The sequence below is a fragment of the Malus sylvestris genome, chromosome 8 (assembly GCF_916048215.2).
Source record: "Malus sylvestris chromosome 8, drMalSylv7.2, whole genome shotgun sequence".
Lineage (NCBI taxonomy): Eukaryota > Viridiplantae > Streptophyta > Magnoliopsida > Rosales > Rosaceae > Malus > Malus sylvestris.
This window is the reverse complement of record NC_062267.1, coordinates 7,635,474-8,179,435: the sequence shown is the minus strand read 5'-3', so window position 1 is coordinate 8,179,435 and position 543,962 is coordinate 7,635,474. Positions and strand designations below refer to the sequence as shown.

Here is a 543,962-nt window from a genome sequence, read left to right as displayed (position 1 = left end):
GAGAAAATCGCTCATCTAAATGTGATTGTGACTGAGTGCAATAACAGCTGGGTCTAGAGATTTTCCTTCAAAACGAGACTATTTGGCAACAAAAACCAATTTACTTTTTTATTTTATTTTTTGCAATATTTCTTCAACATATTCTTAGTTTATTGGTTGTGACTATAAACTAAAGCAAGTGGAAATCAGTTGTTGTTCTTATTTAATTTGCTAGGCAAAAAAGCTTTGAGCTATTTTCAGTTTAAGGTAGATGACACTTTATTGAAGTTGCAAAAAATAATAATATCTACGCAATTCAATGCGAATTCAACTTCATCAATCGTCGTCATAACAAATAACAATTTAACCCGCTAATTTATTAAAAAAAAAAAAAATCCTGCATGTAAAAAAAGCAAATAAATAGAACATGCTTCTGCGTCTGCGTGACATGTGTGAAGGATAGATCTGCGCTCCTGTACAGCCGGATCTATTGTACGAAGCCGAATGAGCAACCTGGAATCCCAAGCTGTTCGAGCTTTTGAGCCGATCATTTATTAAAATAAAATAGAAAGTAATTTATTTATTAGCGTGACTGATTAATTAACTGGCGCCGAGAATTCCGGACTCTCCAGGTGGAGGACTGGACAAAAGGGGTTAGGTCTTTTTCAAGCGAAAAATATTGGCCCAAATAAATCTGCCTGTGGGTCCCCCCATACCAACGGGTCCCACAATTTTTTAATCATAATCTTCCGAGTCTAACTACGTGAGTCGTGACATTAACGTTGTGTTATGATTGATCTTTATCATTGAGCTGAAACGAAAAAATGGTTAATCATTATTTCTCAACTTTGTGGATACTTTGATAAGAAAAAAGTGAAAACAAAGATAAGGAAACTTTATCAGAGTAGAAATTTCGATTGAATTTTTGTTACCTCATAATATAACGTTAATTTTCGTATTAATATTATAAATAGTTGTGTTAAAAACATGATATGACAAATGATTCATAGAAAATCTTACTTTTGAGAAAGTCTCCAACTCTCCTAAGCATTTTTCAAATAGTAATTCATGGTTTCATTGCTTCTAGAAATCAAATGCCACCTAAAACCAAGGCTGGCCTTCTCCAACTCTGGCTTTTGGGTGGGCAGTGGTTAGCCCACTACTTGCCCTTGCCTTATTGGACTGCTTGAGAGCAACATTGTTGACTTGGTTTTTACTTTCCACTAACGGATAAAGATGCTTTAATAAGTAATTAAAAATACCATTAATTACACTAACCGGCTAAAACGATCATTGTGGAAGATTTTTATCTTTGTGATTAGTGTTTTGTGGGGGATTATTTTGCTTGACTGGGTCCTCCTGAGGTTGCTAAGAAGAAAAATAAAATTAAAAGTAAATAAATCACATAATTTGTCTTAATTAGTCGACCACATCAGATTCCTCACAATCAAGGCCCCACTGGAGCCCACCATCCCTCGTGGGCCCACACAGAACTAGAGGGCGAGAGACACATCCTTTTCGCTCTTGGCTCTTGCGCGCCGTACAAGCCAAACGGCGCGTAAAAAAGGGGGCTCCAAGCGCCGAATGTAAGAAATGACGCGATTTCCTGCCAGGTCAGCGCCAGGAAATAATTACTTAATTGATAAATTATTCTATCTAATTTTATTTTTCTTAATTTTATTTCTTTTAATTTTGTTTTTGTTAAAAGAAGAAAGAAAGCGAGAAGAACAGCTCCATTTGCGCTTTGGCATCTCATTATTCGCTCTCTCGAAGGAGAATGGAATTTTCATAGTGCGCCGGGATCCGCGTTTCTCGATCACGCCAACCCGCCACCGCCGTCGCATACGCCGCGCCTTGCCCTCGTCTCCTTCCCGCGTAATCGCCATTGCTGTTTTTGCTGATCGGTCCCACTCTTCCGGTACTTTTTCTTCTCCTTTTCTCGGATTCGTGTTCCGCATTGCGATTTCTGTGCATTTGTTAACAAAATTTACGGCTTTTAAGACGATGAAAGTCGTCCGATTCGTTTGAAGATCTCGGTGATTTGTTGCCGTTTTAGCTTCTGATATCAACGATTTTTTTTTTGTTTTTTGGAAAGGATATAGATTTATGGTTAGATTGGAAAATGCGTGAAACGGTGCGTTTGATTGACGCACGTATGTGCTGGTTTTTGCTTTGTTTGCAGAATTTGGATTGAGAATCGGCGGTGGAGGATTAGAGGTAGGAGGAGGAGGAGGAGGAGGAGGAGGGAGAAAGAAAAGGAGAGAGAGAGAGAGACTGTGTTGAGGTGTTTGAGTTTGGGGAACAATGTCCACCAAGAGCGAAAATCATCAGACGGTTCCGCTTTCGGTGCTGCTCAAGCGTGAATTGGCCAATGAGAAGATTGAGAGACCGGAGCTTATACACGGTCAGGCGAGTCAGAGCAAGAAAGGAGAGGATTTCACGTTGATAAAGACGGAATGTCAAAGAATTGTGGGAGATGGAGTTTCTACGTATTCAGTTTTCGGGGTATTTTTCTTTCATTGTTCGTTTCTTTCTGTTTTGGCATTGTAGACCATTTGTATTGAAGAAAATGTAGAAATAGCTAAGAACTTAATTTGATGTTCATCAAAGGGGTAAACTTTTTGACTAAATGCTATGCTTAGAAATGTCAGTCACCTAGTTTTGGGTGTATGTTTGTTCATGGTTTCCTTCTTTTTGTTTTGGTATATGATCTTTTGGTAATTATGATGCATAGTATTTACATAAACTAGATGTATTTGAGTATGTAGTTACTGCTGTGATGGTTCAGCTAGCCATGTGTGCAAGGATGTGGCGGTCATGCTGGGAATTTCAAACTTGTGCCCATGTTTGATAAAAAAGCCCCCAAGTTCTAATTAGCCTTTATTAGGATCACGCTGATAGGTCTGCCAAAACAGTTATTGGTAGTAGATTGTAAACATTTGCTGTCCCTTTTGCTTCTTCCTAATCTGAGGAACGTGTTTTTATTCCTTTTTTCATATTCCATCAAGACTATGGGGACCATTGTTTAGCATGGCTACATTCTTACTGATCCATGTCTTGCAGCTATTTGATGGGCATAACGGGTCAGCAGCCGCTATCTACTCTAAGGAGAATCTTCTGAATAATGTTTTGGCCGCTATCCCTTCAGATCTAAACAGAGATGAATGGGTAGCAGCATTGCCAAGGGCTTTTGTAGCAGGCTTCGTCAAGACAGACAAAGAATTCCAAGAGAGAGGTATGGATAATTTTAATCTGTTTTTACTTTTAGCTCTTGCTTTACCTTAATATTGAGTATTGAGTCTATTGACCAACTCTTAATGGTTTTTCCTATGGTAAAATTCCTATCATATATGTTGGTATGTGGGTTTTTTTTTGTACAGTTTGAAACTGGATTACCTTTGTAACATATGCATGCGATTGAAACTAGAGTTATTAAGTAGATGGTTTGGTTGTGCCTGGGTCATAAGGGGAGATGCATAATATTATCCCTTGTTTGAGAAAGCATCTCAAATCCACGCTCTGTGTGAAATTGCTCATATAACCAACCTATACTGCATACTAATCATATTTTGGTTTATATAAAATAAGTTAACTGTATGCCTATATGCTGTTTTTTTTCCCTTCTTATAACTGTCAAATGGTTTAGTGGACTGTAGAGTTTGCCTGAGTTCACCCAAAATTATTTAAGCTGAGAATTTAGGGTCCTAGCTTTATGGTTTATACTACATTTACTAGCACCTGTATAAGTTCATTTTGGTATGAGAGCTGTGTCTTCTGTTGACTTGCAAACATATCATAGCCTCATGCTACTTATATGTGGGGAATTATAGCTCCAGTTGTACAGCCACTCAATCCCCATGTCTATTTTTCACTTCCTTAGCCTAACTTACCCTAACTTAAAACTCTCAACACATGCACATGCAATGTATATGAGATCCTTAAAAATGTGGGTATGTGTTTTTCTTGTTTATATGTTTGTTATAAAAATGTTTTCGTCCATTTTGGAGATCGTGCATGCCTAAGGATATCAACGAATAAGTTAATTGTTGTATTTGAGGGTTACCGGTTGTATATTTGATTTTGTAATTTTTATGAGTTTCAGTATAATAGTTAATTTCTTGTTTTGTTGTGTGCATGATTTCATGCATTTTATTGCCATCTTTCAGCTAAAACGTCAGGAACAACTGTCACATTTGTGATTATAGAAGGATGGGTCATATCCGTTGCATCTGTTGGCGATTCTCGTTGCATAGTTGAACCTGCTGAAGGTGGAGTTTATTATTTATCAGCAGATCATAGGCTTGAAATCAATGAAGAGGAGTAAGTTATCTGTATAATGTGTTTTGTGACTCACTTAATAATCTGTAACCTTTATTAACCCTCCAACTAATTTAATAGGAGGCAGCGTATCACCTCAAGTGGGGGCGAGGTTGGTCGGCTTAATACTGGTGGTGGAGCAGAGGTAACTTTTCTTCATGCCGTACTTAAGTGTATTGTTCATGAAGTTTTCTGTACAAACACAAATTAAGAAATGAAGAAAGGCATATTAAATCCTGGTGGATGAGACAACTGTGCGTAAGGATAGGTTGAATATATGTAGGACCCTGATGTTGATAAGATTAATCTTGAAATGCACAAACTAATTTGGATGACTTTTCCTTGTAGATTGGTCCTTTGAGGTGTTGGCCTGGAGGCTTGTGTCTGTCACGATCCATTGGTGATCTGGATGTGGGGGAGTTCATTGTTCCTGTTCCTTATGTGAAGCAAATCAAGGTGTGTTTCTAGTCTTGTTACATTTAACAATGTTCAGTGCCCTTGTTTTGATTTCCATGTGCTTGATTCCCTCTTGGATGTTGGTACCAAAAGATTCGGCAGACATTCATAGAAGCAACTATTGTATTACAGTGAACCTTTGAAATAGTTACCCTTATATTCTCATGATTTCTTGAAATAATCATCTGTTTCTTTTCATTGTCAAAACTACAGTATTCTTTCATGCTTCATTTGAAAGGATTATTTTAAAGAAAACGTTGTATTTTTTTCCCACAGTTGTCCAGCGCAGGTGGTAGAATTATCATATCAAGTGACGGAGTCTGGGATGCTTTGTCTGCAGAAGAAGCTCTTGATTGTTGCCGTGGGATGCCACCGGACGCGGCAGCTGCACAAATTGTTAAGGTATAATAACAGTTATGGTTTTCGGTTTTCTGTAAATAATGGTAGATATTTATATATATTTATATATTCCATAGCTTTGGCGCCTTGACCCATGGTTTAGATGCTTTGCCAGAGCTATTGTGCTGGGAGGACTCTTGCTTTCTTACTTGAATACTATGTTTTAAACTTTTTGTTCTACTTCCAGGACGCTGTAGGGCATAAGGGACTTCGGGATGATACAACCTGCATTGTGATTGATATTTTACCACAAGAGAAGCCACAAGCTCCGTTATCCCAACCAAAGAGGCACGGAAAAGGAGTGTTGTTTAAATCCATGTTTAAGAAAAAGTCCTCTGAATCATCTTCTAATGTTGAAAAAGAATATATTGAGCCAGACGAGGTGGAGGAATTATTTGAGGAAGGTTCTGCTTCACTTTCTGAAAGGTTTGTGCTTAAGAAACATCTTCATTTTGTGCTTGAGAAACATTTTCATAGCCTAAACATTATTTTGATATCTGGGTCAGGCGTCACATGAAGTGTTGTATTTTTGTTTGGAAGTTTTGTTATCACTTGAACTTTCTATCATGGAGTTGTTTCATTATCAGTATAACTTTGCATGGTGGGGGTTTATGTCGGTTTACTGGATTCTGACAGGATTGTTGTGTGGAATGCAGGTTAGATACAAAATACCCGCTCTGCAACATGTTCAAGTTGTTTATGTGTGCAGTTTGTCAAGTAGAAATTAAACCGGGAGAGGGTATTTCAATACACACTGGGTCATCGAACCCAGGAAAAGTGCGACCTTGGGATGGCCCCTTCCTTTGCTCGAGTTGCCAAGAGAAAAAAGAGGCTATGGAGGGGCAAAGACCATCAGGAAGTATGACAAACTTTTCCCCCCTCTTTCATTTTTTATTTTATTTTATTCGTTTATTTTGTTGTTTTTCAAATTTATGTTACATCCTCTAATTTATCTTCGGTTTGTTTCTTTCAGGAAGACGCGATAGCGATAGTGATTAGGCAACACTTTCTCAGCACTATTTTCTTTCGAGATCACTAACAAAATTACTTTGAGGTTGTTGATGAGTGGGAAGGTGGTGCATCTGTTGATACTATTTCCCTTCAATATTTCACCGGGATTTATAGAACCAGATCCGTTTTGGCACTCAACTTAGAAACCCTATCTGGATCCATCTCACGTTCTCATGTTTCAAGTCGGAAGATCCCAGATATAGCTGCATGCTTCTTTAAGATCCGTATTTTTTACTTCAGAGCCACGTAAACAGTGCCTGCCTCCCTTAAAGGGGCTGTGGAAGGGCTGGATGAACTAAAGCATAAATATGCATCGGAGGTAACTCTCTCTGGAACCATACCCTTCTATTTTACGGAGCTAACCTTGATTCAAAACACTTTGATGTCGTATTATTATATAGGCGAACTTGATGAGACCTCAGACTGATTCATTACACAGTAGGGGAGAAAATTGATGATGAATTTTTATTTTTCTTTGCCTTACGAAGGATTGTCTTTTTATTCTTTTCTACTGATGTCTCCTTTCCCTCTTTGTAAATTCCCTGTTTCCTGCCATTGTTCTTCAAACGGTCAAAACGGTTGCTGTATTTGTAATTTATAAATGCCAAAAAGGCATCATTTGATAGATTTTTTGTTCCTGGCTTCGTAATGTGCACTTGAATCTACTTGTGGATTATTTTGTTTATCATTTTGATTTGCTATCAAGTTTGGTTGTTTAGAGTCGTCGTCGTCATTTGGTAATGCGGCACGGCTGTGCTCGTCATTAATCCGCTATGCGAGTTTTTCGTACCGAGGGTCCCCGTCCCACTCTTTCGTATGGTTTAGAGTTGAAGGCCTGCAGTCAGTAGCAGGGACCATTTGGCTGGTTGGTTCAAAGGAGCCAACTTGAGGTAAGAAAAGAAAGCTCGTCGACACAATAGAAATGTGTTGACTTCGTTTGACTTTTGTTGTGCTCACCAACCTTGGAGCTTTTGAGATTGAACTTGCTTTTGCCGGTTTGGTTGGGCTCGAAAAACCGAACCTAACCGGATCATTTGGTAGGGTTTGCCAGCTCACGGGTTAATGTACAAAACCTCACATGCTGATGTTTGTCTGTTAGTTATCACCTTTTGCTTCTCGATGGCTTTAGGGTTTCCTATGACCTGGTAGTCCTCTATGAAGAAAGAATAAGAATATGAGTGGCTACTAGCTAAAGCAAAAAGGAAGAAGGGCATGTTCACAAACTCTCTTAAGATCTCTCCATAAGGAGTGAATGCGAAGTCTTTGTTTTATGCCATGTTTTCTTCTTCATTCTCTCTCTAGTGGACCAATAAGATCACGTGATCGTTACTATTTCACTCAAACTATGGCACGTAGATCTGTTTATTATATATATCTTATAGTTGGGACATATCAACATATATTGTCCAACCATAGTATGAGCTCGTTTGGAAGTACTTTTAAAATAACTTAAAAGCGTTTTTAGAGAAAATATTATTGGGTTTCAAAAGAACTTTCATATAAAAAGCATCGATTATGTGCTTCCTACAAGAAGCACCCGGTTATGAATGTTGTTTCACAAAAAAAAAAAAACACCAATTTAAAAACACTTCCAAACAAGTTCTATAAGTCATAAAATGATAAACGAACTTGCTTGTGTTATCAGTATCTATATGTAGAAGTTTCTCATTAAGTAGAGTATAACCTTATCCTTTGGAGAAATGAGAAAAAAAGAATATGGTAATATGAACGGTGTGGGAAGTGGTGAGGATGGATTGAGCAAGTCGACCACAATAATTGGTGCATGATTGAGATGTTGACCTTAACTATACGAACAAAATCCCTCTACTATGGATGATGCCTTATGGACCACTGCGTGCACGTGTGTTTGGGTCTACCATCACTCACACACTTAACTTTATAGTTTTGTATTTACCCACAATTTCTGCCACCCCGTTATTTAGTTGTATGTTCATCATCCCTACAGATGTGACAAATTAACTTATTAAGTTGTTAATGAGTATCTGTTAAGACCTGTTTAATTTGATATCACCATAATATGAAAGTGAGATTGGCAGTAATGATGATGGTGTAAAGTGAAATCAAACTAATGGATCTTATGAATACTCATTAACAATTCAATAGATTGATTTGCCACATCTGATCGTGTATTAGGGCTGCTCTAACGGGCTGCTCAAATTTGTTTATTTGTATCGGTTAGATTAATTCAATCAAAAAGCGAAGTGCGCAAACTATTTCTCTTTTGAAAAATCGTCTCGCAAATAAGTCTTAGTATACACCTATCATATACAACCGCATGGTTCATAAAGGTGTGCTTGAATATATCAATGAGCCGCATGTATCTGTTCATTACATGACATGTATGTTGTATAAAACCTGTAAATAACACACAATGTAAGATTTTACATAACCATTTGTTTATTTCTCTCATTATGTAATTTTATGACAAATATTTGATCAATTGACACATGACAAGAGATATAGAACAATTCTATATACAATTTAGTTTGTTTTTGCTCACCCCCTAACTCAAAGTAACCTTTCCCACTCTAAAATCATGTCACACTTATTTAAGTAACCGTAGTTGCCTATGCATTTAATTAAATCTTTAATGAAAAAAAAAAACAAATTGAATAAGTTAAAAATCAAACTTACCATGTATTCCTTTATCTATATCCCATAGATTAAGGAATTGATCTCACTTTTCGACAACTCCACACCTAATATTGATCATCGAAAACCTCCCACACCCCTTGTTCTTATTTTGTGCTGTCAGAGCAATTTCACCTCTATCAAGCTCTTAGAGCACTTTCCGGTAATAGGCAACTTAATCCTTTAAATGAACAGTAACTGTCAAGTGCATGTTTACTCTTAAATTGAATAGTCCAAGAGTATTAAAATATTAGTATTTTTTATTTTATGAAATAATAAAAGATAACTTTATTTTTAATTTCGGATAATAGTAAATGATTAGTTGAAAGTATTAAAAAATATTGAAATGTATTATAAGGTGGAAAAACATGGTTACGTATTTATAGAAAAAAAATTATAATATACTTTTAATTAGTATTTTTATAATTTTTTAATAATTTAAATTATGGCTAACGTCATGATGACATCATCCTTATGTCACATAGGCAAGCCGCTGGGTTAGGCGATTATTGCCTGACTTTTCCATCGGGCTCACTTTGGGTCCTATTACCCGAGTGGGCTGGAGTGTTTTGGGGAGGGGGATAGTAGATTGGGTTGCCGATCCCTAAGGCAATAAACAACGGTGGAGTTTCTCTTATAGGCAATTCAATCCCCTAAGTCAATAGTAACTACTTTTAGTGAATAGTAACTGTCAAAGTGTATCTTCACCCCTAAACTGAATAGCTCAGACTATTAGTATTACAATATTGTTATTTTTTCTTTACAAAATAATAAAAGATAGTATTAGTTTTAATAATTTCGAATAATAATAAAAGATTGGTTGAAAATATTGAAATGTGGTGTAAGGTGAAAAAACACGGTTATGTATTTATAGAAAAAATAAAAAATATTTATATTTTTAATTAATTTTTTCAAAATTTTAATTATTACTAATGTCACACTGATATCAGCCTTGCGTAACATGGCTGCCCTTGTCAATTCCTACCTTGGGGGAACAACTCGGATTTTTTTGGGCTGGAAGTGCTTTTTAAGTATGATGCAAATTTATTCTCCTCTTTGCCATAGTACAGTTCCATGGTGTAAGATAGTCAAAAGCTTTTTTCTTTTAGTTGTTGCTGCGTTGAAACAAAAGAAAAAGTTTCTGTGGCCGAAGAAGTTAAGGTAACTGGTCTCAATTCTTTCAAAACTGATTGATGGGTGAACCATATGAATCCAATCTTGGTCTTCATGTTCATGGTTAATTAATCTTATTCCAGAACATAGTCGTAATTATGACAAAATATCATGGGCCCTTCTCTCTGCGACATTGAATCATCAATCATTTGCATTTAATTATTTTTGACATTTTAACAGATGTATTGTGTATATATAAGTTGTCGCATTACGAGGTTTATAAAAGATAGTTTAAAAATTTGAACTCTTTGACATCACACATGTATATATATTTTAGGATGTGCTATCTACACATCATATTTTACTTCTCACACATCCCTTGATGATTTCTGTCCGTTAATATTCTTCAATTCATCCGATCCGACGACCGAAAATTAAAAAGGTGTGTGAGAAGTAAAATGGGGTGTGTGGATATCACACCCCTATATTTTTTATGGTACAAGTGATGTTAGATGGATTATCTTTTTAGATCATATTTTGTAGACCACATGATATCATTGATGGTTGGATTCCTTTTTTAAATGAGTAATAGCCGAATCCAATAATCAACAGTTATATCATATGATTTACAAAATATTAAAAAGATGATATGTCTAGCTTTTTCTTTATGGTATTCGTGTGAACAAAGACCACTGTTCTGTCTCTCTACGCACCTTGTTTTAGACAATGAGATAGTTTTATATATGGAGACTCGAATATGAAGATCTCAGTATCAACTGGAAGTAGACAACTTTGACATATTAGGTGATGAATATATGACCTCGTGAGGAATAAAAGATTTAAGAATCAGAATCGTCAAGAAGATGGTTTGAAACTTGAATCCAAGCTTCACATCGCTCAATAGAAAATGAGAGGTGTTATATAAAATACAAAGGAATAAATTGAACAAGGAGAAGTTATAACACGTTTACTTATTTGAAATGAAGAAGTTATGAGCGGAGAAAGTGAAGAATACGGAGAAAATGAGAAGAATTGAGATAGATTACCTTTTTTATCCTCATTAATCTAATTCTTGAATTTTTAGGTGTTAGATTATTGATCATGCCCACATATTTTTTTAATGTGTTAGTAAATGCATGAGAAGTCAAAATTAAGTATAATTTTAGGGTAAATTACATAGTAACCCCTCAAGTTTGAGATCTATTACAACCTCATGCGACATCTTTAAAACATTTCACTTTCATACCTCACGTACTATTTTATTTCGAAATAATACATCCGTTACATTTTTCATCCATTGATCCGTTAAGTGCTAACGTGGCTGCCAAATGTGTGTCACGTGGCAAAAATAATAATTTAAAAAAAAAACCTGAATCTTCTAAATTAAAAAATAAAAAAAATAAAAAAACCATAAACAAAAGCTGAACCTGCAACCCCCACCCACCCAACCTGCAACCTAGAAGAAGAAGAAGAGGAGAGGAAAAAAAAAACGCATCTTCATCTTCCTCGACCCCCCTTCCTTGCAACCCACCCCTTTCTTCCCCCTCCCATCTTTCCCAAACCCACCGTGCACCCCATCCTCCACCTCCTCCTCCGCACCCACTACCTCCAACCCAGAAAAGAAAAAAAAAAAAAACTCATCTCCCTTCCTTACAACCGAGATCCCGTCTTCCCCAATGAGTGTGGATTTAAGGAGTGGGGTTTGTAGAGGAGTGAAGAGGATGCGTGCGAGGGTGGGTGTGCTGAGTTTTTTTTTCCTCTTCTTTCTAGGTTGTAGGTTGGGCTCAGGAGGTTGGGGGGGGGGGTAAGATGGGAATATGGGTGCACGGATGAGGTGGAGGATGGGTGCGGACGACGGATGGAAGATGATTTTTTTTGGGGGGGGGGGGGGGGGAGGGTTGATGGGATCTAGGGGGAGGGTGTGTCGGTGGGAATTGGGTTTTGGGGTTTTTTTTTTTTTGGGTTCAAGGTTCAGGTATGGGGTGATGAGATCTGGATTTTCTTTTTCTTTTTTTTTTAATTTAGAAGATTAAGGTTTTCTTAAAAAAAAAATTAAAAAATTATTTTTATACCACGTGGCACACATTTGGCAGCCATGTCAGCACTTAACGAATCAATGGATGGAAAATGTAAAGGTGGTATTATTTTGAAATAAAATAGTACGTGAGGTATGAAAGTGAAATGTTTTAAAGATGTTGTATGAGGTTGTAATAGACCTCAAACCTGAGGGGCTACTATGTAATTTACCCATAATTTTAATACCAATGTGTTAATATTAAAGGTAATGCTAGGGAGACAAAATTTATAGACAAAATTTATAAACTAAATGATGTGTCACCAATAAAAATGAGCACGTTTATCAACGCTTAATGACACACCCCGACCCGGAAAGTCCACTTGGACTCCGAAATCGAGTTGTGTTGTCCGATGATGGGTGCAATCCCGCTCACCCACACACTCTTTTGTTTAGGCACTTTTAGGTTTAAATTTATTCACATTCTTTTTCCACTGCACTACACTTTATGGCTTCATCACTCTTCAGATGTCGGCCAACACAACTTGATTTTGGAGTCTAAGTGGACTTTCCGGGTTGAGGTGTGTCAGAATAGTATCAGAGCCACTCTGCCGTTCAGTGAAGATGTGCCGGCGAGGACGCCAGGTTCCCTTTAAGTGTGGTGGACTGTAACATCCCACATCGACCAACAGAGAGGGGGTGATGTGCCTTATATGTACATGTTCCCTTACCTATAGCACGATGCCTTTTGGGAACTCACTGGCTTCGGGTTTCATCGGAACTCCAAAGTCAAACGAGTTCTCGTCTAAGTTCTCAGAAACAAAACTGTGAGGGAATGGTAAGCCCAAAGCAGACAATATCGTGCTACGACGGAGCCGGTCTGGGATGTGACACTTAAGTAATAATCTAATCATCAACTTCTATGTCATTTAGTTTTCAAAAATTTGTTTACAAATTTAGTCTCCATAACATTACCCTAATATTAAACTAAACACGGAAAGTTACCCGTTCAGTCGAAGACTAGTGGTAGCCTTCGTTGTGGAAGGGTGGTTCTTCAGGATTACAACATATTGGTTCTAAGAACAAAACGAGCTTAACATACCACTGTCTTCTCATTCTTGAGTGAGATGCTGGCATGTTTATATTGAGATTTCAAAATTGTCCATTACTAAACACATTGATATTGTCTTAACTACCAACACAGCCTAACAGTTGATGAATTTTATCACAAAAAAAACATCATTTTGATTAAAAGTAAAACCATTTCATATAAGTAATAATTTATTATGTGAAGTTTCTAGAATTTTATTCTTCAATAATTTAGTTTTTAACGTTTGTATTAAAGTTATCTGATTCCTAACCTTCCTTACTTACGAATAATATCAATGCATATGGAGTTGACAAATGCTGAGTTGCACGTTACATCATGTAATCCAAAGCAAAAATGAAACTTTTATCATCCATTTGTACCATTATTTATACTATTTTTCTAATAGAGATAGGATCCACATGATGGTACAACCAGGTAATGATAGGGTCCGCCAACGCATGTGGGTTTCATCTCTATTAGAAAGATGGTACAAATGATGGTACAACTAGGTGATAAGTGTCACATTACTCAATCCAAATTTTCTTTTATTCTGCCTTCCCAATCTCATTCTAAAACAAATAATCAACCCATATGTGTGGAGTCTAAAATAATCCCAAAAATTCTAGAGGCGACACATGGATTTTTGCTCAAGAAAGACAAGATTGCCCTCATTAAATGGGCATGCTTCTCAGATGCTCTCACGCGCAGCACATCACCCTAAAGGTCTAAGCAACTGAATACGACTGCTAACAGCTCACTTGCCTATGACAAGGAAAAGTCAAAGCATTAAAGATAAAGATTAATTATCCAAATCCTATCTTTAATATTTTCCCAATTGAAGATTGACTCCATTCAAGTAATCCCTACTTAAATCAATTAGGAATATTTATACCATTATCTTAAGATATTATTTCCTATTTAATATCCTAAGAATATTCTCTTTGTACATCTTGACTAATAGGATACCGCCATATGTAAGATAAAACCATAACACCATGACCAACCCTTTGCCCTATATATATATATTCTATCTCTACCAAAAGCTTTTGTTACCCCTAAAAGTTCTAAGCACATACACTTTTGAAAGAAACCAACTTAAGCATAAGATATCAATTGATCAAACCCTCCAACCTCAACTTAATTCTTTGATCAAATGTATTGATTGTTTTGCAAAGTACATTTTCATAAAACTAAGAAACGGCGGAAATTTACGTCAAGAATATGTATCTAGTGTTTTTCTTGGTTTGAAATCTTATCTTCTCGATCAAAAGGCCTTCAACTCCCACGAGTGACATCTGACATCACACACCAACATACATAGATATACTAAATATCTCAAACACCAACACCTTCCCCAACGTTGTTGTAACTTGTAGTGGTACACATAGTAATTAAAAGCGAAAGGCAGGAGCAAATAAGTGCCTTTGGTTTATAAACTCAAAGATTCTCTTGATATATGGGGCAGTAACAAACCCTGGCTAGCTAGGGTTTTGCATTTTTCATCGTGTGGTGTGTACCATGTACGTGAGAGAGAACATGAGAGGAGGATGGAGGACCAGTCCTTTTTAGAGCAAATTTGGATCTTTCTGACCTCATTTCTCAAATCCTCCTCAGTAGCTGTTAGATTTCGACAAGGACCCACCAACCTATAGAAATACAGCTAAATTTATCATCTCATCCCATTCTATTATTTATATTATATAATGAAAATTGCTTGGTTCGTTCTAAAAATGAATCGTTACTCGTTTCAGCAAATCACAGTTAATGATATTAATCTAAAAATTTATACAAAACATATTAGACAATGACAGAATTATCTTATAAAGGGAGGAGTGAAGTATTCTCCATCGATAAGCCATTATTCATAAAAAAAGAATTAATAATGCATGGCAGTATGGATTATTCTGCATAAAAGACATTGGAAGCCCAACTGCACAAGACTGACAAGACTCTTTTTCTCTCTCCTCTCCTCTCTCTCCACTGCTTCCTGATCTTCTTATCTCTCCCCCAAAGGTTTGGTACTATTCAAAGAACCAAACTCTTTTAGAGAAAAATAATCAGAAATTGGGTTTTGATCCTTGTTTCAGTTTTTCAACAAAATCATTTGAGTTATGGCCACCCATCAGCTGGAAAAAACCAAAGAAATTGCTCTAGACACCCTCAGCAGGCATGAAGAAGAAAGGTTAAAACAGTTACCAAAAACTGCCCCTGCCTCACCACCTTCATCTTCCTCCTCCCCCTCCCATGAATTCTCCTTCACAATCTCTCTCCACACTTCTTCTTCTTCCACGTCAAACCCTAATCACCAATCCAAATCCAAAACCAGCACCACCCCACCTTCTTTCGCCATTGATTTGTCCCCCGCAGATGAAATATTCTTCCACGGCCACCTCCTCCCCCTCCAGTTTCTCTCCCATCTCCCCGTCTCTCCTCGCTCCTCCACCAACTCCCTCGACAGCTTCACCCTCCCCCTCAAAGAGCTGGTAGAAGATCAAAAACCAACCAGAGAAACCGCCACAACCAATGCCGAAAACTGCATTCGAAACCGAAACATCCTAAACAAGAAGAACAACAGCTGCAGCAGCATCGACAAGAGAATCCCACGTCAGGGAAGCAAACACGAGACCAGGGGAAGAACAAAGCCCAAGTCCTTTTCGATTTTCGGGCTTCCCAGATGGCGAAAAGATTGTGAAAATAGCGAAAAGGAGGAGAACAACAAGGAGATGAAGAACAAGAGGAAGGTGAGGTTTGACGTGAGTCACATACTGAAGAGGTACGTGAGAATGGTGAGGCCGCTGTTGTTGTTTAGAGGGAGGAGAGAGAAGGGACAGTTCCGGCGGCAGCCCTATTCATTTTCGGGGAATTTGAGCATGTTAAACAAACATGAGTTGAGAGGAAGGAGGGGACAGTTTTCGGCGCCGGCGTCAATGAGGACATCTCCGACGAATAGTGGGCATCTTGTTGCAACTGCAGCTACTAATGTTCCTTGTTCTTCAAGTGACAGCACCATGGAAGAGTTGCAAGCTGCAATTCAAGCTGCAATTGCTCATTGCAAGAACTCCATTGCCACAGAAGAGAAGCCCAAATGTTGAAGAAAATTAGATAGGAAGGTATAATTCAGGGGGAATTTTATATTTGTTTGATTAATTATTTGCATATAAAAGGGATTTTCATATATATATGATGATGGTGTATGTATTAAATGAGTTCAAAAAAAAAAAAATGTTCAGTAGATTACTCCATCTGCATTCAAATTGGTTTAAAATTCAAACATGAGCAATTCACGAATGTAGATGCGTTTTCTTTTTATGGTTACACAAGTAGACTTGATTTTCATGGCAGTGATTTTCGCGCTTCCATTTTTGTCTCTTGATTCTCTTTTTATTTATTCAATCTAAAAATTAGAAAAATAAGAATAAATATAGCGAGAGAAAAAGGGAGTTTGAAAATCATTTCCCCTTTTCAATTATCTCTAGGCATGTTCTTGCATTCTCTGGGGACCAACTGTTTTTTCTTTCATGTAACACAGTTTACTTCGGTCTAAAATTTCAATCAAGATCTCCATCTTCCAAGGTTTTGGAAAAAGTAAAAATCATCACGCAAATGAATACACGCATGAGAAGAAAATTTATTATGTTATCAGTTATGTACAATCAAATATCTATTTCTCTCCTCACGAAACGAAAGAGATAAACACAAAGTTGTATACAACCGACTACACTCAATAATCTCCCATACACAAGGATAGAATGTTATAACAATAAACAGTTGAACTTTGACATGATGACTTCCTAGTCCCTACAAAAAGAGGCAGTGAGAAAGAAGTGGAATCTTTTCCTATCAAAAGTGTGCTGGAAACAGAAATAGAAATGTAGGGGCTGCTGTGATTGTGGGTCGTTGATGGCCGCAGAATTTAGAAAAAGAAAGCAAGTTCACAAGTACAATTATCATTCAAGATAACAATAATGCACAAGGTACAAATGATAATCTGGTATCACATATAAAAAACACATGAGCAAATCAGGTAGCTCTAATTGAATCAGTCATACTTTAGGATTAAAGATGTGGTGCTCAAGTGATTGGATGACTCATTATCTTTTTGTGGGTTCATCTTTTATGTTTGTTGTAGTGTCACATAGTATTCACAATCCCACCAAAGCAAAAAAAACCACCCAATTCCTTGAAAGTGCATGCCTTTTGTTCCTTTTAATCATTTAATCCTACAAAAAAGAGAAGGGGGACTCACCAACAAAAACCCTTTTCCAATTGGAAGTTACACACATAAAACACACTAGATGGAGTGCATTGTGTGTCGGTGCTCACTAAGACTAAAGCTCGTTGGCCCTTGCTGCGGAGAGAAATTTCCATAAAACCTGTTGCATGTCTTCACTCTGTAACTCTCTCATCACACGCCATCTGACGAGAGAGATAAAGATATCAGTATATGCAACATGTGCTAGTAAGCTTGCTTTTCTCCTCGGCTAGCTGCATATATGCGACAGTTTTCAAAAGCATTAGATTTGACCAATACAAGTTTCTCTTTCTCAGCCACCAAGGAAAACAAGATAATAAAAGTTGTTTAATGCTTGGCTCAAGGAAAATCTTGCAACTTAATTATGATTATGTTTGCGTCTTTTCCTAAAGAAATTTTTTTTAAGCCAATAGAAGCTGATCAAAGCCTAAAAGGGTTGAGACTGAATAATGAGATCTCATATGTATTTTACCCTCCTTACCAAATATCAGAATACAACTAAATTGGAAAACTAGCATTTTTACTAACACATTAAACACTTTTAGGCTTCATTTGTAAAGTCTAGAAATATATCCACTCGAGGCATCTCAAACAGTTCTAGAGCCCCTTGGGCAGTGCTTGAACTTTTCTTCTGTATGCTCGAGCTCTTTAGGGCTGGTTTGGTATTGCTGTGCTTTGAAAAAAAACTGCTTCTGAGAATAAGCTTATTTTTGTTGCTTCACTTTTTCAGTTTTTTTTTTATCCAAAACTGTGAAAATAAGTTGTTTTTGAGTGTTTACCAAACACCTTTTTAAGCTCAGCTTTTTTTATACCCATTTTGTTATAAAAGCATCTCAGTACCAAACCAGTACTTAGAGTGGTTAAAATTCCGAACGTCTAAACAACTAGGCTGAACTTATTAAACATGTCCCAAATTTAGCTCCGTTTATAAATTTCGCATAATTCAAAGAAGATCACCCAACAGAAGAGGGAGGAGAATTGTTTTCAATTTCATTAGAAATGGATATGAAGCCTGCTTCGTGTAAGCTTATTATTTGGGTCGGGCTCATATGGCAATGGTGAAAAGGCTCAACGAGGACATTTTGTATAAGTTGGGACTCAGCCCAATTGTGTTATTGCCCTTTATCTACCAACCCAAAGCCCTAGTCGCGTATGGGCTATAATAGGATGAGAGACTAGTACATGAACCAAATTTGATGTCAGTGACATTTAACTATTTAAGTTGGAATCACTTTTTAATTTTTAATTTACAATAACATACTTACACACTTAAAGGTAAAGTGATAAATTAATATTGAAATCGTCATCCACGAAATTTAAAACTTAGACCACCCACTTACAAATAATAAAAAAAAAGAAGGTAACATGATAACGTAGCACTCATCTCCAGCTAGGGGCCGTGCGGTACTTGTAGCCTGAATATATGCAAAATCAGTCTCCACCCAACGAATAATAAGAGTCTGCCATAAAGAATCAGCTCGCCAGCCCTTGGCTTACTTTTTCTGCGTGTCCCACCATGTGCAGCCTACAAGTGAATTGTAAATTTAGTTTTGGACAAGCGATATTATCTACACTAAGGGTGAGTGGTGAGCTTAACCTCACAATGAGCTAGTGATAATATGGTTTAAACTCATATTTGATGATAATCGAACCTAAGACCTTTCACTTACAAGTGAAGATGAATATTATTAGACCATAGTACTAAATGAGGGGATTGTAAATTGAATACCTAACTCTTATTAATGACTTATAATGTGACTTAACTCAAATGCTATCATGCCTTAAAATAGAATACCATTGACAAGTGGTAGCAATAACAATAGAAACTGCGGAAGATCCTACAGTAGTATATCCGCCCATTACACAGTTCAAGCTACATATGGCTGGCGTACAACCTACGGGCTTCTTAGCCAAAAGAAAAACAACAAAAAAGTATGCCCGGTTTGGTACCTTTAATCTAAGATTATATCAAAAAATTTGTTCTATTGTTTGTCCGGTTAGATATAAGTTTGTTTTTCCCAGTGCCTCAAGCTCTTCTTGGTAAATACCTAACAAGGAAAATATTGGTTCAAGATTGTTTTGCAACTTCAAATGCTTCTAAAATGATTTTTTTTTCAAACGATAAATTTTGTTAGATTAGTCATCGATAAAATTTGAATCTACACCATCATAAAAAAGTTTAACACATTTTCACTACTGTGATAAATAACCACCTGTAAAGGCTCAAAACCCTTTTTAAAATCAAAGCACCTTGAAAACTGGAAGAAATATCCTAGAAACATATTCAGATATTTCAAATGCCCCACTTGTTTGCATGTTTTGCATGGTCAACGCCCAACCACCAGCAATTAATGAATTCCACCTTCTTTTATAGTTTTGTAACTGGGATACAAAACTGATCATGATCATATCATATGCATCCAACAAACATATATATAAACGTTTAAACGCTAACATATATATAAACGTTTAAACGCTAATCAGTTAGTATTTTAAAATGAGTTGAAATCTACTGTCTATGTCGCTTCCATCTTATCCAAATTGTAATTTTTTGACTGGTGTCAAACACTGCTGAGCTCTGGTCTTGCTCGACAGTTGATGACGCGCACTCGAAGCTACTTGTATTGCTTTGATATCTTTATTTGATGATTAGAGCAAAAAGGATCATGATTCTATAACAAATAGCGGAGGGGACAAAGAATGGTTGAAAAACGCAAAAAATTGAAAACTAGAGGTCTAGAGTTTGAAATCCGCTGTTAGTGTGGAAATTAGATTTATGGCCAGGGAGAGGTTGAAATGTCTCTGTGAGTTTTTTCGGCCCTTGAAAATGTTGGATAATCATGATTTGCCACAAGTTGTCCATATTTTTAAAAGAAAAAAAAAAGGCACAAATACGACAACAAAATTAACCATTGTACATTTGGGTCCGTACTAGTCTACTACAGTCAAACCCACTGCAATGATGTGATCTATGAACTTTTTAATCCAAATTTCTATCATTTATTATGTTTAATTCGGTTTTTAAGTTTTATAGATTTTTTTGTCAAAATTTTGTAATCTTTTTTTGGATTATGATTTCCAGCAACCCTAGGGTTGAATTCGGGTTAAAGGTCATTTTTATGTGATGTTTGAGTTGTTATCATCAAGGTTTTAAATATCGATAATATCGATGATATTTCGCCGATATTATTGATTTTTTGCTTTACCGATATTTTAATAAGTATCCAAGAAGTTTTCGTCAAAATATCGCGATATTATCGCGATATTACCGATAATATCACGAAATACTACAAAAATACTTAAAATACTGAAAATATTAAACTAACAATAACAGATACCACATCTGATCTTAGCCAAAAGACCGAGAAAAGAATGCCTTCGTCAGCTTTGGAATGTGGCTTTTATAGACCTGTTTGCTTGCTCACTTCTATTGCACAGCCAATGTGGGATGCAAACTCGTTTTTATAGGCTTGTTTGCTTGCTCAGTTCTATTGCACAGCCGATGTGGGATAACTTATCAGTCAGTCAAAAGGGTTTTGATTTGTTGCAGTGTGGGGGGAGATAAAAAGTTCTCATCTTTCCGTCATATAACTTCTGCGTCACCTTTTTTTTTTTAAATAATATTATTTATATTATAAAGATAGAAAATAAGCTAAACGGTAACTACTAGAAGCAAAGTTCTTTTTTCCTCATCTTACTGCATGGATGTAAGAAAAGTTCCAAATCAGAGAGTTAATTAAGAAATTCCTCACAAAGTTTATTAGGAGTTGTGTCATAACTCTTATTGCCAATTAATTTTGGGGTTGAAACCTTAGTTTTCTTCATGGATCTGGAGCATATATGCTTGCATATTAAAGGAAGTTGAGTTTCCACTATAAAAAGTTATTACAAATAGTTACCACACCCAATACTACATGTATGTTTGGGTGAGAGACTCCCAAACTACAAGGCATGCATTTTAGGCAAATGAAGAAGAAATCTGTCGCACAAAGTTAAATAGGAGGAATTAGAAATGTATCACATGAACATTACAAAGATATGTAAAAGAAATTTGTTAATGACTCATTTTAAGCAGTCATTTGCAAATCCCTCACGTGTTGCATTTCTAATCTCGCATATCTATCTTTTTGTGATTCATTTCTTCATGACTATGTCTAAATTCTCCTAAAATGCATAGTCATTTCTTCATGACTATATCTAAATCATGCTCTCCAATATGATTAAAATGAGGGGGGTAACCATGTCTAAATTGAACACATTGAACGGGGGGTAACCATTTCTAAATTAATAAAGAAATGAATCACATTGAGGGGAATTTTACATTGAGACGTGGTTACATCCCTCACTCATGTCTAAATTAATAAAGAAATGAATCACATTGAACAAAATGAGGGGGGTAACCATGCTCTCCAATAATTCGCATATCTATCTTTTTGTTTTAGAGCGTTCAATGTGATTCATTTTTTTTGTTTCTCACTCACTCATGTCTAAATCTTGTCGAGTTGCATATATTTAGTTGTACAAATGATCATTAAATTGTTAATATCATGCAATGTATAAAGTGTAAAATATTGTACTAATTCATTATATATAAATGATTATGGTGTGTTTAAACTTCTTTCTACACTCACAATGTTTGCCAGCTCGCTATATAATCAACTTGATAATGTTAAATACATCATGCAATGCATTTCCTTCCAATTTTTTGTGATAAACTAATAGATAATTGACTAAATAAACATCCTGCAAAGTTTCAATAAAAATTTCCAAGTTTTTCTTACAATTTCCGTGGTTTCCATGTAATTTTTATCGATATCGACATTATCCCGATATTTCCATCGATATTTCCGTGTTTTCGGACTACCGATATTTCCGATATTACCGATATTTAATACCTTAGTTATCATTCATTTCATTCAATCATAAATTTTGAGGATTGAAAAAAAGGTGATGTTGTTTACACACATATTTTTATCTTTAACACAACCCTTTAACTCTTGTCATTTGATTATTTTTATTCATTTGATGGTCGAAAATTGATAAGTATTAGATAAAAAAGAGTGTCCAAATACCACAAAAAATTATAAATTTAAGATAATCTCATCCGTTTTTGTGTTGCTGATAATATAACTAGAGTTACCATTTAATTTTATTTCTTATTTTCACACAGGCTCAATCAGCATACAGATGCAAAACCAATCATAGAACAAAATCCATCATGAGAATCAAAAGATAGGATGATCAAATCATGAATGGTACTTATATTTATCTATTAATTAATTAATTACTTAATTTATTTATCATACAAGCGACATTCTATATTAATTTACATCAAATAAAAAAAAATTTATATTCAAGAAGCGTTGAAAATAAATTATACATGATAAAATTTTCGCTGTAAAATATGTACACACCTATTTTCTATTCTACAAGAAAGAAAGTCCGACATGTTTCCACATGGCGGCAAAACTTAACGTATTAAGGAAAAGGTTACTTGGAGCCCACGTAATTCAAATGTCCACCTGTCTCAAATAAAATGCCACCCCTCGTAAGAAAAATCATGTAACATAAAGAATAGACATTTCAGATATCTAGAACTAGTCAGAACATCGCATAGCATATTATAAATAATACTAAATCGAAAATTATGTTGTTGTTTTTTTTACGTTAAGAAATTTTTTTTTTGAAATGTTATATGAACTTATACTTTTTTTTTTCAATTTGTCGTATAAATTAAAATTTTAAGGGATTTGTTATATCAAATTTTCAAGGTTATGATATCAATGTTTTTTCAGACTTTTTAACTCACCACACCCTTTCAAGCTTATTTCGGACATTTCAACTTTTTTCTTTCTTAAGAACATGATAGGCGCTGTTGAATTCTCAAAGTTTGCAATTGGTTAAATTTCATGTTAATGAGCCTAATGTACTTTTTAGTAGTTCACTATAAGTTTTGAAACGAACACATGTCTAATGTCCAAATCAATTTATTCATCTACCTTCTAATGAAAATATATCTTTGTGTAAAAATAAAAAATAAAAAAAAATCATGAAAATGAAGTCAAAAATTCGAAATAATTTTGAACACAAATGGATATCGCTTATTTTGAATAAAAAACTTAACATAATTAAAATGAGATACATTAATAATTTCAAAAAATTAATACAACAAATAGCTTAAAAGTTTGTTCATGTGACAAAATCCGTATAAATTTACTTTTCAAAAAAATTCATACGTGATGCGTTGACATTTAAAAAATCCCTCCGCTTCAACCATCTCTCGTATGCTTACGTGCAAGAACTCTCTCTCCTGACCTCTTTCTTTCAGGTCAGTTCATTTCTAGACCCTTTTATTTATTTTTAGTTTAGATTAATTCCTCTTTTTTTTTCTTATTTACTTCATCAATCATCAGAAGAATAAGGGGAAGAAAAAAAATGAAAAAAAATGAAAAAATGCGGCGCCTTTAAATATTTGTTGGAATTTTAATGGTGATTGAAGGCTCGGCACATTCGAATAATTAGCACCGAATATTCTTTCGTCACCATAACTGCTATTCCCTCTTCCTTTGGCGGTTCCTCAGAATTATATCTATAGTTTTTGGTCTTCCGTTGATGCCTTCTTTCTTGGTTGTTTGTTGATTTCGAGCTGTTGGCTTTTTAAAATCCAATGGTTTGTGGGGGCTTCAGATTGAAAAAAGGGATCTCAGAGAGGGATTTCGTCGCTTTTCTGATGCATGCAATAACTGCTTGGAGTTAGAACGGTGGTAAATTGTTAAATTTTGGGTTTTGATCAACTGGGTTGCTAAATTCTTGGTAAATTGGTCATCTGGGTTGCCTCAGAATTCAATCTTTGGATCAAAGTTTGTTGCTTTGAAGGTTTTTCGTGAGGAAATCGACCGGGTCCGGGTGTGCGTAAATTATGATTGAGTTTTGAGGTTTTGGTTAATTGGGTGTCCTGAGAAATTAGATAGGGGAGGAATAGGATGTATGCGGTTGGGAGGCTAGGGAGTTATATATCCAGAGGGGTATACACCGTCTCCGGCCCGTTCCACCCTTTTGGTGGAGCTGTGGACATAATTGTAGTTGAACAACAAGATGGGAGCTTCAAATCGTCAGCGTGGAATGTGAAATTTGGGAAGTTTCAAGGGGTTTTGAAGACAAAGGAGAAGGTGGTTAACATTAATGTCAATGGGGAGGATGCTAGTTTCCACATGTATTTGGATCATAAAGGGGAAGCTTATTTTCTTAGGGAGGTTGATGCAGAAGAAGGGGAGGCTGTGTTGTATCCTTCGTCTTCGAGTGATGAGACGGATGAGCAATGTCGGGAAAACAGGCAGCCATTGAAGTCCATGAGTTGCAATTATGATGCTGAGAATTTGACAACAGTTGATCAGATTCAAACGCTTAACGGGAAGATTTTGTCCAGGACTAATTCCCGGAAGTCACAAATTTTTGGGCTATTTGGGAGCAGGTCGACGAAGGAGCGCAAGAGTAAGGAGGAAGAGGGGGTTGATAGTGAGGTGAGAAGGGTGGATTCATTGGAGCGGGCCGAGTTTGCGGCTAACCTTTTGGAGGTGAAGTGGTCCACTAGTCTTGCCACTAAGAAATTCGGGAAGGATAATGCTTCCCGTTTTTCGTCTCCTAATGTGTTAGTTAACGAAGATATGCAGATTGATGCCGAGGAAAGCCGGCTGAGCTCATCTCTGCCTGTGTCTAGAGTATCTAGTGATGTTGGTGAATCTTTTATTGCAGCAACCGAACACGATGGGAATGCAATTGCTGTCATATCCAATGTCACAGGGTCTGATCTTGAAATTCAAAGTTCTTTTGAGCTAGAAGCTTGCCCTGGCAAGCATTTGGATGAGAAAGATGTTGTATTACCTGGCCGTGACATTTCTCATACGGCGGGTGGGATAGATGGAGTCCAACCCTTTATTTATTGTGAAACATTGTACATTGCCAGAGAAAGAAGTGGGCAAGTTCATGTTCATGCCAGAACTGAGCTGCTATCTAAGGTAATCTTTCTATCAAATCTGTTGCAATAGAAACCAAAACTTTTAAACTGTTTAGGAATTTTAAGATCCAATGTTTACTGTGACTTATTTACCAACACAAATATGCTCGAAATTTAAGAAACACAACTTGGTTATAAATGATCAATTGGCTAATATTATTCTTAATTTAGTGTACACCTGGATCGTCGAGACTGAGATATTTAGTGTTCTTCATCAGGATTCAGTTACTGAGCACCATGCTGATGATACTTCCATGGAGGTACACTCAGTGGAGGCTACTGAAACTTGTTCACAAGAGACAGATGCGCATTCATGCACAGACCATAATATTGACCTTGAAGGGCCAGCAATAGTTCAACAATACAATATTCAGACAGTCCAGCGAAATTCATTACCTGGTTCAGTTAAAAAAGTTGAGTCACAGAGCATGTTTAGTTTAAACAACTCTGGTGATCAAGTTCAAGAAGAGAAAAATACAAAAGAGGAAGAAATTGGATCATGCGATTTACAAACCCCGTCTGAGTCCGTTATTGGCCATGTCATGACAGAAGCAGCAAGTGTGTTGCCAGTGGGATTAGAGGAAGAACAATTTCTCTTCAGTGACGATGAAATCAGAATCACCGAGGTTCAGTGCACGGAATCGTGTTCTTCATCATGTGTAGACAGAGAAAATAGTCTCTCGTGTAGTCCAAAAGACAGTACAAACTATGAATCATATTCATCTCCAGAAAAGTTTGTTCACGAAGGCCCCTCAACTGATTTTGAGAAATCAAATAGAAAACTGGAGGCAGCATCAGCTGCAATTGGTATTCCTAGAAATCGTAAGGCTGCTGCTGATAAAGAAGTCAGGAAGCTGGTCGCGTCATTACCCAATATGTGGCCTCATACTGACAAGTTGAGCGCACTTGATCTTCATTATCCCTTGAGCTGTTCACTGGACTCAAATGTCAATCCCTTGAAGTCAATATGGCAAGGTAAAGATGATTTGAGCTGTAGAAAGTGGGACACAGAAGAAGAGAAAAAATTAGCACAGGAAACACCAGATATCGAGAATACTCAGGGTTCAGTGGAGCTCAAAGGTGGTCCTGCCATTCCTGCAGTTGGTGAGAAACTTAGATATTTACATGTATGATATTTCCTGCACTGAAATGCTGAAAAGTATTCTATTTTCTTTCTTGTTGGTAGTGTGTACATACTACAGTCTACATGATTATATTACAGTACTAAGAATTTATATATTCCAAGTCAGAGTGAAATATGATTAATCTGACCATTTTTTCACTTTATTTTTTGTTAGACTTATTGCCAGAATTTTCTCTCTGATGAAAATTGGAAGGGCCTAATTTGTTTTTTGGTGAACAAATATTTCTCAAGTGGTAAAATGTAGAAAGTGAAATAAATTTTGCTTTGTGCACAGCTCTCTTGCTGGAAACACTTCTTATATGAAGGGATGAAAGCTGGTACTGCTTTTCAAACAGTTTTGGAAAAATTCGATCTTGATAAATGTACTAATTGATAGACTTGTTATCTGTAGTTGTTTTCCATGGGATGTAGCTGCTTTATTGCTTTAGGATGATTCCATTATGGAAAGTGCAAATATCTGAACTGAAAGGCATATTAGCTGTCGACTGACTGGGATAAAACTATTACAGGAGATCCATCTAAAGTAAATGTTGCCACCAGCGGAAGTTGGAAACTCTGGCCTTTCGGTTCAAGGAGATCAAATTCCAGGAAAGCAATGCAGCCAGATGTGAATGGTGGTAAAAGTCCTGATGCTCAGAATGCTACAGAGAGCACCTTTGCCACCAATGGAGAGAAGAATATGCTTACAGATGGAGATAAGAATATGCTTACAGATGGAGATAAGAATATGCTTACAGATGGGGATAAGAATATGCTTGCACCGAAGGGGATGAAGAAAATGGAGAGGGTACTTGCTCCAACATCTGAGCAGCTGGCGTCCTTAAAACTCAAAGAAGGGAAGAATACAGTAACCTTCACATTCTTTACTGCAATGCTGGGGAAGCAGCAGGTTGTTTATTGTTCTGATTTTTATTTAGGTTCTCATCCTGGCTGTTCATTTTTAGTCTGATTTCTTTCTCATCGTTTGTTTTTCAGATGTAGTTACTGTCCTTTCTAACAATTCTTGTTGCTCAACAGGTTGATGCCAGAATTTATCTGTGGAAATGGAACACTCGCATAGTGATCTCAGACGTGGATGGGACAATCACAAAGTAAGGCTGTTCTTTCCAAACAATTCTTTGGTAAATTGTATTTTGAGAAAATTTTTCTGTTTTGCAAGTAATGAAGTACAGTGATTTTTAGATTTTTTTTATCAAATATGAGCAACAGTTTTTCTTTAATGATTCAGTTGTTCTTTATGCATTCACTTGTTGATTACTTGTGGGGGGAGGGGGGGGGGGGGTTCTCTTTGATTTGTCTGATCCCGCTTGATTTGCTTTGTTTTGCAGGTCAGATGTTCTAGGTCAATTCATGCCCTTGGTTGGGGTAGATTGGTCACATATAGGTGTTACAAATTTGTTTTCTGCCATTAAGGTTTGCTTATCTCGTCCTTTTTATTTCTTGTGCTCGTGGTGATGATTATTTTTTGTTCATGGTTATTTATTGACTGCAATTTTCACATTGCATTTCATCACTCCTTACAATGCATTTTGAGTACTCTGGTGGGTTGGCCTTTAGCCAACATAGGTAGTCGAAAACACATAGAGGGACTTTCTCATTAACCTAATCTGTTGGCCCATCTGTGGTTCGCTTATTCAGTCATACAGTGTCATCAACCTACAAATTATAGGCATGATTACCTTTATAATGTGCCTGCCTCTCATCTCTTATTGCCATTGTCTCTTACACAAACATGTTACATTTATTGTATGAATTACTCATAACTACACTGACATTGCATCTTTAAAGGAATTGATTGTTATTTCTATGCTGCAGGAAAATGGATATCAATTGCTTTTTTTGAGTGCACGTGCCATTTCTCAAGCCTCTGTCACCAGACAATTTTTATTCAACCTTAAGCAGGTTATGCTTAACCCATGCTAAATCCTTGATTTTCATTTTCAAACTGGAGTTAAGAAATCAAAATGCGATGTGTGTTTATTTCTTTGCTTACAAATATGCAGGATGGGAAGGCTTTACCAGATGGTCCCGTTGTTATTTCCCCAGATGGACTTTTTCCTTCTCTCTTTCGCGAAGGTAAGTGATGTTGGTGCACTTCTTTTTCTAGAACTTCAACAGAGGTCTAATTTAAATTGCTAAAGTGTTCCATTTAGTTTTCAGGCATTTTATGTGTTCGGTTCATTGCCCTTTTTTTGCAATAATCCTGATAAAAAACTGAAATGATAAACTACGCTTCATAGAGAGGAAGTGCATCCTTTCCTTGTAGAATAATGCAGAGAAAACGATTTATATGGATAACAGAGTGGAATGTAAAATTACCTTATTTGATCACTAGAAATCACATGCAATTTTCTGGTCACTAAGTCGTATGTAGTTTCTAATGCATAGACCGACACTCTGTTTTCCTCAGTTATCAGGAGGGCTCCTCATGAATTCAAAATCGCATGCTTGGAGGTTAGTTTATTAAATCTTTACCTGATCACTTGTTTTACAGCCTATCACGTTCTCGATGTTAAATAATTTGTTTCATAGGATACTTCCGAACAATAATACATATGGGTTCAAGTATCCTTTTAAATATCTTACGTTTTTCTCTGTTTCAGGATATCAAATCATTGTTCCCTTCTGATTGCAATCCATTCTATGCCGGTTTTGGAAACAGAGATACCGATGAGTTCAGCTACCTTAAGGTTGGAATCCCGAAAGGAAAAATATTCATTATTAATCCCAAGGTAATTATGACCTTCACGATATAGCAGCAATTTAAATATTTCTAATTTAGTAATGTCTAATGCCAACCTTTCTTTGTTATGGTTTGGGTATGCAGGGTGAGGTTGTTGTGAACCGCCGTGTTGACACAAAGTCATATACCTCCCTTCATGCTCTTGTGAACGGCATGTTTCCACCTACAAACTCATCTGAGCAGGTTTTGATTCTGCAATGCTTTTTCGTTTTAAACATGTTACGGTCGAGGTCTTCTTTCAAAATCATTCTGCCCTGTTCGCCCCTTCCTATGTGGCCACTAATCATTTGAACATGCTTTTTTATTTATTTTCCCTGTTGATTACAGGAGGACTTTAATACGTGGAATTTCTGGAAACTCCCACCGCGCGATATTGATGTTTGAGGTGTTGAAGAGAGTTTACTGCTTTATCTTCTCGCCTGCGCTAGATATGGAGACGGATGAGTTTTGCCATGCACGTGTTTAGAAGTGTCGAGGTAAAATCCTCATTTCTCTTTTGCCTAATCTGTCTGTGCGTGGAATGTTTTGTTGTAGTATAAAAAAAAAAAGGTCGTACCCAGTGCACAAGGCTCCCGCTTTACGCAGGGTCTGGGAGAGGTGAATGTCGGCTAGCCTTACCCCCATTTATAATGTTTTGTTGTAGTATGACAATGCTAATTCATCAAGACATGTTGGTGACAGATCTCACAGGTCGTGCGGTTGTATGTAGCTAGGAATTATTGACTAAATGACTGCTTTGCCGCGCGGGGTGATTTATCGGCGACCTGAAACAATATATGGAAGAGTTGGATCAGTCCCACCTCCATGCTGCTGCTTCATTTTCTCTTCTTTTTTTCTTCTGTTCAATCCAATTTTGTGTAGTCTGTTTCTGTACATTCCATGACCACTTCAAGTTGTAAGTATTATTTGGAAGTCGAATGGGTAAATAGGCATTCACATTCACATATAATTTAACTGTAAAGTTCTTGTTTCCAAATGTAAATTAATTTCTCAAGTGGATTCAAGTATCTAGTTTTGCTCTTTCTGTTGCACTTAATCCGTACTCAGCATTTTGCCAGATGCATGTACTTAATCACATAATATGTAATTACGCAGACTGTTATGTTTTCATATGCCATCTTAAATTGGTAGATATGTATGCAAGGATGCGAGTGATAGTAAATGCTTGTAACCAACTAAGCTACAAGCCGCTTGCAATTCTTTTAAACGCCGTGAGAAAGCAAGTACGGGATGGAACCGGCTCATCTGCATTGCCAAGTAATCTCTGAAGAATACAAATGATGCCGCACAACTCGTGCATTTTAATGTCCAATTCAATCACATTCAGTTATGTAAGTATATACATAGGACCTGACATCAAGAGCCACCATGCTCAAATGTGCCACCAGGACCATACAGAATAATACATTTTATTTTTCTCTCTCCAATTAATTAACCCAAGCCATAGAGATTAGAGACTTGATACATATACTAGTTAGAGTCAGAAGTTTACGATCTTGACACCCAAATGCTTCTGTGCAAACTCTACAAGGTTGTCGAGCTCGTCCTCATCAACGAAGCCATTGCCATTGGCGTCTGCAGACCGCACCCCAAGCCTGCTCTTGAACCTGGCAAACCGGCCCCCGGTGGCGCGGATAGCCTCCCGGAGCTCTTTTTTGCTTATTCGACCGTCTTTGTCGACATCAAATTTCTTCAACCATTTCTTCAACTCCTCCGTCGTCATAACACGTTTGCCATCGCTAGTGACGCAGCGACTTTTAATCGCCATAATATTATAATAAACTTGTTTTGTGAATGCTTCAAAGCCCTGTATTTATAATCTATTTGTAAATTGATTAATATTTTTTTTTGTTGGCGTTTGTTCAGTCTCACTTTTTGTTAAAAGTGTGATTAATTAGGTCTAGTCCATGTTTTTTTTGTTTTTTTCGTTTTACAGAATGAGATTCTGATGGAGTATGCTTTTTTGACCTATTTGTTAAAGTGTGATATTAATTAGGTCTAAACCATGCTTATTTTACCGAATGAGATTCTGATGTATGCATTTTTTTGACCAACTAGGCTACTATCAAATTTTATTCACAATTTCTGTAGAAACGTTACTTGTTCATTAAGGGTGAGAGTCTGAGAGATGTTTAGATTGAGACAAATGCCTGAAACGAGTATCGATAAAGATAATTAACTAGGTTGGTGAACCTTTAACCTAAAGAAAAAGATAATTAGGCCTGCTATCAACAAAGAAAATAAGGACGAAGTATCGAATATCTACCAAATGCAACTATGGATACATATATGTCACAACATCATAATTGATATTTTCAATATATGTAATCATCCAAATCTTCCCATAGTGGATGATCCAAATTTAAATGAAAAGAAATTGCAAATTTGAGGTTGATTTTTATGTAAACTTTATTTTTTTTATTTTTACGAGTATTGATTTTTATGTTCTCATTGTCTCTTTTTACACTCGATTCTAGTTTGGATTATTCAATTCACAAAAAAGGGAGAAGTGTAAGAGAGAGAGAATAATCAAATGCATAAATACATAGTTAAAATTTTTTTCATTTGTAAATGAAAAGTTTTAAATTCGAGTATAGTGAATGATAAGTTCAATACTAATTTACTCATCCACCTCTTATTATAAATATATTATATATAGTTGATAAATAAATATGAAAAAACCACATTTAAGTACGAGTTGTTTTTGTTATTCTCTGCAAACTAGTACGAGAATCACTTTTTCAAACGGGTAACGAATTTGCTTGGTTATCCATATATTCCTGGAAAAAGAAACATATATGAATCCACTTTCCGTTTATTTGGTATATGGCATATGTTGCCCTGTGGTATGCTCAGTGGTGAAGCTAGAATTTACCGAGGGGAGGGGTCAAATTCAAAAAAGTGCAAAGTTCAATCAAAACGGTTGCTTTCACATTGGAGAGGGGCAAAATTTCTCGTAACTTGTTATTCAAGCTCAACCAAATTGATGTACACAACTAGAGTTTTAGCCTAATTTTTCTAAGTTATTATTGAATTTATTTGAACTTGGTCAAAGTTGATAGGATTTCGAAACTAAAATTGAGTATAATGAGTTCTTGAGATCACCTCTCTTCTATTTTTAATGAGCTCCAATTTTCCAATATATTTTTCACCTCCCTTTCTCTGCAAGTCTTACTATTTCTTCCCAAACCCATCAAACTCAACTTTGTGCTTCTCCATTGAAGTTCTTGCTGTCACTCTACTGTGCTGAACGAAACCCAGTTCGTCGAATCTTTGATCTCCCTCCACCAATTGATCAAGACACCATTTTTCCACAATCCACACCCATAAATTGAGCTAATTAGAGCAACCCACTTCCCAGTTCTTCCTCTTTTTTTTTTCCTGCTACCAATATACTGCAATCATTTTGCTAAACATAACCCAATTTGTCAAATCTTTGATCTCACCCCACCAATTGATCAAGCCACCATTTTTTCCACAACCCACTTCACAATTCTTCAACTTTTTCCTTTTTTTTTTCTGAACTAATTTTCTTGACAATGAAGCTTCAATGGAATCCAATACCAATACTTTTACACCTTTTTCTCCTTCAGATTACCCTTTCCACAGCTTTCTCTCCAAGCCCCATGAACTGTACGGACACAACTCGCATGTGCACCTCCTTTTTGGCCCTTAAGCTGGAACCCAATGAGACTATGCCGGTGATTTAGAGCTTACTTCCAAAAATCAACCACAACGTTTTAGGAGTCAAGAGCGGAGGGGCTGAACCAGCGCTCCAGGCTTGTTTGTTCGGCGAGGGGAGCGGCGACCGCCACTCTTCGCCCTTACGTGGCTTCGCCACTGGGTATGCTAACCCTTTGTAGACTCCGCTTTGAATTCTCCTATTGGAATGAGTTTATTTTTCTACTTTCAAATAACATCTCTTTACCATAATTTTTTTTTTATAATCAAAACTGTTTAATCTCTTAATCTTCGTTTGAAGATCATCTCTATTTGAATCGAAGGTTGATTTATTTGCTATAGTTGGATGACAAAACAATCTCCGATTGGAATGATTTTTTTATAGGGATGACTTTCAAGTGAAGAATAAGATATTGAACGGTTCCGATTACAAAAAAGTTACAGTGAAGATACATTATTTGTTCTTGGGGATGAGCTCATCCCCCAAGAGGGGAATGCAAATATTATCCTTCATTTATGATAATACTTGTGTTTACCCATATGGGAATGCATATATTCCACCTTTTGTGGATAACGTAATTTCACTGTATAAACTTTATAATCGTAACCGTCCAACTTCTTAATCTTGATTTGAAGATCATCCCTACAAAAAACTTATTCGAATCGGATATTGTTTAGTCACTCAAATGTATCAAATAAATGGACGGTTCATCATGTGAAGGTTGTGCGAATGATCGCGGGTCACCTACGAGTCAGAACCACCTATAATGGTCTATACGACAAGCTTGTGCACCTAACTTGAATCTAAGGTGAGCATATGGTGCGAGAGGTGAACATCACGTGAGGGATTGTGCTTTAACTCTGGGCGGAGCACTAACACCAGGGTGCAGGTTTATGAGCTCTCAATACATCACATCATATCTCGCATAACTGAAGCAATCTCATATCTTTAATTTATGAACTTACTTGGCACTTACCTGTGCGTCTGCAACACCAATCATAAATATATGCAACTACTAATGCCTAAATAAAATAGGCAGATACTTTGCATGACATTTCAAAACATATAATTATTCAAATTCATTTTCTGGGAAAAATCTCAAGTATATATCATGACACTCGGGCAGAGCTATCTAGCACTATTGCACAAGCTAGTTCCTCCACTGCTACAAGCCAAACTCTTCTGGCGTTCATTGGTTTAGAAGACTCAAAAAGCTCTTTGTATTCTTTGCCATACCCTGCCGATTCCTTTATCGCCACAAGCCAAATCCTTGTGGCGTTCGTTGGTTCGAGAACAAGTCACTTTGACCCTCAGATCAACATCTTTACACATATATTCTACAAGCCCGAATGTCCAATCAGAGGATTCTGACTTTGCATTGGAGATTATAACTCTAAACTTTCATTAATACAAAATTTATTTTGTGCGCGTATTCTTGTTTCATTTGTCGCTTGAATTTTTATGTTTACAATTACAAAATAAAAACCATACAAAAATGTGTCAAAATGTGTGTAAAAAAACAATGTGCGTTCCCGAATATAACTCATATATCAAAGCTTTCTTTCTTGTGAAAAGTAAAGTCAAATTAGCTTGACTTGTATAAACAAGAATAAAACTATAGCACAAGAGTTGTCGTTATAAGAATAAAGATAAGCATGGTGCCCTCACAAAATATCTCACATGGAGTAAAAGAGAACGATAGCACAACTTTAGGTATACCTTTACAACTTGTATATCTAGTTTTGCAAGGGCAAATTTATTAGATAACAACCATCCCCACTAGTGGAGACACCATATATGAAAAACGGAGTATGATTATCTTCCCTTCTAATATTATCTCATTTCATCCTTTCCTCTCACATTTTTTGTTTTTATTTTTTTTTTCTCTACATAAAAAATTCAAAATAAGATGTAAACGTAGCATAATCGTAGTCCTTTGAATAAAGAGAGATTAAAAAAGAAAGAGATTAGAAGAGGAGATAATTCCTACTCGATGAAAAATAGTATAATGGATATGAAACAAAAAGTTGTACTGAAAAGCGATAGCCGTAATGGACAAGGATTGTTTGCCATCCCTTTTTCCATGCCCTTCCATGCCCTCCTGTTTGTGTGGTCACGGTTAAGCCACGTCAACATTTTATATTACTATTCATTTTTGCCTTATTATTTTTATAAAAAAATAATATAAAATGTTAACATGACTTAACCATGACTACACAAAATAGAAGGGCATGGAAGGGCATGAAAAATGGGAAGGCAGACAATCCTTGTCCAGCCGTCACCCGATGACCTTCATGCGTACAATTGAAAACATTACATTTAACAAATAACAATATTAACATTATGCGATAATTTATTTATTTTTAACATTTGACCAAAATTTTCTTGAAAAGTAAACATATATTTAATAAATTAGATATTAGGGTTAATATCAGTTTACTCTCTTGGAATATTTTGGTTTTCAATATTTTTTACATCAAATTTTTTTTGTCTTAGTCTAATACCTAAAGTCATAATTTTGAAACATTTTTCTACATTCATTAAGTTTCCTATCAGAACCTTAGTTAACTAATGATGTGACACTCACGTGGACAATGACTCTGCGCCACATGTCATTATGGGCCAACTGGTTTTGCTGTGTGGGTTTTCGAATTAGAATTCGGATCCTCGTTGGATCCTCTTTGTGAGGATTCCGAGAATCCATGAATCGTGTTCGTTCATAGTACATCGTGCGATTAGAAATCATTTTAAATATTTTTATTTAAAATTAAACACAAACAGTACCTGACAAAAAATTGATCGTACGATTTACAATGAACAGACACGATTCACAGATCCTCACCAAAAGAATATGGAGAGGATTCTGTTGGTTCGAATTAAAGGGTTAAGAACTCAAGATGGTGGGTTTTTGATACTTTTTGCTATGGTGTTGAAATTTCTGGTTTTTGGTGAATTTTTTTAGCTATGGCGGATGTGATGAGAGGGTGTAATCGAGGAGGAGGCAGGGGGAAGAGTTAGGATATTGAAGAGGTAGGGGGAAGAGGGTGAGGGCCCTACGGGGAAGAGCGGGAAAAACAAATAAATATATTTTTTTTAATTTTTAATTTTTAATTTTTGATTTTTGATTTTTGATTTTTGATTTTTGATTTTATTTTTTAATATCTAGTAGGCCCATATTGAGAGGAGGCAGGGGAAGAGTCAGGATATTGAAGAGCGAGGGGGAAGAGGGTGCGGGCCCTACGAGGAAGAGGGAGGGGGAGGACAAATAATTTTTTTTTTTTTTATTTTAATTTTTGAAAGTTTTTTTTTATTTACTTTTTTAATCCAGTAGGCCCATATTGAGGAGGAGGCAGAGGGAAGAGTCACGACATTGAAGAGGGAGGGGGAAGAGGGTGCGGACCCTACAGGGAAGAGGGAGGGGGAGGACAAATAATTTTTTTTTTTTAATTTTTAATTTTACTTTTTTAATATCCAGTAGGTTTATATTGACACGTGACGTTCAATTATTATTTACGTGGACGTCATGTCATCAGTTAACAGATGTTTTGACGAAAAATTTAACAAATGTATGAAAGTATCATAGAATTATGTCTTTAGGTAATATTGAGACGAAAAAAAACTTGATGTATAAAATATTGAAAAGAAGAAATTTCAGAGTAATAAACTGATACTAACCCTAGATATCAAGTACATATAAAGGATTACGCACCGAAAAAATATTGTAAACATTCACCCTCACTCCGAGTTCGACCCACTCGATCTCCCAATATTAGACTTTAGACACTAACGATAAAAAGTGTCATTCTTACATATGTTGTTGCAATTAAACGAGTTCGACTTTAGGTTCAAACCAATAAATAAACATGTTTAGTTTTATCAAAATCTAACTTTAAGGTTAATCCGACTTTGTAGATATAATTGACATTAAGTGCATAATGATGTTTTTAGAGTAGCAATGACAACGCTTAATTTAATTTGTCAGACATTGATCACTATGCTTGATAAAGCACATTATTATATCAACCGAGATGGTTAAATAGCTGCCCTATGCAAATACAAGTTGATAAGATGGTATATGAGTATTTATCAAATGTAGCAAAAGTTTGACCCTTAATTCACATAAAATTCTTAAGTTAAAACAACTAGTGAAATTTCGACAAAATAAAAAAAACAAATAGTGAAATCTGTTACTGATTAAGATTACTCTTATGCTAGAAGGTACGGTAAAAAATATTTTACTTAAGTTGATAAGAAATCTTCGTTTTTTCCTTACGCGAGATGATTCTCACTTTAAACCCTCCTGCTAGTTAGATTTCAGAAAATATTTTATCTACCTTGCCTCCTCCGTTGCTGCCATGAATGAACGCCATATACAGCTACAGCTACTCATATGTAACTAAAGACTACTTTTATACACACACACACACACACACACACACACGAAGAGCCTACATTCCTTGCCTCCTCCGTTGCTGCCATGTATGAACGCCGTAGACAGCTACAGCTACTCATATGTGACTAAAGACTACTTTTATACTTACACACACACACACACACACCCACGAAGAGCCATATATTATGGGAGACTCTTTAATAATACTACGAGTACCCAGCTAGAACTTGGATAAACCCTGTACTTTCAACTTATTTACAGTTTATACCCACATTTTAGGGCATAACTGAGAAGTTCGCCGATCTCCTCCATAGAAATGAAGCCGTCCTTGTTGGCATCTGCATGCCCTAGTGCTCTCCAAGCTCTGAAGGAGCTCCAACGCGAGCCTAATTTCTTGAAGGATGCCTTCAGCTCTTCCTTTGAAAGCCTGCCATCTCCATCCTTGTCAGAACTTTTGAACACTTCCATCACCTGCTCCTTCGTCCGCGGAATTTGGACCTTCTTATCGACAATTGTAGGCGGAAAACGGATCTCTCTGACCATATTAGTCTACAAATTCTAAGCCTCTGTTATTGTTTTGCTCACTTTCTAAAGAAGGATACAAGGAAGGATACAAGAAAGGATGTATATATATATGGGGAAAGGGATCCTCTCCGGATCCCTTCCTCCTAATCCACCAAATCAGTGGATTCGTGCCATTAAAATTTGATCTAACGGCTACAAACAGGAGCCGACTTTAAAAGTTATAATAACTTCAGCCGTTGGATCAAATTTCAATGGTATGGATCCATTGATTTAGTGGATTAGGAGGAAGGGATCCAAAGAAGAACCCCTTTCCTCTCTCTATATATATATATATAAGAAGAGGGTTATAGGCGTTTGTTTGTAGCACTATATTCTTGTGGGGTACCCTAGCCTTATGTTCGAGAATTAAATAATATTTAATTCGATTGATTAAGCTGAAAATTATGGTTTAGATTTGATTTGTTTTGTTTTTTGTTTTTTGTGCGTGTACGTAAAGCATGGAGCTTTGCAAAGTGATGGATAATGTATATCTAGGTTATTCTTGTTGACCAGATCACATGGGTTTGGATGAGCTAGCTTTGATTTTTTTAGCAGTTTCATATTGATCACTACTAGTGAGTGATGGAGTGCTGAAAGCTAAAACGGATCACAATAGAATTCTTCGTATCTGTCAATAATTCACAAAGATAGAAAGGAATAATTCAACCTTTTAGGTTTGGGAAGCCTCTGTTTTCATTTCTTTCTTTAATTTGGACACGTAGAGACAATTATTTATATTCGTTAGGCATATAGATAGTTACAGAAGCATGATATGAACGAAATAAATCAAATTATTAGTATTTTATTTCATTCATCAAACAGTCGACCTGATATCTGGGATTGGAGAGAATCAGAATTCACCATGGGCCATCAAATGAGAATCTCAATGGATTCTTTTCGCCGGCCCTTCATCTTTAGGACCCATGGAGTATATCCACAATTTTATATCAAAGGTTTGGTAAATTAACCATATCAGTCAAAGCGTCTGTGCAAGAAGAATTTCCCCGAAAAACACAAAGGGTTATAATTTAACATTTGCTCCCTAAACTTTGAAGTTTTCTATTTTAACTTTTTAACTGTTTTTGGTCTCAAATTGGTCCTTAAACTTTGAAAATTTGTAAAATAAGGTCACTAGCAAGTCAATCACAAAAGTTGATAGAATCATTGGTGAGTTCATTTCAATGTGTGGTTGGTTGGAACGGACCACATTGTCAACATCAAACTAACATCAAATCTTCGTAACTTCTGTAGACTTCAAAGAGAGATGAGAGATTGGCAAAACAATGTAACGCTAAAATGACTAATTAAATTGTTGCACATGTATTTTTTTTTTATTAAATTACATTATTTATTCAATTAATCTAGAGCAATGCCCCTACGGTGAAACTAGCTTCATCGATTGGATCCCTTTTTGTCATATTTTAAATAAAAAAAATATTCAAACTGGATTAACTTATTATTTTTGTTGGTTTTGTCTATTTTTTAGCATAAATGTATATCATTGACAAACATAATCACATGCCAATAGATTCAGGATAGTTTAGTAATTGTAAGTGAATTATTGAAATGCCCCTAAAAAAGTGGTGGCATATCTGTTACCTTTGTAACAAAAGTTACTTTGTTTTTTTTCGCATTATTTAACGTACTTTAAAAGTTTAGAGACCAACTATAGATGAAAAAGTTGAAGGATGAAAGTAGAAAACTATAAAAAAATTCAGAGGCCAAATACGAAGTCAACCCTTCCCAAAAAACAACAAAGCGTGTCTCACCAACTCCTTTTTCTTTTTTAAAATATATATGATTATGGAGCCATGGATATTCATATAGGAATTATGATTGTGTGTACCAAAAGTGGGAACAATCTGGTCACATGGATCGAAAGTTTTTTTTAGAATAATGGTTGTGTCCTCCATGGGACTTGAGAAATAAACATGGCATATGAAGTGTTTTTTGTTTTTCTTTTCTCAGAAATGGATTCAGTATGGGTAGAGTGAGTATATATTTATATAAAAAGACATTACACTAGAATTCCAGTTAGTAATCAAGTCGAGTTCGAGTTAGAATTCGAGTTAGTAATCAAGTGAGTATACATTCATCACATACAAAAACAAATAAATACATACGCGCATAGTCGAATGTATATGTAAGAAAAGGGACTAACAATTACGGTGGATTAGTGGTACTCTGACTTCTCAGTCGACAAGGATGTTGAGCGCTTATCCCTTTCCTTATGACGGTGCTGCTGGTCCCCAGTAATATGCTTATGTGCTGCTATTGTTCTTCTTAGGCTCTACCCATACTGAATCCATGTTTTCATGTTTTGATCTGGCTTCTATGGAGTAGTGGGTTATTGTTCTTATCTTGTATGTGCTCTTTGTTTGTGCAAGGTGTGTTGATTTAGGATCAAATCTTTCTATTGCATAAATTCTCCTCTGTAGGGTTATGAATTGAAATCAAATCTTGTATTTGATCTCGTTTTTTTTTTTTTATTATATTACATAAGCATTACATACATAAGAGGGGCAATACACGATCGCCTCCTTCGCTACAAGCATGCTACTACTAATAACCCAGTACGTACTATAATTAATTTAGCTTATACCCACATTCTAGGGCATAGTTGACAAGGTCTTTGATCTCCTCTTTAGAAATGGTCCCGTCACGGTTGGCATCTGCATGACCCAAAGCTCTCCTCGCCCTGAAACCACCCCAACGCGACCCGAGCTTTTTGAAGGCTGCCTTCACCTCCTCTTTGGACAGCATGCCGTCGCCGTCCAAGTCAAAACTATTGAAGAGATTCACCACCTGCTCCCTAGTCCATGGAACACCGGTTGGCTCCTTATAAATGACATCCCTAACCATGATACTATATAGATATATATAGTGATCTTGAAATTTTCTTCTGTGTTTTGTTCTACACACTACAAGAAAACTAAAAGGCTTGGCATGAATTGATGAGTGACTTACACTATATTTATATAGGGGTGTACCCAGCAGCCTGGCCCTACGTGTAATATTCTAATGCAGTAAGAGACATTAGCTTCCTAAACCCTAATATTTATTCTTGTTTGGATTAACTGTTATTGTGCGTACAGGTAAAGCGTCTTTGTAGGTGAGTAGGTATAGATGCTTATTTCACTTTGGTCAAAAGGCGGCATCTCCAAAAGAGTAGCAAACGTGTATATATATATATATATATATTAAGTGTCATTTACTAACTCATTTCGTTATGTTACTTTAAAAATTAGAAAAACTAATGAAAATGACTTGAAAACTTTGAGTTTTAATGATAAGGACAAAATAAAGGGTAAAGTGAATAGTACCAGAATTGACTTTTTAGTGTAAAAATATGGTTTTTCGTTAAAGTGAACAGTACCAGGTGCTTTTCGTTAAAGTTCCCTTAAAAATTTTGTGACTCCAACTCACTTTTCAACAGACTCTTCAAATTTTGTTTTTTTACTTAAAAATATTCATATCTTAACTTTATCTTATCTTATTAAGCACAAATTTTATTTTCAAACTCTTCACCTAACAATACTTGTAAATATACATGGATTGCTATGTCTGTGGGACATACATTTTTCTTACGTGCATAACAAAACTAACTTTGCTACTTGTTTTTAACCAAGCTTGATCTTATGAGAGGAAGAAGAATATAGTAGAGAGAGAGAGAGAGAGAGAGAGAGAGAGAGAGAGAGAGAGAGAGAGAGAGAGAGAGAGAGAGAGAGAGAGAGAGAGAGAGAGAGAGAGAGAGAGAGAGAGAGAGAGAGAGAGAGAGATCTTAGAGAAGAAGTAATCTGTTTGTTTTGATTAATTTCCTTAACTGTTTACATCATCCTTATAGTACATATACAACTAAGGTTGCTTACAACATAAGCTAACTACTTGTCTAATCTTATGACACCTGTCAAGAGTATAGCCCTTAGATTGATTACTCCTTACATTCCCCTCAATCTCAGGGGCAGTAACACTAAGTCGGAGATTGTCACAATGAGTTTTGAACAATGGTGCAGAAAACCCTTTAGTTAGGATATCTGCAAACTGCTCAAGTGAAGAGACAAACTGAACGAACAACAGTCTTTTAGCCACCCCTTCTCTAATACCATGTCAACCAAGCTTGATCTTATGAGAGGAAGAAGAATATAGCAGACTTAGAGAGAGAGAGAGAGAGAGAGAGAGAGAGAGAGAGAGAGAGAGAGAGAGAAATCTTAGAGAAGAAGTAATCTATTTGTTTTGATTAATTTCCTTAACTGTTTACATCATCCTTATAGTATATATACAACTAAGGTTGCTTACAACATAAGCTAACTACTTGTCTAATCTTATGACACCTATCAAGAGTATAGCCCTTAGATTGATTACTCCTTACAATTGTTACCTCCCTTGAAGATGCTCATGTTTTTTACTACAAGTGATAAAAGTATATACTACAATAGAAATGATTATGGAATTATTCGCAAAGAGTGATTGAATGGAATAATATTCAACTTTAGGGTTATGAAGCCTCTTGATATGGTTTATAGAAATTAATTTATTAGTTTAATATTGTAGATGATCACCAAACAATCCCCAAAAGTTGCACGCATTAATTTATGAACCATACTTTCCACATTCTCAGTAAGGAGAAGTCTTTATTTTGGATTTCAAGTTTGTACGGTAAACTAATGTCACGTTAGTGGAATGATGACTTTTCTCTTTACTGAAAATGATACAAGTTTCATCCTTACTTTTGTAGTCAAATAGAGAAACTCTTAGAACCATTTGGATGGAAGGACTCTCAATTGCATGAAAACGTACTTAGAATTTTTACAATAAGCTTGTATTATTTTTGGTTGGTTAAGATTAATTTTTTTTATTATTACAAGTTAATTAAATCTTTTTTATTATTATTACAAGCTATCTTTGTTAGGATGATGACTCAGCACAATTAGTTAGTTGTTATAACTAATAATGGGCGGGAAAAGTTGGTTAGTTAGTTCTATTAGAGATAAGGTTGTTAGCAGATAGCTTAGCAGCTAAGATAACTTAGTGCTATATAAGGAAAATTGTAAGGAAGAATGTGTTATTGTTGTAAAAGTTGATTACTACAGAAAATACATTGTTTCTGCTATTACATTGAGTAAGAAGTGAAGCTAGGGTTCTATCATTGTTATCAAAGCTAGGTTTCGATCCTGGGACCTATGGGTCATTGGATCCTAGGACTTGTTTGTAGAAAAAATGGCCTTTGTTTTCATTGCAAATAAAAGTATCATAGAGGTCATTCTTGTGAAAAGAAACAACTGCTTCTTATTGATGTTCAAGATCTTGATGATGTAGTAACTGTGGAGGAAGAAAATCTGGAACCTACAATAACTGCATGTGCCTTGTTTGGTACTTCTGGCTGTAAATCGATAAAAACTATGAAAGTTGGAGGAATGATAAAAAACTGCTCAGTAGTTATGCTTATTGACTCAAGTAGTTCCCATAATTTCATTGATCTGTCCTTGGTCAAAAGAATTAGGGGACAATTAGACATTACTCAATATCATTATGGTCACATAGGTCTCGTGCTATATCAAACGAAACTCAATACCATTAGGGTCATTCTCAGTTTGTATGTGTTATGGGTCGAGTGTTAAGGATAGTAGTCCAATGGTAGAATATGGAGACACTTGTCAAAAGATTAGGAAGGTTGATAGAGTTAGTTACATTGTGACTTAGACAATAAGTTTCATAGAAGATAGTATATAGTCTTGATATTGTAAGAATGTACATTGACAGAAAATATACATGAAAATATTACCTCTCTCTCTAAATCTTTCTCTATCTCTCTCTATCTTCTTTCATCTTCTTCGTTTCTTTCACAAGCATTATACATCTCATTCTTCTATGAGATTATAGCTTGGTTAACATGGTATCGTCACCAAAATAGCTAATCGTTCGGTTGGATATTTTCGATCTTGAACTGCTTCCGCTCATCATTTCTGATCCCATAATCATCAGTTTTGGTTTCTTGATGTTTTTCATCTTCTCTCTATCATTTTTCTTGGTGTTCGTTTGCTGTGCACACCAAGTGTTCGATATAAGTCCTTAATCGTTGTTCTTCTTCAAGATTTTAGGTTTCTTGCAGAAATGGTTACTACTTCACAACTGCAGATTATTCAGTCTCCAATTACATCCCTCATATCCACTGTTTCAACATCTGTGACAGTAAAGCTCGATGAGACCAATTACGTGGTTTGGAATTTTCAGATGTAACTTCTTCTTGAAGGGCATGGAATTATGGGTTTTGTGGATGGATCTGCACCTTGTCCTGTTCAATTCATAAGGGTTACATCTAATGGGTCTGAGGTTGATTCTAAATGAGTTACTTCTTAAACAGAATCTGATGCCTACAAGATTTGGAAGATGCACGATCGTGCATTGATGCAGTTGATTGCTGCAACACTCTCATCACCTGCCATTTCTTGTGCTAGGGAGTACTAGTGCTTATGATATATGGACAAGACTCAAGGAACAATTCTCGACTGTTACAAGAACGAGTATTTTCCAGATGAAGTCCGAACTACAGAATATTAAAAAGGGTAATGATTCTATTTCTCTTTATTTGCAAAGGATCAAGGAGGCTAGAGACTATCTTTCTGTAGCTGGGGTTAAGTTTGATGATGATGATATAATAATTCTTACTCTTAATGGCCTATCATCTGAGTATAATACCATTAGATCAATCATTAGAGGCAGGGAACATGTTATTTCTCTTAAAGATCTGAGATCTCAATTGCTTGCTGAAGAAGCAATGCTTGAGAGTGCTTCTGCACCTTTTTTTCTTACTGCGAAGACTGTTGATAATAGTGGTTCTCAGACACGTTTTAATGGGAAATCTGGACAACAGTCTTCTTACAACAATCAAATTGTCGGGTCTAATTCTAAAGGATCCTATGAAACTCAATATGGCTCTCAGTATAAACCATTCTACAACAAGAATAAAGGTAAAGGGAAGTTCCAGTATGGTTCCAAATTTGGGAACAACAAGCCTTTTTATCCAAATCCAGCTCGTTGGATTCTTGGAACTTCACCAATTCAGGCTAATTATGGAAATTCTTGTCAGATATGTGGCAAATATGGTCATCTTGTTGATACATGTAGATTTCGGAACACTGAATCTGCAATAGTTGAAAGGTGTCAAATCTGTGGAAGAAAGAACCACAGTGCACACTTTTGTCATTTCAGGAATGCCAACATTAATTCTACTTCTGGATCAATGAATGCTATGCATGTCAATGCATCTGCGCCTCCAATGGACTCAACCTTTTCTCAGCAAGTTTGGCTTATAGATTCAAGTGCAACAAACCACATGACTGCAAATTTGATTGGCAACTCCTTTTCCTTCCACTGAGATGATTCAAACTGTTAGTGGTGAAGGTTTGAAAGTCTCTCATAAAGGATCTTCCATATTGCAAACTCCCTTTCACAATCTAAAATTAAATTCAGTTCTATATGTGCCCATAATATCTCAGAATTTACTCTTTGTACATAAAATCTGTCTTGATAATAATTGCTGGTTGATATTTGATGCTTGGTGTTTTTGGATTCAGGACAAAGCCACATGGAGAATATTGTTCAAAGGTCTCTTCAATGATGGATTGTATCCCATCCCCTTCACGTTATCTTCATCTCATACACCAAAAGCCTTCTCTGCTGCTTATATTGGCAAACCAGTAACCTCTAGTCTATGACACCATAGGTTAGGCCATCCCTCCAACAAAGTTGTTTCTCTTATGCTTAAGAAATCAAATGTATCTAGCATTTCTGATTTATACCTGTGATGTGTTCAAGTTGTATTGAGGGCAAAATTAGCAAGCTACCATTTGATTCAGCCACATACAAATCTGTCAAACCTTTTGATATTGTACACAGTGATGTATAGGGTCATGCCCCATGTCTGTTTATAGAAGGTTTTAAGTACTATGTTACCTTCATAGATCAATGTACTCGATTTTGTTGGATTTTTCCACTTGTCAATAAAGTTAATGTTTGTCCCACATTTATTACATTCTATCAGTTTGTACTTAATCATTTCTCAGTGTCTATTAAAACATTTCAGAGTGATGGAGGGGTTGAGCATATAGGGAAACAGTGACAAACCTTTCTTGTTGCCAAAGGCATTAGTCACCACTTATCTTGTCCATACACCCCAGAACAAAATGGTTTGGCCGAGAGGAAACATCGTCACATTATTGAAACTACAATCACTCTTCTTCAAACATTTCACTACCTGCACCATTTTGGTCTTTTGCATGTCAAACATCAGTATATCTTGTTAATTGAATGCCATCACAAACTCTGAATCAGAAATCACCATTTGAAATGCTCTATGGTTCTGTCCTTGATGTCAGTCACCTCAAAGTCTTTGGTTGCTCTTGTTATCAACTCTTAAGACCCTTAACCTCTACAAAGTTACAACCTAGAACAATTAAGTGCATTTTTCTGGGATATGCATCAAAGTACAAGGGCTACCTATGTTATGAAGTCATCAAAAAGAAAGTTTATGTTTCCAGGCATGTTTTGTTTGATGAATCTGAATTTCCTTATTCAGTTATTGGATCAACACATGCACCAAGTCCCCATACATCACAAGTGTCAAAACCAAGTATACAACCATCAATGCCTAATCTTGATAATGTGCTAGTCTCACCATCATCACCATCACCATTGTCCAGTGATCCTAACCTACTACTTTCAACACAATCCATCAATGCAAGTGAACAATCTTCATCTACACATATCCCTGTGGCTCTTGAGGTTCCAATTAAGAACTCTATGGTCTCTGAGTTTCAACCTGAACGTATTCAAGCAGTGTTATCTATTCCTCCATTGAATTTGCATCCAATGCAAACCAGATCAAAGAGTGGTATTTCCAAAAAGAAGGCATTTCTTACTACAGTTTAGGAAAATAGGATTGTGGATCTCTCTACTGTTGAACCTACAACATACAAATCTTCATTGAAGTGTAAAGTTTGGGTTGATGCAATGAAAGAAGAATTAGATGTACTTCATACTCAATCTACATGGAGTCTAGTTCATCTTCCTGCACAGAAAACATTGTTGGTTGTAAATGGGTGTTTAAGATTAAAAAGAATGTTGATGAGTCCATAGGGAGATATAAGGCTCGATTGGTGGCAAAAGGATTCAATTAAGAAGAAGGCATATATTACGGGGAAACATTCAGTCCAGTTGTTAAGCCAACAACTGTAAGGCTTGTGTTGGCTATGACAGCTCATTTTGGGTGGAATTTGAGACAACTCTATGTTAAGAATGCATTTCTGCATGGAGTATTGCAGGAAGAAGTGTACATGTCACAACCTTCAGGTTTCAGTGATCCTCAACACTCTGACTATGTTTGCAAACTACACAAGTCACTATATGGTTTAAAACAAGCCCCTAGAGCCTGGAATGATAGGTTTACAAGTTTTTTGCCATCACTTGATTTCAAAACAACTCATGCATATCCATCTTTATTTGTGAAACAATTTGGCTCTTCTGTTGTATTATTGCTTTTCTATGTGGATGACATTATCATCACTGGTAATGCTCTAAGTTTGATCAATGATGTGATTGTTGCCTTGACAAAGGAGTTTGATATAAAAGATTTAGGTCCTCTGCATTTCTTTTTGGGAATTCAGGTTATTTCACAGAATGATGGTTTGGTTATATCACAGGAAAAGTATGTTAAAGACCTCATCACAAAGACTGAAATGCTTGATTCCAAGCCTTGTTCAACCCTTTGTCTGCCTTATAATCGATTAGTTCTTGATGATGGGAAACCTTATAACAATCCAGCTCTTTATAGAAGTGTGGTTGGTGCTTTGCAGTATCTAACATTTACTAGGTCAGATATAGCATTTGCTGTGCATCAAGTATGTCAGTTCATGCAAACTCCCATGGAATCTCACTTTAGTGCAGTCAATAGGATACTCAGATATCTAAAAGGTACTGTCCGTTTAGGTATTAGGTATGTTCAAGGAGGATTAGAAGTTAATTCAGACACTGTGAGAGCATTTTCTGATGCTGATTGGGCTGGAGACCCTAATGACAGAAGATCTACTACTGGTTTTGTGATATTTTTGGGTTCAAATCCGACCTCCTGGTTCTCTAAGAAGCAACAAATAGTATCCAGGTCGTCAACTGAGGCCGAGTATCGAGCACTTGCTGCTACTGCAGCTGAACTGGATTGGATTAAGCAATTATTAACCTTTGTGCATCTTGATATCCCTAGTTCACCATTTTTGTATTGTGACAATATGTTAGCAATTGCATTAATATCAAATCTAGTTCTACATCAACGCACAAAGCATATTGAAGTTGACATTCATTTTGTTTGCGAACGAGTTGCAAAGAAGCAGTTGCATGTTTAGTTTGTGTCTTCGAGTGAACAATATGCAGACATACTGACCAAGGGGTTATCAACTCCTCTCTTTCAGACTCATTGTCGCAATCTCAGTCTCGATTCCACCTCTCTTGAGCTTGAGGGGGGATGTTAAGGATAGTAATCCAATGGTAGAATATGGAGACACTTGTCAAAAGATTAGGAATGTTGTTAGAGTTAGTTACATTGTGACTTAGACAATAAGTTTCATAGAAGATAGTATATAGTCTTGATATTGTAAGAATGTACATTGACAGAAAATTTACATGAAAAGATTACCTCTCTCTCTCTAAATCTTTCTCTATCTTCTTTCTTCTTCTCTGTATCTTTCACAAGCATTATACATCTCATTCTTCTATGAGATTACAGCTTGGTTAACATCGAGCACTTTGGGAAAGAACATAGCATGAACCTTTTGTACAATTGTTACTGTCTGAGAAATAGCTTGTTCCAAGTTAGTTTATTTTACCTGATCGGGTCAATAGAAAATGTAATTGAGAAGAATCCCAGCATCAAGAAATCTTGGAGGAAGTATTGGTTTTTTACGACCAGAAAATGGGAATTCTCTGCGAGCAATTTGTTTAGAGGAGCTTCAGTGATGAGAAGGTTTATAGAGAAAGATGTGAGGTCTAGAGGGATGACTTCGAAGTATATGATATCATTTGTGAAAGTGGCTTGAACATTTGACCCGATGATTTAGTGGCCCACTATGCGATGTGAGTTCAAAGCCAATCTTGAGATTTTAGAAGCCATGTGCGAAAGTTAAACATAAGCTTCAAACCAAATATTGCATGATATATTTTTTTTAAATTTTTTTCAAGGTTTGAGCCTGTGCAAATAAAATAAAACTTACAAACTATGCAACAAAATTTTACTTAGCGGTGGTAATTAGTTAGTGGGAGCTTGGTTCTTGATTCGAACTTGATTGTGAACATCCAATTTTGGTTTTTGTTTTATTGTGAAAAAAAAAAGCTAAAATTAAAAAGACAACTATTAGATTCGAACACCCACGGGCCCGCATGGTTAAAAACACGGATTACACTATGCTGCCAATGTATTCAATGACACTCATTCCATTTACAAGGAGGAAGAAAAACAATTGGAGGCTTGTGCAGTGGCACTACTTGCACTTCTTTAGGGCCTGCTCTATGTAAGCTGATGAATTTTTTTTTTTTAGCAGGTAATTGAGAGAAATCTTATTTTGACTGGGAAGGAAAAGAGACAATTGGTAATAATCTGTTCATTGGGAGAAAATGTTATTTTGACTGAGAACGTAAAAAGTGTGCCTCAGACTCTCATATTGTCGCATGCAGTTATACTAGATACACCAACTACTTTTGCTTTTTTTTCAGATATGATAATATGATTATGGAGCCATGGATTATGATTGTGTGTGTACCACAAGTGGGAAGAATTTATTCACATGGATCAAAAGGTTTTTTGAGGATAATGTTTGTGTCCCTCCATGGAGAGAACTTACTTGGCCACACAAGTGGGAAGAATTTATTCACATGGATCATAAGGTTTTTTTAGGATAATGTTTGTGTCCCTCCATGGAGGGAACTTACTTGCCTCCTCACTTATGATTAACAAACTTTTCTCATCCGAATATTATAAGAGAAACCCTTCATTCTCTTTATCATCATCTAAAGATCATATCATAAAAAAAATTATTCAATTTCGAGATCCATTAGTCCTCCTTACGTGTTAAACAAATCAACCGTTTCAGTAACAAGTAATATCCTCATGATGAATCGTCTATTTGTTTATGCATATGAATGACTAAAAGATTTCCAATTGAATAAGTTTTTGAAGATATGATCTTTAGATGATAGTTACAATTATAATATTCGGACAGAAATGTTGGAGAACAAGTGAGTTCCCCCAATAGAAGGACACATGCATTATCCTTTTTTATTTTATTGTCATGATCAAAAGGAAACTTTTAAAGAAATTGAAAATTTTAACATAATTGGAGTAAATAAACATGGCATATGAAGTGTTTTTCGTTTTTCTTTTCTAAGAAATGGATTGAATTATGGGTCGAGTGAGTATGTATTTATATAAAAAACATATTACACTAGAATTCGAGTTAGTAATCAAGTCGAGTTCGGGTTAGATTTGGGAGCTAAATGCATAATATATGTGCATATACTTACATACATAAATACATACGTGCGTAGTCGAATGTATATGTAAGACAAGTGGACTAAAAATTATAGTGGATTAGTTCTGACTACTCAGTCGGCAAGGATGTTGAGCGATTATGCCGTTCCTTATGACGGTGCTGCTGGTCCCCAGACCTGGTAGTTTCTGACACGATACGAAAATAACGGGTTTCGAGTCAACACGATAACTTATCGGGTCATTATCGGGTGACCCGTTAAGAACCCGTTAATAACGGGTATACACGCGAGTAACACGTGGGTAACCCGTTTCGACCCGTTAAGAAAAAAATTATTTTAATAATTTTAAAGTTTAATTACTAAAAGATTTATTATAAAATACAATAGGCATATTAATATATACAATATATTCTATATTAAATATATAGTTTTGTATTATTATTCTATATAATTTTTAAAAAAAATTTAGTCATTATTTATTTTTATTATGAGAGTTTCTTATTATCATTACTAGGATAAATTTTACTTAACATGTTGTTGTCCAAAATTAAGATAAACTAATATAGTATTTGTATAGGCAAGAACTAAGAAGACATACATACAAGTATGAAAAATGTGAAAGAATATATAAACACTCGTGATTCATCATTATTCTTCCACGAGTAGATAATGGTTACACTTACATTATCGTTTAGATTTTTAAAATCCTCCAAACCTTCATGAATAATGTTTTTTATTTGAGGGAAAATTAATAATAATTATTGTAGAAGTGTAAAAAATGTAAAAAAAATATACAATCACTCATAGTGACAAACTTTACAACTTTCATGAAGGGGTCAACTTCGAAATCCAACACTATAATTCATAAACCTTAAATTTATATTTAACCGTCGATTGTTATTTACACTTTATTTTTCTTACTGAATTCCATTTTTAAAATTTTCTTTTTTAAAAACATGATCATATGGCGGATGTAAGAAGATGAACGGTTCAGATCTTTGATATCACGTTTCGATATTTACGGTTAACTGAAATATGAGTCTCATATAGTTTGTAGAAACTTTATAAACATCAAGCAATATTTTCATTAACTGTAAAACTCTGAATATAATATCAACGATCCAAACCGTTCATCTTCCTGCATCCTCTAATAGATCAAGTTTTCAAAAAAGAAAATCTGAAAAAACAAAATTTGATGAGAACAATGAAGCGTAAATGTAAACAACAATCAACGGTTAAATTTTGATCTATGATTTATATGATTATAGTGGCGAATTTTGAAGTTAAGCTCTTCATGAAAGTTGTAAAGCTTGTCATTACGAGCATTTATATATATTTTTCTATATTTTTTTACACTTCTACATTAATTAAAAAACTATTATAAAGACTTTAGGTAAGTGAAAATATACTTAAAAGAAAAATGTGTTTTATGTTTTGGATGTGACAATATGATATGTATATACTTATTTAGTATTATGTTTATCATTTGATTATTTATTGGTTTAAAATATATTTTCCTTAACGGGTAACGGGTCGGGTCATATTACCTGTTAATATTATCGGGTCGATTTCGGGTCGGGTCATTTTACCTGTTTATTTTAACGGGTGTTACACGACACGATCCGTTAAGATATCGGGTATGACATGAAAATGACACGAACACGAAAAACACGACACGAATGCCCAGGTCCCAGTAATATGCTCAGGTGCTGCTATTCTTCTTCTTAGGCGTACAAGTCAAAGATTCATGTATTCATCTGGCTTCTATGGAGTAGTGGGTTATTTTCCATATCTTGTATATGGTCTTTGTTTGTGCAAGGTGTATTGATTTAAATCAAAATTTTCTATTGCATAAACCCTCCTCTGTTCAGTTATGAATTGTAATCAAATCTTGTACTTAATCTTGTTCGATGAATTTCACTGTTCGCAAAAAAAGGAGGCAACACATGATCACCTCCTTCCTTCGCTACAAGCCTGCAACTACTAATAACCCAGTACGTACTATAATTATTTTAGCGTATACCCACATTTTAGGGTATAGTTGGCAAGGTCATTGATCTCCTCCGTAGAAATGAGCCCGTCACGGTTGGCATCTGCATGCCTTAGAGCTCTCCTCGCCCTGAAACCGTCCCAATGCGACCCGAGCTTTCTGAAGGCTTCCTTCACCTCCTCTTTGGACAGCATGCCATCGCCGTCCTTGTCAAAACTATTGAAAAGATTCAACACCTGCTCCCTATTCCGTGGAACACCGGTTGGCTCCTTATAAATGACGTCCCTAACCATGATACTATATAGAGATATATAGTGATCTTGAAATTTTTTTCTGTGATTTGTTCTACACACTACAAGAAAAATAAAAGGCTTGGCGTGAATTGATGAGTGACTTGCAAGAAATTTATATAGGGGTATACCCGGCAGCCTTGCCCTGTATATAATATTCTAATGCAGTCAGAGTTCTTAGAATTATCAATAAACAATCCAACTTAGCGTAATATCAAAGCTTCCTAAACCCTAATATTAATTCTTGTTTGGATTAACTGTTTTTGTGCTAACAGGTAAAGCATGGAACTTTGTAGGTGACTAGATATAGATGCTTGTTTGACTTTGGTCAAAAGGCAGCATCTCCAAAAGAGAAGCAAATTTTTGTTTTCAAAAGTGCCATTTACTAACTCATTTCATTATGCTACTTTAAAAAATTTGTTACTCCAATCCACTTTTCAACAGACTCTTCAAATTTTGTTTTTCACTTAAGAATACTAATATTTTAATTTCATCTTATCTTATGAAGCTCAAATTTTATTTTCAAACTCTTCACCCAACAAAACTTGTAAATATACTTTGGGTTGCTATCTCCATTGGACATATATTTTTCTTACGTGCATAACAAATCTAACTTTGCTACCTAATAGTTACATCCCTTGAAGATGCTAATGTTTATTACTACAAGTGATAAAAGTATATACTACAGTAGAAATGCTTATGGAATTATTCGCAGAGAGTGATTGAATGGAATAATATTCAACTTTAGGGTTATGAAGCCCTTGATATGGTTTAAAGAATTTTTTTTATAATTAGTAAATATAATATTGTCGATGATCACCAAACAATCCCCAAGAGTTGCAAGAATTAATTTATGAACCGTACTTTCCTCATTCTCAGTAAGGAGAAAAGTCTTTATTTTAGATTTCACTTTTGTACGGTAAAATAATGTCACGTTAGTAGAATGAGTACTTTTCTCTACTGAAAATAATACAAATTTCATCCTTAAATTTGTAGTTCAATTGCATGGAAACGTACACAGAAGTTTTACAATAAGTTTGTATTACTTTTAGTTGGTTAAGATTAAACTTTATTATTATTATTATTATTACAAGCTATTTTATTATTACTCTAAAATATATTAAAAGGAGGGACAAAGTTTGAACCCATGCGTTATAGAATAAGCCTTATCGACTAAGAAAACCTACCACTTGCTAAAACTAAAAACGTTAAAACCTAGATCAATGAATTTATTTGGATTAAAAAAAATGTTTTGAGGTCTCAATCCTAGAAACGCTAGGGGTACTCCTAGTTGAAATTCTCAAAACTTACAAACAAGAAGCAAACTAGGGCACATGTAGACTGTCGTAGTGCTGTCCTTATAAGAATAAAGGGAAACATATCATTGCCTCAAAATATCTCACATCGAATAAAAATGAAGGATTGGTATGCATGAACTTTTGGGTATCCTTCACTTACAAGTTTGTTTGTGAGGACAAGTTTTACACATAAATTATTTTAATTTAATTTGCATCAAAATTTGATTCTTTGATCTACAGCACACCATGACATCGATAATTTTCTCAAACTACGTATTTTTTCAAGACTCAAGATCCAAATTTAAGAAGTCTGTAACATTATGAATATTATATACAGAGACAAGTCGACAACCATTACCACTTTAGATTCCAAATGGATAAAGAGTATTGTGGAGCCTAAAATAATCTAAAAAATTCTAGAGGCGACACGTGAATTTTTGTTTAAAAATACAAGATTGCCCTCATTAAATGGACAGACTTCTTAGATATTCCCACACGTAGCTCAGTGCCCCCTGAAGGTCTAAGCAGTTGAATAAGACAGCCCACAACTCACCTGCCCATGGCAAGGAAAAGCCAAAGACATTAAAGATAAAGATTAATTATCAAATCCTATCTTTAATACATTTCCAATTAATGATTGACTCCATTCAAGTAAGTAATCCATATTTAAGTCAATCAGAGATATTTACAACATTATTTCAAGGTATTATTTCCTATTTAATGTTTTGAGAATACTCTCTTTGTAAACCTTGGCCAATAGGATGCCACCATGTGTAGGGTAAAATCTTAACACTATGGCTGGTCACTCCCCTATATATACCTCCATCTCTACCAAATTTCGGTCAGCTTTTGCTACCCCTAAAAACCCTTAACACAGACTCTTTTCAGATAAACTAACTTAGGCATCAAAGATCCATTGGCCTAACCTCCTCCCCCTAACCTCGTGGGCGCATGAGGCTTAGGTCTCTGATCAAAGGTATTGATTGTCTTTGATCAAATGTGTTGATTGTTTCGTAGGTGCATTTTATTTCATTCATAAAAGTATGGATATGAAACGAAATGATGTACAATCCCATCATCCAAATTGGGGATTTATTCAATTATTTAATAATAATGCTTGTGTTTCCTACATCTCTCATTTATGATTGACAAACCTTTATCACCATCTAAATATCATATCTGCAAAAGATCATTCAATTTAGAGATCCTTTGGTCATCGATACATGTTAAACTAATACACGGTTTTGGTAACAAGTAACATCCTCATGATGAACTGTTCATATGTTTAATCCATATGAATAGCTAAAAGATCTCGAAATAGAATAATTTTTTGCAGATATGAATTTAGATGTTGATGAAAATAATAAACAATTCCGTTTACGATGTTCGGACGGTAAAGATTCATTACTCGTAAGTGGAGGTAAAGTAAGTCATCCCATTGGGGACACAAACATTATCCATTATTTAATGTACAATATTATAAACCATTACGAGGTGGCCTAGTGGTTGAGGAAGAATTTCAAGCCCTTCTTCAGCACAACATGTCCTAGGTTCGATTCCTGGCATTAGGGTGAATCACACGATGGTGGCCGGGGGAGACTAAAATGCCTATGTGAGTCTTCTCGGCCTTTGAAAGGGTGGACAGTTGTGACGAAGTCATCCGTTGATTTTTTATTTTATATAAATATAATCTCAAAAAGAAATATTAATATGTCAGTAATTACTTTCTGATAAAAAATGATAACAATCTAATCAAGTGGTAATTACCTTTATTTGGTTTTGGTTAGAAATATCCGTTTTGACTAATACATAAGTGAAGATAATAATTTGCGCAGCGAGTTTTCTATCTAATCATAACTAATCATAATACAATGATAAAAGTATGAGAGTAAATATGTAACCCTCGTATTAGTTGACGTTAATATCTAATAAGGTTAACAATGGTGGTTTTTAGGGTTTTAAGATGTGAATATTAGGGGGTTTTGACTTTGGGCCTGATATCCAGTAGGTGGGTTAGTGATGAAATTGACAAAGAGATATATAGTGATTCACTCATAATCGGGTACATCCATTGTAGTAATATTATGTATTTGCATGAGGTTACAAATATTACATGAAAGGAAAAGAAGCCTTCAACTTAATACTCAGTAGGGAGATTTGGAAATGGGAATATGATGTAGGCTTCTTGCAGTTGGTATCTGAACCAGGATGGTATAAGAAATTTCTATTGTTACTTGAGGTTTGACACTTGAACCCCTTTCCTATATTTCCCTCTTATTTTACATAACGGTTGGCCAATTTCTGACCAGTGCCTTTCCATGTGTTGTGATGTCATTGCCTGCCCTGATCTGAACCTTTCATCTGCTTAAAACATTTTTCTCCCCTCAACACCAGGACCTATTAGGCTAGATTCCTCAGTCTTTGTGTCAGGGGTTAGTGGTTGGGAGCGTTTATGCGAATGACCAGGACTTATTAGGCTAAATGGGAGCGTTTATGCGAATGGCCTGCATGCAGAGCTAAGTCTTCTTCCCTTGTTTTGAATCAAATGTAATGTACAGAAACTTTGAATTTGTTGGTCGGCTCGAGGAAGGAGACCGTCAATGGACAATGTAAATTAATGGGTTTGTGTTGGATGATCAATGTGAGTATAGGCCGAAGTTCTCTGCAGTGTTACGGGGAGGAAATAGTGTTTTAATTGGTGAACAAACAACTGTGGTGCAAGGAAGGATGAAAATTAATGTTAGGGTTTGGTATAGAAACTCAAGACTTTCTCTGAAAGCTTTTCTTAGAGAGTAAGAAAAGTATGTTTCTCAATAATTAACAAATGAAGAATACAACCACTAATATATAGCCTTTGACTATTCTCTCTCTAACTAACCAAAACAGATTATCTCTCTAACTAACCAAATCAAAATACTTTACAACACATCTATTAAAAACTAATAACCATATGTTGATATGACTTGGAATCTTCATCTTTACACCCCCTCAAGCCAAACTTGGAAAAAGGCAAGATTCCAAGTGAGAGCTTAGATTGTATAAACTGAAATCTGGATTTAGACAAGGACCTTGTATGAATATCAGCAATCTGATCCTGACTACACACATATTGGACTTTGATTAAGTTGGCAAGAACCAATTCCTGGATATTGTGATAATCTATTTCAACATGCTTAGTACGAGCATGAAAAATAGGATTAGAAGCAAGAGATATGGCTGAAATGTTATCACACTAGAGAATGGGTTTAGCAATCATGGGAAAACCAAATCTTTCAACACTTTGCATATCCAAGTAATCTCTGCTGCAGTTTGAGCCAAAGACCTATACTTTGCCTCAGTGGATGAACGAGCCACTGCAGTTTGTTTCTTTGCACACCAACTAATCAAGTTAGAACCCAGAAAGACACAAAAATCCTTAGTGGATCTTCTATCAAATGTGCAGCCAGCCCAGTCTGTATTCGAGTAGGCAAAAAGATGTAAAAGACTTTGTTTGAACAGAAGACCCTAAGATATAATGCCTTTGAGGAATCTTAAAATCCTTTTGGCTGCTTGCATATGTGTAATTGTTGGTGCATGTATAAACTGGCACACCTAATTTACAGCAAAAGAAATATCAGGTCTGGTCCAATTAAGGTATTGCAGACCACCAACTAGAGATCGATATTCAGCGGGATTAGGTAACAATTCACCACCCTGATCCAACTTTGCAGAATTGAGGGGCGTACAACAGGGTTTAGCTCCATCCATATTATTCTTTTGTAAGAGATCAAGTAAATACTTGCCTTGATGCATAAAAAAACTGTCTTTGGTTCTGTGAACTTCCAAGCCCAAAAAGTAGTGTAAGGGTCCTAAGTTTTTGACTGGAAATAGGGTACTCAACTGTTGAATAAGTTGTTGGCAGAGAGAAGCATTGAGACCTTTGATGAGAATATCATCAACATAAACCAGTACAATGACCAAGGTTGAAACTTTAAGAACAAACAGAGAGGCATCAGAAGATGATCGAGTAAAACCAAGAGATTTGAAAGCCTGAAACAACTTATCAAACCAGGCCTTAGGGGCTTGTTTAAGACCATACAAAGATTTCTTGAGCTTACACACATGATTTGGAAGAGATGGATCTTGAAACCCAAGAGGCTGCACCATGAACACTTCTTTTTTAAAATCCCCATGAAGGAAAGTATTTCTAATATCTAATTGATTAAGGAACCAGTTGAATTTTGCACAGCAAATGTTAATTAGATTCTGATGGTGACAAGTTTAGTTATAGGGCTGAAAGTTCCTTTATAATATAAACCTTCCTTCTGATGAAAGCCTTTGGCAACAAGACGGGCTTTGTATCTTTCAATGGAGCCATCAAGGTTCTTTTTCATTCTAAATACCCATTTGTAGCCAACAACATTATGAGATGATGTAGAAGGGACAAGAGTCCAAGTACCTGTAGACTGAAGAGCATTGAATTCATTTTGCATTGTTAATCTCCAATTTGCAGATTTTGAAGCTTGCAGATATGTTGTAGGAATCACTTTAATGGAAGAAGAAAGATGATGTTTAGTTGCACTGAATGCCTTTGGTTTATAAATGTCATTCTTAGACCTTGTGATCATAGGATGTACATTTTGAACTTGCTGCATAGAAAAATGATTAAATTTTGTGATGTCACTTGGCACAATTGAAGCAGTGAAGGTAGGTTCAACACAAACTAGAAAATGAGTTGAAGCACAAGATGGAGCATTAGATGAAATGCATGAGGGTAAAGAAAACTACAAATTAATAGGTTGAGATGTAGGGGAAGAAACAGAAGACATATGTGATGAGAATCATGAAAAGGAAATGTAGTCTCATCAAAGACTACATGTCTTGAAATATAAACCCTTTGTGTTTCTACATCTAGACATCCATAACCCTTATGTTGTAGGCTATATCCCAAGAATATACATCTTTTACTTTTCCTATCAAGTTTGGAGGACACATTAGGTTTTAACCATGGAAAGCACAAACAACCAAAGACTTTGAGCCTTGAGTAATCTGGAACTGTATGAAATAATAACTCCCAATGTGATTGTGAAATCCCAGAGATTGTCAATCTGTTAATGAGATATAGTGCAGTAGTGAAGGCTTCCACCTAGTATTGGTAAGGAACATGAGATTGAACCAATAAAGTTCTAGCTGTCTCAACTAGATGTCAATGTTTCCTTTCCACATAACCATTTTGTTCTGGTGTGTGTGGACAGCTTAATTGATGAAGAATGCCATAAGTTTGAAGATAAGATTTAAAAGAGAGACTTGTAAACTCATCCCCTGAATCAAAACGTACAGTTTTGATTGTATTTTTAGTTGTGTTTTCTACATAGTTTTTGAATAGCACAAAAGTAGAATACATTTAAGACGTGACCTTTAAAGGAAACATCCAACTATACTTGCTGAAATCCTCAACTATGAGAAGATAGTACTTAAATCCACTTACTAAAGTTACAATAGCATGACCCCATAAATCACAATGTAACAATTCTAAGCTATGAGTAGTTGATGATGTGGAACAACCACATGGTAACTTGTGATTCTTTGCTATAGTACACTCAAAGCAAAAGAAATCCACAGTTGATGTTCCTTTGACTGCAAGTTTATTAGTAGATAATAGTCTGCGAAATATAGAAGAAGAGGGATGGCCTAGCCGACTGTGCCAGAGCCTGATAGGAGCATGAACACTCACTAGAGCATGAGAAGAGCTGGATGAGGATAAACCAGGGGAAGAAGAGTTTTGCAAATGATAAAAACCATCATTAACTGGACCCTGCAAAAGCGTCTTCCCCGTAGAACGATCCTTTACAATGGATCCATCAGAATCAAAAGTCAATGCACATTCGTTATCCTTTACAAACTGATAAGCAGACAACATATTATGCTTCATTTTTGGAACATGAAGAACATTGCACAATTTAAAGGCAGCATTAGAGGTATGCAATGAAGAAAAACCAATATGTTGTATAGACATACCTTTACCATCACCAATGTAGACTTTGTCCTCTCCAGTGTATGGTATAGGTGAAGTGATGTTGGTAATGTCATTTGTGGTATGAGAAGTGGCACCAAAGTTAATGAGCCAAGAAGGGGATGGTTTAGAGCTGTAATGTGCACACATAGCTGTGAGCTTTGCAGGTGGAATTCTTCCAGAAAAGTTTGGATTCATGTGATCGAAGCAATCAATGGCTTCATGATTGGTGGAACCACAAATCTGACATATGATATAATTTCTAGTGAAATTAGAACCACGAAACCTTTTATTCTGACCTCAATTTGAAGAATTTCCATGAAAATTGCCCCGATAACCACGATTGTGATAGAAACAATTGTTGTTGGTGAATTGATGTCCTCAATTACTGTTTCATCCATGATTAGAGTGACATTGAGAAGAATTTTAATGTGAGAAATGATTATGAGCGACAAGTGCTTGAGGTGGTGGAGTGGGAAGCAAAGGTGCTTGTGATTGCACTAAGAACGCCTGAAACGGTTCAGTAGTGGATGAGTTATTCTTGCGATGAGACATGGAGAGTTCTTTTGTGAGAATAAGGCCATGTAATTCATCCAAAGAAGTGGAGGACATGCGAAGCATGAGTGAATCAATGAAAGATTCGAACTCATCTGGTAAACCAGCTAGTGTTGCTGCCATTAAATTGCTATCGGAGATCGACGCTGCAGCTGCAGAGAGAGACTCAAAGATCTCTTTCAACTGTTGCAGATATTCGGACATGTATTGAGGGCCTTTATGTATGGCTTGGAGACAAGATTGAAGCTGATGAATATGATCATCAGAAACACCACCAAAACGTTGCTCAAGCTTGATCTAAAGATCCCAGAGGAAGATACACCAACAGTAAAGGGAATTACATCTTCAGAAATTGTAGAATTCAACCAGATCAAAAGATTCTGATCTTTCTCATACCAGAGCTCAAATGCAGGGTTTATGGACCGATCTGGGAGAAAGGAAGGTGGACACACTTCAGTTCCATCAACAATTCCAATAAGCTTGTAGCGGTGGAGAATCGGTTCAAACAGTGCACGCCATTTAGTTGGAGCGTTTAAGCTTGATTGGCACCATATTCCTAATGTTCTGAATCGTAAGAGATGCATACGAATTTGTGAAATTAGGGTTTTGAGAAGAGGAATTGGGGACTAGATGTTGAAGCGATTCATGTTGAGATGATGAATAAGAAGGAGAAGCCATGGCAATGAAGATAAAAATTCTTGACGATGATCAAGAAATCATAGATGCGAAGCGAAGACGATGAGGATGGAGAAGGCCGGAAGGTAGGAGGCGAAGGATACCATGTAGAAACTCAAGACTTTCTATGAAAGCTTTTCTTAGAGAGTAAGAAAAGTATGTTTCTTATTAATTAACAAATGAAGAATACAACCATTAATATATAGCCTTTGATTATTCTCTCTAACTAACCAAAACATAATACTTTACAACACACCTATAACAAACTAATAACCATATGTTGTTATGACTTGGCATCTTCATCTTTATTTGGGTGGCGGAAGTTGTTGGTGAGATAATATCGAAATTTTTTTACGAACTACACTTGTTTTACTTGTCCATGTTTGTGTGTCTTTTTGTGTATAGGAAACTGGTAGGCGGAGAAAAGTTGAGTCTTCCATTTATGTTAAAAATGTTGAGTGCAAGTTCAACGTCCAAAAATAAACGAAGAATGGAAGGTCTGTTAGGATGCCATATGGCGTCATCTTGTGGTGACAGCTAAAGTTGAGTATTAGCATAAATAGTACATTGTAAGAGAATAAAGGAGTGAATGAAATTGTATTGTTGTTCTCATGTTCTGTTACTATCTCTCTGTGCAATTGTGAAAGATGTGGAGCAGGTTCTAACATTGGTATCACAGCCAAACGTTCGTTCATCTCAATCCTTCTCTGTTGTATACCGCCGCAAACGTTTTGCAAAATCCTGGAATCGAGGGTTTCCAATCGGGAAGCCAAGTCCAACGAGTTCAAGAAGTCTCAAGAAGAATTCAAGATTTCTCAGGCCAAATTTCGGACCGAATTTAAGACTACCACTGATTTAATTCTTCTTCAATTGAAGTTGCTTGCGGAAAAACTGGATGTGGAATCTTCTGCAGCTACACCGACGCATCAGTCATTCATCAAATCGACATCTCCTCTCTCTCTTGAGAAATCAAATGAAATTGTTCTCAAGCTTCAATCCTTCCACAAGGAAAAGGTTCGAGCCTGAGAGAAAAGAGATGAATTCTGGTCTTAATTTCGTCCAAGATACATGCCCAAGACTCGTCCTTGTCTACGACCCATATTGAAGAAATTCAAGAAGGTTCGCGACTACGGCAAACACAACGATGATGATTCTGCGACATTTCGTTCCAACCCCAGATTTCAATAAAGTTTTTGGTTCTTTCGAAATGAATTGGCTAGGAAGAATGAAAAGGTTTTCAATTTTCTCGACAAGTAAGTTGAAGGTTCTGTGACAAGTCCTCAATTTCTTGATTATGTTGGCAGGACAAACACTGCTAAGGACTTAGTTTCTGGGCTCCCTTTTTCATAATTGTTGGAGAAGAAAGATGAATTGCCTTCTACTCAGCCTATTCTTGAAAATAAGGTTGGGTTCCAGTTGATTGTTTCTGTTGGCAGTGGTATAGACTTGGAAGTGTTCGAGGATGCAATCGACGTTCTGGGTGACGACTTACTCGTTGGTCTAGGATGGATTTACATATACCGACCCAAGAAGGTTGGTGTAGTGGTCGGCCTCCTGTACTAGATTTGGGCACGTCATGATACCGTTGAGGATGAAGACGAACTGAGCTCTTGATGTTCAGAGCATAACATGGAAAAAGATGAGGAAATAACTGGTGCTTTTATGATAGGGGATAAGGATCCCTTATCTGTTGACAATTACCTAGTCTTGTCCGAGATTGAGGCTGAAAAGGGCAGAAACAAGTCGGTCTAGGCCTTTTACCAGATACATTTATTAGAACACCTTGCCCTTGTCGACCTGGTGTCCCTCTAGATCCTAACCACTATGATAGGGTTTATTGGATTGCTTACGACTTCACTAGTATAGTTGAAACATTAGGATGGGTCACTATATGCACTAATCTTTTAAGCATTGAATCGAGCTGTCGCTTCATCCCCTTGTGCAAAGGAGGATGGCTCAAATAGGTCTCACGCCATATCAAAAGAAACTCAATATCATTAGGGTCATTCTCGGGGTGTATGTGTTAATGGGAAATAACATAGCATGAACGTTCTGTAGATTTGTTACTGTATGATAAACAACTTGTTCCAAGTTGGTTTCTTTTACTTGATTGGTTCAATAGAAAAAGTAATTGAGAAGAATCCCAGCATCCAAAAATCTTGGAGAAGGCATTGGTTTTTTAGGACCAGAAACTGGGAATTCCTTGCGAGCGATGTGTTTAGTGGAGCTTTAGTGATGAAAAGGTTCAGAGAGAAAGGTATGCGGTTTAGAAGGATGACTTTGTAGTGTATGATATCGTTTGTGAAAATATCTTGAACATTTGACTCGATGATTTAGTGACCCATTATGCGAGAAATGTTTCAGTGTGACCGGTATACGGGATGGTACATTACATGTCACTATACAAATAATGGGATATGTGTGTTAAAAAGTTAATAATTTAAAAAATAAAATTTCCCACTATTTTTATAAAAACATGTGATGTACCACCGTATTCCGGTCATAATCAAAATTTTGTCGAGAAATCTTATTTGAACCCATGTAACCTCTCTCTACACCCAACTTACTATTTACACCCATATTAATTTTTATTAAAGAATTATATCTCTTTAAACCCAGAGTTATTACCTAAACTATCCTCCCAAATCCAGTACAAAATGTAAAATGATCTTTGTGGAGCCAAAAATAATCACAAGGTGACACGTGGATTCTTGGGTAAAAGAGGACAAAAATACCCTTAAGGCATACTGGGATTCCTACGCACGAGCAACAGACAATCATCCTCAACCAAGTCAAAAATGCTCCAGAAAAGGTAACCAATTCCAAATTATCTCATCCATCCACATTTTAGGTAGTTATTTCATAACCTACCAATTATCCTACATAAATTGAGATAATTGACAAATTAATGGGATTATTACTCATTAATTTTTCAATTAAATTAGCCATAACACCAAAAAACACCCTAAAGGCCGGTTATCTCTTTCCCAAAAGAGGGGCCGGCCATCTCCTTTATTTTCCCACTTCGTCTTCTTCGTGCCGCAGCGGTGTAAGAAAAATTTAATTTTTCTTGCCTTCTTCTTGGATAGTGCTATTGCAGGGCAGCCGTCGGGGTGGTGCGGCACGTTGTCTGGCAGGGGCCAGGAGTTGGCTCGGCATGGGCCGAGGAGATGTCGTGGCAGGGACCACTGCTTGGGCAGCTTGGCTTGGCTTGAGCCAAGGGCAACTTGTGCGGCTGGGGTCGCGGATTATGGCGTTGGGGCGCAGTGCTAGGCGAGCCGCATGGCTCATGTCCTTTGGGCTCTTGGACCTGACTCGGACCAGGCTGGCGATTGAGAGAAATGAGGAGATTGTAGGTCTCATGGGCTGCTGGAATGTTGGGTTGAATTCCCCTGCTGGGTACCACGAATGGCGTTGGCTACTTTAACTCTCTTCGTCAGGAGAAACGTGGGCTGCTCCCAAAATAAGAGGTGAATAGGATCAAGGCGGATGCATTGGCTTGTCCAATCACCGTTGTGGATCCTGCTGCAAGTGAATGTGGGAAAAGGGATCTTCCCTGCCTGCTCAAGAGATGCCGGCTGAGAAAAAAAAACCAAAGACTTCTTTCGCTGCTTTTGCAAAGGATGAAAAGTTGATTGCTGCTTATAATCAAGTGATCCACTTCAAGAGAATCGTCGATAGGCTTGAACCCCAAGTGTTGGAACTTCAAGGTGTACTAAAGATCAATGAAAGTTTGAAGAAAGAAGTGGATGAGCTGCAGCGCGTCCATGTTGGTATTGGTGAAGTAGTTGGAGAAGTTGGTGCCTAGGCTGGAGCAGTCGGGGGTGATGCCGCTGCTAAGAGCTTCGTGGTTGCTGAAGGTGTGGTGACCGAATAGTCGTGGGATGTCCAGGCTGCTAAAGTGTAGTCATCTAGGTAGCCTTTAAGATTTTCTTTGTTTTTCCTTGTAGCTCTTGTTTTGCTTGAACTCCTTCAGCCTTTGCTAGTCGTTTATAAACATGTTTTCCTTAGCTTTTCTTCATTTTTGCTTCTTTTGTTCATGCCCTAACCTTTAGACTTGATAGAACAGTGGCAAGCATGCTACTTTTTATAAGCAGACAAGCTCGCGTAGCCTATGCAGCCGTAAGTGTTGGTGTAGAACTTTGCAAAGTTGTTAGCCATTAGGTTGGCAGCCGGATGCCTTACTTATAGAAGCAGACAAGTCCGCGTAACCACTAGGCTGTTAACCTTGACTTTCTCCAATTCCGTAGGTTGCGTAGCAAGTATCACAATACTTTAGGACTTGGTGTAGGTTGTTCCGCGCTTGGCAGAAGTGAAGCTTATTGACTACGTAGCATGTCGGCAGTGGATAAAACTTCGTATATGCGTGCTAGCTTGTTTAACCTTTCACAAGAATGTGCGGTTGTATAAGTCTAGTGTGGCTTTACTGCTTGAAGGGCAAGCCGGTAGGCAGTTTTCTGGAATCCGTAAGCTACCTTAGTGCACTCGGTAGCAGCTTTAGGATTCCAGGGCAGCCGTCCATCCGATGTACTGCGTAATGTGCCCTCTTCGTCTCTAGGGCCCGGTTCCCCATTGATTAGGCCAAGAGACCCAAAATCCTTCAGTTAGCTAAGCCTTGAAAAAGACCATTGCGGCTACTTCTAGGAATCCCGGCGCAAGCCATCGTGCATCTAGTTATACTAGGGCAGCCCGGCTCATCCACGTCTGGATATTCGGAGTGTAGAGTTTATCCTCCCGTTCTTGGAGAGCTGACCCAAATGGGTGTCGGGGAATTGGTTTATCCTCTCGCGTTGGAGAGCAATTAGTTTACCCTCTCGCACTGGAGAGCATGGTTGGTCCCTCGGGGGGCGCACTAACTGCGGTAAGTCCCTAAGAAGGGCGCGGTCTTCTTTTGAAGTGCAGGAGTGATCAGTTGTTGCAAGCATGCAGCCAAGCCAAGTCGTGATTACTTCTGAATTCCTCATTGAAAAATGAGTTAAACGAACGAGAACTTAGATGTAAGGTAAGAACTGCATAACAACTGGATAATCCTCGGCTGGTGAGGTAGTGCCCGTCGAGCTGCTTGAGTCTTCGGGCTTTGATGTAGCGAGAGGTCACACATGGTACTTCCTCAGATTGTAGGCGTTCCGCTGTTTTTCGATCTTTTTGTCGTTTTATGGTGGCGAGTGTATAATTGTTCTTGCCACCTACTCTGCTTGATCTTGTACGGACTTTCCCAGATGGGATCCATATTTTTGGAGCCTTTTCTGCTGGCAGTGATGAAGGTTTTTCTTATGACCAGATCTCCAGGCTGGAATTGCCGGATCTTGGCCCTTTTGTTGTAGCTGGAGAAGAGCTGATGCTGCCGGATCTAAGCTTGTGGCCATCTCCTTTCGGTTGCTCGTCTTTTGGTTGTGCGATATGCCCATAGCCATCCTTGGAATTCGTCTGGCCATTTTCTTTTCTTATTGGTGAAGTAGTCGGTTGGCACGATCATCATGCCTTTGCCCCTAGTAGTCTGGCTGGTGATTAGCTAGGACTTAGAATGAATTGAAAGCTTTTTCACCACCAAGTGTTTTGTCATTCGAAGGCCTGCTAGTGGGGCTTCGTACTTTGCTTCGTTGTTAAATGCTTTGAAGCTTAGAGTGATCGCCTGCTTGAGCATTGAAACGTCTAGGGTGGCAAGAACCACGGCTGCTCACGAGCCTTCGTAGTTGGATGCGTCGTCGACATGCAAGTGCCAGAAATCTCCACTGAGGGAGCATGTGTGGCTAAAGTGTGCTCGGCTGCCTTCGGGGTGTCGTTGGGCCAAGTTGTTGCCTTCGTAAAAAAACTTGCATCTGCCAGGGTCTACGTCTTTATCGTCGCTGGTTTGGATTCAGCAGAATAGTGCGTCATGATGATGACTGCTTGCGTTTGAAGGTAAAACTTAAGCTTTTGGGTTACAACAATTATCGCCAAAGTTAGCTTTTGAATTTTTAATAGCATCGAGGAGAGCTTTTGAATTGTAGAATACAGGTAACTGTAGAATATAGGTAGTCGGGCCCCCAACTCTTCTCGCATGATGGTAGAGCTTATTGCTACCTTAGATACCGTCAAACATGCGAATAAGTCCTCTGCTGCTTCTAGGGAGGTGATGTCGGGTACTTCTTCAAGTCCTTGAATGTGCATTGGCGAGCCTCATCCCAAAGTGCATGCTTCTCTGCCAAAGCAAAAGAGTCTGCCAGAGTTAGATCTTCTTTCATGATCAATTTTCCGAATAGCGGGTGGTCTGCTGGAAGTCCTTTTTGGAAGGCTGCTATAGCTATCGAGTCGTTGCATCCGACTAGTTTTGCATTCTCTACTTTGAACCTCCTCACATAGTTGCGAAGCGACTCCTTTGGGTTCTTCTTGACGTCGAACAAATGGTCAGACTTCTTTTTGATCGAGCGATAGGATGAATATTCTTTGGTGAAAACCAAAGAAAGTTCGTAGAAATTTCAGATAGATTGTGGCGGCAGGGTGTAGAACCAATCTTTCGCCTCGCCTTGTAGAGTGGTGGCGAATAACTTGCACATGAGATCATCGTTGTTTCGATAAAGGATCATTGTGCTTCGATAGCGTTTTAAGTGTCTCTCCGGGTCTTCATCCCCTTTGAAAGATGTGAAACTCGTGTGGAGGCTCTGTCTGCTCGATCTCGTCCGTGAAGGGTGACCTGCTTATGTTGGTCATGTTTCGTTGTAGTGCCTCGTCGGTAACCTCATTGCGTTGGAAATCATGCAATCGCTTGGTCAAGAGTCTCTCTACTTCTTCCTGAATTTGCCTTTGTTGGGGTATCGAAGCTCTCGGCTGCCCCTAGCCATGACTTGCTGGTCTAGGCTGCTCTTCCATGTGTTTAGCTCGTCTATGCCGCAGATGCAGTGCATGTGGTGCGTTCCTAGTAGGCGAGCGAGTTCTTCGCAGGCTGCTGGTTGAACTTGAGCTGGATTGAGTGACCGCTTCTCTCCGTCCGTCGTACTGCCTACTCTGATGTGAGGTGGATGATGCTCCTTGTTAGCTTAGCCGCGAATGGACACTTTGCCCAGAAGGTTGCTCATGTTGACTATAGGAGTATGACCCCAACCGTGAATGTATGTTCATCCGTGGGCCTAGTCGATAATGCATGCTCCTCTGCGCGCTAAGACGGGAATGTACACTGCCCAAACGTTCGGCCCGTGGCTGGTCGAGTGGCTGCTTACCGGGACACTGCTGGAAAGGTCCGTATGCCCTTGTCCTACTTTGGGATACCTCGTCTAAGGCACGTTGGATCCCGATGCGTTGCAAAAGTTGATTCACCAAGGTTGTTTGTTGTGCAAGGGCGCTCGTCAACTCTATGACTTGTCAAGACAAGTGTTATTCGCCATTTGGATTGGAAGAGCTTGGAAGGAATGCGCCTCCTTAGGCAGTGGAAGGGTGGTAGACTCCGGGCGCGAGATTTGAGTTGGGAAATGTCAAATCCGCGAAAAAATGTGGTGAGAATGCCCCTAGCTCGATGGTAGGTCCAGATGGTTGAGATAGTCTTGGGTTGACTTGGGCTGCTTGGAAGGCCACGAGAGCAGGCTGGGCCGTGAGAGTGGGCTGCTTGACTGGAGCTGGCTGGGCCACGGGAGTGGGCTGCTCGTCGGGAGCAAGCTGGGTCACGAGAGCAGGCTGCTCGGCGGGAGCAGGTTAGGCCGTGAGAATGGGTTGCTTGGCGGGAGCAGGCTGGGCCACGGGAGTGGGCTGCTCGACGGAAGCATGCTGGACCACAGGAGTGGGCTGCTCGTCGGGAGCAGGCTGGGTCACGAGAGCAGGCTGCTTAGCAGGAGCAAGCTGGGTCGCGAGAGCAGGTTGCTTGGCGGAAGCAGGCTGGGCCGCGAGAGCAGGTTGCTTGGCGGGAGCAAGCTGCTTAGTATGTGATGCATGCGAATGCGAGGCTTGGGCCCGGGCCCGTGCAAACTTGGATGGCACGACTTGGGCCGTGGTGAAGGCACCATGGACCTCGCCACAGGTGGCTACCGAGGTAGCTATCGTGGTGGTTCCCATGGTGGAAACTCGTGGTGGTGGTGCTGCTCCACTTATTGTCGCATTTAGCCTCACGAATCTCCACAATCCCATTTCTTGAACATTAGAATTTTCACTTGTGGAATTTTCTAAATTTCTAGCCATTATATTTTGCTTATATGTTTTATCAAAGAACCTTTGCAAGTAAAAAATTCTAACAATAAGAACGTATGAAAAATATTCAAATGGACTAGAAAATAAAGAAAAAAAACTTTTTTGTGCGAGAGTCTTCTACGAGTATGGATTTCAACTCTCAATGAAAGCACCAATTTGTGGATGCAAATTTTCTCCTCCTCGATCTTGGACAATTTTGCACCTACAAAACTAGCAACTTAGGTTAAGGCCAAAAGCCTCACGTGCCCACGATGAATGGGGGGGGCTTTGGCCGAAGAACCTCCGATGCCAAAGTTAGAATTTTAGAGAGAAATAATGTTTAGAGTATTTGGGATTTTTTGTAAGAGTGTTGGCCTCCTGTTTTGGAGAGAAGAGAAGGGTTTAAATAGGGGAGTGGCCGGCCTCTTAGGGTGAGAGAGGACCGGCCACCTAGCCTTGTTTGTGGGTTTTGTTCATGATTGATGGTAATTTTAGGAGTTATGTAGTTAATTGACTAATTAATTTGGCTAAATAGAATTATTGCCAAATTAATTAGCTAATTAGTGGGATGAAATGGGCAAATATGGGGAGATCCACTAGGATGGCCGGCCATTTGGGAGTTTTGGGGTTAAATGGATGACTTTTAATTAGCAATTAATATATTATTTAGGTAAATATATTAATTGGCTAATTAACATTACAAAAAGGAATGAATATATGATTTTTATGGCATGATCAACTAATCAATAAAAAAGATTAGCTAATCAGATGTGAAAAAGGTAAGTCAAAGTGGGAAAATAAAGGATATGGCCGGCCCCTCTTTTGGGAGAGAGATAACCGGCCTTTAGGGTGTTTTTTGGTGTTATGGCTAATTTAATTGACAAATTAATGAGTAATAATCCCATTAATTTGTCAATTATCTCAATTTATGTAGGATAAATGGTAGGTTATGAAATAACTACCTAAAATGTGGATGGATGAGATAATTTGGAATTGGTTACCTTTTCTGGAGCATTTTTGACTTGGTTGAGAATGATTGTCTGTTGCTCGTGCGTAGGAATCCCAGTATGCCTTAAAGGTATTTTTGTCCTATTTTACCCAAGAATCCACGTGTCGCCTTGTGATTATTTTTGGCTCCACAATCTTTACACCCATTTATAGCATTTCCCATGGCTGCAAATGCAACCTCCTTCATGTTTCCATGGTCGTCATCCTCGACACATACACATACGCATACACATGGTCTCTCTCTCTCATCACCCACACCAAGTAGTTACAGTAGTTGTGCATCAAATTCAAGTTGTTAAGTGTTTGATGCTTCAGGGATGTTCAGTCTACAAACGGAGTTTTCAAGAAATGGGTTGTGTAATGGCGTGAAGAACGAGCATGCAAGACAGAGATGACGGCCAAGAGGTCCAACAGTACCAATGGTTGTTGGAAGCAGTAATGATGAAGCTCAAGTAGGTGTTTCAGTTGGGGGGGGGGGTGGAGCAGCTTTATCTCGGAATGGACTTGGGTACCTCCAGGGCAAGGTTTGCGCTGATTGACATGAGAGGGACTATTCATGCTGAATGAAATAGAGAGTACCCTTTGTTTTTTTTGCTTTGAAAAGTTCCACAAACACCAACTTTTCAATTATGTGTTGTACGATGCTTGAAGAAATCTCACCTCAGCAGCCTCAAAGTGCACTGAAAGCTTGCAGTTGGAAACTAACATTTTTCTTTCACCTTGTCTGGTTGCAACTCCTTATCAACAGCTAATGTTGCATAGACGATAGAAGCACTTTCCTCGGATTGAAAAAAAAAAATTGATTTTCTCTATAAAAGTTATAGGTTTTAGCCGAAATGAACATAAGATAAACAAGGAGACATGGTAGAGTTTAATTATGGTGTGTGGGTTTATTGATAAATTTTAGTTTTATTATTAATTTCATCTGGTACTTGATGATAATTATGCAATGGGGTAAAAAAAACAACATCTAAAATTTAAGTTAGGGGTAAAAAGAAGTTATATGAATTTAAATAAAATTTTCCAAATTTCTCCCACTATGCGATGCGAGCTCATGATTGTTTTTGTTTTTTTTTGTAGGTAATTGAGAGAAAAATGTTATTTTCACTGAGAAGAAAAAGAGGCAATTGGTAATAATCCGTTCATTGAGAGAAAAAGGTTCTTTTGACCGAGAAGGAAAAAAGTGTTTGCATGCAGTTATACTAGATACACCAACTACTTTTTCTTTTTTCAGATATGATAATATGATAATGGAGCCATGTATTATGATTGTGTGTGTACCAAAACTGAGAAGAATTTATTCACATGGATCAAAAGTTTTTTTGAGTATAATGCTTTTGTCTCTCATGGAGAGAATTTACTTGTCTCTCTACTTACGATTAATAAACTTTTATCATATGAACATTATTAATATGAACTGTTCATTCTCTTTATCATTATCTAAAAATCATATCAACAAAAAAATATTCAATTTGGAGATCCATTAGTACTCCTTACGTGTTAAACTAATCAACGATTTTGAAACACGTAGCATCCTCATGATGGACCGTCCATTTGTTTATGCATATGAATAACTAAAAGATCTCCAAATTGAATAATTTTTTAGGAAATGATCTTTAAATGATGGTAATAATTATAATATTCGGATAAGAAATATTCGTTAATGGTAAGTGGGAGTACAAGTGAGTTCCCCAATAGAGGGACACAAGCATTATTTTTTTTTTTTTTAATTTTCATTATCGAAAGGAAACTTTTAAAGAAATTGAATTTTTTAACATAATTGGTGTAAATAAACATGGCATATGTAGTGCCTTTCGTTTTTCTTTTCTTAAGAAATGGATTGAATTATGGGTGCAGTGAGTATTTATTTATATAAAAAAAGACATTACACTAGAATTCGAGTTAGTAATCAAGTCGAGCTAGGGTTATGTGGACTAAAAATTATGGTGGATTAGCTAGTGGTATTCCGACTTCTCAGTCGGCAACGATGTTGAGCGTTTATGGCGCCGTTCCTTGTGACGGTGCTGCTGGTCCCCAGTAATATGGCTCAGGTGCTGCTATTGTTCTTCTTAGGCGTACAAGTGTAGAATTTTGTAGAATTTTTTATGTGTATTTCATGAAGAAACAATTACAAATGAAACATATATATAGGAAAAGAAAGTAGACATAAGCCTAACTTGCCTAACTTGCCTAACTTGCCTAATTTACACAAAGAATGTTGACTAGCCTAACTTCACTAGTCATCCAACATGTTTATTTCATGCATGCATTTTAACACAAGATATGACTTGCATGCATTCTTCCAACACTCCCCCTCAAGCTGGATCGAGGGGATTCACTGAGCCAAGCTTACCCAATAACCGATGAAACTGAGATGATGCTAGTGCCTTTGTAAAAAGATCTGCTAGTTGATCATGGCTTCGTGTGAACATGGTCCGGATGATTTGCGTTTGAACTTGAGCTCTGATGAAATGACAATCCACTTCAATATGTTTGGTTCTTTCATGGAACACAGGATTGGCAGCAATGTGCATGGCTGCCTGATTATCACACATAAGCGTCATAGGAGTAGAACTAGGAAACCCTAAGTCTGAAAGAAGCCCTTTAAGCCAAATGAGTTCACACGCAGTGGCTGCCATGGCTCGATACTCAGCCTCTGCGCTGGAACGAGCAATTACCTGTTGCTTCTTACTCTTCCATGTGACAAGGTTTCCACCAACAAATGTACAATAGCCTGTGATTGATTTCCTATCAATTGCATTACCTGCCCAGTCTGCATCTGTGTAGCCACTAATGACAGTGGACTGATTGTTATGCATTGTAATTCCTTGCCCAATTGAACCCTTAAGATAACGAAGGATTCTCTTAACAAGGTTAAGGTGATCAACAGTGGGAGAGTGCATGAACTGACTAGCCAAGCTCACTGCATATGTGATATCTGGACGAGTGATAGTAAGGTATATGAGCTTGCCTACTAATCGTTGATAGTAGCTTACATCATGCATGGCTTCTCCATCTATGTTGAGCTTCAGTTTACAATCAACGGGAGTGATAGCAGGCTTGCAGTCAAGCATTTTTGCTTCTTGAAGGAGGTCCAATACATATTTCCGTTGATGTAGAAACAGTCCTTTTGAAGATGTTGCCATTTCGATCCCCAAAAAATACTTTAACCTCCCCAAATCTTTGATAGCGAAAGCTTGATGTAGTGAGAGTTTTAGTGCCTCAATCTCCACGGTATTATCTCCAGTGATGATAAGATCATCAACATAGACGAGGACCACCAACTTCCCCCTGGTGCCAGTTCTTACAAATAACGAAGAATCAGCATTACTTCGCATGAATCCAGCCTTTTCTAGAACAGAACTGAGCTTGGCATACCAAGCTCTTGGTGATTGTTTCAATCCGTATATTGCCTTGTGCAATTTACAAACCATGTTGCCTTTAATACCATCATAGCCTGGATGAGGTTGCATATACACTTCTTCCTGCAGCTCGCCGTGAAGGAAAGCATTCTTCACGTCCATTTGGTAGAGTGACCATCCACAATTGATTGCAACTGACAGTAAAACCCTGACTGAGTTCATCTTGGCCACCGGTGCGAATGTTTCCTTATAATCTACACCAAAGGTTTGGGTGAAACCTCGAGCAACAAGTCTAGCCTTGTGTCTCTCGATAGATCCATCAGCTTTGAATTTAGTCTTGTAAATCCAACGACTTCCAACAGCCTTTTTTCCTGGTGGTAGTTGAACTAGGCTCCAGGTGCAATTCTCTTCCAGTGCACGAATCTCTTCTTTCATGGCTTGGTTCCATTGTGGGAGAAGAGAAGCTTCTTGAAAGCTTCTTGGTTCATAGTGCTTATCAATTTCACTGAGAAATGCAGCATGAGATGTTGAGAACTTACTAAAGCTGATACATTCATTGATTGGATGTCGTGAGGCATATGTAACATAGTCCTGCAACCTAGCTGGAGGTTTTCTGATTCAAGGAGGATTTCTTTTAATCACCTGAGACTCTGTAGAGGGCGGAGAAGGATCAGAGTAGGGCTCGTCTTCACTCTCACTGGCAGTAATTTGGTCAGTTTAAACTTCTTCACAATCTGGACTTACAATGACTGATCTCTTTTCCAACATCGAATAATTAAAGTTTTGAGGGAGTGGGAACATGTCAACTAAATCCTCCCCCTGACTTGTAAAATAGGGATAGTCTTCTTCGAACTTCACATCTCTTGAAACTGTGCACTTCTTAGTGACTGGATTGAAGCACTTGTATCCCTTTTGAGTGGTCGAGTATCCCATAAACACACACTTGGTTGCCCTGGCATCTAGTTTGTCACGGTTCAAGGTTTGGATGTGAACAAAACACACACAACCAAACACCTTGAGATGTGTCAAATCTATTTTCCTCCCCTTGAGAACTTCATAGGGAGATTTAAACCCTAACACATGACTTGGAAGTCGATTGATGAGATAAGTGGCAGTAAGGATGGCAAACGACCAAAATTTCTTTGGAACGTGCATGTGAATCATGAGAGCACGAGTTTTTTCCAAGAGATCTCTATTTTTCCTCTCGGCTACTCCATTTTGTTGGGGAGTCCCCACACAGCTGGTTTGATGTATGGTACCCTGAGAACTTATGTATTGAAGCATGTTGTTGGATAGAAATTCAGTGCCATTATCTGACCTTAAAACCTTAATGTTTGATTGAAATTGCGTTTTAACATGCATGTGAAAGTCTTTGAAAATGGTAGGGACTTCACTTTTTGATTTCATAAGATATAGAAAACTTGTTCGAGAGAAATCATCAACAAATAGAACAAAATATTTAAAACCTTCCATTGATTCAGTTGCAGGTCCCCATACATCGGTGTGTACCATTTCAAAAGGTTTACTTGTCCTAGACATTGAATTACCAAAAGGTAGCCTAGTAAACTTAGAAAATTGACAAGTATCACAAGTAGGATAGGGGTTACAAAAATTTGGAAACAATTTCGACAAGACAAGTTCAGAGGGGTGAGCTAATCTCCTATGCCAAAGTTGGTTTTCATCTATGGACTTCGATTGAGCTTGAAGAGCCTGAGTGAAACATGCATTCTTGCACATGTAGTAAAGTCCATTTATGAAGACCCCTTCACCAATCATCTTCATGGTGAGAACATCCTGAAACATTACTTTATTTGGTGAGAAAATAGCACGGCAGTTTAGGGTGTTGGTGATCTTTCCAATTGACAAAAGTTGGAAGGGAAAGGTTGGTACATAGAGGGCAGTGGAAGGTGTTTTTTGAGAGAGTAAGTTTATTTCTCCTTTTCCCAAAACTAAGACATTTTTTCCATTTGCAACAGACACATGTGAGGGGCTTGAAATTTTTTTAAAATGATGTAAATTTGTAACTTTGTTTGTCATATGATCTGTGGCGCCTGAATCAATTATCCAACAATCAATTTCAGTACTAGTTAATAGGGCAGTAGTAAAGGCTTTGAGTATACTTGATGCTTCTCCCTTTGGAACTTTCTCATTTCCAACAAGAAATCCGGCAAATTGTCCCAACATAGCTGTGTGACTACCCTCTTCATTGCCTTGACCATGTGAGCCTCCTCCGTGCCCCTTACTTTGTAGGTAAGCTGCAAATTCATTGATCAATGACAATGGATTGGCAGTGAACTCCATGGATCCTTGTGAGATAGTAGGAGCGTGAGCATTAGCAAGTTGTGCCTTGAAATGAGGTTGAAATTGTTGTGAGGACCTTGGTATCATCCTTCCATCTTTGCTGAACTTAGGCTTGAGTTCAGGATGAAGTTCCCAACACTTGTCTTCCTCATGACCAACACCATTGCAATATTTGCATTTTAGATGTGTGTTTCTTCCCTTGTATACCTTGGCTTCTGAGTTCTTGTACTTTGATGCATATGCCCGAGTCTCCGTTAATCTAGGATTGTGATCAACATTCATAACCTTCTTCCTTGCTTCTTCTCGTTGGATAGTTGCACAAACATTGTTGAAGGTAGGCAGGTCTTGACTCATCAAGATGTGACTCCTTAGGTCCTCGTACTTAGAGCTCAAACTCCCTAACAGCTGATAAATTTTGTCTTCCTCAGCTCGTTTTAGGAGAATGGTAGGATCTGTGGTATGAGGGAGATATACATCCAACTCATTCCACATGGCTTTGAGGCTCCCAAGGTGTTGAACAAATGCTTTCCCTTCTTGTTGAGCACTGGCAATGTCCTTCTTTAATTGGAAGACCCGTGCATAGTTGTTTTGATTTCCATACATATCCTGCAAAGCTTTCCAAAGATCATGTGCGGAATTGGAGTAGCTAAAAATTTCAGCAACATGTTTCTCCATGGTGTTGAGCAGCAAGGACATGACAAGTTGATCTTTGCAGAGCCATGCATTGTATGTAGAGGAAGAACTGTCTGGAGCTTCCACGCTTCCATTTACAAACCCTAACTTCCCTTTGCCTCCGAGAGCTAGTGAAACAGCTCGGGACCAAGGAAGATAATTGAACTGGTTCAAGAGAACTGAACACAAACGTTGATTGGTGTTAACCTCAACGTCTGAGAAGTTTGGAGATAGATTGTGCCGGGTTTCCTCATCATGGTTCACAGAACTTTCTTCAGTCATGACTTAGACTTTGAAAGAAAGAAAAAATTGCAGCAGCAAGAATGGCAAAGATGGCAAAGACAGGTTACAAATGAACCTGCTCTGATACCATGTAGAATTTTTTATGTGTATTTCATGAAGAAACAATTACAAATGAAACATATATATAGGAAAAGAAAGTAGACATAAGCCTAACTTGCCTAACTTGCCTAACTTGCCTAATTTACACAAAGAATGTTGACTAGCCTAACTTCACTAGTCATCAAACATGTTTATTTCATGCATGCATTTTAACACAAGATATGACTTGCATGCATTCTTCCAACAACAAGTCTCTCAAAGAAAGGTTTCTTGTTTAATTTTTTTATATTACATAAGCATTACATACATAAGAGGGGCAACACAAGATCGCCTCCTTCCTTCGCTACAAGCCTGCAACTACTAATAACCCAGTACGTACTATAATTAATTTAGCGTATACCCACATTCTAGGGCATAGTTGACAAGGTCTTTGATCTCCTCTTTAGAAATGAGCCCGTCACTGTTGGCATCTGCATGACTCAAAGCTCTCCTCGCCCTGAACCCGCCCCAACGCGACCCGAGCTCCCTGAACGCTGCCTTCAGCTCCTCTTTTGACAGCATGCCGTCGCCGTCCTTGTCAAAACTATTGAAGAGATCCACCACCTGCTCCCTAGTCCATGGAACTCTGGCTGGCTTCTTATAACCGTCGTACCTACCCATGATACTATATAGATATATAGTGATCTTGAAATTTTCTTCTGTGTTGTGTTCCACACACTACAAGAAAACTAAAAGGCTTGCCGTGAATTGATGAGTGACTCGAACTACATTTATATAGGGGTGCACCTGGCCACCTGGCCCTGTGGATAATAATATTATAATACAATCAGAGACCCTGTAGAATTATCAATAAATAATCCATCTCAACGAAATATCAAGCTTCCAAACCCTGTTATTAATTCTTGTTTGGATCAACTGTTTTGTGCGTAAAGGCAAAGCATGGAACTTTGTAGCTAGGTGACTGTGTATAGATGCTTATTTGACCAGGGTCAAAGGGAGCTTCTCCACAGCAAAACTTTTGTTTAAAAATATTGTCATTTATTGTCCAATTTGACACTTTTATGCTATTTTAAAAAGAGGTATTCATCAATTTTCCTCCTCAATTTGTGATTATTGGTCAATTTCCCCCCTCAACTTTAATTTGGCCAATTTCCTCCATCAACTCTCATAATTAGTCAATTTGCACCCTACTGTTAATTTTTTAATTTGATCATAATTAAACAAGTGTGTGTAAGAAACTAAATAAGATGTATGTTAATCATTTTCCTATGTCTTTATCCTATTACAAATAGATTAAAATTTAGAATTTTACAATTTATCATATATAGTATTATTAGTCATAATAAATCAGTATGGAGTAATTTTATTTGATTTTTTACTATACAAAATTAATAACGAAAAGGATTGATGTGTACATTTTTGTATGTGAATACAATTTTCTTTATAAAAGTGAAAGCTAAGTTCAAGTAAATTGCGGAGAATCGAGCTTTAGTGCAAAAATGGCTAGTCAATTCATAATTTTCGACTCCTTATTAAGAATAACCCATTTTATTGAAATATGTCTGATCCATGAGTTTAGGATTATTATTTCTTCTTCTACATGCTTTAAACCCGATTCATAACTTTTTCTTATAATCAACCCATATCACATACTAATTGTATTATGTTTTTGTACATTTTACCCTATATTATGCAGGTGAGTTTATGTTAATTTTAGTACTTTGTTGGAAGTTATTAGAAAGATTGAAAGAAAAAAAAAATAGATGGAAAATTAAAAAAAATAATAATAGGGTGCAAATTGACTAATTATAAGAGTTGAGGGGGGAAATTGGCCAAATTAAAGTTGAAGGGGGAAATTGACTAATTATGAGAGTTGAGGGGGGCAATTGGCCAAAATTAAAGTTGAGGGGGAAAATTGGCCAATGATCACAAGTTCAGGGGGGGGAATTGATGAATACCTCTTTTAAAAAAAAATTTACTTTAACTCACTCTTCAACAAACTTTTTAAGTTTTATCTTTTACTGTAAAATAAATCTTAGCTTTATCTCATCTTATGAAGGCCAAATTTTATTTCTAAATTCTTTACTAAACAATACTTCAAATAAAATATGTGACATGATCGAATTTGCTAACTTGAAGAAGTAGCATTTTATCTTTTGAACATACAAGGTCAGTTGTTATTTCTTTAATTTACTAATTGGTGTCAAAGATGCATTTTTTTTCTAGATGACACAAATCTAACTTTGCTACTTAGTTAATTGTAGGGGTGGAATCTTTTCCCGAAACCAAACCGATCCCGAAAGTTTCGGTTTGGGATTCGGCCACATCTTTGAAAGTGTTCGGTAATCCCGAACCGAACCGAATATTATATATATATATATATATATATATATTTATTTATTTATTTATTTATAATTTATAATTAGAAATTACTTGGACCATTGGATTGGTTAAGATCTAATCCAACCGTCCATTGTGAGTTAGGTCTTTTTATTCCTCTCAGTGCTCTCACTTCCTCAGACTCTCTCTCTCTCTGTTGCTCATTCCCACTCTCTCTCAAAAAACTAGTTCCAACGCTGCTCCCGCCGCTCCTCCATCGAGTCACGTCGCTCATCCATCCACTTCAACGGCGCTTATCCGTCCACTTCAACGGCGCTCATCCGTCGACACCAATCGAGTCCCAAAATCCAGGTAAGGGTTTCTGATTTTTACTGGGGTTTTGTTCTTTAGGGTTTAGGGTCAAATTTCATGTTGATTAACTTGATTTCTGAGTATTTTGTAGAATGTGTGAGGGTTTGAGGACTGTGGGTTTCAGATTAGGGTGGGTGCAGTGCAGGACCAGCATGCCTTTGGGAGGGTAGGTGCACGAATTTGTGGGTTCATTTAAATTAAGATTAGGGTGGGTGGGTGCACGAATTTGTAGAATAAAATTATAGGATGATGGAAAACTGGAAATAGGATCTGCACGAATTGTAAGTGGATGGCTGGGCTGCAATTGTAAGAGTCCTGTACGAATTATATGTTTATGAAATTGCACGAATTATAGGGGATGGAGGAAATAGGACTTGCAATTATAGGGGATGGTGGAAATATGACCTGCAATTGTAGGGAATGGTGGAAATAGGACCTGCAATCAGTGTTTGATCATGTTTATGTGGTTGGTTATGTTTATGTTTATGTGAATGTGAATGAATCAGTGAAATTGCAGTGTGTGACCAGAACCAGCCCTAGTTAATTGCTTCCTTTCTTGGAGATGCTCATATTTATTACTAGAAGTGATAAAAGTTTATTACAGTAGAAATTCTTACCAATATGGAATTATTCGCAAAGAGTGATTGAAGGGAATACCATTCAACTTTAGGGTTTATGAAGCCTCTTGATATGGCTTAAAGGAAAATTTTTATTTTTGACAAAAAAAAAAAGGAAAATTTTTATTAGTAATATTGTAGATGATCACCAAACAATCCCCAAAGTTGTACGCATTAATTAATGGATCATCATACTTCCTCAACCTCAGCAAGAAGAAAAATATTTATTCTAGATATGATGTTTTTGTTATTAATATATTGTAGATGATCACCAAACAATCCCCAAAGTTGTATGCATTAATACTTTCCTCAATCTCAGCAAACAGGAAAGTCTTTATTCTGCGTATTATATTTGTACGGTAAAATATTGTCACGTTAGAGAAGAATGAAGACTTTCTTCTTTATTAAAAATTAACCTTTTGTCACAAACTTATACATGTTATATTTGTACGGTAAAATATTAACACATTAGAGAAGAATGAGGACTTTCCTCTTTATTAAAAGCTAACCTCTTCTCACAAACTTGCGTGTGGCATTTTGTTCCTTTACATATTATTTTTTTTATTTATAATTTTATTCTTTTTAGTTTTGCTTTTAAATATTTTTTTTATATTTTTATTTTAAAAAGTTAAAGAAAAAAAAGTGCCCACTATGTGAGTAGTTTTATTGTGTTAGTTCAATTTTTTTTTTTTTTTTATCTTGGAACCATTTGGATGGAAGGACTCTTAATAGCATGGAGGCGTACATAGAATTTTTACAAAATGCTTGTATTATTTTTGGTAGGTTAATATTAAGATTTTTGCCACTAATACTATGGTCTAGTGATGCTCTTCTTCACTTATAAGTAAGAGGTCTTAGGTTCAATTCGCGCCAAAGACGAATTCGAACCAAACTGTTTATGGATAGCCCAATGTGAGGCCCTCCACCCCTTATACTGTAGATAATATTGTATGTACTAAATATTAAGGTTTTAATTATTATCATTATTATTACAAAATATGCTATTATTGCTATAAGATATAGAGGAAGGGAAGAGTCTGAACTCACGATAGAGTATGTTAAAGAATATGGCCTTATCAACTAAGACAATCCATCACTTAGGTTCAATTTTTATTAAAGACGAATTTGAACCACATTATTACTAGTTCATTGTGAGACTAAGCTCATCACCTCCGAATTAGTGTAAATAATATCGTTTGTTCAAAAAAAATAAAAAATAGTTTTGAGGTCTCAATCCTAGAAAAGTACGCTAGGAATACGCCGAGGTGAAATTCTCAATACAAACAAGAAGCAAACTAGGGCACATGTAGATAGTAATAGTGGTGTCCGTATTAAGAATAAAGGGAAACATAGCATTACCTCAAAGGATCTCACATCGAATAAATGTGAAGGATTGGTATGCTTGAACTTTTGGGTATCGTCTGAAGAAATTTGGGATTTCACCATAAAACAAATTGGTAATATACGGAGTAGCTCAATCTTTATAAGCCATTGCATGGTTTGGTCCCTCACCTATGTGGAACTTTGTCCTCACATTCTCATACGCCCCTCACATGTGACATATTTTTAAGCCTAACAAGTGGACAACACAAACAGGTGACGTGGAACACATGTAGCCGTTAGGCTTTACATGTGAGCCAACCTAATACCATGAAGAAAGTTGGGATTCCACGATAAAATCAATTGGCTATATGGGGAGTTACCCAACTTCTTATAAGCCCTTGCAAGGTTCTCTTGTCACTAATATGGAACTTTTTTATTTTCACATTCTCACATCTTTCACTTACAATTTGGTTTGTGAGGACTAGTGTTACTCAAAAAATATTTAAGTTTATTTAGCATTAAAATTTGATTCCTTGATCTACACCACACCATGGCATCGATAATTTTCTCAAAATATGTATTTTTTTTTTCATGACTCAACATCAAAAGTGAGATGTCTTTAACGTTATGGGCATCATATGGACTAGTAGACAACGATTACCACTACTTTAGATGCCAAATGGATAATGAGTATGGATATGAAACGAAATAATCTACAACCCCATCATCCAAATAGTGGGTTTATTCAATTATTTAAGGATAATGCTTGTGTTTCTCTATGAAATAACTTATTTGTCTCCTCACTCCACTTATGATTAACATGTCTTTACTGTTCAAACGTTATAATCAGAATCATTTGTTCTCTTTATGATAATCTATATATCATATCTGTAAAAATCATTCAATTTGGAGATCGTTTAGTCATCTATATGTTGTAAACCAATCAACGATTTTGATAATAAGTAGTATCCTCATGATGAACCGTTTATTTGTTTTAGGCTTTTTATTCAAAATGGTCCCTGAGATTTGCATCATCCATGATTTTGGTCCTTCCGCTGAAGCTTTTGGCCAGAAGTTTGGGCAATTTTCAAAGCTTCATAACTCAATCGTTTCTTAATCAAATTCGACCCATAATATAACAAAATGAAGATAAGAAAGTGTAGAATAAGATTATATCTATTTAGAAGCCCAATGATTGATGGCGATAGTCAGAAAATAGCCTCAAAGTTGACTGGTCCGAGGGAAAACTGGAAAACTTGCCGGAATTTCGCCGAAAACTGGGTAAACTTTAAACATTCATAACGTCTTCAATACTCAACGCAATCAAGTGATTCAAAAACAAAAATCATACTTCACAACGAGAAGAAGAGAATGGTACCTTTTTCAACAACTAACTCGTCGTGGTTTGGCCGGAAAACGGCTTGAAAATGACTGTTGAAAAACGAGTCAGCAACTTTCGAGCCGTTTTCCAGCCAAACCACGGCGATTTAGCCGTTGAAAAATATACCATTCTTTTCTTCTCGTCGAGAAGTATGATTTTTGTTTTTGATCACTTAATTTCGTTGAGTATTGAAGAAGTTATAAACGTTTAAAGTTTACTCAGTTTTCGTTGAATTTTCCAATTTTCCCTCGGACCAGTCAATTTTGAGGCTATTTTCTGACCATCTTCGGCAACCATTGGGCTTCCAAATAGATATAATATTATTCTATACTTTCCTATCTTCATTTTGATATATTACGGGTCGAATTTGGTTAAGAAACGATTGAGTTACGAAGCTTTGAAAATTGCCCAAACTTTTGGCCAAAAGCTTCAGCGGAAGGACCAAAATCATGGATGGTGGACAATCTCAAGGACTACTTCTATTGATTTTAAATCTCAGGGACCAAACTTATGAATGATGCAAATCTCAATGACCATTTTGAATAAAAAGCCTTTGTTTTATGCATATGAATGACTAAAAAAAATCTCTAAATTGAATAATTTTTGCATATATGATTTTTAAATGATGATAAAAATGATGAACAGTTTCGATTATAATATTCGTACGATAAAAATTCATTAATCGTAAGTGGAAGGAAACACGCAGTATCCATTATCTAATACACAATCTTATAAAAGAAATATTAATATGTCGATCATAACTTTGTGGTAGTTAATACCTTTATCTGTTAATTGTGGATGGATAGGTCGGTTTTGACTTACATAAGGGAAGATATATAATAATTTTATGTAACAAGTTTGATATCTAATTATAACTAATTATAGGCCAACGGTAAAAGTATGAAGGTAAATATGTAACCCTCAGCCTTGTTCAGGTGCCAATATGGCATAGTGGGATCCAACTGAGTTACATAACTCAAATAGTCTTTGGAACCCAATCGACTTATTTCACCGTTCACGTTTTGGTGCCCAAAACTGATCATTAGAAACTGCCTGTTAAGCAACGCTAGCTTGTTGTGTTCTGATTTGGTGCCTAAGAATCAATAAACACCTTTAAAGGGTGTCCATGAGGAAATACGATATAGCCACACTTCAACAACACTGTCCTTTACCAAGATTTCTAGCGGTTAGAGGTAAGGAAATAGGGGAATGATTATTCTAAATTTGCATTATTTTAAAGCGAAAACAAAACTAAATAATTAGTAACATAGTCGTCAATCCTATATGTTTGTCATCTAAACTTCTGTGAATCTTATGAAATATAACTTTGCTTTTTCTAAGCCATAATATTAGTAAGGGTAATGTTAAGAAGACTAAACTTGTAGACAAAATTTTGGAACTGCTAGGGAAACTAAATTTGTAAACTAAATTTTGTAAACCAAATGGTGTGGGTTGTTAATGATTGGATTAACTTAAGTATCAATTAACATGTTTATTTCCTATTGGTAATACATCATCTAGTTTGTAATATGGTTTAAAACTTTAAAATTTGGTCTACCTAGCATTACCATTAGGCTATCTCCAACCAAAAGGACTAAACATAGCCCCATCAAGATTTATAATCCTACAAGAAATGATTTTTAATTGAAACAATGTTAGGTCGTATACATGTACCATCTCCAACCAAAGGGACTATGTTACTATGTTACTTCAATAATTTATTAGTTTTAAATTTGTACTTTAAATTTATTGGTTAAGCTAATTAAACTATCGTTGAATGTTTTCAAACCTAGCCGTTCAAATTTGAATTAACAGTAGAAGAGCTATGCCCCAAAAAGGGCTAATAGAAGGCTATACTTGGCCAGCCTGATGCCTCTTGGGCCAAATAATAGCCTAGTGAGCTCGATAGAATTATAGCCTACCCATTTATTAGACATAAATTTTGGGATAAATCATGCCAATTTTTTAGTTTTTGAACTTTTAGCACTCCCATTTGGAGATGGCCCTAGAAAAATCAACTGGTCATTTCTTTTTGGAAGAGATTTCCGCATTTGATTATTCCCTCTTGCATCATCCTCTTTTGTGTGGATTGAATAACTCAGATTTGCAACGTCCCTTTCATTTAAATTTGGATCATCTTCTTCGCACTATGGGAAGATTTGGATGATTACATAGAACATAATGAATTATGACGTTGTGACATATCCATAGTTGCATTTGGTAGATATTCGATCCAATCCTTCGACTTTATTTGCTTTGTTGGTAGTAGGCCTAAATTATCTTTATCTTTGGGTGAAAGGTTTACCAACCTAGCTAATGAAATTATCATGGAGACGATATTTTCAGCATTTTAATGCATTATTTGGGCAATATATCACGATATTATCGATAATATCGCGAGATAAAACCCAAAAATACTTGAAAAATGCTAAAAAGTCTCAATCTTGCCCATAGAGGGATTCAAACCCCTCCCTTTGTCAACCACGCAACTAGGCCTTATCCAACTCGCTACAGACGTGTTTATGATTATATATTCAACCTGTAATATTTATATGGTCGTTAAGATGCCTGCAAGGCTTGCAAGCTAATATTTATTGTCTAGGATAAATTTCTATAAAGTGTAAAATATTGTACTACTTCATTATATATAAATGATTATGGTGTGTTTAAACTTCTTTCATTAATTACTACATATTTTCTACACTCACAATGTTTGTCAGCTCGCTATATAATCAACTTAAATCAGTTAAATCTATCATGCAATGCATTTCCTTCCAATTTTTTGTGATAAACTAATAGATAATTGACTAAATAAACATCATTTCAATAAAAAAATTCAAGTTTTTCTTACAATTTCCGTGGTTTTTATTTAATTTTTATCGATATCGATAATATCCCAATATTTCTATCGAAATTTCCGTGTTTTTGGACTACCGATATTTCTGATATCATCGATATTTTAGACCTTAGTCTCAATCTATACATATCTCAGACTCTCATCCTTAATGAACAAGTAACGATTCTACAAAAACTGTGAATAAAAATCGATGGTAGCCCAGTAGGTCAAAAAATGCGTACTTGATCAGAATCTCATTCGGTAAAATAAGCATGGATTAGACCTAATTAATGACACTTCAGTAACAAAAGCATACTTCATCGGAATCTCGTTCCTTATTATACCTAATTGAACTGAAAGCGAGAGTGACCCAACGCCGACAACTTGAATATTAATCAATCTACAAATATATTATAGATACGGTTCCAAGCTTTCACAAAACAAAAGTTTACTAGACTATTATGGTTATTAGAAGTCACGTAAAGCATAATACCAATGATGGAGCCATGAATTATTCGGTGGGTGAGTTAAGGTAAAACTATTACTACAAAATTAAATGGTCAATTTTTATTTTTTTGCTTACATAAAGTTATATAATAATAAATCTGAAAGTAATAAATTAAAGTAAGAAATTTATAATCTCTTTTTTAGGCTTCGAGCCTTCAAACTTTTAAATGAATAAAATAAGGGACCCTATGTGGTATAGAAGTTTTATTTATTATTAATAAATTTTAATATTGGTTAAAGGGATGAGTTTATATAATATTTATTAACCCTTATTTCTTTCCTAAAAACAACTATATGATTCAGACTTTTCATTTGCTAAGTGACCTACGAACAATTAAAAATCATTAAACAAGCCAAATAATTAGTATTTTTCAGCTTAAATAACTAAAAATCTCCCTATGCTATATAGCCCACCAAAACTTTATACCTGGCTCCGCAGGTGCGTAATACAAGAAGTTAAGCTATAACTTTGGAACTAACAAATATTCTTTCTACTTTAAATAAAAATATAGATTTTAACCAAAAAAAAACTTACAACTATGGAGTGGCCCACAGAACTGTATGGGCTGGATTGTATTGGGCAACTAATTACAATTCAAACTGGGTTGCAATATTTAGCCCAACAAGGTTTTTATTTTTTTAAACAAATTGTTTTTTGAAATTTGATTTTATCGAAACAACCATTCTGCGCTACTCGTCAGTCGTCACCCGCACTGAAACGATGGTGTTCGTCGCAGGAATACCCGTCGGGGATCACTTCCTGGCAAACGAGCACACAGCTCCCCTGGGAGGTTGGCGCCGGTTGAGGGCTGCTGTCGGGCTTCTGCTTTCTTATCGGGCTTAGTCGGGCAAGTCTCGTCGGTCAGGTCTTGCTCGGGCAAGACTCGTCGGGCAGTGCTGAAAGAGAAGGACAGAGTTAATTTGAAAGGTGCCTTTGTGGGGCCTTAGGTATAGGCCTTGAGGCTCACAATCAAGATTAACTTTGTAGGTGCTCAGGCGTGCCACTGCCATCTTCAGTATGGCAGATGTCGAATATATGTCAAGTTTTAGTTGTGAATACGCATATGCCCGAGAAACCGTGTTAGATATAACAGGTGTCTTTGTGGGGCCTTAGGTGTAGGCCTTGAGGCTTCCTGTCAAACTAAACCAGTACTTGGACATATCATATTTGGTTTTCATGGTTATGAAAGTCTTGTCACTATTATATTTCTGATTATCCGAGTCCGAGAAGTAGAACGAACCCAAATGGATGCCTTTGTGGAGCCTTAGGTGTAGGCCTTGAGGCTTCCCATTAGAGTTTGTTCATGTGCTCGGACAGTTTAGACCGTGAAGTAGAATGAATCCAAATAGGTGCCTTTATGGGGCCTTAGGTGTAGGCCTTGAGGCTTCCTATCAGAATCCATCCATACTTAAGCGTTCTATGATAATCATGACATAATAGAAACAAAACTAAGAGGTAGGTCGATTACTTGCGCCCCAAGTAACTTCGGACTTCTCGTTTATCAAGGATTATCGTGGATGGGTTAAGTCCACATAAAGTTCTTTTTTATGCCTTGAGGCCAATGACTTTTAAACTGATCAGATTTACATGCCCGCAGGCTTAGGACTTGGATCTGATTTGAACACTGAAGATGTATTCAAATCGGATCTAAGTACTGGGGAAGCCTTTTCATCATGATTTCGCTAGAAGCAACTTGTATATAACTGGAAGTATACAACATATTACTAGGCTTTAAAGAAAGAAAAGACAAAGACAGAGCAAAGAAGGTCGGGCAAGATTAAACCTTATCAGTTAAGGCTGATCTTCTTGCAGATCCCTATCTTTGCAGTTTTGTCAAAGGTTTGAAAGCTTAGAGAGAGAGAGAGAGAGAGAATACAAAAGTGAATCGATACTACAACAAGTTTGAACAAGGTAGCAGAGCTATTACAAAGGTTAGAAGAAAAGAGTATCCCGCGGGGGATAAAGGCTGGTCCCGAATGGGATGAAGGCTTGGCTGACTACAGCTTCGTTTGGAAGGCAAATCTGGCTTTGAGCAGAGTTTTGGCTTGCATTTGTTTGTTTGTTTGAGTGTCCTTGTTCCTGTCTTCTCTTCCTCATTTTATAGACGACTCGGTTTGGCTCCCTATAGCAACGGCTTTGCCCGAATGCGGTCTGAGGGTGATGACTCATCAGTTTTATTACATGTAATGCCACCATAAAGTACTTTTTGGGCTGTGCAGTCTGATCAGTCTACACCACTTGGTCCTTGGGTAGGTAGGCAAGTGGCCCTTTTCCTGCTCCCTAAGTTTCATCCGGACCTTCTGTTGGGCCGACTCCACCCTTGGGCCTAAAGTTCAGTTTTAACCCAAACAGATGGAGTCCCCAAAGCCCTACCCGCGCTCAAACCCTCTGCTATCGCTCTCCACCTTCATACACCAGCACTGCCTCTGCCTCGGCGCCGAGCTCTCCACCCGCCTCGAAGACACCAAGCGGCTAGTCGGAACCATAGCAGGCAACTTCGCGCCGGCGGCGACCAGGCGCATGCGTTCGGCGCCGGTTTCTCCTCCCTTCGCGTGGCTGGCTCAGAGCAATCACGCTCTGGCCGCTACCCTCAGCTCTGACCACGTGGCGAAGAGCCTGGCCGGGACGGCCGTATATACGGTTAGCAATTCGAACAATGAGTTCGTGCTCATCTCTGATCCCAATGAGGCCAAGTCCATTGGATTGCTTTGCTTTCGGCACGAAGAGGCCGAAGCATTCCTCGCTCAAGTTAGTATCTTTAACTTTTTTTGGAGGGAAGGATTAGTAGGATTACTAATTAGTTGCATTTAGAGATTAATTGGATGAAGGAATTAGTTGCATTTGGGTCATTGATTGGTACTTTAACAATACCAATGGTTGTTGGAAGCAATAATGATGAAGCTCAAGTGGGTGTTTCAGTTGGTAGGGGGAGGGGTGGAGCAGCTTTATCTCGGAATGGACTTGGGTACAGGGACTATTCATGCTGAATGAAGAAGAGAGTACCCTTTGTTTTTTTTTTGCTTTGAAAAGTTCCACAAACACCAACTTTTTCAATTATGTGTTATACGATGCTTGAAGAAATCTCACCTCAGCAGCCTCAAAGTGCACTGAAAGTTCGCAGTTGGAAACTAACATTTTTCTTTCACCTTGTCTGGTTGCAACTCCTTATCAACAGCTAATGTTGCATAGACGATAGAAGCATTTTCCTCGGACCGAAAAAAACTTGTTTTTCACTATAAAAGTGATAGGTTTTAGCCTAAATGAACATAAGATAAACAAGGAGTGATGGTGGAGTTTAATTATAGTGTGTGAGTTTATTGATAAATTTTAGTTTTATTATTAATTTCATCTGGTACTTGATGATAATTATGCAATAGGGTAAAAAAAATAATTAACATCTAAAATTTAAGTTGAGAGTAAAAAAAGGTTACATGGGTTTACATAAAATTTCCTAAATTTCTCTCACTATGCAATGTGAGCTCATGATTGTTTTTGTTTTTTTTTTTGTAGGTAATTGGGAGAAAAATGTTATTTTCACTGAGAAGAAAAAAGGCAATTGGTAATAATCCGTTCATTGGGAGAAAAAGGTTATTTTGACCGAGAAGGAAAAAAGAGTTCGCATGCGGTTATACTAGATACACCAACTACTTTTTCTTTTTTCGGATATGATAATATGATAATGGAGCCATGTATTATGATTGTGTGTACCAAAACAGGAAAGAATTTATTCACATGGATCAAAAGTTTTTTTTGAGGATAATGCCTTTGTCTCTCTATGGAGAGAACTTACTTGTCTCCCTACTTATGATTAATAAACTTTTATCATCTGAACATCATTAATATGAACTATTCATTCTTTTTATCATTATCTAAAGATCATATCAACAAAAAAATATTCAATTTGGAGATCCATTAGTCCTCCTTACATGTTAAACTAATCAACGGTTTTGAAGCACATATCATCCTCATGATGAACCATCAATTTGTTTATGCATATGAATAACTAAAAGATCTCCAAAGTAAATAATTTTTTAAGAAATGATCTTTAGATGATAGTAATAATTATAATATTCGGATAAGAAATATTCGTTAATTGTAAGTGGGAATACAAGTGAGTTCCCCAATAGAGGGACACAAGCATTATTATTATTATTTTTTTAATTTTCATTATCGAAAGGAAACTTTTAAAGAAATTGAATTTTTTTAACATAATTGGTGTAAATAAACATGGCGTATGAAGTGCTTTTTGTTTTTCTTTTCTTAAGAAATGGATTGAATTATGGGTGCAGTGAGTATTTATTTATATAAAAAAGACATTGCACTAGAATTCGAGTTAGTAATCAAGTCGAGCTAGGGTTATGTGGACTAAAAATTATGGTGGATTAGCTAGTGGTATTCCGACTTCTCAGTCGGCAACGATGTTGAGCGTTTATGGCGCCGTTCCTTGTGACGGTGCTGCTGGTCCCCAGTAATATGGCTCAGGTGCTGCTATTGTTCTTCTTAGGCGTACAAGTCTCTCAAAGAAAAGGTTTCTTGTTTAATTTTTTTATATTACATAAGCATTACATACATAAGAGGGGCAACACAAGATCGCCTCCTTCCTTCGCTACAAGCCTGCAACTACTAATAACCCAGTACGTACTATAATTAATTTAGCGTATACCCACATTCTAGGGCATAGTTGACAAGGTCTTTGATCTCCTCTTTAGAAATGAGCCCGTCACTGTTGGCATCTGCATGACTCAAAGCTCTCCTCGCCCTGAAACCGCCCCAACGCGACCCGAGCTCCCTGAACGCTGCCTTCAGCTCCTCTTTTGACAGCATGCCATCGCCGTCCTTGTCAAAACTATTGAAGAGATCCACCACCTGCTCCCTAGTCCGTGGAACTCTGGCTGGCTTCTTATAACAGTCGTACCTACCCATGATACTATATAGATATATATAGTGATCTTGAAATTTTCTTCTGTGTTGTGTTCCACACACTACAAGGAAACTAAAAGGCTTGCCGTGAATTGATGAGTAACTCGAACTACATTTATATAGGGGTGCACCTGGCCGCCTGGCCCTGTGGATAATAATATTATAAGGCCTAATCGGATAAATGGTCCCCGTGGTCATGAGGTATTCGGATGATAGCCCATGTGGTAAAAAAATTCGGATTTAAACCCCTGTGGTCTAAATCTGTTAGGATTTATGCCCTTCTGTTAAATAATGCTGACGTGGCTGCCAAATGTCTGCCACGTGGCTAAAATAATAATTTTTTATTTTTTTTTTAAAAAACCTGAATTTTTACAAAAAAAAAACAAAAAAAAACAAACCAGATCTGCAAGAAGAAGAAGAAGAAGGAAAAGGGAGAGGGAGGAGGGTCGCGCGGGGAGAGGGCTCCGGCGAGGGGGGGAGCAGGTCTCCGGCGGGAAGAAGAAGAAGAAGAAGAAGGAAGAGGGAGAGGGAGGAGTCGCGCAGGGAAGGGAGGAGTCGCGCAGGGAGAGGGAGGAGTCGCGCGGCCGGCGGGAAGAAGAAGAAGAAGGAAGAAGGAGAGGGAGGAGGGTCGCGCGGGGAGAGGGCACCGGTGGGGGGAGCTGGTCTCCGGCGGGAAGAAGAAGAAGAAGAAGTCCGGCGGGGGGGGGGAACGGGCGGAGGGCGGGGGAGCTTCTGGGTTTTTTTTTTTTTTTTTTTTTTTTTGTTTTGGTAAAAATTCAGGTTTTAAAAAAATAATTAAAAATTATTATTTTTGCCACGTGGCAGACATTTGGCAGCCACGTGGCATATATGTGGCAGCCACGTCAACATTATTTAACAAAAGGGCATAAATCCTAACAGACTTAGACCACAGGGGTTTAAATCCTAACAGACTTAGACCACAGGGGTTTAAATCGAAATTTTTTTACCACAGGGGCTATCATCCGAATACCTTATGACCACGGGGACCATTTATCCGATTAGGCCATATTATAATGCAATCAGAGGTCTTGTAGAATTATCAATAAACAATCCATCTCAACGAAATATCAAGCTTCCAAACCCTATTATTAATTCTTGTTTGGATTGGACTTGGACTGTTTATCCTCCCATCACATGTCCTTCTCATGTTCTTTTATATTTTGTGATCACGGTTAAATCACGTTAATATTTTATATTAATTTTTTTATAAAAATAATAAAATAAAAAGTAATACAAATATAAAATGTTGACACGATTTAACCATAATCACATAATATAAAAAGATACGAAGAAGGTATAGGATGAGAATGGCAGACAAGTTTGTATTAACTGTATTGTGCGTAAAGGCAAAGCATGGAACTTTGTAGCTAGGTGACTGTGTATAGATGCTTATTTGACCGGGGTCAAAGGGAGCATCTCCACAGCAAAACTTTTGTTTAAAAATATTGTCATTTATTGTCCAATTTGACACTTTTATGCTATTTAAAAAAAAAATTTACTTTTGTTGTAAACATTCCTAGAATATGTGTGATTGTGTAAATCCTAAATTATATTTGATTCTAGTTATCCTTTCCTATTACAACTTGTATTACTTGGAGGAGAAGGAATATCTTCTCTCCCTTTACTACTATAAATAAAGGCACAATTTAGGAGGGATAACAACACATACGTTCCCCTACAATTCTACAAACACACATCTCTCTCCTTTCTCTCTCTGCCGCCGGCCCTAGTCTCTCTGTCAGATAAAAATAGACTACAACACGTTATCAGCACGCTCCTACCGCTGGGCTTAGGAATATGACGTTGGAGATTTTTTTCTGCATCAAACCAGTTCATCCATATCATCACGCAATCAGGTTCTTTCCAAACAACGGCTTTTAACTCGATATTTTGCAAGCCCTGATAGCATGAACATTCACCATGATGCATGACTCAACTTTACGTTTAACGTATTTTAGATTCTACATAAATTGTGTATGCTTCATCACCAAAATTGCTACAATTATGTGAATTTGATATTTGTGAACTGAATCTTACATATGTACATGCATTGAAACTATTATTTGCATATGCATCAACGTAAATATGTGATTCATTAGAATTATACATGCATATAATATAATTGCATTAAAATTTTTTTTTGCGATTGGGGAATTAGGGTTCTTTGAACCCGTGTTTTTCCCGAGCCGAGAACCAATCCTGGAGACACGGCTCCAGGCCCAACACCCAGACCCGACGCCTAGCAGGTGTCGCCACCCTTGAAATCGTCAACCAACATGGCCTGCAGCCATGCCCAGTTACCCCCGACGACCTGTAGTCGTCCCTGACGAATTTTTTGTCTGCAAATTCGATTTTTTTTTAAATTACAATCGAATTTCTAGGGTTTTGACAATGAATATAGAGATTTTTTAAATCTCCGTTCACCCCCATGGTCACCATGACTCAAATCGAGTCTTCCACAAAACCCCGACTAACGCCAGAAGCGCCAGGTCCGGTGTTCTCCTCCGGCGACACACACCCAGCACTCGCTGGGGTGTTTGATCCCAAAAACCTGAGCCCCAGTGGGCTCCTGTCCCTCAGCCTACATCAGCGCCCTTTTGGGCTTGCTGCTGCTCTGCGATGTCACGGCCCAGCCCATGCCGAAAGAAAAAAAAACAATTTTTTTTTTCTGGGCTCGCTTGCAGCGGCCCAGCCCGACAAGAAATTTTTTTTTTTGGTGCTGCACACAGCAGCCCATTCCCCTTATCCATGTCTCCCCGTGAGCTCCATGAGCCACCTGTGGGCTTTGCCTATGTTTTTAGGCCCCGAAGACTACATAAATTAATTCAATTATCATTATACAATATTTTTGCATACAATATTTGTTGCATATTTGTTTGCATATATATTTGTGTTTGCCTGCAGGAATATATGAACCTGAAGTTCATAATTACTTTGAAACACGAAGTTTCTTATAAACATGCCTTGTTTGAAAACCTGAAGTTTTCACTTAAACATATCACCCATGAAACCCGAAGTTTTTCATGCGAAATTAAACCAATACATGTCTATTAGAATCTGTATGTTCTATTCCTATGTGAATGGATTGATTTATTTTGGATATTAAGTTTTTTTGAATAAATGAAATTATTTGAATTGAGACTTGTTTTTATAAACTTTTATGCATGTGACCGATTCAAATTAATTTTTCATTCTAGGTATGACTAGTGGGAAAGTTAGTTGTCTGGCAGATAGTGCAACCACGCATACTGTTTTGCGTGAACGCATCTATTTCACTAACTTCGTACCTAAGAATGCACCTCTGACAACCCTCTCAGGCCCATCCAACCTGATCGAAGGATACGGTAAGGCACGTATAATGTTGTCCAATGGTACAATCTTAACCATCGCTGAGGCACTCTACTCTCCACGTTCCGAAAGAACGTTACTAAGTTTCAAGGACATTAGAGATAACCATTACCACGCTGAAACCCACGTAGAAAACGGAGTTGAATTTATGTGCGTAACTTCCTACGAATATGGCGAGAAGCGTATTCTAGAGAAGATGGAGTGTAACCCGAGTGGTCTGTATACTACGACCATACACCCCATAGAATGCCACTATGTGGCCGGCCCTACCATAGGGACCGCGCACGAAATTACACTTTGGCATGATCGTTTGGGACATCCTAGACGAATAGCGATGTGCCGTATCCTCAAAACTTCACACGGGCATCCACTAACCCGAAGCTTAGGTTCGATCCATGAAATTGCATGTCAAACATGTTCTATGGGAAAGCTTATTACTAAGCCTTCTTATGACAAGATTCGTTCGAATCCTCCCATTTTTCTACAACGAATTCAGGGTGACATTTGTGGATCGATTCAACCTCCCTGCGGACCATTTAGATATTTTATGGTTTTGGTTGACGCTTTTACACATTGGTCACACGTGTGCTTGTTGTCCACAAGGAACGCTGCATTCTCCAAACTGTTGGCTCAGGTTATCAAGCTCAGGGTTCACCACCCTGATTATCCGATCAAATCTATTCGATTAGATAATGCTGGAGAATTCACATCTAAAACTTTTGATGACAATTGTATGTCGGTTGGGGTTGAAGTTGAACATCCTGTACCCCATGTTCACACCCAGAACGGCCTGGCAGAGGCTTTCATTAAGCGTTTACAAATGATTGCTCGATCGTTGGTCATACGTACCAAGCTCCCGATCGCTGCTTGGGGCCATGCAATATTGCATGCAGCAAAGTTGGTCCGCCTGAGGCCTGTTGCGACACAACCATTTAATGCCCTTCAGTTGGTCACCGGATGCGAACCCGACATATCGCATCTGCGCGTTTTTTGTTGTGCGGTCTATGTGCCGATCTCGCCGCCCTTACGCACAAAAATGGGGCCTCAGCGAAGGATGGGAATCTATGTCGGATATGATTCTCCTTCGATTATTCGTTACTTAGAACCTTTGACAGGCGATCTATTTACCGCTCGTTTCGCGGATTGTCACTTCTATGAGACAATCTTCCCGTCGTTAGGGGGAGAGAAGAACGTCAACGTTCCTAATAAATGACGCGAATTATCGTGGATGACTCTCACTTTATCTCATTTAGATCCCCGCACCGCTCAGTCTGAAGCTGAAGTGCAGCACATATTAGATCTCCAGAGCATAGCTCAGAACATGCCAGATGCTTTCACCGATCTAGCGCGCATGACAAGATCACATATTCCAGCTGCGAATATGCCTGCAAAGATAGATGTACCAAATGTACGACAGACTACCCTCCTGGAAGCCCGGGACGCCAATTCTGGTGATCCACGTACATTAGCGGCTAGCCAATCCTCTGCCCCTACACAAAAGCGTGGCAGACCCCTTGGTTCAAAGGATTCACACCCCCGGAAGAGGAAAACCATGGCACAAGGTCCCAAAGAGTCTACCGTGAATCCGACTATCGCTTACTCATTTAACCTCTAGATTATGGAAGCGTCCTTGAAGAGACGAATCCTCCTCCCGAGAATCGTGAGATTTCGGTCTATTATGCTAGCTTAGATGATGTGTGGTGTAGAAATGAGATGATTGTCGACGATGCATTAGCATTTGCAGTAGCTACTGAGATCATGTTGAGCGATGACATTGAACCGCGTTCCGTTGATGAATGTCGACGTAGAGCTGATTGGTCAAACTGGAAACAAGCAATCCAAGTCGAACTTGATTCACTTGCGAAACGTAAGGTGTTTGGACCTGTAGTTCCTACTCCTCCACATGTGAAGCCTGTTGGCTACAAGTGGGTTTTCGTTCGGAAGCATAATGAGAAGAACGAAATTGTGCGTTACAAAGCTCGTCTTGTAGCACAAGGTTTCTCACAACGCCCCGGGATTGACTATGACGAAACTTACTCACCCGTTATGGATGTGATTACTTTTCGATACCTTATCAGTTTGGTAGTTTCCGAAAAACTGGATATGCAGCTGATGGACGTAGTAACCGCGTATCTCTATGGGGATCTTGATACGGAAATTTATATGAAAGTTCCCGAATGACTTACATTGACTGGTTCAAATATTTCCAAACCCCGGAACATGCTCTCAATTCGGCTGAGGCGTTCACTATACGGTTTGAAACAATCCGGAAGAATGTGGTATAACCGTCTGAGTGAGTATTTGACTAGTCAGGGATATGTGAACAGTGAACTATGCCCTTATGTGTTAATTAAGAAGTCACATTCCGGATTTGCGATTGTTGCAGTATATGTCGATGACATAAATCTCATCGGAACTCCTGAAGAACTCGCGAGAACTGCTTCACACCTGAAGTCGAAATTTGAGATGAAAGATCTAGGTAAGACTCGATATTGTCTCGGTCTTGAGATAGAGCATTGTTCGGATGGAATCTTAGTACATCAATCGAACTACACCCAGAAGGTGCTGCGCCGTTTTAATGAGGATAAAGCGAAGTCTTCGAGTACTCCTATGGTCGTTCGTACACTAGATGCAAAGCGAGATCCCTTCCATCCGAAGGAGGATGATGAAGAGATTCTGGAACCTAAAGTTCCTTATCTAAATGCGATAGGCGCTTTATTGTACTTAGCTCAATGCACTAGACCCGACATCTCATTCGCTGTTAATCTTTTGGCAAGATACAACAATGCACCAACACGCAGACACTGGACTGGCGTGAAAGACATCTTCCGTTACCTTAAGGGTACTACGGATTTGGGCCTGTTCTATCCCTATGAATCCTCGAGTGATGCCGCACCCTATGCTCATCGGGTTGATTCTCGCCTTGTTGGTTATGCCGACGCTGGATACTTATCTGATCCGCACAAGGCGCGTTCTCAAACGGGTTATGTCTTTACCGTTGGAGGCACCGCAATATCTTGGAGGTCAACTAAACAGACCTTAGTTGCCACTTCGTCTAACCATGCTGAAATTCTCGCCTTACATGAAGCAACTCGGGAATGCTTTTGGTTGAGAGCAGTAATGGGCCATATTCGAAGCTCCCGTGATCTTCATGCCGCCATTAATGCCCCGACGACGATTTTTGAAGACAACGCAGCTTGCATCGAACAGCTCAAGAAGGGTTACATCAAAGGAGACAACACCAAGCATATTGCGCCGAAGTTCTTCTTTACACATCAACAAAAAGAGCATCAGAAGATTGAAGTCACGCAAATCCGATCACAAGACAATCTGGTCGACCTCTTCACCAAATCACTACTGAAGGCGACGTTTCAGAAGCTTGTTCATGGAATTGGTATGCGTAAACTTTCTGAGTTGTAACTTTGCTATTTCTCTTTGGAATTATGTCAAACTCAGGGGGAGTATCTTCTGGATACTTGCTTGATCTTAATGTACTCTTTTTCCCTACGATTAGGAGCATTTTTCCACTGGGTTTTTGCTACCTAACTAGGTTTTAACGAGGCACCCACCTTGGGCTGGTCATATCCCTGATGACGTCCTGTAGACGTTTCTTTTGACTTTGCATTTCTCACGCATTTTTCCTTAGACTATGGATTTTGTCCCTACTCGGGTTTTTGCCATAGCCTTAGGGTTTTTTAGTGAGACTTACTACTTATGCAAGTTCCTCCCTCATTGAGAATAAGCGTTGTTCCTTGGAATCAATGCCGACGAGTCGACTTCCTCAACTTCCTCAACTTCTGCATGATGCTGAATCTACCTTAAGTATTTGCACACTCAAGAGGGAGTGTTGTAAACATTCCTAGAATAAGTGTGATTGTGTAAATCCTAAATTAGATTTGATTCTAGTTATCCTTTCCTATTACAACTTGTATTATTTGGAGGAGAAGGAATATCTTCTCTCCCTTTACTACTATAAATAAAGGCACAATGTAGGAGGGATAACAACACACATTCCCCTACAATTCTACAAACACACATCGCTCTCCTCTCTCTCTATGCCGCCGGCCCTAGTCTCTTTGTCAGATAAAAATAGACTACAACAACTTTAACTCACTTTTCAACAAACTTTTTAAGATTTATCTTTTACTGTAAAATAAATCTTAGCTTTATCTTACCTTATGAAGGCCAAATTTTATTTCTAAATTCTTTACTAAACAATATTTTCAAATAAAATATGTGACATGATCGAATTTGCTAACTTGAAGAAGTAGCATTTGATCTTTTGAACATACAAGGTCAGTTGTTATTTCTTTAATTTACTAATTGGTGTCAAAGATGCATTTTTTTCTAGATGACATAACAAATCTAACTTTGCTACTTAGCTAATTGTTACCTTTCTTGGAGATGCTCATATTTATTACTAGAAGTGATAAAAGTTTATTACAGTAGAAATTCTTACCAATATGGAATTATTCGCAAAGAGTGATTGAAGGGAATACTAATCAACTTTAGGGTTTATGAAGCCTCTTGATATGGCTTAAAGGAAATTTTTTATTAGTAATATTGTAGATGATCACCAAACAATCTCCAAAGTTGTACGCATTAATTAATGGATCATCATACTTCCTCAACCTCAGCAAGAAGAAAAGTCTTTATTCTGGATATGGTGTTTTTGTTATTAATATATTGTAGATGATCACCAAACAATCCCCAAAGTTGTATGCATTAATTTATGGACCGTACTTTCCTCAATCTCAGCAAACAGGAAAGTCCTTAGGACAAGGATTGTCTGCCCTCCTAGTTGTGGTGCCCTTCAATGCCCTCCTATTTTGTGCGGTCACGGTTAAGCCACGTCAATATTTTATATTTTTATTGTTTTTTGTCTTATTATCTCATTAAAAAATTAATATAAAATATTGACGTGGCTTAACCGTGACCGCACAAAATAGGAGGGCATGGAAGGGCACCACAACTAGGAGGGCAGACAATCCTTATCCAAGTCCTTATTCTGCGTATTATATTTGTACGGTAAAATATTGTCACATTAGAGAAGAATGAGGACATTCTTCTTTATTAAAAACTAACATTTTGTCACAAACTTATACATATTATATTTGTATGGTAAAATATTATCACATTAGAGAAGAATGAGGATTTTCCTCTTTATTAAAAACTAACCTCTGGTCACAAACTTGCGTGTGGCATTTTGTTCCTTTACATACTATTATTATTTATTTATAATTTTATTCTTTTTAGTTTTGCTTTTAAATATTTTTTTATATTTTTATTTTAAAAAGTTAAAGAAAAAAGAGTGCCCACTATGTGAGTAGTTTTATTGTGTTAGTTTGGATTTTTTTTTTTATATATCTTGGAACCATTGGATGGAAGGACTCTTAATAGCATGGGGACGTGCATAGAATTTTTACAAAATGCTTGTATTATTTTTGGTAGGTTAATATTAAGATTTTTGTCACTAATACTATAGTCTAGTAGTATTCCTCTTCACTTGTGAGTAAGAGGTTTTAAGTTCAATTCACGCCAAAGATGAATTCGAACCAAACTATTATGGATAGCCCAATATGAGGCTAGCCCACTCCTCCATCCCTTATACTGTAAATAATATCGTATGTACTAAAAAAATATTAAAATTTTTATTATCATCATTATTATTACAAACGATGTTATTATTGCTATAAGATATATATAGAGGAAGGGAAGAGTCTGAACTCACGATAGAGTATGTTAAAGAATATGGCCTTATCAACTAAGACAATCCATCACTTAGGTTCGATTCTCATTAAAAATGAATTTCAACCACATTATTACTAGTCCATTGTGAGATTAAGCTCATCACCTCCGAATTAGTGTAAATAATATCGTTTGTTCAAAAAAATAAAAAATAGTTTTGAGGTCTCAATCCTAGAAAAGTACTCTAGGGATACGCCGAGGTGAAATTCTCAATACAAACAAGAAGCAAACTAGGGGACATGTAGATTGTAATAGTGGTGTCCTTATTAAGAATAAAGGGAAACATAGCATTACCTCAAAAGATCTCACATCGAATAAAAGTGAAGGATTGGTATGCATGAACTTTTGGGTATCGTTTGAAGAAATGTGAGATTTCACCATAAAACAAATTGGTAATATACGGAGTAGTTCAATCTTTATAAGCCCTTGCATGGTTTGGTCCCTTACCTATGTGGAACTTTGACCTCACATTCTCATACGCCCCTCACGTGTGACATATTTTTAAGTCTAACAAGTGGACAACATAAATAGGTGACGTGGAACACATCTAGCCGTTAGGCTTCACATGTTAGTCAACCTGATACTATGAAGAAAGTTGAGATTCCACCATAAAATCAATTGGTTATCTGGGGAGTAACCCAACTTCTTATAAGCCCTTGCAAGATTCTCCTATCACTAATATGAAACTTTTTTATTTTCACATTCTCACATCTTTCACTTACAATTTGGTTTGTGAGGACAAGTGTTACTCAAAAAATATTTTAGTTTATTTAGCATTAAAATTTGATTCCTTGATCTACACCACACCATGGCATCGATAATTTTCTCAAAATATGTATTTTTTTTTTCATGACTCAACATCAAAAGTGAGATGTCTTTAACGTTATGGGCATCATATGGACGAGTAGACAACGATTACCACTACTTCAGATGCCAAATGGATAAAAAGTATGGATATGAAACGAAATAATCTACAACCCCATCATCCAAATAGTGGATTTTTTCAATTATTTAAGGATAATGCTTGTGTCTCTCTATGAAATGACTTATTTGTCTCCTCACTCCACTTATGATTAACAAGTCTTTACTGTTCAAACAATATAATCGGAATCGTTCGTTCTCTTTATGATCATCTATATATCATATCTGTAAAAATCATTCAATTTGGAGATCGTTTAGTCATCTATATGTTGTAAACCAATCAATGATTTTGATAATAAGTAGTATCCTCATGATGAACCGTTTATTTGTTTTATACATATGAATGACTAAAAAATTTCTAAATTGAATAATTTTTGTAGATATGATTTTTAAATGATAATAAAAAGGATGAACAGTCTCGATTATAATATTCGTACGGTAAAAATTCAGTAATCGTCAATGGGAGGAAACACGCATTATCCATTATCTAATATACAATCTTATAAAAGAAATATTAATATGTCGATCATAACTTTATGATAAAAATGATGATAACAATCTAATCAAGTGGTAGTTAATACCTTTATCTGTTAATTGTGGATGGATAGGTCGGTTTTGACTTACATAAGGGAAGATATATAATAATTTTATGTAACGTGTTTGATATCTAATTATAACTAATTATAGGCCAACGGTAAAAGTATGAAAGTAAATATGTAACCCTCAGCCTTGTTCAGGTGCCAAAATGGCATAGTGGGATCCAACTGAGTTACATAACTCAAATAGTCTCTGGAACCCAATAGACTTATTTCACCGTTCACGTTTTGGTGCCCAAAACTGATCATTAGAAACTGCCTGTTGCCTTTCAAAAAAAAAAAAAAAAAAGAAACTGCCTGTTAAGCAACACTAGCTTGTGGTGTTCTGATTTGGTGCCTAAGAATCAATAAACACCTTTAAAAGGTGTCTATGAGGAAATACGATATAGCCACACTTCAAGAACACTGTCCTTTACCAAGATTTCTAGCGGTTAGAGATAAGGAAATAGGGGAATGATTATTCTAAATTTGCATTATTTTAAAGCGAAAACAAAACTAAATAATTAGTAATGTAGTCGTCAATCCTATATGTTTGTCATCTAAACTTCCGTGAATCTTATGAAATATAACTTTGTTTTTTCTAAGCCATAATATTAGTAAGGGTAATGCTAAAGAGACAAAACTTGTAGACAAAGTTTTAGAACTACTAGGGAGACTAAATTTGTAAACTAAATTTTGTAAACCAAATGGTTAATTATTGGATTAACTTAAGTATCAATTAACATGTTTATTTCCTATTGGTAATACATCATCTAGTTTGTAATATGGTTTAAAACTTTAAAATTTGGTCTACCTAGTATTACCCTTAGGCCATCTCCAACCAAAAGGACTAAACATAGCCCCATCCAGATTTATAGCCCTGCAAGAAATGATTTTTAGTTGAAAAAATGTTAGGTCGTATACATGTACCATCTCCAACCAAAGGGACTATGTTACTATGTTACTTCAATAATTTATTAGTTTTAAATTTGTACTTTAAATTTATTGGTTAAGCTAATTAAACTATCGTTGAATATTTTCAAACCTAGCCGTTCAAATTTGAATTAACAGTAGAAGAGATGTGCCCCAAAAATGGCTAATAGGGGGCTATACTTGGCCAGCCCGATGCCTCTTGAGCCAAATAATGGCCTAGTGGGCTTGATAGAATTATAGCTTACCCATTTATTAGACATAAATTTTAGGATAAATCATGCCATTTTTTTAGTTTTTGAACTTTTAGCCCTCCCATTTGGAGATGGCCCTAGAAAAATCAACAAGTCATTTCTTTTTGGAAGAGATTTCCGCATTTGATTATTCCCTCTTGCATCGTCCTCTTTTGTGTGGATTGAATAACTCAAATTTGCAACGTCCCCTTCCTTTAAATTTGGATCATCTTCTTCCCACTATGGGAAGATTTGGATGATTACATAGAACATAATGAATTATGATGTTGTGACATATCCATAGTTGCATTTGGTAGATATTCGATCCAATCCTTCGACTTTATTTTCTTTGTTGGTAGTAGGCCTTAATTATCTTTATCTTTGGGTAAAAGGTTTACCAACCTAGCTAATTAAATTACCATAATTAATTAGCCTTGTTTACTTTTTTCAGCCATTTGTCTCAATCTAAACATATCTCAGACTCTCACCCTTAATGAACAAGTAACGATTCTACAAAAACTGTGAATAAAAATCGATGGTAGCCTAGTAGGTCAAAAAATGCTTACTTGATCAGAATCTCATTCTGTAAAATAAGCATGGATTAGACCTAATTAATCACACTTTAGTCAACAAAAGCATACTTCCCGGAATCTCATTCCGTATTGTACCTAATTTAACTGAAAGCGAGAGTGACCCAACGCCAACAACTTAAATATTAATCAATCTACAAATATATTATAGATACGGTTCCAAGCTTTCACAAAACAAAAGTTCACTATACTATTATGGCGATTAGAAGTCACGTAAAGCATAATACCAATGATGGAGCCATGAATTATTCGGTGGGTGAGTTAAGCTAAAATCATTACTACAAAATTAAATGGTCAATTTTTTTTTGTTGCTTACATAAAGTTATATAATAATAAATCTGAAAGTAATAAATTGAAGTAAGAAATTTGGGGTGCGTTTGTTGCACCGGACTATCTCGGACTGGATTAGCTTCAGGGACTAAGCTGAACTGGCTTAGACTAGACTAAGCTGAACTGATTTAGTGAAGCCTTTGGTGCAGTATCGGACTAAAAAGAAGGATAATAACAAACTACAATATTTTATATTTTTTAATTCATATCTAATAATATTATATTAATTAATTCTATCTTTTTTTTCTTCTAATAATACTCTCCCTCTCTCTGGAAGCCTCCATCCTTTTCTTCCTCGTTCTCTCCATCCCACACTCTCCGTCCCTTTCCTTTTTTTTCTGATTAATTGCCAAAAAAAATTCTGCAAAACGAAGAATCGAGCTTCGTTTTTCTGGTTTTTGTTCATGGGATCATCGGGCTTGTCCACTGGGTCTTCCTCTTCGATTTCTCCTCCTCCGATGCTCTCAACACCCCGAGTTTCCTCTTTTTCCTCTTTCTCCCTCTTAGAGCAAAAAGTACTGGTGCTCATCCCAGTCGCCGTCGACGAAAGCTCATCCTCTCACAGCCAAGCAAAACGAACAAATCATACAATCAACAGAGCCCATGGCGCGATTTGGATTTTGGAGGTGCTGGAATGACTGATGTATGGCTGATGGAGCGACTGGGTTTCAGAGGAACAACGATTTTGTAAAATTTTTTTCTGTTTTTTGTTTCAAATTCTGGGGTTGGATGTTTTGGATTTTTTAATGTGCGAGGCAGTGAGGAAGAAGGAAATGAGAGCGGCGAAGCAAGGAGAGACGACGCGCGGAGCAACTAAGAAGAGAAAGTTACAGAGGAAGCCGTGATTTACGAGGACGCGACGGTGGTCCTGGGATGGTCCGGTGAGGTTGTCGAGCAGGGTGAGCAATTGAGCAAAGTGCTGAGGAGTCGAGCAAAGCAACGATCTTAGCAATCGGTGGCATTTGGGGGGTCTCGCTAAGATTGCCTAGCGAGCCCCGTAGTCCACACGAGTCCCTTTTAGTCCCAACACCTATCAAACATGGGACTGTAGTCCAGTCCATCCTAAGGAGGTGAAACAAACGCCCCCTTGTAGTCTCTTTTTTAGGCTTTGAGCCTTCAAACTTATAAATGAATAAAATAAGGGACCGTGTGTGGTATAGAAGCTTTATTTATTATTAATAAATTTTAGTATTAGTTAAAGTGATGAGTTTATATAATATTTATTAACTCTTTTTTTTTCCTAACGATTCAGACTTTTCATTTGCTAGATGACCTACGACAATTAAAAATAATTAAACAGACCAAATAATTAATATTTTAAAGCTTAAATAACTAAAAATCTCCCTATGCTATAGCCCACCAAAACTTTATACCTGGCTCCGCAGGTGCATAATACAAGAAGTTAAGCTATAACTTTGGAACTAACAAATATTCTTTCTACTTTAAATAAAAATATAGATTTTAACCAAAAAAAAACTACAACTATGGAGTGGGCCACCGAACTGTATGGGCTGGATTGTATTGGGCAACTAATTACAATTCAAACTGGGTTGCAATATTTAGCCCAACAAATGGTTTTTATTTTTTTAAACAAATTGTTTTTTGAAATTTGATTTTATCGAAACAACCATTCTGCGCTACTCGTCAGTCGTCACTCGCACTGAAACGATGGAGTCCCCAAAGCCCTACCCGCGCTCAAACCCTCTGCTATCGTTCTCCACCTTCATACACCAGCGCTGCCTCCGCCTCGGCGCTGAGCTCTCCACCCGCCTCGAAGACACCAAGCGGCTCGCCGGAACCATAGCAGGCAACTTCGCGCCGCCGGCGAGCAGGCGCATGCGCTCGGCGCCGGTTTCTCCTCCCTTCGCGTGGCTGGCTCAGAGTAATCACGCTCTGGCCGCTACCCTCAGCTCTGACCACGTGGCGAAGAGCCTGGCCGGGACGGCCGTATATACGGTTAGCAATTCGAACAATGAGTTCGTGCTCATCTCTGATCCCAATGAGGCCAAGTCCATTGGATTGCTTTGCTTTCGGCACGAAGATGCCGAAGCATTCCTCGCTCAAGTTAGTATCTTTAACTTTTTTTGGAGGGAAAGATTAGTAGGATTACTAATTAGTTGCATTTAGAGATTAATTGGATGGAGGAATTAGTTGCATTTGGGTCATTGATTGGTAATTTAACGCTTTGCTTGATTTTTGACCAAAAAAAGTTGCATTTAGTTAAATTGGGACTGTTGTGAAGTCAGTTATTCGGAATGTGTTATGTGTGTTTGGATTTTCAGCTGGTTTTGTGTTTGAGTGATTCAGGTTCGATCGAGGAGAGAATTACGAAGTGCGGCTAAAGTTGTCCCGATTACTCTTGACCAGGTGACTTGGTAGAAAATGAAAAACAAGTAGCAGATATTTCCATATTATTACATTGCCTGTGAACTTGCAAAGTAATCGTTTTTAGGCTAGAATTTGGTGTCCTGAGTAATTTCAGTAGTTGAAGAAGTGGGGATAAAACATGTGAGTGGCGAAAATTTGAGGAAGGTTCCATCTAGTGGACAGCATAATCTATATGGCCTCACAAAGTTATGGTGGCCATATGACGTGTTTTTCGCTTCCAGTGTAACGAGGGCTATTGCTCTACTTTATAAATTCCCACATTACTGGTTGCCTTAAACTTAGATAATATGTACAATGCTAGATCCATACTACTTAGCGTTCCTCATTTGCTATGTATCTTGTAGGTGTACATGCTGAAGGTTGAAGGAATTGCATTCAGGTTTCTGCCTGACCCAGTTCAAATAAGGAATGCACTTGAGGTTGGTTTCTCTGGTGTTTAGTGTTTTGGTTCATTTTGTATTTGCTTCTTAAGTGAGATGTATTTGTATTTTTTTTTTTCCAATTCTTATGGACTTGTGATATAGTATACAGGACATCTTTCTTTTTTAGAAATTATCTTCAGAAGAAAATCTAGGAATAACTGTCATATATGCTCCATATCGACACTTCCGAATATTAATTTTCTAGACATCCAGTACATAGTGGGAATATGCAGCTTTGATGAAATGGATATTTTGCAACATGTTATACTGTGTTTGATCAGACCTACTGTTTGTCCTTACAATTTGACTGTATGATATGGCTTTACAATTTCATTTCTGAAACAATTAAGAGTGGCTCACTGTCATATATTCTGTGTTGTAGCTCAAATCCGCTGACAGGAGTGCATTTGATGGAGTTCCTGTTTTTCAGGTAGAATACTCTATTTGTTGATTATTAATGGTCTTATTAGATAATTTAGGTTGCAGGAGTACTTCAAAACATGCTAACTTTTGGGTAGGATGGTCCAGGAGATGAACACCTTCAACTTCGTACTGTATTATATGGATGACGGTAGTAATTCAAGCATGAGTAGTGCATTTACGTTGCATATTAACAAAATTTAAGTTTAGTATATTGCCTGACTTTATATGCTCATTTTAAGTGACTAATTTCTGTTCCTAGCTCTAGTGCAATTTCTGGGAATTATCTGGGTGATCCTCGTGCGGTAGAACTTATTGTTGTGCCTGCTTGTGTATTACTATTCCAATTCATTTTATGAGGAATTTGTGTTTACAGTCCGACCTTCTGGTTATGAAGAAGAAAAACAAGCGTTACTGCCCAATATATTTCACCAAGGTAGGTTGAAGGCCTTGAGCCCTTGTTGACGTGTTTCTTTGTCAAATAACTTGCTTTTATGAGATTGATTAGCCATTGTTTAATTTTGTTTCCACGGCGCAGGAAGATATTGAAAAAGAATTGTCAAAGGTATCCAGAGCATCCAGAGGACCAGGGGTTTCTCAACATATAATGGTAATATATAATCTGCCCTCAATACTTCATGTTCTTTAAAATAAAAATGTGGATGTGCAAAAACTTTCATGAGAGTGGTAAAATAGGACCAAAAAAATGTCTCCTCAAGAATGAAATTCTAAATTATAGTCCCGTCCTGTTTTGTTACATTATTGCGTTCTCATCATTTCATTAAATGTTTCAATAGGTTGGCAGTTTGGAAGATGTTTTGAGAAAAATGGAGGTATTTGGTCTTGTTACTGTGAGAATTATATTAATTCGTAGGCTCCTAATCTCTAGTATTTTTTGTTGAAAGAATTTCAATGTTAATGCAGTCAAGTGAAAAGAATTCAGGCTGGGAAGACCTGATTTTCATTCCACCGGGAAAAAGCTATTCGCAGCACATTCAAGATGTGGTGAAACCCTGAAGCATACAAAGCCCATCTTCAACTAACCATACAAGGATTTAAATTAGCAGTGAGTCCCTTGCATGTTTCAGAAGGTTCATATATAAAGCAGGTCAGCCATCCTACTCACGCCTGCCTCTTTCTTTTCCCTTGTAGCTGGTCAATAATGTGCAAGGAAAACCCTAGCTTGATAGAGAACATGGCAGAATGGAACAATCCGAATATGTTTTTGCCCAAGGTCAGTGAATTGCCAACTGTGGACACTAGTGGAAAATCAGTCGAGAAATTTGATATCATTGTTCTCTAGAGAGTGTATCAATGTTTCTGGTATCGTAGAGGGGTTAGAGTATTCAACTATTTAAACACCGTGTTGCTCCCCAAATCCCGTGTAACACATGTTGAAAGGCCACACTAAATTATATGGAAGTGCTATGACAGGAACACTATATTGTGTAGTATCTTGTAAGATGACGTTGTTTCGGGTGGTACTTTAAGGATCACCATAAGTTCCAAATTTTTAAGCCATACCCCATGTATTTTTTTCCTTCCAAAGAAGTAATAATGCAGATTGAGAAATAGTTTGTCGCAAAGAAATGTTAACCACCAAACCCCAAACCAACCAATGTAAGCTTGACTAACCTGCTATTGAAAAACACTACGCGGCAAGAAAATTTTGGAGGCAGGTTTAATTTTATATGAGAATTTGGTGTTGGGGTTTTGTTTGTTTATGTGGATTTGATGATGGGTTGTTGAATTCTTGTGCGGGTTTAGTTTCTGTAAATTGGAATTTTATGTTCAGGAGTGGTTGTGAAGGAAAAGCATGATAAATATGTCCTATTATTTTCTTAATTGAGATTAAATTAATCAATTTTTAATAATATTAAATATATGTACCAACTATTCAATTGTTAGTTGAATTTGGTATAGTGATTGATTGGATTAGAGTTGGTTGGATAATTCACTATGTTTAAAGTATATTCAGGGATAAAATGTAGAAAATTGATTACTGCTGAGGGAAACTTATCACATTCAGTCTGCACAAAATAGTAGGATTATAAGTTTTCTTTCATGTCCAATCCCTCCAAACTGCTTGAAATGAAAATTCATCTCATCATGCATACCTACAGGCATGTTTGGTGTGATGGTTGGAATAGTTTGTGACCAATTAAAATGGATTTGAGTCCAGTTCTTTATTTGTTGTGTCAAAATGTGAGATTGACATTATTGACTTGATGAGTTATGAATCCACAAATAGAGTGAGTTATCTAATCTATTCTTGTACATAAGTTATAAATCGTGTCCCCGACAATTCAATCATATGCATAAGACTCAATTTTACCTTGCCCACCAAACGGCAACGGACCCTCAATTACATAAATTTATCAAATCTAATTCAATTCTTCCAAGGGGGTCTGAGCCATCAGCAAGAAACCACTTTAAAAGTGCTAGAATTCTAACCTTGTGTTAGGACTTATTGTCCAAAAAATAAATTTAGGCACCAAATGAGCTTTAAAACAGTAACACACTCTTGAAAAATTTCCTCAAGGCCCCATCTTTCAGTTGGTCCCAAGTCAAGATGTTAACATTTAATTAAAAAAATAAAGTGTGATGGTTTACCACCCGATAGGTCATGTCCTCTAATCATTTCATGAACCATGATGTACTGATATCTAACCTAAAGCATATTTATAAGTTATAAATCAATTGCATTTTATTAAGAGTGAGAAAATAATGAGAAAAATGATTGTATATTATAAATATAGGTGCAACCTCACAATTTCGTAAGGGGTAAAATCGACATTTCATTGCATGAAAGAAGATGACAGGCCAACCATTTGGTTGTTGAAGATGGAGGGCCGGCTGCTTGCTTGAAGATTTCTGGATCGGATACCTTTGTGTTCACATAAAAGCACCGACATTGCCATTCGTCACCCCTGCCTCACAGTCTATTGCTTTTATTTAACGGGAAGATAAGACAATTTATAAACAAAAAGGGTTATTAAGGAAATATATCTTCCAGGCTTGGTTTTGTTTTCTTCAAAGTTATGGGCAACTGCTTCTAGCGTCAATTCAAACAAACTTAATTGAAATGCACATGTATCGTATTTTATCATATTTATCATATATACTGTTGGCATGTCATGTTATTAAGATTTGACTTTACGATCTTACATTTCGATGTTATTCCATTTATAATCAACAAAACTTGATATAAAGAAAGTTACAATAAAAAAAAAAAGTAGTTTATGAGGGTATTTTAGGAATTCTGGAAGAAGTAATTGTCATTAACAGTAAGTATTAGCATCATGGAACAACTACATGGAAGAAGCAAAGCTCTCTGTGCTCCGAACTTGTTTGTTGTTGTCTGCGACGGGAAGGAAGTCCAAAACAAGGAAGCGACACTTGGCGCTTTTTAAATAGTTTTCTTTTCTTTGAGATTTACTCTAATTTCGCTGTCTTTAGTTCTCTAACCACTGCAGCTAACTTCATGACACGAAACACACATATTTAATAATCCCCCGTGATTAACAAGTGTTTATGTTAATCTAATCTAATCGTAGAGAGAGAGAGAGAGAGAGAGCATATATATGCAGAGAGTCCCGAAAAGATGATGGAAGGATATGCTGGTCTTAAAAAGATGATGAAGGCCACACCTTCTAAAGCTGCTTTGGTGATTCGAATCAACTTGGTTTTTATTGCTTTCTTTTTCATGGTGTATGCTGCCCTTCTTCTCCAGCCATCCTCCTCCATATACTATGAGAATGCAGCTTCTCTTATTAGGTGCTCATTGCTAGAGTGCCATCACAAGGTAAGGTGAGCTTTTTTTTTTTTTTTTTTTTTTTTTTCTTTTTTGTTCTTTTTTTTTTTAACAGGAGATATTCGTGTTACTTTGTTTGCACTGGCTTGTACACAAATGTACACGAGTCCTTTCACAAATGATCTAATGATTCGACCATTTTCTAGTAGTTCACACGATTGCACAAATATTCATCACTTGCGCATTTAGTAATCATCATTTTGGTAGTAATTAACAACTGATTTTGTTCTTTGGTATTTTTATGTATTTGTTTAAACATAAAAAGGATTTTTTTTTTTTTTTTTTTTTGTGAGTAGGTGGACAATGGAGCTAAGATCAAGGAGCCTGTATTGGAGGAGATTAAAGACAATAAATCAAGGCCTAAAGCCAATATGAGCAAGCTAGAGGTGCCAAGCTTTTTGAATGAAACAATGGGAAAAGGGATGAAAATTGGCATGGTAAATATGGATGAGAATGATTTGAGTGAATGGGATAAGCATGGAAAGACCATTCCAATCCGTTTCGATCAGGTTTCAGATAACTTCAAATGGGATGATTTATTTCCTGAGTGGATCGACGAAGAAGAAGAGAGTGACGTCCCAACTTGCCCGGAGATACCGATGCCAGATTTCCAAATTTACGAGAAGATGGACATGGTGGTTGCCAAATTGCCGTGCAAGTATCCAGAAGAAGGGTGGAGGAGGGAGGTGTTTAGGCTCCAAGTTCATCTTATAGCGGCTAATTTGGCAGTGAGGAAAGGAAGGAGGGATTGGAATAGGAAGACAACTAAAGTGGTGTTTTGGAGCACGTGTAGGCCAATGCTCGAAATATTTAGGTGTAAAGATTTGGTGAAACAGGAAGGGGATTGGTGGTTGTTTGAGCCAGATACGGCTAGGTTGCGGCAAAAGGTATCATTGCCAATTGGCACTTGCAATTTGGCTTTGCCTCTATGGGGACAACAAGGTATGCTTTTAAATTCTGCCATAACCTTTGAAATTTAATCGGTCGTACAATTATATGTCTATTTTCTTTTTTCAAATAAATTAATTAATATGTGATTAGAGAAATAACTACATAATTGTACACCACCAACAATTGAGTATAAAGTTAAAAAGAGCTATTACGAGATTTTGAAATATAGTCAAAATTTTGTTAACTTGTTTAACAGAACAAACATAGCGTGGTGTATGCTCATCACCCTAGTTATCACCGTTAGATGAGGTTGAATTTTGAGATTCGTGTAGTAGATAAGCACAAATCTCAATATTCAAACTCATCTAACGGTGATAAATAGGGTGATGAACTTACATTACACTAAATGGTAGTGAGCAAAAATGCACTCGAAAAACTTATGACAAAAGTATAATTAACATTGATAGTAAATGTAGTCCAAATATATTACTAGACGATTATAATTTGTATTAATGAGAATTTAATATTGTTACAGGAATAGATCAAGTGTATGATCTGACAAAAATTCGAAGCACAACAAACAAACCCAAACGAGAAGCCTACGTCACAGTCCTCCACTCCTCCGACATGTACGTTTGTGGCGCTATAACCCTAGCGAGGAGTCTACTCAAAACCGGCACCAAACGCGACCTTGTCCTCCTCCTAGACAACTCCATCTCCGCCCCCAAGCGTGAAGCTCTCTCAGCCGCCGGCTGGAAGCTCCACGTCATTGAACGAATCAGAAACCCTAGAGCTGAAAATGGTACCTACAACGAGTACAACTACAGCAAGTTCCGACTATGGCAGCTCACTGAATATGATAAAATCATCTTTATCGACGCCGACATTATCGTCCTCCGAAACCTCGACCTTCTCTTCCACTTCCCACAAATGTCAGCCACCGGTAACGACGTTTACATCTTCAACTCCGGCATCATGGTCATCGAGCCCTCCAACTGCACATTCCAGTTTTTGATGGACCACCGAAGCGACATTGTTTCTTACAACGGTGGCGATCAGGGCTACCTCAACGAGGTCTTCGTGTGGTGGCACCGGCTGCCGCGGAGGGTGAACTTTTTGAAGAATTTTTGGGCGAACACGACAAGCGAGAGGACGGTTAAGGATGAGCTATTTGGGGCGGACCCACCGAAGCTCTATACAATACATTACTTGGGATGGAAGCCATGGCTTTGTTATAGGGATTATGATTGCAATTGGGATGTGGCGGACCAACTTGTCTACGCTAGTGACGTAGCGCACGAGCGGTGGTGGAGGTTTCACGACGGCATGGAGGAGGGGTTGCAGAAGTTTTGTGGGCTGACGAAGATAAGGAAGAATGATCTGAACTGGGAACGAAGAAAGGCGAGAAAGTTAGGGTTTCCGAATGGGCATTGGAAGATCAAAATCAAAGACCCTAGACAGAAACACGTGGTGGCATAGAAGAATCTGTATGTTATTAATTTTTTTGGATTCATATTAATTTTTCTTGTCATTTTTGTTTTTGTTATAGAAGTATCATAGAAGTCGGTTTCATAATAACCGGACTATATGTACATTATGCATATACTCATGGGATAAGATGTTTTCTTTTTAACTTGTAATTATGTTTTATAAAAACAAGAACGAGATTCCAGCGTGACAATTTCACATAGATGAGATATATAATAATTTATAGCTTTTGGCTTAGAGAGATATGGGTAAACGCTATGGTATGGCATTATATTTGCTAATTGATAAAGACAAGTAAGCGAGCTTAATTGAGGGACACGTTAATTTGTTAGGGAACTAGTGATTTGGAAACGTTAAAACCCGGTGTGTTTTTTTTTTTTTTTGTCAAACAATAGATTTTGTTATATTAGATCTTAGATTAGCCACCGGCGGAGTTTGAACTCACGCCATCATACAAGGGTTCAACACATTTCCACCAATGTGGTTAAACTGTTGTTATTTTAGTGTTTTGTTCTTATAAAACCCGTGCCCATTATTTACTTTTATCAGTTTACTTCGTCAAATAGATGTTTTAATGATTTATGATTTGTCAACTTATGGGTAACATGGTTTATTAAGTGCTAACAGTGATTAAGCAAACTCTGGTAATATTTTCTTGTAAGTTGGTCACTATCTGTCATTAAGACTTAAGAGCAAACGTTAAGAGAAAAGACTCATTAATCCGATCGGGATCGTGTAATGTAAGGCAAGGATATATGATTGATCGGGTGTGATAGGGAAAGGATACGATGGTGAAAGATTGGTTGAGCAAAAGTAAGTAGGTGTACCAACTAAATTGATTAAGGACCATCACGTATGAATGTATAACTGGAAATTTATTGGCACAAAGAAACAAAATTCTTTCAAAACAAAATAGTAAAGACTAAATACGGTTTAATAATTTAATCAAATAACATTAAGTGACTTAAGTCTTAATTAAGTTACATATGATCAACAACGATGAACAGTATCTTCAGGAGGTCAGGGGTTCAAACCCTGACGACAACAGGTTTTTGCGCAATGGCGTTCTAGGATTCATATAGCCGACCCCACTTAGTGGGAAAAGGCTTTGTTGTTGTTGTTGTTGTACCCCTCTCCTCACAACAAAAGAAGAGATTTTATTGTGGAACCGGGAAATATATTCATGTATTTAAGAATTTCGTCCAACACACTATAATTAAATGGTTATATGATTAGTGGACGGATCTAGGGATGGGCAAGGGTTATGGCGGGCGGGTAACCGCGGTTATTTACCTATAACCGTTTATGCTCATACCCGCATAACCGTTTACCCGCTGGGTAATTGCCTAAACAGTTATACTCATACCCATAAACATTTATAAATGGTTAATCATACCCATAACCGCATACCTATTTAACCGTAACCGTTTAATACCCGTTTATCTTTTTTAACCCATTTATCTTCTTCTTCTTTTTTGTACCATTACCCCCTTTTCACCCGTCTACGTGTTTTTAACAACTTGAAAATTAAAAAAAAATTGTCATAATTTTTTTTTTTGACAATTAAACACTGTTATAGGTACATTCATCGTACATTTCCCTATTTTAATTTTTTAAGTCCTTATATCATTCCAATAATTGAAATAATAGTTTATAGATGATATTTTTAACTATTACCAATGAAGGTAAATATAATATTTGCTAAGTATTATTGGGTTACAAAAATTGTTTAGAAGACATTTCTGTCAAAGCTTTTTTGTCAATTTCACGGTTACCCACAAGGAATTTAAATTAATTTGGCCAATTCCTTGATGATGAGAATCATCATTTCTGTAGCAGTGTTATTGAGAGAAGGACCGATGAATTCCTTGCTAATTTATTGGGTGCTAAGTATTATTGGATCGAGAACATGGTTTGTGTTAGTTTTACATATATAAAATAAATGGGTAATACCCATAACCGCCCATTTAAATTTCGCGGGTAAACGGTTATACCCATAACCGTTTATTTATCTAAACGGTTACCCATAACCGTAACCGTTTAATTTAAATTGGCAGGTAACTGTGGTTACCCATAACCAATGGGTATTTGCCCATCCCTAGACGGATCCATCTATTTTTTAATATTTTTTTAACAACTAATATGATGAGAGAAATTCTTTTGTAACTAAAGACACTAGGTGCAAGAATTTATCGGACAAGTAATATACTTTTTAAACACGTGATAAATATTTAATGAACAAGAGAACCACTGAAATTATACTTTGATTGCAAAAGACAATCTCACCGACTATGAGAGTGTTTCTAATTGAAAAACTAGAGCCTGTGGGTTGCTAAAATCAGTTCTGTTCAACACCTATCAGGAACACTATGGAGCATTATGAGCAAACTAAACATTGTGTAGAAATTGTATTATAAATTTAGCAAGGGGGTGTTATTGGATAATCTCTTTTGTGGTCAACTGGATCAGTAAGATTTACATATAAACTTATCACACAACTTGATGGGCTGAAGCAATGTAAAAACGGATAATCCCAAGTTATTCTCAAGATCCGTAGCATCATGTAGTAAAGCTTGTATATGCATTCATCCCAAGATAATCTCATGAAAATTAAATTACCGACCAAAAACTCACTAGTAAGTATTTTATATTCTCGCTTTATGAACACACACGCTAGTAAGTACCTTATATTCTCATGAGGAGACGTTATAACGTTTCGCTACCTTATCAGTTTGGTAATTTTCCAAAAACTAAATATGTAGCTTATGAACATGGTAACCGCATATCTATATGGATGCATTGGTACAAAAATCTATATGAATGTTCCCAAAGAACTTACATTGACTAGGTCAAATAGTTAGATCAAGAATACCCTCTCAATTAGGTTGAGGCGTCTTCTCTACGGATTAAAACAATATGGAGGATGTGATATATCTGTCTAAATGAGAATTTGATTAGTCAGGGTTATGTGAACAATGAACTATGCTCATGCGTGTTTATTAAGAACTCACATTCCTGATTTGTGATAGTTGCAGTTTATGCCGATTACATGAATCTCATTGTAACTCCCGAAAAGTTTGAGAAAACTACCGTGCACTTGAAGTCGGAACTTGAGATGAAAGATTTTGGAAAAACTCGACACTGTCTCGGTATGGAGTTCAAGCATTATTTGGATGGTATTCCGGTTCATCAATCGAACTACACTTAGAAAGTATTAAGATATTTCAATGAGGATAAAATTAAACCTTTGAGTACTCCTATGGTCGTTCGGATGCTAGATGCAAACTGAGATCCTTTTCGTTCTAAAGAGGATGAGAAAGAGGCTTGAGCCTGAAGTTCCAGACCTCAATGCAATCTACGCTTCATTTTACTTAGCTCAGTGCACTAAAACGGACATGTCCTTTTTTGTTAATCTTTTAACAAGATATAGCAACACACCTGCATGTAAACATTAGGCTGGTTAAACATCTTTTGTTACCTCAAATGTACTACGAATTTGGGTTTTTTTTTTACCCTTATGCGACCTCGAGTGTCATCACCCCTCAGTCATCGAGTTAACTCTTGCCTTGCTGGTTATGCTAATGTAGGTTACTTATTTGACCCACAAAAGGCACGTTGTCAAATGGATTATGTTTTACTGTTTGAGACATTGCAATATCTTGAAGGTCAACAAAATAGACCTTAGTTGTGGTTTCTTCGAATCATGCTAAAATTCTCGCCCTACTAAACCTATACATAAATGCTTCTAGCTAAGAACCGTTATGGAACATATTCAAAGCAACAACGATTTAGAAGATAATGTTGCATGTATCAACCAGATTAAGAAAGGATACATCAAATGCTACAACACCAAGTGTTGATGCACAAAACCGGAGGGGTCTTGGAACAACGTAAATCCGACCGTGAATCTGCAAGAAAGTAAAGAACACAAGATGTATCGTGGTTCACCCCAATGTTTGGGCTACGTCCATACTGATGTTGATATTGTTTCACTCTGAATGGTGAATATACAAGAAGGCTAGAGGCAGTGTGCTCTCTAGCCTATTTTCTGTGTGCTCTCTTCCCATGGCCTAAAACTTGACCTCCTCAATGAGGAGAGTAAGGAGTCCTTTTATAGAATAAGGGCTCCTCACTTATTACATATTTACCCTTTCATTTATTACATAATTACATTTGAGTCCCCCGAGTATTTATACGAGGTCTAAATACGGAGACCTTAAGTATGGTACAAACAGTAGTCCCCCAAGTCTTCAGTCAAAAGAGTCTTTTGGCTGGAGACTTGAAATTCAGTCCATGTGTGGGCCGAAATAACTAGATGTCGTCTAGAACTGAATACTCTATAGGAGGCAGCGCTCAATGTGAAATGATGCTCAACTAGAAGTAGCACATGTTGCGAGGCTGCTCGGCTTGTGGCTTATGTTTGCCTTGGTTGACTCGGCTTGTGGCGTTGAATGTGAGAGAGTCTTTTTTATAGAATAAGGGTTCACTCCTCAATACATAAATGATGGGCTGGAGTGATGCTTGCGGCGATGCGGTTACTCAGCAGGAGGCGATACTCTCTAATGATGGTGAGGGAGTCCCTTTTATAGAATAAGGGCTCGCTCCTCAATACATAAGTGATGGGTTAGGAGTGATGCTCGCGACGAGGCGGTTGCTCAGCTGGCGGCGATGCTCTCTAATGATGGTGAGGGAGTCCCTTTTATAGAATAAGGGTTCGCTCTTCAATACATAAGTAATGGGCTAAGAGTCTCTCTCTAATGAAGGTGAGGGAGTCCCTTTTATAAAATAAGGGTTTGCTCCTCAATACATGAATAGTGGGTGCTCTCTAATAAAAGTAAGGGAGTCCCTTTTATAGAATAAGGGTTCACTCATCAGTTCATAAATAATGGGCTAAGTCCCCCAAGTATTTTTCATGAGGCCAAGTTGCGGAAGCCCAATATATGGTACATAGTGTAGTCCCCTAAGTCTCCAGCCAACAAGTCTTCAGTCAATATAGTCTGTTGGCTGAAGACTTCAAATTCAATCCATGTATGGGCCGAAGTGACGGTTGTTCGGAGGCGGTCTTTGTATACCATGCACTGAAGCTTTGTAGGTGAAGCTTTGAAAGTGAAGTTTTAAAGCTGGAGCTCTGTAAATGAAGCTTTCAAAGCTAGAGCTCTCGAAGTTGGAGCTCTGTAAATGAAGCTTTTGAAGCTGATTGACATGAGTGATGCTCATGAATGTTTATGCTGATTGACATGAGTGATGCTCATGAATGTTTATGTTGATTAACATGAGTGATGCTTATGAATGTTGACATGAGTGATGCTCATGAATGTTTATGTATGATTGACATGTGTGATGCTCATGAATGTTTATGTATGATTGACATGAGTGATGCTCATGTATAATTTTGGAGTACTGAACGTACTTTTAATCACCTGGTTGGTGATAATAATGGCAGGCTGCCGAATAATTTTGGAGTACTAGATGTACTTTTGATCACCTGGTTGGTGATAATAGCGGCAGGCTGCCGAATAATTTTGGAGTACTAGACGTACTTTTGATCACCAGGTTGGTGATAATAGAGGGTGAACCTTAAGTGGAGGGATAGAGATAATTTTGGAGTACTAGATGTACTTTTGATCACCTGGTTGGTGATAATAGCGGCAGGCTGCTGAATAATTTTGGAGTACTGGACGTACTTTTGGTCACCTGGTTGGTGATAATAGCGGCAGGCTGCCGAATAATTTTGGAGTACTAGACGTACTTTTGATCACCAAGTTGGTGATAATAGAGGGTGAACCTTAAGTGGAGGGATGGAGGTTGGAGTTTGAAGCCATAGGACCTGGCTTTTTTGGGCATATGGGCCTTCGTCCTCCCTATAACATTCCAGCCCATTGTTTTGGGCTTGCCGACAGTTTGCTATTTTTTTTTTTTTTTGCATTGCTAGTTGCCCACTTGTATACAGCCTTATGCCAGAAATCTCATCACGTGTGATCAGACATAAAGTGACCATGGTCCTTGTAAATGCCCATTTCAAGAATAATGGGTCCATTTTTCAGAGCAATCTCCTTTGCAGATTTGCATACCTGCTTTACAGCCAACACATCTATAGTTTTTCCATGTAGGTGGTCGACAAAAGCAATCCATGTGGGTGGTCGACTAAAGCCATCCAGACTCATCATTTCCGATGGCATCACCGACAGAAACGGTTCGATGAGGTTGAAGGTGACGGTGACGTGTGGGACCAATCGACTACTAGTGATGCCCATGTCATGATGACTGGGCGCGGCTGGAAAATGGTGGGGATAGCCATCGACTACTAACATCAACAGAAAATGTTAAGTGAGGTTGATGGTAGTCCTCTGCAACGCGTTTAGTGAGGTTGATGGTGTACTCCCTGGTAATGACCTCCTCATTTCTCCCATTGCCACGACCCTTCTCTGCCATTGTTAAAGCTCTGAGCTCATATCCGTCTTCCTGCTGCAATGAACTTGATGTCCGTCGGAAATGGATCTGGTGGGTGTGCTGAGTGATTTGGCGGGTGAGGCGGTGATCTGTGCCCTTTCGGTAAAGCTTCTTCATGGTTCAATTATTGCAGAGAACAAGGTCGTTTGGGAAGAGCCGGCGCTAAGGTTCCGCAATTGGAGAGAAGTGAGAGGAGCTTCGACACACGGGCATCGGGAGAGAGAAATTGGTCGGCGAATTTGATACAAATGGGAGATTTGAAAGCTCTAGAGAGCCTGCGAGTGTTGGAGATCACTTTCATGGCTTTGGAGGACCGAATCGAGGCCGAGTTGGAGGCTTTAATTGAACTCGGCGAGTTTTAAGAGAAAAAGAGAAAAAGAGAGAGCGTTAAAGCCCAGACACTGAACGATCAGGGTTTAGAGGGAAGAGAGCGGAAGAGATAGGAGCTTGTATTTGTGCAACGACGGTGCTTAGTTGTTTCTGTCAGACTTTGTTTCTCTCTGGATGGATCTGTCACTCTTGGTAGATTGACTTCTTTATGACAGCAGAATTCTGAACAGTGTTGTCGGAGGCCGAGTCGACTCGGTCCGAGTCGGACTCGTTGTCGGGAAAACCAGCGGTGGATGAGCTCGGAGAAGCGGTGGACTATGCTCGGAGAAGCAAGCTGTCATCTGGCGACTGGGATTGAGCACGGCTAGGTCTTCCTAAGTTGCAGCTGCAGGCGAAGACAACATATGCTACTACATATGGTAGAAAACTAATCCCTGTATGACCTTGCAAAGTTCTGCAGCATACGAGATTGGTGGGGCCAAATGTGACCTAAGTCTTCCCCTGTGACCTTGTATACCCAGCCACATCTGTGTCGAGCAAGGAAGCGTGCTTATACTTCAACTGCTATCTGAGCGAGTTGACGGTGTCACTAGACCTGGCAGTTTTTGACACGACACGAAAATAACGGGTTTCGGGTCAACACGATAACTTATCGGGTCACTATCGGGTGACCCGTTAAGAACCCGTTAATAACGGGTTCTTAACAGGTATACACGCGGGTAACACGTGGGTAACCCGTTTCGACCCGTTAAGAAAAAAATTATTTTAATAATTTTAAAGTTTAATTACTAAAAGATTTATTATAAAATACAATAGTCATATTAATATATACAATATATTCTATATTAAATATATAGTTTTGTATTATTGTTCTATATAAATTATAAAAAAAATAAAAAAAAGTTTTAGTCATTATTTATTTTTATTATGAGAGTTCCTTATTATCATTACTAGGATAAATTTTACATAACATATTCTTGTCCAAAATTAAAATATACTAGTATAGTATTTGTATATGCAAGAACTAAGAAGACATACATACAAGTATGAAAAATGTGAAAGAATATATAAACACTCGTGATTTATCATTATTCCTTCACGAATAGATAATTGTTACACTTATATTATCGTTTAGATTTTTAAAATCCTTCAAACCCTCATGAATAATGTTTTTTATTTGAGGGCAAAATTAATAAAATTAATAATAATTATTGTAGAAGTGTAAAAAATGTAAAAAAATATATATACAATCACTCATATATAAAAATGTAAATACTTTAAATTAAAGATCAAATTTATTCATTACATTCTTATAGGGTCGAGGAGTGTATATGTACAAAATCATCAAAATCGGAGCTAAAATAACTGTTAAATTGTGATTTTTCGTTTATAACCGTCGAAAACTTTTGTTCCGTTACGTAATCTCTGAATGTTTGTTTTTTACAATTTTTTACGTTTGCAATCTCGGAATGTGTACAAATAAGTTTGATGGTTGGATCGTTGAAAAAAGTTTCGTAGAATGCATATTGCATCAAAACGGTAGATTAAACAAACACTTAGAGTTAATATTATACTTCTATTAAGTATAAAATAAGTTTTGTGGTATCCACTAGTGTAAATATTTTAAATTAAAGATCAAATTTATTTATTACATTCTTATAGGGTCGAGGAGTGTATTTGTAAAGAATCATCAAAATCAGAGCTAAAATAACCGTTAAATTGTGATTTTTCGTTTATAACCGTTGATAACTTTTGTTCCGTTACGTAATCTCTGAATGTTTGTTTTTTACGATTTTTTACGTATGCAATCTTGGAATGCGTACAAATAAGTTTGACGGTTAGATCATTAAAAAACGTTTCGTAGAATGCATATTGCGTCAAAATAGTAGATTAAACAAACACTTAAAGTTAATATTATACTTCTATTAAGTATAAAAAAAAGATTTTGTGGTATCCACTAGTGTAAATACTTTAAATTAAAGATCAAATTTATTCATTACATTTTTATAGGGTCGAGGAGTGTATCTATGAAAAATCATCAAAATCGGAGCTAAAATAACCGTTAAATTGTGATTTTTCGTTTATAACTGTCGAAAACTTTTGTTCCGTTACGTAATCTCTGAATGTTTGTTTTTTACAATTTTTTACGTATGCGATCTCGGAATGTATATAAATAAGTTTGACAGTTGGATCGTTGAAAAAAGTTTCGTAGAATGCATATTGCGTCAAAACAGTAGATTAAACAAACACTTAGAGTTAATATTATACTTCTATCAAGTATAAAATAAGTTTTTGTGGTATCCACTAGTGTAAATACTTTAAATTAAAGATCAAATTTATTCATTACATTCTTATAGGGTCAAGGAGTGTATCTGTAAAAAATCATCAAAATCGGAGCTAAAATAACCATTAAATTGTGATTTTTCATTTATAACCGTCGAAAACTTTTGTTCCGTTACGTAATCTCTGAATCTTTATTTTTTATGATTTTTTACGTATGCAATCTCGGAATGTGTACAAATAATTTTGACGGTTGGATTGTTGAAAATTTTTTTGTAGAATGCATTTTGCGTCAAAACGGTAGATTAAACAAACACTTAAGAGTTAATATTATACTTCTATTAAGTATAAAATAAGTTTTTGTGGTATCCACTAGTGTAAATACTTTAAATTAAAGATCAAATTTATTCATTACATTCATATAGGGTCGAGGAGTGTATCTGTAAAAAATCATCAAAATCGGAGCTAAAATAACCGTTAAATTGTGATTTTTTGTTTATAACCGTTGATAACTTTTGTTCCGATACGTAATCTCTGAATGTTTGTTTTTTACGATTTTTTATGTATGAAATCTTGGAATGTGTACAAATAATTTTGACGGTTGGATCGTTAAAAAAAGTTTCGTAGAATGCATATTGCGTCAAAATAGTAGATTAAACAAACACTTAAAGTTAATATTATACTTCTATTAAGTATAAAAAAAGATTTTGTGGTATCCATTAGTGTAAATACTTTAAATTAAAGATCAGATTTATTCATTACATTCTTATAGGGTCGAGGAGTGTATCTGTAAAAAATCATCAAAATCGGAGCTAAAATAACCGTTAAATTGTGATTTTTCGTTTATAACCGTCGAAAACTTTTGTTCCATTACGTAATCTTTGAATGTTTGTTTTTTACGATTTTTTATGTATGCGATCTCAGAATGTGTACAAATAAGTTTGACGGTTGGATCGTTGAAAAAAGTTTCGTAGAATGCATATTGAGTCAAAACAGTAGATTAAACAAACACTTAGAGTTAATATTATACTTCTATTAAGTATAAAATAAGTTTTTGTGGTATCTACTAGTGTAAATACTTTAAATTAAAGATCAAATTTATTCATTACATTCTTATAGGGTCGAGGAGTGTATCTATAAAAAATCATCAAAATCGGAGCTTAAATAACTGTTAAATTGTGATTTTTCGTTTATAACCGTCGAAAACTTTTGTTCCGATACGTAATCTCTGAATGTTTTTTTTTTACAATTTTTTATGTATGCGATCTCGGAATGTGTACAAATAAGTTTGACGGTTGGATCGTTGAAAAAAGTTTCGTAGAATGCATATTGCATCAAAACAGTAGATTAAACAAACACTTAGAGTTAATATTATACTTCTATTAAGTATAAAATAAGTTTTTGTGGTATCTACTAGTGTAAATACTTTAAATTAAAGATCAAATTTATTCATTACATTCTTATAGGGTCGAGGAGTGTATCTGTAAAAAAATCATCAAAATCAGAGCTAAAATAACCGTTAAATTGTGATTTTTCATTTATAACCGTCGAAAACTTTTGTTCCGTTACGTAATCTCTGAACGTTTGTTTTTTACGATTTTTTATGTATACGATCTCGGAATGTGTACAAATAAGTTTGATGGTTGGATCGTTGAAAAAAGTTTTGTAGAATGCATATTGCGTCAAAACAATAGATTAAACAAACACTTAAAGTTAATATTATACTTCTATTAAGTATAAAATAAATTTTTGTGGTATCTACTAGTGTAAATACTTTAAATTAAAGATCAAATTTATTCATTACATTCTTATAGGGTCGAGGAGTGTATCTGTAAAAAAATCATCAAAATCGGAGCTAAATTAACCGTTAAATTGTGATTTTTCGTTTATAACCGTCGATAACTTTTGTTTCGTTACGTAATATTTGAATGTTTGTTTTTTTACAATTTTTTACGTATGCAATCTTGGAATGTATACAAATAAGTTTGACGGTTGGATCGTTGAAAAAAGCTTGTCATTACGAGTGTTTATATATTTTTTCTATATTTTTTTACACTTCTACATTAATTAAAAAACTATTAAAGACTTTAGGTAAGCGAAAATATACTTAAAACAAAATTGCGTTTTTATGTTTTGGATGTGATAATATGGAATGTATATACTTATTTAGTATTATGTTTTTCATTTGATTATTTATTGGTTTAAAATATATTTTCCTTAACGGGTAACGGGTCGGGTCATATTACCTGTTAATATTATCGGGTCGATTTCGGGTCGGGTCATTTTACCCGTTTATTTTAACGGGTGTTACACGACACGACCCGTTAAGATATCGGGTATGACACGAAAACGACACGAACACGGAAAACACGACACGAATGCCAGGTCTAGGTGTCACTCATCGCCACGTGGCGCTCTTTAAGCTCCGCTACTGACATTGCTTGGAATTCGAGCTCAGGATTCGGTCATGGAGTGGAAGTCGAAAGAGGCCTCCAATTCAAAGTGAAATTTAACATTTGCATTTCTGCTACTAGGATTTCAATTGGAAGTTCGAACTCACCAGGAAGTACGGTCAAAGGTGAAAAGGAAAAGATGGTGGTTGGTTTGTGGTCTCGTCTCTGAACGAGTTTTTGAGATTTTGTCAGAGAAAGAGATTGTATCTCTGTGTGGGTTTTTCAGATCTACGGTGGACAGTGGTGAGATCCAAAATTGAGAGAGAACCGATATAACTTTTTGTGTCGATTCCCACAGACGGCGCCAAATGTTGATGCACAAAACCGGAGGGGTCTTGGAACAACGTAAATCCGACCGTAAATTTGCAAGAAAGTAAAGAACACAAGATGTATCGTGGTTCACCCCAATGTTTGGGCTACGTCCACACTGATGTTGATATTGTTTCACTATGAATGGTGAATATATAAGAAGGCTAGAGGCAGTGTGCTCTCTAGCCTATTTTCTGTGTGCTCTCTTCTCATGGCCTAAAACTTGACCTCCTCAATGAGGAGAGTGAGGAGTCCTTTTATAAAATAAGGGCTCCTCACTTATTACATATTTGCCCTTTCATTTGTTACATAATTACATTTGAGTCCCCTGAATATTTATACGAGGTATAAATACGGAGGCCCTAAGTATGGTACAAACACCAAGCATATTGCATCGAAATTCTTCTTTTGACATCAACAACAAGAGCATTAGAAGATTGAAGTCAAAAAAATCCTTTGACATGACAACCTTGCCAACCGCTTTACGAAATCATTGAATATGAAGTCTACTTTCTAGAAGCTTATTCAAGGAATTAGTATGCAGAAATTGTTTGATTTGGATTGCCTGTAGTTGTCATTTGGAAGTTTTTTAAAAACTTAGTTGGAGTATCCAGAAGTATACTCGCTTGATCATAATGTACTTTTTTTCCTACGATTAGAACATTTTTTCCTTAGGATTTTTGCTACCTAATGAGATTTTAACAAGGCACCCATCATGGACTGGTCATTCATTTGGGTGTGCTTTACTTGCATCCTAAAGGTGTTTTGTTTTGACTTAATGCAAGTTCTCATTTTCTCCTTAGGCTATGTGTTTTTACTCTACCTTGGATTTTACCATAGTGAGATTTTGTGAATTCTACTACTTATATATGCATTCTTCTATTTTTTTAGACTCTCATCCACTTATTGTGTCGGTAACCTCATCAATTGTTCTTGCTACATCGCTGAAGACTTGGTGCAACCTTTGTTTGAGTATTTACACACTCAAGGAGAAGTGTTGCAGTCCTAATTAATTTAGTTATGGGTGTGATTATGTAAGTTCTTATGGGATTGTATAGTATCTTTTAGATAGTGTCCTATTTAAGAAGTATTACTTGACAGGCATGGGTTCTTTATTCTTACTACAATAAATAAAAGCACAATAGGGTGAAATAATGATGTGAAAATTAACTTGACACACAAATTAAACCCTATTGATGACAATTGTAGTATTAAGCAAGTAGGGATCGTTCTAGACCTATGATTAACTAGGGATGCTAATCAACATAAATAAGACTCAAAAACACTAAACTAGACTCTATAGACTCAAAACTGACTTAAAACACTTAAAACAGCAACAAACAATAAAAAAGACTCAATTCTAGACCTAACAAGTGATTTGGACGAAAATAAGACTTAACTTGACTCAAAAGACTAAAAGAAAACAGATTATGACTCAATTAACAAGACTTAATGAATGGGGGATTGTTTTTGACAAATTTAAAACTTAAAACAGAAACTTTGCATAAAACACTTAATAAAAATGAATTTGATGAATTGAAAAGGGTGAAAGGCTAGTTAGAGGGTCCTTCTCTACACATGACATATGCAAACATAAACCAATTTCCAGTATTGTTTCTTTAGACTATGAATGACAACACCTCAAGTTAACCGTGACAGCACAAATTAACCATCAGATTCTCCTTATTTCATTGAATTGGATGGGATACGCATCACAACCAAATTATCATTATCAAGTCCCCTATGGAATACGCATGATAGAGACACATATCCAAGGTCATTAAATTCTTTGAAAATCATAAGTATTGACGAGACATTCGTAACTATGAAAAACATGATAGTCCTGCCAAAGATTTTACTTAACACGATTGTGACTATCAACCTTTACTACTTGTGAATATAAGTTCATAACGGTTAGGTGAAAATCCCTTATACTCTAGCATCAAATTTATGCATGCGAACTAAGTATGCATCCTCAATCAACATACATAAACAAGTTTTAATAACTCAGATAAGCAAATCACATTCAAGACTTTTGAAACAATAACTAGATGTAATCAATTCATGTAAAGCATATAATCATGGCTTCAAATTCACCTCCAACTAAAAAGAGATTAGTTCCTAATGTCTTTAAAAACTGAAAATAACATTAAATTATTGCAATTAAAGGATAGAAAACACCTAAGAAAGCTCCAGCAATCCTATGTTGAATGACAAGGCACGGCAAAGGGCTCATTCTCCTTGAAAAGCCACGGCACAATGAGGTGTGTATGGTGAATGGTGTAGAAAAATATGGTAGAGGGTGGTGGTTTGAATTGTGGTAGAAAATATGTATTTATAAGGAGAAAAGGCACAGCAAAAAGGGTTCAATTAGGACTCCAAATCAGCAAAGAACAAGGACAATTCTCATCAGATTCCAAGGATGAAAAGGAGTAGGAAATTCGTCAGATTTCTAGGGGGAAGAAGGATCAGGTTATTTGCATTATTTTAGGGCTTCTAGAATCAGATATTAGGCATTCTAATGTGATAAGGAGTCCCCCTTGCAGCTGGATTTAAGGCATGATAAGATTGGGATAAGATAAGATAAGATAAGGTTAGTTTAGATAAGATAAGGTTGGATAAGGTTTTGGATAATGTTCCTTCTTTTGAGCTGATTCCTTATCTTCTTTGTCTTGGATTTATTTTCTTCATCTTTTCAGCACATTCCTAGCCTCTTGAACTTCAACTTCGTCCATCCATCTTGCTCCACTCATAAGCTATCCAATTGATGCCCAAAACTGCTCCAAAATGCTCCAAATTGTACTTTCTTGCCAACTTTGTCAATTGGACCTACAAACACACGAAAATAGCTTAAATCACTATAATAAACACAAACAAACTATGAAAATGCAAGAAAACAAACTAACTAAGTTGCATAAATATGCTCCTATCAAATTACACAAGCATCAAAATTCACCAATTCTCTCTTCTATCTCTTGCCAATGTAACATCTTTCTCCCTTTATAATTCTTTAGTTAAATAGGTTTATAACAAGCACTACTGCAATATTAGTTTTAGGTTGCGGATGATGGTGGTGTATATTAGAAAAATCATGTCGGATAAATTATATCTGACACATAATTTAAATAGTGGCGGATATTTAGTCACGCATATCAAAACATCATGTCGGTTATAACCGACAGTATTTTTGAATCTTTTTTGAAAAATATTTTTGACAGATTCTAACGGTTTTTAAGTTAATGGTGGCAGTTATAACCAACAAAAATTGACTATTTTATTATTTTACTTTCTGGCGGTTATTATTTTAGTATTTTGGAGGTTATAACTGACAAAAATGAAATTTTATTATTTTAAAATGTTATATTGATAAAATAAATAAATAAATAAACACATATTTTTAAATATTTTTTTTTCACTCATAACTCTAAAGTCTAATGAACCCAATTCCCAAGAGCCATAACTTTTCTGAGAGAATAATAACAACAGACTACAATTTGAAGCTCTATCATTTTTGTAATAAGGATTATGCTCCCTTACAGGCAAGCAACAAGATACAAAGAAATTCAAACAATTTTTTTCAATACGTTACAAAGCACATTGTCTAGCACATAAACACACATGAACATCTAGTGTACTCTATCATGTCTGATTTTATTATTTTAAAATGTTATAATGATTAAAAATAAATAAATAAACACATGTTTTAAATATATTTTTTCACTCATGGCCCTATCGGATATAACAGACACGAACAAAGCAAAATTTTGGACGGCCGCCAAAATAATCTCTTAATGTTTTTTTTTTTTTTTTTTTGGCGATTTTTTACACATGCTATCTCGGAGTATATACAAACATATTTGACGGTTGGATCGTTGAAACTAGTTTCGTATAATGCATATCCTATCAAATTGATAGATTTAATAAACATGTAAGAGTTAATGTTATACTTCCATTAAGTATAAAATAAGATTTATCCACTAGTGTAAATATTTTAAATTGAAGATTGAATTCATTCATTGCATTCTTATAGGATTGAGAAGTGTAGCTGCAAAAAATCATCAAAATTGGAGCTAAAATAACCGTTAAATTGTGATTTTTTGTTTATAACCATCGAAAACTTTTGTTCCGTTACCAAATCTCTGAATGTTTGTTTTGTACGAATTTTTACGTATGCAATCTTGGAGTGTGTACAAACAAGTTTGACGGTTGGATCGTTGAAAAATGTTTCGTGGAATGCATATCACATCAAAACAGTAGATTAAACCAACACTTAGAGTTAATGTTATACTTCCCCATCAAGTATAAAATAAGATTTTGTGGTATCCACTAGTGTAAATATTTTAAATTGGAGATCGAATTCATTCAATGAATTCTTATAGGGTTAAGGAGTGTAGCTGTAAAAAATCATCAAAATCGGAGCTAAAATAACCGTTAAATTGTGATTTTTCGTTTATAACCGTTGAAAACTTTTGTTTTGTTACCTAATCTCTGAACGTTTGTTTTTTGTGATTTTTTACATATGTGATCTCGGAGTGTGTACAAACAAGTTTGACGGTTAGATCATTGAAAAAAGTTTCATAGAATGTGTATCACTTCAAAACAGTAGATTAAATAAGGGAAAACTTGATATAACTCCAATTTTTTGAGCCAATAGTAAGAATAGTCTAGTTTATTAGAATATGTCCAATTCTTTAAATTTAATTATTTAATTATTTAATTATCAATAATTATCTCTTAAATGAAAAAAATTATTGTAAAAATCAAATTTCTTCCTAATTATCTCTTTGATTATTTCTTTTTATTTATTTATTTGTTATTTCTTGTTCTTCCTCATGCTTTTACCCATTTATAGATTTTATTTTAATTTTTATTATCAACCTATCTCACAGGTTAATTGTATTTATCTACCTATATGACAGATTCTTTTTCATAGTCAACCTGTCACAGATTAATGTATCTTGCTTATAGGTATATTATGTTTTTTCTACCCTTTAGTTAGGTTTCATATCTCACTTATAATATACATTCATATATTTGCTACTTGAGTTAGGGTAGAATGTTTTGCAGATAGATTTATGTTAGTATATTAATTTTTTTTTTGTTATAAGATATTAATTAGATATTTTGGAGTTGAAAAATGCATAATATTAAAATATTTTAATTGATTTTTAATATTTTTAGAAAATATAAAATGAGTATAAAAGAAATAAAAAAATATAATTAGATAACTTGACTCACTTCTAAAAACTCTCTATGTTTTTGGACCTGGATCTAAAAGCCCCATTAAATAAACACTCAAGAGTTAATGTTATACTTCCATTAAGTATAAAATCAGATTTTGTGGTATCCACTAGTGTAAATATTTTAAATTGAAGATCAAATTTATACATTGCATTCTTATAGGGTCAAGGAGTGTAGCTGTAAAGAATCATTAAAATCGGAGCTAAAATAACCGTTAAATTATGATTTTTCGTTTATAGCCGTCGAAAACTTTTGTTCCGTTACATAATCTCTGAATGTTTTTTTTTTACGATTTTTTACGTATGCGATCCTGGAGTGTATACAAATAAGTTTGACGGTTGGATTGTTGAAAAAAGTTTCGTAGAATGCATATTGCTTCAAAACGGTAGATTAAACAAACACTTAGAGTTAATATTATACTTCCATTAAGTATAAAATAAGATTTTGTGGTATCCACTAGTGTAAATATTTTAAATTGAAGATCGAATTCGTTCATTGGATTCTTATAGGGTCGAGGAGTGTAGCTATAAAAAAATCATCAAAACCGAAGCTAAAATAACCGTTAAATTGTGATTTTTCGTCGAAAACTTTTGTTCCGTTACGTAATCTTTGATTATTTTTTTTTCATTTTTTTACATATGCGATCTTGTAGTATCTACAAACAAGTTTAACGGTTAGATCATGGAAACTAGTTTCATAGAATGCATACCTCCGTTAAATTTGCCTAAATTTTGAAGTGGGAAAAGTAATTTGTGCTAATTTTTTATTTATGTTTTTCAAGTATTGATTAGACAATATTTAGTTTGTGTGATGACATTTTCATTGTACAATTATCTTTTTGTTTCTTTATCGCATATTTTACATGGGTTATTATCTATTAAACCAAACAATTATATATTTAATTTTAAAAAAAGTATTCTATTTAAATACATATTATTTATTTATTTATTTATTAAGCCAAACAATTATTATTTTATTTTTTTTAAATCGTAACAAAATTTTTTGGGAGGGGGGGTGAATTTAAAATTTTGGGGGGGAGGGAATTTTGGGGTATTTTTGTGCCATTTTTTTCTTGTCGGTTATAACCGACAGTAATGAAAATTTTCTGTTGGTTTTTATTTTAAAAAAATGTTTCTGTCATTTTTAACCAACAGTAATGAAAACTTTTCAAAATAAAACCCCTCTATCTCTTCCTTGCGCCAGTGCCTTTTCCCTTCCCCCTTTTATCCTCTCCTCATTTCCTTCTCCTTCTCGAGAAGCAACATTGGGCATTTGGATGAGCATGGCATCTACACTGGCCAGTGCTCCACCTTCACTCTCTGCGGCTACGTCAAGGCTCAGGTTTTCCTTATTTCCCCAGTTTCTGTACTGTGTTGCTGTGGTAATATTTGTGTTTTTGTTGGGCACTTGTGAATGTATTGGGTGATAAGAATGCGTAGTACGGATGCGGAATTTGATCATATTTGTATTTTTCGGTTCGGTTAATCTCATTTGATTCTGTCATTTGCTTTCCTGAACTATGCTGAAACAATAACCTTTTATTCAACTATCATTTTCTTTATTACATCTGGTTACAATATTGCTACCAAAGTATTGGAAGTTGTTCAATTACTGATGGATTTAAATAAAAACATGTTGACGCCCGCAGTCAAACTCGGAAAGCCCAGTGTAGCATATAATTATATTCAAACTTTTCTAATCCTAAGTATGAATTTTCCCCATGATTCTGAGGTTGGGTTACTGAGGTTTTGTTTTATTAGGTTTTCAGTTCTTCAACGGTAATTAGCATCCTCTTATAATTTCTTATCAGTCATTTGCAATTTGGCATTCCATCTGTTTTGCTCTGATTTCTTGTGCTTTCTTTTGTTTTTTAGGGAGAGGCCGATAGTGGTTTGGACCGTCTCTGGCAGAAGAAGAAAACCGACGTTAAACAGTAGAAATAGATGATTCTTCTTCAGTTCATGGGGATGAGTTGTTTAATTTCTCAAATAAATTATGTGATGTTGATGGTTTTTTCTTATCCTGTTAGTACTGTATGTTGCAAGTAGTTCCCAACCTTTTGGTGTTCTTGAGTTGGGCTGTTCTTTTGACGATTTAGTAGTGAAACTTCTACTCATTGAGTACCTTAATTATATTTCTAGAGTGTGAATTGTCAATGCGTAGAGTAGAATAATACGCGTAGATTCCATATTCATTCTGGATATGGTGTCCCTTAGAGGAACGTTGCACATCTTAAAGCTGGAAAATGTAGGGGAGGCCAACTTGAAAGGGAAAGAAATAATTCAGAAAGTGGTTTATATTTTTTTTTATTATTAATATATTTTCTGTCGGTTTTATCCGACAAATAATGCTCTTATTTTTTCATTATTAATATATTTTATGTCGGTTATATCCGACACAAGTTCTGTCAGTTTTAGAGTGTTTTCTGTCGGTTATTTATTCTCTGTTGGTTATATCTGACACAATTTCTGTCGGTTTTAAAGTATTTTCTGTCGGAAAATTCATTTCCTGACGCTAGCAATTCTGTCTTATTATATCCGCCACTGCATCCATTTTCTGTCGGATTTTGCTTAATATCCGACAGTAATATGCTTTTCTTGTCGGTTATCATAGCGACACTAGTAAATGGTTTCATAGTAGTGAAGAACAATCAGATTCAATACTCAAAGATTTGTTTTCTTCAAAACGACACTGAATTTTATTGTAGTAGAAAAAAATAATTTAAGGGCTAAAAAAAACGTGGTTTCACATAAATATATTAATACTAGTGCATCCAAATCCTCGTGAGTAGATTTGTGGCTTGGGGGTTAGCTGACTCCTTTAATTTCAGTGAATATCTATGGATCGTTTGGGTGTTGTCTCTTTAAAGGTTGGAGTTGTTCTTTATACATGCCTTTTACTAACTGCTTAATAAAATGCCTCAAAGAGGAACAATCATTCTTATTATTCTTTTAAAAACTATTAACTTGGGCGATATGCGTTCAAGTACTGAATTTCTCAATTGAAAGGAATTGGCAGTCTTGGAAAAAAATGGTGGAGACGTGGAGGAATAGAGTATATAATCATGTGTATTGCTAATTACATTGGCTTTAATTCTGTTGGCTAATACTACTTTAGTGGAGAGAGCCTTTTTCTACTATGAATATTTTAAAAAGTCCATTGCGTAACCGAATGGGAGATCAATGGTTAAGTGATATCATGTTGGTTTATATTGAGAGCAATGTTTTTTCTTCCATTGATAATGAAAGCTATAATTTACCGTTTCAAACTATGAAAACGTGTCGTGAACAAATATAAATTGTATTGTTATTTGTTCGATATATTACGAATGAAGGAACTATGGTTTTTAAAAAATAAAAAAAATTAATATATGTCTAAGAATTGTTTGTGAACTTTTACATGTGACCCTCCAAATAAGTTTTTTTTAGATCCGCCACTGCCTATGTATTCATTTTAAATTAAGTACCAATATTGCCATTTATCATGAAAAATACTATCCACTGCTTTTTGTTAACAAAAAGTCAAATTAATGGAAAGCTATCTTCAAGTGCTTGTGACATGGCACCCTCAATGGTTATATATATAACATAATGGAATTACGTATGGTATCTTATCACATATACTTTTGTCATGTCACGTTGTTAGATTTTGAGTCATGATCCTACATTTAGAGGTGATTCCATTCCATTTCATCAATAAATTGATTTAAAGACAGTTACACCTACAAAAAGAGAGTAGTTTATAAAAAACCTCAAGATGATTTGTGCAATGAGAGAGTGGAGACAATCCAAGGGTATTTTTCTGGAAATCTAAAATAAGTAAATGTCCATAACCATAAGGATTACTATCATGGACACCTATACAGAAGAAGCAAAGCTTTCTCTTCTCCGACCTTGTTTGCTGTTGTCTGCGAGGGAAAGGAAAGTCCCAAACGACTAGGAAAATGCAGTTGGAGCTTGTTAAATGGTGTTGTTTCGCTATCTTTAGTTCTCTAACCACTGCAGCGTAACTCCTCTCACCAAATTGATACTTTCTAATCTCCCATGATTAACTAGCTAGCTAGCTAGTGTTTATTAAATCTCAGAGCCCCAAAATTTAAATGATTGAATTTGGACGTGGTCTTCAAAACATCATGAAAGATGCTTTGGTGATCCGAATCAACTTGGTTGTTATTGCTTTGTTTTTCATTGTTCATGTTACCCTTCTTCTCCTGTCATCTTCCTCCATCTATTATGAGAACGCATCTTCTCTTTTGAGCTGCTCAGAGCGAGAGTGCCATCACAAGGTCATGTGCCCTTCTTTTGAGGAGTTAAGCACGAACCTTTTCTTTTAGGTATATATGTTTGGGTGAGGGACTTTCAAATTCTAAGGTATTTAGACAAAATGATGAAGAAATAGATCACAACAAGTTAGATAGGAGGGATTAGAAATGCACCAAATGAGTATTACAAAAAGCGTGCGGGAGGGATTTGCAAATGTTTTGGTGAGGGATCCTAGTCATTTGTAAATCGCTCTCACATGCCTTTTGTAATGCTCATGTGGTGCTTTTCCAATCCTTTTATCTAATTTTTTGTGAACCATTTCTTCATCATCTGGCCTAAATGCCTTATAAGTTGGAAGTCACTCACCCAAACACACTCTTGGGTTCTAACTTGGACGACTTTATAAACCTAATTCAAGTACATATTTTATAACTCAATGCCCATGTCATATTAAAATACCTACATCAATCCTGATATTTACAAATATTCCCATCAAGAACTTTCCAACTCAATCCTTAACGATAGAACCAAGTCTTTAATTGTGAACTTGGTCACTATACTTAATTAGTGAACTTCCTACGTATAAATTGTATATTATTTTATTATATTTTTAATGTGAGGCTTAATTCTCCAACACTATTAACATTCATTTTTGTGTAAACAGGTAGACAATGGAGTTAAGATCATGATGAAGTCATCAGTATTGGAGGAGACCAAAGGCAACATACCAAGGCCTAAAGGCAGTATGAGCAAGATAGAGGTACCAAGCTTTTTGAATGGAACTATGGGGAAGGGGATGATGAAATTTGCTATGGTAAATATGGATGAGTATGATTTGAGTGAGTGGGATAAGCTTGGAAAGACCATACCAATCCATTTTAACCACATTTCAGATGACATCAAATGGGATGATTTGTTTCCTACGTGGATCGACGAAGAGGAAGAGAGTGACGTCCCAACTTGCCCAAAGATACCAATGCTGAATATTCAAATATATGAGAAGATGGACATGGTGGTTGCTAAGTTGCCATGCAAGTATCCGGAAGAAGGGTGGAGGAGGGAGGTGTTTAGGCTCCAAGTTCATCTTATAGTGGCTAATCTGGCTGTGAGGAGAGGAAAGAGGGATGGGAATAGGAAGACAACTAAAATGTTGTTTTGGAGCAAGTGTAGGCCTATGCTGGAGATATTTAGGTGCGATGATTTGGTGAGACAGGAAGGGAATTGGTGGTTGTTTGAGCCAGATATGGCTAGGTTGCGGCAAAAGGTATCATTGCCTGTTGGCACTTGCAATTTGGCTTTGCCTTTCTGGGGACAACAAGGTATGCTTCCAAATTATGACCATATTGTTTCGTCTTTCATCTTCTCCCGTCAAAATCATTTTTCTTTATTATCGGCAGTGTGCAATTGTGCATATGATTTACATATCACATATATTCACAAAATAAAAAGACACGTTATTGTATAAAATCAATACGTAGTTATTACATATAAAAATATTCTTTATTCATTTTTCATCTAAATTGAATAGTTTGTATTAAATGAGAAAATATGTCATATCTAGTTGTATATAATTACGAATCTATTTATTTCATCAGGTTTTTTAAAAAGAGATAATACACCATTGTACCAGAATGTGACACAAGTAATTGTATTCTACAATAATCTCTGAAGTTGATGAAAATTTAATAACTGTTACAGTGTATGATCTGGCTAAAATCCAAGGCACAACAAACAAACCCAAGCGAGAAGCCTACGTCACAGTACTCCACTCCTCCGACTCGTATGTTTGCGGCGCCATAACCCTAGCCAAAAGTCTACTCCAAACCGGTACCAAACGTGACCTTGTCCTCCTCCTGGACAACTCCATCTCCGCCCCTAAGCGTGACGCTCTCTCAGACGCCGGGTGGAAGCTCCACGTCATCGAACGAATCAGAAACCCTAGAGGCAAAAAGGGCACCTACAACGAATACAACTACAGCAAATTCCGCCTATGGCAGCTCATCGAATACGACAAAATCGTCTTCATCGACGCCGACATCATCGTTCTCCGAAACCTCGATCTCCTGTTCCACTTTCCACAAATGTCGGCCATCAGCAACTCTGGTTACCTCTTCAACTCCGGCATCATGGTAATCGAGCCTTCCAACTGCACGTTCAAGTTTTTAATGGACCACCGAGACGACATAGTCTCGAACAATGGCGGCGACCAGGGCTACCTCAACGAGGTCTTCGTATGGTGGCACCGAGTGCTGAAGAAGGTGAATGCTATGACGTATTTTCCGGCGAATAGGACAAACAATACGACGATTCAGGATAAGCAGTTTGGGGCGGACCCACCGAAGATATTTGCGATACATTACTTAGGGTGGAAGCCATGGCTCTGTTATAGGGATTATGATTGTAACTGGGACACCAAAGGGCGCCATGTCTTCGCGAGTGACGTGGCGCACGAGCGGTGGTGGAGGGTTCACGACACCGTGGAAGAGGGTTTGCAGAGGTTTTGTGGGCTGACGAAGCAGAGGAAGGATTATTTGGACTCGACTCGAAGTGAGGCGAGAAAATTAGGGTTTCCTGATGAGCATTGGAAGATCAATATCACAGATCCGAGGCAGCACCATTTGGTGGCATAGAAGAATTTGTATGTTCTTTTTTCTTCTTCTTTACTTTGGGTTCATATTAAGTTCTTTACTTTAGAAAGAAATATACTCTTATAAGAACTCAAGTCACAAAGAAATATACTCTTATAAGAACTCAAGTCACAATGCCTTATGTTTTAAAATTGCTCATGGCTTGGCAATATAATGATAGTTTTTTACCTTGTCTTAGTTATTCTCGCCTTGTATTTCTTTGCCTCTGATTCCTCTTCCTTTTGTTTAAGCCCTTCTTTCTTATTTCCTCTCTGAGTACCTCGTCCTTCTCCACTTGCTGTGTACTTTTTTGTAGTCTCTTGATTTTCGATCTCCTCCTTTTTTTTTTGTCTTGTTTTCTCTCCTTCGATCTTTGTGTTGATCCCCCCCTTTTATAGACTTACGGTGACAAGAAGAGTCGGGGGAGAAAGTGGGTAGTTTTTCACCAACTCCCTTTTGCATGTTATGGGCAACTTCTCACACGTTCAGCAACATGGTTCTTTAATTTTTCTGATTTAATTTATTTTTTATTTGTTTAAAAAAATGAATGGTATAGATTTTCTTGGTTAATCTTCTCCGTGGATTTTAATTGCCATCATCATCTCCACTTTCCATGAATTGAGGAACAATTATTATTATTTTTTTTACCCCAACAACCACTACTCAGAATTATGGGGAAGAAAAAGGAAAGAATTAAACTGAACATGTGAGGGTTGAAATTGTACTATAAACTTAATAAGGGGGTGTGATGGACAATATATTTTTTGGCCAATTGACTCACTAGGATATATCCTTACCAATGTGTGATGGAATTTTCTTATAAGAGCAGAAATTGTATGATAAACTTAATAAGGGGGTGTGATGGAAATTGTAATAATTATTATTTAATTTATTTTATTACAAGACTATTCTAAACTATTCTATTCATTGAGAGAAAGACTAAGATCAAAGTAAAAGAGTTGACACATTACCGTATACAATTAACTTAACTCACGTCTACATAATTATAATCAATGTTTATATTTCATAGGTGGAAGAAAACAAAATAGGAGTAGTGTAGTTGACCTTTTGGGGCTTTGGGAATCTTGTGTGAAGGAACCTATTTCAGTTTTTAGTGTGTGTATACGTACCACAAAAACCACAGGACGTGGCAAGTTTCTGTAAAAGGGAGCCACAAATCCCAAACGGTGATCGGTACCTAGTGCACAGAAATGGAAGATCTCTCATTCGCTCACTCTCAGCCTCAGAAACTTTGGACTTGAGAATGTCCTGCCAAACGCCACGTTCCAACAGTTACTCAAAATTTGAAATCCAAACTGAAATCAATGGTCCCGGCAGTTTTTGCCCAGATGGGGGGTTTTTGGACCGTTGGAGGCAGCATACGCGTAGAGTTTTATACGCATGTTGCACATGCAACCGCGTCGTAGTTAGCTCAAAATTTGCAACCTATTTAACCATGCGAAATTATATATAGTGGCCAACATAGTTGGTTTAGGTGGTAAGGTACCTGGCTTGCGTGCCGTCCTACCAAAGTTCGAGTTTCACTGTCAACAATCATGTATCGGTCCATAATATGTTAAAAAACCAACAAAGGGGGCACGGACCCCTCTGTAAATTCTCAAAAAGACTTGCGGTATACCCTGGGCTTATGATGGTGTAGCCTCTCTTACCCCCTAAGCTTTTTGTTACCAAAAAAAAAAAATTAAAAATAGTGAGAATGCGTGTGCGAAATCATTTTCTGACTTGTTTATTCATGTTAATAAACTTTCTGAATTGTTTAGATATAATGAGTCAATTCTTTAGTAGAGAAATTATATTTAAAATGTGTTCAAGTATTTCCTTTCTGTAATTTTATTAAGTTACGGATTCAGACCTGTTATACTGTGATTTGAAATCTAGCTAGTGTTCCAAAAGTAATACAAGTATCACACTAAAACTAATAACGTTGGATGAAAAACAAGAGAAGTAAAAAAATATTCATTTTAGTGTATGATCATGACAAAAAATTCACATGAAGGGGCAATAGAGTCATTTGATCTATAGAGTGTCTTCAGTAAAGAAGACATTATCCACGGTCGGCGGTGTCTTTGTTTAATTTGATATCTTATCTATAATTCCACAGTCTTAATCAAACAAATGCAACGTAGGAAATTCAAAAAATTCAGATAATGTCATCATAATTTCAACGTAATCACAATTTTTTTTTCTTAATAAATTAAAGAAAACTGCAACTCATATGGATGATTTTTCTAATACATGTCTGTCACCATCCACAATGTACAAACCAAACACAAGTTATACAATAAGAAATAGTTTTCTTTTACTACAAACATTAGTACATTTCTTTTACTACAAATATTAGAATTTTTTTTTTTCTAAAAAGAAATCAATTAAGGCGAGAAATCTCACGAATATACATATTAGGAAGAGATAAGCATACATTAGTCACAACATCAACCACAAAATTTGCTTTTAGATAAATATACTTCCAAATCACACAAAGAAAAGAGATGCCAACCAACGAATATCCGCAATCGTGTCTCGAATTCTCCCAAGGACACCATACTACCCTCCACAATGTCTATAACCAGCTTAGAATATGAATATCCCTTCGTCGAAAATCTAGTAAAAATGTTAATAAAAACACTTAAAGAATAAAAGAATACATAAAAAATAAAAATAAAACTCTCATACATGGTTGTAATAAAAATCTGAATTCAGGCATAATAATAGTCGATTTTAAAATTTGAATTCAGACACAATAATAATTGAGTTTAAAGATACTACCTGTTCAAAACAATTAATTTTTTTTTTTACTACAAAAATATAAATTTTTAGATTTAAGGGCTTAAAGAAAGTGATTGCATATAATACATTGCATACTAGTGCATCCAAATCTACTTGAGTAGTTCTTTAAGAAATATTAGAATATTGTAACATAATTGTTTGAATAGACACTTTTCAATAGAGTATTTTGGTTTAGCTAACTTCACTAGAACGTGATGTTTCGCTCTCTGTTTTTGTATTTAAGTTTGAATTCTTACTTTAGTACATAAAATAAGTAAGAACTTATTTGAAAGTGTTTTTAAATTGATTAAAAAGCTTTTAGTGAAATTATATTTAGATTCTAAAAGCACTTAAAGTACTCTATACAAGAAGCACCAGTTATGTGTTTCTTGCAAATAGCGCTTCAAGTTTTTTTTTCAATATTCGCTTACATTTTTACTAAGAACTGGTTTCAAAAATACTTTCATCAAAAGCACTTTAATAATTTTAAAAGCACTTTCTAACGAGTGCTTTTCAGGTATGATGCATTTGGTAATATAATACTATAAATAGTGCATTAAAATCTTTTTTTCTTATTTGAGGGGTGGTGAGCTGGACAGAAAAAGGGCAGCTGAGCCGAGCCGTGCTGCACCACCCAAAGCATCGGACAAAACCTCCCTGCCTTTCCGATTTTGGTCAAACCCCCCCCCCCCCCCCGGGGGCCCCAAAAAAAAAAGCAGAAAAAATTAATCAACAAAATTAAAAATTAAAAATAAAATTAAAAGAAGCAAAAAGAGTTTGAAAGGTCTGAGACTGAGATTGGAAGAAGAAGCGTACAGATGGATCCAATCCGTGTGTGACGAGACGACGACGAGGTAGCTCCACTCATCTCTCTCCTCTCTTCCTCCCCCGCTATTTTTCTCTTCCCTCTATTTTTAACTCCGATTTCTTTGCTGCTATTTTTTGCTAATTTTAATCCTTTTTTGTAGTATTTTTTTGCCTTAATTTCCGAAACTCCATTCCCACTTTCCTTTCAATCGCTTCTCGTTATTCCGGTACGTTCCTCTCCCTCCCTCTCTCTTTCCTTTTTTTTTTCAGTTAATTTTTGGTTGAAAGTTCGAGTTTTCATTGATTTTTTTTTTTTTTTGGTTGCTCTGATACACTTGTTCTTGCAAATTCTCTGTTTTAATTCACTTTTTTGGATTGGAATTTGGATTTTGTTTGGATACTATGTGGAATTTATGATTTAAGTGAGTATATGAAGTTCCTGTTGTAATTTCTATATGAAGCTTGAAGCTGCTGTTTAATTGTTCTTAAATTGTTCCTTGTATGCCTGGAAGCTGTTTGATTTTTATTTTATTTTTAAATTTATTTATTTTTCTGAGAATTTCGATAATTGAGAGTCCGTACATACCCAGAAAAGAAAGGATAGCAATTTCGAATTGGTTGGTTTCTTACTATTTTTACTACAATTTCATAGAACATGAATTATTGAGCTAAAAGAATGCAATTCTGATGAAATAATGCAAAGAGATTTGATTATAAGGTTCTGCCTGTTAGAAGCTATAATTTTGTTGGCTTTTATGGGTTGGTGAAACTGAAGATCGATTCATTATTGGTTGATTCTTCGTATACTTTTTCGTCCTTGTTTTGTTGATCTGATTTCTTTTACTCGGATTGTAGATTTTGCGCGTTGCACTCCTTCCCACACTTTCTTGGAATGGAGGTTGTGAAAACTGCAGAAGTAATGCCTCCCACAGAATCTTCTTCGTCCTCCAACCATGATCAACAATCCGCTGGGGATGCACCTGTGAATACAGAAAAGCACGACAAAGTTGAAAGTAACAGTCATTTGTCAACAACGGACAACCCTAAATTAGAAACTACACAAAGTTCTTCTGACGGAGGCCCCTCTCTTGAGCAAAATCAATCACTTCCAACAGATAATCCGGCTTCTAGCTCATCAGCGATAGAGAATGGTAAATCACCAACTGTGGAACATGCGTCAAATAGCAAATCTCCAGAACAAAATCAACTTCTTCCAACGGATACTGCACCCTCAATCATTATGGCCAATCAAACAGAGAAAGATACTCACGATGCTCCGGTGGAAGATTCGGGTCCCAAAAGTGTCGATAACGCTTCAAATAGCACATCTCAGGAACAAAATCATCCAACAGATACTTCAGCCTCAGCCTCAGCCTCAGTAAGTACAGTCAATAAAACAGAGAAAGAAGTTCAGGGTCCTAAAAATGTGGACAATCTGCAACCCACAACACGTTCTCTGCCCAATATAAAGGTTACCAGAAATGCTGTCAAAAAAACTGAATCCGTTTATTCTCCTAAGAGTGCTAAGCTGGCATATGTGAACAATGTAATATCATCACCCAGTACAAAGTTTGCTAGCTTCTCTGCGAGAAGATCGGTAGCCACTGATTCCCCTAAGAGTGCTAAGAACAGAGGTCTTATTGATACAACTGCTCCGTTTGAATCAGTCAAAGAAGCTGTTTCCAAATTTGGAGGAATTGTTGATTGGAAAGCCCATAGAATCCAAACTGTGGAGGTAAATTTTCTCGAGTTTTTCTGTTTTATTAGTTATTTATTGCCTTGGTGTTAGAGTTCGCAATCCCTTTCCTTAGAATCTGTAATGGTGTTTTATTTGATTTTTTTACGAAACTCTCTTCTAAGCGTTAAATTGAAACCAAAAAATTGTACCTATGTTTTCCAAAACAAACTGTAATTTCTTCTTTGGCTGTGCAGAGACGCAAAATTGTGGAGCAAGAACTTGAGCAAGCACAGGAGGAGATTCCTGAGTATAGGAAACAATCTGAGGCTGCCGAAAAAGCAAAGGTTCAAGTATTGAAGGAGCTAGACAGCACTAAGAGACTCGTAGAAGAATTGAAACTCAACCTGGAGAGAGCACAAACTGAAGAACAACAGGCAAAACAAGACTCCGAACTTGCCAAACTAAGGGTGGAAGAAATGGAGCAAGGTATTGCGGATGAGGCTAGTGTTGCAGCCAAGGCACAGCTTGAGGTCGCCAAGGCAAGGCATACAGCTGCAGTGACGGAGCTGAAATCGGTTAAAGAGGAGCTGGAAGCGCTGCACAAGGAATATGCTTCTTTAGTGACAGAGAAAGATACAGCTATTAAAAAAGCTGAAGAGGCCGTCTCTGCATCCAAGGAAGTGGAGAAAACAGTGGAAGAACTGACTATTGAGCTGATTGCCATGAAGGAGTCATTAGAGGCTGCGCATGCCGCTCATTTGGAAGCAGAGGAACAAAGGATTGGAGCAATCATGGCCAAGGAACAAGATTCGCTTCATTGGGAGAAAGAGTTAAAGCAGGCAGAAGAGGAGATTCAGAAACTTAACCACCAAATTATGTCGGCTAAGGATCTCAAGTCAAAACTAGACACGGCCTCGGCCTTGCTACTTGATTTGAAATCTGAATTAGCTGCATATATGGAATCAAGGTTAAAGGTGGAAAGTGATGGAGGACTCTTGAAAGATGGGCTACAGGAACCAGAGAAGAAAACTCGTACCGATATACAAGTTGCAGTTGCTTCTGCAAAGAAGGAGCTGGAGGAAGTGAAGCTCAACGTAGAGAAAGCAATTGCTGAAGTAAATATCTTAAAGGTGGCTGCCACATCATTAAAATCAGAACTTGAAAGTGAGAAATCAGCTCTCGCCACCATTACACAGAGAGAAGGAATGGCATCAGTGGCCGTTGCATCTCTTGAAGCTGACCTGGAGAAGACTAGGTCGGAAATAGCTCTAGTTCAGATGAAGGAGAAAGAAGCCAGAGAGAAGATGGTGGAGCTACCCAAAGAATTACAGCAAGCGGCACAAGAGGCTGACCAGGCAAAGGTACTTGCTGAAACGGCTGGTGAAGAGCTGCGCAAGGCAAGGGAAGAAGCAGAGCAAGTAAAGGCTGGAGCACGTACTGTGGAAAGTAGATTACTCGCAGCACAAAAGGAAATAGAGGCCGCTAGGGCCTCCGAGAAGTTGGCGTTAGCAGCAATTAAAGCTTTGCAAGAAAGTGAACAAGCTAGAAGCACCAACGATACTGATTCACCAACTGGGGTAACACTTTCTGTAGCGGAGTATTATGAGCTCAGCAAACGGGCCCATGATGCGGAAGAACAGGCGAACACGAGAGTTGCAGCTGCAAATTCCCAAATCGAGGTGGCCAAGGAGTCTGAGCTCAAAAGCTTGGAAAAGTTGGAAGAAGTGAATCGGGAAATGGCTGCAAGAAAAGAAGCACTCAAGGTTGCAATGGAAAAGGCTGAGAAGGCCAAGGAAGGCAAGTTGGGTGTTGAGCAGGAGCTGAGAAAGTGGAGGGCCGAACATGAGCAACGGCGAAAGCTTGGTGAACCTGCTCAGGCAGCAGTAACTCCCACTAAAAGCCCGAGGGCTAGTTTTGAGGCTAGGAAAGAATCTAAGAACTTTGACCAGGCAGCTGATTCTGCCGGACCCGAGCAATATTCATCAAGCCCCAAGTATGGACTTGGAAGCCCCATCGAAGCCAGTCCATCACCCACAGAAGTAAAGCAGGGAAAGAAGAAAAAGAAGTCGTTCTTTCCACGGATTTTTATGTTCTTGGCCAGAAGAAGGGCGCATCAAAACAAGGCAAACAACTCTTGATTGAAACCAGAACATGTCTGTTGTGATTTTTTACCTCCTTTACAAGGTTGTTTCTTTCAGAGTCACTGTAAATGGCAGATTGATCTTACTGATGTTTACTCGAGTGTAGATGAGAATACTGGAAAATTGTTTGTTGTATGATAAGTTAATTGGATGATAGTTTTGCTCACTGTAAGGATGTTTTTGGAGCAAAGGGTACTATTGAGAAGGGAGAATAAGAGATTCAGTATTATGTTGGTTCGCGTTTGCTGTAATGAGAGAATTTGGGTTTGAACTTTTCATGAGCTACTTATAGTTGAAATTCATACTTTTTGGCATTCATTCATAGTTTCAATGATGTTTTATTGATCCGAAAACAAGGGCACTAATCAAATGACTACGGGAGCTGGTCTCTCTAGAGTGTTCGGTCAGTTTTCTGAGCAAGATCGGTAGTATCACCATGATACGGACTCCAAGTTCTTAATGCCAGACATGAGGTGTTATCATTAATCTCCCTTCCTATCTATAAATACCGCAAAAAGATAACTTATGACTTCGCGGATAAAGGATGAAGAATGTTCAGAAATAAACGCTATTCTCGATGCAGCAAGCAATAGAGACTTAGAAGAGACTTCGCCGGGCAGGAGACAGTTGCAAGCAAAACGATGATCTTTACAACAATCTGGGCTGAAGAGAAGCCAGACCAATAGCATCTCTCTTCAACTTGATCGGAATTAGATTTGATCGGAAGTACACCGATGAAAATTTCTTCCTCGCCCGGCTCAATGCAATTAAGTTTAAGCAATTGATTTTGTTTCAGAACTAAGAAAAACAAGAATGTGAAAGAAACAAAGGCAGTGTTAGGTAAATTTGAAGGGATTGCCCAAGTAATCTCTCTTATTTATGTTGCAACATACAAATAAAAGCCGAACAAAACAAAACAAGACGTCTCAACTTCGTATGATTCAGCAAGGGCAACAGAACCATCGAACAATAAATTTTCATTCAAGTGAAAATAACCCTTCTAATCGGACGTACAAGAAGACATGACAAGTTTACTCCAACAGAAGGTAAACAAATGACCAGAGCTACAAAATTTAAGGATACATTGGTGTTTATATGATTTCAAATGAGATCAAATAACAACAGGAATATGTGGACTTTTCTCTTTTCCCAACACTTTGGGACACAGTAAACGCAAAAGTTTCAATTACCGTAGCATTATGCGCAGGCCAAACAAGGGATCTTGGTGAAAGTGAAACTTATCACAGAACCTCATGAGCCTTGTTGTAGTACCTGTTGATGTATGCAGCCTTGACACTAGATATGTCAGGAGTATCGGGTGTTTGCACGGGGTAGAACTTGTAATACCTCAAATTTTCAAATGCTGCTTTAGTTTCCGTACTCATTTTTTCAAATGCTACTCTGCGGGCCTCCTTCTTCTCTCGGTTTTCTTTCTTTTGTTGACGTACTTTCTCCTTGACAAACTCCATGAAGGCATCCTTATGATCTGCAGATAGTTCCTCCTCTTTTATCCGCTCGTCAGTAAACTCCTCAACTTCATCAAACTGCCAATCAAACACACAGTAAACCGGTGGATTTGGTTCCTGTGGAAAAAGTATGTCAACCTCGGTGCTCAGCTCAAGCTCCTCTTCCTTGATAGGCATTAGATAAGGCAAGCAGTAATCAAATTTCTTTAGACGGTCAATCTTCATGTGTTTCAAAGCAGCCCTTCTCTGAGTGCATCCCAAGACGAATATTTGAGGAGAATTTCGACTATATTCAACAACTTGGCTGTCTCTCTTGTCAAAAGGAATAAATGGAATCCAGTCCATTTTCATCTGTTTCATTGGAACAATTTCTTCAGTCTCTCTCTGAACCGACTTAATCCCAATTTTGTCAGAAGGTGGGCAAGGCGATACAACAGCCACCACAATGGGTATGTAAATAATTTTCAAATCACCCTTGTAAGGGACTTGTTGAGGCTCCGTACCACTGAAGAGATACACTTTGTTGTTCCCAAGATCGTGCAGCTTGCCCCCCTCTTCAAATGCTTGTTCAAGATTTGAGAAATCCCACTTGAATTGGTACACCTTGTCCAAGTGATCCCACTCAGTCCCAACAGGGAAGGCAGCCTTCCAGAGATCTTCCAATTGGCGGGGCTCCTCAAAGTACTCAGGATCGGATTGGGGGTGGGAGGCCGTGACCCGCTTCGACAGAGTGGCAGCCTTGCTCGATTGTTCTTTGTGGTTGTCCACCTTGGTCGAATTTTCCTTGTTTTCTTCCCTCTGGCTGGCCTTCCTCTTAGCTCCTCTCGCCATTGTATTCTGCAAAACACCAAAAGACAAATACAAATCGAAAATCAGGGCTATGGGCCTAGGGTTAGGGTTTGTACAAATCGAAAGTTCTTCCACGATTTCGAAAAATAATATCCTGTGCACAATAATATGAATCAATGAGATTTACCTTTAAACTTTTATAATCGTACGTCTAATCGAAGATCAAAATTATAAAAGAAACCCAAAGAGCAGTTCATCATTTCAAGCGAAAGATCCAAATTTCAAACCAAATCAACCCTAATACAACCCTAATACAAAATCATAAAACCCAAAGAGCAGTTCAACGTCCCAGAATTCATTGACAGGTATAAAAACCCTAGGAAAAATCAAAATCCAAAACCCAGAAAAACCCAAATCAAATCCCCTACAAAACCCTAAAATGCCAAATCAAAACCAATAAAAGTTCAAAATTTATGCAAAATATTAGCATATCGAACAGAAATTTCTTACCCGAAGAGTCTTTCGTGGCTTCGAGGACTGAAAAGTGCAACACAATCTGGGTTTTTTGAAAATTGGAAACAAAATCGCAGCTGGGGGCTCCTTATTAGGCAAAAGTGAGAACCTTCGCCTCCTCTCTTTGCTTATAAACTCCAACACATCGTACCGTTTCACTTTATTACATCTGAACCGTTAATTTAATCGCACGGCTGAAATTTGAACATCTACTTTTCTACTCCCGCTTGGAAGTGTTAGGTGCGTCGTACCAACGCGACGCGAAGTCCGCCCGTGTCATGTTCGGGTCCCGCTTAACGTGGGTCAAGATTATACAGGTTAAGGATAGTGGGCCGATATAATGGAAAGCCGATGTAAATTTCGGCCCAATCGTTCTCACAAAAAACTTACAATTCAAATAATTACGAGCATTTATCCTAGACGTTTGTTTCACCGATAATGTCTCAACTTAACCGCCTATACTAAGGTGTTTATTTTATGACAAAAGATTTTTGGTGGTATTAAGAGTGAAACTCGCACATATCAATTATGCATTATTTTGTTATATCTTCGATGTGAGACTTTATTTTCTAACATTTTCACACTTGTACATGACTCGCACATGTATATAAAATTACAATAAAAGTCTAGAATTAGACTCAGAATAACAAACTTAACCACAATGATATTTCTACGAGTTTTTTTCTCTCTACTTGGCTGACATTGACATGTGAACCCATCCATCAATATAATTTCATAATTTGTACATTTTTCCTAGGAGGGTAGATGCAAATAAAAGTTTGGGGTCAAGCATTTTTTGAAGAATAAGCTAAGTGTATATGTAATCAATTGTGTATAATTATGAATGTATCTCATTCGTTATGTGACCAGTTAGTGACATGAACAATCGATATAAATCCACATATGATGATGGCACTACAACCATTCAACATTGCCACATTGGCACATACAACACTGTTAGAAACCTTTGGATGGATTCTTTCACTAAACCGAAAATCCGATGACAGAGACAAAAACCATATACATACTTGGATTTACATTTTAAGCAGAATTTGCAAGAGTCTGAACAATTTGTACCGTTCTTAATCTCTTTAGCTTCCACTCATGAGCATTCTTGATCTCTTTTGCCAGACCAAGAGGATTTAGCAACAGACCTCTGGGATATCTGATAATCATACATTCAATGTTACTAATTAACGAGTCGTAATATAAGTAGACAATAATGTTGACATTTTGTGGGACGTAGTGTTTAGTATAAACTATGAAATACCCGTATTATAATATATGAGTGGGTTGGTAATAGTATGTGACGGTGTAACTATTACTGTGAAATCAACGTAAAGATGGGATTCCAAGGCAAAGAAGATTGCCCAGGTTCTAAACCTTCAAATGCAGATTATAATCCAAAGAATGAGCCATCTTGGGCTTGAGATCCAGGAGTTTTGAAATCCATGTATCTTTTAGTTTCAACAAATCTATAAGCACAGCAGTAAAGGGAAAAATGATCAACGTGCTATAATATGGATGGACGAGGCGAAAATTAACAAATCTCATGATACAATGAAAGAAAAACTTTTAAAAGATCAACAAATCAGATCATTTAAATTCATTTTAGTATTTTCTAATGAGTCCACAGAAAGAAAAAAAAAAAGAGAAAAAAAACCAGAATACCATGTTGCTCTTACATCTGTAAGAAGAATTCCTGCAACTCCAAGCATTGCAAGGCGAGCATGAACCAGCTCTGCCTGCACATACAACCCAAAAGATTTCCGTCCTCCCCGAGCCCGAGTGGGTCAAACCCGAAATCCCCGGCCAAGCTATTGAAGAGGGACAAAGAGTGAAACTAAATAGGGGAAAAAGCAAGAGAAGTGAGATCCTTTTGAACCAGCTTCTTGAGGGACTTACCTTCGGTCAAGGTAGGCTGGTGGGTTAAGCCCAGGGAGCCATGTAGGGCGCACTTGTGCTTGAGCTACGTGTCGGGAAAAACCTCGAGCTGTTGTTGGTTTGCCATGCCAGACACCAAATGAGGGCTTCAGTATGTTCTTATTACAAAGGATAACGGACATGGCTGCACAAGGAAACCTCTCCCCACTGCAGCAGCCATTTCTCTCCTATCTTTCTATCAAGGGAAAATAAGGACCACTTGGACATAACGTTATAAATCCCAGGTCATTTAAAAGAAGCGGAAAATGTTGAAATATATGGGCGAGGGAAAAGAAAATTAACTTAAACCATGCTTCAATAAGAATTACAACACTAATATTGCTGGAAATCATTAGATTACCATTGAAATTCTTTCAGAACGTGATTACAATTCAACATAGTCATTACCGACAAGACCTAGCGTAAAGAGCACACCCTAATTAAATAACAAAATGCAAGCTGTAAGTTCTTGACAGAAAATTAGAAAGTTCGATGCAGCTAAGACAGCTGAACGTAGATTCTCACATCTCCGAGTACAATTGTCTACTAGTACTGGATATGCTGAAGGAGCTGACTTTGAGAGGGGTTGCAATCACAAGTGGAGCCTCAGGTGAGTCGGTAACTGCAAATTTGTCATGCATGAAGCGACTGTCGACAATGGAGTCGTCCTTAGGGACTATCTTGTAGCAGTAGCAGCTCTTCAAGCCCTGCTGATTGCGGTAGCACTCATGCGAGCCATCCTTCACCTGTTGAAAGTTCCAAACCACACTAAATTTGCCCACAGTAGCAACCAGATGACGCTCCTGCTTCCCATTCTCTGTGACCTGAACAATAATGTAAAACAAGATTATCATAAGCTTATACCAAAAGAAATCACAAGGCCAGAAAAAAATATACTGATTTCAGAGTTAATAAATGACCTAGACATTGTCGATTCATAGACAATGCTCCGACCAACCAAAATCGGTACTACCATCAAGGTACCGATATCCTCCAAACTCAAATTCATATGTAAGAACAGACTTTTGTTCTCGAAGCGAAATCAGCATTCAAAATCTAAAAGTTACTTGGAAGAGAGGGGGAAATGCCAGACAAAGTAGCTTTATACATGACAACCCCACTATTAAAACCTTCTAAGGAAAACCAATCCATTCACCATCTCTTCGGGAATTAATCACTAAAACATAAACTGAATCGAAAACTATTCCAACTTTCAGATGGAGACACAAATTTTCATCACCACGAACAAAAGGAAGAAGCAGCATAATGTTGCAGAATCCCATAAAATAACAGAAAAATATTTCTAACCAACTGGCTGAAAATACACACTTACCCACGAAAACTGAGCGTTACGAAACTTGTTATTCATGCCCGCCAGATGTGAATCCAGGGGAGTCAGCTTCAGCAGTCTTGGAGCTGAAATTCTATTTCCCATACGCCCACTAAAACCAGTCTTTGTCTTGCCATCCTTATCAGTAAAGATTGTGCAGATGAGGATTAAATAAGTGTCGGTTGTGCCCAAAATCCACTTCCCATCAAAAGTAACATCCACATGAGTGATAGGTGAACCAAGGCCTGGAAAAGCAGTTTTCGCCTGCCTCATCGAATTGATCGAATACAACCTGATCTTCCCATCAAGCGACCCAACAGCAATTGAGCCATCTCCAGTGCTAGCAAAGCACTGAAAGTTAGTCCCTCTTGAGAACTGATGCCCTTGGTTCCAATTGAGAACAGGTCCACTAGAAGCCGCAAGGTCCTGAACCATTCCTTTCCTATCACGCATATCCCACCGGCACAGCCTGTTGTCATCCAGACCCAAGAATGTTGATCCTGAGGGGTCCAACTGCGCTCCCTTACTGTCATTTGTGATATCCCTCATTGTAATGTCAGCCCCATCTTTCTCAAACTTCCACTCAGTAACAACCTTCCCGGTTTCAATATCAAGCTGATGGAGCCCTGTTGTGTGAGGCTTCCCCTCATTCATCGGACTCATAAGGAGCATGTTAGTCTCGGCCTTCATCAGCAGAGCCTTCCTAGGCGTTGACCGTGCCAAATTCGAACCCCCTCCATAGCTCCCATCATCAAAATTCACATAAACACCTTTACCATGTATTCCATGAGAGAAATTCTTAACTACCTGAATGCCAGAGTTCCCCACCAAGAAACTATTGTCCAATGCACCCAATGCCAAGCTCTGTATACCGCCATCGTGGGCCTCCTCAAACTCCTCTCTCAAATTCTGATTTGCCCTCACTGGTGTTGCCGAGCCAGGGCTCTTCAACAAACTATCCTCCGCATCTTCCCACACCGAATCATCCGCCATTTCGGGCTTCGCCCACCCGACAAAATCCTTCCCATAAACCTTTACCCTGTTCTCCTCGGTGGCCTCATACCCATAAGTGTTCTCAAACAAACAGTCATTGTACTTAATCACAAAAGCCCTATACTCCTCATCACCGAAAAACTTCATTGCCCACACACCTCTGGCAAAGAAATCGACACGCCGCTGATCGGCGAAAGTGAGCAATTGCATCTCGGCCGATACCTTAGCCCTAACTTTAGCCCCAACCCTCAAAACCCAACAACCCTCCTCATCAAATTCCTCTTCTTCCTCTACCTCCTCGTCATTATCAACCTCCATTCGAGATGTCTTAATAAAATTGTAAGAAGTGAGTTTCTCGGAAGTTACCCATTTCGCCTTGGGGGTGTTCCCACCAATGTGAACGTAAAGCTTCACCGGATTCTTCAGATTCGGGTTCTTGGAAGAAGACCCGTATTTGAGACTCAAAGCCTTGAGCTTTGCGTCCACATCGTCTAACTCCGCCGACGACGGCGTTTTGGGTCCCCGATCGGCGGATCTCTGACGTTGGTCGGCTTCAGTTTCCTCCACATCCTCATAGCTCTCCTGCTCCTCGCTCTCTTCCTCGTCGGAGTCGGAGAGCTCGAGGTGTTCGCGGCTGTGAGCTCCGCCCATTTATTGTATGAAGATTTTAGAAATGGTGGGTGAAAGATGAGAGCTTTTGGGAGTCTGAGAGTGTGAGATGGCGTTTTGGGATGAAAAGTTCAAATTTCAAATTTGGGAGCGTTTATGCGGTTTTTTTGGTAGCCTATATCGTTTGACTTTTCAGTTATTAGGGTTTTGAAAGTGGAAAGTCACGAGAATAGGCGATTGGGCCTAGGTCGGGTCGGTTCAGTGGAGCCCGGTTAAGTCATGACATTTTCGTGGCATTTTTTTGGCATTTTACCAAAAAAAAAAAAAAACCAAATACAAAAGAACGTAAAACTAAAACATTCTAGAAATTTATGGTGATACCAAAAATTAGTTCTAGGGATGATTATATAAACAGAATCTGCTAAGAATTTGTATTCAAACTAGGTTTACTCAAGCACAAACTTTCATTTATCTCATTAACACTCAATCATAAACAATCATTCCCTTGATATCAATGGCAGAGTTAGGTTTTCTTGTGAGAAAGAGCCACTCACAAATGTTAAGGTGATGCTATCCATACATCAATTTTTACCTCTTATATACATCTCTCAATTTTTGACAATTTAACAAGAGTGTGTAGGAGATAAAAAAGATGTGTAAATAGCATTACCCCAAATGTTATAAAATAAATCTAAATGAATAGTCTACAAAAGTACAAACAAAAACAAAATATAATATGATACGATTCTAAAATAACAAATTCATCGACTATTTTACCAATTCACAATGATCCTAATTGTACTCGACGAATTTTCATATTTTGAAACCGTATCGTGATATGCTCGTCTATACTATTTAAAATATCTTTATCAATATAACCAATCAAACAATTATTCATCCACAAATCATCCATTCCATTTTATAGGTTGCTCTTCACAATATAGCAAAATACTCGCTCAAGTTTACAAACCTAAAACAAATTTGATAATCAATTAAAAAATTGCAATGGCTTAATTTAACAAAAACAAAATCATAATTTAAACAAATAATTTGCAAGAGAGATGAGAGAGTAAAATACAAATATTAATTAGTGTAAAATTAGTGTAAAAATTGGGATGCGAAAAGATTTGTTGGGACTTGGGAAGTGGAATTTGAAGGGCTGCACTAGAGGACAAGTAGGCTATATAGAGAGAGAAGTAAGATATATTAGTATTTCTCTTCACTTGTAAACGAGAGGTCTTAGGTTCGATTATCGCGTAAATGCGAAGTTGAACCATATTATTCTCGCTAACCTATTGTGAGACTTAACTCACTCCTCTATCCCCTTAGTGTAATTCCTTATCAAATCTAAGAGTATGTCACCATGAATTTCTTGATCACGGGATGAGAGAACATTGAATAGTATTACAAAGCTTACTTCGTAGTTTAAAATAGAAAGTGTGCTCTCCTTCTTATTCAAGTTTGAATTTGTACTTAGAATTTAGATTAAATTATTTAGAATATTGCTTGAAGAATAAAAAAATTAACGTGTTATTTTGCTTCATTTTTATCGTTTGAGTTTAAATATTTCTATTTGTAACAAGGTTACTAGAACCTAAGTATCAACATTATAGTTTGAACAAATTCAGACGAGTTGACTAAAACACACACGAGCTCGTAGTTCAATTAGTAAAGAACACTCGAAGTACCGAGCATCTTTGAAAAAAAAAAGAAAAAAAAAAGAAAAGAAAAGGGTAGAGCTACACAAGCCTCAAGTGGGATTTAAATTTTAGAATTTGTAATTGCCGTCCACCTTATTCCTGGAGGAGAAGAAATGGCATCAGATTGGCCTTATTTATTCTAATACATTACAGAAATGAGAGTTTTTGTAGTTCAGTTTCTCTCCCAAACAGCAAAGTCTTGTCCACTGGTGGCAACGTGGAAGTTCGACTTTGTGGGATCAAGTCCTCCAAGGTCCAACTTTGTACCAATCTTCATGATAATCTTGTCGTCAATGTTGGCCATATACAGGTTAGCCTCGGCAGCTAAGATACTCACACTGCTCTTGGAATTGATCCCATTCCTTGCCCTAATTGCAGTCAAGTTGCGTATAGGCTCCTTTGGCCACCCCCACTCAAAGAAATGATCATAGAACTGAAATATCGAAAGCAAAGAAGTTTTGTAAGTCGAATTCGGAGTAAATGTTCTCTTACTAGACCTATGTTATCAAACTGTAAAATCGAATCACATATTCAGAAAAGAATCATACTAATACTGATTCAGGTTGACAATCTAGTAACGTAATTATAGACTACTTGCGCTATATTAGACAACATGACAAAAGAACTTTTGCGGCCAATTCAATAAGATGACGGCTAGGCCTAGCTATTTGATGTTAAAGAACGAATGAATATGTTGTCAAACTATGATCTGGACCACATAATTATAAAAGAGTAAATCTAATTGGCGATCCAAATCCCACTCTACAACATATGTATACTACTTAAGTCGTCAGTTAATCTGACAAAAGAACATTTTCCTATCGAGCAAATCGATGTTGATTACTTACTATGCTTGGGGTCCCAGGATGGGTGAGAATGTAAGCGTATCCAAGCAGGACTTGATCAGATGGGAAAGGCAAGAGTTTTTGAGACCAAGTGTCATGATTGTCGATAAACGTCACAGCATTTTCTGGCTTGATCCCAATCAACCCTGGTGGTTTGCCATTTGAATCCTTCAACCTCCATAGCTCACCCACCACAGCAACATCCATAATATACTTGGTTGTCATATCAAACGCCGTGACAACACCCCCAGCAGCCTGAATCCAACTAGCTATTTCATTCCTATGTGCATCTTGGTTCTGTTCAAGTTTACCGTCCTGCCCTTTCGCAATGTTCCAACGCCAGTACTCGGCAACTGCGAATTCTGGTGAAGTTCTATCCATGTAGAGCTTGGTGAAGCTAGAGCCGTATCCAATGGCATAATCAAACCTCCATCCATCGAACCCTATTTCGGTTTTCAACCAGTTCATCCAATCAGACAACTCACTTTGAAGCCTAGGGTTTGTGTGGTCCACGTCAGCTGTGTATGGATAGTTGTCTCCGGTGTCGTTGTTGCCAGTGCCGAAAGGATGGTCGTTGTCATCCCTGCAAATCAAGGAAGCATTGAAGTCAAGACGTCCGTCCGCCGTTCCGCCTTCGAAGATGTTCCATATTCCGTTCTCATCTTGTTTGACAGCTGCTCTGTGGTTTATCACAATGTCTGCTATGGCTTTGATTCCCTTCTCATGCATGGCAGTAATTAGGGACTTCAATTCATCCTTATTTCCATAGCTCGAAGCATCGAGATCGTACAGCCTTCCGGGGTAGTATCCTGAAAATGTTGAGTAATAGTAACGAATTATTATCTTGTCAGACTGTAAATTCTAATTATTGATCAATATAACTCTTGCCAGAAGGCGCATTCTTGATTCGCAGTTTGGCGAGAGAACATTAATGATTACTCAGGAATATTAAACAAACAAACGAGATCATACAGAGATAGTGATAGGCTAGTAGCAAGTACATACCCTCAGTTCCATTGGCGTGAGAAGGAGGAGGAAGCCAAACATGGGTGATGCCAGAGTCGGCAAGTTCAGGAATGGAGGTCTTAAGTGAGTTGTACCATCCTCCTTTCTTACTTGAACCCCAATTGAACCCCTATATCATATTCAAAGACATAACCAAGCCCTTCGATCAAAATTCAGAACACGAATACATAACGAGTTATATGTATCTATAAAAGAGAAGCATGTGTATCTTCGTTACCTGAAATAACACGGCGGGGGTTGCAAAGGAGGGCAAGAGAGAAGTGCAGAGGCAGAAGCAGAAGGAAAGGAGGAAGTTCATGGTGCCTTGGTCTTACAGTTATATCTGTACAGGGAAGCTAGACACTTGAATTGGTGTGCATTTATACTCGTATATCTCGACGAATTTTCTTCAACAAAAGTCAAATTTTGGGACTAAACAGTCAAGACTAGCGGAGGCTGACCAGTGGTGTGTAACTACATATCATTCCAAATGAATCAAGTGGTGTGTAAACAGCCACGACAAGATATACTTGACAAAATTCAAAGCTTCATGCCGTGTGTTGGGCTAGAAAATGGCAGAGTAGCTCCGCCGAATGCGATCAGTTTATCAAATTTTAGGTAGCCCCATAACATCAATACGTTTGGCAGCATCCATGAAATTGATTGGCAATCATATACTCTGAACTTTCTTGAACCAAAACCATTTTTCTTTTTGGACAAGCTCCAGATGATCAATGTTGGGACTATCACGTGACGCGAGAGATGGAGTGAAGGTGATCAGTGACCGATTAAACCCAAGATTTTGCCTCATCGGGTTCAGCCCCGGTGAACATCATCATAGTAATGAACTGTTTCACTTATTGTTTTTGGTTGAAATGAGCCGTTACACTTTCTTCTTCATTGTCAGAGTTGGTGAGGCAATTTTGGCACACCCCAGTTTATTTCTGCCCATTGTATTGGATAAATAGAAGGAAAATCATATGACGAAAATAAACATGGATGTGTATAAGCCGAAAAAGGGTGTGCAGAATTCATTTCCCTTTCAGTTTATCATTGATTTGACTGATTTACGCCGTAAAGCCAAGAGTAGCATTCTTCACATGGCAATGCATTACTGGATAGGAGACGCCATATAGCAGTGAACCCGTTTCATGTAAGTCATTCTCCCTGAAGCCACCCAACTCCCAAATATCCAACCCAGCAACACTAAACACAACAGAAGTAGATAGCAAATTTGTAGGCAATCACATGAAAAAGAAGAATTTATAAAAGCATCCTCAGAATCATACTCTAATTGGCAGCTTATTACATTAAGTATGAAATGATTCATATATCCAAGAGCACAAGCTTTCATTTAAAAGGAAAACTAATGAAAAGGGCTTGAAAACTTTGAGTTTTAATGATAAAGACAAAATAAAGGGTAAAGTGAATAGTACCACGATTGACTTTTTAGTGTAAAAATATGATTTTTCGTTAAAATGAACAGTACCAGGTGCTTTTCATTAAAGTTTCCTTCATTTAATTGACTCCTATTCCTCTCTTAAGTAGAAAGCTAAAATTCCATCAGTTCAAAGTTTACTAGTATTTCATAAATCCATTTGAACAAGCACGAAAAAGAAAGGGTGATTAAAGCCTGAAACCCCAAATCTCACATCTTGGCAGGCTTGGGGAAAATGTCGGGTGTGAATTTCGTGGCGGCACTCAGGCTGCCCTTGATCTTCATTGCCCCCCTCATGAAAGCGATTTGCGGGTTCATCTTCCCCAGCGCCACCTTCACGAAATCTTCATCCTTGAACGAGAAAGTTGCATCTGGCTTCCCTCCTTCATATGCCCCTGTAATTTCAGCTCACATTTTCAGGAAAAGCTCCACATCTTTCATGCATAAAACAGAAATGTTAAGGGCCCTTCGGAATTGTTTCTCTAAAAATACCAATTCTTCTCATAAGCACTTTTGTTACAGAGACAGTGATATTTTCATTAAAATTGAAGTGTTTTCTGGAAATCACTTAAAAAGTGCTTCCCAGAAGCATCTTCCGAGTGACTCTTCAGAAAGTGGTTACATATGATCTAAACCCCACTTTTGAATTTTTTGCCAAACGCAGTCAAAAGCACTTTCTTTTAGATGCTTCTTTAGAAAAACACACCTAAATTTTTCTCTCAAAATGCAATGAAAAGCACTTTTGACTGTCCCAAAACGCTTTTAACCCTTCCAAAAACAATCTCAACAGGCTCTAATAGATTAATTAATAAGGACACAGAGCAAAGCAAAATCAGGAACCCTAACCTTTCTTGACCTCGCCCTTCTTGAGATCAACGGTAAAAATCACCTCATCGAATCCAATTTTCTGCAATTTCAACTCAGAAAGTCAAGGAAAAATTGGGGGCTTAATTAGATTTAGAGAATTCGAGGGAGGCCGGTGGGGTGGTAGGGCCTACCTTGGGTGCGATGTTTATCTGATAGACGAGTCCAATTTTCTTGGTGATTTCTTTGCCGGCGTCGGTTTTCAGGTGCTCTTTCATCAGCTCCAGCAAGCCTTCCGACTTCAGCTCTGCACCGCTCGCCATTGCTGCTTCTTTCTCTCTCTCTCTCTCTGCAAGTATTGAGATGGAAGGGGCCTCGCAACTACGTCGTTTTTATCGTTCCGATTCCCAGAGAGACTGGTGAGGTTGGTTTGAGAACTTAATTGGAATATAAGATCACGCGCGAACGAACCGCGCCTGAAGAGATCAGATTACGGTTAAGGCACGCATTCCCATAACATTAGTTTCTGGTAGTTTGTAGTTGGTCGAGATGACGTCAGCAATTTGATATTTTCTTTAGCTAAAAATACCATTTTAACTAAAAAGTTTTTACAAAATAACATTACGACGGTATTAACTGAAAGCCCATTGGGCCGAAATTTAATCAGCCCATAACTGTTAAGAAAATAGCCCATAACTGAAATTTGAAAGTTCGTTGGGAAATCAGACAGCAAGCCGATATGGTTAATGATGTCGTGTCGTCTTCTGATTGGTGGCATAACTCAGAATTCAGATATGGCAAATGAGAACCTCATCAACTGCCAGAGGCAATCAGCTCCGAAAATACGTGTTCCCATTGGCTAATGATGCACAGGCAGAGCATTCTTTACGGCAAGGCCAAAGCCTCATTCAACTTTGTCACGAAACCAAACACAAAACTCGGTTCAACGAGTCCCTCCCAAGTTAAATCACGTCTTCTGAGAGCCGGAAATCCATCAACCATCATCAAAACTACGGCGCTGGGAGTTTCGGGATTCCGCGGCGCATTCGGGCACGTAGAGGCCCGAGTGGCGACGGGAAACCTAGGAGAATTGTCCGAAGAGGACGACGACGATGTGTGTCCCGTTGAATGTGTTAGAGAGTTTAGGACTGACGCGGAGTTCAGCAAAATTCTTGAAACGGCTAGAGAAAGTGGTGCTTTGGTTGTAGTGGATTTTTATCGGACTTCGTGTGGGAGCTGCAAGTACATAGAGCAAGGGTTTTCAAAGTTGTGCAAGGGAGCTGGCGATGGAGAAGCTGCTGTTATCTTCTTAAAGCATAATGTCAGTATCATTTCGCCGTACAAACGCCATGTTCAAAATCGTTCATTCTGATTTCAACTTTGCTTTATTACCTCAATATGTAATTGCGGTAAACGATTTTTTTTTTCTTTCTAATTTCTGCAGGTAATTGATGAGTACGATGAACAATCCGAGGTTGCTGATCGACTTAGAATTAAGGTAACATTCTCTGGATTGCTTGATTTCACTGGAAACGTTGCACACTAATCTTATATGTTAGTTTGATTAAGTACTCACCTATACATTGTTGTTGAGATGAATTTATGGAACGTAACGTGTGCATCGAGTAAAGGGAAATATGAACAAATATAACTGGTTACAAACTTCTAACAAAAATTTGAGCTGAAAGGACACTAAACTCTGATTTATAAGTGGATTATTATTTGTGTAATGCCCTCTTAGTTTTATTATTTCTGAGAAAAAGTTTGTATTAAGTTCTATTTTAGTTTGATTCCGTACTTCGTACTGAAAATTTGTAAGATTGAATGAAACGATGCAGACGGTGCCCCTCTTCCACTTCTATAAAGACGGAGTCCTCTTGGAAGCATTCCCTACCAGAGACAAAGAGAGGATCACTGCAGCCATTAGTAAATACACAACTCCAGCTTCTCAAGAAGTTTGAGCAAATCAATGAGTTTTTGTCTACAGACCTATGATATCTGTAAATAATGTAACAGCAATCGCTCCACAGATATATAGTATACGTGTTGTGATCTATTGAGTTCCAATCATGTCACATTCTTGATTAGCTTCTCACACGAGCTCTTATTTTTCTTAAACAACAAATTGGTGCTCAAGGGTTCTTTGCTACTTTTGCACCTTGTGGTATATATTATTAAAGCATTTGCTAGTGTTGTTACGCAAATTGAACGTGTGGAATGACATTCGATTTGCCATTCTAAAGGGCCAAGAAAATATTTTTTATTTTTTGGTGAATAAGAGAAGCAACAATACAAAACAAGTAGCAGCTACTAGCTAGCAAACTGCCGCAACCAAGAACCGTATACAAGCAACCAAACTACACCAACGCAGCAGAGAACAAGCACCAGAAGAAGGGAATGGATGAACAAGCAAACTATCTACCAACGGGGACATTTCATTTCCGCAAAATAGAATCGTTAGCAGAAAAATGAGCGATTTTCAGGGAACTCAAAACTTTAAATTTCTTAGATTGGTAATCTTGACTATTGTCTAAATAATCGACCATAGCGTAACAGTAATCCCTCCTCTTATATTGTACGTGTTGTATGTGATATATCATAGAGCTCCACCAAATTATGTCACAGTAACTCCTGATTAGCAAACTAAATATGACTGCAGATCAATGCTAAATGCACTTGGGAAAAGGTAGAACATGGCAGAGAGAATGGCAAAGATGATAATAATATCAAACCCAGTTCTTCCATGAACAAGAAACTCGCGTATATTAAAGAATGAATCGTCAATATGGTATCTATAGTCGTGTCAATATCGTTGTCGATGACAACCTAACACAAATGTATCGACCAATTATCAATAAAGGATCTGTCATTTGTTAGATTAAAGACAGATGTCTTGCATGGAAAATCTCTATCTTATCAGTTCCATATAATATAAGGGGAGATAAAACAGAGTAGCAAAAATGAAATGTGTCATAAAGCATCTTTAAAGGAGATATATCAAATCTAAAATGATACATTTGCATTTGTTGGTCTAGGTAGCAATTTGAACCTTTATAAAATTGTGAGAAGTCCACTCTAATATAAAATATTATATCATCTTTATTATGTTTTCATAGAAAAACATAAGCACCATTATAAATAAAATAATATTACATTGCCCTTAGTGCCTTCGAATCTATGAGGATTTGATTACTTAGTTGGATTGATTTTCTCCTTTAATTCTTGCAATTTTGTGTCCGTGCATATCACTTTAACAGATCGGTTGGAGATGCTCGCAAAAAACACACAAATTATGAGGGTAAGTTAATTTGGGGAGGGCTGTGAGAGTTCAGCTCAGGCAGATTGTTTCCAAAATTTTGCTGGGAGTCCATGCAGAGGCACAGGGAATGGGCTATATTGAATCTCACTTTGGGATCCCACTACTTCCCACTTCAACTTGGTGACCAAATGGTGCATCATAACCAGCATTTCCAGCTTTGCAAGCTCGTTTCCGGGACAGGCATGCACTCCACTTCCAAATGGCATAAATGTATTTGGCTTTGGTGCAACCTAATTAAGCATCGACGAGTTTGATTAAAACATCAAGATGCATTAGTTGTTAATAATTATAGGAAGTAATATCTATCCTACTTTACATCAATGTACAATAATATAAATTGTATTTTAAGTGGTTTAGATTCACTCGCTACACTTTTTATATAAATTTTAAATTTTTATAACTCAAGCTCATAGTTAAATTGTACAATTATCATATACTGATGAATTCCAGACTTTTCTGACATCTTAAAGTTCAGATATGGTGTGGTGAATGACTAAGAACAAAGAAAGAAACAGTAGTAGTCACCCTACCTCGAATCTAGAGAGATCGAATTTCTGAGGGTCGGCAAAAAATTCAGGATTGTGATGAATGTTCCTGAACAAAGGCATCACTTTCCAACCTTTTGGAATCAAGTACCCTGTCACATATTCCACCGTCAACCATACATAGTCTCTAGATTTATATTTTCATATAGCAAATACATCTCATTTTCTTGTTAAAAAAATTAATGCACATATGCTCAAATCAAGAGATTATATTTGACCAAAACAAGTAGAGATTGTGTATGTGTATGTAGTTATCAATAATTAAAACTTTATTTTTGTTTTCTTATTCAATAACTGTCGCACTTCGTCTTGAATATACATATCTTATAAGGAGCAATGTCATTCAAAAGGGACACGATGATACAAAAAATGTATGACAAAATATCATTAAAAAATTAGGGACTTGATGATCGCATAGTAGGGAATCAATAGACTGAATGAATTGAATGAGAATCAATGGACATAAGTAATCAAATGTGTGAATATGAAGAAAAGAGTGTGCGGAAATCATTTCCCTAATATATAGTATATAAATTTCACCTCTATATAGATATAAACTTTCAAGAATAAAATATTTTTTAGTTTATAGTCTTGTTAATACCTTTGTATTCCACATCAACCACAGCCTCTCTAAAAGCAAAAGATATAATGGTTGCCATTCTCAAACTCTCTAAAATAACCTGAGAAAGAAAGAAGTTACGTAATTCCCTACAGGTAGCAACAAATTAGGTAAAAATATATTCCATGCCTTGTATGATTGTATCGTATGAGAAAGCGCGCGCATATATATATATATATATATATTATACCTTGTGACTAACTGGCATGTTTCTAGTCTGTGCCCAGCTCAATGGTTGCTGGCCTTCTTCATTTGCTTCACGAATAACCTTCTGCTCAGCCTGCAATTTAGGCAAGTATACATAAAAGTGCCATTTCTTTTATAGATAAAGAGACGGCAAATGGAGTAAAAGTGAATTGTTGTAGAGCCTAGGAAAAGAATCATGATGATATGGCTATAGCTGTATATTTGCATCCATCGTTAAGCGATTTCTAATTGCTGATGGAATGCGAATTCAACAATAATACATGATTAAACGTTGCTCATATACGCATGGAAAATTTCAAAATATTGATTAAACGGTGAAAAATTGCTCGCCTGAAAACGACTGAAAGTAGCATTGTTGGTGTGTGTTGTAGTACCTTTACAGACTCTAAAAGTTTGGGGTCATCGTGGAGGTACTTGACAATCCAGGTCATCACACTAGCTGTAGTGTCTTGAGCAGCAAAAAGCACCCCCAAAATGTTGTCAGCAATTTGGTCATCCGTTAAGACTTCACCCTTTTCATCTTTTGAGTTCAACATGCAATCCAAAAGATCTTTCCCAAGTAATCTTTTCTCCCTCCTCTCACATATAATATCACCCAAAATTACTCTTAGCCTTTTCCTTGCCTACAAATAGTCAAAACAATTAACGAACAATTAGTTTATCAAACACTTTATTTGGATTTAATCAGTAATTACATGTATTAACAAAAAGAAAATTACCAACAAAGCCTTTTTGTATGGTGTGCCCGGAATGATTGTGGGGAAAGAATTGTAGCCTCTGTCCACAATGGTGTAATTCCTCTTGAGCTCTTCTTTGTAATGTGCCTCCAAATTGCCAAAAATTGCAAGTTTACCAACCTCGAAAGATAACTACAATGATACAGTAAATTGAAAAATAAAAGTCAGTTGATTAATAAAACGGCCAAAGTCAAAGATTTTTTATTTAATTGTATTTTTCTTGCGTTTTGCATGCTATTGACGAATAACTAATTTTGTGTAATTGTTTTCTGTTTCGCTTAAAAAACAGAAATAATGATTTTAGGTTAGGGTAGTCTCACCTTCTTCATTTCATGGAAGGTGTCGATGACTTGGCCAGTGGCCCAGGAGTCTGTGGCAGAAACAGCTAAGCCTTCAATATGAGGCACCAAATTTCGAATAATATCAAGGGAGAGAGATCCTTGAACTAATTTCCTCATCCGCATATGGTAATCTCCTTGGTGGTAAAACAGTGCAGACGGACCAAGCAAACGCTCTTTGCTTTTGGGATACGTGGGCTTGAACAAGTGAGCTTGAGTCACCAACACAAACTTCGCGGCCTCAGGGCTCGCCAGCATGACACTTGGACATCCCAGAATATGCGTCTTGAAAATCTCTCCGTACCTGAACAAAGTACAAAGCATAGATATGTTTAGAGTTCGATACCCTCATGTAAATAAAGAAAAAGAAAAAACTTGACGACGAAATCGGGTCAATTTGATTTAGTACCTTTTCTGTTTGGAAGAAAAGAAAGTATTTGGGTTTTGAGAATAGAGCTGAAGGGTCTCTCCTATATAAGGCCAACCTAATGAACCTGGAGGGAGCTGAGCCCTTTTATGGGGTGCTTCTCCTCCTCTCCTGTCCCTTTTCATGAAAAATACAAATGACAGAAGGGTGCAGAGAAAGATGAAAACGTAGGTCAAAATTGCATCCATCGATCTCTGAACGCTAAACCCTAAGCCCGACCGCCTTCTTTCAGTCTCTCTCTCCTTTTTAATGAGAATGTTACTTAGTTAGTGAGGTTTGTATTAAAAAAAGAGAGGAGTTGCATGCTTTGCTAATTTTAAGCGACTGGTAGAGAAGAAGGAGGAGGCAGTTTATATAGAGCCAAAAGGTTGAAACAGAGAGCAGAGACAAGTGTCGATTGGAGATTAGGTCGGCAGGTGTATATGGTAAATAATCCTACTCCATGGTAAATAAGGTACACAAAATTCCAGCTATAGCAACAAGACATCCATCACTTGTACACACAAATTTTCACCTTGCATGGTTAGTTTTGTTGTTCAAACCATTTTTCACCTTTCTACATTAAATTTTCTTACATCATACGAATCCCCTAGGATTTTCTTGTAATACGTTGTTACAAGCAATCTAGAAGGCTGAGTCCATTATAATTTATATAAATACTGATTAATGTTGGGGTTAAACCCGATTGTAAACTTGAATTGAATTACTAGAATATATATATATGACATAGTAAAATTGAAGAATATAAGTATTACCAACTAAATTGCAAACTTGGTCTTATATATAGTCAAATTGGTTAAAGCAGTGTGCACTCCTGCACTCAAGTTTGAATTATCCCAGTAATTTAAATGAATTTAGTGCAGAATAACACTTGTATTGAGAAAAAATAGCTTCAACAATACCAACTAAACTAAACAAAACAAATATTGTTCCCTCTCCTAGCTAAAGAAGGTCAAATTTCACATATGGCATGTGGGTATATTGAAAAGGATAATGCTTGTGGCTCCTATGAGGATAACTTACTTGTCTCTCCACTTACAGTTAACGAATTTTTATCGTTCAAACATCATAATCAGCACCGTTCATTCTATTCACCATCATCTAAGATCATATATGCAAAAATGTTATTCCATTTGGAAATTGTTTAGTCATCTATACATATTGAACCAATCAACGGTTTTGATAACAAGTAACATCCTCATGATGAACAGTCCATTTGTTTTATGCATATGAATGGCTAAAAAGGTCTTCAAATTAAAATTTTCTTTTTGCATATAGGATCTTTATATGATGTTAAAGAGAATGAACGATTCCAATTATGAGGTTTGGACGGTGAAGGTTTGTTAATCGTAAGTGTTGGACAAGTAAGTTTCCCCATAAGAGCACTTCCACCGGGGGTGGGATAGGCCGGCACACAGCCAAAAAAATGGCCTGGCACCTAGGGAAGTCTCTTTAGCCCAACAGATTGCCTGGCACCCAACCCAAGCTGGTCTCCAGGCCAGCCCAAAATTGACAGACCTTGGGACTGGGCCATCTAAAGCCATGCTGACTATGGGTGGTTCGGTATGGGATCCCATACTGAAACCCTTGTCCCGATTCCCAAACCAAATTTTCAGGAATCCCGAAATAGTTTCGGGATTTCGGGACAAATCGGGAATCCTGAAATGGTTTTGGGCTTTTGGACTTTTGAACTAAAATTTGACATATTATGCTTATGTAACTCATTGAATGAATTGTTAGATTGTGCAAACATATCAAGCAAGTCTCATTCACATTCTTGGAAGTGATAGATTATGCAGGCTGGTTAGTCTGAGACTGAGAATCTATTGCATCTCTTGCTAGTTTAAATGCAAATATAATCTCATATCGGGGCAAAAGCATTGGATTGCAAACTGTAAACTTTGCTTGAAGGCTCATAACCTGACTGACAAGCATTGCTACCTTGCGCTGCTTTGCTGTCCATTTACCAGTAATCTGCATATGTTAAATATATATTTACAATGCCAACAAGCTCCATTTATTGGTGTAAACAATAAAGAGACTCAAGCATAGTAACTAGCTGATCCAACATTCTTGGTTTCGACATAAATAAAACAACATTGCTTACGTCATATCATAATTCATAACATATTCCATTCTCTGTAATAAGTTCAAATCATAAAGTCCATAATCAATTATAAAAGAATAATATATGTGTATAAATAAATATATATATTAATTAATAATATATATTTTCGGTTCGGTATGGGATTCCCGAAATATCGAGAAGCTAATCCCGAATCCCGTACCAAAATTTCGGTTTGGGAAATTTTTGGTTTGGGATCAGGATTTTTTTGGTTCGGTTTAGGATTTTTGGGAATTTTTTCCACCCCTAATGCTAACTCCATCGTGGCGTCGGAGGGCAATTCAATTTTTTTTTTTTACCAGGTGCGCGTGGGCGCGAGTGGCCGATAAGTTTGCAAACGGGGGCGCGCATGCGTAGCGCACTCAAACCTCACCTGGGGAAGCCACATGGCCCGGCATGCGCCATTGGATTTCCAACGGCTAGTTTTTCTAGACAGTTGGATTTCCAACGGTAAAAAAAATTTGAATTTGAATTTTGATCTGGACCATCCGATCACAGATCAACCGTCCATGTTTTTCCCCCAACAATTAAAATATAAAAAAAGGCCAACAGTCAAAATTATGACCCCAGGTGGCACCTTATAGGCTGTTGGATTTGAATATTTTTCAAATCCAACGGTCCAGATTAATTAACTAAATTAAAATTTATTAAAAATACAGAAATAATTTATTTATTTTTCTATAAATATCTAACCCTCATCTTCCACTTTACACCACATTTCAATATTTTCTACACTTTGAGAGAAAAAAAATGACTTCATGGAAGCTCATTGAAGATGTTACGTTGCGTGAATGTTGGGTTCACACAACTCATTGAAGATGTTATGTTGTGTGAATATTGTGTGAATGTTCGTCTTTATTTTTAGTACTTTATGTAACCCACAACTCATTGAAGATGTTACGTTGTTTGAATGTTCGTCTTTATTTTTAGTACTTTATGTAATCCACAACTCATTGAAGATGTTACGTTGTTTGAATGTTTGTCTTTATTTTTAGTACCTTATGTAATTTCTTATTTATTTTTATTTATAGATGTAATTTCTTATTTATTATTAGTACTTTATGTAATTTCTTATTTATTTTTAGAACTTTATGCAATTTCAAATTTATTTTTTGTACGTTTTTTGAACACATCAAACAAGATTACATAACCTTACTAAATAAACTTAAAAAAAAACACACCAAATAAAATTACATAAACTTAAAAAAATACACTTTATTCTTCAACCACAAGCTCATTTTAATTGTCTTCACATTTTTGCAATCCCCACTGTTGCTCAATTAAGTCATTCTGGCGGGTTACGTGCCAGTATGGCTCTTGCACATCAATGTACTGCTGAACGATCAATTCATTGTAACGTCCATCCCGTTCCAACGGCTCATCCGATCATGAGCACAATAGATACGTGTTCTTGAGTTATTCATCGAATCCGGCTCGTATTTATCGACGACATCATAATCATACTCATCTTCCACGATCATGTTGTGGAGAATAATAAACGTCATCATGATGGATCGAAGAGCCTCGGCATCAAACATTCTAGCAGCAGACCTCACAATCGACCAACGAGTTTGCAGGATACCAAAGCAACGCTCCACATCCTTTCTACACCCCTCTTGACATTTTGCGAAGTGTTTTTCTTTTTCACCATGTGGATGTGGCACTGTTTTGACAAATGTTGACTACCTTGGGTAAATGTCGTCTGCAAGGTAGTATGATATGTCATATTTATTGCCATTAACCCAATATGTGCATCTTGGCAATTTTCCTTGCAGCAGTTCGTCGAACACTGGAGATTGGGCAAGGACATTTAGGTCATTCTGAGCTCCTGGAATACCAAAAAAAGCATGCCAAATCCATGTATCAAATAAAGCCACAACTTCCAAAATGATACTTTTGGCTCATTTTCTGTCGCCATAAGCTCATTGCCACGCACTTGGACAATTTTTTCAAGTCCAGTGCATGCAGTCGATGTTTCCAATCATGCCAAGGAACCCTCGCATCTCACCCTTTCATAGAAGCCTTCGCATGTCCCTTGGCGTGGGTGTCCAGAGGTACTCATTGGTGTACAAGGCTTCAATTGCAGAGCAAAACTGCATCAGGGACTCCAGAACAGTTGTTTTTCCCATCCTCGCAATCTCATCCACTTGATTTGCAGATGCTCCATATGCAAGCATTTGCAAGGCGGTCGTAATTTTTTGCTCAGGAAGAAGACCTAAAACATAAAAAGTATCCTCTTTTTGCACAAAGTATGGATCATGGTTGCAAATAACACTCATGACTTTGTCGAACAAACTTCATTGCATTCTAAAACAACGTCTAAAAACATGATCAAGGAATATGTTGTTGGGAATAAAATAATATTCCAAGAGATCTTTACCTCAATTTTCCCTTTTTCTATTGAAGTTTGCGGCACCTCTGGGTTTGGCTATCTGACACACAGCTTCCATGACACGGCGGGAATGTAAGGCCATTTGCCTTCTATGGTCCTCATCCTCATCCTCCTCCATTGCGAAAGCCTCATCTCCACCTCCACCTTCCTCGAGATTGATCAATTCTTCTTGTTGTGACAACAATCTTTTCTATTGCTCCTCAAATTATTTATGCACTCTTCTTGAAGAAGACATTGTAAAAAAAACTCAAGATTTGAAAATGATGAAGAAGGATTCTGAGCTAAAAAGAAGAATTGAGTTTGATGTGAGGATGGATGTAGAGATGTAGGGTTTATATGGACAAAAAAAAAGGATGAGGTTCTGGACAATGTCACGTGGCACTACGTGATTGGTTGAAAATCTTATTGAAATCTTGGCTAAATTATTACAAACAGGAAATGACACGTGGCGCGTCGGGATTGGTTGAAAATCTTATCGAAAATCTATCCACAAAATAGTACGTTCGGATAATAACACATGGCGCGTCGAGATTGGTTGCAAATCTTAGCGAAAATTTATTCACAAAATAGTACGTTCGGATAATGACACGTGGTGTGAAGAGATTGGTTAAAAATCTTATCCGAAATTAAAACTATTTTATTTATTTATTCTTTTATAAAAAAAATTAAAATATTTTAAATGGGCTGGGTGCTAACACATTTTGTAGGAATTGAGATTGTTTGTGCCAGCGCATTTTTTTAGGAGTAGAAATGTATTTGGCCTATTACTGTTCATTGAGGTCTATTACTGTTCACTAAGTGAATAAATGCGCTGGGTGCTGTCGAATTTGTGTTAACAAACATTCTCCTATTGAAAATGTATATCAACTAAAAACAACAACACTTTACCTTCCCTTTCCATATTTAGAATTTTAACAATACTCTTAATTGATTATAAGCAAAGGATAGAACTACAAAGTACAATGTATTTGAAATAAGTAGATCTATTCAATGTAATACTTTTGAATTTGAAATAATTAGGTTCAATCAATCAATTAAGATCCTTATGTTTTTTCCATTTCTTTCAACACGCAATTGTTAACATGAAATCAAGCATTTAATTGTACAGTCCATATTGAAACACCCAAAGGGATACGTGGGGCCTCAGTTTATTCAAACCGCATTGCTGTCTCCTAATCCTAAAGCAAATAAAGTTACAAATTTGGTAAACATACTTTGGCCAATTAGTACAATTTATTTACCCTTTGTCCAAAAAGAAAAAGAAAAATGTGGTCCGTGTAAAACATGAGTGGCATGCGTGCATGCATGCTTAACTTGGCCTTAACTATTTAGGTTTCTTGATGTTACTAGAAATAGAGGCAATCCAAGACAAATTAAACTCTTGTTGTCTCTTGGTTGCGATTTGCAAAAGCGTATTCGAAAATCTTCTAGTTATGTGCTTAATAGTATGTGTGTATATATATAAATACACACACACACCCATACATATATATATATATATATATATATAGGAATTGCTTAAGGGGAGGGATCCCCATTTTTTCAAAAAAATGGGGACACGCTCCCCACCGTTGGATTTGAATTAAATGAAATCCTGTGGTTGAGATTCTATGGCCTGTGTTTTAATCTCAACCACACAATTTCATTAAAGTCAATCTAACGGTGGGGAGCGTGTCCCCATTTTTTTTGAAAAAATGGGGATCCCTCCCCTTAAGCTCCCTGTATATATATATATATATATATATATATGAACGATGTTAGCTTCCAGAAAAGGTAAGTAAAATTCAAAACACTCCACGGATCACCGTCCTCTTCCCTCAGGAAAACAGTAGTTCCTTGTCATTGCTTCATGATGACGGATAACAGATAACATATCGTATGTTAAATTTTTTTTACACATAAATTACTGTTTGATAAGTACATAAACTTTTTTGGTGTTTTTAATTAATAATTTATGCATGTGTGTGTTAGACTCTAATGTACAGGTACTGAATAAAAATTGCATTATAAGTAAAGAATCAAGTAGTGTTATTATCAAAGTATGAAACATATAACAGTCCCTAGACACATTACCTGATTTACAATCATTTCTAAACTTAAAGGGGTTAGAATATGCCTACAGATTTGTTTCTTGACTTTGTGTTAATTGGTTTTAACTTTTTGGTATTGAACTTGCATAGGATTAACAAACTTACAAGCAGTACTCTCTTGTGTGGTGGCTTTTCTCTCCTTCGTCAGAGTTATGCTCTTTTCGTGAGAGTTCTATTGGATATATGTCAATAATCTGTGATAAATTTATATATGATAATAAATAAACAGTGTATGAACAATGAACCAATATTAAACATAAATATTGAAGATCGAGGCTTGCGTACCGCAATGTCCTTGAAACAGAAATTTTGCCCCTACTCAGTGCTTGTAGTTCTCCGGATGTCTGTTTTACCAGGATTCAATGATTAAGTTAGAATTCCAGCACCGGAAAACTTAACTGCTGGCGAATTTCTTTGTGGTACTCTCAGTAAGAATGCTATGGATTTTTGTGCTCTAAATGTCATGCAGACAGATGTATATATAGAGGGATTATGCTTGTTCGCAACAGGTATAAAAATGGGATGTGACTGTTGGGAAACATCTCTTCAGATGGGGTGCAGTGCTCTCTACGTTTTTATTGACTTCAGACTTTATCTGAAAAGATGAATCTGTTCGAATGAAAATTAATTTAATTTAATTCGAAATTAATTAAAAATAAATAATTAAAGAATTTAATTTTCAAAGCCCAATGCCCATCTTTTGATAATTATATATATATATATATATATATAAATTATAATTAATTATATATTAATTACCAATTAATTAGTGCACCCCAAAGCCCAACCCCAAGGGTGAACCCAATTTTATTCTTCAATGCCTATTACTCCAATCACTTTCTATAAAGGATAAAACCTTATAAAGTGATAAAATCTTTTAGGAATGGCCAATGTGGGGCAAAGAAATTTCTACTCAAATACTTAAATTTCCAACAAGTTCTTTTCACCTGGTGAGAACTTGTTATCAAATTCTAGATACATCCCTTTTCCGCGGCGGCTCTGGCTGAGGCCAGGGTCGGTGACAGTCCCCGCTTCTCCTTTTCTTCTTTTCTTATCTATTTTCTACTTTTCCCCGCGTTTTTGTCACCTGCTATTCATCCAGGTCTACCCCATCCTTCGCTACAGTTTCGAATGTATGTGGCAAACCGTCTTTGTATAAACAGAAGTGATGAACATTTTCATCTTTTTTTAGAGGGATGTTAATTAAACCTAGAGAGAATCAGAAATTGGGAGGAAATAATCAATAATCTTGGGGGCAGATGAACGGCAATAGCGGCATCCAGTTCATCGTTTCTAATATTCTCATGATCTCTAACCTTCCAGATCAGAGTGTCTTCGTGGTCCTCCTCGATCTCCTGTGGTTGGGGCTGACTGGAGACACATTTTGTTTGTATGTAACACTTTTACGTATTGAATTAAACTATGCATTATAATATGAGTGGTCGAAAATTTGTATGCGGTTTAGGATATATAGCATTGGTAAAAACACATATGTTCTATCATCAACCGATTATTACCGGCCGGCACAGAGATTGCATGGAGATCACATCCGGCTACGTACCTTTTTTTTTTATATTTCAAAATGCATGGGGAAGAAAGAAGAACTCTTGGTTTTTAGAACTTTAAATTCACACATATGCGTTGTGAGTTTGAATTCCATCGTTGCTCTATTGACATATACAAACCGAAATTTACTTGGATCTGGGCAAAAGAAATATTCACAAATTTTATTTTGGTCGGGTGCATGTGGAACTCTGAAGGAAATAAGGTGGATTTCCGAGTGAATCTCATTGACATAATAATTATGCTGCAATGTACAATTACAACGTACGAGCAAACGTGGGAATATATAGTCTATAGACCTATTAAAATTTGGCACGATAAAGCACAGGACATGAGTAGGGTATATATGAGTGCAAGTTTTCAATCATTTTTAAAGGATACACGAAAGATTCTCTCTCCAAATGGGAATGAGGAAAGGACCTGTATGTCCTTTCAGTGGTTTATGTGACTAGTGTCGAACTTCTTTCTTGTTGCAGGGGCGACCGTCCGTTGATCTAGCAAATAAAAAAAGGGTAAACCAATGCCATCATGACATTGTAGGAGTTTCTTGACATGTGAAATCAAACAATGAATAGCTTGACAAATAAATAAGCAATCAAACAATGGTGCAATCTGTCACCTCAGTTCTTTTAATATATGTAATGGGTTTTTTTTTTTGATTGTTTAGTCTATTATGTATTCGACTTTTTAAACAATCTTTACTGTTCGATTTTGTAGGTTAATATTCATTGTTCATTCCAGAATATTGTAGAAATAAAAGATTTTCATTTTTCTTGTACGATGATTATTCTATTACCTAAATTGGAGGTATTGGTAACCATTTTGTTTTTAGTTTTCATTAAAATAAAAAATAAAATAAAAAAAACCGAAATCCGGTTTGGCAACAACTTTCAGTTTTTAGTTTTCAAAAAATTAAAAATTAAAATTGAAAATAAATAAGTGAAAATTATTTTTCTTGAGTTTTCAAATTTGGTTTTTAGTTTTCAGCCTTTTGAAAACGAAAAGTAGTTATCAAACGGGTTTTCAACATTCATTCTCACATCAACTTTTGGTTATAATTATCATAAATTTAAAAGCGTGGCTATAATTCTATATGAGATCTAAATTTTGGTTACTCTTCCAAATTTTCCGAATTCAAATGGTAAATTGTTTCAAAGCTTTCTTCGATAATATTGTATAAACCATATGTAGTGTTTGCACAACATTAGTTACCATCTAATTTAAAATGCACTAACTAGATATGCACAAACGACGAGGAGTGCCTTAACATAGAATGTATTTCCCACATTTTGTGAACTACACCTGTAACCCTGACCACATGTTATACAGCTCTTAGGGCTGTAGACGTAGCTTAAGTTATTAGTGCTGTCGAATTCTCCCGACAGAAGTCGAATATACGCACCTGAATGATGTCCAAATCAAAATGGCCGAGTGACTGGTGTATGCCTCTACAGATGCAATATATCTCCTGTTGGTCATGGTCTCTCTCTCTGTTGGTCTCCGTCGCTTTCACACTTCACATGCCCAACAATTGAAATACAAGGCTACGAACATTTGCTTGCTACAAAGTCTCCCCACACAATGTTACGAGTTTGTTTGGTTTTTTATGGCAAGTTTGGCAGCCCGTCTAAGTGGCAATCATGCATGGGACGAATGTCACTGAAGGGCACAAAGTGTACAACCTCCAGACGTGTCAATTTCTTCGACTCCCTGCTTTTTTCAGAGTTGGGGAGGTGTTCGATGCTGATTGGAGTTTTGAGACAGAGAAATCCTAGTGAAGATATATATACTTAGGATGGTCAGTAATATAGGGGCAGGTGTCTGTTTCTGCTGCCCAAATTTACCATTAATCCCACCATGCATAAAACCACAAATGTACGATTAAGCTTTAAAGCTTTCAAAGGCATTAATACTTAATTAGGCAGTGGCAGTAGTACTACATATGTTCATGCTTTGAAGAAATTAGAAAGAAAACAAACTTATTGTAAGCATTCTAAGAACAAGTATGGTGGTGAAATGGTGGTGGTGCCAATCTAATCAACTTGGATGGGTGCTTTAATCTGGTATGGAATATTGTAGAGAGTACACTTCAAACAACAACAACAACAACAACAACCACCAAGTCTTATTCAATTAAGTGAGGTCGGCTATATGAATTTTAGAAAATCATTGCGCATGATTTTGCGCTAAGTCTTCTATTAGCCGTAGAGAGTATACTCCACCTTAACTAATTGTAAGGTTAGTCATGATTTGATGTATTAGTGTGCTCTCTCTGAAAATTCAAAATCCAAATTTGAGTATCCCTTGGAGGTGCCGTAAAACAATCAAAATTCCATTTTAAGAGTCAAATGAAAAAAATACATCTCCACCAGACTGTATAAAATATTCTTTAATATAGCAAAATGAACAATTACTATTATTTTACAAAGCAACGGTTCATCAGCTAAATATTAAAAATATAATAAAACTCAAAGGTAAACCCTTGAGCAAGAAGAAAAGAAAGAGAAAAGTTTGTTTTAGAAAATCAGTGGGTTGAGTTTAAATTGTTAATAATAAAATATTGAAAGTTTGTTATAATAGGGAGTATAGTGTTGGAGATGAAAAGTTTATCCAAGTAACCAAAATAGTTTTTTGATATTGTTCACTTGCTAGTTTAACATTATTTAGAGCTTTTCTTGGAGATACTCTTAAAGGCTAGGCATAGGTATGTTTGGATAATGCTATCCTGTCTTCTTATATTGTCAAACTATGACCAATACACAGTGAAACATAGTCGATGAAAAAGGAAAAAATCAATCTTAGCATTTTATCAGATTCATATTCTAACAATATAAACATCTTATACTTTCAAACAATCTAACAAATAACATCGTGGATAAGAAAGGAAATGTTGAGTACGTGTTAGGTTGATGGACTAGCTAGCTAGCTACTGCCCCATTACCACGTACATGTGCAATTAGGAATCAACTTTTTGGAGAATTATCTTCATGGCTGCTAAGACTGGTTTTAGTGGGGAACAATGTTTGTAACACTCAACAATATCACGTATTAGATGGTGCTAGAAGAGGTGTGACACACACATATATGCAACACACGGGCGGACACACAACACACCCACGGGGCGGATGGAAATAGCGACGAACCAGAATCACTCAGGTCTAAAAAACATACATGCGAAGATGTTTCAAATATTTGGGACGGATTCCTTTTGTGTTTATTTGATGTAATGAATGCTAGGTATATATCAACATGTTGCATCGATAATACTTGCACTAGTACAAAAAATACTTTGCGCGACATAGGACCGTCGTCGCGCAAAGTCAAAAAATACTTTGTGCGACGTAGGTAGGCACTGCGTCGCGCAAAGTTTTATTTATTTATTTATTTTTTGTCATTTATATTTTTTTTTAATTTTTAATAAATATTATAATTAAATTCTAAAAAATAATTAATAAACCAAGAAAAAGTAAATAATTATAGAATATATGAAAATGTACGTTTGTCCGAACAAAAAAATAAAAAACTACAAGTCTTCTAAGTTTAATACATCATGCTACTCGGTATCGTCTGGGCAAAATGGCTGGGAAGTCGAAGGTGGAGCAACATTAGGTGCTGGCATCGTCGGGATTTGGAGGCCGGACCTCACTAAGGCCTGAACAATCATATTCATCCTCTCGTCCTGGGCCCTAATGTGGTCGCCCTGGGCCGCAACCTGACCTCTTAGGATTGTTATTTCCTCCTTCAAGGAATTGACCTCTCTTATGGACAATCTGGAAGAAGAGGCACCCGTTTCACGAACCCCCACCTTCCCCGTACACCGAACAACCTTACCATGACGACGACCGAACTTCTGATCCAGGACCTCAGTCACGATCTGAACATCTGCATCCTTGGGTACAATGACGTCATCGATCGGGGTGTCTGGGGGAAGCTGCGATGTTGCTTCTTGGAGAATAGCAGTGCTCTTTTCCACCATATCACCCTGTAATAATAAAGAAAAAACATATAATGTTTAATAACAAAATATAAATAATATTTGAACGATTCATAAAAATAAGAAAAATAACAATTACATATACTTACATAAAGCTGGTCACTGTTCTCATTGTTGGGATGAACGTAAACATGCTTGAACAGGTCAATCTGTGGGAACTTAGAACCCTCCTAAAGAAAAAAAAAACATTAAGAAAATTTTATTAATCAATAATATAAAATAAATTGTATAAAATTTCAAAATTAATATACTTTTACCTCATGTCGTGCCTCAACCCTATACGAAAAGGGCTTCGAACCAGAATGGTGGAGAAATGTCTTTGAGTCCCGAGCTTTCTTGCCAGCAGCAGATTTCTTCTGTTAAACATACAATATATATGTTAGTGCGACTATTTGAAAGAAATTATTAAAAAAGCTTAAATAAAATAACAAAAACAATAAATTATTATTAAAGTATTATGTACATACCAAAAATTTTGGATCCGTAAAATGTGTGCAGAGCCACTCCCAATCCTCTCGCCGCTCCTTATACTCTAGTGGGCAACCCTGTAGGCGAGCAATCTCCGGAGATTCCCATAGCTGAAAATGCGTGTCAAGAGCGCTCTTCCAATCTTTGTACCGGCTTGCTAAGGTCTCCTCTAAGTAGGCACTGACCTCAGGGGATATGTCCTTCATTTCAAAAACGACCTACAAATATGAAAAACAAAATGACAAACAAAATGACCATGTATAAGAATAATTGACAACTAGTTTATAAGATATTGATAAAGTTTGTCGGTTTACAATAATAACTAGAATCTTAATTTGTTAGGAAGCAAACAATATAATGTTTATATTCGGAAAGCAGTGTCAAACCTCAGCTTCACACAAGTGTCAAACCTTTAATGTTCAAACCATAAGGTTAACACTCAAATTATTTATCAAATTCCTTTCCTTAGCACAATTTCTCAACAAAGGATTTAACTCGACTATTTCAGGCTGCTTTCGTAGTTCACTTTAATAAATAAAACCAGGACAACAACTAAAAACAATTCACTATCAAATTGAGGCAAAGTCAAGAACCATACATAGGACTCGCTCGGTAAAAGATCGATTACTTGATTAGTATAGCCAGTCCCAAGAAGCACTTAATGATTAAAACAAAATAGCATGTATAGGCATAATGTTTAGGTATCATGATGCTGCTCAACCGGTGGATACTATGGATCAGGTTAACTGATGCACAACACAAGCAAAGCAATGTACTAGAGATGGCATGCATACTCACCTAAACACTATCATAAATCATTTAGCAAGGACGTAGACGAAAACTAAAAACCCATAAATATGCATCAGATAAGATAGTAATCCTTCCACCTAATCAACATAATCATTATTTTAACAATGGTTCACGGAATTATTTTTCAATTTCCTTCCCAGGAAGCATTCAGACAACAAAGAACAGTGCCGCAAATCACTGAAATTAACCAAAACTAAATGACCACACCTGCTCCCAATTATGAACAGAAGAAGAGTGTGCAAAATACATGACCAAATTATTCATCACAACAACACTCGGCTATCAGGTGCAAAACAATGAAATGCACCTGATTTCTCTTTCCCCCTACATTTTCTTAGCAACCAAACAGAAATTGAGAGAAAGATCTTGACTTTACTAATCAAGATGATGGCCCTGCACTAGTTTAAGCAGAGAAAGATGTTGACTTTGCTAAAAATTAATATACTAACCTCCAAATTGTCTCGCACCAGGGTCCTCGTCTCCTCGGGAATTTTTGCCCAACTCTCCCACCGCATAGGACAAAAATTCCTAATAATAAAACCACAGCAATTAACGACGCTGTTATGCTGCTGTGAGGTAACCGCTCCACGATGTCGCTCATCGACGGTTATAAACGAAAAATCACGATTTAACGGTAGTTTAAACTCCGATTTTGATGATTTTTTACAGTTACACCCCTTGATCCTACATGAATACAACGAATTGATTCGATCGTCAATTTAAAATATTTTACACAAGTGGATATCACAAAATCTTATATTATACTTGATGAAAGTATAAGTAAAATCCAAGTGTTAGGGAATCTAATGTTTTAATGAGATACACATTCTACGAAAACTAGTTTTAACGATCCGACCGTCAAACTTGTTTGTATATGCATCGAGATTGCATACGAAAAAAATCGCAAAAAACAAACCTTCAGAGATCATGTAACGAGACAAATTGTCACAGCCCGTCCCAGAATAACTAAATACCGAGGACGTGAAATTACAGAAACGCCCTTAAACGGGATTAAGGTGCGTAAATTTGGTATTTGTTTTACCTAAAGATCCTGAACTATTGTTATTTAGAATATTATTTTATGTTAGGGACTTAAACTAGGGTTTAGATTTACATTTGTATTGGACTTAGGTGGGATCCCCACCTCCTGAAATCCTTCCCCAAAACCCGTAGGTTGTCTCTCTCCCTCTTTCTTCCTCATCTCTCCCTCAGAAACACTCTCTCACCCTCTCTCATACTCTCGAAGTCACGGCAAACCCCAAGAACAATCATAAACTTGCACCAACGTTCCATGTAAGATCACCACGACACTCCTTAGGACTTCACGAGCACGGGAATACCAGTTTAAGGTAAGTTCCATTTCGGGAAACCCTAGTTCTAAACACCCCGTGAATTTACACTGTTCATGAACTTAAATTTGGTTGTGTTTTAGGTTAAACAAATATCACCACGAGTCTTAGGAAGTCCCAAGGAGGCTCGGAGTGCCTCGTTTGAACAAAATGGACGTCGGGATCGTCGGGTTCGAGTTTGGCCGAATTTGAAGAATTTTGAAAGGTTTGATCTTGTTGTTTTTAGGCCTTAAAACCCTTCCAACGTGATAGTACATGTGAAATGCTTCATTTTGGTATAAATTACATGAAAAATGGACGAAAAACGAAAGAGAAAAGTCAATTTGAAATTTTTCCAGAAACCGGCGAACAGTCGCCGGCGGCCGGTGACTCGCCGGAGAAGACAGGGAATCTTCCGTCAAAACTGACGGAATATTCCGATGCCGTTAGTTAACTTTAACGGAAACCGTTAGTTTTTAACGGAATATTCCGAGAATATTCCTAACGCCGTTCACTGTAGCCATCAGTGTGCACGGCACGTGGCTGCGCGTGGGGGGCGCGTAGACCCGTGCCCTATTTGGCGCGTGGGGGCGCGTGAGACCTCCAAAAATTATTTTAAAAATTTGGGGATGATCCTGAGGTTGTGTAGGTCACTGTGGTATATTCATATACCCAATTTGAGCATCGTATGAAAAATTTATTACCTAGTTTGGTTTAGGTGCGTTAAATGTGCGTTAAATGATTGTTTTAAGTTATTTCACTTCTAGGTGGAACTTATAACGAGGACGAGCACATCCAGGGGCGTCAAGGGGGTTACGACCCGGCGACATACCAGTGAGTGGGCATTGCTTTCTATATATATACCTATATACTCGATTTCCCCAGAAATCAAATTTAAATGAAAAGTATATTGAAATGAAATGAAATATGATGTGATTGCCATGCATAGAATGTTATGGATATTATGAACTGTCGTATGATGCATATATGTATGATGGTGCTGTGGAAGCACAGGTAAGTATTTAATTAATATTATGATGATGATGAGATATATTGAGCTCATATCCTGCACCATGGTTTAGTGCTTATAGTATTCACCGCATCGCACGCTCGCCTTGGATCCAAGTAGATGCTGGTCGTACAGTCCACGCGGAGTGGGTACGACGGGCCAGTCGTAGAGTGTTAGTGAGATTATGACTGGTGGGTGACCTTAGGTTATTGTATACAGATGATTGATGAGAGAAGCACTAGAGCGAATATTACCATGAGTCGTTTAGACTACATTAGGTGGTTCCGACTGATGTGCAGAAGGCCGGACAGGTCACGCGGAGTGACTCCGGCAGAGTGAGATTGATAGATGTTGAGCTCTAGGTTCAATCGTTCAGGACTATTAGAGGGCCTCCGATTGATTATTTCTTTTACCTGATTTATATTATGTTAATGCATTCATACTAAACTGTTGAAATTGGCATGGTGCATTCTTTATTGAATCTGTTATAAGATTGATGATTAAGACAGTTGAGATATATATGCTATATACTATTTTTCTGGGAAAGTATACAGGTTTTCCAAAAAGGGGTTATAAATGTGGATTTATGAAATGATTTTGGAAAAGCTTTATTTTCGCCCACTCACGTTTTCTGTTTTTCGCCCCTCCAGGTTCTAGTTGATAGTTGTGGCGTTGGTGGCCTACGAGGACTGCTTCGGCGTTCTGACAGACTAAATAAATGTAGGATTCACCCGAGGGTGTTGTAAAATAGTTATGGTCCTACTTGACTGCACCTAGACGCTTATGCTCTGTTTATGTGTGTTTAGTACACTCTTATGCACATAGAATGCTAAGTTGTGAATAACTGCAATTAGTGGTTTTCGTTGACTCGTATTTTATTATTAAATCGTTTCCGCTTGCGTTATGGTTACGTCACGCTCACGTGACGGCCAGCACGTCCTAGTCTTCGGGTTAGGGTGTGTCACAAAACTTTTCGACGGTTATAAACGAAAAATTCACAATTTAACGGTTATTTTAACTCCAATTTTGATGATTTTTTACAGTTACACCCCTTGATCCTACATGAATACAACGAATTGATTCGATCGTCAATTTAAAATATTTTACACAAGTGGATATCACAAAATCTTATGTTATACTTGATGAAAGTATAAGTAAAATCCAAGTGTTATGGGAATCTAATGTTTTAATGAGATACACATTCTACGAAAACTAGTTTTAACGATCCAACCGTCAAACTTGTTTGTATATGCATCGAGATCGCATACAAAAAAAATCGCAAAAAACAAACCTTCAGAGATCATGTAACGGGACAAAACTTTTCGACGGTTATAAACGAAAAATTCACAATTTAACGGTTATTTTAACTCCGATTTTGATGATTTTTTACAGTTACACCCCTTGATCCTACATGAATACAACGAATTGATTCGATCGTCAATTTAAAATATTTTACACAAGTGGATATCACAAAATCTTATGTTATACTTGATGAAAGTATAAGTAAAATCCAAGTGTTAGGGAATCTAATGTTTTAATGAGATACACATTCTACGAAAACTAGTTTTAACGATCCAACCAGAATTTTCAGCAATACGAATTTGAAGACTAACTCCGAAAGTAAAAATCTACGAACTTGAAGTTAACATAAAACTAACTAAGAACATCATTGCAAACAATCTTATAAAAAACAGAAGAAAAGTTTGCGGACTGCACAAGACTTTAACTAATGTGGGAATTGGGGAGAGCAAGACATACAAAATAATAACATTGTTTCTAACGATTACAGATTTAGGCATTATGTCTATTCCTAGTAATTCAAACTTCAAACCTGATTTGGTAGACGGTTTTCAAGAGAGAGAGATGGGTGATGGAGGTAGCTGCTGCAACTAGGTATGTAGTTTCTGCCTCCCAAACTGATCAAATGAAAAGAAAAAAAAATTGGTGACTTTGCGCGACGCATGCCCACCTACGTCGCGCAAAACAACTTTGCGCGACGTAAGTGGGCATGCGTCGCGTAAAGGTGGGAAAAAGCGGTAAATTCTAAGGGTTTGGCGCCAAAAGTTTGCGCGACGACGGACTACGTCGCGCAAAACAACTTTGCGCGACGTAGGTGGGCATGCGTCGCGCAAAGGTGGGAAAAAAGCGGTAAATTCGTAGGGTTTGGCGCCAAAACTTTACGCGACGAAGAACTACGTCGCGCAAAGCCGTTTTGCACGACGTAGGTGTATGTACGTCGCGCAAAGCCGTTTTGCGCGACGTAGTTCTTCGTCGCGCAAAGTAACGTCGCGCAAAGATGTTTTGGGCGACGTAGGTGTACATACGTCGAGCAAAACGGCTTTGCGCGACGTAATTTAATGCGTCGCGCAATTTTTCATCGCGCAAACATGTTTTTGTACTAGTGTTGACAAATCTCTAGGGCTGGATCGGTATGGGATCCCCTCCCAAAAATGGGATCCCGAATCCCAAACCGATCCTTTTTGGGATGAAAATCCGAATCCCGATCCCAAACCGAAATTTGGGTATTCCCGAATTTCGGGATTTCGGTATGGTTTCGGTTTTCAATTCAAAAAAATTTTGGCTTCTTGTTAATGGAAGCTGATAAATTAAATTCAATTCAAACTTGCAGATTGAGCATGCAAAGCAGAAAAGATTCAAACCTGCATATTGAGCATGCAAAGCAGAAAAGAAATCGAACATGCAAAGGAGAAATTGACCATGGAAATCCAGAAATCCAAATCAACCAAATCCACATAAAATTAATCCAGAAATCCCCAGAAAATTAATCAAGAAATCCAAATCCAAATCAAAACAATCAAAAGCTCTAAATCATAAATTCCTAATTTATAAATCCTCATTCGAACCCTAATTCAGAGAAAGCTTCAGAGAGGAAAGAGAAGGATATAGGTCGAGCTTCGAAGATTTGAGAGAGCTTTCAGCAGTAGCTCTTTGCTATCTCTCCTTCTCAACACGAAGAGTGCTGCTCTATGCCTCAAAAGTCAAAATCAAACTCAAGAGCTTTCGGCAGTAGCTCATTCCTCTATTTTCTCCTCTCTGCTTCTCAACATGAAGAGTGATGTTCTCTGCCCCATGAGTGATGCTCTCTGCCTCAAGTGCTGCTCTCTGCGCCTTCTGTTTGTGGGAGCCAAAAGGCTCCTGCTTTTGAGGTGGGAAGTCTGAACAGAAACCCAAAGCCAATTTGTGCCTTTCCCATTTTTTTTAATAATATTTTGGTGCCTTCTGTTAGTGGAAGCCAAAAGGCTCCTGCTTTTGACTTAGGAAGTGGGAACCGAAAGCTAAAGAAAAAAAAACATTTCGGGATTTCGGGAATACTGAAAAAATGGGATTTGGAAACCAATCCCATACCGATTACTTCGGTATTTTTCGGGACAGGATTACCGATCTTCGGGATAATTTTGGTTTGGGATTTTTGGGATTTTTTTCCAGCCCTACAAATCTCTCTATATCATTCATCATATTGTTTTTGTATATGTTGATATCTATTGACATGTACACAACAAGTCCACCAAGTGATTAAACAGAATTTTTATTTTGTGCACTTCGTGCATTGTTCCTACCTAAAAACTTGTATTTAACACTGGGACGCCCCCCCCCCAAGGTTCTGATCCTGGACACACCATATAGGTATTTAGTTAGCGCACACACACATAGGTATATATGCCTACCACTACTTGACCTAAACGGTAAATCCTAAATGAACAAATTAAGTTGAGGTTTCAGAATAAAATTGGCTGACAAATATATGAAAAGTAGCTCAACTCCTTATAGGCACATATAAAGTCTTTTTTTCTTCCTATGATTCATATACCATGCATCGGCACTAAACACTAAGGCACTAAGGGTGCGTTTGTTGCACCGAACTATCTCAGACTGAACTAGCTTCAGGGACTAAGCTGAACTAACTTAGACTAGACTAAGCTGGACTAATTTAGTGTAGCGTTTGATGCAGTGTCGGACTAATAACCAAAATAATAATAAATATTTTTCTTTTTTTTTCCTTTTTTTTCTTTTTCTTTCTCTTTTTTCTAGTCAACGGCGTTCCTTCTCTCTAAAACAAAGGAACTCTGTACATATATAATTGTACACCAAATGGATCCAAAAAAAAAAAATTAAAAAAGAAATTATGCCCCAATTTCCCTATCTAGAACCTCCATCTCTCTCTCAAAAGTTGCAAAAAGAATTTGGTATGTAGAGTACCCTTGGTTTTGTTATTTCCTTTTGGATTTGAGGCCACAAAATTTTCCTATCAAATCTGGGTTTTGCAGAGCTTCAAACGAACTTGGTTTTGCAATTCGAATCTGGGTTTGCAATTCGAATCTAGGATTTGCAATTCGTGTATGGGTTTTGCGATTCAAATATGGGTTTTGCAATCTTAGCGAATCTGGGTTTTGTGATCCGAGCAGATTTGCTATGTGCAGATGTGTGCATAGAGAGGAAGCTATGGTTGCAGAAGATGAAGTTGTGGTCGCAAAGAAGATGAAGATGTGGTTGCAGAGATGACGCCAGCAGAGCAACGGGAGTAGGACGAAGCAGGTCTTAGCTAGTCTCGTGGTTTTCGAGGACTCTCGCTAAGAACTGTTAGCGATGCTGTTAGTCTGGGTGAGTCCCAGGTAATCTCATTAAATCTCATTAATATTAGTCCCTCATCACAACAAACGTTGGACTACACTAAGAGTTAATCCAGTCTAGTCCAATGAAACTTAGTGAAGCCAAACAAATGGGCCCTAAATGCACTGTATAGAATTAAAGAGGTATTTCAATTTTCATGCATAAAGATCAAGCGTAATATCTCGGTTTGGACTCATGTAGAAGCATAATCATGGGGTTGATCATGATATAGATTGTGTGAGATCTAGTCGAGTCCAAGTAAATCCAGTAGAAAAATATACTAGGAGATATTAGATCTGAAGTTCATATGAGGTATTATATATATTATGATGTAAGATGAGCAAAAGTTACAGCTATAGATATCGACTATAGATTTTCCCTAATGCATGTAAAACGCTAGAAAACAGATCAAATAAAGATGAAGATTTGTGCTTGCTCGGATTGTCATCATAATATATTTCTCTGTCACTCAATCACTTCTTGGTTTGCAAGGTATATATATGCAATGCATGCCTGGAGAGAGAGAGAGAGAGAGAGAGAGAGAGAGAGAGAGAGATGAGTGAGGTTACTGGTGGCGTCGTTTGATAGCCGCCCCAAAGATTCACACACAAAATGCAGCTCCATTGACAGATAACAAAAGAGACGAAGGCCATATATCTGATATCTCACCTAGACCTAGCTAGCTATAATATAATATTCATATAACATATCTGATGCGATGAAAGTTAAGCACTCAAATTAAACCCTCTTGTTGTCAAATTGTAGTATAAATGCAAGTATGGATCGTTCTAAACCGGGGATTAGGAGGGCTTGCTAAAACCTTTAACTAACTCAAAAACATAAAAACAAAATTAAAAACATTTGAATAGACTCAAGGGACTCAAAACAGATTTTAAAGATTCAAAACAACTTAAAAACACTCAAAACTGCCTAAAAACACAAACTGGGCAGATTTGGACTCTAAATCAACTTTGGATGAATTTATTGTTTTGGCTTGAATCAAAACACTCAAAAAACACAAACAAAACAGAAATTTAACACTTTGAAACAAGAAAGTAAAAAGGGGATTTTGGTTTGGATGAATTTGAAATAAACAAGCAAGTTATAAAACTAGGCAGATTATAAAATGAATTTGAGAAATAAAATGATGGATGGATTAGTTAGAGGTCCATTCTTCACACATGACACACTTGTACATGAATCGATTTCCAATTGCTTTTCAATAAACTATTATGCTCAACACCCCAGATTAACCGTGATGCACAAATTAACCATCAGATTTTCCTTTACTCATTGAATTGGATGAATGCATGCAACAACCCAAATCATTCTCTAAAAGTCCCCTATATGAATGCATAATAGAGATACAATCAGAGATCATTACGTTCAATGAAAATCATAAGTGTTGACGAGACAATTATAACTATGAATGCATGATACAATTGCCAAGAATTCAATTAACGCGATTGTGATAAACAACCTTCACTACTCATGAATATAAACTTGTAACGATTAGGTGAAACTCATTTATATTCTAGCATCTAATTCATGCATGAAAATTAAGTATGCATCCTTAATAAACATACAAGAATCAGTTATGAATAAAATAGATAATTGAATTGCAATCACAACTTATCAAATCACAATTGGAAGAAATCAATTCATATCTCAAGCATGTTCATGGCTTCAAACTTCCCCCTAACTAAATGGGGGTTTAGCCACTCATAATTGCAACAAAATCAGAAAATGAATTTAACATTGGAAACAAAAGAAAGAAAACATCTAAACGCTCCAACGATCCAAGTTGACAGCACGCATGTCCAAGCACTTTCCTTTCCTTCCTTTGCCACGGCACAAGGTGTTGGTAGGTGTTTGAAGGTTTGTTTGTATGGAGGAATGGATGTAAATATGAATGGATGTGTTTGGATGAAGGTTGTATTGAAATGGGAGTGAATGATCTAAATAAATATGAACTCTATTTATGTTACACACACTTCCTTTTATAGAGGAAGTGCATGGCAATGGAGGGGGACATGGAGTGGTGTTGAAATGATTCAAAGGTGAAAGTGAAGTAATGATGCAAAGGTGAAAGTGAAAGTGAAGTAATGATGCAAAACATGGGTAAAATGGAGTGGTGTTGAAATGATTCAAAGGTGAAAGTGAAGTAATGATGCAAAGCATGGGTAAAATGGAGTGGTGTTGAAATGATTCAAAGGTAAAAGTGAAGTAATGATGCAAAGCATGAGGGGTAAAATGGAGTGGTGTTGCAACAATGAATGCAAGTAGGGAACATGAATGATTGTGCACATGGTAGAGAAAGGAAAGGGAGGTGGAATGGTGTAGAAATGAGTCAAGGGTTAAGGTGGAGTGATGATTTATGCATGAAATTTGGAATGGTGGAGGGAATAAGGGTGGTGCTAGGCAATGAGTGAATGAAATAGACAATGAATGTTGTTGGAACTTAGGGACATTGAGGATTAGGAAAGATTAAATCAAAATAAGGTAATTTTGACTCATGTTTCTTCTTTGGTTGCTGAGCTCTTTGTCATTAATTATTCTTTCTTTTTAACACATTTCAAGCCTCTTTAGTCTTCAATTTCGTCCATCCACCTTGCTCCATGCATGTGCTATCCATTCCAAGCCCAAAACTGCTCCAAAATGCACCAAAATGCACCTTATTGCTTTATAAGGCCTATAAACCTACAAACACACGAAAATAGCTTAAAATACATAATTAACTAAGAAATAACAACATAAATGCATGAGAACAAGCTAACTCAGTCGCATAAATATGCTCCTATCAATATCCAAAGTTTGGGTATTATTATTTAAGAAATTCTGTAGTACTCTTCACTAGGGCTGGAAAAAAGTCCCAAAAATCTCAAACCAAACCGAAAAAAATCCCGATCCCAAACCAAAAATCCCAAAATTTTCGGTATGGGATTTGGTTTTACATCTCAAATTTTCGGTATTCCCATACCGAACCAAAAATAAATATTATATATATATATATTTTTTAATTATAAGAGAATTATTTCAACCGTTCATTCTTTTGGATTTAATCTTTGCCGTCCATATGTTTTTAGGTCAGAATACCATTTCACAAACTTCACTTTCGTTCCATTGTTTCTATCGAATCGAACAGCCGAGCCCTAATCTCTCGTCTCTGATCTCTCCCTCATCTAGCCGACGAGCCCTTATCTCATCTCTCTCTCTGTGACTAATTCCGGTCAGCCACCGGCCCACCACCACACCTGATGAATTGCAGAGTTCACTACTTCATTTCTTCCTCGGCCTTTCCTTCCACAACCCACAGTCCGCCTCAGGCATCCTCTTCCTTCTTCTTCTTCCTCCACCTCAGGTAAAAAAGTTCGTAACTTTCGTGTTTCTTACTCGTAAATTTAAGACTGTTTAGATGTATATGTCGTTCTGTTTGAATTAATGTTTGGGATTTAAGACTGTTTGGTTGAACTTTGAACTCGTGGGTAATCGGGATTTTAGCTGGATGAAGATCAATGATGTTGTCGCGTTTGGAAATTAATGTTGTTGTGTTGTGCGTGGATAGACCAACTGTTAAATCTTCTTGCCATTAACTAAAGAGCTGCTTAGTTTTTTAATACGCCGCTCGGCAGTCGGCCATAAAGTGCTTGTGATTGCGGTCCTCGCTATCACATTGCCAGTGTTTTTGGACCAAATAAAAGTCTAAAAAATTTGATATTTTAAAAGTCAAGTTCTTTAAGGGAAAAAAAATTATGGCCATGAGATTTTAACAGAGTTTTCAACACATCATTCTATTTAGTTGATAAAGTTTTTCACCACTGCACATATGGGCAGTGGGCAGATTGGTTATATATATACTATGAAACTATGTCAAATTTGTGCACAGAACTTGTCTAGGTACTTTTCGAATGGATCAATTATCATTTCTTGACTCTTGTGGGGTTTGCTTTGATTCTTGGCATGCTTGCTCAGTTTCTGTAGTCAAATTTTTCGGGCATGATTAACAGGTTACTTTGCAATGTTTAGTTTTGAGCTTCTTCGTTTTGCTTGATTTTGGTTTTTGTGTACAGTTTTGAGCTTCTTAGTTTTCTTTCACTATTTTGCAGTTGATCCATCACTCTCTGTATGGAAATGAAAACTAAGTGTTAGTATTAAGTAGAGATTAGTATAAACAAGCCTTGCCATTTGATTGGCAGATTAGTAAAAACAAATTGGCAAATTGGGCCTAAAAGCATAATATGTCAAATTTTAGTCTAAAAGCCCAAAAGCCCAAAATCATTTCGGGATTCCCGATTTGTCCCGAAATCCCGAAACTATTTTGGGATTCCCGAAAATTGGGATTCCCAAAAATTTGGTTTGGGATCGGTATTGAAATTGGGATTCCCAAAAATTTCGGTTTGGGAATCGGGACAAGGGTTTCGGTATGGGATCCCATATCGAACCACCCCTACTCTTCACATAATAATGGGATTTTTATTCGTTTTAATAAAATAAAGAGAGTAATTTGGACCATTGATTAAATTGAGTGAATTATCTTGTTCATTAGATACCTGTTGACCCTAAAACTACCAAGCCTACGTGGCTCACAGGCCGAGTAACTAATGAGCTAACTACGTCATTCGGTTGTATATGGGGCGTGCCAACTCGTTGGCCGAGCTTGACCGAGGAGTAAAATGTGTTGATGTTGCATTGGATGCGTTGTTGACTTCTGAAACTCGCAACTGTGGCCGAGGAAGGAACAAGTCTCGGCCTTCGGATTCTAGAGCCTGAAGACAAGGTTGTTAGTTCTGCGAAGTTCAATATCAAATTCGGCTTCAATGTGCCGAATTTAGTAACATGTAACACCTCACTTCGCCGAGAAGGCTGATGAAATGACCTCTGCCAATAAGGATTTGAAAATCCTTCTCGACCGAGACTTGGATAGATAACCAGTCGGCCTCGTCACAGTGTTATTTATCCAAACTGAAGGTGCTTCGCGGTCGGCTGATTCTACGATAACAGTGTTGTTTATCCAAACTAAAGATGTTCGCCGGTTGCCTTCACAATGCTGTTTATCCAAACTGAAAATGTGTTGGCAAAAAAAGAAAATAAAAATCTCAAGGTTGTTAAGAGGTTTCGGGTAGAGCAAGGGTTTGCACATGGCAGTTTGTGTGTTGAATTAGAATGGGTTTTAATGATGTCCTCCTCCTTCTATTTATAGTAGTCAACCTGTTTCTAATTGAATCACAACCATACTCGGATTAGAACTCCTTCCCCCAATCCAACCTTATCTCGGCCAGTCCTACTCCTACTAGGACTTTGAACTCAACCCCCTTATCAGGCCGCGTTCAATCCCAAACTTCAACATCTTTATCCTCTCGAAACTCATTCTTGTATTAGGATTCAACTACCCATGGATTCCTAATAGGACATGGTCGGCCTTGGCTATGTGGCCCATAAACCGGATGACCCCCAGCGACTCCTAAGTACGACCTCTGGGCCGAGAACAATTCTAAACTCGGCCCAAACTGATATTTTGGGCCCAAACATTGCCCCCTCACTTTTGAGGTCGTCGACCTACACTCCTTGGTTCGAGCCTTGACCTTGAAGAAGCGAAACCTACCTAAAGACAAACATTGAATCCTCATGCGCATTTATGAGACATAATCCCACGATCTTGATTCTCCCAACTGTCCTGCCACATGTTGGTCCTCTGGTTAACCTAGCAGCCCTACCATGACCCTCGAAAACATGCGACCGCCGAAACGTTTCTCTTGCACTAAACCCGCCGCAACACGCAATCGTGCGTCCTCAAACCGTGAAAACCTCGGTCTTTTCGCCTAGATTCTCTTAATATCTACAATGATTAGCAACTTTCCCGCTCGATTTTATCCTTAATTTTGAAAATCAAACGTTTAGCCTTCCTTCCCAAATGCCTATAAATACCTGAATCATTTCCATTTGTACCTTACGCTTTCCAAAACCCTTGGAACTTTCTTGCCATTTTGCTTTTAAAACTTTTCAAAACCTAGAAAATCCCAAGCTTTCATTTCAGAAATCTTTAAGCCTTCATCAATGGCCTCTTCATCTTCTAGCTCTCTAACGAGTGCAGCAAGTACAAGGACTTCATCGATCGGAATGCCATCAAGACTCTGCGCTTCAAGAGTGACCTAAACACTACTCATCAAATCCTGGGACCACTCTTTAAAGACGCAGTGCCATCGTCCATCACTAACCTATTCAAAGAACACTGCCTGACACATTTGCTGCAAGGATTTGATTGGTCGAAGTGGTGACTGATAAAGCCTCAAGGAGCCTGGCCTTCGACCAACGTGAACTGGGCGTGCCAAAATGTTGACCCTAAAAACTATCAAGCCTACGTGGCTCGCAGGCCAAGTAACTAATGCGCTAACTACGTCTTTCGGTTGTATGTTGGGCATGCCAACTCGTCGGCCAAACTCGACCGATGAGTAAAATGTGTTGATGTTGCGTTGACGAAAAAGGAAAATAAAAATCTCAAGATTGTTGAAAGGTTTGGCATAGAGCGAAGGTTTGCACAGGACAGTTTGTGTGTTGAATTGGAGGGGGCTTTAATGATGTCCTCCTCCCACTATTTATAGTAGTCAAACTGCTTCTAACCATACTCGAATTAGAACTCCTTCCCCCGATCCAACCTTATCTCGGCCAGTCTTACTCCTGCTAGGACTTTGAACTCAACCCCCTTATCAAGCCGCATTCAATCCCAAACTTCAACATCTTTACCCTCTCAAAACTCATTCTCGTATCAGAATTCAACTACCCATGGATTCCTAATAGAACACGGTCGGCCTTGGCTATGTGGCCCATAAACCGGATGACCCCCAGCGACTCCTAAGTACGGCCTCTGGGCCGAGAACAATTCTAAACTCAACCCAAACCGATATTTTGGGCCCAAACAATACCTTTGAATTGACTAAGACCATTGATTGATGTTTAGTTATTTATCTTGAACGTTATAAAAGTATATTACAATCATACTAACTTTGATTGTTATCATGACAGTCTTTTTATAGCATAGATGTAAGTTGTTATTAGCGTACATGTGAAATTACCAATCAACATTATTCAATTTTGGGCCCAAAACCTTCACATTTAACTGTCTTACAACATGACGTTTACGTTTAAACGTGATTCAAGTTGAATAATATTTTATTTTTAATTAAAAATTTCACGTTGGATAATAAGAAAATATGATATAAATGTATTTTTATTGCATAAAAACTTAAGCTACCGTCATACAAAAATATAAATAATATAAAAATCAAATAATATGTCATACTAATTAAGTCGGGTCAGATTATTATTGTTTCGGATCAGCCTTGTTCTATATTCAAATCCATTTATAATCAATATCAAATTCGGATCTTTTTCGGATAATTAGATTTGAAGTCACGATCCATATCCTATTAACTGCATAAATTTAGATCCAAATCCAATCCATTGATAAGTGTTATTTATGTACGAGAGCCAAAGCGAACAAGATATGCGTTTTGGGCCTCACTTTAAATTAGGTCTCATACGCTTTTATATATCTTAAAATTTTCATCGGTCTTCAAGATATTCTTGATTAGAAAAAAGAAAAAAAATCTCTTATTCTCATAAATCTAACTTGATGCACCTTAAATTCAAATTATTGTGAAAAAAATCATATTAATTAAATACTAAATTCGGAATGCCTCATTTCATTTTCATTGTAGGCATCAATTTGCATTGAGACAACTTTGGTGTACCAAATCCTAAACCCCTAAACCACACATATGTTTTGACACAAAGTTATAAATAATACATGTGGTTTACCATGCATGTTAAATTTATTATGTGATTTTAAAGATATTGAAATGAGTCAAGTTGAACGTTGATGTTTATACCATATTTAGGGCCTCGTATTTAAGTCTTGTACAAATACTCGAGAGACTTAAATGTAATTATGTGATAAAGGAAGGGGCAAATATGTAATAAGTGAGGAGTCCTTATTCTATAAAATGACCCCTCACCCTCACAATTAAAAAATGCCAATTCCTAAGGCTCCTCACCCCTCTCAATGCTTTCACTCTCAGAGCTCTCTCTCTCCCTCACTTCTCAAAGAAATACAACATAATCAGTGTGGACGTAGCCCAAACCTTGGGGTGAACCATGATACATCTTGTGTTCTTTACATTACTTGCAAATTCACGGTCGGATTTACGTTGTTCCAAGACTTTTGGTTTTATGCATCAACATTTGGCGCCGTCTGTGGGAATCGATACAAAAAGTTGTGTTGGTTCTCTTTCATTTTTTCACCTCCGCCGTGAATCTGCAAAACCTAGAGGCACAGAAAAAGAAAATTGTTTGTGTCCTACAATACTAAACTATGGATTCGAGTGCCTCAGTTCTCTTGTCCAATCCATCAAAGCTCGAAAACCATCAGGAAACTAATAGCCATATCCAAAAGGGAGGTATTGCTCCTTTCATTGACTCATCATGTTTGCAAAAATAATCCCATGTCCCCATTGGTTTCATTTGGCCTGAACGACACTTGGTTGATGCTCTTGAGGAGCTCAATGAACCATTGGTGGATCTTAAGGGTTTCTTCAAAGGTAATGCTGTGGCAACTGAGCATGTTGCCAAACTCATTAGGGCATCGACGCCAATGGCAGCCTCAGCACCTCCTTGCGCCACAACCTGGATGACATCAACGTCGTCGCTGCCAAAGCCCTAGATCCCCAGGACCAAGATTCTCAATCTTCCACCTCGCCCACCCTCCTAAAAATGACGTCGTCTCGGTGGTTTTGACTTAGCAGCCCCGCCCCTCGAAATCCATGGTCATCGGCACAATCTTTGGCCACCGCTGCGACCACGTGTGGTTTGCATCCACCACGACCGCCGCTCCACCAAACCCATCCTCTTCCTCGAGCTTTCGGTCTTGACCTACCAGCTCGTCAACAAGATGCAATTGGGGCCCGTCCGCGTGACCCTCGAGTACAACGAGTCAGACCGGCTCCAGCTCATTAATTGCCCGCTCCTAACCATCCCCATTTGGACTGTTCACTACAACGGCCGTAAATTTGGGTTCGCAGCGAGAAGAAAAGCAAGCGAGAAGGTGAAATTGATGATGAAGTTGATGCAGTCAGTGACGGTCGGAGTCGAGGGTAAAGCCTATTGGGTTCGCGCTTGGGTCAGAGGCGGAGTCACGTCAAGATGTGATGTACATGATGGCGAATTACGATCACGTGGTGAGGAGCGCTGACTTTGAGTCATGTTCGAGTCAAGAACTCAGTATCTTCCTGCTCCGGTCCAAGTACTTTTAGGGCTGGAGTACACCAGCTGGTTTTCAGACAGCAGAAAAAGAAAAAAAAGAAAAGAGAAAAGAAGATGTCTGCCACCTGCTGGAAAAAAGACATCGGGGAAGGTTAGAACGTGCAGGAAAAGAAAAAAAACTTCTTTATCAAAAGCTACAGCCTCTCCCAAAGGACAATTGTGGAGCCATCCATCCATCAGCTTGTCGAAAAAGAAAACAAAAGCAAAAGCAAAGCAGAAAAAACCGAGAAAAAACAGAAAGGGAGGCATATGGGGACACTGCAAAAGCAAGGAACAAACATCCCACCAAAAAGATGTGATTTACTTTTCTTATTTTGAATTATGTATTTTATTTTTCATATCTTTCGAAGATATTTGTATAAACCCCATCAGAGGGTAACAAAAAAAAAAGGGCAAAGCCCAAAATAAATGGGCTGGCATGTTGTGGAGGGCGAAGGCCCATAAGCCCAAAATAGCACCAGCCAGGTGACCAAAAGTACGCCCAGTACTTCAAAATTATTCGGCAACCTGCCGTTATTACCACCAACCAGGTGATGAAATGTACAACCCGTACTCCAATATCATTTGGCAACTAGCCATTCATGCCACCAACCAGGTGATGAAATGTACAACCCGTACTCTCCTTCATGCCACCAACCAGGTGATCAAAAGTACGCCGAGTACTCCAAATTATACATGAGCATTACTCATGTCATTCATACATAAACATTCATGAGCATCACTCATGACAATCATACATAAACATTCATGTCAACATTCATAAGCATCACTCATGTCAACAATCATACATAAACATTCATGTCAACATTCATGAGCATCACTCATGTCAACATTCATGAGCATCACTCATGACAACATCCATGAGCATCACTTATGTCAATCAACATAAACATTTATGAGCATCACTCATGACAATCAGCTTCAAAAGCTTCATTTACAGAGCTCTAGCTTTAAGGCTTCACTTACAAAGCTTCAGTGCAGGGTATACAAATACCACCTCCGAACAATCGTCACTTTGGCCCATACATGGATTCAATTTGAAGTTTCCAGCCAACAGACTCTATTGACCGAAGACTTGGGGGACTACATTATGTACCATATATTGGGCCTCAACTGGGCCCTATGAAAAATACTTGGGGGACTTAGCCCATTATTTATGTATTAAGGAGCGAGTCTTTATTCTATAAAATGGACTCCCTCACTTTCATTAGAAAGCACCCATTATTTATGTACTGATGAGCGAGCCCTTATTTTATAAAAAGGACTCCATCATCTTCATTAGAGAGCAACGCCGCCAACTAAGCAATCGTCTCACCGCGAGCATCACTCCTAACCCATCACTTATGTATTGAGGAACGAGCCCTTATTCTATAAAAGGGACACCCTCACCTTCATTAAAGAGCAACGCCGCCAGCTGCACAACCGTATCATCGCAAGCATCACTCTAGCCCATTATTCACGTATTGATGAGCGAACCTTTATTCTATAAAAGGAACTCCCTTACCATCATTAGATAGCATCGCCGCCTACTTTGCAACCGCCTCGCCGCAAGTATCAACTCTAGCCCATCATTTATGTATTGAGGAGCGAGCACTTATTCTATAAAAGGGACTCCCTCACCTTCAACGCCACAAGCCGAGCCAACCAAGGCAACATAAGCCACGAGTCGAGCAGCCTCGCAACATGTGCTACTCCTAGTTGAGCATCATTTCAGATTGAGCACCACCTCATATCGAACATCAGTTTAAGACAACATCTAGTTACTTCGGCCCACACATAGATTGAATTTCAAGTCTCCAGCCAAAAGACTTTCTTGACTGAAGACTTGGGGGACTACTGTTTATACCATATTTAGGGCCTCGTATTTAGATCTTGTACAAATACTCGAGGGACTTAAATGTAATTATGTCATAAAGGAATGGGCGAATATGTAATAAGTGAGGAGTCCTTATTCTATGAAAGGACCCCTCATCCTCACAATTGAAAAAGGCCAATTCCTAAGGCTCCTCACCCCTCTCAACGCTCTCACTCTTAGAGCTCTCTCTCCCCCTCACTTCTCAGAGAAATACAACATAATCAGTGTGGACGTAGCCCAAACCTTGAGGTGAACCACGATACATCTTGTGTTCTTTACATTACTTGCAGATTCATGGTCGGATTTACGTTGTTCCAAGACCTCCGGTTTTGTGCATCAACAGTTGACGTTAAATTAGTTAGAGAATATATTTTGTTTTTGTAACTAAGTTTAGATATTTCTTCCAACAATTCAAATTATTAAGTTAAAATCTGAGGATTGCATATTCGACTTGTAAACTACTGCATGAACCAGCTGTATCTTTCGTTGCCCTTAGATTAATAAAGAAAAAGTCGACACTTACAAAATTTTGCCAAATGCAATTCTTCATATTCTCTACTAGTGTTTATTCAATTTAGAGGACATTTAGTCACTCATGTAGAATAAATAGATAGTTCTAGTTCTAGTAATAAGCAGTATTCTTATAATGAACTGTAAATTTCTTTGATTTATACGAGCACTTTCCTCCTTCCAAGGAGGAACAATTCTACCCATAAGTATGTGTAATCTTGTTGTGATGATGTCGCAGATAACATGTTTCATCCTTCATACTCAACTACAAGTGATGTTTAAACGTTAATTAAATCAAGAGATTAGACTAATTGAACGAACGAAACAATGATATAATATATATCCAAAACTAAATGTATCCCATCTCCATAACCCCTCTTTGGCAAGAACTGAGTTCTGCCTCCTCCACTGTAAAATAATACAAATCGATAAGGAATTTGAAGAAAAAGAAAAAGGATAAAGAAGGGCCATTGGATTCTTTATTTCTGTAAACACACGGTGGATGACCATCTCCTGACCACCATCAATCAGTCGTTGGTCGAGAAGATCAAAGATATTCCATATAGCCAGCTGTGGTCTTACTTCCATGTAATCCAATAAATTTGCCCTTTTGGGGTCGTTTGATGAAATATTTGTGATATAGCTATCTCCAATTAGTTATTAAAGAAACATTTTGATCAGGCTACTTGATTACGTGACATATTGACTATTTAATTTCATCAAGTTTATCGTTAAGTTACTGCTATCAATGATTGATGTCTAAGTAAAAGATAAATGACAAATATATTGATGTGTGATTGCGTGATCAAACAATACACGTGATTAGGGCAACTGAAGCAAGATATTCTATATAGGCCGCTGTGTTCTTGAGGCTTCCTTGTTCAATGTTTGTAGTTATTGGGTTGTCTGACTACGTTAATGTTCTGCAACTTAATCAACAAGTTATTAACTATAAACATGTCGTATATGATTAATATTGTTAATACTTCAAATACATAGTTATCGATAAGATATCTTACTATTGAAAGCCTAAATGAAAAGTAAATGAGGATCTGATAACATCTTATTGGTTGTTTGAAAAAGATACATGGTAGCGTATGCCTAGACCAAGATTTTCCTCGGCGATTGTTCTTCAATCCAACTACAAGACGATCCTAGTAGGATCCAAATCAAAAGTTTTAACCTGCCACATCACAGTTCCAGCTGGCGAATCTCCAAAAGTGTATTAATTAAAGGGTTATTTTTTTGTGGTATCTAAGAATCTACAGTGCCATCAAATGGGCTGCTAGACCGTGACAACTCTTTACAAATTATTCTCATGAAAATTGGTGGATCAAATTATTCTCGAACCTGACAAAAACAAATGTCGGTCACAAGAATATTCAGATTTCTTAGAGCTTGTTGGGTATCTTATTTGAAATTTTTTATAATTTCTCAAAATATTTTTTAAGAATTTTTCTTGAAAATAATTTTCTTTAAGACTCAAAAACTTGTTTGGTATGCAATTTAAAAAATTTAAATCTTACAACTTAAACTGGACAAAGAGATTCAAAAAGAGTGAGTCAAGTGAGAAAGAGGAAAAATGAGGAAAGAAAGTAAGAGATGATTAGAAGAAAAAGAAAGAAGTGAGAGGATCAGAGGAGATAGAGAGGAAGATGAGTGAGAGAAAGAACCGAGATAATGAAGAGAGCGGATTGGATGAGAGACGAAAAGGGTAAAAAACAAAAAAGAAGGGGGAGAGAGAAAGAAGAAAAGAGAGAGATAGCTTTGGAGTGAGAGGGGAGGAGGGAGAGAAAAGAAATGAGTGAGTTTAAAGTTTAAAAACTCTAAAAACTCACCTTTTGTGTTTTTAGAGAATAAACTATATTTTTTAGTTAGTCTTGAGTTCAGTTTTTGAAAATAATCCTATCAAACAAGTTTTTAAAGCTTAAAACTCGAAAATTGTTTTTGAGTTTAAAAAAGTTGGATTCAAGTAGAATACCAAATATGCTCTTAGGTTCCCAATTGCTTCAGATCATTAGGGTTAATAGTTTTTCTTTGATCCTTTTCGAGAGTCAAGATCAAGGATGGCTTTGCTTACACTTCACCATAGCTTGCATTTGTATTTGATTGAATGAGTACCGTAGACACGTACAAAAGACGGCTAATTAGGGCTGGATTTGATATGGTTGCCGTTCTAGAAATAACATGTCATTTGATATTGATTTTTGTTTTGGATATCAAATACCTTACCATATGCATTCAGTTTGGTATGAAAACCGTACCATATCCCATCTGTACCAATTTTGGTGTAAAGTCAGTTTGGTACGGTTGGTAATCGGGACAAGAATATACAATACTATCAACTATAGGTGAGCATTTGAACCGGCGAAAAAGAACCCGAAAACTTTTATGGCTTGAGCCGATTTGGTTTCCGGTTTTGGCGTTAAAATACCAAACCGGACCGGTTATCAGTGTACGTGTAAGAAATGCTTTCACAAGAAAATCTTGGACGAATTTCATGATCGGAGCTTGAAGCGAAAAGGAGAACATGAGACATGATTGAGATTTTACTGCCCAGGTTTCAACCAATATTGACCCATATGCTTTACTGACCTGCTTTTCAATAACCTATGTCTGAAATTTTGTGTTATGCATGGCTTCAGGGGTGAACCGATCTGAACCGAACTGTTCACGATGAGGCACAACTACCAGTCCCAAAAGTTTAATTTGTAGAAAAACTAGTCAACATCCCATTCCTAATGCTTATGAGGGCCAACGTCCCATTTTGATTGTCCTCTCAGTTTATATTCGTCTGTTCTGCCACCCTCCATTACTGCCATCGTCTCCTCAGTCGCATTTTGGTTCAATAATTGTTGGATCCGTGTTGGTTTTTTCGCAACTACGATTTCAATACACAATCATGAATCGATTCAAAGAAATGAACTACAGATTGAAGTCACCATCGGAGGTACATGACAGAAATTTAAGACCAGATATGTTTAATCATGAACCAAGGAAACAATAACGTCGACGACGGAACCTATTTAAGAATGCAAATGGAGCCCTATTGAACTGAATACTGATCTAGAGATGCTGCTGTGATGGTAAACTTCATTCCATTGAGCACATGTATGGAACAAACATTAAAAATAAAATCCATTGAACTATTAAGCGTAAATTGGGTTTTAACAGAAGAAATCCTCTGCCGCCCGGTGGCTTAGGCACTGACGTATGATCAAAAGATCAATGAGCCTCTCGGCATGGGGGACTGTTAAACTGAATTCAATCATATTGCAGACTGCACTCCACAGAAGCTCGTCCAATGCCTTGTTTAATGGGGAAAAATGTCAAACCTCATGCCCTTTGTCCATATGAGTTTTCAAGAACTCGAACTCCTGGTCCATATATCAAACGGCATCGCTCATTAAATGAACCAACAAGCTTAGAGACGACCTCCTTAAAGAATACCGATGCCACCTGGGACAAGAATCATTGCCACATCACAATTCTTAATCTACAGTTCACCATGATTTAAATTCCAATCTTCAAACTTCAGACAATGAAGGATTCAGGATAAAATGGTTACTGAATAACTGCCACAGAAGAAAGTTAATACTGAACAAGGAACCTTACCTGTCGGTAAAGTGGCGACTGGAACTTAAAATCCACCAAGAAGTAAAGGCTGCAAGATCCTGGAACTGGCCCCGGATTGAATTCCCAGATGTTTATGAGATGATCGAAAAGGGAACTATTTGACACAGTGGTCTAGAATTAAAAAACAGAAATAGAGACTGTTAGAACAGAAATTCCAAAAATGAAACCAAAAGCAAAGAAACAATTTCAGGGTTTATTCAGTAAGAACCACTTAAAACTCTAGTTAGAAAAATATCATCAACTATCCAACGACTCATAAAAGTGACAGTGAGGTTTCTCTTTTCAACCATCAGCAGCAATCTATTGTTGCTCTTATTTGTCAATGTTTAAACCAAAACTCACAAACATACTTAAGATTTCAATCGAAATTTTATATCCCAGTAAGCATGTAAATGCTGGTACACACCATGCCACTCCTTAAGCACACAATCAACTTCAAAACCCCAAGTGTGTATTTGAGTGGGTACATTAGTCTTTGCTCTCAAACTCACTAACACAAAAACCCACGTCTCCAAGCTCCTAAGTGCTATAGCAACATACTATATATATATATATGTGTGTGTGTGTGTGTGTGTGTGTTGAGAATTAGCATCAAAATATAAATTAACTTCAAACCCAGTGTACTAAAACCCAAGCCGAACTCCTTCAACAGGAGAAGTGAAAACCAGAGAATATCACCAGGCAACTACTAAAATAGCTCAAAACATCGCTATTCATATATTCTATGATAGTTAACTTATACGTCTCAGGTATTTTGTTTCACAAAGTTAACAAACCAGAGTATATTCCCATGGAACAACTACAATACTATTGATTATCTATCAGCAAGTAGAAAAGTAAACAAACCAATGGTAATGAAAAACTTAAAGAAAGAATCATAGCAAGCTTGAAGAAAAATGATTGCCTTTATACGCTTTGGTCTCTCTAATTCGACATGGGAGACGTAACTTTCAACAAGAAATTTAAACCCAATCTCGAGCTCAGCATCAAATGATCCATCAGGATAGGTTTTAATTATGACAGACCGCTGACACCAGGGAACGAAACCATGATACAAGTCTACCGCAGCAACCACATCGTATAACTGCTCCGGAGAATACCTAGACTCCAAAAATGCATCAGCCCATGTCTATCTCACATTGTTATCAAATGAGGGAAACATCAAAACAATACAAAACTGAAATTCAGCATTCAAGATGCAGTCTTTCATGGGTGACAATCAATTGGGTCATTAAGTAAGGCAATGTCAAACATTTGTAATGCCACAGAACATATCAAGAACTCCGTTGCTATGGAATTCAACAGAAATTCTGAAATTGGGGACGATCAGAAAAATGTGAAATTGATGAAGGATTACCCCAATACGCGCCTCTCTTCATAGACTTTGGATAATACGCCGCCTTCCTCGCCGTCACCGCAGCCGAGAAATTGCCTCCGTGACCTGTAATTGAAATCCAGCTGGGAATCGGCGGTCCATTTGTGGACCGATGACGATGGGGTTTCTATGCCTGCAATGCTACTAAAGCATCGAATCTGGTCAAATTTCCGGCCGGACCGGACCAGATACCTGGGACCAATTTTCCGGGAGTGCAAGGACCTCACCGCCTTCGAGGTCGTGCTCGACCAGAACGGCGGCATTGTGAGTTTCGGTGATCGGGAAACCCTAATTGCGATGATAGGAGATTGAAAGCCCTAAATGTTTGGAAAGCTTGAGACGGAAAAGGTTGAGATTCGAATCCGATTAGGGGCTAGGGATTTACGTGAGAGAAGGGAGATTTATTTACCGCGGTAGTCTCAGACGCCAAGGGATTAGATTTGACAGTGCACCAAAAATCGGACGATACGCATGCGTTTTCGACATTCTATCGGCGAGACGTGTCCATATTTTAAACTACTTTAATTTATAGAGAGGTGATACAACTCGAGTAGAAAGAGACGGACATAATGTCATAGCCAAGCACGACTGAGTTAGTAATACGATGTTACTTGCACGTTTAGACATATTCTACATTACTCGTTTAAGAAACATATTCTGCAATCTAGAATAGAATTTACGTTTGAACTTATAGGTAAATTAATTAACAAGTAAATACGATATTAACCACTTGTTTAAACATGTCAAGACTACTTAGACTTAGTTGAATCTGTCAAAAACAAAGTATTGGTCATCATTTAAAGGCTATAACTCTAACCACCACAAGATGATCTAGTGGTTGGACCACTAGCGAAAAAAAACTCTCTTGCAGCTAATATATTGTTTCAGTGACATTATCCCTCTATTAGATAGTTATCATGCGATATCATTTGTTATAAGAGAGAATCTCCAACTAGCGATCAACAAGTCAAAAGATGGCGTCTACCTTGTTTTCGTAGAAACCCCGACTTTCAAGAAATACATACGTTGCCTAAAGAAATGCTTTTACTTTATTTCAGGCTTGGTACAACAGTCATTGCGCTGCAGAAGGCTCGGCCGCAGTAGACAATAAGCTGTCTAAACTGCCGGTTTCCGCCTCACCCGAAAAAATGAGATACTACATTCAATCAGTACAGTATTAGTAATTGGAAATGGTACTAACAACAAAATCTATACGGGCATAATAACGGCACATTCTGGCACCCGATTCCTTCTCCTCCCGTTCTGATGCCACTTGTATTCGTGTTCAAAACATACGAACAAATGCCTTGATTAAATTTTATCTACCTCCTCCCATTGAGATACACACTAAAGTATGCGTGTACACAACAGCACCTTAAACGCGGTGTCTACCGTCTATCTGCAGTCTCAATATCCATCCATTATTTCATAGGATACAAAATAATCGTCCAATGCATCCATTTTTCTCTTACCCGGTCTCCTTTCCTCTAACTGTAGAAATAGTATACAGTTTTGGTTACGTCGTCAGGAACCAGTAGGCTTGCGGAGTGGAACAACCTAAAGTTGCAGAAAGCAAACAACAAATTTAGGATTCCATTGCTATATGACATGATAATATGGTCATAACATAATGCATTGAAGCCATACTTACCTGATCGTTACTTGAGGCATTAAGTATAAACTTTTTTATACTCTTACGATCACATGAACCGACTTCCTTTTCTTCTTTAATATCTTCATCGACAAAGTTCTGATCTGTGACCTCTGCAAGAATTAACAAAGTATGAGTCAACACTTTTTGGCAGGTAGATGATAGAAATAGAAGTCTTGTTTTAGGCAATTATAGAGAGAGAGAGTGTACAGATTATGATCTATTCGACCTTGATGGAGTAACATCCATCCTTACTTTGCAACACTGAAAATGAACATTGTTTAAAAACAGTGCATGAAAGAAGTCCAACCATATTAGGAGATTCCATTATTCTTATTTCTATGTCCGGGCCATCTAAATCGCAACTACTTCACTGTGACTATAACTGAGTTCAAGTGAGGCATGGTTTTTGAGATCTGTTTGCCACTGTTGTGAGGTCACTTTAAGCACGCCCTAAGCTACTCGGGTTAGTAGGGCGCCCCACTCACTGTGAGCGAGGAGCAAACAAACAAACTATAACTGAGTTCAAGCCAAAAAAGGTAAAATATCCAAGACTGAATTAATGACGCACAATAATTCACTAATCAATTTAAGATTTTGAATCTCCCATTCAGTCAAAAACTATGGCAGGTGGGACTGTTTGTTTCTTCTGTGGAGTGATCATCGAGTAAACAGATAGCACAAAATGAAGACATGCACAGCAAAACACATAAAATCAATACCAGCAGAGCAGATAAACAATGCGAGACACAGTTAGGCAAATATCTTCCAGCAAACACACCAAAATTTAGCTGAGAGCACCTGTATTCCCTCCAACCAATTCCTGATGGCGCAACTGAGAGTGAGATGCACGAAACTGCTTTGAGCATGTCGCTGGTGCACCCGTCATTTCCTTCTTCCTACTTGAATCGACTTCTTCACATTGTGATGCAGCCAGTTCTTGAACATTGGGATATTCAAACTCTTTGGGCTTGCCGGCAGATCTAAAGTGCACGACCCATGGATTTTCCAGAAGATCTTCATCTGCCTTATTTGCTTCAGCTCTTACAAAATTGATCTTCTGCCAACAGCCACCTCGAAGTATCTTAAACTGCAATAAACAATAAACTCCGAATGAATTAACCATAATCATACAATACAACATGAAAATCCATTTAAAGCAACAGATTGAATTCAGACCTGGCCGGACGAGGCACGAGAGTTAAACTGCGGTTGCTTTGACAATTTCGGGTGCAATGAATTCCTCTTTTGCGAGCTCCGACCACGCGAATCCATGGAATTATACAACTGGTTGACAAATGATGCTTCCATGGATTTGAGGTACATGCTGTGCTTCTCATCCGTCCATTCTGTAGACAGGGTTTCCGTCAGAGCCGGAGTACCCTAACATAAGTTACACACAATGATCAGAAATCTTCAGGAAACATTCAAACAATTTCATACATCCTGACAATATATACCGCAAATAAAAACAAAACGAAAATTTGTCATGACAAATATCAGACATTATAAAAAGAAAAAGAAAAATTAAATAAAATCCCATATTTCTAATCAACATAAAAAGGAATTTATATTCTAATTATTTACAAAAATCTATTGAACAAGTCAACCCCATCTGGGTGCAATTTCCATAGATCCCAGCTCAAAGACGAAAAATTTCTCATACAAAGTTAAGTTTAATTGGGTTTTTTTACTGCAAAAGTATGTAATTCTCAAAACTAAATACTGGGAAACACCGAAAAAAATCAAAGTAACAATTTTGCAGCAGATAGAAAAAAGAGGAAGTACCAAGTCGTCGGAGGAAGGGTCCTCCGCCGCCGCAGCAACCCCGCCCCGCCTCTCACCGTTCTGCATAGAATCCTTCAACTCTCCCCCCATGAAATTATCCATAATTACCCCCCCAAAAAAAAACCCACCTCTAAGAATCTACGATTATTTTTTTTTAATTTTTTTTTGTTAGTTCTGAAAATTTTCAGATGATTCGAGAAGAAGAAGGAATGGTTGGAGGAATTGGAATGTGAGGAAATGTAGAGGGAGGGGGGGTTTGGGGGAGGTGATGGGAACAAAAAGATCGGTACAGTTGTCACGCCTTTTACACGTGTCGTGGGGCCCTGGCGTTGCCACGTCACTCTTGGTTCGAGCGGGCAGCCCAGATATTTATTGGGGGGATCCTCCAAAATATCTTTTGTTGATTGGTTTTCGATCTTTCTAGTTTACGTGGCACCCACGCTTTTAACTGTCAACCCGCAAAAGCTTCTTCGCGCGCCCTTTCTTTTGCTTTCGGGTCGGGTCGTTGGTCCAACCGTTTTCGTCTTGATATTTGTTTGGTTTCTTCCTTTGAAGCTTCGAGGTCAAAGATATTTTCAATTGTAGTTCTCGAATATATTTGACCAAAATTTAAATTATTAATAAAATTATTTTTGTCGATCAAAAGAAATTTTTATCATAAAATAAAATTATAGACAGTAATATAATTTTTCATAAACTAAATTTGTTGTTGTTTTTCAAACCTTGCAAATGTTATCACATCATATCTAAATTGTAAAAATTAAGAAAAACTTTGATTTTTTTTTCGCTCTCTCTTTCTCTCTCTTACATTTCTCTGAAACTTTGCTCTTTCATATTATATATATATATTATACACACGGTCTGCGGTCTTCATCTAATATATTTTAATCAAATAATATTTTTTTAAAGGAAACAATTTGGCAATGACGCTTAAAACTCATAACCTTCTCTCAATTTTTTTAAGGATAAAGATATTTTTCAAATGTCAATTATTGAAATAATTATTCTTCAATATGTTTTAACATCTCATTTTTTACTGCCAATATATATATGATTAATATGTCATCGATATTTAAGCAGTATGTTGTCAATTGCTTTTTTTTTAACAATTTATTTTTAAAAAATGAAAGGAGATTTAAAAACTTAAACGATAAAAAGCACTCAATAAGTTTTTTTTTTTTAGCCAATCAGAAGGATAATAAAATATTAAAAAAAACAAACAAGTGCAGGTCCCCATCCTCAATAAGTTCTTTTTATCAATGAGAAGGATAATGTGCGGTTCCTTAGTCAATTGTTTTTTTATTTTTTATTAAACGATATTATCTACACTAATGAGTTGGGGGTTGGGGCTGGGCCAAGTTTAGGGCAAGCAATAATGTGGTTCAAGTTTTCCTTTGGCAAGAATCAAACATAAAACGTCACACTTACCATTGAAGATGAATATCACCCGACTGTAGTACTAAGTAGGCTAAGTCAACTATCTTTTTCTTTTTTACACGTTATTTTCTCTCTCTTCTTTCTTTTCCCCCTCATCTCCTCTCTCTAAGAGCACTTCCAACGTGATAATATCCCCTTCCCCCACCAAAATTTCATGCAACCCTCTTAAGTCCACTGGGCTATGGGGAGCTCAGTTAGGCCATCTCCAACCAACCCGGCCAAAAGGCTATAGTTTTAAAAATAGATTGGAACGACACGAAAATCGTTTTCAACCGAGGGCTAGGCCAAAGGGCATGTGGGCCTCATCGAGCCAAAACCCCCAAATCAAGCCAACATGCTAGCCATTTCCAGCCTTCCAGCCCAGCCCACCTGGCGTCAGAATGTCAAGCTTGACTTTGTGGCAAGTGTAAGAATACCACACTTTCTTCATTATTATGATTTCTTTATGCCAAAAGGTGTTTCAATGGACCATTTTCTAACTCAAGATGGACTGCAATGGAAGATCAAAACAAGAGAGATGGAGGAGAAAGAGAAGTAATATGGAGAGTTATTTTAATATAAAGATAAGAAATCCAAAGGCTTACTCATTTAGTGACAAATGACACTCAAAATATGTCCGAAAATCTTATGTTAATATGGTAGTTTAATTTAATTAACCTTATGTTTGGGCCCAAAAATATTGGTTTAGGCCGAGTTTAGAATTGTTCTCGGCCCAGAGGCCGTGTCTAGGTGTCGTTGGGGGTTATCCAGCTCATGGGCCGCGCAGTCGAAGCTGGTTGTGTCCCATCGGGAACCTGTGGGATGTGGGTGAGTCCTATTACGAGAAGGAGTTTCGACAGGATAAGGATGTTGGAGTTTGAGATTGAATGCGGCCTAATAACGAGTTAAGTTCAAAGTCCTAGTAGGAGTAGGACTGGCCGAGATAAGGTTGGAGCGCAAACCCTCGCTCTATGCGAAACCTCTCAACAACCTTGAGATATTTGTTTTCCTTTTTCACCAACACATCTTTAGTTTAGATAAACAACATTGTTGCCATAGAATCAGTGGACCGTGGAACACCTTCAGTTTGGATAAACAGCACTGCGACAGGGCTGACTAGTTATCTATCCAAGTCTCGGTCGAGAAGGATTTTCGAATCCTTATTGGCAGAGGTCATCTCATTAGCCTTCTCGCGCGAAGTGAGGTGTTACAAGTTACATTTGGCACATTGAACGCCGAGTTGTTTATGATCAGTTATTCGCAAGTAGGTTTTAGAGTTCGGCATTCTGACGGCCGAACCACTTTCACAATCAAGACGTACGTTTGTTTTGAGTATTTGTGTCCCTATACTCTGGTGTGGATTCGGCGTGCTTATACTCTCACGAACATAATCACCGTGACCGAATCCGGCGACGACGATTTGTGAACTTCGCATAATTAGTAGCTTCGTCTTCAAGCTCTAGAACCTGAAGGTCGAGAAGTGTTCCTTCCTCGGTCGCAGTCATAAGATCAAGAAGTCAGTCACGCGCTCAATGCAACATCAACACATTTTACTCCTCGGCCGAGTTCGGCCGACGAGTTGGCACGCCACGCAAACAACCGAATGACGTAGTTAGTTTATTAGTTACTCGGCCTGCGCGCCACGTAGACTTAGTAGTTTTTAGGGTCAACACCATATTAATTCAATTAAAATAATAAATTATTTTGAGGGTTATGTTTGACCTATGACCCTTTGGCCCCCTCGGTTGGAAATGGGGATTTTGTCAAAAGGCTAAGTTTGGCTATGACCCTTTGAACCCCTAGGTTGGAAATGGTATAAAATATGGTTTGACACTGTTTATTAAAATATAATTTCTTGTAGGGCTATAGGGCTAAACATGGCCCTTTGCCCTTCCTCCAACCAGTCATCCCTCGATTGGAGACGATTTTCGTGTTATTTGGAGCTATTTTTAGCCTTATGGCCTTTTAACCGGATCGGTTGGAGATGACCTTAGTGCCCCAGGCACTAATTGCCTAGCCTAGCCCCTGAGTTATGTGATGTCATGGTGACATTAGTCACTATCAAAAAATTATAAAAATTAATTAAATTATTAAAAATTATTAAAAAATAATTTAAAAACAAAAAAATAATTAAAAATACAAAAAAATAATTAAAAATACAAAAAATTATGACCTTTTTTTTAATTTTATAAATACTTAACCATATTACATTTCAATATTTTCAAATACTTTCAACCAATCTTTTGTCATTATCAAATTTAAAAATATTTTTTTTAATTATTATTAAAGACAATTAGTATTTACTTAGGAGATTGAATTGCCTATTGTCCAGGGCCTAGCAACACTACAACTACTCTAACTCTCTCTCTCCCATGCCACTCCTACAGTCCTACCTCCCAAACAACCAAATGTATTTTTATAGAAATAATTAGGTGTTTTTTAACACAAAAATATTTATATTTATATCAATATTTTAAAAATAGTGATTATTAGAAATTAGTGAAAATTTTACAATAAATATTTAATAATAGTGAATATTTATCATGAGATATGAATATTTTAAAAATAATGAAATTTCTCAATGAATGTTTCAAGAAATAGTGACTTTTTCCAATAATTTGTTAAAAAAAAAAAGATAATGATTGCTTCTTGAATAATATTTTATTTGCAATTTGAACAATATGGGTCCAAATCTATTACGTTTATGCACTAATTTTTAAATTTTATACAAAATAAAAACCAAATAAAAAGTTGATTGTTTATAGAGGAAAGAGCTACAAGAGAGAGAAAACAAGAAGCAAGGAGTGACGTGAGAGAGAAGAAAAGAACGGAGAGGGAGAGGGAAAGAGAAGGAGCGAGAGAGAGACATGCGGCACTAAAGCTGCCATTTCACCTTTTCCTACCGGCTTTCTTCCTTGCCTTGTCGTTGAATTCTCCTGCATGAACACCAATGATAATGGTTGTCATAAATGGTTGCTATTTATTTCTAGAGTAATGGGTAGATTAAATTTTTTAAATAAATAACGATGGAGTTAGAAAATTTTTACCGGATGAGCTAACTTAAAAATTTAAATTTTTATAAACAAAGAAATTTAATATTGTATTTTTCAGAGTATGCTCTAGCTTAAGAAAATTTCACAAGGTGAGCTGAGAATTTTCGTTATTAAACAAATACGTGTTAAAATTCAAACAAATCCAAACTTGTACATGTACAAGAAGCGATGAGAAAAATGATGTAACAAAAAGAGATGGTTTGTCAACTTATTATATGGTTAATCCAAGAGAATTAAGATTAGTGACTAAATATATAATGGGTTACATTAAAAAATTAATAAAAATTACATATACAATATTAATTTTTTACGGAAAGCTACCTGGCTATAGCCTAGGGTAGCCCTTAACATGGCTACGCCATTGAAAATAAATAATGTGTTGAATATAAAGTAAGTATGATAATTAATATTTAAGTAATAATTTAGTCATAATTTTTTATGTCATTTAGTTTAAAATTTTAGTTTATAAATTTATTTTCTCTAGTATTACCCTTCTTTCTTACTGGCATGCGAGTTGACAGGACCACGTGTGGTTAATGTTTGCAGGTTTTTTGTTATTTTTTAATATTCAATTACTTTTGTAGCTTTGTTGTTAATAAATGTTGAGTCAGTTTATAACTAGCATTTGCCTACACACTTTGTGTGTATGAACACATTTTTTTTAGAAAATGAGAAGGGGAGAGAGAGAGAGAGAGAGAGAGAGAGAGAGAGAGAGAATGTGGGGGGGGGGAGTGGGAAGTTTTTGTTTTTGGTTTTGTTAATTTTTTTTTAATATTGGAGGTGTTTTAACATCACCTATAGGTGAGGCTTCAATAACAAAATAGTAAAATTTAAACCTGTGAAATTACATTATTGCCCATCTTTTTTTTGTATGATAGAAGACTAAATAGTTTTTTCATCATCTTTTGGTTGACAAAAAAGATTTCATTAATTAATAGAGATTTGTATATTTTCCATTAAATAAAAGTTCGGTGATTCCTGTGAAGAAAAAGTTTTTTTTTTTATGGACATTTTTTTAGATGTTTTCTCTCTTAAGGCCCTTTTTTGAGTACATGTGAAGACCAAACGTATATTTCCTACAAGATTATATTAATTTATATCCAAAGACTTATAATAGTTGACAACTTAATAAATCAAAGCAAGAAAATAAGTCTCCTAATGATTCATGGATTCTAAGTTGGTTTTATTTTATTAAGTTGTCAAATATTTATCACTTAATACTATAGTTTAGTAATATTCATTTTCATTTATAAGTAAGAGGTCTTAAGTTCAATTACTACTAAAAACATATTTGAATCATATTATTACTAACTTATTATGAAACTTAATATTTTTTTCCCACATTAATGTAAATAATATCAGCGTAGACTAAGAATATATGAGTGGGACCACATATTTGGGCCGCTATCTTTATCATAGAAAATTACAAGGAGATAATTGGGGGGTGGTCAGAGTCAGATCACTTTAGATCAGATACATTGAATATCTATTGTCATTCTTTCGGTACTTTTTCGATCACAAGTTATGGATTGCATCATTACAATTAAAGGCAACTTTCATCTCCATTAACTGGAACAAAATGATGTTGGAAAACCAATTCTAAAACCTTTTTTGAAAAACGATTAGATTATTATACTAACTATGACTTTTTAGTCAAAATGTCAAACAATAAAATTATTATACTAGATTATATTTTTTTTTAGCAAAAATTATTCTTGAGATTGTCATATCTCCTCATTTTGGTTACAGAGATTTAAAATCACTAAATAGAAATGGTCTCTGTGACTGTTCACCGTCAATCATTTTGATCATTCAGTGAAACATCTCCGTTAAATTGAAGAAACCGTCAGTCCAAGGGGAGATGTTGATTTGACAACAATACTCTCAATTTAAGAAAGATTTCTCGCAGAAAGACCAAAATGATTGACGATCGATAATCTCACATAACCTTATATCGATTTTAAATCTTAAGGATCAAAGTTAGAAATTATATCAATCTCAATATCATTTTGAATAAAAAAAACTTACTAAATTATTTAAACTGCGGATAAGAGATTCGAATTTGAGTGTAGTGCGAAGTACCTGTTATAGTCAACTCGGCTGAAACCAAGTATGCATTATCCTTTAGTATTGATTGAGAACGCTAGCTAAATTACCTATGCACACATTTCTTTGCAAAAATTTACATCATCCTGCAATGAAATCCTAGAATCGGAACCGTCTATCTTGTCAAACATCTTTGCAAAAATTGATCAATCATCGTGTAATCATCCAGTTGTTAACTAAACAAAAAGTTGCAAACTTATTGTTTTGGATAAATCTTATATAACTACTTAGTCAATAAATGAGTACATAACATAGAAAATAGAAGGGAAAGGCGCCAAGAGAAAGTAGATAAGATAACTACTGCTAATTGCAAGCTAATGGATTGCTCTTACCACTCTGTAAACAACATATGCAGGCACATGTGAGTAAGGCGAATTGGTCAGAGTGAGGTTCGAATCTTCTTTCCCGCAAGTAAAATGGTTTAGAATATCGCATCGTCAAAATAATGCCTAGAGTATCGAATTGCCAAAGCATCCATAGTCCATACAACTTCTTAATGCAATACTAATTTCAAACGCGTATCCACTCTGATAACCGAAACTGAATAACCTGTTAACGTACAAAGAAAATTTGTCCCAAAAATAAACCAATCTTGGTTTCTTGATGGGGATCTCTGTATGTTAAAACAACAAAGCTCCCGCAGGAGGTTTTTACTTAAGAATGATGGTTTTTACAATAGTAGTTATACATCAAGGCATACTTGGTGTGGTGTAATAAAAAATAGCACCCAAGAACATATCAACTTTGAGCTGACCTTTTTATTCATGTCTTCGTGTAAACAGCACAACTTGCCGAATCTGATCTTGCATAGTAACAACCGCTTCTGTTGTAGATTACGTGCGTGAAGAAAATAAGAATATACTCCATTGAATACGAAACTTATATATCCTGCTTCTGATCACCCTCCGGTATCATGGTTTCTTGCAAGTCAATTCTACCTGCATTACCAGGAAGCAGAAAAGGCAAGTTCAAATTAAGCCAGCTGCTGTTTTCTGGGAACAAGTAAAATAATTATAATTTTGGGATGATCCTGAAGTATTGAAGAACAGGATTTGCACGAACAAGGCAATCTTTCATGGTGCCCCAAATGTAATGATATTATAACTTTAAGTCTATACACCGAGACTTTGAGATAAAAGATGTATCTGCAAGAAGACCGTACCTAACAAGGAAATCAGAGAAGGGGACTTTGAAGATCCATTTGATTGCATGTCTGTACCTACACAATGCATGTTCCAATTATAAGTCTAGGCATAATATTTGAAAGAGGCATAAAAAAGGGGTGTGATATCCACACACCCTTTTTACTTCTCTCACACCCTTTTAATTTTCAGCCATTGGATCAGATGAATTGAAGAAGATCAAAGGCCAGAAATTAACAGGGGGTGTGGGAGAAGTAAAAAATGGTGTGTAGATAGCACACCCCCATAAAAAATAATGTGAAATCTACATTAAAAATGATCCATTTTCTCATGCAAGAAGCAGACCTGAACTTTCAAGCGATTTAAGGACATCGGATTTCTTAAAAGTGTATCCAATGAAATTGGTATCTTTTGATGTTAACATCTGTAACACCAAACAAGCAAATCATATAAGCTTTCGTACTGATGCAACACAGATTAGCAAAGAGTACTAAACCAATTCCCTTCACAGAATGCTTTTACACGTGCTGGCAGGGGGACCGGGGGGATGCAATTGGACATGTGACAAAAATGCTTTATTTAAAGGAAAACAAAATTGAAAGAGCATAAAAGAGATTTTAGCAACTTGGTTTCCAAAACAAAGCTTTACTCACAACTAGAACATATAGGAGAAAATATGAAGTTTACCTTCCGCCAAGGTCCCACTGTTGGCATTGTTGATTGCTGTCCCTCTACCTATAATAGAGCAAAAAAGAGGGAAAAAAAGTTTAACCACATGGTGGCAACTACTATCAATATTTGGCTTCGATTGAACAAAAATATGCTTAAAAATGGAAGCCTGGACCCAAAAAGATAGTGCCTGGCCTATTAAGGAAATACTAATCTGCAAAGAAAGGCATTATCTTCATCCTAAAAAAATTTAAAATTTTGTCCCACTAAAGGATAACAGATTCCAATTCATTGATTTTCAGTGAACTCACTTCAGGAAACTTTTCGAAATTCTGGGTGTCCAAGTCTCCAACGACTGTGGGTTTATATGCAGCTTCGCCTTCATACAGCCTGTCCCACTGAGTAGACCTGAACCATGGATGGGCCTGAGAAAACATTAGCTTATAAGCGAACAAATTTCAAACAAGAACATCATACACAACATCATTAGTTCTTTTAAACCTGGCTACCTTAATTTCTTCTGCTCCATGTGTCCCAAGCCTTGACTCAACATCACATAACAAGTGACAGATCAGATCCTTCGCTTCTTCCGAGATTTTGGGTTCATCAGGGAATTTCAGGCATGTCCTCCAATTGATTATCTACAGAAAACAGTAATGTTGTCGAACTCTGCAATGATCGAGGATTGTGTCAAATTTCAAAGAAAGGGGAGCATGATATTACCTTGCGGCATGTAATCCTTGGGTCATCAGAGCAGAAGGGAGCATAGCCTACAAGCATCTCATACATGATTGCCCCTAGGGACCACCAATCACACTCTATCCCATATCCTTTCTTGAGCAACACCTCAGGTGCCATATAGTCAAGAGTTCCCACGGTTGAATAAGCCTAAACAATTCAGATGTTTTTGGTAACTCAGAATATGTACACATTAATTACCCAATAAGTGAAATTAGAAATTGAAATATTCTAGGTAAAAGAGTGCATCACTGCTTGATATGTCATCATACTTAATTTAATATTTTGGATGAGTATTTCAAGAAGAATTGAAAAGAAAATGGGATAAAATTACCAAGGCACGGCGATTTCGTTTCCATTGTTGTAACTGTTCTTTTGGCATCAACCAAGGAACCTTTTCACAACCAGATTGTTCTTCAGTTTCAGATATGGATTCCTGGGAGGTCAAATCATCATTTTCCAGTAACAATGTGGAATACTTGTCATCCAGAGGTTTACACAAGCCAAAATCTGAAAGCTTCAAATGGCCAGTTTTATCCAGTATCAGGTTATCTGGTTTTATGTCCCTATAAGAACAAGGTCACGTAAGTTTACATGTTTTTACTCTGAAACAAGTACATTCTTTTTAAATAACATGTGGTTTTGTGTGCTTATGTGTTCCTTTTGTGTCTATGTATGTTAACGGAAAGAACCAGCTAGAAAACTCAAATGTGTACACATCTATATCAAATTTATATTTAACTAAAAGATACTACAGAAAGAAAAAAAACAAAATCGAAAGGAGAAATTTTTTATTACTATTGACTAAAACTGAAATGGTACACAACTGTCACACCTATGAATGTAGTTGTGTTGATGGATTGAGTGAATAGCCAGAATACTCTCTGCTATGTAAAAACGAGCAACATCTTCAGAAAGAGTATCTTCTCTCATCAGTAATGTCATAATATCGCCACCAGGTAAGTACTCCATGATAAGGTATAAAAAATCGGAATCTTGAAACGAATAATGAAGTTGTACAATGAACCGACTATCAACCTCTGCAAGCAAGTTCCTCTCAGAACGCACATGCTCAACCTAAATGCGAAAAGACAATATATCATGATACAAATTGATATAGTATGTCACACAGTATCAGGACAAGTATCATGTTAGAGTGACTTGATTGTAGTAGGTATCTTGGTACAAATCAAATTCTAGGATACTCAGTTTTCTGATTAAAACCAATTCTTCATACAACTGCATACTATACAATGAGCTAATGGATACAGCAGCAAAGAAAGTCTTCTTGTATACCGCACGGAATAAATTTTAGAAGTAGACCGTTCTTAAAGTTTCAAACATAGCTACCTGTCCGCGACTAAGCATCTCCGATTTCTTCAATTTCTTCATGGCATAAATCTCTCCTGTACCTTTAGCACGACATAACCTTACCTGCATTTGTTAATTACAAAAGAATGGTACCATATTTTAGTGACACGGTATATCTCACTTCTATATACGTAGGTCAAAACATCAAATTAAAAATCTCAGAATATATGTAACCACTTTTTTCATTCAGAATACACCCAAAATTGTCAAAGCTATGTCAAGGGGCTTACATACTCATAAAGCTATCTATTTGAACTGGAGAGATTCTCATTTTTCGACATGGGAAAACTGAAATAGTTCCATGAAATATGATAATTCTACCCTTTTACATACCTCACCAAATGCGCCTTTGCCAATCACAGTTAATTGCTCAAAATCATCAATGCCGATTTTACGTCTTTGCAGCCTCATATATTCTGTTTCCCGGCGTTCCAAAGTCCTCATCATCTCCTCTTGTTCCTCACTCGGTATCTGATCTTCTTGTGCTTTCCTTTGAAGCGCTCGACGTCTAAAACAGATAAATATATAATCTCAGTATCAACACATTTTCAATACCTTCTTTTTTCAGCAATCAATCAAACATATCCGTAAATGCGAACAACACGCAATCTAAAGTTTACAGCTAATCGAGTAATCGTATCAGAATTAGTTCTTCCACTTGCTCGAGTTTTCGAAATGACAAACAGAAACCATAAACAGCAAAGGAAAAACTGAAACTGTGATTAATTTGCAAAGAGTGACTGCAAAAAAGGGAAAAATTTAGCATTTTTGATCGACCTTAAACGCACAAATGCAGCCTTAGCAGAACTGTGTGCACGAAATCGAAGACGAAGTTCGAGAATTCCAATTAGGATTACTGCTAACAAGCCGACACTATCACAATCAATACAAATTTTGACGAATTAAAAGCTAAAGCAATCGCAAAGTACCTCTCTTTGCGTTCCTGCAGACCTTGAAGGTAGTTCTTGTAGTGATTCTCAATGAACTGCTTTGCCGCCACCGCCTTCTGCCGCGTGACCGGCGACGAAACCGACACGTCGGGACCCGACTCGAAGCCGCCGACCCGATCAGGCTTCAAGTTGAGAGCGCCGAGCCTCATCGTCCCATCGCCGCCGTCCATTTCCACCGACGAACGCGATCAAATCAAGCTCGAATCCACAGCAAAACGGATCAAAAGCTCAGCATTTCAGCGGCGGAGAAGAGAAGCTTCCGGTGGCAGGAATTCGAGGAGAGATCTGGCCCCCCAAGTGTTTGCGTAAATGACAGAGTCAGAGGATACTAGCGAGTATGCACTGGCGGAAAGGAATCCTCTCTCCAGATCCCTTTCCGTCAATCTACTAATCCGAACCGTTAAAATTTATTACAATGGTTAAAGTTATTATAATTTTTTAAATTTTTTTTATTTTTAACTATTAGATCAAATTTTAAATAAGAAAACTCAAATTAATAAATTAATGGATTTGATGAAAATGATACAGAGAATATCCCTCTCCTACACTGGCATATGCTTGAGAGTAGAATATTATAAATATATTCAGTATTTATATGCTGACCGGATAAATAAATAAATAAAATAATAATCATTTTTGTTTTTACATTTTCTGGATTTCTTGGGAATGGAGTGCAATCGACGGCAGCGTTTTACTCGCATGAACTGGAATTCTGACTTGTTAGAGAGAGAGAGAGAGAAGAAAAGGCGGAGATCTGAATATGGCTGGAATGTACGAGTTTTGATCAAGTGCGTGAGACTTAAGGTTTTGGGGGTGGACCTGGAGAGGGCATAACCTACTTTGTACCTGGATATTTGGAATGATGCGTCGGTGTTGGTATCTTGAGTTACTACATTGACCGGTACTTCAAACAAATTATATGTAAATGATTTGGGTAGCATGAATATAGTTATAAATAGACAAAAGTGAAAAAGAGAATTTTTTGTTAGAAATTAAAGTGGAAGAAGAGTAATGTATCAAACTGTTTATTATAAATATATCAGACAATAAGTGCAAGTACAAAGAGGAGGGATATTGGTATTCACTTTCTACTTTTAATCTTGTGGGATGGGAAAAATAAAGGTTAGCATAAATTGTTTGTTAAGAGTAAGTGGTCTTTTACCACAGTGGTGGAAAAATGTTGAGTCCTTGCATGACGACATGTGTTCAAACTTTGTCGGTGGCTAATTTAACATGTTATCAAACCAAATCTATTGTTTGACAAAAAAAAAATTGTTTGCTAAGATAAGTAGGTAGAAAGATGGGATAATTTTTACATTACAACCTTCCCCGTATATGGGAAAGTCTTACACCCATGGGTAAAAAATTGCATGATAAAAATGTTTCATTGAAGTTTACTATTTCACCTAATTTTTTAAATTATTGTCACCAAAGTCCATTTTGGTCTGCATCTTTATACATTCATATATGTAACATTTAGACTATATTCACAACACAACTAAATCATTTTCTATCAAGAATACAACGACAAGAGTTTCTGTTTATATGATGTTATATTGTTAGCAGAGGACACTACAGTAATGGTAAATCTAGATTTATGTCACAAATCTAGAGAACAACGCGAAAAAGAAGAGGAGGAGAGAGAAGTGCAAAGAACAAGAAGTATGCAAGAGATAGAGAAGAAGTAAGAGAGAAAATTAGGATGACGAAGGGAAGAGAGGAAAAAATACAAAAAATGAGATGAAAGAGAGAAAATGAATTGTATGATAGATACCTCAATTGTTAATGCAAAAGCAATTAAAAAATAAATCATAACATCATTTGCTAGATAGACAAGTTTTGTCCCTCTATAAAATAAACCAAAAACATGTCCCTCTAAACTTATAAGTAAGAAGTATAAGGTTCGATTCTTACTACAAGCGAATTTGAATCACATTATTATTAGTCCATTATGAGACTAAGTTCACCTCTCCCCCTTAATGATATCGTTTGTTATAAAAAAACTATATATATATATATAGTGTTATAATTTGGCTCTAAGTCCTAAATTCCTAATTAAGGTAGCAAGGTTTTTTTTGGAACGGTGTGTTTTACGCCTCAGACGATTTGGGGTTGCTCCTAATTTACGGAAATTTTAGGGTTTCTGTTCCTCTTCACGCAAGGAATTTGGTTCGCTTTTCCTAGTTGCCTAGGGATTCAATTCCTATATTTATAAAGGTTGAACCCTTACCAATCTCATCGCACACTTCTCTCGATATCAATAGCAAACTCAAGAGCTCTCACAAATACAGATTTCGTTGGTTATTTTTTTCATGGATTCGTGTTGCTCTTCGAGTTCTTCATGCTATCTCCACCCATCGAGAAGTCTAGATGGATGGTTTGCGCAACCCGATTATGACAACATTAAGTTTGCTGAATACTTGAACGGATTTATGAGAGAATATCAATCGACATTGTTGCAGCCAAAGCTTCGATATACGGTTTTGAAAGAGGCAGATAACGCCAATTACAATGTATGACAGAGGTGTGCTCGAAACTGCGCGTATCGAGGTCCTCGGCAATTATCTTACTCCGCCACTGCAATTGGAATGTTAGCATGTTATTTGACAAGTGGTTTGAGGAGGAAGACGATGTTCGGAACAAACTGGGATTGTTTAGGAAAGTCCCACTTGTTGATCGAAGTGTTGGTTCGTTTACTTGCGAAATTTGCTTCGAGACTTGTGATGCTAGCGGTGATCATAGAATTAGCTCCGATTTATGTGGCCATTTTTATTGTATTGCATGTTGGGCAGCTTATGTAAGTGAATCGATATGGTGTTGGATGTTTGTCTCTAAAATGTCCTCGTCCGGGCTGTAGTGCTGCTGTTGGTGAAGATTTGATTCTCTCTGTGTTGGCAACCAAAGCCAATGGTGACACCGATAAGGCCAAGTATTCGCGGTACCTTTTGAGGTCTTATGTGGAAGATAGTAAGGGAAAGAGAAAGTGGTGCCCCTCTCCTGGCTGTGACTATGCTTTAGTCTTGGTGCTCCAGGGGGGTGTCGGTCACCAAGTCGTGTGGCTGACGTGGTCTCTTAGCACTGTTAGGTTAGATGGTTAATTACTTGGATATAGATGGATAACAACTTGGACATAGATGGTTAACTACTTGCACATGTGTCTGAATATGAGAGGAGGGCATTTTTTGGGTACAAATAATTGCTAAAGAAGATTTGAAGCCCTGCTTTCGCAGAATAATTAGGAGTAATAATTCTTTTTGTTTTGTTTTTTTTTTATCAAACGATATTATTTACATTGAGAGGTAGATAAATGAGTTAAGTCTCATAATAGGCTAGTAATAATGTGATTTAAATTCATTTTTGCGAGAATCAAATCTAAAATCTCTCACTTATCACAAGATCATAATACTAAGTAACTATGAGTAATAATTCTTAATTACAGAGATTTTGTTTTGTTTCCATATCTCTGTTGCTTTATTTGTTTGTTTAAACTTAGTACAAAACAAGAGTTAAAAAAGATCAATTAATGGTTGTCCTTCAACTTGTTGAACAATTAATGCGGATGACTCACCTATACCTTACAAATTTAATATTTGTCGGTTCTCTCATCCCATCTAACATCATTAAGTCAAGTAGTGGGAAGAATAGATGTGATACCACAACCATCCATCCTGCACTTCTCAGTTCAGATCTCTTGGTTTTCTCTGTTTCCACTGCTAACAGAAAGATGGCTGAGGCACTCATTTCTGTGCTGCTCGAAAAATTGGCTTCGGTAACTTACCAATACGTCGGAGAAGAGGTGAAGCTGGTTTTGAATGCGGAGAAAGATGTTCAAGAATTCGAGGCCAAACTTAAAGCGATTCGTGCTGTCTTGAGGATGCGGAGCTGAGGCAAGTGAAGGAGGCCAGCGTCAGAAATGATAACTACATTGTAGTGTTTGGGAATTGAAAGGAAAATCAAGAACAACTGATGAAGAGAATGATGAACACAGAGATATTAGAGAGAGAAAGTTTAGAGAGAGAAATAGGATTTGTATTAACTAATCAAATGAAGATTACACATACTGTTTATATAGAAATCATAACCACTTTAATCAAGTACTAACTACCTAACTATATTACTAACTGTATTATATTTTTACCCTTAATACTCCCCTCAATCTCAACTGGGTTAACCCAATTTGAGATTGGAAGAACAAAACCAGTAAACAGAACACAGAGTTGAATCATCTGCAACCTTGCAATCCCACTTCATCCACCTCAGATTCATTTCAGGATGCATTCAACCCGTCTCCAATTTCATCAACTCATTCAACTTGAGCCGGACAAATAAATCTTCATTGCTTTGTCACTTGCAATTTGGAGCCGTGTATGATAGTGTTAAGTTGTTGATCTTTCTTCATTCTTCAATCGTGACATCTTTCCTCTGCCTTCTAATAGGATCTTCACTGCAAGCCAAATAGAAATTTACACCTTACAATCACAAAAATCAAGAACCACAACCCTCTTCGGCAATCAGCCTTCAATGAAGAAAGGGAACAAGAACTGCACTCTGGCAATCGGCCTTAATGGAGTTGCACACAATAACAACAAACAAAACTTTTCAAGAACGTTACTCCGGTTATCGGCCTTTAAGGAGTAACACACAATATCTGAGACAGAACTTTTCACTCCGGCTATCGGCCTTGTGGAGGAAACAAGCTTTATACTCCGGCAATCGGCCTTGAAGGAGCACAAGATACAATATCACAGAAAACCTAATAACAGACAACCTTTTAGACAACATAAAATCCTGGCAATCGGCCTTAGGAAAATACAATCAACAATTTCAGAGCAACTGAGAAATGGCAATTGGCCTTAAAGATTCTCAAATATAGCATTTGACCTTGAAGTCTTAACAAATCTGAAGGATACAACTATCGGCCTTGACACTTCTGAAATTACCAAGAAAATTCTCACTGAGACATTATCACAAACAATTGATATGCTTGAAAGAAAACCAGTAATCGAAAACAAAACCTGAGAACTTGAATCTTGAAGACCCAGAAAACGCATTCGAACATCCAAGCTTGTACAAAAACTCACTTCTTCAAACCAGGAAGCTCTGGGAAAACCCAACTATGGCTGTGCTGTTGGCAGAGGGCGGTAGGGATGAAGACCCACAAAACGGATCTGGAATGGGAATCTGAATCGGTGTCGAAGAACCCATCGTCGATTCCAAAAATGATGAGGAACCCATCGTCAAGTGATCTCATTGAGGCACTCGTTCAAGACCTTCTTGTTGATTACAGTCGTATTGCTCATCTGCTGGAGAACGAAAGCACCAAAGGGCTTGACGGAAAATTCAAGAAAATTTGAAGAAGCTAATGAGAAAAGAAGTAAAACTAGAAATAGACGAAACTAATGAGAAGTGGAACCACCAGAATCCATGGCGTGAGCTTGGTGGCTCTGATATCATGTTAACTACATTGTAGTGTTTGAGAATTGAAAGGAAAATCAAGAACAACGAGTGAAGAGAAGGATGAACACAGAGATATTAGAGAGAGAGAGAGTTTAGAGAGAGAAATAGGATTTGTATTAACTAATCAAATGAAGATTACACATACTGTTTATATAGAAATCCTAACCACTTTAACCAAATACTAACTACCTAACTATATTACTAACTGTATTACATTTTTACCCTTAATAAGAAATTGGCTGAAGGAGCTGACAGAGGTGTTGTACAAGATGGACAATGAGCTGGATGAGTGGAACACTGAAATACTGAAACAACAAGTTGAGAAAGAAGAAGAGCACGGTGGAAATACTTCTCTTGTTATTGAGAAGAAGAAGATGGCAGTATGTTTCACTATTCCCTACTCTTGCTCTTGTTTCGGCCAAGTCAGTCGGGTAATTCGCCATCGTGACATTGCTTTTGAGATGAAAAAACTGAATGGAGGTTTAGATAAGATTGCTAAGCTCAGACAAACATATAACTTTCAATCCATGGAGAGAATTACCATTGAACAACCTGAGCGAGTCGAAACTGATTCTTCTGTTGATGAATCTATCACAACAAAAGAAAGATTTGGTTAGCAAGTTGTTGAATGAGAGCAGTTAAGAAGAGAGGGGCCTTCTTGCTGCAAAGACTCCAGGTAGTCTCATGCAAAACAAGAAAACAAGGAAAGAATGACATGAAGTTTTGAACAGTAAGATATGGGATCTAGAAAATGTTGAGGAAGACGTTTTCAAACCGCTATTACTGAGTTACTTTGATTTGGAACGATGCCTTTTATATGGTGCTATTTTTTCCAAAAGATCATAAGATTGATAAAGATCATTTGATTGAGTTGTAGATGTCATAAGATTATCTCTATTCGAAAAGACACACAGAGATAGAAATAATTGGCCAAAAGTTTTTCAATATTTTAGTAATGCGATCTTTCTTCCAAGACTTCGAAGACGATGATGAGGGAAATATCAAGAGTTGTAAAATGCATGATATTGTGCATGATTTTCTGCAGTTTCTTACTCAAAATGAATGCTTTACAATGGAGGTTAAGGGTGGTAACAATACAAAAAAGCCTTTGGGTGATAAGATCCAACATTTGACCTTAGTGCTTGCTCCCACGGGTCCACTCTCATGTGTTTTGTTTTCCAGCTGCAATATGCGTACTCTTGCAACTTTTGATTCAAAATTTAATGTTGTGGACTCAACTTTGATGTCGCAGTTGAAACATTTGAGGACATTAAATTTGAGTGGTAATTGTATTGAAGAACTTCCGGAAGAGATAGGTAAATTGGTGCATCTGAGATTTATTGATTTGTCCTATAATGACGACTTGAAAAGGCTACCGAATGCGGTGTGTAATTTATACAATTTGCAGACATTGCGCCTTAATTGGTGTAGGGTACTTGAAAGTCTACCTCAGAGCATGGGAAAGTTGATTAACTTAAAGCATCTTTATGTTAGGGGTTGCTTTCGGCTGAAGTACTTGCCGAAAGGGATTGGGAGATTAACAAATCTAAGAACACTAGATCGGTGCCCTGTTGGTGATCGTAAAGACAACGATGAAGCATTCAAATTAGGAGATTTGAGAGACTTAGACCAACTTCAGGGTATACTACCCATAGAGATTGATGGGGATTTGAAAGTTGTTGCGGGTGAGGGTGAGAAAGCATTACCCTTGGGGAACAAACAACAACTCTTACATTTGAGAATAGAATTTGTTGGTTGGACACAATTGTTTCATTGGAGAAAAAAAATCTGAAAATCGGGAAGATAAGGTGGGAAGAAGCAGCAGCAGTAGTGTAGAAACATTGAATTTTTTACAACCGCATCCAAATTTGGAATCTTTACAAAGTACAGGGCATAATGGAAGCACTGCCCCTAACTAGGCCTGACATTTTGGACCCAACCCGTTAACCCGACCCGACCCAACCCGTTAATATTTGTATTTGGATGGATGCTTAACGGGTCGGGTCGCTAACGGGTGAACCCGTTAAATAACGGGTCACTTTGGGTTAACCCGTTAGACCCGTTAGGACCCGTTAACACCCGTTAGCACCCATTAGTTGAGGATATTTTAGTAATTTTAGTAAAGTCTTAATAACAAAAAATAAACTTTATGCAAAAAAAAAAAATAATAATAATTGTTAACGGGTGATAACGGGTGAAACGGGTGACCCGTTAGCTTAACGGGTCGAGTTCGGGTGACCCGTTAACTTAACGGGTCGGGTTGCCTGACCCAAACCCAATAAACCCGACCCGTTTACAAGTCTACCCCCAACTGGATCATATCATTAAACAATTTAGAGTTCTTGATCTTGTGTGGTGGAATGAATGTGAAGTTTTACCTCCTTTGGGAAAATTACCGTCCCTCGAAAAACTGACGCTTATTCATATGAATGGAGTAAAAAAGGTTGGAGTTGAGTTTCTGGGAATAGAAAAGGAAACGTCATCATCATCATGCATTCTATTCCCAAAATTAAAAGTACTCTATGTTAGGAACATGAGGGCGTTGGAAGAGTGGAAAGGAGTGGAAGAGTGGAAGGAAGAGGATTCTCATATTTACCATAATGCCCTGCCTTTCTTCTTTACAAATTGGGTACTGCCGTCGGCTAAAAACATTGCCAGACTTCTTGCGGAAACCACCACTTCAGACACTTGTCATCATACACTGTAGTAGTCTTGTACGAGGTTGCCAAAAAGGTAGAGGAAAGGAGTGGCCCAAGATTTCTCACATCCCCAACATCAAAATCAGACCTCCACTAGATTCTGATTTTGATAATGATGGTGAAGGCATAGTCGAAGTTGAGGATGATGTTTAAGGCTGGTTTGGTATTGCTGTGCTTTGAAAAAAAACTGCTTCTGTTGTTCTATGAGAATAAACTCATATTTGCTGCTTCATGTTTTCAGTTTTTTTTTTTCACTCAAAACTGTGAAAATAAGCTGTTTTTAAGTGTTTACCAAACATTTTTTTGAGCTCAGCTTTTTTTTATTCCCACTTTTTATAAAAGCACATAAGTATCAAACCAGTACTGTTGCATGATAATTGAGAGGCCTTCCACTTCGGGTAATTAAGCTCTTTTCTATTTATTTACCAACTCACTCTATTCATTTTACTTGACAAATTACAATATTCCAACTAAACAATTTATGGGGTTGAGCTTTTATTATACTTGACAAATTACAACATTCCAACTAAACAAGTGCAGATGACCATATTCCAGGTCCCGAGTTCAATTCCCCCTCTCCCAATATCATGATTTGCAATGCTCTAGTTTTATTTCATTCCAAAAACATATTTGCAAGAAAGCAACAGTTTATAGTCACAAAATTTTGCAGAAAGTTTCACGAGCAAGCTTTTGGGAGGGCGGCAGACCTCAAAAAACTGGATTCACCAAGACCCTCCAGTTGTCTGATTTAGCTGCTAGCAGTTACAGGGTTTACAAACAATGTTGCCTGAAATAAACTGAAACCACTACATTGCAGATCACTTTGGCCGGCTGCAAAAATCATCGAAAATGAAGAGTGCAAAAACAGAAACAGGTAAACTCAAAATTAATTGGGGTGTTTAGTTTATGCATGCATGTTTCGTAGAAATTTTGAAGTCTTTTTTTTTTGTTAATCCTACCCGCCTGACTGTTGCGAGTGCTGCTAATGAAAGCAGGGCTCACACATTTTCTTTTTAGAGGAAGTGAGATGAAAAAGGAAGAGAAAGCTACATGCATTACAGATTTCACCGGAATGGTCTTTTCCTTTACTTTCGGGCTAAACGAAGATCGTCTGGACATAGGCACATTAATTTTGTGTGTGTAGTATATTGCAAAGTGATCCAGACTTGTTTGAAGTCTTCAGTTGAAGTCAGAACAATATTTCTCAGAAAAATGCTGTCGAACGACTAGAATATTATCACTGAACCTGCAGAGTACAGTGCAAATTTTATGTAAATACTAAACATAGTAAAAGTTTGGCAGATTGAACATAAACAACTGAGATATTTGAATATAAACTGTATTATGAAACTGAGATATTTGAATATAAACTGTATTATGAAATAGTGCTAGTCAAATAGAGCTAAATTTGCTTCAATACCATCAAATGTGCATAAACCCGGCGAAGAATATTATGAGTTCTAGCATCCCAAACTCGAACCACGCCATCTTCTGATCTAGAAATCAAATAATTTCTAGAAATGCCATATGCTAAGCATTTCAGCGACGGAGAAGAGAAGCTTCCGGTGGCAGGAATTCGATGAGCGATCTGCCCCCCCAAGTGTTTGCGTAAATGACAGAGTCAGAGGATACTAGGAGTATGCACTCGCGGAAAGGGATCCTCTCTCTGTGTCCCTTCCACTCAATTAACCAAGCCGAACCGTTAAAATTTAATCTAACGATTCAATTTATTGTAACTTTTAAATAGATCACATGTTTTTAACCATTAGATCAAATTTCAAGAATCCAAATTAGTGAATTGGTGGATTTGATGGAAGAAATCCAGAGAAGATCCCTTTCTTGCACTGGCATATGCTTGAGAGTATAATATTATAAATATATTCAGTATTTATATGCTGACTGGATAAATAAATAAATAAATTAAATAATAATCATTTTTGTTTTTACATTTTCTGGATTTCTTGGGAATGGAGTGCAATCGACGGCAGCGTTTTACTCGCATGAACTGGAATTCTGACTTGTTAGAGAGAGAGAGAAGAAAAGGTGGAGATCTGAATATGGCTGGAATGTACGAGTTTTGATCGAGTGCGTGAGAGTTACAGTTTTGGGGGTGGACCTGGAGAGGACATAACCTACTTTGTACCTGGAAATTTGGAATGATGCGTCGGTGGTGGTATCTTGAGTTACTACATTGACGGTACTTCAAACAAATTATGGGTAGTTTCCAAAAAAAAATAAAAAATAAAAACAAATTATGTGTAAATGATTTGCGTAGCATGAATACAGTTATAAATAGACAAAAGTTAGATTGAGAATTTTTATTAGAAATTGAAGTGGAACGGGAGCAATGCATCAAACTGTTTATTTTCGTAACTATATCAGACAATAAGTGCAAGTACAATGAGGAGGGAGATTGGTATTCACTTTCAATTTTTGATCTTGTGTGCCGGGAAAAATAAGGGTTAGCATAAATTGTTTGCTCAAAGCAAGTGGTCATTTACCACAATAGTGGAAAGATGTTGAGTCCTTATATGACGGCGTGAGCTCAAACTCCGTCGGTGACTAATCTAACATGTAATCAAACAAAATCTATCATTTGACAAAAAAAAAAATTGTTTACTAAGATAGGTAGGTAGAAAGATGGGATAGTTTTTACATTACAACTGTCCCTTTATATGGGAAAGTCTTACACCCATGGGGAAAAATTCCATGATAAAAATATCATCATCCAAGTTTACTATTTCACCTAAATTTTTTAATTATTGTCACCAAAGTCCATTTTGGTTTGCTTCTTCATACATTCATATATGTAACATTCAAACTATATTCACAACACAACTAAATCATTTTCTATCAAGAATACAACGACAAGAGTTTCTGTTTATATGACGTTATATTGTTACCAGATGACACTACAATGATGGTAAATCTAGATTTATGTCATAAATCTAGAGAACAATGCGAAAAAGAAGAGGAGGAGAGAGAAGTGCAAAGAACAAGAAGTATGCGAGAGATAGAGAAGAAGTATGAAAGAAAATTAGAAAGAAGAAGGGAAGAGAGGGAAAAATACGAAGAATGAGATGAAAGAGTGAAAAAGAAATGTATGATAGATACCTCAATTATAAATGCAAAAACAATTAAAAAATAAATCATAACATCATTTGCTAGATGGATAAGTTTTACTCCTCTCTAAAATAAACCAAAAACTTGTCTCTCTAAAACTTGTAAGTGAGAGATTCTCATTAAAAACGAATTTGAACCACATCATTGTTAGCCCATTGTGAGGCTAAGTCCACATCTTCCCTTTAGTGCAGATAGTAACGTGTGTTATAATATATATATATATATGTATATAGTGTTATAATTTGGCTCTAAGTCCTAAATTCCTAATTAAGGTAGCAATGTTTTATTGGAACGGTGCGTTTTACGCCTCAGACAATTTGGGGTTGCTCCTAATTTACGGAAATTTTAGGGTTTCAGTTCCTTTTCACGCAAGGAATTTGGTTCGCTTTTCCTAGTTGCCTAGGGATTCAATTCCTATATTTATAAAGGCTGAACCCTTACCAATCTCATCGCACACTTCTCTCGATATCAGTCGCAAACTTGAGAGCTCTCATAAATACCGATTTTGTTGGTTATTTTCTTCATGGATTCGTGTTGCTCTTCGAGTTCTTCGCGCTATCTCCACCCATTGAGAAGTCTAGATGGACGGTTTGCGCAACCTGATTATGATAACATTAAGTTTGCTGAATACTTGAACGGATTTATGAGAGAATATCAATCGACATTGTTGCAGCCGAAGCTTCGATATACGGTTTTGAAAGAGGCAGATATCAGGGAACGCCAATTACAATGTATGACAGAGGTGTGCTCGAAACTGCGCGTATCGAGATCCTCGGCAATTATCTTACTCCGCCACTGCAATTGGAATGTTAGTATGTTATTTGACAAGTGGTTTAAGGAGGAAGACGATGTTCGGAACAAACTGGGATTGTTTAGGAACGTCCCACTTGTTGATCAAAGTGTTGGTTCGTTTACTTGCGAAATTTGCTTCGAGACATATGATGATGACAGTTATCATAGAATTAGCTCCGATTTCTGTGGCCATTTTTATTGAATTGCATGTTGGGCAGCTTATGTAAGAGAATCGATTAGCAATGATGGTGTTGGATGTTTGTCTCTAAAATGTCATCATCCGGGTTCTGCTGTTGGTGAAGATTTGATTCTCCCTGTGTTGGCAACCAAAGCCAATAGTGACCCCGATAAGGCCAAGTATTCTCAGTACCTTTTGAGGTCTTATGTGGAAGATAGTAAGGGGAAGAGAAAGTGGTGCCCTTCTCATGGCTGGTGACTATGATGTAGACTTTATTGGTGCCTATGCTCTTACAGATTTTGTTCAAATTGTCACGAGGAAGGTCACAGTCCGATGAACTGCGATACAGTGCAAAGTGGATGATGCTGAAGAACGAGGATGATTCTGAAGGTGTAGATTGAATTCTGAATGTAGATTGGATTCTTGCAAACACTAAGCCTTGTCCAAAGTGCAAGCGAAATATCGAAAATGCAAAACAAGGATGTAACCATATGACATGCAACGCACCTTATGGATTCGAATTTTGCTGGACATGCCTCGAATGGTGGAACTGGCATGGTCTTAATTATTTTGGTAATGGTTTCCTGAAGGGGGTGGAGAGTGAGCATAGGAGGAGAAAGAAAGAAATGGTAAACATATCTTTGAAAGAGATGTCGAAGATGTCTTCTAACAGATTAGTTCGTAATTATGAACGTTGGGTATATAATCGCATGTACAAGAAAATAGTCGTTGAAGATTTTCATCACCTTGTGCAAGATGTTCATTTGAAGAAGCTCAGTGTGAAATACATACAAACGAATCCTGTTCTTGATTTTGTTGTGGAGGCCTGGCAAGAGATTATCGAATGCAGACCGGTGCTGCAGTGGATCTATGTGTATGGTTACTTTATACCCAAGCATGAGCGCGTTAAGAGGCAGTTGTTTGAGTACTTGCTAGGCGAGGTGGAGAGTGGCTTGGAAAAGCTACGTCATTGTGCAGAAGTGGAACTGGAAGAGAAGATTATCAATGTTGATCGATCTATTGAAGAGTTCTTTGAATTTCGAGGAAAGTTGACACAGCTGATTGCGATTGGAAACTACTTCAGAAACTTTGTGAGAGCGATGAAGAATGACTTTTCGGAGGTAGTGGATTATTCAGAGAATAATTTTCCGGAGGTAAGTGTGGATTGTTGGCCTTGCGATCGCTGCACCTATGTCAATGACTTTTCTGCCACCGCGTGCATGATGTGCACAGAGGAGGATTCTCCGGTGTAGGCCAAGTGCGAATCTAAGAAGAGACAGAAATCTCCGGTGCATGATGATGCCATGTCGGAATCCAAATCCAAGAAGCGGAGGAGGAAGTTTAGTTGTAAAAAGTTAGAATTTAAATTTTAGAAAAGAGAAGAAAAAATGATTCCATCCCATGACTTTGTTTAGTTCCTCACCAAAACAATTGGCTTAGATTGTTTCGATGTTTTAGGAACAAGAACCAAAAGAAATATCAAATATTGTATAACTGCTTTCATTGCACAGAACAAGTAGAATCGATTTTTATTAGTGTTCGTTTTAGCTAAACACACCATTCCCCTGTTTAATTTTGGTCTTTTTTTTGTTTGATTTATTCAATATGATGGTAAAAAAAATGAAAAGAGTGTGTGTGCAGAGAAATATGTTATGTGTTTATCAACTTCCACCATCATACACAATTATAGAAGGGAACTTTAACGAAAAGCTCCCGTTACTGTTCACTTTAACGAAAAACCATATTTTTACACTAAAAAGTCAATCATGGTAGTATTCACTTTACCCTTTATTTTGTCCTTATCGTTAAAACTCAAAGTTTTCAAGCTATTTTCATTAGTTTTCCTATTGTAGAACTTTAACATTAAATGGTGTTTGATAACACTTTTTTTTTTTTTAATGAAAGACGATATCATTAACTGAGGAAAATTACAAAATATCTTGGATAAGGAGATCCTAGATAACATTAGAAGGCTCCTCAACCCAAACTACATTTGTCTCAATAGACAATGCTACATTTGCCAAACAATGAGCAATACTATTATTAATCCTAGAAACGGAAATAAACTTAAAAGCAGTAAAATTCTTTGCAATATGTAGGACATCCCCCGCTAACAAATCCATAGCCGACGCACGGACTACACAAGTATGAATGATGGAAATTGCTTGGGAGGAGTCATTTCAAACCAGAACCTTCTAAAAGCCAAGCTGATGGGTGAGCTCCACACCATGCTTAATAGCTAGCATTTCTGCTTGGAGAGCAGACGTCAGTGTAGGGAGGAAAGATGCCGTTGTAGCCAGAAAATGTCCTTGCCCGTCTCGGAGAACCACCCCAGCCCCTCCCACCTTATTCTGCAAATTAGTCTCACCATCCACATTCAGCTGTACCCAGTCTTCCGCCACCCTCTTCAGGACCACAACACCATCTTTCGTAAGCCCATCCCGAGGAAGCCATTGCTGAATAGCAGTTATAAGCTCCGCTGCGACCCTAAATTCCTGCAACCAAGCCACCACATGCTGAGCCACCACAACTGGAGACTCGTGCTTCCCCTTCCAAATTCTATCATTCCTCTCCTGCCACAAATGCCACACTGCCATGTACATAAAATCAAACTCCAAATGGTGATTTTGAAGTAACAACATGACCCATTCTTTAACCGATCCACAAGGAATGATATCAACTAGAAAACTACATGAGGTTGCAAACCATGTATGTAAGATCCCACATCGCCCAGGGGAGTAGATCCTCTATGCCTTATATGTATATTCCCATCTCTACCTAGCACGAGGCCTTTTGGGAGGTTACTGGCTTCGAATTCCATCGGAACTTCAAAGTTATGCGAGTTCGCGAGAGCAATCGCAGGATAGGTGACCCACTGGGAAGTTCTCGTGTGAGTTCCCAGAAACAAAACAATGAGGGTGTGGTAGGGGCCCAAAGCGGACAATATCGTGCTATGGCGGAGTCGAGCCCGGGAAGTGGTGGAGCCTAGGCCGGGATGTGTTAATTTGGTATTAGAGCCACTCCCTGGCCAAAAATGTGCGGACAAGGACGTCGGGCCCCTAAAGGGGTGGATTGTAAGATCCCACATCGCTCATGGGTGAGGATCCTATAAGTCTTATATGTACATTCTCACCTTTAATTAGCACGAGGCTTTTTAGGAGCTCACTGGCTTTAGGTTCCATCATAACTCTGAAGTTAAGCGAGTTCGCACGAGTGCAATCCTAGGATGGGTGACCCACTGGGAAGTTCTCGTGTGAGTTCCCAGAAACAAAACCGTGAGGGTGTGGTAAGGACCCAAAGCGGACAATATCGTGCTATGGCGGAGTTGAGCCTGGGAAGTGGTTGAGCCTGGGCCGGGATGTGACAATGTAGCTATGGCAAATGAACAATCCTTAAGAACATACACCACCATCTCGGGCTCTCCACCACATAAAACGCACAACGGATCCGAAACAACCTCTTTCTTAGACAAATTCTTTTTTGTCGGGAGAATGTCTTGACATGTCTGCCATATCATATTCCGCACCTTCGGCGGGACTTTGGCCTGCCATATTGCTTTCCATAACGGAGTAAAAGGATTACCACCAAGAGCGGAAGAAGAAGCACTCAAAGAGGGTGGTTTAACATAATCCGAAGCAACCCCATAAACACTTTTAACTGTGAATAGTCCCTTATCAGTGTAATGCCATATAAGCTTGTCCGGAGGTAGACGATGGCTAATTGGTAGAGCATGAATGTGCTCCCTATCCTCCTCTTCAAAATATTCACTCAATGCAGTATCACACCACATTCTTCTCTCCCCATCAATTAATTCCTGCACCAACATATTCTCCTTTGAGGGAAGCGATCGGGATATAGGATAAAAAAATGATGGCCGAGGTACCCACCACGATCCTTCCATACCCGTACTGACGCCCCATCACCTATCAACCATCTCGATCCCTTCTCCAAGATCATTTTAGCTTTGAGTATGCTAGACCAACAATAAGACAAAGAAGAGGGAACTAGAGCGTCCCAAAATGACGTATATGGGTGATATTTTACTTTAAACAATCATGTCGTCAACGACTCAGGATCTTGGAGAATACGCCATCCCTGTTTCGCCAACACCGCCAGATTAAAGGCATAAAGGTTTCGGAACCCTATACCCCATTTCGGTTTAGCCTAACACAACTTATCCCATGACTTCCAATGAATTTTCCTTGAATTAGGGTCACTACCCCCACCAAAACCGAGCCATGAGTTGATGTAGATCATCACAAAAAGTCTTCGGAAGTAGAAAACAATTCATAGCATATGTAGGCAACACCTGAGCCACCACCTTCACAAACAACTCCCATCCCACTCCACTTAAACACTTCCCTTTCCACCCACTCAGCCTTTCATGAACTCTCTCCTTAATATAACCAAAAGTTTGCCGTTTGTTCTTACCCACGAACATAGGCAAGCCCAAATATCTCTCATGCCGCTCCACCAATTGCCAACCCTTGCTGCTCACGGCCTCTCACGTTAGCACTGAAAGTAATGCTACTTTTACCCAAATTTATTTCTTGACCTGATGCTTGGGATAACACATTTAGAATATGCTGAACCTCTGCACACTTCTCCAACTTCACCTTACCAAACAAGAAACTATCATCGGCAAATAACAAATGATGAACACTAGGAGCACCATCACAAATCCTTATCCCATTAATCACTCCCTTCTCTTCTTTATGAGCAATAAGTGCTGAAAAACCTTCAATACAAAGAAGAAACAAATAGGGAGATAGAGGGTTACCTTGGCGAAGACTGCAAGATGGCACAACAAACCCACATGCCTCGCCATTAACCAAAAAAGAGTACGAAACCGATTTCACACACATCATCACAACAACCACCCATCTACTATTAAACCCCAACCTCAACATCATAGCTTCCAAAAAAATCAACTCCACCCTATTATATGCCTTGCTTAGATCTAACTTGAGTGCAAAGGATCCCTCCCGTCCCCACCTCTTATTGTGAAGGAAATGACCTATTTCCGCTGCCACCAAAGTGTTATCAGAAATCAACCTCCCTGGAACAAAATTAAAACATTAAAAAAATTTCACCCTTGCACCTTTGACCTATTTCTGATGCGGAGAAATTAAAACATTAAAAAAATTTCTTCAATCGGTTCGCAATCACCTTTGCACCAATCTTGTAAATTACATTACATAGACTAATCGGGCGCAATTGTGACATTTCCTACGGTTGATTCACCTTAGGAATTGAAACACGCCTCCCGTAGTAATCGTCCAGAGGTGATAAAAGAGCGAATAGCATTCACCATGTCATGCTTAACAACATGCCAAAACTTTTGAAAAAACAAAGGTGACATACCATCCGGACCGAGGGTTTTAGACGGATGCATTTGGAAAAGTGCAACACGAATCTCCTCCTCCGAGTAAGGCTTCAACAACTCCGCATTCATCTCGGGGGTAACCCATTGGGAACAAGTCGCCATCACCTCTTGTACCGCATTGTAAAGAACACCACGGGAGTAAAAAGTATTCTGAAAATACCCTACAACCGTGCCTTGAATTCCAGCCCTGGAGTCCTGCCACACTCCTTGCGCATCCTTTAGCCCTTTAATTGTATTTTTCCGTTTACGATTGGATGCCCGCAAATGGAAAAACTTTGTATTCCTAACCCCTTCCTGTAACCACTAAACACACGAACGTTGCCTCCAATACATCTCCTCTCACCCAAGAAGTGAAGCAAGCTAACCTAACAGCTCACCCCTTGCCTCATATAACTCAGCCGAACGTGGATGCTCAAACAACACACCCAACTTATCCCGTACTTTAGCAATCTCTGCCTTTGTATTTGTAGAGCCGAACACCTCACGTTGCCATGCTAACAAGGCACATCGTGTGAAACAAATCTTCTCACACACTTGGAAAAGCGGAACCTGTTTGATAACCATTTTGTTTACAGTTTTTTGTTTTAATTTTCTTTTTAAAATTTAAAATTTGTTTGGTGATTAATTTTGGTCTTTTTTTGTTTGATTTATTCAATATGATGGTAAAAAAAATGAAAAAAAAGAGTGTGTGTGCAAAGAAATATGTTATGTGTTTATCAACTTCTGCCATCATACACAATTATAGAACTTCAACATTAAATGGTGTTTGACAACCATTTTGTTTACAGTTTTTTGTTTTCATTTTTTAAAAAATTTAAAATTTGTTTGGTAACTAAGTTTTAGTTTTTAAAACTTTTAATTAAAAAATAAGGTCGATAAGAAAGCCTATCCGAGGTAGAGGATAAGGATCGTTGGGGCATGCCTTGTTCAAATTTGTGAAATCTACATAGACGCTCCACTTGCCATTCTTCTTCTGCACAAGGGCTACGTTGCCCAGCCAATTTGGATGATGGACTTCAACAATGAAGTTGGCATCCTTAAGTTTGTCGATCTCAACCTCAATGAGTTTACTCTGCTCCGTTACATGATTGCACTTTCGCTACATAACTGATGAGTAGATTTTATGATATATATTTTCCCCTTTCTTGGTATTTTTTGGTTATTATTTTGGTGAGATTTTGATGCTTTGTTATGTATTTTTAATGTAGGAAGTGCGAACTTGTTCCGAGCATAAAGTAATCAAACGGTGGAATTTTTGAGTGATTCTAATTGAAACGGGTTCGTAAGTTTGTCAAGAACGTTGTGTCAAAATTTCATAATTTTATCTTGAAGCATCTGATCATGACGAATTAATATATGCCCAGCGCGTAGTGTTGACAGATTGGGCTATAGAGCTTGTTTGTGACTTTTAGGCTGAAAGATGATGGATTTTGGACTTGGACTCTTCTTGGAACTTGAAGAGAAGGTCATAATCTTTAATTTTATTCGTTTTGGGCCTATTTTGGTGCCTTGAAGGTCTATAAACGTGGCTATTTCTTTGCTAGGCAGATTTCTTAGTTAGATTTGGAGTGTGTTTTTATGTTATCCTTTTATTATTTTATTTCCTAGTTTTTAGAAAACCTTTTCTACGAGGGATTTTAATTTTTGGTAGTATAAATAAGAATTTTGAGCCATTATGGTTCACTACGTGACATTGAGAGAACTTGGCAAAACTTTGGAGAATTTTAGACTTTTTGCCTATAAGGTGTTTTCAATCCTTTTTCTAGTTAATGATATTTTCTTTGGTTTTTATTGTGAGTATGCATAACTAATTCCTTTTGTTAGGGCGATGCCACGAGCATTAGCATGAATATACGATTTTATTAATTTGCTTATGAATGGATGTATGCTTGTTTTGAATTATTAACCACCGCGATTAGAACTATCTATATATTTTAATGCCTAATCACCGTTAGGATATTTAGACAAGTAATTTGATGCAATTTCTGTTGGAACATCACCCTGAAATTGAGGAGGGCTTCTTGTGATTAGTAATTGTAAGTTCACTTAAAGCGAACATCACACTCTCAAGGATTGCATGGTTTTTCAAGGGGTTTTCACAAAGCTTAATGAGTCATGCATGTTTATATTTGATATGAACATCACAGACGGATTGCATGTTAGATATACGTTTTCGCTTGAACATCATGAGGAATATGCATTAGGAAAACCTAACCTTCAAAGCATGTATGTGGAAATTCATAGGTAATTGATAGAATTGCATATGATTGTTAATGGTGACGGCTTAACCTTAGTTTTTCCCATAATTGTTTAATTTAAAAAACGTTTTTTTTCCTTTTGCTGCCATTATTTCCAAACTTTTTAGATTTCTTTTATTGTTAATTTAATCTTTTTAAATTAAAAAATCTCAAGTCTTTGATAAAAATCTGTTTTAATTATTAATTAAGAGTTAGTTTAATTACAAATTAGTCAAACAATCTTTGGGGAAAACGACCTTACATGAGCGATTATACTACAATTACCTTGTACCCTTACAAATATTTTCAATGATTTTAATCTTATTTGCACATGTGCTAAAAATCCTATGAATAATCAGTTTTATGGTTGGGTCTAGATGGAGACGCTAACAGAGATTACCAAATGGTCAAAGACAGGCATGTCTTTAGCGGGCCAAGCGAACACATCCTTGTTATTGAAACTCAAATTTTGAAAACTACATTATTTTTTTATTTTCAATTTTCATGTTTTTTTGAAAAATGAAACTAGTTACCAAAAATGTATTAGTTTTTATTATTTAAAGAAAAAGTGAAAGATGAAAACGAAATAGTTGTGCTAGAAATACAATATGTCAAATTCTTAACTGCGGTAAGAGGCAGTTGTGAGTACTTGTTGATGATAAGCAAAGGGGAAAGTGCCAGACTTGCAGTAGGCCTTAAGGGCGTGTGTGTTTGACATTCTTAGGGGGGACTGGACTAGACTACACTAATTGGTATTGTAGTCTGATGTTTGGTAGGGGCAAGGATTACGTTTAATGGGATTAGATCCGACTCGCACGGATTAAACCCTTCGCTAGCAGTTCTTAGCGAACCACCCCAAAAACGTCCGGATTCGTAAGACCTCATCCCTCACGTCGTCCTCATCATCCTCATCTCTACGTCCTGCTCGCCGTCAGCTGCATCCTGGTCGCCCTCATCTGCATCCTGCTCCTCATCTGTTCCTCTCGTCGTCCGCTCCCTCGTCTTCACGTAACAGATCTGCTCCGAGAGTTCTCCAAGGACAGCATTCGCCTCGTCAAGCGCTGCCACAAGCCCGATCGCAAAGGTAATTCAGCATTCGGGTCGGATCTGTGTTTTCTCACAAGTTATATTCTTTGATATGCATGTGTAATTGATGAGATTTGATGGTTGATTGTCGTGTAGAATTCTCCAAGGTCGCGCTCCGGACAGCGATCGGGTTCGTCGTGATGGGTTTCGTCGGGTTCTTCGTCAAGCTGATCTTCATCCCCATCAACAATATCATCGTTGGATCTGTTTAGGTATTTATTGGATCTAATCAAATCCATTGATTGAAAATTATTGATGGAAATTGTGGAGATTTGATTGGTTTGCTTGATCGATGTATGATTTGATTAGGTTGTTTATTAGTTGGAATTCGGATTAATTTGATTTTGGTAATTGTTGTTTGTTCAATTTTATAAACGAATCAAAAGTTTCGATGAGGAATGTAGTGGTTGAGTTGCATATGTATACACACACACAGACGTTTGGTTTTTCTTCTATGCCAATATAGTTGAAATGGTTCTTTAATGTTGAGATTTTTATCAACTTTATGTTTAGATGTGTGCATCGCTCTTGGTTTTGAGTGTTTCATTCGGATTACGTTAATGGTTTGGAACGGATAGTCTGCATCGTGATATTTGGTAGAAATGGATGTGGTGAATCTGGTGATATGATCTAAATAGGGAGATCTTCTTGAGGCACGATTGATTAGTTTGAGTTCTGGTTTTACTCTGTTGCTCTATTATTCTGCTTTATGTGTCTTAGGAAATTGATACCGAATCAAGGACGTTTAATAGAATATTGATTCATAAAATTGGTCCAAAGATCTTGTATCTTGAATTTATTCGATTTGTATGTAATAATATAAGATTACGGTGTCATTTGTGTACTGTGTGTGCAAGGTGTATACAGTGTGTGTTTGTGTACTGTGTATGCAGTGTGTATGTATGCAGGGTGTATGCAGGGTGTATGCAGTGTGTGTATGTATGTATGCACTGTGTGTGTATTGCAGGGTGTGTGTGTAGTGTATGCAGTGTGTGTGTGTAGTGTATGTAGTGTGTGTGTGTGTGTGTGTGTAGTGTATGTAGTGTGTGTATGTATGTACTGTGTTTGCAGTGTGTATGTATGCAGTGTGTGTGTGTAGTGTATGTAGTGTGTGTGTAGTGTATGCAGTGTATGTAGTGTGTGTATGTATGTACTGTGTTTGCAGTGTGTATGTATGCAGGGTGTATGCAGTGTGTGTGTACTTGCAGGGTGTGTGTGTAGTGTATGCAGTGTGTGTGTAGTGTATGTAGTGTGTGTGTGAAGTGTACTGTGTTTGCAGTGTGTATGTATGCAGTGTGTGTGTAGTGTATGTATGCAGGGTGTAGTGTATGAAGTGTATGTAGTGTGTGTAGTGTACTGTGTTTGCAGTGTGTATGTATGCAGTGTGTGTGTGTAGTGTATGTAGTGAGTGTGAGTGAGTGTGAGTGTGAGTGTGTGTGCAGTGTGTGTGTGTGCAGTGTGTAAGCAGTGTGTGTGTGTGCAGTGTGTGTGTGAATAAGTGTGTATGTGTGTAGTGTATGCAATGTATGTAGTGTGTGTAGTGTACTGTGTTTGCAGTGTGTATGTATGCAGTGTGTGTGTGTAGTGTATGTAGTGAGTGTGAGTGAGTGTGAGTGTGAGTGTGTGTGCAGTGTGTGTGTGTGCAGTGTGTGTGTGTGCAGTGTGTAAGCAGTGTGTGTATGTGCAGTGTGTGTGTGAATGAGTGTGTATGCAGTGTGTGTGTACTGTGTGTGCAAGGTGTATGCAGTGTGTGTGTTTGTGTACTGTGTATGCAGTGTGTATGTATGCAGGGTGTATGCAGGGTGTGTATGTATGTATGCACTGTGTGTGTACTTGCAGGGTGTGTGTGTAGTGTATGCAGTGTGTGTGTGTAGTGTATGTAGTGTGTGTGTGTGTTTGTGTACTGTGTGTGCAAGGTGTATACAGTGTGTGTGTTTGTGTACTGTGTATGCAGTGTGTATGTATGCAGGGTGTATGCAGGGTGTATGCAGTGTGTGTGTACTTGCAGGGTGTGTGTGTAGTGTATGTAGTGTGTGTGTGTAGTGTATGTGAGTGTGTGTATGTATGTACTGTGTTTGCAGTGTGTATGTATCCAGTGTGTGTGTGTAGTGTATGTAGTGTGTGTGTAGTGTATGCAGTGTATGTAGTGTGTGTATGTATGTACTGTGTTTGCAGTGTGTATGTATGCAGTGTGTATACAATGTGAATGTTTTGTATTGTGTGGGGTTGATGCTGAATTGCAATTTGTTGTGGTTGTTGGTTGCAGAGAAGAGGAGAATAAACGGAAGGCTAAGGCTAAGGCTACTGCATTACAGGTGTCCTTTAATTTCCCTTTTCACATGCAATGCCTAGCAATGATAGCAATCCTCATACTAGTGTTCTTAGACACATGTTTATAGATGTATAAGAGTAGAACATTTTGAATATGATGCCTCGGGTTAATGAAAACTTTTTTTTTTTCAACGCCACCTGTATATTTGTTGCCTCGGGTTAATGAAAAGTTTTTTTTTTTCAACGCCACCTGTATATTTGTTGCCTCGGGTTAATGAAAACTTTTTTTTTTCAACGCCACCTGTATATTTGTTGCCTCGGGTTAATGAAAACTTTTTTTTTTTCAACGCCACCTGTATATTTGTTGCCTCGGGTTAATGAAAAGTTTTTTTTTTCAACGCCACCTGTATATTTGTTGCCTCGGGTTAATGAAAACTTTTTTTTTTTCAACGCCACCTGTATATTTGTTGCGTCGGGTTAATGAAATTTTTTTTTTCAACGCCACCTGTATATTTGTTGCCTCGGGTTAATGAAATAATTTTTTTTTCAACGCCACCTGTATATTTGTTGCCTCGGGTTAATGAATTTTTTTTTTCAACGCCACCTGTATATTTGTTGCCTCGGGTTAATGATAACTTTTTTTTTTCAACGCCATATGTATATTTGTTGCCTCGGGTTAATGATTTAGTTAATTTGTTTATTGTTTTTTTTTTGTTTGGATAGATATGGATCGAAGGAAGCTTTTATTGATCTTATTGTTAGAGATGTCTTATTTGGAGACAATTTGTATTTGTACGATTCTTGTGGTGATGATGTTACGTGGCAAACAGAGACATGTTGAACGACCCACATTGACTAACCGTTCACTTATTAGACGAGAGATTAGTTTGTGTTATCTAAATGGTATAATAGGGAATACTGATACTGAATGTGTTAACGAATTGAGAATGGATAGAAGGACTTTTGGCATATTATGCGACTTACTTCGTCAAGATGGGAGGGTAAAAACTGATGGTTTGGTGTCTGTAGAGGAACAGGTGTGTATGACTTTACAAATATTAGCACATCATACCAAGAATCGTAGTGTTGGCGGTAGATTTTATAGGTCGGGAGAGACTATAAGTAGGTATTTCAATAGCGTATTGCAAGGAATTTTGCGATTACAAGGTACCCTACTAAAAGTCCCCCAGCCTGTGCCTATTGATTCTACAGATGCTAGGTGGCGATGTTTTAAGGTATGATGAGAAATTTTTTTCATTTTCCCTAAGCTTTAACTCTTCATTCCCTTTGTATAAATTAACAAAAAGTTTATTATTTTTGGTTTTTAAGAATTGCTTGGGAGCATTGGATGGAACACACATTGATGTGCATGTACCTGAAATTGACAAACCAAGATACCGAACAAGAAAGGGTCGAGTCGCAACTAATGTGTTAGGTGTGTGTTCAGGAGATATGCAGTTCATATATGTGTTTCCGGGGTGGGAGGGTTCCGCATCAGACTCTAGAGTGCTACATGATGCGATTAGTAGGCCTAATGGTTTTAAGGTACCAGCGGGTAAGACTATTACTTAGTCTCAACTTTGTAAGTTAGGTTTAGTTCTGTTTGTCAACTACAAAACACTAATAAGGTCTGTTTTTTTTTTCATTAGGTTGTTATTACCTTGTAGATGGTGGTTATACAAATGGTGAAGGATTCCTTGCACCCTATAGAGGAATACCTTATCATTTATCTGAATGGGAGGGACGAACACCTTCTAATAAGGAAGAATATTTTAACATGAAGCATTCTAAGGCAAGGAATGTAATTGAACGCTGTTTTGGCTTGCTAAAAGGAAGGTGGTCGATACTAAGGAGTCCATCTTTCTATCCGATAAGGACACAAGGTCGAATAATTACCGCTTGTTGCCTACTACACAATCTTATTAAGCAAGAGATGTCAGTAGATCCAATGGAGAATTTGCCAATAATAGAAGATGGACAAAATACAGAAGAAGGTGAATATGTTGGTAGTGTTCAAACATCGGACCAGTGGACTGCAATGAGGAATGATATGGCTCAGGAAATGTATAATGAGTGGAGAGCAATTAGGAACCAGCAACCGAACTAGCTATATGTTTTAATGATAACATTTTATTTTAGTATTCCTTTTTATCATGCATTTGTTAGATATTAGCACAATGATTGGATGGTATGCAAATTAATTGGATATTATGCAAGTTGATTGGATATTATGCAAGTTGATTGGATATTATGCAAATTGATTATTTGTATGGTATTTTCCTTCATTAAAATATTTTTTGTTTAGGTATGGATAACGATAATATTTTGAATGCTACTCAAGAGCCAAAAGGAAGAAGGCGTAAATGGGAAGCATTTGAGGAAGAAGTATTACTAGGAGTTCTTGAGGATTTTGTTGCTCGGAAGCAACGGTGTGACACCGGTGCTTTCAAACAAGGTACTTTGGTTGAAATAGCAAAAGCTGTCAATGTTTTATGTCCTCATTCAAATATAAAGGCAAATCCACATATTGAGTCCAAGTTGAAGAAATGGAAAAAAACATATAGTATGGTCGTTGACATGATAAACACAAGTGGATTTGCATGGAATGATGTCAAAAAGTGCGTTGAAGTTGACAGTGATGACGCATGGCAAACTTATGTGCAGGTTCATATCCTATTTTATTTATGCATTAGTTATATTCTTGCTGCTATATTTGTTACGCATGCTAAATTTTAGTTTTGCTATGTTGATATAATCTTAGAGAAATAAAGAAGCCGATGGATGGAGAAGCAAACCTTTTCCACTGTTTGATAGATTTGCATATATATTTGGAAAAGATCGGGCTACGGGTAATGTAGCCGAAACCCCTGCTCAAATGGTGGAGGAACAAAGTCATGATCATGTTGGTGAAAGTGATATTGGAGGTGAAAATTTTGTTTCTTCAATGAACCAACAAAGCCAACAAAGCACCCCATCTGAAAATAGCCAAAGAAAGAGGAAAAGAGCTGTGGGAAGTTCAAGTGATGGAACCGAGGCACTTATCAGTGGACTGAAAGATTTTTATGTTGAAAGTGGGAAGAGGATGCAAATGGTAACTGAAGCTTTAGTTCAAGGTACTGCAGATCATACTGACATAGCTAATGAACTTGAAGCAATGGGTCTCTCTCCTATGGATCAAATTGATGCATTGTCTCTTATTTTGGATAAACCAAAAAATGTGGGAGTGTTCAGGGCAATCAAACCGGAACTCAAGAAAGTGTTCGTCCAAAGGCTTTTAAGCGACAACGCAAGCGGATGAGGATTTTGGCTAATGTTAACATGGATGTATTTTATTAACGTTAACATGGATGTATTTTATTAATCATACAATCTTATGTTATGACTTATAACTTAGCTTTGCACTAGTATTTTGGCTTATGTTAACTAGCCATTTTGTAAATTATGGAGATCTATTTTGGCTAATGTTAACTAATGTTAACTAGGATTTTCTAAATTATGGAGATCTTATGTACTTGTATTTGTTGAAGTTGCATGTATTGGCCACTATTATTTTTCTTCTGTTGGGTGATAGAGTTTAAATCAAGCTACATTTGCAAATTAAACCCAATTCTATTAGCAGGTAATAGAAACAAAACAATTGTCAATTTTTTTTAAGATTCATAATATACATGGCAAAAATATGCTCCAATTAACCCATATCATGAGATTTGTAGCATTACTCTATTACACAATGGCAACAATTTGTAGTTCTAGTCTAAGCAAACACAAATCTGGTGAACAGTACTGTTTTTCTTATCCTGCTTCTTAGTCCGAGACTGCACCAAACGCTTCACTAAGTTAGTCCAGCTTAGTCCAGTCTAAGCCAGTCCAGCTTAGTCCCGGCAGCTAGTCCAGTCCGAGACAGTCCGGCGCAACAAACGCACCCTAAAAGTGTAAGTCATCTTTTCCACTAATTTATCGTCATATGAGTTTCTTAGAAAGATCGCATCTCGGTTAATTTCTTTACTAGAGTTTTGACAATTTATATGTATAGTTTATTGAGGTGGTTTTTGCAACTAGACTTGCATTATTGTTCAGGACTGACAACTGTGATAACAGAGTGTGGTGGATTCTCTTATTTACGTCTAAATTTAAACAATTTATTATATCATATAGGAAAAATAGAAAGAGAATATGAGATGATATTGAAGAAGGCCTTGCAAAGTGTTTGCCTACTTGATTCAAGTACCACAACCTCGGTTATTGTTTAGGTGATGTGTTCTCTTTATATGAAAATCTTTGAGTCTAGAATATTTTAGGCATTGTGTCGTAATCTTGAGATGATTGTAAAGTAGTACATGTAGCGTTGATGCCTTTTACTTTACACATGTATTTGTTTCATTTGAATTAAACTTGCAATGTACATATTTATGCCAAGGAAAAGCCAAGACCTTTGAAGCTTGATATTCTTTGTTGGAGTTTCTATTATAAAATTAGGGAGCTATCATGTCCATTTATGCTTCTATTTGGTAAGATTGGGGTGATAAATATTTCTAAGGTGTTTTCCAAGTTGTTTTGGAGCTGCATTCATTTCTTGGAAACCCACATTAATTAAGAAGCATTTTGTCAATTGATGCCTTATGGAAAATTTCGATACTTAATCCTCCTTTTGTTTTAGTTCCGTGTTAGCATATGATATTATATTGCTTTGCTTGCAGGTTATTCGATTTACCCATCAATTTTGAGTATGTTTCTATGAAAATGATTTATGGATGTTGTGAATTATGGTAGCACTTCGTTTTGATTTGTAAACTATATACACTGTCTTTGTCTTGGGTCATTGTATAACGTTAACAATTGAATTTGTTAGACGATTTAGTAATTTTTCCATAAACGTACTATTCCTACCAGATGCTCAAGTATTACATCTTCTACTTTTCTACTTTCCCTTTTTTGTGTTTTTCCCCATTCAGTAGGCAAGCATATCCATATATAGCAAGCAAAGGTTCACTTAATTGGTTTTTAGGTACTACACCATCTATTTAGTTACTTTTTGTGAAAATTATTCATGCATGTTGTAGACAATGGTTTCAAAATCCGCAACAAAGCGGGCAAATTTTATAGTTAAGTCTAAGCAAGGGATTTCTCAACAAAAGGAAAAGTCTAAGCGAGGGATGGTTTGAGAAGTATATGTGAGATTCCTCCAAATGGAGATGCTTCTTTTTATAATATCGTCGCGTTTTGAGAAAGTTTTCTAAAAGAAATACAGATGCGAACCATAAGTTTGGTCAAGGGTCAAAACTATAGTTATTAATAGGAAGCTTTAATGAAAATGCCAAAAAATAGTAAAGACAACGGAAACTATTTGTAAAGTGATTCATCTCGAGCCATGTGCATCCTAGGTTCCTAATCGCTAAATAATTTTATCTCGAAAAGATTGCGACTTTTGAGGCTTATTGTGCGTGCATATTTCTTATGTTTTTTTTTCTTTTTTTCCTGACATAACAACTATGATATTAACTTTACCTATTGTACCCATTCGGTTTAGTATCAGCTATATATATATCTTAGAGCTAGTGTGGGAAGAAAATTTATATATGTCTAAGTCACAACAAGAAATTTTCCATGGATGCATCTTGAGGGTAGACCATATATAGCTTAGCTAGTGTGGAAAGAAATTATATATATACATGTCTAAGTCACAACGACAAGTTCTTCTATGGATGCATCGTAAGAATAGACCACATATAGTTTAGCTAATGTGGAAAGAAATTTTTTACATATATCTAAAGTCACAACGACAAGTTCTTCCATGGACTTCAAAGTCCAGACTCTATTAAATTGGCAACTGAAATTATCCGGGATTACTTCTTTTTCTTGGGTCAACCCGTCAAAGTGTCGACTATGATAAATTGGCTACTGAAATGTGTGAGTATTCTCTGCAAAAGAGAACTTTCTTTTTCTTTTTTAACATTAGTTCCTTAATAGTTCATGCATGGCTCGGTTACACCATATACCAAAATCCAGTTTTTGCAGCAATGTTCTTTATTTGGCTCAACTCCGCGCTGGTCTGTTTCAATTAATTTATTTGGGATATCTATGTTTCATTTCTAGATTCATAGGATTGCTCTCGAAGGAAAAGGAAATGCGAAAATAAAAAACTTGGGTAGTATACTCTTGATTAAAGAATAAATTCATTTGTTACCGAAAAAAAAGAAGAATAAGGAATAAAAAAAAAGATAAAGAATAAAGGAATTTTGACTTAGTCAGATTGGCTAGAGCTAGTAGTTGCTTTACTTCGATTATCATGTTGAATTTATTGCCACCTAAGTATTGCCGCATCACTGGAGTGCCATGTCAGCAAGTTGGTTGAGAGGTTGTTAGAATGATTTTGTTATGTCTGTTATGTTTGTTATATCAGTTAGCTTATACATCTAATAGTTTCTAACAACATTGTTATTCATATCCCAATTCGAGACCATTCAACACCTTCTGCGCACTTTTATGATCTTTCGGCAAACTATTGTCCTTCGGAAGTATTCTCTTGAAAGCCTCCAAAAAGCAGTTAAAACAGTGGTTCGACATTCGATACTTTACTTTGCCATGCATCAACTGCACAACGGTTGAGCACCGAAAAGTCTTCGCATCCCAAGTATAATTCTTGATTGGCACTTTTTAATAGTTTTTTATATTGTTCGAAAGTTTCACTGTCCATGGGTGGAGGTGGAGGCACGTCATTATCCCTTTCCTGGTTGGTGTTCATTGAGGGAAATGGAAAAGCGTAATTTAGAATGTCCATAACATGTTTTTTAGGATCCACATTAGGTTCAACATTGTCCACTCTTGTCATATTTGAAGACGAAGTATGGTCTAATTGTTCCCCATGATGATTCCAAGTAGTATAGGTCTCTATCATCCCATTTTTTACTAAATGAAATCGAACATTTTCACAAGTCTCCCTTAACGTGTTGTTACACCTCCTAACGGACACCAGATTAATTCTAGTTGCCCCTAGGTTGTATCTAGATGTGAACTTAATAAAGTCTTTTATTCCATCCAAGTATTCAACTGCACTTCTGTTGGGATGTTGTATCCACTATTTGTCCATAATGTTTGCAAGCACAATAAAATTCCAATGATGACAACAACTTCAACAAGATAGTGTCACCTTATGCCTCCGGTCAGGGCCCTATACCATTTGGAAATGCCCAGCTATGTGACGTCGTTTAAGGCTCCATTGAATTAGATTTCGACGTGGGATAATTCTGGCAACATCTCTCTACAATTCTTGAAGTGCACAACGTAGATATAAAATACATATCTGGCACTCGAAGAACATTAAACAGATGTGACCGAAATTTCCATGTTCAAAACCTAATATGTGAACCCTAAACTATGCCGCATAACTGTGCATTCTCAAACTGTCCAAATAATGGGACAATTCAAGAATCAATTGGATTGCAGTGATGCTTTTACATCCATGCGCGAAATCCATCAAATCCTCAAACGGAAGATTAAACTTTTGTTGAAAATATGTGTACGAAGTTAATTACCATTAACTCTGTACAGCAGAAAACAATTTTGTACATGACGTACAAAAATGTTTTCATGCAAACAATTTAAATGACACCATAATTTAAAAACAACTTAAATAATTTAAATTAATTCAAAGTTTGAAAACCAAAGAATAGACCTCTAATTTTGTTTTCACCGAGTGATAATCGTATATAAAAACCCTATAGAAAACAAATTTAATGGCTTTAGTTTCAATTCATAATGAAATTTTGAAATACAAAACGAAAACTCTTTCCGAATAGAGCGGGATAGATCGATTTAGGGAGAGAGGATGGGGATTGAGATGAAGGGAGGGACGATTTTTGCGGTGCTATGCTGTTAGCAGAGGCAGCTACTACAAAATTTGTAGCTTCTGCCTTTGCAGCTAAGGAATCTAATTATTAAGATGACCTCTTTGCGTGACGAAGCCTTTTTTGTACAAAACATATACCGTCAAAAATTGGCTCGAAATGTACTTGCCTTTTTTGCCCACTTTGTGCAACGTAGCTTCCATCGCACAAACTCACTTAGCGCAACAAACTTCATTTCATCGTGTGTACGCCTATGCGACGAAACTTTCGTCACGTAAACTCTTAATTGACGAAGTGCATTGAATTTAAATATTTGTTTGGAATTATCAAGTTTACGTAAACAAAGAGTAATTCATTTAGTACTCTATGTTTACATAAATTTCATAACTACAAACAAATACTTAAATTCAATATTTAATCTTATAAAAACTTAAATAAAATTAAATAGATCAAATTAATCAACTAACCAATTAAACTGAAAATTTAATCCAAATACATATTAAAGAGATAATTAAAAACATCCTCCTCAAATACATAAATATAAAAATATGTTATTCGTTCATAACCCTTAATTAGCAATTCTACTCTGTTGGTTCATCAAATCTTCATCAAGTCTTGGTTCGTAACATCAATAATATAGTTACACTGTTATACAAAAAACAATTACAAATTAATCATTATAATATACTATTTAACAAAAATAATTCTTATTTTACTAATTCACATTTACTAATAATTCATCCAGCAAAGACTTCTTCAGGTTCTTGGGCACATCTTTCCAAGATGCACAACAGAATATCTTATCCATCTCTCCAGGAAAATGGATATCTCAATAAAATATTTTTAGTTCAATCCTTTGTTTTTTCTCTCCATTCGAACCAATCCGCCTACTCGGCTACTCCGTAGAATAGTTGGTTCGCACTAGTATCCCAGCATCATGCATAAACTCTGAACATCTTGTGCAATCCCCTCATATCATCATAAATGATTCGCGGACACTCTGCCCTTTCCTCCATTCAAGCTCGCACTGAAGCTCTCCTGGTTTTTTTATCTGCGGATACAAAACATATATTTCATCTGCGGATACAAAACATATATTTCAAAATCAAAGTAAGTGATACATCCAAAATGTTTTCCCAAAATATAAATATTAGAATCACATAAGCTTAGTTTTTACCTTTCCCAGATCCTTCTCCCTCGCATCGCTTAGTTGTAGGAGCATCAGAATCGATCATCTCACTAAAATTAAAACAAGAGGGGTTTGGGATGAAGAAAACAGTAGGAAATTTAGGGTTGTGGGAAAACAATGTGAGAAGAAGTGAAAGTGAAACTGTGATTATAAAGAACCCGCCGGATTTTGCACGACGAAACTTTGGTCCCCCAAAACCTTGCGCGACGACCAATCCATTGTGTAAAGTACGTAATAAATACGACAATTCAACGCGCACCAACCATTCAGTGGTCCTTTTACGCTACAAATATTTTGTCACACAAGTTGTTGGCGCCCAAAACACCTCTCAACCGCCTTTTCCCTTCCCCTTTGTGCGACGCAGGGCTTTGTGCGTTGCGCGACAAATTACTTCGTCGCACTAAGTTTTAATTAACCATTTCCACTATGGACTCCTAGTTTCGTCACACAAAATACTCTTTAAGTAACGAAATTGTCGTCATCGCATAACATTTCGTCACGTAAGCTGTTTTTTCTACTACTATATACTCGTGCATAAAGAATAAATGAGCTTTGACTTAGTTAGGTTCGCTAGAGCTATCGGTGTGCTCTAACTCGACCATCACATGAATAAAAAAAATGAAGCGAACAAAGCTCATATCAGAACCAACATGGTAATTGGTATTTATTGAGAGAAAATAATTTCAGTACTGAATTACAAGACACTTAAATAATTGTTTAGCTACCATTTCCTCATTACTTTATGATAGCTTTTTAATTTTACATAAACAAATAAATAACTGAACGAAATTCAATAGTGTATAGTCGTATACGTATTGAAGTGTATATACGGTCAGTGTTGTGTTTTGTCATTCAATATATGTAAGATCAGTTGGATGCTGCGTCCTTTCCATTTGGTGATGATTGGGAAGATTGAAGAAAGATTGAAGAAAATGAAGAGGAAATTTCAGGAAGAACAGAGAGAAAGAGAGCTCGAGAATGTTTGAGAGAAAGCTTATTTCTTTATTTCTTAATGATCAAGTAATCTTTTACAGTATTGATATATGTAGTAAACAAACTTAACAGACTTACTAATTTTGTAATGAAAAGCTAACCACTTGGATAAGATTCTAACAACCTTATAACTACCTATAACAACCTGTCTTATCGATCGACAAGTGGCAACATTTAGGCCTTCGATTTATTCTTCACTTGGATCCTTATCCTTGTCATCCTTACAATGATGATTTCAGTTTATGAACTTTGCTCCTTTTACCCCTCTCCCTTGACAGAACCCCGGCTACCCTGCACATGGAAATCAATTTTTGAAACATGAAATAGTCAGTGCTACAAACTTATATTAATTGTAGATTTGGTGATGTATGTATGCAATATTGAAATACCTTATGAGTGCCTCTTGATTTGTAATTTCAGGATGAACAGGCTTTGTTTTTCCAGTATCTAAGTCCACTCTTGAAACTGGTTTCGTTAACAATTTCTCCCCAATTTTTACGAGATCATTCAAGTTTTCTGAAGTAGCAATATCCACAGAAGCCAGAGTTCCACTCAGTGTGTCATCCTGCATGCATTCATTTTTAACTTTCACGCATTAATATTTCTACATATCTTATTAGCTAGGTTAATTCGCCATGCGAAAATGATCATTTGATCTAATAATATTTCTCTTACTTTATTGAACCAAAATGTTAATGGTTTGTAAAAAGATTGTGCTCGTGCGCGCGTGCACACACACACACACACACACATATATATATATATATATATACCTGAATTCGGAGATAATTGTCGGGAGACCCAAGTGCTTCGAAAACGGTAGCAAGGTGGAAATCAACCATGTCACTACTTGCTTGACTGAATATATCTACCAGAGGAGCTGAAAAATCAGATCCAATCAACCATCCCAAAGCACCCCACTCAGATACTTCTTTGGCGTCGTACTTCTCCTCAGATGTTGTACCGGTACCCAGTGATATAACTACGAACCGCTCATACAACTTGTCATTTGCGCCCAAAGGAACAAAGTCAGGGTTGCCCTGGATTTGTTTTGTCACTTCGCTCATAGCAACCAAAGCCTAAAATTTATGAACAAAAAAACTAAGACACTCAAATTAACGAACACAAAAATATAATACATGTATTCATAGTGAAAATTAACTTTTCGGATCAATACCGGGTTATTAGCAGCTACGCCACCATCAGTGAGATTGAATTCTCTTGTTTCACCAGATGAATTAGTCGATTTAAATTGATATGCGGGAAGGTAGTACGGGGCTGCTGAAGTTCCGATACATATATCCGATAGCAAAGCATCTAGGCTATTGTTCTTTTTCAACTAAAATCATGACAGAAATACATACACAAAATCAAGAACCACTGCAAAGAGCAGATCAGAATATATTGTTGAGAGTATAACTCCCACATCAGACAAATGAGGGACATTGCATGTGCTTATACGTAATTGAGTTACTCCTTATATTGTGAATTGGGTTTATCTGTAGAATTATCAGAGAGACGGGCCAAAGTCCCACTTCCAACAACATGGATATTACCCCCAACTTGGTAATTACCACCTGCACAATACTACAACTATGGGGTTTTATCACAAAAACCCTCAATATTAGTTGGAGGTTCAACATTATGGTGGGACCCCAACATTCTTAATATAAGAACATAAACATGAAATTTTTGGCTTAATTATTGATCAGTTTGATTTTTGAGGGTACAAAATAGCATACGCTCGGTAAAAAAAATATTGTCCAATATATGTATGTATAATGTTCCAATTAAGAGATAAACAAACCTGATAGCTGGAGAAGATAATTGGTTGGAGCCGCTTTATATCAAAAGTTGGGATTACAACGTTAGTCAAGGTGTGGCGCAAGTGCTTGTATCCCAACTTTTCCTTTAATAGGGAATGTAAATACTTCCCATCATATTTTGGTTTTCCCAAAACTTTCAAGTTGGCAACAATAGAACTGTTGTTAATGGGAAAATAGCTAGTTATATTTCAGTTAATAGTCACCATATAACATTATTTAACAAATTTAACGGCTAATAATATATCTGATAATACCTGTCCTGAGGGAAAATTTTAGGGCAGTTTTCAAGATAAAAAGCGGTAATATCTTTAGCAGCATACAAGGGACGCTTATTTTCATCTGGGGTGGTAAGCATGGCAGTCACAAGGCCACCTGTGCTCGTCCCTGTAATCACATCAAAATAATCTGCGAGCCTTGCATCCTTACCATCCAGTTTCTGCATATAGCCGCCATGACTTGGTGTTATTATATAAATCTACCAGAATTAAAACACATGTATAATTCTTGATACTATGTACACTCTGAAGTTATAAACTCGCTGCACATCACATGTTATGATTTGGGTGAATCGTATCAGAAACACCATAACATGGTGTTAGGATCATAAACAAAACTTCCTCTAGCAATAACACAATTTTTTTTTTCAATTAACACTTTGACAGGCTATATTAAACTGGAAGCAGACATGCTAGCTAGATGTGACATTAAATTGTGGGTTTGAATGAGGGTACAAAACCATTATTTTTAACCTACAACCTTTCTTAGAATTAAATGAGTTTTTTTGGTAAAAAAAAATAAATGAGTTTTGATATCACATCAATGCTTGCAAGAAATACCTCACATCAGAAGTATATATACCAAAACTTGCAAAGGCTGATATGGAGTTAGAGCCACTTCCATATTATCAATTAATTTATAGAACCTCAACTTTCTTTGCTGTATCAAAACCAATTTACCCATATGTAAATCTCAATGGCCACATCTACATGTTAGACTAAAAAATTATCCATATGTGAGGAGACATGTGAGGATGTGAACAAATGGATTGGCTACAATACTTATATGTATTTCAAACTATATCACCATCTGACAGTCAGATATAATTCATGTGAATATATGTATTTAATACAACCATTATCTGACCGTTGAGATGGTGATTGTATTAAATAAATGTAAGTATTGTAATCAAATCCGTGAATAAATGTCTCAATTCGGAAGTTTGTCAAACCTTACAAGAGCTTATAAAGAGTTGAGCGACCTCATTCTTACCGAAGGGTGGAACCTCAATTTTATGAACAAACATCTAGATATTAAGATAATTAGCCTAACAGTCATATATGAAGTTCTCATGCATTGATCATTTTACCTGAAGCTCAGACTCCAGAAAACTGAGTATAGTTCCAGGAATAATCCCTCTTATTCCACCTCCATCAATGCTAAGAACAGTGATGAGGCTTCCATTAGTGGTAGAGTGAAGGGATGATTTTGCCATAAATGGTGTTGGAAGATATCAAGGTGATGCACAAGACTTAATACTTAGGAAGTAAAACTGAGATAGTAAGTAGAGGTTTTAAGAATCTGAGAGGAAGGCTGTTGATCAGGGGGAATGCAGGTATATTATGAACCTGGAGTTGTAGGGCTTTATATAGAGAAACTTGTGGCGTACAGCCTATATTGTTTGCTACGTACGTACGCACCGATCATCACAATTCAACAGTAATATTCAACTAGCAAGAAGGTAATAAACTATTGCATCCGTACATGCACAAGACTATTAAAACCAACAATTGAAGCATTAATCGACTTTAAAAAAAATCGACTAAAAAAACAAAACAATTGAAGCATTAATCGACTTTAAAAAAAAATCGACTAAAAAAACAAAACAATTGAAGCATTAAGTCTATTGTGCATGCATGCATGTTTCTTATATTTCCTTATGTTGGTCAACGGTCAAAACTAGTCATAAATAAAAAGAGCCAGAAAATAGTAAAGACAACGGAAACTTCATTTGTAAAGTGTCTCATTTGTAGCCATGCATCCTAAATTCCAAATCGTAAGTTTTCTCTCTAAAAGATTGTTACTTGTCAGGCTTATTGTGCCTGCATATTTTTTATGTTTTCTTTTTTTTTCTTTTTTTTTCTGACATAACAACATTGATATTAACTTTACCTCTTGTAAACATTCAGTTTAGTATCAGCTATATATATATATATATATATTGGCTAGTATGGAAAGAATATATATATATTCTTTTTTTCCTGACATAACAACATTGATATTAACTTTACCTTTTGTAAACATTCAGTTTAGTATCAGCTATATATATATATATATATATATTAGCTAGTGTGGAAAGAATATATATATATATATATATATATATATATATATTCTTTTTTTTCCTGACATAACAACAGTGATATTAACTTTACCTCTTGTAAACATTCGTTTAGTATTAGCTATACATTCTTTTTTTCCTGACATAACAACATTGATATTAACTTTACCTCTTGTAAACATTGAGTTTAGTATCAGCTATATATATATATATATATTCTTTTTTTCCTGACATAACAACATTGATATTAACTTTACCTCTTGTAAACATTCAGTTTAGTAATATATATATATATTAGTCACAACGACAAGTTCATCGACAAGTTTATATGTGGAAAGAAATTATCTATATATGTGGAAAGAAATTTTATGTATTTCTAAGTCACAATGACAAGTTCTAGGGGTGGGCACTTGGAACCGAAAACTAAAACCGAAACATGGACTAAATCAAATTGCACCGAATGGTTCGATTATTGTGGATTTAAAAAGTTGAGTTTGAAACCGAACCCCAAGCTAAAAAATGGTTTTGTTTTGGTTCTTAATATCTGTAACTGAACCAAAACCGAACCCATCGTATAATATAAAAATATTTAATTTAATATCCAACTTAGTGTTCGGATGTAATTGGTTATGGGTTGTTTTATTCACACCTCACAAATGATTGAATATACACCTCACATACTATACCCCAACATATTTCTTATGGTTTTTTTTTTCTATTCTCCCTGACATAACACACTACCAAAAAAAAAAACAAAAAACAAAAAAAAAAAACAAAAAAAAAAAAACATCACCACTAGCCAAACCAAAAACATTCGTCCGGTAAAGTAGGAGTTCGTCTCCTAAAATTTAAGGCGACAGATCTCCGTTGGGGAAAGCTTGTCGCGTAAAACTCGTCATTAGACATTTGACCTGACACCATAGTATTTGTCGGGCAAATGCAATTGCCCCGATGAATTTACCAACGATCGTTCGTCAGGCAAACTCGCGTTGACCAAAGAGACCCGGCGAAAAATTGTAGCCCAACGAAATCCTTTCCTCGGGCAAAATTTAAAATTTTAATAAAAAATATAAAACCTAAATGTTTCCCGACGACGAATTTGTTGGCCAAGCTTTGTTAATTAAAAAAATTAAAATTTAAAATCTTAACCCGACGACCTGTGTCACTGGGTAAGCTCTATTAACATAAAAAAAATGTATAACATCAATCCGATGATTGAGGGTAAGGTGTATGTAATATTAAAATATATATGTTTAAATTTAATTAACCAAATTTTATTATATTGATATTTAAAAAAAATATTTCATTACTAAAACTACATTGTTCGTACAATTATATTGAAAAAGAAAAAAAAAATTATTCTCGATGAAAAATTACTTCACCCATCCAACTGCTTTGCCTCGGAAGACGTACTTTTCCATAATTTATAAATTTTGAAAATAACCGCAGAGCTAGTGCCACTTGTCCATCTTATAGCCAATGCCACTCATCCATCCTATAGATTCATATTTGACGGTCGATTGTTATTTATACTTTATTCTTCTCATTGAATTTCATTTTTTAGATTTTCTTTTTTGAAAACATGATCTTTTAGCGGATATAGAAAAATGAACAGTTACGGTTAACTGAACTATGAGTTAATGTCATATAGTTTGTAGAGGCTTTATAATCAAGCAATTTTCACTAACAGTAAAACTTTGAACGTAATATCAATGATCCGTACCGTTTATCTTCCTATATCCTCTAAAAGTTCACGTTTTCAAAAAAGAAAATCTGAAAAAAAAAAACCAAAAAAACAAAAAAAAACACAAAATTTGATGAGAATAATGAAGTGTAAATGTAAACGACAATCAACTGCTTGTAGTAATATACTAATGTTGTTTCATTAGACTCTTATTTATGATATGTAGTACTTGAAAGACAAATTCATTTTCATGTTTTAAAGTAATATTTATGGGACAATGTGGTATGTATACACTAATTTAGTACTATGTTTGTCATTTGATTATTTACTGGTTTAAAATATATTTTCCTTAATTGGTAACGGGTCAGGTCATATTAGCCGTTCATTTTAACTAGTGTTACACGATATGACTCCTGAAGATATCGGGTATAATACGAAAATTACATGAACAATGGAAACATGACACGAATGCCAAGTCTAATTTTGGCAAGGTTTACATTAGTGATGGTCAATGTCTATCTATTCTCTAGTATGGTTCTTCCTTACTTAAAACACCACATTCTACTTTTCATTTAAAGAATGTAATGCATGTTCCTCATTTGAAACATGATCTTTCTTTGCCAATATGTTTCTACTTAATAATTGGTGGTCATTGACTTTAAATCCTTTTAACTTCTTTGTCAAAGATCCTATTATGGGGAGGATGCTTTTTAGAGGTCCTACTGGCAGAAGTCTTAATCCTTTTCGTGCATTTTCTTTGTCTCCTTCAAGGATTTTTGTTAATTCTTCAACAAAGGCGTCTTCTTAGATTTGACATCAATATTTGGGACATCCAATGTTCAGGACTTTAAGCTTTATGTTTTTTAAGTCTGCTTTACCTATTTATAATTCAGTTCAACAATTTTTTTGTTCCAATTGCGTTTTAGGCAAATGTGCTAGATTGCCTTTCACTGTTTCTCTATGTAATACTTCTATGCCTTTAGGATTAGTACACTCTAATGTTTGGGGATCAGTTCCACTATTATGTTAGTGGTTTTTTATTTTATGTCATTTTTGTTGATGACTTCACTAATTATGTTAGTGGTTTTTGATTTTATGTCATTTTTTGTTGATGACTTCACTAAGTACTCATAGTTGTACACTCTCAAGCATAAATCATATACTGTTACTACTTTTCTTAATTTCAAGCTCTCATACCATACAAGGAAAACAGAAGAAGAAAGAAAATATGATTTCATGAAATGATAAGTTACATTGGTATTTATAGTTACACTTTAGGAAAACTAACATCTATAAATAAAGGTAGAAGAAAATTGCAGAGGTAAGCTTGTCTAACTAACTTTTGACTGTTTCTTTTGGCTATCATCATGACTTATTTCTTCACTTGTCAAATTAATCTCCACTATTACATCGTGCATGTATTACCACTATTAACATCAACAATTCAGCATTAGGTCTAAGCTAGGGATTTCTCAACAGAAAGAAAAGTCTAAGCAAGGGATGGTTTGAGAAGTATATGTGAGATTCCTCAAAATGGAGATGCTTCTTTTTATAATGGGTTTTAATCACAAATGGTCCTTGACATTGATCAAACACATCATTTTGGTCATTGACATTGAAAATCAATAGAAATGGTCACTGAGATTGTCCACCATCCATCATTTTGATCATTCCATTAAAAACTCCGTTAAGTGTCCCGGAGCTCTTGGCCGGAAGTTTGGGCAATTTTTAAAACTTCGTAACTCAATTGTTTCTTAACCAAATTCAACCCATAATATATTCAAATGAAGATAGGAAAGTGTAGAATTAGATTATACATATTTGGAAGCCCAATGGTTGCCGAAGATGGCTGGAAAATAGCCTCAAAGTTGACTGGTCCGAGCGAAAATTGGAAAACTCGTCGGAAACTGGATAAAATTTAAACGTTCATAACTTCTTCAATACTCAACGAAATCAAGTGATTCAAAAACAAAAATTATACTTCTCAACGAGGCAAAAAGAATGGTACATTTTTTGACAGCTAACTCTCCGTGGTTTGGCCCCAAAATGGCTCAAAAGTGGCTAACTCTAGACCAAAACAGCCACTTTCTAACCATTTTCCAGCCAAACCACGGCTAGTTAGCTGTAATAAAAGGTACCATTCTCTTTGTCTCGTCGAGAAGTATAATTTTTGTTTTTGAATCACTTGATTTCGTTGAGTATTGAAGAAGTTATGAACGTTTAAAGTTTACCCAGTTTTCGGCGAGTTTTCCAATTTTCGCTCGGACCAGTCAAATTTAAGGCTATTTTTCGGCCATCTCCAGCAAACATTGGGCTTCCAAATGGTATAATCTTATTCTATACTTTCCTATCTTCATTTTGATATATTATGGGTCGAATTTGGTTAAGAAACGATTGAGTTACGAAGCTTTGAAAATTGGCCAAACTTCCGGCCAAGAGCTCCGGGACACTTAACGGAGTTTTTAACGGAATGACCAAAATGATGGATGGTAGACAATCTCAAGGACCATTTCTATTGATTTTCGATGTTAGGGATCAAAATGATGTGTTTGATCAATGTCATGGACCATTTGTGATTAAAACCCTTTTATAATTTAGTCCTTATTTTGAGAAAGTTTTCTAAAAGAAATACAGATGTGAACCATAAGTTGGTCAAGGGTCAAAAGACTCAAAACTATAGTTATTAATAAGAGCCAAAAAATAGTAAATACAACGGAAATGTAAAGTCACTCATCTGAAGGCATCCTAGATTCCTATCGTTGATTAATTTTATCTCGAAAGGTTGTGACTAGTGAGGTTTATTGTGCCTCCATATTTCTTATGTTTTTTTTCTTTTTTTCTTTTTTCCTTTTTTCCTGACATAACAACTATGATATTAACTTTACCTCTTGTACACATTCAGTTTAGTATCAGCTATATATATCTTAAAGCTAGTGCGGAAAGAAAATTTATATATGTCTAAGTCACAACGACAAGTTCTTCCATGGATGCATCTTACGCGTACACCATATATAGTTTAGCTAATGTGGAAAGAAATTCTTTACATATGTCCAAAGTCACAACGACAAGTTCTTCCATGAACTTCAAAGTCCAGAGACTACTAAATTGGCTACTAAAATTATCGGGATTACTTCTTTTTCTTGGGTCAACCCGTCGAAGTCTAGACTATAAAAAATTGGCTACTGAAATGTGTGAGTATTCTCTGCAAAATAGAACTTTCTTTTTCTTTTTTAACATTAGTTCCTTAATAATTCATGCATGGCTCGGTTACACCATATACCAAAAATCCAGTTTTTGCAGTAATGTTCTTTGTTTGGCTCAACTACGAGCTGGTCTGTTTCAATTAATTATTTGGGATATCTATGTTACATTTCTTGATTCATGGGATTACCCTAGAAGGAAAAGGAAATGCGAAAATAAAAACTTGGGTACTATCTGTATACTCTTGAATAAAGAATAATTCATCAAAAAAATAAAAAAAACAAAGAATAAAGGAATTTTGACTTAGTCAGGTTAGCTAGAGCTAGCAGTGTGCTTTACTTCAAGTATCATGTTGAATTTATTGCCACATCACTAGAGTGCCACGTCAGCAAGTAAGTTGAGAGGTTGTTAGATTGATTTAAGTTTGTTATGTCTGTTATGTTTGTTATACTATTCAACACCTTATGTGCACTTTTATGATATTTCGGCAACTATTCTCCTTCGAAAACATTCTCTTGAAAACCCCCCAAAAAGTAGTTAAAACATTGGTTCGACATTTGATATTTTATTTTGCCACGCATCAACTCTGTAATGGCCGTGAGCACCAAAAAGTCTTTGCATCCTAGGTATAATTCTTGGTTGGCACTTTTTAATAGTTTTTTCATGTTGTTCGAAAGCTTCATTGTCCATGGGTGGAGGCACGTCATCATCCCCTTCCTGGTTGGTGTTCATTGAGGGAAATGGAAAAGCGTAATTTAGAATATCCATAACATGTTCGTTAAGATCCACATTAGGTTCAACATTGTCTACTCTAGTCACATTTGATGACGAAGCATGGTCTAATTGTTCCCCTTGATGATTCCAAGTAATATAGGTCTCTATCATCCCATTTCTTACAAAATGATACCGAACATTTTCAAAAGTCTCCCTTAACGTGTTGTTTCACCTCTTACACGGACATCGGATTCTAGTTGACCTTGGGTTGTGTCTGGATGCGAACTCAATAAAGTTATTTATTCCATCCAAATATTTAACTGCACATCTGTTGGGCTATTGTATCCACTGTCTATCCATAATGTTTGCAAGCACAATAAAATTCCAATGATTACAACAACTTCAACAAGGTATTGTCACCTTATGCCTTAGATCAGGGCCCTATCCCATTTGGGAATGCATGGTTATGTGACATCGTTTACGGCTCCATCGAATTACATTTCGACGTAGGACAATTCCGGCAACATCTCTCTATAGTTCTTGAAGTACACGACGTAGATATAAACTACCTATCTGGCACTCGAAAAACTTAAAGAGATGTGACCGAAATTCCCACGATCGAAACCTAATTCGGAACCCTAAATTACGCCGCATAAGTATGCATTCCCAAATTTTCCAAATAATGGGACAATTCAAGAATCAATTGAACAGGAGTCATGGTTTCGCATCCATGTGTGAAATCCAACGAGTCCTCGAACGGGAGACTAAGCTTTAATTGAAAATACACGTACGAAGTTAACTACTATTAACTCTATACAACAGAAAACAATTTTGTACATAATGTGCAAAAATGTCTTCATGCAAACAATTTAAATGACACCATAATTTAGAAACAACTTAAATAATTTAAATTAATACAAAATTTGAAATCCAAAGAATATACTTCTAATTTCATTTTACTGAGTGATGATCGTATACAACAACCTTATAGAAAACAAATTTAATGGTGTTAGTTTCAATTCACAATGAAATTTTGAAATACAAAACGAAAACTCTTACCAAATAGAGGGGAATAGAACGATTTAGGGAGAGAGGATGGGAATTGAGATGAAGGGAGGGAAGATTTTTGCAGTGTTGTCAGAGGCAGCTGCTGCAAAAATTTCAGTTTCTACCTCTGCAGCTTAGGAATCTGATTATTAAGACGGGCTGTTTACGCATCGAAGCCTTTGCCTTGCAAAACATATACCGTTGAAAATTGGCGCGAAATGTACCTGCCTTTTGTGCCCACTTTGTGCGACACAACTTCCATTGCGCAAACTCACTTAGCGCGACAAACTTCATTTCGTTGGGTGTATGACTATGCGACAAAACTTTTGTGGTGTAAACACTTAAGTGACGAAGTGTATTGAATTTAAATATTTGTTTGTAATTATGAAGTTTACCTAAACAAAGAGTAATTCATTTAGTACTCTATGCTTACCTAAAATTCATAATTACAAACAAATACTTAAATTCAATATTTAATGTTTTAAGAACTTAAACAAATTTAACAGATCAAATTAATCAACTAACCAATTAAATTGAAATTTTAATTCAAATACATATTACACAGATAATTAAAAACATCGTCCTCAAATACATAAATATAAAAATATGTTATTCGTTCATAACCCTTAATTAATAATCTACGATGTTGGTTCATCAAGTCTTGGTTAGTAACATCAATAATATACTTACACTTTTACACAAAAATAATTACAAATTAATCATTATAACATACTATTTAACAAAAATAATTCTTATTTTACTAATTCATAGTTACTAATAATTCATCCAGCATAGACTTCTTTAGGTCATCAGGCACATCTTTCCAAGATGCCCACTCTGTAGAACAGTTGGTCCGCACTAGTAACCCAACATAGTGCATAAACTCTGAACATCTTGTCGTAGACATTTTCCTCATATGATCATAAATGATTTAAGGATACTCCACCCTTTCCTCCATTCAAGCCCGCACCAACACTCTCCTAGTGTTTTTAATCTACGGATACAGAACATAAATTTCAAATTCAAAGTAAGTGATACATCCAAAATTGTTTGCCGAAAATATAAATATTAGATTCACATAAACTGAGTTTTTACTTTTCCCAAATCCTTCTCCCTCGCATCGCTTAGTTGTACGAGCATTAGAATCAGCCATCTCACCAAAACAAGAGGAGTTTGGGATGAAGAAAACGGGAGGAAATTTAGGGTTGTGGGAAAACAATGTGAGAAAAAGTGAAAGTGAAAGTGAAAGTGAAAGTGAACTGTGCTTATAAAGAACCCGCCGGATTTTGGGCGACAAAACCTTGATCCCCCAAAACCTTGTGTGACGACCAATCCGTCGCGTAAAGTACGTAGTAAATACGACGAATTCAATGCGCACCGACCATTCAGTGGTCCTTTTACACGACAAATATTTCATCGTGCAAGTTGTTGGCGCCAAAAAGCCTCTCACCCGCCGTTTTCCTTCCCCTTTGCGCAACGCATGACTTTGTGCGTTGCACAAAAAGTCCTTGCGCGACAAATTACTTCATCGCACTAAGTTTTTAATCATTTCCGTGACGGATTCCTAGTTTTGTCTCGCAAAGACTCTTTAAGCGACAAAATTGTTGCTTAAGCTATTTTTTCTACTATTATATACTCTTGCATAAAGAATACAGGAACTTTGACTTGGTCAGGTTCGCTAGAGCTATCAGTTTACTCCAACTCGACCGTCACATGAACAAACAATGAAGGGAACAAGGCTCATATCAGAACCAACATGCTAATTAGTATTTATTGAGAGAAAATAATTTCAGTACTGAATTACTAGACAATTAAACAATTGTTTAGCTACCATTTCATCATGGCTCTATGGTAGCTTTTTAATTTTACATAAACAAATAAATAACTGAACGAAATTCAATAGTCTATAGCCATATATGTGTAGATTGAAGAAAATGAAGAGCAAATTTAAGGAAGAACAGAGAGAAAGAGAGCTCGAGAATTTTTGAGAGAAAGCTTGTTATTTCTTAATGATCAAGTAATCTTTTACCGTGGTGATGTATGTTGTAAAGAAACTTAACAGACTTACTAATCTTGTAATGAAAAGCTAACCACTTGGATAAGATTCTAACAACCTCATGACTACCTATACCAACCCATATAACAACCCATCAAGATTCTAACAACCTCATGACTACCTATAACAACCCATATAACAACCCATCTTTTCTATTGACAAGTGGCAACATTGAGGCCTTTGATTCATTGTTCACTTGGATCCTTATCAGAGCCTTTTAATTTGTAATTTTAGGATGAACAGACTTTGCTTTTCCAATATCAAAGTCAACCCTTGAAACTGGTTTCGTTAACAATTTCTGCCCACTTTTACGAGATCATTCAAGTTTTCTGAAGTAGCAATATCCACAGAAGCTAGAGTTTCACTCAGTGTGTCATCCTATATTCATTTTTCACTATCACGCATTAAAATTTCTACATATCTTACTAGCTAGGTTAATTCACTGTGCGAAAATGATCATTTGGGATCTAGTAGTATTTTTTTTTACTTTGTTGAATCAAAATGTTAATGATTCGTAAAAAGATTGCGTTCGTGCACACACATATATACCTGAATTCGAAGATAATTGTCTGGAGACTGTAGAGCTTGAAAAACGGTAGCAAGGTGGAAATCCACCATGTCGCTACTTGCTTGACTGAATATATCTATCAGAGAAGATGAAAAATCAAATCCAATCAACCATTTCAAAGCACCCCACTGTGATGCTTCTTTGGCATCGTACTTCTCCGCAGATGTTGTACCGGTACCCAGTGATATAAATAGGAACCGCTCATACAACTTGTATTTTGCACCGAAGGAACGAAGTCAGGGTTGTTCTTGTGGATTTGTTTTGTCTCTTGGCTCATAGCAACCAAAGCCTAAAAGTTTTGACCAAAATAAATACAACAACAACAAAGCCTTTTCCCACTAAGTGGGGTCGGCTATATGAATCCTAGAACGCCATTGCGCTCGGTTTTGTGTCATGTCCTCCGTTAGATCCAAGTACTCTAAATCTTTTCTTAGAGTCTCTTCCAAAGTTTTCCTAGGTCTTCCTCTACCCCTTCGGCCCTGAACCTCTGTCCCGTAGTCACATCTTCGAACCGGAGCGTCAGTCGGCCTTCTTTGCACATGTCCAAATCACCGGAGCCGATTTTCTCTCATCTTTCCTACAATTTCGGCTACTCCTACTTTACCTCGGATATCCTCATTCCCAATCTTATCCTTTCTCGTGTGCCCACACATCCCACGAAGCATCCTCATCTCCGCTACACCCATTTTGTGTACGTGTTGATGCTTCACCGCCCAACATTCTGTGCCATAAAACATCGCTGGCCTTATTGCCGTCCTATAAAATTTTCTCTTGAGCTTCAGTGGCCTACGACGGTCACACAACACGCCGGATGCACTCTTACACTTCATCCATCCAGCTCGTATTCTATGGTTGAGATCTCCATCTAATTCTCCGTTCTCTTGCAAGATAGATCCTAGGTAGCGAAAACGGTCGCTTTTTGTGATCTTCGCTAGATTGCTCCGGTCATTAGTGTGGATAAGTATATAAATGGATAGAGATAGGAAAGCAAACACAAGATGTACGTGGTTCACCCAGATTGGCTACGTCCACGGAATAGAAGAGTTCTCATTAATTGTGAAGGGTTTACACAAGTACATAGGTTCAAGCTCTCATTTAGTGAGTACAAGTGAATGATTTAGTACAAATGACATTAGGAAATATTGTGGGAGAATGATCTCGTAATCACGAAACTTCTAAGTATCGGAGTGTGATGTCGTCTTGACTTGCCTTATCTGTCTCATAGGTAGATGTGGCATCTTCTCTGGAAGTACTCTTCCTCCATCCAGGGGTGGTATCTTTAACTGGTGGAGATGCACAAGGTAATGTATCAATTTCACTTGAAGCTTACTTGTAGTTTCAGGCTTGGTCAAGCGCGATACAAACCATGTAGTAGGAGTCCCCCAAGTCGCCGAGCTAGGGGGTCTGCTGAAAGAGGTGACAGACAAGGTAAGCAATCAGAGCTCCGACTGATTGTTCACCTTCTCCCCATCTTGCAGCAGCATGAAGGATAAAGAGAAGAAAAATGAGAAGAGATGATATGAGATACTTTTGCTTTTGAAGAAGTAACTTTCCACAGGCTTATTCTTGAACTGAGCTGGAGGGTTTTCTGGTTTCCTCAAGAGTATAAGGCCGACTGAAGAATTTGAGGGTCAAAACAAGTCCATCAAATCTAGAGTACGTTCCACCCTGCTGATATGGGATACTTTTGCTTTTGACAGAGTAATGGATGTATCGGCACGTGTGCTGTTACGCTTGTCTCCACATGCTTCCTTGTATCCTTCGCACTTGCCCTATCTGTTCCTCAAGCAGATGCGGAATCTTCCCTGGAAACATAACATGTTGAAGATGAGTACTCGAGAGCAATGCCAGGTAAGTAATCAGGTAAGGGGTTCCAGGCAGTCAGTTCCTGGCTGGAAGCTTGATTCCAAGTGCTGACTGATTGCTCTCTTTCTCCTTGTCTTGCAGGTAAAAACAAGGCCAAAGGAAAAGACAGGGAAAAAGCATGATATGGGATACTCTTGCTTTTAACCCTGATGATATGAGATATTCTTGCTCTAGTATAGCTTGTTTGCAGAGGTATTATCGGGGGGAAAGAAAGCTGAATATTTCGAAAGGCTTCGTTGGGAGTGCCCTCTCAGATATGATGAAGGGTTGAGCATTTTTGCAGGTCTGCCTGTCCGTTGGGGATGGAGGTCGACATATATAGGAGTCTCCCTAACAACAAGTAGTAATGCTATTCCTTTACCCTGCTTGGTCATAGCACGGTAGTGGGAGCTGCCAGTTTCACATGTTTTAACTCTGTCAGAGCACTTTGAAAAAGTGGTCTGTGGTATCTGGCTCTCGAGATTCGGAAAACGATGCCTCTTCGATTTTTGAGAAAGCAATCATGCTGGGGGTCTGGCTCTCGAAATTCGGAGAGCAGTGTCTCTTCGATTTTTGAGGAAGTAATCATGTTGGGAGTCTGGCTCTTGAGATTCGGAGGGCGGTGCCTCTTCGATTTTGGAGCAAGCAATCCTGTTGGGAGTGTTGTCTCGAATGTGAGTAAAGGTTGGGCATGTTTGCTAGTCTACCTTGCCACGAAGCACAAAGGTTGACACACAGGGACTTTCCAATTATCCAGCAATGGTACTGTTCCTTTACCCTCTCTTCGCTTTTGAGAAAGTAGTCATGTTGGGAGTCTGGCTCTCGAGATTCGGAGGACGGTGTCTCTTCGATTTTGGAGCAAGCAATCTTATTGGGAGTGTTTTCTCGAATGTGAGTAAAGGTTGGGCATGTTTGCTAGTCTACCTTGCCACGAAGCACAGAGGTTGACACACAGGGACTTTCCAATTATCCAGCAGTGGTACTGCTCCTTTACCCTTATGGGTAATAATATGGTAGCTAGACCTTCAAAATTTATGTGTCTAAACTTTGTTAGTGCTGTTTCTTTGCTATTCTTTTACCTTTCTTGGTCAGAGCGATGTAGTGGGAGCTGCAAGCTTCACGTGCTCAACTTTGGCAGAGAACTTTGGCAAAGTTATCTGTGGTACCCATGAGCTATTGTTGCGTGTGACAGGTGCTGACAAGGCTAGAAAAGTAGGTGCCTCTTCGATTTCTGAGATCGGCCCTCGTGGTCTCTGAGCAGCCCAGCTTTTGAGAAAGCGAGCGCCTCTTCGATTGATTCGGAGAACGATGCCTCATCGATTTTTGAGAAAGCAATCATGCTGGGGGTCTGGCTCTCGAAGATTCGGGAAGCAGTGTCTCTTCGATTTTTGAGAAAGTAATCATGTTGGGAGTCTGGCTCTCGAGATTCGGAGGGCGGTGCCTCTTCGATTTTGGAGCAAGCAATCTTGTTGGGAGTGTTTTCTCGAATGTGAGTAAAGGTTGGGCATGTTTGCTAGTCTACCTTGCCACGAAGCACAGAGGTTGACACACAGGGACTTTCCAATTATCCAGCAATGGTACTGTTCCTTTACCCTCTCTTCGATTTTTAAGAAAGTAGTCATGTTGGGAGTCTGGCTCTCGAGATTTGGAGGACGGTGCCTCTTCGATTTTGGAGCAAGCAATCTTATTGGGAGTGTTTTCTCGAATGTGAGTAAAGGTTGGGCATGTTTGCTAGTCTACCTTGCCACGAAGCACAGAGGTTGACACACAGGGACTTTCCAATTATCCAGCAGTGGTACTGTTCCTTTACCCTTGTGGGTAATAATATGGTAGCTAGACCTTCAAAATTTATGGGTCTAAACTTTGTTAGTGTTGTTTCTTTGCTATTCTTTTACCCTTCTTGGTCAGAGCGATGTAGTGGGAGCTGCAAGCTTCACGTGCTCAACTTTGGCAGAGAACTTTGGCAAAGTTATCTGTGGTACCCGTGAGCTATTGTTGCGTGTGGGAAGTGGGTGATTGAACAGTAAGATTCATGTGTTTTCTACTTCCCCAGAAGTCTTCGACAGAATGCCCATAATTTCCGCAAAGCTGAGTGTGCGTGTGACAGGTGCTGACAAGGCTGGAAAAGTAGGTGCCTCTTCGATTTCTGAGATCGGCCCTCGTGGTCTCTGGGGAGCCCAGCTTTTGAGAAAGCGAGCGCCTCTTCGATTTCTGAGATCGGCCTTCGTGGTCTTTGAGCAGCCCAACTTTTGAGAAAGCAAACGCCTCTTCGATTTCTAAGATCAACCCTCGTGATCTCTAAGCAGCCCAACTTTTGAGAAAGCAAACGCCTCTTCGATTTCTGAGCAGGCGCCTCTTCGATTTCTGAAGCTTCGTCGAGTGCAGATTTTTATAGGGGCTGGCATTAAGTTCCAAAGCACACTTGAATCTCCACCAGTAGAAGCTTCATTCTTGCACTTCGAAGATCTTGATTTGTCCGACCTCTTCTCTCTTCAACACCTTTGAAAATGTCTGGCCCCTCTGACCGTCGTTTTGACTTGAACCTTGTTGAAGAGGCAGCCCCGCCTTCTCCAGACAACATATGGCGCCCATCCTTCGTCTCCCTTACTGGTCCTCTTACCGTTGGGGATTCCGTGATGAAGAATGATATGACCACTGCGGTGGTGGCCAGGAACCTTCTCACTCCCAAAGATAACAGACTACTTTCCAAACGGTCTGATGAGTTAGCTGTTAAGGATTCGCTGGCTCTCAGTGTTCAGTGTGCAGGTTCTGTGTCTAATATGGCTCAACGCCTATTTGCTCGAACCCGCCAAGTTGAGTCATTGGCGGCTGAAGTGATGAGTCTCAAACAGGAGATTAGGGGGCTCAAGCATGAGAATAAACAGTTGCACCGGCTCGCACATGACTATGCTACAAACATGAAGAGGAAGCTTGACCAGATGAAGGAAACTGATGGTCAGGTTTTACTTGATCATCAGAGATTTGTGGGTTTGTTCCAAAGGCATTTATTGCCTTCGTCTTCTGGGGCTGTACCGCATAATGAAGCTCCGAATGATCAACCTCTGATGCCTCCTTCTTCTAGGGTTCTGTCCAGTACTGAGGCTCCAAATGATCCCCCTCCGGTGCCTTCTCTTTCTGGGGCTCTACCGACTGCTGAGACTTCTCCTAAACAACCTTTGTGAAGGCTCCCTCTTGTGTGTTTATTTTGACTCATGCATATGTACATATTTGTAGCTTATCGGGGATATCAATAAATAAGCTTTCCTTCATTTCAACGTATTGTGTTAAATACACCAAAGCCTTCTTCGCTAAGTTCTTTGAATTTTCTTTTGTTGAAGCTTGTATGTTGAAGCTTTCTGAGTGGAGCATGTAGGTTGGGGTAGTGTTCCCTTAATTTCCCGAGTGAGGAAAACTTCTCGGTTGGAGACTTGGAAAATCCAAGTCACTGAGTGGGATCGGCTATATGAATCTTAGAACGCCATTGTGCTCGATCCTGTGTCATGTCCTTCGTTAGATCCAAGTACTCTAAGTCTTTTCTTAGAGTCTCTTCCAAAGTTTTCCTAGGTCTTCCTCTACCCCTTCGGCCCTGAACCTCTGTCCCATAGTCGCATCTTCTAATCGGAGAGTCAGTAGGCCTTCTTTGCACATGTCCAAACCACCGTAACCGATTTTCTCTCATCTTTCCTTCAATTTCGGCTACTCCTACTTTACCCCGGATATCCTCATTCCTAATCTTATCCTTTCTCGTGTGCCCACACATCCAACGAAGCATCCTCATCTCCGCTACACCCATTTTGTGTACGTGTTGATGTTTCACCGCCCAACATTCTGTGCCATATAGCATCGCCGGCCTTATTGCCGTCCTATAAAATTTTCCCTTGAGCTTCAATGGCATACGGCGGTCACACAACACGCCGGATGCACTCTTCCACTTCATCCATCCAGCTTGTATTCTATGGTTGAGATCTCCATCTAATTCTCCGTTCTTTTGCAAGATAGATCCTAGGTAACGAAAACGGTCGCTCTTTGGTATTTCTTGATCTCCGATCTTCACCCCTAACTCGTTTTGGCCTCCATTTGCACTGAACTTGCACTCCATATATTCTGTCTTTGATCGGCTTAGGCGAAGACCTTTAGATTCCAACACTTCTCTCCAAAGGTTAAGCTTTGCATTTACCCCTTCCTGAGTTTCATCTATCAACACTATATCGTCTGCGAAAAGCATACACCAAGGAATATCATCTTGAATATGTCCTGTTAACTCATCCATTACCAACGCAAAAAGGTAAGGACTTAAGGATGAGCCTTGATGTAATCCTACAGTTATGGGAAAGCTTTCGGTTTGTCCTTCATGAGTTCTTACGGCAGTCTTTGCTCCTTCATACATATCCTTTATAGCTTGGATATATGCTACTCGTACTCCTTTCTTCTCTAAAATCCTCCAAAGAATGTCTCTTGGGACCCTATCATACGCTTTTTCCAAATCTATAAAGACCATGTGTAAATCCTTTTTCCCATCTCTATATCTTTCCATCAATCTTCGTAAGAGATAGATTGCCTCCATGGTTGAGCGCCCTGGCATGAACCCGAATTGGTTGTCCGAAACCCGTGTCTCTTGCCTCAATCTATGCTCAATGACTCTCTCCCAGAGCTTCATTGTATGACTCATTAGCTTAATACCCCTATAGTTCATGCAATTTTGTACGTCGCCCTTATTCTTGTAGATAGGCACCAAAGTGCTCGTTCGCCACTCATCTGGCATCTTCTTCGTTTTCAAAATCCTATTGAAAAGGTCAGTGAGCCATGTTATACCTGTCTCTCCCAAAAGTTTCCACACTTCGATTGGTATATTGTCTGGGCCTATTGCTTTTTTATGCTTCATCTTCTTCAAAGCTACAACCACTTCTTCCTTCCGGATTCGACGATAAAAAGAGTAGTTTCTACACTCTTCTGAGTTACTCAACTCCCCTAAAGAAGCACTCATTTCATGTCCTTCATTGAAAAGATTATGAAAATAACCTCTCCATCTGTCTTTAACCGCGTTCTCTGTAGCAAGAACCTTTCCATCCTCATCCTTGATGCACCTCACTTGGTTTAGGTCCCTTGTCTTCTTTTCCCTTGCTCTAGATAGTTTATAGATATCCAACTCTCCTTCTTTGGTATCTAGTCGTTTATACATATCGTCGTAAGCCGCTAACTTAGCTTCTCTGACAGCTTTCTTCGCCTCTTGCTTCGCTTTTCTATACCTTTCACCATTTTCATCGGTCATCTCCTTGTATAAGGCTTTACAACATTCCTTCTTAGCCTTCACCTTTGTTTGTACCTCCTCATTCCACCACCAAGATTCTTTTTGGTGTGGGGCAAAGCCCTTGGACTCTCCTAATACCTCTTTTGCTACTTTTCGGATACAACTAGCCATGGAATCCCACATTTGGCTAGCTTCCCCCTCTCTATCCCACACACATTGGGTGATTACCTTCTCTTTGAAAATGACTTGTTTTTCTTCTTTTAGATTCCACCATCTAGTCCTTGGGCACTTCCAAGTCTTGTTCTTTTGTCTTACTCTTTTGATATGTACATCCATCACCAACAAGCGATGTTGATTAGCCACGCTCTCTCCTGGTATAACTTTGCAATCCTTACAAGTTATACGATCCCCTTTCCTCATTAGAAGAAAATCTATTTGTGTTTTTGACGACCCACTCTTGTAGGTGATCACATGTTCTTCTCTCTTCTTAAAGAAGGTGTTGGCTAAGAAGAGATCATATGCCATTGCAAAATCCAAGATAGCTTCCCCATCCTCGTTTCTCTCCCCAAAACCATGGCCACCATGAAAACCTCCATAGTTGCCTGTCTCCCTGCCCACGTGTCCATTTAAATCTCCCCCTATAAATAACTTCTCTGTCTGAGCAATTCCTTGCACCAAGTCTCCAAGATCTTCCCAAAATTTCTCCTTCGAACAAAGCCTAAAACAAATGAACAAAAAATAATAATTTAGCGTACTTTGGATGTAGTCCCTAACTATCAATATTCTTTGACTGAAACCTTGTTGATTTTCAATTTTTGATCGAAGTCCTTGAAATTAATGCAATAATGTATTTCTATGTAAGTTACTATATTTTTTAAATTAAAAATTGAAATTTATAGTTGTTTGTATTAATGAGATTTTAAATAAAAAAAATACCCATAATTTGTGGATTAAAATTATTAAAATATAAATTATACTCTCCAAGATATTTTGTGTGTGTATATATACATATATATATATATATATGTATGTATATAAACATGGTTACAGTCATCAAAACAAAAAAATTATTGTACTAAAACATGGGTACATTCTTCAAAACCACACAAAAAATAATAGATATTAGGCTTGATAACATTAGTAAATTTCTTTGATTAAACTTGACATTGATACATTCTCAAATTAAAAAAAAAAAAAAAAGAATGTACCCATATAAATTTAAAAATGGATTAGAAAAAAAATTGAATAGATTTTATATAAAAAAAAGGGGTACATTTTACTACAAAAAATTGGTATATTTAAGAATGAGTACATTTTAAGACTAAAATTTTGAAAATTACATGAATGGGTACATATAAAATTAAAAAATTCCAAACCTTTTTATAAAAAATTAAGGGGTACAAACTTATTCTAATTTGTTTTTTTTTTATTTTGGAAATTATGTAACTGACATATAAATTCATTATTGCATTAATGCTAGGGACCTCGTTCAAAATCTGAAAACTAATAAGGTTTCAATCAAAGAACATTAGTAACTACGGACTAGATACTAATTTTTCCAATAATTTAATACACTCAAATCAACGAACACAAATATATATTAGGGTTTTTGTCACAAATAGTCGTTGAAATTGACTCATCCCATCAAGATAGTTCTTGAAATTGAAAATTGATTAATGTAGTGCATGAAAACGAGTGTCGCAAATCAATGTAGTTGTTCCGTCATAATTCTGTCAAAAATTCTGTAAGTGCTGATGTAACACATAACTGTGTCCCACAAGTTTAATTAAATATTACCTTGTGAGTTAAAACATTTAAATAATAATAAACTATTCTTATTTTTTTATAAATAAAAATTAAAAAAAAAACAAAAAAGTAAAAAAAAAAATAGAACCATGCACCTATGGAAGGAGGGAGATTAGCGAAAGAGGATTGAGAACTAGAATTACAGAGAAGGAAAAAGATTTACGAGCTGGGCTCCCTGCCGCAGTTCCTTCTGGTCTTCGTCGGCAACGTGGAGGCATAGACCACCGGTGGAACCAGCACGACCTCGGCGGCGACAATGTCAGAGGCATCTGCCGGTCTCTGCACCCATGTCCTGTCAATCTGCTCCATTTAGACCATCTCCAATGGAGACTTAAAAATATTTACCCCATAAAATTTAGGTTTTAGCTGTGAAACAACTTTCCTGCTCAACTCTTTAGGTTTAAAATTTTAGCCCAAGATTATCAAAAAATGAATTAAGGTTATTTTTTTTTAAATTAACTTTTAAAAAAAAATTATGTAGACTATCCTAATTAATTGTATGAACATTTTAACCTAAAAATATTTAAATTCCGATAAATTTTGAAAAATCACTAAATCAATACATAAAAATCATGATAAACCACATAAATTTAATACAAATGACATTTAATAAACCACATAAACTTATATCTTTTTTTTACCGTTAGATTTGATTATATTCGATTTAAGCCATTGGATTCAATAAATATATAAATATAAAACTAAAAAAAAATTAATTTGAACCTGGACTGTTGCATTAACCAACGACCCATTTAAACGGAACCGTTGGATGAAGAAAAGTAGCCCAACGGCTACTTGATGGTCTGACAGTGGGGGAACAACCCCATGTGGGTTGGTACAAAATTTTGAAAAACACTAGTGCGTGCAGCGAGTAGGCAAGTAGGGAGTGGGCAGTGGGGTTCACAACCCTGGTTTCAGTCTCAGTTGGTGGGGCCCATTTTGCTTTGTGGCCTAAAATTGAGTTGGTATTTTCCCTCCATTTAGGTTTTGGTTTTAGGTTAATTTTAGGGTAAATTACATAGTAACCCCTCATGTTTGAGGTCTATTACAATCTTATACAACATCTTTAAAACATTTCACTTTCATACCTCACGTACTATTTTATTTCAAAATAATACATCCGTTAGATTTTCCATCTATTGGTCTGTTAAAAGCTGACGTGACTGCCACATTTGCGCTGATGTGACGGCCACGTGGAAAAAAAATATTTTTTATCCATTAAAAATATTATAATATTAACCCTATTTCAAAAAAAAAGAAAAAAAAAACAGAAAAACCCAAACCCAGATCCCCCTTCCTTCTCCCTCCAGAGCCTCCCAACTTCATATCATTCTTTCTCCTTCTTCTCCAGCCCACCCTTTCCTTACTCTCTCTCTTTTCTTGGCCTCCACCTACCCCTCACTCTCATCTCCGGCGTCTTCACCTCACTCTCATCTCTCTTCTTCTCTAGGAGCTACTCGACTCCCCCGTTTCCCTTGACCAGCTCCACCTCTTAGACCTCTGCCCATATTTTAATTTGTTTTCAGATGCAAACCAAACCCAGTAATCAAAACTACATAACCCAATAAACCAACAAAATACATCAATAAACCCAAGTAAGAAAAGAAAACATATGAGATTTTTCAATTTTGTGAGATAGAAGGTTGAGTGGGTCCTCTTGGTTTGTGGATCTTAATTTGGTATAGGAGGAAGAGAGAAGATATTTTTGTGTGGGCGAGGAGAAGGGTTGCAACCGGCAACGTGGTGTGGTTAACAGGATTACGCCGGAAGCGAGGAAGATGAGGGTTGGGCAGAGGTTGATGTCTGGGCAGTGAGGAAGATGAGGGGATTACTCTGGTATGGTGGTGGTTGATGGGTCGGTGTAGGACTGGGTTTGGGGAAGGAAGATGAAGATTGAAGGAAGGGGCTTTTTCTCCTACAGCTGAGTTTTTTTGGGTTTTAAGTTGGGTGGGGGGAGGCCAAGAGAAGAGAGACAGTAAGGAAAGGGTGGGCTGGAGAAGGAGAAAGAAGGATATGAAGTTGGGTGGAGATGAAGACGATAACTTTTAATGGTTTTTTTTTTAAATAGGGTTAATATTATAATATTTTTAATGTATAAAAAATTATTTTTTGCCACGTGGCAGCCACATCAAAACAAATGTGGCAATCATGTCAGCATTTATCAGACCAATTGATGGAAAATCTAACGGAAGTATTATTTTGAAATAAAATAGTATGTGAAGTATGAAAATGAAATGTTTTAAAGATGTTGTATGGGATTGTAATAGACCTCAAACCTGAGGGGTTACTATGTAACTTATCCTTAATTTTAGGTCATGGGTTGGAGTGGATTTTTTTTGGGGGGGGGGGGGGGGAAGGGAAATTTTAGGTTTTAGCCCACCATTGGAGATGGTCTTAAGCGGCAAGGGCAAGCCGTGGGTCAGACTCGAATCCAAGAACCTATGCTCGCTAGACCACCTCTGGGAACCGTATAATAAGTTTATTCACACACACACACACACATATATATATATATAAAGTGAGAGCCCAATTTGGAGAAGCTTTCCAAAATGCCAAAAATGCCTATTTGTTTCATTCACAATCAAAACCAAAAAAAAGAAGGAAAAACTGGTAAAAAACCATATCTTAACAAAAAAACTGTATTGGAAAACAAAATTTAAAAAAAAAAGAAAAGAAAAGAGTAAAGAAAAATGGGACAAAAACGTAAAAAAGAACTTAACAGAAAACGTATTGAAACAAAACATGATAATTAACTTTAAAAAATCATGAAAATTATCTAAAAGGTTAGCAGTTATGGAGAGGAGAGATAGATAAAAGATAATGGCAACAAAAACAAATTAAAACAAATAGAAAAAAGGAGATGTTGGTACCATATATTGGGCCTCGTCTTTGGGCCTTAACATTTGGGCCACATTACCCAGCCCATAATTATGTAAAAGGAGGAGCCCATTTTTCTATAAAAGGGGACTCATCCCCCCTCACAAATTAGACTCTGGGATACCGCCAAAACATACAAGTCTCAAACAACTCAGAGACAACACTATTTTCCTTAGGGGGACTCCCCTTGAGCTTGTAATCCATACATACAGTTACAGAGAAATACAATCAACATCAGTGTGGACGTAGCCCAAACATTGGGGGGAACCACAATACATCTTTGTGTTCTTGGGCATTTGCGTTATTCACGGTCGGATTTACGTTGTTCCAAGACCTTCCGATTTTGTGCATCAACATTTGGCGCCGTCTGTGGGAAATGACATGAAAAGCTATGTCGGTTCTCTTTCATTTTTCTATCTCATCGCCGTGAAACCCTCACAACTGTCCACCGTGAATCTGCACAACCCGAGATCGTACTCGATCTGCAACCAGGGATTTTAGAGAGACCAGAATCAACAGAGTGCAGCGAAAAGCCTTAAGCTTTGAGGGAAAGAGGGACTTAGAGAGAAAAATGAAAGGGAGCCAGAAAGATCAAGATATAGTGATTTAGGATCAGATGCGGAGCTCCACAGGGACCCAAATTCCTAGACCCGGCTTTCAATCTCGAGCCACCCCTAAACTTCTCGTCTGGCTCCTCCACTTCGTCTCTCTCACATACATCGTCTACACTCCAAGGTCATCTCCACCTCACACGTCGCCTGCTCCGATGACAATGACCTTTTCACTGTTCTCCGCCTCTCCTCTTCCTCCTCCACCGGCAACACCAGATGCTCCAGCTCAAAACCCAACAACCCGATAAAGCAAACCAGCCGACGGAGATAAAAGACATTATTTTCGGCATTGCCGCCTCCACCAAGCTCTGGAAACATAGGAAGAACTACATTAAGCTCTCGTACAAGCCCAATTCGATACGCGGGATAGTCTGGCTAGACCGCAAAGTAGAAGATAAAAACCCGGAAGCCGTCGGCCTCCTGCCGATTAAAATCTCCGACGACACCTCCGGGTTCGCCTACATGAACAAACAGGGCCACCAGTCCATGATTCAGATATCTCGGATCGTGAGCGAAACGCTGCGTCTCGGCCTCAAGGAAGTCCGGTGGTTCGTGATGGGCGACGATGACACCGTTTTCATTACCGACATCCTCGTTCGGGTCCTGAAGAAGTACGACCACACGCAGTACTATTATATCAGAAGCTTATCGGAGAGCCACTTGCATAACATTTTCTTCTAGTACGGCGGTGGCGGTTTTGCCATCAGCTACCCACTGGCGATGGCGCTGAGCAAAATGCAGGACCAATGCATTCAGAGGTACCCCGGGCTCTACGGCTCCGATGACCGAATGCATGCGTGCATGGCGGAACTCGGCGTCCCACTCACGAAAGAACTCAGATTTCACCAGTGCAGAGACAGAGACAGAGACAGAGGTGCAGTGGAAAAAGAATAGAAAAAGAAAAATGATGTCTGGAGATGGAGAAAAGTCGAGAAATGAAGTAGAAAGCATGGATGTGGAAAGCATGGCTGCCCGCCCACTCCATTGTCTGAAGAGATAATAACTTTATTATCAGGACCGATAGCTTTTGTCGACCACCAAAGAAGATGCCCACCAACAATGAAACTTTCATCAAGGGAGTGCATGTTCTCTGCCCATTTTCTGAAAAAGCTACGGGAACAAGATAAGATTCTCCTTTTTATTTTATTTTATTATTTTATTACTTTATTATTATCTATTAACACGATGGCATATTAGTTAAATAATATAATCGTTCCTTTACATGTGATATCACAGTGATCATTACCATAAAACGTGGCAAAGTCTGTACACTCACTACACCATTTACATTATATAATTATTTTATCACCTCATCTGACCAAATTGGATATCAATAACTTGAATGAAAATATAATATAAATATATATATATATATATATTATTTGTTGCCTAATGACATATATTTAACCCAAGTACATGTGCAATATTTATTCATGGCCTAGAGTATTGTGACTACCATTAAACTATGTCACTTGTATAACATGTGATTTACCACACGTCTGAATAAATTATTTATTTATAGAAGGCACATAGTACAATACATTGCCTTGGCAAACTTTATCAATTTGATTTATTCATTATACGGTCATACTTATACTGTCATTTATTGTCAGGAATTATTGAGCAACTACTTCCACTGATCAACATTGTTGCTGATTAAAAGAACCCAATATGCGAACCCGGCAAGTGGACCTGAATCATGTCGAAAATCATCTCATATTGAGTGCACGCTGACATAAAGTACATACTTACAATGAGGAATACCACGAGCTGAGCTGCCTCGCAGCGAACATAGCCTCTAGCCGAGCAGCCTCACAACGAGCATTGCCTCCAGCCGAGCAACCGTCTCGCAGCGAGCATAGCTTCTAGCCGAGCAGCCTTGCAACAAGCCTTACCTTCAACCGAGCAGTCTTGTAACATGTGATACCTCTAGTCGTGTATTGCTTTATGTTGAGCATTGCCTTGTGTTGAGTACTGGTTCAAGACATCTAACCACTTCGGCCCGTACATGTATTGGATTTAAAGTCTCCAGCCAAAAGACTCTCTTGACTGAAGACTTGAGGGACTCCTTTTGGTACCATATATTGGGCCTCGCCTTTGGGCCTCAACATTTGGGCCTCATTACCTAGCCCATAATTATGTAAAAGGATGAGCCCCTTATTCTATAAAAGGGGACTCCTCCCCCTTCACAAATCAGACTCTGGGATACCCCAAAACATACAAGTCTCAAACAACTCAGAAACAACACTCTCTTCCTCAGAAGGACTCCCCTTGAGCTTGTAATCCATACATACAGTTACAGAGAAATACAATCAACATCAGTGTGGACGTAGCCCAAATATTGGGGTGAACCACGATACATCTTTGTGTTCTTCGGCGTTTGCATGATTCACGGTCGGATTTACGTTGTTCCAAGATCTTCTGGTTTTGTGCATCAACATGAGATAATCCAAACTAAAATGGCAAAACCGTTCACAAGGGGAGAGGATGAACGTGGCGTCATTTTTTGAAATTCCCAAATTCAATTAAAATGCAAGCTTTATCAATTAAGCCAATTCATCAAACATGTTGTGTGCATAAGAAAGTATCGATGGATTGGATTGGATTGGATTGGATTGGATTGGATTGGACTGGACTGGAATGGATTGGATTGGATTGGATTGGTGAACTGGGGTTTCTCACTAGGGTTTTATGGAGCGTTTTGGAATCTCAGACAGAGCTATAATTTGCTAAGATTAACATGACGGCTAAAAAGATTGAAGTCTTGGGCATGGTCAAATTGGATAAATAAATGTGTTCTCCCTATACATCCAAGTTTAAACTTCTATTTTCGTTGTTCGAATTAATTTTAATGTGAAATATCGCTTATATAAGATATACATTAAACAAAATGAGTTATATGAAGCAAACTTCAAGGTGGTAAACTGTAATTGTCCCATAATGTATTTGCATTTTTAGTCAATGGGAAATAATTTCACACTTTTTTTAGCGTCATATACACACATTTTTTTAGCTATTAAATTGAATAAATCAATTTAAAACAATAGCCATGATTAAGTGAGATGTTAAAAGTGTTTTTTTATCATTTCCATTTTCCAGGGCAATTCGTAAAGGCATTGTGCTCAAATACTGAGATTCAAATCTTTTAGAATCAAAACATATGTTTGTCCTTGATGGCTGATGCGTATCGAGTTTCATTTAGGCCCAAATGGATTTCTCTTTTCAGTTGAACGAAATGGGCTTCATGTTTCAGCAAGCATCTCAAAGTGTTCCAATATCAAGCACAGATGCAAAGAGGTCCAGACTTGTTTGAGGTCTTCAGTTGAAGTCAGAACCAAGAATTCAACACAAATGGTGACCTTAATACAACTTCCTGTATCTCAGAAATAGATATGTACATGAGCAGATGTATATTTGACAGAGCCATGCTAACAAATAATTAAGAAATAAATTCACATTCGACGGCAACCAGTCGTGTACCATTGACTGAGCTACAATTTTGCTTAATTAGAGCGATGATGCTTAGAATTTTGGTTGCTCTAGGCTAAGTATCTCCACATTTTTGTGTAGATTAACATTGCTCGTCATCGCGTGTAGCTCAAATCTCGCAGATGCTAACCCACCACTATACGTGCATTTACAACCAAATATGCCAATGAACAAGCAAGACCAGAAATTAGAAATAGACCAGAGAAAGGACCAGGACCTATTCCTTTTGGATCAGCATTCAAGTTGTTTAAAGAAGGACAGTTAGTTGAAGCAGATATCTTCTATTTTTGTTGTTCGAATTAATTTAATGTAAAGATATCAAAAACATAAACTCGATAATCTAGCAGACAACGAGAAAAGCATGACTTGCTCAGTTACCTCTAGCATTACTATCCTTTCAAAAGGATTTTTACACAACCTGATCTGTAAATATGGTTCATGTAACAATATGCATAAACAAATTAAACATGACCATACGATGTTTAAGGAAGGGAGGGGAGAAACCAGAAAAACTACTGAAGCAATGCTGGTTCATGAGTGTAAGCAAATTGTGCATGATCATGAATTTCTCATGGAATATTTCTTTGTTTGCATTGTAGTACAGCTTTAAATTTTGTAGTCTGCTTTTCCAGTGAAATGATTCTCAGAGAAAACAGCAAAACCAAGCACGGAGGAGAGAACTGAACAGTACTGAATTGGAGGAAAATAGATTTACAGAGTCAAGCCAGTGTTCTAGTTTGTCAGCCTACACACAAAAAGTTTGATGTAAAACAAGTTTTGCATAAAGTTTGGAGTTTTAATCAGAAAGCAGAACTGTAAGAGCGATGGAGAATGATTTTTCGGAGATGAGTGGGATTATTAACTCCGCCTATGTAATTTTACATTGCTGGTCCCAAGCCCGGATAAAGGAGGAGGGGGAGGGCATCAGGTAGTCGACAGCCGGCACTCCATGATCACGTCGAATCCTTATGAAAATGAATCCAGAACAAAAGTGTATGCTTTTCGCAGACGATATAGTGTTGATAGATGAAACTCAAGAAGGGGTAAATGCAAAGCTTAACCTTTGGAGAGAAGTGTTGGAATCTAAAGGTCTTCGCCTAAGCCGATCAAAGACAGAATATATGGAGTGCAAGTTCAGTGCAAATGGAGGCCAAAACGAGTTAGGGGTGAGGATCGGAGATCAAGAAATACCAAAGAGCGACCGTTTTCGTTACCTAGGATTTATCTTGCAAAAGAACGGAGAATTAGATGGAGATCTCAACCATAGAATACAAGCTGGATGGATGAAGTGGAAGAGTGCATCTGGCGTGTTGTGTGACCGCCGTATGCCACTGAAGCTCAAGGGAAAATTTTATAGGACGGCAATAAGGCCGGCGATGCTGTATGGCACAGAATGTTGGGCGGTGAAGTATCAACACGTACACAAAATGGGTGTAGCGGAGATGAGGATGCTTCGTTGGATGTGTGGGCACACGAGAAAGGATAAGATTAGGAATGAGGATATCCGGGGTAAAGTAGGAGTAGCCGAAATTGAAGGAAAGATGAGAGAAAATCGATTACGGTGGTTTGGACATGTGCAAAGAAGGCCTACTGACGCTCCGATTAGAAGATGCGACTATAGGACAGAGGTTCAGGGCCGAAGGGGTAAAGGAAGACCTAGGAAAACTTTGGAAGAGACTCTAAGAAAAGACTTAGAGTACTTGGATCTAACGAAGGACATGACACATGACCGAGCATAATGATGTTCTAAGATTCATATAGCCGATCCCACTCAGTGACTTGGATTTTCCAAGTCTCCAACCGAGAAGTTTTCCTCACTCGGAAAATTAAGGGAACACTACCCCAACCTACATGCTCCACTCAGAAAGCTTCAACATACAAGCTTCAACAAAAGAAAATTCAAAGAACTTAGCGAAGAAGGTTTTGGTGTATTTAACACAATACGTTGAAATGAAGGAAAGTTTATTTATTGATATCCCCGATAAGCTACAAATATGTACATATACATGAGTCAAAATAAACAAACAAGATGGAGCCTTCACAAAGGTTGCTTAGGAGAAGTCTCAGCAGTCGGTAGAGCCCCAGAAAGAGAAGGCATCGGAGGGGGATCATTCGGAGCCTCAGTACTGGACAGAACCCTAGAAGGAGGAGGCATCAGAGGTTGATCATTTGGAGCTTCATTACGCGGTACAGCCCCAGAAGACGAAGGCAATAAATGCATTTGGAACAAACCCACAAATCTCTGATGATCAAGTAAAACCTGACCATCAGTTTCCTTCATCTGGTCAAGCTTTCTCTTCATGTTTGTAGCATAGTCATGTGCGAGCCGGTGCAACTGTTTATTCTCATGCTTAAGCCCTCTAATCTCCTGTTTGAGACTCATCACTTCGGCCACCAATGATTCAACTTGGCGGGTTCGAGCAAATAGGCGTTGGGCCATATTAGATACAGAACCTGCACACTGAACACTGAGAGCCAGCGAATCCTTAACAGCTAACTCATCAGACCGTTTGGAAAGTAGTCTGTTATCTTTGGGAGTGAGAAGGTTCCTGGCCACCACCGCAGCGGTCATATCATTCTTCATCACGGAATCCTCAACGGTAAGAGGACCAGTAGGGGAGACGAAGGATGGGCGCCATATGTTGTCTGGACAAGGCGGGGCTGCCTCTTCAACAAGGTTCAAGTCAAAACGACGGTCGGAGGGGCCAGACATTTTCAAAGGTGTTGAAGAGAGAAGAGGTCGGACAAATCAAGATCTTAGAAGTGCAAGAATGGAGCTTCTACTGGTGGAGATTCAAGTGTGCTTTGGAACTTAATGCCAGCCCCTATAAAAAGCTGCACTCGACGGAGCTTCAGACATCGAAGAGGCGCCTGCTCAGAAATCGAAGAGGCGTTTGCTTTCTCAAAAGCTGGGCTGCTTAGAGACCACGAGGGTTGATCTCATAAATCGAAGAGGTGTTTGGTTCTCAAAAGTTGGGCTGCTCAAAGACCACGAAAGCCGATCTCAGAAATCGAAGAGGCGCTCGCTTTCTCAAAAGCTGGGCTCCTCAGAGACCACGAGGGCCGATCTCAGAAATCGAAGTGGCACCTACTTTTCCAGCCTTGTCAGCACCTATCACACGCACACTCAGCTTTGCGGAAATTATGGGTATTCTGTCGAAGACTTCTGGGGAAGTAGAAAACACATGAATCTTACTGTCCAATCACCCACTTCCCACACGCAACAATAGATCATGGGTACCACATATAACTTTGCCAAAGTTCTCTGCCAAAGTTGAGCACGTGAAGCTTGCAGCTCCCACTACATCGCTCTGACCAAGAAGGGTAAAAGAATAGGAAAGAAACAGCACTAACAAAGTTTAGACCCATAAATTTTGAAGGTCTAGCTACCATATTATTACCCACAAGGGTAAAGGAACAGTACCACTGCTGGATAATTGGAAAGTCCCTGTGTGTCAACCTCTGTGCCTCGTGGCAAGGTAGACTAGCAAACATGCCCAACCTTTACTCACATTCGAGAAAACACTCCCAATAAGATTGCTTGCTCCAAAATCAAAGAGGCACCGTCCTCCGAATCTCGAGAGCCAGACTCCCAACATGACTACTTTCTCAAAAATCGAAGAGAGGGTAAAGGAACAGTACCATTGCTGGATAATTGGAAAGTCCCTGTGTGTCAACCTCTGTGCTCCGTGGCAAGGTAGACTAGCAAACATGCCCAACCTTTACTCACATTCGAGAAAACACTCCCAACAAGATTGCTTGCTCCAAAATCGAAGAGGCACCGCCCTCCGAATCTCGAGAGCCAGACTCCTAACATGATTACTTTCTCAAAAATCGAAGAGACACTGCTCCCCGAATCTCGAGAGCCAGACCCCCAGCATGATTGCTTTCTAAAAAATCGAAGAGGCATCGTTCTCCGAATCAATTGAAGAGGCGCTCGCTTTCTCAAAAGCTGGGTTGCTCAGAGACCACGAGGGCCGATCTCAGAAATCGAAGAGGCACCTACTTTTCTAGCCTTGTCAGTACCTGTCACACGCACACTCAGCTTTGCGGAAATTATGGGCATTCTGTCGAAGACTTCTGGTGAAGTAGAAATCACATGAATCTTACTGTTCAATCACCCACTTCCCACACGCAACAATAGCTCATGGGTACCACAGATAACTTTGCCAAAGTCTCTGCCAAAGTTAAGCAAGTGAAGCTTGCAGCTCCCACTACATCGCTCTGACCAAGAAAGGTAAAAGAATAGCAAAGAAACAACACTAACAAAGTTTAGACACATAAATTTTGAAGGTCTAGCTACCATATTATTACCCACAAGGGTAAAGGAACAGTACCACTGCTGGATAATTGGAAAGTCCCTGTGTGTCAACCTCCGTGCTTCGTGGCAAGGTAGACTAGCAAACATGCCCAACCTTTACTCACATCCGAGAAAATACTCCCAACAAGATTGCTTACTCCAAAATCGAAGAGGCACCGCCCTCCGAATCTCAAGAGCCAGACTCCCAACATGATTACTTTCTCAAAAATCGAAGAGACACTGCTCCCCGAATCTCGAGAGCCAGACCCCCAGCATGATTGCTTTCTCAAAAATCGAAGAAGCATCGTTCTCCGAATCTCGAGAGCCAGATACCACATACCACTTTTTCAAAGTGCTCTGACAGAGTTAAAACATGTGAAGCTGGCAGCTCCCACTACCGTGCTATGACCAAGCAGGGTAAAGGAATAACATTACTACTTGTTGTTAGGGAGACTCCTATATATGTGGACCTCCATCCCCAACGGACAGGCAAACCTGCAAAAATGCTCAACCCTTCCTCATATCTAAGAGGGCACTCCCAACGAAGCCTTTCGAAATATTCAGCTTTCTTTCCCCCCGATAATACCTCTGCAAACAAGCTATACTAGAGCAAGAATATCTCATATCATCAGGGTTAAAAGCAAGAGTATCCCATATCATGCTTTTTCCCTGTCTTTTCCTTTGGCCTTGTTTTTACCTGCAAGACAAGGAGAAATAGAGCAATAAGTCAGCACTTGAAATCAAGCGCCCAGCCAGGAACTAACTGCCTGGAACCCCTTACCTGATTACTTACCTGGCATTGCTCTCGAGTACTCATCTTCAACATCTTATGTTTCCAGGGAAGATACCGCATCTGCTTAAGGAACATATAGGGCAAGTGCGAAGGATACAAGGAAGCATGTGGAGACAAGCGTAACAGCACACGTGCCGATACATCCATTACTCTGTCAAAAGCAAAAGTATCACATATCAGCAGGGTCGAACGTACTCTAGATTTGATGGACTTGTTTTGACCCTCAAATTCTTCAGTCGGCCTTATACTCTGGAGGAAACCAGAAAACCCTCCAGCTCAGTTCAAGAATAAGCTTGTGGAAAGTTACTTCTTCAAAAGCAAAAGTATCCCATATCATCTCTTCTCATTTTTCTTCTCTTTATCTTTCATGCTACTGCAAGATGGGGAGAAGGTGAACAATCAGCCGGAGCTCTGATTGCTTTACCTTGTCTGTCACCTCTTTCAGCAGATCCCCTAGCTCGGCGACTTGGGGGACTCCTACTACATGGTTTGTATCGCGCTTGACCAAGCCTGAAACTACAAGTAAGCTTCAAGTGAAATTGATACATTACCTTGTGCATCTCCACCAGTTAAAGATACCACCCCTGGATGGAGGAAGAGTACTTCCAGAGAACCTGCCACATCTACATATGAGACAGATAAGGCAAGTCAAGATGATACCACACTCCGATACTTAGAAGTTTCGTGATTACGAGATCATTCTCCCACAATATTTCCTAATGTCATTTGTACTCTAATGTCATTTGTACTAAATCATTCACTTGTACTCACTAAATGAGAGCTTGAACCTATGTACTTGTGTAAACCCTTCACAATTAATGAGAACTCTTCTATTCCGTGGACGTAGCCAATCTGGGTGAACCACGTATATCTTGTGTTTGCTTTCCTATCTCTATCCATTTATATACTTATCCACACTAATGACCGGAGCAATCTAGCGAAGATCACAAAAAGCGACCGTTTTCGCTACCTAGGATCTATCTTGCAAGAGAACGGAGAATTAGATGGAGATCTCAACCATAGAATACGAGCTGGATGGATGAAGTGTAAGAGTGCATCCGGCGTGTTGTGTGACCGTCGTAGGCCACTGAAGCTCAAGGGAAAATTTTATAGGACGGCAATAAGGCCAGCAATGTTGTATGGCACAGAATGTTGGGCGGTGAAACATCAACACGTACACAAAATGGGTGTAGCGGAGATGAGGATGCTTCGTGGGATGTGTGGGCACACGAGAAAAGATAAGATTGAGAATGAGGATATCCGAGGTAAAGTAGGAGTAGCCGAAATTGAAGGAAAGATGAGAGAAAATCGGTTCCGGTGATTTGGACATGTGCAAAGAAGGCCGACTGACACTCCGGTTCGAAGATGTGACTACGGGACAGAGGTTCAGGGCCGAAGGGGTAGAGGAAGACCTAGGAAAACTTTGGAAGAGACTCTAAGAAAAGGCTTAGAGTACTTGGATCTAACGGAGGACATGACACAAAACGGAGCGCAATGGTGTTCTAGGATTCATATAGCCGACCCCACTTAGTGGGAAAAGGCTTTGTTGTTGTTGTTGTGGGGATTATTGGCAGTGGCGGATCCAGGAATCTTATCCCAAGGGGTCGCAGTGTAAAAGTTCAAATAAAAATTTTGGATGGAAAAACAAAAGTGAGTCCCTAACTTATCTAGATAGGGTCGCGAAGTACAAAGCCCCGGTCATTGACAACCGTTGTAAGGACAACAAAACCTATGTTTAGTAATGTGCTATAAAAGAACTTTTTCATGATGCACTTGAATGTTTAGTAATGTGCTATAAAAGCACTTCTATTAGGGTGTAACCAAACCATCGAAAATCCTCATAACTTTTCCTTAACAAAGCTGCCGAAAAGGTAGAAGCATTCCAACATTTTAAGGTGTAACCAAACCGTCGAAAACAATGGCAATTATTCAAGAAAACAAAATAATTAAGAACTCTTCACTATGAATGCCCAATTTTTCAAAGAAATTATTTGGAGATGCAGTGGAAGTAGCTAAAGAGAATAAATTGAAGTGACAAATATCAACGACAACAGAAATGAAGAAATAAAAATATTTGAAGGATGACTGGGATTGTTCTTATAACGTAATCCAATACACTAGCACTAAAATCATATGAAACAGATAGATACTTACATGCCAGTATTTTGACACGCACCGATGAATGCAACTGTTTTCACCCATATTTAGCTCAGACTCCTTGTACCTGAATGTATTTGACAATTCACATTTACTAACTTGAGTGACTTTAGATTTCAAAAAAGGGCCTTAAAGTAAACTGCTGTGTATCTTTCATAGAGGTCCATAAGAACTAAATAGAGAAAAGAAAAGGGTTCTCATACTTCTTCTCGACGCACTTGTTGAAACATGTGTGGGTAAGCCTGAATCAATAACCAATTAAATGCGTAAGTGAAAACCGGTAACCACTGGAGCCAAAGTATTAGACATGGAAAATTGCAGATACCAAAGCAGAATTCGCAACCTAAATAGATGTGCTCAGTCAAAGTGTATAACACAAACAGAAAAGACTAAAATGCTCACACATTGAAGCCACAAGACAACCAAATACGATTGCTTTAGAACTATTGTTCAGAAGCCTTGTTTTTTAGTGAACAATCATACATGCTCATCAACACAAAGTATTAAGTCCAACGGAAATAATAGTTAAACAGGTACAAGCCAAAATAAAGAAACAAATAAATGATCACGCTTACGGAAAAAAGCCCCTAAAAATTTCTCAAACTAGAATATAGGCTTGAAGAAACAACCCTCGCCGCCTTCCATATAAAACCACATTAGTGAACTGTGATATCTAACACCGTTCAGAAAACTTACTTGTTGAACAACTCAACCCTGTATTCCATCTCCTTCTCGGCCATACAAAAAATCTGCACATTCATTGAAAACAAACTTCAAGTCTTTCCAAAACGCCAACATTGTTTAATAACACAACTTTTATGGCAACAATTTATAACAAAAAGAATAGAAATCCATTAACATCAACCATATTGCTCCATCCTAACTCCCGTGAAATGCCTCGGTTTCACTACTAATGTCGAAAACACCGCCATCATTGACCAATTAGACAAACTATACCAAATCTGATTACCCCCCAATTCAAAGAATACACAGATTCCCAACCCCCATTAAACAATCTGACCATGAATTTCCAATCTTGGGTATACTTGAAATCATATTCAAACTCCAAAGGTAGAAACTTTAGAACAATGAAGAAAAGGGCACTCACCTGTTCCTTGTCCAAAATCGTCGGCTCATTAGGGGCAGCCATTAGATCCTAAAAAACCCCCAAATTAACTCACACGATTCCTTCAAAACCGAAATAGAATGAAGTAGCAGAGAGGGTTTAAGTAATCTTACTCGGTGGGAGAGAACCGAAAGTATTGTGATTGGAAGCTATTAGATGCAGAGGGGGTTTTAGGTGTCTGATTTGAAGCTGAAGCAAGCGAAAATGGAAATCGCACTGGAGGTGGCGTGCGAGTCCGACCCCGACGACCCCAACTCCAAGAGGTCGCATATGGGAGCTTCAAGGTTGTTTCCATGGCTTCCAAGGGGTCGTGCGACCCCGACTACCCCACTGTGGATCCGCCACTGATTATTGGCCTCGTGATCGCTGTACTTATGTCAATGACTCTTCTGCCATCACGTGTGCGATGTTTGCAGAGGAGTTTCCGTCTCCAATGCCAGCCGAGTGTGAATCCAACAAAAGACAGAACTCTCCGCCTCTCCGGTGCATGATGCCAAGTCTGAATCTAAATCCAATAAGCGGAGGAAGTTGTAGGTACAAAGCTTTGTTGGATTGTCGCGAGGGACTAAACGGAATCAGAAAATTTACAATTTTTCAGAGATGAATTAAGTTTTGCAACATATATACCAATTCAGTGATGAGAATCTGAACTGTCTCGTTGTAGTGTTGAGAATCAGAGCTTTGTAATCGTAGTGTCAATCGCATATTAATTCATGATTTTAGCGGCCACGTGGCACAATTAATTATTTTTAAATGAATAAAAAATTATTTTTTGCCACGTGACACAAATATGGTAGCCACGTCAGCTCTTAACAGATCAATGGATGGAAAATGTAACGGAGGTACTATACAACAACAACAACAACAAAGCCTTTTCCCACTAAGTGGGGTCGGCTATATGAATCCTAGAACGCCATTGCACTCGGTTTTGTGTCATGTCCTCCGTTAGATCCTAGTACTCTAAGCCTTTTCTTAGAGTCTCTTCCAAAGTTTTCCTAGGTCTTCCTCTACCCCTTCGGCCCTGAACCTCTGTCCCGTAGTCACATCTTCGAACCGGAGCGTCAGTCGGCCTTCTTTGCACATGTCCAAATCACCGGAACCGATTTTCTCTCATCTTTCCTTCAATTTCGGCTACTCCTACTTTACCTCGGATATCCTCATTCTCAATCTTATCCTTTCTCGTGTGCCCATACATCCCACGAAGCATCCTCATCTCCGCTACACCCATTTTGTGTAACGGAGGTACTATATTGAAATAAAATAGTAGGTGAGGTATGAAAGTGAAATGTTTTGAAGATGTTATATGAGGTTGCAATAGACCTCAAACCTGAGGTGGTAAAGTATAATTTACCAATTTTTTAATTATTGTCACCAAAGTCCATTTTGGTTTGCTTCTTCATACATTAATATATGTAACATTCAAACTATATTGACAACACAACTAAATCCTTTTCTATCAAGAATACAATGACAAGAGTTTCTGTTTATATGACGTTATATTGTTAGCAGAGGACACCACAGTGATAGTAAATCTAGATTTATGTCATAAATCTAGTGAACAATGCAAAAAAGAAGAGGAGGAGAGAGAAGTGGAAAGAACAAGAAGTATGCGAGAGATAGAGAAGAAGTATGAGAGAAAATTAGAAAGAAGAAGGGAAGAGAGGGAAAAATACGAACAATGAGATGAAAGAGAGAAAGAATTGTATGATAGATATCTCAATTGTAAATGCAAAAACAATTAAAAAATAAATCATAACATCATTTGCTAGATGGATAAGTTTTGTTCCTCTATAAAATAAACCAAAAACATGTCCCTCTAAACTTGTAAGTGAGAGATCTAAGGTTCGATTCTCGCTAAAAGCGAATTTGAACCACATTATTGTCAGCCCATTATGATGTTAAGTCCACCTCTCCCCCTTAGTGCAGATAGTATCGTTTGTTATATATAAAATATATAGTGTTATAATTTGGCTCTAAGTCCTAAATTCCTAATTAAGGTAGCAATGTTTTATTGGAACGGTGCGTTTTACGACTCGGACGATTTGGGGTTGCTCCTAATTTATGGAAATTTTAGGGTTTTTGTTCCTTTTCACGCAAGGAATTTGGTTCGCTTTTCCTAGTTACCTAGGGATTCAATTTCTATATTTATAAAGGCTAAACCCTTACCAATCTCATCTCACACTTCTCTCGATATCAATCGCAAACTCGAGAGCTCTCACAAATACCGATTTCGTTGGTTATTTTTTTTCATGGATTCGTGTTGCTCTTCGAGTTCTTCGCACTATTTCCACCCATCGAGAGCCTAACATTGGTATCAGAGCCTAGGTTCCCGATGCTGCGGAGGGGGCGACCTGGAAAGGGCTACCTTAACGGGATGACCAAATGGTACACCGCCGTTAAGAGTGAAAGCCACCAGAGTAAGGGCCGTCGTGGGCGTCGGCTTCCGAAGGGTGGTGTAATGTTATGATCCCACATCGACTACACTTATGGGGGTGTAGGGGTTCTTAAGTCCTTGGGGTCCTCCCACCTATTGGACTAGTCTTTTGGGTTGGGCTCTTCCCTTGGGCTTAAGTACCTAACATTGGTATCAGAGCCTAGGTTCCCGACGCTGCAGAGGGGGCGACCTGGAAAGGGCTACCTTAACGGGATGACCAAAGGGTGCACCGCCGTTAAGAGTGAAAGCCACCAGAGTAAGGGCCGTCATGGGCGTCAGCTTCCGAAGGGTGGTGTAATGTTATGATCCCACATCGACTACACTTATGGGGGTGTAAGGGGTTCTTAAGTCCTTGGGGTCCTCCCACCTATTGGATTAGTCTTTTGGGTTGGACTTTTCCCTTGGGCTTGAGTACCTAACATTGGTATCAGAGCCTAGGTTCCCGACGCTGCGAAGGGGGCGACCTGGAAAGGGCTACCTTAACGGGATGACCAAAGGGTGCATCACCGTTAAGAGTGAAAGCCACCAGAGTAAGGGCCGTCGTGGGCGTCGGCTTCCGAAGGGTGGTGTAATGTTATGATCCCACATCGACTACACTTATGGGGGTGTAGAGGTTCTTAAGTCCTTGGGGTCCTCCCACCTATTGGACTAGTCTTTTGGGTTGGGCTCTTCCCTTGGGCTTGAGTACCTAACATTGGTATCAGAGCCTAGGTTCCCGACGCTGCGGAGGGGGCGACCTGGAAAGGGCTACCTTAACGGGATGACCAAAGGGTGCACCGCTGTTAAGAGTGAAAGCCACCAGAGTAAGGGCCGTCGTGGGCGTCGGCTTCCGAAGGGTGGTGTAATGTTATGATCCCACATCGACTACACTTATGGGGGTGTAGGGGTTCTTAAGTCCTTGGGGTCCTCTCATCTATTAGACTGGTCTTTTGGGTTGGGCTCTTCCCTTGGGCTTGAGTACCTAACATTAGTATCAGAGCCTAGGTTCCCGACGCTGCGAAGGGGGCGACCTGGAAAGGGCTACCTTAACGGGATGACCAAAGGGTGCACCGCCGTTAAGAGTGAAAGCCACCAGAGTAAGGGCCGTCGTGGGCGTCGGCTTCCGAAGGGTGGTGTAATGTTATGATCCCACATCGACTACACTTATGGGGGTGTAGGGGTTCTTAAGTCTTTGGGGTCCTCCCACCTATTGGACTAGTCTTTTGGGTTGGGCTCTTCCCTTGGGCTTGAGTACCTAACATTGGTATCAGAGCCTAGGTTCCCGACGCTGCGAAGGGGGCGACCTGGAAAGGGCTACCTTAACGGGATGACCAAAGGGTGCACCGCCGTTAAGAGTGAAAGCCACCAGAGTAAGGGCCGTCGTGGGCGTCGACTTCCGAAGGGTGGTGTAATGTTATGATCCCACATCGACTACACTTATGGGGGTGTAGGGGTTCTTAAGTCCTTGGGGTCCTCCCACCTATTGGACTAGTCTTTTGGGTTGGGCTCTTCCCTTGGGCTTGAGTACCTAACAGATATACGGTTTTGAAAGAGGCAGATATCAGGGAACACCAATTACAATGTATGACAGAGGTGTGCTCGAAACTGCGCGTATCGAGATCCTCGGCAATTATCTTACTCCGCCACTGCAATTGGAATGTTAGTATGTTATTTGACAAGTGGTTTGAGGAGGAAGATGATGTTCGGAACAAACTGGGATTGTTTAGGAAAGTCCCACTTGTTGATCGAAGTGCTGGTTCGTTTACTTGCGAAATTTGCTTCGAGACTTGTGATGCTGGCGGTAATCATAGTATTAGCTCCAATTTATGTGGCCATTTTTATTGTATTGCATGTTGGGCAGCTTGTGTAAGTGAATCGATTAGCAACGATGGTGTTGGATGTTTGTCTCTAAAATGTCCTCATCCGGGCTGTGGCGCTGCTGTTGGCGAAGATTTGATTCTCTTTGTGTTGGTAACCAAAGTCAATGGTGACGCCGATAAGGCAAAGTATTTGCAGTACCTTTTGAGGTCTTATGTGGAAGATAGTAAGGGGAAGAGAAAGTGGTGCCCTTCTCCTGGCTGTGACTATGCTGTAGACTTTGTTGGTGGCTATGGAACTTGTGATGTTTCTTGCCTACGCTCTTACAGATTTTGTTCAAATTGTCACGAGGAAGGTCACAGTCCGGTGAACTGTGATACAGTGGCAAAGTGGATGATGTTGAAGAACAAGAATGATTCTGAATGTGTAGATTGGATTCTTGCAAACACTAAGCCTTGTCCAAAGTGCAAGCGAAATATCAAAAAAGCAAACCAAGGATGTAACCATATGACATGTAGCGCGCCTTGTGGATTCGAATTTTGCTGGACATTCCTCGAATGGTGGAACTGGCATGGTCTTAATTGTTCTGGTAATGGTTTCCTGGAGGGGGTGGAGAGTGAGCATAGCAGGAGAAAGAAAGAAATGACAAACATATCTTTGAAAGAGATGTCGAAGGTGTCTTCTAACAGATTTGTTCGTTATTATGTACTTCGGGTATATAACCGCGTGTACAAGAAAATAGTCGTTGAAGATTTTCATCGCCTTGTGCAAGATGTTCATTTGAAGAAGTTCAGTGTGAAATACATAAAAACGAATCCGGTTCTTGATTTTGTTGTGGAGGCCTGGCAAGAGATTATCGAATGCAGATGGGTGCTGCAGTGGATCTATGTGTATGGTTACTTTATCCCCAAGCATGAGCGCGTTAAGAGGCAGTTGTTTAAGTACTTGCTAGGCGAGGCAGAGAATGGCTTGGAAAAGTTATGTCATTGTGCAGAAGTGGAACTGGAAGAGCAGATTATCAATGATGATCGATCTATTGAAGAGTTCTTCGAATTTTGAGGAAAGCTGATACAACTGACCGTTACGATTGGAAACTACTTCAGAAACTTTGTAAGAGCAATGGAGAATGATTTTCCAGAGGTAGTGGATTATTAGGAGAATGATTTTCCGGAGGTAAGTGTGGATTTTTGGCCTTGCGATCATTGTACCTATGTCAATGACTGTTCTGCCTCCGCGTGCTTGATGTGCACAAAGGAGGATTCTCCGGTGCTCGCCAAGTGCGAATCTAAGAAGAGACAGAAATCTCCGGTGCATGATGCCATTTCGGAATCCAAACCTAAGAAGCGGAGGAGGAAGTTTAATCGTAAAAAGTGTGAATTTAAATTCTGAGAAAGAGAAGAAAAAAAAAATGATTAAATCCCTTGACTTTGTTTAGTTCCTCACCAAAACAATTGGCTTCGATTTTTTCGAAGTTTTAGCAACAAGAACCAAAAGAAATATTGTATAACTGCTTTTACTGCACAGAACAAGTAGAATCGACTGCTTAATTTTGGTCTTTTTTTGTTGATTTATTTAATATGATGGTGAAAAAAAAATGAAAAGCGGAGTGTGTGTAAGAGAAATATGTTATGTGTTTATCAACTTCCTCATCTTTCCATCCCCTTCCATCCTTTCTTCTTACATTTTCTATTTGGTTCTTTTATTTTCTATAAAAAAATTAATATAAGATGTTAACGTGGTTTAACCGTAATCGTTCAAATAAGAGGGATGGGAAGGGAAAAAAAAGGGAGAGAATCCTACCGCAGTGAGGAATTTGACAAAAACTCATGACAGAGATTTTGTTAATAATTCTTAATTACAGAGATTTTGTTTTGTTTCCATGTCTCTGTTGCTTTGTTTGTTTGTTTAAACTTAGTACAGAACAAGAGTTAAAAAAGATCAATTAATGGTTGTCCCTCAAGTTGTTGAACAATTAAGTGCGGATGACTGACCTCTACCCCACAAATTTAATATTTGTCGGTTCTCTCATCCCAACTAACATCGTTAAGTCAAGTAGTGGGAAGAACAGATGTGATACGACAACCATCCATCCTGCACTTCTGAGTTCAGATCTCTTGGTTTTCTCTGTTTCCACTGCTAACAGAAAGATGGCTGATGCACTCATTTTTGGGCTGCTCGAAAAATTGGCTTCGTTAACTTACGAATACGTCGAAGGAGAGGTGAAACTGGTTTTGAATGCGGAGAAAGATGTTCAAGAATTCGAGGCCAAACTTAAAGCGATTCGTGCTGTGCTTGAGGATGCGGAGCTGAGGCAGGTGAAGGAGGCCAGCGTCAGAAATTGGCTGGAGGAGCTGACAGAGGTGTTGTACAAGATGGACAATGTGGTGGATGAGTGGAAGACTGAAATACTGAAACAGCAAGTTGAGAAACAAGAAGAGCAGGAAGTACTTCTCTTATTACTGAGAATAAGAAGAGGGCAATATGTTTCTCTATTCCCTCCTCTTGCTTTTGTTTTGGCCAAGTCAGTCGAGTAATTCTTCGTCGTGACATTGCTCATAAGATCAAAGGTCTGAATGAAAATTTAGATGTGATTGCTAAGAACAGAGGAGACTTTCAATTCACGGAGAGAATGATCATTGAACAACCTGAGCGAGACGAAACTACTTCTTTTGTTGATGCATCTATCATATTTGGTAGAGAACGACAAAAGGAAGTTTTGGTTAGCAAGTTGTTGAACGAGAGTAGTCAAGAAGAGAGCGGTCTCTTTGTCATCCCTATTGTTGGGATTGGAGGAATGGGAAAAACAGCTTTGGCCCAATTGGCTTTTAACGATGAGAAGGTTGAAGCTTGTTTTGATATCAAAATATGGGTTTGTGTTTCAGACTCTTTTGATGTGATCAAAACTGCCAAAGCCATCATTTCTGGTGCCAAAGGTGTCAGCCCAAATTCAGATACTTTGGAAGATTTCTTTCAGTGTATGTCTGAATCGATTAAGGGAAAAAAGTTTCTCCTTGTCCTAGACGATGTGTGGACTGAAGACCCAAAAAAGTGGGAGAAATTGAAGTTGCCATTAATGCAAAGTGGCGCTCGAGGAAGTAGAATATTAGTGACCACTCGAAACCAGGAGGTTGCTAATATGATGGGAGCTCCCACTCACACGATCTGTTTGGAGAAGTTGAGCGAACAAAATTGTTTGTCAATATTCAACCACATGGCATTTCATGATAGAGATAAGGATGGTGAGTTGGGAGCCATTGGTGAAGAAATAGCAAAAAGGTGCAAGGGTTTGCCTCTTGCTGCAAAGACTCTGGGTAGTCTCATGCATGACAAGAAAACGAGGAAAGAATGGCGAGAAGTTTTGAACAGTAAGATATGGGACCTTGAAGAGTTTGAGCAAAAAGTTTTCAAACCGCTATTACTGAGTTATTTTGATTTGGAACCTGCAGTCAAACGATGCCTTTTATATTATGCTATTTTAACAAAAGATCATAAGATTGATAAAGATCATTTGATTGAGTTGTGGATGTCACAAGATTATCTCTATTCGAAAGGAAACACAGAGAAAAAAATAATTGGTCAAAAGTTTTTCAATGTTTTAGTAATGCGATCTTTTTTCCAAGACTTTGAAGAAGATAATGAAGGAAATATCAGGAGTTGTAAAATGCATGATATTGTGCATGATTTTCTGCAGTTTCTTACTCAAAATGAATGCTTTACAATGGAGGTTAAGGGTGGTAACAATATAATAGATCTATCGGGTGTTAAAATCCGACATTTGACCTTAGTGCTTGCTCCCACAGGTCCACTCTCATGTGTTTTGTTTTCTAGGTGCGATCTGCGTACTCTTGCAACTTTTGATTCAAAATTTAATGTTGTGGACTCAACTTTGATGTCGCAGTTGAAGCATCTTAGAACATTGAATTTGAATGGTAATTGTATTGAAGAGCTTCCGGAAGAGATAGGTGAATTGGTGCATCTGAGGTTTATTGATTTGTCTCGCAATGGTGATTTGAGAAAGTTACCGAAGGCGGTGTGTAATTTATACAACTTGCAGACATTGCGCCTTGGTTGGTGTGGGAAGCTTAAAAGTCTACCTCAGAGCATGGGAAAGCTGATTAACTTAAAGCATCTTTATGTTTGGGGTTGCACTCAGCCAAAGTACTTGCCAAAAGGGATTGGGAGATTGACAAATCTAAGAACACTAGGTTGGTGCCCTGTTGGTGGTGGTAAAGACAACGATGAAGCATTCAAATTAGAAGATTTGAGAAACTTAGACCAACTTCAGGGTCTACTCCAATTAGATATTGGTGGGGATTTGAAAGTTGCTGCGGGTGAGGGTGAGAAAGCATCACCCTTGGGGAACAAACATAAACTCTTACACTTGAGAATAGAATTTGTTGGATTGTATTTTACACAAGTGTTGGATTGGAGAAAAAAATCTGAAAATCGGGAAGATGAGGAGGGAAGAAGAAGAAGAAGCAGTAGTGCAGAAACACTGAATTTTTTACGACCGCATCCAAATTTGGAATCTTTAGAAATTATGGGGCATAATGGAAGCAGTGCCCCCAATTGGATCATGTCGTTAAACAATTTGATGATGATGGTGAAGGCGTGGGAAGAGTGGAAAGGAGTGGAAGAGTGGAAGGAAGAGGATTCTCATATTACCATAATGCCATGCCTCTCTTCTTTACAGATTGTGTACTGCCCTCAGCTAAAAACACTGCCAGACTTCTTACTGAAAACACCACTGCGGAAACCTAACATCGTAGAGTGTGGGAGCCTTGCACCAGGTTACCAAAAAGGCAAAGGAAAGGAGTGGCCCAAGATTTCTCACATCCCCAACATCGAAATCAAACCTCCACTTGATTCTGGTTTTGATGATGATGGTGAAGGCATGGTCGAGGTAGAGGATGTTGTTGAGTTACCTGAGAGGCCTTCCACTTCTGGTGAGAGGGGTAAAGGCATAGTCGAAGCAGAGGAAGCTGTTTAGTTGCATGAGAGGCCTTCCAACAACAACAACAACAACAACAACAACAACAACAACAAAGCCTTTTCCCACTAAGTGGGGTCGGCTATATGAATCCTAGAACGCCATTGCGCTCGGTTTTGTGTCATGTCCTCCGTTAGATCCAAGTACTCTAAGTCTTTTCTTAGAGTCTCTTCCAAAGTTTTCCTAGGTCTTCCTCTACCCCTTCGGCCACTTTTGGTAATTAAGCTCTTTTCTATTTACTTACCAACTCACTCTATTCATTTTACTTGACAAATTACAATATTACAACTAAGCAATTTATGGGGTTGAGCTTTTATTATACTTGACAAATTACAATATTCCAACTAAACAAGTGCAGATTATCATATTCCAGGTCCCCAGTTCAATTCCCCCTCTCCCAATATCGTGATTTGCAATGCTCTAGTTTTATTTCATTCCAAAAAATATATGCAAGAAAGTAGCAGTTTATAGTCACAAAATTTTGCAGAAAGTTTCACGAGCACGCTTTTGGGAGGGCGGCAGACCTCAAAAAACTGGATTCACCAAGACCCTTCAGTTGTCTGATTTAGCTGCTTTTTACCGGGTTTACAAGCAATGTTGCCTGAAATAAACTGAAACCACTACATTGCAGCTCACTTTGGCCGGCTGCAAAAATCATCGAAAGGAAGCGTGCAAAAACAGGTATAATTTCAATATTAGTTTATGCATGCATGTTTCGTTTTTTTTTTTTTTGTTACTCCGACCCACCTGACTGTTGCGAATGCTGCTAATGAACGCAGGGCTGACACATTTTCTCTATAGGGGAAGTGAGATGGAAAGGGAGAGAAAGCTGCATGCATTATTAGAACCGGTGGTTGGCTGCTGCATTACAGATTTCACCGGAATGGTCTTTTCCTTTGCTTTCGGGCAGAATGAAGATCGTCTGGACATAGGCACATCAATTCTGCGTGTGTGTACAGTATAATGCAAAGAGCTCCAGACTTGTTTGAGGTCTTATTCTTCGAAAAATGCTGTCGAACGACTAGAATATTATTCACTGGACCTGCGGAGCACAGTGCAAATTTTATGTAAATACTACACAAATTAGTAAAGTTTGGCAGATTGAATATAAACAACTGAGATATTTGAATATACACTGTATTATGAAATAGTGTTAGTCAAATAGAGCTAAATTTGCTTCAATACCAACAAATATGCATACACCCGGGGAAGGAAATAATTCAAAATGAATTGAGATGACCTTTTGCATGTTTGAACACGCGAAGAATATTACGAGTTCTAGCATCCCAAACTCGAACCACGCCATCTTCTGATCTAGAAATCAAATAATTTCCAGAAATGCCATATGCTAAGCAAGTTACAGCTTTGCTGTTCAAAAGTCAAAAGTATAAAGTTGTGAGTTAGAAGAGTTTTACTCATTCAAAATATACTAAAATGAATATTCCTCAATTCAGTTCGCCAGAATGCAAAGCCTGTCATAACTGAAGGTAGAATGCAGGGTTCTAAAAACGTGCAACAATCTTTGGCGATTATACTTTGAAAATGAAAAATACACAGTTAAAAATTAGAGAAGTGTCAACTGAAGAAAACTCAAAGGTTACTTATAGGAAAAGAGAGAAACGTGTGATTCAAGAAACAATCGATGATATGCAACCCATACTTGCTGTTAAGCAGGCTCTCAGCATTAAGTGCAGCAACGTATATCTTGCAATTTCAAGAATACATTTCGTTTTTGTTTATTGGGGAGGAATAAGAATGCATTAGTACATAATAGGCAAAAGACATGCAATAGATATTGAGGGACTCACAAGGAGTACATGCTACGAAAAACCGAGAAGATAAATCTGAGCATTTAAGAAAGTAAAAGATCAACAAGTAAAAGACAAACAATCCACACATGGATGGTGAATTCATGAATCGTTTTCTCTTACACGTGCGATCCTGAGATGCTGACACGCTAATGGCTTTGTATCCACCATATCCTGCACCAACGTCTGTTACACAAAGAGTGCTCTCTGTAAAGTTATGCATGTACATATGGCTTTCTTCTTGACTTTGATAATCATCGAATAATCTGTGAGTGTTGGAAGAATGCATGAAAGTCATATCTTGTGTTAAAATGCATGCATGAAATAAACATGTTGGATGACTAGTGAAGTTAGGCTAGTCAACATTCTTTGTGTAAATTAGGCAAGTTAGGCAAGTTAGGAAATTAGGCAAGTTAGGCAAGTTAGGCAAGTTAGGCTTATGTCTACTTTCTTTTCCTATATATATGTTTCATTTGTAATTGTTTCTTCATGAAATACACATCAAAAATTCTACATGGTATCAGAGCAGGTTCATTTGTAACCTGTCTCTGCCATTCTTGCTACTGCAATTTTTTCTTTCTTTCAAAGTCTAAGTCATGACTGAAGAAAGTTCTGTGAACCATGATGAGGAAACCCAGCACAATCTCTCTCCAAACTTCTCAGACGTTGAGGTTAACACCAATCAACGTTTGTGTTCAGTTCTCTTGAATGAGTTCAATTATCTTCCTTGGTCCCGAGCTGTTTCACTAGCTCTCGGAGGCAAAGGGAAGTTAGGGTTTGTAAATGGAAGCGTGGAAGCTCCAGACAGTTCTTCCTCTACATACAATGCATGGCTCTGCAAAGATCAACTTGTCATGTCCTTGCTGCTCAACACCATGGAGAAACATGTTGCTGAAATTTTTAGCTACTCCAATTCCGCACATGATCTTTGGAAAGCTTTGCAGGATATGTATGGAAATCAAAACAACTATGCACGGGTCTTCCAATTAAAGAAGGACATTGCCAGTGCTCAACAAGAAGGGAAAGCATTTGTTCAACACCTTGGGAGCCTCAAAGCCATGTGGAATGAGTTGGATGTATATCTCCCTCATACCACAGATCCTACCATTCTCCTAAAACGAGCTGAGGAAGACAAAATTTATCAGCTGTTAGGGAGTTTGAGCTCTGAGTACGAGGACCTAAGGAGTCACATCTTGATGAGTCAAGACCTGCCTACCTTCAACAATGTTTGTGCAACTATCCAACGAGAAGAAGCAAGAAAGAAGGTTATGAATGTTGATCACAATCCTAGATTAACGGAGACTCGGGCATATGCATCAAAGTACAAGAACTCAGAAGCCAAGGTATACAAGGGAAGAAACACACATCTAAAATGCAAATATTGCAATGGTGTTGGTCATGAGGAAGACAAGTGTTGGGAACTTCATCCTGAACTCAAGCCTAAGTTCAGCAAAGATGGAAGGATGATACCAAGGTCCTCGCAACAATTTCAACCTCATTTCAAGGCACAACTTGCTAATACTCACGCTCCTACTATCTCACAAGGATCCATGGAGTTCACTGCCAATCCATTGTCATTGATCAATGAATTTGCAGCTTACCTACAAAGTAAGGGGCACGGAGGAGGCTCACATGGTCAAGGCAATGAAGAGGGTAGTCACACAGCTATGTTGGGACAATTTGCCAGATTTCTTGCTGGAAATGAGAAAGTTCCAAAGGGAGAAGCATCAGGTATACTCAAAGCCTTTACTACTGCCCTATTAACTAGTACTAAAATTGATTGTTGGATAATTGATTCAGGCGCCACAGATCATATGACAAACAAAGTTACAAATTTACATCATTTTAAAAAAATTTCAAGCCCCTCACATGTGTCTGTTGCAAATGGAAAAAATGTCTTAGTTTTGGGAAAAGGAGAAATAAACTTACTCTCTCAAAAAACACCTTCCACTGCCCTCTATGTACCAACATTTCCCTTCCAACTTTTGTCAATTGGAAAGATCACCAACACCCTAAACTGCCGTGCTATTTTCTCACCAAATAAAGTAATGTTTCAGGATGTTCTCACCATGAAGATGATTGGTGAAGGGGTCTTCATAAATGGACTTTACTACCTGTGCAAGAATGCATGTTTCACTCAGGCTCTTCAAGCTCAATCGAAGTCCATAGATAAAAACCAACTTTGGCATAGGAGATTAGCTCACCCCTCTGAACTTGTCTTGTCGAAACTGTTTCCAAATTTTTGTAACCCCTATCCTACTTGTGATACTTGTCAATTTTCTAAGTTTACTAGGCTACCTTTTGGTAATTCAATGTCTATGACAAGTAAACTTTTTGAAATGGTACACACCGATGTATGGGGACCTGCAACTGAATCAATGGAAGGTTTTAAATATTTTGTTCTATTTGTTGATGATTTCTCTCGAACAAGTTTTCTATATCTTATGAAATCAAAAAGTGAAGTCCCTACCATTTTCAAAGACTTTCACATGCATGTTAAAACGCAATTTCAATCAAGCATTAAGGTTTTAAGGTCAGATAATGGCACTGAATTTCTATCCAACAACATGCTTCAATACATAAGTTCTCAGGGTATCATACATCAAACCAGCTGTGTGGGGACTCCCCAACAAAATGGAGTAGCCGAGAGGAAAAATAGAGATCTCTTGGAAAAAACTCGTGCTCTCATGATTCACATGCACGTTCCAAAGAAATTTTGGTCGTTTGCCATCCTTACTGCCACTTATCTCATCAATCGACTTCCAAGTCGTGTGCTAGGGTTTAAATCTCCCTATGAAGTTCTCAAGGGGAGGAAAATAGATTTGACACATCTCAAGGTGTTTGGTTGTGTGTGTTTTGTTCACATCCAAACCTTGAACCGTGACAAACTAGATGCCAGGGCAACCAAGTGTGTGTTTATGGGATACTCGACCACTCAAAAGGGATACAAGTGCTTCAATCCAGTCACTAAGAAGTGCACAGTTTCAAGAGATGTGAAGTTCGAAGAAGACTATCCCTATTTTACAAGTCAGGGGGAGGATTTAGTTGACATGTTCCCACTCCCTCAAAACTTTAATTATCCGATGTTGGAAAAGAGATCAGTCATTGTAAGTCCAGACTGTGAAGAAGTTCAAACTGACCAAATTACTGCCAGTGAGAGTGAAGACGAGCCCTACTCTGATCCTTCTCCGCCCTCTACAGAGTCTCAGGTGATTAAAAGAAATCCTCCTCGAATCAGAAAACCTCCAGCTAGGTTGCAGGACTATGTTACATATGCCTCACGACATCCAATCAATGAATGTATCAGCTTTAGTAAGTTCTCAACATCTCATGCTGCATTTCTCAGTGAAATTGATAAGCACTATGAACCAAGAAGCTTTCAAGAAGCTTCTCTTCTCCCACAATGGAACCAAGCCATGAAAGAAGAGATTCGTGCACTGGAAGAGAATTGCACCTGGAGCCTAGTTCAACTACCACCAGGAAAAAAGGCTGTTGGAAGTCGTTGGATTTACAAGACTAAATTCAAAGCTGATGGATCTATCGAGAGACACAAGGCTAGACTTGTTGCTCGAGGTTTCACCCAAACCTTTGGTGTAGATTATAAGGAAACATTCGCACCGATGGCCAAGATGAACTCAGTCAGGGTTTTACTGTCAGTCGCAATCAATTGTGGATGGTCACTCTACCAAATGGACGTGAAGAATGCTTTCCTTCACGGCGAGCTGCAGGAAGAAGTGTATATGCAACCTCCTTCAGGCTATGATGGTATTAAAGGCAACATGGTTTGTAAATTGCACAAGGCAATATACGGATTGAAACAATCACCAAGAGCTTGGTATGCCAAGCTCAGTTCTGTTCTGGAAAAGGCTGGATTCATGCGAAGTAATGCTGATTCTTCGTTATTTGTAAGAACTGGCACCAGGGGGAAGTTGGTGGTCCTCGTCTATGTTGATGATCTTATCATCACTGGAGATAATACCGTGGAGATTGAGGCACTAAAACTCTCACTACATCAAGCTTTCGCTATCAAAGATTTGGGGAGGTTAAAGTATTTTTTGGGGATCGAAATGGCAACATCTTCAAAAGGACTGTTTCTAAATCAACGGAAATATGTATTGGACTTCCTTCAAGAAGCAAAAATGCTTGACTACAAGCCTGCTATCACTCCCGTTGATTGTAAACTGAAGCTCAGCATAGATGGAGAAGCCATGCATGATGTAAGCTACTATCAACGATTAGTAGGCAAGCTCATATACCTCACTATCACTCGTCCAGATATCACATATGCAGTGAGCTTGGCTAGTCAGTTCATGCACTCTCCCACTGTTGATCACCTTAACCTTGTTAAGAGAATCCTTCGTTATCTTAAGGGTTCAATTGGGCAAGGAATTACAATGCATAACAATCAGTCCACTGTCATTAGTGGCTACACAGATGCAGACTGGGCAGGTAATGCAATTGATAGGAAATCAATCACAGGCTATTGTACATTTGTTGGTGGAAACCTTGTCACATGGAAGAGTAAGAAGCAACAGGTAATTGCTCGTTCCAGCGCAGAGGCTGAGTATCGAGCCATGGCAGCCACTGCGTGTGAACTCATTTGGCTTAAAGGGCTTCTTTCAGACTTAGGGTTTCCTAGTTCTACTCCTATGACGCTTATGTGTGATAATCAGGCAGCCATGCACATTGCTGCCAATCCTGTGTTCCATGAAAGAACCAAACATATTGAAGTGGATTGTCATTTCATCAGAGCTCAAGTTCAAACGCAAATCATCCGGACCATGTTCACACGAAGCCATGATCAACTAGCAGATCTTTTTACAAAGGCACTAGCATCATCTCAGTTTCATCGGTTATTGGGCAAGCTTGGCTCAGTGAATCCCCTCGATCCAGCTTGAGGGGGAGTGTTGGAAGAATGCATGAAAGTCATATCTTGTGTTAAAATGCATGCATGAAATAAACATGTTGGATGACTAGTGAAGTTAGGCTAGTCAACATTCTTTGTGTAAATTAGGCAAGTTAGGCAAGTTAGGAAATTAGGCAAGTTAGGCAAGTTAGGCAAGTTAGGCTTATGTCTACTTTCTTTTCCTATATATATGTTTCATTTGTAATTGTTTCTTCATGAAATACACATCAAAAATTCTACAGTGAGATTCAACGGATAGAGATATAACCGTTTTTAGTGCATAGTTAAAAACAATATAAAGATACAAAAATATATGATAAGAAATGGTTACCCTATAAAGAGACCAAACTCTAAGGCCTCCATCCTCCGACCCCTAAATCAGCAGGGAGCCATCATCCAAAAATACCGAGCAACTAACACCTGTAGATATTCCCCGACGAGCCTCCGCCAACAATGTACGTGCCGTCGCTGTTTGCAGCGAGCGGAGTAATTGGTTCCTCTGGGAAGCCATTGACATCAACTTGCGGCTGCACAGAATTCCCAAATTCAATTAAAATGCAAGCTTTATCAATTGAGCCAATTCATCAAACATGTTGTGTGCATAAGAAAGTATCGATGGATTGGACTGGATTGGATTGGATTGGATTGGTGAACTAGGGTTTCTCACTAGGGTTTTATGGAGCGTTTTGGAATCTCAGACAGAGTAACGGATACATAAACGTCGATGGTGCTGCTTTCTGAGATTTTTGCTAGGGTTTTTGAATGGCGCGTGGCCAGACAAAAAAGGCAGGAAAGGTTCTCAAAACGGGGCCGTTGGCAATAGTTTGAAAGTTTCTAATTTCTGTCCCAATTGTGGATTAATTTTGTATATATTTTCATTGTTCATATTTTCATATATGATATAACAGAAAATTGGTTTTAATTGTTGTCCATTATTGATTGATTCCGACATTTTTCACTGAGATCACTTGTGATTTTTTGTTTTTAATTCGACCAGGGTGATTTGAATTTTAAAAATTTAATCTGCATTCTCTTTTGTAATGGACGGAGAATAAAGGGTTATTGCGAGGTGGATGTCATCTTTATTCTTTTTTTTTTTTTGGTCACAGAATGTCATCTTTATTCTCATTCCCAATAAAAAATGGCATAAACTTATCATGTCTACCCTATCGGATAACAGTTAACAATTATGTCATTTTTTATTCATGCGATTTTAATTATGCAAAAACAACCTCAAGTGAGCCACGTCATTATTAAACAATATCACTAAAAGACACGCCATAATTTGCTAAGATTAACATGATGGCTAAAAAGATTGAAGGCTTGGGCATAGTCAAATTGGATAAATAAATGTGTTCTCCCTATACATCCAAGTTTAAACTTCTTTTTTTGTTTTTTCAAATTAATTTAATGTGAAATATCGCTTATATAAGATAGACATTAAACAAGAGGGGTTATATGAAGCAAACTTCAAGGCGGTAAACTGTAATTGCCCCGTAATGTATTTGCATTTTTAAGCAATGAAAGATAATTTCACGTATTTTTTACGTCTTATACACACATTTTTTTAACTATCAAATTGAATAAATCAATTTAAAGCAACGGCCATGATTAAGTGAGATGTTAAAAAATGTGTTTTTATCATTTCCATTTTCCAGGGCAATTCGTAGAGGCATTGTGCTCAAATACTGAGATTCGAATCTTTTAGAATCAAAGCAAATGTTTGTCATTGATGACTGATGCGTATCAGGTTACATTTAGGCCCAAATGGATCTCTTTTCGGTTGAACGAAATGGGCTTCCTTTTTCAGCAAGCATCTCAAAGTGTTCCAATATGAAGCACAGATGCAAAGAGCTCCGGACTTGTTTGAGGTCTTCAGTTGAAGTCAGAACCAAAAATGCAACACAAATGGTGACCTTAATACAACTTCCTGTATCTCAGAAAGAGATGTACGTGAGCAGATGTATATGTGACAGAGCCATGCTAACAGATAATTAAGAAATAAATTCACATTCGACGGCAACCAGTCGTGTACCATTGACTGAGCTACAATTTTGCTTAATTGGAGCGATGCTGCTTAGAATTTCGGTTGCTCTAGGCTAAGTATCTCCACATTTTTGTGTAGATTAACATTGCTCGTCGTCGCGTGTAGCTCAAATCTCGCAGATGCTTACCCACCACTATACGTGCATTTACAACCAAATATGCCAATGAACAAGCAAGACCAGAAATTAGAAATAGGCCAGAGAAAGGACCAGGACCTATTCCTTTTGGATCAGCATTCAAGTTGTTTAAAGAAGGACAGTTAGTTGAAGCAGATATCTTCTATTTTTGTTGTTCGAATTAATTTAATGTAAAGATATCAAAAACATAAACTCGATAATCTAGCAGACAACGAGAAAAGCATGACTTGCTCAGTTACCTCTAGCATTACTATCCTTTCAAAAGGATTTTTACACAACATGATCTGTAAATATGGTTCATGTAACAATATGCATAAACAAATTAAACATGACTATACGATGTTTAAGGAAGGGAGGGGAGAAACCAGCGAAACTACCGAAACAATGCCGGTTCATCAGTGTAAGCAAATTGTGCATGAACATGAATTTCTCATGGAATATTTCTTTGTTTGCATTGTAGTACAGCTTTAAATTTTGTAGTCTGCTTTTCCAGTGAAATGATTCTCAGAGAAAACAGCGAAACTAAGCACGGAGGACAGAACTAAACAGTACTGAATTGGAGGAAAATAGACTTACAGAGTCAAGCCAGTGTTCTAGTTTGTCAGTCCACACACAAAAAGTTCGATGTAAAATTTCAAGTTTTGCATGGAAGTTTGGAGTTTTAATCAGAAATCAGAACTGTAAGAGCGATGGAGAATGATTTTTCGGAGACGGGTGGGGATTATTGGCCTTGTGATCGCTGTACTTATGTCAATGACTCTTCTGCCATCGCGTGCCCGATGTGTGCAGAGGAGGAGTTTCCGTCTCCAATGCCAGCCGAGTGTGAATCCAACAAAAGACAGAACTCTACGGTGCATGATGCCAAGTCTGAATCCAAATCCAATAAGCGGAGGAAGTTGTAGGTACAAGGCTTTGTTGGATTGTTGCGAGGGACTTGACGGAATCAGAAAGTTAATTTACAATTTTTCAGAGAAGAACAAAGTTTTGCAACATATATACCAATTCAGTGATGAGAATCTGAACTCTCTTGTTGTAGTGTTGAGAATCACAGCCTTGTAATCGTAGTGTCAATCGCATATTAATTCATGATTTTAGGTTTCTAGCCTCAAGAAAGAAAAAGAACAGTAGTTGTATCATATATACGATGAACATAATTTTTCTTATGAGCAAATATGCGATGTATCTAAATATGTTCTAAGGCATTGCTGTACATGGTTGTTATGGTACACATACATTTTTGTAGAATGCCATCTTCATCTTGGTAGCTTCAGGCTCTATGTCGCACACTTTTTAATTAGACTACTCGTGGCAGGTAAATCTACTTATTATTAGGAAATTAGGCTCCCACTAGATGACATTACTTTAATTGAAACCTCGTATTTTTCAACTTTTGATCGAAGTCTGACTTTTTCTGTATTTTAGTTGCCAACTTAACACTTTATATTATTTTATTGTAAATAAGTATTGAATAATGTAATCGAGTGTTAAACTCTTTTTTTTTTCTTTTCTGGCAACTAATTGATTATCATCCTTTTTAATCAATTAAATTCTTAAATGCATTGGTTATATTTTCTAGGGAAATTTAGTAAAAAATCAATAAAAATTTTACCATTTAGTCATATATCAATAACATTTTTTTGTTTTGAACTTAATCAATTGATATATTTTAATTAATTAGGCATAGATCAATGATGAATTCTAATTGTGCTTAAGTCATTATACAAAGTGAGAATTTGACTCTTATATCCTTCTCTTTTTCTCTCTCTATGGATGCCACATGGGCTTTAAGCTAGTGTAAATAATTAGAACTTGACTAAATCATTCTCTGTCATGCCCTTGGATAACATAGAATTAAACTAAGAAAAAGTCTTCTTCTAGTTTTTAAAACACCTTGATTCGGTGAATAGACATGTTACGGAAGATTAATTTCCATCCAAGCCATCTCTGAGAGGAGAGCTGGTCCAGTTAAGTATATGAGTTTGCCAAGAGAAAGACAGTGAGATGAGAAAGCACATAGTTCAATGGTTTGCAATTCAGCAATGTCAGAATGCAAATGTAAAATAGAGAACTAGGAAACGAACATTGCAGTGCAATGTCTGAATTCAAATGTAAAAATCAAAAGTTGCATGAGGTGTGAAGCGTAAGAGGCATGTGAGTGATGGAAAAAAAAAAACCAGAAAATGGAAACTTCAACACTGTGTCTGAATCTAAAAGTAAAAAAATAGAACCATGAAACGAACACTGCATTGCAGTGTTTGAATCCAAATGTAAAAACGGACACATAAGACTAAGAGGTGTGTGAGTAATGGAAAAAACGAAACATAAAATGGACATTGCAATGTAGCATCTGAATCCAAATGTAAAACAGCTACTCAGAAAATAGACACATAGGTAACATAATATATATATATATATATATATATATATATGAGAAATGGGGTGCTAGTTGAAGTGGGTGCCAACTGTAGTGGCAGATTATGTAACTTTTGTTTGTTTTAGCTGTATTTAAGTATTACAATACATGGTTAACCTATTTATAATTAACATAAATATTGTTGATATATTGTCCTTTTATTGATTTTATATCAAATCACCCTATGTTTTCTAATCAAGCAGCCCATGGGCCTGCATCTCTGACCGACTGGAGGGTGAGCAATCTTTCTCGGACCGCCATGCCACCGCATGCATGATGCGTATAGAGGAGGAGTCTCCGTCTCCAGTGCCGGCCAAGTGCGAATCTAAGAAGAAACAGAAATCTCCGATGCATGATGCCATGTCGGAATTCAAATCCAAGAAGGAGAGGAGGAAGCTTTATGGTAAAAAGTTTGAATTTAAATTTTAAAAAGAACAAAAAAACTCAATAACTTGACTTTGTTTTCATCACCAAAACAATTGGTTTAGATTGTTTCGATGTTTTAGCAACAAGAACCAAAAGAACTATTGTATAGCTGATTTTACTCCAAATGAAATCATGTTATTATGTCTTGATTTAAAAATGTGATAATACACCAAATGAAGTACTTGGTAGACTGAAAAACTAATAATAAAAAGGTGAGTCCAAATGATGAGGTTTAGCTATTTTTTTCCTTATTTAAATATACTATGACTCTGCCACTTAGTACTACAGTCTAGTTGTATTTTTCTTTATTTGTAAGTGAGATGTCTTAGGTTCAATTGTCACAGCCCGTCCCGGAGGTACTTTTGGCGGGAATGTGAAAGGACAAAAATGCCCTTGTCAGGTATCAAGGTATGGGTGTATTACGTTTTGAAAATGCTTGGTCCCTAAACTTTTAAGAAGTTGTTTAAGTTAGAAATATTTTGGAAGTTGATTTTATATTTTTGTGGTTAGGGACTTAAGAGAGATTTTGGATGGTGTGGATTGGTTTGACCACACGAGATCAGTCCCTTTCTCTCCTCCCTCTCGATCACTCTCTCAGTCTCTCTCTCTCTGTCCCGACCTCACACCCAAACACACCCATTGTACGGCACACACCCAAAATCCTCCAAAACTCAACGGATCGAGGCAAATAAGGTATGTATCTTCATCGTTTTGACGTCCTGAGTTCATTGGTACTAGTTTTAGGAAGTGAAACCTTCGATTTCACGTAGATCCCGAACCTCCATTTTTGAGGTACTGTTCATGCGAATGTAAAATGTTGTGTTTCAGGAGAATTCAAGCTTACAGCAAGCTTTGTGAGGTCCTAAGGAAGCTCGGGGACGTTCGTTTGAAGGATTTGGACGTCGGGATCGTGAGTTCCATAGTTGGCCGAATCTTTGGTTTTTGCAAGGTGAGATTTCGTAGTTTTTAGGCCCTAAAACTAGTCCAACGTGATAGTACACTCTTAGGGCTTCAATTTGGTATAAAATACGAAGAAAATGGGTGAAAAACGAAGGAGAACAGTGAGTTTGAAAATCGGCCGGAGTTCTGCCGGAGTCCGGCCGCCGGAAAACCAGTCCAGCGAGGCCCTGCGAAGAAGACGACACGTGCTGCACGTGCTGCGCGTGGCCAGCGCGTGGACCCGTGCCACGTGTGGCGCGTGGGGGCGCGTGGGCAGTCAAAATTTTTTTCTAAAAATGTCCCGACGCTCGTGACGTCGAGTAGGTCGATGTGGTATATTCATATACCAAAATTGAGCATCGTATGAGAAGTTATTTCGAATTATTGGTGATATGCTTAAAATTAACGTTTTTATAGTTGTTTCGCATATAGGTGAGACGTATCCCGAGGACGACCGCATCCAGGGACGCCACGGGGGTTACGACCCGTCGACTTATCAGTGAGTGGGCAGTTTTGTTTTTGTATTACCTTTATACTATTGATTTTTTCCCAGAAAATGAATTTATATGAAAATATGCTTTAAAAATGCCATGCATAGAATTATTTGAAAATGTGAATTGTTATATGAATTATATGATTGATATATGATGCATACATATTGCATGGTGCTGTGGAGGCAAAGGTAAGTCAGGTGAGTTCATTTATGCATTGAATTGGTTGATATCGATATAATTTGAGCTCGGAATCTGCACCCTAGGTGTTAGTGCTTATATTATTCACCACACCGCACGCTCGCCTTGGATCCAAGTAGGTGGATGTCGTACAGACCATGTGAGGGTTCCGACATGCTAGTTGTACAGATCACTAGGCGTGATTCCGACTAGTGGGTGATCTTAGTTATGCGCGCTGATGATATGATGAGAGAAGCACTAGAGCGTATTTTTACACCTTTCATCGTATAGACTACCTTACGTAGTTCCGAGTGATGTGCAGAGTAGGGCCGTATAGGTCACTGTGGTAACTCCGGCTTAGTGAGATATTGAGCTATTGAATTAATCGTATAGGACCAACTGCAGGGTCTCCGATTGATTCCTTATTTCACCTGATTTATATTTTGATTTATGGCATGACATGTTTTCTTGAAAATGTTAAAGATTTGAGATTTAAGTTTTGAGATTTTATATGGTTATATATTTCTGGGAAAGTATACAGGTTTTTACGGCGAGGGGATATAATTGTTTTAATGAACTGTTTTGGAAAACTAATTTGTTTTACTGACCCACTCATTTTGTTTTGCGCCCCTCCAGGTTCTAGTTTAGCGGTGGTTGGCTCACGAGGTCCTTTCCGTCTTTCTGACAGACCTTGGACATGTAGGACTCACCTGAGGGTGATGTATTTTATTTTAGTCCTACTTGACTGCAGATAACCTATGCTCTGAACTTATGTGGTCACTTGTTAACTCGTCCGGTTATGTTCATAGGTGGTTATGTTTGAATTTGGTTTGAAATTCTGCTGATTTATGTTGCTTTTCCGCTTCCGTGTCGTGCTTATGGTTACGTCACGCCCACGTGACGGCCAGCACACCTGGATCCTCCGGATCGGGGTGTGTCATCAATTCTTATCAAAGGCGAATTCGAACCACGTTATTGCTAGCTCATCCCTCATCCTTAGTGTAGATAATATCGTTTCTTGAAAAAAAAATATATATATATATATATATATATATATTATGGCCTTATGGGGGTTTTTGCCTGGGGAGTAAGGGTTAGGTTTGTGGTTGCGGTGCTTCTACAAAAAAGCTTATTAAAAATCTGGAACACCAGATGTGTTTGGTAAAAAAAAAAAAAGGTGATTTAAACAAAAGAATTGATGTCAATACCATATCCTTTTAGTCATTATCAATTTCATATAAAAGTTTACCACACTCAAACACTTTTATTTTTATTAAAAACACTTTTACAAAAAAAATAATAATAATTACCAACATTGAACAACTTTTTTTACAAATATTTATTCTCACTAGTAAAAATAATTTTTCTAAATACAACAATACTAAATTAGCCTTAAGTGAGAGAAGGAAAGTACTTTGTCAAGTCAAAATGATGATGCGAGTGAGAGTGAGAGGAGAAAAGGACAAAAAAGAAGAAGAAAGAAGTAGGAAAGATAGAGAAAGGAAATGAAGTGTGTGACGAGTGAAAGATACACGCAGCGTATTGGATTTTGCTTCCAATTCGTGGTTTTACGACTTAAACCTGTTTGTGCGTATTTTTTGTTATTTCAATATAATTTTTTTATTAAATAAAGTGATTAGGATCTCATTTGACAGACTGTATTAAGCATCGGATATAATTAAAAATACGGAAGTTGGTGTTTGGAGACTTGTGTACTAAATAGTTGCTGGATTAACGAATCCAGTCCAAGTTGATTAGTACGCCTCGTACCCGCTAGTTAGTACGTTAAAAAAGCTCGGTATAATTAGTCGGCTTCAAAACTGAAAAATAGGTCTCGCACAGCTCTCGCATTTGCTCCGTCATCTCGCGTCTGTTGATGGAGATTCAGACCTAAAATCAGCAGAACCACTCCTGCTCACACCTGATTGCATCATCTTCCTCATGGGTGTTTTCTCGTTTCATCTTCATCGTCTTCCTCTTCCTGCAATTTTCCATTATTTTCCTCTTCTTTTTTTCTTTTTCTCTCCCTGTCTTGCATCCTTTAGTTTGTGATTTTTTTCTCTTTGATGGATCTGTGATTCTTATAATTTTTTATTTTTTCTATTTGATGGATCAGTTTGTGATTTTCGTTTGGTATGGGTTTCAAAGGGATCTGGAGTCTCTGAGCACTTCGTCTTCCTTATTCGTCTTTCTCTGGGTTTCTTTTGTTTTGGTATTTTTATTTTGTGAATTTTTTTTTGTTGAATTTTTTTTTTAAATTTGAATAATCATTCCAAAAATATGTGTGGTTTCCAATAGGTATAAATAGGGGTGGGTTCGGTACGGTTACCGTACCAAAATCCTTGTACCAATTACCGTACCAAACTTTCGGTTTGGAAAAATCTATTACCATTACCGTACCAAACTTTCGGTATACCGAAGTTCGGTATTGCCAAAAGTTCGGTTGGCATGGTATGGCAATGATAATTGCCATTTTGTTTTGGGACAAAATCTGTTTTTGTTTTTTTAACCCAATTTAAGGGCAAAACTTTTTTTTTGTACCTTTATCTCATACATTATAGATTAAATTCATCTATTATTCATTATTCACAATTCACACACATAATAATTCAAATGATGCATCAAGATTCATCATGAAAATTAAGCTTACAATCCAAATAGAAGTTACGAACCAAAACAAATAGAAGTTAACAATCCAAATAGAAATTAAAGTTTCAAACCAAATGAAAATTGGAAGTAAACTTCAAAAATGAGAATTCATTGATCAGTTATTCAAGCTTGAGATGTCGAAGCTTTTGGAGGAGGCATTGAACTTGTAGAAGATTGAGTTTGTGTCAAGCATACATTACAAACAAAGAAAACATATTAATTAGTAGCAAGAAGAATTAAAGTTGAAAACCATTTAATAACAAATTTACTAAAAAAATTAAAGCATATCTTTCTTGTTTTCTTTTCTTCCATTTCCTTGTAAAATTGAAGCATATCTTCCGTTGGTTCCTTGTAGAAATTTACTTCATCTGCCCTAAGTCAACCACTGGTACGCACTAGTGCCTCCATTAGGAGTCAAGGATACCCTAAAAGGGTCCACAACCCTCCTCCCTAAGCTAAATGCATTTTCACTAGCAACAGTAGAAGTGGGGGTTACAAAGATATTTTGGCTATTTGTGAAAAAATTATGAACTCTTTTGTGTTTGATTTCCACAATTTTAAGAGATCAAAGTCACCAACAACAATGCTAATATAAGTAGGGTTTTATTTTCAAGTTATTGGAATATTATAAATACGTGTTATATAATTATCTATTATATAATTTATAAATTATAAATTATATTGTATTCTCGGTATGGTACGGTAATACCGTGGTAATGATATCTATTACCAATACCGTACCATGAAATTTCGGTACGGTACAATACCGTACCATTACCGATTGGTACAAAAAATTTGGCACAAAATCGGTATGGCACGGTTGGCAATTCGGTTGGCACGGCAATTTGGCAAAAAAATCCACCCCTATGTATAAATACGAGAAAAGTACAAAGAAACAAATATTTGTCAAATTTTTTTTGTTCTCTTTTCTTATCCGGTTCAGTACCAAATACAGTATAAATAATACGGTCATTAGTTCGATACTGCACTAAAAGCCCGACTAATTTAATCAGTACTATCCGATGACTATTTATCCTATTCGGTAGAAATAGTGAGTACAGTTCAAACAGTCAAACGAGACCGCGTTTTTTTTTTTAAGAAAAAGTTTGGGGAAGTATTTTTCATTAAAGCTTCCCTTTACTTACAGTTTTTAGTTTTTATTTAAAAAAAAATTGAATATTTCAAGCGAACGGGATAAAATTACCAAGGCACGGCTTGATATGTCAGCATACTTAATTTAATATTTTGGATGAATATTTCAAGAAGAATTGAAAAGACAACGGGATAAAATTACCAAGGCACGGCGATTTCGTTTCCATTGTTGTAACTGTTCCTTTGGCATCAACCAAGGAACCTTGTCACAACCAGATTGTTCTTCAGTTTCAGATATGGATTCCTGGGAGGTCAAATCATCATTTTCCAGTAACAATGTGGAATACTTGTCATCCAGAGGTTTACACAAGCCAAATTCTGAAAGCTTCAAATGGCCAGTTTTATCCAGTATCAGGTTGTCTGGTTTTATGTCCCTATAAGAAGAACAAGGTCACGTAAGTTTACATGTTTTTACTCCGAAACAAGTACATTCTTTTTAAATAACATGTGGTTTCGTGTGCTTATGTGTTCCTTTTGTGTCTCTGTATGTTAACGGAAAGAACCGGCTAGAAAACTCAAATGTGTACACGTCTAAATGATATTTATATTTAACTAAAAGATACTACAGAAAAAAAAAATCGAAAGGAGAAAAAATTTGTTACTATTGGCTGAAACTGAAATGGTACACAACTGTCACACCTATGAATGTAGTTGTGTTGATGGATTGAGTGAATAGCCAGAATACCCTCTGCTATGTAAAAACGAGCAACATCTTCAGAAAGAGTATCTTCTCTCATCAGTAATGTCATAATATCGCCACCAGGTAAGTACTCCATGATAAGGTATAAAAAATCGGAATCTTGAAACGAATAATGAAGTTGTACAATGAACCGACTATCAAACTCTGCAAGCAAGTTCCTCTCAGAACGCACATGCTCAACCTAAATGCCAAAAGACAATATATCATGATACAAATTGATATAGTATGTCACGCAGTATCAGGACAAGTATCGTGTTAGAGTGACTTGATTGTAGTAGGTATCTTGGTACAAATCAAATTCTAGGATACTCAGTTTTCTGATTAAAACCAATTCTTCATACAACTGCTTACTATACAATAAGCTAATGGATACAGCAGCAAAGAAAGTCTTCTTGTATACCGCACGGAATAAATTTTAGAAGTAGACCGTTCTTAAAGTTTCAAACATAGCTACCTGTCCGCGACTAAGCATCTCCGATTTCTTCAATTTCTTCATGGCATAAATCTCTCCTGTACCTTTAGCACGACATAACCTTACCTGCATTTGTTAATTACAAAAGAATGGTACCATATTTTAGTGACACGGTATATCTCACTTCTATATAGGTAGGTCAAAACATCAAATTAAAAATCTCAGAATATATGTAACCACTTTTTTCATTCAGAATACACCCAAAATTGTCAAAGCTATGTCAAGGGGCTTACGTACTCATAAAGCTATCTATTTGAACTGGAGAGATTCTCATTTTTCGACATGGGAAAACCGAAATAGTTCCATGAAATATGATAGTTCTACCCTTTTACATACCTCACCAAATGCGCCTTTGCCAATCACAGTTAATTGCTCAAAATCATCAATGCCGATTTTACGTCTTTGCAGCCTCATATATTCTGTTTCCCGGCGTTCCAAAGTCCTCATCATCTCCTCTTGTTCCTCACTCGGTATCTGATCTTCTTGTGCTTTCCTTTGAAGCGCTCGACGTCTAAAACAGATAAATATATAATCTCAGTATCAACACATTTTCAATACCTTCTTTTTTCAGCACTCAATCAAACTGATCCGTAAATGCGAACAACACGTAATTTAAAGTTTACAGCTAATCGAGTAATTGTATCAGAATTAGTTCTTCCACTTGCTCGAGTTTTCGAAATGACAAACAGAAAACATAAACAGCAAAGGAAAAACTGAAACTGTGATTAATTTGCAAAGAGTGACTGCAAAAAAGGGAAAAATTAAGCATTTTTGATCGAGCTTAAACACACAAATGCAGCCTTAGCAGAACTGTGTGCACGAAATCGAAGACGAAGTTCGAGAATTCCAATTAGGACTACTGCTAACAAGCTGACACTATCACAATCAATACAAATTTTGACGAATTAAAAGCTAAAGCAATCGCAAAGTACCTCTCTTTGCGTTCCTGCAGACCTTGAAGGTAGTTCTTGTAGTGATTCTCAATGAACTGCTTTGCCGCCACCGCCTTCTGCCGCGTGACCGGCGACGAAACCGACACGTCGGGACCCGACTCGAAGCCGCCGACCCGATCCGGCTTCAAGTTGAGAGCGCCGAGCCTCATCGTCCCATCGCCGCCGTCCATTTCCCCCGACGAACGCGATCAAATCAAGCTCGAATCCACAGCAAAACGGATCAAAAGCTCAGCATTTCAGCGGCGGAGAAGAGAAGCTTCCGGTGGCAGGAATTCGAGGAGAGATCTGGCGCCCCCCCCCCCCCAAGTGTTTGCGTAAATGACAGAGTAAGAGGACACTAGGGAGTATGCACGGAAGGGAATCTCTTTCCGATCCCTTTCCGCCAATCCACTAATCCGGACCGTTCAAATTTAATTCAACGATTAAAATTATTATAACTTTAAAATAATCCCCTGTTTTTTATCATTAGATCAATTTTTAGAGAAAGATCCGAATTAATAAATTAATGGATTTGATGGAACGGATTCGGAAAAGATCCCACTCCCGCACTGACATGCTTGAGAGTTGAGAGTATAATATTATAAATATATTCAGTATTTATATGCTGACCGGATAAATAAATAAATAAATTAAATAATAATCATTTTTGTTTTTACATTTTCTGGATTTCTTGGGAATGGAGTGCAATCGACGGCAGCGTTTTACTAGCATGAACTGGAATTCTGACTTGTTAGAGAGAGAGAGAGAGAAGAAAAGGCGGAGATATGAATATGGCTGGAATGTACGAGTTTTGATCGAGTGCGTGAGACTTACGGTTTTGGGGGTGGACCTGGAGAGGACATAACCTACTTTGTACCTGGAAATTTGGAATGATGCGTCGGTGTTGGTATCTTGAGTTACTACATTGACCGGTACTTCAAACAAATTATGTGTATATGATTTGCGTAGCATGAATATAGTTATAAATAGACAAAAGTTAGAAAATGAATTTTTGTTAGAAATTGAAGTGGAACGGGAGTAATGTATTAAACTGTTTATTTTCGTAAATATATCAGATAATAAGTGAAAGTACAAAGAGGAGGGAGATTGGTATTCACTTTCTACTTTTGATCTTGTGGGATGGGGAAAATAAAGGTTAGCATAAATTGTTTGTTAAGAGTAAGTGGTCATTTACCACAGTGGTGGACAAATGTTGAGTCCTTGCATGACAGTGTGTGTTCAAATCCCGTTGGTGACTAATCTAACATATAATCAAACAAAATCTATTGTTTGACAAAAAAAAAAATGTTTGCTAAGATAAGTAGGTAGAAAGATGAGATAATTTTTACATTACAACCGTCCCCTTATATGGGGAAGTCTTACACCCATGGGAAAAAAATTGCATGATAAAAATGTCATCATCCAAGTTTACTATTTCACCTACTTTTTTAAATTATTGTCACCAAAGTCCATTTTGGTCTGCTTCTTCATACATTTATATATGTAACATTTAGACTAATACAACACAACTAAATCATTTTCTATCAAGAATACAACGACAAGAGTTTTTGTTTATATGACGTTATATTGTTAGCAGAGGACACTACATTGATGGTAAATCTAGATTTATGTCATAAATCTAGAGAACAATGCGAAAAAGAAGAGGAGGAGAGAGAAGTGCAAAGAACAAGAAGTATGCGAGAGATAGAGAAGAAGTATGAGAGAAAATTAGGAAGAAGAAGGGAAGAGAGGGAAAAATACGAAGAATGAGATGAAAGAGAGAAAAAGAATTGTATGATAGATACCTCAATTGTAAATGCAAAAACAATTAAAAAATAAATCATAACATCATTTGCTAGATGGATAAGTCTTGTACCTCTATAAAATAAACCAAAAACATGTCCCTCTAAACTTGTAAGTAAGATGTCTAAGGTTCGATTCTCGCTAAAAGCGAATTTGAACCACATTATTGTTAGCCCATTATGAGACTAAGTCCACCTCAACCCCTTAGTGCAGATAGTATCGTTTGTTATATATATAAATATATATATATATATATATATATAGTGTTATAATTTGGCTCTAAGTCCTAAATTCCTAATTAAGGTAGCAATGTTTTATTGGAACGGTGCGTTTTACGCCTCAGACGATATGGGGTTGCTCCTGATTTACGAAAATTTTAGGGTTTCTGTTCCTTTTCACACAAGGAATTTGGTTCACTTTTCCTAGTTGCCTAGGGATTCAATTCCTATATTTATAAAGGTTGAACCCTTACCAATCTCATTGCACACTTCTCTCGATATCAATCTCAAACTCGAGAGCTCTCACAAATACCGATTTCGTTGGTTATTTTTTTCATGGATTCGTGTTGCTCTTCGAGTTCTTCGCGCTATCTCCACCCATCGAGAAGTCTAGATGGATGGTTTGCGCAACCCGATTATGATAACATTAAGTTTGCTGAATACTTGAACGGATTTATGAGAGAATATCAATTGACATTGTTGCAGCCAAAGCTTCGATATACGGTTTTGAAAGAGGCAGATATCAGGGAACGCCAATTACAATGTATGACAGAGGTGTGCTTGAAACTGCGCGTATCGAGATCCTTGACAATTATCTTACTCCGCCACTGCAATTGGAATGTTAGCATGTTATTTGACAAGTGGTTTGAGGAGGAAGACGATGTTCGGAACAAACTGGGATTGTTTAGGAAAGTCCCACTTGTTGATCGAAGTGTTGGTTCGTTTACTTGCGAAATTTGCTTCGAGACTTGTGATGCTTGCGGTGATCATAGTATTAGCTCCGATTTCTGTGGCCATTTTTATTGTATTGCATGTTGGGCAGCTTATGTAAGTGAATCGATTAGCAACGATGGTGTTGGATGTTTGTCTCTAAAATGTCCTCATTCGGGCTGTGGCGCTGCTGTTGGTGAAGATTTGATTCTCTCTCTGTTGGCAACCAAAGCCAATGGTGACGCCGATAAGGCCAAGTATTCGCGGTACCTTTTGAGGTCTTATGTGGAAGATAGTAAGGGAAAGAGAAAGTGGTGCCCTTCTCCTAGCTGTGACTATGCTGTAGACTTTGTTGGTGGCTACAGAACTTGTGATGTTTCTTGCCTATGCTCTTACAGATTTTGTTCAAATTGTCACGAGGAAGGTCACAGTCCAGTGAACTGTGATACAGTGGCAAAGTGGATGATGTTGAAGAACGAGAATGATTCTGAAGGTGTAGATTGGATTCTTGCAAACACAAAGCCTTGTCCAAAGTGCAAGCGAAATATCAAAAAAGCAAACCAAGGATGTAACTATATGACATGCAGCGCGCCTTGTGGATTCGAATTTTGCTAGACATGCCTCGAATGGTGGAACTGGCATGGTCTTAATTGTTCTGGTAATGGTTTCCTGGAGGGGGTGGAGAGTGAGCATAGCAGGAGAAAGAAAGAGAAATGACAAACATATCTTTGAAAGAGATGTCGAAGGTGTCTTCTAACAGATTTGTTCGTTATTATGTACTTTGGGTATATAACCGCGTGTACAAGAAAATAGTCGTTGAAGATTTTCATCGCCTTGTGCAAGATGTTCATTTGAAGAAGCTCAGTGTGAAATACATAAAAACGAATCCGGTTCTTGATTTTGTCGTGGAGGCCTGGCAAGAGATTATCGAATGCAAACGGGTGCTGCAGTGGATCTATGTGTATGGTTACTTTATCCCCAAGCATGAGCGCTTTAAGAGGCAGTTGTTTGAGTACTTGCTAGGCGAGGCGGAGAGTGGCTTGGAAAAGTTATGTCATTGTGCAGAAGTGGAACTGGAAGAGCAGATTATCAATGCTGATCGATTTATTGAAGAGTTCTTAAAATTTCGAGGAAAGCTAATACAGCTGACCGTTACAATTGGAAACTACTTCAGAAACTTTGTAAGAGCGATGGAGAATGATTTTCCGGAGGTAGTGGATTATTCGGAGAATGATTTTCCGGAGGTAAGTGTGGATTGTTGGCCTTGCGATCGCTGCACCTATGTCAATGATTGTTCTGCCTCCGCGTGCTTAATGTGCACAAAGGAGGATTCTCCGGTGCTCGCCAAGCGCGAATCTAAGAAGAGACAGAAATCTCCGGTGCATGATGCTTAATCATCAACCTAGGCTTCAATAGTCATCACCCTAAGGTGCTTACTAAGCACCCTAAAAGCCCTACATGATAACACCTCAACTACATACTTTTCACCAACAAGTTAATCTAATGTCCTTGGGTCGGCATATGGAGTGAACTACGTGGCAAACTTTGCCACTCCAAGAAAGCCATTTGACCACACTTTCCTAGTCCAAAAGAGTTAATAACCATTTTATAAGGTTCGTAGTAAATTAATTTCAACCCAAACTTAACTAACCTAAGTTAAATAAAAATGTCCCCCTTTAAGCAATATTAAATAAAAAGAGAAGTCTAAAAGTTTAATCAAAATGAGCACGTAGGAAAAAGGTGTATAAAATTCAGAAATTATGGGACTCCACATTACCCCTCTCTCTTGCTACCACTTGGCAGTTTCCCACCATTATTTTATTTTATTTTATTTTTCCCAACAACTAAAACGTATCTAATTTCTTTGTTATAACTCCGTTTCACAAACGGTTTTCGCCTACGCACTCGTAGGATCGAACTCTATCCAAATAAGTCCAAAAACATAACAAAATATATGGGGATAAAATACGTCCTTGAAAATTTACATTTAGCCCCTAGGGCATTTTCGTCATTTCCACTTATCGAAAAAAAAAATTCTACATAATCACATATTTTAAATTTTTCAGGGTATTACAGTGGGTGAGTGGCACTGGCTTTGCACACATTTTAAGACCGAAAAGCTTCAGGTAACATTCATATTTTTTATTTTATATTGATTTTGATTTTGTTGTATATTTATTTTTATCTTGATTTAAACTAGTATATTTAAAAAAAAAATCGGCGCCTAATAAGGGAAACAAGGAGTAGAAGCCGTACGAGCACCACTCAGGTTCTCAACCCCTATCTTATCGGGTCTAGGAACAGCAGGAGGTTGGGGAGAACTTCCTGGAGGTGGTGGTTTGAGGGGAGACGCATGCTAACTATGGCGACGAGGTCGTAGATGGGATTTAAGTAAGTATTCTTCCATAACTGTGTATCTTATTTTTAAAAGCTTTAATTATGGTTTAAATTCCAATTGATCTAACTTTGTATTCTTTGTTTTTTTCAGGCTTCAATGGTATAAAAGAAGGACGAGTACCTCGCCACTCTCTCCTAGCAGTATCCTGATGTGCCTATGGTGGAGTTGACACCGACTCAAAGTTGTCTTTCCAGGTGCTGATGTACGGGGTTGGCTGAAAAGAATGGCAAGGAAATAAGTTGCCTTGAGGCGGGTCAGATCCGGGAAGTCGGCTCATGTTCTTCATCGAGCTCTACTGTAGTGACCCAGACCGACTCTCGACTTCAGCATGTGGAGGAGAAGCTGGCACGTCAAAGGGAATTAGTCTGCCAGTACTTCATGATCGTATCCTAGAGCTTATCAACTTATGACATCACGATTCCACCGTCGTCGCCCGAGCTTGTACAGCCATCCCAGGACCTCCCCTAGCTTACAATTTTTTTTTTTTTAATTTTGTATTCTATTTGAACAAACAATTTTTTTTGGGTTGTATATATTTAGTTTCAATTTGACCATAGCCATTTAGTACTACGGTCTAGTGGTATTCCTCTTCATTCATAAGTGAGAGGCCCTAGGTTCGATTCTTGTTAAAGGAGAATTTGAACCACATTATTAATAACCCATTGTGAGGCTAAGTGCACCCCATCCTTTAGATAATATTCAAAAATAATTTGACAATATAATTTTTTTTTTAAATCTTGGTATTTAATATTTTTAATCTCCAATTATATTTTTAATTAATTAATGCATTTATAAATTTTAATTTTTTAATATCATATAAATTTACCGGACGAAATAGTCATCTCTTAGATCACTTATTTTCGATGGACGATCTCTTCGGATTATCCCACTATTTTATTTTAATATAAAATGACAACCAAACAGAGTCCGTCGGTTGAGATCATCTCTGTTGCGTAAATTTATTTCTATGTGACGAACCTGCTTGTCGAGTAAAACAGTAGTTAACCGACGAGATCTCATGTATGTTGCATAAAACTTTGTGCGACGAGCTTGGCCTACGAACTTGGACCGACGACCTTCCGTTAGGTGATGGCAATGCAGACCAAGGGTGGACTATAAAAAATGAATGGAAAAACAACGGTTGACAACTCTGCTAAGCACTACTAAGGATGGGGGCCTGGTGCAGTGGCACTAGAGCCAAGAAAACTCTCAACTCATCCAAGGTTCGAATCCCCCCGCCTCCAAGTTTAACTAATGACAAAAAAAAAAAAAAAAAAAAAAAAACCCTCTGCTTAGCACAACTTGGTTGAACGGTGGACTATACAGACAAAGCTTTTTCATCTTTTAATATATTTTTTTTGTTCTGTAGTGTAAGGTGAAGAAATTTAAAAACTTTCGGTGGAAATCAACAGGAAGAGGGATCAATGTATGGCTGTCATACAAGTTGTTGAAGAAATAAGTGAGGGATGACTCACTTCGACCCTACCACTATTATTTGTCATGTTATTATACAAAATGGTCCCTAAGATTTGCATGATTAATAAAAATGGTCCATGAGATTGAAAATCAATAGAAATGGACCCTGAGATTGTCCATCATTCATGATTTTGGTCATTCCTTTAAAAACTCTTTAGGCAATTTTCAAAGTTTCGTAACTCAATCGATTTTTAACCGAATTTGACCCATAATATATCAAAATGAAGATAAGAAAGTGAAGAACAAGATTATACCTATTTGGAAGCCCAATGATTGCCGGAGATGGCCAGAAAAGAACCTGAAAGGTGACTAGTTCGTGGCAAAACTGGAAAACTTGCCGGAAACTGGATAAACTTTAAACGTGTATAACTTATTCAATACTCAACGAAATCGAGTGATTAAAAAAAAAATCATACTTCTCGACGAGACGAATAGAATGTGAGATGAAGAATTCCACTTTACTCAGAATCTGACAATTGTTTCTTCCACTACACCCGAGTTTAAAAGTCTTTGTGTGAATTGTCTATCTAACTTTTAACTTTTATTTTTGTTTAAAGTCATTTGGCTCAAAACGATGTCGTTTAACATAAAAAAAAAAATCTTCTTCGCTAAATACCTAATCATTGCACATCCATGGAGGCATAAACTACCTCTCCACGGCCATTTGTTCATATCATCAGAGGATTCTTGGAGTTCTTTCACATGCAAATGACAATCGATAAAAATGACAATTATACAATTAGTGCAATTTAACAAAAACACTTATGAACATAAATTCACAAAAAATTTCTCCCATGTTTCAATATAAATTTCTTGTTTATTTGATTGTTTTAAGTTCCCAGAAAATCGCGGCAAATTGCTCCTCCCCACGACAAATGGTGCTCGAAAGTCAAACAAATCAGAGATTGTGTAATTTAAAAGTCAAATCAACTGTGACCTCCGTACATGTCTACTCTGTTTTTACTTTCAATTCTCAATTGCTTTCCCCTCTTCTCTTCCCCAACTTCCGTTTACGGTTGTACCCATGTGAAAATTATTGGACATAGTCGGAATAATTGACAACGAAGTTTTTTTTTTGTTCAATGACAAAGAAGATTTGAAGCCGTGCTTTTACTCACAGAACAATTAGGAGAAATAATTCTTAATTACAGAGGTATTGTTTTGTTTTCATGTCTCTACTGCTTTAGTTGTTTGTTTAAATTTAGTACAAAACAACAGTTAACCACGCGGACTTAATATATATCAAAGTCAGCAAAGACTTGTCTTTTGCTCTTATCTAGATAAAATTCGAATAGTTGTTTGGATAACACTATTCTAGATAAAATTCGAATGTGCTTAAAAATACAGAGGGCAAAGAGTAAAAACAATACATGTATTAAACGTAAGATATACGTAATAATACATGTATTATACGCGAATCTGCTATCTCAATTATTGTTTGATTCGTGTGGCTGTCCTGACTCCTGAGTGCAATCGTACAACAGGAAAGAGGACCAATGTATGGCTGTAATACAAATCAAGTTGAACAAATGTCCTCTACCCTACCACTTTATTATTTGTCGGTTGTCACATCCATCTGAGCAACATCTCTAACTCCAGTAGCGGTGGGAAGAACAAATGTGATACCACAGCCTTCCATCCTGCACTTTCTCACTTCAGATCTCTTGGTTTTCTCTGTTTCCACTGCTAACCGAAAGATGGCCGAGGCACTCATTTCCGTGCTTCTCGAACAACTGGCTGAGGTAACTTACCAGCACGTCAAGGAAGAGGTGAAGCTGGTTTTGAATGTGAAGAAAGAGATTGAACAATTCGCTCACAACCTTGATTATATTCGTGATGTGCTTGAGGATGCGGAGCAGAGGCAGGTGAAGGAGAAAAGCGTAGGAAAATGGCTCGAGGATCTGACAGACGTGTCGTACAAGATGGACAATGTGCTGGATGAGTGGAACACTGAAATACTGAAACAACAAGTTGAGAAACAAGAAGAGCACGGTGGAAGTACTTCTCTTGTTACTAAGAAGAAGATGAAGGCGGTATGTTTCTCTATTCCCTCCTCTTGCTTTTCTTTTGGTCAAGTCAGACGGGTAATTCGTCATCATGACATTGCTCTTGAGATGAAACGTCTGAATGAAGATTTAGATGAGATTGCAAAGCAAAGAGAAAGATATAACTTTCGATTCACGGAGAGAGCGATCAGTGAACAACCTGAGCGAGTCGAAACTGATTCTTCTGTTGATGAATCTATCATATTTGGTAGAGAACAACAAAAGGAAGTTTTGGTTAGCAAGTTGTCGAATGAGAGTAGTCGAGAAGAGAGGGGCCTTCTTGTCATCCCTATTGTCGGGATGGGAGGAATGGGGAAGACAACTCTGGCCCAACTGGCTTTTAACGATGAAAATGTTAAAGCTTGTTTTGATATCAAAATATGGATTTGTGTTTCGGACCCTTTTGATGTGAACAAAATTGCCAAAGCCATCATTTCTGGTGCCAAAGGGGTCATCCCAAATTCAAATACTTTGGAAGATTTGTTTCAGTGTATGTCTGAAGTCATAAAGGGAAAAAAGTTTCTCCTTGTCTTAGACGATGTGTGGACTCCAGACTCAAAACGGTGGGAGAAATTGGAGTTGCGATTAATGCAAAGTGGCGCTCGAGGCAGTAGGATATTAGTGACCACTCGAAAACAGGAGGTTGTTGATATGATGGGAGCTCCCGCTCACACGATCTATTTGGAGAGGTTGAGCGAACAATATTGTTTGTCAATATTCAACTACATGGCATTTTTAAATAGGGAAAAGGATAGTGTGTTGGGAGACATTGGTGAAAAAATTTCAAAAAAGTGCGAGGGTTTGCCTCTTGCTGCAAAGACTCTGGGTAGTCTCATGCGTGACAAGAAAACGAGGAAAGAATGGCAAGAAGTTTTGAATAGTAAGATATGGGAGCTGGACGATGTTGAGGAACAAGTTTTCAAACCATTGTTACTGAGTTATTTTGATTTGGTACCTATGGTCAAACAATGCCTTTTGTATTGTGCTATTTTTCCAAAAGATCATGAGATCGATAAAGATCATTTGATTGAATTGTGGATGTCACAAGATTATCTCTATTCGAAAGGAAAAATAGAGAAGAAAATAATTGGCCAAAGGAGTTTTGATAATTTAGTAATGCGATCTTTCTTCCAAGACTTTGAAAAAGATCATGATGGAAATATCTGGATGTGTAAAATGCATGATATTGTACACGACTTTCTACAGTTTCTTACTCAAAATGAATGCTTTACAATGGAGGTTAAGGGTGGTAACGATACAATAGAGTCCTTGGGTGATAAGATTCGTCATTTGACCCTATTGCTTGCTCCCGAGGGTCCATTTCCACATGTTTCATTTTCCAACTGCAAAACTGATCTGCGTACTCTTGCAACTTTTGGTTCAAAATTCACCGTTGTGGACTCAACTTTGATGTCACAGTTGAAACATCTTAGGACATTGAATTTGAGTGGTAATTCTATTGAAGAGCTTACGGAGGAGATAGGTGGATTGGTGCATCTGAGGTTCCTTGATTTGTCTTACAGTCGTGGTTTGAAAAAGCTACCGAATGGGGTGTGTAATTTATACAATTTGCAGACATTGCGCCTTAATTGGTGTGGGAAACTTGAAAGTCTACCTCAGAGCATGGGAAAGTTGATTAACTTAAAGCATCTTTATGTTGAGGGTTGCGATGAGCTGAAGTACTTGCCGAAAGGGATTGGGAGATTAACAAATCTAAGAAGACTAGATCGGTGCCCTGTTGGCGGTGGTAAAGACGACGATGAAGCGTTCAAATTGGGAGATTTGAGAAACTTAGACCAACTTCAGGGTGAACTCTGGATAGAAATTGTTGGGGATGTGAAAGTTGCTGCGGGTGAGCATGAGAAAGCGTCACCCCTGGGGAACAAACAACAACTCTCAGAATTGAGTATAGAGGAGTGTGGGACTGCGGAAATACTGAATTTCTTACGACCGCATCCAAATTTGGAATATTTAAGAATCAAAGGCTATAATGGAAGCACTGCCCCCAACTGGATCATGTCATTAAACAATTTGAGAGTTCTTGATCTTGCGTGGTGGAAAGAATGTGAAGTTTTACCTCCTTTGGGAATATTGCCGTCCCTCGAAAGGTTGATCGTTATGGGTATGAAAGGAGTAAAAAAGGTTGGAGTTGAGTTTCTGGGAATAGAAAAGGAAACGTCATCAGCATCATCATGCATTAGTCTATTCCCAAAATTGAAAACACTCAAACTATGGTACATGGAAGCGTGGGAAGAGTGGAAAGGAGTGGAAGAGTGGAAGGAAGAGGATTCTCATATTACCATAATGCCATGCCTTTCTTCTTTAGACATTATCGATTGCTCTCAGCTAACAACTCTGCCAGACTTCTTGCGGAAAACACCACTTCAGATACTTCACATCATACACTGTGGTAATCTTGCACGAGGTTGCCAAAAAGGCAGAGGAAAGGAGTGGCCCAAGATTTCTCACATCCCCAACATATATATTGATTTTGAACGCATAGTGGAGGCAGAGGATGCAGTTGAGTTACCTGAGAGGCCTTCCACTTCTGATTCTGATGATGAGGGTGAAGGCATAGTCGAAGCAGAGGAAGCTGTTTAGTTGCATGAGAGGCCTTCCACTTCTGGTAATTAAGCTCTTTTCTATTTATTTACCAACTCACTCTATTCATTTTACATCAATCCAACTAGACAAGATTCCAACTAGACAAGCATAACTGCATATATAATGTTGCAAGGGACTTGTAACTCGGTTAAGACCATATTCCAGGTCCCAGAGTACGATTCCTCCTCTCCCAATGTTGTGATTTGCAATGCTCTAGTTTTATTTTACTTTTAAAATCTCTGGATTTGAGACTATAAGCAACTTTAAACCCAAAATTATATGCAAGAAAGTAATAGTTTATAGTCACAAAATTTTGCAGACCCTCCAGTCGTCTGATTTAGCTGCTACTAGTTACAGGGTGTAAAAACAATGCTGCCTGAAATAAACCAAAACCATTATATTGAAGCTGACTTTGCGCGGGTGCAAAAATCATCGAAAAGGAAGAGTGCAGAAACAGGTAATCTCAAAATTAATTGGGGTGTTTAGTTTATGCATGCATGTTTCGTTGACCCTTTGAATTTTTCATTAATCATACCCGCTTGACTGTTGCGAGTGCTGCTAATGGACGCAGGGCTAATGCATTTTGTCTTTAGAGGAAATGAGATGGAAAGGGAGAGAAGCCTGCATGCATTAGTAGGACCGGTGGTTGGCTGCTGCATTACAGATTTCAGCATAATGGTCTTTTCCTTTGCTTTCGGGGAGAATGAAGATCATCAAAAGCGTGTGTGTCGAACAATATTTCTCAGAAAAGTGTTGTCGAACGACTAGAATATTATTCACTGGACCTGCAGAGTACAGTGCAAATTTTATGTAAATACTAAACAAATTATCAAAAGTTTGGCAGATTGAACACAAACAACTGAGATCTTTGAATATAAACTGTATTATGAAATAGTGCTAATCAAATACAGCTAAATTTGCTTCAATATCATCAATATGCATAAACCCGGGGAAGGAAATAATTCAAATAGAATTGAGATAACCTTTTGCGTGTTTGAACACGCGAAGAATATTATGAGTTCTAGCATCCCAAAGTCGGACCACGCCATCTTCTAATCTAGAAATCAAATAATTTCCAGAAATGCCATATGCTAAGCAAGTAACAACTTTGCTGTTCAAGAGTCAAAAGTACAAAGTTGTGAGTAAAATGAGTTTTGCTCATTCAAAATATACTAAAATGAATGTTCCTCGATTCAGTTCGCCAGAATGCAAGGCCTGTCATAACTAAAGGTAGAATGCAGGGTTCTTAAAACGTGCAACAATCTTTGGCAATTATACTTTGAAAAACGAAAAATACACGGTTAAAAATTAGAGAGGTGTTAACTGAAGAAAACTCAAAGGTTGCCTATAGGAAAAGAGAGAAACCTGTGATTGAAGAAACAATCGATGATATGCAATCCATTCTTGCTGTTAAGCGGGCTCTCAGCACTAAGTGCACCAACGTATATCTTGCCATCTCTACCACTGGCAAAGAAGACATTTTCACCAGGATCCAGTGCGATGGCTCAATTAAGAAAGTAAAAGATCAAGAAGTCAAGACAAACAATCCACACGTGGATGGGGAATTCATGAATCGTTTTCTCTTATAGTATCAAGACCCCATTTTAACTAACTTTGTCATCATTGTTCAGTACATGATCCGTCCATTACTAAACATTACTATTATACCAAATACAGTTTATAACTTACTAAAGGCCACGTCATACCTTCAACGGATAGAGATATAACCGTTTTCAGTGCATAATTAAAAACAATATAAAGATACAAAAATATACGATAAGAAATGGTTACCCTATAAGAGACCAAACTCTAATGCCTCCATTCTCCAACCCCGAAATCAGCAGGGAGCCATCATCCAAAAATACCAAGCAACTAACACCTCTGTCGTGAGCATGCAACTTCTTAAGCAGTCTACCAGTATTAACCTTAATAAATACAAAAAAAAAAAATGTTCATTGGCATTTCAGAGCTCAAAAAAAGATAAATTCAAGGAGGTGAAAATAAATGATTAGGAAAGTTAACCTTCCACAAGTAGATATTCCCCCACGTGCCTTCGCTGTTCGCAGCGAGCGGATTGATCGGTTCTACTGGGAAACTCTTGACATCAACTTGCGGCTGCACATCAAAAATCCCAAAATTCAATAAAAATGCAAGCTTTATCAGTTGAGGCAGTTCATCAAACAGGCTGTGTGCGTAAGAAAGGAGGTGATCTTACCTTGCACCAGGACCAGTACTGGACAGAGCCAGAGGAGGCAGAATGCTCGCAGAGCTGAGAGGAGGCCAGGAACCGTTCGCCGACGCAGATGAGGCTGTGAGGCGGAGAGGCGCAGAGCTTGTAGCGGAGCTGCTCGGCGCCGGTGCGGAGGTCCCAGCAGCCGATGCCGGCTTCGAAGGATGACGAGGGTTTTTATTGAGCGTTTTGGAATCTCGGATAGAGTAATGGATACGTAAAAAACGTTGATGGTGCTGCTCTCTGGGATTTTTGCTAGGGTTTATGAATGGTGCTGCTCTCTGGATCAATTCTGTATATCTTTTCCTTGTTCAAATTTTCATATATGATAAAACCAACAAAAAAAAAAAAAAAAAAGTTCTTAGTTGTTGTCCATTGTTGATTGATTCGGACATCTTTCACTCACATCTCTTGAGGTTTTTCATTTTTAATTCAACCGGGTCGAGTTGAATTTTAAAAATTTCATTGACATTCTCCTAAACGGAGCAGAATCAAGGATCACTGTAGTGCTGGATGTCATATTTATTCTCATTCCCGCTAAAAGATGACACAAACTTATCATCTCTACCTTATTTGATAAAAGTTAGCAATTATGTTATTTTTAATTTTTTTATTAATGTTTTGATTCACGAGGCGTTTATGCAATTTTAATTAAGCAAAAACAGAATCTCCAATGAGCCACGTCATTATTTAATAATACCACTAAAATAAACCTTATAATTTGCTAAGATTAACATGATGGCTAAAAAGATTGAAGGCTTGGGCATAGTCAAATTAGATAAATAAATGTGTTCTTCCTATACATCCAAGTTTAAACTTCTATTTTCGTTGTCCGAATAAATTTAATGTGAAATATCACTTATATAAATTAGAAATTTAAAACAAGAGGATGCAAAGCGTTATATGAAGCGCATTTCAAGGTGGTAAAATGTAATTACCTCATAATGTATTGCATTTTTAGGCAATGGGAGATAAGTTGCACACATATTTTTTAGCTTCTTACACACTTTTTTTATTTTTAACTGTCGAATTGAATAAATCAAACGAAAACAATAACCATAATTAAGTGCGATATTAAAAGTTTGTGTGTTTATCATTTCCGGGGAAAATTTTTTAATGATTTTATATTGGGCCTGGGCTTTCGGCCCAAAATCCGGAAACAGAGGTGGAGAGTGGAGAACCTCGCGGGCATTTCCTTGTTTATCTGCTAAAGCTCTACAGACGCTGACTGCGACTGATGGGTCTTCAAGCCTTCAACTTCCGAATAAATTTAATGTGAAATATCACTGATATGAATTAGAAATTTAAAACAAGAGGATGCAAAGCGTTATATGAAGCACACTTCAAGGTGGTAAAATGTAATTACCTCACAATGTATTGCATTTTTAGGCAATGGGAGCTAAGTTGCACACACCTTTTTTTAGCTTCATACATGTTTTTTTTATTTTTATCTGTCGAATTGAATAAATCAAACGAAAACAATGATCATAATTAAGTGAGATGTTAAAAGTTTGTGTGTTTATCGTTTCCAGTGCAATTCATAGAGGCATTGTGCTCAAATACTGAGATTTGAATCCTTTAGAACCACGGTATATATTTGTCCCCCACGACTGATGCGTATCAGGTTTCATTTACGCCCAAATGGATTTCTCTTTTCGGTTGAACGAAATGGGCATCCTGTTTCAGCAAGCATCTCCAATTCGCAATTGATGGTCTTCGAACCAGAAGAGAAAAATCCAAGCTGAAAATGCAAGAGGGTATGGGTATGGATTGTAGTGATTTTATATTGGGCCTGGGCTTTCGGCCCAAAATCCGGAAACAGAGGTGGAGAGTGGGGAACCTCGCGGGCATTTCCTTGTTTATCTGCTAAAGCTCTACAGACGCTGACTGTGACCGATGGGTCTTCAAGCCTTCAACTTTTGAAGAAGGATGAGGGAAAGTGCTTACTAAAAAAAGCACCTTTTAGTCATAGCAACAAGTACCTCAGGGCGCGACAGCCATGGCATCTCTCTCCAGATCACCGTCGCTCATCCTCCGCCACATAAACTCCCTCACCTTCCACCCCTGCCCCCTAACTCTATCCTTCCCTTTCCTCAATACGACGTTGCCTCACCCCCGCCCCTGCGCCCTGAAGACGGGACCCGACAGGGGCAGTAGAATCAGGAGGCCCGAGACGCAGGGGCCCGACCCGGGACTGCTCCGAAAGTCGGTGGTGTCGTCCGGGAAGGACATGGACGGGATTTCGGAGGAAGATGGGGGAGAAGATGGGAAGTGGGTCGATTGGGAGGATAAGATTTTGGAGGATACAGTTCCGCTGGTAGGGTTTGTGAGGATGATTATTCATTCGGGGAAGTACGAGAGCGGAGATAGGTTGAGTCCTGAGCATCAGAAGACTGTTCTCGAAAGGTTGCTTCTGTTTCATCCTGAAGCTAAGAAGAATATCGGTTCTGGAATCGATTATATCACGGTATCTTCTGTTTCTTTGTTCGATTATCTCAGATTAAGCTGCTTTTGGTTTAAGCTTCTTTTGAATTAAGCTGCTCTGCAATTCTGGGGTTTAGTGTTTGGGGTGCCAATTTTGATGATTGGGTATTGGTCTTTAATCTTGATTGCCCATTTTAGTGTTTTGGTGCTTTTGAATTAGGCTGCTTTCAAATTAAGCTGTTTTACAACTCTGATGATTGATTACTTGATTGCTCATTTTTCGTTTGATCCCAATGACTTTAATTTACTATAGAAGTGTTTATAAGTGAGAGGATTTTGGCAACTGAGCATCTAGAGAAACATGAATGGCATTTGTTGGGATATGCCTGTTTCTGGATAGCTTCTCCTATGTTGCTTGTCATTTCTGTTTTGGCAATGATCAGACTTGATTGCTTTCGGGTTTTTTACTAATTTTGAACTGTAACTTTGATTCAAGTCTGGTCATTAAACATCATCCACCTTTTATCCTCCCAACTGAGCTACTGGAACTTGGGGATGGTGTAGGCGATGAATGTTATCTTCACCCTTCATATTTTAATATCGCTTCCCCTCCACAAACTCCCACACCACACTCCAATGTGGGACTGTTTTACCCTCCATCACTTGATTGTGGAAGGTGGTTGGAGCTCAATCTCTCTAGTTCCCCTTAGAGAACTAGTTATCTGCATTGTTTCTTATATGGCTTTACCAGTGAATGATAAGTAAGAACTGTTACATGTTAGTGTATGGTGTTTAGAAGGCATATAATGAATTGACCGAAGTAATGCTAATCAACCTCTAGTATCCCAAAAGGATCGTAGGGCATTGAGAAGTATACATGCTTTTAAAATGATGGAACTTGGCTTCAGGTAGTCATTTTCGAAATTTAAAGCCAAATACAAAAAACTTTTTCTGCATTCAACACTTCATCAAAGATGAGTGATTTGGGGTTTTTCTCAAGCATGCTGTATTTGTATTACAAGTAAATCTGATTCTCATGTGATCCATTTTTCTCGTTTTGAGTTGACAGGTTGGTTATCACCCTGATTTTGAAAGCTCAAGATGTTTGTTCATTGTTCAAAAGGATGGAACACTAGTCGACTTTTCATATTGGAAATGCATAAAGGGGCTGATAAGGAAGAACTATCCTTTATACGCAGACAACTTCATTCTCAGACATTTCGGAAAGCGCAGACGCGGTTTATGAAGCTAGATTTGTCGAATCCTTTGACTTTGTATAACTGTATGTCAACAACAACAACAACAAAGTCTTTTCCCACTAAGTGGGGTTGGCTATATGAATCCTAGAACGCCATTACGCTCGGTTTTGTGTCATGTTCTCCGTTAGATCCAAGTACTCTAAGTCTTTTCTTAGAGTCTCTTCCAAAGTTTTCCTAGGTATTCCTCTACCCCTTCGGCCCTGAACCTCTGTCCTATAGTCATCTTCGAACCGGAGCGTCAGTAGGTCTTCTTTGCACATGTCCAAATCACCGAAATCGATTTTCTCTTATCTTTCCTTCAATTTCGGCTACTCCTACTTTACCTCGGATATCCTCATTCCCAATCTTATCCTTTCTCGTGTGCCCACACATCCCACGAAGCATCCTCATCTCCGCTACACCCATTTTGTGTACGTGTTGATGTTTCACCGCCCAACATTTTGTGCCATACAACATCGTTGGCTTTATTGCTGTCTTATAAAATTTTCCCTTGAGCTTTAGTGGTCTACGACGGTTTATAGATATCAACCATAGAATGGTTTAGTACAAGTGAATGATTTAGTACAAATGACATTAGGAAATATTGTGGGAGAATGATCTCGTAATCACGAAACTTCTAAGTATCGGAGTGTGGTATCGTCTTGACTTGCCTTATCTGTCTCATAGGTAGATGTGGTATCTTCTCTGGAAGTACTCTTCCTCCATCCAGGGGTGGTATCTTTAACTGGTGGAGATGCACAAGGTAATGTATCAATTTCACTTGAAGCTTACTTGTAGTTTCAGGCTTGGTCAAGCGCGATACAAACCATGTAGTAGTAGTCCCCCAAGTCGCCCAGCTAAGGGATCTGCTGAAAGAGGTAACAGACAAGGTAAGCAATCAGAGCTCCGACTGATTGTTCACATTCTCCCTATCTTGCAGGCAGCATGAAGGATAAAGAGAAGAAAAATGAAAATAGATGATATGAGATACTTTTGCTTTTGAAGAAGTAACTTTCCACAGGCTTATTTTTGAACTGAGCTGGAGGGTTTTCTGGTTTCCTCCAGAGTATAAGGCCGACTGAATAATTTGAGGGTCAAAACAAGTCCATCAAATCTAGAGTACGTTCGACCTTGCTGATATGGGATACTTTTGCTTTTGACAAAGTAGTGGATGTATCGGCACGTGTGCTGTTACGCTTGTCTCCACATGCTTCCTTGTATCCTTCTCACTTGCCCTATCTGTTCCTCAGGCAGATGTAGTATCTTCCCTAGAAGCATAAGATGTTAAAGATGAGTACTCAAGAGCAATGCCAGGTAAGTAATCAGGTAAAGGGTTCCAGGCAGTCAGTTCCTGGCTGGAAGCTTGATTCCAAGTGCTGACTGATTGCTCTCTTTCTCCTTGTCTTGCAGGTAAGAACAAGGCCAAAGGAAAAGACAGGGAAAAAGCATGATATGGGATACTCTTGCTTTTAACCCTGATGATATGAGATATTCTTACTCTAGTATAGCTTGTTTGCAGAGGTATTATCGGGGGAAAGAAAGCTGAATATTTCGAAAGGCTTCGTTGGGAGTACCCTCTCAGATATGAGGAAGGGTTGAGCATTTTTGCAGATCTGCCTGTCCGTTGGGGATGGAGGTCGACATATATAGGAGTCTCCCTAACAACAAGTAGTAATGTTATTCATTTACCCTGCTTAGTCATAGCACGGTAGTGGGAGCTGCCAGCTTCACATGTTTTAACTCTATCAGAGCACTTTGAAAAAGTGGTCTGTGGTATCTAGAAAGCTGATGTTGCGTGTGAAGATTACAGACAAGCTTTATCCAAGGAGATCTGGCTCTTGAAGTTGGGAAAGTGGTGCCTCTTCGGTTTTCGAACAAGCAATCCTATCGGGAATCTGACTCTCGAGATTCGGAGAACGATGCATCTTCGATTTTTGAGAAAGCAATCATGCTGGGGGTCTGGCTCTTGAGATTCGGAGAGCGGTGTCTTTTCAATTTTTGAGAAAGTAATCATGTTGGGAGTCTGGCTCTCGAGATTCGGAGGGCGGTGCCTCTTCGATTTTGGAGCAAGCAATCTTGCTGGGAGTGTTTTCTCGAAAATGAGTAAAGGTTGGGCATGTTTGCTAGTCTACCTTGCCACGAAGCACAGACGTTGACACACAGGAACTTTCCAATTATCCAGCAATGGTACTGTTCATTTACCATCTCTTCGATTTTTGAGAAAGTAGTCATGTTGAGAGTCTGGCTCTCGAGATTCGTAGGACGATGCCTCTTCGATTTTGGAGCAAGCAATCTTGTTGGGAGTGTTTTCTCGAATGTGAGTAAAGGTTGGGCATGTTTGCTAGTCTACCTTGCCACGAAACACAAAGGTTGACACACAGGGACTTTCCAATTATCCAGCAGTGGTACTGTTCCTTTACCCTTGTGGGTAATAATATGGTAGCTAGACCTTCAAAATTTATGTGTCTAAACTTTGTTAGTGCTGTTTCTTTGCTATTCTTTTACCCTTCTTGGTCAGAGCGATGTAGTGGGAGCTGCAAGCTTCACGTGTCTCAACTTTGGCAGAGAACTTTGGCAAAGTTATCTGTGGTACCCATGAGCTACTGTTGCGTGTGGGAAGTGGGTGATTGAACAGTAAGATTCATGTGCTTTCTACTTCACCAGAAGTCTTCGACAGAATGCCCATAATTTCCGCAAAGCTAAGTGTGCGTGTGACAGGTGTTGACAAGGCTGGAAAAGTAGGTGCCTCTTCGATTTCTGAGATCGGCCCTCGTGGTCTCTAAACAGCCCAGCTTTTGAGAAAGCAAGCGCCTCTTCGATTTCTGAGATCGGCCTTCGTGGTCTTTGAGTAGCCCAGCTTTTGAGAAAGCAAACGTCTCTTCGATTTCTAAGATCGACCATTGTGGTCTCTGAGCAGCCCAGCTTTTGAGAAAGCAAACGTCTATTCGATTTATGAGTAGGCGCTTCTTCGATTTCTGAAGCTCCGTCGAGTGCAGATTTTTATAGGGGCTGACATTAAGTTCCAAAGCACACTTGAATCTCCACCAGTAGAAGCTCCATTCTTGCACTTCTAAGATCTTGATTTGTCCGACCTCTTCTCTTCAACACATTTGAAAATGTCTGGCCCCTCTGACCGTCGTTTTGACTTGAACCTTGTTGAAGAGGCAGCCCCGCCTTCTCCAGACAACATATGGCGCCCATCCTTCGTCTCCCCTACTGGTCCTCTTACCGTTGGGGATTCTGTGATGAAAAATGATATGACCGCTGCGGTGATGGCCAGGAACCTTCTCACTCCCAAAGATAACAGACTACTTTCCAAACGGTCTGATGAGTTAGCTGTTAAGGATTCTCTGGCTCTCAGTGTTCAGTGTGCAGGTTCTGTGTCTAATATGGCCCAACGCCTATTTGCTCGAACCTGCCAAGTTGAATAATTGGCGGCTGAAGTGATGAGTCTCAAACAGGAGATTAGAGGGCTCAAGCATGAGAATAAACAGTTGCACCGGCTCGCACATGACTATGCTACAAACATGAAGAGGAAGCTTGACCAGATGAAGGAATCTGATGGTCAGGTTTTACTTGATCATCAGAGATTTGTGGGTTTGTTCCAAAGGCATTTATTGCCTTCGTCTTCTAGGGCTGTACCGCGTAATGAAGCTCCAAATGATCAACCTCTGATGCCTCCTCCTTCTAGGGTTCTGTCCAGTACTGAGGCTCCGAATGATCCCCCTCTGGTGCCTTCTCTTTCTGGGGCTCTACCGACTGCTGAGACTTCTCCTAAGCAACCTTTGTGAAGGCTCCCTCTTGTTTGTTTATTTTGATTCATGTATATGTACATATTTGTAACTTATCGAGGAGATCAATAAATAAGTTTTCCTTCATTTCAACGTATTGTGTTAAATACACAAAAGTCTTCTTCGCTAAGTTCTTTGAATTTTCTTTTGTTGAAGTTTGTATGTTGAAGCTTTGTGAGTGGAGCATGTAGGTTGAGGTAATGTTCCCTTAATTTCCCGAGTGAGGAAAACTTCTCGGTTGGAGACTTGGAAAATTCAAGTCACTGAGTGGGATCGGCTATATGAATCTTAGAATGCCATTGTGCTCGGTCATGTGTCATGTCCTTCGTTAGATCCAAGTACTCTAAGGGGGCGTTTGTTACAGCTCCTTAGGAGGGACTGGCTTGGACTAGCTTAAATAGGACTATAATCCTGTGTTTGGTGGCTGGCGGGACTAACATTAATGGCACTAGGTGGGACTCGCTTTCACAAACTCCTTCACTAGCCGGTCTTAGCGAGAGACCCCGACACCCATAGGACTAGCTAAGACCTTCCATCGTCCTCTCTTGCCTTCGTCCACTCTCGCTGCATCTTTATCTCCTTCGTCTGCTTCGCTGCCCTGGGTTCATCGACCTCGATTTTCTACGGCATGGGATTCAATGAAAGCTGGAAGTTGGAGAGGCGTAGGGACAAGTAAGTTTACAGAGATTGGAGAAAAGGAAAATAGGAGGGAGAGGCGGAGCGACATGGGGAAAAAAGGGAAAGGAGGATGGAGAGGCGGAGGGACCAAAATGGGGTAAAAGGGAAAGGGGGATGGAGAGGTGTAGGGACAAGTTAACAGAGATCAGAGAAGGGGAAAAAGGGAAAGGAAGATTGGAGAGGATGATGATTATAGAAGAAGGAAAAAACAAGATAAAGTAATAATAAAATATTAATCAATATATATTAAATTAATATAAAATAATATAATATTGTAATCCTGCTTCTTAGTCTGACACTGCACCAAACGCTTCACTAAATTAGTCTAGCTTAGTCTAGTATAAGCCAGTCCAGCTTAGTCCCTGAAGCTAGTCCAGTCCGAGACAGTCCGGTGCAACAAACGCACCCTAAGTCTTTTCTTAGAGTCTCTTCCAAAGTTTTCCTAGGTCTTCCTCTACCCTTTCGGCCCTGAATCTTTGTCCCATAGTCGCATCTTCTAATCGGAGCATCAGTAGGCCTTCTTTGCACATGTCCAAATCACCGTAACCGATTTTCTCTCATCTTTCCTTCAATTTCGGCTACTCCTACTTTACCCCGGATATCCTCATTCCTAATCTTATCCTTTCTCGTGCGCCCACACATCCAACGAAGCATCCTCATCTCCGCTACACCCATTTTGTGTACGTGTTGATGCTTCACCGCCCAACATTCTGTGCCATACAGCATCGCCGGCCTTATTGCCGTCCTATAAAATTTTCCCTTGAGCTTCAGTGGCATACGACAGTCACACAACACGCCGGATGCACTCTTCCACTTCATCCATCCAGCTTGTATTCTATGGTTGAGATCTCCATCTAATTCTCCATTCTTTTGCAAGATAGATCCTAGGTAACGAAAACGGTCGCTCTTTGGTATTTCTTGATCTCCGATCCTTACTCCTAACTCGTTTTGGCTTCCATTTGCACTGAACTTGCACTCCATATATTCTGTCTTTGATCGGCTTAGGCGAAGACCTTTAGATTCCAACACTTCTCTCCAAAGGTTAAGCTTGGCATTTACCCCTTCCTGAGTTTCATCTATCAACACTATATCGTCTGCGAAAAGCATACACCAAGGAATATCATCTTGAATATGTCCTGTTAACTCATCCATTACCAACACAAAAAGGTAAGGACTTAAGGATGAGCCTTGATGTAATCCTATAGTTATGAGAAAGCTTTCGGTTTGTCCTTCATGAGTTCTTACGGCAGTCTTTGCTCCTTCATACATATCATTTATAACTTGGATATATGCTACTCGTACTCTTTTGTTCTCTAAAATCTTCCAAAGAATGTCTCTTGGGACCCTATCATACACTTTTTCCAAATCTATAAAGACCATGTGTAAATCCTTTTTCCCATCTCTATATCTTTCCATCAATCTTCGTAAGAGATAGATTGCCTCCATGGTTGAGCGCCCTGGCATGAACCCGAATTGGTTGTCCGAAACCCGTGTCTCTTGCCTCAATCTATGCTCAATGACTCTCTCCCAGAGCTTCATTGTATGACTCATTAGCTTAATACCCCTATAGTTCATGCAATTTTGTACGTCGCCCTTATTCTTGTAGATAGGCACCAAAGTGCTCGTTCGCCACTCATTTGGCATCTTCTTCGTTTTCAAAATCCTATTGAAAAGGTCAGTGAGCCATGTTATACCTGTCTCTCCCAAAACTTTCCACACTTCGATTGGTATATCGTCTGGGCCTATTGCTTTTCTATGCTTCATCTTCTTCAAAGCTACAACCACTTCTTCCTTCCGGATTCGAAGATAAAAAGAGTAGTTTCTACACTCTTCTGAGTTACTCAACTCCCCTAAAGAAGCACTATTTTCATGTCCTTCATTGAAAAGATTATAAAAATAACCTCTCCATCTGTCTTTAACCGCGTTCTCTGTAGCAAGACCCTTTCCATCCTCATCCTTGATGCACCTCACTTGGTTTAGGTCCCTTGTCTTCTTTTCCCTTGCTCTAGCTAGTTTATAGATATCCAACTCTCTTTCTTTGGTATCTAGTCGTTTATACATATCGTCGTAAGCCGCTAACTTAGCTTCTCTCACAGCTTTCTTCGCCTCTTGCTTTGCTTTTCTATACCTTTCACCATTTTCATCAGTCCTATCCTTGTATAAGGCTTTACAACATTCCTTCTTAGTCTTCACCTTTGTTTGTACCTCCTCATTCCACCACCAAGATTCCTTTTGGTGTGGGGCAAAGCCCTTGAACCCTCCTAATACCTCTTTTGCTACTTTTCGGATACAACTAGCCATGGAATCCCACATTTGGCTAGCTTCCCCCTCTTTATCCCACACACTGGGTGATTACTTTCTCTTTGAAAATGGCTTGTTTTTCTTCTTTTAGATTCCACCATCTAGTCCTTGGGCACTTCCAAGTCTTGTTCTTTTGTCTCACTCTTTTGATATGTACATCCATCACCAACAAGCGATGTTGATTTTTGCAATCTTTACAAGTTATACGATCCCCTTTCCTCATTAGAAGAAAATCTATTTGTATTTTTGACGACCCACTCTTGTAGGTGATCACATGTTCTTCTCTCTTCTTAAAGAATGTGTTGGCTAAGAAGAGATCATATGCCATTGCAAAATCCAAGATAGCTTCTCCATCCTCGTTTCTCTCCCCAAAACCATGGCCACCATGAAAACCTCCATAGTTGCCTGTCTCCCTGCCCACGTGTCCATTTAAATCTCCTTCTATAAATAACTTCTCCGTCTGAGCAATTCCTTGCACCAAGTCTCCAAGGTCTTCCCAAAATTTCTCCTTCGAACTCGTATCCAACCCTACTTGAGGTGCGTACGCACTAATCACATTGATAAGTTCTTGTCCTATTACAATCTTGATTGCCATGATTCTATCTCCTACCCTCTTGACATCTACAACATCTTGTGTCAAGGTCTTGTCCACGATGATGCCAACACCGTTTCTCGTTCTATTTGTGCCCGAATACCAAAGTTTAAACCCTGAGTTTTCTAGATCCTTTGCCTTACGACCAAACCACTTAGTTTCTTGTAGGCACTGATCGGATCATATTTATATATATTTTTACTTCGAATTCACTCGTCTTTTCTTAGTTAGTTCCTTATATTTTTGAGCTATTTACGTTATTTAAGTTTAATTTACTTCTCGTCAAAACCAAACCCCCCCCCCATTATTAAATTATATTATTTAGTTAGTTTTCATTGTTGTTAGTCTTTTAATTCAATTTCCGTCCATTTCAATTCCTAGTGTCTAATTTGATTGTTTTCATTATTTTGAGTCATTCTAAGTGTGTTTCGAGTTATTAGAGTTTTTAGCCTAGTTTTGTGTTCTTGAGTCTTGTTTAATTTTTTTAAATTAATTTAGAATAGATTAGCAATCCCTCCTAATCCCCGGCCTAGAACGATCCTTACTTACATACTTTACTACAATTGATAAAAAGAGGGTTTAATTTGTGTGTTTAGTTATTTTACGCATCAAATTTTGGCGCCGTTGCCGGGGATTAGCAACTTTGCTAATCCCTTTATTTTTGTTTTTGTTTATGTTTATATTGGTGTTTGTGTATTTTACTTTTGATATTTGATTTATTTTTCTTTCTTTGATTTTAGGTACAAATGGAGCAAGACATGGCACTTGCGACCATTCAAGCTCAATTGGCACAGCTCACTGCTCAATTGACTCATAATGCCTAACGGACCACAATGTCAAGTGTCCCTACACTTGATGTGCCCTATGGGCAATGATATCAAAGTCCTCAATTTTCTGCAAATGAAGATGTTTGGGGATATCAAGGCCATAACCAATCAAGGGGCAACATGTTTTCCAACGCTTGCAATTCAGATTGGAGAGGTAATTCAGATTATATGTGGGATGAACCTCAACAATTTCAACAAGGTGGATATTGGCAGCAAGACGAGTTCTATTCAAGACCTATGCAGCCACCACATCATCCCCCACAACAATTCCAATCAAATCAAAGTATGCCCGTGAATTATAATGAAATTCTTGAAGGACTAATTTCTTTGACGCAGGGTTCACAAAAAGAAGAACAATTGCCGCCATCAGAAGAGTTCTATCAGTGGCCATATGAACCGTCACATCCACCACAACAATCAACCCAATTCAATTCAGGTACGTCCTTGGATAATGATACACTTAATAAGTTACTCACCTCTTTGAATCAGGGAGTAGAAAATCAAAACCAGGAGATGCAAGACCGAGTCAAAAGAGTGGACGAATTGGATATGCAAGTTGGGCAGATTGTGGAATTCATGGCACATATTCGAGATCAAAGTGAACTTTCCAACTTAAACATTGCAAATTCAAAGACAGAAAGTGAAATCGATGAAGCCATCACTTTGGAAGGTGACATGAAGGATGAAGCTATCCCAGAACCATCCAAACACAGCCCGAACATGGATGAATTGCTGCTGCAAGCAGAAGAGGAGGAGGACGACCTGGGCAGTTTAGAAGAATTCTTGCTGCAAGCTCCTCAAATCCCTATGTCATCCAACTCAGGTGAGGAAGTTCTAAATTCACTTCATTCTAACATTATTCCACCGAATGTCATTTGTCCTTGCAGGTTTTTGATTCCAAATATCAAAGAGAGTGAAAAAGACATTGTGAAAGCTCTTCCAAAGGTGCAAAGTGATATCCCAATTCTTGGTGCACCAAAACAAGTTCCTGATGGTATTGAAACGTTCAAAGAACCTTGCACACCAAGAAAAGGGATTCAAGAGAATGAAGTGGTTGAAGCATATCAAGAATACATCCAAGAGGTTGTGCATGAGACAATCAAGCCCAAAGCAGTTGAGTTTGATGACACGGGACAAGCCACAACCATCATAGTAAACCTGGCCCAGTTCAAAGTCCCGGAAATGTTCAAAGATGTGGTGTTTGTCATTGAGTTTGTGTCGGAAAAAGAAAGTAAGCCATCTTCTCCAATTTCAATTTTAATTTATACTAACATGTTTCTGATTTTGATGATTCAGGCACCCACTCTTGAATTTAACCCATTGCCGAATCATTTCAAGTATCACCTCCCATTAAAAGATAAATTCCATGCTTTGGAGCCGAGGGGAGTTTAAAGGAAAGATTCGTCCAGCTAAAGACGTTAAATCAAGCGCTTCTTGGGTGGCAATCCAAGCATTCAACGAAGGGAGACTTTGGAATCGCTAACCAAATCAAATTTGCATTCTTACACCCTTATCTTTACTGTTTTCATTTTGTTTTGTTTAGTTAGTTGTGTTATTTGGTTGATTTCTGTGAGTTTGTGTTATTTAGTTTAAGTGTGGGGGAAGGTTAAACAAAGTCTTTTTACATTAATTTACATATAAAAAAATAAAAATAAAAATAAAACACTTAAAAATAAAAATATTTTACAATGATGTGTAAACTAATAGCATTCATTGGTCAGGTGGAGCTTCAGTATTCGGCGGAGCTTCAGCAGTTGGCGGGGCCACGGAAGAAGGAGGTATCGGAGGTTGATCAGTTAAAGCTTCACTACGCGGTGCCGCCCCAGAAGACGAAGGCAGATGCGGTTGGAACAAACCCACAAACCTCCAGTGATCAAGTAAAATCTGACCATCATTTTCCTGCAGCTGGTCAATTTTCCTCTTCATGTTTGTGGCATAATTGTGTGCAAGCTTGTGCAATTGTTTATTTTCATGCTTGAGTCCTCTAATCTCCTCTTTGAGACTCTGTATTTCAACCACCAATGATTCAACGTGACGGGTTCGAGCAAATAGGCGTTGGGCCATGTTGGACACAGAACCCGCACATTGCACGCTAAGAGCCAGAGACTCCTTAATCGCCAATTCATCAGACCGTCTAGCGAGCAGTCTGTTATCTCTGGGGGTGACAAGGTTCCGGGCCACCACCGCAGCAGTCATGTTATTTTTCATCACCGAATCCCCAACGGTAAGGGGACCAGTAGGGGATATGAAAGATGGGCGCCATATGTTGTCTGGTGAAGGCGGAGCTGCCTCTTCACCAATGTTCAAGTCAAAACGACGATCGGAAGGGCCATACATTTTTCAGAATGGTAAAGAAAAAAGAGATCGGACAGATTAAGATTTTGGAAGTGCAAGAAGGGAGTGTTTACAGGAGGGAGCTCAAGTGTGTTGTGGAACAAAATTAACGCCTCTATAAAAAGAAGAAATCAAAGAGGCGCTCCTCAGAGAAGCGTCCTCTCGCAAATCGAAGAGTCGGGGCTCCTTTATCAAAAGTCGGATTCTTTTCTCAAAAGAGGCGTTTCATTTCTTAAAAGTTGGGCTTACTCAGAAACCACGAGCCGAACCCCGGATTTCAAAAGATCAATTTGTCCAGACATGTCGTCACTCGTCACATGCAACTAGCAGCTTTGCGGAAATTACGGGCAGCTTTGTCAGAAAGCGCGTAATTTGTACTATTCATCCATCCACCGGCTGCCGAAAATGAGTGAAGGAATAGTTCCGGTTGTGAAGAAAAGTCCTATAAGTATCTACCTTCGCCTTCCCACAGCAAAGGCACACCCTCTCAACACTTCTTCATCTCCGAGAATGTATTCCCAAAGAAAGAAAGCAAGAGGTGGGCACTTGGAAAGATTGAAAAAAGAATCAGACCAACACAGCTATCTTGTGCCAGCCCGCGGTGCAAAAGAAACAAGCAGAGAAGAACTCAGCAAAAGGAGTGCGAGTTACATCCAAGAACTCGAGAAGCTTCCACAACAGTTGGAGGGCACCTTCGCTAAAGAGCAAAGCCTCGCCGTACAATATCATCAAATCATCACTTGCAAGTAAAAAGCTAAGTGTCACCCCGTTCAAGAGGAAAGCTGTGGAAAGTCAACAAGCACGACCAATGATCACTTATTAGTTCTATTCATTGTCTTTTATCGTGATTTTCAATTTTTTTTACATTTTCTTGCGTTACTTAACTGAATTATTTCTTTTCTTTGCAGGAACTTTTGGTTATTTCCACCATTGATGTTGATTGCAGAATTTTAGCTTGGGGGTCATCGCTTGATTTTACTGCAAATTAGGGAAGTTTTCAGTCCAATTGCTTTATTTTGTTTCTTATTATTATTATTATTATTTTTTATTTGCATTATAGTGTTTTCTGACATTGGGGACAATGTCCAGTTTAAGTGTGGGGGTAGACATCTCTAGAATTTCATTTGTTTCCGTGTTGTTGCTTTTTGTTTTCTTAATTAGTTTTGTTTTCTTTAAAAAAAAAAAATCGGAAAATTTAAAAATCCAAAAATATTGTCTTGTTTCCCTTATTGTTTTGAATTATATTTTTGTTAGTTTCCCGACCCAATGATATAATTGGATCAAATTTGAATCATGATTATCAAGAACTTAGTTAACATATGTTTTGTGAAATTCCTAATTCTCTTGTTAGTTTTGTACATGTTTGATCATCTTTGAAAAACCAAATGCACATAGCCTTGTTGATGTGGAACTAAAGCATGACTTAAAGCTTCATATGTGAATTTAGTGACCATACACATCCTATGTGAGTTTTTGAGCCTATTGAAAGTGTGTGCATTTTTCATACACTCCTATTTTTTTTCATGTGTGATGAACTTATGTGAGATACATCTCTAGAACTTGCGTAACGATCTTTCGAAATGTTTGTCATTGATTGCATGAATTTGGCAATGATAGAGGCATTAGGTTTACCATTATGGCCCAAATAACCATGTTTCCCAAAGAAAAATGATATCATTAGATTGCCAATTTGAGCCGTGTATGTTGAGCCTTTTATTTCTTATCACCAGATATATCTACTCTTATACTTGAAACATTTTTCCTTACCCTTTCCAAGCGAGCAATGCGAGATTGTCTTATGAGAAACGTTTGTGAAGTACTTTGAAGGTGTTTGGCAAAAGAATAAGTGTGGGGGTATTTCATGTTTGTATTTAAAAAAAAAAAAAAAGAGAAAAGAGAAGAAAAGAAAAGAAAAAGAAAGATTGTATACAAAGAAAATAAAAAGTTTTTCAAGTTTCAGTTAAGGGTGTGGTTGGAGGTGCTAGAAGAATCGCTGGAAAGATTGAGTTCTTATAAATCTAAACAAAAGAATTGCTTGCAATGTAGCTTGGAACTTGTGTTTACCTATTCTTTCATTTCAATAACCCTCTCCCTAAACCTCATTACATCCAATAAAAGTCCTCTTGATTTAAGTTTTGCAATTATAACTGTGGAGAAGTGATCTTTATGCAAGCTTATGGTAGAACTTTCACATTTGATTCTTTGAGCGAAACACATTAAAACTAAACACATGTGTGATTGAGTGCATATCCCGTGAGAAGGTCGCTAGTTTGCATATGATGATTTTAAAGATAAAAACTTGAAATTGCATTAGCATGGCTATCTCACACACTACACTTCAAGGATGATTTAAAGATTATTGCTAATATTTGAATAAGGAAGATGAACTTGGATTAGTTCCTTGATGCTAGCTATGGTTCTTGTTGATTTGTGTTCTCGAATGAAATTCTATGAGGGTCACATAGGGGGAAGCTAATGTTTTTCTTGTTACTTCTTGTTCTTGTTTTCTTTGTTTTGCTCGAGGACTAGCAAAAGTTAAGTGTGGGGGTATTTGATCGGATCATATTTATATATATTTTTACTTCGAATTCACTCGTCTTTTCTTAGTTAGTTCCTTATATTTTTGAGCTATTTACGTTATTTTTGTGTTTATAGGATTTGTTATGCAAAGAAAATAAAAATAGAACAAGTGAAATTTTAAGTAATAAATTCGTCAAAACTGTCTGTGTAGATCAGATTTTAAATTAAATTAAAAAATAATAATAATGATAAGTCATGATGATGTTTGAAACATCATCATGATTCATGTTGTGAAGGGGGAAGAAACAGCCAAGCTGCCTTTGGCAGCTCAGAAGAAAATAAAAAAAATAATATAATTCTAAAGTGGAAAGGAGGAGCTGCCTTGAGAGGCAGCGCCATGAGAGAAGCAGAATAGGGCTGCCTTGCAGCGTGAGCCTCGGGGGGGGGGGGAGAAAAAAAGAAAGAGCACGGGCAGCTGGGCAGAGGGTGCACAGAAAACAGAGGTGTGCACAGAGACACACTGCATAAAAGAAATTAGCAGTGCACATGGCAGCTCGCAGGGGTTCAAAGGCACGGACAGACAAAGCACTGAAGCACTCTCCTCTTTCGGCTAAATCTTTCCAAACTTATATTTTATTTCTGTTTTAATAATGTATAACTAAATTTATTTTGGCTAGAGGTTAATTCAAAGCCATGAATATATTTGTAATATGATTTGATTACATCCAGTTGTGATTCATAAGTTGTGAATTCAATTTACTTATCCGTTCGTATAAAAACTAATTTGTGTATGTTGGTTGAGAGTGCACGCTTAATTTTCATGCATGAATTTGACGCTAGAATATAAGGGAGTTTCACCTAATCGTTATGAACTTATATTCACAAGTAGTGAAGGTTGCTAGTCACAATCACGTTAAGTAAATTCTTGGCATAAGTTTCATGCAAATCATAGTAACGAGTGCCTTGTCAATGCTTATGTTTTTCATAGAACTTAATGATTCTTGCTTGTATCTCTATTATGCAATTCATGTAGGGAACTTGTAGGGAATGTTTTGGGTTGTCGTATGCAGTCATCCAACCTAATAACTTGTGGAAAAACTGAGGGTTAATTAGTGCAATTCACGGTTAATTTGGGACGTTGAGATTTACAATTTATTGAAAGAACAACTGAAAATCAATTTAGGTTGCATATGTGTCATGTGTGGAGAAGAACCCTCTAGCTAGTCTGTCACCTATCCTTTCACCTTAATTTCATGCTTTTGTCAATTCTGTAATTTATTTAAGTTTAATTTACTTCTCGTCAAAACCAAACCCCCCCCCATTATTAAATTATATTATTTAGTTAGTTTTAATTGTTGTTAGTCTTTTAATTCAATTTCCGTCCATTTCAATTCCTAGTGTCTAATTTGATTGTTTTCATTATTTTGAGTCATTATAAGTGTGTTTCGAGTTATTAGAGTTTTTAGCCTAGTTTTGTGTCCTTGAGTCTTGTTTAATATTTTTAAATTAATTTAGAATAGATTAGCAATCCCTCATAATCCCCGGCCTAGAACGATCCCTACTTACATACTTTACTACAATTGATAAAAAGAGGGTTTAATTTGTGTGTTTAGTTATTTTACGCATCAGGCACATAATATTTATCCTTCTCCTCACCATAACTTCCACTACTTCCATAGATTTTCCCGTTAAGGTTTCTATATTCCACGTTCCTAAACGCATTTTGCTCTCTTGAACTCTACCCTTCTGTCCTAGCTTCTTCATCCTTCCCCGTCTAATAGGATCAAAGTATTTCTTTTGTGTGTCTCGTGTAAAGTTGATAGGAGCATATGCTCCCAAACAACTTTGAGTGGAGTCGTTCGAAAAGAAGTTTCTATGGTCCCCTTGCTCATTTAACACTGCATCCGGGTGCCGATGGAGATACAGCGACCCTTGCTCACTTATCACTGTGCTCGGGCCACACAGTGAGCCACTTACGGGTGACGCCCTAGCTTTAGCGCGATTTCGTTCTGGATTCATTTTCATAAGGATTCGACGTGATCATGGAATGCCGGCTGTCGACTACCTGACGCCCTTCCCCTCCTCCTTTATCCGGGCTTGGGACCGGCAATATAAGATAAACTTACATAGGCGGAGTTACTTTGTATAACTGTATGTCAAGGAAAATTTTTTGTTCGTTCCATATTTCTCGTTATATGTCAATTTTAAATTGTTAGAGAGTAAGAAGTTGGAAAATAGCAGTAGTAGATATGGTAAATTCTTTGAAGGTACATGATGCGACTTCAGTAAAATGTGAGGCTAAATGCTGTGGTGAATAAAATTGTATTTGGCTTGTTATTGTTCTCTCTACAAAATTATTCATTTGGTGTGCATAAGCTAAGAAGTAATCTTGGTTAAATTGGACCATGAAATCTTCAAGCTAGTGGTTATGCTTATGTTCCGGCGGTTAGTAGTTTGAGAGGAGTTTTAGAACAGTCGCCCAATCACGCGAATGGCTTCTAATCATTGATCCATCGAGGCTAACACTTGCATCAATGATTGGGAGTCCCTCATGCACGTGCGCGATTGTCCTAGCACATTTCATAACTCTAAACTATGTTTTCCAGTCACCAGAGTGATTCGGGAGTCACATTAGGAGTAACTCACGTGATGAACCATGCTAATCATAGTTCTGTTGCGGTTAAGTCCATTTTTCCCTCTCTTCATTCTCTTCCTCTGTTTTCACCACTTTTTATATTTCCATCTCTTTCCATTCTCTTCCCTCCTCTCTTTTCTGAACTAAACAAAACTGATTAGACCAACCTAATACAGAATTAAGTCAATTATATTATTTTCTCTCATTTTCAATTTTAGAGGTGAAACAAACCGAACTAAGCACACCCATACTCATACTCTGAATGCTCATCTTTACTCGACAAAAAAAAGTGGGGTTGATAGACAGTTGGCATGCTACACTCGTCAAAGTATCCAAAACTTATTTTTCTTCAAAATTGGCAACATTGAGATTTTTTTTCCCTCACAATTAATGAGAAAAGAAACAAGAAGCAAAAAACAGTTCTAACTGCATTAACGAATTTCTCGGCAGAAGAAACCAAATTGGTAGCATCACAGTCGAGAACCAACAGCTGTCTCGTATCATTATCGTCTGTTCCAAATCCAGTGACAAGGATATCGAGAGAATTTCAATCCTACCTACACTTTCAGTTTCGTGTCACCACTGGAATGATCCTCAATTCATCAGTGCCAAGTGCCAAGCAAGCGATAGAGGAATCAACACGCCATGTGATGATCGTTATAAGAACAACTATCATATTTGTTTCTGTTACATTTACAGCTCGGCTTCATATTTTATAATGTTGCACGATGATCTAATTATTTATTTTCTAGATCATATTTAAAAATCAACTATATGAAAATCAATTAAATCTACAATATTTTAATCACATCTAAAAACATAAAACGAGAAGGTCTGACCGAGAAAGTTAGTAGCACCCTCAGCTGTAAATCTTATCTTCTCTAATCCTTTGGAGTTGGCACGCCCCGCACACAACCGAAGGACGTAGTTAGCTCATAGATTACTCGGCATGAGCGCCACGTAAGCTTGGTAGTTTTTAGGGTCAACAGGAGGATATAGCCATGTGTCACAAATGTATTGGAGGCTCTTGGAGTTAGTTATGAGTGTGTGGTATTTATAAGACAAGTCGGTCACAATTGAATGTAATGAAAAGAAGCTAAGATTTTCATTCCTCTCTCTCTCTGTTATATCTCTTCTATATTTTTCCTTCCATTGTTTTTGTGCATTACATACAATTACATCGTTATCAGCTCCTGGGGTTGAGAGGAGTCTTTTGGTGGTGGTAATCGACGGTGAAGCTCTCCAAAGCCACCGGAAAAAAGGTAAACCCGTCGGAACCACTTGTGGGTTTTTGGCTTCGATTCGTAAGTTTGGGTTAGAAAATTTAAAATCTAACACTATGGACACGTTAGGCTCAATGAGAGATTTCCATAGACACCGGAATCACCTCAATCGAACGTCGGACGGAGGAGTTAGAGGCGGGTTAAGAAACCGGGTCGGGTCGGGTTGCACGGATCCAAAAGGATCTGGTGCTCCCTCACCTCCCTCCTTTCTCTCCCTTCTTCCTATCCCTATTGGTCCTCCCCATTCTCCTTTTCTCTCTCGTATCCCTCATTACCTGTCACGCCCTAAAAATTTTTTTTTAGAGCATGAATAACAAGGGTAACTTAAAGGTAGTAACAGGTGTCTGTGTTGAACTAAAACGTTTCATTAAACAAAATAATTTACATTGTCATTACACATAAGAGAAAACGACAACAACTCCATAAAAAGTTTAAAACTATTTATAAGCAGTCTCTTTCTTCCAAGTCAGCCACTAGATTCCTGTCTCTTCTCCTGTAACACAACTAATAAGGGGTGAGCTAAAAGCTCAGTAAGGGCCCGAGGTCTCACGTGATTAATATTATGAATGTTATGAATATTTTATGAGTAATGTAATGCAAGAACAATACTTCTTTTCTACCCAACCCGTTAACCTATATATTGAAGCAACCAGACCTGCATGTCTCATACCATGCATTTTACCACTGTGGTCCCGAGTGCTTTAATATATAGAATAACCCTCATCAACTCACCCAAGTTCATAATCCCTTTTGCTAGTCATCTTATCTGATTCATTGATCTCCAACCCAAATCACCCACATCGACAATTTCCGTCGATATCCTATTCTATTGTGCACATCGGGCTCGCCTGGAACTGGTTTCACAATGAACAGACTCAACTACACAAAAGCTAATTTCCACATTTTCCCACAACACAAGTAACTCCTTTACTTCTTTGACAAATGATAATGATCATGCCAATATATAATATACCACATAACAATCATATCTAAGTCAATAGTTGAATACATCTCAAGTCCACATAACAATATTTCCCATAATACAAGTAACAAATGCAATCAATTAATTCCCCAAATTCCCCTACCTCGAATCCTCTCTTCTTACTCCACGAGTACTTCTTTTGCTTATCTCCTTTTAACACTCTCTTACACACTTTCTACATACGGGGCGTATTGCACTTTGCAAGAGGAAAAATCTAACACATATGGAGCATTGCTCCTATTTATACCATAAATAAGGCGGCAAAGTGGTTCTCATTGGTTATCAGTTTCAACATCAAATGCTACTCCACCATTCCACGTTAGCTATAGGCTTGCTTAATCATCAACCTAGGCTTTAATAGTCATCACCCTAAGGTGCTTACTAAGCACCCTAAAAGCCCTACATGATAACACCTCAACTACATACTTTTCACCAACAAGTTAATCTAATGTCCTTGGGTCGGCATATGGAGTGAACTACGTGACAAACTTTGCCACTACAAGAAAGCCATTTGACCTCACTTTCCTAGTCCAAAAGAGTTAATAACCATTTTATAAGGTTCGTAGTAAATTAATTTCAACCCAAACTTAACTAACCTAAGTTAAATAAAAATGTCCCCCTTTAAGCAAGATTAAATAAAAAGAGAAGTCTAAAAGTTTAATCAAAATGAGCACGTAGGAAAAAGGTGTATAAAATTCAGAAATTATGGGACTCCACATTACCCCTCTCTTGCTACCACTTGGCAGTTTCCCACCATTATATTATTTTATTTTATTTTTTCCAACAACTAAAACGTCTCTAATTTCTTTGTTATAACTCCGTTTCACAAACGGTTTTCGCCTACACACTCGTAGGATCGAACTCTATCTAAATAAGTCCAAAAACATAACAAAATATATGGGGATAAAATACGTCCTTGAAAATTTACATTTAGCCCCTAGGGCATTTTCATCATTTCCACTTATCGAAAAAAAAATTTCCACATAATCACATATTTTAAATTTTTCAGGGTATTACAGTGGGTGAATGGCACTGGCTTTGCACCCATTTTAAGACCGAAAAGCTTCAGGTAACATTCGTATTTTTAATTTTATATTGATTTTGTTTTTGTTGTATATTTATTTTTATCTTGATTTAAACTAGTATATTTAAAAAAAAAATTGGCGCCTAATAAGGGAAACAAGGAGTAGAAGTCGTACGAGCACCACTCAGGTTCTCAACCCCTATCTTATCGGGTCTAGGAACAGCAGGAGGTTGGGGAGAACTTCCTGGAGGTGGTGGTTTGAGGGGAGACCCATGCTAACTATGGCAACGAGGTCGTAGATGGGATTTAAGTAAGTATTCTTCCATAACTGTGTATCTTATTTTTAAAAGCTTTAATTATGGTTTAAATTCCAATCAAGGAAGAAAATATCGATAATATCAACGAAATATCGTCGATATTATTGTTTTTTTAGAAGTCCGAAATTTTTTTAACTATCCATATGATTTTCGTCAAAATATCGCAATATTATCGATAATATAACGATATTATCATAATTATCGATAATATCGTGACATAATACTAAAAAATACTTAAATATGTTAAGAAAACTAAACACATACTTCAATTGATCATAGCCCAAAGGGCGACCAAGATATGGCTTACTTAGCAAGGGAATATGGGTTTTATAGGACAAATTGCGAGGGCAGTGAGCAAGCATGGGCGATGTGGGACTCTCCCAATAGAGAAAATCAGAATTTCGGCCGAAAATTTACACCCACTTTAAACGGCCATAACTTTATCAAAACTCAACGAAATCAAGCAATAAAAAAACGAAAGTTGTAGCCCTCGAAGAGACGAAGAGAATGGTACCTCACACGACGTCTGAATCGTCGTGGTTTGGCCTGAAAATGCCTCGAAAGTCACTGAGATCGCCGGAAACTGGGCAAGATTCAAATGAGTATAACTTTTTTAATACTCAACGAAATTGAGTGAAACAAAAAGGAAAGTTGTACTACTCGACGAGACGAAGAGATTGATACCTTGCACGCCGGCCAACTCACCGTGATTTGGCCGGAAATTTCCTCGAAAGCCACTGAGGTAGCCGGAAATTGGGTAAGATTCAAATGAGTATAACTTTTTCAATACACAACGAAATTGAGTGAAACAAAAAGGAAAGTTGTAGCCCTCGAAGAGATGAAGAGAATGGTACCTCACACGACGTCTGACTCGTTGTGGTTTGGCCGGGAATTGCCTCGAAATCCACTGAGGTCGCCGGAAACTAGGTAAGATTCAAATGAGTATAACTTTTTCAATACTCAACGAAATTGAGTGAAACAAAAAGGAAAGTTGTACTACTCGACGAGACGAAGAGATTGATATCTTGCACGCCGGCCAAAATTCAATTGACACACTCCTGGCTTTCAAAATTCAATTCTTTTACTTTATATAAACTTGAAAAAACATAATCGGCATCCAAATTAAAGTTTAGTCTTATTCTTATGTGTAAGAAATTTAAAGTGTCAAATTCGGCACATTATTCTTCATCATTTTATTCACTTCCTTTTTTTTTTTAATATCCTAAATAAAACCTCCAAATATTGTACTAATTAATTATATATAAATGATTATGGTGTGTTTAAACTTCTTTTATTAATTACTACATATTTTCTACACTCACAATGTTTGCCAGCTCGCTATATAATCAACTTAAATCAGTTAAATCCATCATGCAATGCATTTCCTTCCAATTTTTGTGATAAACTAATAGATAATTGACTAAATAAACATCCTACAAAGTTTCATTAAAAATTTCCAAGTTTTTCTTACAATTTCCGTGGTTTCCATGTAATTTTTATCGATATCGATATTATCCCGATATTTCCATCGATATTTCCGTGTTTTCGGACTACCGATATTTCCGATATTACCGATATTTTCTTCCTTGATTCCAATTGATCTAACTTTGTATTCTTTGTTTTTTTCAGGCTTCAATGGTATAAAAGAAGGACGAGTACCTCGCCACTCTCTCCTAGCAGTATCCTGATGTGCCTATGGTGGAGTTGACACCGACTCAAAGTTGTCTTTCCAGGTGCTGATGGACGGGGTTGGCTGAAAAGAATGGCAAGGAAATAAGTTGCCTTGAGGCGGGTCAGATCCGGGAAGTCGGCTCATGTTCTTCATCGAGCTCTACTGTAGTGACCCAGACCGACTCTCGACTTCAGCATGTGGAGGAGAAGCTGGCACGTCAAAGGGAATTAGTCTGCCAGTACTTCATGATCGTATCCTAGAGCTTATCAACTTATGACATCACGATTCCACCGTCGTCGCCCGAGCTTGTACAGCCATCCCAGGACCTCCCCTAGCTTACAATTTTTTTTTTTTTAATTTTGTATTCTATTTGAACAAACAATTTTTTTTGGGTTGTATATATTTAGTTTCAATTTGACCATAGTCATTTAGTACTACGGTCTAGTGGTATTCCTCTTCATTCATAAGTGAGAGGCCCTAGGTTCGATTCTTGTTAAAGGAGAATTTGAACCACATTATTAATAACCCATTGTGAGGCTAAGTGCACCCCATCCTTTAGATAATATTCAAAAATAATTTGACAATATAATTTTTTTTTTAAATCTTGGTATTTAATATTTTTAATCTCCAATTATATTTTTAATTAATTAATGCATTTATAAATTTTAATTTTTTAATATCATATAAATTTACCGGACGAAATAGTCATCTCTTAGATCACTTATTTTCGATGGACGATCTCTTTGGATTATCCCACTATTTTATTTTAATATAAAATGACAACCAAACAGAGTCCGTCGGTTGAGATCATCTCTGTCGCGTAAATTTATTTCTATGTGACGAACCTGCTTGTCGAGTAAAACAGTAGTTAACCGACGGGATCTCATGTATGTTGCATAAAACTTTGTGCGACGAGCTTGGCCTACGAACTTGGACCGACGACCTTCCGTTAGGTGATGGCAATGCAGACCAAGGGTGGACTATAAAAAATGAATGGAAAAACAACGGTTGACAACTCTGCTAAGCACTACTAAGGATGGGGGCCTGGTGCAGTGGCACTAGAGCCAAGAAAACTCTCAACTCATCCAAGGTTCGAATCCCCCCGCCTCCAAGTTTAACTAATGACAAAAAAAAAAAAAAAAAAAAAAAAAAAACCTCTGCTTAGCACAACTTGGTTGAACGGTGGACTATACAGACAAAGCTTTTTCATCTTTTAATATATTTTTTTTGTTCTGTAGTGTAAGGTGAAGAAATTTAAAAACTTTCGGTGGAAATCAACAGGAAGAGGGATCAATGTATGGCTGTCATACAAGTTGTTGAAGAAATAAGTGAGGGATGACTCACTTCGACCCTACCACTATTATTTGTCATGTTATTATACAAAATGGTCCCTAAAATTTGCATGATTAATAAAAATGGTCCATGAGATTGAAAATCAATAGAAATGGTACCTGAGATTGTCCATCATTCATGATTTTGGTCATTCCTTTAAAAACTCTTTAGGCAATTTTCAAAGTTTCGTAACTCAATCGATTTTTAACCGCATTTGACCCATAATATATCAAAATGAAGATAAGAAAGTGAAGAACAAGATTATACCTATTTGGAAGCCCAATGATTGTCGGAGATGGCCAGAAAAGAACCTGAAAGGTGACTAGTTCGTGGCAAAACTGGAAAACTCGCCGGAAACTGGGTAAACTTTAAACGTTTATAACTTATTCAATACTCAACGAAATCGAGTGATTAAAAAAAAAATCATACTTCTCGACGAGACGAATAGAATGTGAGATGAAGAATTCCACTTTACTCAGAATCTGACAATTGTTTCTTCCACTACACCCGAGTTTAAAAGTCTTTGTGTGAATTGTCTATCTAACTTTTAACTTTTATTTTTGTTTAAAGTCATTTGGCTCAAAACGATGTCGTTTAACATAAAAAAAAAAAATCTTCTTCGCTAAATACCTAATCATTGCACATCCATGGAGGCATAAACTACCTCTCCACGGCCATTTGTTCATATCATCAGAGGATTCTCGGAGATCTTTCACATGCAAATGACAATCGATAAAAATGACAATTATACAATTAGTGCAATTTAACAAAAACACTTATGAACATAAATTCACAAAAATTTTCTCCCATGTTTCAATATAAATTTCTTGTTTATTTGATTGTTTTAAGTTCCCAGAAAATCGCGGCAAATTGCTACTCCCCACGACAAATGGTGCTCGAAAGTCAAACAAATCAGAGATTGTGTAATTTAAAAGTCAAATCAACTGTGACCTCCGTACATGTCTACTCTGTTTTTACTTTCAATTCTCAATTGCTTTCCCCTCTTCTCTTCCCCAACTTCCGTTTACGGTTGTACCCATGTGAAAATTATTGGACATAGTCGGAATAATTGACAACGAAGTTTTTTTTTTGTTCAATGACAAAGAAGATTTGAAGCCGTGCTTTTACTCACAGAACAATTAGGAGAAATAATTCTTAATTACAGAGGTATTGTTTTGTTTTCATGTCTCTACTGCTTTAGTTGTTTGTTTAAATTTAGTACAAAACAACAGTTAACCACGCCGACTTAATATATATCAAAGTCAGCAAAGACTTGTCTTTTGCTCTTATCTTAAATAAAGGAAAGTGCTATTTACACGTTTATTTTTACATTCTACACATTTTTGTTAATTTTTTTGCAATTAATTTTATTCAATTCTTTCGATCTAACAGTAAAAAATCGAAATAAAAAAATAAAAATAAGTGTTTGGATAACACTATTCTAGATAAAATTCAAATCTGCTTAAAAATACATAGGGGCAAAGAGTAAAAACAATACATGTATTAAACGTAAGATATACGTAATAATACATGTATTATACGCGAATCTGCTATCTCAATTATTGTTTGATTCGTGTGGCTGTCCTGACTCCTGAGTGCAATCGTACAACAGAAAAAAGAACCAATGTATGGCTGTAATACAAGTCAAGTTGAACAAATGTCCTCTACCCTACCACTTTATTATTTGTCGGTTGTCACATCCATCTGAGCAACATCTCTAACTCCAGTAGCGGTGGGAAGAACAAATGTGATACCACAACCTTCGATCCTGCACTTTCTCAGTTCAGATCTCTTGGTTTTCTCTGTTTCCACTGCTAACCGAAAGATGGCCGAGGCACTCATTTCCGTGCTTCTCGAACAACTGGCTGAGGTAACTTACCAGCACGTCAAGGAAGAGGTGAAGCTGGTTTTGAATGTGAAGAAAGAGATTGAACAATTCGCTCGCAACCTTGATTATATTCGTGATGTGCTTGAGGATGCGGAGCAGAGGCAGGTGAAGGAGAAAAGCGTAAGAAAATGGCTCGAGGATCTGACAGACGTGTCGTACAAGATGGACAATGTGCTGGATGAGTGGAACACTGAAATACTGAAACAACAAGTTGAGAAACAAGAAGAGCACGGTGGAAGTACTTCTCTTGTTACTAAGAAGAAGATGAAGGCGGTATGTTTCTCTATTCCCTCCTCTTGCTTTTCTTTTGGTCAAGTCAGACGGGTAATTCGTCATCATGACATTGCTCTTGAGATGAAACGTCTGAATGAAGATTTAGATGAGATTGCAAAGCAAAGAGAAAGATATAACTTTCGATTCACGGAGAGAGCGATCAGTGAACAACCTGAGCGAGTCGAAACTGATTCTTCTGTTGATGAATCTATCATATTTGGTAGAGAACAACAAAAGGAAGTTTTGGTTAGCAAGTTGTCGAATGAGAGTAGTCGAGAAGAGAGGGGCCTTCTTGTCATCCCTATTGTCGGGATGGGAGGAATGGGGAAGACAACTCTGGCCCAACAGGCTTTTAACGATGAAAATGTTAAAGCTTGTTTTGATATCAAAATATGGATTTGTGTTTCGGACCCTTTTGATGTGAACAAAATTGCCAAAGCCATCATTTCTGGTGCCAAAGGGGTCATCCCAAATTCAAATACTTTGGAAGATTTGTTTCAGTGTATGTCTGAAGTCATAAAGGGAAAAAAGTTTCTCCTTGTCTTAGACGATGTGTGGACTCCAGACTCAAAACGGTGGGAGAAATTGGAGTTGCGATTAATGCAAAGTGGCGCTCGAGGCAGTAGGATATTGGTGACCACTCGAAAACAGGAGGTTGCTGATATGATGGGAGCTCCCACTCACACGATCTATTTGAAGGGGTTGAGCGAACAAAATTGTTTGTCAATATTCAACCGCATGGCTTTTTACAATAGGGATAAGGATGGTGTGTTGGAAGCCATTGGTGAAGAAATAGCAAAAAAATGCATGGGTTTGCCTCTTGCTGCAAAGACTCTGGGTAGTCTCATGCGTTACAAGAAAACGAGGAAAGAATGGCAAGAAGTTTTGAATAGTAAGATATGGGAGCTGGACGATGTTGAGGAACAAGTTTTCAAACCATTGTTACTGAGTTATTTTGATTTGGTACCTATGGTCAAACAATGCCTTTTGTATTGTGCTATTTTTCCAAAAGATCATGAGATCGATAAAGATCATTTGATTGAATTGTGGATGTCACAAGATTATCTCTATTCGAAAGGAAAAATAGAGAAGAAAATAATTGGCCAAAGGTGTTTTGATAATTTAGTAATGCGATCTTTCTTCCAAGACTTTGAAAAAGATCATGATGGAAATATCTGGATGTGTAAAATGCATGATATTGTACACGACTTTCTACAGTTTCTTACTCAAAATGAATGCTTTACAATGGAGGTTAAGGGTGGTAACGATACAATAGAGTCCTTGGGTGATAAGATTCGTCATTTGACCCTATTGCTTGCTCCCGAGGGTCCATTTCCACATGTTTCATTTTCCAGCTGCAAAACTGATCTGCGTACTCTTGCAACTTTTGGTTCAAAATTCACCGTTGTGGACTCAACTTTGATGTCACAGTTGAAACATCTTAGGACATTGAATTTGAGTGGTAATTCTATTGAAGAGCTTACGGAGGAGATAGGTGGATTGGTGCATCTGAGGTTCCTTGATTTGTCTTACAGTCGTGGTTTGAAAAAGCTACCGAATGGGGTGTGTAATTTATACAATTTGCAGACATTGCGCCTTAATTGGTGTGGGAAACTTGAAAGTCTACCTCAGAGCATGGGAAAGTTGATTAACTTAAAGCATCTTTATGTTGAGGGTTGCGATGAGCTGAAGTACTTGCCGAAAGGGATTGGGAGATTAACAAATCTAAGAAGACTAGATCGGTGCCGTGTTGGCGGTGGTAAAGACGACGATGAAGCGTTCAAATTGGGAGATTTGAGAAACTTAGACCAACTTCGTGTTCTCAACATAGAAATTGTTGGGGATGTGAAAGTTGCTGCGGGTGAGCATGAGAAAGCGTCACCCCTGGGGAACAAACAACAACTCTCAGAATTGAGTATAGAGGAGTGTGGGACTGCGGAAATACTGAATTTCTTACGACCGCATCCAAATTTGGAATATTTAAGAATCAAAGGCTATAATGGAAGCACTGCCCCCAACTGGATCATGTCATTAAACAATTTGAGAGTTCTTGATCTTGCGTGGTGGAAAGAATGTGAAGTTTTACCTCCTTTGGGAATATTGCCGTCCCTCGAAAGGTTGATCGTTATGGGTATGAAAGGAGTAAAAAAGGTTGGAGTTGAGTTTCTGGGAATAGAAAAGGAAACGTCATCAGCATCATCATGCATTAGTCTATTCCCAAAATTGAAAACACTCAAACTATGGTACATGGAAGCGTGGGAAGAGTGGAAAGGAGTGGAAGAGTGGAAGGAAGAGGATTCTCATATTACCATAATGCCATGCCTTTCTTCTTTAGACATTATCGATTGCTCTCAGCTAACAACTCTGCCAGACTTCTTGCGGAAAACACCACTTCAGATACTTCACATCATACACTGTGGTAATCTTGCACGAGGTTGCCAAAAAGGCAGAGGAAAGGAGTGGCCCAAGATTTCTCACATCCCCAACATATATATTGATTTTGAACGCATAGTGGAGGCAGAGGATGCAGTTGAGTTACCTGAGAGGCCTTCCCCTTCTGATTCTGATGATGAGGGTGAAGGCATAGTCGAAGCAGAGGAAGCTGTTTAGTTGCATGAGAGGCCTTCCACTTCTGGTAATTAAGCTCTTTTCTATTTATTTACCAACTCACTCTATTCATTTTACATCAATCCAACTAGACAAGATTCCAACTAGACAAGCATAACTGCATATATAATGTTGCAAGGGACTTGTAACTCGGTTAAGACCATATTCCAGGTCCCAGAGTACGATTCCTCCTCTCCCAATGTTGTGATTTGCAATGCTCTAGTTTTATTTTACTTTTAAAATCTCTGGATTTGAGACTATAAGCAACTTTAAACCCAAAATTATATGCAAGAAAGTAATAGTTTATAGTCACAAAATTTTGCAGACCCTCCAGTCGTCTGATTTAGCTGCTACTAGTTACAGGGTGTAAAAACAATGCTGCCTGAAATAAACCAAAACCATTATATTGAAGCTGACTTTGCGCGGGTGCAAAAATCATCGAAAAGGAAGAGTGCAGAAACAGGTAATCTCAAAATTAATTTGGTGTTTAGTTTATGCATGCATGTTTCGTTGACCCTTTGAAATTTTCGTTAATCATACCCGCTTGACTGTTGCGAGTGCTGCTAATGGACGCAGGGCTAATGCATTTTCTCTTTAGAGGAAATGAGATGGAAAGGGAGAGAAGCCTGCATGCATTAGTAGGACCGGTGGTTGGCTGCTGCATTACAGATTTCAGCATAATGGTCTTTTCCTTTGCTTTCGGGGAGAATGAAGATCATCAAAAGCGTGTGTGTCGAACAATATTTCTCAGAAAAGTGTTGTCGAACGACTAGAATATTATTCACTGGACCTGCAGAGTACAGTGCAAATTTTATGTAAATACTAAACAAATTATCAAAAGTTTGGCAGATTGAACACAAACAACTGAGATCTTTGAATATAAACTGTATTATGAAATAGTGCTAATCAAATACAGCAAAATTTGCTTCAATATCATCAATATGCATAAACCCGGGGAAGGAAATAATTCAAATAGAATTGAGATAACCTTTTGCGTGTTTGAACACGCGAAGAATATTATGAGTTCTAGCATCCCAAAGTCGGACCACGCCATCTTCTAATCTAGAAATCAAATAATTTCCAGAAATGCCATATGCTAAGCAAGTAACAACTTTGATGTTCAAGAGTCAAAAGTACAAAGTTGTGAGTAAAATGAGTTTTGCTCATTCAAAATATACTAAAATGAATGTTCCTCGATTCAGTTCGCCAGAATGCAAGGCCTGTCATAACTAAAGGTAGAATGCAGGGTTCTTAAAACGTGCAACAATCTTGGGCAATTATACTTTGAAAAACGAAAAATACAGATTTAAAAATTAGACAAGTATTAACCGAAGAAAACTCAAAAGGTTGCCTATAGGAAAAGAGAGAAACCTGTGATTCAAGAAACAATCGATGATATGCAATCCATTCTTGCTGTTAAGCGGGCTCTCAGCACTAAGTGCACCAACGTATATCTTGCCATCTCTACCACTGGCAAAGACGACATTTTCACCAGGATCCAGTGCAATGGCTCAATTAAGAAAGTAAAAGATCAAGAAGTCAAGACAAACAATCCACACGTGGATGGGGAATTCATGAATCGTTTTCTCTTATAGTATCAAGACCCCATTTTAACTAACTTTGTCATCATTGTTCAGTACATGATCCGTCCATTACTAAACATTACTATTATACCAAATACAGTTTATAACTTACTAAAGGCCACGTCATACCTTCAACGGATAGAGATATAACCGTTTTCAGTGCATAATTAAAAACAATATAAAGATACAAAAATATACGATAAGAAATGGTTACCCTATAAGAGACCAAACTCTAATGCCTCCATTCTCCAACCCCGAAATCAGCAGGGAGCCATCATCCAAAAATACCAAGCAACTAACACCTCTGTCGTGAGCATGCAACTTCTTAAGCAGTCTACCAGTATTAACCTTAATAAATACAAAAAAAAAAAATGTTCATTGGCATTTCAGAGCTCAAAAAAAGATAAATTCAAGGAGGTGAAAATAAATGATTAGGAAAGTTAACCTTCCACAAGTAGATATTCCCCGACGTGCCTTCGCTGTTCGCAGCGAGCGGATTGATCGGTTCTACTGGGAAACTCTTGACATCAACTTGCGGCTGCACATCAAAAATCCCAAAATTCAATAAAAATGCAAGCTTTATCAGTTGAGGCAGTTCATCAAACAGGCTGTGTGCGTAAGAAAGGAGGTGATCTTACCTTGCACCAGGACCAGTACTGGACAGAGCCAGAGGAGGCAGAAAGCTCGCAGAGCTGAGAGGAGGCCAGGAACCGTTCGCCGACGCAGATGAGGCCGTGAGGCGGAGAGGCGCAGAGCTTGTAGCGGAGCTGCTAGGCGCCGGTGCGGAGGTCCCAGCAGCCAATGCCGGCTTCGACGGATGACGAGGGTTTTTATTGAGCGTTTTGGAGTCTCGGATAGAGTAATGGATACGTAAAAATCGTTGATGGTGCTGCTCTCTGGGATTTTTGCAGAATCAAGGATCACTGCAGTGCTGGATGTCATATTTATTCTCATTCCCGCTAAAAGATGACACAAACTTATCATCTCTACCTTATTTGATAAAAGTTAGCAATTATGTTATTTTTAATTTTTTTATTAATGTTTTGATTCACGAGGCGTTCATGCAATTTTAATTAAGCAAAAACAGAATTTCCAGTGAGCCACGTCATTATTTAATAATACCACTAAAATAAACGTCATAATTTGCTAAGATTAACATGATGGCTAAAAAGATTGAAGGCTTGGGCATAGTCAAATTAGATAAATAAATGTGTTTTCCCAATACATCCAAGTTTAAACTTCTATTTTCGTTGTCCGAATTAATTTAATGTGAAATATCACTGATATAAATTAGAAATTTAAAACAAGAGGATGCAAAGCGTTATATGAAGCACACCTCAAGGTGGTAAAATGTAATTACCTCACAATGTATTGCATTTTTAGGCAATGGGAGCTAAGTTGCACACACCTTTTTTTAGCTTCATACACACTTTTTTTATTTTTAGCTGTTGAATTGAATAAATCAAACGAAAATAATGACCATAACGAAGTGAGATGTTAAAAGTTTTTGTGTTTATCGTTTCCGGGGCAATTCATAGAGGCATTGTGCTCAAATACCGAGATTTGAATCCTTTAGAACCACGGTATATGTTTGTCCCTCACGACTGATGCGTATCAGGTTTCATTTACGCCCAAATGGATTTCTCTTTTCGGTTGAACGAAATGGGCGTCCCGTTTCAGCAAGCATCTCCAATTCGCAATTGATGGTCTTCGGACCAGAAGAGAAAAATCCAAGCTCGAAATGCAAGAGGGTATGGGTATGGATTTTAGTGATTTTATATTGGGCCCGAGCTTTCGGCCCAAAATCCGGAAACAGAGGTAGAGAGTGGGGAACCTCGCGGGCATTTCCTTGTTTATCTGCTAAAGGTATACAGACGCTGACTATGACTGATGGGTCTTCAAGCCTTCAACTTCTGAAGAAGGATCAGATGAGAGATAAGTGCTAACTAAAAAAAGTACCTTTTAGTCATAGCAACAAGTACCTCAGGGCGCGACAGCCATGGCATCTCTCTCCAGATCACCGCCGCTCCTCCTCCGCCACATAAACTCCCTCACCCTCCACCCCTGCCCCCTAACTCTATCCTTCCCTTTCCTCAATACGACGTTGCCTCACCCCCGCCCCTGCGCCCTGAAGACGGGACCCGACGGGGGCAGCAGAATCGGGAGGCCCGGGACGCAGGGGCCCGACCCGGGACTGCTCCGAAAGCCGGTGGTGTCGTCCGGGAAGGACATGGACGGGATTTCGGAGGAAGATGGGGGAGAAGATGGGAAGTGGGTCGATTGGGAGGATAAGATTTTGGAGGATACAGTTCCGCTGGTAGGGTTTGTGAGGATGATTCTTCATTCGGGGAAGTACGAGAGCGGAGATAGATTGAGTCCTGAGCATCAGAAGACTGTTCTCGAAAGGTTGCTTCCGTTTCATCCTGAAGCTAAGAAGAAGATCGGTTCTGGAATCGATTATATCACGGTATCTTCTGTTTCTTTGTTCGATTATCTCAGATTAAGCTGCTTTTGGTTTAAGCTTCTTTTGAATTAAGCTGCTCTGCAATTCTGGGGTTTAGTGTTTGGGGTGCCAATTTTGATTATTGGGTATTGGTCTTTAATCTTGATTGCCCATTTTAGTGTTTTGGTGCTTTTGAATTAGGCTGCTTTCAAATTAAGCTGCTTTACAACTCTGATGATTGATTACTTGATTGCTCATTTTTCGTTTGATCCCAATGACTTTAATTTACTATAGAAGTGCTTATAAGTGAGAGGATTTTGGCAACTGAGCATCTAGAGAAACATGAATGGCATTTGTTGGGATATGCCTGTTTCTGGATAGCTTCTCCTATGTTGCTTGTCATTTCTGTTTTGGCGATGATCAGACTTGATTGCTTTCGGGTTTTTTACTAATTTTGAACTGTAACTTTGATTCAAGTCTGGCTCATTAAACATCATCCACCTTTTATCCTCCCAACTGAGCTACTGGAACTTGGGGATGGTGTAGGCGATGAATGTTATCTTCACCCTTCGTCATATTTTAATATCGCTTCCCCTCCACAAACTCCCACACCACACTCCAATGTGGGACTGTTTTACCCTCCATCACTTGATTGTGGAAGGTGGATGGAGCTCAATCTCTCTAGTTCCCCTTAGAGAACTAGTTATCTGCATTGTTTCTTATATGGCTTTACCAGTGAATGATAAGTAAGAACTGTTACATGTTAGTGTATGGTGTTTAGAAGGCATGTAATGAATTGACCGAAGTAATGCTAATCAACCTCTAGTATCCCAAAAGGATCGTAGGGCATTGAGAAGTATACATGCTTTTAAAATGATGGAACTTGGCTTCAGGTAGTCATTTTCGAAATTTAAAGCCAAATACGAAAAACTTTTTCTGCATTCAACACTTCATCAAAGATGAGTGATTTGGGGTTTTTCTCAAGCATGCTGTATTTGTATTACAAGTAAATCTGATTCTCATGTGATCCGTTTTTCTCGTTTTGAGTTGACAGGTTGGTTATCACCCTGATTTTGAAAGCTCAAGATGTTTGTTCATTGTTCAAAAGGACGGAACACTAGTCGACTTTTCATATTGGAAATGCATAAAGGGGCTGATAAGGAAGAACTATCCTTTATACGCAGACAGCTTCATTCTCAGACATTTCCGAAAGCGCAGACGCGGTTTATGAAGCTAGATTTGTCGAATTCTCTGACTTTGTATAACTGTATGTCAAGGAAATTTTTTTGTTCGTTCCATATTTCTCGTTATATGTCAATTTTAAATTGTTAGAGAGTAAGAAGTTGGAAAATAGCGGTAGTAAATATGGTAAATTCTTTGAAGGTACATGATGCGACTTCAGTAAAAATGTGAGGCTAAATGCTGTGGTGAATAAAATTGTATTTGGCTTGTTATGGTTCTCTCTACAAAATTATTCATTTGGTGAATAAAATTGTATTTGGCTTGTTATGAAAATGAATCCAGAACAAAATCACGCTAAAGCTAGGGCGTCACCCGTAAGTGGCGCGCTGTGTGGCCTGAGCACAGTGATAAGTGAGCAAGGGTCGCTGTATCTCCATCGGCACCCGGATGCAGTGTTAAATGAGCAAGGGGGCCATAGAAACTTCTTTTCGAACGACTCCACTCAAAGTTGTTTGGGAGCATATGCTCCTATCAACTTTACCCGGGACACACAAAAGAAGTACTTTGATCCTATTAGACGGGGGAGGGTGAAGAAGCTAGGACAGAAGGGTAGAGTTCAAGAGAGCAAAATGCGTTTAGGAACGTGGAATATAGGAACCTTAACGGGAAAATCTATGGAAGTAGTGGAAGTTATGGTGAGGAGAAGGATAAATATTATGTGCCTACAAGAAACTAAGTGGGTTGGTAGTAAGGCAAATGATCTAGAAAACTCAGGGTTTAAACTTTGGTATTCGGGCACAAATAGAACGAGAAACGGTGTTGGCATCATCGTGGACAAGACCTTGGTACAAGATGTTGTAGATGTCAACAGGGTAGGAGATAGAATCATGGCAATCAAGATTGTAATAGGACAAGAACTTATCAATGTGATTAGTGCGTACGCACCTCAAGTAGGGTTGGATACGAGTTCGAAGGAGAAATTTTGGGAAGATCTTGGAGACTTGGTGCAAGGAATTGCTCAGACGGAGAAGTTATTTATAGGAGGAGATTTAAATGGACACGTGGGCAGGGAGACAGGCAACTATGGAGGTTTTCATGGTGGCCATGGTTTTGGGGAGAGAAACGAGGATGGGGAAGCTATCTTGGATTTTGCAATGGCATATGATCTCTTCTTAGCCAACACCTTCTTTAAGAAGAGAGAAGAACATGTGATCACCTACAAGAGTGGGTCGTCAAAAACACAAATAGATTTTCTTCTAATGAGGAAAGGGGATCGTATAACTTGTAAGGATTGCAAAGTTATACCAGGAGAGAGCGTGGCTAATCAACATCGCTTGTTGGTGATGGATGTACATATCAAAAGAGTAAGACAAAAGAACAAGACTTGGAAGTGCCCAAGGACTAGATGGTGGAATCTAAAAGAAGAAAAACAAGCCATTTTCAAAGAGAAGGTAATCACCCAATGTGTGTGGGATAGAGAGGGGGAAGCTAGCCAAATGTGGGATTCCATGGCTAGTTGTATCCGAAAAGTAGCAAAAGAGGTATTAGGAGAGTCCAAGGGCTTTGCCCCACACCAAAAGGAATCTTGGTGGTGGAATGAGGAGGTACAAACAAAGGTGAAGGCTAAGAAGGAATGTTGTAAAGCCTTATACAAGGAGAGGACTGATGAAAATGGTGAAAGGTATAGAAAAGCGAAGCAAGAGGCGAAGAAAGCTGTCAGAGAAGCTAAGTTAGCGGCTTACGACGATATGTATAAACGACTAGATACTAAAGAAGGAGAGTTGGATATCTATAAACTATCTAGAGCAAGGGAAAAGAAGACAAGGGACCTAAACCAAGTGAGGTGCATCAAGGATGAGGATGGAAAGGTTCTTGCTACAGAGAACGCGGTTAAAGACAGATGGAGAGGTTATTTTCATAATCTTTTCAATGAAGGACATGAAATGAGTGCTTCTTTAGGGGAGTTGAGTAACTCAGAAGAGTGTAGAAACTACTCTTTTTATCGTCGAATCCGGAAGGAAGAAGTGGTTGTAGCTTTGAAGAAGATGAAGCATAAAAAAGCAATAGGCCCAGACGATATACCAATCGAAGTGTGGAAACTTTTGGGAGAGACAGGTATAACATGGCTCACTGACCTTTTCAATAGGATTTTGAAAACGAAGAAGATGCCAAATGAGTGGCGAATGAGCACTTTGGTGCCTATCTACAAGAATAAGGGCGACGTACAAAATTGCATGAACTATAGGGGTATTAAGCTAATGAGTCATACAATGAAGCTCTGGGAGAGAGTCATTGAGCATAGATTGAGGCAAGAGACACGGGTTTCGGACAACCAATTCGGGTTCATGCCAGGGCGCTCAACCATGGAGGCAATCTATCTCTTACGAAGATTGATGGAAAGATATAGAGATGGGAAAAAGGATTTACACATGGTCTTTATAGATTTGGAAAAAGCGTATGATAGGGTCCCAAGAGACATTCTTTGGAGGATTTTAGAGAAGAAAGGAGTACGAGTAGCATATATCCAAGCTATAAAGGATATGTATGAAGGAGCAAAGACTGCCGTAAGAACTCATGAAGGACAAACCGAAAGCTTTCCCATAACTGTAGGATTACATCAAGGCTCATCCTTAAGTCCTTACCTTTTTGCGTTGGTAATGGATGAGTTAACACGACATATTCAAGATGATATTCCTTGGTGTATGCTTTTCGCAGACGATATAGTGTTGATAGATGAAACTCAGGAAGGGGTAAATGCAAAGCTTAACATTTGGAGAGAAGTGTTGGAATCTAAAGGTCTTCGCCTAAGCCGATCAAAGACAGAATATATGGAGTGCAAGTTCAGTGCAAATGGAGGCCAAAACGAGTTAGGGGTGAGGATCGGAGATCAAGAAATACCAAAGAGCGACCGTTTTCGTTACCTAGGATCTATCTTGCAAAAGAACGGAGAATTAGATGGAGATCTCAACCATAGAATACAAGCTGGATGGATGAAGTGGAAGAGTGCATCCGGCGTGTTGTGTGACCGCCGTATGCCACTGAAGCTCAAGGGAAAATTTTATAGGACGGCAATAAGGCCGGCGATGCTGTATGGCACAGAATGTTGGGCGGTGAAACATCAACACGTACACAAAATGGGTGTAGCGGAGATGAGGATGCTTCGTTGGATGTGTGGGCACACAAGAAAGGATAAGATTAGGAATGAGGATATCCGGGGTAAAGTAGGAGTAGCCGAAATTGAAGGAAAGATGAGAGAAAATCGGTTACGGTGGTTTGGACATGTGCAAAGAAGGCCTACTGACGTTCCGATTAGAAGATGCGACTATGGGACAGAGGTTCAGGGCCGAAGGGGTAGAGGAAGACCTAGGAAAACTTTGGAAGAGACTCTAAGAAAAGACTTAGAGTACTTGGATCTAACGAAGGACATGACACAGGATCGAGCACAATGGCGTTCTAAGATTCATATAGCCGATCCCACTCAGTGACTTGGATTTTCCAAGTCTCCAACCGAGAAGTTTTCCTCACTCGGGAAATTAAGGGAACACTACCCCAACCTACATGCTCCACTCAGAAAGCTTCAACATACAAGCTTTAACAAAAGAAAATTCAAAGAACTTAGCGAAGAAGGCTTTGGTGTATTTAACACAATACGTTGAAATGAAGGAAAGCTTATTTATTGATATCCCCGATAAGCTACAAATATGTACATATACATGAGTCAAAATAAGCACACAAGAGGGAGCCTTCACAAAGGTTGCTTAGGAGAAGTTTCAGCAGTCGGTAGAGCCCCAGAAAGAGAAGGCACCGGAGGGGGATCATTTGGAGCCTCAGTACTGGACAGAACCCTAGAAGGAGGAGGCATCAGAGGTTGATCATTTGGAGCTTCATTACGCGGTACAGCCCCAGAAGACGAAGGCAATAAATGCCTTTGGAACAAACCCACAAATCTCTGATGATCAAGTAAAACCTGACCATCAGTTTCCTTCATCTGGTCAAGCTTCCTCTTCATGTTTGTAGCATAGTCATGTGCGAGCCGGTGCAACTGTTTATTCTCATGCTTAAGCCCTCTAATCTCCTGTTTGAGACTCATCACTTCAGCCGCCAATGATTCAACTTGGCGGGTTCGAGCAAATAGGCGTTGGGCCATATTAGACACAGAAACTGCACACTGAACACTGAGAGCCAGCGAATCCTTAACAGCTAACTCATCAGACCGTTTGGAAAGTAGTCTGTTATCTTTGGGAGTGAGAAGGTTCCTAGCCACCACCGCAGCGGTCATATCATTCTTCATCACGGAATCCCCAACGGTAAGAGGACCAGTAGGGGAGACGAAGGATGGGCGCCATATGTTGTCTGGAGAAGGCGGGGCTGCCTCTTCAACAAGGTTCAAGTCAAAACGACGGTCGGAGGGGCCAGACATTTTCAAAGGTGTTGAAGAGAGAAGAGGTCGGACAAATCAAGATCTTAGAAGTGCAAGAATGAAGCTTCTACTGGTGGAGATTCAAGTGTGCTTTGGAACTTAATGCCAGCCCCTATAAAAATCTGCACTCGACGAAGCTTCAGAAATCGAAGAGGCGCCTGCTCAGAAATCGAAGAGGCGTTTGCTTTCTCAAAAGCTGGGCTGCTTAGAGATCACAAGGGTTGATCTCAGAAATCGAAGAGGCGTTTGCTTTCTCAAAAGTTGGGCTGCTCAAAGACCACGAAGGCCGATCTCAAAAATCGAAGAGGCGCTCGCTTTCTCAAAAGTTGGGCCCCCCAGAGACCACGAGGGCCGATCTCAGAAATCGAAGAGGCACCTACTTTTCCAGCCTTTTCCAGCCTTGTCAGCACCTGTCACACGCACACTCAGTTTTGCGGAAATTATGGGCATTCTGTCAAAGACTTCTGGGGAAGTAGAAAACACATGAATTTTACTGTTCAATCACCCACTTCCCACACGCAACAATAGCTCATGGGTACCACAGATAACTTTGCCAAAGTTCTCTGCCAAAGTTGAGCACGTGAAGCTTGCAGCTCCCACTACATCGCTCTGACCAAGAAGAGTAAAAGAATAGCAAAGAAACAGCACTAACAAAGTTTAGACCCATAAATTTTGAAGGTCTAGCTACCATATTATTACCCACAAGGGTAAAGGAACAGTACCACTGCTGGATAATTGGAAAGTCCCTGTGTGTCAACCTCTGTGCTTCGTGGCAAGGTAGACTAGTAAACATGCCCAACCTTTACTCACATTCGAGAAAACACTCCCAATAAGATTGCTTGCTCCAAAATCGAAGAGGCACCGTCCTCCGAATCTCGAGAGCCAGACTCCCAACATGACTACTTTCTTAAAAATCGAAGAGAGGGTAAAGGAACAGTACCATTGCTGGATAATTGGAAAGTCCCTGTGTGTCAACCTCTGTGCTTCGTGGCAAGGTAGACTAGCAAACATGCCCAACCTTTACTCACATTCGAGAAAACACTCCAACAAGATTGCTTGCTCCAAAATCGAAGAGGCACCGCCCTCCGAATCTCGAGAGCCAGACTCCCAACATGATTACTTTCTCAAAAATCGAAGAGACACTGCTCCCCGAATCTCGAGAGCCAGACTCCCAGCATGATTGCTTTCTCAAAAATCGATGAGGCATCGTTCTCCGAATCAATCGAAGAGGCGCTCGCTTTCTCAAGAGCTGGGCTGCTCAGAGACCACGAGGGCCGATCTCAGAAATCGAAGAGGCACCTACTTTTCTAGCCTTGTCAGCACCTGTCACACGCACACTCAGCTTTGCAGAAAGGGCATTCTGTCGAAGACTTCTGGTGAAGTAGAAAGCACATGAATCTTACTGTTCAATCACCCACTTCCCACACGCAACAATAGCTCATGGGTACCACAAATAACTTTGCCAAAGTTCTCTGCCAAAGTTGAGCACGTGAAGCTTGCAGCTCCCACTACATCGCTCTGACCAAGAAAGGTAAAAGAATAGCAAAGAAACAGCACTAACAAAAGTTTAGACACATAAATTTTGAAGGTCTAGCTACCATATTATTACCCACAACTGTAAAGGAACAGTACCACTGCTGGATAATTGGAAAGTCCCTGTGTGTCAACCTCTGTGCTTCGTGGCAAGGTAGACTAGCAAACATGCCCAACCTTTACTCACATTCGAGAAAACACTCCCAATAAGATTGCTTGCTCCAAAATCGAAGAGGCACCGTCCTCCGAATCTCGAGAGCCAGACTCCCAACATGACTACTTTCTCAAAATCGAAGAGAGGGTAAAGGAACAGTACCATTGCTGGATAATTGGAAAGTCCCTGTGTGTCAACCTTTGTGCTTCGTGGCAAGGTAGACTAGCAAACATGCCCAACCTTTACTCACATTTGAGACAACACTCCCAACAAGATTGCTTGCTCCAAAATCGAAGAGGCACCGCCCTCCGAATCTCGAGAGCCAGACTCCCAACATGATTACTTCCTCAAAAATCGAAGAGACACTGCTCTCCGAATCTCGAGAGTCATACCCCCAGCATGATTGCTTTCTCAAAAATCGAAGAGGCATCGTTCTCCGAATCTCGAGAGCCAGATACCACAGACCACTTTTTCAAAGTGCTCTGACAGAGTTAAAACATGTGAAACTGGCAGCTCCCACTACCGTGCTATGACCAAGCAGGGTAAAGGAATAGCATTACTACTTGTTGTTAGGGAGACTCCTATATATGTCGACCTCCATCCCCAACGGACAGGCAGACCTGCAAAAATGCTCAACCCTTCATCATATCTGAGAGGGCACTCCCAACGAAGCCTTTCGAAATATTCAGCTTTCTTTCCCCCCGATAATACCTCTGCAAACAAGCTATACTAGAGCAAGAATATCTCATATCATCAGGGTTAAAAGCAAGAGTATCCCATATCATGCTTTTTCCCTGTCTTTTCTTTTGGCCTTGTTTTTACTTGCAAGACAAGGAGAAAGAGAGCAATCAGTCAGCACTTGGAATCAAGCTTCCAGCCAGGAACTGACTGCCTGGAACCCCTTACCTGATTACTTACCTGGCATTGCTCTCGAGTACTCATCTTCAACATCTTATGTTTCCAGGGAAGATTCCGCATCTGCTTGAGGAACAGATAGGGCAAGTGCGAAGGATACAAGGAAGCATGTGGAGACAAGCGTAACAGCACACGTGCCGATACATTCATTACTCTGTCAAAAGCAAAAGTATCCCATATCAGCAGGGTGGAACGTACTCTAGATTTGATGGACTTGTTTTGACCCTCAAATTCTTCAGTCGGCCTTATACTCTGGAGGAAACCAGAAAACCCTCCAGCTCAGTTCAAGAATAAGCTTGTGGAAAGTTACTTCTTCAAAAGCAAAAGTATCTCATATCATCTCTTCTCATTTTTCTTCTCTTTATCCTTCATGCTGCTGCAAGATGGGGAGAAGGTGAACAATCAGTCGGAGCTCTGATTGCTTACCTTGTCTGTCACCTCTTTCAGCAGACCCCCTAGCTCGGCGACTTGGGGGACTCCTACTACATGGTTTGTATCTCGCTTGACCAAGCCTGAAACTACAAGTAAGCTTCAAGTGAAATTGATACATTACCTTGTGCATCTCCACCAGTTAAAGATACCACCCCTGGATGAAGGAAGAGTACTTCCAGAGAAGATGCCACATCTACCTATGAGACAGATAAGGCAAGTCAAGACGACACCACACTCCGATACTTAGAAGTTTCGTGATTACGAGATCATTCTCCCACAATATTTCCTAATGTCATTTGTACTAAATCATTCACTTGTACTCACTAAATGAGAGCTTGAACCTATGTACTTGTGTAAACCCTTCACAATTAATGAGAACTCTTCTATTCCGTGGACGTAGCCAATCTGGGTGAACCACGTACATCTTGTGTTTGCTTTCCTATCTCTATCCATTTATATACTTATCCACACTAATGACCGGAGCAATCTAGCGAAGATCACAAAAAGCGATCGTTTTCGCTACCTAGGATCTATCTTGCAAGAGAACGGAGAATTAGATGGAGATCTCAACCATAGAATACGAGCTGGATGGAAAGAGTGCATCCGGCGTGTTGTGTGACCGTCGTAGGCCACTGAAGCTCAAGGGAAAATTTTATAGGACGGCAATAAGGCTAGCGATGTTGTATGGCACAGAATGTTGGGTGGTGAAGCATCAACACGTACACAAAATGGGTGTAGCGGAGATGAGGATGCTTCGTGGGATGTGTGGGCACACGAGAAAGGATAAGATTGGGAATGAGGATATCCGAGGTAAAGTAGGAGTAGCCGAAATTGTAGGAAATATGAGAGAAAATCGGCTCCGGTGATTTTGAATATGTGCAAAGAAGGCCGACTGACGCTCCGGTTCGAAGATGTGACTACGGGACGGAGGTTCAGGGCCGAAGGGGTAGAGGAAGACCTAGGACAACTTTGGAAGAGACTCTAAGAAAAGACTTAGAGTACTTGGATCTAACGGAGGACATGACACAAAACCGAGCGCAATGGCGTTCTAGGATTCATATAGCCGACCCCACTTAGTGGGAAAAGGCTTTGTTGTTGTTGTTGTTGTTGTTGTGGTGTGCATAAGCTAAGAAGTAATCTTGGTTAAATTGGACCATGAAATCTTCAAGCTAGTGGTTATGCTTATGTTCCGGCGGATAGTAGTTTGAGAGGAGTGTTAGAACAGTCGCCCAATCACGCGAGTGGCTTCTAATCATTGATGCATCGAGGCTAACACTTGCATCAATGATTGGGAGTCCCTCATGCACGTGCGCGATTGTCCTAACACATTTCATAACTCTAAGCTATGTTTTCCAGTCACCACAGTGATTCGGGAGTCACATTAGGAGTAACTCACGTGATGAACCATGCTAAATCATAGTTCCGTTGCGGTAAACTCCATTTTTCCCTCTCTTCACTCTCTTCCTCTGTTTTCACCACTTTTTCTATTTCCATCTCTCTCCATTCTCTTCCCTCCTCTCTTTTCTGAACTGAACAGAACCTATTAGACCGACCTAATACAGAATTAAGTCAATTATATTATTTTCTCTTATTTTCAATTTTAAAGGTGAAACAAACCGAACTAAGCACACCCATACTCTGAATGCTCATCTTTACACGACAAAAAAAAGTGGGGTTGATAGACAGTTGGCATGCTACACCCGTCAAAGTATCCAAACTTATATTTCTTCAAAATTGGCAACATTGAGATTTTGTTTTTTCCCTCACAATTAAAGAGAAAAGAAACAAGAAGCAAAAAACAGTTATAACTGCATTAACGAATTTCTCGGCAGAAGAAACCAGATTGGTAGCATCACAGTCGAGAACCAACAGCTGTCTCGTATCATTATCGTCTGTTCCAAATCCAGCGACAAGGATATCGAGAGAATTTCAATCCAACCTACACTTTCAGCTTCGTGTCACCACTGGAATGATCCTCAACTCATCAGTGCCAAGTGCCAAGCAAGCGATAGAGGAATCAACACGCCATGTGATGATCGTTATAAGAACAACTATCATATTTGTTTCTGTTATAGGTAAATGTGCAAACTTTAGATATTTTCAATTGTATATTTGTGTCTACCTCTCTCGTCGTTCCAAGAGATTATACAACCAATTATAAGATAGATTCTCTTATATATTGTGTAAAATGTAATAGAAATGCTAGTAGCAAATTTCATTCGAATCTTCTCCTATTACCTTTACGGCTCTGCTTCATATTTTATAATGCTGCACGATGATCTAATTATTTATTTTCTAGATCATATTTAAAAATCAACTATGTGAAAATCAACTAAATCTACAATATTTTAATCACATCTAAAAACATAAAACCAGAAGGTCTGACCCAGAATGTTAGTAGCACCCTCAGCTGTAAATCTTATCTTCTCTAATCCTTTGGAGTTGGAGCGCATCAATCAATTCTGAATCTTATCATACCAAAATAAGCAACTGCTGCTTTGTTCTCCCACAATTAAATCCGGTGCTTCATTTGGCCAAGAAATAATTGGATGGGATGAGGTTTTGAACCTTGAACTGTTGCGCTCTCACTAATCACTAACTATGAGCAATACCGGATTCAATTTTCGAACGTTAGAGGGTCATAATGTTAAAAGTTTTAAGTCTTTTTAGATAGAAACAGAGCACGAAACACGCAAAAAATTTCAGCTCATTCGATGAGGCATTTCATCAAACACTTGGTAAACATGTTGTCGTCAATCGAATCATGTTGCGCACATGTCAACAAATATCGATAATATGCCAAAGCAATATGACTAGTGTTATAGAGAGAATTTGTCGAACGCACTCGACACAATCTGCCAAGTGCTGTCGAAATATGCATAGTATGTATTACATCAAGCACTTAATGAACGTAAAAATACTCATACCAAACATTCAAAAAGTTTACAAGAAATCTTCACATGTATATTTTTTTTAATGAAACCACCTTAATTTCAAAGTGCATTCGCCCTTGACTATAAGGGCTGGTTTGGTATTGATGTGCTTTGAAAAAAAAAACTGTTTCTGCTGTGTTGTGAGAATAAACTCATTTTTGCTGCTTTACGTTTTCAGTATTTTTTTTCACCTAAAACTGTGGAAATAAGCTATTTTTAAATGTTTACCAAACATATTTTTGAGCTCAGTTTTTTTGAATACCCATTTTTTATAAAAGGATTTCAATACCAAACCACTACTAAAAGATGCCATCCCATTTGAACTGAATCAACACGTATGCATTGTGCAGTCATGAACTCACACCTACGAAAGCAATAGCAATACTTTATGCCTTTTTTTTTATGTGTTTTTTATTTCTCCAAAATTGTGGATTTGTTTTAGGGAACGTGGCACCATACCATGGACAAAGATTACTTGCTAATAAAACCCTACCATTTTTTAAGCCAAAGACCACAACTACTCCTAAAAAGTTGCTAAATTACAACTACTTCTACCAATTATAGGATGCTAATTAAAATAACTAGCACCTAGAGAATTATTTTGACTGCGATAGACGGATAGGCTGATGAGTGACAACAAGATGAGTTTACAAGTCTTTCATTTTTCATTTTAGGGTTTTCTGCTATGCGGATTCATATCGCATGCGAACGCGTTTATATATGGTTGTTAGTTAAACGGGTTTACTCTTCTATATTAATATAAATGTATATATAACAAGGTAATAAATCAGTTATGTCATCCATAACACTTGTTTCGTCGCCACCTAACATAAACTATAGGCACTATTGTCACTAGTTATTAGTTTTGCTCTTGTAATAGGTGTATATTATCATCAGAAGTGATTTCTGCATTATTGTCAAAAGTGATTTCCGCACTCATTTTCTTTTCTTTTTACGCACTTTTGAATATTTCTAACATTTGAATGAATAAACATCGCAGCTGAAATCATTTCCCTTAATCATAACTTGTTGAGTTTTGTTTCGAGAATTCACGCTGAAGATACATTTGGTTAATCGTGTTTTGAAACTAATCCTTCACAAAGGATAAAGACTCCAACCCAAACGGGGAAAACGAAATAAGTAAGCATCGCACCAAAGTGTTCAATTTAGGAAATATTTTAGGGAGGAGGGCACATGCTCGACAACTTTTCTCCATTTTCTTTGCTTCCAATCCTCGACTGCCAGCAGCAACTAGATGTTTATGGATTGAATTTGTTTATATGAAATTGCTACGTGCCTGCAGTACGTGCCTTCCTTTACCTAAAAAGAATCAAAGTGCATGCTTTGTAGGTGGAGATAGCTAAGTACTAATTGACCTTTGCATAAATGGCCTTAGTCCACAAGCAAAAACCCTACTTCCACCAACATCAGCATCTTCACTTGAAAAGTCCACTATATAAGAAAAATACATGGTAGCATTTTTCACTTTTATGGCCATCGCAATTGTTTTTGCTAGTCGGGACTGGGCAAGATTGGAATTGAGTCGGAATCATTCTTTTACAATTTCGTTTATTTATATGAGACTTGTAAGACATACTATGTCAAACTATTGTTCAATTTAATAAACCAATTGCATACATTCATAAGTTTACTAAAAAATGGTCAGAATAGTAGTTTATTATGAACCTCGCAAACCCACACTTTCTTAAATTCAAAAAATTGACATTGTATGATAACACAAGAGTAAAATTGAGTCGAAGCCAATCTTATAGTCTCATCCCTTCTAGAAGAGATTTTTAAGACAAAATATGTTGAACTTATTCGATGTATAAAGTCCAATCCCTACATTTAGGAAGTTTATCAAACAACTGGCAAAACATTAATATAGTTTGACAGAACGAACTAGAACTTTCTTAGATTAAAAAAAAAAAAGTTTGTATGACTATGAACACACACTCAAAGTCTAAAGAACCCACACCGACCGTTGATTATTTAACAAAGTTGTAACAGTAGTAGGGTGAGACAATGAGATTGGATTGCCATGAGCTTCTAACTTTCTTCATTTGCTACAGTGTAAGGATCAATTAAATTATACGAAATTCACTTTTCTAATCAAATTAAAAAATATATATTATTGTATGAAATACTTCTGACCTTCAGTTTCAATACTCTTGGTCTTAATACATAGCACTAATTACGTACTTAATTCACAATTCCGTAAATAACAAGTTCTAATTAAAGTATGATTGATGCGTAAAATGTAATTTAAAAATCTTCGTCAGTACAAGATACAAATAAGACTGGATGCTACTTGATCGAAAATACTTACTGCAGTTAGGGGACTTGTATAATCATTCTCCTCATAAAACATATTATACCCGCGAAGGGTCAAGTACCTTTTTTGTCCCTTTCGGAAATCAAGGTTAGTGTATGCTTCCATTCGGCCTATTTTTAGAGATTTTTTAGTGTAACTTGAAACATCTCATAAAATAAGTGATTGAATACTTGAAATAAAATTTTAATTATTTATATTATAACATTCAGTATATCTAAATGTGTTTCTGGTATACCGAAAAATTTCTTTTATTTTTGATAGATCAGTATTACCATTTTTGGTGGATCATTATTGGGCTGGCTCATGCACTCAGTCCACAACCTTTTGAAACACTCCTTTATATGAATTAGTTTTTTTTTTTTTTTGTCCATATCTAGCTAACATCTAAACTACTAGATCATGCATGTCTACTATCTTTTTCGCTTCAAATGAACTTTTAGTTCAAGTTTTAATTTATTCGACCAAAAAAATTCAGTCATTCTTTTGAGTAAATGATTTTCACTTGTTTTCTTTTTGTACTTTTTTATTTAAATACCTTAATTTTCTTTTATCAACTTTATTTTTGGCCTTTAATAAATAAATAAAATCAAAGAACATAACTACCCTTGCAAAAATAAATAAATAAATAAAATAACAGAAGTGTAAAAAAGGAAAAAGAGTATGAAATTTATTTCTTCATTTTTTTTTAGTTCCTCAATTTTCTTTCAACACTTTTTATTTTACGTTCCTTTATTCTCTTTTGATCTAATTAATCCAGGACTACAAAAAAATAGGTAGTGCACAACTAAAAAAGAAAGAGAACAATGTATGTAAGGTACCGTTTGTTACGTGGGACATGATGGAACGGACTGGGACGTAGCACGTTTAGTGCACCTAAAACGGGTCAAACGCGTTGTTTTATAGGACGAGTTTTTGGTGAATTTTCGTTCCACCTCATCCCCTAGAACGACTCGTTCCACATTCGTGGAACACAAAATTATAGCCTCTTCGTCTCCTTTTTCTTTCTCCTTATTTCCATCCGAAAGCATCTTTGCTTCTTCTCTGTTCCGTCCCGTCCTATTCCGTCTGCATACCAAACGATATATAAGTCTCAAACTCTCCTCTCTCTCTTATGTAGAAACGAACCAAAACTTTTTCTCCCCCAACCCTCGATCACTTTCTTTGGTTGGGGTCGGTGGCAACCAAAATGTTTAAGCATGCTTTTCTCTCTCCCCAACCTCTTCTTCCTTTTTCTTTTTATTTTGGCTTTTACTTGCAAGTCTTAGGGCTGGTTTGGTATTGCTGTGCTTTGAAAAAAAACTGCTGTGAGAATAAGCGGCTGTGCTGTGAGAATAAGCGGCTGTGAAATAAAGCGAGTAGAGTGTTTGGTAAACGTTTTTGTGAAAGTGCTTTTGGAAAAAAAAGCAGGATGATAGTGTGTCTTTTTATTAAATGAGCACTGTAGCTCCGTGTGCTTTGAAAAAATTGGCTTTTTTTCAAAGCAGCAAATAGCAGCTTCAGCTTTTCCTTTGATTTTCAGCTTATTCTCACAGCAGCTTCCAAAATAAGCCCTTTTTTTTCAGTTTACCAAACACAAAAATGACCCTCAGCTTTTTTTCACAATGGCTTTTTTTAAAATCACCTCAATCCCAAACGGGGCCTTATCTCAGTTTGCTCCGAGCTTGTTATTGAAAATTACGAATAATTACAAGGGTATTATCGTACAAACATCAAACTGAAATTACAGATTTTTTCCTACGAAAATATCTGAAATTTTGTCCTGAAGACCTACCGTTGTCGGTTCAGCGCTTTCACGTGCACCAAACAAGGAAAAAAAAAAACCCTAAAAATATAGAAATTTAATGTTGTGGACGAAAATGCCCTGACCTAACGTGAGTGGACCAACCGCTTTTTCTGTGAGTGTACTGCAACCCACTTGTTCTTATCCCGTCGCCACCACTAACAAAATGCAAACCAACAAATCCGGCCCTCCATTCGAAAATACCCGGACGGTCCAGATCCTTCCACATCGCACAACCTCATTGGTCAGCGGTCAAATCAAATCCTCCCACTCTCATCTGATTGGTCCACGCAGCCCATTATTTTAATAATTTAGTAATTAAATAATAATAATAATCTCCCACTCTCCCCACTGCCGGGTGTCTTAAAAGGCTAAGGCGAAAGGGCAAAGGAGCAGCAGACACTTGGCGCTTCCACCAGAGCCCTAAGAAGGAGGAGGAACCGCAGCCACCGGACACATTTTACCAAAAATAGTAACAAGGTAAATTAAAAAAGATAAAAAAAAAGAAGAAAAACCCAATTCTGTCTACCCCTTCCTCCTTTTTTTGTTCATCTAAAATTATAATTTTTACTTTTTTAATGCTTTTGTATAATAGGGTTCCTCAAAATTTCAGTCTTTACTTCTTGATTCTTGCTGTGTGTTGCTGATATGTGTTAAGTGTTGTGCTTTTCGATCTGGGGATTTTTTATTTTTGCAAAAAATTGAATTTTGATACCTTTTTTTAGGCAGATTTTTCGTATTTTCGTGAAAAAAATATGAGCTTCGACTGAAATTTGATGAGGGGTAGCTGAGATTTTGGTCTGTGTTCTTCAAACTCTGTTTTTTTATGGGTGAAAGTTGACACTGTTGAGTTCCGTGAGCTGAAGGGAAGCTCTTTTAGTAAAACAGTCGAAGAAAGTGCAAGTAAATATCTGAACTGTATTTTTTTTTTGGGTCTTTGTTTTTTGGCTCAGATTTCACAGAAAATGGGAACCAACATGAACTTCAAGGGATTTGGGAACGAACCGCTGATAGCGAGGCAGTCGTCGATCTATACGCTGACGTTTGAGGAGCTGCAGAACACCATTGGAGGCTCAGGGAAGGATTTTGGGTCTATGAACATGGATGAGCTCTTGAAGAGCATATGGACGGCTGAAGAGACTCAGATTATAGCACCGGCTGCCGGCGGCGCTGGTGGCCAAGACGGCCTTGACCACGGCAGTGGGGGGTCTCTTCAGAGGCAGGGCTCTCTGACCCTACCCCGGACCCTGAGCCAGAAAACTGTGGATGAGGTGTGGAAGAACCTTTCGAAAGAAGGAACGGGTGCCGGCGGGTCTAATATGCCTCAGAGGCAGCCGACTTTGGGGGAGATGACTTTGGAGGAGTTTTTGTTTAGAGCTGGGGTTGTGAGAGAAGATGCACAAGTGGCTCCAAAGCCTAATGGTGCTGGTTTTTTTGGTGATTTGTCTCGTTTTGGTAATTCTGGTAGTTTGGAATTCGAGTTTCAGCAACCGAATAGCGGTGTTGGTGTGATGGGGAATCGAGTTTCTGAGAACAATAATCATCAAGGTTCGAATTTGCCATTGAATGCTAACGGGGTTAGATCAAGTCAGCATCACAATCAGCAGCAGCAGCAGCAGCAACACTTGCCACAGCAGCAGCAGCAAATATTTCCCAAGCAACAACCTGTGACTTACAACACTTCTCAGCTGCCTATGGGACCAAATGCTCAGTTGGGTAGTCCTGGAATGAGGGGTGGGATGATGGGAATCGGTGATCTGGGTATGAATGGCGCTTTGGTTCCGAGTTCAGGGATGGGAATGGTTGGGTTAGGAGCTGCAGGAGCTGTTCGTGTGGTGACGCCTTCACCTGCGAAACTGTTGTCATCTGATGGGATTGAGAAGAGTAATGGTACTGATACGTCGTCTGTGTCACCGGTGCCTTACGTGTTTAATGGCGGTTTTAGGGGGAGGAAGGGCGGCGGGCCTGTGGAGAAGGTTGTTGAGAGAAGGCAGAGAAGAATGATTAAGAACAGAGAATCAGCTGCCAGGTCCAGAGCTCGCAAGCAGGTGAATATATGTCTTCTTTGTTTTACTGCTTTGTCAGGCATATATGTACGGTTTCAGCTTATAGTAAATTTGAGATATTAATTACGAGAATACAGAATTTCAAGCTCTGTGAAATGTAAAAAGTAAATAAAGAACCATTGAATGGAGGTGTGAAATTTTATCAACTCACTATTTTATGTTTGAAAGATGGTATGTTTGGAGTTAAAGAGATTGTGTATGCGATCTTAAAAGTTTAAGCTTATAGGATCTGTGTTAAGCTCTAGCTTTGATACGATTAGTAGATCCTGAACTCAAATCGAAAGTCAGCTGATTCTTAACAGTTATACATTTCTCGTCCTTTCGGCGAAGATCAGATTTTAGTTCAACATCTTAATAGATTCAAGTTATAGAGCAGTTATACATTTTTTGTCCTTTCGGCTAAGTTATAGATCAAACTTATGGTGGACGCAGATGCAGTTAAGATTTTTTTCCGTGATTAGTATTTAAAAGTAGTTCTGGAGAAGGTTAGAAAAAAAAAATATTTACAGCGGCATCAAGATTGAACAAATTCATCTTGTTGTCGCCTTATCAAATTTGCTCGACATTGACCTTTCTGCATTCATCATCTAATGACATTTTGTATCCCAAAACTTCATGGAAGATTCATGCGGCAGAATGGTAAATGTGATAGCAATTCGACGTGTCAAAGAGATGAAAGATTTTGAGAAGTTACAGTCATGACAAGTTTTTAAGGATCATGTTTATTACAAGGTAATGGAAACGCTTGCTTTAAGGGTAATAACGTTAAGTAGTCGTGTGAATAATGTCGAATCGTTAGAGCACTGAATAAGTTCCACACCTTCGAACGTTAGTTCTGCTTTGAATAGAACTGCATGGGATAAAAAGAGGATGACTATATTATTGCATTTTATTCTATGTCGTAGTTTTCGTCATGGTTCTTATATTGTTTCGTCTTTGTGCTTCTGCCAGGCTTACACAACGGAATTGGAAGCAGAAGTTGCAGAACTGAAGGAGGAGAACCAAGAGTTGCTGAAAAAACAGGCTGAAATGGTGGAAATGCAGAAGAATCAGGTACTTCGATGGTTCTATTTGGGAATTCTTTTTTATTTGCAACTCCATTGCAGTACCTGAACTGCTCAATTGTTTCTATGCAGTTCAAACTAGCCAGAGCCTGAGCAGTTTTCCAAAAAGTTTTGTTATCAAAGTCCCTCGAACTATATTATCTTTAATAAATCGCCAAAATTTAGAATTTTCTGCAATCTGGTGTTACCCGTTGCTATAGTATTATTACTTGAAAAAGGCTCAAAACTGCATTAAAATTGCTGCTTAACAATTTATATGACTCTGGATACATGGACGTTTTATAATTTTTGATGAGTTGTTTGGAATTTGATCACTTAGCAGGACCTGGAGATTATAAACCTTCAACGAGGAAAGAAGCGATGCTTGAGAAGAACAATGACAGGTCCGTTTTGAAGTGTCGGGGCTGCAAGAGGAATGTGATTAGATGGGGGGTGCTGTACATATTCAAAGGAGCATATGTCTTTTGGTGTAGATTTTGAGAGAGTTTTAGTGTGCGCTGTAGATTTGAACTTTACATATCTATTTACTTGATATTCTTCTCCTCTGAGTATTGTTATGAAGAGGGAGGGAGGGAGGGAGGGAGGGAGGGAGTGAGAGTAGGTAGAAAGAGGGGAAGGAAGAAAAATATGGTCAGTATTTCACATGTTCAGTTTACTACGTTAGTCAAACAGATATCCTGACAGCATATTTGTGAGAGTTGTGCATCAAACCATTTGTGTTATCTTTGGTTTTTGTTACTTTTTTATCAAATCTATTTTTAGCTACGCTCCTTGGTATTTGATTGATTTGGATGCGCTTGGCTAATCAATTTCTTATTTTATTTTTTACATCTCTTCAATTTCTTATAAACTAATATTCTTTGATGGCTGAATGTTAATGTAACATCCCACATCTTCCAAGATAGTGAATCATGTAAGCCTTATATGTATATGGAACTCCGAAACTAAGTGAGTTCGCGCGAGAGCATTCCTAAGATGGATGACCCATTGAGAATGAGTTCGCGCGAGAGCATTCCCAGGATGGGTGACCCGTTGAGAAGTTCTCGTGTGAGTTCTCAAAAACAAAACATCGTGGGTGACCCATTGGGAATGAGTTCTTGGGAAGTTCTTGTATGAGTTCCCAGAAACAAAACATCATGGGTGACCCATTGGGAATGAGTTCGCGCGATAGCATTCTCAAAATGGGTGACCTATTGGGAAGTTCTCGTGTGAGTTACTAAAAACAAAACCGTAAATCCCATTGTAAATTCTCATGAGTTCTTAGAAACAAAACCTTGAGGGCATGGTCGAGGCCTAAAGCGGACAATATCGTACTACGTTGGAGTCGAGCCTAGATATGGCGAGAGCCCGGACGAGGGGGTGACAGTTAACGCATAATGAAGATTTATAATCAAATTTATTGCACATGTAACATAACCTTACAGAATGTTGGGTCTCACTTATGTTTTATGAGGCGACTTACAAGTTTCATAGAGAAGAGACAGTCCACAAGTCAAAACTTTACTAGTGACTTTTTGAGTTACAGAAAGCAATATTGTGATCAAAATGAAGTTCCAAGGAACAGCTAAAAATATCATTGGACCCGTCACAAACTCCAAACTCAAACGGTCAAAGTGATGCAATTTGACGATCCTAGAAAAATATGGTCGTTTCACGTTCACACATACATTGCGTTCCTAGTTGTGAAGGAATACTACTCAACGGTGGAAAATGAACTAAGAATAATGTTTTGAATGAGCAACAAGACTTAATTGTCAGCGAGTTGGTTTTTCCAACACTCGGCTGATCGGCTGCTCCAGCGGTCTAGTAGCGTTGTTATATTCAGATTCCGAAACTACAGGTCTAGTAAGGATAACCTAAGGTGCATTCCATGTCCTTTCAGGATATCATCTTCCTCCGATCCCTTCCTCTAAATGATCTGGCAGCAATCTGACCACTAACGGGCTTGCACAAACCAACATCAACAACAGAAGTATTGTCTCTTTTCAGAAGATGGGGAAGCTTCGTCCATGTAATAGTCGAATAACATTGCCAGACAACGAACCTGATGAGCTAAGATATTATTTTCTTCACTTTGAGGTAACATCTTCACCATATGCAAATTGACCTAGAAGAATGAAAGGGAAACTGTGAATTCCAATTTCGAAGAGGAACAAAAACTGTAGTCATAATCAATACACCGCAAGGTAAGGTGATCATATTGCTGTGTTGTGGTGCATATAAAATAAATGCAGTCTAGATCGTTTGCTTGTGAAAGTGCAATAAAACACGCCCCCGACTGATTTATTCATGATAGTTATTCCTATGTTATCAACTGCTTACCTCTGCTTCCAATGCACGAAGTTCATTGTAGCACTTAGACTCATCATTCTCTTTATGGTTTTCTCCGGATATAGTGCACAGACTCAATGCAAAAAAGGGTAGCCTCAAAGGATACTCCATGCTAATCTTAATCTGCCGCAATAGAAATGATAAAAATGTCAAAAGGTTTATGTTTGATGCAAAAGCACGAAAAAATATACCACATGAATCATTAGCTACCTTGGCTTCTAGCTTCATATTCCTCTTTTCCTTGTTTATTTTCTGGGTCAAAACAACACAATATTTTCTGACCCCAAAGTCCACCCATGAATTTCCAGAGCTTTCAACATATGCTAAATTTTCTTTCTCTAGCACAAGTGTAGGTTCGTCCAGGTCACTCTCTGTATCCAGAAAAAGATCTAAATCTACATCATGTTTCTTATAACTTAGGGATTTGGCCTTGTTGATTGGAGATCTTTTTGAAAGTTAAGACAGCCGTCTGGAGTGGTCAAGATTAGCTCCTTTATGGTGAGAAAGTGTGTTCTCATTGACAACGGATGCAGCTGGAACCAATGATGGAAGTTCCCCATCTTCTCTGATACTTTCCTGCTCTTCCTTTGAAGGACCAGACCGTCTAACCAAATTGACATCCATAGGTTCTTGACTCTGCTCCTTATCTATTACAGACAGAGATGATGCCACATTATGCGGAGGCCCTACAGATGAAAAACCATGCAATTTGCACAAAGGGGTATGCAAAGCCCATGGAACACTTTCACAAGACAAAGACGGCCATTTAAGCTTCGTAAGTGATTCAATCTATTCCCTGTAAGCCAATCAAAGAATGCCAACTTCTCAACATAGGGCATACCTAACCACTCACAAACAAAACACTAAGGGACTTGCAAAATAAAGAAAATATGTCTTGCATAGAAGTTATATACAGATAAAACGTAGTTAAGATCCAAAGAAAGGGGCAAGCACTAAAAGAAATAAGCATAACACAAATTAGCTACTTTATATCAGAAAAATGCCAATAGCAATCGCAACCAAGTAAAACAAAACATTGGAGCTAAGATTTGGATTTGATCACATTGTAGTATCCTTATCCTATAGATTTTCTAGAGTGTTCTTGATGATTCAAGACCTTATATATACTGAGCAGCGACTCACACAAGAGCCATCTGAGCTTTTATCCGAGAACGAATTCTTCGCACAACTGTCTGTATTCGATTCTGCTGGCGATAAAGTGACAGACCAGATATAACAGAATCATTTTTAGTGGTATCGTGATAAGAGCATACTTATGCGACTTAGTTAGCTTGTTTTCTTGCATTTATGTTATTAGTTCATAGTTATTTTAAGCTATTTTCGTGTGTTTGTAGGTCCAAAGGGCTAGCAAGAAAATGCATTTTGTAGCAGTTTTGGGCTTGGAATGATAGCACATGCATGGAGCAATAAGGATGGACAAAATTGAAGATCAAAAGATACTAGGATTATGATGAAGTTATGAAGAAAGTAATTCAAGAAAATGAACTGAAAAGAGGATCCTTAATTATTTTAGGACACTTAAATCATGATCCTAGAAAACATGTCCCCTTGCCACTTTTCCCTTTCTTTTTCATGCAAGGCAAACCTATCCCCTTGCCCTTTTCCTCTTGGATTCTGATTTGTTACCTTTTTCTTGGAGGATTTGGAGTCTTAAGACCTTCCTAATTTAATTCCCAGCCATGCTTTTCCTTCCCCTATAAATAAAGGATCTTGCCGCACCATTCAACCTATCCATTCACACTTTCAGCCATCATTCACCACTTAAACCACCTCCCCCCATATAATTCTACACCACATTCAGCCGCATACACACACCAATTCACAACCTTTGCCGCAACTATTGGAGAAGAAGAAACTTTGTCGTGGTTTTCATTGGAGGAGGAGGACCTTGTGCCGCAAGCCACCTACAACCATTGGAGTTCTAAGAGTTCTTTCTCCCCTCGTTTCGTTTCCATGTTTATTTTACTTTGCTTTTCAATTATTATGAACATAAGGAACTAAATTCCTTTTTAGTTAGAGGTGAATTTGAAGCCATGATCATATGTTTAATATGAATTGATTACTTTCAGTTATTGTTTCATAAAACATGAATATGATTTACTTATCTGCGTTATTGAGAACTTATTCTTGTGTGTTGATTGAGGATGCATACTTAGTTTGCATGCAGGGATTTGATGCTAAATTATAAGGGAATTTCACCTAATCGTTATGAACTTATAATTAAAAGTAGTGGAGATTGCTAGTCACAATCGTGTTAAGTAGATTCTTGGCAGGAATATCATGCAATTCATAGTCACAAATACCTTGTCAATGCTTATAATTTTCATAAAACTTAATGATCTTTGATATGTACCTCTATCATGCTGTTCATATGGGGAACTTGATGAGAATAATTTGGTTGCGATGCATTGTCCATTCAATTCAATGAACTTAGGAAAATCTGAAAGTTAATTAGTGCATTCACAATTAATTTGGGGCATTGTCATTCATGGTTTAAAGAAACAATACTGGAATTTGAGTTATGTTGCATATGTTCATGTGTGGAGAATGATCCTCTGGCTAAGTTTTTACCATTCAATTCACCCAATTTCATATCTAGTTTAATTTGTTTTGCAATTTGGTTAGTTTAATTTATTTTGTCCAAATCAATCCCCCATTTAATTAAGTGTGTTAGATTAGTTAGAAAAGTGTTCAAATATGTCCAATTTAGTGTTTTCAGTCTTAAATTCGTCTAAATAACTCCCTATAGTCAGTTTTGAGTCAATTTCACTTATTTGTGCTGTTTTGAGTAGTTTGAGTCAATTTTAAGTCTAAGTGTTTCTAAGTCTAGTTTTGTGTTTTTGAGTCATATTTGTGTTTAGCAGCCCTAGTTAATCCCCGGTTTAGAACTATCCCTACTTGCTTAATACTACAATTACATGTTTAATAGGGTTTAATTTGCATGTCAAGTTAATTTTCACATCAAACTTTGGCGTCGTTGCCGGGGATTAGTAAACTTTCTAATCTCCCTTGTTTGAGTCGCGTGTGCTTTCTTCTAGTGTCAAAGTGTGTGTTTGTGTTGTCTCTGCCGTGCCTTATACTTGGTTGCTGAGTTGTGTTTGTTTCTTTGTTTCAGATACTAATTTATGACTCGTAGTTCTTAACCTATTAATGCAAACATCTTAGAGTTCGATGACGATTTTGAACGAACTTTGAGAAGAAAGAGGAAGCAACCAGAACCTAATCCAAGTTCAGAGGCTGAATTTGAAGAAGAAGAACAAGTCATGGCAGTGGACAATCGTACAATCAAAGAACTTTCCGCCTCGGGGTTGGACAATGTCGTGCCCCTTTACATTCAATACCCCGTGGATGTCCAAGGAAAGACCGATGAGTTCGAGTTGAAGTCAAGCTTGCTGCATCATATTCCCAAATATCATGGGTTGTCCATGGAAGATCCAAACAAGCATTTGAAGGAGTTTGAAGTGATGTGCTCAAGCATGACACCCATCAACGTTGATGGGAGTATTTTGAAGATGAAAGCCTTTCCATTCTCTCTTTTGGAAAAAGGCTAAAGATTGATTGTACGAATTGGCACCTGGATCCGTTACTATCAGGTAAGGTTGTTCCCAATTCGACCAATTCTAATATAATTCCACCAAATGTGCATTTTCCTCGCAGGTAAGGATGATTCCACCCTTGCCGTGGCTTTGTCCATCTCCTCCTCTTTGAGCAATAGCTTTTTGTCCTCTTTTTTACTTGATTTGGACGTGTTTGGCTTGATTCCAACCTCTCTTCCACTTCTCAATGTGATGGCCTTAGCGGTTTCAAAACCTCATTTTGGATTGATAATGGTTGAACTAGGCAGTTTGCCTTGTTCTCTAAACTGTCCCATGAACTCTGCTACTTGCCCCATTTGTTTCTTCAATTCGTCCATCTCTTTAGCTTGATTTTGTATTCCCTGAGTCAAAGAGGCTAGTACTTGAAGAATTTTATCATTGTCCAACGACGTACCTGAATTTGTTGGGGCAGATTGTGGTGGTACTTGTGGTAGTGCGAATGGCCTTTGATAGAGCCCCGGAGGTGGCTGTCTATATCTTCCTTGTTGTTGAGGTTGTTAAGGCTTTCTCCACTTTAAGTTTGGATGATTTCTCCAGCCCAGATTGTAGGTGTTAGAGTATGGATCATTCCGTGACTGATTTTGACCTTGGTAGCCCACGACATTTGCATTTTCCCATCCTCCATTCTCTATCAATTGAGGGCATTGATCATTGAGATGCCCCTGCATAGAGCACACTCCACACATAGCCGCACCTTGCACTTTGGATCCATCAACAACCTGAGACAAAAGAACAGTGAGATTAGCCATTTGAGATTGAAGTTCAGAAATTGCACTTACCTCATTCACTTGTTGTCGTGGTGTCTCTTTGTCCAACTCCTTCATATTGTTGTGCATTCAAGGCTCGGTTTACAATTAAGATCTTTGTAGCCACCGGTGTTTTATCAACCAAAACACCTCCCGCTGAAGCATCAAGCATTTGCCTCTCCATTGGAATGAGTCATTCGTAGAAATATTGAATCAAGAGCTCTTCCTTCATTTGATGTTGTGGGCAGGATGCAACTAACGTTTAAAACGCTCATAATATGATGAAAACGATTCTCCTTAGTTTTGTTGGATTCCACTAATCCTCTTCCTCAAAAGAATGACTCTTGAAGTTGGAAAGAATTTCTCTAGAAATGCTCTCTTCAAGCTTTCCCAAGAAGTAACGGTTCCAGGTGCCAATTCGTACAACCAATCATTAGCCTTTTTCCAAAAGAGAGAATGGAAAGGCTTTCATTTTCAAAATACTCCAATCAACGTTGATGGGTGTCATGCTTGAGCACATCACTTCAAACACCTTCAAATGCTTGTTTGGATCTTCCATGGACAGCCCATGGTATTTGGGAATATGATGCAGCAAGCTTGACTTTAACTCGAACTCATCGGTCTTTCCTTGGGCAGCCACGAGGTATTGAATGCAAAGGGGCATGGCATTGTCCAACCCCGAGGCTGAAAGTACTTTGATTGTACGATTGTCCACTGCCATGACTTGTTCTTCTTCTTTAAATTCAGATTCGGCCTCTGAACTTGGATTAGGTTCTGGTTGCTTCCTCTTCCTTCTCAAAGTTCGTTCAAAATCGTCGTCGAACTCCAAGATGTTTGCACTAATAGGTTGAGAACTACGAGTCATAAACTAGTATCTGAAACGAAGAAACAAACACAACTAAGCAACCAAGTATAAGGCACGGCAGAGACAACACAAACACACACTTTGACACTAGAAGAAAGCACATGCGACTCAAACAAGGGAGATTAGCAAGTTTGCTAATCCTCGGCAACGGCGCCAAAATTTGATATGAAAATTAACTTGACACACAAATTAAACCCTATTAAACTTGTAATTGTCGTATTAAGCAAGTTTGGATCGTTCTAAACCGGGGATTAACTAGGGCTGCTAAACACAAATATGACTCAAAAACACAAAACTAAACTTAGAAACACTTAGACTTAAACTGACTCAAACTACTCAAAACAGCACAAATAAGTGAAATTGACTCAAAACTGACTCTAGCGAGTTATTTAGACGAATTTAAGACTCAAAACACTAAATTGGACAGATTTGAACACTTTTCTAACTAATCTAACATACTTAATTAAAAGGGGGATTGATTTGGACGAAATTAATTAAACTAACCAAATTGCAAAACAAAGTAAACTAGATATGAAATTGGGTGAATTGAATGGTAAAAACTTAGCTAGAGGATCCTTCTCCACACATGAACATATGCAACATAACTCGAATTCCAGTATTGTTTCTTTAAACCATAAATGACAATGCCCCAAATTAATTGTGAATGCACTAATTAACTTTCAGATTTTCCTAAGTTCATTGAATTGAATGGACAACGCATCGCAACCAAATTATTCTCATCAAGTTCCCTATATGAACAGCATGATAGAGATACATATAAAAGATCATTAAGTTCTATGAAAATCATAAGCATTGACAAGACATTCGTGACTATGAACTGCATGATACTTCTGCCAAGAATCTACTTAACACGATTGTGACTAGCAATCTCCACTACTTTTAATTATAAGTTCATAACGATTAGGTGAAATTCCCTTATAATTTAGCATCAAATCCCTGCATGCAAACTAAGTATGCATCCTCAATCAACATACAAGAATAAGTTCTCAATAACGCAGATAAGTAAATCATATTCATGTTTTACGAAACAATAACTGAAAGTAATCAATTCATATTAAACATATGATCATGGCTTCGAATTCGCCTCTAACTAAAAAGGAATTTAGTTCCTCATGTTCATAATAATTGAAAAACAAAGTAAAATAAACATGGAAACGAAACGAGGGGAGAAAGAACTCTTAAAACTCCAATGGTTGCAGGTGGCTTGCGGCACAAAATCCTCCTCCTCCAATGAAAGCCACGGCAAAGTTTCTTCTTCTCCAATAGTTGCGGCAAAGGTTGTGAATTGGTGTGTGTATGCGGCTGAATGTGGTGTAGAATTATATAGGGGTGATGGTTTAAGTGGTGAAGGATGGCTGAAAGTGTGAATGGATGGGTTGAATGGTGCGGCAAGGTCCTTTATTTATAAGGGAAGGAAAAGCATGGCTGGAAATTAAATTGGAAAGGTCTTAAGACTCCAAATCCTCCAAGAAAAGGGTAACAAATCATAATCCCAAAAGGAAAAGGGCAAGGAGACAGATTTGCCTTGCACGGCAAGGAAAGGGAAAGGGAAAAGTGGCAAGGGGATAGGGGACAGGTTTTCTAGAATCATGATTTAAGTGTCCTAAAATAATTAAGGATCCTCTTTTCAGTTCCTTTTCTTGAATTACTTTCTTTATAACTTCATCATAATCCTAGCCTCTTTTGGTCTTGAATTTCGTCTATCCTCCTTACTCCATACATGTGCTATCATTCCAAGCCCAAAACTACTTTAAAATGCATTTTCTTGCTACTTTAGCCCTTTGGATCTACAAACACACGAAAATAGCTTAAAATACTAAAATAAATATGAAGTAATAGCATAAATGCAAGAAAACAAGCTAACTAAGTCGCATAAGGATGCTCCTATCATATCGCCACTTGAAGCTTCAGGGGCAGCAAGCAAAGGTGACACCTCGGGCAAGAAATCAATTCCTGCCAAATGTTGGGTCCACTTATATGGACGGGAAATTCTCTTTTCATCAAATGCAGGAACATCACCAACAAGAAGCTTGGCTGACTGTATTAGTCATTACAAAATAAGTACGAGAATTGTGAACACTTAATAGAATAGACATCAGATAGACGAGGCACAAATATAACCAAATACCAACAAATAGAGGAGGCATTACTACCTGATGGGGAAGCTCAAGGCCAGTGTCATCTGGGAATAGGTTGCATAAGATGTTATTTTCCGCTGCGTCATGGGATCCTTCAATTCCAACGCATACAACATTCAACTTCAACAAAAACTCAAACTTGAGTGTGATAAGTTTTGCAGACTTGGGATCAGAAACCTCATCATCATAAATATGAAGGATGATTTTCAGCGGATGAACTTGATACAATCCTGACTGCTCAAGGTTTTGCTTGACTGGAACCCTCTATGGCCATTTTCTCCTTCTCTGCCCATCATCGTCCTCATCTGGTGCATCATCCCCTCCCTACTAGTCTCTACATTGGTAGCAACGCCTGTTCCATTACACAACATTAGTACTTATTCAACCAGACTAAGCTGACCGAAACCAAATCCAAAGAAAAAATCAAAGCACTCGAAAATTAAGTTTTCAATTGGGGAACTTCCAACCTACATGAAACATCAAAATTTATATCCTTATCTACATCGTAAGAGTCGAGCATTACTTACCGGTGTCCTTATTTGCTTGCTGGTGGGTAAAAGCTTGAGCATCCTTCACACTCCCCACTACATCCAACTCAATTTGTTCGTCAAACGCCTCCTTCTGCGCCATGAACTGCGAGTAAACTACATACAGAGCTGGCGGAAGCAACTCCGCTGAGTGGTGCTGCTTGAGCTTCTAGGTATGCTGAATCCCCAACTGGTTCTGCACCAGCAAAGAAACCTTCTTTAGCGACTTCAAGTGCGAAGGAAGGCTGGACAAGAACTTCTTCCGATTTGCAATCGTCTCCAACAGACCCTTCTTATGAATCTCCAGCTTCTCATGATGCTTGCAGAGCTCCTTGCGCTGGTGGAGCTCAAAATTGAGCCTCTTGAGCATAATGTCGTGGCTGGCATCATTCGACAGCATTGGCTCCTTGATATTGGCCGGTGCGTCGCGAAAGAATTCTTCTTCCGGCAGCAGCTCGATGTCCGGGTACTTGGACTTGAAGTCCTTGCAAGCTTTAATGGCTTTCACGTAGTGGCTCTTCTCGTACATCAGATTGTGGAGCTGCAGCGTTGTCAAGTCCAACGGCGCCTTGGCGCTCTCCGTCTCGGCCTTCACTCGGTCCTCCTCGAGCAAGATCGAGCGATTCGCCTGCAAATTCCAAATTCAATCAAACAAAATCCCCAACTTTCAACCACAAAAAACCGTAAAGCCCTAATCTTTTGATAAATGTGAAACCCTAGAAAGATTTCCCAACCTGGTGGAGGGTGACGAAGTTGAGGAACATCTGAGTGACGAGCTCGCGGAGCTCCGATTTAGGTTTGGCTTCTTTTTTAATGGCGATCATCTTCGCCACTATGTCCTCCACCGAGGATTTGCTGTCCTGAAGCATTTCGTAGGGCGACTTCTCCGGCTTCTTAGGCGGCGGCGGTGACGCGGCGTCTTCCTCCACTAGCATCCCCTCTCTGTCTCGTCGTCTTCCATTGCTTTCCCTTAATTTGATTTTCCTGTGCGACTCGCTTTGGTTTATTGAAAGGGGGAAAAGAAAGACAAAGGACAAAACAAGAATTGCACTTTAATAAATTTATGAGTTTATTGCATCTGTGCCCCTTTCATTTAGTAAATATTTTTCTCTGGTCCTAAATTTGATCTTCGTCCCAAGTTGGTCCATACTATGACACAGTAGTTTTTTTTTTTTTTTTTTTTTTGAAAACATGACACGGTAGTTTAGAGAATTAGCATTGCCTGCAATTTCATTCAAAATGTTTTTTGGATTTGAAAGATAAGAGAAATAAGATGAAATCATTTATTTTGTTTGTGATGGAAGTAGACACATGAGTTTAAGTTGTTAAGGTATTTTGCACGTGAATGTGAGACTTATACCATTACTTAAGTAGTGACATATACGTAAAAGAAGACACATAAGTCTAAATTATTACGATTCGAATTTAATGCTAATTATAAAAAAAAATCTCTAGTTTAAGAGAAAGTTTTTAATGTGTTTGAAACACAAGATGGTATATCATATGTCATAATATGATCGGAAGGAAAGTTTTTTTTTTCTTTTCAAATCTCTTTAATTGTATAATGACATATAGTATTCAGGGCCATGTTCTGGACACTAAAAAATCTCTCCCATAGGTCGATGGATGCTTTTTTTTTTTGTCATATTCTTGACTTATAAAACTAAACATGAAATAAACACACTTTGGTAAATTTTTATAAGGTCTTTTACAATGCGCTAGAAAAAGTGAGTGTAATATCAATATACTTAACTTATAAAGGAATCACACTTTTACACTAAGTTGAAAAATTGAGTAAGTCATGAGTTCTATATATTAAAATTCATGAGTGTTGTTGATGCACAAAACCGATAGTCTTGGAACAACGTAAATCCGACCGTGAATCTGCAAGAAAGTAAATAACAAAAGATGTATCGTGGTTCACCCCAAGGTTTGGGCTACGTCCACACTGATATTGTATTTCTGAGGGAAAGAGAGCTCTGAATATGAAAATGAGAGTTTTGAGAGAGCTTAGAGCTTAGGGGATGTGAGGAGGCTCGTGATTTCGGGTTTGTAAGGGTAAGGATGCCCTTTTATAGAATAAGGGCTCCTCCTCTTTTTACATATTTGCCCATTTCTTTATTACATAATTACATTTGAGTCTTCCAAATATTTATACGATATCTAAATACGGAGGCCCTAAGTATGGTATAAACAAGTGTAATATACCAATTTATGAAATTCACACTACTGTGTAGTGCTATAAGTATCAAACTCAGACTGTCTAATTTGTATATATAAGTATCACACTCACTCAAACTACCATGGAAGCCTAACAAGTGTTTTCTCATTAAATAAAAGAGGTATTAGTCAGTTAGTCCCACGGGCTTGTATTGAACTGCCAATTTCTCCCTTGAACTTTAATTTTAGCCGATTAGCCTCTGAACGTTTATAATTAGTTAATTTACCTCTTAAACTTTAACTTTAGACGATTATCTCCCTAAAATTTTATAAATAGCTAATTCCCCCCCTAATCTATCCAATTTTTCATTCTTTTTGCTCTCATATAGTTTTCATGTGTTGTCGTCGTGATCAAAATAGATAGAAAATTAGATTTTAAAATCAGTGAGGAATTTGGCTAATTATAAAAGTTTAGGGAGGTAATCGGCTAAAATTAAAGTTGAATGAGGAAATTGGCTAATTATAAAAGTTTAGGGAGGTAATGGGCTAAAATTAAAGTTGAATGAGGAAATTGGCTAATTATAAAAATTTAAGAGTTAATCGACCAAAATTAAAATGTAAACCTTAATCTAGCTGCAAGATTCAGTTACTTAAACTACAACCAAGTAGACACAAAACATCAATCCAAATAAAACCTAATTATACTAACCTGTAGAACTCCCGTTTGATGCAGTCATGGTGGATCTCGATCAACCTGAAAAGCACAGCAATTCTTCTTCTCTCTGTCAGGGTATTTATCACTCAAACTAAGAATAGGGCTTAGTTCCAAAAAAGCACACACCTGTGAGAGAAGAGTACACACATATCCTTCTCATATTAGAATATGGATTCCCTATTAAAATCCTTATGGAAAACTACTTAAGCCTTCCTAATTCAAATCAGTTTTTCCCTGCAATAGAGTCCTCTACTGCCAAGAACTGAATTCCATCTTCTTAGAGGCTTTCTTATTCGGATTGGACTCAAACAACTAATATCCGATCATCTTATCTCATGTTCACATTCTTACATTCTCCCACTTGAACATGAGACAAAGATCAAACCTTGCCGTCACCAATCATAAGAAGTGATCACATAACCTCATCTAAGATTTAACCATCATGACCACTGTCCCATTACATCTCAAAATATAGAAACAAGAATCTCATACCACAACCAAATTGTAGTATTAATTCAAGGCTCACATATATTCAATTTGTAAATATGACTCATGACTAACATAAACCGTCAAACATTATGCTCCCACTTTTCAAAAGATCACAACACACATTAATCTTCACAGAAAAGCAACATAGTAATTGACTATATAAAATCATTAACCACAAACTTAAAAACAGACAAACTGTTCTTTCAAAGTTACTAATGAAACTAAATTCTAACTCAGTCCAGTATCCGTACCTCAACACCTGAAAGCCAAAGTATCGAGTAGCAGACAAGGACACTTATTAAAACACAAACAACCTTAACAAACTAACTAAAGCAAGTTAAAACATAAACCATCCTTAGTTCAGCTTGTCAGAATTGCACATACAGTTCTTGAAACACATATACTTCTGCAATCCCAAGCCTTTAACACACACGTGATTACTCCCACTGATCAAAACCTTCTAGTACTCCCATTAAAGAAACATGTTTCTTGAATTCTCCAATTGGCAGTGCCTTAGTCAAGGGATCAGCAATCATCATAGTAGTGCTAATGTGCTGTACTTCAATAACTCATTTCTTGACTTGTTCTCTGACCTTAAGAAACTTCACGTCCATCAATCTAGATGCTGAAGTCCTTTTATTATTCTTAGCAAAAAACACAGCCGAGTTGTTATCACAGAACATTGTTACTGGTTTCTGAACCGAATTCACAATCTTTAAATCTGTCAAAAAATTCTTCAACCATGCTGCTTGTTTCATGCCTTCAAAACAGGCTACAAACTCAGCTTCCATAGTTGATGTGGCTATAATAGTTTGTTTTGCACTTTTCCACGAAACTGCCCCTCCATTGAGTATGAAGATATAACCCCCTGTGGACTTCCTGTCATCCACATCTCCAGCTAAATCCGAGTCTGTATACCCCCTGAGCTCCAAAGAATCAGTTCGGCCATATACTAACATGTGAGTTTTGGTTCTCTGCAAGTATCGAAGAACCTTCTTGGCTGCCACCCAATGTGCTTCTCCAGGATTTGCTTGAAATCGTCCCAGCATACCAACTATGAAGGCAATATCAGGCCTTGTACAGATAGTTGCATACATAAGACTTCCAATCAACGAGGCATAAGGCTTATCTTGCATTTTCTTCACCTCCAAATCAGATCTTGGACATTGAATCTTCGAAAACTTGTCACCTTTATTGACTGGAACCTGACCACAATTGCAACTTGCCATATGAAATTTCTCCAACACTCTGTCAATGTACCCCTTTTGAGATAAACCAAGGAGCCTCCTTTTCCTATCTCGAACAATCTCTATTCCTAGTACATAATGTGCTTCTCCAAGATCTTTCATCTCAAAGTTATCACTTAGCATTCTCTTAGTGCTATGAAGCAATTGGGGACATGAACTAGCTAGGAGAATGTCATCAACATAAAGTACTAAGAAGATGAACTCGGAACCTGAGAACTTAATGTATATACAATCATCCAGTTTGTTTTCTACAAAACCTTGTGCAGAGACAATTTGATCAAACTTTAGGTACCATTGCCTTGATGCTTGTTTCAAGCCGTATATGGACTTATTGAGCTTGCATACCAAATTCTCTTTCCCCTTTTCAACAAATCCAACAGGTTGTTTCATGTATATAGCCTCTTGTAAGTTTCCGTTAAGAAAAGCGGTTTTTACATCCATTTGATGTAAGTCAAGATCGAAGTAGGCAGCTAAAGACATGATAACTCGCATGGAGTCTTTGGAGGAAACTGGAGAGAAAGTATCATTATAGTCGATCCCCTCCCTTTGAGTAAACCCCTTAGCAACCAACCTTGCTTTATATCTTTCAATTCTTCCAGCAGCATCCCTTTTGGTTTTATATACCCACTTGCAGCCTATTGGCCTAATTTCAGAGTTGGATTCCACCAATGTCCAAACCTGGTTTTTGGACATTGAATCTAACTCATCCTTCATTGCATTGTTCCAAAGAACTGCTTGAGGACTTTCAGTTGCCTGAGTATATGTAAGAAGATCATCAATGTCACCAATATCGAACTCAGTCTCTTGTAAGTACACATAGTCATTGCTTGCAGTGGTTTTCCGAGCTCTTGTGGACCTTCTGATTTCAACTGGAGGTGGAACAGCAACTGGTTCACATGCTTCTGCAAAAGGAATTGTTGCAGCTTGTGTTGTGGAATCAACTCCTACAGAGTTGTCATCAGGAACTCCTAAATCTTCACTCATATCTTCAATGGCAATTGATGATTGATTGGGAAACAATGAGACCGGATTATAATCCATTGTCACATGGTCCCCACCATCTGAATGCATCTCTTCAAATATGAAATTTTCCCTTGACAAATGAGAGACATCTTCATCTTCTAGGAAAACTGCATTGTGTGTCTCTTGGATCCGAGTGTGACCTTGAGGGATATAGAACCTGTATCCTTTTGATTTCTCAGGATAGCCAATAAAATAACATGACTGAGTCCTTGAATCCAGCTTTCTTTCATTAGGATTATATAACTTAGCTTCTGCTTTACAACCCCAAACATGGAAATAAGTAAAACTAGGAACTCTCCCATGCCATAACTCATAGGGTGTGGTAGATACTGCCTTGCTTGGAACTCGATTCAATATATGATTAGCTGTTTTCAAAGCTTCTCCCCACAAGAATCCTGGCAATTTTGATCTGGACATCATGCTTCTAACCATACCAATAAGAGTCCTGTTTCTTCTTTCAGAAACACCATTCTGTTGAGGCGTTCCAGGTGTGGTGTACTGCGCCACAATACCATTCTTCTCGAGATAGAGAGCAAATGATCCCTTTTGCTGCCCGGATTCAGTGTACCTGCCAAAGTATTCACCTCCCCTATCCGATCTAACAATTTTAATAACCTTGCCTAACTGTTTTTCAACCTCAGTTTTGTAAATTATAAAACACTTAAGGGCATCAGCTTTTTCATTAATCAGAAAGGTATATCCCAGCCTTGAAAAATCATCTATGAAATTAATGAAATACTTGTTTCCACATATTGTCTTAACTGGAAAAGGACCACAGATATCAGTGTGTATGATTTCAAGTAACCCCTGGCTCCTTTTGGCATCTGTTTTTCTAAAATTGGTCATTTTACCCTTTAGGCAGTCAACACATTCAGTTGCAGTAGAAAGATCTAATTTTGGAATCAAGTCAGTTTTTGACAGCTTAATTATCCTTTCTTTAGAGATGTGTCCTAGTCTTTTGTGCCATAAAATGTATGAAGTATCCTGACCTATCATTTTCTTAGTACTAATGCTGAAAATCGTGTGATTGAGTGCCTTAACAGTGCAATTTAGATTCCATAAATTATCAGACAAAAAGGCAATCCCTAAAATAGTGTTAGGACAGTTTTTCTTGAAAATTTTGAGGCACTCATCATCACCAAGAAAAGAAAAACCATCTTTTACAATTTTAGAGGCAGAAATTAAGTTTCTTCTCATCTTAGGCACATATAGCACATCTTTCAACTCTAAAACATAACCAGAACATAAGACTAATTTGACTATCCCAACTGACTCTACTGCAACTTTAGTTCATTCCCCAACAAAAACATTATATGTAGCATTTCCCAATTCCTTTTGTTTTTGAAAACCATTTAAAGAATTAGTTATATGCACTGAGCATCCGGTATCAAACCACCAAGAATCAACAAGTACTTCACAAAGATTTAATTCAATACAGACAAGTACTTGTTCCTTTTCTTTGCTCTTTACATAATCTTTGAAAATTTCACAGTTAACTTTTAAATGGCCCTTAGTTTTGCACCAAAAACATTTTAATTTAGACACATCTTTAGGTTTAGCTTTAAACTTGATAGATTTTCTAGGGGAGTCAACTACTTTAGCAGAATTACTGAACTTATTAGAAGTTTTAAAAGGCTTAGAACTCTTACCAGAACCAGAAAAGCTTCTGTTGTTGAACTGCTTTTTGTCATTTATAGTTTGCACAAAGTTGATGTCCTCAACTTCTTTGCCTCTTTCTTGTTTTTGACGAGTTTCTTCTTGCACACACTGTGCAATCAACTGATCAATATCCCAGTTTTTGTCTTGAGTATTGTAGGAGATCTTCAACTGACTATATTTACTGGGAAGTGCTTGAAGAATCATGAATACTAACTGCTTTTCACCTATGTTTATGTCCATTGCATTGAGTCTTTCTGCAGCATCTGTCATCTTCATTATGTGATCCCTTATAGAGCTTGTACCCTCCATCTTGTAAGTAGTTAATAAAGACATATACTGACTCACTTCAGCTTTTTCAGATTCTTGAAATTTCTTTTCAATAGCTTTTAGGTAATCAGCAGCCAAATCGTGCTTCTTAATTCCTCCTCTGATTGTATCAGTCATGCCACTCTCAAGGATGGACAATGCTACCTTATTAGCCCTTGTCCATCTCTCAAAATCTGCCTTTTCAGCCCTTGTGCTCTGATCATTGACCACGGGTTTGGGATTCTCGATTGCTATATCAAACTCGTTTAGAGTCAACAGCAAACTGATTTCCCTTCTCCACTTCTTGTAATTTCCCCCACCAGTAAGAATTGGGATGTTAGCCAAATTCAGAGTCTTCATTGATATTGCAGACACTGTAGAACACAATGAAATCACAGAAGAACGTTTAGAGTTCCAGATTTCATCTCACAGTCCTTTGTACATCATATCATCAAAACCTTTTATCCATATATATAATCTTAACAATGAAGAATTGATAAGCACATATAGAATAAAAGATTTTTCCTTTTAAGAACACAGTTTTAGCAGATCTTTATCAAATGAACAGTTCTTCATAAAACTTTCTGCATAAAACAAGTGAAATCTGCAGATGTTCTTATCGAAGAACTCCCTTCCATAGATGGTTAGAGAAAAACGCATAAACATAGGACTAATCAGCATAAATAAGCATATTTTTATGCTCACTATTCGAATCATGCTGTAGAACATAATGAAATTCAAGATAAGATTGATTAAAAAAACAAATTTCAATTCAATGTTCAGGAGACATACCCGTTTGTTCTATGAGCATCAACACCCAGTAGCGGAAGCAATTAATATAAATTGTGGATACTCAACAACAATTCATATAACCCAGTTTTTCAAACCCCGAAATCGAAATCGATAGATGTCGTATAACCCAGTTTTTCAAACCCCGAAATCGAAATCGATAGATGTCGTATAACCCAGTTTTTCAAACCCCGAAATCGAAATCGATAGATGTCGATTTGTATTCCCAATTCGAAGAGAAGATAGTTTATTAGTTCTTAACGGTCAAGTATTAATCATCATATTTTAATCAAAACGCACCGTTTCTTCTTTTCCTAATTTTAACTACCAGAACCTGTTTCGAAGTCTGAAGACCGGAATTTTATTTTGGATTCAATCAATTTTATCGATTGAATTTAAGAACATGAATCTATGGCTCTGATACCACATGTAATCCTTAATCTAGCTGCAAGATTCAGTTACTTAAACTACAACCAAGTAGACACAAAACATCAATCCAAATAAAACCTAATTATACTAACCTGTAGAACTCCCGTTTGATGCAGTCATGGTGGATCTCGATCAACCTGAAAAGCACAGCAATTCTTCTTCTCTCTGTCAGGGTATTTATCACTCAAACTAAGAATAGAGCTTAGTTCCAAAAAAGCACACACCTGTGAGAGAAGAGATTGCCATATATATATATATATGTACACACATATCCTTCTCATATTAGAATATGGATTCCCTATTAAAATCCTTATGGAAAACTACTTAAGCCTTCCTAATTCAAATCAGTTTTTCCCTGCAATAGAGTCCTCTACTGCCAAGAACTGAATTCCATCTTCTTAGAGGCTTTCTTATTCGGATTGGACTCAAACAACTAATATCCGATCATCTTATCTCATGTTCACATTCTTACATAAAATTCATGAAGAAATTGACAGCTCTATACAAGTTCAGCTAGGGGTGCAAACATAAATAAAATCTCAAAAGTTAAAGATCAAATAGTAACCATAAAAGTTGTTGGACAACAATGAAAAACTCTCAGAACTTTAGTATGCAAATATACAATTAACCCTTATTTTTCTTAATTGGTTTGCCCTTTTTCCCTCCCGAAGCGAACGACTCGACGTCGCTTGGGATTCCGGCAGTGCTTTGGCAACAGGTGGAGGAATAATCTGAACCAGTTCACCGGCCATGGTGACTATGGTCGAACTGGAAGAGCAAGGTCCCGCCATGAGAGTTCTCGGCTCTCTCTTCAAGCTCACCGAAGTCTTTCTCTGGTTCGTCTCTTTGTCTCTCTCTGTCTCACTTTTTATCTCTCCTACCAAATATTAGGGCATTGACTTTACTCTCTGTGTATGCTTTGACAGGGACGACGGCTCAAGGGAGACGAAAGACAGGTCCTTTCCATGGGCCGGAACTGTAAGTCTTTGGTTCTTTTTCAGCTCATTACACTTTTGTTTCGAAAATTTGAACTTTGTACTGAATGCTTTGAATTCCGCCCGTAATTTCAGAAACCAGCTGGTGACGGCGGCGGCGGCGATGGTTAGTGATTCGATTTCATGCTTTCTTTGTTTTGTTTATAGCTATAGTTTAGTTACTTAAAGTGTATTTTGTGGTATTGACGGTATTAGTGGAAAATTTTGAGGTTTTAGAATGTGGGATTTTGCAAGAGGATATGGAGCTTACTAAACAGATGAATGCATTGGAGCTTCCAGTTTCATTCAACACAAACAAAGAGGTAAGTTAACATCCGTCTTCGATACATTTTCGTGCATGTCGACATATGTAGAGTGGTAACATTTCAACTGGAGATGGTTTACTGCTTCTTTGACACTCACATTTAGTATCACAAGCGTAAACTTATGTTTTTCGGACTGTTTATAACTTGATGCTGATACCAATTTGCAGAAGAGGAACAGAAAGACAGAAGAAAAAGAAAGGGAATGCGCCTGAAGCAACCGGACTGTTCTCAGGACGTTGTACGTGGAGCAATGGAGTCTTCCAAAGTGAGTGAGGGGGAGATTGTTTCTCCTATTATATTTGATGGTAACACAAGCACTTCTTTGTGTTGTTTTCCAGTGATGGGCCCAAGTGAATCATCTTCCTCTGGTGTTGCAGCAGACGTCACTAAATGCCAATGCTCCTCTGGTCAAGGAGATAGTCCTGCAAGTTTAATTGAGATGAATTGTGATGCTGTTAAGGCACAAAATCATGATGAAATATCGGGCATTGTTTGTAACGATGGCCAAGATTGTGACCCTTTAAACAGTGGTCTTGCGCCCAATGACACAGTGGAAGTTGCAGCGAGCCCAACTGATTTAGATCATGGAATTTGCCCACGAGGCTGCTCAACAGATGCGGCTGTTTGCAATGACGAGACAGAATCAAGTGAAAAATTAATTGAGCACAATCACTTTGAGTGTTCATTAGTGACTTGCCACGAAGCAGAACTTACCAAAACATGCTAGGACTATATCCCTGAACTGCCAGGGTTTCTGAGTCAATTTCGTATTCCATGTGTTCAGAAGTTCTTGACCCTGATGGAATTGACAGCCAAGACAACAGTGATTCCGGAGACTGGATGGTAATATTGGGATTCTTACTACATGAGAAATAGTTCTATAATATCAGAACACATACTTCCACATGGTATCCACGCCCAGGCATGGAATATTTAGCATCTCTTGACGCCATATGTAAGCCAAATTAAGTGATTTCTGAAGTAACCGAGATTGATGTTAGCACTGATTCAAAGGTGTGGTGCGAGTAAAATTGATTCATTTCAAGAATCAATTAATGAAGATGTTTCACAGGGTCAGCCATAGCCTGAGCTTTCAGGGGCGATTGAACTCACTGTTGACACTTCTATGTCTGATACCTCTTTGTCAGCTGTCACTGTAAGCAGATGTTCGGAACATTCACATGAAATCAATCAGAACAATAACTCCTGCAATGATGGGAACACATCATGCTTCTCATCAGATGTCCAGGACCACATAGCTAGGTATACTTATTTCTATGTTTCTCTTCTCCTGTTGAGATTAATTAAATTTATGCTTATGATGTTACTTCATGATGGTAATGAGACTTTGCTTTCATTGGATGGTGCTCACAGTTTTGGAAACAAAACCAAGCAGTTAATATGCGATAATGTCTGCAACAGTGGTTTGCGACCTGCTCTTGCTGAACAAATTGATGAACAGAATACTATTGAACTCAATAATGAGCCTAATAAAACTAATTGTTGCAAAAGATTGCGAAAGTAAAGAAATACGACATGAAGACAATGCTTACGCCACATGATGGGTGTGTTTGTGTGTTTTCCTCCACTTTCCTATGTTTTTTCTTTTAACTTTTGGAGTTGGTTATCATATTAGTTTCTCATCTTTTCTGGATCAATGTAACTCAGTCATGTATTTGTGCAGTTATTTTCTCTTTAACACTACGAAGGAAGTTGCTACTAGGATTATCATGTTTCTCCCAAGAAATGTTGATATCAACCAATTAGCAGAAATTGCTTTATCAAGGTCTCAGCCATGGTCATTAGAGGTACTTTCTTTTATATATATATATTTCAATTAAGAGCTGATTTTCAAATACTGTTGTTAGCCTCTCACGCACCCCTCCTTTGTCTTAGCCATCGGATTGAATAAATCAAATGGAAATAACGGACATGATTAAACAAGGTGTGTATGAGGAGATAGTGTGTTTATCATTTTCCTTCTCAGTTTGTACCGCTTTCAAGTTTCTTGTCCTCCCCGCTCCCCACCAATGGATAGCTCCTTGTGAGAATCATCGATCTAGAGTCCCCACCGTTGTTAACTTCTTTTCTATAAGAACGTTGCACCATTTTCCATCTATCACCAAATGGAGTATCATACTGTTATCTCTGACTATTGGGGTATTATTTGCTCTCAAGTTGAGAAAAACTTCTTAAACGGCAAGTTGAAGGGGATAATTGTTTACTTCAGTGAAACGGCCAGGAGATGATGATAATCTAGCTTTATCCATTAGGTGGTGAGATATTGAGCAGCACCTTAACGTAACTTCATGACTTGTGAAAAGCGATTAAATAGTTGCAGTTTTGAATAGTAGAAACAATTTGTCCGGAAAAAGGTGCGGTTGCTGATACCTTTATCCAAAATCCTGTGTTAGCTGGAGCCTAGCCTCATGCACTGAACACAAAGTTTCAGCTTTGAAATATTGTACAGTCCTGTAAGCAAGAAAACTATATATCTTTTACAGCAACAAAACTAACTTTGTTCTTACGACGCAGTTACAACACCAGGATCACCGGCAATATATAATCACCGTCCTGTTAACTCTACGCCGGTCGTGTACATCCTGTTGACCAATATGATGAGGGTAGATCAATGCTTGACAAATCAAGGTATGATAACTAGATTTAAGATCTTGTTAAATTTGACTTAATTAAATACAAAAATCTGACCACTAATTCTTCAGTCAGATTTACAACTTTCCATTAAAAACAGTAGTGGAAAATATAGGGAATTTATAATGTGATTTGAGCTGCATAAAACCGGTTTGAGCGGCACTTGTTTAGGTTTTTGTAGCTGCCATTGCCAATGCCATGGGTTGGACATAATGCTGTCTCTACTTCTTTATCGATAGTCAAAATATTCCCCACCTTTTATGCCTCAATTTTCTCATGGATATGAGTGACCAACATGAACTAGTTGTTTATCTACACTGAATACGTCATTATGAATTGTTTTCAACGATAACGCCTTGTTTATATGAAAAAGTTAAAATATATAACAATGCTCTATTAGTTTAAAATACTATCATTAGTGTACCTAATGCTACCAACTTGGCACCTCTACAATCCAAGAAATAGGTCTTATTTTTACCCATTTTCTTTGTTTGACTGGATTTCTCGTTGTGTTTTATAGAAATAAACTATTAATATGTTTCTGTAACTAGTATTATAATTTTGAATTTTTTCTCTATGAATGTGAAGTTAAATTTTATTTTTGTGAATGACAAGTTCGATACTTAATATTGACGAAGTAATAATTGTGCTGCGAAGGACAAAATATAGCACATAGAATATGGGGTCAATCTCAAGTGTCATGGATTGGACGTTGGGATGGTGATGGGGACAGGAAGATATCGGATGCGCCTGCCAAATGCCAACCCGTGGAGGGAAGGAGGCTGTCTTCTGCTGTTCGTCTTCTCTGCGTGTGTGTGTGAAAATAAACAAAGAAGACGAAGCAAGATTAAATGTTCTTTCCTTCAACACCATGTGAGTCTCTGACATTGGCTCTGTCTGTGCTCCCACAATTTCAACGATAACGACAACTGACCAGGAATTTGATGTAACGTAGGTTTTTACATTAGGTAAATCCACGACCGTAAAGTTAAATTCAAACTTTACAGGTCCGGTTACAATATTACGTTTCATTCCGTGTACAGACTTTTTGCTAAATTTAACGATTGAAAAATTGTGTTAAATTATTATATGCATGATCTAACAATTGATCTAACCGCATGAAAGAGAGTTGAAAACTTTACGTTTGCGATTTACTTTTGAGTGGTTCTACTGCACCTAAAAAACTCGGTCATTTTTCTTACTTTTCAATTTCAAACTTGCCCTTTAAATTGAAACACTTCCCCTCCAACCATATTCTAAACCACCGAAAGATGATTCGACCAAATAACCACCAACTATGATTAGTGGTTCCTTCCAACTAAAAAAGAAAGAAAGAATATGATTATTAGCAAATGTATAGCTTTAAACATAAGCGTCCTCGAGTTGAGAATCTAAGGAGATTGAGTATGGGGATTTGTCACTTAATCATCTTTCAAACAACTTTTCATTGACGGAGTAAGAATTTTATAACAATGGGTTATGATTTTGACCGATAGAAATCGTATTGCACTATTTCATCAAGTATCTGGTGGGCACTTATTAAAATCTACCCACATTCGCCGAAAGCTTGTGATGACGTCCATCGATAGCTAATGTGTTTGTCTAGCATCTACATTTATCAAGTGATGCCCAAGCTAGCAAATTGTCAAGACTTGCCTACCAAGGCTTTTTGAATGAAGCATTACGTCAAGCATGCGGTGCGCACAACTGGGTTGCACACAAGAAAAATGAGAAGGAAGACACGAGAAAGTAAAAAAGAAAATTGGAGAAGGAAGAAGCATCAATTTGTAACTCAACGTTATTCACTCTCTCCTTAGCTGGGGTTAAAGATAAATTTGTCACCAAATATATATGGGGTTAGGAAGCTGTTGGGAACATTAGCCGTCATTAACCCCAAACTAGCTCCTGCAACTGGTGATTGAGAAATCAAAAAATAAAGAAGCTCATTCCTACTATTAGTATCAGTATCTGAAAGATATCAACCTAAATTTTCGAACAGATTACCACTAATTATTTGTCGATGATGTAGGGTCAACTTGTTGATGCATTGATCACATTAGCTTTCGTGATAAGTAAATGATATTTATATGTGTCTAGTTTGTCGACTAGTCAAGTTAAAAGCAGTGCAAAGAAAAGTCATGCGAAAACTAATCAAGCAAGCTAAATCAATTAGTGACGATATCGCAAAGTTCACTCTAAAATCAAACAACATTATTACGCATGGGAAAATTTCAAAAATCATAAAATTCATTATAAAAAAAAATTCACCAAACAAAACACACATCATTAATTTGTCAATTTTATCAGGAAAGTATCATTCACACATTTATTTTACCTTTTACATACTTGTAAAAATTTTATAATTAATTTATTTTAATTCATTTAATCTGATGATCAAAAATTAAAAAGAATGTGTGAAAGTAAAATTAAGCACATGAACTTTGAATAGTATTCCCCTCATTACATCACAAATTCAAATTCCATGTCACCAAAACGTCACACACCAAAAAGTCCATGCACCATGTTACTTTGACCTACACTTCCAACCGGGACCCACCTCCTGCCACATGACACGTAGACCCCACTGTCATTTTTCCTCATTAAACCACTGTCATTTTCCCTTAGTCTAAGCTAGCTAATCAATGACCCAACATTAAAAGGCACAAAAAATTTTAATTAATCCACTTTAATTAAAGACCACTGTCGTTCCGATTCGATAAACAAAATCCTTAAGGGTGATTACCTTCGCTTAATGACAGTGACTTAATCGCATAAACAAATCCCTTTCCTTCCAATGCCCGCCATTTCACACTCCCTCCCCACGTCACTCAAACCGGAATCTTCAACGAACTCTGCAAGTTTGGTAATGTGAAAAATGCCGGAGCAGAGACCGGGTTTCCGGGTCCGCGACCCGAGCCCCGACTCCGTAATCCTCGCCTTAGAGTCCAACTTCAGCCTCTTCTCCTCCGCCTCCGCCAGCGTCGACCGCTGCTCCTTCGACCGCGACGACTCCACCGCCTCCGAGATCTCTCCGGTACGGATATCGAACCCGCATTTTCCGTTGGCATGGTTAATTAATTGACGGTCGAATTGTTGATGTGTTGATTTGGATGCAGCAGAACTCGGCCCCACACGATCGCCGCCACGAGGAAAGCTCGAGTGGTCCAGATCGCGATCCGGATCCGAACAGAATCCACGCTTTTCAGCACACTCGCCGTCTCTCCGCAAAAGGAGAAAAAGCCAAAGGTATTTACAGCTCACAAACGACGTCGCTTTTCCCCCATTTTTTCAATTTTCAAACTCTCACTGTTGCTTTTGGCTGCTTCGAGCTCTCGCAGTTCAAAAGAAGGACTCGGACTCGGATTTAGTCCTCGATTCCGCCAGAAGCTCCTTCTCTCTCGCCCTCAAAGGTAAAATACCAGCCCAAATTAGTCCAATCCCATCCAAACCATTCAAAGTTCTCAGCTTTAAGCTTTTGGGTTTTTGTCTGTTTGTATAGAATGCCAGGACCGGCGGTCCAGATCTGAAGCTCTATCGAAGAAGCTAGACCGGCCGAGACCCGCCTCGTTGGATTTGAACAACAATGCATCAGTGTCCTCGCCGAGATTAGGCGCGATAAAGAAGGGTTCAATGGCGTCTCGGAAATCGGCCAACTTCCCGAGTCCAGGCACACCGAGTTACCGGCACACGAGTCTCGGTGTTCAAAAGGGTTGGAGCTCGGAGCGGGTCCCGTCGCATGCCAGTGTGGGTCGGAAGAATACGGCGGCTGCGATGCTGCCGTTTAATAACGGAAGGACATTGCCGTCGAAGTGGGAAGATGCCGAGAGGTGGATTTTGAGTCCGGTTCAAGGGGATGGTTTGGTGAGGCCGTCGAATCAGCAGACTCAGAGGCGGCCCAAGTCAAAGAGCGGTCCGCTTGGGGCTCCTGGGGTTGCGTATTACTCGTTGTACTCGCCGGCCATGCCGATGTTTGATGGGACCAATGTGAGTAATTTCATGGCTGCTTCTCCGTTTTCAGCTGGTGTTATATCAGCTGATGGGTTGGGGTTCCAATCCGGTGCCCAAAATGGCGGCTTTACAACGCGGGCAGAGGCCTGCATTGCCCGTTCGGTTAGTGTTCATGGTTGCTCTGAGGTGCTGGAGCAGCAATCTTCACTGCCTGACTCTCAAGGTTAGTGTTTAATTTGCTAATTGGACATCAGTTTCTTGATTGAGCTGAGTGATTTTATTACCATCACTAGATTGTTACATGAATGAGCAATTAATGAAGGTGATTTAATTACCTTGTTTGGATTGTGTTAATTGATAAGCTTTTAGATATACTTTCCGAACAACGGATGTCTTTGATTAAAAGTTTGATGGCCGTGATGGTTTGTTAGAACTAGTGTACTTATGCATGGATGGTTTGTGTACATTGGTTTATTTACACCAGATGAAAAGTTTGATGGCTGTGATGGGGTCAAGGATGCGGCTACAAATGTATCTCGTGCCGTTTCAAGAAGGGATATGGCAACCCAGATGAGCCCAGATAGCGCTCACTCATCTCCCAGGGCACGGGCTTCTTTCTCTGCCTCCACTTCCTCTGGTCTGCCTATTATGGAAGTACAGAGTGTGGCTTCTTCAAAGTCGGAAGTCAGGGATGTGCAGGTAGATGAACGGGTCACTGTGACAAGGTGGTCCAAGAAGCATAAATCCCGAAGACCTGGGAAGGGCTCTCATTTTGGTGATAGTTGGAAAAAGAAAGATGCAGACGTTCGATCTGCTGCTTGGGATCTCTCTGACACATCGAAGAGCATTTCAAAGTATATTTGTCACCCAATTTTTTCATTGTTAGGAAAATAAATGTAGTGGTATTTCTTAATATTTTAAAATGTGTGCTGATTCATTTCTTTATTCTTCAGAGTTGATAGAGAGGAAGCAAAAATCACTGCTTGGGAAAACCTGCAGAAGGCGAAAGCTGAGGCAGCAATACGGAAACTGGAGGTCTCTCTCTCCATCCATCTCTCACACACATGCGCACAAATATTAGAGATGCAGTTTTTGTATGTATGTCCTGCAACTAGTGGCCCTTACTTGTAATCTGTTTCAGATGAAGCTGGAAAAGAAGAGATCATCATCCATGGATAAAATCATGAACAAGTTGAGATCAGCTCAGAAGAAAGCGCAAGACATGAGAAGCTCAGTTTTAGACGACCAAGCACAAGTTGCAAGAACCTCACGCAAAGCTTTATCATTCCGAAGAACTTGTCATATGGGTTCTTTGAGCGGTTGTTTTACATGTCACGTTTTCTGATGCCTTCCAGCCACATGTTGCTCCACTCGAGCGATAAAGCAAGGTAATTGGTCTCTGCAAAATAGTTCACCTTTTTCCAAAAATTAACTTCTCAATCTTTGTTGTTTTATATGATGAATCGTGAATGTTGATTGTGATAACGATTTAACAAAACACAAGCCATTGTAGTTTTTCAAAAAGTTTTTGAAATGACAACTAGCTGCTGATGCAGGTTAACTATAAACTACAACCTCTCCGATTCAATTAACTGCATGTGCTTGGTTTCATTGTGCCGTCTAATGAATGCTATGAAACCTTACGTGATTCTTATACTATGTTCTGATGCCGAATGGCAATTTATCTTCCAGCCTAAAATCAAGACACACATGAACGGTGTACAGCAGTTAGCAGCTACTATTTTGACACTTGATCAGCGTCAACGCAGTTTTATAGTGGCACGAAGCACCAATGCCTGAAGTTCAGTTTTAGATGACCCTACCTGGTGAGAAAATTCTTGGTGATTCAGTGACTAATAATGCTTGTGTGTATGTAAATCAAAGACTTCAGATTGTATACTATGTTCAATTTTTTTTCTAAACAATGAAGCTTCTTGTGCAAATGGAACTACAATCGTCTTCTCTATAGTTTTCTCAAAACAAGGATCAATTAGATTGCTCCCTTTACGATTTTGTGATCGATTTTGAACACTCACCTTCTTCGTACTCACATCTTCATGCATTAGAATTTTGATTCGATTCAATGTCGCGTTTAGTTTGTAACATGTTCAGTTACAACTAGCAATTTTGTAAAACAGAGATCCAGATTTTGTTCCGCCGTTCATACAGACCATCAAATCTAAAGCGTCTCGGTAAATAAAACCTTATTGCAGGATCTTTTAAGTTAGAAAAGTGAATTTTGCATATCTTTTTGTGTTTTACACGTTTCATTTCTGATCGTTGAATCGAATTAATCAAAAGAAGATGAAGGTCACTGAATCAAATTATCAAAAGATCTGGAGAGAAAAATAAACCATATTCCAGCATATGACATGGATTTTATAGGGTTCATCAATAATCGATATAACGTCGTATAGCATGAATCACTGTTATTGTCAGATGACAATGAATGGTTTACGTTTTTTCAATTCTTCTTCTTAATTATCAAACATTTGCAAGGTGTGTATCATGTTTCATGAGTATTTTAGTCTTAATCTTTTGATGTTATTAGCGGATTTGAAAACAGTTAGTCTGGTAATACTTCTCTTCCTAATGCTTGAAACATTGATCATCTACCGCCCATGATATGATGATAAAATGACAACATAATAAAAACTTACCATCTGTGACTAAATGTCAAGGTTGTTGAATCTCATATCGGCTGTAGAAAAAGAGAAGTAATAGTGTAAATATCCGAACCTTAATACCGTGACTTTTTGTGATAAAATCCCACACATGACAGATTATGTAAGTGGTAATTACCAAGTTGGAGACTAGTCCGTCTCTCTGATATTCTATAAGACCATCTCCAACCCTTGGGCTAAAAGCCAAATTTTTTAGCCCGGAAAATTTAGCTTTTAGCCCAGAAACATCTTTTCTGCTCCAACCTTTCTACCCTAAAATTTTAGCCCGGAATTATTAAAGAATGAACTTAAGCTAATTTTTTTCTTAAATCAATTTTTTTTAAAATAAATATGTAGATTATTGTAAATTAATTTTATGAACATTTTAATCTAAAAAAATTTAAATTCCGATAAACATTTGGCATTTAGCCCGGGGGGAAAGCTGGGGGGGGGGTATTTGGCCCAGAAATAGCATTTGGCATTTAACCTAAAATTTTAACATGGGTTGGAGAGTGTTTGGGGGGGGTAATTTGGCTTTTAGCCCAGGGTTGGAGATGGTCTAAAGGTTGCCCTTTTTTTATCCCAATTTTGCTGAAATTGACGGGTAGTCCCATGACCATTGATAAACATTGGGCCTTCACGTGGTCTGCAATCTCTGATCTGAAATATTTTCAGCGTGGAAGTATGACCAGGCCTCGCGCAAAGGCAGTAAAAGATGGCATCTTCTAAATACACCCAAAAATTGACTTGGTACACCCAAATGACTTTGAAAAAAAAATTAAAAAAACAGAAGAAGAAGAAACATTTCAAATTAGTTGAGCATGACATCCCTTTATTTTTATAGCAATTTAGTTACAATTTCATTGTGAAGCTTTCACCTCCTTTTCGACGTTTCCATTAATTTTGGTTTAACCCACGACAATAATCCTATTTACACAAAACAAACTACTTTATTAATACACTTCCTAACAAAAGTAGGCATCGCCATTTTAAGTGAGATATACTTGTATATTAAAGAGTGTGACAGTAATGCATGTAATTTATTTTGTGCGTCCCCAAGTAACATTTAATCATGCAAATATGGAAACCTAACTCGTAGGTGTAATCTTCTGCTCAATACTCTAGAATTGACAATCAAATTGTCTAACAACTCAATACTCCTAAATCGACAATGAAATTGCCTAACAGCTCAATACTCTATAACCAACAATTGAATCACATAATGTTGCATCATTCAGGAAAATGCGACATAATCCCATTGGCTAAGACTAAAGTGCTCAATAATTTGTATTAATGCAAAGTAGAACATCTCTTATAGAAAGGATAAATGTTTCAGTATGATGAGAACAGGGTCTGGTACACTATATGTCATAATACAATTAGTTGAACATGTCATAATACAATTAGTTGAACATTTCAATCAATTGTATTGTTATTTAGATGTATCCGGCCATATTCTCGGCACGCTGAAAATCTGTCGAGTAGCATTACTCATTGTGACAATGAGAGGTGGGTTTATCCATACTTCTATAAGTGGGATTGGGACAGATTCGATGTGGAGTTTTGTGTTGAAATACATACCACCAGCGAGAAAGGACAGAGGGAGGAGGAATATTGGGAAAAGGATCCTCGCGGGATCTTTTTCTAAGGAATCATATAGATCCCGTGATCTCATTTATTTATCGTATATCGTGATCTGATCCGGATCTTTTTCGTTAGGTATTATTTATATTTAATTTTAAAATAATTTATGATTACACGATATACGATGAATGGATGAAATCACATAATCTCTAGGAACAATAAGAAAATGATCGGACAATGATCTTTTTTTCGGAATATTCGGCCAAGAGATTAAGATTGTGTCACCCTCCGTCACTCTCCTAGTGGGCCCCTACCAAATCTAATCCGACCAACTAACGTGTCTTAGTCCCACTTTTTGGACTCTAGTCATTACTCATTTGGTTGGCCTTATCTTTTGCATATTCTACCCTTAATTTTATCTAAACCACCCCCACACACAAATTTAACAACAAAAATTAAGGAAATCGTTATTGACATTTTAAAATTTTGATTTGGTATTGTAAATTTTTTACATTTAGAAAGAAAAATACATTTGTAAGAAAGTACAAATTTAAATTTTTAAAATGCTAATAACAGTTCTCAAAATCAATATACTCCTCCAATATTATAAGGACTCGATGTGAATTCACCTATAGCATCTTGGCTTTTTATTTATTTATAGAAACGACACTTTTACACTAAACCATACATTATAAAAGAAATTTTGAAAACAGGAAAAAAGATGAAAGAAGGACGCTATATACTAGGGCAATTCCGCACTCACATTTCACATGCAATTTGTTTTGTTCTGTAAAACATAACATAAAATTAAAAATTTGAATTCTAAATAAAATCATGTTACACGTTTTATATTTTAATCTGATAATGCATGTTACTCATTCTGTCACTTAATTACATTTCCGATAAAAACAAGAAAGAACACTAATCTCTCTAATGCATGTAATTACTTAAATTGACACCAAATTCATGTTTTTGGTTGTAGGGTTTAGAAATTGAACCATTTCATTGCTTTGGTGCATGAAGTGGATGTATGAACGAGATGCAAAGCACTTGTGCGTTTTGGAAGGGTCTATGCTTTGTATTCGTAGGACAAGGGGACACCTCTTACTCCATTGAAGACGACCTTGAGGATGAGGATGTTGGGGACCATAGCCATATGTCTCACATGACATGGGTCTTCTCATTGTTTTTTGTTTGACCATTCTTATTTAGTAAAAGTTGTTAATATCTATATATTATCATGTCTATGTTTCCCTTATTTTTTATTTCCCCTAGATTGTGTTAGATTTGGTTGGAATGTTGTGGATGTAGGGAATAAATGGTTTTTTTTTTTTTTTTTTTTTTGGGGTGTTGAGACATTAGCACTTCCCTCTTTAGATCCTCCATTGGGAAGCAACCTACCCTTCATTTCTCTTTACTATATTTGCAAACAATATTGACCCCTTTTTCGGTAACAGAAAGTTTAGCGGGAGGGGAGACTACCTCATCTCACGAATCACCCTTTTTCAATAACAGAAAGTTTAGCGGGAGGGGAGACTACCTCATCTCACGAATCACGACAATAAAGTATTCTACAAGTTTATTTGAGAACTTATAAAGGGTCTTTTTTTGTTTTGTTTTTATAGAGCTCCATCAAGAGAGATTGCTGGCAACGAAACTTGAAATTAATTAGACCTTAATCTAGTAAAAAGAACGATCTTTACCAACTTAACTAACATTCATCGTCTATCGACCCCTTTTTGGAATGCATACAATATAGTATTAAACAAAAGTGATCTGTATATTTCCTCTTAAATTTGTTGTCATTACCATCTTCAAACTTGTATTTTAATTTTATTTTATATAGGGTTTGAATTCTTTCAGGAACTTAAGAGGTGCCCAATATTATCTCATGCGAAAAGAGAAACCCCTTCGAGTTGCTTCCGAGGTTGCACCTTATAGCACGTCTCAGACAAAAATGGATAAGAACCCTAAAATTAGAAATTTAGAAAGGTGTGGAAGTCCTCCAGAAATAGAAAGTCTTGAATATTTTTAACCCTTGAATGCCTCCAGAAGCCCCGCGTCCCTATGCAAATTCAGTAGCAAGTCATAGGAAAGTGGCACCTGTGAGGTGTTTTACACTCCTAAAACATATTGGGGTTAATGAATTAAATCATCAAATTTAATATTTCTGTGCACTGTACTAATTCTTATCAAGAACTGAGACGCATACATTCTGCAACGGCAACAAAGTTTAAGGGGAGTGCAGCAAGTGTTGTGTTGTGATGTGTTGGCACTATTAAGAGCCACGAAGGATTGCCATGTGGAATAGAGTTCACGTGTTCGTAACGGGAAGGGTGGCGAAGTGGTGATGGCTGAAAACAACATTATCACTTTGCCTAATCGTAAAAGCTACCACCACCGTTATGTCAGAGAACTTCACGTGGACCTCTCATGCATTCTCTATAATTCACAATCATAATATTAATTTCATATCTCTTTCCTTCTTCTTCTTCTCCTCCCATCCTACTTGCTATGTATCTCTCCCTAACTTTGAATAATATATGCTGTCATGGAATACATGCTCAAAATTTATTGGTATTTTAAACTGTTTATATTTGTATATATAATCTCAACGGATTTTCTAGTGTATCATAAAAAGAGTAATGTACTACTCGGATAAATGTGAAATTAACTTTTTGATAAAAAAAATACACGTTTAATGATCGTGTCAGATGATAAGATAAAATGAGATTTATTTTGTAAAATAATTGAACTTCCCCGTGTCAACAATATTTTTTTCCAACCATTCCATTGCACGCAGGGTCCATCAACATTATTGTTATCATGACCAAGCTGCTAGTTCTGAAAAGTGGGTATAAAAAAAATTAAGTTCAAAAAAATGTTTAATAAATATTTAAAAATAGTTTATTTTTACAGTTTTAGGTGAAAACAAAAATTGAAAACGTGAAACGACAAAAATAAGTTTATTCCTACAGCATAACATAAGCAATTTTTTTTAAAGTACAGTAATACCAAACCTGCTATCTCTCTTGATTTTTTTTCTTCTTACCAGGCACATAAAGATACATCCTAGTTTCCTAAACCTGACAACTCACTAAAGATTATAGTACATTATTGTATGTTCCCAAGGACCATATGCCAAAGTACACATGATTCCCCAACTGCAATTTTTCATAATTCTTTGATTTTACATGAAGCTCTCTTTGATAAAAAAAAATGATTAAAATTGAATTTTAACAATAAAATTATTAAATATCTACTACGTACACTGGTAACTAAATTTCGACGGATAAGGATTGTTTGCCCTCTACTTCTGGTGTCTTTTTGTGCTTTTCTGTTTTGTTTTGTGTAGTCACGGTTAAACCAAGTCAACATTTTATATTATTATTCATTTTTTATCTTATTATCTCTATAAAAAAACAATATAAAATATTGACGTAGTTTAACAGTGACCACACAAACAGAAGGGCATGAAAGAGCACCAGAAATAAGATGACAGACAATCCTTGTCTAATTCGACGACATATTTAAAGTTGATTCAATAATTAAGGTTTCAAACAATAATTTTTGCCAATTTCTCTCTTTCATGAAAACCAAGGGATGTTATTATTTAATTAATAGAAAAGAGAACATGGATTACAAGTAAGCTTAAAACTATGTAAGATCGACGAAGATCACAATAGTTTCATGCATGTTCCTAATTTACAACCCCAGAATCAAACAATTAACCAGTTGGACTAATTATTAATCAATAATTAAGCGTCACCGATCGAAATGCTGCACATTCTGATGATGATAAGCTTCGTAAACCTCAGACATAGAGTTAGAAATGTAGCTCCGACTAGACATGGCCACAGGAAATCCAATCCCGGTAGGCCTATTAGTCGCAGCTCTCTCCAGCGTTTGGACCTGAGTCTTCAAAAACTTGACATAGTGAATGGCCTCATCTAGCATGGAAGCGGTGTCCATTTTTGTCCCGCCCGGGACAAGTCTCTGCAGGATTCTAATCCTCTCACTAATCCTCTCCCTCCGATGCCGGGCCGCCACGCTCTGAGGGTCCTTAGAAATCTTCACGTTCCTTCTCTTTGGTGGCTTAACGGATTCTGGGTCGATGTTGATCGGCTGCATGGCTGCAATCCGGAATATCATCTCCCTCATGGCTGCCATCGAAGCACGTTTTTGCGACGGTGACGTGCCGTTTGTTTGGTCAGTAGGGTTTGTGTTGGTGAATGAAATGGTGGATGGGATTGTTGGGAGGTTTAGGAAGGATTGTGAGTTTGGTGAATGAATATTATTATTATGTGTGTTTTGGTCGGTGTAATGTGACATGGTGGCCTTGAGACTATTAGGACTAGTTGTGGTGGATGAGAAATTGTGATCGGACGGCGGCAGGTCGGAAACCACATTGTAGGCACCGCAGAGCTCAGAGATTTTTTCCATTTGTATCATCATCATCGTCATCTCCATCTGCTCCTCTGATTTGTACTGGCCAATATCCATTGCTATATATATGCGAAGCCTATAATTTTCTTTAAATTATATAAACTGGTAAGAAAAATAAAATTTAAAGTGTCTTGAGTGTCTAAGAAGAAAAGAGAAAAGCAAGGGGAAGTAGGGTTTGAAGGCTGAGAAGTGATGGAAAGTAGTACTGGAGGAGGTGCAGAGGGATGGCGAAGATAAAGAGTTACTGGAGTTTATCAGAAAATGTGCAGTGTGGAGTAGTGAAGGAGAGAAATACACAATGGTAATAGAGAAGAGAAGCCGAAGAAAACGAGTGAATGAAATATATTAACAGACCACCAGTACCCTGGGAACAATATATGGAGCCACCAATTTTAGGGAAAAGGATCGTCGCCGGATCCTTTTTTTGGGATCCTAAGAATTTTGTGATTGTAATCGTTCATTATATATCGTGCGATCATAAATCATTTTAAAATTGAAAATGAAATATAAATAGTACCTAACGAAAATTGATCGCATGATGTACGATCACGATCACATAATCCCTAAATGTGAGATCCTTTTCCCAATTTTAGGTTCCTTCACGTCAAATCGAATGTTTTATAATATTTGTATAAATATAGGCTTGACTTACATGGTGAAGTACTGAAGTGACGTTACAATTACTGCCCTTAATTCTCATAAACCGTGGTATATCGTCCAGAAAAAAAACCCATAGGTGGTATAAAAAATTATCTCTTAAAAAAAAAAAAAAAAAAAACTATTATTAGTAAGGGAAGAGGAGCTTGGGTCCGAAATTATTACAATAACTAGAGTCGACATCCACACGAGAAACCAGAAATTAGCGTCCTCACGTATATGTTCTTGGAATTTTGTGGTCAATCTTTTAAAGTAACAAAGCTGTTAGATCTTCTTTTTTTCCTGCCTTGATTTTTGGTTCCTTTCTTTATTGGGAAACAATTTCTTCTTTCGGAAGGGAGATGAAAAAGTTAAAAGGTTGATATCTGATTATTGCTTCCTGGATTTGGAAGAGCATCACAGCGGAGCATGCTGTCCATCATTTCCATCTGGACCCTTAGATTAACGAGTGGGACCCACCTAGCACTTACATGCAGTACCAATTGTCCAATGACCAAAAACCCTAATCAAATGCAGAAGATGGTCATTTTAGTTTCGGTGATTCTCACCATAAATCTAGGTCTTTACACCAAAATAGAAGCAATAGTACCACACAAATGTACAAGTGGTAAATGTGATGAAAGATAAAGGTTTCAGATCTACCAACTGTTTGAAGAAGCACTTAGCACACAATAAGTGCTTTTGGGGGTGGATGAATCTTTTTTTTTTCTTTTTTTCCTGAAAGTGTGTTTACAAACAGAAAAACACCATTTGAGTGGAACTGTCAACAGTCAACTGTGATGGCCTAACTTTGCCCTTAAAAACTTCACTTTCTTTTAAGGCCAAAGCCCCACAATCACATGACAGGGGTCAGAAATCTCACCAGACCCCCCTTGTAAATGACCGATACATTCCTTTCCTTTCCTGGCTGGCGGTGGGAATACGATGCCGTTTGATCAGGCCGGTGATGTGGGTGTGGGTGTGGGCTTGTTGCCTTTGGCAATGGTCCAATTGGAGAGTCCTATATAATGTAGCTTGTAAATATTTAGGGTTTTGGCTCCACACATATATGATGTGATATGATGTGATATGATGTGACGTGATATGATTTAGCTAGCTAAGGTTTTGTATTTTTTTGTATGATGGTAGCACAATCTTAAAAAAAAAATTCATTATGATCGGAGCAGGAGTGGTACATCACGTTTTTATATGAGTGGTGAGAAATTTTATTTTTTAAGTTATTAATTTTTTTTACACACATATCTTACAATTTGTATAATAACACGTAATGTACCACCTCGCTTACCCATCATATTGAAAAATCTTTCATAAAAAACCCATCTTCTCTTCTCTTGTTGCTTGGGAACGCGTTCGAGATGGATCAGGTATTATGATGCCTAAGGCCTCCTGATTCATTTGCTTGAATTCCCATCACGCTCGGACCATACAATTACCAATACCATGCAGCCTGCAGCTTGTGATGATCATCAAGTCGAATGTAAAACCTTTTATTTGCGGACCTATAGTTATTTGATACAGTAACAATGCTCTTGCTACAATCAAATGTTTGTTTACATGTACATCGATTATATATAACACTTTTTATTGATAAGAGAGAGGTTTTATGGTGAAAACTTAAATTTCTGTATAGTCGTACTAAAGGACAATGATTGTAACATCCTACATCGCACAGGAAAGTGGATCTTGTAAGTCTTATATATATATATATATATATATAGGCCCCCTAAGGGGGGTGGATTGTAACATCCCACATCACACAGGGGAGTGAATCATATAAATCTTATATGTATATTCTCATCTCTACCTAGCACGAGGTCTTTTGGAAGCTCATTGGCTTTCGGTTCCATCTTAACTCCGAAGTTAAGCGAGTTCGCGCGAGAGCAATCCTTGGATCCTGGGTGACCCACTGGGAAGTTCTTGTGTGAGTTCTCAGAAACAAAACTGTGAGAGAGTGGTCGGGACCCAAAGAGGACAATATCGTACTACGGTGGAGTTAAGTCCGGGATATGGTGGGGGTGCGGGCGGGGATGTGACAATGATAGACATGATCTCACAACTCATATCGCTGAATATATGTGTATATATATATATATATTGTTTACGTATTACCATTAAACTGTGGCACACGTGAATGAGCATGTTTAGAGAATGAATCTCACATTGAAAAATTAAGAACTTTATCCATGCTCATAAGGATCAGTTGTGCTACTCTTTAAATTTAGACCGCAACTATTCACTTGCTAAATATTAAAAAAAAATAAAAATCAAAGGTGGACCCTTGAGAAGGAGAAAAGGAAGATAGTAAAGGTTGTTTTAAAAAGTGAGTGGGTTGGGTTTGAATGGTTAATAATAAAATATTCAAAGTTTCATAATGTTGTTAGAGATGAAAAGTTAAATTGAGTAGCTAAAATAATTTTTTGACACTGTTCACTTACTAGTTTAACAAAATTTAAAATTTCTCTTCGAGATGCTGTAAGTTTTGTTAACAAACATTGTTTCAATACATCTATGTCAACAATACGTTTGCGCCAACTCTGCCATCAAAACTCGGGGTAGGCAAATATTTCCGAATTTTGTTAAACTAGACTGGAATTCAAAATGTCGTAAGACTTCTCATTTATAAGTGAAGAGAAATACCACTAAATCGTATTTCTAAATGGCTATTGGGTGGAATTTTTAACTTTGCATTATCACTGGTTGCACCACCTTATCTTCTTCCCCACATCAAATATTTATAATACTTGTACATAGCTTAGCCATACTATAATAATACTCCAAACCCAACAACCAAACACGTTTTCTCATGAATAAGAACCATATTTTACCTCCAGGACATGACATTGTTTCACTGTTTAAATTATAAGTAGAACCGTTTATGCTTGTTATCTTCTCTAAAAAATTTATTAAATTTAGAGGATGTTTAGTTATTCACATATGTTAAATAAATAAAAATTATACTACCAAATAATATTTTCATAATAAATTGTCAATTGTTATTATTATATATATAATGTTACAACGTCGTGTTGTTGACGACCAACGAATATATAATAAGTCAAGCTAGCAGTGCTCAAAGTATAACCCCCCCCCCCCAACCCTCTACTCCTTCCACACTACAAATTATTATAAAAATATAATTTACCCTACATTTTATATTTAATGAGAAATGGTCCCCTATTTGATCTCTTTGTTTTTCTCTCTCTGCAGGATTTTCATCATTTTTCAGATTGGGTGATGCGTTGCAGTTTTTTCTGGTGGACCAACTGGGCAAATCAGACAGTCAAACAGCATCTAGTGCACTTGTTTGGGTTCGAAGTTTGGTGTGTTCGTTTTCGAGATTTTGGCAACTCCCAGTGTCCTCTTTTTTGAAGGGGAAAAAAGGGTCGTGGTCGAGGAGAAAGGAAGAGAAGGCACTTTGGTTTGGTCCACGGACTACCGTTGCTGTTGTCTTGTGCTGTGCTGGAAATGGAGTATGATTTTCTTCCTTCTCTCCTCTTCTCGTACTTTCTATTTTGTCTTTTTTTTTCTCTATAAAAAAAAAGTTAATATAAGATATTAAGATGACTTAATCTTGACCATTTAAATAGGAGACGAAAGAAGAAGAAGGAAAAAAAAAAAAAACAGAGAATCCTACTCCGCTGATAAAAGGGTTTTGCTTATTTGGAGGTGTTTGCGACGTGATGTGTTCGGTGATCTCACATGATGTTTTTTTTGTCTAAAACAGCAAGTATTGAGATTTGGTCACATTGGAGTATGTGTTATACGACATCCTTCTAATCTGTTTGGCTTCAAACATGAATTATTTCGACAAAAAAAAAAGGACATGAATTATGATGATCATGATGTCATACTTCACATCAACAATAAGGGTTAATTGCATAAATTACACATGAACTTGCGCTCGTATTGTTCAGTTCAGTTCTCAAACTATATATAACATTTGTCAAGTTATCACTCTTTGATCCTTCGGAGTGTTTTTAAAGGAATGATTGATCATTTATCTTATTGCAAGTTTGCAACACGTAATGTAACGCTTCAAGTTTTGATTCACTTAGATAAGACCGGACAAGTTGAATCATGTTTAAATAAGTCTTGGTCGACCCGTTTCATAAGAGTTGGCTGGCCGACATGGGCTAGCTCGAGCTTGTCATTTGACCATCCCATTTTTAATTGATAGATTGTTACATATTGACAATATCATGCATTTTGTTAAGGTACAAACATACATAATAGAGCTAATAATTATTAGTTAGTTTAAAACTTTTAATAAATAGCTTGATAAAAAAAAAGCATTTTTTTATTAATACCCCACATAATGTTGAATACACCTCAAATTAAAATTTAATGTTAAATGACTTGTATGCCTTAATATGCAATTACTGATTTCGACTTCATAAGATTATAAAAAAATTAAAATAATTATAAATACATCCCAAATAACACATCTCAATATTATTTATCTTCTTCAACTCTCAAAACCATTCACTCTCCATTGTACGTAGAACAAAACCCTAATCAATAAATCTACAAGGACATTGACTGAAAACAATATTCATAAGAGAATCTTAATCCAAAACCAAATACACTTCACATTGATGATTGATATTCAATCAATTAATCCCAACTTTTGTCCCCATTTTCATATTCCTACTTGGGCAGTTGCCATCTTTCTGAAATTGTTTCCTTCAATCAAATCAATCTTATTTACCAAATCAAGTAACCCCTTAATTAGTCTTATTAGTTGGATGTTCGGCTCAGAGAAGCAATACAAAGGCCCTCATTTGCAAGTCTTGCTTTAAGGATATATGGTTTCCACATATTTTCGAGGAGAGCTCTGAAAGGTTGTCCCTTTCTTTTGTGTACACATCTTTTAGGTTTCACAACATTGTCCTACTGATCCTGGGTTGAAGTCCAAACAAAAAGAAATGGAGGAACTGAAGCACTGGTCTTTCCTTTAAATGTTGTAACCTCAAGTTTTTAATCAAAGCAATGTTACTCTTGAATCAACATTTGGCATGGCGTGGAAGAAGAAGAAGAATAATTGTGGCTGGTTCTTGCTGGAGAAGGGGGAGGGCTAAATTTTTTTTCTTTTTTAAGATATGAAGAGTGTGGGGGTATATGTAGAAAACGTGGGGTGTATGTTGAGGTGTGGGGTGTGAGGGTATTATGGAAAAGTAAGTGGGGTGTATTAAGATAAATTTTAATTAAAAAAACAAATGTGAGGTGTATTAAGTTTGTAAGGTGCATTCAACAATATGTTGGGAGTTGATAAAATAAGCCAAAAAAAAAGTTTAAATAACTTTTTATTTATTTAAAATAAAAAAGCCAGGCCAGCTTGTTTAGTGGCCACTCTTTACCAACCCGGGCTCATACGGGCCGCCCGGACCAAGCGGCCCTTTTAACACATCTCTACACAACACAAACACAAAAGACGTCAGTTTTAAAGTTGAAAACAAATTCTATAAATATTTCAAAATTCATTCAAAATTTTGTTCAATCAACCAAAAGACGGTATACATACTGTAGCATTAAGCTTGTACGTTGTCAGGTATGTATATATTCAAGTGGCATTTCCATTTGAGACACTTCCTTGATCACCATCCAAAAGCTCATTTACACAGAACTGAACGAAGAATAAAAAGATTCAAGGCTTGGCATAGTCAATTCGATGAATAAACGTGTTCTCCCTATTAATCTGAGTTTAAATTTCTATTTTTGTTGTTCAAATTAATTTAATGTGAAATATTGCTAGTATAAAATAGACATTTGAAACAAGAGGATGCAAAGTGTTATATGAAGCAAACTTCAAGGTGGTAAAATGTAATTGCCCCATAATGTGTTTCATATTTAGGCAATGGGAGATAAGAACACACCATTATTCGCCTTTTACACTCTTTTTTATTTTTTGCTATTAGATTGAATAAATCAAATAAAAATAATAGCCATAATTAAATATTAGCGTGTGAAATGCTAAAAATGGTGTTTTTACCATTTTTGGGACAATTCATAGAGGCATTGTACTCAAATACTGGGATTCGAATCATTTAGAATCAAAGCATATGTTTGGCCCTGATGAATATCAAGATTCATTTGGGCCCAAGTTGATTTCTCTTTTTGGTTGAATGAAATAGGCTTCATGTTTCAGCAAGCATCGCAATTGAATATTGGGCCATTGGATCATAAGAGAAAAATTGGTAGGACCGACCCAACAAGTTTTCACATAGAGATAAGAGAGCATAGACATGCAGGAGAGAGAAAAATTAGAGGAAAAAAGAGTAAGGAGGGATGGTTGCTGGCGTCATGGAGCCACCGTCGGTGGTTGGGTGGTTAGCTCGAATCGAAAATGGGCGTGTGGCGGTTGTTGGATTTGGATTTTTGTATTTTTCAGCACGTTGGTATTTTATCGGTAGCCTTTGGTATCAAATTCGCCTTCCACAAGATTCGAATTTAAGACATTTCGCTTCAAAATGAAGATAAATGTCACCAGATCGGAGTAGAGGATTACGGCCTTCCAAAAAGAAAGGAGAATGTTTAAACTCCAGACGCAGTGGGTTAAAAAAATTCGTAAATTGTCAAAGCATTTTGGATAATTACCATACTTCAGAGTTGTTGAAACATTTAGTTCAACATAATAATTCATGTGTTACTGATAAGCAGGATTACATTTAATTACTCACCAGATTATATGTTGGAGCATTCAAGTCTAGTAACATTTTAACATAACATGCATCAGATCAGCATTGTTGGCAATGGTAATGGCGGAAGCATTGCATGTCTTCAGCGGTATATATGCGCACCGTGACTTGTTTCCTTTGGTGTATTTCTTGACATAGATTCACATGTTTGCACGGAGCCCTGATTTGGAAACTAATTTCTGAATCATGTAGAACTCTCCTATGTAAAATAAGGGCGGATTTGGGTTTACCAAATTTTTTTAAAAGCAACTTCTTAAAAAAATTGGGACTTGATTATGTTTGGTAAATGAAAAAAAAAAAATGTTTTTTTCTTTCAAAATCATGAATTAAAACAGCAAAAAGCAAAATCAGCCTACACATGCTTATCAAATAATGCTTTTTCCATTGAAAGCAGGTGAAAATTGACATTTTGACAATCTTGCTCTTTTATTTTTGGGTAAATTACATAGTAGCCCCTCAGGTTTGAGCTTTATTGCAATCTCATACAACATCTTTAAAACATTTCACTTTCATACCTCAAGTACTATTTTATTTCAATTTCATACAACCGTTAGATTTTCCATCCATGGATCTGTTAAATGCTGACGTGGCTGCCACATATATGACACGTGGCTGCCAAATGTCTGCCACGTGGCAAATAAAATAATTTTTTAATTTTTTTTTAAAAAACCTGAAATTGGAAGAAAAAAAAAAGGTCCGAACCCAGAAGAAGAAGAAAGAGAAATAGAAGAAGAAGAAGAAAGAAGAGGGAGGAGAAAGAAGAAGAAGAAGAAGAAAAAAAAAAGAAAAAAGAAAGGGGTCTGAACCCAGAAGAAGGAGGAAGAAGAAGAAAGAGGAGGAGGAGGAGGAGGAGGAAGAAGAAGAAGAAGAAGAAGAAGAAGAAAAAAATAAAAAATAAAAAAGGGACCGAACCCAGAAAAAGGGGGAAGAAGAAGAAGAGAAGAAGAAAGAGGAAGAAAGAGGAGGATGAGGGAGAAGAAGAAGAAGAAGAAGAAGAAGAAGAAAAAAAAGGTCCGAACCCAGAAGAAGAAGAAAAAGAAAGAGAAGAAGAAGAAGAAAGAGAAAAAAAAAAGAAAAAAAAGAAAAGAACCGAACCCAGAAGAAGAAGGAGGAAGAAGAAGAAGAGAAGAAGAAAGAGGAGGAGGAGGGAGAAGAAGAAGAAGAAGAAGAAGAAGAAGAAGAAGAAGAAGAAGAAGAAGAAAAAAAAAAAAAAAAGGTCCGAACCCAGAAGAAGAAGAAAGAGAAAGAGAAGAAGAAGAAGAAGAAGAAGAAGAAAGAGAAAAAAAAAAAGAAAAAAAAGAAGAAAGGGACCGAACCCAGAAGAAGGAGGAAGAAGAAGAAGAGAAGAAGAAAGAGGAGGAGGAAGGAGAAGAAGAAGAAGAAGAAGAAGAAAAAAAAAAAAAAAGGTCCGAACCCAGAAGAAGAAGAAGAAGAAGAAGAAGAAGAAAGAGAAAAAAAAAGAAAGAAGAAAGGGACCGAACCCAGAAGAAGGAGGAAGAAGAAGAAGAGAAGAAGAAAGAGGAGGAGGAGGGAGAAGAAGAAGAAGAAGAAAAAAAAAAAAAAAAAAAAAAAAAAAAGGTCCGAACCCAGAAGAAGAAGAAAGAGAGAGAAGAAGAAGAAGAAACAGAGAGAAGAAAAAAAAAAGTGGCAGATATGTTTTTTTTTTTTTTTAATTAAAAAAATATTTTTATTTGCCACGTGGCAGACATTTGGCAGCCACGTGTCATATATGTGGCAGCCACGTCAGCATTTAACAGATCCATGGATGGAAAATCTAACGGTTGTATGAAATTGAAATAAAATAGTACTTGAGGTATGAAAGTGAAATGTTTTAAAGATGTTGTATGAGATTGCAATAGAGCTCAAACCTGAGGGGCTACTATGTAATTTACCCTTTATTTTTTATTTTTGCTAAAAACACTTTTAGCATGATAGCTTACGAAACATTTACTTGTTTTTTTCACAGTTATTTTTTGTTCTAAAAATATTGAAATATTTTATTATAATTATGACAAGTAAATAAGGTAATAAATAATACTTTAATTTGACATATTAGCCAAAGACTCACGCACCCACGAGGTGTGGGGGTGGGTTGGCCAATAGATCATGTCTAAGTCAATTTATCTGAAAAGAGTGAACGTTTAGAGCTATAGCAAAAGTTTACCTAGAAATTGATGAAGATGAGGTATTTTATAGGGTGGTGGCCGACCTAGGTGTATGATTTTGCCCTACACATGGTGGTTTCCCATTGGCCAATAAGAGTCATCCGTATGATGGACGAGGAAAGAATGATCCCAAAAATATTAATTATGAGAAATCTTGAGACGATGATGGTAGCATTCTTGATTGATTATGATGAGGATTTACTACTTTTTTGAATTGATATTCAATTAGGATAATATTAAATATATGAATTTGGTATTAATCATATCTTTAATGTCTTTGACTTTTGTTCTTATCGTAATCTGCTGCTCAAGCCTTCAAACATGTTTAGATTGAGCATGGAAATACTTGTGGGCCTTGCCCGTTTAATGAGGATATTCTTTTCTTCTTTGGAAAAAATTTCACATGCCATCTTTAAAATTTTTAGAATTATTTTTTGCTCTGCAAATTGTTGGAGTATGCCCGAAGAATAATTGATCATGAACTGTACCACTGGTTGATGGAAGAAGCACACGAAATTCATTAAAAAGATTATTTTTCTTTGTTTTCGTTGAAAAGAGCTAGTGGCGGACAACTTAACTGGTAGACTTTTGGAGTACGGGCAAACAGTGACAAAGAAAGAAAAACGCGGTTTTGGGCTGCCCAAGTGCCCGAGGTGACTGTTACTCTATTCACACCTTCTCTCTATTGTTTATTTGTTCTTTTTTATTTTATTTCATTGTAATTGTAAAAGTATGAAATTATTTATTTATAAAAGCCTCAATAATGCAGTTACATTCATTAGGTTAGGTGATTCGTAATTATTCTCTTTTCTTTTGCGGCAGCTATAAGCATAGAAGATCTGTGATTGCTTCGTAATCTAATAAATCTATTGTCTCACAAAATAAATAAATAAAAAAAATTGCTACGTAATTTTATTGGTATGTTTACTTTTTTGAACAAGAAAGTCATTAGAAGAAGTCGTGAATCGGGTAAGGAAAACAATGAATGTGAACAGATAAATTAGTGCCTAAAAATTCTTGATTTTTAAGGTACTAAATTATGAATTAGAAGGTGGTTTCAACGTTTTGTAGACATGTTATAGACAACTCGACTAAAAAAATAACACAAACAAACTAGTTTGGGTTGGCCATAATCATATCAACCCACACGCAATTAATTGTTCATGTGTTAAGTCAACTCACATAATTTAGAAAATAAAATGGTTTAATATGTTTTCTGCAACCCGTTAACATTAAACGACCTATATGACCACTGCAGTATATCACAAGATAATCTATTAAAATTAAAGATAAAATAACAAGTTTAAGTTTTAACCTTTTAATTCGAAAATATTCTTCCATGCTATGCGTGATATAAACGGTTACAATTGATTGAATTCCATCCAACGGCTGAAAAAAAAAACAGAGACAACTTGAAAAAAAAAAATGGGATGACCTGCTCAAGGCAAGTAAACGTAGGGCACACTTTGTTGAATAAAAAAGAAAGGCATGTATATATGTATGAACATGAATATGATGTTGTGGGAATCGGTGAAATGGAGGAGGAGGTTCGGGCTAAACCAATATTCTACTAGAAAGTTAATTTATTTAAACTACCAATTAATAAAGAGTATTTTTGCTTATCCACGTTAACTGTGGCGTATGTTCATCTTACACTTTTTAAGTTGTCATGTGACTTTCTACTTAACCTAGTTAACTCTTGTAATTCATTTTCAAAGAAATTTCAAAATTATAACTAAGATATAATTTGACATTAATCATATTTTTAATGTCTTTGATTATTTTTCATATCGTAGTTTGCTACTCAAGTCTCCAGGTATGTTAGATTGGGCGAGGAAATACTTGTGGCCCTACCCATTTAGTGAGGGTATTATTTTATTCTTCAGAAAAAATTTAACGTGTTCTTTGTTGAATTTTTAGAATTATTTTGAACTCCACAAATTATTGAAGTATGACCGAAAGGCAATTGACGTGGCAAGTTCATGAACTGCACCACTGGTTGATCGACAAAGAAGGAAGAAGCACGCACGAAATTCATTAAAAAATTATTATTTTTCTATGTGCTGGACAACTCAGCAATTAAAACCAGGTATATCGAAACCCTAATTAGTTGCTGTAATTGAAACTGCGTTGAATGCAAAAGCAATTAAAACCAGGTATATCGAAACCCATTCGCTAGAACTTGCACCGAGAATGGCCCATTGTCAAACATGAAGGAGATAAAAGAGATGGTGAAAGGAAAAGCATTTTTTTTTGGAAAGCAAGGAAAAGCATATTTATTGGGCAAAGAAAATGAACATGAATATTCTATTAGAAAATCTATTTATTTAAACTACCTATTAATAAAAGGAGTATTTTTGCTCATCCCTGTTAACTAAGGCGTCATATGCTTTTTTAAGTTGTCATGTGTCTTTCTTTTCATGTGGCTACTAGATGTTTTATTTCGTTAGATTGTCTCTTGCCTGCCCATAAATTAAGCAGCAGTTTGAAAGGTTAATTTATTCGAAAATCTTCGGATCTACATTTATTTTCACCTTCCTGAAGCATTTCGTCCTTTACTACACCCTTCATTGTCTAGGGGTGCCTAGGTATCAACTATAAGTCTTTCCTCATTTGTATTTTTCATGAGGGTATATGTGGTAAACAAATTCTTAGGGTTAATTGTTTAGTTAAAAAAATTGGAAAGCAAAAACAACACACTTTGTTTTCTAACTCGAAACCTTGGGTTAATATTAAGCAGCGAAAACAGTTGCTTCAAGATGAAGTTTTTGATGATTTAATCTAACTTATAAAATTTATACTCTATTGAAAACATATATGTATATATCACCCTAACGATTGCCCAGCTCGCCCTAAGCCAGGGTCGGGCCCTGGCCTCTACCCTACCATTATTATTTGTCTAGTCGACCCATATTCTTATGTCCAAATTTTCAATAGTAACAACCCTGCCTGACCATTCAATTTTTTTCATTAATCAATGACGTGCCAAAAAGGTCAACGTTCCGATCAAGCTCATGAGCTGCACCATTCAGCGGGCAGACTTTCGGAGCTCATGCAGACAGTAAGGAAAGAAACGAAAACGTAGTTTTTTGACTTTTTGGGCTGCCCGAGTTAGGGGTGGGCACGGGCCAGTCCGGGCTCAAAATTGGAGGGACCGGACCGGACCTGCTTGAAAATACAATGGACTACGCCGGAACGGATTTTACTATTTTAAAACTGAGAACCGGACCTAACTCGATCTGTATAAAACGGGTCGGTTCCTATGGGTACCTTTTTTTTTTCCTTCTAATTTTTAGCATCTCAGAACTCAGATTCCTAGTTGAATTTGCACTCGACCTAGTTCGGATTCAAGTTCGAAATCGAATCAGGACAGGAAGAGGGCGCCGCCAGAGCACATGCTGCACAGATCCAACTTCCTTGCTGGAGAGAGCTTGAGTTGACCACGTTGTGCGCCTTCACTCTACCACTCCCAATTGACTGAGTGTTTGTTTAGTCAAATCACTCCCCAAATCTCACTCACTCACTCACACAGCCAAGATGGGATATGTTTCTCTCAAGATCGGCGACAGAACTGCCAGATTCTGAAGAGCGTCGCTCTGTTCCTCCACCGTCAACAGCTCATTCTCGGCAAAGATTTGAAAACCGGGATCACGAAAATGGTGGTTTCCGTCAGCCATTCCTGCGAAAAACAGACCCAGAAACAAAAAGGCAGAAAGCATCAACAAACAGTTCCTAATATGCAAATAAATGAATAAACACATAAAAATTAAAATAATTAAAAAGTGGGAATAGAGGTAGGCGTGGCGCCATGAATAGATGTGATCTCCAGGTTTCAGAAGATCCCTCCCAAACCACCAGCTCCGAGAAGCTCATTCAATCTCAGAATCCCATGCAATCCGCCATGAAACGTCTCGGGAATGAGGACGCTCTCACAGGTTCAGAAGATGGACTGGAACGTTCTGGAGACAAAGATCGAGAACTAGTTAACCCAGCTGGGATTAAGAACTTGAAGAAGAAGAAGGTTCGGGGAGATAGAGAGACTGTGGGAGATAGAGAGGCAGCTGAGACTAAGAGAGTGAATTCTGTAACCTTGGACTCGGGTAGAAACTAGGGTTGAAACCAACAATTGAGATTGGATGATAGGTTATCATTCAATCTCGGCCGTTCATTATAATTAGAAACGGTCGATCCGGGTACTTGTTTTTCTAAATATCTGGACTCGGCTCGCCCCGTAAATGAAAAAGGCCCAGCCCGGCCAGCCCCGTTTGTTCTCTAAATATTAGAAACCGGTCCGTACTCGTCCTGAACAGTGATTACCCGCTTCAACCTTAGGTTCCTATACCCGTTTGTCCACCCCTAGTCCGAGTGCCCGAGATAGGTGTTGCTACTTACCATAGTCATACCTTCTATCTCTTGTTTATTTATTCTTTTTTATTTATTTTTATTGTAATTGTCAAAATATGAAATTATTTATTTATATATAGTCTCAATAATGCAAAATTCCATTTGCTAGGTTAGGTGATTTGTAATTATTCTTTTTCTAAATTTTGCTTCTTAGTTTTATTGGTATGTTTACTTACTTGAACGAGAAAATCATAAGAGGAAGTCATGAATCGAGAAAAAAAAAATGAATGTGAACGAATAAATTAGTGCCTAGATGATCTTGATTTTTAAGATATTGAATCATGGATTTTAAGGTGGTTTTTACGCTTTGTAGACATGTTATAGATAACCTGACACAAAAAATAACACGAAACAAACAAATTTGGGTTGGTCATAATCATGTCAACCCACACGAAATTAATTGCTTATGTATTTCTCTTCACTTTTAAGTGAGAGGTCTTAGGTTCGATTCTCGCCAAAGATGAATTTGAACCACATTATTGTTAGCCCATTGTAAGGCTAAACCCACCTCCTTAGACCATCTCCAATGGTGACCTAAAACCTAAAAATATTTAGCCCCTAAAATTTAGGTTTTAGCCCAGAAACAGCTTTCTACTCCAACCCTTCTGGCCTAAAATTTTAGCCCCAGATTATCAAAGAATGAATTAAGGCTATTTTTTTTAAATTAACTTAAAAAAAATTATGTAGACTATCCTAAATTAATTTTATGAATATTTTAACCTAAAAATATTTAAATTCCGATAAATTTTGAAAAATCACTAAATCAATACATGAAAATCATGATAAACCACATAAACTTAATACCAACGACATTTAATAAACCACATAAACTTAAAAAAAAAAGACAATTAATAAACCACATAAACTTAATACAATCGAAAACTCATAGACTACATAAACTTAATAATGATATCCACCATCTTGACTTGGTGATGGACTTGGGTGATAGTCTTGAGATGAATCAACATCTTGAAATATGCTCCTTGTGGCATTCCTTCGTAAAATTTCCTTTTGCTTACCACGTAAGTATTTCTTCCTCTCTAGAGTGTATTTGTTGAGGTCCTCCATTATCAAATTAGTTTCGTACCTTTCTTGCTCCCTATCCCCTTGTTCCTTCATGGCCAAAAACATTTGGGCCGATTCTTCTTGCCGACGGCACTGGTTTTCGTTCATTCTTGCCATTTTGCTAGTAAATTGTGCACGTATCGGATCTTGGGACTTCCCTTTTCTCTCGGCAAAATTCACACCTTCATTGACATCATTTGGGGGTGGGGCTTCATTATGAAATAATCTTCCACATTGTTGATTCGCATCGATTCCCCACCTCGGACAATCCTTGAGGATGTTCCAAGCATGATGCAACTTAAAAGCTTGATTTTTTGGTGTAGTTCTTGTCTTGTAAATTGCCATTGCTTTGTCACCCTATGCAACAAATACATAAAAACAATTAGTTGCAAAATACTATTATGTATATGACAACTAAAATATCAACAAAGAAACTCATAATTCTGAGGCGCCCCTTCCACTAGGCATGTCAACCATGGCTCTCTCCAAGCTTCCCTTCCACAAAGTGCATGCTTTGGTGATAATCTTCCACCGATCATAAACACCATCAACTTCCCTTCGACCGGCGTTGGAATTTTCATGGAACTTATCAACGATTTTACCCCACAAAACCTTTCTATTTTGATTGGTGTCGATGGCACCATCTTCGCTAACAGAAATTCATGCCAAACATACAACAATATCTTCGTCAAAGGTCTAATTACGACCTCTAACATGCTCTTTTGCCATCTTGAAAATTTTGGAAATGAGAAGAAATTGTATAAAGAAAAATTGGAAGAATTGTAGGAGAAAAGTGAGTTTGGTGTGGATGTTTGAACAAATACATAGGTATTTATAGAGTTTTTGGTTGAATTTTATGTTAAATAATTTTTTAAAATTATTCTAGCCGTTGGATTTAAATTTGGACCGTTAGATTTTTTTTTTACCGTTAGATTTGATTATATTCGATCTAAGCCGTTGGATTCAATAAATACATAAATATAAAACTAAAAAATAATAATTTGAACCTGGACCGTTGGATTAACCAATGGCCCATTTAAACGTAGCCGTTGGATTATAAAAAGTAGTCGTTGGGCTACTTATTGCACTAACAGGCGGGGGAACACCCCGACATTGGCCTGTTGGTTTTCTGAAAATGCCTAGCGCGTGTAGCGCGTAGGCGAGTAGGGAAAGGGAACTGGGCTTCATAACCCTGATTTCAGTCTCAGTTGGTGGGGCCCATTTTGCTTTGTGGCCTAAAACTGGGCTGGTATTTGACCCTCAAATGAGTTTTAGGTTTTAAGTTAATTTTGGGTCATGGGTTGGAGTGGATTTTTTTTGGGGGGGGGGGGGGGAGGGGAAATTTTAGGTTATAAGTCACCATTAGAGATGATCTTTGTGTATATATTATCGTTTGTTCAAAAGAAAAAAATCACCTAATTTCGAAAATTACATGCTTTTACATGTTTTCTACACCCTTTAACAACCCTATATGACCTATATAACCAATACAAGTGAGAGGTCTTAGGTTCGATTCTCGCCAAATACAAGTTTGAATCACATTATTACTTGCTCATTGTGAGGCTAAGCCCATCATTCTCTTTAGTATAGATAATATTGTTTGTTAAAAAAAAAGAATAAAATAACAAGTTTAATCCTTTTATTTGAGAAAATTATTCCTTACTACGTAGCATTAAATAATACTTAATAAACTACTTAACATTAAATAATACGTAATAAATTACGTAACATTAAACAATACGTAATAGATTGGTACGATTGTCTGAATTCTATTCAACGGTCGAAGAGAAAAGACAAGTTGAAAAAAATGAAAAACCGGATGACAACAAATAAACGTAGGGAGCACTTGGTTTTTTTTTTAATTTTTTTAAAGGCTAGCCCACCTCCATCTAGCTACACCTGCAATTTTTTGTTGGTGTGTGAGGTTTTGATTCAGGCTAGAGGGAGACGATGGAGGTAGCGGCATAATTAGGGTTGACGGCTTAACGAACATGGATGCGGGAGTTGAAGGAGGAGGCTTAGGCTAAAGAAATAATCTATTAGAAAATTAATTTATCTAAACTACCTATTAATAAATTCTTTTACAACTCTTTTTTCAATTAAAATTTCAAAATTTAGTGCTGATTTAGACATTTTACAAGAAGAAGAGTATTTAGGGTGTACATTGATAGGAAAGAGGATCCTTAGGCCATTTCTAACCGAGGACTGGTCAGAGGGCTCGTTTTAGCCATCTGGCCATCCATAATATTAATATTTTAATGAATGGTACATGGTCATATTTGCCTCTGTCTCCAACCAAGGGCCAAAGGACCAAACATAATTTATTATTTAAATTTCAAAACAACAACTTAAATTTGAAATAGAATGAAGTGAGATAGTATGCAAGGGTGAAAATTATGTGAGAAATAGTGTAGGAATGGCTTAGGTATTTATAGAAAAAAAAAAGGTTTAAATTCATAAAAAAAAAAAAATGTAAGGCAACGGCTAGCTGCAGTCAGCTAGCCGTTGTATTCAAAATTTTAAACTATTCGTGTAGGTTATAATCGACACGATTCTGCCGAGTCAAACTAATTCCTGCGATGCCATTTATATTCAAATTACTATAACCGACACGATTTCAATAATAAAAATTATTCCTGTCGGTTATAACTTATATCCAACAGGAAATCCGACACTTTTACACAAAATTCTGGCCAGCCCGGGGCTGGCTGGCTGGCTGGAAGGGGCCAGCCCTCTGGCCCTTTGGCCCTTTCAGATTCCGTCGGGCCCACGAGCCATCTGGCCTAGCCCTCGGTTGGAGACGGTTTTCGGGCTATTTTCGGCCTTCTGGCCCTCTGAACCCTTCGGTTGGAGATGATCTTATGTATAAATATTATTGTTGTGTGTGTGTTTTTTTTTTTATTATTAATGCTAAATTTTAGGTAGGGTGTAAATTGAAAGGAAAGAAAATTCAAATAGTAATAAACTTTAGGTAGGGTGTAAATATTAATAAACTTTAGAAAGGGTGTAAATTGACATCAAAGAGGATTTAAATATGAATAAACTTTAGATAAGTTGTAAAGTGACACGAAAGAGGATTTAAATATTAATAAACTTTAGATAGGGTGTAAATTGACATCAAAGAATTCAAATATTAATAAACTTTAGGTAGGGTGTAAATATTAATAAACTTTAGATTGGGTGTAAATTGACATCAAAGAATTCAAATATTAATAAACTTTTGGTAGGGTGTAAATATTAATAAACTTTAGGTAGGGTGTAAATTGACATCAAAGAGGATTTAAATATTAATAAACTTTAGATAGGGTGTAAGTTGACTTTATATAGGGTGTAAGTTGACATCAAAGAGGATTTAAATATTAATAAACTTTAGATAGGGTGTAAGTTGACTTTATATAGGGTGTAAGTTGACATCAAAGAGGATTTAAATATTAATAAACTTTAGATAGGGTGTAAATAGACGGACAAGGATTGTCTGCCCTTCCATTTTTCATGCCCTTCCGTGCCCTCCTGTTTTGTGTGGTCACGGTTAAGCAACGTCAACATTTTATATTATTTCTTTTATAGAGATAATAAGACAAAAATAAATAGTAATATAAAATATTAACGTAGCTTAACCGTGACCACACAAACAGGAGGCATAGAAAGTGGGAGGGCAGACAATCCTTATCCTAAATTGACACGAAAGAGGATTTAAATATTAAAAATCTTTAGGTAGGGTGTAAATATTAATAAACTTTAGGTAGGATGTAAATTGACAGGAAATAAGATTTAAATATTAAAAAACTTTCAGTAGGGTGTAAATATTAATAAACTTTGGGTAGGGGTAAATTAACAGGAAAGAGGATTTAAATATTATTGTTGCCTTTTTTGACTATTAGCACTGACCTGGTGTAAATTGATTAAGGTGTTCATATTATTGCTATCTTTTTTAGAAGAAGATTCTTTCATTTCCTAATCTTTATTTCATTCCCTTTTTTTTTACTTGAATAGTTACGGTTAAATCACATTAATATCTTATATTGATTTTTTTTTTATAAAAACAATAAAACAAAAAGCAAAGTGTGGAATGAGGGAAGGAAAATGAATGGAAATAGGAAGGTAGAAAATCCTACTCCATCTTTTTTAACTATTAGATGTTTAGGATGTAAAATGACTGGAAAGAGGATTTTTTTTAAGGAAAACTAATGAAAATGACTTGAAAACTTTGAGCTTTAACGATAAGAACAAAATAAAGGGTAAAATAAATAGTACTAGACTTGACTTTTTAATGTAAAAATATAATTTTTTGTTAAAGTAAACAGTACCGTTGACTTTTCGTTAAACCCCTTTGTGTTTTTTTAATGAGGATCAAGGCATGGCTGTTATACAAGTTGTTGAACAAATAAGTGAGGGATGACTCACCTATAACCTACCATTGTTATTTGTCTAGACGACCCATATTCTTATGTCCAGATTTGGCCAGAAGAAAATACCATACCAATCCTGCGCTTCTCAGTTCAGATCTCTTGGTTTTTTCTGTTTTCACTGCTAACAGAAAGATGGCTGAGGCACTCATTTCTGTGCTGCTCCAAAAATTGGCGTCGATAACTTACCAATACGTCGAAGAAGAGCTGAAATTGGTTTTGAATGCGGAGAAAGATGTTAAAGAATTCGAGGCCAACCTTAAAGCGATTCGTGCTGTGCTTGAGGATGCGGAGTTGAGGCAAGTGAAGGAGGCCAGCGTCAGAAATTGGCTGGAGGAGCTGACAGAGGTGTCGTACAAGATGGACAACGTGCTGGATGAGTGGAACATTGAAATACTGAAACAAGAAGTTGAGAAACAAGAAGAGCACGGTGGAAGTACTTCTCTTGTTACTGAGAAGAAGAAGAAGAGGGCGGTATGTTTCTCTATTCCCTCCTCTTGCTTTTGTTTCGGCCAAGTCAGTCGGGTAATTCGTCATGGTGAAATTGCTCGTAAGATCAAAAGTCTGAATGAAAATTTAGATGTGATTGCTAAGCGCAGACAAGCATATAACTTTCAATTCATAGAGAGAATAATCATTGAACAACCTGAGCGAGAGAAAACTTCCTCTTTTGTTGATGAATCTATCGTATTTGGTAGAGAACAACAAAAGGAAGTTTTGGTCAGCAAGTTGTTGAATGAGAGTAGTCAAGAAGAGAGGGGCCTCCTTGTCATTCCGATTGTTGGGATGGGAGGAATGGGGAAGACAACTCTGGCCCAACAAGCTTATAACCATGAAAAAGTTAAAGCTTGTTTTGATATCAAAATTTGGGTTTGTGTTTCGGACCCTTTTGATGAGAACAAAATTGCCAAAGCCATCATTTCTGGTGCCAAAGCAGCCGGCCCAAATTCAGATGAGTTGGAAGATTTGTTTCAATGTATGTCTGAATCCATTAAGGGCAAGAAGTTTCTCCTTGTCCTAGACGATGTGTGGACTGAAGACCAAAGACAGTGGGAGAAATTGAAGTTGCCATTAATTCAGAGTGGCGACATTGGCAGTAGAATATTGGTGACCACTCGAAAACATAAGGTTGTTGATATGATGGAAGCTACCACTCACATGATCTATTTGGAAAGGTTGAGCGAACAAAATTGTTTGTCAATATTCAATCGTAAGGCATTTTTTAATAGGGAAGAGGAACAATTTGGTGTTTTGGGAGCCATTGGTAAAGAAATTGCAAAAAAGTGCAAGGGTTTGCCTCTTGCTGCAAAGACTATGGGTAGTCTCATGCATTACAAGAAATCGAGGGAAGAATGGCAAGAAGTTTTGAATAATAAGATATGGGAGCTAGAAGAGGTCGAGCAACAAGTTTTCCAATCGTTATTACTTAGTTATTTTGATATGGCACCTTCGGTCAAAAGATGTCTTTTATATTGTGCTATTTTTCCAAAAGACCATCTGATCTATAAAGATTACTTGATTGAGTTGTGGATGTCACAAGATTATCTCTACTGGAAAGGAAACACAGAGAAAGAAAGAATTGGCCAAAGGTGTTTTGATAATTTAGTAATGAGATCTTTCTTCCAAGACTTTGAAGACGACGATGAAGGAAATATCAAAAGGTGTAAAATACATGATATTGTGCACGACTTTCTGCAGTATCTTACTCAACATGAATGCTTTTCAATGGAGGTTAAGGGTGGTAACAATACAATAAAGCCCTTGGGTGATAAGATCCGCCATTTGACCTTAGTACTTGCACCCGAGGGTCCACTCTCATGTGTTTCGTTTTCTAGCTGCGATCTACGTACTCTTGCAACTTTTGATTCAAAATTTAATGTTGTGGACTCAACTTTGATCTCGCAGTTGAAACATCTTAGGACATTAAATTTGAGTGGTAATTGTATTGAAGTGCTTCCGGAAGAGATAGGTGAATTGGTGCATCTGAGATTTATTGATTTGTCTCACAATCGTGATTTGAAAAAGTTACCGAATAGGGTGTGTAATTTATACAATTTGCAGACGTTTCACCTTGAACGGTGTGGGAAACTTGAAAGTCTACCTCAGAGCATGGGAAAGTTGATTAGCTTAAAGCATCTTTATGTTTGGGGTTGCGATGAGCTGAAAGACTTGCCGAAAGGGATTGGGAGATTAACAAATCTAAGAAGACTAGATATGTGCCCTGTTGGCGGTGGTAAAGACGACGATGAAGCGTTCAAATTAGGAGATTTGAGAAACTTAGACCAACTTCAGGGTGGACTTAGCATACATATTTATGGGGAAGTGAAAGTTGCTGCGGATGAGGGTGAGAAAGCATCACCTCTGGGGAACAAACAACTCTCAAAATTGGATATAATTTTTGAAGATCGAGAAGATGAGGAGGAAAGAAGAAGAAGCAGTAGTAGTGCAGAAACACTGAATTTTTTACGACCGCATCCAAATTTGGAAACTTTAATCATTAGAGGGCATAATGGAAGCACTGCCCCCAACTGGATCATGCCATTAAACAATTTGAGATTTCTTACTTTTTATTATTGGAACGAATGTGAAGTTTTACCTCCTTTGGGAAGATTGCCGTCCCTCGAAAGCCTGACCATTTGGAGTATGAACGGAATGAAAAAGGTTGGAGTTGAGTTTCTGGGAATAGAAAAGAAAACGTCATCAGCATCATCATGCATTACTCTATTCCCAAAATTAAAAATACTCCGTCTTTACTTGATGAAGGCTTGGGAAGAGTGGGAAGGAGTGGAAGAGTGGAAGGAGGATTCTCATATTACCATAATGCCATGTCTTTCTACTTTAAGGGTTGACTTCTGCCCTCAGCTAAAAACACTGCCAGACTTCTTGCGGAAAACACCACTGCAGAAACTTCTCATCAAGTACTCTCCGAATCTTGCACGAGGTTGCCAAAAAGGCAGAGGAAAGGAGTGGCCCAAGATTTCTCACATCCCCAACATTGAAATCATACCTCCACTTGATTCTGGTTTTGATGATGATGGTGAAGGCATAGTCGAGGCGGCGGAGGATGCTGTTGAGTTACTTGACACGCCTTCCACTTCTGGTGAGAGGGGTAAAGGCATGGTCGAAGCAGAGGAAGCTGTTTAGTTGCATGAGAGGCCTTCCACTTCTGGTAATTAACCTCTTTTCTATTTCTTTACCAACTCACTCTATTCAATTTACTTGACAAATTACAATATTCCAACTAAACAATTTATGGGGCTGAGCTTTTAATTTACTTGACAAATTACAATTTTCCAACTAAACAAGTGCAGATTACCATATTCCAGGTCCCAAGTTCAATTCCCCCTCACCAATATCGTGATTTGCAATGCTCTAGTTTTATTTCATTCCAAAAACATATATGCAAGAAAGTAACAGTTTATAGTCACAAAATTTTGCAGAAAGTTTCACAAGCACGCTTTTGGAAGGGCCGCAGACCTCAAAAAACTGGATTCACCAAGACCCTCCAGTTATCTGATTTAGCTGCTAGCAGTTACAGGTTTTACAAACAATGTTGCCTGAAATAAACTGAGACCACTACATTGCAGCTCACTTTGGCAGGCTGCAAAAATCATCGAAAAGGAAGCGTGCAAAAACAGGTAATTTCAAAATTAGTTGGGGTGTTTAGTTTATGCATGCATGTTTCGTTCATCTTTTGATAGCTTTTTTTTTTTTTTTTTGTTAATCCTACCCACCTGACTGTTGCGAGTGCTGCTAATGAACGCAGGGCTGACGCATTTTCTCTTCATGGGAAGTGAGATGGAAGGGGAGAGAAAGCTGCATGCATTATTAGAACCGGTGGTTGGCTGCTGCATTACAGATTTCACCGTAATGGTCTTTTCCTTTGCTTTTGAGAAGAATGAAGATCGTCTGAACATAGGCACATTAATTGTGCGCGTGTGTGCATACAGTATAATGCAAAGAGCTCCAGACTTGTTTGAGGTCTTCAGTTGAAGTCAGAACCAAGAATACAACACAAGTTGCAGCCTTAATACAACTTCATGTATATTTCTCAGAAAAATGCTGTCGAATGACTAGAATATTATTCACTGGACCTGCAGAGTACAGTGCAAATTTTATGTAAATACTTAACAGATCAGTAAAGTTTGTCAGATTGATCATAAACAACTGAGATATTTGAATATAAAATGTATTATGAAACAGTGGTACACTAATTCGCATTAAAGTTGCTTCAATGTCATCAAATTTGCATAAATCCAGGGAAGGAAATAATTCAAATAGCATTGAGATAGCCAGTTGCATGTTTGAACACGCGAAGAATGTTACGAGTTATGGCAAGTGCCTTCGCCCATGAGCGGTAGGACTCGGGTTCGAGACTTGGGAGCAGCCTCTCCATAAATGGGGGTAAGGCTAGCCGACATTCACCTCTCCCAGACCCTACGTAAAGCGGGAGCCTTGTGCACTGGGTACGACGACCATATGCTAAGCAAGTAACAGCTTTGCTGTTCAAAAAGTCAAAGTATAAAGTTGTGAGTTAAAAGAGTTTTACTCATTCAAAATATACGAAAAAGAATGTACCTTGATTCGGTTCACCAGAATGCAAAGCCATAACTAAATGAAGAATCCAGAGTTCTTAAAACATGCAACAATCTTCGGCAGTTATACTTTGAAAAACGAAAATACAGAGTTAATAATTAGAGAAGTTAACTGAAGAAAACTCATCTAAGGTCGTACCCAGTGCACAAGGCTCCCGCTTTACGCAAGGTCTGGGAGAGGTGAATGTCGGCTAGCCTTTCCCCATTTATGGAGAGGCTGCTCCCAAGTCTCGAATATAGTAGGGAAAACAAGATTTCTCAATAATCTCCCACTTCCTACGCTCCAAACCTAAGAAATGTACACCCAAATCAAAACTATAATACACATGCAGTTTCAAGAATGCATTGCTTTTTTGTTTATTGGAGACGAATACGAATGCATCAATACATAATAGGGCCGTAGGCAAAAGACATGTAATAGATATTGAGAAATTATACGAATACTGCTACGAAAAACCAAGAAGATAAAGAAAAATGATTAGGAAAAATGACCTCCCACAAGTAGATATTCCCCGACGAGCCTCCGCCAACAATCTATGTGCCTTGGCTGTTCGCAGCGAGCGGATTGATCGGTTCTTTTGGGAAGCTCTAGACATGAACTTGCGGCTGCACATCAAAACTTCCAAAATTCAATAAAATTGCAAGAATTCCCAAAATTCAATAAAAATGCAGACTTTCATCAATTGAGGCAATTCATGTGTGCATAAGAAAGGAGATGATCTTACCTTGGACCAGGGCCAGGACAGAGCCAGAGGAGGAGGAAGACTCACGAAACTGAGAGGAGGCGAGGAACCGTTCGCCTACGCAGATGAGGTCGTGAGGCGGAGAGGCGCAGAGCTTGTAGTGTAAGATTATAAGTATGATTCTTACAAGTCTTGGGATAATTGATATTATAAAGAAGTCTAAATCATGTTGACAAGAGTTAATCCAATCATATTGGTATATTGAGGACTCTTGTGTTTGCTCGTTTATAGGATTCATATTGATATAAGGAATTCAATCTTGTATTTCTTGTGGGATTGTTATAGGGCGATCCAGATCTTGTAGTATAAAACCACAAGCCCCTACTCTCACAAAGCGAGCGGATTGATCGGTTCTTTTGGAAAGCTCTAGACATGAACTTGCGGCTGCACATCAAAACTCCCAATATTCAATAACATTGCAAGAATTCCTAAAACTCAATAAAAATGCAGACTTTTATCAATTGAGGCAATTCATCATACAGGTTGTGTGCATACGAAAGGAGGTGACCTTACCCTGGACCAGGGCTAGGACAAAGCCAGAGGAGGAAGAAGACTTGCGAAGCTGAGAGGAGGCGAGGAACCGTTCGCCTGCGCAGATGAGGCCGTGAGGAGGAGAGGCGCAGAGCTTGTAGCGGAGCTGCTCGGCGCCCGTGCAGAGGTCCCAACGGCCAATGCCGGCTTCGATTGACATGACAGAATTAAGAGTCATTGCAGAGCTGGATGTCATCTGTATTCTCATTCTCGTCACTTTTCCTGTTCATGGCGCAAACTTACTATCCCTACGTTATCTGATAAAAGTTGGTAATTTATTCATTTTTTATTTTTTATTAATATTTGATTCATACGGCATTCATGCTATTTTAATTACGCAAAAACCGTAACTCAAGTGAGCCACATCATTATTTAACAATACCACTACAAGACACGTCACAATTTGCTAAGTTTAATATGATTGAAGGCTTGGGCATAGCCAAATTGGATAAATAAGTGTGTTCTTCTTATACAATTGAATTTAAATCTTCATTTTTATTATTCTAATTTATTTAATGTAAAATATCACCGGTATAAGTTATACGTTTAACAATAGGATGCAAAGCATTATATGAAGCACTCTTCAAGGTGATAAAATGTAATTACCTCAGAACGTATTGTATTATTAGACATTAGGAGATAACTTGCACACACCTCTTTTTTTTTTTTTTTTTTTTTTTTGATTGTCAAACTAAATAAATAAAAAATAATGGCCATGATTAAACGTAAGTACGTGAGATGGCTCGCTAGCGTCCTCGAGCCACTACTGGTGGTTGGATGGTTCGTCGAAAATCGAAATCGGGGATGTGGAGTTGTTGGATTTGGTTTTTTGTCTTTTTATTTTTTATTTTTTATTTTTTATTTTATTTTAAAATCTTAGTAAGAAAGAGGAGAAGGCGTAGGTGAATGATAAAAAGAGGGAGGAGGGGACTGTGGCCTTCGACGGGAGGGAGTGCCGCCAAATTGGAAGGGATTCATCTGGAAAAGAAAAAGAAGAAATTGTAAGAGATCAAGTAGCCCTCTAACCAATTGATACGGTTCTCAATTTTCATGTATTTGATTACAAATTGTAACTTAGAACTCACACTTTATTTTGGAAAAATTAGTATCCGGTCCCTAATTCTTATTGTTTATTGACTAAGACCTTATTAGTTCTCAAATTTTGATTCAAGTCCCTAACATTAATGTGATAATGAATTTACATGTTTATTATATAATTTTTTAATATAAAAATTAGTAATTAATTTAGGGTTTAATACTCACACCTCTATTAAACTTCTAATTAATTTTCAATTCAAACATTTCCAAAATAATACTAAATTAAATTAAATTAAGTTTGTACCTATTAGTTTTTTTTAAATATATATAAAAAGATTCTCAATTTTTTAATCTTAAATGTACCCATTCATATAATTTTTCAATTTTTTTAATCTTAAATGTACCCATTCTCAAATATATCAATTTGTTATATTTAAAATGTACCCTTTTTTTTTAATATAAAATCCTTTTAAATTTTTTAATCCATGTTTAAACTTATATGGATACATTCAATTTTTTTAATCTTAAATGTACCCATTCTCAAATATATCAATTTGTTATATTTAAAATGTACCCTTTTTTTTTAATATAAAATCCTTTTAAATTTTTTAATCCATGTTTAAACTTATATGGATACATTCTTTTTCGTTGATTTTGAGAATGTATCCATGTTTTGGTACAATAACTTTTTTTTGTTAATTTTGGTTAATGTACCCATACATATATGTACACACACACACAATATAATAGAGAGTATAATTTATATTTTATTATTTTTAATCCCATAAATTATGGGTTTTATTTAAAATCTCATTAATATAAACAATTACAAATTTCAATTTTTTATTTTTAATTTAAAAAATATAGTAACTTACATTATTACATTAATGTCAGAGACCTCAATCAAAAACTAAAAACTAACAAGGTTTCAATCAAAGAATATTGATAGTTAGGGACTGCATCCAAAGTGTCCCCTTTATTTTTTATATAACCTACTAAAAGTCAGTATGCATTGCTCACTGTATTTTTTTTGTAAAAGAAGTCGTGCATGATAAATGCATATGTTTAACTTACGATGGTTACTCACTTAGTACTACAATTTTATTTTTTATTTTATTTTTATTTCTAAGTAAAAAGTTTTAAATTTGATTCTCATATATCACAAAGTTAGATACGACTTGTTATAGAGTTCTCATTGAATAGCTTAGCCTAATGCCCCTATCCTTTATTGTATTAAAAAAAACTACGATGGTTAAAGTACAAAATTTGATTGTTTATGTATATTCAATAATTTCCCATAAACACATAATCAACTCTTATTTTTTTTAATACAAGTGAATTAGCAATATTATAATCGAAAGACTTCAGTTGCAGGTATAATCGCTTTAGACCAAGAGATTAGATTTTGATTCTCACACATTTTTTTCAGTTTTTTCGCAATCCTTTTTGTTCGTATCCATTAAATTGAACAAATTAAATAGAAATAATAAATAATAATTACATAATAATGCGTGAAAGATTAGAAAGAAAGAGTGTGTTTATTATTTACGAACAGCAACATATATGAGTATCTGGCAATTTGGCATATGACATGAGCGCGGTGCCAACTGTGATATGTCTGTCGGTTTAATTAGTTCCCATTATTTCGCCTAACCTAAACTTTCTCACCCACCGAGTCACAAACATTAATTCCCTAATTAAAAATTAATATTCAAAATTGGAGGTTTTGGGTTCAAAATCTGATGTTGGTGTGGAAACCAAACTTGTAGTCAGTAAAAAGCTGAAATGTCTTTGTAAATCTTATCGACCACCGAAAAAAATGATTAAGGATGACTTGTTACCAATTGTTTTTCTTAAAAAAATAAAAATAAAAATAAAAAGTAGCACCCCACTTTTGTGACTTTTGTCTTCCCTCGCCACCGCAGTAAGGTATAATCTTACTCCAAGATCACCACCATAACACTCGCTCAGCTCAGCGCAGCTTAGCTCCTCCATTAAAGCAACTCCGAATCGAAACCAAACAATCCAAAGTCCGCTGCAATGCACGCCAAGACCGACTCCGAGGTGACCAGCCTCGCACCGTCGTCCCCCACCAGATCCCCAGGCCGCCGCCCAGTCTACTACGTCCAGAGCCCCTCGCGCGACTCCCACGATGGCGAGAAAACCACGACGTCTTTTCAGTCCACCCCTGTCATCAGTCCCTCCGGCTCCCCTCCCCACTACCACTCCTCCATCGGCCGCCACTCCCGCGAGTCCTCCTCCACCCGGTTCTCCGGGTCCCTCAAACCCGGATCCCGGAAGATCAACCCCAATGACGGGTCCCGCCATAACCGGAAGGAACGGAAGCCGTGGAAGGAGCAAGCCGTCATCGAAGAGGAAGGCCTTCTGGAGGGAGAAGAGGGATCCAAAGGCTTCCCACGGCGGTGCTACTTTCCAGCTTTCGTTCTCGGTTTCTTCCTCCTTTTCTCCATGTTCGCTCTGATTCTCTGGGGCGCCAGTAGGCCCATGAAGCCCAAGATTACCATGAAGGTTCGTCCGATTCGCCATTGTCAATTATCAATCTCCATTTGGAAAATTGATTATCTGGGTAGTGATTAATTCGGGTTAATTTTGTATAATTGCAGAGTGTGACGTTCGAACAGTTCAAGATTCAAGCGGGTTCGGATTCCACCGGCGTTTCCACTGATATGATCTCAATCAATTCCACAGTGAAGTTCACATTCCGCAACACCGGCACGTTCTTCGGAATGCACGTAATGCCGAAGCCTCTAGATCTATCATACTTTCAAATCACAATCGCCTCCGGAACAGTAAGTCCAATTTCCAATTTCAATACATAACTTTCGTAGTTTCATCGATTAAGTCATCGATTAGATCGTTAATCTCAATTGGGTTATGCAGATTAAAAAATTTTATCAATCGAGGAAGAGTCAAAGAACGATCAGCGTTCGGGTATTTGGCGATAAAATACCGCTGTACGGTAGCGGCGCGAGCATGAACAGCGTGACGGGGACGACGGCGCTGCCGGTGCCGGTGCAGCTGAGCTTCGTGATCCGATCCAGAGCCTACGTTTTGGGGAAGTTGGTGAAGCCGAAATTCAACAGGCGGGTTGATTGTTCTGTGACTTTTGATCCCAAGAAGCTCAACGTTCCGATCAAGCTCACGAACTGCACCACTAGTTGATCGACAGAGGAGGAGGAAGCACACGAAATTCATCAAAAATTGTTCATTTTCTTTGTTTTCGTTAAAGTGAACAAGTGGTGGGACAACTCAGCGGGCAGACTTTTGGAGTTCGGGCAGACTGTGAGGGAGGAAAAATAACACGGTTTGGGACTTTTGGGCTGCCCGAGTGCCCAAGATGAGTGTTGATTTACAGGTTGTATTACTACTTACTATATTCACAAATTCTCTCTCATTTTTATTTTCATTTTATTCTAATTTTAAAAGTATGATATTATTGTAATTTGTAATTTTTTTTTCTTTTCGGTGGCTATAAGCACATGAGATCACTAATTAATTGTTTCGTAATTTTGGTACACTATTTTATAATGAAAGCATTTAAATTGATATTAAAATATAAGATGATAGAGAATTTATGAAGAACCACAATTTAATAGAACCTCTTTACATTTCTCCTTGTTAGTATATTGTATGAGAAAGTCATAAGAGGAATTCATGAATGTGAATAAAGGAAAGAATGAATGTGAATGGATAAATTAGTTCCTAGATGATTCTTGATTTTTAAGATACTGAATTATGGATATTAAGGTGGTTCTTACGATTTGTTAGGGATTCAATGGAAGTGGCATCTCCCTTTCGACCGCGGCGGGAGTTGTGATTGGTTGGAACTTGAACAGAGCTTGGGCCATGAGGACCATATATAGGGCGTGGGCCTAGAAAACCTTGTGGGTCACAAGAAATATAACATTAGGCACATGCAGCTAAACATGCTGGTTATGTGCCCCATGAAACACATTACCTTGAATTGGTGACATGTTATAGACAACCCGACTACAAAAATAAAACGAAACAAACAAATTTGGGTTGGCCATAAACATGTCAACCCCTAGCATTACGTGTAACAATATGCATAAACAGATTAAACATGAGTGTATGATGTTTAAAATCCAAATCCAACTTGTAAACGCGTTTACTTTTCACGTAGCCCTTGCAGTATTTTGCGATGAAGACTTTAGCATGTTTTGTATACTGCGTCACTTATGGAGGCAACACTTTTGATGTTTTTGGGTCTAAAATCTAACCATAGAGCCAGAACCAACCGAGCCCAATTCATATGCCAATTAATTATTTTAGGTTTTGTTTTTTAACTTTTGGATTAGCCTTGCATTAAATGCTTGGTATAAGTCTAGCTATTTATATTTCTTTTAGCATTTAATATGATTTGAAAAGTTAATATATTAAAATATAAAATAATATATTAGACACATTGGTTAGAGATGTAATTTTAGTATGATGTCCAAACTGCCATGTAGATCATCAAATTGAAATTTAGTGTTCAATATTTGACGTCTCTTTTGGAGATTCTCTTACCTTCTCTTAATTTTTTCCAACTTACAATTTTAATTTGAAAAAGCCCTTAGTATGAATGTTGCATGGTATGAAAGCGTTACCCTTTTGTTTGATATAAACCTTATGTAAGTTTGGGCTTGAACATTAACCCGATTCATAATATTTTTAGTAATCATGTGACTTTTAGTATTCGTATCGTGTTTTTTTTTTTCATTAAAAATGATTAGTTACTGGATTTATTATGGTAGTTCACTTTTTAGGAGGTCGAAAAGACTCACAAAAACATTTCAGTTTCTATTGTATGATTCACCAACATAAAAAATTGAACTCGGGAGTGTTGTGTTAAATACGGGCTACGAATTTATATTCATTCACTGGACCACTATGCGACATTGGTTTACTTGCATCGTTTTTGGGCTTGGAAAACAATTACTAATTATGTTGGGTTAGAAGAGACTGTACGTGTCCAATCCTTATCCACGGGAGCCCGACCTGACCCATGAACACCTTAATTGAGTCGTAAGACCATGTCAAATATCAACCCACAGGAATTATCATTATTACCACTTAGTATTACGGTTTAGTGATTTTTTAATGTCAAATTAAATTCAAATCTAGTGAGAGGTCTTAGGTTCGAATATTGTTGAAGGAAAATTCAAAGTCAAATTAGGTTTTTCATTGTGTGACTTAACCGAACTCCCCTTCCATTTAATGTAAAAATATCGATGTATTTAAAAATAAAAAAATAGATAAAGACTTACACAGTTTTGGTGCCCGTTGGTCTTCAAAACATGGACCGGACTGAAAATTCGTTATCAGGCCCGATAAAATGGGACCCAAGCTATTAGAGCAAGACTAAATTTTTTGAGATTTACCAAAAAAAAAGCCCACAAATAAGAAGCCTGATAACAAATGAGGACAAGCGGTGAAAAATAAAGATGGAATCTTCCTTCCCACGGCTAGAGATCCAGTTGTGCCTTTCACACAAGCAAGAAGCAACCTCTCTCTCTCTCTCTCTCTCTCTCTCTCTCTCTATCCATTTCTGTCCCGTCGGAGAAGGGAACTCTCTCTTTATCTCTCTAAAGCTCTCTGACTCTCTCTCTAGAACCTCAATAGCTATGGCTGTTCCCCAGCACCATTTCCAACAGCACTACCCACCCCAACAACAGCAGCAACAATCCAAGTCTTTCAGGTAATTATTTCATCAATTTCGTCTAATATTAATGACTTCTCCTTTTTTTATTTATTTTAATCTCGATTTCTTTTTCCACATTTTTGGTGTAGAAATTTGTACACAATCGACGGCCAGATGTCGCCGGCGGTGGCGTATTACGACCCCGGCAATTTACACGATCACCCCCAGCAGCAGCATCCTCCTTACGTTCCGCCCTGTAATTTCTCTTTCCTCCTCCTTTTCTTACATTTTCTTATGCTCTGTTTGGTTGCCCAGAATCTGTAACAAGTGACAAGCCAAAAAGTTTGGATTTTTTTTTTTTAAATCCAGTGCTCCAAATTCCGGAGGGTTTTAGTAAAAATCATCACTTTAGCGTCATTTCCGTGTTTTCGCTGCGAATTTGATCTGAATTTATCAAAATTTAATAACTTAATTGCTCAAAGTTCATGACTTTAATAATTCCGTGACATTTTTGTCCCCTATCTTTTCCTTGATTTTCTTAGCAACCAAACAGAGCCTTGATTATTTGATCTTGAGCTTGTGGAACATTACCTGAAATAAGTGGTCTCTTCTTTTTAGTTCATGTAGTAGGATTCGCGCCCGGTCCGGTGGCTGCAACGGATGGCAGCGATAATGGTGCCGATTTGCAGTGTCATTATGGGTTCGAATCCAAAAGGAAAAAGCTAAAGGAACAGGATTTCCTGGAGAACAACTCACAAATATCGTCCATTGATTTCCTGCAACCGCAATCGGTCTCCACAGGCTTGGGTTTGTCCCTTGACAATACTCGAATGGCTTCTACAGGGGACTCATCGTTGCTGTCACTTATCAGCGATGACATTGATCATGAGCTACAACGACAGGATGCTGAGATTGATAGATTCCTCAAGGCCCAGGTCTTGTTTCTTGGAAAATACCTTATCTTCTTGTTGCTTTGTTGAATGCTTTGTAGGAACTTTTTTAGATGCTTACTTAATCTGCTGATGATCAGTGTTCTTACATTATGTCATTGTCTTGATGATCATGCCATTTTTGTTGAGTTTATGTACGGGTTTGAACTACTAATAATTTTTTTATCGCAGATTCTTGGATTTCGTTTAGGATGATTTTCATCTATAAAATCCATGGTTTGATTTCAATTACTGATATGTTTGATTTTCATCTATAATAGGTTGTTAAGTTTAGTAGCAGTTTGGTTAACTGGCTAAGTAGTATTTCAACGATTCTCATACGCAAAAACTAGAAAATCAACATTTCTAGTGTAGCACAAAATTATATGAGTCTATTATCCCTTTGCCTTTTTTGAAATGGTCATTGATATTTATATACAGATTGTGTCCACGTTATTTACCATTACTTAAATGATTTGTTACGTTCAAGGCCATTATGGTTAGAGAATAGAGATGGCACTGCGTGTCATTTAGTTCAGTTCAAGATGTTAACCCAAAATATTATCAACTTCCCAAAACACATGACACATATAATGTTTGCATCCAATCATGATTCAATATCTATGACTAAAATATGTGCCATTTGTTAGTAAATTTATGGCACATCTTTTAATAGTAAAATGCTTCATCCGAAGGACTTTAATCTGATAAATTTTGATTCCTACTCTTCACAACTACGGATACAATCTAAATGTGAACTTGTATTTAGTGAATTGGAGTCATTACTTAAACAATGAGAGGCCGAGCCCTAATAAAATGAACTAGATTTTGCAAAACTCGGATAATGTTCTTAAGTATTCCATTTTGATGGAGGATCCTTGCGGCTTAGGTTGTAGAAGTGGTGGTGTGAGGAAAGTGTGGTTTGTAAATTTGTGGTTAAGTCTTCTTTTGCTAGTTAGATTCCTTGTGGGACCAGACTATGATTTTCTATTTGATCCCCTTGAATTCTTCACCCTTAGTAGAAGTGTGTAGTGGTACCGGATGGATGGTTTACGTGCCCTTAGCCATTCTGGAGGAGCTGTTGAGAATTGTATTGACAAGAAATGAATTACTAAGATGTTTTCTTATTCTGGCAAATTCTGTAACTTTTTTTTTTCTTTTCTCAAGAATCTCTCTGGGGTTTTCACGTTGGGCCTTCTATTTTTGGTTTGTTGGATATTTTGTGGGTCCCAATTGCTTTTTGGTGATTGCTTTTATGTCACCGTGTTTACTTACTAGCAGGAAACAACCATTCGATAGATTCTTGAACTGATTAAACTAACTCTAATTTCTTAATTTGTAGGGTGACCGACTGCGGCAAACTATCATGGACAAGGTCCAAGCCACACAACTTCAGACCCTCTCGGCTGTGGAAGACAAAGTTCATCGGAAGCTGCGAGAGAAAGAAGCAGAAGTGGAGAGCATTAACGAGAAGAATATGGAGCTTGAAGAGCGAATGGAACAGTTGACTGTTGAAGCAGGTGCTTGGCAACAGCTAGCCAGGCACAATGAAAACATGATCTCAACTCTAAGGTTTAATCTTCAGCATATATATGCTCAAAGTAGAGATAGTAAAGAAGGATGTGGCGACAGTGAGGTAGATGATACAGCTTCTTGCTGCAATGGCCGTTCAATCAATTTGGAAATGTTTTGCAAGGAGAATAATGATGGGAAAGAGATGATGACTTGCAAGGCCTGCCAAGTCAATGAAGTGTGCATGCTTCTATTACCTTGTAAGCATCTTTGCCTGTGTAAAGATTGTGAAAGTAAGCTCAGCATCTGCCCTCTCTGTCAGTCCTCTAAGTTTATCAGCATGGAGGTATATTTGTAATGTGTTACATTAGAAAGTTCTCATCTTTTAATTCAAAGCCATACATCATATAAATATTATCAAAGTCATATGCATTGTCGTTCTTATCTTTTATGTCAAGGCCATACATCATAGAAATATTATCAAAGTCATATGCATTGTTACCCTACGAGACAGGCAGTATGTGGGCATCCGAAAATAAGGATAAAGAGTAAAGAGTTGCATAGACATTAGCCATTTTTGACATTATTCTTAAGATTCTTAAATGGGAAGTGATTTATTTCAATCCAAATGAGAAACAAAGGGAGGAGTGCGGGGGAAGAAAAAGGGTTGTGCGAAATCACTTCCCTTCTTAATATTCCTATACATGTTTGTTTCTATTTGAATCTGAAATACTTTGTTTTGACTTGTTGAACGAAGATCGACTGAACAATGGTAGAAGCATGCTACTTTCCTTCATAATGTAAATTAGTGACATGCCATTTCTATATATCATTTGTGTCTGAAAATGCTATTTTTTTTTCAATCTGTTACATGCTTTTGTTGTCCATTTGGTTCCAAACCTTGTGTGGGTTGCCAAACTTAGAAACTCAGAGGTAGAAGAGTGGTTAGCCAACCTTGAACCATCCTGAGCAGGATTGCATTACGTGGCTGCATTTTATTGGTCCGTTACTGGCATAATATGTCGTAACGTAACGAAGGAGTTGATTGTTTCTTCTGCTTAGTTGTTAGTATTACTCAAAGAGTTGAGGTATAAATTTTGTTATGTTGCTTTCTTGCACAAGCTATTTGGTTATGCTTGGTGGACAATGCCGGATGGTTATATATGTAGCGTGCAAGGGTGTAAAACCCCAGTCGTACACTCCACCTGCTCAACCGGTTTAAGGGTGGGAATTGAAAAAATGTTGTATAAACTGGTTTAGTTAATTAATTGAAGATTAATTTGTTTTGGTTTGCTCTCAAACTTAATCAATTTGCGCACTTATAAACTTTTTATATTTAGAAAGAAAAATACAGTCATGAGGAGTGCACAATGAGATTTTTGGCGTACCAATAAAAGTTGTCTAATTTATATATATTTTTGGCATTTGCCTTAGAAATTTAACAGTTCAACCATGTTTGTTACCGAAGGAAAGATATATTTATAAATATAAAAGAGTTGAAATTTTATTGAGGTGAAATCAGAGTAAATTACACAGATAGGGAGAAGATAAAACTAGAACGAATTTGGATCTGGATTGTGGGGATCTTAGGGATTTTTATATCTTAGTCATTCATCGTACATCGTATGGTCATAAATTATTTGAATTTTATTACTTAAAATGAAACACAAGTAGTAACTAACAAAAATTGGTCTCACGATATATGATAAACGGCTAGGATGTGAAGATTTCTAGGATCCTTATAAAGAGGATCCGGAGAGTATCTTCATCCAATTAGAACAATACAAAGAAGATAAGTACATGAAAATTAGACCGAATGAGAGAAGATAAAATTAGAACAATATAGAGAAGATTAGTACGTGCTTGTGCAAGAATAATACGCATAAATTAAGAAGGGAATTATTATTGCACTTTAAAATTTTAATCGTGTATTTTTCATAAGAGCATTTTTTTTTATAAAAAATTTAGAGTGTATAATTAGATTTTTAAAATGTCAATAATAATTTTTGTATAAAAAGAAACACAATTAAAACGTCGATTATAGAGTCCGGCTCTTCAAGTATATGGGCCTCAAATAAAACAACTGGACTGGCCTGCAATTGGGAGATTATAGAGTCCGGCCCTTAATGACTAGAAATACTCTATTTCTTTCCATCCAAACAGAACCAAGAAACCCACATGGAGGCTTGAAAAGGACTTTGGAACATCTTAGGGTTCAGGGTAGCTGAACCAAGCCAGTTAACCGAAGAAACCCCATTCTGGTTTGATAATTGATTTCAATAGTAATAAACTGATCAAGTATATATAATAATTTCTATATTAAAAAAAAGTATATATAATCTCACATTATAGTATAATATTCTTACTTTTGTCAAGTTTCCGATGTGGGCTCTAATATCGTGTAAAATTACGTGAATTGAACGATCGTATTCACACATGTATATGTTATAAGAGTTGATTTAATCACGCATAAACAAAAAACGTGATAGAAAAGTAATTTGAATTGCACGAGAAGATTTGTCATCGCTCATAGATGATGTGTTAATAAAGATCTTACATTCTTCAAACACTATATAATACACGAGCTATTATGGCATGAGTCTTGGGGAGGAAGATTGTAGTTTAATTTTGGGAAAAAGTAAAGGGAGGGAATTGAAGTTTAATTTTGAGTGAGGGAGGGAGATTAGATGGATAAACTTTTATCTAATCATGCCTTAGAAAGTGATGACAAAGAGGAAAGTGAATATGCTTCCCCATGATTGTAAAACCATCCTCCATTATCTATCTAGCAACTAGCAACTAGCAAACTCCATTATTATTTCCACCTCCACTTCCACCACCGCAAACCCCAACCGAACTCAGTCCTGTCATACTCATCCTCATGCACTTTAATTGCCTTTTCCCTCCCTAATTAACTCATGATCCCTCTTTTCTTAATTTCCTAAACGGTTAGAAACTAGTTAATCATATCTAAATTTTACCAGTATAAAAAAGGGATTAGTTACAACTAAAGTGGTTAAGACCATTTATTTTTGTTTATATTGCCGAAGTTTTTAAGGATGTCATTTGATAACCATTTTGTGTTTACTTTGTAGTTTTATATTTTGTGTTGAAGATAAAAGAAAAGTATGTGGGAGAGATGAACGGAGGTCGGAAGAGAGTATGGAGAGAAATGACGGTTATGTAAAACAGAAACTTAAAAGTGAAATCAATTTTTTTTTCAGTTTTGTGTTTCTAGTTTTATTTTGTGGTCATTCCGTTCACATTTCTCTTACACTTCTTCCGTCATCCTTCACCATTTTCACTCTTCCTTTTTCCCATATATTTTTTACCTATCTGTAGCATACAAAATAAAAATGAAATAGACTATCAAACGATCATTTAGTTTGTTTTATTTTCCCTCCACTAAAATCGTATTTAGCCTACATAATATTCTATATTAATTTCAAGCTAAATCATAAATAGCTTTTTTTCCTTTTTCATTTTCAGTTTATTAATCATTCCAACCCTCCTCCTCCTTATTCCCTATAAAGCTGTGGATTTTATTTTCTTCACTTTGTTTTTGTTGTGGGGGACTTTGCCCAGCCTTTTCATTGCTTCATTCCACTTTGGATCTCTTTGCCTTCTTTTCACCAGACGTTCGTATGTTCGTGAAAGTATATTTAGGGCTCCAACTATATATTCTCTCTCACTGTCAAAAGTTATATTCCATCGATCCCATTTCATTCCAAAGTGAAAATCCGAGCTTTTCTGACCGCCATGCTTCCAGCTTTGAGGGTCTTTCTTTCTTTAAGTTTACTTTTTTTGTGATCTACATGTTCGTAATATAAATGTGAAAAAGTAGCCGTAATCAAATAGCTTGTTTGTTAATTAATCACAGCATTAAGAGAGTGATGTTTGAAATACAAGCCATTGCATTAAGAGAGTGATGTTTAGAAAAGTGGTGTAACTAGCTATAGGCTTATACTCAAATCACAAATAATCAAGTTGAACCTTGTTTGTATAAGGGAAAAGTAATGTAGAAAAAAAGGGCCGGTATAATATTGTTAGAAATTCTCCGACGAGGACATATTTAATTCGTCAAATATGAGTGGCCAATCGACCAATTACATTGTGTTGATTGACTGGCTACTCACCTCTCGCAACTATCCCACATAATTTATCCAACATTAGGTATAAAAAAGTCTCCAAAGAATTCGAAGAAGGTAATAATTAAGGAAGAAAGTAGTAGGGTTTAACAATTAAGCATCATTATTAGATAAACCAGATCCGTTGAAACCAACATGCACTATCAATACGATATACCCAATGAAATTGAAGTCTATATTATAATAATACACAGGAATGAATGTTTATTTATAGATATTTACATTATCCATATCCGCCAAAACCAATGCCTAGTTTTAGTGATTGCAGAAGAGAAAAGAGGAGGGTGGAGGCTTCGCATATCTCCATATGGTCTTTGCAATCTCCTGCTTCAGGATTCGTGCGTAAGAAACACTTCTGCTTCTTCTCCTTCTTCTTTCTTCTTCCATATTATTGTTGAATGCAACATATGTCAAATAACATATGAGTGTATGCATAATGCATGGTCCCCCCCCCCCCCCCAAAAAAAAAAAGGAAAAGACAATGTCTAATTCTACATAAGTCATCCAAATAGAACACTTTACAGTTCAAAGTTCCACAAGCAATATTAGGCAATTATCTCATATATTTATACGCATATTCCATGATTGATGTTTGGAAGGACGTGAGACAACTTCACCTTCTGTAAATAAACGCCAAAATTGAGAGTTTCACTTGGACATAGGTTGTTCAATTGTGGTTCAACTTTGAACAACAGTAGCTACTAAGATGGGGGTCCTAGAAATAGAAACCCACCTTAACTTCACGTCCTTGTCCATAAGCTCTTCAGATCTCACTTAGAAGCTCTAAATTAAGTGCTCAAATCTTAATTTATCTTAGCATCTAGTTTATATACCTAATTTCTTCATCTTCTTCAATACACCTTGGACTTGTTGCATGATCCTTTGCATGGAGAATTAACTAATTAATGTGCACTAGTAAAAGACTTCTTTTTAAAAGGAATAACTACATTTTGTGCATGCCATGACCCCATAGCTTTAGATTTTGATCCTCACCTTTGTGTTCACCTTTTGCACACTGTTTTTTAATTTTAATCATTATTTTTTATTTACTTTGTTCAATTCATTGTAAAAATTGAAAATGAGTGAGCAAAAATCATGTCCGTATTTTTTAACAATGAAGAATTTTAGACAACCATTCGACATAATATGACAACATGTTAGGATATGTAACACATATATTAGTGAAGGTAATACTTCATCTACTCAATTTTGTGTATTCATTTGAATGATTTGCATCAGATCACTTAGAAGCTTTATGTCTGACATGACATGATTGAGCAGCCAAAAAAGGTTCTCTTAGTGGATAATTAGGTGGCAATAATATTTGTATGATTATGAGATTATATGAAATAAGTAATAAAGCGAGAAAACAAATAATATCATTTAAAGAAAATTGGCCATGCAAATTACAATGGAAGCAGTTCAGATCAAGTTATCAACCTAGCAATATGCAAACGATCATGGTTTTGTGATGGTTCACAATAATTAATAAATCAATCGATGAGCAATCCACACAAGATCATGAATTACCATTTGGGTAATATGGAAATAATCATATTTCACCGAATTTCGATGAGATGGGGGTTAGGGTTTGCGATTTTTATATCATGCATTATTGGCTGGCATCAGAAAAAAATGCCACTTTAAGCACTTTGCTTTGTGTAAGTAAAATGGACGTGAGAAGGTGTGAGAGGTGGGTCTTCCCTGTATATGCATGAAATGATGGTGAGGATGATGGGGGGTCCCAGATCAGCTAAATATCATCATCTCACGGAATCCCTTGGATTGAGGAAGAAGAAGTAGTAGTAGTAGTATTGGCAAAAATTTCATTTGCAGCAGCAGCAGCAGCAGCCTTAAAGCCTGATGGGACCCTAATTTTTCAAACAAACTTTTCTTTTGTGAACGTTTCATCAGCCACAGTATAAAAAGAAGAGAACAGAGAGAAGTAGAAAAAGGAATGTGATGTGCATGTGATCCAACAGCCTTTATGTTCCCCCCTACTTCTTCTAATTCTTCAAAAACCACCATTCCAACTCCCCTTCTTATTGGCATGTCTTGTTTTTTCCTTTTCTTTTTTGACATTCGGTGACTCACACTTTTTTGGTTAATCATGTTTAGGTCATACATAGATTGAGATTGTACTAAACTTATTTAATTTGGTGTCCCATGGTCGGCCATGGTTTTCAAAATAGCACCGATTAAAAGTATGGTATTAGTGGAATCTTTGGCCCCAATATCACATCATGCATGTAGGCGAACGTGATCATCAACAGTATCATTGTCTTTAACTTGGTAAGATTTTAATTAATTAATTTGTAGTACATATATTTTGTAGAATATACTATGAAGTACTCTTATTTCTTTTGTGTATGGCTATTTTATAAAGTTCTTCGACCTTGTTGAGAATTAACGAATACCACATTGATAGGAGGAGAGATTTTGTATGAGCTTATAAGTAAGTTGTGATACTCCTTACATTGCTAATTGGTTTTATGGTGAAATACCAACTTTCTTCATGGTATCAGAGTATGTTGTGCCACATGTGAAGCCAAATGGCCATACGCTCTTCAGGTCACCTCATTATGTTATCCGCGTGTTAATCTATAATGTAGATCTCACATACACGTTTATAGAAGCATTGATTTTTAACGTAGAAGATGAATGAAAGTCTTTAACAAAGAAAGAACGAAAAGAGAGAAAAGGAAAAAAGATAAAAGAAGAAAAGAAAGAAGGGAAGAAAGATAATGGAGGAAAGACAAATCTTGTTGTTCTCTCCTTTTTATGTAATTCTAAAGTGAGCTAAAATTGGCTTGTTTATTCGTTGAAAAATAAAAGGAAGGCCATGCAAGTCGGATATTTCTTAACGTATTTTTTGAACAATTTATCTACTTTTGCATGGAGACTAAATCTACATTATTTCTAAAGTGTTAATTTCTTATATGTAGTTCACAAATATTTCATATTAATTAAGACCCATTTAAAAGAACAAATCTAACGAAAGTATTTAGCTCCTTGTTGTAAACATTCCTACTTTAAGTGTGATTGTGTAAATTTTAGATTAGATTTTATTCTAGTATTCTTCCCTATCATATCTTGTATTTCTTGGGGATGAAGGAATATCCTCTCTCTCCTTTTATTACTATAAATAAAGGCACAATGTAGGAGGGATAACAACACACACATTCCTCTACAATTCTACAAACAAACCTCTTTTCTCTCTTCTCCTTGCCGCCGGCAACCCTAAATATTGTCAAATAAAATAGACCACGACACTCCTGTAATAATTCATTTCTCTTTGCAGACAATCACATGACAAGTGCATATAAACTTTCACCATTTTGAGTATAAAATTCTTACTCGTGATTGGGGTGAGGATTTCCAAATGTAAGGAACCTCGTCCCTGCATAGTCCTAATGTATTTGTTGATATTTCGTTTGGGATCCATTTAGATATGATTTTCTCACGCACAAATTAAGAATGAAGAAGACATCAAAGCCTAACTCTTTTGCGTCTAATTGATTCATGTCATTCAAAATAAGAAGCAAATAGTGGGGGTTTTGCAAGTTCTAACTGATTAATTAGGACATGCTTATTCAAATCAAAGGTATCATATAAAATTGAAAGATAAAGAGTAGGGATGCAAAGGAAAACAGTATTCAAATCAAACCAAATTATTGTGACGATGAAATCATGAGATTCCTTTACCAAATAAAGTCAGTACCACCTAAAGCGCTAACAAGCTTTAGGAAACTACAAAGGGTTCGTAGAGGATAAGATCATATATTGCTCTATCACTAGGGTTTCATCCTTAGTGCAACATTAAAGGAAAATTTAGAAAATACAAATCTTTACCATATTGGAAAAACCATGCAGTAATATTTCACAACGAGAATTTCACCTCTCAGGGGTAATTAAATTATTTCGTCAGTACATTATACTTAAAGGAGTTCAAATCCTTCATAAATTAGATGAGACTTTTCACATTTTCTGCATGCATTTATGGAAGCAGGTTGCTTCGTACGTGTGACTGGAGATAAGGGATGTGATCGATCTAAAACAAGAAGCCCAGGAAGCCCAGAATCAAGGATAGGATAGAAACGTCAATATCATACCATTGGACAAAAATCTGGGTCTGAGAAACAACAAACTGGTAAATCTTGTCGGATATTTGTTGATCTGAAAAATGCATGCCCATTTGCTCGTGGCATCTATTATCCCCCTCGTGACCTTTATGTTTGTTTTTGTCTTTTATTAGATAAATATACATGATATAGCCCCCCAGTCCCTGCAGGATTCGAACCCTATAGCACTTTGTCCCAATACAATCCATGCCGTAAGAACCCTATATTAAAAAAAAATCCTAATATTCGCAAAATTAGAGTTAGCTATATATAATAATGTTTTATTGTGTAAGAGAAGGAAGATGCTAGTAAAAACGACAAAAGAGAGTGCGAGGAGAGAAGAGACAGAAGAAAGAACCTTGTAGCTTTGTCATATAGAATACAGATTTTGATTCTTTTTTCCAGTTTAGAAAGAAGGAGAAAGAGTTAGGGTGTAGTTTCTCTAATAATACAATAATTAAAAGTAATATTCACATTTAAAATATGTAGGGTTTATCCGTATTCACTCTGTGTTTTAAGTTGTCTCTCCTTGAAATTCTCGTATCGGATAATATAATAAGGCTCATTAATTAAGCAAAAAAATCCTTGTTTTTAAGTACAAATTATGGGGTGGATGCGACATTGGAATGCTATGTTCATGATATTGGTCAGTTAGTATCTCAATTACAAGGGGTGAGGTTTGGGTTTGTCAAGCGGGTTGGAAATGCCACCGCGCATGCTGTAGCCTCATATGTTGCCTCACATGGAGGTGCCTTCCATTGGGATGAGATTGGTCCGGAGTTTTTATTTAATGTTCTTGCTGAAGATGTAAACATTCCAATTCGAATCTAATAAAGTTTGCTATTTGACAAAAAAAAAACAAAGTACAAATGAATAAATATAGTTTTTTTTTGTATGGTATCGGCGGTGGTCATGTGAGGGGAGGTGGGGTTTGGTTTCACTTTCACTGCGTTTTAGAAATTAGAATAGAATCTTCTTGCTCTTCAGCACAGAGAGAGAGAGAGAGAGAGAGAGAGAGAGAGAGAGAGAGAGAGAGAGAGAGAGAGAGAGAGAGAGAGAGAGAGGTAATAGTAATAGTAGTGCATATGTGTGTTGTGTTGGGTGTGATTTTGGTAGTGATGGTGGTGGCGGGCTCGGTATAGGATCATGTCTGAATTGCTGACAACTTGTGAAAAAAAATCAGTCTTTGTTTTTCTAGATTTCCATACTCTGTGGACCCATCTAACGATTCTAACTCTTGATCCCTTGTTTCATATGTCTTACATTATTCAAGCAAGGGTTAAAACTGCTTTGTAATTTTACCTTTAGCCAGCTTAGTTAATTACTCAATCAACAAAAAAAGGTTGAATTAATGGGGATGCGTATAGGTCCTCCATAATGTCGTGAGAAAAACTTCATTAGGGACTTTCCATGTCACATGCCAAACTGAGTAACATGTACGTTTCAGTAACACATCGTTATGTATTGTATAAAACAAATAATGCACATGATGTGCTTTAACTTAATGAAATTTGTAGAGAGGCAGATAGATAGATTAAGGGTGTTAATTTAACTTATTCAACAATTCCTGGTTAGATTAAGTAAATGCTGAGAAACACTTCATTAGGGATTAACATAATGCCGAGAAACACTTCATTAAGGATTTCCATGTTATTACGTGCTAGTTGACTAAGGTGTACGTCTTAGTTATAATTTGTTATGTATTGCAGCAAACATATAACACATGATGTGTTTTAACTGCACAAAATGTATCAAAATGTATAAATGGATTAATGGGGTTAATTTAACGTGTAAAAATTAATTAATAATGTAGTGGATAGATGCCTAGATGGGTTGGTGGTGGGTATGTGTACACGGGTAATATTCCCGAAAATGTGTATGTAACACGAACAGGGAAAAGGGTGGTGGTAATAAATATATGTTATGCAAGGGAAAGAAACAAAGCAAGAATCACGAGAATGGTATACCTACACAGAACCTTCAAAATAAAAAGGACTGTCTCCATGTCAGCAGCTGAAACGCTTCAGAAGCTGCACAGAAGAGAGCTGCAGGTTTAAGATGCGTGAGCGATGAGCCGGGAATTAAGAAAGGAATGAGAGAGAGAGAGTCTGAGAGAGAGAAGGGCCAAGAAAGAAAGTATTAGAAGTTCTTTGATCTCATGCTATGGAAAAACCCTATTTCCCATTTTAATTGAATATCGAGAATTGAAGCTGAGACATTGTTTCAACTTATTTTTTATATTAGTTTGTTTTTCTTTTTCTAAATAGAAAGAAGCATATATATACACACACACACCCACACATACATACATACATACATATATATATACATAGTTATTCTGCAGTGTGTGCCAGTAGATCACATGCAGATTTAATTTTTACCTAAATATAATAGGGATATTTTTCCTTCTCTTTATTTTTTATTTTTTATGATACTGATATATGTTTACTGGTCCTGGGCATGCACTTGCCTATTCCTGTATTTTTCTGTTTGATATTTGAAATTTTTGTTAATAAAATGAACGTTCATTGTATTTTTCCAATTTTAATGGGTACATGCCCATTCTTGCCAAAACGGGAGATTACCACATAACCATAAAGAAAAGAGAGAGTAAGAGTATGTAGGACTCCCTTTGCTTTAGGTATATTCTTAAAACATAAACATTGCAGGTTATAAACTTAGGGTGTGTTTGTTTGACCTTACTAACAATTACTGGGCTGAACTACTTATTAGTCTAGTTCCGTATTTGTTATGTGCAGGGATTAAGATGAATGAGACTAAAGGGGCTCACATTGACAAACTTTTGCTAGGTGGTCATAGCGAGACACCCCCCACACAATATCCATGGTACTGCTAAGAGCTCTCTCCGCTTCGTTTGCTCTCTGCTCTCTTGCTCGCGTCTTATCTCTTGCTTTCTGTCCTCTATCCAGCGAAACCCCGATCCTGCACAACAATCCTTCTTGATCCAGAAAAGAAAAAATGCACCTTGCAAAATTCGTAACAAAAAAGCAAAAATGCACACCAATCGTTCCAACCCCTAAAATTCGAAACAAAATCGTTGTGCGTCTGAAACCAAAATGCACAACGATCGTTCCATAGTCGAGGACCTTGAAGTTGCATGAAGCTCATCGACTGGCTGGTGGGCTAATCCGAATGGCACCTGCAAATTCAATGAACAAGTTTACTGGAATGGCACCTGCAAATTTGAGTGAACAAGTTTACTAATTTGTCTTTGGAAGGAGACTGCGAAGTGAATCTAAGAGAGAGAGGAGAGAGATGCAGAGTTCAACGGAAACGAGGGTGAGATGAAAGGAAAGGTTGAGAGGGAGAGAGAGACAGAAAAAAAATTGTGGACTTAATAATAACAAAATATTAATAACATGAATTAAAATAAAATTTGGATCCTAAAAATAATTTAATTACTGACTTAATCCGACATTACATCAAACGCCTCATTATTCTTAGTCTGTGTCAAGTCAATCTAACTTAGTTCTTGAAGTTAATCTAATCCGAAATAGTTTTGTGCAACAAACGCAACCTTATAAATTTGTCTTTTGAAAAAGAATACACACACACAATATTTCCTTCATTTTGAAGATTGATAAAAGAGTAGTGGTACTTATTTATACATGTAATCAACAATACTATCGACATACTCTTTAATAAAAGTGAGAAATACAATAGTAGCTAGAGTTCGATTTTATTTTAGAGTCTCAAAAATGTATAAGAGCAACTCCACCCATGGAGCCTTTCCCCCTGGCAATCCACTATTGAATCCACCATTTTGAACAGTAACTGCCTTAAATGAATAGTAACTGCCATTAATGAACAGTAATTGTTATTTGCATCTCCACCCTTGGAGCCCTCCCCCCAGGCAATAAGCAATTAAAATAATAGTTTTTTTTGTTTGTTTAAATAATAAAAAATTACAAAAGCTCTCTCTCTCTCTTTGACACAAAAAAAATAAAAAATTGCAAAGCCCTCGGGCCACAGGCCCGTCGACTCCCCACCCCACCTTCGCTCGGGCTCCCACCGTCGCTCGGCCTCCACACGGCTGGACCTCTCTTCACCGGCCCTCAGGCCCTTTGTCCTCGCCTGTCGCCCGAGCAACCAGCCTCCGCTGGAATTGCTCTAAGCAACCCTATTCACTAGGGTTTTCCCCTTTAACTTGAAATCTAAGTAATTAATTATAAGGTGACCACTGACCAATAATCTTTTGTTGTATGAATTTCAAATGAGGGAAGCGCCGAGAAAATGTAAAAGTGATAAATTATAATTGTGGGGAACTGAACTGGGACAGTTTGATGGGTTAACTTTGTTTTTCCAATAGTTATAATCATTGGGCATGATCAAAATAATCAGGTGAGTATCTCTGTGAAATAATTAGCCATCATTTTCCTATTGTTTTCACTTTGCACCTGGAAGGCCTGATTGTGTCCCTACAATCCCTACCCCTCTCTACTCCTTGCAGTCAGTCTTTCACTTATCATCACAAAATAAAATCCATTCCTTACTTTTATATAATAGGATTCCTTAGTGCCCACTTATTACAAATGACTTTCATGCAATCTATCTTAACTCAATCTACCTTCTTCAAATATGGTCACATTACATTGTGACACGTCTAAGTACTAAGCAAAAATAAAAATAAAATAAAATGGGAACATGCATAAATTTGTTAGTTTTATACAAAACAAGGGAAGATATATATACACACACACACACATTTAGAAACTAGCACAGGGGTCATAACTACACCTATGAAATCAAAGATAAAATCATTTCAAGCACAATAGGAATAATGTGATTCTAGAAGTAAGTTCCGTTGGCCGAAAGTAATAATAGTAATAACGTCAATTAAGAAGTTTGCTTCATGAATAGATGCCTCTAAAATTGAGCTAAAGAAACTAAGTGACGAATATCTTCAATAATCAATTTAAATCTCCCATGGGAAAGAACATTAATTTTTTTTTGAGAAACATTAATTAAGAATAGTATCGATAGCAAGTTTTTGGTCTTCCTCCACACATTCAACATTTCATTGCTAATTTTTAGTTTATGATTTCCACCTTTTATTTGTATTTGTAAGGTGAAAAGTGAATCACTTTGGGTTGTGGAAGATGTCATTATTATCGAATCTCAATGGGATAAAGAAAAAAAAAAGATGAAACATATATATATACATGCCTCTTCATACTCTCTTTTCAGAGTCCGCGAGATAGATATAGAGTAAAAAGAAAAAGAATATTTCTTGGGCCATTACAAAAGAGAGAGAAAGATAAGAGGAAAAAGCTGTAATATTATTTTTGTTTTTTGGAGTTTATTCATGGAAACTTTTAGGGCCAATAATTCAATCACCTGGACACGTCAACAAGGAAGCCAAGCCAGCCGATGGTGGATATCAAAAGCAGCTGGCTGGTAGGGCGAGAGAGAGAGAGGAGGGAGAGGTGTTGTAAGTTAGTGAGCAAAAGGTGGAGAGATTTTTCAGTGTGATTCATACACGGAGTGGTATAACACGTATCATTATACAAATGATGAGATGTGTATGCTAAAAAGTTAATAATTTCAAAAATAAAATTTTCTATCATTTTTATTAAAACATGTAGTTTATCATTACAAAAAAAAAATATTTCTTCAAAAGGTTGTAGTGGTCAGAGAGAGCATGTCTGGCTCTAGCCCTATATTTTGAGGTTTGGAATATTAGGGTATGGCAAGAAAAATAAAAGAAGTAGAAGAAGAAGAAAGGTAGAGAGAGAGATAGAGAGAGAAGCAAATGGAAGAGAAGGTTAAGCATATAGAAATAGAAGAAGGGAAGAGGAAGAAAATGTCGTCACGAAGAAACAGGCTTTAAATCCCATCACGTAGTTCGATGTATCCTTTACCTTATATACATCTGCTAGAGAGAGAAAGGGTAAGAGTAAGAGAGAGATAGAGAGTAGAAAATGATGGGGAATAGAAATTGGAGACTGTTTGGTTTGGTGCCTCTTATTAAACAACAAAAGGAAACTTACAAATTTAAAAAGAGTACACTCGTTTGACGTGAACTTTCCTTTCCTTTCTTCTATCTTTTATTTAACATTTGCATTGCCCTATAACCAATAATATAATGTTCCTTGACCAACATACCTTCTAGGCTTCAACTGCTGGTTCTGGTGGTGTGTTTCGGAATTTTAAAGGCCAATTTTTTGAAGCTTTTTGTTCTAATATGGAGATTCTTAGCTCTGTTGCGGAGGTAATAGTAATAATTAAAATTATTAAATGAGCTTTAATTTGGGGTTGGAATTTTATTTGGTTGAAAGTTGGTTCTGTTTTGGTTCTTGACTTCTTGTGCTAAGCGGAGTGGAGGAATTGCTTGCATAGAATTTTCCAAATGCATTTTATGCGTTCTCACATATGTCGAAAAGGTAATCAAGTTGTTGGTGCCCTTGCAAATCATGATTCCTCTTCTACTGACTTTGTTTGGTGAGATTATCCTCCTCATTTTATTTTGCATATTATCATCGTGATTATGTAGGGCTTTCACACTACCACTTTCAATAGGTTTTCTTTTGTTGGCATTGTTTTATCTTGTATTGGTTGGTGAAGGTTTTGTTTGTTCTGCCTACTATCATGGTCATGCTAGGTTTTATGTTTCTCTTGATAGATTGCATTTTTCTTTTTCTTTTTTATTATTAAATCTACCTCACTATTACTTTTCTAAACAACAATGTTGAAGTGAGATTAACTTTGTAGTTTGCAAAAAGAAAAGCTTCTCCTCCAAGATTCTCTTCAAATAACCATGCATTCATTGTTCCTTGCAAAAAAAAAATTCTCCAATAAATTATTGGTTAGGGCCCAACATATACCTCATTGATCATGCGATTTACGAGTATTAACACATATTCCCGTTTCATTATAATGCATTAATTGTATTTGTTTCTCATGAGGGAATCAATTCTTCTTGCTAGGGTTTTTGTACTTAAAAAAAAAAGCTAGGTACTCAACATATTGCGAGTTTAACAATTCTTAGGTTACAATATTAGAAAAGAAATTTTTCAACCAAAGGCAAATATTGTGTAAAATTTGTGGGAGTGAGTAGGAAATGGAGATATTGAGTCGTGTCAATATATCAATTGTATTGTGTTAATCTATCGATTTTATGTTATATTAAAGCAGAAGTTCTTAATGCCAGACAAATTTGAGAAAATAGTTTCAAGATGTAAACAAGCGGTATATGAACTGCATTGTGTCATCAATTAGCTCACATCCCACCAAGTTTATCCTGCATTAGAGAAAACCCTACATTAAAGATCTCACTTGTATTACACAATGCAAGTACCATGTCAAAATTAATGTGGTTTTTTCTTTTGGGTTGGAAAAAATTGCTGAGAAGTATTTGGATTGGATATATATCTGTGCATACATGCAAATAATGCTATTTGTCTTAGGGTTGCATTAAATGAAATGGTACTACCACTAACAACAAAGCAGATTTGCAGATTGCAGAAGCAGCAGAATGGGCAGCAGAAGCAGAATCATCAGAACTACCATAGGAGGCACTACACAAGCTGAGGCCTAGCAAAAGAAAAAACAACCATTGACATGTATGGAAATACCTCTAAAACTTATGGCTTACTAATTAATATAGTAACCAATGAGACCAAGGGAAGGCGGAGAGGGAGAGGGGCAGTATAGTCAATTCACAAAGACAAGGGATACAGTGGTACTCCTGCACCATCCTCCTCCTCCTTGTGCGTGATTTTTAAGTGGGTGTGCGCGGGATCGATTGTCAGTACGAAGCCAGTGTATGAGAGAGAAAGAAAGAGTTAGAAAGAGAGAGAGAGAGAGGAGAGAGAAGGAAGAGGGTCACGGGTTTGTCTTGAAAGGCCCTTATTTCACAGTCCTAGACAGACAGACACATATTCTCTCTCACTACATAACCGAGGAGGGAAGCAAAAATTTTATAATATCACATATATCATTTCTAAATTATTATTATATTAATTATAAAATCCTAAAAGCAAAAGAAACAGAAAAAACAAAAACAAAAAGCAAAATAAACACAGTAGTAGTACTACTACTACTAGTACCACCACAAACCATCCCTTTTCTCTCCAACATTTTTATCCCCCCAAGCTTCTCACACACACACTCACAACAAAAACATTCATTCTCTCTCTCTCTCTCTCTCTCTCTCTCTCTCCCTCCCTCCCTCCGTCCTCTCTCTCTTCATTTCCTCATCAGATCTTCTCCTCTTTCTCTCCCTAAGGTTTTGAAAGCTTTTTCAATGGCGTTGATGATAGACAACTGCGAGAGCATACTACTCTCCCTGGATTCCCACAAGTCCGTCCCGGCGCCGTTCCTGACCAAAACCTACCAACTCGTCGACGACCCCGCCACCGACCACATCGTCTCGTGGGGCGACGACGACACCACCTTCGTCGTCTGGCGCCCTCCCGAGTTTGCCCGCGACCTCCTCCCCAACTACTTCAAGCACAACAACTTCTCCAGCTTCGTCCGCCAGCTAAACACCTACGTAATCCTCTCATCTCAAAAAATTCCTTCACATATCTATATTTATCTGCTGTTTTTTTGTGGTTTTTATTTAGTTTGCGCTGACACCTTTGTTTTTGGTTTTTTTAGGGTTTTAGGAAGATTGTACCGGACAGATGGGAGTTTGCCAACGAGTTCTTCAAAAAAGGAGAGAAGCATTTGCTTTGCGAGATCCACCGGAGAAAGACAGCTCAGCCACATCAGGTGGGTCTCAACCACCACCACCACCACCACTCCCCCCTCGGCATGAACGGCCACCACCATCCTAGCTTCTTCTCCTTCCCTAGTCGCGGCAGCATCTCGCCCTCCGACTCGGACGAGCAGCCCAACTGGTGCGAGTCGGACTCCCCTCCTCTCTTATCCCCAACCGGAGGTATTAACACAAACATTAACACTAACAACAATACCTTCATGAATATTAATCATAATAATACCACGGTGGCGGGTTTGGCGGAGGACAACGAGAGGCTGCGGAGGAGCAACAACATGCTAATGTCTGAGTTGACACACATGAGAAAACTCTACAACGACATCATCTACTTTGTCCAGAACCACGTCAAGCCGGTGGCTCCGAGCAACTCCTACCCTTCTTCCATGCTTCTCTGCAACCCACAGCCTCCTAAACCTAATGGTCCTAATGGTAATTTGAACCAACTTCAAGGGTACTATCCGGCTGCTCCTCCACCTAATGCCAAACAAAACCCTCATCACATCATGAACTCTTCCAGTCCGATGAGCAACACCACGTCGAAGAGCTCCGTGACGATTCTCGAAGATCACCACCAACAGCCGCCGAGCAGTAACAATGGGTGCAAGAACACTAAGCTTTTTGGGGTGCCGCTGCTTCACTCGAAGAAACGATTGCACCCGGAGGAATACGGCTCAAATAATCACCATGGGAACAACATGATGGAGGCCAGCAAGGCTCGTTTGATTTTGGAGAAGGATGATTTGGGTCTCCAGCTTATGCCTCCATCCACATGTTAATTAGTTCTAGCTCTTATTAATCACCAAATCCCACATTAGAAACTTTTGAAAGGTTTTATTTTAATTTTGTTTTAGTTTTATCGTTTGATTGTATTTTGGGTCTGATGAGATGAGATGAGTTTTTAGGATGATCTATACTCCTGATGGAGTGATGATCAAAAGTGTCCTGTGTTTGCGTGCGTATGGGTGTCTGTGATCGCGTACTACTACTACTACTACTCTGATCTCTCTGTATATATATAACTTTAGTGAAAATCTCTTAAATTTTGAGTTAAATTCAAATTTAAATGGCCATGATTTTTTTTGTTTTTGGTTTGGCTCTATATATACACACACACATATATATATATATATATATATATATATATATATAAATATATATATATCAGTGGTGCAATTTCTTGCTGATCTCGATTATCGGGTCTGTTTTTTCCTCTTTCTTCTTCTTCTCTTAAGTTTCTGATTGTAATCCCTGAAAGTTTCAGTTACATTAATGCCTCGGTGTGTGTTTGAGAGAGAGAGAAAGAGAGAGAGAGAGAGAGAGAGAGAGAGCGAGCTGAGAATTTACAGTCTGGGTTCTTTGAAAATTTACTCAGTCGACCCATTAATGGATCACACGTACAAGTGTGAGCGTACGTGACAACGGAAATACTGTTTCTACTATGCTCTGCTATATCCTATACTTCTGGATATCCTGAATTTCGGGTTTTTGAGCATTTACTACTTGATCATTAGTACTTAAGAGTCCAGGGGTATAATTAGAAATTTCGGAAAATAGTTGGCTTAAAAAAAATAAAAAATAAAAATGTAGAAGAAAAAATTTAGATGTAAAAATAATGGTTAAAATTGAAAAAGCAGCTGACACACAGCTGCAGCCTGCATGACAATTTGTAGTTAAAAAACAAACGATGATCAGTGCCATAATTTTATTATTATTATCATCTCATCAGTCTTGACTATTTTCGTGAAAAAAGAAAAGTATATATTTACTATATATCCGATGATTTACTGAAAAGAAAGCCATCATGTCATTTGATCAAGGTTATAATCTCTATTTCTCGTTTTCTATGAAAACGGTGTCAGTACTGCACGCAGGAAAAAAACAAAAACATACGTACAAATACACGAGAACGTGTTGTAGCTTTTTAAAATATGAAAAATATAGAGAAAGAAAACAAGAACAAAAAGAGTGGTTTTTTCGATGAAAGCGAAATGTAATAGAAACTGACTGAAAAATAAGGGTTTGAAATGTTTCTATCAAATGCTTCTATGCTTCTTCTCCTTCTTTGGACCAGAAACCTTTGCCTTTTCCCACTTTAAGTATCTCTGATCAAACTTCTTAAAACCCTAATTCTACTACTTTTATTTATTGCATGCTCTCATCACCTTCTCCCTCTCTCTTTCTTTCCTAAATATTCCACTTCTTGACCAGTAGTTTTTGGTTTCCATACATACACAAACTCTCTTTAATTTGCTAATAAACCCCCTTCTTTTCTTGGCTTTCAATAAAACTTTGACCAAAGCTTTATTTCCACAGCCACAGGTTACATATACAGCAATTTTCCCTGACCCTATTTTTGTTAATTTATTAATTTTGCGATGGCAAGTGCCTTCGCCCATGAGCGGTAGGTCTCGGGTTCGAGACTTGGGAGCAGCCTCTCCATAAATGGGGGTAAGGCTAGCCGACATTCACCTCTCCCAGACCCTGCGTAAAGCGGGAGCCTTGTGCACTGGGTACGACCTTTTTATTAATTTTGGGGTGATTTAAAAACTCTGCGAGTGTCTGAGAACTGAGACAGAGATCTATTTCAAGGGTCTCTGGAGAGATAAGGTGATGAAAATTAATATAGATTCAGAATTTGGAATATCTTTGTCGTACTCGTAAAATGGTTTTGGTTTTCGTCTTGTAGCAAAAACCCTAACCCTAGATCGACACAAGTCTCCATTGTGCCCCTTCCAAGCTTTTGTCCCTTATCGTGTCGTCGCACGTGACTAGAAATATATATATATATATATATATATATATATGTGTGTGTGTGTGTGTGTGTGTGTGGACGTGCAGTATTTGTGTGTATAGAAGTAATAAAATAAGAAGAAGAAGAAGAAATAGAAGTTTTTCGTATGCTTTTTCTGGTCCAAGGACTCCAATCCAATCGTAAGGAGTTACAGAGTAAAAGTGGGTGATGGGTTGCAAAAGTGGATACGGATCATCCGGGTAAAAAGATGCTTTATGGAATTTTAGGGTGATTATTTTTGTATGGACCACGAAATGGGCTGTTCTTGAAAGTGTAAAAAGGGAGAAAAGGAAAATGTGATTTTAAAAAGACATGTTTGCTACGTTTTAAGTCTTTTCCGAATACGCTTTGTTGACATCTTCTTGTTCTCTCTTTTGGTATATCACACTTTTTTGACAATATAAAGATTAATAGTGATATAATTGTGGATGCAAATTTCTTTCTTTTTGTTTTTGGACAAAATTGTACCTACAAAACAAATAACACCTTAGATCAAGGTCAAGAGCCTTACGCGTTCACGATGAATGGGGGAGCTTTGGCCGAAGAACCTCCGATACCAAAGTTAAAATTTTGAGGGAAAAATGTTTGGAGAATTTAGAGAGTTTTGCAAGAGTCAAGACCTCCCACTTTGAGGAGAATGATGGGGTTTAAATAAGAGAGTGGCCAGCCTCCTTGGGTGAGAGAGAACCGGCCACCTAGCTCCCTTTGTGGGCTAGGTTCTTGATTTGTGTTAAATTGGGAGTTATGGAATAATTACCTGATCAATTAGCTAATTAATAGAATAATTAGCTAATTGATTAGCTAATCAATATAATAAAAAAAGGAAGATTTGGGAGTTACCTTGTGGAAAAGATTGGATGAGGGATGGATGAAATAGGTTGTAAATAACTACCTATTTGGGCACTTTTGGATGAGGGATGATTGTCCATTGCTCGCGCGTAGGAATTCCGGTGTGCCTCAAGTGTAATTTTGTCTTTTTTTTTTAAATCCAAAAATCCATATGTCGCCTTGTTTTTATTTTTGACTCCACAATAATATTGCGGTTTTAAGGACACACGATTGCAAGGTTTTTAAATAGTACAGTATGTTCGCGAGACTTAAAGCATTTTAAAGTAGATTTCTTTTTGGTTAGGACAATGTATAAGAAGAATAAGACAAAAGAAGTAATCGAGATAAGATAGATCATAGATTCATCATATCATTTATAGATGCGCTCATGTTTTGAAATATAAAATCAAAATGCATATGTAATTCAATAGTTTCACCACTTCATTAGAGTACTAGCCTCTTGATACGTTTGCAACAAACGATTTAAAATAAGAGTGTTGTTATTGACACTTATAAGTATCATCATGTACTGCTCAGTGCTCACATGTGTTGGTGGGTTCTATCTATATTAGAAAAATGATATAAATGTGGTATATAAAAAATGTAATAAGTGTAGCGTTATTCCATTTTTAATTAGTTACTCGTTAATGCAATTCAGTTTTCTCTCTCTAACTCTAGAAGTTCTCTCTTCTTCCTCTCCTTCGTGCTTTGTTTCTCTCTCTAAAACCTCTATTGCTGTCCTGTTAAGAATAGTAAACAAATGGCAAATTTCACCCCAGTGTTTTGTAAATTGCAGCAATTCTTCTTTTTAATTTGTTTTCATGAAATTATTCTTTGTAAATTTTAGTTAAATGTAATTTCTAATATAGACAAACTCGAAACTCGAAGGGATGAAGAGGAAGTGAGCACCAAACTTGAAATGAAGGAAAAGGTAGTGTGCTGTGAAGTCCACGGCTGGTTATTGTTGGAAACCCAACCAAAACAAGAATTCAGACAAAAAAGGGAAAAAGGCCCACATCATAATTTTGGGTTTTTAGTTGACCCATGGGCTAAATAAACAAGGCCAACTTCCAGATCAAGAGTAGTAGTTGGCGCTGGATAGATGTTCTATTTCCTAAGAAACGTTTGACAACCATTTCAATTTTCCGTTTTTCGTTTTTCAGTTTTCAGTTTTCAGTTTAAAGAAAAATAAGATTCCACAATAAAAATAATTCGTAATATAAAGAGTACCTAACATACTTATAAGTACATACAAGATCCGTCATCCTATTAATGTAGGATTCATTCTCAACATGTCCCCCTCATGTGTGGCGAATTTTCAAACCAAATAGATGGACAACATAAACGGAGTGACACGGAGCACATGTGGTTATTGGGTTTCACACATGGGACAATATACTCTGATACCACGAAGAAAGTTGAGGTTCCACTGTAAAATCAATTAACAATATGAGAAGTAACCTAACTTACGTATAAACCCATTCAAGATCCCTCATTCCATTAATGTGAGGTTCATCTCAACAATAAAAAGTTGTTTGGTAAATGTTTTTAATGTTCCTCTTTTCTTGAACTTCTGTAGTGAAATTTTTTTGGGGGTGAAAATGTTAATATGAAGTCATAGAATGAAAGGGCATGAGACTTGAATATGTTGCATGTTTTTTGACGTCGTAGAATGTTAAATGAAAAAGGGGGAGCAAAATTATGGAAACAAAATTTGAAAATTGAAATTGGTTTAAGGAGATTTCAATTTGGCTTGATTATGAAATCAATTTTTATTTTATTTTTGAAATCTAAAACATTGAGATTAGTTATCAAATAAATTTTTAATTTTTAGTTATGAACCACTTAGTGCTGGGGTTTAGTGGTATTCATTTTCATTTGTAAGTGAAAAGTCTTAAGTTCAATTCTCGTCAAAAGCGAGTTTGAACTCATTTGTAAGTGAGAGGTCTTAAGTTCTGTTGATGCACAAAATCAGTGAGGACTTTGGTACAACATAAAATGTTAAGTTTGTGACCTTCACTAGATTGCTCCGGTCACTAGTGTGAATAAGTATGTAAATGGATAGGGACAGGGAAGCAAACACAAGATGTACGTGGTTCACCCAGATTGGCTACATCCACGGAATAGAGGAGTTCTCATTAATTGTGAAGGATTTACACAAGTACATAGGTTCAAGCTCTCCTTTAGTGAGTACTAGTGAATGATTTAGTACAAATGACATTAGGAAATATTGTAAGAGAATGATCTCTATTTATAGAAGAGAGTTTTTAGTTTCATTTTGACATTGACACGTGTCGTGTTGTGATTGACTTCTGATATTGACACGTGTCGCGTTATGATTGGCTTCTGATTTTGACACGTGTCGCGCTGTGATTGGCCTCCTGGTTGGAAGGAAACTCTTCTGGGTCCTTGACGGTATAACGTTGACCGATGGTCAGTAGTTTCGGGATTTGTCAAGTATGGTACAAACAGTGCTCCCCTAAGTTCCCGAGTGAGGGAAGCTCCTCGGTTAGGGACTTGCAAGATCCAAGCCATTGAGTAATCAAGAAACTTTTAAGTACCGAAGTGTGGTATCATTTTCACTTGCCTTATCTGTCTTATATGTAGATGTGACATCTTCTTTGGAAGTACTTTTCCTCCATCCAGGGATGGTATCTTTAACCGATGAAGATGCACAAGGTAATGTATCAATTTCACTTGAAGCTTACTTGTAGTTTCGGGCTTGGTCAAGTGCGATACAAACCCTATAGTAGGAGTCCCCCAAGTCACCGAGCTAGGAGATTTGCCGAAGGAGGTAACAGACAAGGTAAGCAATCAGACTTCCAAACAAGCAACCTGGATCGGAGGTTCGACTTCGGCTTATGGTTAATTGTTCTCATTTTCCTTGTGTCGTAAACAGCAACAAGGATAAGGAGAAGCAAATGGAGAAGAGATGATATGAGATACTTTTGCTTTTGAAGAAGTAACTTTTCACATGCTTATTCTTGAACTGGGCTGGAGGGTTTTCTGGTTTCCTTCAGAATATAAGGCTGACTCAAGAATTTGAGGGTAAAAACAAGTTCATCAAATCTATAGTACGTTCGACCCTAATGACATGAGATACTTTTGCTGTTGACAAAGTAGTGGATGTATCGGCACGTGTTTTGTTACGCTTATCTCCACATGCTTCCTTTTATCCTTCTCACTTGCCCTATCTGTTCCTCAGACAGATGTGGTATCTTTTTTTGAAGCATAAGATGTTGAAGATGAGTACTTGAGAGCAATGTTAGGTAAGTAATCAGGTAAGGGGTTCCAAGCAGTCAGTTCCTGATTAAAAGCTTGATTCCAAGTGCTGACTGATTGTTCTCTTTCTCCTTGTCTTGCAGGTAAGAACAAGGTCAAAGGAAAAGATAGGGAAAAAGCATGATATGGGATACTCTTACTTTTAACCCTGATGATATGAGATACTCTTGCTCTGGTGTGGCTTGTTTGCAGAGGTATTATCGGGAGGAAAAGAAGCTGAGTATTTCGAGAGACTCTGCTGAGAGTGCCCTCTCGGATGTGAAGAAAAGTTGAGCATTTTTTTTGTTTGCAGGTTTGCCTGGCTGTGGAGGATGAAGGTCAACATATATAGAAGTCTCCCTAACAACAAGTAGTAGTGCTATTCCTTTACCTTTCTTGGTCATAGCAATGTAGTGGGAGCTGCAAGCTTCACGTGTTTTAACTTTGTTAGAGCACTTTGAAACAGTGGTCTGTGGTATCTGGAAAGCTGATGTTGCGTGTGAAAATTGCAGACAAGCTTTATCTAAGGAAATCTGGCTCTCGAAGTTTAGAAAGCGGTGCCTCTTCAATTTTCGAACAAGCAATCTTGTCGGGGATCTGGCTCTCGAGATTCAGAGAACAACGCCTCTTCGATATTTGAGAAAGCAATCCTGTTGGGAGTCTGACTCTTGAGATTCGGAGAGTAGTGTCTCTTCGATTTTTGAGAAAGTAATCCTGTTGGGAGTTTGGCTCACCAGATTCAGAGGGCGGTGCCTCTTTGATTTTTGAGCACGTAATCCTGTTGGGAGTCTGGCTCTCGAGATTCGAAGAGCGGTACCTCTTCAATTTTTGAGAACGCAATCCTGTTGGGAGTCTGATTTTTTAGATTCGGAGAACAGTGTCTCTTCAATTTCTGAGAAAGTAATCATGTTGGGAGTTTGGCTCTTGAGATTCGGAGGACGGTGCCTTTTCGATTTTTGAGCACGTAATCTTGTTAGGAGTCTGGTTCTCGAGATTTGGAGAGTGGTGCCTCTTCGATTTTTGAGCAAGCAATCTTGTTGGGAGTGTTTTCTCGAATGTGAGTAAAGGTTGGGCATTTTTGCCAGTCTACCTTGCCACGGAGCACGGAGGTTGACATACATTGAGACTTTCTAGTTATCAAGCAGTGGTACTGTTCCTTTACTCTTGTGGGTAATAGTAAAGTAGCTGGACCTTCAAAATTTATGTGTTTAACCTTTGTCAAAGATCTTTGGCAAAGTTATCTGTGGTACCCAAGGAGCTGATGTTGCGTGTGGAAAGTGGTGCCTCTTCGATTTTTGAACCATCGGCCATGTTGCCTTTTCTTTTATAAGGGCACTAATTGTGTGCAAGAAGTACATTCAAAGAGTTATTGCTTGTAGGAATTTTCCCCTTACTTTAGTGATTTATTGCGCCTCATTTCTCCTTCATCATTTATGAGAATGTCTGGCCCATCCGACTGTCGTTTTGACTTGAACTTTGGTGAAGAGGCAGCCATGCCTTCTTAAGACAACATATGGCGCCCATCCTTCTTATCCCCTACTAGTCATCTTACCGTTGGGGACTCTGTGATGAAGAATGATATGATCGCTGCGGTGGTGGCTAGGAACCTTCTCACTCCTAAAGATAATAGACTACTTTCCAAACGGTCTGATGAGTTGGCTGTTAAGGATTCTTTGGCTCTCAGTGTTCAGTGTGCAGGTTCTATGTCTAATATGGCACAACGCCTATTTGCTCGAACCCGCCAAGTTTAATCATTGGCGGCTAAAGTGATAAGTCTCAGACAGGAGATTAGAGGGCTCAAGCATGAGAATAAACAGTTGCACAGGCTCGCACATGACTATGCTACAAACATGAAGATGAAGCTCAACCAGCTGCAGGAAACTGATGGTTAGATTTTACTTGATCATCAGAGGTTTGTGGGTTTGTTCTAAAGGCATTTATTGCCTTCGTCTTCTGGGGCTGTACCGCGTAATGAAGCTTCAAATGATCAACGTTCGGTGCCTCCTCCTTCTGGGGTTCTGCCTAGTACTGAGGCTCTGAATAATCACCCTTTGGTGCCTCATCTTTCTGGGACTCTTCCGACTGCTAAGACTTCTCCTGAGCAACCTTTGTGAAGGCTCCCTCTTGTTTATTTATTTTGATTCATGTATATGTACATATTTGTAACTTATCAGAGATATCAATAAACAAGCTTTGCTTCATTTCAACGTATTGTGTTAAATACACCAAGGCCTTCTTTACTAAGTTCTTTGAATTTTTCCTTTTGTTGAAGCTTGTATGTTGAAGATTTGTGAGTGAAACATGTAGGTTGAGGTAGTGCTCCCTTAATTTCCCGAGTGAGGAAAACTTCTCATTTGGAGACTCGAAAAATCCAAATCACTGAGTGGTCGTGAGACTTCCGAGTATCAAGGTGCAGTAGCATATGGTAAGAGTCCCCCAAGTCTCTGGTCGAGGGAGTTGATGAATGAGGCATTTCCTTTCTAAGTGGTAGCCCAAAACTCCTTCTTCATATATATTTGTTATGATAGTTGTTAGGCCCAAAAAAGAGGAGGCCTAGGCAATTTTTTTTTCGATTTTTTTTTTCGAATTTTAGAATTTTAAAATTTTTGAATTTCCAAAAAAATATATATAAATTAAAGCTTTGTAGGTGAAGCTTTGGTGTTGAAGCTTTTTAGGTGAAGCTTTGTTGGGTACGATGAATTGATTTTGCTTCACACTATCTTGATCAAGATAGTGTGAAGCTTTTGTAGGTGAAGCTTTTGTGTTGAAGCTTTGTAGGTGAAGCTTTTGTGGGTGAAGCTTTTGTGGTGGGTGAAGCTTTTGTTGGTGAAGCTTTTATGGGTGAAGCTTTTGTGGGTGAAGCTTTTGTGGTGGGAAAGCTTTTGTGGGTGAATCTTTTGTTGGTGAAGCTTTTGTGGATGAAGCTTTTGTAATGGGTGGAGATTTTGTGGGTGAATCTTTTGTGGTGGGCGAAGCTTTTGTGGGTGAAGCTTTTGTTGGTGAAGCTTTTATGGGTGAAGCTTTTGTAGGTGAAGCTTTTGTTGGTGAAGCTTTTATGGGTGAAACTTTTGTAGGTGAAGCTTTTGTGGTGGGTGAAGCTTTTGTAGGTGAAGCTTTGGAGTTGAAGCTTTGTAGGTGAAGCTTTGGAGTTGAAGCTTTATAGGTGAAGCTTTGAAGTTGAAGCTTTGTAAGTGAAGCTTTGGAGTTGAAGCTTTGGTTGGGTACCATGAATTGATTTTGCTTCACACTATCTTGATCAAGATAGTGTGAAGCTTTTGAGAATTTGTAGTTGTCCTCCTTTGATAAAGCTTTTGTTGGTGAAGCTTTGTTGCGTACCATAAATTGATTTTGCTTCACACTATCTTGATCAAGATAGTGTGAAGCTTTGTTGAATTTCCCATTTTTTTTTTTTAGGGAAACTAGAAATTTTAAAAATGTGGGAGAGACAACATATACAAATTTTGCTTCCACATTGTTGAGCAAGAGATTGTGATGCAAGTTACACCTTGTAGTAGTCGAAGGTTTGGATGAACCATATAAATTGAATTTGCTTCAAACAGTCTTGAATTTGCTTCGAAGGTTTGAGAATTGTAGTTGCCCTCTATTGATAAAGCTTTTGTTGGCACCATAAATTGGTTTTGCTTCACACTGTCTTGATCAAGAGTGTGTGAAGCTTTTGAGAATTGTGGTTGAACTCCTTTGATGAAGCTTTTGTTGGCACCATAAATTGGTTTTGCTTCACACTGTCTTGATCAAAAGTGTGTGAAGCTTTTGAAAATTATGGTTGTCCTCCATTGATGAAGCTCTTGTTGGCACCATATATTGGTTTTGCTTCACACTGTCTTGATAAAGAGTGTGCGAAACTTTTGAGAATTGTGGTTGAACTTCTTTGATGAAGCTCTTGTTGGCACCATAAATTGGTTTTGCTTCACACTGTCTTGATCAAGAGTGTGTGAAGGTTTGGAGAATTATGGTTGCCCTCCATTGATGAAGCTCTTGTTGGCACCATAGATTGGTTTTGCTTCACTGTCTTGATCAAGAGTGTGTGAAGCTTTTGAGAATTGTGGTTGAACTCCTTTGATGAAGCTTTTGTTGGCACCATAAATTGGTTTTGCATCACACTGTCTTGATAAAAAATGTGTGAAGCTTTTGAAAATTATGGTTGCCCTCCATTGATGAAGCTCTTGTTGGTACCATATATTGGTTTTGCTTCACACTGTCGTGATCAAGAGTGTGCGAAGCTTTTGAGAATTGTGGTTGAACTCCTTTGATGAAGCTCTTGTTAGCACCATAAATTGGTTTTGCTTCACACTGTCTTGATCAAAAGTGTGTGAAGCTTTTGAGAATTATGGTTGCCCTCCATTGATGAAGCTCTCTTGTTGGCACTATAAATTGGTTTTGCTTCACACTGTCTTGATTAAGAGTGTGTGAAGCTTTTGAAAATTGTGGTTGACCTCCTTTGATGAAGCTCTTGTTGGCACCATAAATTGGTTTTGCTTCACACTGTCTTGATCAAGAGTGTGTGAATCTTTTGAGAATTGTGGTTGAACTCCTTTGATGAAGCTTTTGTTGGCACCATAAATTGGTTTTGCTTCACACTGTCTTGATCAAGAATGTGTGAAGCTTTTGAGAATTGTGGTTGCCATCCATTGATGAAGCTCTTGTTGGCACCATAAATTGGTTTTACTTTAGACTGTCTTAATCAAGAGTGTGTAAATTGGTTTTGCTTCAGACTGTCTTGGCACCATAAATTGGTTGTCCTCCACTTTGAAAGAATGAGGCTTGGCCCCATAATCATAATAGTCAACGGTATGTTCACCTCTGGTTGTCTTGATTCGAACCTTTATCCCTCTTGTTATAATGGGCTTGCTGAGAGTAAAAATCCTTTCTCTTACCAAGAGACAGATACGTTTGGTGACTTAGCGAGTAGCTAAATGAGGCAGGAGATGATGCAATAGGTGTATGAATGGCCAAGATCTCCTCACTTGGTAGAACTTGACTTCCACTTCCCACTTGTTGATAGAGGTTAACCATATGGATGTTCCCTTGGTATGTCCTTGCTTCGGCGGAGGTGTGATTGTAAGCATGTGCCATCACCTCAGAGTAAGTCTTCCAAGCATTGGCATTGATCATGTACTTGAAGAAACAATCACGTAGGCTTGCCGTGAAGGCCTTGAGGGCGGTCTTATCATCTGCCTCAGCACAGTGAGAATACTCATGGCTGAAGCGACCGGCATACTCTCGTAGTGACTCGTCCAGCTTCTGGCGAATAGTGTACAAGTCATCTGTAGAATGCAAGTGATCGGTCTAGAAGATGTGTTGAGAAACAAACAGTTTCCTCAGTTCTTCAAATGAGTCTGTTGTCTCAGGTGGAAGATGGCAATACCAGTTTAGAGCTCCGCCAGAGAGGGTGGAGGGGAAGAGAAGACATCGCTCTTCATCGGTGTGCATCCGATATGCCATGGTGGACTCAAAGAGGTTAAAGTGTTCAATTGGTTCCTCCCTTCCAGTATATATATAGTTGTAAACCAATCTTTTGTTTTGTCTTCGCTTGAAGGGGGTGTCGAAGATTCTCCTTGTGAGAGGGCCAAGCCTGGGTTGGTTCCAATCAGGTAACTCGGCCTGACGTTTGATCTTCAACTTGTTTACTTCTTCAAGGAGCTGTAAGATAAGGGGGTCCTGAGTGGAGCCATGTACCACTGAAATTTTCTTTCGTAAGTCTACATCGCCTTTTGGAAGTAGGAAAGTTTGAGCAAGGGCGTGTGGTTTTTTCTTGGACTCACTGTACTGACTTTTAGGGCGAGTCTGTCGGAATACCTCAGAATCCCCTGAACCTTCATGTTCATTTGGGACCTGTTGTTCCTTCCCTAGATTGGCAGCGGGCCGGGGTCGTGGAAGGGGACCGAGTCTTTCAGAAACCCTTGGGTCATTGATCTTCGAGCATATGTGGAGGGGATTCTCTCGACGTTGCTTTAGGAAGTCTCGGCAGTCACGATAAACGATTTTCGATCCTTCCAACCCTTTTGCAAGGAGGTGTCTTCCTCCACTTCTCCTGCTTTGGATCGAAGCATCTGGGTTGAAAGAAGTCTCATGTTGATCAATGTTTTGATGATTAGCTCGCTCCTCATCAGGGATACCCATGTCAAAGGGAGGTGACCTTCCGTGTTGGGGGGTACCCAGATGATGGTTGATATCCACAGGGGCAACGAGCTCGCGTGTTTGAGTACGCCTAGTTTCGTGGAGCGTCTCAAAGAGCTTTTCATACTGCTCCTAGATGACCTCATTCTTCATTGCTATCTTATTGTTCTGAGCTTCTAGCTCATCGACTTTAGCTTGAAGAGCAACCATTTTTCCTTCATTCTTTCGTTGCTTCGCACTAGGTACAAGAAGGGTGTCATTATGTGTGTTGTGGCTTCCTTCGCTCCCCATGTTGGAGAGGGATGCCTGGTCAAACGAAAGTGTACGAATGGTGGAAACCAGCTTGGCAAAGCTGAAGAGAGTGGGAATAAGTGTCGTTCCCACAGACGGCGCCAAATGTTGATGCACAAAATCAATGAGGACTTTGGTACAACAGAAAATGTTAAGTTTGTGACCTTCACTAGATTGCTTCGGTCACTAGTGTGAATAAGTATGTAAATGGATAGGGACAGGGAAGCAAACACAAGATGTACGTGGTTCACCCAAATTGGCTGCGTCCACGGAGTAGAGGAGTTCTCATTAATTGTGAAGGATTTACACAAGTACATAGGTTCAAGCTCTCCTTTAGTGAGTACTAGTGAATAATTTAGTATAAATGACATTAGGAAATATTGTGAGAGAATGATCTCTATTTATAGAAGAGAGTTTCTAGTTTCATTCTGACATTGACACGTGTCGTGTTGTGATTGGCTTCTGATATTGACACGTGTCGCGCTATGATTGGCTTCTGATGTCGACACGTGTCGCACTATGATTGGCCTCCTGATTTGAGGGAAACTCTTCTGGGTCCTTGACGGTATAACGTTGACCGGTGCTCAGTAGTTTCGGGATTGGTCAAGTATGGTACAAACAAGTTCATTTCTCGTCAAAAGCAAGTTTGAACCACATTATTGCTAGCTCATTGTGAGGCTAATCTCACCCCATCTTCCTTAGTTTAGATAATATCGTATTTAAAAAAAAAATTAGTTACAAAGTAAAGTGAAAGTAAAAACTGAAAACAAAAATGGTTATCAGTTGATATAGAAACTGGCCTCATTTGAATGGGATTAGTTGTTTATATGCGCAATTATATTATCTTATTTTACATGTGTAGTTGGATGTCCCTGAAGGGACGCAGTTTCAGGACTTTAAGATGGCTTGATGATGTGCCTATAAAATGAAAATTAATGTAGCAAGCTATGAATTTTCCTTTTGTTATAAATGGGTAAATAATTTAATAAAAAAGGGCTCAGGCTCAAACCCTAAACTAAACCTAACCAAACCGTTCAATGTTAGCATGGTTTGGTTCGATTTCCTTTGTGGTATCCGTTAAAATTGAACCGTAACATAATCATTTTGTCAATATTAGTATGGTATCAACTTTGGATTAGATCCAATTCACACCGTGTTGATCCCTAATTATAGTTATATTACATAAAAAGAGTGAAAAAAAGCGCTGCAAAATTAAATAACAATTAAAATGTCTGTCTCAGTTAAACTATTAAAAGAGCATATGAAGTTGCACACGACCATTATCGGCGATGGCATCACCTGGGAATTTTGCACACTCATCTCCCTAACATGTCCTAAAATTCATTGGCCTATTATCATCCTTTGTTTTTCCATATTTTCCAGTTTGTTTTTAACTATTAATTATCTTGCACAAATCAAGCGCGCGCGCACATATTATATTTCCATCTTCAAAGAGTAGCCACATGATGATGAGATATTGTTCGATCATCCAGTTGACTAGCTGGAATTAAAAATAGGAAGAAGTTGCCGAGTCTTATCGTCATATATAACAGACAAAAACGATGGATCAAAGTTCCTAGATTTTTGCATGCATTATTTGGGTTTTGTATTTTTCCTTGCAGATGATGTTAACACATGCAGTTTTGTGGACCTGAAAACGTGAAGAAAAAATTTCAGGCGATCATGGGTCATTTGATTCGATATCCATAGTCTGGCCTGACAAATCCCCCATGCTCCCTTCATATAGAGGATCAATATATCCCACATATTTATATCAGTTTACTGTTAGCACATTAGCATATAAATTCGTAAAAAATTTAAAACTAATAATGTGTGTTGTAGGCCTATTTAACTGAGCTATTCTAAGGGAATAAAGAGAGGGAGGCCAGCAGTAGTGAGAGAGAGAAGAGAGAGATTTAATTGTGATGTGTCAGTTGTATCACCTCATTATGCCTTTATTTGTAGTAGTAGGATGTGTATAATACTTACCCTTTTAGGATTAAAACTCTTAATAGGTAATCAACTCCTAATAGGAAAATAAAAGATACTCCTAGATGCACTAGGATTTACACAATTACATTTATATTCTAAATATGACTACAACACTCCCAATTGAGTGTGTAAATACTCAACAAACTATCGCATCAGATCTTCAACAGATAAGGTAGAACAGTTGATGAAGTCGGCAGCACAACGGGTGAATGCGAGTTTCAGATATAAGAAAGTATGCATTGGTAGTAAACTCACAAAACATCGCTATGGTAAAACCCAAGGCATGTGGAAAACCCATAGACTAAGGAGAAACATGAGAAGTATGCATAATGTCTAAAACAAACATCAAACAGGACGAAATTAGTGAACTCAACGGAGTATGATCATTGCAGGATGGGTGCCTCATCAAAACCTCATTAGGTAGCAAAAACCAGTGGGAAAAATGCTCTTAATCGTAGGAAAAAAGAGTATATTAAGATTAAGTGAGTATGCTTCTAGATACTCCCCCTGAGTTAGACATAACTTCCAAATAAAAGAACTACAAACAATTCAACTCAAATAATTTACGCATATTGATTCCTTGGACGAGCTTCTGAAAAGTAAACTTAGACAATGACTTGGTGAAGAGATCGGCTAGGTTGTCCTGGGAACGGATTTGCTTGACTTCAATGTTCTGATGTTGTTGTTGCTGGTGAGAATAAAAGAACTTCGGCGCTATGTGCTTGGTGTTGTCTCTCTTGATGTATCTCTTCTTTAACTGCTCGATATATGCTGCATTGTCTTCAAAGATTGTCTTTGGAAGGTCAACGATGGAAGTAAGACCACTAGTGCTTTGAATATGTTCCATGGTTGCTCTAAACCAAAAGCACTCACACAATGCTTCATGTAGGGCGAGAATCTCAACATGGTTCGAAGAAGTCGCAACTATTGCTTAGTAGACCTCCAAGATATAGCGGTGTCTCCAACGGTAAAGACATAGCCCGTTTGAGAACGTGCCCTATGTAGGTCACATAGATATCCAACATATGCGTAATCAACAAGGCGAGAATCAATCTGAGAACAAAGGGAGGCAGCAACACTCGAAGATTCATGGGTATAGAACAAGCCCAAATCCGTCGTACCCTTGAGGTAGCGGAAAATGTCTTTAACACCATTCTAGTGCCTGTGTGTGGGTGCATTGTTGTATCTAGCCAAAAGATTAACAGTTAAGGAAATGTCGGGTCTAGTGCATTGAGCCAAGTACAATAAAGTCCTAATTGCACTTTACTTCGGGTTCCAAAATATCTTCCTCATCCTCTTTTGGACAGAAGGGATCTCGTTCAGCATCTAGAGTTCGAACGACCATAGGAGTACTCGAAGGCTTTACTTTATCCTTATTAAAACGTCGCAACACATTCCGGGTATAGTTCGATTGATGTACTAGGATTCCATCAGAACAATGCTTGATCTCCAGGTCGAGACAATATCGAGTTTTCCCAAGATCTTGCATCTCAAATTCTGATTTCAAATGAGTAGCAATTTTCTCAAGCTCTGCGGAATTTCCAATGAGGTTCATGTCATCGACATAAGCTGCAACGATTGCAAATCCGAAATGTGACTTCTTTATGAACACGTATGGGCATAACTCGTTGTTCACATAACCTTGATTTGTCAAATATTCACTCAGACAGTTATACCTTATCCACCCGGATTATTTCAATCCGTAAAGTGACCTTCTCAATCTAATAAAGAGAGTGTTCCGTGGTCTAGAACTATTTAAACCAGTCAATGAAAGTCCTTCTGGAACTTTCATGTATATATCTGTATCTAGATCTCCATAAAGATATGCGGTTACCACATCTATAAGTTGCATATTTAGTTTTTCAAAAACTACGAAACTGATTTGGTAGCGGAACGTTATAATGTTCATTACGAGGAAATACATCTCCTCGTAATCAATCCCAGGGCGTTGAGAGAAACCTTACGCTACGAGGCGTGCTTTGTATCACACTATTTCATTCTTCTCATTATGCTTCTTCACGAAAACCCACTTGTAGCCAACAGGCTTCACATGTGGTTGAGTAGGAGCTACAGACCCAAACACCTTTCATTTCACGAGCGAATCGAGTTCGACCTAGATTGCTTGTTTCCAATTTGACCAATCTGTTCTACGTCAACATTCATCAACAAAACGTGCTAAGCATGATGTCACTAACTATTGTGTACGCAAATGCATCAACGAGTATATATGATCTGTCACCTTAGCTAGATCATTAAAAGCATCTGGCATGCTTTGAGTAATGCTCTAAAAACTATAATTCGTCACACCTCAGTTTCAGACTGAGCAGTGCGGGGATCTAAATGAGACACAGTGAGAGCATACCACGAAAATTCGCAACGTTCTCCAAGAATGTTAGCATATTTATCTCCCCCTAATGATGGGAAGACTATCTCATCAAAGTAACAATCTGCAAAACGTGCCGTAAAGAGATCTCCTATCAAGGGTTCTAAATAGCGAACAATTGATGGCGAATCATAACCGAAATATATTCCCATTTTTTCTCTAAGGACCCATTTTGGTACGTAGTGGCAGCGCTATTGGTACATAAACTGCGCACCCAAACACATGTAAATGCGAGACATCATGCTCGTATCTAGTAACCAACTGTAACGGTGAATGAGGTTGAGTAGCGGTGGGCCTTAGGCGGACCAGCATGGTAGCGTGCAATATTGCATAGCCTCAGGCAGATATCAGTAGTTTGGTTCGCATAACCAAAGTCTGAGCTAACAATTGAATGCGCTTTATGAAAGCTTTTGCCAGGCCGTTTTGAGTGTGAATATAGTGTACATGATGTTCCACATCAATCCCTTTTGACATGAAATAATCATCAAAGTCTGTGACGTAAACTCTTAGGCATTATCCAGTTGATTCGACTTGATCGGATAATCAAGGTGGTGAGCCCTTAGCTTAATAATTTATGCTAGGAGTTTTGCAAATGCAGCATTGCATGTGGACAATAGGCAAACATGTGATCATTATGTCGATGCATCCACCAACACCATAAAATATCTAAATGGTCTGTATGTTGGTTGGATAGGTCCACAAATATCCCCTTGAATCCTCTAAAGAAACTTAGGGGGGTTGTGAATAATCTTTGTAATTGAGGATTGAGTATTCAACTTCCCCAAAGAACACGCTTTGCATGGCGGGAATCCAATGTAGGGAGGTAACCGATGCCCATGTGATGATTTGAGGATACGGCGTATCATGTCAGGTCTAGGATGTCCCATATGGTCGTGCCAAAGCAACAAAGTTCCCTGGAACTCAAGCACAAGGTCGGCCACATGGTAAGCTTCTATGCCTCGAATGGTTATGATGTACAACACACTCAGGAGATGTTTCAACTTCTCGTGAATACGCTTCTAGCCATATTCATATGGAGTGATGCAAAGAAATTCAAAACCATTATCTTCAATGGTTTCAACATGATATTGATTATCTCAAATATCTATAAAACTCAGCAACGTTCTTCTAGAACGTGGAGAATAGAGTGCCTCTTTAATGGTTAAGATTGTACCACTGAACAACATGATACGGGCCTTTCCGTATCCTTGAATCAGGTTGGATGGGTTTGAAAGAGTTGTCATATGTGCTGTCTTAGGTAAAAAGTTAGTAAAATAATGTCACTCACACAATATGGTGTGTGTGGTAGCACTATCAGCTAAACAACTAACTTCCCCACTAGACATACCTAGAAATAAATTGATTGAATTGGTCATATGCATAAATATAATTTGATCCATTCAATTAAGCAATTCAAGAAACAATATCCATAAAATAACAATCCATAATTCAAAACAACCAAAACCAAACAAATTTCCAAAGACTTAGAAAAAATTCTTCAAAATTAAACCATAAACCTAGAAATTAGGGAGGGGGTCCGGCCACTCTTAGTGGGTTCGGCCACTAGGGGTAAAACACCCTAAAACATGTCTAAAATTTATTCGTCTATAAGAGCTGATGTCTTATGAAAATCCGATATCTTCATGGATGTAATAGCATATTCTGGATGATCCACATGTGCAAAGTTAGACTCACGACGGGAATGAATAGCCTCGGGGATAGCTTAGCATACGCATGACCAATGATCATTTGATCCACAGCGGTAACACATGTTCATTGCAATGGAAACCAGTTGAACAGTAGCTTTTCCTTTGCTCTTGAAGTTCGGGGCCTAAGGGGCAAGGGGTGGATGCTGCTGGGTCACATTTCCTCCCTTAGGTAGGCCTTGACTCTGTTGACCTTGGGCCCGTGGTGGGGCTTGCCGCCCATTGCCACGGCCACGACGATTCTTTCGTCGTTTGTGACTGCTAGAGTTTGTCGCATAAACTTCAGGCATGACGTTCGAGCCAGTCAGTCAAGCTTGATTAGTCTTCATCAAAAAGTGATTCTGCTGTTCAGCGAGAAGTAAAACAGAGATCAAATTCGAAAATTTGGTGAACTTATGTGCTTTATATTGTTGCTACAGGATAATATTGGTGGCATGGAAGGTCGAATAGGTCTTCTCCAGGAGATCTTATTTGGTTAATTCCACTTTATAGAACTTCAGTAGTGATCGGATTCTACAAACTTCATAGTTGTATTAATTCACGGACTTAAAGTTTTGGAAGCAAAGATGTTGTGTAACACCCCGGCCTCGAATAATTTATTTCGGATAATAATTTTCATGGTAGGCCCACTTTAAACTCTTGAAAATTTTCTATTCAAAGTTTAAGGTTCTTTGCTTTTAATTCCTTAATTCCACAAAATGGTCGAAACCATAATGCTCTCACCAAACAAACCAATATTCAATTATCTTACCAATTTATTCTCTTAGCTCAAGACTCCAACTAACTATTAATTCTTGATTATTTAATCTCACTTATTTAATGGCTGCATCTAACGTCTCGTTAGATTGCCTACGTACCCTAAACAAGGATCAAGCCATTCGTAGTTCACAATTCATTATTTACCAACTTTCAAACATATTCCAGTAACCACCATATTCAACACTAACCTTCATAATCCAATTCATATCAAATGGTTACCCATTATAGATTCAAAATAGTGAAATTTACATGAAAAATGGCAACGTCGGCTCCCTGGCCGTGTGCCGCCACACATGTCACTGCCAGTGGCAGTCGGCCGCCCCGAATCGTCGGAAAATATCAACTATTTCCAAAAATTACCAAATTTTACAGGAAAGTAGATCTTAATAAGAGGAACAACTTTCATACCTGGGTTGAAACCTAGTTCGATCGGGAAGTGGCCGGAAAAACCCATGAACCATCGGAAACCCTAGAAATGGGTATTCCTCAATTCATCAAAATCGTAGCTCTGCTGCCCCAAATCTTGCTTGAGCATTGATCCAGGCCTCAAAAGGAGTTGAACAAGGGTGGTGGTGGACGGTATCACCTGCAAAAATGGCGGAATTTCCGCCAACACCCATAAATCCCGTTGGGGTGTTTCCCACCAAAATAAACCCAAATTTCTTCTAATTATAGGTGTAAATGGAAGAGGGAATGCTAAGGAGTTGTTTCTAGGTAGTGGTTTGCCTTGATTTGCCGAAAAAAAATGACCAAATTTGGCCACGGTTCTCATCAGGTCACCCGGGTCAAGGGATGACCCGTTTTCCTCTCTTTTTTTCCTTTCCTCATTTCCCTCATTTCCCTTCCCCCATTGGTCACCTCCCCTCCTTCCTTCTTCCTTCCCTTCCTTTCTATTCTTTTCTTTCAATCTTAGTTGTCCATCATTTATTTTCCTTTCATCACAGCCACACACGTGGCACAACTTATTGCTCTAGATTTCTGGAGTCTTCTAAATGAAATTAAAATTACCAATATATCCCTAACTTTAAACGTTAATAACTTCATCGTTATAATTCCGTTTCATGAACGGTTTTCACCTACGCGCTCGTGGGATCGTCCTCTATCCAAAAATATAAATTGTGACTTCCAAAGGTCTACGGATTTTAAATTATTAATTCTCAAACTTCAAACTTCATAACCAGTTTAATTTAAAACTAAACTCAAATGAATTAATATAATTTCTCCAAAAATAACATAAAATCTCAATAATACAAACCCGTAACTTTTAATAATTTTTGGAAACAAAACTTTAAAAGTTCTCGATTAAATTCTTCATAACCATAAATCGATTTATTTTCGATTTTCTCCACATTTCATAATTATGAATATATATATATATATATATAATCTATATATTTAAATTTTCAGGGTATTACATGCTGCCGGTCGTGTCTTACTTCAAGCAAGTAGATGTTTTTCTGGTGATCGAGACGGTCAGCTAGAGCAAGCCATAGGTGCGTGGGTCTTCCTCTGTGAGGTACTCGGTTTGCAAAGCATCATAGATATGTCTTCGAATGAAGATCATTGCAGTAACTTTCTGAGCTTCGTTGACGAGTTCATTGTCGATTGGTTCCTTGATGATGGCTCTAAGACTCTTTGCAGTAAGATAAAGCTTCACATCTTGAACCCATTTCAGGTAGTTTATTCCAGATACTTCGAGAGTGGTGAAATCAAATCTGTTTAAGTTCAACATGTCCCTAAAACGGAGGGTACAATAAAACGTGGTTAGTCATATGGTAATCCATAAACATACATCGTAGAACATTCAGGTTTTATAGACATGTATTACTTTGAATGAAAACTTCGGATTTCAAAGGCACTAAATATGAAACTACATGTTCAATTTAGTTTTTATGAACGGTTAGTTCATAAAGGATAGGTTCTTGCAAGAAACACATAATGCAATATGCTGATTTAAATATAGTGGATTTGAGTTTCTTTGGGAACTCAAGTGTGAGAGTTTTGGGACTACGAAAGGATGTCAACGGTTCAAAATATAAAAAAAAATTATTGAATCGATAATATCCAAAAGCGATCTTCAGGTCAATAATTTTGAATTAATTATCAGATTAATGGATTGCAGGTCATTTTTAATTAATTCAATAGATCAGGACCAAACAGGGTCGATCGTGGAAGCAAAAATAATAATAACACTCAAGTTAAAATTATTTAAAATGCCAAAAAAATAGCATTGGATTTGAAAAACGATATCCCAATGGTATTTAGGTTGGGTTACGTGCATAAGGAAAAGCCTTAGAGGCTTTTGGGTTCGGGTTATGGTTGCAAAGGCAGCCCACATATGGTTGCAGGCCACGGGCCAAGAGACAGGAATCCCAGCAGCAAGCTGCTGGCGTGGTTGGGTCGCAGGGATTAAGCCTAGCCTCGTGGGCTGGCTGATTGAAACGCGGGCCGTGGCAAAGGTTCAACCTAGTAGCACAGCTGCTGGCATGGGCCAAGACAGAAGTACTAGCCCAGCATGCACTGGTGTGGGTTGGGGTTGCAGGCCCTTGGTAAGAAACCAAGCCAGGTTTATGGCCTGGTTATCCATAGAGGGGTTCATGCATCATGGGAAATGTTTTCATGCTTCGTGGACGTTCCAAATATCTTCTTTAATTTTAAGCGTACATGATTGGTAGAAAACAAATAAGAGCCTTTGATTTTTGTGGAAGATAGCCTCCTCCTACGATCTTTCAGTTCCTCATCTTCTGGTAAGAGCGTGCTAATAACGTGTTGTAGGCCTATTTAACTGAGCTATTCTAAGTGAATAGAGAGAGGAAGTCCGACGGTAGTGAGAGAGAGAAAAGAGATTTAATTGTGAGGTGTTTATTGTATCACCCATTTGTGCCTTTATTTATAGTAGTATGATAGGTAGAATCCTTAATCTTTTAGGATTACAACTCTTAATAGGTAATCAACTCATAATAGAAATATAAAAGATACTCCTAGATCCACTAGGATTTATACAATCACATTCCTATTCTAAATATGACTGCAATAATGTGTATAATAAAAGTAAGGGTAAATTACATAAAACTACCTCAACTATTGGGCCAGTCACAGTTTCATACCCCATCTTTAAAAAATTTCAATGTCATACCTCATCTACGAATTTTTTACAATTTCATATATTCCGTCAGTTTTTTGTCATTTCCTCTATTAAATAGTGACGTGGCTTGAGACGGAGCCCTGATTAAAAAATTAAAAAATATTAAAAAACTAAAAAAAATCATTTAATATTTTTTTGTATGAGGGACCCACCCCTTATCCCTTCACCCTTTCTTCCCCTTCTCGTCTTCCCCAAACCCAAACCAAGATCTCACCAACCCCTTCTTTCCTGCTCCTGTCCTTCACCACCCCACCACCGCCATCCAAACAGTCCCTTAAACCCAACAATCCACCCAAGCAGTCCCTTAACTCCATCACTCAGACCGATTCGCAAACCTCTCCACATTCTTATCCTTCAAATTCAAACCCACTATCACCTCCCCCAACCCACAACTCACATTCGCCAGCACATTCGGGTCCCGATAGTGCGTCACCACCTGCACAATTCATTCCTCCCTCACATTTTTCCCACCTCCCCATCTCAATTCATTCCCCAATTAATTTCTTTTTTTTTATTTTTGATTTGAATTTTTCCAAATTTTGATTCGATTTTTCGTACAATCCGATTCAGATCAGACTTAGAGAAAAAAAATGGCGGCATCTCGACGACTTCGGGACCTATAATTGTAGTCGGGGAATAAGACTTGTGTGGACTGCTCCCAAAAGAACCCACAATGGGCTTCGGTTTCGTACTACATCTTCATGTGCTTAGAGTGCTCCGGCAAGCACCGCGGGCTTGGCGTCCACATCTCGTTCGTCTGATCTGTGACTATGGACTCGTGGTCCAATATCCAAATCAAGAAGATGGAGGGCGGCGACAATGAGCAGCTCAACACCTTCCTCGCCAGCTACGACATTCATAAGGAGGGACCTATCCGTCATGAATGAGGCCTTAGGGTTTGGGAAAAAGAAGTCGCATTTGGACCAAGGTGGTGGCGGTGGAAGTGGTAGGGGAGGTGGTTTTGTGAATAATGGGGGGTGGGATAGTTGGGACGACAACGGTTTCAGATCGTCGAACGATATGAGGAGGGAATGAAGGAGTCGAGCAATGGCGTGGCGTGGGTGAGGTGGGTGAGTGACAGTTGAAGGTGGTTGGCAAAGTTAGAGAAGCAACGAGGGAGGTCGAAGGGAGAATGGCGGTAGTGAGCGGTGCAGAGAAGACAGGATGGGTGGGATCTAGTTAGTTTTGGGTTTGGGGAAGACGAGGACGGGGAAGAAAGGGTGAGGGTTGGGTTCCCTATGCAAAAAAAATATTAAATGATATTTTTTTTTAGTCTTTTAATATTTTATTAATTTTTTTAATAGAGAGTGGGCACCGTCTCAAGCCACGTCACTATTTAACAGAAGAATTGACAGAAAACTGACGGAATGTATGAAATTGTAAAAAATTCATAAATGAGGTATGACATTGAAATTTTTAAAGATGTGGTAGGGATGGCAACTGTTCGGTTTGGGGATGAAAATGTTATATCCATCTCCATAACCACAAAAATGAACCATATCCATAACCGTAAATTAACCATCGGGTATTATCCATAACCATACCCACCGGGTAACGGATTCATCATCAGTTAACAGTTATATCCATCTTAGTCAATACAAAAAATATATTCGTTCAATTGACGCATGATAGTTTGGTAAATATTAATTTCGTCATTAAATATTTGATGTATAAAATTATTTAATGAAAGGATCTTGTGGAGCATAAAAATTAAAGCTAAACATTGATAATGTTGGCTGATCTTTGATATCTCCCATAAGTACCATTGAATTCTCATAGATTTTGATTCATATAAATTTTTTTGAACTTTCCCATAAAATTCAACTCACACAATGCAATTTTTGTATTCTCAAGGTAAGGGATTTGGTGAATAATGAATATACATATGTGTGTGTGTGTGTGTATTATTTAATACTTTAATATTATATATAATTATATTATATATTATTCGGTTCGGATTCGGGAACGGATACGGATTGGGGACCCGTATAACCATATCTAAAACCATAACCAAGTAATATTCACAGTTTTTGCCCATACCCAAATCCAATCCATTCGGGCGGTTATCCACAATTATCGGGTTTAACAGTTTGAATTGCCATCCCTAGGTATGAAAATGTGATTGACCCAATAGTTGAGTTAGTTTTAAGTAAAATATATTATGTAACAGAAAAGGGGTTATTGAGATTTGCCTATTTGGGCACTGAAAGGTCTGCACCTTAGGCCATCTCCAACCGAATGGTCCAGAGGGTTAGAAGGCCGAAAACGGTCTCCAACCGAGGGCCAAGCTAGAGGGCTCGTTGGCCCCATTGGACAAAAAATGGCAAAATGGCCAGCCAGCAAGCCCCGGGCCGAGCCATATTACAAAAACTCAACGGCTAGCTGCTAACGTCAACTAGTCGTTATTTTCAATTTTTTTATTTTTTTACAAAAAATTTTTAAATAATTTTAAAAATTCTTTTTTCCCCTATAACTTCCTAAACCATTAAACATTACATAAAAAATAAATAAATAAAATATTTAACAACATGAAACTTAAACAACATTTTAAAAAACATTTAGCAATATAAAACTTAAACACCTACTCCATGTTTTTTTTTGGCCCAAAGATGTGCAACAAGATCATGTTGTAAGTACTTATTTGTGGCACGGGAACGTATCATTGTATAGCACCTCATGTACTCATATATAGAGATACTACCAGTTCTTGGATTGAAAGGCAAATTAGGCACATCATATATTTTTGCATGAGCCCTTCTTAACCTATTTGGATCATCTTGGTCGTCATCGAACTCTCCATTAATATACTCATCTCGCTCTTCCTTCACAATCATATTGTGTAATATGATGCAATACATCATGATGGAGTCCAAATTTTCTCGACTCCACCCTCTTGCCGGTTCGCTGATGATCTTCCACCGTGCTTGTAGAATACCAAAAGCTCTCTCAACATCTTTTCGATATGCCTGTTGGTGTAAGGTAAACAACTTTTTGGCGTCATTCTGAGGGTTTGGAATGGCTTGGACAAGTGCCGCCCACATTGGTTAGATGTCATCTGCCAAGTAATACCCCATATTGTACTGACGGTCGTTGATGTAGTAGTCAAGTTGAGGTGCTTTACCTTCCGTCAGGGTATTAAAGAGTGGTGAACGCCTAAGAACTGTAGTGTCAGTTTGGAATCCAGGGACTTCAAAGAAAGCATGCCAAATCCATGTGTCATACGAAGCAACCGCCTCTAACGCAACAGTTGGCTTTCTCAACCTTCTGCAGAAGCCTCATTGCCATCTGATGGGACAGTTCTTCTAATCCCAATGCATGCAATCCAATGACCTAATCATGCCCGAAAATCCACAGTCTTTAGCTTTACGAATAAGCCGATACAGATCTTCTTGATTTGGCTCGCAGAGGTACTCGTCTTTGTAAAGCTGAACAAAATTCAGCAAGAGTATCAAGGCATGTAGACTCAGACATACCATGCGTTTCGTATCAGCTGGGGAGCCATAGGCCATCATTCGGAGTGCAATAGTAACCTTTTGATAAGGTCTTGCTTTTGTCGAAAGTATGGATTGACCTACTAGACATCACAAAGTAAACACTCGAAGACATTATGCCTCATCTGAAAGTGACGTCTGAAATCCTCTTCTGTGTACACCGAGTTGGGGTTGAAATAGTTGTTCATCAGATTGGTATGTGTCATCGCTCTGTTTCGTGGTTTGTATGAGCGACTAGCAACAAAGCCACCCTATTAAGGTTGTTCCTTAGTTGGCTGACATACCATAGTCGCAGCCATGGCTGGTGCTCTGTTTTGTTTGTTGCGCCTTACTTCAGCTTCTTCATCAGACTCCTCATCTCCTCATCTCAGCTGCCCCCATTTTTCTTCCAATTTGGATTTGGATGAGGACCCCCAGTTGGAATCCAAAAATGATCCGAAGTTGGAATTCATTGCAAACTTGAATTGAAATAGATTGAATTCAAAGGTGTGTGAATTATAGCCTAATATCCACCCTATTTATAGCAAAAAGAAAAATCAAATCTAACGGCTAGCTGACGTCACTTAGCCAATGGATTTGAATTTAAGTTGTAATTTTTAAATAATAAATTATGTTTGGCCCTCGGTTAGAGACGGTTTTTTGTGACAGGGCTAAAACGAGCCCTATGACCCTTTGGCCCTTTGTTGGAGATAGAGGCAAATATGGCCATGTATTGTTATTAAAATATTAATATGTTGAAGGACCAGAGAGCTAAAACGAGCCTTCTGGTCAGTCTTTAGTTGGAGATGGCCTTAACTTGCAAAAAAACAATCTAACAAAATGATGACGTTGACGAAGACCTGGATGTAGACGAAGACGACGATTTGCTGCAATGTTTTAAGAGAGTGCTTTGTTAGCACAGCATGTCATGGAGCTACAATCCGAACTATTCAATGAAAAGAAAGGTTCATGCACATGTAATTGTATTAAAAACCAATATTTCAAGTTTAATTAGATCGCATTCTTTGCATTAAGTACAAATAATGCATCATGCACCAGAATTTTGATTGGACCAACTATGTGTCATTTAACAAAATAAACCAACTTCCCGAACGTAGCCCGTATATAACCCTAGGTGTAGGTCGGTCCCCCTATCGAAACATTTGAAGGGTCCTCGGAGGACCTTTATAGGTGTTTTTCTGGCATTCGAAAGATCCCGTAACCACATTGGTCCCTCTATTCTATAGATCAGCCTCCGCATGTGAATTTGCTTGGTTCTAATTATGCTGTTATGTCACTTTCTAATTCCATCTTTTGTGTTTCTTTTTTGCTGGTCTACTGTGAAACACAAATATTTAAGTACCGATCTTTCTTTGGCTCCAAATTCCACCTCCAATTATTGAAGGGAAAATTTCCCCAGTAGCTATAACAGATGTTACACCAACTTTTGAACGGAAAGAATCTCCCTAAACTAAAATGTTAATTGTCTAGAAAAATACGAGGATCTTAAATTTTCATGTCATTTCAGATAAAGAAATTTTTTCACTTAAAAAAGTTGTTCTATTCTGCAGCCACTTCCAACATTATCCTTCCAACTTTTCCTTAAAGGGAACTTCGATGTTTTTACGAACTATATATACATGATATTGGTATAAAGCAAGAAGCAAGTCCATGATAGTACAAAATAGAGTTTAGGTAAATCAAACTGTAACTTTCATAAAAAACAGATCTTGCTAAAATAAAACGTCTACTTAATTATTTTTAATCTTGAAAAATGATTTCGTTAATTGGTTCCCATTAAACACTATTGGAAGCTATTTACGCACCAAATTAAAGCAAAAGTTGTACATTTACTCCTAACTAGGGACATCGTGGAAATTATGTTGACACATCCTTGTTTAAAACTGTTCCCTTCCGAAAATCAGATATAAATAGCAGGGTGGGCATAAGTAGGGATGGGTAACGGTTATAGCGGGCGGATAACCACGGTTATTTACCCATAATCGTTTATGCTCATACCCGCATAACCGTTTACCCGTTGGGTAATTGCCTAAACAGTTATACTCATACCCATAACCGTTTATAAACAATTAACCATACCCATAACCGTATACCCATTTAACCGTAACCGTTTAATACCCGTTTACCCATTTATCCTTTTTAACCCGTTTATCTTTTTTTTTTACCATTACCCATTTTTCACCCATCTACATGTTTTTTAACAACTTGAAAATTAAAAAAAATTGTCATAATTTTTTTTTTTTACAATTAAACACCGTTATAGGTACATTCATCATACATTTCCATATTTTAATTTTTTTTAAGTCCTTATACCATTCCAATAATTGAAATAATAGTTTACGGACAATATTTTTAACTGTTACCAATGAAGGTAAATATAATATTTGCTAAGTATTATTGGGTTACAAAAATTGTTTAGAAGACATTTCTGTCAAAGCATTTATATCAATTTCACGGTTACCCGCAAAGAATTTAAATTAATTTGGCCAATTCCTGATGATGAGAATCATCATTCCTGTAGCAGTGTTATTGAGAGAATGACCGATGAATTCCTTGCTAATTTATTGGATGCTAAGTATTATTGGATCGAGAACATGGTTTGTGTTAGTTTTACATATATAAAATAAATGGGTAAACGGTTACCCGTTTATAACCCTGGTTAATACCCATAACCGCCCATTTAAATTTCACGGGTAAATGGCTATACTCATAACCGTTTATTTATTTAAACGGTTACCCATAACCGTAACCGTTTAATTTAAATGAGCGGGTAACCGTGGTTACCCATAACCAATGGGTATTATAAACTATATGATTTTTTATTTTTTTTTATTTTTTTGAGTTGAGTGATATTGTCGTTAAGTTAGAAATTAGATTTGCCACTGATGAGATTTGAACATACGCCATTATGCAATGGTTTCTCTCCTCTTCACCACTGTAGTAGAGGATCCCCTGCAAACTATATGATTTGTCAATGATTATTAAAAATAAGCATGTTAGTTAACATTTACCCAATAAATAAAAAACAAAAATAACACTTAAACAACGTCATATATTTTAGAAAATTTAACCTAAAAAAATTGATCACCCTAACATATTACCCTTAAATGATAGAATAGTTATCATATAAAAGTCATAGAATCTGGCCATGCTTTGTTGACGGGTACGTTTATGGATTGGGACCATGGAAATTGTTCTCAGTTTTTGTCGATAAAACTGATAGACGTACGAGTCATGAGTGCGACTTTCACATTGTCTGCTACTAATATTATTCATTCGTCATAATATAGGACATGATTGACATTTCGTAAACTTACAACATGATATAAATAAATAGGTATTGATGTTTTAACAGAAATATAACAGTAAAACCTCATCTAAATCTGACGATCGCACCAAAAAATACTCGACAAACACAACACATGCATGCAACTTAGATAAACAATCAAAGTTGATTGTTTATTTGTTTCAATGTGACAAAGTCGTCTCCAATGATACGTTCATCAATAAACAAAGCTATATCCTATATAGACTAACAAACACATAAAACCTTCACCGACGATCTGAAATCGCTAGCTGCCAGCTTTAATTAATCAGACACCAACCTGCTGTTAGCCTGACATCCTATATTTGAAACTGTAATTTTTTATTTAGGAAGGGAATGATCACATGCTTGCTAGAACAGGCAAGCTATCTCTGTTGCGACGCTATCTCTGAACTGATGAGGCTTGAAACCACGACGGGGCTTCTCACCACATGTTGACCACCACTCTCCACCCAACTCAGATAACCAAAAACCACTGCCTCTTTCATTACTCTTGGTCCTTTTATACTCAGCACAAAGCTCAGCTTCTCACCCTCCTCCTTGAACTCCAACTTCTTCGGAACGACTCCAACCACAAACCCTTTCAATGGTGTCACGCTCGCAACGTAGGTCGACAGTCCCTTTCCTATGTTGGTCACCGTCCTCCGGAATTCATGAGTAGATTGTACGTCCGAATTTGAGTCATTTGAATTGAAGAATGCTATGAAAGAGGGGTAGTTAAGATCTAAGGAAGGAGTTGAACAGTTGTTCGAGACTGATTTAGTGATGGTTTGGATTTGCTTGTTGGTGTAGTTGAGTGCACAAAGAAGGTTAACGTAGTCGTCAATATTCACATCGTAAAGGAGCCCGGGGTCTAGGGCCTTGTTAGGGTTGACATGCCCGGCTCCGATGGCTAGAGGACTAGCTGGTTGGTTAGCGTATCCAATGTCTTTTATGGGGCTACCGGTGTTATCCAATATGTCTGATGTCGTCATCATGGCGGATCTAATAGCAGCAGGGCTCCATTCGGGGTGCGCACCTTTCAGAAGCGCAGCTATTCCAGCTGCATGGGGGCACGACATGGATGTCCCTGACAGTAGATTAAAATTACTAAACAAGTCTTTCTTGCCCACCACGGCTGCGGAGATATTTTGAGGCCATGCAGCCAGGACTAACGACCCTGGAGCCACAATATCTGGCTTCAGGGTCCACGGGAAGCTAGGGGACGGCCCTCTAGACGAGTAGCTAGTAACACTTGGTGCTGGTTTAGCACCAAGAAGTGTTTTTTGAAACTCCAAGCTTGCTTTTGGCTGTGAGTTGCTCTTGATGTAACCTTTGATCACTTCACCTTCCTTTGGACTCAGAAAGATTGCGGGAAAAGAGCTTTGGATGAACAACTCCAAATCTGTGTTGTTGGTAATGAAGATACCTCCGGCAACATTTGCGCTACGTACATTATAAACTTGATCGTTCAGCGTATCATTTTTGTCCTGGCACACGACGATCTTCTTCCCCACCTGCTTCAGTGTTTTCGTATTGTTACACGCATCAAAGAAAACAACCGGAAATTGGGTTGAAGATGAATTTCCGGGATAGAGAGTAGACCCCGTGGCAGAGTTTCCATTTCCAAGATGCTCAGTTCCTTCGAATTCCCGGTCAATTGTACCAGCTGCAACCGTCAGAACCCAAGGGATACCATTGTGCAAGGTAGCAAAGAAAGGTCCTTCATTTCCTGCAGACGTGGACACAAAAACACCTCTCTCCAAGGCAGAAAATGTTGCTATGGCAACAGGATCCTCATACAAAGCAACACCATCTAACCCAAATGACAAAGACAAAACATCCACTCCGTCTATAATTGCTTGCTCAATGGCAGCAATTATATCCGACGACAATGCTCCCTCATCCCAAAGCGCCTTGTACATGGCCACATGCGCCCTAGGAGCCATGCCGCTGGCAACTCCTGGGGCGTAACCAAAAAAAGATGCCCCTGCCACGTAATTTCCTGCGGCAGTAGACGAGGTGTGGGTACCATGCCCTTCAGTATCCCTTGTTGAATTCACTTCAATGGTCAGATTGGGATTTTGGGCAATGAGCCCTTTGTTAAAGAACTTTGCCCCAATCAACTTTTTGTTGCACAATGAGGAATTGAATTGGGTGCCACTTTCACATTCTCCTTTCCATCTTGGTGGGATTTCTGACATCCCATCTTCGTTAAAGCTTTCACTTTCTGGCCAAACACCCGTGTCCACCAACCCGATGATCACATCTTTGCCGTAATTCGAAACCGGCCATGCTCCGGATCTGGAGTTGAGGCCAAGAAATTGAGAGGAGTGAGTTGTGTCTTTCATTACCGGCAAGTCTTTCACTGAAGAAATGTAGCCTAGAGAGCTTTTTAAGGCCTCAAGCTCGGAAGCAGTGAGACTCGCACTGAAACCATTCATGACATGAGTATAACTATAAATGAGTTTGGAAGAGAGGGCAGAGGAGGAGGAGGTCCCGGCGGTGATAGGCGTAAACTTGCCTAATGTGGAGTGTAATGTTGCCACGTACCATGAATGATGATCAGAAAAGGCTTTAGGCATCATTGATGAATCCATGTGGATGATATAGTTTTGGGATTGAGCAAAGGTTGAGACAATTGCGAGGTGTGAGATGGTGGTAATGGAAAGCCAGAAATACAAAACATGGTAGTAACTAGACATGGATGTTGAGCACAAGGGAGGAAGTGAAAAAATTAGAATACAAATGGATTCGCAAAGTTTGTAAACTTATAGGGTCGTTTAGGAGTTACGGGAAGCAATGAAATATATAGATATATTCCTCATCACCATCTGATTATCTCAACTTGGTGTATATGGGATCGACTATATAAGTTGTAGGGGACCCTTGTTATACATCATCTTTATCTATTATTCGTGCCCAATTGCCCGTGCATGTTATGGATAATATATGGACTGCTTAACCTCAAAAGTTAATTACATACTCCCCTAATCTAGAGCCGACACGCGTGCAAGCTAATCTTGTCCGTCGATGCATTAATTATAAGCTTATTCTCCTGACCTAGAAGACTGCTACAGTTAGATGTGCATACATGCGTGAGGTAATACTTGTAAACCTCTTAATACGTACATCAATGAACAATCAACACATACACCGACGAATGAGCGTAGCATCCTTCGCCCTAACATATGGACTCTAATCATTATGCTTCTTAACGTTTAGAACGCTAGATCTAGACCGTTCATTTGACAAGGCCTAGGAGACCATCTTGTCATTGTATGGACCGCCACAAAACAAGGGCATATGGTTAAAATGGCGTACCCAACGCGTGCCAAATGCAAGTGGAAGGAAGAAAACACAGTGAACCCATGTCCCTATCACCTTCATGTTCGAAGAGAAATTTCAGGAGCATTTTGGTTTTTTCTTTCAAAGTTAGAACACATAACAAAAACATTACTTCACTTTCACCCAATTTGGGATCAGCATGAGCTGGACTGTATTGTATTCAATTGTCGCATTTGAGCCTACCATGTACCCTCAATTCCACAACTTGGTTACATCCACTACAAAAATAATGGTAACAAACATGGAATAAGAGTGAATTTTTCTAGCGTAACTATTGCTAAAAATGACAAATAATTGTTTGTCACATCATTAGTAATAAGCTACCCTACTAACAACCACACTTGGTCATGACTATTGGTTGTAGCCCAACCCAAGACCTAATCACTTTTGATTGCAACGAGCTACAAGGAGACCTGGACCGACCGACCACTTACATAAAGACAATCATTTTGACTAATTATATTGTGCCAGCTTGGATTTGGCACATATTATTGCACAAATTATGTTGTTATTACCATACTGGGTTAAGCTTAAACTGTATTAGTTTACTCAATTATTATGTTCAAAATACAAGAACCCACATGCAATCATGCATCATTATCTTATATGTGATCACTTCTATGATAAATAAAAAGTATGCTGACTTATAAAATTTGTGATCGAAAATGACTTGAATTTTCAATTTCTTTCATCCCTCCAAGGCGAGGGTGACCCAAAGATGTTTCAGTTTCCACTGAGGCCAAATCAAAGAAGAGCCTTATATCTAGGGAATATGGTTGCTTAGTGCAGAGAATTCCAATGGACCACTGTAGCATCTTCCCTTATACTGGCAAAAACACAACCAATCAAGCATCGAGATTCTATAAAAAGCAATTTTTATGAATGGACGGTGCATTTTGATGATCATCTTGGCCATTCTCAGAGTCAACTACTGGTTCTGGTTGTGAACCTTTTCAATGTGAAGATCAAACCTGCATACAAAAACGTTACTTGCAAGAAACGGAATCCCTAAGTAAGAAGTAGACATCCAATGTTTCAAGAACTTATCTACACGCACTAATTCGTAACATCATAAATAAATGACATGATATGATGCTGTTTAATTTTCTCGCATAATGTCGCATTATAAGTCCAAAACGTGACTAATTGGAGGTAAGTCTCTCTCAATGTCTCGTGGTGGTAGCACTCAAAGCAACTTTCTTTATGTTTTCATTACTGAAAATAGAGAACTCAATATGTAGCATGTGGTCTCCACTCTTATATCTCAAAGCAAGGGTTATAAAGAAGAGGTACTTTCACAATTTTTTTTTTTTTTTTTTTTTTTGGTTTCTCACACATCCTCGTAATCTTTAGTCATTGAATTAAGATAAATCAGATAAAATTATAGTAAAATATTAGGGTTTGAATTGTTATTAATAAAGAAAATTGCTTACTCATACCAACAGAATCAAACAAAATCAACGAACAAAATTTAACTAAAGTGTATGAGAAGTTAAAAATTGTGTGACCATCGTTTTTCAATATTTAAATTTCCAATCATAATTAATTTTGGCTTGCCGATTGAACACATCAAACTAGATATTTTGGTATGATCCACTACCACTAGGCCTCCTCAAATTCAACATTTAGAAATCGGCTACCCATTTTGGTACAAGGCTCAACATTCAGATACGGTCTTATATATTTAGCCCAATTGAGTTCAAACAAGGACCCATGACAATAAAATTGCAAGGGTAAGAGAACAAGGATTCGAGCGATAGCGTGCACAAAAGTAATCAAAATCATGAATAAACTTTTGGGTGGCTTTGACAAAAAAAAAAACTTCTATGTCAAGTGTTTATATCTTTCTTATCGTAGTTAGGCGAGAGAATACACAAATGGGTATGTAAGTTTTCATTAGTCCGGATTACAGTCCGACTTTATATTCATTAAATTGGCAAATAAATAAAAATAGTAGTTTCTCAATTGAATCTTAACTGTTCATTTTCTGTACTATTGAGTAGTCCGGACTGTTAAAGAAAAATTGTTACAAACTATGTAATAGGTAAGTTTAGTTTCCCTCGGCTTTGACATTAAGGCATGCAGATTGGTTTTGACAGATAGGATTAGAACTCCAAAAGATTAAAAACCAATGAAAAGAACAAAACAAAAAAAAACAGAAGAAAAATGCAGGATATCAAGTCAGACAAGGCCTGTCCAATCTCTCCAAGTAACAACCACATAAACCATTAACCCCAGTAAGCTTTTGTTTTGACATTCACAAAATCGACCAGAAAATTGCATTCTAAACACGGACCTTGAACATAACGTTTTGTAATTAAATATCAACAATTGTTTCTTATAACGCTCGAAAATCCCTCTTACATCACGATCACACTTCTGTTGTTAATGCTGCTGCAGATCAACGATGCAGTATCGAATGTTGAGTCCGAATCTTTCTCAACGCACGAGGCGTGGCAGAAGTCCACCTTAAAATCAGTGTCGTCTTCGTCTCCTGCAGAAAATGATGACAGTGAAATGTTGCTGTACTCATACAGCCATGTCGTGCATGGATTCAGTGCCAGGCTTACTCCTCAGCTGTCTAGATTGGAGATATCCCCAGCTCATGTTGCCATGTATCCCAAGTCTTTTGGAAAGATGTTCACAATTCACAGTCCCAAGTTTCTTGGACTTAGACAGAACCTCGGCTCACGGCCTAATGCATCATTTGGCCAAGATGTGATATTAGGAATTATTGATACAGGAATTTGGCCAGGGAGTGAGAGCTTTGGCGATAAGGGAATGTCAGAAGAGCCAATAGGCGATAAAGGAATGTCAGAAGTGCCAATAGGATGGAAAGGCGAGTGTGAGAATGGAACTGCATTCGCCCCGTCTCTCTGCAATAAGAAGCTCATTCGTGCTCTATCTTTCAGCAAAGGGCAGCTGCAGACCAAAGATCATGACTATGATTTGCCGAGAGACTTCTTTGGTCACAGAACACACACACCATCGACAGCTGCAGGCAACCATGTATCATTTCTGATTCGCCGAGAGACTTCTTTGGTCACGGAACACACACATCATCGACAGCTGCAGGCAACCATGTGTAATTTCTGATATGCCAAAGGCACGGCAACAAGGGTGGTGCCGCATGCACTTGTTGCCATGTACAAGGTCCGGTATGGGCGACAGATTCAGAAAAGAGTGCAGCTAGTGATGTGCTTGCTAGGATCGATCAGGCGATTTCTGATTGTATTTCACTGTCTCCTGGCTTCAACTTCCTTACTAGAACGCTATAATTGCCATCGGTTCTCTTTCAGCAGTTGAGAAGGGAACTGTTTTCGTATGCGCTGCTGGGAATAATAATGGTCCTTCTGATAACTCAACCTACAATGGAGCACCCTGGATCACAACAGTAGGAGCTGGCACACTTGATCGTACTTTCAGTGCAACCTTTACTCTAGACAACGGCTTCACAATTGAAGGATCATACTTGCACGAAAGCATTTAAATTGCTGATAAACCGTTGTACTACGGGGAAAGACTGGGAGCAAATCAACATGCGATTATGGGGCATTAGATCATAAAGAAGTGCCTTGAAAATCAGTCTTCTGTGATAATCCCAAGGGGGGTAACATTGATGGATAACTGAAAGAGGTAAAGAACGCAGGTGCTTACGCTGCAGTCTTCATGTCAGATACGTCAGACTTATACGCGGAAGACTTCACCATTCCTGATTTGGTTCTATCTCTTTGATTAAAGAGTATGGAACAAGAGCCAATGCAACTAAAGTTTAAACCCTTACCTTTGTGCACACCAATTTGGGGGACAAAACCGGCACCGCAAGAAGCGCCTTCTCTTCAAGAGGATTAGACCCCGTCACTCCAAGCATTCTAAACCCGTCATTCTTGCACCTGGGGTTGATGTGCTCGCTGCAGTTGCACCTAACAAGTTGTTCATGAAGTAAACAACTATAATTTGGCATCAGATTATCAACTAATGTCAGGGGCATCAATGGTAGCACCCCATGTTGCAGAAGTTGTAGCTCTGCTAAAGGGTGTTTACTGCAAATGGAGCCTTTCGTCCATTCGATCAACGATCATGACCACAACGTACAACCTCGACAATACTAGAAGCACCATAAAGAATTCGGTGCAAGCCACATTAACCCGAACATAGCCATGAGTCCCGGACTCGTCTATGACATGGATGTGCATGACTATCAAGTTTCTCTGTGACCTCGGGTACACTACGAAGCAGATGAGCGCTGTTATCCGACAAAATCAATGGAGTTGAAGGTCACAACCTACTAAGCTACACTACCCTTCTTTTGTAGCCGTTTTCAACAACACGGACAACTCTCCGAAAGTGAGAAACTTTACTATGGTTGTGACAAATGTGGGAGATGATGCATCTAGTTACATTGCATTTTTGGAGGTTCCGAAAGGAATGAAGATTGCAGTGGAGCCTAGCACTCTTATCATTCACCGGAAAGAATGAAGAACAAGGTTTCGCGTTAAGGGTAGAGATCAATAGCAACGCTCCGAAGGTGACATATAGCTATCTGAAATGGATTGATAAACATAACCGAATAGTATCAATCCCTGTATTGGTCGTAAATTACTAGTTCCTAAATCATGAAACAAACAAATGTTGTTTTCAACTTTGGAAGTTCGAGGGCAGTCGTCATAGTTTAGAATTGCCGGGTTTTTTTAGGTCTAGCTGCGGCTGGGATTGGTGGGTGGCTTTTTGTTTTCGTTTTTTCTTTGTTCTCCCCTTCCATCTGCTGATGTTTCTTCCAATTTTTCTCTCTGGCCTTCCCATTTCTTCAACCTCCTTTTGTCTCCCTTTCCATGGCCTTGCTTTGTTTTTCAGCCATGTTCTCTGTTGAGTTTGTGTGTAGAGTTCCAGTGTTGTATCCGGCTCAGGTGTCTCCCACACCACCATGTTCTCCTTGTTGTCTGCCGTTTTCGACGGTGTTGCTTGGGATTTTCTCGGAGCTTCTTTCATATGATTGGCTTCTCTCTTGCCGACTGTCTCTTGTTGATGGCTGTGCAGGTGGCGCATGTGGAGGGGATGTTCGGCGGTGGACGCGGATCTGGTGGCTGGCTGGTTCTTGGATCGATGGTGGAGAACAAAGTAGATGGTTCTCGGTTGTTCGTTTTTGTTTGGGCTTCACCGTTGTTGGGCTCATTTTCTGTGTTTTCTTTGTTTTTAAACCCGTTCTTTATTTGTTTGTAGGAATAAATTGAGCCTTTGTTTGGTTTGTAAGTGTGTTTGTTTTAATAAAAGTTCCTCGTTAGCGGTCCTTTTAGATCCCACTTCCAAAAAAAAAAAAAAGTGTTGACCTTAGTCACTGTTTTTCCGGCTTTGCCGTGTGGTCTCTCCATGCAAATAAAATAACTTCAAAATTCATAAAATTGGCAAAAATATTAACTAATTTTCATGTTTGATCGTCTCTCAGCTTTATCTTAGCTTTAAGACATTTGCATATGTATAATCAATCTTGTACTTAATTTAACAAATTACTTTCTACCGTTATTTAAAACATGATATTTCGCAGATGAACTTGTCAAATATTACTAATCCTTGCCCAAAAGTGACAACTTCTACGACGCAGTAATGTCTATAGCTTTGGGCAAAACCTCGGGTGTAACGGGGACTTATGTAACGCACGTAATGAGGGACTTGGATTCTCTGCCCTCCTAGTTGTGGTGCCCTTCCATGCCCTCCTATTTTGTGCGGTCACGGTTAAGCCACGTCAATATTTTATATTAATTTTTTAATGAGATAATAAGACAAAAAATAATAAAAATATAAAATATTGACGTGGCTTAACCGTGACCGCACAAAATAGGACGTCATGGAAGGGCACCACAACTGGGAGGGCAGACAATCTTTGTCCCGTAATGAGAGATGCATAAGAGGAGATATAGTCCCAACTTCTATTAGGCAGTAATGTCTATAGCTTTGGACAAAATCTCGGGTGTAACAGAGACATATCGAACCCAAGTGATGAGAGATACATAAGAGGAGATATAGTCCCAACTACAAGGTAAATGTGAGAGGCGACCCTCTTTTGGCAGACAAGTCACTTTTAATGTGCTGTTCTCTTTTAGTAGCTTGCATTTTCGTGGTTTATGCGACATGTAAACAAAGACCACAGATTTTCAGTCCAAAGGCGAAAGAAAACAAAATTCGAAACTACCAACAAATGCTTTTGGTGTGAGGTCTGGCGTGGGACCTAAAAGAAAACGAGGCAAAGATCAGAAGGGCCGGAAAGAAAGAAACAGAAGGAAGGACAGCCTAATAACTTTTACATTAACAACAAAACCAGCAAAACCGCATAATTTGAGGGGTCCAAGGGTTTCAAATGCCTTTGTGCACACATTTGACATCCTTAGCTGTCAACCTATGACATAATGCAGTAGGACCCGAATGTTTCTAACTAAACCCTAAACCTACCACGAATGCCGTTGATTTCGCCTCTTAACTGAAATGCCCTAGGGAAACCATCGGTAATTTTCGTTCTTTTGTCAAAGATTCAACAATGAGAAGTTACAGCTTACCTAACAGAGCGGAAAGACTGTCAAGGAACAAACTCAGGCGATAAGACTGCGATGGAAGACTCGGTATTTACTATTCTGAAAATTTCCTTATGACTGGCTCTTACGCAATAACTGAATCACCATAACAGAGCTGGTGCTGGAGAATCCACCGAAGTGCAAGCTCATATTGACATGAATGGGGCTATACAGGGGAAGTAAATAACAGCTAACTTAATTTAACTTGTCACCTAGACATAAGCACAAGGGCAAAACGAGGTGCGTCGATTCACCTTACACATGAAAACTGGTGATTGGTGAGGGGCTAATGCTCTTCTTCAACTTCTTGCTTTCTCCATAATGGCTTGTTAGTTTGGGCAGCACTCTCATACCCGCTACTATCACCTGATTCAATCACATGCTTGTCCATCCTTCCAGCGTCATGTGGTGAGCGTCCATATTCTCTTCCAGCCCTGCGATCCTGAAATTATTTGCACAAATAATCGTGGATGAGAAACTCGAATACGCGCTTTCATGTTTAAACAGTTCACGTGAAGCCAACACGCCCATTAGTTCATATTAACGTAGTGTAACATAAGTTGCCAACACGCAAAGCGCAACAAGTGACTGAGATGTTTACGAAATACGCTAGGTTTAAGTTTTCTCATCATTCAATAAATTAGCATTTAATGTGAAATCTAAATATCACGCCAATCCTTCATGATGTAGAAATGCTTGTACTTTTAGCTAAAGAAACAGATAAAAGGTTTTCGGTACTTGCAGAATGCAAGTCTATGAAGACAAATAACGAAACAGGTAGAAAGCAGTTTCAAACAAGATGTAGCATCATAAACCAGCTAGAAAACAGACATCCAGCTGGCAAGATTAATTAGGGAAAGAAATGAATGCAACTTACATCTCGGAAAGGGAAATCATCGGCTTCAAGCATATGTACCACATGCCCCATTTTAGGCCTCTTCTGAGCATTCGGGTCCACGCAACGCAGTGCAACCAAAAGAGCACGCTTCAGTGCCCTGGAAGAAGGCTTCTCTGGTAACCTTGGATCCAAAACTCCCTCAGCATTCCGATTTGTAACCATTGCCTTAAGCCATTCAACTAGGTTCACCTGAAGTTTGATCACTAATCAGTACCAGTTTTTCTGGTTGGAAGACAACGTTATCAAGTGAAGATCATGAAAACAAACCTCTCCTGGAGAGCGGCTATAGTCCACTGGGTTTCTCCCAGAAATTATCTCCATTATGAGAATTCCGAAACTATACACATCACTTCTCTCATTCAACATGCCAGTACTGGCATATTCTGGAGCAACATATCTACAAAGCAAAATCAAATGTGTGATTTAAGTGCGCCAAAACAAGATTATAAGTATCCATTCTCCAGATAGTAAGCAAGTAACAGTTACGTAGAGAGGCTAAACTCACCCAAATGTTCCCATCACTCGAGTTGTCACGTAACTCCTTTCTGAGCCAAGGAGCTTTGCTAAGCCAAAGTCAGATACTTTTGAATTCCACTGCTTATCAAGTAAGATGTTGCTAGACTTAATATCACGGTGAACGACCTTTGGCTCAAGACCCTCATGCAAGTATGTCAACCTAAAACATTTGCAGAGTTTTAGTTATGATAAACAACAAAGAATCGAAAGAACTGAGATCATTCAGTTTGAGGAATACCCCTTTGCTGTACCGAGTACTATATTCATGCGACTCTCCCACGTAAGAGGGCTTTTAGGCCCGACATCTCCATGAAGCCATTGTTCCAAATTTCCATTGTCGACATACTCATATACAAGCATCCTACAAAAACCCTACTGCATTAGCACAATCATTTAAGGAAAAGATAATAGGTAATCCAAAAAGAAGAAATAATCACAAGGATTCTTAACAAATTAGCCATCAAGAGAAGGTCATGCATTAAACAAGAGATCGAAAATCGAAAGTATACACAATATAGCAAATGAAGATCAAAATTACCTATGAGCTCCTTCAGCACAATAACCAAGCAACCTCACTAAATTCTTATGGCGAACACGGCCAATCGCTTCAACTTCGACCTTAAACTCCTTCTCGGCTTGTCCCCTGAACCAAGCGAAGTAAAATCATCAAGCTGTCTCATGCCAAATTACACAATACAAAGCTCATGCAGCAGTTAGAACAAAAATAGTATATTTTCCCCATCCATGAAAAATCTAACAAAATTACTAACTCCCCAAGCTAAAGGTCTCAAATTTCCCAACTGGGTTCTTAGTAAACATGATCGTAATCTCAAATTAACCATAATTAGTACGAAATTAAGCAATTACTGATAACTAAATTTGCAAAACGTAAACTACATACTTGTTGTTAAGCAGATTTTTTATAGCAACAATCGTATTATCCTCCAAAACACCGCGGTAAACAATCCCATAGCCGCCTTCACCAATCACATTTTCGTCGGCAAACCCATTAGTGGAATCCTCAAGCTCTCTGAGAGTGTACCAATGTCCCCACCCCAAGTGCGAAACCTCCGGCGCGGCGATCATCCCCTGGTCCCCAGACCGAGCCTCCCCGCTGCCATGCGACGACCCACCGCCGCCGCCCTTCTCCGGGTACGAAATCTGGTGGTCCTTTCCAATCTCAATGTGAATTCTCTGTCGGCCACCGCTCCCAGCCGGGCTGTCGTGGTGATCGTCCTGCTTGAGAAGCAGGGGCTGGGCTCTGGCGGAGTCCGAGTCAGCAACCGGGTCAGGGTGGCTCTGGTGGTTGATGGGTTTCGGGTCCGGCTGCGATGGGTTGTTCCGGAAGTCGTCAATTCGGATTTCTTGGATCTCTTTGGAGACGTTCGGGATGGCGGAGGAGGTGTGTGTAAAGTTCTTGGCTTTCGAGGAGCTGCTGCTGTTGCGGCGGGAAGTGAACCAGAGCGAGATGAGGAAGAGGACGAGAACAATGGCGGCTCCAACGCATATGCCCAAAACTACCCACAAATGCAAACCGAAAATGGAGGTCCTCTTCGAGAGCTGGTCGTTCAAAAACGAGTACCCGGACATCGTAGACTGTAATTTCACTCCTCCTCCTTCCTCACAGAAGAAGAAGACTGCTTAAAGAGAGAGAGGAGAGAGAGAGTGACGGTGGGGACTAAACAAATGGGGAAATTGAGAAATTAGGTTGGTGGTGGTGAGCTCAGCTTTGAGCGAGTTGGGGATGAGAGAGAAAGTGAGGAGAGAGAGCATGAATCAGATGATGAGAATGCTCCAGTAGCTACTGCTGCTTCTGCTACTGTATGCTTTTATTGATGTATTTACAAATGTAAAATCTAATTTCGTCTGTAACGTGTAAAATGCGCACGTATTAACTACAGATACTCTGTCCCCAGCAGAGCAATAAATGTAGCTTTTCCACGTTAACTATGTTTAATTGTAGAGAAAATGTTATTCTCAGTCGTCTTTTAGTCATTAGAATTCTTTCTAGATTCTCCTTGTAAGGATTCTGAGAATTCATAAATTGTGTCTGTTCAAATTTTGTTCGTTTAATTTTAAATAAAAAAAATTTAAATAATTTCTAATTGTCAATGTACGATGAACGGACACGATTCACGAATCCATGACATGCTCACAAAGAGGATCCGTTTTTGGGCGCCTCATTGATATGTGCACGTGGCACCATTTAAAGATTTACGGACATTATCTCTGCGTACATATGCGATTAAGTATTACAATCTTCAAGTGAGATACCTAACACATTAGTTATACCATTGCATAATTAATAGTACGACGTTAATATCTACTACCTACCAGCAAGGTCTAAAATATCGATATTATTTCGATATTTTCATTGAATTTTTCGTGTTTTTGGACTACCGATATTTCCGATATCATTGATATTTTAGACCTTGATAGGAACTCTATATGGTACTAAGTCACTCATGTATCTTACCATGCAATGTATAAAGTGTAAAATATTATACTAATCCATTATATATAAATGATTATGGTGTGTTTAAACTTCTTTCATTAATTACTATATATTTTATACACTCACAATGTTTGCCAGCACGCTATATAATCAACTTAAATCAGTTAAATCCATCATGCAATGCATTTCCTTCCAATTTTTTGTGATACATTAATAGATAATTGACTAAATAAACATCCTGCAAAGTTTTAATAAAAATTTCTAAGTTTTTCTTACAATTTCTGTGGTTTTTATTCAATTTTTATCGATATCGATAATATTCCGATATTTTCATCGAAATTTCCGTATTTTTAGACTACCGATATTTCCAATATCATCGATATTTTAAACGTTGCCTACAAGTTATTAGAACTATTGGTGTAACTATTGGTGTATCTAATCTAATTTGCTCCTCGAACTTTCGTATATTAGTATAAGTATCGGTTGCTGATTTGGCGGTTAGTATTTTTAGTATAAGAGTTCAAAGTATTAATTACTACATTTTAATTATAATTAAATATGGTCATTATGGTCGTGGCCCGTGAGCTAGGATTTGGTTCATCTTTGATCCAAATCCCGTGGGCTACTGACTTTCTTTGTTCATTGGATATGGTGTCACTAGTTTTCTATTCAAAGGTTCCAGTTATGTTAATGGGATCTCGATTCTCGTCTCGGTTTTACATTTTTTTATTATTTTAGGAAACAACTAAGAAACTTCTGCTTATCGGATGGCGTTTTAGTGCGGTGGTGAAAAATTATTATGCATATAAACGATAATATCAGTTCAATTTTTATCGATTTTTTTTTTTTTAATAATTAAATATCTAACTCATTATAACACGGTCGATCATAAAACAAAAGAAAATAATTGGCCAGTCCACTAATTCAGGAAAAAGAAAATAAATATTAAAATTGTGGGGGACGCCATAAATGAATTGTTTATTGTTTTAATTGTTTTATTATTTTCTTCTTGCAATGTTATGGAACTTTGTGTTTGACTCTTGTGGGATACTTAATTATAATTTAACTGATCCCAAGTTAGATTATAAATGTGATTAGGATTAGGATTAGGATTGAGATTGATTGGGATTAGGGATTTGGATTATTGGGGTTAACATCAAATGGGCTGTTTTATATGGGTCCACAAAGAACTGGACACTTGTGAAAAGTGGGCTTGAAGTCCAGTGAGGCCGTTAGCTGGCGAAAGCTCTTGCTCTTGTGCTATACTCTTCAATTACGTTTCTCAAGTTTTAAATCTTCTCAGTGTTTGTTTATGTGCATCGACATCATCACCAAGCGTTTAGATTTGTCAAAAAAAATTACGAACAATGCTTGGCTATTCAACAATGAGTAGAAATTTTTATTCAAAATTCTTCGTGATTGAATCACAGAGTGTTTTGCTTATAATTAGAAATATTTATATTATGAATTACTTTGTAAAGATCATATCTGCAAAAAAAATATTAAAAGAATGATCATTTAGTCAATTTACTGTAGCAAATATATAGACGGTTTGTAATGCTTTCACCAATTCCATTCATTTGTTTTTACAATTCGATAACTAAACGACCTTATTTTAATTTTTTTTTTTTTTTTTTTTTTTTTGCAGAGGTGATCTTTATAGGGTGATTTGTAATATGAATGGTTCGGATCATGAACATGAAATTGTAGAATCACCAACAAACAACTTTGAGGAAAAACTCCTACTCATCTTTTGAGTGGCCAAGTATTGTTCAAAAACTATTAGTGCACCGTAGTAGTGACTACTTTTCTACATCGACCAGGAAAACAAAGTCCTATATTTCACCAAAACGATTTGACAAAGTAGATCACATTTTACAGACAATTTTATATGGAAAGGGTTTAGAAGTATGAGCTATTATTTTGTACACTACAGTTTAGATTTCAGGACTAAAGTGAATTATTGATGCGTTTGTTTTTTCCATAATAATATTTTGAACTACTTTGTATTAGAAAAGAAATTTCAACTCAAGCATAAAAAGAAACTGACACAATTACTGAACCAATTAGCTTAACTTGCGTATGTAATTAAAAGCATATTATTTGAAACGAGTCACAATCTAACACATTTGCACAAGGGGTGGTTTGGTGTCATATTCCGAGATCATTGTTAGCATTTGCCAATATTTTACATGCTCCATTTGGACATCAAAGTTAGGTTTGGAAGTAAATGAGAGACACATTTTTTTCCCCTTAAAATAAAGGGAGGTGCACACTTTTTTTGGGACACCTTTTAATTGAGAGAGAAAAACACATAAAACCAAAGTTATGATGTGACCAAACAGTGTACTAGCCGTGTGACTAGGGGGCATATCACCTCCTCAATATCCTCATTGCCTCAAGGATTGAGACATGTCTAGTAATAGTTTCGAATATGATGGTAAATATTGGCTTCAGTACAATCTCCGCACTTGAGTCACGAAAGAAGTAAAAACGCTTTCAGATAACTAAAAATTGAAGTGTTTACGAGTTTAAAAGCACTAAAAAATTTGGTGAAATTTTTTAAATTTTCAGGAAACATTGGGAAGTTTTGTAAAGTTTCTATTACGTTCTACTTCTACTAAAAGTGCTTTTGAGCAAAAATAAGCACAGAAATAGCGCACAGCCCGAATCAGAACAACTACAGCCCATTGGGCTTACATGCTCTTGGCCGAGAAACACCAGCAAGACTACAGAACAACTTGAGTTAACTGAAGGAGAAGAATTCTAGTTGTAGCTAAGATGGAAGGAAAAGCTCAATTTTAAAGGCCATCAGCAAACACATATAACATCCACAACATTTTTCCTAAAAGCACTTCTAATAAAAGCTGAATTTTCCTAGCTTCTTCAAGTTCTATTCTAGCAAGGTGGTAATCACACTATCAAGTATATAACGGATCAACGTGACAAGAGCCACAAGTTCATTTCACTTGCTGCTAGCTTGAATGTGTCCTCCACTGACAATGCCTCCGGAAAATTATCACAAGCTCCGCCCACCTGACCAGCCCAGAACGAAAATAATTAATTAACTAACTAATGATCAATTGATCATTTGGCTTGCTAATGGAATTAACATGCAAGCTAAGTGCTCATATATGGATTCTTAGTCTACTTACTTGAGCATGGATCATGTACATGCAACGACATCGATCCGAGGAGATGTGAACAGATACTACATCCAGCTTATGCTTCTCCAGTATGTAAAACAAAGTAGTCGACATCCCTAGCTTCGGTGGTGAACAAACGCTGATCTGAGCATCGTTACCGGACATGTTCATGACAACGTTTGGGGAAAACCACGTCTGGAAGGAAGCAGGCGGTGGCGAAAGAGCAGCCGGCAATGCCAAGTTGATTGATGTTTGTGGACCCTGATGAAAATGATCAGCCAAAAACGCTTCCCTTGTATCACAAGTTAACTCTCTATATGATGCTGGCAATGCAGAAAATTTGTCAAGCCTTTGTGTTTGTGTTGTTTGGAGAATATGTTCAAGAGACTTGATGTATCTTATTGACTCATCAACAATGGTAGACTTATCTGCCTGCAAAATCATCGAAAAATAACATATATTAGCTTTGATCTTCTTTTTCTTCTTAATTCTGTAGTTCCCATTCCGGGATTTACTGCTCGAATGATTACTGAATCTTAATCAATAGTACTCCTTAACCTCTCTTAGAAACTAATTTAGAACATAACAGAGTACATTTTGAGCTAAATCAATAAATAGATTATGTTCAAATTAGTAACCCAAGTATAACATAAATATGGAGACCCTAAATTTAGACTTGCATTCGTAGTCAAATTCATTGCCGTAACTAGCATGTGATATTGTAAACTACTATAATCTTCGACGAGTATGATTCGAACTTAATGCAATGGAGCATTAGAATTTTCCTAATCAACTGATCCAACTCAAACCAGCAAACAAAAGTACCATGGTTCATCTAATAAAAGAACGCACCTTAGCTTAGCTACAAAGAGTAAGTTGGGTTTAGTGCTTGAAAGTCCCATAAATTAAGCTTTGAAAATATTTCATGATCTAATTAGTTAAACAAATTGGATTTGAATATGAATATTATTACCTTAGCCGGAAGATGAGGAAGCAAAGCATGAAGGCTAGAGAACATATTCCTCATCTTCTTCCTTCTTTCCCTCTCAGTCCAAGTGTGTACCCCATGATCCGATTCACCACCGGCGCGGCCGCCAGGCCCACCAGCCTTGTCACTGCTTTCTTTGATCTCCACCACCTCTTTCTTCTCCACTGGATTTGTAGGAGTGGGGCAACTAGAGCTCACATTTTCCAGCTTCAACAATTCATCACCACCACCACTGCAAGTTCTTGAATTGGGAAAAGCCCAGATAGATTTTTTCTCTAAACAAGACATGGGTAACCTATTTTGTCCGAATTAAATCTTTTTATACATATATATATATATATAGAGAGAGAGAGAGAGAGAGAGAGAGAGAGAGAGAGAGAGAAAAGATTTGGTTAAGAGCTTCAGTGGGACGTTTTCACAAACAGGAGGAAGGCGACGGAAGGTGGCGGGCTTTTGAGGACGTTATTTGGATGGGCGCTCTCTCTCTCTCTCTCTCTTTACGTACACAACAAAATACAATCATGAGACGAATGCCGTTATATGCCGTTTTTCGAAAACGATTTCTTAAGCCTCGGGGCCCTCCCCTATTCCGTTTACTCTTTCACCCTCATTCGCGCTTCTTATTACCCAATCACACCATCCCTCACTCTTAAATATTTTAACTTAGCGCAGGAGCAGTACGTAAATCTTGATCATTAGGCAATGGCGGATCAAGGATTATATATCGGGTGGTCATAATCAAGATACAATATGTACTAGTCGGGTGGTGGGTTGGGACATTGTTTCTATGTGCTTAGACAGTGTCTAGGCAGAGATTAAGCAGATTTAAGTAAATTTATTGTATATTATATAAATAAGTATCTATTTTTAATTAAAAAACTACATTTGTATCGAGAATTTGAAAACACAATTTTACTTAGGTTTATTATTTAACATATAACATAAAAAAACTATCATAATTTTTGCTTTAGTATTTTTGTGAATTTGATGGTATGAGATGAAAGTTTACGTGATTACGAGTTTGTAATACTTTATGGAATATTTTTCATGATGTTATATAGATTTATAGTGAATTTTAAAAGAAGTAATGGTGTCAAACATATGGTATAAAAAGTGTGGGTTGAGTAATGCACCATCCCTTTCTTAATTAGAATGATAGGTAGCACAACTTGATTTGAAAACGATTAAAAAAGGAAGAAAAAAAAAGGGGAGTTAGTCACCTGGGAAATGAAGAGAGAAAGTATTTCTTCTTCATTGGAACCAAGGTCCAAGAACATCAAAGTCATGGTGGTCTTTCTTCTTGATTCAAAACTTATGTTGCACAACATCTGCACAGCCATGGTGGTCTTCTCTCTTCAACCTACCCAGACTGTTGGGTTGTCCTCAGAGGTTCTCACAAGCGCTTCCTCGGACTTCCGGGCGGTCCCGAGACCACCCAGGTCCATACACGCATCCGCCTCTGCCACTAGGTGACCAAGAAAACGAAACTCTTAACGTGTATAAGTAGGCGTATGTAGCTACATTAGTTAGCTCAGACGTGCTATCTCTTATGCATTCAAGTTTAAAATCTCCCTCAAAGAAGGTACTGATTTAGAGAAAAATTGTTCTTCAAACATTTACCTTGTTTTAAACTTTTTATAGCTAGTACTTTGATATTGTCGAAAATGTATTGATGATATGTAGGTATGATTTATCTGCAACAATCATATCCACGTATTATTGATAAAAGATTGACAACGAATGCCTGTCCCATAACTAATAAACTCCAATTATGAATTTGGTTTTTCTTTTCATATAACGAATTGAACTTAGATCATGTAGGTCACCTTCTAAATGTGTGTTTATCAAACCATGGTCACTTTTGTTTGGCCCCAAAATAACCAAGTGTATAATGGCATGTTGGTAAATTGAATGAAGTTGGAGGGTGAATTGATTGTGAAATGCATTTAACGGCCGTTATGATATGCGTATCAAAAGAAAAGAAACATCTGAAACCGAAACGGGGGCAAAGGAAACGTTCATCATCTCCCTTGTCCTCGTTTCAATGGCCTTCATGTTGATACTTCAAAGTCACTGTATATAATTGAGATTTGATTTGGCAAGAATTTTACTATGCTCCGGTATATAGCATACACAAAATGAATGAAGTGCTGATGTGCGGCCAAAGATCTCGGTGCATACTAGAAGCGTTTATTTTGATCATGAACTACAGCAGTTGAGCCATCAATCTAAAGCTAGGAAAAGACCATGGCTTTATAAATACCAAGACTGGTACCAAGTATTTTTATACAAGTTAAGAAGCATCAACAGTAGAAATCCGACAGTCGAGTCAACTTGTTACACTTAGCAAATTACTAACAATTTATAACCTAATCAAAGTATATGAACGAGGACGATGATAGTCTCTTGCTTGGTTGAAGAAAAAGAACTGTATGAAAACAGGCTGCAATCTCATACATCAACATCCGATGAAGAGTTTTTCCCTGTCCGAATGGTATCTACTTTTGATTGTGGTTCACCGTCACTGAAGAGTTCCTTCACGGAGAAAGGAAATGATCTGCATTAGTTCTCAAAATTCTGATAAGTTACTTCTGAAATTCATGCTGGAGTTACCTTAGAGGATGAGGGGACACTGAAGAGTCTGTAGTGAGCTTGAACCGATGGTTCAAAACCAAATGTGGGTTCTGAAGTCGGGACATTTGCAACTGAGGGTATGACCATTGGTGGATTTGAGATCATGTATCCAGCGGATAAATTGAAAGCAGATTGCATTGAGTTCTCTCCACTTCCGTAAAAAGGGTTTATTCCTTTGCTGGATTTTGGGAATTTATTACTTCCTTCTTCAAAGCTTAATCCCATATGAGGCAACTGCATAGGCTGCATGGCTCCTGGTAAGCACATTGGATGCAAACTCAATCCATTTCTCATCGTTAACATCTGCAAGTGTAATCAGAAGCAAAGAGTACATCAGCGTTAACTCATGCACTAAACACAAGTCACACAACCTACTTAGCCATGGGGCACATGATGTCCCTCTTAAAGGCAACAGATAGAACGCCATAAATCATTCAGAGAACACCCAAATACTGTTACAGTCCAATTAATCAACTTTTCCCTCTTTAGATTTGATGATTTGCGTTGAAAATAAAATGGTGTATCGCCACAGAACATAGGTGTCACTATGTTCAGCTTGCAAGGTTAATGTTATCTGAGTTTGGCGCATGATGACCTTCATTCCTAAACCACATGGTAAGACCGAAAGACAAAGATGTCTAAGCCACGGAAATACAGCATACTTGATATAACGCCAGAACATGCATGAAAGACAAGCAGGTCCTACAGCTTTCAAGGCAGCCAAATTTGTCTGTCAGATTAGTTCAGTGGCTTCTACCATGAATCAAAGCAACACTTTTTGTTTGTCGAACGAGTATGCCAGAACAATGCTAAAATAACAATGCATACCATATGACACGTTATATAGGCTATCAATATTTTTTAAGGAAAACTAATGAAAAGGACTTGAAAACTTTGAATTTTAATGATAAGAACAAAATAAAGGGTAAAGTGAATAGTACCAGAATTGACTTTTTAGTGTAAAAATGTGGTTTTTTGTTAAAGTGAACAGTACCGGGTGCTTTTCGTTAAAGTTTCCTATTTTTTACTCAGAACTTTATGATTAACACTTTTTGAAGTCTACCATGTTTCCCCCAAAGCAAATGTTGGGCCATTTGCTGTTTGTTAAGAAGTACTGCAGCACAGTTTAGTCGGGCTTGTTCAGTCTGGCATGAATCAGCTTCACATAAATGCTTCACCAAGAGCAGTGTAGTATTTCGATAATTCTAAACTATTCAACAATTTCTATAATCTGATAAGTCATGTTTACTCAGTTCTGCTTCAGAGCCCAGTCTTAATGGTGCCGCATCTTATTGCCGGACCAAGCAGCAACAATAGCACTCAATAAAATACATTCTAAATTTGAATTTAGACAAACAGACCATCAGTGCATAGCTGAAGATTAATAATACTCAAGATGGCTAATCTTTGAAGGGATATCAAAAGCAAATGGTTTTAATGTCATCAGAATTCTATTCCGAAAACAGTGAAAACCATCTTACCTGTACTTGAAGCTGGAGCTGCTTCAAATACTCGATTGCTTCATCCAGCATCGAAGCCTTATCCGTCTAACAAAAGCACATGATCAAATTTCGCGTGTTATTAAGTAGCTAATCTCGCATAATCCTCGTCTCCTTATAAACAAAAAAGAACAAAAGACTAATACGATAATTTGAAAAATAAAGCACACAAAAGGCTGTAGAAACTTTTGGAAAAGAGTACCTTGTTAGAATTCGGAATCAGGTTCAGCAAAGCTTTCATCTTTTCGTTAATCCTACTCCTCCTCCTCTGTCAACCAATCAAATTTACAACCCAGAAATCAAAATCCCAATTTCTACATACTCGAATCGAAAACCTTCATACACAATGAAAAAAGATCCAACCTTTTCCGACATATTATGGACATCGGCAGCTCTGCTCCTCTTCGATGAACTCCGCGGAGGCGCTGAGTTCAATTGCACGTCCGGCGCCTCCTCCAGACCCTTCTAATTCCACCAAATCCCACAAAGATTTCAAATTTCTATGCAATTAAGGTTGAACAAACGGAAACAAACAGAATTAACACAACAAAAGTTCTCTTTTATTTTCTCTCTCTCTTTTTAGTGGTTCCTTCAAATTTTCCACCAAAGTTTCTCAGCAACCAAACAGAATTCAAAAGAAGAAAATGGGAAGTACCTCACTGTCACAGCTAAAGTCGCCGAGATCATTCTCAGACGAAATCCTCCTCCCATCAGGCCCCATACCTTCTTTCACCTCCGCCGTGAAGTAGCCACCGGAATCGGAGAAGTAGAACCCGGACGACGACTCCAACACACCAGCAGAGTTCGAATTTCCTCCCACTACTCGCTGGTCCGTGCCAGACCGGTCCACCAATTGAGCAAACCGGCCATGATCCTCATGCCTGGCCTCCGGAATCAAGAACTCGGACTGCGTCGCCGCCTGGAGTGGCAGCGGCACTGACGAATGCAGCAGGTGCATGTAAGTGGGCTTAAAGGGCATGCTAGAAGAGGCTGAGGAAGCGGAGGAGCCGTGACCGTGGAGGAGCTCGCTGATAATGTTCGAGATTTCTTCCGAGTCCGGCGCTGATCCGTACAGATCCGCCATAGCTGAAATTCGTAACCCTTCAGAACCCGAGAAAAAATCAAACAATTTCACAGAGCTGCCGCTGCTCAGCCGGAGACGGTGAGGTTTTTGTTTGTTGTTAGAATCGTTCCCAATTCGCCCTCGCTGCTCTGCCTCTCTCTCTCTCTCCTATGTCTTTCTCTCTCTTCTTATTCTGTGCTGTGCCTCCGTGATTGCCAATTTCCATGAAACTCTTTTAAAAGAAGGTTTAAACCTGTAAAGCTCACAATTTGATTACTCTCCCGCGCTAATTGTCAAATGCTCAGTCACATGTTGACGTCATCATCGCAGAAATTTCCATTTATTTTTTCATAAATTTGTGGAGTTTCCCATTATTTTATGTATATTGCAGACCGCCGCCCCTCGTTTTCTGTTATTTACCATATCGGATCATAGTTAAGCACAATTTTTTTAGTTGTTTCACTTTAGTTTTCAAACTTTAAAATCTCAATTTAAAAGGATGACAGTGAGGCCTAATCACAAAAATTAACATAAGTGATCACACATGATTCATGTTTAGTCTTGCGCTAGGGGCGCTTTGGCTTGTGTGTTGGGTAATGCTACAGTTAATTTATAAGTTTGAGCATTTTTCAATACTATCAACCATTGACGATTATGCCAATTGCATTAAACCATGAGGAAACATAATTATAAAAACAAGGGATGTAAAGATCATGGAATAGATCAATTCGCTTTTAAGCCGCTAGTTAGTTGTTCAAATCTATAGTCGAACTACATGAATAACTCTTCGGCTCGTAAGTCAATGTTGTTTCAAGTATGAAACAAACAGAACTAAACCTAATCAGTTGGTCTGAATTGGACAATATACCCCACCTCTAAACGTGACTACTTCTACAATTTTTATTTATTTTTATCAAACGATAGATTTTGTTAGATTAGTTACCAACGGGGTTTGAACTCATGTCGTCATGCAATGGTTCAACACATTTTCACCACTATGATAAATGGCCACTTGCAACTACTTCCATAATTGAAGCCGCTTACTTGGGAAATTTTTTTCAGTGTACCTGGAATATGGACACATACGCCGTATGTCATTATACAAATAGAGGGATACTTGAAAAACAAAAAAAAAACAAAAACTTAGAACTACTTGTATATTAACATATATCGTACAACCCATGTTCCGGGCATTTTGAAAAACCTCTCCTAACTTAGGACGCAAAATATTTGAAAGACCAAAGCGAAAATGCACCAAAAATTTTGGGGCCAAATTTGCAATAAACCCTAGAATATGTGCATTGTTCAACGTCCGAATAGGTTAAAGTCAAACACAACATGCACTCCTCCACCGTCTTATCCAACCAAAAACGTCACCTTTGCCTGTAGAATTTAATAAGGGGACACCAAAAGGTGCAACTCCCGAGGCTCCCTTCCTTTTCAGTGGCGTGTTCTTGCCTGCTACCTACAACCTCTGCATCACACGATTTCAAATCCCTTCTCTTTTTTCCCTAACAAGAAAAATTCACTAGGGTTTGCCAACACGCCCTAAAAAGTGACCTAAGAGAAACTCACAAGGAAAAAGGAAGGTAGAAAATTCAAGGGCACAAGAACATTCCCCACGTTTCTTGTTCTGCAATTTAATTGGATCCAAAGGTTCCCAACCACGATCAAACATCAACGTGATTATACCAGCATGTGAAATTGTGAATGATATCAACATCTTGATTCATGAACTTGATTAAAGCTTTGAGTTTTTCGAGGTTTTGCTCGATTGATGTGAAGTTCCATTATGATTTGCAATGAGTATGATACGTTAATCCAACCGGGTGTCAATCTAATTATAAACCTACTCATCATTACAAAGGGACCGGCAAAGCCAACAAGTTACAAGGGAACCAGCAAACCTAGTTCACAGCTACACTTCCACTATGCTTGGACCACATTAAGGCATGTTTGAGATTGCTTCTTGTACGGTTAAGGCACTTTCTGACAACTATAGCGCTTCTAACCACATCTAGCAAAAAACCTTAAAATCACTTCTTAGTCGTAAAAGCGTCTCCTAAAGTATTTACTATGTCACCTCCAAGTACTTTGTCAAGAAGCACTTGGTTTTGTAATGAAACTGGTCATGTTTATACTAAAAGCACTAATGAGCATAAGTGATTCCTACACAATTAGTCTCAAACACTTGGATTTTTAATAAAATTTGACACTAATACTGAAAACACTTAGACCAAAAGCACTTACAAGCAGAAGTGATTCCTAATAGTACAGTCTCAAACAAGCCCTTAGTTGTTTGCACGTAAGACCAAAAGATGAGCCTAATTAAGCAAAAATATCAAAATGGGAGCCTAGTAGTAAAGATTAAGATCCAAGACATGTCTGCATTGCATAGATTGAACAAATAAACCTTGAACAACCCTCTGCTGCAGCACCAAGGAATTGCAAAGTAAGTCGAAACAGAGAAACAAAAATCCTAGAACTAGTTACGTTTTCTATCAAGCCCTCCGAAAAGGAATTCGAGATCTTGAAACCTATAGGTATATCAAAGAACCAGCAGCAGAAACAGGATCAAACCATAACAAAAAAACATAGAAGCCTAATCATTCATTGATAAAATGAAAAGTCAGTATCAGTTTTGCTTTTCCAACTTCGAAATGTGATGCCTCCAATAAGAGGCCTGGTTTTAAATAAAATAAAAAATAATTAAGGTAATTTTCCGCTCGGCGCTTGAAGTAGTGCTTTGGACCAACTTCAACTCGACCAACACGGAAAGGTGAAAGCATCGAGGCATTGGGACTCAGTGAGCCCATATGTAGGCAGACTGATTCCATAAGCAACCCTCCTTACCTAATTTGAAGAAAAACTAGCCTGCAAAAACATTTGACGTCGTCGACCTCATGTTGCCAGGGCTGTAGTTTTACAGATGGGGCACAAATTCTTGTGCATCAGCCATTGTTTTATGCACTCGCTGTGGAAATCATGTCCGCATTCGAGCGTTCCAAGATCTTCTCCACCATTGTATTCCTCCTGCATATTAACAGTATATATAAATCAAGCATAGCAAAAACATGAAAATGTAACACAGATTGAGCATTATGCGGTCATTACCTGGCATACACAGCATGGCTCTGTATCTGCCGAAGATCCTACTGCAATATACTTCTTATGTTTCAAGCGCTTTGATATGGTTTCTTCACTTAATCCAGTGTTCACGTTTCCGATACGCTCTTCCAGAGCCAATAATTCCTACAATAATCAGATTTTTATGTCTCAATAATCTCATTTCTACCAATAGGGGAGCAGACTGTTATTGTATCTTTTGAGGAAGCGGAAGGTTGGGTGAATCAATTACCTCATAAGACATGTTATCAACATCAAGTCGCATGTCTCTATGTCGGTCGTGAATATCTGCCACCCCAAAAAGGACTGACTGATCAAGAATCATAACATCCTGACACAAAGAAGTACAAGCCAAATGTCAGACCACAATTCTAAAAAGAAAATTCTCACATCTGTTAACAGCCTTTAGTTATGATATTCTTATTTCTTAAACATGAAAACAGAAACATTGAGTCCCCAAATATATAAGGAAAGGATATATATGCCTTAAACTTCCAAAACCAGAATCCCGTATCGAGAATAAGGCATTTGTGCCTTATCAAGACAGATTCTTTTTCAAAACTGCGAGTATACTGAGGTGCTTCAATATAAGCAAATAAAATTCTAACCTCAAATCGCAAGCTCTCACCCCTTCGCATGAGACCCAGGACATTGCAAATCTGCTAAAGAGAGAAGAAAAACTTCATAAAGTTTAGATGAATATCTCTTTTTCCCATAACTAGCAAAATAATATAAATTTAGCAGCATTAGAGTAACAGAAAACTTGAATAACAAGAATTATGATGTAACCAGTTGAAGATGACAAATCACATAAACGGTTAGAAACATAAATGATTTAAAGGACTGAAAAATTTATCTTTTTTTTTGAACATTCATGATTGACTAAAAGGATAAAGTGATTGCATATCCCGTATCATTGTGGTCATAATTATATTCAGACATCTGATGGTATCACATCAATAGGTGATTACGCACAAATGTGGGTTCTCCCTGATATTCATCAAAATACTTTAAATAAAAGGTCGTACCCAGTGCACAAGACTCCCGCTTTACGCAGGGTCTGGGAGAGGTGAATGTCGGCTAGCCTTACCCCCATCTTATGGAGAGGCTGCTCCCAAGTCTCGAACCCGAGACCTACTGCTCATGGACGAAGGCACTTGCCATCGCACCAAGTGCGACCTCTCATCAAAATACTTTAAATAATGGGATAAAAAAAAATATTCTGAAAGAAAAACCTCAGCCAGAGAGAGTTCTACAACACACCTCAGATACCAGCCTGCTACTTCCTTCACCGCCTGCAGCAGCCAAAGTCCGTAATGAATATGGAAGTCCAAGTCCACCATCGCCATGTCTCTCCATCCAAGATGCTGACCTTGGGTGAGACCGATGATGACTTTGGTTACCAGTACCAGATGAACTCTCAACCTCTGGTGATGATGCAGGACCCGAATGCAGAGGCAAATAATTAGTGCCCTGACTCCCAGGCTCACTACCAGAACCAGAAAATAATGATCGGCGAACATATTCAGATAATCTTCGAGGAAATTGCGGATGAGAATTGTGAGGAGGAACCCACGTAGGTGCAGCTGCTGGATTAACACCTGAACTTGTGCCAGTCCGGGATGCTGAAGCAACATTACCAGGAATACTTGCATTTCCACCAGGCAAATTTCTGTTAGATGCACCTGCAGGATGCCGAGCTGAATTTCTCAATTCAGTTGCTGGTACGAAAATAGGATGATCCAAAATGTGTCTCGCCATGCTTCTTGAGCTCCCTTCCTCACGTGGTGGAGGCTGTGGAGCATCTCTGTCTCCATAAACCACAGAATTTGATAAGCTGCCAGTTCTTGAGCTAGACCCTCCACTCCATCTCAACGATTGCACATTTTGCGGCAAAGCAGGAACATGGATGACAACTGGCTGGTTCTGTGAACTCATATTATCTAGTGCTGGTGCTGGTCTCAGGTCCATATTATGATCAACTGGAAGAAGACTTGGTGAATGATTCGAAGAGGAAATACTAGAATGCCTAGCAGCCCTCCCTGTCAAGAACCTATTAGAGTGTATAGAATTTTGCTGATTTGAAGGGTTTATCCTCACACGGAAGTTCCTATGAGTGCTTTCTGAGCTTCTTCCAACATTTGAATCAGGAAGGCTGTCGGAAGTAAGTGCTCCCCCAACTACTCCAAGTCTTGAATTCCCCGGTTCTGATGGAGTAGATATGCTAAGGCTGCTGACTGCATTATAGTGAGCAGGAACAGAAGTCCTTCCACCACTGTCTGTATGCTGAAAGTAACTGCAACTTCCACTTAGAGAAGACTGCCCTATATTTCCCTCCATGGCCTTTCTTTTACAAGATACACGACGACCCTCCAATGAACTACCCGATCTGCCATCATTCTCTCCCATTAAAAATCCAGCACTTCCAGAAGGAAGCATAAAGGAATTAGAACTGCTAGGAGGGCGAATTTGCTCATTTTCAGAAACATTATACTTGAATGTGTTAGGACATTCCATTACTTGACTATTATCACCACCATGGCCCGCAAAACCTGCATTCAAGTTCAGATTCTGTGGGATTGCATCAGAACTGGAACTTTGTGTAAAAAAAGTATTCACATTGTTGTCCAGTGAAAGGTTATTAGTTGATTCATAGTGTCGCTCCTCTATTCTTGAAGCAGCTTCTACACAAGGATCCACTGAAGATGACCATCCAAGATCTGGTTTCCGCTCATCAGTACTTGCCTCACTCTGTGAGTTGCTAGAACTAGGTTCACCTAGGCACCATCTACTCAAGTGTTGTCGCTCCTGTCCCATAGAATTCACAAACCCAACATTCATATCACCGGGTGATTGTACATAGTCCAGAATCCTTTCTGCAGGATTCCGTGGATTCCGTGTGCTATTCCAGCAAATTTGCTGATCTAGAGCAGCATCGTTTGATGCACTTCCATGGTCAAAATCTAGGAATTCAGGCAAGGAACCAATAGTACCCCTCTGCCCTTGCATTAGGGCTGATATGAATCTTCTTGTAAAAGAAATGTAAAGAACTTGAAGAAATCTTCAGTATAAATAATACGTTATTTGTACTTTGGCAGACCTGACAAAACAAAGTAGAAGAAAGGTTATGAAGTTTGAATATCTTTAAAGTAAGTTATAGGTGCAAAATTATGCTATAAAAGTAAGAGCAACAACTTTTTTCTTCTCTTTTATAGGTGAAGCGCAAACTTTCCATACAGTTCAAATTGTTCTCGGACATTTATGTGTTCCATGTGTGAAACACTTCAATGCCTAACTGAAGGAAGAAGCTAGAGTGTGAGTTGCGTTGCCTACTGGCAATGCCTTTCTTCATGTTACTCTTTTTAACCCCTCACTTATGCTTCAACAAAATGTTTTAACTCTAAGCTCTTGGGTAGGTGTCGTGGGAGCACGGCGGGTGATAGTTGAATCAAAGACTAGTATCCGTATTTGCAATGACACCAGAACACCTACTTGACCAAATGGGTAGACACACGCTAAGCTTAGACTAGCGACAAGGTAATGAAAAATCACCCATGCTATCCTGGCCAGAAAGCAGGCGAACACCAAGATAAAATGTTCATTATCATGTTGCTGCAGTAAAAGAGTGGATGACTGAATGTGCAGCTATATCAGGTAAAACAAGCATCCTTCAATTCATACAAACACAAGCATTCCCACATATAAAAAACCCCAGCCAAACCAACTCCCACAGCTAAAGCAAAGAATGATCGAAAAACTAAACCCGCTCCTGAAACACTTCCGAGGCAATCAAATTCACATATATTAAGGTACCCACCAGCTGAAAACATGAGACTTTAAAGCACAACAACGCAGTACAATCGAAAGGTGCAAGCTTTCGGACAAGCAACTGACCACACACCCGGTACACAATGAATTATCATCTGTATAATCAAAGAATGACTTATTAAACCTATTTGTAAAAATTTAGAGATCGGTTCACCCACTGAAAAGGTCAAATATGGATGGCCAAAAACCTCGAAAGCCAAAATCTCATTCCAAATTCCAGAAGCAGATGATATCAAAAGTGATTCACATAATCAAACGACAAAGGGCAACCTAGAACAAACAGACATCAAATGTTAACAACACAGACGAACAAAAACCCAATAACAAAGTAAGAATCTTGGGTTTGTTAGGAAAAGTTACAACCTTTATATTTCCAGCTGCAGAGATTAAACACAAGAAGCACAAACAAGACCAAAACAAAACCCAGAATCCAAAAACCAAGTCTTTTCAAATCCAATCATATCAGCAACCGACCGATTGAAAACCCACAAAAGTTAACGCACAAAATCGAAAAACAAAACATACCCAGATGAAGAAACCGATCTATGAAAACAATCCGGAGCAGAAAATCGAAAGAACTGGCCCAGATAATCCGGGTGGGTGATGAAAAGACCTTTCTTTTGTTTATTTTTCTGGAGAAAAATATAAATAGGTGAGAAAAATGGAAAACAAAACCCACTGAGAGCAATGGGGGTTGGGAGGAAAGGGAGAGGCCTTGGCCCTTTGGGTGGATGGAATGAAGTTGAAAGGAGAAAAGGAGAGAAAGAAATAGAGATTAAAGAGGACAGTAATCTTTAATTTACGAAACAACCCACAGAGAGAGAGGAATGGTCATAGAGGGCAGTTTCCTAACAAAGAAATTGAAATTAATTGAATATTATAGAACATAATTAAATTAGATTAAAAACTAATTAACAACACCACCCACTAGGTGTTGGCGAGGAGGGTTCAAAGGGGTTAGGGGGATGTGTTGGAGTAGAGGGGGCCGCTTACCAAAATGGCTCACGCAGGTTGTCCTGATTTTTCCATTTTTTTTTGGGTTAAAAAACCTAAAACTTGGGCTAGGAGTTTTATTATAACACGTTTAGTTAACTGGAATGGAAAACTTCGTGAATTAGGAAAGAAGATATAAGAATTATAAACGTTGTGAATCGGGAAATAAGATATAAAACATATAATTATTTGCGCTTTTAATCAATTTGACGTATTTATCTTTTTTGAATCGGAAGAGTCATGAATTTAAATGTTTATTTTGTCAATATAAAAGCAAGGATATGGGCTCGTGTGAGTAGGAAACAAAAATTATATATTCTAGTTGTATTATTAGCTATGTTTGAATCTAAAGACGAATTCTAGAGAATGTTTGATATCCTGAAATTTGCTTGTCTTTTTTGTATGATAAAGAGAGAAAAAAATTGGGCCAAAAGAAAATGCCAATTTAGAGTTTTTATCAACAATTTGCTTGTGTAGGTAGAGATTTGATTTGGTAGTTTCATTCTTTCTTTCTAAATGCGAAGGTAAGCCATGAATGAAAGTGATACCTATTCTTGGTAAGTAAACTGTCTATAACATTTTCAAGTATTGCATTATGGATTGTAATTAGAAGATACATATTTTTTATTTATTTTATGTGTTACTAAACACATAACTCAATAATCAGAGTAATTGTAATATTAGTGTGTTGTAAACATGAGAAAAGTAAAGCAGCGAGGTTGTAAGTTTCAACTTGGTTAATTAAGAACATTCTTTATTACACTATCGACTTGAGTTCGAGTTCTCTTTTTTCAATATTATTTGTATAAAGAAAATACAATCGCAAAGTTAATAATATGAATCATTCGAATCTTATTTTTACTTTTAAGTAAATATGTAATCTCGCTCAGAAGAAAATAAAGAAAAGAAAGAGGAAATGGCTCCCAATTGCAAGCCCCACAAGTGACGCTTTCACGCCAAGCACCTGTTGTTGGCTGTTGCCTCGTCTCCTATCAATATTATCACATTTTATGTCCTCCTCTCTCTGCCTTTACATTTTCTTGAGGAGCCCTTTCTGAATTCTGACTTTGTGAACCTTTAAGCTCTGTTCGAGTTGTGAGTCGTGACACCTCACACCACCCCCCAAACGTTCAATGACGAGATACGAGAATGATTTGAACTCGACGCAGGAAATTAAAGTAAAAACACTTTGTTTGTAATTTTACTAATTTAAAAAAAAAATAGAGAACTCACGTGAGTACACGTGGCATGCAGCATGCTACGATACAATGGACCAGGATCCTCTCCTGAGCTAAGGATGAGGATCCTCCTCATCAAGGGGTTTGGGCCGTTGAATGAAAATCCAACGGCTACAAACAGGATGATCCCTTTACAGTTATAATCCAACGGCCTAAATCCCTTGATGAGGAGGATCCTCATCCTTAGCTCAGGAGAGGATCCTGGTCCCGATACAATGGGGTCTCATATGTTTGTTTGATTTGTTTAGATTTTGCTCACCTTCCTAAAGATATGGCTTTTTGTGCTTTTGCAATACAAATTTTGACTGACTATTTGGGGACAATCTGTTTCTTATCTCTCACGGTTGGTGGAAGGAAAAAAAAAACTCAAAAAAGGAAAAACAAAAATCAGTGTTTTGGGTAAGAGGCAATAATGGTGCACCCAAATTGAGTTTTACCATAAGTTATGGGTCATCTAATTATTCTGTCGGTTCAATTTTAGGGTCAAATCAAATGGGTAGATAGCTGATTTGGTGCTTGATCAATGTCAAGACAGGAAGTGCTGGTTCAAACTGCTTATGTAGATTTTTCTTTTTTGTTAAATTTTTATTAAAAATTCAAAAACTTTTTATTAAAATTTCTACAGCCCATAAATGATTTTAAGTTTTTGTCTAATGTATAAATGCTTTCAGTTGTATATAAAAAAAAAACATTTTTAACCTTTCCATGAGTAGTCTCAAACTAATCTAAAGGTCTTCCACAATGACAAAAGTTAGTTTGATTCTTATATATAGAAATTAAGCACCTTGAATTTGTGGCACCTTGAGTTTGATCTCTATAAAATTATTGTAATAGTGGCACGAGTTGATAAATTTGAGCACAATCTATTAATTGTGAGACATGTCTATTTGCGTATCCTCAAAATTACTCAAAATTACTGGTCAATTTTATGAATTTGATTCCTATAAAATTGTAATTATAACTCAATTTTCGTGTCTATTATAGAACACCAGAGTTATTTGGTAAAATAGGTACATGTAGAATCAATTATCTTTTTTAATAAAAAATAGAACTAGATAGACATTAAATTGTGTTATATATATGACCCTAATGCGTCTTGAGTGATCTCAGATTTGTATCCTTTTTTATTGAAAATTTGTAATCAGTTATATTCGTCCATATTAATTTATCTTTTTTGTTGCCTTTTATCTTTAAGATACACTAGGAGGGATGACTTTTTAGTGTGCCGAGAACACGTTTCGCTACACCAAATATCATAATACAAGTAGTCTAACCACTTATATATGACACTTGATATATTAGTTTGTGTTTTCGGCACATTAAAAAATAGGAAAACTAATGAAAAGAGCTTGAAAACTTTGAGTTTTAATGATAAGGACAAAATAAAGGGTAAAGTGAATAGTACCAGGATTGACTTTTTAGTGTAAAAATGTGGTTTTTCGTTAAAGTGAACAGTACTATGTGCTTTTCGTTAAAGTTCCCTTAAAAAATAGGAGTCTTTGTATTGATGTATGTGCATTGTAAAACTTAGCTGAAGAAAGAGGTGTGAAAACAAAGACCAATAAATGTCCCAATTAAGTATCCAAGCAAGGTTCTCTCTTTCTTCCCATAACTTGTTCTTTTATAAATCCTTCTCGCCTACCGTTCATATCTCAATCGTGGGCCTCTTCTCCTTTCTTTTCTTACGTTTGTTTTGGTTCTATTTGTTCTTTTGTTTTTCTATTCTCCTCTTCTCTCTTGCCCGTTCAAAGGTGGTTGCTTCGGCTTTGCTTTTTATCTTGCTCATACGGTTTTTGTATTTTAATTTGAGGCCACGAAAACAAGCTAAAGCTCCACCTCCATGTCGTTTCTATTTTTAATTTTTTATGAACATCGAAAACACAAGTCACGTAATGTGTCATTTCACGCGTTATGATAAAAGTGAATGATATAACTGATGTGTTAATAAAAAACAGATTCACACGTCAAATCTTAAGTAGAATAGTAATGCTCATGTGTCTGTGTTCATGATATACAAAAGTAGTAGCTCGCCCATTTGAACTTGCTTATGTAACCAAACCCATCATTAATTATTAATAATATATATCTTAATTTACTAATGGGATAAGATTGACGATTCCTCCGCCAAGGAGAATATTAGAAATTTTTGGTGCTTTTGAGATGGGAGAAAACTTGGAAAAGGCTAAAAACCCTAGGTACACGCCAAGGGGCTTTGGCTTAGTCCAGAAGAATATTTTTGAATAGTCTATAATAATATAATTAGGCTTCAATTATGCATCAAAATTCAAGCACAAACCTTAATGACTTGTGCAATTTCACATTTGCAATAAACAAAATTTGCTTCAAGTTAGTGGAGTGATGAGGTGAGATTCAAGTTGTGGTGGTTGTTGGCAAGTATGCATATATAGGAACTAAAATTTGCAATTAATCACTTAAATCTTTCTTGCTTCAGTTTCTTGAGAGGTATGTGGCATACCAGATAAAGTTTAGTAGGGCTGCTGTATTAAGTCTTATTCAGACAACTCTTTTGCTGGTAGGACTAAATTATAAGGGGATTTAATAGTTTTGTGACACGTCCATTATGAATGACTTGGTTGATGTGCAAAACCAAAGGTTATACTAATTTCCTCGAAGATGTGTTTTTGTTTTGTACTATATATTATTCTAAATTACGGAAAGGAGATGAACTTAAGTGTAAAGGAACAAGCACATTATCCTAGCTAATTGACTTAACTTACATTTGATTAACGGTATGGTTGGGAAATCAAATTTATGCCTAGGGAACAAAACCCATGATCCCTAGGGTTTGCAAATAACACAATTTCATCAGCTGGTGTGGGCATATGGGCAAAGGTGGGAATCGAATGTGGGATAATGATATTACACATGGAAGAAAGCTCTTTATATCTTTTTCCCTAATTTTTGTATATGAACACATGAAAGAGAGGCCAACTGGTGGGAGCTGTTTTAATAAGTACTTTTTGAATAAGTGCTTTTGAGCTGAGGGAGCAGGATTGCCACATAGCAAGGAAATGAGTTTCTGATACAATTCAATTTCCTCAAGACAAGATGATGAAATGTGGCACGAAAAGTACACACAGATTGCACATTTGTAAAAACCGAAGCAATGGCATTAAAGTCTAAACCAAATAATTTGGCTAAGGAGAGAGCATGCCAGTGCTTTTGTGGTTGATGGGGAACTGACATATCTGAAAAATATCAAAATAAAAAAAAATAAAAAGATTAGAGATGAATCAGCATTCCACAGAGTCCACTTGCAAAATTTTGGGTCAGAAGCAATCACCAAAATTGACTTGTGAGGGCTAATTAACAAATGCAACTTCCTCCCAATACAATTTGAATGAATCCAGATTAATTTATGGTACCAATTTGTCAGCTTTTAACTTGCACAACTCATATAGTCTGGACTCCTAACTAAAGTTGATCAGTAATGAATGCATTTACCAAACAACTCTATTTTTTTTATTTAACTGTAGCTGAACCGAGATCTATATATTGACATTACGGTAGCAAATTTTCATCGTCTTCAATTTTGATAAAACTGTACATATAAAACAAATAACATTTTTACTCAAGGTCAAAGACTCAAAGCCTCACGTGCCCAACGAGATTGAGGGATTTGGCCAATTGATCTCTGATGTCTAAATCAGTTTCTCTATAGAGTTTAGGGCTTAATTGTGTAGTAAAAGCTTACCAAAGATTGGTGAAGATATGATATTAATAGAGCTAGGGTTGGCCACATGTGTAGGGCTTTGCCCTGACATGTGACTGCATTCGATTGGTCTAAGGGAGTTTGACGATGTTGTAGTCAGTTGCTCAAGCCTCCTGAAATATAGGACTGCGTGTTAAAATCTTGTAGGCTTTGTCAATTTAATAAGGATTATTTTTTGCTTCACGTACACAATATCAACTATCAGTATGCCAATTTATGTTTTTGATGTGATTATACGATTGTCGACACGAGCGTCCAAATGCATCTCCTTCCGACTACACTTTAGCGGAATCTTTCTTAAAATATCTGATATGGCTCCAACATTATCAAAAACACGTGTTAGTTGTAAAAGAGACTCGTTCAAAGTATATAAAGAAAAGACAATAGTAAATTTCAATAATTTCCACATGGGTAAACAGAAATTGGGGAAGAGAAGAAGGGAAGGCACTTGCGAATTGAAAGGAAAAACAAAGTAGACATGTACGAGGCCACGGTTGATTTGACTGTTGGATAACACAATCCCCGATCTGTTTGACTTTCGAGTATCATTTGTAATGGGGAGAAGAGAAATTTGCCCCAATTTTATGGGAAATTAAAACAAAAACATATTCGCCCAGCTACTGCAGCACTGTCTCAACGCCATATGTGACTCCAATTGTCACGCCTCCGATATCGCTTTAACCAAATTAACTACAAATTTATACTGGAACACGGGAGAATATTTACAGCCTTCTGTGAATTTCTGTTTATAAGTATTTTTATTAAAAGTAAATTGAAGTTTTTATTCAAACTCCAAATGCATTTTTAGGTCACAGCTAAAAGCTCTTTGAAAATCTTTTGCCAAACATTTTGTCACGAAGATAACAATTTTTCTTTGGTGCAGATCGCATTGTGCCAAAGTTTTTCTGGCCGTCCGACATCATCCAAGGGCTAAGATGCATCACCTGGTAACATGTTGTTCCTAATCTAATTGCAAAGTTGGGAATTATGAATAAGATGACACAAAAGGCAAGCAGAACGTAAAATCTCAAAAGTTTTGAATTGTCCAGCAAGTTTCTGGCCGAATTTTGACGAATCGGCCATGCATGTCGCTTTCTGGTTCGTTTTGAAGGCAATCGAGAAAAAAACCGAGTTGTGCATTTTTCAGCGAGGCGGTTTCTGGATAATCGGCACAAAACCACCATGTACCAGTGAGATTGTCTCACTCTCATTTACAAATTCAGATTGTGGTTTTCTCATTAAATAAATTTTCGATAGATGTTTTTCGTTAACAGAGTGGGAGAAAAGCAAGATCAAGATCTTCTGGTTGAAAAATTGTTTGATTTGGAATTCATCTTAATTTGCAATTTAATGGAAGGTAATGTGGGTGTTGCTCTTGATCTTAGAGAAGGAGTGTTGATTCTCAAAGTTCCAAAGTTCGCTTTGATGACAAGCGAAAGTCTTTCATTGAAAGATGACAAACTTTATGTTGCTCTCAATGCTCATCACGCTCTCTCCTCTACCAGGTGTGTTTTATCACTCATTTGTTATTTTGAAATTTTGATACGCAATTGTTTAATTTTGCTGAATTGAAAAACTCAGTTGTTTGTTTTTGATGGAATTAAATTACTTTATCATTTTCATGCTATGAAATGGGGCAAAAGAAGGGAGATGGGGGACGGGGGAATCGTTATATCAAGGAGTTAGCTCTTTCTAATTGCTCTAAGTGGGAAGAAAGTAGCCTACTTGTAGTTGACAACTAATCTTGGGGTCTTGATTCTTTCTTTCTGCATTGTGTGGGTTTAGAGAGTAAGATTTCTACTATTGCAGTCTGACGGCCAAGCCTTATGCGTAACTCGACTCGCATAATCAATTATCATCATTTCATTAAAAAAAAAAGAAGGGAGCATGAGAGAGAAGTGTGAAAATTATCAAAGATAAAATGTATTTTCGTAACTTACACTACACATATAGAAAGTAAATGATGTCATATTTTACATATATTAATTTTTATCTCTCTATGAAATGTTTAAAAAGTATTGTCTCAATATGAACTTAAGTATTAAAAATATACTCTCTAAGTGTAATTTTTCTCATCTAAAACCAGCCCAAAATGTCAATCAATCAAATTAAAATCCCTAAACTTTGAAATTTAAGAATTATAATTAAATAAAAACTGACTTAATTAATTGGATATCCCGAAGGACAACTGAAGTAAGAGATACAAGACAAAGTAGTGTGATGAAAAACCCAGAAATGTCTCATTTGAACATTTTAGTAATACATATCCATGTGTGGATACAAGACAAAATAGTGTGATGAAGAACATCCAAACTTATTTAGGGTTCATCTGAACATACTTAGCGTAGTCATTCTAGCAGGCCGCTTAATTAGAAGAACGGCAGCCATTGCTGGTTGGGTGTCCCATAGTATGGATACAAAATGATCTGTCGCAGATACACATCGCTGTTTTTCACATCCATAACCAATTCAGCATTAGGGTTTAAAATGGAACCGTCTGTCTTGAACACCCAGCGCTGGTCGCCCCTTTTTAATTCACATTTGAGGATGATGATTACATTTGATGAGTTGTGACCATTGGATGTCACACATAGGGTGCGATCGCTATTTACTCGGATAGTGCCTTCACTATAGAGTGCCCATTGTTGTTGATTCTTGCTGGGCACACAATACTCCATCCATACTCGACTCTTATCGTCGTTGGCAGTAAGGCACATGTCATTATACCCAATTATGGAAGTCACTGTGGGTTCCACATCATCTGCCACTCTCCAACCTTGCTTAGGTGAATGGCTATTGGTAGCTATAGTTAGGGTGGTACCCTGCGTAGCTTCATGGGCAGTGAGAACGAGCCCCGAGCGACGATGTGTGATTGTGCCGTCGGTAGATAATGCCCACTTAGTTGCTTCCGGAACAGCCGTAGTACAGTTGTATATCATGACATAATTTTTAGGGCTAGAAGTACTATATGCAGTCATGCATTTTTCCATTGACCGGATCGTCTCATCTGGTTGGAATGTCCACTTCTGATTGCGCTGTTGCCCACATGGCCAAATTTGGACTAGATTCCCGTCGTTGTCGAGACCATTCTTCACGTCAATACACAATCCTTCTAGACCGCTTATGCGTGTTGTGCGGTTTTGTACCGCACATATTTCACTGTCAATTTCCTTGCCCATCACAACGTTAACAGGCATTTTGATTATGTTGGGAAAGGTCACAGCATAGCAGTTGTAGAATAAGAATGCGACACCGGCCATGATGCTTGAACTAACACTGTCTACAAGGAAAAGATTGTTGTTGGTAGAGCGAAGTTGAATGGACTTACTGAAGACTCCGTTAAGTGCATGTTGAGTCTCCCAAGAGATAGCCAACCAATGGTTCTCCAAGCTCAGCATTGCAGGGTCTGGTATAAAGTTAGCTTTGGAACTTATACTGTTGCGAACTCGCTGCTCAATGACCCTGAACCTTGCTGCTTCAAAGACCGTTTGAATGATCACAAGTAGTGACACTGCAGCCTCTTCCGACTCTTGATTCCACAAGCTGGTGATGGCGTTATGTAGTGGAGTGAGTCCCAATGGGATTTTGTCCCTGGATTTCTCTGCGGCTTTCTCAAGGTCAATGTAGTTGCTTGTGAATGGAAGAAAAAACCCTCTGGTATCGTTGAATAAAATGTCCAAAGCTTCATCAGGGGCGTCAGCAAGAAAGTAAGGTCTAGCTGCACGTGCGCGATAAGCCACAACAGAAGCATTCACCACGTCAATTGCCACGGTTATGGTGTTGTTGCCATTGTTAGAGAGATCAACCAAGAGGAAGCGTTGTGAGTCCGGCACAGATGGGTTCAGGACAGGTATATCATATATTGCGGTCGCTCCATTTGTGAGTTGGGCTCGCAGTGCTTTTATGAACGTGTTGTACGAGTTGCTTGTAGCTCCACTTGTGGAGAATGAGATGTTGCACTCGGTGCCACAGAGAAAGAGGCTAAATGCGAGAGTAATGTATATTGCTAACACTCTCGTCATTCTGCTATATATGTAGACACGTAGTAGTGTATTTCTGTTGGTGATCAGCAAGGTAATATGTGTCTGATTTTATAGTTGGTTCAGATAGTATTTTTCGCATTTGCAAAATGTGTTGGATACAATAAAGTAAATGAGTGATAAAGCGAGCAGTTGGAGGTGGCAGTTGTAAAGAAAAATTAGTACCTACTTCTTGTTGGAAGTTATGCATTAACCAGACCTTAAAGTCTTGGAGCCTTTAAATGGAATTGGGCCTAACACTAAGCCCAATGAATTAAGTATTGGGTTCATAGAGAGAGGAACAGAGGGCAGTTTCCTAATAAAGAGATTGTAATAAATCGCTAGGTGTTGGGGAGGAGGATTCAACAACAATGCTTAGCTACTTAAGGATGAATATGAATTTCTATTCAAAATATTTTGTGTTTGAATCACAAAGTTTTGTGTTTATGCTGAACAGTTCATATTATAAATTATTCTGTAAATATTATCTCTAAAAAAAATCAATTAAAATTAAAGTCGTTTAGTCAATCTATTATAGCAAATACATAGATGATTTGTAATACTTTTACTAATTCTATCATCCTTATACAATTCGATTACTAAATGATCTTAGTTTTAATTGATTTTTTTTGTAGAGACTATCTTTATATGGTGATTTATACGATGAACGATTTAGATCATAAATATAAAATTCAATGAATTGGCAACGAACAATTTTGAGTAAAAATTCATACTCATCTTTTGAGTAACCAAATATTATTCAGGATTCAAGAGGGTTGGGGTGGGTTTTTTTTTACTTGGATGGGGTTGGGGGGGGGGGGGGGGGCGTGGGGAGAGGGGTTTGAGTTCGGGGGCCGCTTAGGTTGTCTTGATTTCTGCATTTTTTTTGGGTGGTGGGTGGGGGAGGGGTTAAAAAACTTAAAACTTGGGTTTTAGTTTTATTATAGCACGTTTAGTTAACTGGAATGGAAAACATTGTGAATCGGGAAAGAAGATATAAGGAAAATAATCAAATTTAGTTAACTAGAATGGAAAACGTCGTGAATTGGGAAAGAAGATATAAGGAATATAATCAAGGCTTATTTTTAGCTACGTCATCTGAAACTTAATTTTAATCTCATTTTACTTACTGTAACTCAAAAGTCGTCATTTTACTCCTTGAAACTCAAAGTTCGCTCCACTTTACCCTTGGAACTCGATTTTGATCCCATTTTGCCCCCTGAAACTTGAAAGTTGTTTATATAAGACACAAAATTAACTCTACATTGTCTTAGATTTGTTTTTTTTTCTTCTTATGTTTGATTTGGATGCGTCAGGCTAATAAAATTTTCTTTTCCATCTCTTTAATTTTTTTTAACTTAATATTCTTTGATTTTTTAACGTTAATGCATAATGAAGATTTATGATCACATTTATTTTATATGTGGCCTAGTCTTATTGGGTGTTAGGTCTCACATATGTTTCAAGATGCGACTTATAAGTTTCAGAGAGAAGAGGAAGTTCACAAGTCAAAGTGACCTGGTTGAATTAAAAGTGAACAACATCAAGACTGGTGTAGCCTATTTTATTTGACAAGGTTAAGGGGGCCAGTGGCAAAGAGAAGAGAGAGTGAGAGAGATATGTTTGTAGAATTGTAGGGAAATGTGTGTGTTATCCCTCATTCATACTGCATTTATTTATAGTAGTAAAATGAGAGAATATATTTCTTCATTCCCAATGAATATAAATTGTAATAGGAAAATATAACTAGAATCAAATCTAATCTATGATTTACACAATCACACTTAAACTAGGAAGTTTACAACAAGGACAACGATTAAAAACCTTTTTAGTTTTGTTTATATCATATATGAAAATTTGAACAATGAAAAAATATACAAAATTAATCCACAATTGGTACAACAATTATAAATTTTCGAACAATCGCCAACGGCATCGTTTTGAGGACCTTCCCGGCCTTTTGTGTCTGACCACACGCCATTTAAAAACCCTATCAAAAATTTCAGAGAGCAGTACCATCAACGTTTTATGGCTTTTTTTTTTTTTTGGAGATAGGTTGTCTGCCCTTTTTTTCCACATCCTTCTTATTCTCTCCTATTTGTACGGTTACAGTTAAACCACGTCAACATGTAATATTCCTATTACTTTTTGTTTTATTATCTCTATTAAAAAATTATATAAAATGTTAACGTAACTTAACCGTGACCGCACAAATAGAAGGGGATGAGAAGGGCATGGGAAAGGGAGGGTAGACAATTTTTCTCCTTTTTTTTTAGGAAGTTTTAATAAAACACTTTTGGTACTATTCACTTGTAACGAAAAATCACATTTTTACCTTTTCCTGGTACTATTTACTACCCCTTTATTTGTTATTTTTCATTAAAACTAAAGTTTTTTGGACTTTTCGTTAGTTTTTTTTATTAGCACCCCACTTAATGTTGAATACATCTCAAATAATCCAAGATTATTTATCTTCTTCAACATTCAAAATTCCTCTCATCCTCCATGGTGGTGATTCCAACTGTTAAGTTTCCCTTCAGTGAAAAATTCTCCAACCCCATTAAATGCTACAACAACTGTAAACAAGTTGCTAATTCTGCAGTGAGTTTGAAGTTGAACAAATAAAGTTGAAAATAGAGAAGTTTGTTTTAGCCAGTCGGACAAAAAAGTAAATTACATAAATTCTTTCTTACACACTTTAAGTACACTATTGACAAAAAATAAGCCATTAAATGTATTCCCTCAGCTTTTAGAAGGAAAATATAATTCATAAGCTTTATCTTAAGAGACTAACATAAATGATCGCGATATTGAAAAAAAAGTTGAATTAAACTCATGACTTCGGGGGCAAGATGCATTCTCTAAATTATCAAATACAAGTAACAAGATGCATTGTTACTAGTTTACTATAAAATATTACAAATTCAACAACTATTGTAGGGTATGTAGATAAATTTTATGAGAAAATATGCGGGATGTATTAAAATAAATTTTAATTAAGTAAATGTGGAATGTACTAAATATATATTATGTATTCAATAATGGGTGCATTTTTACTCATCCTCATTAACTTTGGTGTATACTGACTAGGGATGGAAAACGATTATGGCGGGAGGGTAACTGCGGTTATTTACCCATAACCGTTAAAACTTTTACCCGCATAACCGTTTACCTGTTGGGTATTTACATAAACGGGTATACCCATACCCATAACCGTTTATAAACGGTTAACCATACCCATAATCGCATACCCATTTACCCATAACCGCATACCCGTTTACCCATTTTTTTTACCCATCTACCTATTTTTTTAACAACTTGAAAATTAAAAAGAAATTTGTCATAATTTTCTTTTTCTAATAATTAAATACCGTTATAAATACATTTAACATGAATTTTTGTATAACGGCAATATTATTTATGAATATATGCGATGTCTCACAATTATTTGACCGTCAATCTATTACAAGAATCATGCATGGTTGTAGGTTAATTAATATTCTTGTATACATACAAACATACATACATACATATATATAAATACATATATATAAATATATATATATATATATATATATATATATATATATATATGTAAGTATGCATTAGTTTGCTAATAAGCTAATTCGATAAATATTTGGATTTTTATTTAGAAACATATGTTCATCTATCCAAGCCATTTAATTGATTTCTAATTTTTGGGTCAAATACTTATTGAAAACTCAAGGCCAATTAAATATATATATATATATATATATATATATATATATATATATATATATGTAAGCATTAGTCGACAATAACATGTTTCTAAAAGATCAAGGTAATCATTATCTTGAATTGGCCAAAGCTCCAAAAGACTCCAAAACAAAAATATCGAATACTCTAATGCTTTAGTACATTCAATCACATATATTAAACATTGGTCCGTTCTATCAACTATATTTTTCCCTCAAGTGAGGCATATATATATATA

The 543,962-nt window shown here is 37.7% G+C and overlaps 46 protein-coding genes, 8 long non-coding RNA genes and 5 pseudogenes across 78 annotated transcripts; 32 read left to right on the top strand and 27 right to left on the bottom strand.

Moving 5' to 3' along the window:
• The first annotated feature begins 1,693 nt into the window (after window positions 1–1,693).
• Window positions 1,694–6,787, top strand: LOC126633131 (probable protein phosphatase 2C 12). The gene is made up of 10 exons (XM_050303689.1): window positions 1,694–1,897; window positions 2,162–2,484; window positions 3,043–3,214; window positions 4,146–4,299; window positions 4,378–4,441; window positions 4,645–4,752; window positions 5,029–5,154; window positions 5,339–5,577; window positions 5,808–6,010; window positions 6,125–6,787. The coding sequence occupies exons 2-10, from the start codon at window positions 2,284–2,286 to the stop codon at window positions 6,148–6,150; spliced, it is 1,293 nt and encodes a 430-aa protein (XP_050159646.1). The 5' UTR covers window positions 1,694–1,897; window positions 2,162–2,283; the 3' UTR covers window positions 6,151–6,787.
• An 8,125-nt stretch (window positions 6,788–14,912) lies between these two features.
• On the top strand, window positions 14,913–16,319 carry LOC126633130 (BRI1 kinase inhibitor 1-like). Its single transcript, XM_050303688.1, has one exon. The coding sequence runs from the start codon at window positions 15,143–15,145 to the stop codon at window positions 16,121–16,123; it is 981 nt and encodes a 326-aa protein (XP_050159645.1). The 5' UTR covers window positions 14,913–15,142; the 3' UTR covers window positions 16,124–16,319.
• Window positions 16,320–23,574: 7,255 nt separating this feature from the next.
• Window positions 23,575–30,206, top strand: LOC126633124 (phosphatidate phosphatase PAH2-like). The gene is made up of 12 exons (XM_050303683.1): window positions 23,575–25,298; window positions 25,516–26,401; window positions 26,951–27,330; window positions 27,459–27,532; window positions 27,770–27,854; window positions 28,257–28,343; window positions 28,445–28,517; window positions 28,852–28,895; window positions 29,045–29,173; window positions 29,269–29,367; window positions 29,512–29,660; window positions 29,866–30,206. The coding sequence occupies exons 1-11, from the start codon at window positions 24,267–24,269 to the stop codon at window positions 29,566–29,568; spliced, it is 2,946 nt and encodes a 981-aa protein (XP_050159640.1). The 5' UTR covers window positions 23,575–24,266; the 3' UTR covers window positions 29,569–29,660; window positions 29,866–30,206.
• A 347-nt stretch (window positions 30,207–30,553) lies between these two features.
• On the bottom strand, window positions 30,554–30,952 carry LOC126633128 (polcalcin Phl p 7-like). The gene has a single exon (XM_050303687.1). The coding sequence runs from the start codon at window positions 30,950–30,952 to the stop codon at window positions 30,665–30,667; it is 288 nt and encodes a 95-aa protein (XP_050159644.1). The 3' UTR covers window positions 30,554–30,664.
• Window positions 30,953–47,071: 16,119 nt separating this feature from the next.
• On the top strand, window positions 47,072–48,217 carry LOC126631317 (uncharacterized mitochondrial protein AtMg00810-like). The gene has a single exon (XM_050301487.1). The coding sequence runs from the start codon at window positions 47,072–47,074 to the stop codon at window positions 48,215–48,217; it is 1,146 nt and encodes a 381-aa protein (XP_050157444.1).
• Window positions 48,218–88,678: 40,461 nt separating this feature from the next.
• Window positions 88,679–108,746, top strand: LOC126633126 (protein TIC 22, chloroplastic). Of its 2 annotated transcripts, none has more exons than XM_050303686.1 (9): window positions 88,679–89,076; window positions 106,252–106,311; window positions 106,677–106,751; window positions 107,137–107,184; window positions 107,551–107,610; window positions 107,713–107,784; window positions 107,972–108,007; window positions 108,099–108,240; window positions 108,327–108,746. In XM_050303686.1, exons 1-8 carry the CDS (start codon window positions 88,681–88,683, stop codon window positions 108,189–108,191), a joined length of 840 nt encoding a protein of 279 aa, XP_050159643.1. In that variant the 5' UTR covers window positions 88,679–88,680; the 3' UTR covers window positions 108,192–108,240; window positions 108,327–108,746. The 2 variants fall into 2 exon arrangements, with proteins under 2 accessions (XP_050159643.1, XP_050159642.1); XM_050303685.1 differs by lacking the exon at window positions 88,679–89,076 and adding an exon at window positions 105,564–106,008.
• A 1,689-nt stretch (window positions 108,747–110,435) lies between these two features.
• LOC126633125 (UDP-glucuronate:xylan alpha-glucuronosyltransferase 2-like) lies at window positions 110,436–113,604 on the top strand. The gene is made up of 3 exons (XM_050303684.1): window positions 110,436–110,979; window positions 111,285–111,930; window positions 112,415–113,604. The coding sequence occupies exons 1-3, from the start codon at window positions 110,779–110,781 to the stop codon at window positions 113,356–113,358; spliced, it is 1,791 nt and encodes a 596-aa protein (XP_050159641.1). The 5' UTR covers window positions 110,436–110,778; the 3' UTR covers window positions 113,359–113,604.
• Window positions 113,605–131,690: 18,086 nt separating this feature from the next.
• LOC126633129 (uncharacterized) lies at window positions 131,691–132,562 on the top strand. The gene is made up of 2 exons (XR_007626963.1): window positions 131,691–131,771; window positions 132,305–132,562. It is a non-coding gene; the product is annotated as an uncharacterized LOC126633129 (long non-coding RNA).
• A 1,967-nt stretch (window positions 132,563–134,529) lies between these two features.
• On the top strand, window positions 134,530–137,507 carry LOC126631316 (UDP-glucuronate:xylan alpha-glucuronosyltransferase 2-like). Its single transcript, XM_050301486.1, has 4 exons — window positions 134,530–134,715; window positions 135,357–136,011; window positions 136,090–136,098; window positions 136,391–137,507. The coding sequence occupies exons 1-4, from the start codon at window positions 134,530–134,532 to the stop codon at window positions 137,320–137,322; spliced, it is 1,782 nt and encodes a 593-aa protein (XP_050157443.1). The 3' UTR covers window positions 137,323–137,507.
• Window positions 137,508–140,803: 3,296 nt separating this feature from the next.
• On the top strand, window positions 140,804–145,003 carry LOC126633122 (protein WEAK CHLOROPLAST MOVEMENT UNDER BLUE LIGHT 1-like). 3 transcript variants are annotated; one of them, XM_050303679.1, is made up of 4 exons: window positions 140,804–140,960; window positions 141,075–141,140; window positions 141,769–142,648; window positions 142,846–145,003. In XM_050303679.1, the coding sequence occupies exons 3-4, from the start codon at window positions 141,806–141,808 to the stop codon at window positions 144,727–144,729; spliced, it is 2,727 nt and encodes a 908-aa protein (XP_050159636.1). In that variant the 5' UTR covers window positions 140,804–140,960; window positions 141,075–141,140; window positions 141,769–141,805; the 3' UTR covers window positions 144,730–145,003. The 3 variants fall into 3 exon arrangements, with proteins under 3 accessions (XP_050159636.1, XP_050159635.1, XP_050159637.1); XM_050303678.1 differs by having other exon boundaries at window positions 141,762–142,648; XM_050303680.1 differs by lacking the exon at window positions 140,804–140,960 and having other exon boundaries at window positions 141,068–141,140; window positions 141,762–142,648.
• A 653-nt stretch (window positions 145,004–145,656) lies between these two features.
• LOC126633123 (protein HEAT INTOLERANT 4-like) lies at window positions 145,657–147,660 on the bottom strand. The gene is made up of 2 exons (XM_050303682.1): window positions 147,498–147,660; window positions 145,657–147,035 (listed from the first exon to the last, which is right to left on the bottom strand). Exon 2 carries the CDS (start codon window positions 147,027–147,029, stop codon window positions 145,974–145,976), a length of 1,056 nt encoding a protein of 351 aa, XP_050159639.1. The 5' UTR covers window positions 147,030–147,035; window positions 147,498–147,660; the 3' UTR covers window positions 145,657–145,973.
• A 705-nt stretch (window positions 147,661–148,365) lies between these two features.
• LOC126633121 (chlorophyll a-b binding protein, chloroplastic-like) lies at window positions 148,366–149,651 on the bottom strand (annotated as a pseudogene).
• Window positions 149,652–149,762: 111 nt separating this feature from the next.
• LOC126633120 (protein CYPRO4-like) lies at window positions 149,763–152,535 on the bottom strand. The gene is made up of 2 exons (XM_050303677.1): window positions 150,757–152,535; window positions 149,763–150,247 (listed from the first exon to the last, which is right to left on the bottom strand). Exons 1-2 carry the CDS (start codon window positions 152,395–152,397, stop codon window positions 149,945–149,947), a joined length of 1,944 nt encoding a protein of 647 aa, XP_050159634.1. The 5' UTR covers window positions 152,398–152,535; the 3' UTR covers window positions 149,763–149,944.
• A 1,560-nt stretch (window positions 152,536–154,095) lies between these two features.
• Window positions 154,096–156,320, bottom strand: LOC126633117 (alpha-amylase-like). The gene is made up of 4 exons (XM_050303673.1): window positions 156,144–156,320; window positions 155,906–156,035; window positions 154,904–155,709; window positions 154,096–154,488 (listed from the first exon to the last, which is right to left on the bottom strand). Exons 1-4 carry the CDS (start codon window positions 156,222–156,224, stop codon window positions 154,228–154,230), a joined length of 1,278 nt encoding a protein of 425 aa, XP_050159630.1. The 5' UTR covers window positions 156,225–156,320; the 3' UTR covers window positions 154,096–154,227.
• Window positions 156,321–157,401: 1,081 nt separating this feature from the next.
• Window positions 157,402–158,649, bottom strand: LOC126633119 (sterol carrier protein 2). Its single transcript, XM_050303676.1, has 3 exons — window positions 158,342–158,649; window positions 158,190–158,250; window positions 157,402–157,738 (listed from the first exon to the last, which is right to left on the bottom strand). The coding sequence occupies exons 1-3, from the start codon at window positions 158,468–158,470 to the stop codon at window positions 157,554–157,556; spliced, it is 375 nt and encodes a 124-aa protein (XP_050159633.1). The 5' UTR covers window positions 158,471–158,649; the 3' UTR covers window positions 157,402–157,553.
• Window positions 158,650–158,957: 308 nt separating this feature from the next.
• Window positions 158,958–160,234, top strand: LOC126633118 (thioredoxin-like 4, chloroplastic). Its single transcript, XM_050303675.1, has 3 exons — window positions 158,958–159,468; window positions 159,592–159,645; window positions 159,986–160,234. Exons 1-3 carry the CDS (start codon window positions 159,010–159,012, stop codon window positions 160,106–160,108), a joined length of 636 nt encoding a protein of 211 aa, XP_050159632.1. The 5' UTR covers window positions 158,958–159,009; the 3' UTR covers window positions 160,109–160,234.
• Window positions 160,235–161,223: 989 nt separating this feature from the next.
• On the bottom strand, window positions 161,224–164,726 carry LOC126633116 (abscisic acid 8'-hydroxylase CYP707A1-like). The gene is made up of 8 exons (XM_050303672.1): window positions 164,322–164,726; window positions 163,895–164,216; window positions 163,557–163,706; window positions 163,212–163,460; window positions 162,821–162,910; window positions 162,613–162,691; window positions 161,997–162,103; window positions 161,224–161,696 (listed from the first exon to the last, which is right to left on the bottom strand). The coding sequence occupies exons 1-8, from the start codon at window positions 164,525–164,527 to the stop codon at window positions 161,481–161,483; spliced, it is 1,419 nt and encodes a 472-aa protein (XP_050159629.1). The 5' UTR covers window positions 164,528–164,726; the 3' UTR covers window positions 161,224–161,480.
• An 11,235-nt stretch (window positions 164,727–175,961) lies between these two features.
• Window positions 175,962–178,386, bottom strand: LOC126633115 (uncharacterized). The gene is made up of 5 exons (XM_050303671.1): window positions 178,231–178,386; window positions 176,971–177,189; window positions 176,761–176,859; window positions 176,593–176,673; window positions 175,962–176,491 (listed from the first exon to the last, which is right to left on the bottom strand). Exons 1-5 carry the CDS (start codon window positions 178,294–178,296, stop codon window positions 176,063–176,065), a joined length of 894 nt encoding a protein of 297 aa, XP_050159628.1. The 5' UTR covers window positions 178,297–178,386; the 3' UTR covers window positions 175,962–176,062.
• Window positions 178,387–193,115: 14,729 nt separating this feature from the next.
• On the top strand, window positions 193,116–194,052 carry LOC126631315 (protein MIZU-KUSSEI 1-like; annotated as a pseudogene).
• A 5,330-nt stretch (window positions 194,053–199,382) lies between these two features.
• LOC126633113 (uncharacterized) lies at window positions 199,383–201,947 on the bottom strand. The gene is made up of 4 exons (XM_050303670.1): window positions 201,421–201,947; window positions 200,968–201,163; window positions 200,043–200,174; window positions 199,383–199,886 (listed from the first exon to the last, which is right to left on the bottom strand). Exons 1-4 carry the CDS (start codon window positions 201,699–201,701, stop codon window positions 199,764–199,766), a joined length of 732 nt encoding a protein of 243 aa, XP_050159627.1. The 5' UTR covers window positions 201,702–201,947; the 3' UTR covers window positions 199,383–199,763.
• Window positions 201,948–202,464: 517 nt separating this feature from the next.
• On the bottom strand, window positions 202,465–205,121 carry LOC126633112 (cold-regulated protein 27). Of its 2 annotated transcripts, XM_050303668.1 has the most exons (5): window positions 204,878–205,120; window positions 204,269–204,472; window positions 203,891–204,179; window positions 203,090–203,202; window positions 202,465–202,995 (listed from the first exon to the last, which is right to left on the bottom strand). In XM_050303668.1, exons 1-5 carry the CDS (start codon window positions 204,977–204,979, stop codon window positions 202,963–202,965), a joined length of 741 nt encoding a protein of 246 aa, XP_050159625.1. In that variant the 5' UTR covers window positions 204,980–205,120; the 3' UTR covers window positions 202,465–202,962. The 2 variants fall into 2 exon arrangements, with proteins under 2 accessions (XP_050159625.1, XP_050159626.1); XM_050303669.1 differs by lacking the exon at window positions 202,465–202,995 and having other exon boundaries at window positions 203,871–204,179; window positions 204,878–205,121.
• Window positions 205,122–211,957: 6,836 nt separating this feature from the next.
• On the bottom strand, window positions 211,958–216,732 carry LOC126633111 (uncharacterized). Of its 2 annotated transcripts, none has more exons than XM_050303667.1 (12): window positions 216,302–216,732; window positions 215,706–215,880; window positions 215,352–215,435; window positions 214,837–215,078; window positions 214,336–214,567; window positions 213,987–214,151; window positions 213,773–213,904; window positions 213,575–213,688; window positions 213,282–213,329; window positions 212,940–213,018; window positions 212,615–212,665; window positions 211,958–212,390 (listed from the first exon to the last, which is right to left on the bottom strand). In XM_050303667.1, exons 1-12 carry the CDS (start codon window positions 216,490–216,492, stop codon window positions 212,332–212,334), a joined length of 1,572 nt encoding a protein of 523 aa, XP_050159624.1. In that variant the 5' UTR covers window positions 216,493–216,732; the 3' UTR covers window positions 211,958–212,331. The 2 variants fall into 2 exon arrangements, with proteins under 2 accessions (XP_050159624.1, XP_050159623.1); XM_050303666.1 differs by having other exon boundaries at window positions 212,615–212,671; window positions 216,302–216,730.
• Window positions 216,733–219,927: 3,195 nt separating this feature from the next.
• LOC126633087 (putative disease resistance protein RGA3) lies at window positions 219,928–360,138 on the top strand. 6 transcript variants are annotated; one of them, XR_007626950.1, is made up of 5 exons: window positions 219,928–220,118; window positions 293,714–293,809; window positions 324,207–327,012; window positions 327,348–327,447; window positions 327,562–327,882. XR_007626950.1 is itself a non-coding variant. In XM_050303638.1 (4 exons), exons 1-3 carry the CDS (start codon window positions 220,047–220,049, stop codon window positions 326,985–326,987), a joined length of 2,949 nt encoding a protein of 982 aa, XP_050159595.1. In that variant the 5' UTR covers window positions 219,928–220,046; the 3' UTR covers window positions 326,988–327,012; window positions 359,913–360,138. The 6 variants fall into 6 exon arrangements, 2 of the variants coding, with proteins under 2 accessions (XP_050159595.1, XP_050159594.1); XR_007626951.1 differs by having other exon boundaries at window positions 327,342–327,447; XR_007626949.1 differs by having other exon boundaries at window positions 327,310–327,447.
• LOC126633095 (putative disease resistance protein RGA1) lies at window positions 222,016–223,690 on the top strand. The gene has a single exon (XM_050303652.1). It carries the CDS (start codon window positions 222,735–222,737, stop codon window positions 223,569–223,571), a length of 837 nt encoding a protein of 278 aa, XP_050159609.1. The 5' UTR covers window positions 222,016–222,734; the 3' UTR covers window positions 223,572–223,690.
• On the top strand, window positions 237,170–237,683 carry LOC126633104 (uncharacterized). Its single transcript, XR_007626954.1, has 2 exons — window positions 237,170–237,278; window positions 237,377–237,683. It is a non-coding gene; the product is annotated as an uncharacterized LOC126633104 (long non-coding RNA).
• On the top strand, window positions 240,855–241,808 carry LOC126633100 (protein ALP1-like). Its single transcript, XM_050303661.1, has 2 exons — window positions 240,855–241,106; window positions 241,201–241,808. Exons 1-2 carry the CDS (start codon window positions 241,004–241,006, stop codon window positions 241,656–241,658), a joined length of 561 nt encoding a protein of 186 aa, XP_050159618.1. The 5' UTR covers window positions 240,855–241,003; the 3' UTR covers window positions 241,659–241,808.
• Window positions 241,896–243,134, top strand: LOC126633109 (uncharacterized). The gene is made up of 2 exons (XR_007626961.1): window positions 241,896–242,006; window positions 242,313–243,134. It is a non-coding gene; the product is annotated as an uncharacterized LOC126633109 (long non-coding RNA).
• LOC126632479 (patatin-like protein 2) lies at window positions 249,799–252,895 on the bottom strand. Its single transcript, XM_050302904.1, has 7 exons — window positions 252,770–252,895; window positions 251,658–251,839; window positions 251,385–251,559; window positions 250,755–250,916; window positions 250,351–250,656; window positions 249,967–250,142; window positions 249,799–249,868 (listed from the first exon to the last, which is right to left on the bottom strand). The coding sequence occupies exons 1-7, from the start codon at window positions 252,893–252,895 to the stop codon at window positions 249,799–249,801; spliced, it is 1,197 nt and encodes a 398-aa protein (XP_050158861.1).
• On the bottom strand, window positions 262,369–262,650 carry LOC126633110 (uncharacterized). Its single transcript, XR_007626962.1, has 2 exons — window positions 262,565–262,650; window positions 262,369–262,512 (listed from the first exon to the last, which is right to left on the bottom strand). It is a non-coding gene; the product is annotated as an uncharacterized LOC126633110 (long non-coding RNA).
• Window positions 275,196–276,615, top strand: LOC126633094 (uncharacterized; annotated as a pseudogene).
• On the bottom strand, window positions 286,038–287,255 carry LOC126633103 (mitochondrial import inner membrane translocase subunit TIM10-like). The gene is made up of 3 exons (XM_050303664.1): window positions 286,834–287,255; window positions 286,341–286,379; window positions 286,038–286,204 (listed from the first exon to the last, which is right to left on the bottom strand). Exons 1-3 carry the CDS (start codon window positions 286,896–286,898, stop codon window positions 286,078–286,080), a joined length of 231 nt encoding a protein of 76 aa, XP_050159621.1. The 5' UTR covers window positions 286,899–287,255; the 3' UTR covers window positions 286,038–286,077.
• On the bottom strand, window positions 289,660–291,055 carry LOC126633106 (uncharacterized). Of its 2 annotated transcripts, none has more exons than XR_007626958.1 (3): window positions 290,995–291,055; window positions 290,338–290,448; window positions 289,660–289,790 (listed from the first exon to the last, which is right to left on the bottom strand). It is a non-coding gene; the product is annotated as an uncharacterized LOC126633106 (long non-coding RNA). The 2 variants fall into 2 exon arrangements; XR_007626957.1 differs by lacking the exon at window positions 290,995–291,055 and adding an exon at window positions 290,722–290,838.
• On the top strand, window positions 295,292–360,869 carry LOC126633091 (disease resistance protein RGA2-like). Its single transcript, XM_050303649.1, has 4 exons — window positions 295,292–295,456; window positions 358,827–359,966; window positions 360,264–360,401; window positions 360,515–360,869. The coding sequence occupies exons 1-2, from the start codon at window positions 295,384–295,386 to the stop codon at window positions 359,939–359,941; spliced, it is 1,188 nt and encodes a 395-aa protein (XP_050159606.1). The 5' UTR covers window positions 295,292–295,383; the 3' UTR covers window positions 359,942–359,966; window positions 360,264–360,401; window positions 360,515–360,869.
• LOC126633108 (uncharacterized) lies at window positions 297,098–305,134 on the top strand. The gene is made up of 3 exons (XR_007626960.1): window positions 297,098–297,165; window positions 297,264–297,474; window positions 305,070–305,134. It is a non-coding gene; the product is annotated as an uncharacterized LOC126633108 (long non-coding RNA).
• LOC126633101 (protein ROOT INITIATION DEFECTIVE 3-like) lies at window positions 297,304–304,060 on the bottom strand. The gene is made up of 3 exons (XM_050303662.1): window positions 303,530–304,060; window positions 297,725–297,852; window positions 297,304–297,526 (listed from the first exon to the last, which is right to left on the bottom strand). The coding sequence occupies exons 1-3, from the start codon at window positions 303,559–303,561 to the stop codon at window positions 297,360–297,362; spliced, it is 327 nt and encodes a 108-aa protein (XP_050159619.1). The 5' UTR covers window positions 303,562–304,060; the 3' UTR covers window positions 297,304–297,359.
• On the top strand, window positions 298,604–303,439 carry LOC126633107 (uncharacterized). The gene is made up of 2 exons (XR_007626959.1): window positions 298,604–298,687; window positions 303,338–303,439. It is a non-coding gene; the product is annotated as an uncharacterized LOC126633107 (long non-coding RNA).
• LOC126633102 (uncharacterized) lies at window positions 309,006–310,764 on the top strand. The gene is made up of 3 exons (XM_050303663.1): window positions 309,006–309,169; window positions 309,592–309,658; window positions 310,467–310,764. Exons 1-3 carry the CDS (start codon window positions 309,035–309,037, stop codon window positions 310,583–310,585), a joined length of 321 nt encoding a protein of 106 aa, XP_050159620.1. The 5' UTR covers window positions 309,006–309,034; the 3' UTR covers window positions 310,586–310,764.
• On the bottom strand, window positions 313,723–316,070 carry LOC126633093 (uncharacterized). The gene is made up of 5 exons (XM_050303650.1): window positions 315,736–316,070; window positions 315,140–315,314; window positions 314,786–314,869; window positions 314,271–314,512; window positions 313,723–314,005 (listed from the first exon to the last, which is right to left on the bottom strand). Exons 1-5 carry the CDS (start codon window positions 315,924–315,926, stop codon window positions 313,738–313,740), a joined length of 960 nt encoding a protein of 319 aa, XP_050159607.1. The 5' UTR covers window positions 315,927–316,070; the 3' UTR covers window positions 313,723–313,737.
• LOC126633105 (uncharacterized) lies at window positions 320,555–321,523 on the top strand. 2 transcript variants are annotated; one of them, XR_007626956.1, is made up of 3 exons: window positions 320,555–320,593; window positions 320,700–320,858; window positions 320,956–321,523. It is a non-coding gene; the product is annotated as an uncharacterized LOC126633105 (long non-coding RNA). The 2 variants fall into 2 exon arrangements; XR_007626955.1 differs by lacking the exon at window positions 320,555–320,593 and having other exon boundaries at window positions 320,600–320,858.
• On the top strand, window positions 323,880–441,968 carry LOC126633088 (putative disease resistance protein RGA3). Its single transcript, XM_050303640.1, has 4 exons — window positions 323,880–324,206; window positions 357,164–358,826; window positions 439,795–440,994; window positions 441,620–441,968. Exons 1-3 carry the CDS (start codon window positions 324,039–324,041, stop codon window positions 440,967–440,969), a joined length of 3,006 nt encoding a protein of 1,001 aa, XP_050159597.1. The 5' UTR covers window positions 323,880–324,038; the 3' UTR covers window positions 440,970–440,994; window positions 441,620–441,968.
• On the top strand, window positions 331,135–365,418 carry LOC126633098 (protein DCL, chloroplastic-like). Of its 2 annotated transcripts, XM_050303658.1 has the most exons (3): window positions 331,135–331,198; window positions 363,501–363,988; window positions 365,019–365,418. In XM_050303658.1, the coding sequence occupies exons 2-3, from the start codon at window positions 363,521–363,523 to the stop codon at window positions 365,193–365,195; spliced, it is 645 nt and encodes a 214-aa protein (XP_050159615.1). In that variant the 5' UTR covers window positions 331,135–331,198; window positions 363,501–363,520; the 3' UTR covers window positions 365,196–365,418. The 2 variants fall into 2 exon arrangements, with proteins under 2 accessions (XP_050159615.1, XP_050159614.1); XM_050303657.1 differs by lacking the exon at window positions 331,135–331,198 and having other exon boundaries at window positions 363,396–363,988.
• On the top strand, window positions 331,211–332,929 carry LOC126633099 (protein DCL, chloroplastic-like). Its single transcript, XM_050303659.1, has 2 exons — window positions 331,211–331,687; window positions 332,714–332,929. Exons 1-2 carry the CDS (start codon window positions 331,220–331,222, stop codon window positions 332,888–332,890), a joined length of 645 nt encoding a protein of 214 aa, XP_050159616.1. The 5' UTR covers window positions 331,211–331,219; the 3' UTR covers window positions 332,891–332,929.
• Window positions 379,977–383,543, top strand: LOC126633090 (bZIP transcription factor 23-like). Of its 5 annotated transcripts, XR_007626953.1 has the most exons (5): window positions 379,977–380,128; window positions 380,602–381,696; window positions 382,337–382,446; window positions 382,666–382,767; window positions 382,851–382,955. XR_007626953.1 is itself a non-coding variant. In XM_050303647.1 (4 exons), exons 2-4 carry the CDS (start codon window positions 380,614–380,616, stop codon window positions 383,170–383,172), a joined length of 1,257 nt encoding a protein of 418 aa, XP_050159604.1. In that variant the 5' UTR covers window positions 379,977–380,128; window positions 380,602–380,613; the 3' UTR covers window positions 383,173–383,543. The 5 variants fall into 5 exon arrangements, 4 of the variants coding, with proteins under 4 accessions (XP_050159604.1, XP_050159601.1, XP_050159605.1 ...); XM_050303647.1 differs by lacking the exons at window positions 382,337–382,446; window positions 382,851–382,955 and adding an exon at window positions 383,101–383,543; XM_050303644.1 differs by lacking the exons at window positions 382,337–382,446; window positions 382,851–382,955 and adding an exon at window positions 383,098–383,543.
• On the bottom strand, window positions 384,153–394,042 carry LOC126633092 (THO complex subunit 5B-like; annotated as a pseudogene).
• LOC126633096 (uncharacterized) lies at window positions 402,459–403,662 on the top strand. Of its 3 annotated transcripts, none has more exons than XM_050303655.1 (6): window positions 402,459–402,676; window positions 402,767–402,818; window positions 402,911–402,941; window positions 403,031–403,137; window positions 403,308–403,405; window positions 403,521–403,662. In XM_050303655.1, the coding sequence occupies exons 1-5, from the start codon at window positions 402,591–402,593 to the stop codon at window positions 403,350–403,352; spliced, it is 321 nt and encodes a 106-aa protein (XP_050159612.1). In that variant the 5' UTR covers window positions 402,459–402,590; the 3' UTR covers window positions 403,353–403,405; window positions 403,521–403,662. The 3 variants fall into 3 exon arrangements, with proteins under 3 accessions (XP_050159612.1, XP_050159611.1, XP_050159610.1); XM_050303654.1 differs by having other exon boundaries at window positions 403,518–403,653; XM_050303653.1 differs by having other exon boundaries at window positions 403,479–403,618.
• On the top strand, window positions 408,517–411,688 carry LOC126633089 (uncharacterized). Of its 3 annotated transcripts, none has more exons than XM_050303642.1 (8): window positions 408,517–408,826; window positions 408,909–409,038; window positions 409,131–409,202; window positions 409,292–409,963; window positions 410,225–410,594; window positions 410,694–410,775; window positions 410,882–411,128; window positions 411,297–411,444. In XM_050303642.1, exons 1-7 carry the CDS (start codon window positions 408,668–408,670, stop codon window positions 411,083–411,085), a joined length of 1,689 nt encoding a protein of 562 aa, XP_050159599.1. In that variant the 5' UTR covers window positions 408,517–408,667; the 3' UTR covers window positions 411,086–411,128; window positions 411,297–411,444. The 3 variants fall into 3 exon arrangements, with proteins under 3 accessions (XP_050159599.1, XP_050159598.1, XP_050159600.1); XM_050303641.1 differs by having other exon boundaries at window positions 408,518–408,826; window positions 411,433–411,688; XM_050303643.1 differs by having other exon boundaries at window positions 408,519–408,826; window positions 408,912–409,038; window positions 411,433–411,688.
• LOC126633097 (transcription factor HEC1-like) lies at window positions 417,565–418,799 on the bottom strand. Its single transcript, XM_050303656.1, has one exon. The coding sequence runs from the start codon at window positions 418,488–418,490 to the stop codon at window positions 417,753–417,755; it is 738 nt and encodes a 245-aa protein (XP_050159613.1). The 5' UTR covers window positions 418,491–418,799; the 3' UTR covers window positions 417,565–417,752.
• On the bottom strand, window positions 441,187–443,861 carry LOC126631314 (uncharacterized; the record flags this gene model as incomplete). The annotated part of the gene is made up of 4 exons (XM_050301485.1): window positions 441,187–442,213; window positions 442,289–442,327; window positions 442,913–443,026; window positions 443,677–443,861. Coding segments are annotated over 4 exons (453 nt in total), but the record flags the coding sequence as incomplete, so codon positions are not given.
• Window positions 443,862–446,626: 2,765 nt separating this feature from the next.
• Window positions 446,627–448,312, top strand: LOC126633085 (uncharacterized). Its single transcript, XM_050303636.1, has 3 exons — window positions 446,627–447,261; window positions 447,357–447,542; window positions 447,634–448,312. The coding sequence occupies exons 1-3, from the start codon at window positions 446,773–446,775 to the stop codon at window positions 447,913–447,915; spliced, it is 957 nt and encodes a 318-aa protein (XP_050159593.1). The 5' UTR covers window positions 446,627–446,772; the 3' UTR covers window positions 447,916–448,312.
• A 1,905-nt stretch (window positions 448,313–450,217) lies between these two features.
• LOC126633084 (probable BOI-related E3 ubiquitin-protein ligase 2) lies at window positions 450,218–453,264 on the top strand. The gene is made up of 4 exons (XM_050303635.1): window positions 450,218–450,454; window positions 450,547–450,653; window positions 451,016–451,332; window positions 452,669–453,264. The coding sequence occupies exons 1-4, from the start codon at window positions 450,381–450,383 to the stop codon at window positions 453,194–453,196; spliced, it is 1,026 nt and encodes a 341-aa protein (XP_050159592.1). The 5' UTR covers window positions 450,218–450,380; the 3' UTR covers window positions 453,197–453,264.
• Window positions 453,265–463,023: 9,759 nt separating this feature from the next.
• Window positions 463,024–464,407, bottom strand: LOC126633083 (uncharacterized). The gene is made up of 3 exons (XM_050303634.1): window positions 464,130–464,407; window positions 463,899–464,050; window positions 463,024–463,137 (listed from the first exon to the last, which is right to left on the bottom strand). Exons 1-3 carry the CDS (start codon window positions 464,234–464,236, stop codon window positions 463,088–463,090), a joined length of 309 nt encoding a protein of 102 aa, XP_050159591.1. The 5' UTR covers window positions 464,237–464,407; the 3' UTR covers window positions 463,024–463,087.
• A 4,722-nt stretch (window positions 464,408–469,129) lies between these two features.
• LOC126633082 (heat stress transcription factor B-4-like) lies at window positions 469,130–470,908 on the top strand. The gene is made up of 2 exons (XM_050303633.1): window positions 469,130–469,622; window positions 469,730–470,908. Exons 1-2 carry the CDS (start codon window positions 469,374–469,376, stop codon window positions 470,624–470,626), a joined length of 1,146 nt encoding a protein of 381 aa, XP_050159590.1. The 5' UTR covers window positions 469,130–469,373; the 3' UTR covers window positions 470,627–470,908.
• Window positions 470,909–500,068: 29,160 nt separating this feature from the next.
• LOC126633081 (subtilisin-like protease SBT3) lies at window positions 500,069–502,829 on the bottom strand. The gene has a single exon (XM_050303632.1). The coding sequence runs from the start codon at window positions 502,642–502,644 to the stop codon at window positions 500,326–500,328; it is 2,319 nt and encodes a 772-aa protein (XP_050159589.1). The 5' UTR covers window positions 502,645–502,829; the 3' UTR covers window positions 500,069–500,325.
• Window positions 502,830–505,675: 2,846 nt separating this feature from the next.
• LOC126631313 (subtilisin-like protease SBT3) lies at window positions 505,676–508,518 on the top strand (annotated as a pseudogene).
• Window positions 508,519–509,901: 1,383 nt separating this feature from the next.
• LOC126633078 (probable serine/threonine-protein kinase At1g01540) lies at window positions 509,902–513,079 on the bottom strand. The gene is made up of 7 exons (XM_050303626.1): window positions 512,166–513,079; window positions 511,803–511,907; window positions 511,503–511,625; window positions 511,254–511,424; window positions 511,016–511,145; window positions 510,728–510,937; window positions 509,902–510,292 (listed from the first exon to the last, which is right to left on the bottom strand). The coding sequence occupies exons 1-7, from the start codon at window positions 512,852–512,854 to the stop codon at window positions 510,137–510,139; spliced, it is 1,584 nt and encodes a 527-aa protein (XP_050159583.1). The 5' UTR covers window positions 512,855–513,079; the 3' UTR covers window positions 509,902–510,136.
• Window positions 513,080–516,496: 3,417 nt separating this feature from the next.
• LOC126633080 (transcription factor bHLH95-like) lies at window positions 516,497–518,577 on the bottom strand. Its single transcript, XM_050303631.1, has 3 exons — window positions 517,839–518,577; window positions 516,875–517,297; window positions 516,497–516,755 (listed from the first exon to the last, which is right to left on the bottom strand). The coding sequence occupies exons 1-3, from the start codon at window positions 518,139–518,141 to the stop codon at window positions 516,657–516,659; spliced, it is 825 nt and encodes a 274-aa protein (XP_050159588.1). The 5' UTR covers window positions 518,142–518,577; the 3' UTR covers window positions 516,497–516,656.
• A 1,505-nt stretch (window positions 518,578–520,082) lies between these two features.
• Window positions 520,083–523,287, bottom strand: LOC126633079 (transcription factor SPATULA-like). Of its 3 annotated transcripts, none has more exons than XM_050303630.1 (6): window positions 522,642–523,287; window positions 522,350–522,451; window positions 522,189–522,254; window positions 521,969–522,034; window positions 520,467–520,790; window positions 520,083–520,377 (listed from the first exon to the last, which is right to left on the bottom strand). In XM_050303630.1, the coding sequence occupies exons 1-6, from the start codon at window positions 523,068–523,070 to the stop codon at window positions 520,375–520,377; spliced, it is 990 nt and encodes a 329-aa protein (XP_050159587.1). In that variant the 5' UTR covers window positions 523,071–523,287; the 3' UTR covers window positions 520,083–520,374. The 3 variants fall into 3 exon arrangements, with proteins under 3 accessions (XP_050159587.1, XP_050159584.1, XP_050159586.1); XM_050303627.1 differs by having other exon boundaries at window positions 520,083–520,388; window positions 522,642–523,286; XM_050303629.1 differs by having other exon boundaries at window positions 520,083–520,388; window positions 522,350–522,448; window positions 522,642–523,286.
• Window positions 523,288–525,631: 2,344 nt separating this feature from the next.
• LOC126633076 (probable E3 ubiquitin-protein ligase RHG1A) lies at window positions 525,632–530,775 on the bottom strand. Of its 2 annotated transcripts, none has more exons than XM_050303625.1 (6): window positions 530,529–530,775; window positions 527,439–529,275; window positions 526,784–526,834; window positions 526,408–526,506; window positions 526,164–526,301; window positions 525,632–526,082 (listed from the first exon to the last, which is right to left on the bottom strand). In XM_050303625.1, the coding sequence occupies exons 2-6, from the start codon at window positions 529,182–529,184 to the stop codon at window positions 525,951–525,953; spliced, it is 2,166 nt and encodes a 721-aa protein (XP_050159582.1). In that variant the 5' UTR covers window positions 529,185–529,275; window positions 530,529–530,775; the 3' UTR covers window positions 525,632–525,950. The 2 variants fall into 2 exon arrangements, with proteins under 2 accessions (XP_050159582.1, XP_050159581.1); XM_050303624.1 differs by having other exon boundaries at window positions 526,784–526,837; window positions 530,529–530,774.
• Window positions 530,776–538,185: 7,410 nt separating this feature from the next.
• LOC126633064 (ribosome-inactivating protein SNAIf-like) lies at window positions 538,186–540,044 on the bottom strand. The gene has a single exon (XM_050303616.1). The coding sequence runs from the start codon at window positions 539,987–539,989 to the stop codon at window positions 538,337–538,339; it is 1,653 nt and encodes a 550-aa protein (XP_050159573.1). The 5' UTR covers window positions 539,990–540,044; the 3' UTR covers window positions 538,186–538,336.
• Window positions 540,045–543,962: the final 3,918 nt, after the last annotated feature.

Bases quoted from the DNA above. Each gene is read 5' to 3' on its own strand.
- LOC126633103 (XM_050303664.1), bottom strand. From the start codon at position 286,898: ATGAATGTGCAGATTTTTTGTATGGCCGAGAAGGAGATGGAATACAGG. The intron at 286,380-286,833 runs GTAAGTTTTCTG...TTATTGATTCAG, and splicing joins AGGGTTGAGTTGTTCAACAA to GCTTACCCACACATGTTTCA. The intron at 286,205-286,340 runs GTATGAGAACCC...AAATACATTCAG, and splicing joins AACAAGTGCGTCGAGAAGAA to GTACAAGGAGTCTGAGCTAA.
- LOC126633118 (XM_050303675.1), top strand. From the start codon at position 159,010: ATGATGCACAGGCAGAGCATTCTTTACGGCAAGGCCAAAGCCTCATTC. The intron at 159,469-159,591 runs GTCAGTATCATT...TAATTTCTGCAG, and splicing joins TTATCTTCTTAAAGCATAAT to GTAATTGATGAGTACGATGA. The intron at 159,646-159,985 runs GTAACATTCTCT...GAAACGATGCAG, and splicing joins CTGATCGACTTAGAATTAAG to ACGGTGCCCCTCTTCCACTT.
- LOC126633115 (XM_050303671.1), bottom strand. From the start codon at position 178,296: ATGCGGTGGGAGAGTTGGGCAAAAATTCCCGAGGAGACGAGGACCCTG. The intron at 176,860-176,970 runs GTATGTACATAA...TATGTTTAACAG, and splicing joins TTACGGATCCAAAATTTTTG to AAGAAATCTGCTGCTGGCAA. The intron at 176,492-176,592 runs GTAAGTATATGT...TTATTATTACAG, and splicing joins AGAACAGTGACCAGCTTTAT to GGTGATATGGTGGAAAAGAG.
- LOC126633125 (XM_050303684.1), top strand. From the start codon at position 110,779: ATGATGGAAGGATATGCTGGTCTTAAAAAGATGATGAAGGCCACACCT. The intron at 110,980-111,284 runs GTAAGGTGAGCT...TTTTGTGAGTAG, and splicing joins TGCTAGAGTGCCATCACAAG to GTGGACAATGGAGCTAAGAT. The intron at 111,931-112,414 runs GTATGCTTTTAA...ATATTGTTACAG, and splicing joins GCCTCTATGGGGACAACAAG to GAATAGATCAAGTGTATGAT.
- LOC126633085 (XM_050303636.1), top strand. From the start codon at position 446,773: ATGCACGCCAAGACCGACTCCGAGGTGACCAGCCTCGCACCGTCGTCC. The intron at 447,262-447,356 runs GTTCGTCCGATT...GTATAATTGCAG, and splicing joins AGCCCAAGATTACCATGAAG to AGTGTGACGTTCGAACAGTT. The intron at 447,543-447,633 runs GTAAGTCCAATT...TGGGTTATGCAG, and splicing joins TCACAATCGCCTCCGGAACA to ATTAAAAAATTTTATCAATC.
- LOC126633097 (XM_050303656.1), bottom strand. From the start codon at position 418,490: ATGGATATTGGCCAGTACAAATCAGAGGAGCAGATGGAGATGACGATG.
- LOC126633087 (XM_050303638.1), top strand. From the start codon at position 220,047: ATGGCTGAGGCACTCATTTCTGTGCTGCTCGAAAAATTGGCTTCGGTA. The intron at 220,119-293,713 runs GTGAAGCTGGTT...GTCGAAGGAGAG, and splicing joins ACCAATACGTCGGAGAAGAG to GTGAAACTGGTTTTGAATGC. The intron at 293,810-324,206 runs GTGAAGGAGGCC...GAGCAGAGGCAG, and splicing joins AGGATGCGGAGCTGAGGCAG to GTGAAGGAGAAAAGCGTAGG.
- LOC126633111 (XM_050303666.1), bottom strand. From the start codon at position 216,492: ATGGACGGCGGCGATGGGACGATGAGGCTCGGCGCTCTCAACTTGAAG. The intron at 215,881-216,301 runs GTACTTTGCGAT...TATCTGTTTTAG, and splicing joins CTGCAGGAACGCAAAGAGAG to ACGTCGAGCGCTTCAAAGGA. The intron at 212,672-212,939 runs GTCTGCTTCTTG...TGCATTGTGTAG, and splicing joins TAAATCGCTTGAAAGTTCAG to GTACAGACATGCAATCAAAT.
- LOC126633122 (XM_050303679.1), top strand. From the start codon at position 141,806: ATGGAGGTTGTGAAAACTGCAGAAGTAATGCCTCCCACAGAATCTTCT. The intron at 142,649-142,845 runs GTAAATTTTCTC...TTGGCTGTGCAG, and splicing joins ATAGAATCCAAACTGTGGAG to AGACGCAAAATTGTGGAGCA.
- LOC126633093 (XM_050303650.1), bottom strand. From the start codon at position 315,926: ATGGACGGCGGCGATGGGACGATGAGGCTCGGCGCTCTCAACTTGAAG. The intron at 315,315-315,735 runs GTACTTTGCGAT...TATCTGTTTTAG, and splicing joins CTGCAGGAACGCAAAGAGAG to ACGTCGAGCGCTTCAAAGGA. The intron at 314,006-314,270 runs GTGTGACAGTTG...TTCTTCTTATAG, and splicing joins CAACACAACTACATTCATAG to GGACATAAAACCAGACAACC.
- LOC126633098 (XM_050303658.1), top strand. From the start codon at position 363,521: ATGGCATCTCTCTCCAGATCACCGCCGCTCCTCCTCCGCCACATAAAC. The intron at 363,989-365,018 runs GTATCTTCTGTT...TTGAGTTGACAG, and splicing joins CTGGAATCGATTATATCACG to GTTGGTTATCACCCTGATTT.
- LOC126633081 (XM_050303632.1), bottom strand. From the start codon at position 502,644: ATGTCTAGTTACTACCATGTTTTGTATTTCTGGCTTTCCATTACCACC.
- LOC126633128 (XM_050303687.1), bottom strand. From the start codon at position 30,952: ATGGCGATTAAAAGTCGCTGCGTCACTAGCGATGGCAAACGTGTTATG.
- LOC126633120 (XM_050303677.1), bottom strand. From the start codon at position 152,397: ATGGGCGGAGCTCACAGCCGCGAACACCTCGAGCTCTCCGACTCCGAC. The intron at 150,248-150,756 runs GTAAGTGTGTAT...ATTATTGTTCAG, and splicing joins GTAACGCTCAGTTTTCGTGG to GTCACAGAGAATGGGAAGCA.
- LOC126633124 (XM_050303683.1), top strand. From the start codon at position 24,267: ATGTATGCGGTTGGGAGGCTAGGGAGTTATATATCCAGAGGGGTATAC. The intron at 27,331-27,458 runs GTTGTTTATTGT...GTTGCTCAACAG, and splicing joins CAATGCTGGGGAAGCAGCAG to GTTGATGCCAGAATTTATCT. The intron at 27,855-28,256 runs GTTTGCTTATCT...TCTATGCTGCAG, and splicing joins ATTTGTTTTCTGCCATTAAG to GAAAATGGATATCAATTGCT.
- LOC126633112 (XM_050303668.1), bottom strand. From the start codon at position 204,979: ATGGATAATTTCATGGGGGGAGAGTTGAAGGATTCTATGCAGAACGGT. The intron at 204,473-204,877 runs GTACTTCCTCTT...AACTTATGTTAG, and splicing joins ACCCTTCCTCCGACGACTTG to GGTACTCCGGCTCTGACGGA. The intron at 204,180-204,268 runs GTCTGAATTCAA...TGTTTATTGCAG, and splicing joins CTCGTGCCTCGTCCGGCCAG to TTTAAGATACTTCGAGGTGG.
- LOC126633102 (XM_050303663.1), top strand. From the start codon at position 309,035: ATGTTGTGTTTCAGGAGAATTCAAGCTTACAGCAAGCTTTGTGAGGTC. The intron at 309,170-309,591 runs GTGAGATTTCGT...TTTCGCATATAG, and splicing joins GAATCTTTGGTTTTTGCAAG to GTGAGACGTATCCCGAGGAC. The intron at 309,659-310,466 runs GTGAGTGGGCAG...GCGCCCCTCCAG, and splicing joins TACGACCCGTCGACTTATCA to GTTCTAGTTTAGCGGTGGTT.
- LOC126633099 (XM_050303659.1), top strand. From the start codon at position 331,220: ATGGCATCTCTCTCCAGATCACCGTCGCTCATCCTCCGCCACATAAAC. The intron at 331,688-332,713 runs GTATCTTCTGTT...TTGAGTTGACAG, and splicing joins CTGGAATCGATTATATCACG to GTTGGTTATCACCCTGATTT.
- LOC126633123 (XM_050303682.1), bottom strand. From the start codon at position 147,029: ATGGCGAGAGGAGCTAAGAGGAAGGCCAGCCAGAGGGAAGAAAACAAG.
- LOC126633091 (XM_050303649.1), top strand. From the start codon at position 295,384: ATGTCGCAGTTGAAGCATCTTAGAACATTGAATTTGAATGGTAATTGT. The intron at 295,457-358,826 runs GTGAATTGGTGC...CGGAGGAGATAG, and splicing joins AGAGCTTCCGGAAGAGATAG to GTGGATTGGTGCATCTGAGG.
- LOC126632479 (XM_050302904.1), bottom strand. From the start codon at position 252,895: ATGGCAAAATCATCCCTTCACTCTACCACTAATGGAAGCCTCATCACT. The intron at 250,657-250,754 runs GTATTGATCCGA...CATAAATTTTAG, and splicing joins GCGTAGCTGCTAATAACCCG to GCTTTGGTTGCTATGAGCGA. The intron at 249,869-249,966 runs GTATTTCAATAT...TTCCATGTGCAG, and splicing joins AATCAAGAGGCACTCATAAG to GGTAGCCGGGGTTCTGTCAA.
- LOC126633064 (XM_050303616.1), bottom strand. From the start codon at position 539,989: ATGACGAGAGTGTTAGCAATATACATTACTCTCGCATTTAGCCTCTTT.
- LOC126631317 (XM_050301487.1), top strand. From the start codon at position 47,072: ATGACAGCTCATTTTGGGTGGAATTTGAGACAACTCTATGTTAAGAAT.
- LOC126633080 (XM_050303631.1), bottom strand. From the start codon at position 518,141: ATGTCTTGTTTAGAGAAAAAATCTATCTGGGCTTTTCCCAATTCAAGA. The intron at 517,298-517,838 runs GTAATAATATTC...ATGATTTTGCAG, and splicing joins TTCCTCATCTTCCGGCTAAG to GCAGATAAGTCTACCATTGT. The intron at 516,756-516,874 runs GTAAGTAGACTA...TGGGCTGGTCAG, and splicing joins TGTACATGATCCATGCTCAA to GTGGGCGGAGCTTGTGATAA.
- LOC126633078 (XM_050303626.1), bottom strand. From the start codon at position 512,854: ATGTCCGGGTACTCGTTTTTGAACGACCAGCTCTCGAAGAGGACCTCC. The intron at 511,626-511,802 runs GTAATTTTGATC...GGGTTTTTGTAG, and splicing joins TGTGCTGAAGGAGCTCATAG to GATGCTTGTATATGAGTATG. The intron at 511,425-511,502 runs GTATTCCTCAAA...CAAATGTTTTAG, and splicing joins GTACTCGGTACAGCAAAGGG to GTTGACATACTTGCATGAGG.
- LOC126633126 (XM_050303686.1), top strand. From the start codon at position 88,681: ATGGAGTCCCCAAAGCCCTACCCGCGCTCAAACCCTCTGCTATCGCTC. The intron at 89,077-106,251 runs GTTAGTATCTTT...TGAGTGATTCAG, and splicing joins CCGAAGCATTCCTCGCTCAA to GTTCGATCGAGGAGAGAATT. The intron at 106,752-107,136 runs GTTGGTTTCTCT...TCTGTGTTGTAG, and splicing joins AAATAAGGAATGCACTTGAG to CTCAAATCCGCTGACAGGAG.
- LOC126633116 (XM_050303672.1), bottom strand. From the start codon at position 164,527: ATGGATGCAATTTTGACCTACGTTTTCATCTTTCTCTGCACCCTTCTG. The intron at 164,217-164,321 runs GTACTAAATCAA...TACTTTGTTCAG, and splicing joins TTTTCTTCCAAACAGAAAAG to GTACGGAGAGATTTTCAAGA. The intron at 163,461-163,556 runs GTAATTTTCTTT...GACTATTTGTAG, and splicing joins CATACAAAAAGGCTTTGTTG to GCAAGGAAAAGGCTAAGAGT.
- LOC126633113 (XM_050303670.1), bottom strand. From the start codon at position 201,701: ATGCCGCCGTTCTGGTCGAGCACGACCTCGAAGGCGGTGAGGTCCTTG. The intron at 201,164-201,420 runs GTAATCCTTCAT...TTTGGAGTCTAG, and splicing joins GAAGAGAGGCGCGTATTGGG to GTATTCTCCGGAGCAGTTAT. The intron at 200,175-200,967 runs GCAATCATTTTT...TTTTAATTCTAG, and splicing joins AGAGACCAAAGCGTATAAAG to ACCACTGTGTCAAATAGTTC.
- LOC126633082 (XM_050303633.1), top strand. From the start codon at position 469,374: ATGGCGTTGATGATAGACAACTGCGAGAGCATACTACTCTCCCTGGAT. The intron at 469,623-469,729 runs GTAATCCTCTCA...TGGTTTTTTTAG, and splicing joins TCCGCCAGCTAAACACCTAC to GGTTTTAGGAAGATTGTACC.
- LOC126633090 (XM_050303644.1), top strand. From the start codon at position 380,614: ATGGGAACCAACATGAACTTCAAGGGATTTGGGAACGAACCGCTGATA. The intron at 381,697-382,665 runs GTGAATATATGT...TGCTTCTGCCAG, and splicing joins GGTCCAGAGCTCGCAAGCAG to GCTTACACAACGGAATTGGA. The intron at 382,768-383,097 runs GTACTTCGATGG...TTGATCACTTAG, and splicing joins TGGAAATGCAGAAGAATCAG to CAGGACCTGGAGATTATAAA.
- LOC126633119 (XM_050303676.1), bottom strand. From the start codon at position 158,470: ATGGCGAGCGGTGCAGAGCTGAAGTCGGAAGGCTTGCTGGAGCTGATG. The intron at 158,251-158,341 runs GTAGGCCCTACC...TTGAAATTGCAG, and splicing joins AGATAAACATCGCACCCAAG to AAAATTGGATTCGATGAGGT. The intron at 157,739-158,189 runs GTTAGGGTTCCT...CTGAAATTACAG, and splicing joins GAAGGGCGAGGTCAAGAAAG to GGGCATATGAAGGAGGGAAG.
- LOC126633130 (XM_050303688.1), top strand. From the start codon at position 15,143: ATGGCCACCCATCAGCTGGAAAAAACCAAAGAAATTGCTCTAGACACC.
- LOC126633089 (XM_050303641.1), top strand. From the start codon at position 408,668: ATGCCGGAGCAGAGACCGGGTTTCCGGGTCCGCGACCCGAGCCCCGAC. The intron at 409,203-409,291 runs GTAAAATACCAG...CTGTTTGTATAG, and splicing joins CTTCTCTCTCGCCCTCAAAG to AATGCCAGGACCGGCGGTCC. The intron at 409,964-410,224 runs GTTAGTGTTTAA...TATTTACACCAG, and splicing joins TTCACTGCCTGACTCTCAAG to ATGAAAAGTTTGATGGCTGT.
- LOC126633076 (XM_050303624.1), bottom strand. From the start codon at position 529,184: ATGCAAGGGCAGAGGGGTACTATTGGTTCCTTGCCTGAATTCCTAGAT. The intron at 526,507-526,783 runs GTTAGAATTTTA...TCTTTGTGTCAG, and splicing joins GTGAGAGCTTGCGATTTGAG to GATGTTATGATTCTTGATCA. The intron at 526,083-526,163 runs GTAATGACCGCA...GTTAATATGCAG, and splicing joins AGCCATGCTGTGTATGCCAG to GAGGAATACAATGGTGGAGA.
- LOC126633100 (XM_050303661.1), top strand. From the start codon at position 241,004: ATGCAGTTCATATATGTGTTTCCGGGGTGGGAGGGTTCCGCATCAGAC. The intron at 241,107-241,200 runs GTAAGACTATTA...TTTTTTCATTAG, and splicing joins TGGTTTTAAGGTACCAGCGG to GTTGTTATTACCTTGTAGAT.
- LOC126633096 (XM_050303655.1), top strand. From the start codon at position 402,591: ATGGTGACTATGGTCGAACTGGAAGAGCAAGGTCCCGCCATGAGAGTT. The intron at 402,677-402,766 runs GTTCGTCTCTTT...ATGCTTTGACAG, and splicing joins CTCACCGAAGTCTTTCTCTG to GGACGACGGCTCAAGGGAGA. The intron at 402,942-403,030 runs GTTAGTGATTCG...TGACGGTATTAG, and splicing joins TGACGGCGGCGGCGGCGATG to TGGAAAATTTTGAGGTTTTA.
- LOC126633117 (XM_050303673.1), bottom strand. From the start codon at position 156,224: ATGAACTTCCTCCTTTCCTTCTGCTTCTGCCTCTGCACTTCTCTCTTG. The intron at 156,036-156,143 runs GTAACGAAGATA...AATATGATATAG, and splicing joins CCCCCGCCGTGTTATTTCAG to GGGTTCAATTGGGGTTCAAG. The intron at 155,710-155,905 runs GTATGTACTTGC...CAACATTTTCAG, and splicing joins TCACGCCAATGGAACTGAGG to GATACTACCCCGGAAGGCTG.
- LOC126633084 (XM_050303635.1), top strand. From the start codon at position 450,381: ATGGCTGTTCCCCAGCACCATTTCCAACAGCACTACCCACCCCAACAA. The intron at 450,654-451,015 runs GTAATTTCTCTT...TCTTCTTTTTAG, and splicing joins TCCTCCTTACGTTCCGCCCT to TTCATGTAGTAGGATTCGCG. The intron at 451,333-452,668 runs GTCTTGTTTCTT...CTTAATTTGTAG, and splicing joins ATAGATTCCTCAAGGCCCAG to GGTGACCGACTGCGGCAAAC.
- LOC126631316 (XM_050301486.1), top strand. From the start codon at position 134,530: ATGATTGAATTTGGACGTGGTCTTCAAAACATCATGAAAGATGCTTTG. The intron at 134,716-135,356 runs GTCATGTGCCCT...TTGTGTAAACAG, and splicing joins AGCGAGAGTGCCATCACAAG to GTAGACAATGGAGTTAAGAT.
- LOC126633088 (XM_050303640.1), top strand. From the start codon at position 324,039: ATGGCCGAGGCACTCATTTCCGTGCTTCTCGAACAACTGGCTGAGGTA. The intron at 324,207-357,163 runs GTGAAGGAGAAA...GAGCAGAGGCAG, and splicing joins AGGATGCGGAGCAGAGGCAG to GTGAAGGAGAAAAGCGTAAG. The intron at 358,827-439,794 runs GTGGATTGGTGC...CGGAAGAGATAG, and splicing joins AGAGCTTACGGAGGAGATAG to GTGAATTGGTGCATCTGAGA.
- LOC126633131 (XM_050303689.1), top strand. From the start codon at position 2,284: ATGTCCACCAAGAGCGAAAATCATCAGACGGTTCCGCTTTCGGTGCTG. The intron at 3,215-4,145 runs GTATGGATAATT...GCCATCTTTCAG, and splicing joins CAAAGAATTCCAAGAGAGAG to CTAAAACGTCAGGAACAACT. The intron at 6,011-6,124 runs GTATGACAAACT...TGTTTCTTTCAG, and splicing joins GGGGCAAAGACCATCAGGAA to GAAGACGCGATAGCGATAGT.
- LOC126633101 (XM_050303662.1), bottom strand. From the start codon at position 303,561: ATGGAGGCCTTAGAGTTTGGTCTCTTTATAGG. The intron at 297,853-303,529 runs GTAACCATTTCT...ACTTTTGAACAG, and splicing joins GAGTTTGGTCTCTTTATAGG to CAAAGCTGTAACTTGCTTAG. The intron at 297,527-297,724 runs GTCATCTCAATT...TGTGCTCCGCAG, and splicing joins CGTGTTCAAACATGCAAAAG to GTCCAGTGAATAATATTCTA.
- LOC126633083 (XM_050303634.1), bottom strand. From the start codon at position 464,236: ATGAGCTTCATGCAACTTCAAGGTCCTCGACTATGGAACGATCGTTGT. The intron at 464,051-464,129 runs GTGTGCATTTTT...ATTGTTGTGCAG, and splicing joins TTTAGGGGTTGGAACGATTG to GATCGGGGTTTCGCTGGATA. The intron at 463,138-463,898 runs GTGAGCCCCTTT...TCTTCTGTGCAG, and splicing joins CCTAGCAAAAGTTTGTCAAT to CTTCTGAAGCGTTTCAGCTG.
- LOC126633095 (XM_050303652.1), top strand. From the start codon at position 222,735: ATGCGATCTTTCTTCCAAGACTTCGAAGACGATGATGAGGGAAATATC.
- LOC126633079 (XM_050303627.1), bottom strand. From the start codon at position 523,070: ATGGCGGATCTGTACGGATCAGCGCCGGACTCGGAAGAAATCTCGAAC. The intron at 522,035-522,188 runs GTACTCTTTTCC...TGCTTTTGTTAG, and splicing joins TGATTCCGAATTCTAACAAG to ACGGATAAGGCTTCGATGCT. The intron at 520,389-520,466 runs GTAACTCCAGCA...TTCTCCGTGAAG, and splicing joins GTGTCCCCTCATCCTCTAAG to GAACTCTTCAGTGACGGTGA.